This window comes from Chiroxiphia lanceolata, chromosome 4, assembly GCF_009829145.1.
Source record: "Chiroxiphia lanceolata isolate bChiLan1 chromosome 4, bChiLan1.pri, whole genome shotgun sequence".
Taxonomy (NCBI): domain Eukaryota; kingdom Metazoa; phylum Chordata; class Aves; order Passeriformes; family Pipridae; genus Chiroxiphia; species Chiroxiphia lanceolata.
The window spans coordinates 50,665,994-51,242,709 of NC_045640.1; the positions used below are offsets into that span (position 1 = coordinate 50,665,994).

Below are 576,716 nucleotides of genomic sequence, written 5' to 3' on the forward strand. Positions count from 1 at the left end.
TTTCATCAAGGGGTGAGGCACAAATAGAGCTGGCGGCAGGTAAAGGCACATGGTCTTGAATGAAAACCTACCACTTCCTTTGCAAAGCAGGAGATTTCCTAGTGAAAAAGTGAGTGGAGCAGTGGCAGCTGCTTTTCCAGTCGCCATCCATAGTTCTTCTGTGGCAGAGGCCCACACCCAAGGTTAGGCTGCTCAGGACACATGCCACATGGACCACCCAGAGGAAAGCCAGAGTCACAGCGCATGTGGTCTGGGACAATTTAGAGCTCTTGGCCCCAGCAGAAGGAAACCCAAACACAACAACAGAGTCAGAGTCCAGCCCTGACAGTGTATCTGTGGGCTTTGGGAGCCCTAGGAAAACAGCACACAAAAAGAAAGAGTAATAATATTAGGGAAAAAAAAAATACCTGGCTAGAAGTCTGTAAGGAACTACTGCATTCCCCAAGGGCTGGCTTTGACTCCTTTTTCTAATTCTACTGCTTATAATACTTAATGGAGCAGGGTAGGTTTAAAGTGGCCAGTAACAGAGTCAGTAACAGAATGAACAAGAGTTTCTTTTTTTTTGCAACTTTCTTTCAGAACAACCTAAAAGGCAGGGCAGTTCCCATGTTACCAATGTTACAACATACTCCTCTTCCTGCATTCCTGGTAAAAATGAAGTGGGAATGCTTTCTGAACGAAAAACAGAGTCTGTGATTTTTAACTTTCTGTCCCTCCCATCAAAGCAGTGATTATGGTGAAAAGGACAATCCGGAGTTGTTTTCGTCATGAGATAGTTGTAGCTGGAAGGTTGGCTACCTCACTAATAAACACCTGTACATTTTCCACTCTTACAGTCCTCCTTGGCTCCCAGGCTCAGGGCAGAATGTAGGATAAAACAGATTCGTATCTGAAAACAAAACAAAAAATAAACACATACACATACAAACAAAACAAAAAAACCCCAATGACACCCCCCAACCAACCAAACAAACAAAACCCCCCGAACTCTACTAAGCAAAAAGATTTCAGAGAAAATCCATCTGAATTGGATTCCACACTTCTTCCCCAACACCAAAAAAGTGTACAAGTTTCCAGGCTGGAGCAGAAAGGTTATATATAGCACTGCAATTTAATTCACATGACAATTAAAAAATACATGAAATGGTCTTCTTTATGCATGAGAAAAGATTATCAGAGTTTTCCTCTTTTCCTCTTTTAGCTTATTAAAAATGTAACTCCTTCAAGAGTAATAAATTAACTCGGAAAGGATTACTTAAGTGAGACACAGGTTGTGATTAAAGGAAGTTTGGAGTTCAGGAGAAGTCTGTGTTTGAAAAACGTCCTCGGTGTTTGGAGTATTGCGTATGGCTTTTGACAACTAATTTGGGAGAAAAGTGGTAGGGAATGAACCTCAACAGAAAAAGCTCTTGTTTTTTGTCACTTTGTGACATTACTGAAACACTGTTTCCCCTCATTTGTATTCTCCCTCCCAGCCCTCCCCCCCCCCCATAAGTTTGGTTTAAAATGTATCAAAACAGAAAAGACTTTGAAAAAGGCAGCAGACCTGTCATAAAGGATGACGCTAGCTAGTCGGGAGGTTACACTTTATTATGTAAATCCATGTTTGGGGGTATTTCAAAATGCATATCGTGTGGTTAGAAGCAGCTAATTAGTTCGATAAACTGTACTGGTTCCAAATAAAGCGCACCAATCCGTAACGTAAATGCCAGGAGCATGCCTTCTTGCAGATCTGCAACTTACCTGATTAACCATAACTGTCCCTCTCCTGTACCAGTCAGTCTCACTTGTTGGAGCACTAACCACAAGGCTGCTGGTTCTTGCCAAATCCCACTGCTCAAATCCATCTCGTCTTGCTGCTCCTGGGAAAATGTTCCTGCAGCGCTTTCCTGTGGGTAATTCCCTAAAACTGAGCACCCCAAGCTTGAATTCAGATTGGCGTGGAAGGAAATAAAACTTCAGTCTGCGCATAAATCCTTCACTTACATATAAAGCCAGTGAAACGGTACAATTTTCTCTTCTTCTTCTGTAATTTACACACGGCTAAAATGATTTTCCTGGCAGAAACATCCATTTCTTAACTGCTTAGTGCCCACACTGGCAGCACTGGGCTGCAGCAACGGCTCCGTAAGTGCCATCACTCGCTCCAAGAGGATCTGGATGAAGAACTTGTGAGGCATAATTTATTTGGTGAATATAGGCCCCTTTTTGTGCTTGCAAGAACTCTGGGGAAGGCGAGTGGCCTTGGTTGGGGTTTTTTTTAATAGTTTGCTGAAATTCTTTAAGGATCTGCTGTGTGTTTGCATGCAATCTCTGTACGTCAGTTGCTTGTTGAGAAAAGCGTTTTAACGTTGGCAGTTCAGGTGCGGGGGTATGCGTGGCCGCCCAGACAGGGGCCATGCACCTCCTGGGCTCTGGCACAAGCAAAGGGCAAATGTGGGGAAAGCGCTTCCAATGAGTGCCGAGACACTTGTGTAACATCTACGGTTCAGCTGGCTCCAATTCGCCTAAATATGCCTGAAATCTGCAGCACCTCACGCGTCTGAAATAAAAAGCTAATAGCACGCGTGGGGGTGGTAGTCGTTAGAGACGCGCAAACGCTCGTGAAAAATGCCACGCTGACCGGGACACCGGCCTCCCGCTCCAGCCTGCAGGGCCGGGCCAGGAGGGGGTGGGCCCCCCGCTCCCCTCCGCAAACTTCCCGGGGCACAAACTTTTGCCGGCAGTTCCCCGCCCGCCCGCGGGGAGGGTGACAGGGCGCAGCGCGGCGGGGCGCGCCCTGCCCGCCGCCGCCCCTTCCCCTTCGCTCCCCTCCCCTCCCCTCTGCGGCGCTCGGCGGCCCCGCCCCGCCGGCAGCCCCGCACCGGGCGGCCGCGGCCGCAGCGCCCCCGTCGCGGGAGGGGGGCGAAGGGGGCGGAGGGGGCGGCGGCGGGGGCGCCCCCGCGCTGCGCCGTGGCCCGTGCGCGCCGCTCGGCGGCGGCGGCGGCAACCGGGTGTCCGCATCCCTGCGTCCTCCCGCCGCGCTCCCTCACCTCGGCGGCGATCGCCTCCCGCCCCCGCCTCCCCTCCCCCTCCCCCGCACCGCCACACGCACACGCACTCCCGGCGCTGTGTGCGAGGGCGGGCGCTGGGAGACGGGCGGCGAGCAGCGCGCCGGCAGAGGAGACCACCGCGCACACGCACACACACACATAGACACACACACGCACACTCCCTCCCGCCCTCCCTCTGTGCCTGCTCCTTCCTCGCCCCCCGCCGCCTCCCCTGCTTCCCCCCCTCCTCCTCCTTTCTCTGCAACGGGCGAGAGAGGGAGAGGGGGAAAAAAAAGCCACTTACAGGTATTTGTTTAGTGGATCGGCGGCTTAATTTATCCCCCCTGGTACCCCCCCCACCTTCCCCACCGCCCCTCGCAGTTTGTTTACAAGTATCAAAGTTGTAATTGAGGAGCTGCCAAGGCACATCTGGATATTTTTCTTCTTCTTCTTCTTCTTCTTTGTGTTAGGGACTGATGTGCAACTAATTAAAGGCAGACAGGCTGGTAGCGTCTGCACGCTCAAGCCCCCCCAAATAAAGAGCCTGGTAAGTGACTGGTTTGCTTCCCCCCCCCCTTCCCCCCCTTATTCTTCGTGGGTTGTTATTTTTGTTTTGGTTTTTTGTGTTTTTGGTTTTTAGGTTTGTTTGTTTCTTTTTAGAGGGGTCGTTTTTTGTGTTTTTCAAATTTTGTGGGTTTGTCGGGGGCTCTTTTTTTTCCTGTTGTTCTCGTCCTCTGGGATCGTAAAAGTAGATTAATGCTAGACTTGGGCAATAAAAGGCATCGCTATATTAATTTATTAATTAATCTGCACCCGCCCCTCCTCCTGAATGTTAAATATGACCTTTGATCTCTCTGTCTTTGGCAGAGCAGATATGCAACATTGAACATGTACGGTCACATTTAGCTTAAGCAGGGACAGAATCGCAAAGCCCGGCTAACAATTTCTATTTATTTATTTCATTCGCAGAAAAGAGAGCGATAGTTAGTGGGGGAGGGAAATCAATAACTGCGTCTCGGGTACCCTTTTCATGCTCCGGAGATGCATCGATTAAACAATAATGACCCGGTTGGTGGGCACCATCATTTTCTCGCTGCTGGTGGCAATAAACCCTGAGAGGGGATCGCAGGGAGAGAAAAGGTAGCCAGCGAGGGAAGCTCTTGTGGAGAGAAACCACTTTAATGCTGGGGGGAATAGGGCAAGAAAATGCGTATGACTTCTGGCATAAAAGGCTGAACGCTAACGTTTTATTCCTTACCAGATGCGGGGCTTTCATACACATGGCTGGCAAAACTAGTTTTATTGAGTAGTTGTTATCGAGGATATGCAGCTACGTTTTCCTTTCTGGAAACGGGAGAGGTGTTTTTTTTTCTTTTGCTGTATGCAAATCCTTCGCATCCCTCCACGAGACGATGCTTAGCTAGAGCTTTCCGGGGGCAGCCTTTGTATTGCCACTAGACCTCTGAAGGCAGCGAGAGTCTGGGTTTTTCCCTGACGTGGAAACACAGAGGTGGCTCCTGCGGGCTCAGGGTCTTTTTTTCCCCCCCCGACGGAAAGACGCCCGCCGGTCCCCAGTGCAGCCGAGGGTGAGGTTCCTTCTGTAGATTTACGCTCCCTTCATCTGGATTTGTTTACATAAGCCCGCTTTTAGTGCACGACGTGGGGAGAAGACGAAGTTTTTGCACTCGGTAGGTTGGGCTGCAAACGGTTCATTAATCTAATTATGATCGTAATTACCGTAATTGATAACCATTTTGAACTAAACATACCGGAGTCTGGAAACTAGACGTAGCCCCACGACTGCCTCCCGAGTGAGCGTTTCTGATCGATAGCACTACATCAGAAAAGATGCTGGAAATATCCTGAACTATCAGGTAGAGCATCTGGAAAACAAAGAGGCAGTGTTCATAAACTGAGGGCTTTTTAAGTTATGCTATGTTTGCTTTAGTTCGCGCAGGCTGCCATAATATACCTTCCTCATTGCCCATAAACTAAAATACCCCCCTTCAGCTCCCGGGGGAAGAAGGGGGCGGTGGGAAATAAAACGGACGCCGTGTCCTAGCCCCTCCTAACTTTCCTAGCCCTGAAGCAGAGAGCCATCTTTCCCCGCCGAGGGCTAGTTCAAGCAGGTACAGCGACGTGCCCTCCCGAGCGTTCCCGGGCTGTCTCTCCATGAAGCCCCCTGCCCCGCAGAGGGGCTATCCCCGTCTCGCGGTGTGTGTGTGTCCCCAGTCCTCCCTGTGCAGTCCCCGGCGGCGGTGGCGGGGAATCCTCCCCGAGAGGCTGGGATAAATACTCTGTCGTTAGTACAGCTGCAGGCGCCGGGATCACAGGCTGTGAAATTGCTTAAGTATTTTTTTTTTTTTTAACCTAGTCCCGTCCCCCCCGCGGCCCGCAGGCAGCCCCCCCGTGCCCGGAGGCGGCGGGGAGCGCCGGGGGGGCCGGTGCCGCCGCAACCAGCGCCCGGCGGAGCCAGCTGTGCCGGCAGGCAGCTAATGACCGCCGGGCGCAGAAGGACACCGTGGCAGCTGGCGGCTCCCTCCCCCACCTCCCTCTTTTTTCATTTTTTTTTTCCATAATTCATTTTATTTATTTCCCCCCCGCCCTTTTTCCCTGCCTTTTCATTTTTCCCGGTGCTGGTAGGTGGGCAGCACGCGGTCCCCGTGTCGTGTCCCCCCGCCCCCACCTTGTCCCGGGACCGGGCTTACTCTGCCCGGGCCGCCCCTTCAAGCCCTCTGCCCGCGGGTACGGCGGCGTGTGCCCCCCACCCGTGTCGGGTCCCCCCCCCCCCCCCCCGGGGTGGCCGTGGGCGGCCGTGAGCGCCCCCCGCGCGCGCGCACCCCCTCGGAAATGACTTTTTGTATTTCAGCTGCGGCAGCTCCCGTGAGGATGCCGGAGGAACGGCTGCCCGGCCAGGCACCGACCGCGGGGATGCGCCCAGAGGAGGAGGAGGATTAAGCGGTCCCCGTCCCCGTCCCTGTCCCTCTCCCCCCGGCCCCCCATCCCCCGTCCGTCCCCCCCGACCCGGCCACCATGAACACCAACGTGTGCGTGGAGAGCGGCCCCAACCCCGAGGCGCCAGGGCTGCCCAAGGACAGCCACCTGCCCGAGGGGGCCCTCAACAGCCTTGTGGATTACAACTCGGAGATGGAGAGGTACCGCTCCTTCGCCACCTTCTACAAGACCAACGGCGGCGCCTTCCCCCAGGCGGCCAAGATCGCCCGCATCACCACCCCCATCTTCCCCAGCGCCGCCGCCGCCGCCGCCGCCCGCATCGGCATGTCCCCCTGGAACTGCGACACCGCCACGGCCGCCGCCGCCACCGCCATGCTCTGGGGCAGCGGCGGCGGCGGCGGCGCGGCGGGCGGCGCGAGGAAACCCTCCTCCTCCTCCTCCTCCGCCGCCGCCTCCGCGGCCGCCGCCGCCGCCTCCTCGCTGCACGCCGGCAGGGGCGGCATGCACCACCGGAGCGACTCGCAGCGGCTGGGCAAGCCCGGCTGCCCGCCGGCCGAGCAGCCCGCCCTGCCCATGGCCAACGGCAACTTCCTCTCCACGCTCGCCCCCGAGCACTGCCGGCCGCTGGCCGGCGAGTGCATGAACAAGCTCAAGTGCGGCGCCACCGAAGCCGAGATCATGAACCTCCCCGACCGCGTCGGCACCTTCTCGGCCATCCCGGCGCTGGGCGGCCTGTCCCTGCCACCCGGGGTCATCGTCAGTGACGGCCCCTGCACTCCCCGCCGCGGCCTCGGCCGCCGTCACCGACAGCGCCTTCCAGATCGCCAACCTGGCGGACTGCCCGCAGAGCCACGCCTCGGCCTCGCCCGCCTCCGCCCTGGGAGCCGCCGCCGGCGCGGGGGGCGGTGGAGGCGGTGGCGGCGGAGGCGGAGGGGGGGCCGGCGGCACCGGCGGCGGGGCCGGGGCCGGGGCGGGCAACCCGCCAAGAAGAAGCGGAAACGCTGCGGGGTGTGCGTGCCCTGCAAGCGGCTCATCAACTGTGGAGTCCTGCAGCAGTTGCAGGAACCGCAAAACGGGACACCAGATCTGCAAATTAGGAAATGTGAAGAGCTTAAGAAAAAACCGGCACTTTCGCTAGAGGTCAGAGGAGATGCTTTCTTTTTCCCCAGCCTTCCCGCCTCCCTCCTCAACCCCTGCCCCCGCCCCTCCAGTGCTTCTTGTCTAGCTTCAAGATGCAGCATCCCTTCTCCGAGGCCTCCTTCAGGCTCTGAGGGAGCTCCCGCCCGCGGGCGCGGCTCCCCGCGGCGGCGGCCCCGCCGCCCGCCCTTCTCCGCCCCGCAGGGAAGAGAAACGCCGCCCCCGCGGCGCCCCGCGGAGCCGGGCCCTGGCCGCTGGCCTCCGGCCCCGGGCCGAGGAGGGACGGTCGGGGGGGCGCTGGCCCCCGCCCCGCCAGCTCGTGGCCGTTACGGGACGATGCTAACCTGGTTTACCTGCCGTGCTGTTTCCATAAGACTGCTGGCTCTCTCTGGTTCTTTTATTATTTTTTTTTTCTCCTCTCTCTCTTTTTTTTTTTTTTTTTTTTTTTTTTTTTAATTTAACGGCAATAATGACGATTCGGGGAGGTTTGTAGGACGGGGAGGTGGGAAAGGGAAAGTTTTAGCAGAACGCCCAGCTCTCGCTGTCAGAAGTTCAGGGGAAAGCGATGGCGAGTTTCATCTCCAGATTGGCTGGTAGCAGTTTGTCCTAGACAGGCAAACTGGCCATAGAGCCTGGTAGTCGGTGAAACGTGCCCAAGTGATCTCTTGGCAATGTCTTTTACGAAATAACCTGTTCGTGGTGTATTAAACACAATGGAAGAATAGCACAGGTATGACTGAACTGATTTCGGATGTGAACTGTATGTACGGTTATTTTTACGATGTGTCCTCGGAACTGATAATGTTATTGTGGTCCCCAAAGCTGTAACAACAGGTTTTTCAGGTTTTACTAGGCATAGGAGAGAGGCAGGCAGATCCCATGTCGCCAGACATTTCGGTTAATGTATTGGTACGACAGGACAATGGGAACCAGAAATCACATTCCGTGAGGAAAACGGCAATTGGATGTATCGTAAGGGGGAGGAACAAGTGAGAGGAGAAAGACTAGTAATCACACTTAATCCCTTGTCATTATTAAAATTATAGTGTTGCTGGGTTAGATGCACATATCGGATGCATTTGAAGGTGTCGAGGATGATGGATTTAGTACAGAGGGAGTAGTGTATGCCGGGTGACATCAAGATTTGTAGTCACAGAAATCAGAAACTAAGTGAGAAATTGTAACTTCCTGTCTCTGTGTGTGTGTGTGTGTGTGTGTATGTGTGTGTGTATGCTCGTGCATGTCTGCAGAGCAGTTTATTCCCTTGCTCATTGCTTGCAGGAGTTCTCTCCAGGAAGAGGTGGGATGAGGGATTCCAGGGAAAAAGCACACTAAGAGCCAATTAATTTATTCTGTGTTAAATAATGGAGATAATGGTTGGTGATATGGACACTGCCATGGGACAAAAGGCAGCATTTGGGGGTTTAACTGACGTTTGGCTGATACCATTAACTCTTTCCACCAGCTTCATCAAAACAACTAATTAATCCGTTTTTGCAAGAGTGAACTGTTCCTGGCTAAAAGTTTGATTCATAGCTCTCCCTCCTTTAGCTCTTTTTGTGAATGTATGGTGACCCCAGCATCGCTAATGCAAAAACCAGGATGGACTTTCCAGGGGATAGAAACTAGGCTGGGTTTCCAACTCTTGTTTTCCTCATAGCATGCCTTTGTTGCTTTGTAGCAAGTTTGCAACAAAGATACCCAATGCCCCAGTCTGTTAATGATGGATTATAATGCTGAATACAGCCTAAAAGAGATTTCTCTGAGCAGAGGCATGGAGAATCCTCCCCACACCACCCAGCCACTGGGGTGCCTTTGTGTGCCAGGTTCCCTCATTAGGCTTGCAAACCAGGATGCTGCTGGGATTTAATGTTTGTGATAAATGATAGGTTCTGATGGCTTATCGATTTGTGCAGAAAGTGAGCTATCTCTGGAACAAATTTGAACGTTATCAGATCTTCCTATGGGTTTGTGTGCATCTCTGAGCACATTTCCAGAACTTCCTCACTCCTGACAAAGGTGTTCGACAGCATAAAAACTTTTCAGGCGTGTTATGAGAATGCCGCCTGTTAAAATTGTTTAACCACTTGACTAGTAAAACTGTGGTTTAATTAGCCACTTGTGTGCTCTCATAACCACCTGCCTTCACCTTCTTTCTTCATCTCTCTCTCCGTCTCTCCCACTCACTCTCTCCTGTTTGTGCTCTGTCAGATACGTAAACACAAAAGCTCTTCTGCTGCTGTACTGTGACTCGAAGGAAACAGGTTTCTCTTTCCAGCTGTGGAGATGTCAGTAAGGCATCGCTTCTCTGCAGGTCGTGGCCCATCACAAAGTTTTGTCACAGGATGTGACTGATTTCATTACAGAAATGTGGTTGTGAGTAGGAGAGGAAGACTAACTTTCTTCTGCGGTGTTTTCCTTATGTCTTCTTTCTTCTCTTTTTTTAAAAAAATAAATTACCTAATAAAGAGTGACAGCAGGGCTGCCCTCAGCACAAGCGCAGCAGAGCAGTGCTCTGGCCGTATGGCCACCAGCTGGAAGGGTGTCAGAGAGTGACAGGGCCTACATGAGGGCACTGCAGTAGCAGTGTTGGTGTCGAGGGGCAGGCAAGGGCAGGCTCTCTGTGGAGTGAGCCGCTGGAGTGACTCATTTGGCCCGTGCTCCTGGGGAAGCCCCCCACTCTGCATGGGGGATCCCTGGCACCTCGGTAGGCACAGTCCCGTGGAAATGCATCAAGGATTGAGGGGCTCAAATTCTACTACACACTTGTAAGATTTATGAATTGTGCTCGGACAGTGGCTGCAAGTTGCAGGGGTGATTTAAGGCAAGGGGTGGAACTATGTTTAAAACAGAATACAATGAAAAACAAGAATAATACCAATAAACAGGAAACTGGCTGATCCACGAAAACCATTTCTCTCTTTTTCCTTTAAGTCTGTTCTACTGGTGCAATGAAGGCATAGGATAAAACTCTAAAGTTAGTACATGGAGTTGAAGACAGATTCACGTGAATGCTTTCTAGTCCCTGACCCTCACCATTTTAATGGAATGCTTCTCACCCAGCATTTTTTTTAAAAACACTTGAATTATTTTTTCCTACTTTTCTTGTACTATTTTCACATTAAAGGTGTCCCAATGCTCTAGCATTTTTCATAGAATGTTATTATTACTAGGAAATTTTATGTACAGCAATAATAAATCTATAAAAATAAGATTGACGTCACGTTGCACGCTGCCTACTTGTGTATGTATATTCTGTGTTCATTCAGATTTACAGTCGGTTTAAAGAGACATAATCTTTATTACCCATAGAGACTACTTATTTTCCTCTGATTGGTGTACGGTCTATAACTTTGCTGCAGGTTATGAAGATTAGAAGCCTGATGATAGTTTACATCCCCCCTCTCTTTGAAGGAACCACTTCCATTCAGCATAGAATCTCATTTACCCACTCTCATTTTCATTAGCATGGCAACAAATTCAGGCAGAGGGGCTTACTTGCATTGGAGTGGGCTGATGGGTCGTGCCCAAACGTGAAACTATCATCTGTTTAGGCATACTGTCATAGCTTGTCACTTGCGTTCTTCGTAATAGCCCAGCTAATTGATATGTGCGCTATTCAAGTGAAATGTTGCATACCACCCTGATATAGTCGATACCAGCCTCCAAATCCAAGGCACCTCGCTGAGTTGCATTTCAAGCCAGTGGGAGTTGAGATGGCCTTCTTCCGGGGATAGGTTGTGATGATTGATTTCAGCAGGAACGGCGTCTGATCCTGAACATCTTAACACCATATGCATTGCCACGGGGAGAGAGGCTGCGCTGGCAACCTCCGAGCTTGCACTTCGTGTAGCGGTAGCGTGTGTGAGCGCGTTACGGGAAGACTGCTGAGCTCTGTGGATAGGGGTCAATTAGTAGGGGCCTCAGAGGAAGCAATTTCCCTGCCGTCTATCTAGCTTTAAATTACATGCACGAGTTAAGTGACGGCATGATGGAATTGAGTAGTGTGAGGGGGAACTGTAAAGTCTGATAAGGAGCAGGTGGCTAACACAATCCAACTGGCTAACTGGAAGGTGAAAAAGAAAGACCACCTTGTAGCCTGCGTTGCTGTTCATCACTTAACATCAGCAATGTTGCTGTATGACAGCCTGTCTCTCCTGCCTGCCACTGCCTTGTAGCCCTCCATCTGGCTGAGTCTCCCTATGTGCATGTGTTAAACACTGTGCAGAAGAGCAAAAAAGCAGTCCTTGTTCCTGGGCATTTACAGCTGGAGCAAGAACCACAGTCTGTCCTGAGTGCAATTCACACTGGAATTGGCTGCAAAGCCCTGACTGACCCTGAATGCTGTTTTTTCCCCTCTTTCCTTCTCATTCATACCCCGTGTGCTCCACCAAGGGTGCTCTTGTTTTTCTGTTCCCAGGCCTGAGCCTGCAGGGAGTGTGCCTGGCACTGGAACTGGTTGTTAGCACCATATGAGAGCCCTTGCTGGGTGACTGTGATACTCTTGCTTGGGGCTTCCAGCATGATGCATAATCCTGCCATGATGGTGTGGGCAGGGAGTGGGGGACATGAGAAGCAGAGCAAGATCTGACCTTCATTGAGTGCTTTGCAATGTTTTTTTATCACTTTCATTCGGATATTGTATGTCTGGGATAAACATACATTCAATGATGAATTTTCCTTTTGATCTCTAGAGGTTCTTGGGAACAACACAGGGCCTCCTACTGCCACCTCCAGCAGAGACCAGAGCAGGTGCAAGCATCTTTTCTCACTCGTGCCTGCTCTCTGCTGCTCGGAAATCTCATTGAAGCTAATTGACCTTATGTCTTAGGATCCTATCTTGCAAGGCAGGAGTGCACTGTGGTTGTTGGGAGACATGGGGTGGAGGAAGATGTGTAGAGTTCAGAGGAGTTGAGCTTTTCGTCTCTTTACAGTTCTGGCAAATCACTGAGTGCAAGTGATTTCCCTGAAATGGAGTTGGATTTTGTCTGGTTTACTGTTTCATATGTTGTTCCCTTTCCTTGTGTGATACTTGCAAAGCAGAGGAAGTGCCCAAAGCCCATGACATTAGCGTTCAATTTAGAATATAATTGCTGCTTGATATGGTATAGTTTGTTAAAGGGGGCAAAAATTAAGTCTCTCCTGCCTAAGGAAGGTGGGATTTGGTACTGAACTGAACAGAATGTCAAGGAATTCTGCAAAATTGTAGGCCAGTCAAGGACTTAGCAGTCTCTTTGATACAAACACTGGTTTCTACTTGCACTGGAAATTCCTTGTTTTAAATCATTGAACTATGATTGTTTGCCAGTGAAATTATCCGTATGGTAAGAGAGATTAACTGGTTATGGGGGTTCTGCATTTTGATTGCACTGAATAGTTCTTTGCACATTTCTCAAAGTACTAGTATAGGTTATGCAGTTGGGGTGTCGGGATTCTGTGCCAGACTCTGGGTTTCAGTGTCATGACTGATTGGTTAGTCTGGTTTTTTAAGCTGACATAATGAAATCTCTGTGTATTGTTTAGGCTGGGCAAGCTGTATGTGCTATGAAAAAGCTGATGAATGAGGGCAGTTTGGGGTTTTTTTTGAGCAGTAATTTGCATAATAAGTATCTTATTTCTTTCTTTCTTTCTTTCTTTCTTTTCTTTTTTCCCCAAATCATCTTGGTCACTTTGAACTAGGTATTTCAGTTAGCGGTGCATAGAACCATCATGACTTGGAGTCCTATGGCAACTACAGGATGTTTGGAAAATCTTTCCAATTTGATGTTTCTACAAAATGTGGACTATACACATCATGCCTCATTCATATAGGGAGATTCATTTAAGCTGGTAGATACATGAATGTCGTGTTATACACCGTTATTTAGGAGTGGTTAACAGTAAGGAACAGTCTCAATTTTTGTCTGCCTGTTCATGTATATTCATATTATTGGGGTTTGGGTCCATTTTCCATGCAATTATATTTAATAAGTGCACACTTAACACTTTTACTGAAGTTAGGGAAGACATTGCTTACTTGGAGAATGAATTAGGATGTCAGAAAGCAATCCCTTTGTACTGAGGAAGCAAAGGGTCAGAAACTTTTTTTGGTCAGAAACCAACATCCTGGTGCTGTGCTTTTGGTTTTAAAATAAATGTGTGCTACAGAGTTAAACAAAGGTTGATACTAATTTCTGTATGCTGTCATGCATTTGATACATGGCAATGACTGAGAACAGGTCCTTTACAGATATCCTAAAAATTTATATTGTTAAAAGGAAAATTAGTAGTCTTCCAGCTCTTAACATGCATATATTTTAAGGGTTAGGCTTGGTGAAGTAATTCTAAGCAGGCAAACCTAGAATATACACTTTAAAGACTCATCAAATATAGTATAATCCTTTTGATTGCTGGTTACAATGGGAAATGGCTGTCGATTGCAAAGGGAAAGGCTTTAAGATTAGTTTTTTGGATGTACTCAAGTGAATTAGGAGCAATAAGAAAGTAACTGGTGTCACTGTAAAAAAGTCCCTAGGACTTGGCCTCGGTTGCTAACAATTCCCAGTTGCTAACAAGTCACCGACTACATGCTTAAAAATTGGCAGCAGACACCATGTCTTCTGAGGAGTACCACCATCCAGAGAAAGTGCTTCTCTGCTTCTGTAGTGTCTGTATTTTTGATAGCTCATCTACTTGAATGATCGTACTGAACCACAATATCTTGAAGCATGCAGTTTCATTTGACACTTCTTTTGCTTTTTGGGAGCCCATACTGCTCTGTCTGTCTTCTCTCTTCTTTTGGGTACCTTTATTGTTTTCCACAGTCATATCTTGTTCAGTCACATGCAAACACCTGTCCTGAAATTGAATTACTCTGTGGTGTAATCTGAAGTCATCCCCCATTTCAGCATCCTGGGCTTTCTGTTGTGTGTTATGTTGCACCATACTTTAGATGCGACAGCCATTTAATAATGTTGAAGCCTTAGCTCTGCAGGGGCTAAAAAGATCCCAGCAGGCTTGTTAACTTCTACTCTCAGACATTATGGGAAATATTTTCTCCTCCCTGGAACTCCTAGGCATCCTCTTAATTAACACTATAAAAATACATAGCCAGGTATGCACGAAGCCTGTTTAATTTTTTTGCAGTTTTTCCAGAGTTTCTCCATTCCTTCTTATTTAACCAGACACTCTGGTGCCAAGTGAGTTATGATAACATAAAAGGAATAAAAGCAGCCTGGGTCATGCTGGATACTGTGTTCTTGTCAGGCAGCATACTCATCAAGCGCCTTCCCCTTACTCACCGTAGGGTCTTCTTCTTTCCCCTGCTTTACTCAGTATTTCCCTTTATCTCAGTCTCAGAAGTGTTGGCCATTTGAAAACTTTGCACCTCTCCTCTCTCAGGAGAAAATTCTTTTCTGTTCCACGCTGCTGTGGTCATGGTGCCTGTTGTACTTTTATATAGGATCCCCACTAGCTGGTATCAGGCTTCATTTGACTAGGAGTTATTTGTACAGAGATGAGAGAGGTTATTCAGTGGTTTAGGAAGTTGAGAAGCAGTAATAAAATTTGAGGTGGAAGGAGGAACTTAATAAATACTGGAAAACGGTGGGGAATCCAAGAGAATTCAGGATGCATATCACTTAAGATGAGGACAGAAGAGGTGCAGAGTGCTCAAACAGAGGAGGACACAAAAGTGACTGAGGGTTGTTTATATTGTGTGAAGCCTCAGTAAAGGGTGCCTGGTCCTCCATAGGGGTGACTCAGTGACCATGGGACAGACTGACTGAGCACTGAAGGGTACAATGGTAGGGCTGAAGATGGCAGTGAGATCTCCCGTGGTGAGAAGAACACGGAATATATCTGCTGCTGTGAGCTGGTTTACCATTAGTAATTCAGGTGAGGCAGTTGAAGAGCTCACCAGTAATCATCTTCCTAGCACTTGTACAGGGGAAGGCCAAGACTTCATACAGATGAAAGGGACCTTGGTGAGGGTGAGCAGAGTTTTTCACATGCCTTTGTTGTTAGGGTGAACCAGTTTCTTTAATTAATTTTTTTAATTGACTGGAATTTATGGAGAGAATTTGGATATTGGGGTAAGCATTTGTTCTGGGCATGATCCAAACAAGTTGTTCAAGGGCTAAGGAAATGATAAAGGAGTACATCCAGGAAAGCCAAAAAATGTGAAAGGGAGAGGGGAAGCTTGCAAATGAAAGGCTGAAAATGATGATTTGTTGCATGAGGACTTCTTGGTCTTAGAGGTTTCTTTGGTGGTGTGTACTGTGTGTCCTAGGAAAGCTGGAGCATGGTGACAGAACATCAGTCTACACCATGTTAACTCAAAAAATTTGATCCACTGTCGTGAAAGAAATATCCCAAAAGAACTGCAGTTCAATAACATCTGTCCTTCTGTACATTGTAACTGCGGGGTGGGGATGCAGAGTGGATGCAGCAACCTTGGCAGTTACAGGCTTGGAACAGAGCTGAAGAACCCTGGGCGTCTGTGTAGAAGGTACAAGGAGGGCAGAGCGTGATTATTGTGAGGCAATTAAAGAGGTCAGAAATGGAAAAGAGAGGCAAGGAGTATACACTGGTAAATATGTGATCTCCAAAGTGAGTAGTATCAGTCAAACAAGGATTTTGGTTTTAGAGTAAACAAAATAGGAGAAAAATATATTTGGAAGGGTTGTGGGGATGACTCATGTGGGAGGGGGTGGGAGAAGACTCAATGACACCATTTTAGTAACGATATAAAACCTGCTCTCTCTAAATCACCGGTTCATCTGAGCTCTGGGAAGTGGTAATGTGGTTGGCTGGTTGCTTGGAAGCTGATGTAAAATAAATTGGAGGTCAAAGTCCAGTGGAGGTGACAGTGTCATGAAAATAATTACTGAGATGTGTCTTAATTGTCATCCTTGAAAATTTCAGAAGACACACCTGAGAATGAATAGGATTCAGAACCATTTACAATCTTTTAACGTTTTCCTTGCCAGTCAGGAATTGTAGTGACTTGCTGTATAAGAGTTTGTGTTGCTACTCCTCTTCCTGCATCCAATCAGAAAATACATGGTGCTCACCTTGATGTTTGGCTGCAAGAGAGCCAAGCTGGCACCTGTGATGAGTCTTAGGCATTGGCTGATTATACTCCTTCAGCCCATATTCCAAGTGCTGCATTTGAGTGAATGTATTTCTGTATTTTTTTCCCCCCACCTTTTTTTTTTTTTTTTGCAAGCTTTGCAGAAAAAGAAACAAGCAAGCAGAGACCAAGCATTTAATGGATATATTTTTCACGGGCTCTTTTATCAACGGCATATGAAAAATCCCAAAGGACAGAAGCAGTTAGCTAACCAGTGAGGCATCATAGCCGATTTTAGGTTCCATGCAGGAGAAAAAGATACTGAAGCCCCAGCAGCTCTGGGGGAAAGAGATTTAAATTTAGGTTTAGTACTAAGAAACATGCCTCCCCTCTGCTTGGAGACCAGTCTGTAAGAGATTACTGTACCCCAGGGCAACAGTTTGGAGGATGATAGAGATGTCAGCCTGTGAGTGCAAAGACTTGTACCACTGGATGGTGAACCATCAGGGATTTCTCATTAATGGAATGAATGTTAACAAGAATAATTCTGTTTTGTGCGCTGGTGTGTGTGTGAAGGATAAATGATAGGGACTGATGGATGGTCTTCACAGAGATTTGATTAGGGAGAAGGTGAATGGCAGTGTGTGTGTGAGAGGGGGAGGTGTATGCACGTGGTACATCGATTGCAAGAGGCAGCCCCACTTCTAGTTGATAATGTCTGACAGAGAAGTCAGCAGAAGTAACCAGGCAGGTCCTAGGCAAAAGCAGAAGTTGAGCATTGGTGTGGTATTTCATTTTTACTGTCTTTTGCGTTGTAAGGTCTTGGTTTTTATGTTGCACAGTGGTAACAAACCTCTACCCAAGAATTTCTCTATAAAACTTTTCCCGGTAACAGAGGTTTCTGTTTTATGCTAATAAAACATTTGACTATTTGATACTAATTCCCACAGTCAGTATGGGAGCACTGAGTGACAGCTTTTTTGTCCTGGTTAGCATCAGTTTGGGCTCTGAAGTAACACTGTTAAAGCTTGTATGAGCCCTTTCCCATTCCTACAAAAGCAGGAGACAGGCCAGACCTACTAGTTGAGAGGGCACGGCAGGCAGAAACCGACAGAAACAATCCCTCATTCTACCTGAGGCCTTCCTATGCTGTTAGAATGCAAATAATAAATTAAGAAAGGCAAAATAGTCACATAAGCCAAGTAGGCACTCTAGCAGACTTAGCAGGTCCACCCTCAGGTACAGGGATAGCTGAAAAAACTGAAGGAACTGCATGAACTGCTCGAGAGGGATATAGAAATAGGGGAAAAAATGTGAATCCCTTTGCAAGTGAGATGTGGGAGACCCCTAAACTGAAAAGCCAAACCTCTGATATCTTTTCTGCTGCCTTTGCCAGAATGCCATTAGGATTCCCTGCCTGAGGCCGGAGCGTGGCCAACTGGAACTCAGCTGCAGGGTAGCAGACGGCAGGAGGAGTTCCCGACCCCGGCTTGCCCGCTGCTGCCAGCCTCGCGTTCAGGATGCCAGGCACGGGGAAGCCGGCGGCCAAGCCGACTGCCTCCCATGGGATGCGAGCGGGGACGGCAGAGGTGGAGACCTTGCTCTGTCCCTCGGCTTGCTGGCCAAAGAGCTGCACCTGGCACAAGGGAGGGAGTGTGCTGGAAGGCGACCACTGTTAGTTACTCCAAGCCTGGGAGGGAAGGGGGAGAGGAGGTGTGCTCCTTTCTAGGGCTCTGCCTGCATCCTGGGGCGATGCTTCTGCCTGCCCAGCCTCGATGCATTGTTGGACGCTTAGCGACTGGAGCTGTCTCCTGGGGATGTTAAGGATGGTGGAGCAGAGCATGAGAGCTGCTCTGCTGAAAGATTGCTCGTAGCTTTAGATTCTCGCTGGCATGGGAGAGGGCTCACTCCATCACTAACACTTCCTGGGACTGAACTGTTTTTCTTTGACAGCATTAGTCTGGATTCCTTATGATTTCTGATCTGTGTTTGCCATCTGTTTTCCCCAATGGCATTATGCATTTTTTCAGATCAAAAACCCATTCCCCAAAATTAATCTCATCTATAAAGTGAAAAAAATTAATATATAAAATAAACTATGGTGTGTAGTGAATGTAAATGAGGCACACCTTTGCTCCTTCTTTCTCCTGTGGAGAAACACATTACTTCTCTGACTAATCCTATTGATTTGGCTGGGGAGCTACAGCCTGCTGCTGAGTCCAAGTGGCAGCATCCGGCCATACAGTGGCAAGTCTCTGTGGCCATTGGCACAAATCCTTTACTCCCCAGCAAACTCCACTGAAATTTCGTGAGGTTACCTCTGAGCGAGCTATTCCAGAGGAGCCAGGTTTTCAAACTGTGACCCTGACTTAGGAGTACATTTTTTTAAATTTCTATTGCAATGTCCCATGGCAAAGGTTTACTTTTCACTCAGTGGAGCTGGCGGCAGAGAAAGTCAAATGAGTTTCCTAATCCGGTGTGTTCTAAATCTGGTTTGTCTCAAATACAGCCTGAGAGATATGCACCGCAAGTGGAAAAATAACTGCCAACACGCAGATGCATTTCCTCTTGGAGCAAATAAAGCTGAGTTTTAAAATAAATGTTAAATCTCATCCTTGGTATGAAGGGAGACAGGCCTGTAGCTCAGGTATGGGGAAGAGATATTTTAAGGTGGGCTGTGGAATACAACTCACCACCAAGCTTCTGACCCAGCGTATGTGTCCCTTTTTATCTGCTAAGTCCAATAATAAGCTTGTTATTAGAGGACATCTGTTACTGCCTGATAACACGTACAGTGAGCAGGAGCGCAGTGTTGGTGGGCAGCCAGGGATTTTGGCAGCTGTGGGGAGCGGCAGCTTCATGGACTGTTTCACACCTCGTCCAGAGCTGGGGCAGCACATCCCTCCCATGGGCCTGCGGCTTGGGGGGAGGATGCCAGGAGTTCGAGGTGAGGGCTGTTCCTGTGTGGAGCTCTCCTGTGCCAGCTGGTGTGCACATGTGCCAGAGCCAAGAGGAGTGCAGGAGCAGTGCCTCATCCACTCATCCTCCTGCAGCCGCAACTGGCCCCCTCAGTGTCAGGTCACTGCGGTGGGTCTCCTGGCACACCTCCAGGACAGGCAGCGGAGCAGCTGGCAGAAACGTGCCACGTGCTAGGTTCTGCCTTTTCCTTCTGCATTTCCACGAGATGCAGTTCACACACTGGTTTCTTGCCCCCTAGCCTCCTTGCCTGAAGAAAAACATTCAAGGAGACTGTGTGAGCTGAATCTGAGCAGCAGGAGGTTTTCCCCAAAGTCATTGCTGTAGGTAATGTATATTTATGAGTGGAACAAAGTGGGCTGCAGATACTTTGAAAGGCTGCTTTCCTCTTGGGGTGGCTTAGTATTTAGGCAAGTAGGGAGTGGAGATGCTGTCCAGACTGCATTCACCAGTGGCAGAGCAGTGTGGTGCAGGACAGATGGCAACTTCCACCCACCTTCCTGTGGGTCAGGAGATGCTGGTATTCTGAGGTTCAGGAGACTGGATCCTTCCAGTACCTAGAGGGGGCCTACAAGAAAGCTGGAAAACGACTTTTTACAGGGGCATGTAGTGAATAGGAAAAGGAGGAATTGCTTTAAACTGAAAGAAGGTAGGTTTAGATTAGATATTAGGAAGAAATGCCTTGTAGGTGGTGAGGCACTGAAACAGACTGCCCAGAGAAGTGGTGGATGTCTCACCTCTGGAAGTGTTCAAGGCCAGGTAGGATGGGGCTCTGACCAGCCTGATGTAGTGGAAGGTTCCCTTGCCCATGGAAGGGGGTTGAACTAGATGATCTTTCATGTCCCTTCCAGCCCAAGCCATTCTATGATTTTGTGGTGTTCTGCAGGTCAGGAGATCACATCACTCTGCTGGGCTTTAGCACACCACAATGTGACACACAACTCCATCGCAGCAACGAGGCTGGGTCTGTACTGCCATGTGTGCCTGACAGTCTGGCACTTGTCTGAGGAAGGGTCTTTCCAGAGAGGGAAACTGGGGATGGAAAGTGAAGTTTGAATTTGCACCAGATTCTTCACTGTTTATGTATGAGCAATGCTGATGTCATTTCGAGGGTGACTGACTGACACATAAATTAGCTTGTGGCACTGGAAATAGAAGGTGTGATGTGGAGAAAAGGCCAGTTTGCCTTCTTGTTGGTGGTCACATGAGTTCTGTGGGACTGACCAGGTGCATAGCCTGTATTTGCACAGTGTAAGGAAAATGTACAGGCACTGGTTTATGGCCAGTGGCGGTCAGTGTTTGCTTTGCTGGGCTGGGCTGCTCTTGATCCAAATGGCTTTTCATGCAGGGGCCAGGAATTTCCAGCTGAACATTTTTGGCCACCACAGAGCACCATATTTCTCTATGTCTGATCATCTATCCCTATATATACACAGATAGGTATATTGAGATATATATAGACACATATATATCTATATAACTTAGTGGGCCAAATTGTTCCTCTTGTGGAAGGCATTTCATGAAGGGATTGCCCTCCCGCTTGAGAAGCTTATGTGCGGTTCTCTGCAGATCTTGGGAAGGTCAGTTTTCCTTATGTCACCAGTCCCGCTGCTTTGGGAAAGCCACTGGTTACATTTCATTTGCCTTGTGAATTTGAGATTCATTAAGGTGCTGTCTATTTCTGTGGTTGTGTAGGTCTCTCTAAAGACTGCCAGGTAGCCCAAATCTTGTTGAATGTACCTCAGCTGTACTTCCTATTCTTTTGATTGTTTCAGCCAGGGCACCTCAAGAGGAATGAGGAGTGCCACATTTGGCTAATAATTTCACACGTAGCCAACGTGTGAGTTTACTTCAGTGAGAGCAGGATTTTTGCTCATGGATCAAACATCAAAGAATTCTTACATAATGCAACATCTTTTAACATTGGTAAAATATTAGGTCACAATCATGTAGTGCTCTGATGTATTTTATTATTCTATTTTATTTCTGAATGTGGTTCACCTCAAGTGATTCCCTAACCTCACAGAAAATAATAATACAGATGACTTAAAGTGAGTCTTGGTTAGGTAGCTGTGAATTTTGGCTGCACCCTAAGCAACAGCATCCCAAGCAGGAGCAGCCAATTTTCCTTACTTGTCTGTATCATATCTTTCAGCTGGCTGTGAGACTCAGAGAGCCAAGGAGAGAGAGGTCTCTGGCAGGTGTGGTAGGCTTTAGCTCCCCAAGGGATGGGGCTGGGCTGGGCTGGGCTGGGCAAGCAGGCAGGCAGGCAGGCAGGCAGGCAGGCCTTGGATGAGCAAAGCCCACTGCTTGGCATCCCAGGGGGCAGTGGGAGGCATCATTCTTTAATGAGTGCTTTTGCTGTGAAAATACAGGTGTTGGAACAGAGTCTTTGGTGAGAAATTTCCATCACCTGCTGGTGTGCTGTTTTCATGTGTTGCATGTAGCAAGGGTCTGCTTTTACATTTCCCTGTGGGGCACCCAGGACAGATATGGAGGTATCATTTTTCCATTGCTGCTTAATTGAAGAGATTTTCTGTTGGTTTCTCTTGCCTTTTTTTACTTCCTCCTCCAAAAATGTAGCATGCTTGGTCCCCTATGTGAAGCTGATTTTTCAAGGCAATAATTAAAATTTCAAATATTTGAGCTACTTCTTTTGCAGTGAAAGCTGGCAAGTAGGGAGGAGAATAGCGAGTTTGAAAGTGTGGAGGTCATTTCATCCCAGGTTTGTGTAGAGATAAGTTTTCTCGAGTACTATGCTTTATGGCATTACCTGCTTGGAGAAGCCACGGCTGGAGATTTCAGAGCATCCTCCTGAGAGCGAGCCTGCCGTTTGTCAGCATTTGCACCGGCACAGTGAAGGCTTTTGCAGCAAAACCACACTGATAACTCTGGTTCTGCTCCTCACCACCCCTCCCTAGGCTTCCAGGGGGATCTGTCTTTCCTGTCACTCAGGATAATGATTCCCTACCGGCAGCACAGAGATCCAGAAATGCGCTGTAATCTTGCCGAGAGTTTGATTCCCCAGCTGGGACTGCTGGATTTATACAGCCAGGCAGTAGATGGTCATTGCACTTAAACTTGTATGTTGGTGTGCTGAACCTCTAAATGGGCTGAAGGGTCTCTCTTTGTCTGGAAATAACCTTCATTCTTAGAGTGGTACAATCTATGGATTTCATCACATAAATTGGTTTAGATTTAACTTGAACCAGCTATTCAATTTTAAAAGATTTCATTTTTTGTTTAAGGGTGGATTAATATTTCATTCCCAAATTGGTAGTTAATGCAATGGATATTTAATTGTAAATGTATATCTTTAATTAGAACTTGGTGCACAGATGCAAAAATTTCTTATCTTGCAGTTTTTCAAAAGCACACAGCTTTGCCCTTCAAAAATACTATTCTGTGTATTTAAAGGTCTGAATGACCTTTTAATCAGACATTACACCTTTACTTCCAGCTGATATGACAACGTCTGACAGTAACTCAACCTGATGTGGCAAGAAAATAAATAAAGGCCATCTCAGTCACTGTGTCTTTAAATCTCTCTGTCTAGCTGTGGTTTTGTGTTCAGGCAGATGGACCCACAGCAGAATATTACGCTTAGTTTTCAGGTGAAGACAATCTATTGAGTTTAATACGTTTTATGTTTGACTGTTCTTTTGAGGTCAATTTAGTCATACAGTTGTTTCCTGCCATTCCAAACTCCAGCCTCTTCTGCAGCCAACCTCTTTATAAATTATAAATCTGTGTACCTCGCTCTCAGCAGCCATCTTACAGCCCACAAAGGCCGGTGCGGATGGTCTAGCAATTGCATTAGCTCTCCTCGGTGTACCTGGGGATGAGGGCTGCTGTGCTTTGTCACTGCTTGTGCTTGTGCTCAACTCACGTAACTGGGCAGAACTGGGTCTGGTAAAGACGGATATGAGAAATTCCTACTTTTGGATGACCAACACAAAGAAAACTCACACTGATGAGGCTGATTGTATTCAAAAAACAAGCTCATTGTCTTTAGGAGTTGATTTTCAGATGATTTATTAAAGCGTAATGCTCGTGGAGGGGGAGTGGGTATTGAATTGACAACAGGTCAGACTTCTAATGACAAAGCAGAGTTATTTGATCTCTGATATTTCCATGTGGACAAAAAAATAAACATAACAATAACAGCTTTCATATGGCTTTTACAAAAAGAGGAGCTGTGTACTGCTTGAGCCTGATTATCACAAACTCGGCTAATTATTCAACAAAAAATAGTTGCCATACTAATGAGCAGTTCCCTGGAATTCAGAAAGAAATATTCTGACAGCAAGTACAATGCACATTGTACCCTGCAGGGTCCATGGTTTGTTGTTTTTTTATGGAAACACTAGGAAAACATTTTAAAGTGCTCCCTGAAACAAAAATGAAAGAATTCTTTCAAGAAGAGACATGGTATCTATATGTGACACCAACAAAATCCATGAGAACTTTTTCATTACAAATATTTATTTGCAAATTTCCACAGTTTTATTTTTGGGGGAATTTCTTTGGATGTAACAATAATATTTGTGGGTAGTTCTTAATGAAACAAGTACTTGTGAGCTGGGACAGACTGATACAGAGTCATCTTAGGGCTCATTCTCACTTTCCTGGACAGGGCAGTCATTAGTTCTGGTGGAGAGACATGTGGATCTAGATGCAGGGGTTCAAGGGCTCTTTTACAATCTTTTAACTGAAGGAAACAGGATAAGAAGTACCCTACAGAAGTGACACAGTCCTTGTAGGCTCAGCCCCTCAGCCTCTCATGTATGTGGTACTTTAAAGCTGTGAAGGGAATTTGCTGGTACTCAAATGTGTATGGAGGCACCTGAATGCAAGTGGATATCATTTCCAGGGGGCAACAGGCGGAGGAAGGAGGAAGTATAGCAACTCTACGAGTAAGCCAAGGTCCCGCATGTGTGTGAAAGAAAGTACATGAGCAGTCTGGGCAGCACCCCAAGTTGTTTCCCTCAGTGAAATGAAGTCAAGGATGTGTTTAAATTCTTTCTGCATTGCAACCTAAACGTGGAACGAGGTGGCCAGCCTGAGGTTTCAAAATACTGACCTCTGTTCCCAAGGTGTCTGTAGACACAGCACACTTTCCGAGTGACAGATCAATGCCTTTGCTATTCCCCTGTCACAGACACGGTCTTGCCAAAGCATGTGTTTAAACCTGCAAACCCAACCAAGCCATAATGGTGCGTCCAGTATGCCAAGGCACAGGGAGAAACCATTGTACAACTGTGTGGTTATTCTAAAAGCACTGTCTGTTTTCCAGATATTTTTTTCTAGCAATGTTTACATTTTCATGACTAACTTGTTAACTAAGGAGAAGACAGCATGTTAGGTGTGTTAAATACTGAGTACAATGTATTGCTCGTGATCCTAAAATGGTGTGTGTTTGGAGAAGGATGTTTCTATTAATTGTCAAGCAATGTGAGGCATCGTGCTGTTCCTAGATAACTGAAAGTATGCCTAAAATGTAAAGGAAAAGAACAACTAGAACTGGAGTATTCCAATGCCACAAAAGAAAGCTTAACTTGTTTTCTTGCTTTTTTTTTAGAGAACACCTGTTCCCAGCGCTGAAGCATTCCGATGGTTCTTTTAAGCAGTAGTGTATCTTATTTTCGAGGCAGTCCGAAGTGAATGGCAAGCTAAAGTCTTGTTTTAAGAAACTGCTTAGTCCACCATTGAAGAATATACTCAGATACTATTTTCATTTATGTATAGGGGTTTCCTCAAAAGCAAAAGACAAAAATCTGGGAGCCTGGGGAATTGGCCAGCTTCTTCACATTCAGTACACCGATTCTTTCTTTGATGTAACTTAGCTATACTAGTGAAGTTGTTGTCTATTTTTAAAGTGGCTGTAAAAAAAAAAAAAGTTTGGGTAAACCCCTGCTATAAAGTCATGTATCTTTGAAAAGTAACATATCTATACTTCATTTTCAAATATATGTGTTTCAGTACTGTAAACTGTACAGATAGCCGCTTGTATTTTGTGTGTTTAGACACAAGGAGACAATCATGTCTGAGCATCAATGGAGATAAACGGTTTGTACACAACAGTGTGGTTCTGCGAGTTAAATCCGGAGCAATAAATTCTAGCTTTAACTATTATTTTGCTAGTTGTTTAGCATCAGCAGCAACAGCAGCACTGTTTTACCCTGCATCCTTCCATAGAGACTTGATGCCAAGTTTTCCAAGATAAAAAAGATTGTGATGCATCTAGCAATTGCCTTCTGTTGTGGTGTTGTGAGAGGGGAAGACGTAACATTTAGAATTAATCTTTCAAGCACTCTATTAGAGTAGTCGTTTATGCACTTGCATTGCTTCTAAATGAGCTTTACAGAGGGGTATCTCCCCAAAAATGCTGTCTGGTGTCTGACTTATTTTCCACTATACTCTGAGCTGGAGTGCCCAGCATAGGCGGATGTGCAAAACTAGTTGTCCAAATAAAGGTTGTTCTAGGATGCAAAACAGAGTACCAGACTTTAGAAAAAATGATGACTCAGCTTAATTACCCTTCACCTACGAGATTTTGTGTAGCATTTTCAGTCAATGGAGTAGGCATTTTATAAAGTGGAATGCCATATTTTTGGTTCAAGTGGAGCTCTTCATGGTTAAATGAGTTTTGACAGTTGGACTGGTTTGGGTCGCACTTGCACTTGTGCTCATTTGAGAGCCTGGATATTTTTGCAGTATAAAAATGAGCTTTTTTTTTAAAAAATGCTTTTAAAAAAGACCACTTCTCCCCACACATTTCTTGGTCCACAGATCTTGGATTTGCTGAATGACTGGTCCCTTAGGCCCCCAGAAAAATGCTGTGCCATTCTTCTTCCTGCTCTAGCTGCATGGAGGTAATGTCTACTCCATAGAAAGGCAGCACACAGAGGGATATAACTCACATGCTGTAAAAAATATGGAAGATTCTTCCATTCTTCCCCAAACTTAGGGATACTTACTATCAGTTGATCATCACTTTTTATTGTTTGGCTTTGTCATACCGCTCACAAGTGAGAAGGCCATGCCGTCAAAGTAAGTGAATGCTGTTGTGCCATGTGTTTGATAGATTTATAATTTTGTATGAGATAGGACTGCCAGTAGTTTCACAGACAAGGTGCTGGACATGTAAATAACCAGTTAATGTTGCACAGCACATGCAAATTTCCTACTGTTTCAGCACTTTCTCCATTTTTTTGCTAAGTACTTCAGCCCCTGGTCACACTTACATGGTGAAGCACAAGGGATGGGTTGGGAATGCTATAGTGTGAGACCTGTGCAGGTGGGGAAGATGCCAGCTTTGGCAAGTGAGGGAGCTCACAGGGCTGGCAGGTGTTGGGAACAGCTCAGAAAGCAGAGACCAAGGGATGGAGGAGGAGAAAACTCCAGAGGTCACATGTGTGTGTCAGCAGGACCGGGCAGATCGTGGGTGACCCAGGGTAACTGGAGGAGAGCGGGCGGGCTGGGCTGACACCTGCATCCTCAACTAAGGGTCGATGCACATGTCTATGTCTTTGCATCATATGACATCACCTATGCGGCTTCAGAGGTGGAGTGTCACACTTAAAATGCTTCTATCATGGTGCCCCTCTTACAGTTTGTAAGAGATCCTTAGTTAAATATCATCCAGTGCCCATTCAATGAGCTTTATGTCTTTTTGTATGGCAGCTGTGTACAGATTTTTTTTGTGTTGGAGACATTTTGGTTAGGTCCTCTGTTACTGATCGCTAGACCAATATGAGCTCTGCAAGGTCTTCTCTGCCAAAGCACTGATTGATTTACAAACTGAAGCCTTATTTGCACATCTGGCTGGTAAGCTTGCCTTGCTCTTTGGAAAACTCTGATTGCTCTTACAGAAGCAGAGGCAAAGTTAAGTTCAGGCTACATTAGGTGTACAAAGATACTCATAGCAATGTACTCGCTGTCTAATACCCTAATGTTGCATGTCTTGATGTGCTTTCTTTTTTTGTTTTGTTGTTTTGTTTTAAAGAACTGATGGGTCTGTATATTGTAATTGTGGTGTTTGACATGTCAATTCAAAACTGTTAAAACAAACAAACAAACAAGCAAGCCTGTTAATTATTGAAAATGAACAAGCGTTGATTTTTCTTTGATTTATCCATATGGTTTTTCTTTCGGATGTTGTTCCTTTGCACCATCAGGTTTTTAGATTTTGCTGAAACAGTATTTATATGATGTAGTGTGCATAGAGCATTTTAATTAGTGATGTTTGAAGAAGGAAATCCCTTTTCTGGCCTGTCTCTCTCTGCTGCCCTTCCCTCCTCCCCTCCCCTTCCCCTTTATATACATATTTGTCAATCTGATTATTGTCAAGTTCTAATTACCAAATTCGTGCTTTTCACAAGGTCCAGTATAATTTTTCAGTGTGAAAATTTATATTCTTCTCCAGTCTTCGTTCTCACAAAGACAAATGAAAAAAAGGGGGTGGGCAAAAGAAAGCAGAACTTTTGTCGTCTTCTAGGTGAGAGTGCTAAGCCTAATGGAAGCATTTTTGGCATACCCCAGATAAACTTATGAAAAATTCTTATGTTGAAAGGGAGGCACACGTACCCATTCTGTCAATTAATAACAGACCCTCCCTATGAGGGAAAATACTCCCTTTTGTACAGACCCCCTGGTATGTAAGTCCTACAATTAATGTTGAAGAATGTAAAGTCTTTAAATGGGCTATATCTGTAATCAAATAATGAAGAAAGAAAGTAGTTAAATGAACATACCATTCAGGGTCGAATGCATTCAGCAAAAAGCAGTAGTGGGTCTTTGATCATGGTTAGATCCATAGTGATATCAAACAGTGGGTTCTCATGTAACAGCTAAATGTTTCAGATTTTGTTTTTATTAAATTTGGCAGTTTCACGCTGAGCTCTACTGTATTCTTAGTGAACAAAAGACAGCTCCTATGTTAGAAAGTACTCCATTTTCACAATTGCAGGGAACTAGGAGGGTATTTTCAGAAACATGGGCCACAGAAATGTACTCCTTTCACAGTGTTCTCCTATTTCTGAACTGTGCAGTTATCTATTAAATTTTCTAATAGATATTTGTGTAAGGTGTATGTATGCTTGTGCAATTATGGAAAAAAAAACAGTTTTGGAAAACAGTGTATTTATGAAAAAAATAATCACTTATGGGGCATGTACAAAACTGTATAAAAACATTCAATTTGCCCAGTAAAGTTGTTTTTGTGATATTTCTGTGTTGTTGAATAAAGGACTTTAGTATTCAAAATATCTCTCTTTTTCCATAAACAGGTCCTGTTTGTGGGATCTTAAACAAAGAAAACCTCTTTTAGAAAAGAACCCTCAAAATGAGTGAGAAGGTCCAAATGCTCACCTCAGTCTTGCTTATGGGAATGAATGCTTATGAAGTGATGGTACAATACCTACAAAACTAATTCCTTCTCAATTGGCAATTGATGGAAACCCCATAAGTTATACAACTGAAGGTAACATCATACTCTGGAATTTTTTAAAATAGCAGAAAAAATACTGCCTTTTTTGACTAGGAATGTTACTTTGAGATTTTTGAAGATATGAAAAGGTTGGTGAAGTAGGAGCAAGACTGATTACAGAAAGGCCTTAAGCCCTTTAGTGCAGACCTGTGTTGTATAAAAAGAGTGGACTATTGAGGGTGATGTGATAAATTAGCAGTTAGCTTGGTAGGAAGAAGCATGCAAAGGTGAAATCTCATCTGTAGTTCTTGCAACAAACAATAGTCCTGAGAATAGATCATCCTGTTGCTGTTGGAGTATTTGGAATTATGAATATAGTTTGTGAGAGAATGCCAGTATAATCTTCCTTTTAATTTTACTGCTTCTCAGTTCAAATTTCAGCTCTCTACCTGTCTAGAAAAATGTACATAGCTAAGGAAATAGTTTTCACTTGACATTTTGTTTCCCCATACTACTTGCCAACACTGAAGCAACTTCAGATAGGTGGGAAAGTTCGTGACAGTGCTGGCAGCACGTCACCTGATTTTGGTGAAATTTGGAATGTCATATTTCTGGAAATATTCCTTTAATCAACAGAAAGTCTGCTCTCAGGTGCCAAACCAGAATTTTTAAAGAGTTTGAAAAATGAGGTAGGTCCTTTAGTCTGTGAGATTCCTTCAATGCCAGCTGATTTTCCAGGGGGAGCCTTGGTGTATCCTTTTGTTTTTTAAAGAAAGCAACAAAAGAAAAAGGAACAGAAGTGGATTTTCCACTGATCCTGTCTGCTCTTATTGAAATCCATAAGGATATATGTTCTTGGGAGACGGAGACCGCTCATTAGACAAGAGTGAATCTTGAGGTCTGTTTGAAGAGGAGGAAAAGGGCTGCCAGGTTGCTCAGGCATACTCAGTGATCTCTCTGGATTAAATATAGAATTCACAGGGAGGAAAAACACTCATTTCATGAGACGGTCGATTTGGAAGCGGGAAGAGGTCTCTGAGTTCCTATTCCTTTAATGCTTTCTCTTTCAACATTTTTTCCCCTCAAGTATTGTTTTATACTAGTCTGAATGAAAAATGTCCCTCAGCTCTGGAGAAATACTCGCCCCAGATATGAACCTTGTAGTTTCAAACTACCTCTAGTTTTTTATAGCTGTTATTTTTTAATTTAAAAAAAAACCCACAACCAACCTAAAAAAACCTCCAAACAACAAGCAGGTAATTCTTCAAAGTGGAAACTGGCAAACTTATTACCGAGCCTGTTAAAGGAAGGAAAATACCCTTTTGTGTGGAGGCTCAATTCTTCGAGGCTGTGTTGGACTCAATTTGGTTTTGCCACTAGCCATTTCAGTGCTCTCATATATTTCCAGGGAACAAGTCTGAAATTATGAACGGTCTAGTGATACAGGGCAGTGTGTCTTCTGGGAGGCTCTAGTCCTCCCCAGGTTCCCATGGGCTTTACCAGATAGCTCATGAAATTGGAGGATATTATATAGGTGACTTAGTTATAAGTTCAATCTTAAGTCAGTGTAAGGATCTACTCAGTCACCAGTGTGCATTGGGCATGGATAGATGGCCCCAAAATATACAGATTTTGGAAAGGAAAGAAATACTTCTCGGTAATAACCGCAGAACATGCAATAAAGTGAGACCACTGGAACTATCCGAGGAAAGAAAGGTGAAGTTCCACATCAGCAAAGATGTCAGGATCTGTTCCCACTGTAGCGTCATCTCTGTTTGCCGTTTGGTTTTTAGGATGGACACGCTCGGCTGGGTCACTGGGTCCTTCAGCAAAACAGTTCTGCCCAGGGAAGGCAGAATGAAGGAAACGTGGTTGGCAAAACGTAATCTTGCAAGACAAGGATCTAGACTGCCTAAAGTATTTCCACTGCTCTTTTAAGTTCTCAGACGAATTAGAGGATTGTCACATTATTATTAATTTAATAAGCAGGAATAGTTTGTCATGCTACTGCCCATTCCTGAAAAGGTGTTTTAGGAATTAGCCTTAATGAGTTAATTTCCCAGTAAACTTCAAAGGTACTTCTTAGTCTAATAAGTCTTCCCCATAACTGAAGATGCTGTGACTGTGGGTTCATTGGCCTGTATTAGGCCTTGACTTGTAGAGTCAAGGATCTTTGCTAGAAAATAATTCAGCTGAATTCTGGTAGAAAGATCTGCAGGTGATGTGATGTCAGCCAGAGCCTGGATTAATTATTCAGTGCAGTTGTCCCCAGTTTGGTTTATGATGTGTTTAAGCATCCTACATTTGAAAAGAAAACACCTTTCTTATTTTGCTCCTTTAAGTCTGCTCTCTTTACAGAGTTAGTAACACTAACCCTCTGTACTTCTTTAGGAAAGCCCAAAGCATTAGAAGAAATCTCTTTTTGGCTAGACATTTTCCCTTGGAAAGAGAAGGAAGAGTTAGTCCAGGTCAGAAACTCCTGATGCTTGCCCAAATCTCCTAACGGGTCTTCTCTGCATCGGACGTAGCTTGTGAGCAAAGTCCATACATCAGCTTGACTATTGGACACAACCCTACAGAATATCAACACTAAAGCAAACAGGACCCAGTGGGGATCGTTCCCATTGCCATCTCCCTGGTACACACAACAAACACAAGTTTATGCCAGATGTCCAACACCCCTTCCCCTCCCAGGGGTCAGGTTTGCTGTGCCCAGCAGAGAGGTGAACCTCCCTAGATCTGACGAACCCATAGCACGCTGGAGGTTTTTAAGAGAGAAGGTTTATATGTCCAGATAGGGACTAGAATATCTCGACCCACATGTCTCACATTAGCTTTTGATTTCTAGCTGTGAGTGTCAGAGGCCTCCAAGCTTTAGGAGAAGGAGCTGGACTGTTGAATATACCTAGTCTCTTATGTGCCTATATTTTAATAGTCATACCTAGAGATTGATAGTGAATTTGAGCAGCTGACATGTTGACCGAGAATGTACTGGTTAATGCAAAATTATGACAACTGGCTTTCAACCTGTTTTTGGAGAATTAGTGGGTAAATAACCTGATCTAAAGAAACCTGTCACCCACATTAGGAACTGTGAACTAATTATTGCTTTCTGATACTCTGCTCTTACTTGTTTTGCCTTTTTATCCTGATTGTTTGCATTCCTAGGACTGATTTGCCTTTCTGGTGCAATGCCATGTGATCTGCTGATTAATTTTTGTGAGCAATCGTAAACTCCAACCTATGGCTGACTCGGTATATTTTTATGCTACGCTCCATAAACATTCATTCATTTCTTATGATTACTGTGTGGAAACAGACTTTTACAGGCTAATAAACTTGGATTTCAACTGGATGAAGAGTTTCCTTGTGTCATTTTTTTCCTCTTTTTAAGGAAAAAAAAAAGTCAAAGAATGAGAGATAAAGATGCAAACCTTGACTTGATTTAACCAGGTCTCTGTAGCTATCTCCACAGGCGCTGTCAATACTAAACTTGGAAATACCAATAGCAAAACCTTATTCTCGAGCTGATTTCATTGACAGTGAGAAACACTCCACCTTTAAAATAAAACAAACTTCCAGGGCTTCAGGCTGGGAGAGAGGGGGAAGGGAAATCAAGGGGCTTTTCTTTAATTGGTTACTCTGGTGTCTTCTCTCCTGTAGACCTGCTTCCTTAAACACGCTGACATGCACAGAGCAGCTTCCAGCTGAGACCAATTAAGCAGAGCATTTGCCTCCAGTATGGCTCACTGGCTCTGGCCGGGTGATGCTCGTTGCAGGCTGTGTCGGCGCAGGGCACAGCTGGAGCACGCGCGGGCAGGCGACCTCTCGGCACACAGAGGTCCAGGGCCAGCATCTTCTCACGCTCCTGGGGTCTGACGCTCCCTGACCTGCGATGCACAGCAAATGTCCAGTCAGAAATAACTGCAGGTGGTGGAGCATTTCCTTCTTTTGGGTGGTTAGTTCAAACTCAAACAGCTTGGGAATACGAAGCATAGTAAATAGAAGGAACATGGATTCTCATGTCATAGCTGCTTAAGGCACCTCGGTAGTTGAGTAAGCTGGCAGTAATTGATAACCCTTTACATGGTCTCTTCAAGCAGGCCACTGGGATGAAATAGCACTTTCTGCAGGGAGAGGCCTCTGATGTAAATAAGTCATCATCCTTTCCATGTGTTAATCTGATGTGTCACAAACATTATGATAAAAATTGTATTTTTCAGTTCACTGGAGGCCAGGGGCACACAGAGGATCCTAATCTCACCAAAGAGCATACAGGAATTTGAGAGCAGAAGGAGGGCTAATTTTTGTCAACTTTCGGGCCTTGAATGCAAGCAGTGAGATCAAGTATCACTGAATGGGATAGCTGGACTAGACAGGACCCAGCCTCCATACACACTGACACTGACAGTGGTGCAGCCATCCTAAAAGGGATCTTTGGGGGCACGGATCTGGCCCCTGCCCTTCCTAGTTCTGCTGGAAAGAGTGACTTTTACAAGATGGGGATGATTCCAAGGCAGTCTCACCACAAAGATAAAGCATGAGCAGGATTATTAGCTGATCACTTTTTTTTTCCCTGTTGTGATCTAGCACATCTTACTCCAATAACATAAGCTAGAATTGCAGGAGCTGAAAGAAGAGAAGCCTGGAAAAACTGCAGCTTCTCCAAGCCAGGCAGAGGAAAAAGCTCATTTCCTCTCTCTTTTTGTCACCCTTTCCCTGTATTTCCTTCCTTTAAGTCCTCTCTTCCCTAGAGGAAGGCAGATATGGCAGATGCCGTGGCTTCTGCCAGCAAGTCCCCCAGCTCTGTGCTTTGCATCCCAGGAAGGTGATGGGGCTGTGGTTGCACAGAGGCCTGATCTCCTGGAGGCTGGAGTACCTGCAAGGTAGGTAGGGTGCTTGGTGTGTGGAGTGGTGCCCCAGCAAGTGTTGGGGCTGCTGCTCTTCTACTTGGGCCAGCAGATTCCATGGGGTAATGGTGGTGGATGAAACAATCAGTGCTGAACTTCTTACACCCTCAAGCGTGACAGCATCGGAAAGCTGATGCAGACTGCAATGGTAGCAGTGTATTTGTAGGTTACTTCTGCCCTAAAAGGCTGGTGCTGACCAAATCTAGGGGGACTTCAAAGGGCAGAGAATAAGATGTGTGTTTGATCTATCACTGGTGTGTCCTAAACTTTCTTCTCTTCTGGAAAAGAGGTTAAAGTAAGCCAGGTCTTAGCCAGTTCATTCCTAATTATTTTCTTGGAAACAGCTGAGTTGGTTTTGCTAGGAATTTGAAAGCACAGCTAGCTCAAGGCTGACACTGAGCTGGAGGCAGATGCCTCACCTGGAAGCTTTCAGTCTGCAGGATTAAAGGTCTGAATGAAGCTGTGAACTGCTGAAGATGGGACACTGTAATAGGCACTTAGGCAATGTAACTGCAGATGTGGCCACCAGCTTTGCCAGTAAAGGAAGGAGCGAGAAGGGCATTCATTCTGCAGCACTGCATGGGGAGATGCAGGCTGGTTCTTCGCCAGCAAGGCTGGAGGCAGCAGACCTGGGTCAGTGCTTTTTGGGTGGGTATCCTCTCAGCACAAAATACCACTTGTGTGATGGCAAGGAAAAGCTGGGCAAGGAAAGCAGATAGCCATGGCAGCCCCAGCCAAACAGCTCCCTACAGTTGCCAAATTGTGCCCTGTGGAGCAGGCAGGAGATGCTCTCCTGGCACATATGCCATGGGGGCTTTTGCTACAATTTCTGTCTCTGGCTCCTCTGAAAAGAACCAGCAAGGCACACGTGGCTATATCCAGGATGGTAGTTTAAAGAAAGATTATGGGAGTGATGGTGATGCCCCAGCAGTGCCATGCTGGAGGTGCTGTGCCCTCCTCCCTGCTTCCCTCCGATGGGGCACGAGCCACTGCCGTGTTTTGATCCAGTGCTCCATGCTGCTGTTCTGACACATTGCTGCTCCTACTGTGGCTGCTGCATTTCTCTTCTGCTTTATGTTAAAACAAGGGAGGTGTTTAAATATTTATTATCGCTAGAAACTCCAGAAGTCAACGTTATTTGTAAAAGTGACAGGGGGTTTTTTTTTCCAATTGTCAGTAATAATTCATTAATTATTATTTTAAAGTTGTTGTTGTTCTCCCTGCAATGTGTCACCTTCCCACTAATTTGGCAACAGTCTGCACGAGATGTGGGATGTACAGCACTGTGGTTCTTCCTCCTGTGGGTTGTTGTTGCTCCTTCAAATATCTTTCCCTTAAACAAAGTGGGCGTTGGAGTTCCTGGTGTCTGTTCAACTAAAGGGAGAATTTTTTGCTTGCTCTTCCTCTAAGTTATTTCTTTGTGTCTAAGTGCCTTCTGCTGCCGTTACCACATCTGTGGAATTGGGGCCTGCTCCTGCCCCTCTGCAGATGCAGGAGACAAAACTCGTGGCTTTCAGCACCCAGGAATGCTGCATTTGGCTGTTGCTGCTGGATGAGTATTCCTGCTCACTGCAGTGGGTGCACCGAGCTGTGCCAAGCCTCAGTGGTCCTTAAGGCTCTAGGCACTGAAGTGGCACGGCCTGGAATCCAGAGCCATGCAAAAGCAATCTTGGCGGCTATGGCAGGTTGGCACTTTTCTTAGATTACTCTAAATGCAGAGTGTTGCTTGCCTTCCCCTGCTTCTGCCTGCAAATGACTGGGGAGGTGGCTGGGGAGCGGCAGACTTCATCTGTGTGGAAATGGGAATGGGAAACTTGCACTGGCAAATGCTTTTTGTTTGGTTGTTTGGTTTTCAGCCCACAATATGATGTTTGTCTTTTGAATTCCCTTTTTCCAATGCCTTTCCCTTGAACGCTGTTGTTACCAATTGTGCTTTGCCACTTTTGCAGGAGAGGACTCTCTCAGGGAGCAAAGTCATTCCCCATCTGACTGCACCACATGACTGTGCCTAATGCCACCACTGCTGTATTCCCTAGATCATGGCTGAACTGGGTATGACCATGGCCATGGAAAACGGGTGGCAGGCTGCTCAAGGCTGTGTCCTAACTGGGCTGCCCAAAACCTCTGCCAGGAACTGGGGAGAAGGCAGGGAAAAAAGCCGCCAGGGTTGGTAATCCTACTTTTGCCTGTGGTAACCATAGGAGCTGAGCATCCCTGGTGCAGCCCATGGGGCTGAAAGGAGAAACTGCTTCTCTGGCCTGAAACAGGCCAATGAGGACTGCCTTACAGGGTCACCAAATGCAGCTGGCTGGCTCCAGGCTTGCTTGGGAAGAGCAGCAGCTGCTATGCCGGGTGGTACAGGGCTGTCCTGGTCTGTACAGATAGTGCTTCCCTGCTCCTGGAGCTTGGGGACACCTCCAGGCAGAGAAGCAGGGGCAGAAGGAGGTACTCGTGTGGGCGCATGCTGATGTACATGGTTGCAGGTGCCTGTGTCCCAGCTAGCCCGAGCACACCAGGCACAGCCCAAAGACCATCTCTGCTGTTGGATCCATCGGTGCCACCATGTCCCAGGGCATTTGCATTTGCTTGTCATCTGTGCGGACGTGTGAGTGTTAACAGGCAGTGCTGGGCTGAAGATCAGGTTTGCTATTCTGACTCTACTTTTTGCTTCTTAAAAGATATGCTATGCAATTTGGCTCTTTTCCCACTCCTCTTTCACTTCCCTCCTTCCCCTTCCCTTCCTGCCTTTGCCGTTGAATGGCTCCCTAACCCCTATTTCCTTATGGGGAGAAAAAGAGAGAAGACTGAGAAAAAGTTAGACCTTGATTAGAGCAGCTGAGCAATTCCATCAGGTCTGGCCTTGCTCTCCCTACAAACCCATGCACCAATATTGTAGCAACGCAGAAAGCCCCCTCCCGGGGTATTTTGGCTGGGACGCCCAGCTTTCTGCTGGAGCCGCTGGGACTGCATTGGAGTAAACTCAAGTGTGGCAGCACCTTTTTTTTTAATTCTGGGGCAGGCGGGAGGTGTAAAATTTTGTGTCCTTTCCATGGCACGGAGTTTTGCCTTTGTCACAGTAACAGCTCTTGGGAGATGCCTTCTGGGAGGCAGGGCGAGCTGCGGGAGCGGGGCTGAGCTGCCAGGCTCAGCGGGATTCGCCGTCTGGATAATACATGGCCAAGGTTCAGCCTGAATGGCCGGCTCGCGTTGTGTGGTCACAGGAGTGATTTGCTGAGAAGGGCTGAGATGAATTGCTTTGCCTCCCGAGAGGCCCTGGAGCAGGGGGAGCTCAGCTCCTGCCCAGCGGTGCCCGGGTTCCTGCCGCCCCTCACCCTGGGATGTTCTGCCCTGGGGCAGAGCTGCTCCCAGGAGGTTTTTAATGGGGAACCCAGGTTTGGTCAGGGTTGTAAGCGCTGCCAGGGCATTAAGCAAAGCTGTGGCAGGGACGAAGAGCTTTTGATAAGAGTGCTTTAGCCGGGGGAGTGCTGAAATACTGCTTAAAACACGCACACCCATAAATAAAGGCACCGCTGTTTTAGCGGGGGTAGCCAGATACTAAAACCCCCCCCTGAGTGCAGCCATAACCAAATGGATGCAACCACCACTTGGTGTGCTGGGAAATGTACTGTCGTGTTGGTCCCCCACCCCTTCATTGGAGGAAGCTGGCAGCAGTGCAAGGAGAAGAAATAGGAGAGGAAAAAAGCCCTAACAGTGCTGTCTGGATGCATATAGAGGAAGTGGGCATGGGGTGCTGAGTGCATGGCCATGACCCTGTGGGTGCACCTGGGCTCCTGGCTCTGCCCACAGCCCCAGTTGGGCTCTTCTCCATTGCTGCAGTGGAGCATCCACCTCTCCCTGGCCCTTCAAGAAATGAAGTTGCTCCTAAGAGCCCTTCCCAGTGTCTGAGGAGCCTGGCAGTGTAAGGTATCACATCTCCAGCAAATGCCCTGCAGGGACACCCTGCTCCAGCCATGGCACTGGCAGAGGAGACCTGTGGTGTGACTCCAAGTCTTTGCACTACCTGGTGCTGCTCTGGTCTCTCTGTTTCAGGTGAGAGAAACAGAGGTTTGGGTGACATTTTTGCTTCATTCCTACTCTCATGGATACCTGTCACAACCAGCTCTCAAGACCATTTTTACTTTGGCTCTCACTTGGCCCGCAGAGTTGTAGGCAGCACCTAGGTAGGACACCAGGGGAGGAATTCAGGGAGCTGCAATGGTGTACGAGTGGCGTGGTGGGGACTCCCTGGGACAGAGTGGAAAAAAGGACCTCCCACTAGGCAGTGGCAACTTCCTTCCCTGGAGCATGCAAGGAAAGCCCAAAGCTGTACCGCAATAAACAGGGGCTGCTCTTAGGTGATGGCTGCTTCCTATACTTCTGCCTCTTCTGCAACATGGGCTTGACTTCCACCTTCATTAAATGATACTGATTAAAAAAAGGATTGCTGTCTTTGCACAGGCCCCTGTCACAGACTAACATGCCTCTCCCACTCCCTTCCCAGGTTCTTGGGCACCGTCCACTGCACTTGGCAGCTGAGCAGCAGGCAGCAGTGTGCCTGTGCCCCCCTCTGTGCAGGGGAAGAGGCCATCAACCTGTGCAGAGAGAGAGTGGGCTGGTCTGCACCAGTGTGACTTCCCTTACAGCCACCAGCTGGTTTCTACTGAGTGGATTTAACCATGTTTCCCTTAACTACGTGGCTGTATAATGCCCACCTTCAAAAAGGTCATGCTTACCGGAAAAGGGATTTTTTTTTATTTGGCTGCTGATTATCTGCACTGCACGTGAGTATTGCCGGATGGACCTGTAGTCTGGACTTACTTCTGGTTCTGCCTTTATCCAGTCTCCAAGTCTGGCAGCAACTAGGGTAGGAGTAATTTGCTGGGCTGGGGTGTCACTCAGCCATGAGCGGCGGGTGACAGCCATGATCGAAAGGGACAGTTATTTGCCTTTAGGATGGAAGGGACATGACACTTCTTGTCAAATCCCATCTTTGCAAATGTGGGCTGTGAGGCAATAAGGCAGAGGTCATGGCAAAAGATCAGACAAAGTCGCGCTCTGCCTAGGCGGGTGTTTGTCCGGTGCTGCAATGGCACAAACACAGCATGGGATAGTGTCAAGTGTGAGGAGCAGCTGGTCCACTTTCTGCAGGCTGCTACCCCTAACAGCTCAAGTGATTTTGTCAGTAATGGCTTACATGCTGTTTTGATACGTCCATACTTGATTTTACATGTTGGTTGCTCAGAAGACCAAGGGATGCTTCATGTGATGCTCACTGGCTTGATGAGTTTTCGCTGCTTTGGAGGCCTCTTTGAGAGCTGGAGGTGTGCAGCCTCTCAGAAATATAGGTATGCATGTGGAGTTTTAAAATGGATTAACGAAATACCTTCGTTTAAATACGGACTATGGACTCAGGTCTGTAGCTGAGCTCTGGTGGTCGGCATGAACTAAAGCAATGCAAACTATAAGTGACCATCAGCTGTGGACCATAAGGGACTCCCATGTCCTAATCTGCTGCCATAAACATAAAGAGAGGAGACAAAATGGATCAGGAAAACAAAGGTGAGGAATTTCCACACCCAGAGTGGGGAATTTTTGTGGGCTACAGCCCAACAGCTGCCCCATCTGGGGCATCGAGGTTAAGTTCTGGGTCTCATTCCCACCTCTCCTACTGCTGGCAACACCATGGCCACCCTGAGAGGCTGTGGCACACATGCAAGCCCTTCCCATGCCTTTCCCTTCTCCAGCCCTGTCTGCACTGCTGAAAGCTGCTCTTTTTCAGCATTCAGGGAAAAACCAAGCTTACAGTTTACAAAGGCCCACTCTGCTCCTCTTTTCCCATCAGTAAACGCATATAACCAGCACTTCGCACCATTACACCTCCTTAGAGATGCAGAAAACACATAGGTTGTTTGTTTTCACATATACCTACCTAATTGATGGGTTGAGAAAGGGGAGGCGGGAAGGGAACTTCAGCCCTATTAAACTGTTGGGAATTGCGTTCCTTAGATTAGAAGTATTTGTATTATAAACACTGCAAGGAGCTGAGGCGGTGAGCGAGCTGGCTCTTGGCATGTGGGATAAAACCACTGGCGATAGTGGAGCCCTTTATAAACATTTGCATTTTTCCAGATACTGGGGATAGTTAATCCAAACTACACACCTGGAATTTAGTTCCCATGGCTGTCAGCAGTGTTGCCTCTGTGCTGTGCTGGGACCTGAGGCAGCAGGGCTGGGATGTGCATGCATCCCTGCCTTGCCTGCCTGGTCCTGTTTTCCAGAGGAGCTGCTGGCAAGCCACTCCCTGGGTGTAAATACCTGCAATCTTTGCAGGTGGATTTTTAGATCTAGAATTGAGCTTTGCAGCTCTGGTCTATTCATACACAGTGTGTGGGGCAGAATTATACTCAGGTGGAATTTTTCAGGGACCAGAGAGATTCATGGCTTATTTATGACTGAGCATAAGAAAAAAAAAGACAACTCCAAACCCCATCCAGAATATTTTTTCTTCTCTTTTTTTTTTTTTTTTTTTCCTTTATGAGTGTGTACTGCATTAAAGCTTAACCAGAAGCAGAGTGGCTGGAGCAAACCCAGACAAGTGTCTGAAAAGCCTTGTTCATATTTCTCAGGTAACACTGATGGGTTTTTGTTTCTGGGAATAGGGCTCATGGCACCTGCAGGAGAAAAGCACAGTTATTAAGTAAAACAGAACCAAACAGATCCCATTCCATTTTCTCCTCATTTCAAGGGGTTGTGGTGAAATTAGGCTATGTAAAACCTCCTTTCAGAGAGCCCTTTGCTTTCATCCTGACAGGCCTGACACTGTGCAAGCACTCCTAGATTGGAGATTTCTCCCTGTGCTTCTCTCCAGAACCACATCCTTAATGGCGGGTTGCTGCCCTGTCCCCCGCCTCCAGCTCAGCCCAGACAAGCAGTAGAGGGCTCAGAGAGTTGTCAGGTGGATTGGGCTGTGCTAAGTGAAGTGTGCAAGGAGCAGAGAGGAGGAAAGAAAAATACCAGGGCTGCATGCCAGTTCTTCAACCTCTGGTAGGGTGACAACCTCGCAAGGGCAGCGGAGCTAAACGTGGCTAAAACAGATCCTCTGGGGTGGTGACTCTCCACTTGTCATCTCCAGCACAGAGCTGAACTCAGTCTGGCCCCCTGTAAAGCCAGGGGAGCGTATGCATGGATTAGTCATTACCTTTCCCCTAATAAAAAGGAAAAAAAAGGGAGAGCGAGAGGTCCTTTAGCAAGTTATTGCTTTTATATGCTTGCACCTCTGTGCACTGAGCTGAGACAGTTTCCTCTGTGCATTCAACTGAAAACAAAGGGTGAGAAGGAGAATGAAAGAGCAGGATGCAGCCTTCCCCACAGCCCACTCCCAGACCTGAGCCTTGCTATGCTGCCTGCCTGCAGGGGGGGGAAAAACTGCTCTGGGTGCGAGGGTTTGTGGGGGGAACCCACCAACCTGCCCTCTCCTGCCCACCTTCAGCACCTTCAGAGGAGTAAGGGGAAACCACTACCAGTTGCAATTATGCAAAACCTAAAAAAGCCTCCTCCCACTCAAAAAACCCCAACAAACCCCCAAGAAAACCCACCCAGGATCACCCAGGCAATAATTCCCACGTGCACAAACCAGTCTAAAATGGAGAGCGTTGCAGAACCGCGGTCTGGTGTCGCTTAGGTAAAATGGGTGCATTATCTGCAGTAATACAGCGATCTCGCTCTTTCACCTCCATGGCTCCGCCGGCATGGAGGCGATTGCACAGACAATGTGCCATCCCTCATTCCCTCCACTTTTAATTCCTCCCCCCTCCACCCGTGAATCTGTGCAATTTTCTGTTAATAAAAAAAATAAGAAAGAAACTAAAGCTCTTCCTCAGAAATCTAGGCATTAGAATACTCGCCCTAATACTTTAATCCCCATCATTGTTTATAATCAGGCTACACACAAGGTTACGCACAGTGCTGACTGATTTATGAATATATATATATATATATTGTTTTAATTGAAACAGCAACATTTAGGTTCCACCTTAACAGTGCACCTTAAAAGATTATCTCGGTTATTTCACAGGCACCGAGCCGGCACTAATAGTCCAAGGCAGATATTGAAAAGCAGCACAGGGCCAGGCAGATCTATTAGAAATTCCCATCCACGCGCCTCATACATATTGATTTCTGACACCAAGCAGCAGTGAAAGCCCCCGTGGGAATAATATATTTAGCAGGGTTCGCTGCGAGGAGGTCACAGAGTGCATACAGATTAGCTACAGAGGACCAAGGCACTAGTGTTGGAGCCAAATGCTAGATTTTATATCATTTTAATCTGAACTTTTATAATCCTTTTAGTTCTTCTTTCCCTGGATGGCAGAGGAAAGGCTCCTCCGCATGTATCATGCATCTTTTTTTCCCCCTTCTTTATTCCTCCTATAAATGTGCAAATGCTGTTGTAATGGGGAGGAATGTACCCTTAGCATTAGCAGGAAGAGGCACAAACAGATTTTGGGTTTATATATAGGTATGGGTGCATGTGTATATATGTATATGTATATATATATATATATATATATGTGTGCCTGCTTGTGGATAATAATGGTCATTTCAGCTGGAGACATCTTTATTTGCAGGTTTCCTTCCATGGGGGTGGTGGGAGGGAGTGTCAGTAAATCTCAGGCTTCAGTTTTAATGTGCAGAAATAAAGAACAGCTCTAAGACCTTCTTTTACTTTATTTTTATCCCAGAGCTTAATTGAGCAGAAGTCACATTTATGCTGTTGAGCCTCAGAAAGCAACAACAACAACAAAAATACCTAAACAGTTTTAATTACCTTTCTGCCTGTGCTGAGTGGGAGGAGATGCCTGCTCGCTGTGTGTGGGGGTGTTGTGGCTGGCTGAGGCAGCAGGGCTGGGGGGCTGGAGGGGTGCCAGCATTGCGGAGGAAAAGGTTAGAGTTGACACACTTTGACACGAGAGTGAAATGCGCTCCGACAACAAAGAAACCAGGAGATTGCAGCTAAACAGACACAAAAGCTTATGGGCATCTTGCAGGCGAGAGAAACACACTGACTCTGATTTTTTGTCCTTTTTTCTTTTTTCTTTTCTCCTAAGGAAAAGTTCTCAATTCTTCCTGATAAACAGTCAATATTCCCATACTATTCAAACTCCCCTGTCTTTGGCAGGGAGGTCCCTCCTAAAAGCTGTTCAAGATGCGGGTTCACTACTTCCAGGGCCCCAGATCCCAGAGTGGGGCAATGAGAGTCACCCACTCACCCTGCCAGTTCTGGCTGCTGCAGGATGACTATGGGTCAGTTTCTGCCTGGGAGGCAAAAAATCATTTGAAGCTTGTTTTCTAATTTGCAAAATGAAAGGGAGGAGCAGCTTTTGACACTTCTATTGTCCCTCAAGCCAATGAAGTGCTGGACCTTGGGCAAAGAATGGCTGCGAGAGCTGTCTGACAGACATGAGTTGTCTTTTTTTTCACTTTTTAGCTCTTTGGATGATTGTGTCCCTGCCAGAGGTGCCCCTCATTACCTCAAACAGTGGGATGGCAGTCAGGATGCCATGTGAGAGGAAACCTGTAAGTCTTCAACAGGTGCTGGAGAAACAAGTGCGTCAGAAAAGCCCTGGTATGTGCTGTAATACCCGTCATGGGCTGCTGGTGATGGCCACTTGCAGCTACCACCACTGTGTTGGCCATCTTCTTGTGAGAGCTTTGGAGGCATTAACAACGGCTTTACTCTGACTCTGGTAAAAAATTGCAGTGCTGCATAGCAAAGAGGTGTCTTCAACACATTCAACCTCCCATTCCATAAACTCAGCATTTCTTATGCATTGTGCTTGGTTGAGCCAAGTGTTGGCATTTTGCAGAAGAACTTCCCATTTGGTGGGAACTGTCTGTGTTTTACCCAGTCCTTCGACATTTGGAAAATTCTAGGCCCATGTTACATCTGCACTGCTGGTGAGGTTATTCAGTTGAGCAACTGCCTGGAGCCAAGTCCCACCTGCAAAATTTGTTCTTTTTCTGAGTGGTAACTCAGTGCTTTGGCACAATGCATGTGTTGCCAAGAACCTAACTTGTCAAATAAAATATTTATAAACTCTTAATTATATTTGTCAAGATAAAAGATTGTAGTTTATCTTCTGTTTTTTACTACTGGATACTTTAAATTAAATTAAATTACAGCTGAAACCCTCCCATATTCATTGACCTTAAAAAAAAACAGTAGAAAGAGTGCCTGATGCGAAAGTGTTTAGGAACAGGGCCCTTTACTGCAACCAGAGCTTGATCCATATCAATAATGACACCGAATGGAAAAAGTTATTTCAGGTTTATATGCCACCTCATATACCTGGCTATACTTTTTGGTTTACCCAGGACTTCAGTCCAACATTCACCACTCAAACAAGATTGCTTGGTAGCTTGGGACCTGTTCCCCTTCAGATTTTGATTTTTTCTGTTTGTTCATATTTGAAGATCTCTATCTCAGCAGCAAACAGACCCAACATACTGAGGTGAGGTCATTGCTGGACCTTGGCCAGTCTCTTCTAAACAAGTGCCCTGTTTCCTTCTGTGTCTGGAGGAAATGAGTTTGCTTGCTTCTAAGTTGTGGTTGTCAGACTCCATGCTTTATTCTCCCATCTTGGTGCTCTCCTGGAGTGCTCTTTGTGGCTCCTTAGCAAGAACCATGCAAATCTGTGAGGGTGGCAGCTGTCTCATTTCCTGAAAGCTTTCTGCCTCTCTGATGGCACAAGTCCTGTGCAATACTTCTCTGAGGCTGCTCTTGAACTAGCAGCACACCTGGAGAGATGCCTCAGGAATGATGGGGAAAGGTAAAGACTGATGGTGATGAGTATGGTCAGGAAGCTTCTGGTAATGTAGCTGGGAGTGAGTCCTTGTCAGTAATGAGAAAATCTGTGTTCAGACCCATTATCAGATGCTGTGGGAGGATTGAAATATGTCAAGGAAAAAAGACAGCTGAGGTCAAAGCAGGATGAGAAGGCTGGGGGCATGCAGGGTGGTCTGGAGAGCAGATGGGCAGCCTGCTTGCTGTTTGTGCTTGTTATGTCACTTTTGCCTCACAGCTGGTAGGTCAGGAGCAGGCATTGTCTTTGGTATGTGCTAGTGCAGCCACTTCTGCAGAAGGAGCCGATCAGTCACCAAAAGAGCCAGAACTGATGGGCTAAGGTGAGGTTAGATGGAGCTTTGAGAAACCTAGTCTAGTGGAAAGTGTCCCTGCCCCTGGAAAGGGCGTTGGAGACACAGTCTTTGAGGTCCCTTTCAACCCAATAATTATGTGATTCGTTTGAGGTAATTTCTGTCAGCAGCCTTCACACAGCTGTGGCACATGCTTATGAGGTCACTTTTCCCTGAGAAGCTGACTGGCCAGCAGCAGAGTTGGGACCAGAATTTGTGGTTCTGAGGCACCTTCTGCCAGATCAGCTCACAGGACAGCTGATGGCAGGGGCGTGAGGTTGGGAGATCACTCTTCACCAAGTCTTCTTCATTGGCACATTGCTGGAGTGTGTGGTCATTATATTACTTGTGACAGCAGTACCAGAGGACTGACCAGCAGCAGGACTGGGGCCCTTCCCGGGATCTGCATCAGCTTCCTGCAGCTGAGGGCCATTTCTGGTTTTGGGCCATTTCTGTTTTTGGGGTGGCTCTTGACACTCAGCCAGCTTGGAATGGCCATCCGTACTTCCTCCCTGCCAGGCCCTCCTAGGGCTGTGCTGGTGGATGCCTCACTGCAAACCCAGACGTGCCAACAGCAAAGAAGTCACTCCAAAATTCATGCTTTCAATGCTATTGGGCTTGGTGTGTGTCCACAGGCTGGAATGCGTCTTTTTTTCCCCTCTCTTGTTTCCCTCTCATTCCCCCCAGTTGTTAGAGCACAGAGGTCTGTAGGCTGCGCTTGGATTGGTTATGGGTGACACACCGAGATGTACCTGGGCCCTGATGCCACAACACAGTGACCAGATGAGACATTGCCCTTTGGAGAGCAAGGCCAAGGAAAACCAGCAATAATAGGGGGGATGCAAACTAACCTTATGCTCTCAGAGGTCTTGACCCAGTGAGGCAAGAATTAATAAATCCTTCTTTGTCTTTTCTGACATGGTGGGAATTTGATAGCTGCTTCCTTAGACTAGTCCTTGAGTGACTGGTTTCTGCTAAAATGGAAAAAATTCCCTCAACACGTGCACCAAGGAAACTTTTATTTCCTATCCAGTACTGTAATTGATCTCAGACACAATAAGCCTGAGATTTTATGGCATATAGACAGGATCTCTTAAGCAGAACATTCCTGAAAGATGCTTTTAATTGTCAGGGATAGTCAACATTACCTAACAAAACCTGTCAGGTCACAGCTCAAGTCTTTGAGGGGCTGCATGTTTTTTATGGGAGTTTTGGGAGGTTTGAGGATTTTATTTCTATTTTTAATTTCTATAGTGCATAATACTGTTTGTGTAATTCCCAATTAAACAAAATATTTTATTTTTCTAAGAAGTAGTCTCTCCTTACAATTTCTCCCTCTTGAAGAGGGAGTCCCCACAGATACCATCAAAATCCCTCAAACCAGTTTTTAATTTCAAAGTCTTAGGATAATGTAGAGATGCTCCTTTTTATTGCAAACCAGACATGAATGCAGCAGCCTAAGTTCCTGTGTTGAGGAGGAGAGCAGGCAGTGGGGCAGACAGGGCTGTGTAAGTCCCTGCTCCTCAGACCCTGGCTTTGGAAGGGGTGCACCACAGCTAGACTCACGTCTGGCTTACACTTAAAAGACTGCATGCACGCCAGCTTCCTGCTGTTCATACAGCTGAGTTTTAACACACCAAGTTTGTTCTGGGCTTTTGTCTCATCATGTGGTAAAAAGCTGTGGCTTGGTGGTATTTCTTTTGGCAAGCTACCTCCCAGGCCAGGATATCTGCAAATGAGCATCACTGGTACTGAAGGAATACCATGTCCACATGAGCATCACATCCCTTCTGGTATCAAAGTACCAGCTCGTTTTATACCCATATTTTTGTATTTGTTATATATTTATATACAACCATACATCTACATCCATCTATATATATATTTGTGTGTTCTAAGAGAGGACAAGGAAACATTCTGATGCAGATATGTTCCATGTTATCGTTACTTCTCTTGATGACAAGGAAAGGGTGGCCCACTGTTAAATGAGGTGGGAAAGCCAGCAATAGGTGATGTCAAGAAGATAAAAGCACTCCATATCTTTCTTATTTTTCTTCCACCTTTGCCCATGTAATAACCAATGAACATTTTTTAAGTTGACAGTGTTCATCTCAGCAACAAGGAGGTTGAATTTAGGGTGGAAGAAGAAGACAGCAGGATATTTTCCACTAGACAGGATCTGAGGGAACTCACAGAAACAGTCATTTAGCTGTTGGCAATTTTTTTTTTTTTGAACTAGAGGCAACTAGGGGAGGTTTCTGAAGCCTAGGAGAGGATAACTAGAATGTCCATCTTTGAAAAAACGCAAACCAAGGGGACTAAGGAGCTGTAGACCAGTTGGCCTATTTAGTGCATGGAAAAATGCTGGAAGAAATAATCAAGCAAATTATTTATGAGCCTCTAGAATATAGCACAGTGATAAGTAACAGCCAACAGGGATTTGTCAAGAACAAATCATGTCAAACTCACCTTATTTCCTCCTATGACAGGGCAATAAGCCTTGTGGAGAGGCAATGAAAATCATATATCTTCTCTCAGTGAGGCTTCTGATGCTGTCTCAAGCCACACTCTCCTGAAGATGCCATGAGGATGGAGACCATGAGAGGGAGAAAGCCACTGATGATGAGCCATTACCTGTGCCCCATCCCCACGGTGGGATGCATGGCATCCCTTGTACATCCCTTGTACATCCCTGGTACATCCCTCAGAGATGGGCAAGGGAGGGCAGCGGCATTGAGGGAGGAGAGGTGAGGAGCCCACAGGAGGGCAGAGGCTCAACAGGCTTGTGGGAGACAGTGGGCAGAGCTGAAGAAAAGGCAATGTGGTGCATTAAGGACAAGCACACAGGACTGGTTTCAGATAGGAATAAATGACATGCATCTCTAGTGAGGAACCATTAGCAAAACAGCAGATCAATAGGCAAAAAGGATCCTCTGGTTTTGGAGAGCATCACAAGCTGAACACAACGCACAGCTGTGGAAAAGCAGATGCCTCACTGGGTGAAACCAAGGGGGGAATCACAGGTGAGTGAGACTTTGCACCACCCAGTGCTAGCAAGGGCTCAGCTGGCATTGTCTGCCCCAGTTTGAGCACTGCTGTTGGAGAAAAATATGGATTAATTGGCAAGAGTTTACCGGAGAGCACCAAGGGTGATGTGTGGTCTGGGGAGCATATCCTGCACCAGAGGGTAGAAAGAGTAGGATTTATTTAGGCTGAGGCTCCCCAAATAGTTGGTGCAGGAAGGCGGGGGACGGGGTGGACAGGACCAGGAGCCCTGGCTGCATAGCATGAAGGGATCAGGAGGCTGAAAATGAGGGAGGTTGGTGGTAAAGGTGCAAAGTGCTGGAAGAAAGTGTTATGGAAGAAAGCGAACAGGGTGGTCCCTCCATATCCTTCCAGCCCTCTTTTCCAAGTGAGGGAATTAGGGGAAGGTCTGTGTTTCTTTTCCTGGGCTTTGTGCCGCACGAGGATGTTCTCCTGAAATCAGAGCAGACTGCTGCTGCCTCGTCAGCATTTGGGATACTCTTCTGTTGACACGCCTAAACAAGACCTGCATTAATCAGCACAACAGGGACATAATTAATTATTCTCAGCACCTTCTCAATGGAAATGTTAGAAAAGAGGGCTAAACTGTCCCCACTGCCCCCCTGTAATCCTATGCCACGGCTGGCTTTATTGGCTCTTAGGGGAAAAGAGGCACATTTGCTTTCCCGCTGATATGGCATTAAGCATGCTCACTTCACAGGAGCGTGCAGATGAAAGTGTAATTGCATGGAAGGTGAATTGATTGCAATTAACCTCGGGACTTGGCCTCGGGCTGGGGTGTCCCACCTTCCTCCCTGGGAAAGTGCCATCAGGGGCATAACATGCGGCTGATGAATACGTATCTCATGGCATGAAACACATGCGTTACAGGTGAAAGTACATAAATCATCTAGGAAAACACGTATTATACTGAAATGATCAAATTATAAATGAAGCACATAAATCATGAGATTACACCATTGGATTGTATCAGGGACCATAAATTATATAGTGAAGCCCGAGGTTCACTGAGAGGTTCACGAAATAATGAAATGGGACTCGTATAACTTAAGGAAAATGTCGTTATCTCCATGAAATGCAAACGCAAATATCCAGCCCAACCTCCATGTATTTTTACAACATCTTCTATCAGAAAGGCTCACAACAATAGGGCCAGTTAAGCACAATAAGCCCCAAGGAAGCCTCCCCTGCTGAAGCAAACAACGATTACACATTAAAAAGCATGTTCGAAAGATAAGTTTGTAAGGAAGATAAAAAGTCTCCAGCAGGGCTGATAGTTGGACGGCAAAGCTGCTCCGAAGGTTGGTGACATGCGAGCAAGCTGAAAAAGCTTTGCTGCTAAGTGCAAAAAGTAGGAAGAGTTATTCAGTGAGCAGCAGCTTGATTTCCTATTGATGGAGAGCGCAGGGTGCTGGGGATGGTGGGGTGCTCAGGATGGCGGCTGGAAATGGGCTCAGCAAGGCACTGCCTGGCAGCTGTAACTAGGCAATTAAAAGTTAACATGAAAAAAAATTCAAATCAATATTCTCTACAATTGGAAAGCAGTGGTGTTCAAGGGGAAGAAAGGGGAAAGGGATATTGAGTGTAGTCATTTCATACCTGATCTTCTTCTGATTTTTACTTTTATTGGTCTGTTTTTCCTTCCTTGCTCACTCCCAAAAGCAATTTGCTTTTTTTGCCCCCTCCCCTAGGTTGATTGTTCAAACAGATACAATTCAGCAGAGGAAAGGCCAGTCCAATAGAACAAAAGCTCCTCATATATTTTTTCAAAATACAGCTTTGGTGTTAATCAAGCAAGCGGTCATGAAAGAGGCCAGCTGTCCTTTGGCTGCTGCTGGGATCCCGTGTAACAGAATGAGTCAGGGTGTTGGGTTTTTTCCCCAGTCGGTCAGTGTGTCAATGATGTTGGTGCTATAGCATGACTCCGGGATTTACATCCGTTCTCAGCATTGCTGAGCTGGGGTTATGGGTGGCACATGTATACTAGGGGGTTCCTTAGTTGTAAACAAAGTGTTTGACCTGTTTCATTCCTCGGGGCAAGCATGAGCAGAGCCAACTGAATTTATGTACTGGGAATGGCTGGTTTATGGCTAACCCTGGAGGGGCACTGACTCAACCTATTTCTGGCTGAAGATGCTAATAAGAATGTAGAAGGTGTCTCAGGTGGGCAGCAAAACTAACATTTAAGGGAGACTGCCTAAAATGTTTTGTGGTACATAGACATAACTTTTAATTAGCAGGCACACCAGAAACAGTATCCACTAATACACAGTAGTTAAATCCATCTTCAGCAGCAAAACTGTCTTCAGCTCACGTGCTCAGCTCCTGTAAGAAAGGGCTCCCAACTAATTTATTTTTGGTGAGTTTGCGATGGGAACCTGAGTTTGTATCATGGGAAAATAAATATACTTTTGAAGAAAAAATGAGGTTTGGACTGCTAATCCCTGGGAGGGGGAGGGCCATGCTCAGCCTCCTAACCAAAATAAGTTGGTTAAAAATAAATAAATGGTTGAGCCTGCTAGGTGTGAGCATAATCATTTTACCATATGATCTATGCGTTTCATTAGTTGAAGTACACATTTCGCCATAATAAATGTGCTTCAGCGAATGATCTATGCATTTCTTTCCAGAATGTATGTGTTTCAGTGGAAAAGGTATGCGTTCGTCGGCTATGAGTAATGCTCCTAACGGCACCACATTATATTGCTCAGCTGGTATCAGCGCAGCATTACACCTCCATTCCCCCATGGCCGTGGAGACACCAATTCAGCAAGACAGCACATGTCGGGCCCTGTCACTCCTATGCGGTGATGCCGTGTAGGCCGGAGGGCCCCGGTGCCAAGGGAGATGGTGCAAAGGAGGGGAAGCAGGAGGGCTTATGCGCGATGCCCGCCTGCTGGGCAGGCATTAGAGGTGTGAAAAGCAGAGGGGGTTGTTGCCGCAGGCGGGCCAGGCTTTGGCAGCACATACAAGGGATGAGCCCGTCGGGGATGTGGTAAGGGATGCAGCGGGCATGCAGCTGGAGGTTCGCCCACTTGCTCTGCGCTTGAGTGCTCAGAGGTCCTTTCTAATCACACAGCTAAGAGTAGGGTGATTTCTTTTGCTTCCCAACCTCACACAATGCAGTAACATCCCACTGCAGCTCCAGTGGGCCAGCCCCTAATGGAGTCCCTGCAGAAGCATCCCCATCACCACTCCAACCTTTGAATTTCCTCCTTGTCTTCCTTGGCATTGCCACTGCCTTCTGGAAATGGCCCCTGCCAGCACCTGAGGCAACTAAAACTACGTGAATAATTGAGAAAAGGTTTCCTAACTGCTTGATAATCAGTCCCCTCCCCCAGCAAGGCTCCTCGCCCATTACAGCATTGTTATTCACTTGTAATGACATCGCTTATTACAGCAGAATACATATTAGTCTTGACCATAGGACTAATGAATTGTATCTGAGTCTTCATTTTAAAATCACTTTTCATCAATACATCCATTTTTTCACATGGAGCTTTATATAATTCATTACACATATTTCTCTTTACTGACCTATTTTGCTGTACTCTGCATCTATCACTGTAGATGCTATTCTGCTCTTCCAAAAAAATCCTGCCTTTTCTACATTTCTGTTCATTAATATGCTCAGAAGCTATGGTTATATGTATTTTTATATTATCTTATATTTTCCTCCCCTCCATCTAAAAAGAAATGTTGATTCTGGAGAGGACTGTAAAATCTGAATGAATCTGAATTAATTAGGAGCTCTATTGATGTTACATAACGCCCATTTCGTTTTACCTGGTATATGTGTTCTGATTAGTTCCACTCCCTTTCTCTCTCTCTTTCTCAAAAAAATCTAAACATTTCATAGTGTGTCATTTGGTAGCAGCAGTTTTAAAGGAAACCATTTCTGATGGAACGAGTTCAGTGCTGAAATAGGGCTGAGTGTAGCTCACGCTCCAAACTGGGTCAGCTGGGAACATTGGAGACCATTAGGAGACCTGAAGTATCTGTTTTCCATGAGTGAATAAATATTTTGGGTCAGGTCCTCAGCAAGTATAAGTTAGAATAGGTCACGGATTTATAAGCAGCTCTGGATATGCACCTCTCAGTGATGCGCTAGTCACTGAGCAACAGGATCATCATTAAGTGTCTCGTTAAGAGTGGATAATGATAGTCCCTTTTGCATGTGAGTTGGAGAAGTGGCAATGTCATGTATGAGCCCGGTACTCTGGATCCTTTCATCACCCTTTGGTGACTGTGTTGATGTGGCACCTGCAGGCTCATGGGAGGGAAAGACTCCCCTATGCTGGGCTCTATATGTGATCCTGAAGGACCCAAACCAGGGAGAAAAGCAGGGTTGGGAACGTGCTTGTAGGGCTGGAACAATGAACTTGGAGCCACAGTGGGGGGCTCCGGAGGTTCTCCCATCACTTTTGCCCACCAATTGATGCTGATGCAACTGCTCCTGGCAGGAGTTTCTCCATGCTCTGCAAGTCCATGCCAGTCTCCCCAGTGGAGTGGACCTGGCTGGACCTGGCAGGCTTCCTGAAGCAGGGCTTGTGCTACTCTACCTCTGTCTCAATGTAATTTCTGGCCACCTTTTTCCAAAATGGTGTCTGAGGGTATGACACGATCATGCTTAAGGGTGTCCTCAGGCCCCGTGCAACAGCTTTGGGCCCATGGCTGTAGAGCTTACTTTGGGGTGTGAGGAGAGAGCAGGGCTGACGTTGCTATTGCCAGTGAATGTTGCAGACGCTGTCACTGATGGACATACAACAACAGGTCTGCTGCTGGTCTGCAGCACCTGCCTTCCCTCTCAAGAAAATGATGCAAGATGCTCTTGCTTCCTCTCCAAACAGCACAACTCAGGTCTTATCTCCTCCTTCAGCTTTTTTCTCTTTGTTTTCCTTTTTTTCTCCACCTTTTCTTTTTTCTCAGTCCTATTTTATTCTGGACTTGCGGGGCATGTCAGGATACCTGCCAAATATTTGCTGAATCAAGACTATGATTTGTGTACCGGATTCTCTGTACTCATTTGCTGACTATAAATTTTTGCATAGACTCTGGGACATGCTTTTTTAATTTGCTGTGAATTGCTGTATCCTTTTCAGATGTTTTTGCTACCCTAGCATTACGGCTATGAAATGAAGTTCAAAGAACACTGGTGGGAAGAAGATAGACTGGAGTATTATTTTGTCTTGTAAAACACCTATAGGTTTTGAAAATAAAAAAATAAGGCCCGGGGTGGGGGGGGGGCAAAGAGGAATTAGATTATACAGACAACCACAGATCTTAAATTATTCTAGTGTTTTGGTCATCATCTGCAACCCTGGTGGGGAGATAAATCAACTTTTGGCAGCTGCAGACAGCTATCTGAGTCAGGGCCAGAACAGCTTGACTGGAGAGGCATGGTAAAAGTTAAGTGGCTGCTATCACAGGAGGTTTCCTGAAGGTGTGGAGGGATGGGGAAGGACAGGGAGGAAATTAATCCATAAAACAATATTCGAAGTTAGCCTGCCATTTTTATGAATTCAGACGTATATGCAGTGCCTGACATTTGCAAACTTGATGTGCTCCTGCCTGTTTCCAATCTCTAAAATAAACACAGCATGAAGGAGGTTGTAGTTGTCCGAATCCACTTTGTTTGTTGCAGTCAGCTGCTTTTTATTAGATTTAATGTGCATGGCAGGAGTAAAACTACTAGTTTTATATTCTTTTAATCTGAAAATGGAAGCTAAACTTGGTTTTCTAAAATGCTAAAACCAGCTGTGGTCTACTACAAGATTCTTGAAGGCCATAATACTGGGCTTTTGTCAGGATAGAAAATCTTTGGTAAGAGTGTCATAGATTGTCAAGCTAAAGTATTTATAGTGAGAAAATGGTTGTTTGTTTGGTTTTTTTTTAAACCATGGCAAGAATGTTGTGTAAACTATAGCTCATCTGCCTCTTGCTGCAGTTTCTTTTTTACCTTATATGCAGTTAATTTTGGAATATATCTTCAGAGATTTTCAAAATAGCCTGAATTACTAGTGCCTTGCTCTTATCTTTGTTGCTTTGAATCTACAAGGAACTGCCTCAAATGGTCAGTGATTGTCTAATATTTGTCACAGGCCATCTTTCCTGCAAATCCATTTTCCATGTGTGATAATCACACCCAGTTGTAGACCTACAGCCGCAAAGGGTTGAACAACATACTCGACACATCCATGTAAAGGGTGATATTCTCATGCCAAATGATTTCAGAGTGCTGTCAGTGCCAAATATATTCCTGGCTTTGAATGCTGTTTTGCCCCTTGTTGCACATATAAGCTCTGCTTTCCTTGCCATAACCCAGTGTTTGGAGTGGCTAATGACAGCTGCTGATGATGCATTTTAATACGTCTAGGCGGCCAGTATAAGATGCTCCCTGCTTCCTGTTCTCTCCCCCACGCCAAAGAGCAGGTAGACAAAGGCAGAAATGCATTTTTAATTTTTTCTCTCAGGCTCAGTGACACAATATCAAATATCTGTGGGGTTAAGGCAGAAACACACTGGGAGAAATTGGTTCTTGTGGAAGTGTCCGCGAAGCTCCTTTCCTGACACCTACTCCAGGTATTTCCAGTGGGTTGAAGTCTCTCTGCAGAATTTTGGATTTTGAATCCTCCAAAGTCTAAACCAAGAGAAAAGCTCGGAAATTACATCAGCTGTACGGTAGTTTCCATATGGTATTTTTGAAATACAAGTACAGGCTGACCTTCCTACACTTCAGGCATATGGGGGTGAGTGGGTGGAGAAAGAGAGGGCAAGAGAACAGGGCACATTCACCAGTCAAATTGACTGTTTCCCTGCTGATATCACTGGTTTCTCTATTTTCTTTTGCACTTAACATTATGGATAGGATGAAGTACTTCAGACCTCCTTCGTGAACTACTCTAATATATCATTTATAAGGACTGCTTAGTAAAACCTTATTGATTGCACCTCAGATCTTGATAGACTAATGTCACAGCTGAAAACTGTGATTTATGGAAATTTTGGAGCAGTAAGTAATACTAATAGGAAAGAGGTTTGGGGGGACAAGCCCACAGAGGAGTGTAAAAAATAGGGTTTTCCTCTTCTGAACCAAGAGTATGTAGGAAAAGCATATCGTTGAGGTCTTTGCCACTAGAAGAGATTTGACAGAGATTTGACTAGTACACATCTAGGGCTTTTATAGGTGCTGGTATGGGGTTCTCCATCACTCTAGAAAAAAATGCCATGTTCAAAACTCTCCTCTTTCTCCCTGAGCAAGATGATGTCTGAACAAGGAAGCACCTGTAAGGGGGAACTGTCCTGCTTTGAACCTCAGAGTCAGAGGTCTGATTGCAAAACTAGTCTGTGCCCTCTCCTGGTAGTTTGCTCTCTGGCTTCCCAAAGGAAAAATTGCCAGTGGATCGCACATGTTTGGGGGCAAATGTCTGAAAACGTGTCATGCTTATAAAGATTTTTTCCAGAAATTCAGGCTTTCTTGAGGGCTGTGGTGATTCCAGAGGGCTGAAGTGGGGGAGGTAAAGGGCTTCAGGGAGCAGCAGTATCATCACAGCTGCAAGTGTCTCCACAATCCTAATTCCTAATTACTGAGGGATTACTCAAGTAAAACTTTATTATCGTCATCATCATCATCATCATTAATTTTGAGGCAGGAATTGTGGAGGTTACATATGTCTATCCCACATTTATGATTTTAACATTATTTAAGCCCCCAACAACAGGACAAAGCAGAAAAATTTACTGGGTTGCTAATCTATAAAGCCTTTGGGACCTCATATCAGAAGTTCTCTTGCGTGTGATAACCAAGAGATTTCAATGCCACAAACCTTTCTAAAGGTATTAAAAAAACCCCAACAGTGCTCAGAGTCTGGTCATAACCTTCAGGCTGGATATATATGTCAAGACAGGAGAACTCTTATAACACCCACTTGGAGTCTGAAATACCATTTGGAGCATGAAGCTGCTCCAAAAACCTATGGTTACATCACAGTAATGGAGTACAATCAAATCCAAACTTCCACCTGCAATTTGCAATTGCATTTGGATGGGGTTTTTGTATAAGCAATTGTGTCATACCAGTAACGCGGGTTGATTAATTCAGGGAACAACATGGTGCTACGTTAGCCTTACAGCGCAGTTGCTGTCTGGGTTTGCTCCAAGAGGAACCCCACATAATTAACATGACTCTCACCCTTTCACTTTTAACATGCTTCCTAATTAAGCTCTCCAGGATCTGAACTTGTCTTTCTGGCTGCAGTGGCTGCAAAATGATTTATCCCCCGATGATGGTCACCAGCGCCAACCTTGCTGTCAGGGAAGCACGCTGATACATTTAACTCTTTGAATTATTTTATTCCTTCTCTTCTCCTGTTTAAGTTTAGAGGTCTGGTGCAAAACCTTACATTTTAAAGCCAGCACATCTGTGTGCAAATGTATCTATAGGCCATCTCTAATTCATTTGTGTATAATGGACATATACGTAAGGAATGATAAGGGTGCATATAAAAAGCCTTTGACCTGTAATTAGCCTATCTTGCTTTTTTAAAAAAAATATGTCACTCTATTTGCAGATTAATTAAACCTAATAGATATAATGAAACGCAAAGGGAGCCGATAGCTTTGTAGAGATTTAATATTGATTTGTGCACTAAACCAGCTTTAGTGGATTTTAAACAATTATTGCCAATAGATAAATTTCTGCAATAACCTTTTTATGTTTAAACAGGTCCTGTTGAGGTACAGAGTCTACCTGTGCATATAGAGGATAACTAAATCCCCTCACCTCATTTGTATTTGCACAACACCTCCGGATCTCCAGATCCAGAGCAGCAGAAAGGTGCTGTTTACACAATATTATTTTAATTTCACATGACAAATGTGCTACCATGAAGTTAAACATTCATCATTACCCAGGCGCGCTTTCCCCTTCTGTGGGGAGAAGCACCATCAACTACTGGCATGGGCTCTCTGCAGATAACACCGGCTGGGGAATAGCAGTCGTATGCCGGAGAAATCCCATTTCTGGAAATAACTTGCTGTGGATGTGCCCAGGGGCCAGAGAGGCCTCAGGTATCGCAGCCCCTGAATTGAGCTGGGATTCTGCCTTCCAAAGCCATGATTCTCTGACTGGTTTGAATTTCAGCAGAGTGGGCTGGAAGGGCAGGCAGCCCCGCCTGCCTTCATCCATCGCAGTGCCAAAATGGGAAGGACGTGGAGCCGGCAATGATGATGAGAGCTCGCATGAATCCCCCGGGCCTGCAAGCAGGGTTTCCTAATTGTCAGCTGTGCTGTGCCAGGCTTGTTTAAAATAATTAGAGTGCGGCGGCTTAAACAGACCGGGGAGGGTCAGGGTGGTTGTTTTTTTTTTTTTAATCCCTCCATATGGGTTTTTATCAGTTGCTATCAGCTCCCTGCTCATTTCTGACACCATCACTCTGCCAGGCAGGGGGATGGGGAAGGGGGAGGGGGAAGCAAGGTATTATATTTTAAGTACATGAACGCAAGTCAGAAAGAAAGAGGATGAACCAGCCCCAATGTATGCGATGGATGGAAACAATACAGCCAGCACATCCAAAGTATATTATTAAAAAAAAATAAATTAGGGGGGGAGAAAAATCTGCTTACCCCTCTCGCTCCTCTCTTTCCTCCAAGAGAGGGCTAGCTGAAATCTTTCTTAATTACCGCTTATTTCAATGACAGAATTGTAATTTATCATTTAGTTGTAATTTGACATATGTTCACACCTTTGCCATTTCCAATTTCCTCCTTCACTCTAATTGTCTGCCTGGCTCGCCTGTCACGCGCGCCTCCTGGGATTAATTCGAGCTGTCTGTCTGCAGCGGGCTGGCGGCGCGCTCGGGGCTGCCGGCGCGGTGACAGTGTCAATGCGCGCACCGTTTAGCCGAGGCATTACCCGGCCGTCACGCTCCCGCCCCTCCTCAGCCCCCGGTGTTTATTGTTTAGCCCGCGTTTTTGCATTTCTGACTTTTCGGGGTTTTATTAGACTCTAATTACGCTCCCCGGCTGTCAGCTGAAAGGGAGAGGAAACCTTGCCGTAATTAGTGGGAGGGGGCCCCGGCGGCAGGGATGCGGGAACCGGTAGATGTCTCTCGCTCTGCCTCGAAAATACACACCGGCTTTAAATGCTCTGCCTTCATTTTGCTCCGCGGCTGTTTATGCTCCTCTGTCTCGGTGACGTGGCCTCAATAGCGCAATTGCGGCCTCCTTCCCTGGCTTTGCCCCCCCCTCGACCTTGCTCTTCCTCTTTAACACGCTGCATCCAGCTTCAGCATCCTCTTAAAACAAGCTTGCCGTGTCCAGGTCCTGCTGCACCCTGGTGCAACTCCACTGGCTGGGGATGAATTTGGCACAGGGTGTGTTTACTTGCTGACAATGGTAATACAGCAGGGAAGGGCACTGTGTGCCCAGCATGCGTGAGTACACAGCGTGGCTAACAATTAACCTGCCAGAAGCTGGTCTGATCACCAAGGAGGTGTGTGGGCTTCTTTCTCCGTGGCTGGTCCCGCTGTGCTCATGCTGACTTCTTCTCCTCATCCATGCAAATCTGCAACGCGTGAGACTGCCGCTGCCCATCCAGAGGCTGCTTGTCTTCATCAAGAAAAGCGGTATTTCACCAAAGTGTGGCAAAGTAACACCAAAAATTAGATTCTCAGCCACGCTTTTCATGGTCAACAACTGAATTCACACCATGACTCAATACCTGGCCCCCTTTTCTCCGTTCCACCAAGATTTCTTCCAGAGACTGTCCTGTGGGACTCCAAAACACATATGGATGTTATACGCCTTGCTCTGGCAAGGGTGTACAGCACAGCGGCAGCACCCATGGGAGGCCACCCTCAGAGCTCCTCTTATAGATAAAGATGACTGGAGAGAGCTGTTCAGTATAGCTGCTACTATGTTGTTGTTTTTTTTTTCTTTTCTTTATCTTTCAGCCTGTGACCGAAAAGACAGAAAACATCCATTCTTTTCCCAATTTTCCTGAGGGATTTTTTCCATAACCATAGGCGCGTGGGCTGTTTTTGCGTATGTTTCGTAAGCACAGCCCAGCACCAACCACAAAAAGGGAACTTTTTTCCCCCTAAGAGAAACCTGGCTTAACCAACCAGCTGAGCAGGTACTTAGAACAGTCTGAAGGCAGAAAGCAACATCATCCTCTAGCTTGATTATCAGCATCTTCTATTGTGTGGCCCCCCAATATGCCCACGTCTTTGTTGTGGTTTAACCCCAACAGGAACTACACCCCATGCAGCTGCTCACTCACTCCCAACCCATGTCGGGATGGAAGAGAGAATTGAAAGTGTAGAAGTGGGAGAACTCGTAGGTTGAGATAAAGACAGTGTAACAGATAAAGCAAAAAGCTGCACATGCAAGGAAGGCAAATCAAGGAATTCATTCACCACTTCCAATTGGAAGTTCAGCCATTCCCACGAAATCAGGGCTCTGTTACACATAATGGTTACTTGGGAAGGCAAATGTCATCACTCCAAATGTCCCCCCAGTCCTTCTCCTTCCCTCTCTTTTATGTGCTGGCAGTGACACCATATGGTGTGGGATATCCCTTGGGACATCTGGGGTCAGCTGTCCCAGCTGTGTCACCTCCCAACTTGTGCATCCCCAGCCTCCTTGCTGGTAGGGTGAAGCGAGGAGCAGAAAAGACTTTGACTCTGTGCAAGCACTGCTCAGCAATAAGGAAAACATCCCCGTGTTGCTAACACTGCTTCCAGCACTAACGCAAAGTACAGCCCCATACCAGCTACTATGAAAAAAAATAACTCTTTCCCAGCCCAACTCAGCACACTGTACACTGTTTCCTCCACATTTCCTTTGCTACCCAAGTAAAGATATGTAAGTCAAGGAAAAGAGCTATCCCAGCTGTTCAGTGAAGCCTGAAAATGCTGAAAAAAATGTTTCAAAAAGAAAAAAGGTCACATATTTAATTTATTCATTTTCCAGTGATTTTAATTGTCCCACCCATCAGTATCTGCATGAAAGAGAAACTCACAGAGGCCAGAGTAAATTGGCCAGCATTGTCCCCTGCACTGGGGCTGTGGATACTGGAGAAGGTGAATTTTGGAGTGGGCTCCTGTGCACTGCATCCTGCATGCCCAGTACCTGCACACAACCTCTATGAATGGTGAGCTCAACCATGACCTTTATTTGTATCTGCATTTGTCAATGGCTTAGCCTTAGGTAAGTTCTCCAAACCCAGTCTTGATGGCTCAGAGTGCCTTAATAGATCCCTCAAGTGTAGAAAATTAAGATCATGCCCTGAAAACACAAACCCATCCAATTGATATAATTCCTCCTTCCCTAAAATTAGCCCAAACCCCTCCCTCTGGGACATCCTGAGGCTTTCCAGCCATCACCTTGGCAACACGCCACAAAAAACACCAACCAGAGAGCACAAGCTAGAGGTCAGAGCATCTTGGCACTTTCAAATCCCAAAAGAATTAATTTCAGAGCCAAGAGACACTGGGGGAAAAAAAAAACCAACCTAAACCACTACCCCAGTTTAGCTGGAGACAAAAAAGCAGTGGTTGGCAGCACTGTGAGAGGTTGGCAAGATGCTGCCATTTGGAATTCCCTGTTTTGGGGTCTTTTGCCTTCCCACAACAAGTGGTGTATAAGCAGGCAGAAACGCTCCTCGGAGCCCAGGTACACAGAGCAGTTAGCACAGTGCTGCTGGAAAATATTTAATGTCTTGTAGGAGGCAAGACTGAATGGATTTACATTTATTTAGATTTTTTTTCTCCCTTTCAATGTCTGCTTCCTACATACTGACCTTTTAAAATTATTTCACTACTTACTGACTTCGTTTTCTGCATGTTGCCATTGAATGGGATTTTTACCTTCCAGCATCCTGCCTTTTGCCATCTAGGATGGCCAGCCCTCTCAGACTGCTTTGTTTGAATACCAGGATTTTTCTGACGTGTCTGCAAACTTTTAAGAGCCAGGATTTCTGGTTTCCTTAACTGCCAAATTATGAGAGAATACAAAGTGCCTCAAACTGAGTGCTAAAAATGAAGGTTTTCCAAATACTTAGTCACATGCTCCAGCCTTGGTCTAAAGGACTACCAGAGGAAGTAGGTATGAGGTGCTTATGATTTAGTATTAGAACTTTTCTATATTTATGGCCTATTTCATATATTGTAGCTATTTAACTGGAAATGGTGTTGGAAATCAATGTACTCATTAGAAGTTGATGCTAAGTGCTTTTGAAAATTCACTTTCTTTTTCATTTCTCCTAGCTATCAATTTTGTTTTTGTTTTAAACCTGACTTCCTGAGGCCTTATTCATTAATAGATAAGTAGTCATAAGTAGGTTATGAGGATACAGTAGGTTCATCTTCCATGCCGGCATACCAAGTGTATTTCCTACCTAGAAATAAATCTGATTTTTCAAGGATGGGAAACTCCTTCAGCTCACAGAGGGTCTCTGAAAACCACATACTTTTGCTGTATTGGGGGTGAGAATGTCAAACTCCAAATGGAAAGGAAGGAGTCAGTCCAGACCCCAGCTGGAAAACAACCTTACGAGTAGTTGAGCTGAGTAGTTGAGTACAAGCTTCAGTGCTTTCTACTGTCAGTGGGGAGGGTAGAGGGATAAAATAGACAGGCTGAAACATAAAACTCTGGGGGAGAAGAAGGAGGTGCTGACTTCCGTAGAGGGTTTTTTCTTTTTTTAATCATTATCCTACTTTTGGGGTATTTATTGTTTCAGCAATGCTATTTATTCATTCACTTGTGCCACAGAAACACATAGATGCTTAAGTACTGATTCATCCCAAATGGTCTATCTCACAAATTTAGGAGGAAAAACCCTCTCACCAGTAACTCAAGCCCCAAATCTTGTTGGTTATTTATAGCTCCCATATGGGTGAATGTTACACCTGCTACGCCCCATAAATGTGCCCAGAGCTGGCAGGAGTAGGCTCTGCCCAAGCAGTGCACCCCAAGTGCATAGGATGGCACTGGGTCCCCCCATTTCTCAGGAGAAGTTCAGGTGTTGGACTTGCCCAGAACCATGCAGGAAGTTCAGTAGCAGTGGAGTGCTATGGAAATGGTCGTGGGTGGCTTTTCTTTGGCACTCCCTCAATCCTCTCTTTAGATTTCAACAAAAACCTCTGTTAATCCTGTTGCTGCCAATGAAACAAAAGAAAGGGGAGGACACTCTAATAATGCTTGACTGAGAGGCCTTACAAGCTCTTTGCTGTACCCTTCCTGAGCTTGTCGTAGTTTAGTATTGCTCTAGCTCCTACTTGAACGTGGTATAGTGCTCTTATAGATGTTTGGTCAAGAATACATGAGGAAAACTCCTTGTGTATCTTCAGTATGCAAGTTTAGCTTACTGCATTCCTATAAATCAAATCTACTTTTGTTTCAAAATAAAAAGAAAAACCCAACCCAACCAAACATGGTAGCTGTCTGTAAGAGTATATTATAAATAATGAAGGAAAAAGCTCTCTCATTCCTGTATGGAAAAAGAGAGCTGAAATAATTTTCCTTTGAAGAGAGCACTTTCCTCTGTCCCTTAACCTCTGCATAGAGAACAAACACCAACATCTTGATCGCTAAATGTAATGTTCTGTGAAACTATAAGTAGGCAAAATCAAGGCAGTGTCCTCATGGAAATTTTTTTTTTGTGCACTAAAATATAGTGGTCGCCACTGGTGCCCGCTATAAAATTTTTATATGTAGAAAGTGTCGGGCTATCACACTTTTTATATATGCATATATAAAAGTGACAGGCAGAGGAATAGGATGCCTGAAGCTGTAAGATATGAGTGTTATAGGCCAAAATACTTTTATTTTTATTGTTTTTATCTCAATGGGTAAAGTTTTCTGTCATTAGCTCAAAAATGCAATACAAATGTTCTCTTCTTTTGAGGCCTGAATACACAGAGAGACATTTCTGCTTTCACATCCAGGTATTTAGTGCTGTACTCTCTGCTTGTTAGCATTTCAGGGTGAATTATGGCAAGTTTTGCGACTAGTTCTGGCTGTTGGGACCACATTTACCTGCTGTACAGCTCAAGCACCACAACCAGGAGGGTAGTTACCAGCACCTGCCAGGTAAAGCTTCACAATATTTGATAGCTGGCTGAAATGCTCTTTCTAGCCTTGTGGTTTCTGTTCCTCGGCCTCTTAAAAAACTTAGAGAATGAATGCAGAAACAGAGGAGGTGAAAGGAAGAGATATGCCAAGGGATGCGGAAGCACCACCAGCTGTCCATCTAGTCCAGAGCATTGTCTCTGGCAGCAGCCGCACTGGAGGCTTTGGGAGAACAAATAGGAATCTGTCACATAGGGAAACCTGCTGTACAAGCTCACCACCAGTCTTCAAAGACAGATATATTCCCAGCCACCTTAAATCCAGTATTTGCCCATGGCTAGTGGGATTGTTGAAATTCCTCTGGTAGTCCTAGTATCCAGAAGGTCCTTGTTCCTGTTCACCTCAGAGCTTGCAAGTGGCTGTGGCTGTTAGAGTCATAGAATCATTTAGGTTGGAAAAGACCTCTAAGATCATCAAGCCCAACCATAAACCTAACGCTGCCAAGCCCACACTAAACCATGTCCCTCAGTGCAACATCTGCACTCTCTTCTGAGTACCTCCAGGGCTGGTGACCCCACCACTTCACTGGGCAGCCTACTAATATGGTGCAACACATTATGCTGATGTGGCAGTGATAGTGTATAGTGGACTGCAACATATCATTAGGGTTTCATGCCATGGTGAGAAGGCGGCCTTTGCGGATGTAGAGCTACCCAGTTTTGTCAGACTTGTCTTTTGGACCTGAAAATTATATTTGTGTGGAAGTTGAGTATTTCAGGCACTAAGGTCAGGTGGAGAGGGGTTTGGGTTAGGGGAGACATGGAAATCCCAGAGGTCCCACAGCACAGCTGCAGACATTTTACTGATGTTTTTCTGGACTTGCCTTTATCTGTTATACTTACAGTTCCTTGTCTGGGACACCCCAGATAGAAGTATGGGAAGTCTACATGTGTGTTCATGTCTGTGAGCATGGAAATAAATAAATATACCTTTATATGCATACTAAAATTGAAATGGTTTCCAGCCACCCTCAAATACTGCAAACTGCAGCTCTGCATCTCATCTTAGACAGCAGCTCACAACTTGCATTAGTGCATCTCCTGTCTAACAGGACCCTGCCCTTGAGCCCAGTGGGGGACAGATTCTGCTGGGTGGGAAATGTCTGCTGGTTGTAGGGACAAGAAGGAAAGAAACTCTGGAGGACCTGAGAGTTCCTCCAACATCTGTCACTGTAAGTGCTGGATTTACACCTTGTAATTTGTTTGGGGAAAAAGAGCTGGGAAACAATAAAGTAATAAGCTGAGCAGAAAAAGAATTGTTATCAGAAAATTATTTGTAATGCAGCTTTTAAAATAAATATTCCAGCTATTCCTGTGCTTTACAGTGTCATTTCTAACTCTAAAAAGTCAGTGTATAAATCTAATGGAGTAGCTATTCATAAGAGATCAGCTTGAGTAATAAAAGTAACAATTTTCTGTAATGATATTTTATAGATTTGAATAAGACATATAAAGTATTTTTGCTTTTACAGCATATGTAAAGAGAGTAAGTATACCATGCCTATAAAACAGGGATTACTTTTAAATTCTTAAAATATTTCTAGAACAAAGTAAATAATACTCATAATTTTTTCCTGAAAGACCGATGAAATACCACATAGCAAACTTTCCAAATATTTTATATGAAAACAATTCTCCGGCAGCTTCAGAGAAGACATAACACACTTCTCTCTCATCTTTTAATAAAGGAAATTCACAGGCGCTTTCCCCTTCCTATTGCGTATCCTTCCCTCTGAGCCCTTCAGCCCAGTTCTTTGCCAATGCAAGTGTGTTACACGTGAACAGAAGTTGGGCTTTTATCCCCTGCAGTGTAATTTTCACAAATGCCAACTGAACATTGGAAAAAAGAGATATTTCATCAAGTGTGGAGGAGGAGGGAAAACACTAATCTGAAAGGTAGGAGGCTTGAACTTCTGATTTATTTTGTACCAAGTCTGGGGGGAAAAATACCAGGTTTTAATGTGATATTGTGGATTGTACATGAAGGTAGGTGAGATCAGAGCCTAGCTCTCAGACCTGACCCTCCACTAGAGCAGTGCCATGCTCTATGCCGCCTTCCAGATCAGAGGGACAGTGGTGGGTTGTGCCACTGCTGCACTCTCCAGGCTCCAGCCACCCTGGCAGAGGCACCTGGGGATTCCGCTGTGGCAGTGTCCCACAGCGGTTCTGTTGCCTTCAATGGTGGGGTCATGGAGCACCATCGTGTTCCATGTCTGGTCAAGCCACATGTTTAACAGTGGCATGGGGACACTGGGAAGATTGGGTTTGCAGAGCTAGGATGCCCATGCAAGGGGAATGGGTGGGCAGCTGGGCACACCAGTGCGTTACAGCCATGTGGGAGCCAGCCCCCTGCACAGAACTGAAAGTGTAGCCTGTAATCCTGTGGAAATGCAAAGCATGGTTAGTGTAAATAGCTCTAGTTTGAAAAGCCTTATGAAAGAAACCAGAAAATGCATGGCATGTATGTGATTACTTCTGAACCTATTTCTATCTGGTTTCTCCCAATAAAATATGTTTCCAAATTGCTTTGGCCAAATGTAATTCGGGATATCTTCAATGAAAAGCAGAGGAGTGCAAGTTGATGAAGTGGTTAAAATAAGCCACAAAAGGATGGCCAACTGTTTGGCTGCAGCCTCCTGGCCTGGGTTGACACTGATGCCTGGACGTTGCCCGGCACACCGGTGCACAGACAGCCACACACCCTGAGGCTCAAGCCTTTCTGCAGTGAACCATGTACTGTTTGCTTTCAATCATAGCCCAGCAGGGTAAATTAGGAGCTGAACAAGCCCTTGCAGCCAGCAGGCTTGGCCTGACCACCCCCCAGCACCTACCCCATTGGCCTCTCTGCCAACATTGATTTGCCCGTTCCCTGCCCACTTCTGCCTACGCAGCAGCCATTGGCACCGGGCGTGGCTCAGCGTTTACACCCAGGTGCACAGACACCTATGTTTGTGTTAACATACATAATGTGTAACTGTATTTTGTCTGCTACCCTGCTTTGACATCCCTGTATGCACACTGATATGTGTGCAAGCAAGAACAGCCCTGCAGGTTTATACACACACACTTTCATACTTAAGCAAAAATAGAATGTATATATTTTCATTCCTATACTTGCATATATATTTATATATATGCCCTCTAGACATAGTGTGCAGCTATCTCAATTTGCACTTCCATTTGATAGTAAATCTTTGGGTGTGCAGCATATGGTGCAGCCATAAATACATATATCTATAGGAAAATGAGAACCGATATGACTCAACACAGAGAGTTTGCACAGATTTCTATTGACTTATCAATGTATTTACATCTATAGCTTGGCTTCTGTACCTAGCTCAGAAGGAATTGGTGTCACTTTGCCTTCATGTAAGCACAGAGTCCTTCACGCTGGATATCTCTGTACATATGGCCAGGTCATTATACAACCAAAGCTATAGTTTTCTAAGGATTTTTGAATAGGGAAACCTATAAAAACCTTACACAGGGCACATTCAAGGGCTGCTGACAGTGGGTCAGCAGTAGGCTGGCAACAGACTAGTAATTATAAGCAAGCCATCTTTTGAGTCAAGTACCAGGTCACATTTTGGGGGTAAACCCTAAACAAAAAATATTGGGCAAGTTGCTGTGCTATAACAGAGGCTGCAGTTCAGAGTTGGTACTGTTGAAGACTTCAAGGTTTAAATATTGACTAGGTCTGATTTTTAATTTTTTTTTTTTTTACAGTTGGCATATTTCTAAAAAGTCAGTGCACATTTTTTAAATTTCATTGCACATCCATGCATCATTACCTGTTTTCTTAGAGCTTGAGGGAGATGATATTGTTGGGGGTTTTCTCTCATGTAAGGAGGTGAGGCAACGAGGCACAACAGAAGTGAAGGATGGCCTTTGGGAGAGCAGCATTGCTTTTCTTAAGCACAAGTCTTTGGTCCAACTGAAAGTTCAAAACAAAGGAGAATCTCTGCCTCTTTACCTCTTTCTAGCTGTATCTTAGTAATGAAAAGGAAACAGCAAGGGAAGGAAAAAAAACTAAAAAAACCCCAAAAAACGTGGAAGCATACTATTTTTAAACCTGGTCCAAAGTTGAAGATTCTGGTGAACAGAAGCAAATACTCTTCAGAAACACCTGACTACAGTGTCAGGGTGAAACATTCTGGGAAAACAAGATAGAGGAATATTTTTACCGATAAATATTGGAGTTAAACGAGACTGGCTCATCTCAAAGAAAATGATGGACAAATGCTGCAGGGCATGCTGAAGAAAAAAAATGTTTATCCTTTTTCCCAAACCCATTCAGCTGGGGACCATTTGGGGAGCTGAAGGAAGTTCTCTGAGGTTTTTCCTTTGCCCTTGTTCTTTTCCCTTTTCAATAGCAAACGAAAAACATGCTAGTGTCTCTGTTGATGGCTCTTTCTTGAACTGCAAACTCTTGGTCTGGAAGACAGCAGCTTTTCTCCTGAAGGCTGAGCTTTGTTATTTTGTTGAGAAGTGTAGTGGTACCAAGCTCGAGGGTTACACTGGAGCCTTCATCGGTGGTGGGACTCAAAGGTTGGGAAGACAGGGGAAACCCCACTAAGCTGGGACCTGCAGGCAACTCCCCCAAGTCCCTCTCCCAAGGCAGCTATTCACCAAAATGGGTTCTAATTTAATTGATATTTTGGTGATATTCTTTCTCTCTAGCCATGATTAAATTAGGTGTGGGAGTTCTGGGTGTAGCTTCATACGCTAAACTCGGATGGATTTTTGAGGAGGGTTGGGGGAGAGTCATGTTATCCAGCTTTAAGCTGCTTTCTTGTTTTGTGGTCTGGCCCCACATTCCCTACTCCTGACGGGGTCCTAAGGCACTGTGGTAGAAGACAAAAGCTGTCCTGCAGTATTTCACAACTAGGAAATACTTTTGCCACATTCTTCTGAGTTCTCCAGATTTCAGGAAAGCTTAGCGCAGCTTTTTTCCTTTTTTTTCCCTTTCGTACATCTGGACTGAGCAGACATCATTAACCCTTTCAGATCTCCTCTTGCTGCCAATCCAGGGCAAAACAAATGACTCCTTCCCACCTGCTAACCCACAACCCTGCTTCTGGGTCCAGGTGTTTCCACTTGTGCATTGCAGGCACAAAGCTGAGCGAGACACATCAGGTGGCCCATGGGGTGTTTCTCAGCTCTTCGCAGCTTTCCTGAGGACATGGCAGACAGGCAGCAGATGCCCAGCAACTTGGGAGGCTGCTGCTGTTGGCCTGAGGAGGGAGGATCAGTGAATGAAGGCTCCATGTGCCCCTGCCTACGTGAAGGTTAACGCAAACCCGGGAGGTGCCCAATCGCATCTGGCCCTTGTGTATGCACATCTGTCTTGCCACCCTGTGATTTCCCTGCCGGTGCCAGGAGCAGCCGCCCTGCCATCCCCGTGCTCCCCCGGGCCACAGAGGTGCTGCAGGAGTTACGTTACACACATGCCGAAAGCCATTAATTAAATTAGAGCTCTCCGACAGGGGCTGCAGAAGCAGCTGTGTCATCAATCATCGCGCCGCAGGCTGACACATGCACCGCATCACATGGAGGGAAATTTTTCCTTTCTAAAGGCAGATGAGGGCTGTAACTGAGGGTCCCGTGCAGGAGGGTGGCACTGTGGGGACCGGAGAGCCCCTTCACGCTTGTTGATAAGGAGTGGGTCTGTGGTCTGTTTGCTGCTGTGCAAATTAATTGGCATCATCAAATGTTGTCCTGTGGCTTTGCATTAACATGCTGAGGGGCAACAGAGCTACCATCCTCAGGGCTGAGCCTGTGTTCAGCAGTGGGTGAGCATGCTGACCTGCTGTCAGAGCCCCTGCCAAGCCCTGGCCTGCATGAAGAGGGAGCCTGGAGCCCCCAGGACAAGCCCCCGGGGCTTGGTATGGGGCCTTCTTGGACCCCTGCCAGTGAGTTTGGTATCTTAGCATGAAATGGAGATTGGTAGATCCCATTCATGCACAGAAAAAGCAAATTTCTGTTATTTACAGGCTCTGGGCCACTTGATGAGGAACTTCCTACCTGCTGCTGAAGAACTGGCTTTTAGATAGTTAATCAAATAAGAATGGCTAAGGGTAGTCACTGCACCCTTTGCAAATAGCAATCCAGACACAAAAGCAAATAATTTGTGTCAGCATGACAAGAGAAAATGGAATGTAAACTTGCTAAACAGCCAGCAGATATATACATGTTTTTCTGTCTCAAACCAAAGAAAGAACTCAGGCAGGCTTAAATTTGGGATCGATTTGTAATGTCAAGTGTTCTACCCTTCTTGCCCCATATTGGTGGGGAGAAAGAGCCTTGCAATATCAGTATTCCCCATGCCAGCTTTTCTACATCCACCTCTCAGAATGCTACCTACAGAGGAAAGACAAAGCCTCAGCAATTTTATTCAGGCCTGTTTCACAGTGTAGGTCATCTCAGCAGAGTGTGGAAACAATAGTACGTGCCAATCTCACGGCACAAATACTGACCCACGAATAATGACTGCTCCTAGCAACCATCTACAGAAACAGCAAAACTTCTAACACATTTTTGTAAAAAATAAAAAAATTAAAAATTAGTTTTTCCCTGGTGGCCTGCATGTAGATTATCTGCAAAAAGAAAATTGTTAGATAAATTATTTCTATCGAGTAATTTGATCGGCTCTCCTTGGAAGCCTAATGAATAGGTTATTTTCTGCAACAGCTGCTGTTCGAACTCTCAAGCTTGAGCCCACGTGGTCTGGCTGTTCAAAGGGAATTACTGTGCTGGCTTTTTCAAAGTAACTTTTAAAAAAGCAAAACTAGGCACACTCTATTTGTCAACAAGGAGGAAAGATGGACTGGAAATTTAAGCAGCTGGCAAAATTATTGTGAAGGCCTAAAAATTAGTGGTAAAAAGGATAATTGTGTGAAGCCGCAAATAACTCGCCTGTCACTGGGACTGTAAGAGACCAGACCTTCGTGTCTGTAATTCAAACACGTCATCTGCATTTCACGTATGCTGCTATGGAGAGGAAATGCCTCCCCGATGGGCTGTGAGGCTGTACGGCCCTGGGAACTCTGCTGCCGGGTAGGCTATAACCACGCAGGCACCTTGGTCTGGGGCTGCTTCTCTCTGCTTGTCTACTTTTTTTATATAAGGATGAATACCATCCACATGCATGTGTCAGTGGAGGAGTTTAGGAAAAGTAAAAGATCCTGTAATGGATTTTGGGGGCGGGTGGGTGGAAAGGGTTAAATGCATTCTGCACTCATGCAACAATTTGCCAGCTGTGACATTTGGTCAGTGGTCTGCATTTGTCCAGAGGGAGGCAGATTTCCTTCTGCATTTGTGAGCTCATACTTGTCTACAGTTGGCAAATGCTGACTTGAACCTTCTTTATGGGTAATATTTGCTTTACTTGCTTGCGTTTCCCTCTGATTAGGTCTAAATAGGGTAAAGTGTGATCTGCCAACCATAAAAACCTGAATTTTCCACCAGCAGTGTGATATAAAAGCAGAGCTCTTTGTGACTGCCTTACTTCCTTGCTCTGTTCTTGTGTTGCCTGTGTCTATCCTGTAGACAGTCCATTCCTTTAGGGCACTTTGCTCGGGTAATCTTGCAGATCAGCACTAAACTTCCACACACTGGACCTTTTTGCACATGAAAAGTTAGATTTTTGGGGGGGTTATTTTATAGTTCTCTGCATAGCCTATTCAGTAACTTGGTGTTTTTCTCTTTTTCTTCCTCTTTTTGTCAAGGTAATCAAGAAGAGAATTGTGTGAACAACATTGAGTATGGAGCACAAATTGAGGTGAAGTAAAAGGTGCCTTAGGTAGGAATTGGCTGTGAGACATCTTTGCCTTGTGCTTCTGCAGAAGTAGATTTAGGCAAGCTACTGTGGTAGGAGACACTGAGGGTGGATGCATGCAGGCATGCATGGGTAAGGAAAGAAATCCACACCGAAAAACCAGAGGAAGCAGCCAAATACACATGGAAGATTTGATGGTTAGATCTTTGAAAAGTGCTTAACACTGTGAAGGCCAGCTCAGTTAGGATGCTTAGGCACTGAGTGCAGGGTGGATACTGCCCCTTTGCCAGGTCATCTCAATTTCCACAGGTGGTTAAAGGAGCTGGAGGCATTAATGGTGCAGTGAGGGAGGCTGTTGGAATGATGCAGTCCTCCCTCTTGTCCCAGGGCCGTAATCCTAGATTGTAGTGTCACCTTTCTTTTGGGACAGAGGCCAGGTCCCTGGCACTGTGAACATGCTGGCTTTGTGTCTGCCACGAGTGTCGGCTCTGACCTCTCATGGTTCAGTCTGCTTAGATATTGCTCTTCTGTGGGACATGTTGCATCCATTTTTCTTCTCACCTTGCTTGTGGGGGCTGAGAAACCCCCAACCATGCTGGGGGCTGCCATACAGAGGGGACCACTTGCATCTATTTTTGTTTTGTGGCTTCTTGTGTTGTTTGGGCTGAGCAGGGGAGAAAGCCATCCCTACTAACTGACTGCAAAGGGAAACCCTGTAATTTTTGGGGCAGAATCTACTTTGTTTTTCGTAAGAGTAATTTGGTGTTTTGCAAGAGTGTACTGAGTAGTTCATGTTTCATCTGAATTAATGAAGTGTGCCCACTGATTTCATGTATATTGCTACTGAAAGCTTTCTTAATTATGAAAAAACCTAAATCTTTTAGTTTCTAAAAAGATATGAATTTTAAGTTTTTTCTTGTGATGAATCACAAGAATCTTAATCTCAAGAAAAATGCAGTTTTTGATGCCATTTGCAACAGTCTTCCTGCCAGTTTCAGTGACTGCATTTGGTTGAGTGCAGGCTGCCATCAGCAGGCTCTCTGAGGCCAGTGAGGAGCACAAGTCCTGCCCTACCTTCTCACTACTCTCTTTATTTCCAAAAATAATATTTTTGGAAAAAAAAATCCCATACCATCTTTTTTGGTGCTTCTTCTGTTAAATTACTGCATAAAGATATCAAGGAAGGGCTTTGTGACTAGCAAACCACTGAGTCACCTCACCACTGGTACTGTGTAGGCTAACCATGACCCACAACACAGAAAATACTGCAGCACTGTCTTGAATTTTTAACAAGAGGCTAGCACAAGCTCAAAAAGCATCCTTAAAGATGCTCCATGCTCAGATGGATCTGCTGAGACATACTGCCAGTCCAGAGACAGGTAAACCTTAAGGCTGAAGGCATGAGTGCTGAAAATTTGGAGCAGGGCAGCATTGTGGCATTTGAAGGCAGACATTGCCACAGTCGTCCTTGTAACCACCACCAACTGATGTGTTCAGCACCGAAAAGGTGAGTTTCTGGGCAGTAAGTTTAAAGACAGGCAGCTGTAAAAAATTCCAGGACTTTGAACCAGAACAGGATGCATGAGATGCTCACACAGACAATAGGTTACAAATATTTCGACTTGCATTCATAAATAGGTTTCAACATGCATTTTGAAGTTATTGTCCCCATTTGGTATCCACTAATACCTGCTCTCCTACTGATTGCAAGTGTAACATGCTGAGTTCAGCACTCACATGACTGAGTCACCAGTTTACAGACACAACCCACACTGGCTGTGGGTTGAATAAATATGCAGATCCAAGAGTCATTTCCCCGAAATCATTGTTGGCTCATATGTGTGACACATATAATAATACCAAAAGTAGGTTGTAACAGCAAGTGGCACCTGGCATTCTCTGTCACATCAGTCATGTTTTGCCTTTTCTGTACATTTGGATTGATATATTCTCTAGATATCTGGCATACTGTTTTTCAGAGAGGAAGCAATTTTTGCAATACCTTTCCTAGCCTGGTCTCTGTACGGTGCTGTTTTTTATCTGGGATGATTAAGATTCATGTTTCTTTCCTCCAGAAGTGCTCTCTAAGGTCCCTTTTAACACAGGATACGAGATCAATGGGCTAATAATTAAGGCAGTGGTGTGATGGTATTTCACGTGTGTTGCCTGTTTATTTGAAACAGCTCCTATGAATGTGGGATGCATGATACAGAGGTTGCCATGGCTAAAAAGCATGTTTACTGATTGCTTGGTAAATAGTTGCACAACTTACTGTGTAAATGCCAGATAACACATTAGAGTTTCCTTGGGCAGTTTCACTTAGGCATAAGCCTTCTCCCCAATTTCTGTGACTGTATTGATCTTGTTTGCTTGCACATACCTGTATGGAGCGAGGCAAGAAGGAAATGTGCCACCAAGAAAGGACTGAATTTGTGTTTAGCCCACAGAAGTGAGGACTGAGAGGAGGTGGGAAGCCGATCTTTGCAGAGATGAAAGGCCACCGCAAGGTAGCTGGGAATAATCTCCTCTGTCTCTGGTGGCTAAGAGAGGAGCAGTGGTCTTCAATCGCTGCCAGGAAGAATCCAGTTAGGCTTCAAGGAGAGACTTTGTAATGGTAATGATGGCAAGGCAGCAGCCATTGGAGGCTGTCAAATCTCCATTGCTGAAGATATTGAAGAGCAGATTAGATCTAGCTTTGGCAAGAATGATATACTGTAACTAATCCAGCCTTAAATCAAGGAAATGGTCTGGATGACTTCTTTAAGTATTTCGTAGTCTGTAAGTCTATTTATGCCCTTAATATTTGGAGGCAGAGTCTGCTTAAACTGTGGTGTACACCAAATGCTGGAACAGCTGCTGTTTCTTCTGTCCCTAACTTCATGAGAGTACCTAGCAGAGCTTTGCGGGAAGCAGATTGCTCTGAAGCAGGATGGTGCCAATGTGCCCATGCTATGCAGATCTCAGCTCAGTTCTTCAGAGACGGACAGAAAGTCAGTGGGGACTGCTGGACTTTCCAAAAGTCATACCCAGTGTCCATTGGAAAATCTCTCTCCCATCATCTGCAGCGAGTCCAAACCGCTTTGAAATGTGCTGGGTACCTGGACAGTGACAGCAGTGCACTCACACTCCCGCCCTCCCCAGAGGGGATGCAGGTGCCCTGTAACCTGCTTTGTGTTCCCCTGTCCTGCACACCTCATTAAGGGGCAGGATGATGCTGGCTTTTAGCATGGTCATGCTTTGTTTTCCATGATCTCACTGAATAATTTTTTAAAAAATGTAAACAATTAATGTGGAAAAAAAGTGTCTTTTTTTTTTGCTTTCTCCAAATGACATGTACTTCTGTTTCTAGGTGTGTCTTATTTGTGTTTGGTTCTCCGGATGTAGAACAGACCATGGGGTCAGGCAGTACAGCTTTTCTATTTTTCACCTCATTGCACCTGCAGAAGGACAGAATTTAGTATCATTCACATTATGTGGGGGAATAGCCTTCCTATTCACGCTGTTTTCAAGAATGTAGACTTTTCTTGCAGCAATACTAAGAAAGCCTTCTGCTTTTCTGCTGCAAAGGGCTGCTGCAGGTCCAGGTATAATTGTGAGCTGTGAATGAACACACTTCCCCGTAATTTCCCTCTTCTTCTCTGTAAAACAGGGAAAAGCTGTGAAAGGCAAAAGCAACCAGTAAAAGATTGCACACTGTAAAATGAATTAACAGATAGCTGACTCCTTGAAATGGAAAAGTCTTGCTTCTCACAGAGACCTGGATTTATTTATCTGCCATACAAGTACTTGCATAATCATAGCTAATCTGCATATGATAAATTAATAAAATATATCTAAGTGTTGAGGGTGCAAAAACCCCTAACCATTAGATATTTGGCTCTCTTTTATTTACCTCAGTTGAAAACACCAGTGAAGGATCTGTGAGGAAATTAGTAACACACACTGGAAGAGAAGTTTTTGCGTGTGTGATGGCTTCCCAGATTCTTTTTCTGGCAGCTATATTTTAGCCATATCTCTCCTGAAATGAGAGTCTACCCTGTTCCCAGTGCTTTGCAGAGCTGGCTTTATGTGCAGTCACCTTCCTTTCAATATAATAATCCAACGCTTACAGAGCTGCAAATAAAACCGCAACCTGTGTAAGCCAGCACAGAATTTTTTCCTGAGTCCACAGATGATCAAAATGATATTGTTGGAGAGCATTATTTAAGCTCTTTCCTGTCAGCAGTTACAGTAATGCTCAGTAGCTGCGGTGTAAGAGAGTCTGGGCAGATGTGTGGGCCATGGCATGGATGAGCTCACTTGGGTGGCATGGGGAGAAGGGCAGCAGGATAGCTGGGGGAAGCTGGGGAAGCACCCGTGCCTATTCCTATCTCCATGTTTCCCAGCTTCCTGTAGCAAGAGATTTTGATGTTACAGTCAGTGCTGTGCTACCAGATCTGACATCTTAACTGGCTGTTTTGTGCCAGTGCAGTTGCACTGATTACAGTGGTAACTAGAGGCTGGTATCCAGCTATATCCCCAGTTTTCCGTAATACTCCAGTGTGCTTTGGAATCTTTCTTGAGGTTCTTGCTGCAGAGCATGGCCAAGCTGCTGTCTGCATCGCAGCTACCTAGCTTGGACAGATCCATCTCCAACACTGCAGTCACTGAAGAGAGAGCTGAGCAGCAAAATACTGGGACTTTGTTTCTGTCGTGGTGAGAGGCACACTGCTGGCTGGCTGGCCATTTCTAATCAAGTAGTACACATGGCAGCATGACAATACTCATTTTTTGCCTTACTTAGCTCCAGCTCTCAGTCTATTCAGAAAACACCTTAAAATGTGGATCATTCATACACTGATCTCAAAAGATGTAACAATAATTATGTAAATTTCACATCAGCTGTATGTGGTGTTGGCTTTGTAGCAAAACAAAAGCACAAAGGAGGTAGTTGTTTTGTGGGATTTTTTTCCCCTCTATCACTAGACAATATCCCAGGCTGGCCCGATGGCCCTGACTGAGAATGGTATTTTGTTGTGAGAGGCTGTGAAATTCTGGCCCTGGAGATCATAGTCTAGAAAGCAGAGCAGATAGAGGCAAATGAAGGACAGAGGAATTCACTCTTCTACGTACCTGTACCTGAAAAAACTGTGCTTACAAAGACAGGGGATGAACAAATCAGGTGAGCTATGGGCCCAATGAGAAAACAGTTAAATTTTTAATATCAAATAGTCAAAGCAGCAATCATAGTGAATAGCTTACCAGCAATTCAGTCTGGAATATGTTTGCATTGCTTGTTAGATAATTTTGAACTGTGGACATATTAATGGAAATTGTGATCTGTTTCAGGACAATTCACAAGCAGGAAAAAGGACTAAGTTCAACAAATTGATTCTCTGCTGCAAATAACTAGTTCCTCAAGACAAGGTATTGAGCATTTCTCGTTTCTGACTCAAATAAATGTGCTAGTGTGCTATTCCATTGTTTATCACAAGAAATGTTGACTTCATAAATATCGAATCATGAAATTGAGATTGCGTAAGACTTTCTGCATGTGGAAAAAACAAGTCATGCATCACCTGGACCCACTCCTTTACTGCTCTTCCTGGGTGCCACTCTTTTCCTTGGAAAGGGACAAGACTAGGTGAGCTTGTCATATGTGGAACTATATCCTTTTCCACTTGGACTTCTTGCCATTGAAGTAGATGCTGACATTTTCCCCACAAGCCTGTAAGGAAAGATGTGTTTTGCAGAAGCAGTTGCATGCACGGTGGCTCTTTGCATTGTTGCTTCCTAGCCCATGGGGACTTGCATCACACTGAACATTTCCTGCTTAGCAGGCAGTTTTGCCTTCAAGCTGTAAGGAGCAAGAATATTTATTGGAGGGAAGTTGAGAAGTGTTTGCTGGAGGTGAAAGCCCATTTCGGGAAAATGCAATTGGTTCGGTCAAAGGTGTGCAGAACTATTGTTGCCAGTAATGTCCTTCCCCACAGTGAAGAGAAATGAGTATTTAAAGCCTAAAGGGGATAAAAGGTGCAGCCACTGAAGCCATATATTTATGAATCTGGTAGAGTCAGCTTCCAAGCTCAGGAGTCAAAAGAAATTTGTATGTCCATGACTCGTCCTTTCTTTTCCTGTAATGCCAATGGACAAAAACCCCCTTTGGACAATTTCAAATTAATGGCAACTTAGAGTCTGACTTCTGTAGAACTGGATTTTAGCTGAGGAACCTTTTGTTTAGATATAACGCTGAAAATGATTGCCTTGGCTGGGTTAGTAATTACACATAAACACGTTCTCTCATGCTCCTGTAATATTTGCATGTTTCTGTTTGCACTGCTGGCTGCATGTGAAAAGTCCTCAGGGCTGCAGTATTGTGGGGAGGATTACAGTAGCCAGTTCTTACTCAAAGGTCAAGCTTAAGTCATGAAGAACTATGATTTTCACTAGCTTTTACCCCACTTGCTGTTCCCTTTTGGCAGCCTGTGCCAAGGATCAGACCTGTTGATGTGCTGTGGGCCTGCTCTCAGCCCCAGCAACAGTTTTGGAAACAGTTCACATCCCTCCAGAATTGTCACTTAGTGTTGGGGTTTTTTTTTCCCTTGGCTCTCCAAACTTACTAAAGTGTCATTAAGACAAATGGCAAACATTTCTCCTTTTCTCACATCTGTCAAAACTTCCAAATCTACTTTCATGACATTTCACACAGCATTTTTTTACGTACCACTCAAAGGACATAGAATCCTAATGAGCCTTGCTTCCATCATTTTAATCTGCCATGTGCTGCTGTCCCTGCATAATAAATTAACAAAAGGGAGCTGGGGGGTTGTGGAGGGGGTATAGCAGATATAAACAGTTGTGGGGTGGAAGGAGAGGGAAAGAATTAGGCTGGTACCCATACAGGATTTGGAGACACTCTTTGAATGAAGTAGCTGTATATTACTACTAGGAGGGCGTGCTTCTGAGGACCTGAGCAGAGTATTTCCTTAACCCCACCAGTAAGGAGGCTGAGCTTCTTGATAGTAAAGAAAGTGGGGACACCATAAGAAAACTATGTAAGACAGGCATAGCTTTGCATTTTCAGTGTCGGGAATAGAAAGGGACTTTATTTTTGGCCATTAATTTAAAAAATAATTTGTTGTTTCTGCAATTGCATACTTGGCCTGCAAATGTTAACTAATGTGCTTGGTTTTACTGTCCATAAATGTACTGTCTGTTATATAATAGTTTCTAATGGGAGGTTGAGGACACTGCTTTTTCTCACCAAAAACAGAAGGAAAAAATTACCAAAAACTGCTTAAGTGCCTCCTTTATTGAGGAAAAAAAGTGGATAGTCATTTCTCTTAATTCAATGCTGGGAAGCCAGTAATGCTGTTAGCCCAGGTTCTTCCCTCTTAATCACTACAATACAACAAATAGCAGCTAACTCCTCCACATCCTCTGAATAGGGAAAGGACACCTTCAGGTGGACTGGCTGGCCTGTAATAGCTTGGATAACAGCAATGTAGTTAACAAGATACTGGGCAAATCTCTTTTAGTTTGTTAAAGGCCACCCATGACCAAAAGACTTACTTTCAATATGAGGCTCTCCTAGCAGCAGTCTGAAAGCACCCTGGAATTATGTAAGACCTCTACTGCCAGGAAGGAGTATTTTACCTTGACTGCAGGATACCAACCAATAGTGGTTGTAGGATATTTGGGGTTCCATCTTCAGGATACTAACTATTCCATGTGGATATACGCTGTATCATTAATTTTTGAGAAAATGTGGAACTTGGGGTTTGTACTCCTCAAATTAACAGAAATAAAATTATAGTGTTGGTTGCCAGCGTAGAGCACACAATCATTGAAATGCCCAGTGAATGGCCCTTAGGCACTGGTAAACTGTCTCTACTTTAGACCAGAAGTACTATCAGAAAAAATCAGAAGTACCAGTACTGTCCATGCTACCAAACCGGCCAGCAAAGACTACATCTTGTTAGGTCCCCCTTGTAAACCTGTTTCAGTTTTAACCTGGTGTGTCAGGACTCATATGTATATACACACACTTCTATATACCCATTTTTTTAATAGCTCTAACAGTGGAAAGTGCACCGTGTCCATCTGAGCAGTGCAATATGCTGGGTGGCAACATGGCAGTTGCCCTTTATGCTCACAGTAGGGAAGGAGACCATCACCTCCAGGTGACTTACAGCCTTGTGGGATGGGTTGGTGCCTAGCAGTCCCTGAACCACCACAGCCATTGTATGTGGCCTCAGAGGTCTGCTTTAGATGAGACCTGCAGCCTTCTTCCTGCCCAAGATATGAGATGCAGACCAAATTACCTTTCACTGCCTGCCCTGAAGTCAAAGTTCAGCTTTCTCCAGCAACATCAGCCAGCAGGAAGCCTAGATAATAGTTTGACATGGTAAGTGTCAGCATAGAGAAATGTGCTTCTGCCTCGATACAGAGCCTTATAGGTTTTCTAATATATTTTCAGAAAGTTTCCAGATGAAGCAGATATGGCTTCAGTTGCAGTGGGGGAAAGGGAAGAAGTAGATGGGTTAATGTGCTTCAGAGAAGAAGATCCTCCAGGAGGAATGTTGATGGGTAGTCACCTGCCCTACTTTTACGTTTCATGTTGGGTGCCATCTTTTACTAAATGCCAAAATTTTCATTCACAAAAATAGGAGCTTCGGAGCACTCAGACTTCAGAAAATCAGTGTGTATTTGGGGGCCCTAAATCTGAACTAAGAATAATTCTGTTCTTTTCATATCACTGGCAAAATGTAAATTTCATTGGTACAACGTTCACTCATTATCGCTGAATCAAAGAGCAGTCTCAGTTCCTGCTGGCATCCTATTTAACAGAAAAATAAAAATCTCTTCTGTTGCAGACATACATTGCTATGTGAATGGATGCTGCTGCCTCGATCTTCATGTCTCATGTTCGTGTTGATTAGGTGCCCTATTTTAGGACTGTTTGCATTATGCAATAGGCTAGTAAAATCATTAGTGTGCAAATAAAAGTAGGTCTTTACCTTAAGAATTAAACACATAAACCACATGATTAAAATGACAGAGGTTTATAGAAATGAGGACAACTGCATGAACTAGGTGAGACACCAGGGTTTGAGGAGGATGAGTTTCACTGGGGATAAATGACAGGCTGAAGCACACAAGTGAAAATAATCAGAATTCCTGTGTAAAGTGACGCTGATATATTCTGAATGTCACATTACGCTGCACAGTGCTACACTTGCTCCAAGAAGGCTCTTTAATTACAGTTGCTCAAGCCTTAAAATCACGAAACTCAAGTGTAGAGGTGGACGCCATTTAAGGAACACAAATCTTGTTACTGAAGATGCAAATGAGAAGTTCAACTCCTCGATAAATAGCAAGATTTACCTCTGATATTTAATTATCTATGCACCTATATAAGGCTAACCGTTTATTCAAACAATTATCCTTTTAAAATATTTCTTTCTGCTTTGTCTTTCCTTTTTAATGCTTGCATAATAAATTGGTTTTGGTTGGTTTTTTGCATACGAGCTCTTCCCATGCTGCTGTCAAGGGTGGCAATCTATTCTGGAAATCTCTTTCTAATTATCAACCCTTCCCAAGGATCTGCAAATGAGGGCAACACCTGCTAACTGATGTCGGAGTTCAGCAATCCCAGGGGAGTAGGAGCACCTCACATGGGGCCAAGGAGGAAGGAATGAGGGCACTTTGGAGGTTTTGTCATAGGGGTCAGGGTGACAGCGTGTCAGCTGTCCGTTGCAATTTGGCTGGCAAAAATGACTTTTGCAGTTCCATCTTCTCCTTCCCATTGCCTGTCAGAAAGGGGATCCATCCCCTCAGACACCAGTGGAGAAATCCCATACTTGGATACAGATAAACAGGGGAAGTGTGCAAGCCAAAACTTAGTTCCTGAATTAAATAAGGGAACTCTGCCCATGGTGGTTTGAGTGTCCTGGATAGTGCAACCTGGGCCTTTGTTGGCTTTGTAAACTGCTGACCTAGCTATTAAAGCTAAAAATAAATCTTTCCTTGAGAGCTTTTCTCCCACACATTTCTTTTCAGGAGTTGGCACTGAATAAAGTAGTTTAAGAAAAAAAACCAAACAAAACAAAACCAAAATGGGGCAGAGTTTCAAGCGGAAAAACTGAAAAGCCCTCTTGAGCTGTGGCCACACACAGTCGCACGCTCTCAGCTGTCCTGGGATCCCTCCCCTGCCAAGTGTGCTGTCTGCTTTGCCGTGGATGTTTTCTTTATTTTAGACAATACCAATGTATTCATTAGTAGACCTCTGAAGAACGATTTTTAGATCTGGTATCACTTCAGCTGCCAGTTTTTTTCATACCCTCCTATGCTTTTTCTATGCCAGGCATTCCCAAAGGAAAGGGGTTAGTTGGTGTAGGGCTAGAAAGGTTTTGCTGTGCTGCCAAAAGTGCTTTGGTACTTTGTAGACAGAATCTCCAGGATCATCTGTCCGGGCTGCCCTCCTGGGATGCCTCCTTGATTGTCCTACAATTCCCTTTTTTTCCACTGTTTTTCTTCACAAAGGCAGAGTCAACTTACCTCTGTGTAGCCAAGTTCTAAAAATTCATTACCATTTTGGGGAACAGCTAAATTACTGTCATCTTCAGCAAAGTTCATCCTCTGCTTAGGAAAGTTCAACGGATGGGCACGTTGATTTAGAGACATTTTTGCTTTACAAAACATATTTTGCAGAAATTCATAACCATCACAAGTAATGATTTGACCATCAAAAAGATCCAGTTTCCTTAAATAAACTATTAGCAACAAAGATCTGTGATTGGCTCAAATATTTATTGAGTGAAAAGCATATATTAAAAAATGAAAGAATACTAGTACTAAACTAAGCAAAACTAAACTGGGGTTTTTTTGGTAGATTGACATGAAAAGATTAAAAAATTGTATTGTTAGTGGCAAGTTAGTATTAGGAATTAGTAATTTTTCCTAAACAAAAATAAGATAAAGGACATGAAATGTGAGGCATGAAATGCTTTTTCAGTATTATGGTGCTCTACTACATTCCCATGAACAGAGGATATGTTTGTCAAAGGTCTTTAGACCTGCATTCTCAAGAGCAGCTGGATGTATTTGCCATAATTTGCTATTAATGAGCAAGAATATATTATTTCAAGTGCGCTATGTTATATGGAGGTAGATGTTTTGAAAACTGTATTGTAGCTGTTTGAAATTGAAAGACTGTCCCCCCTGCCTCTGCACAAGGTAGAGCTACTGAAGTACTTGCTCCTGTATGCATTTGCAGTGACACCCACTTCTTTATGCCTTCCAACTTTTAATGAGGCACTTCTTGCTTGGAGAGGGAAAAAACAAAACTCTTCCCTGAATGTCTGCTTTTGTAAGGCATTGGCTTTGCCTGTTACCAGTGACAGGTGTTAAAAACTCAGGAGAACCATTTTGGGTGATCAGCATCCCGGAATGCATTCACACAACTGGCTCTGTGACCGATGCATAATATTTTTTTAAATTTTTTTCTATTTAATTTTATTTAGCTGCAGACCTTCTCTGTACCCACATTCAGAGTATTGTGCAGCAAAGTAACACAAGAAATGGCTTCTCTCCTGGACAGTCAACAGTAGCTTTTAGCTGAGAAACCTGCAGCCATGCATAAGCACTTAGGCTTTCTCGGTCTCTCTCACTTCCTTTTTTCAAAATTTAAATACCTTTCTTCTCTTATATGCCAAAAGAAAAATTCGGTCAGAGCTGAGCCTTCACAAAATACAAGAGGTTTGCTGAAGTCTCCTGCCGTGCAGGGAAGAAGCATCAGCTGATTGATCCACCATATCATTTTCCCTTCTCCCAAAATTTCACAGCCTTAAACGTCTTTTGTCTGTAAAGATCCTAAAGCAGGTGTAAATACAATTGAGGTTTTACACTGGAAGAGAAAAAAACAAATTTAAACTTTAAGAGAAAGAGGTGTGCATGTGGAAGAAGCAGTAGCTGGATTCATAGGTGTCGTTTCTGAATTTGAGAACATACTTTCATTTTGCAATGAAATGCACTCCTGGAGACCCAGGAGTGAGAGGCTTTGCATGCCTTCCCCTTTCCTTCCTTCAATTTACCACGTTTATGTCTTTTTTATTTGGAAAATGCTTGCTGCTGTATGTGTCGCACATGCCACGCTGCATCCTTGCAGCCACAGCTCTTTGTGCTCGGCGTTTGCAGATGGATGGCTTTTTCCATCATACATCACGGCCCTGACAGCAGACTGATGATCTACAACTCCGAGCGCTGTAGCTCTGATGATGTGGCTGTGGCTGTAGTAATAATGTGGGCCCACTCCAGGGACAGCAATGCTGCATGGGGTTTTTTTTAAAGGTGAAGCAAAAAGCTTAAATCCCCTCTTGCTTCCTATCTGCCTCCCTCCCCAAAGCTGTTTCAACTACCAGATCAATGGAAAGAAAATAAAATTAATCTGTCTTCTGCGGAAATATCATCTCTTGTGTGAGAGAGGTCACTGATTTAGATGCTGGAGAGAATATCACAAAATCAAACTTTGTAAATACAGATTTGGGCAGAAATGCAAAGGAAAGCCTGACTTTTGGATCTCTTACCACGACAGGTAAATATTGTCATATTGGAAGCAGAACAAACCGTTCTTTTGTGTAGCTGCAGTTTGATCGACTCTTGCAGTTTTTCCATAGGCTCATGTCTCTAGTTTTCATAAAAACTCCTTCTCCTGGAGGCCAGTGAGTTTCACATCTTTCCTAAGTAAATAAACATTACTTTCTTTGAAAAGAAATGTAAATTCTTCAAATTGTGACATCAGTTACCCATGGAGGTTCAGAAATAAAAAGGTCAAGGAAACAAAGCACATTTTATTATTATGATATTTCCTGGGTTTTAAACCATTCCATGGATATGGGTTTGATTCATGATGCTTGATTGCTTGGGGGTAGCAATAAACCTGAACATAGTTCCTCACCTGGCACTTGCTCTCTGTCTCATGTAGGCTGGCAGGTGGTAGTGCTGAACCAGAAGCCAAACTCCTTTCTCTCCATCTCCCAAGCTCATTAACCTGTTTTTAGCAGGCTGGATGGCCTTATCTCTGGGACTGCCTGTATACATGCAGACCCCTATCCCTGCTGCTCTCCCTGCCAGCCAGGCTACATGGGCAGTCTTGGAAAACTGCACCTTCGTCCAAAGTCCAGAGAAATGAAAGAGGAAGACACATGTTGACTTCAGCAAGATTCAGTTCAAGCCCAAGCCTCATGCACCACACACCAACAAAAGTTGGGAGTACTGTTCACGCTGATAGAAATAGTGCAATGTGCTTTTTTTTAAATTATATTTATTTATTTAATTTTTATTATTGCTTTTTGAACTATAGATTTTAGCTAACGCCCAAGGGTTTTAAAAAGTGAATTCAAAATCTGTCTCTGAACCAGTGAAAGTAAAGTTGTTCCATCTTTTCTCTGGGATATGACAGGAAAACCTCACTGGTGGACATACCTGCTAATGTTAATCAAGCTACAGCTGTTCGCAGAGGACTTTATGCACATGTGGCACTGAAAAGGAAAAAGCACCACAAGTGACCTGACCCGCAGCTCTGGTTGAAGGAGAGAGGAGCTCCTTGCATGTCCTCTACACAAGCTCCTTCCTTTGTGAAGTTCCTGTCCTAATACTGCAGTAGTAGCCCATAAAAGGTAAAAGATGGAGGTTTCTTGCCAAATGCAAACTACATCTTGTGGTAACTTACTTCAATAAGCAGGGAGTATTCACTGAACACCACTGCATTGCTAGGTTGCATATGGTCAAGATGAAACGTGCCGTGTTATGTGTTGGCTCCAGAGGAGTCAGCGTTCTTCTGATCTAGCTGGCTTGCAGCGCCAAGGTTGTTTCCCTGTTGCCCACAGCTGGTGCAGGTCAAGCCTTGTCCAAAATGTCCATGAACACCCTCAGAGAGGAATTTGAGATTTATACCAGCCATACTGTTTCCCTGTGTTATCTGAGGAAAGGACAGAAAGACCACAAACTGCCCAAGTCTGGCAGCAGTCCCCAAGTTCATGTCACAGCCAGGCATGAGGAGGACCAGGTGCAAGGTTGTTGCTTTCCATCCCTCATGAGAAAATGCAGTTGGGAACCAAGGACATAGTGACTTGGCAATACCCACCAATACTGACCCTGATGCAGCAAAAACTCTGCCCCATCACTTAGATGCTCTTACCTGAATAGTTCCTAGCTCCCATATGTAGCCTGCTCTTTCTGAGGTGTCTTGTCCTACACATAAACCTTTAAGGAGAGGAGGAGATTCTAGGTGGGTTAGCCACTATCTCCAGCCTGACTACTAGAGGATTGCTTGGATTGTTTCCCCATTGCCTTTGGGGGTCTGGTGTCTGGTCCCTCCTGGCATCTCCATGGTAGTGGCCACTGTCCATGCTCCTTTGGCAGATTATTCCATTACCTGTTTGATATTAGGAAGTTTTCCCTCATATTTAACCTATTTTTTGCCTGCTGGAGTTAAAATCCATTACTTACCATTCTAATGAGAATTGGTCCCAGTCTTCTTTATATGGCCCTTAACATGCTTGTAGACAGTTCTGTATCCCTTCAGCCCTCTCTTCTCCATCCAGAACATGCCTTTCTCTCACAGGTCTTATTTTCCAAATCCTTTATCACCTTTGTTGCGTTCCTGTGAGCTCTTCCCGATTAATCTGTAAAAAAAAACGTGCCCCGCACCAAAGGCAGTGTGCCACTGTGGTGTGCTATTGCCTCTGTTGCTGAAGGAGAGCAGCATAATTAGCATTATTATCTTACCTGGTTTTCCCACAGCTCTGCAATTAACCATTTTATTGCTAGGGCAGCTTGTCTGGTTGTCAGCTTCTCCCATGTGCAGGTTCATGACTGGCTCAGTGTTCAGCAAGGAGTCATATTTATGAGATCTTCCAAAGGCAGATACTGCTTTGTAGGCAGAGCCTAGTCCCTGCCACCAGGCAGACTTTGGCTTTGGAGAGCAACAGGGAAAGTACTGCAACCCAGGAAAAACCCTTCCCCAAAGAGGTTCAAGGCAGAGGGTGGTTCCGGAAGGAGCTGGTGGCCCTGCTCCTGCAAGGGGGATGCTGGCCATTTTGGATGCCAGCCTGGGAAAACCCAGCAGCTGTGCCAATACCTCCCTGGCATACCTCCAGGGTGGCAGGGCTGCAAGGCATGACAAAACTTTCTGCCTGTGGCTGCTGGCGGGGAAGTTGACTCTGAAAAAGCAACGCCTGCAGGGAGAGTTCACACGCTTCACAAAGCACTGCCACCCAGTTGCAGTTGTGGTGCCCAGCAAAGCCCATCTCTGCCAGCTAGATGTTACATCTGTCAAAGAGCAGAGCTCCTGGCTTGTGCTGCTCTCAGGGCTTTAGTGGTGACCTCTGGATACCACAGCAAAACAACATTCTTCACAGCATTTTCTATTGCCATGCTACAGTGGTGCGTTTCATTATTGTGTGCGCAGAACATTTACGTTGTTGACTCTCAGCATATTTCTTCAATTTATCTCCCAAACACTGCTGTTATATTTTAATCCTGTCCTTCTCGATATTTGCATATCCTCCCTGTTTTGAATGATACCTAAACAGGGGCTTGCTCTTAAAGACACGGGCAGATTTGCATGTCTAACTATGCCAAGAGCTGCTAATGAAAATACCAATGAGCATGGGGGAGTAAACTTGCCACCTGTGGAGTCTTGTTTGGCATCCTCATTCAGCTTAATAAAGAATCATTCATGTTTAATTGCTACATTTGATTGTTTAATTACAGTTATTTTACATGTCATCTTGTAGTTTTGTCTTGGCTTTAGACACTATCTGCCACCTTACTCTTTTTGAATAGTGAATTATACTATAATAGAAATTTATTTTGGTCAAAGAATTAGAACTAGGTCTTTAAATTGTAATGAGTTTTTTTAAAAAAATATGCTCATAAAACTCTTTCTATTTGATGTTGCTGTATAGATTCAAATCCAGGCTTTTTTTTTGTGCAACCAGAATTATATGAATAACTCTCTCAAATGCTCTTGCATGGCCACAATATGAGTAGTATCATCTTCTCACTGAAGTTTTATCAAATTAAGTTTACTTGGTTTAAATGCCACTTCATTTTAACCACTGTAAGATGTTTTTGTACAGGCTTAACTTGGCATAAAATTAGTTTATTGCAGGTTCACTTAGTTGGACAATGTTCTGACTTCAAATCAATACAAATCTGTCTGAAACTTCAATAAGATGTTCTGCTTGCAAATCTGGCACCTGTATAACTAAACAAATGGGAAAGCTCCTCTTCTTCAGCTGTGCCTTTTTGTTGCTCTCATCGTGTAATTAAACAGAGAGGAAGCACCTACCACTGCAGAACCCCAGGGCAGCCCCTTGCCTTGGTAGCTGGTGGGTTTCTCTTTGCAAGAAGGTCTCCCTGAACTTAACTGCCAGAGTTGATGACTTCTCTGGGTTAATGATGGACTTGAACTGGGCAAATGGCTTCATCATGCACTCCCCAGTGGCAGTCTGGCTACAAACTGCCTGTCCCCGCTTTTTACTTTCCTTTGGATAGGGCAAACTTTTTAACTAATGTACATGAGGATTTGTTTCAGAAGCAATGAAACACCTCCAGTTCATCCGAAAGTTCTTACTTTTTGTTCTGTAAACCATACTGTGTTCCCCACAGGGAACACCATCCTGCTGGTACACACACTTTTGTCCTTTCTGGTCTTTGTGTGCAAAATTGTGTGGCATTTGGTCAGCCACCCCTCCTAGGTCTGTGACAAATTTCTGTAGAAGCTGCTGAAGAGATACTCAGACCATTTGAAGGTCTACCCTTTCTATCATCTTTGCCTTCAACCTTATGATCTTTCCAAGTCTTCATCCCAACAACTGACATCCTCAGATATGTTCCAGTCCCTCTTCCCTTGTGCAGCAGCATTCCCCAATGTGGCACAAACTTGTCTGCCACAGAAACATGTAACCCACATCCAAAAATGAAAGACCAAGTGACTGCAAGTACCACACATCATGTCTTGCTTTGCCTCTGGCTTGCTCACCAGAGTACAAATTTCTCAATGCTTAAGCTCCCCCCTTGGACAAGTAAAGGCAAGTAGCTCTTTGTATGCCCAGGCAGCATACCAAGCAAACCTTCCTGGATGGGGCTACAATGAAACATGGCAGCCTGGGGAAACCTACCCATCACAAACAGTATTCTGCTTTTCGATGCTCATGTCTTCTTTTTTTAGGCATTGGAGTGATTCTCTACTTGGGCCATTTCTACATGACCAATAAAGGAACATGAGGAGGAAGGTCTCCCTTTTACCCCACTTTTGTTCCTGCTTTACTATTGCCTGAATCTGTCTTTGTGCTGGTTGCCTAACAAGAAGAGAGGCAACTTCCTCAAACTAGTCTTTAATTGTATTGTTTATTAGGAGAAAACTAGATAGAATGCCAGCAATGGTGCCCAGAACTTAAAGAAAAAAATATGGAAAAGGCACCTGTCAAATCATATACAGAATGAATAAATTCAGGGCACAGCACTGTGTGAAGGTTCTTTACAAGAAAGAAAGAAAGTAAAAAAGGAAGGTAAGTGAGCCGAAGAGCTGCAGGACAGTTTAATGATAGTTGTTTACCTCCTTGGAGGCCCTAAGGGATTTCCCTTTGGATGCATCTTGAGCTTGTTCCCAGGAAATTCTTCCCTTGCTTTTACTGCTGTCTTGCCTTTCCCCTTCTCACCTCATACAGCTAAGAAATGATGAGCCACCTGAGTGCTTTTTTTCAGGATAATTTCAGCTACTTCTTGCTCAGTTAAGATTTTTGAAAAGATCAGGCTCATGTACTCAAATCAGTTTGAAGTGCTTTGCAAGAATGTGGCACAGGAATACTAAATCATTATTCAACATTTGACCAGACAAGAAAATAATCCACATTTATAACTAGTTTCTTAAAATGGCCAGTGTAATTGCTGATATACAGAATAAGAAGGTAGGAAACAACTACTATTTCTGCAGACAAGAAGCATCTTACTGAGACAAAGCTACAGTGAAACAGGCAATTTTCAGTTCTTTTTCAGCGAGCTTTCTACATCCTTTCTTGCCTTTGCACTCACAGAAAGCCAATTTTCCATGTCCCTACTACAGGCAAAATGGGGCAAGATTTTAAAGATACAGCTCCACTCCATTTGACTGCAGCACACTAAAAGAAAAATGAAGTTCAGCACTTAACTGATCCCTCCGCAATATTTCAGAGTAAATTAAAAATCAAAATGTCAAGAGGTTCAATATGTCAGTGGGCCTTTTGACAGAGCAGCCACTTTGAAGCCTAAATGGGAAATATGCTCTTTTTAAAAACCAAAACCAAATGTGTGCAGCTGCTGCTCTGTTTCAAAATTTGGGTCCTTCATCTTTGTATTTCTTTTGCAATAAAATTAGTAAAATATTCTGGCTGCTGTTTGATTTATTCTCAGAGCAGAAAGCCTCCATTTCATAGAACAGCTGTTTATTACAATGGCTATTCTTCATTATCTGCATTAAAGTAAAACCTGGGAATCTCACAGACTGCCTTCTTCCACTGAGCAATACTGTATTTACTGCCCATGATGTGTTTATCGTGCGTGGCCATCAGCAAATAATTTTTTGTTTTGCCATCGCAGTTTATGTTTGTAAAACAGGAAAGATAATGAATGATAATACTTACCTTCTTCACAAAGATGTGGTGAAGATTAATTAGTTCTTGTTTATACAAAGATTGGCAATAGTGATCTGCAGCTTTGCAAAACACCGGAGTGATTGCTATCGCTGCTGCGCTTGACAAAGAAGCACAGTCAAGGACAGGAGCTGATGCCACTGCAATCATTTACAAGACTGATGATATATGTGGCCTTGAAGAAAACTCCCCAAAACCATCTGCATCTAAAACTGGGAAGAAATGCACATCAGGACACTCAGAAGCTGGGTTTGCAGAGTGGCGCTTGCAGGGTAGCACCGTGACAGCCCCGTGCCTTTGCATCGCAACAAAAGCAGTGTTACCAACTAGTTGCAACACCTTTTTGGAGCCTGCAAGTGCACTCATATGCCACTAGCATATGATACAAGGAAGGCTGTCCACATATCATGAAGACACTTGCCACCCTGCAGGGCCCCCAGCCCCACCACTGGGGCCATAGAACATGAGGCTTAGATCAGCACTGAACTGATGCTCTGAACATGGCCCTGAGGCAGCATTTGGAGATGATCAGAATTTGCTCTGAACAATGCCAGGAGCAAACAACTGGCTTTGAATGTGCTGCCAGCTGCCCTACAGGCTGCTCCATCTAGCCCATGCCTCCTGCTCTCAACCAGGTAGGCATGGACCTCACAGGGGAACCCACTTCAAGCCAGGTGCTCCTTTGCCACTTTGGCCATGGCACTGCTGGGTTCTCTGTTACCCAGCAGCAGGCACCCTGTGCCCCTCACCACAAACTCTTTAGTGTGCTGGAAAAGGTACACAGTTAACCAATCAGAATTGCTTCTTCAGTAACCTTCTAGATAGCATTAAACTTCTCCCTCCTGAACTTTGCATTGGGTGCAGTGATGGACTCAGCTTCTCCCACTCACATACGTCTTCGCTGACAGTCTCTGTACTGTGCTACGATAAATTGACACCTTTGGTGCTCATCCTGTTGCTTTAGTTAGATATGTGCAGGCTGTCCAGTCAGCAGGTTAGGCTATTTTCATAGCGATGCATCTGCAGTGAAATGCATTTTTCCCCACAGCTGCCCAATTTGTTCTCTAGGTGCTTTTGAACACGGCTGGCTTTCAGCCCAAGCTTGCTGCAGGCGGGGCTGTCTCTGTATGACATGATGGAAGGCTGTACCAGCCTGCATGCTGTGTCCTCCACCTTCCCCCTGTTCCCTACAGCTTTCCATAGGCTCCAGCTGTCAATTTTTCTTTCCTTAGCCATTCCTTGCCACCCTGACAGCTGTCTCTGATCTACTGTGCCACTGCACTATCTGTGGCGAGGAGACATGTCCAAACCACAATGAGATGATGTAGCAAATCAAGAACTTCCCCTGGTCAAAGCATGGGCTGGTGATGGCAGTGACCAGTAGCTGGTGACAGCCATGTCTGGGTGCTATAGATTTCTGACACAGCAGACAGGATTTTTGTGGCTGAAGTTTCATTCCTCCTGCAGCCAAAGCAGCATAAGGCCAGCAGTGAGACATAGCTATGGAAGACGCTGGTCATTGTATAAATGGTGACTGCTTTTGTCAAATCATCTGGTGACACCTGGATAAGTTTTGGGGGATAATTTTTCTGGTTTGGCTGAGATCAAAACACTCTGTCAAGGAGAGGTGAATTTAGCAGAACATGTGTGAGATCTGGGATACCAATACTACAGTTACCACGTTGACCAGCAGGTCCTGAAACAAGATGTTTGGTCCATCCTTGAATGGCTGGATATTACAGGATTCCTTGAATCCCAAGATTTTACTCAGTGCTTCCTTACTTACAGCCCTTACTGCATAGCTGTGTCAGCAGTCCACTTGTTAGCCTTGTCTCTGCTGCACAACTCCTTAGGTACAGACTACAGCCATCTGAATAAAAAATGCAGCCATCACTGACTGTTCAGTAACTCCTTCCATGTTGTAACAAAAGCAGCACTGATAAAACCTCCTTGTTCTGTAAAGGTATAATTCCTAGCAAGGGTTTTTTAACAGCAGAGTTCAGTTACTATGGTGGACAGTTATGACATTGATGACAAAGTCTACAGGTTAGATTGTGCAAAGCCAAAAATGCATGCCATGAGATTTTAGGCCATAGACCTCCATTAAGTGGTGTGAACTGAGAGGAAGGATGTGTTTGGTGCAATTTGCATTGCAAAGTATATGCAGGTGACAGTGCAATATGATGGGAGATGTTATTACTGAGATTAGAATTTACACCTATAGCCTAAATTGGGATTGTGTTTGTCTGAGAAATTATGGTACCCTGGAAAAAAATACTAAACATCTGCTAATTTAATATTGACTGTGTCCAGTAAATACCCCTTTTGTTTCCTATTTCCAGCCAAGATCAAATTTTCTTTGATCAGAACTGCATAGACAGTGCAAAAGCAGTGATATTACATGGCTTGAGGATATGTGTTTTACCTTTGAATCTCTACAGGAAAGCCAGTCAGGAGGGGATGATGATGGCTTGTGGTAGAAGCTCTGCAAGAAATAATAACTCCGCTTTGGTTTTCGAAAGGAGTTATTTTTATGTATTTCTTTCCTGCTGTCAATCAGACGAGTCCTTTCCTCACTTTAAAAGTACAGACAGTCTTTGGTTTTGCCTGTAAAACTCTTAGGTTGCTTTTGGTTTTTAACCCTGTACTAATTACAATTATTACTATTTTGGTTTCTTTAAAAAAGTCCAGAAGTAGAGATGAACACTACCACACCATTTATTTTGGTGTTATAAACTATGATTTATATGGTTTTATATATAAATATAACTATGTTAACAAGATTCATCTCCAGTCTCACTTGTTTCTGCTGGGGGATAGCCCCCTTCTCCTTCCCCTCCCACTTCCACCTATTCCTGCTAGATCAGCTTTTGCAACCACAGGTGGAGCATCCCACCCACACAGGTTCTGAAGGGCTTCTGTTTAGCCCTTCACCAATCATTTTTACAATATTGCCTTCCTGGCTCTGCTACTGCCATCACATTAAAGATTTGCTGCTCCACGGTGCTTGTTAACTCTATGGTTTGCCACTAGTATCTGGGTCTGAATAGAGACATCTTAGAGTATTCCCAGCACCATCTGCTGCCTTTCTTTATTTCCATTTCTAGAAAGGGTTTTGCTGGTATCTGAGGAGCAGGGGAGGAATCTGGATGCGGTTGACACAAATCCCAGAAAACATTTGTCTGTTTGTCTTATGCGCTAATTAGTGCAGACTTGGTCAAAAGTGTTCTGAACTTTTATTTATTTATTTTACTGATTTCTACAGCATCTATCACCATGACAGCAATGTGCTTCAATGGCAGGAAATTAAAACACATAATACAGGCAGCTAATCAAATGCAGAAGCAAACAGAAGAATTTTGCAGAGTCCGCAGTGTCACTATGGTCCCGCTTTGACAGGCAGTTTCTTTCTCTGCAGGGAAAAAGAGATGTTTTGTTTGTTTCAAACTCCCTTTTCCCTTGGAATTGCAAACATGAAATTACTCTATCTTCCTCTGTTGGGATGTCTTATTTATTTTCCTGCTAGTGGCTGTTAAAGTAGATGATGTTTAATTATTTTGGGGGTTTCATTCATGGCTTGCGCAGTTCAGGAGGACTGGTGTGCACTAACCTGTGCTGTTGAGGTGCAGCCTGGTCTTAGTAGCTCCATTGCCTCCATGGCCAGATCTGTCCTCCCATAGCTGCCCAGGCTCCACTAGCTCTCCCCTCTATGCCATGTTAACAGAATCTTATTTCACATTTTGTCCTTCTGGGGCTGTGCAAGGGTTGGCAGGCCTCTGTGCACAGGCAAGGGGCTGAACGCTGTCTCAAGGCTCTTGAGGTGCAGCACACATTTCTGGCAGGAACAGGTGAAAGGTCAGCTGTCCAGCTTGTTTCCTTGCACCAAGCTGCCTGCTCAGCCAAGCAACAGGGATGGTAAGAGGTTTCAGCAGCCGGGAAGACCCGCTGAGCAGAGATGGGAGGTTAAACCTGCCTGAGTAAGGGGGGACACCAAGCTGGTGAGGCTGTGCTTTATTGCTTTGCCTTCGAGGCAGCAGGTACCAGCAGGGAAGGACTGGGAGCTTGCTTCGCTAGTTAGGAGCCACTGAGCTAGTGAGCTCTTAAGATTAAATCATTCACTCAACAAAGAAAGACTGAACCAGGATGAAGGCAGGAGAGCTGTGCAATGGGGTCCAATTGAATGCATGGATGGCCCACCAACTTGCCCTCTCCTTGTGGGATGAGGACAGGGGCAAGGGAAAGCTCAGAAGGAAAACAATTCCATGCAAATCTTTCAAACCTTTGAAAGATTATTCAGGATCCAAAATAGATCTCTTGCCTGGGCTTCATGAAGACTTTTACTTTAGCGGTGTTTGAACATGAATGTTACAGGAGTTCCCAGCACATCATGATTTTTCTCCACTTTTCCCCTTCTGGGCTGCAACCAATTCATGACTCTTCACGTTGCAATCCTCTGCAATGGGCATCATTCACATGCAAACCCAAATCCCTCCAACCCCAGCTAGTGGCAGTAATGAGTCTGGAATCATCAGGCCAGCTGGTTAATGGCACATGGGAGTAGCAGAGTTAGGGATAAAACTCTACTCGTCTATGCCCTTCACTTTGGACACCAGGCTGTATGGTGTGATGCTCACCTCTCTCTCCAGCACATGAGGTTTTTCTGCTGTGAAGTGGCTAGCCTATAGTTCAGGCATATGTTTATGACTGCACTTACATTTTGGGATGCGAAGTACAGTTGTGTGATAGGAGCAGTGTTTTGGGCTTCAGATGTTCAGATAATTGCTTTGTTTAAAATTATTTTTTAAAAAGGAAGGTCTTGTAGAAAAATGTGAAAAAGAATGAATTTCAAATAAGCACAACATGGCTTATTTTTAGTAACAAATAAAATTTATTTTGAGCTGTTTTAACTTTGGCAGGAACCCTTTGAGCTCTTTACATAAGGTATTGCATGTGTCAATCACAGTCTCAATGCTGTTGGAGACTTCAATTTGAATTCTGCTAACTTCTCTTGAACATTTTCATCAAATCATCATCTATACTGGAGTCTTCAGATGATTTCTTTTGGGGGCAACAGAATTTTACCAAAACCAGTATTTGTATTATTGCTCTTGCACCTATATTAGTTTTTATTGTATTCTTTTGAGTCAACAGTTCAAATAGCTAACACACCTACTAAGGAGCATCCTAATGGGCAGCTTTAGTAAGAAGCTTTCTTTAGTATTGAAAATTGAAATGCATTTTTCTTGATCAGCACCAATAAAACGTCTGTCACATGAGTAACGAATCATGCAAAACTCACTGCACTCAGTGAGTCTACACAGGTGAGTAGAGGATTTTTTGTTTTGCTCCTGCAAGCTAAGTCTGGATTTCTTAGAGCCTTTGAGTAAATCATCTCTTAAATCCACATACTAGCACTAGCAGTCTAACTCCTCTCAAAATAATTACATTGCTTCTGCCTCAGGCTGTAAACTTGGGTGTGTTGTTAAACAGCTGTTGTGTTTCACTGTCCAAATGACCAGAATGATTCAATGTGCAAAGCAACCAGGTCTTCTCCTGGATGTGAGATGCTTCACAAATCTAAAAGACTCATTATTTGCCCATCCATTCAGATACATACAGGAGAAAATAATTTACCATACTAATGAATGCATGTTGTGGGTTTAAGTCTCTTTAGTCTCTTTTTTAGTTCTCCATACATCCTCTTGAGTTATTTACTTGATATTAATTACTGAAAAACCCTCACGATTTTGCAGAGCCATTGTACCCAAGTAGCATTATTTCTTGCCATAAAGGGCACAGCAAGGTTAAATACCAAATGCCACTTGATGTGATTTTGCAGAGATTTTGGGCATATGGAGCCACGAAAGTGCCTGGGGCCACCATCAGACCGTCTTGGCATCCGTAATCAGGAGGAGTGAGCTGATTGTCTTTCCTTTTCATAACCCTACATTTGAGTAGGAACTCTCCAAACTATTTTATGTGATAACGTCTTGGTGAAACTTTCATTTTGTGTACCTAGCTAGACAGTCTCTCCTTGCTTTGAAAACTGATTTTATATCATGGCATTTTTCTCTTGTCTCTGTTTTATGTTTGTAGGTGTCAGTCTAGAGTCTCCTATTTTAGAGTTTTTTCTTTTCCTTCTAGGCTTGCTTTAAAACAATTTGTGGATATTGAATATGATGTATTTTAAATGGCTAAAATAGAGCACGTTGATGTAAATTCAATTGAAATGGATTTGAGATTGCAGCAACCCTGGCAGCTTCATATGCCATCATTGGAAGATATCATAGTTTCTGAAGTAGTCAGTGTTAGCACCTGAGTAGTATTCACTATCAGTCAGGTTCAGACTAATGCCTATTTCTTTTTTTTTTTATTTGATTCTCTTGGCTGCAGATACCTACAGCTTTCTGTTCTTGGAAACAAATCGAAGTTTGTTTTCCACTTATCCGAGGAGAATAACTTCATGAACCCTACAGTAAACCTGGATGAACATAATCACGCAGTACTTTTTAAAAATTAAAGCAACCCCAAAAGGCTTTTGCTTCATAGGGAGTGGGTGGAGCTCACAAGTGCCTGCTAAGGGCAATGGGCTCTAAATTTCATCTCTATTCTCTGATCCACTGGGGCAATTCCTCTCAACCTGATCCCAAAGTCTGCAGCAAACGGTTGTGTTTAAAAACCCTTGGGAGAGTATTTCATGGAATGGAGATTAGAAAGCAAGAACTGAAAACTGGAAAGTGCTTCATGGTGTCTCTTTAACAGCTTAGGATTGATTCATTTTAGCATTTGTGTCTGGGTCGTATTCACTGCTGCCTCATAGATCAGTGGCACAACGGAGTCCCAGCTCTTGTTGATGCAGCATATGGGAACAGGATCCATTATCTTTAGTTCCCAGGACTATAAAACGTCTAATAAACTCAGCAGCAAGAGTGCCAGATTTGTGCGGCACTGCCAGCTGCTCTAGCCTTGTTGTCTATTAAGCTATGTTTTTAGTTTCATTATTGATGGGGAATGCTGATAGTTGAGCAAATTATGTGCCTTGTAGATTTGAGGCACTTTACCAAAGCATCAATGATATTAGAGGGTTGAACAGAGCTAGCAGTAAAAAAACCCAAAACGTCAGAAAACAGTCCCTATCAACTACAGAGTGAATTCAGGGTTCACCTGGCTTACTTCTCCTTTGGAAACTAGGAGGCCTCTAAAGTTGTGCCTGTGGGAATTTTACATGAATGCTTGTTGCAGCAGACAGATGAAATCGAAAACTGTGCATACCAGAGCAAGAAGGACACCCAGCCATGGGAGATCAGGGTTCATAGCAGGACCAAAACCATTTGGTGGAAATCCCATTCACACCCGTGCTCTCCTACCTCATCCCAGTCCTACAACCATCTTTCTCTTCTGCCAGACAGGATCTGGATCAGAAAACAGGAGAAATACTCAGTTCACCACCTAATTAAAAAGTAATTGCTCATTATCTCATAAGCATCTTTCTCCCCTGTAGCCTCTTTCTCCCATGTCAGCGTGATTTGTAAAGGTGACTTCAGCTGCCATGCCTTCTCTTGCAGGGAGAGAGGGAGAGAGGGATTCGTGCAGCAATGAGAAATCAATCTAAATTCACATGGGCACAGTCAATCCTTAATCAAATCAGCAAACTCAGGCTGGCTGCAGGAATCTGGATAGGAAGTTCAAATGCCTCAGTTCTTAATGTTCCTTCCCTATCGCAGAACCCGAGTCAAGGTGTCCCTGAGTGTTAGTCTGCTGCTCCAGCACTTTTCTCAGCCTCTTCCCTAGCTGTTTACGCTACAATTTATCTCTCACCCTTCACTCTGTAGCTCCTGCTATACCTTTGGAATAAATTCCATAATCACTCTGAAAATGGTGCAAAACATGATCTTGCACATGAGCATTGTTATGGTGAGTTGGGGGAACAGCTTCCTACTCCACTTTGCTTGCTCCCTGTGCATTGTCACTAGGGGCATGTTGCAGTTCCTGACAGTATTAGTTTTTATTGCTTTCTTTATTCCGCTGGGACATGGAGATCAAGCACAGCTAGGCAACATTTACAGTCTCTAGTGTCATTAGTTTAGACACTTCAAAATCAGTAGCAGGCACTCAATTGGAAGCTAATATAAGCCAACATCCACAGCTCCCATTTAATCCACTGACTATTGATGCCTTTGATCATTCTCTAGATATTATTTCTTGAAAAGAGAATCCTGTATCCCATGGGCAGCATCAGTTTCTGTATCTTGGATATCTTGGACAAGGGAAACCAAAATTTGGAGCATTAATGCTGGCATAAACGCAGAAGGAAATGTTCCCTTGAGTCTTAGCTGGGCTAAGGTCTGCATGGGTGGTGATTAGAGTAGCTATCACACATGCTACTCTAGTAGTGAGGCTGCTCTTGGCTTGCAAGTCTGCTGTCACTGCCCAGTGCCCACTGGCTCTGACAGCCTTCCTAGGGCATTTCCGAACTTTCAGTCTTTGCCTTCAAGAGCTGCAGCACTGGGAAAAACCTGTTAAATGCTGGTGTGTTCCTGCTAGGAATGGTTCTGCAAGGAGCAAAAAGAAGGAAGCTTGTGAGCCAGGAATTTCTTTTAAAGAATGCAGATCAGAGGTTTTGTGCAAATTACTTTCTTCAATTATTTAAAACATACTGTAATTACTGAGTATTTAAAAATATTCTGGGGAAAAATTTCTGGGCCTTTCTGTTGTTCCCTTGCTCTTTACTGCCACAAAGGGTCTCTCAGCAATTAAAAATGCTAGAGAATGATTTTCATAAAATAAGAGAGATGGCAATAGCATGTTTGACAAAACCACGACTTCTGCTTGGTGAAGCTGATTAGAAGTCACAAAGAGGTAGAAGATTTGTTGCTTCCATTGATACCTTGATCAGAGCTTTTGGCCATTCTTAAAAATGCATTCCTACCATGTCAGATTTGTCTGTCTCAAGATTCCAGTTACCGGGTCTTTTTTTCTCCTATGCTAAAAAGGTTTGTGGTTCCCACTGTTTCATGAAGGTAACAGCACATTGTAATCAAGTCATCTATCAGTCCTTTTTTTTTTTGATAAGCTAAACAGGTTGCTTTCTTTCTCACTTTAAAGTACTTTCTACAGCTTTTGAACAATTTTTGTGGCACTTGCTGTGGCTTTTTTTTCTGTGCAGTCACCGATTTTGCTACACCCTTATTAAAAAACTGAGCTCTGGAGCTGAGAGTTGCAAAGAACTGGCCTCATCTAGACTATGTACAACCTAAAAAGCCCATGTCTGAATCTGTTCACATTCCTTTCTTTCTATATAGGGACCATTTTACCTCTTTTTAGTATGGCTTTGCCCTCACAACCTGTGTTCAGTTGCTTCTCCATTATGACCTTTCAAGCCTTTGCTGTTATTGCAGGATTATCCTGCTTGCCCATTTCCAGAAGTGTTTTCCACTCCACATCCCTACCCTTTACATAGGCCTGTACTTAGATACAATTTGTTTGAATGAGCCTACCTTACCAAATGTTGCATTATCTTCTACATGATTTGTAGTTTCTCTGAGGGCCTTTTTTTGGCTATCACTGAATATAGGATGCCTCTTGTTCCAGCTCCACAGCAAATTTGCCCTGGGAAGGGACTATGGTACATGGACGATCACAGACTGAATCCCCATGGCCTGTCTCTTTCAGGCAATAAAATGGGAAAAAATTAACTCGGCTTCATCAGTGTATTTGGGGCTCTTGGCCCCATCCTTGAGACAGACCTGTTGCTACCTGTCACATCTTTAAGATTTCATGATGCATCTTGGGTAGAAAATGCTTTCAAATGCCTTCTGACCTGCAGTGGAAACATCTCTGAATCCCATTCAAAAATACCTCACTTCCTCATCCACTTAATGCAATTTTTACTGATATTGTGGAGTGCTTATTTTTTAATCACCATGCTGTACGGTACTAAGTGAAGCACCTGACAACGGAAGGAGGATCGCTGTATCACCAAATCCATCATCAAAAAGAGAAATATTTTTTGAGACAGAATTTCTATTTATAATAATGCTGACTGACACTAATTATCACTTGAAATCTGTATCAGCACTTCCATTTGGCATAAGAATGATGCCAGACAGCTCCTTCAGCAGTAAGAAAAATGTACTGCCTCACGTTAGCTCCTCAGCGGTTGCTCTGGTGTTATCTGCGACTACACGTGGGTGTTGCCCTGTGACAGAAATGGAAGGTATTGCTCTCCCATTTCGAAATACCTTGATTTTCCAGTTGGGTTTGCATGCTCAGCCCTTTGCTTTGCTGCTCAACCCCACTTTATGAGCATGGCAGGGTGATTTATTAAGGACTTCAAGAGGGAGACACGGGGGTAGCAACTGCACCGCTCTTGCAAGGCTGGCCGAGCCCCCTCCCCGTCTGCCTCTGAAGCCATGAAGCAGCTATTTGTGTGGCAGCACAGTAAGGCACTCACCCATTAAAATGCTTTCAGTGCTTGTCCTTATGACTTAAATATAGGCTTTTGGTTTTCTAGGCAAGAGTTTTAGAGATGTTCATCTCTTCATCCATTTTTTTTTGTTTGGCATTTTTTTTTTCCTTTGCAAGTTTTTAATCCTTATATTATTTAAAGCTCCACAGATTGTAAGCTTGCAGTGAAGGCATGCTGGTAAATGATTTATAGAGGGTCCTACAAATCATGTCGCATAGAGTGCAGCCCCTTCCCCCACAGCAACAGTCATCATTTCAGAGCAGCACAGTCTTCAAGGGAGCTAAGCTGTCCTTTCCCTGCTGAGATTTAGGAAGCCAAACAGTAAAATGCAGCCTAGAAGTGAGAGTAAACATGCCACAATAACAACCTGGCATTTAAGTTTCAGCAGGGTTTAAGGTGGCCTCAGAGAAGCTCTTGCTTTTCATTGGGATTATAACATTAACACTCATCTGTATATTGTTTTACTACTGTTACAGATACATAAATATATAAATCCCCAATAGGGAAATATGTCAGCAAGAAGTTAAAATGACTTCAAGGATTAAAAGGCATGCAGAAATTAAATGAACTACAGAAATCATCATTATTAATTGTGGTCTTGGCTATGCCAACCCAGTCAAACCTCAGAGTGGTTGTAGCAGACCTGAGAGCACAGTTTGGCTCTGTGGCACAAACCTCAGGACTCTTCAGCCAGAGAGCTCTCAGCACCACTCCAGAAAGACATCACATATGATGTTCGAAAGGGCACGTGGAAATGCCCGTGTGAACAACAAATGCTTAAAAACCCTTCAGCTCTCCCAGGCTCCCAAACATGGAGAAAGAATGCTGTCACCCAGCTGCCCCCTTCAGCAGCTGGTGCATCCCTATGCATTTTAGTAGAGGCTATTAATGTAGGAAGTTTGGGGATCCAACTTTGTTTTGTCTGGCTCTAGAGTACAGTGAATATGAAGAGGCTGCAAAATTGCCTATGCTGCTTTCCCCTTTTTCTTGTTCTCTGTGTTGATCAGAAAATCACAAAATAATTCAGGCTCGGAGGGACTCAGGGATCACGTAGGGCAACCCTTACAAAAAGCAGGTTGTGCAGAGCCTCATCCAGATGGGGTTCTAATATTGCTGAGGATGGAGATCACAGCTTCTGTGGGCTGTTGATCCAGTGTTTTGACTGCCTTTCCTGTGAAAAAAAAATTTCTAATATCTAGTCCGAATTTCCTGCATGCCAACTTGCATCCATTGCCACTTCTATCACACTGCACCTCTGAGAAGAGTACAGTTCAGACTTTTCTTTGTCCAACCTTCAGGTAATTGCTCCAGATCAAAAAAAGAAAAACCCTATACCTTGCCAGTGCTGTTGATTTTAGTGCTCCCGAAGAGTTAATGCAATAAAACATCACCAGGAAAACAGTTCTGGTACCTAGAAAGGAACAATCTGCATGCAGTGAAACAGCTGGATTAACATTGCAATTTACACAAAATATTTTACCACGGAAGTTGCTAAATAGTAGAAAGGAAAAGATTTTTTTGGGTTTTACTAAATTAGAAGTTCCTCTGGGGCTGGAAGAGGGATGTTTATCAGCAAGCTATGCCTTCTTAAAAATAATCAAAATATTGCTGGAGCTATAGACTAATGTCTTAGCAAGATGCATGATCTCCTTAATGGAAAAGTGAATTCTAGCCACTGTCATACACCATCTGATAAGGATACTTAGCTATGATGGGGTGGAATAAAGTGCTTTATTATACTAAAGTGAAGCATGCTGCGAGTGCTGGGGATATGGTTAATGCAAGTATAGAAAAATTACGCAGTGTCTGTTTTGACGTTCTGATTTCCTCTAATGGACACACAGCCTCCAGGCCAAGTGTGTGGAGAGTTTTGTGCCATGCCATTTTCTCCAATTATTAGGTAGGCTTTTCTTCCAAGTACTTGGTGGCAGAGACTCATTCACAAACTCGTCAGCATTTGCAGAGGGGAATTTAAAGGGCTTGCTCCCAAATCCAGAATCCTTCATTTTGATCCCATTTTCCTTTAATGACACATTAGCCATTTTAATGCATTAACTGATGTCACTTGCACATGCAGGAAACACAGCAAAATCAACACGTCCCAGCAGGGTTTTGCCTGTGGATTTTGTTAGCTCAGCGTTCATCCTCCAGCTGTGGCTATTTTACTCATATTAAGATCCACCTTAGCTCCCTGTTTAGATGCTTTATTGGTGAAGGCAGGGCATTGCACTGCTGACAGGGAGACTGCAGGTCAGAGCAAGCAGGGCCAGGCTGCTCCTGCTGGAAAACTGCTTTCCCAGTGTCAAAGTCTGCTGTGGGTGGGATGGGTGAGACAAATCCCCCAGGGAAGCACACACCACAGCCCTGTGTGTTCAATTACAGGGCCCTTGAATGGCAGTTTGTAAGAAAGCTTTTCTGTTTCTGTACCATTGTTGCTGGCTTGGGCTTGGTTTTCTTTTTTGTTTGTTTGTTTTTCCAGTGGGACTGCCTGGGACAAAGGTATCTGGGGGAGCAAAGGGACTGTCAGAGATAAAGTCTTGGTTTCAAATTATACACCTGTGCATAAGAGGGGGGTTTAATCTAAATATTCAACATACATTCATATATACGTATACATATACCTATAAAAAGGGACTGCTTTGTCCCACGGCCTCTCTTCCTGCTGAAAAACCACCGAGCCCCCAGACAGCGTATGATACTCCACTGTTTAAATCTCTCTTCCCGTCAAGCTCCAGACTGTTTGTTTTCCCTACCCCTACTGAACCTGGCTTGTTATGTGGACTTGAGTTATTGCAATGGTCTGGCTTCAAATCTATCTTGGTCTTGTCCAGGCAACGAGGAAATGCATGCAAAAATAGTCTCCTAGGAAAACTGACCGTGGAAAATTCAGCTTAAGAAGCAATAAAAGAATTTACTGCCGTCACGCGGAAACCAACAGGAGAATTTACATCTCCCACAGCAAGCTCCTTCTGGAAGCATTTCCATCCTTGGGAAGGGAGGGAGCATCAGCGAGGCCACATCGAAAGCCAAGAGCTCCCTGCAGTGTATGGCCATCCTTGCCCATCAAACAAGGACTTCCCTTGCTATGCCTACTTGAGTGCTATGGAAATCCAGCTGAGGCTTTGCCCTCCAGTTTTGGGAGAAAAGTCAGCAGCAACTCTTTGCCAGGAGCTGTCACCCCTCAACCAATGTGAGTGACAAGGGGGATTTGATTTCCCTGGCAGGCATGGTGCTTCTCCCTGACCTCACCTTGGTGCCTTTTGCAGCCACACCACTCTGCATCCAGGGCTTTCTCAGTGTCCCCTCTGTCTTCTTGTGGTTTTCTGGTTGTTGCCTTTTGTCAGGCAGAGTGCAGAATTTGCACTCCTCATTGACCCAGAGAAGGTCTTGGAGGGCTTTTTTGTTTTCTTTAATCCAGGTGTTTCTGCTGTTTTGTAGCTCCCAGCCCAAAATTCAAGGGTAAACCAACAGCCAGACCCATTGCCCTTGAGAACTGCCTGAAAGACCCAAGCTGGCCTGCCCTGTGTGGGCATGGGATTGGGATGGTGGACAGTGGACAAGCAGCCTCTGCCAGCTGCAGCCCCTCATGGCTGTGTCCATGCTCTTTGGGCTCCGGGGGAGAGACAGGAAGGTGTCCCTGCAAGGGTTTTTTTTTTTGAAAGGGCTTTCTTAAGAAGGTTATTCCTGTGTGCATGGCTCTGAGACTGTGCACAGCTCCTTGCAGATACGGGCGAGGGCAGAGAGCGGCGCACAGCCCTAAATGCTTATTGTTCCCTCTGACTGGCATATAGGCACCCTGAAGATTTGACAAGTTCGTGTCAAGTCCTGCGAGCTGTTATTCCAAAGTCTTTGTAATTTTTGTTTTGACTTTTTTCAGTCTTGAGCTCTTTTTCCAGCTTTACGTCATGCTTTCCATTTTGGAGATGTCAGATGATCTGTGATAAACTGACAGTATGTGCAGGAGCAGTGAGGAGACGAGGTCCATTTTAATGAGACTAACTCTACTGGGTAGTGAAAACTGTGCCTCAACAAGCCTCCAGATCTTGCTTCTCTTTGCAAAGCATATAAATGGCATAAAAGGATTTTTACACAAGTAAGGAAAGGCAATTCCCAAAACAGATTTCTTTCAGTAGCCATTGAAATGGAAAGTTACCTCAGAGATTTGTGTACTCCTCTTTAAGAGGTAAGCACAATCAGAAATCAGTATTCTCTTGGATCCTGAAAACAGCCTAAAATATTTCTGAATAAACAGTGTGTTTGCATGGGGCTCACGCTCACCCAGCAGATCCTGCAAGCACTCTCCATTTCCTCTGTGGTCACCTGTAGGAATCTGAATACCAAATGCAGAGGGGTGAGGAGTGAGCAAGAGAGAAAGAGCATGTGAAGGAGGACTAAACAGTAGCTGGACTTCAGTAAACAGAACCTTGCAAATAGATATGGAAATAAATTCTTAATATTATCATGCATGTGCCCTGACTTACTTTCTATGGCTTTTACTGTCTCTTGAGAAGGTTATTGGTACCAACCCTGCCCACTGGCAAAGAGATTTAATCCCACATACGGAGCATTGGCCAGGGCTGTCTCAGTATGACCACTGCTTCAGTGGCAGAGTTTGGATGCTCATGAGGTAGGATGTGTGGAGACATAGCAAAGCTTGAGGTAAATATGAGTAGGCACCACAGTGCTCTTCAGTCCTTTGCCATTTCAGGAAAGGATTCAGTTGCCTTTCATTGCCCATACAACATCATTATTTCTCATAGATGAAGAAGTCAAGTCAACACAAAAACTTTTGGTGCTGTTACCATCTTATAACTAGCATGTAGGTAGGCAACTAAATGCAAAGGCAGTTTGGTGTGCATTTCAGGGCTGTATTCATCTTCTGACTCCCCATGGAAATTACTGCTCATTCTTAACTGCAAGAGAAAGTTGAGTAACGTGGCATGTGAAGCCAATCTTCATGGCTAAGTTATTAGTCTTTTGGACAGACTGGGCTCATACTTCATGCTGCTTGCCAATACAATCTGGGTGAATTTTGGAGAAGTAATCACAGTTCAAATAGGGTCAGCTGTACAAGGCCAAGGCTATTGATGGCTATTTTCTAAGGCTTGCTGTGGTCAGGAATGCCACTGAGATCTGTTTCAGTTCAGATTCCTGCAGAAATCAGAGAGACATCTTCACCTCGGCCTTTACTTAAGGAATTTCTTACCACAGTATAGAGTCTCAAACTGCAAAGTGATTATGTACCAACCTTCAGCAATTAGGCAATACACAAAATAATTTATGCATACTAGCTAAATGCAAAAAGACAGCTAGTCCTGCTCCAAGCTGCAGATAAAACCTCTCTTTCAATGGTTTATTTTTAACCTAGACACCACTACCTTAATATGTTCTGTAGCATCTACAGAAAATAATTTTTATGGAATATATTTTTTAAATCTTGCTTTCCAGGGAAGTACTTTTTTTTATCCAGTCCTCTTTCCTAAGCTATTTTTGGACCCCAATGCATGAATTCTAACATTTCTGGGCAACGTTTTGAAAAAGTGAATAGATGAATAGGAGATGTAAAATACTCCAGACTGCATAAGACTTATCCAGTCCAGTTTTCCTGTTCTCTATTGAAATGTGGATTTAGTGATGATTTGTTCAAGTCTGCGCGAAATCTTATTTAGTTATGTATTAAAAAAGAATCAAATGTTCTGATCTTGTATTTCTGAGTACAATTGACTCCTGTATTTTTTCAGCTAGGTCTGGAATATCTCTCCAAGGTAACTATAGTCTATTCTTGAGTTTGCTCTTTCTTTGTAAAAGTCTGATTTGTTTAAGTAGGTGCAGGAAATCCCATATAATCAGTGATGAGAAGATATTAATTGATTTTTAAAGACCTGATCAGAACAATGGTGGGAAAGAGGTCAACATTAACCTGGTGGTCATTCTGGGCTAATTTTGACTTCAGCAGTACTAGATACTAAAACGGGTTCCCAGTTTAAAATTGTGAATCTTGCATTTAAGAAAACTGAGAGTTTGATCCTAGAAAGCAGATGCAGATTTCTCCACATCTGTGTGAGCGCCGAACCTCTTTACACATCTGATTGATAGCTCTAGCAATGGGACACGTGTGATTTATTCACTTCTAGATCTTTAGGTAAGACAACAAAACAATACTAAAGTCTCCGGTTGCTAGTCAGTGAGTAGATGGTATTTGTCATGGTAAGGCTGGCTTGCAAAGGCACAGGTGGCTGTACCCACAGGAACCTTTTTAGATTGAGGTGAATGGAGTAAGGCAACAAGGAAAACTATGGTTTTGGTCCATCGGGACAGCAAACAAACAAAATAAACAGAGCAGGTGGGCACACACAATGATACTGAGACGGGCCAGGGCAGTATCACATCAGTGCACCACCAAAGCAATACCAGGGTAGCAGCGGTGGGATGGATATTACTTCAGCGCTCTGACCTGGCTTAGAGACCTTGCACTCCTCTCCAGGTGGCTAACATAGATAGCTGTGACAAGGGCTTTTTCTGCACTATGGCCCCCCTTATTGCTCCTTTAAGGACTCTAACTGTTGCTAGCAGCAGCTTGATGGCAAAAAAGCCCAGGGCCTTTGGGTGCCATAGATCTCCTCTATAGCCACGAAACAGCTGGGAAATGCTAGGGGCCATATGGAGTACAGCCGGTGGCAGCTACTGCCCAGGCCCCTAAAAACAGCTGTGTAAATGAGTTAACAGAATCACAGCAAACACCTGCTTGTGCTTTCTGTGCCTCATTAGGGGGGCACTGCATCTCAGTTTGTGCCACCTTGTACAATTAGGCACCAGAGACTGCAGTAAAATCAGCTATTTGTCACCCCTTCCAAGCAAACCAGTGGGTGCTTGCCTCACCAAAGCAGCATCCTGGACTGGCTCCCCAGCCCCCACCTCCAGAGGGGGAGCCTCTGCCATATGCCCCCACACTAACAATCAACAAGATATGCAAAAAGCACCAGCAGCATAGAGATTAGAAAGATGTGTCAAAAAAAAAGCTTCCCTGTCTGTCTCCTTGCACAGTGGACCCAGCAGATCTTTGATGGGTTGGAAGCACTAAAAGGAAATCTCTGTGTTGTGGTACTGCTTGAGCCTTCACAAAGGAGATGAAAAGGAGGAATAAAACATTTGAACAGCCCAATCTGGTCTGAACTGCATGCATTCATTATGGCAAAGATGGATTTCTTCTGGTTCCTCCTCCGTATCCTCCTCCTCAGTGGTGGCAGCGAGAAGCTTGACACTCCAATTACAGGATATTCACATTAAACAGAGAAGAGGGACAGCTAGTTGGTGGCAGACATCTAGGATATGGCATCCAAGGCTCCGTGCAGCCAGCAGAAACCTGGAGGAACAGATTGATACACTAATGGCCCAGCTCCTCACAGTGCTTTGGTACAGACTTAAATTAGCTCGTAGCAGTCAGTGTTACCCATGACTTAAATCAGGGTCCAAATGTACTCACTTCACCAAAGCTACTGTGAAATGAGACTCGTGTTCTGGAGGTTGGAAGGGACCCTGTTATGTGGGACTGCTGTTGCAGCATGTCATTGTGAAGTGCCTTTTCCATGCCTTTTTTTCCCCACAGGTTTGCCATTTGGCTTTACCTCATCTCTAAGTCCCTCAGCACAGGGTCTCAGGCCAGCAATGGATATTTCCTTTATTCATTTACAAAACCATGTGGATGAAATCCATTCAACAGCTTGTGCAAAAGCATTTGATGTTTGTGGCTCTGAGAACAATTTTTCCTTTCAAACTTGAGAAAAGTTTTTGTCTTTTTTTCTCCTCCGATGGAAATGGTAATGTAGGCTAAAAAAAATGCCATTAATAATACAAACTGGGGGCCTCTGGGAGAAAATTTTAGTTTTGAAAAGTAACTACTCTGCATGAATATATCATGGCGTCACAAGGTTATCTGCATTGTCTTGACTCTTCACATATGCATATATTTCTCTTCTGCCAGACATGGTCCTTATCCTTATTTAAATAGGGTATAATTATAGGTGCATACATAAATTAGAAGAGATAAATAGAAATTCATCCATTCAATTTTTTCCAGGACAAAAATTGTTTTTCCTTCAGATATTGGTTTTCTTCAGGGTTTTCCTTTTCTCTCTATTTTTAATTTAAAGCTACTTCTCTTATGTTTTATTCACTTGTTTTCATTAGGTAAAGGAATGCCTTGGCATGAAAACCTGTCCTGAATCCACTGCCTGCTTGACAGATAGATATAAAGACCTGAAACATGAGAGGAAAAGCAGATGGTTGCAAGGGAAAAAAAAAAAAACTAAACAAAAGAAAGGAATTAAACCCAGCACAGAGACATGTATCAATACTTTGTGAGGGCCACTGCATGCACTGGTAAGACTGACAGACCTCAACGATGAATCTCTACTGCCTTCTAAAAAGGCAGAGCCCTCCTTTTTATCTCTAGATTGATCCTGACCAGTTTGTTGCAAGTAGCTACTGCTTGAATTTCAAATATTTAGTGCTGGTATCTGCGATTGGTCCCACACTGTAAATCACATGCTAATGTTTCTCTGTCTTGACTGGATGAGAATAAACATAATAATCAAGAAGAGGCCTTGAAGAAGCCACTGTGGCTTTAAATCTCTCAGGGAGCAGCAGTAGTTTAGGGAGAAGAGGCTGATAAAGCGGATTAAGGAGTTCTAGAAAATTTAAAGCCCTCTCCTTTCTGGCCCACACAGGCTCTGCCCAAGGCGTCATTCCTAGGAAAATTAGGCTGCTGTGAAATTTATTGCCAGGGTGCAGAATTTACATTTCAATTTCTGCTGTCACAGCCTGGGCTTCAGTCAGATCCCCTTTGACTGCCTCCCCTGCTGCTGCACCCTGCGCCTCTCCCCCTGCCACAGCCCTGCACAGCCCCCCCGCCCCATCCCAGACTGCTCCCTGCTTCCCCTACACTTTTTGTGGCATCTGAATACAACTACGAAGCCCTCTTCCAAAAGTTTGAGGAGAGCAAGGCTGGCCAGGTGCTGTTGCTCTTCACTGTATTACTGCCCTCATGGCCAAGCAAGGGCTTATATTCTCAACCCTAAAGAAATTCAATGGAGTTGAATTTTTGCATTGTTAATAAACTACTCTCAAGGATTACCTGAGAAGAGGTAGGTGCAAGTCAAGGCAGGTGAGGACCATCTCTAGATTTGCAGATAAGTCCAGTCATCCTCTTCCATGTGTCCATGGGCTGCACAGTCAGGTATACTCTGATGGCCCAGATGATGCCAAAATGCTTGCACCCTGCGGGGAAGGATGGAGGGCATAGCAAGTCCTGAAGACATTGTCTGAGGATCTGAGGAACAGAAAAAAGAAAAGGAAACAGAACATTTCAATAAGACAACTTTGGAGGGAGAAGGAAAGAAATAGTCAGAAATGGCAAAGTGCAAAATAATGAGATTGCTGCTGATAAAACAGTTCTGGAGAGTATTTGGTTGAACTTTTTAACAGAGCACTCACCGCCCCTTTGTGCTCTGTGTTACTCTGCTTGCCAAAGAGATTGCTAGCAGGAAGGTTTGCAGAAATGATGATCATTATCTGGATATTCATAAACATCCAGTGCGCTGCCAATCACAGAACAGAAACAGGCTGTATTACCTCTGGGTCTGAATTGAATTCACCAAGAAACCTTGAAATTAGCAATGCGTTCCTTTGTGGGGAAGTCTAAATCCTAACACTGATGCCATGACTAGCTGAAATTATATCTAAATTAGAGAAGAAAAAACATCCTCAAAGGTGTTTTGCAACTGTAAGTGAGGAATAATTGTATCATCTACAAATTATGATAAACTGTTATTAGCATTTGGGTTGCATTTCCCTTAGAAATCCAGGAGGGGTTCTGACCCTGGATTAAGGGTCCCTCCTGGCACTTGAATAGGAAGTGTATATGAAAATGGAGTTGTCCAGAGTGTCACCACCTTGAGGTGAACGATAGCCTGAGGTGCAAGGGTGGAGAATAAATGTTACTGCAAGAAAAGCTGCTGAATTTCCTTTTGAGAGACTGATAATCCCACAGGCTTCTGCAGAAGCAGCTTTTGATTATCATTGCTGATGATATTAGGAGACATCTCTGGAGTCTGTCCTTTAAAAAATGTTTCCCCAGTGCTACTTGAAAACATATGGGTTGGGAACTGAAGTGAAAAACTGATGTTTTACTAACTCTCTTGGCATGATGGAGGCTTAGAAAATGATGTGCCTGATACCAGAGATGCATTTTCAACAGTAAATTAAAACACACTGCATAAAAACTCAAAATACCAGACTGGTAAATGTAGATGAGAAAAGAAGTTGGAACAAAAAAAGGGGTTGGTTAAAGAACCAGATGAGAAAAGACAGATCAGACCTACTATTGTGGTGAATTGGAGCAGCTTCACTAGTTTTAGCAGATTTATTCTGAGCTGTATGAACACAGTAAAGATCTAGACATATACTAGCAATTTATATACAGAGTTTGAGTAAACTAGATCTAACAGAGCATTTTCAATTGCAGCCAGATCCTAAGGGCTTCATCAAGTAATAGGATACACAAGCAATTTGGAACGTAACAATTTTGAAGGGAAAGGAACAGAGAGATGGGGTCAGTGCCAGTGTATTTTGCCATCTCCAGTTACCGAATCAGCAATACCTAGTGAAGAAGTGGCATCCTGGCTTCAAAAGGGGTACATCTGCATGAGTTACTGAAAGGAACAGGAAAGGAAAAAAGGGGGAAGGCTCCACACACTGGTTGTACCAGGCTTCTATAGTCCAGTATCTTGGGAAACTGGGCCATAGTTATATTATTTAACACAGACCTAACACCTGGAGAGAAGTTCATGCTCTGGTGTACTGGCTCTGGTCCCAGTGGCTCTTCTCTGTCCAACTTAAACTTCTTTCCAAACAACATACACTAACCCCCAAAAGATGTTTTATACCAGTACAAGCGTGCACTAAGCTTGAGCTTAGATCAGGTTGCTTTTGCTGGTTTATTTGTATATTAAAAAAAAAAAAAAATTAAAAACATTAGGCAAAATGCTAGCCTTAAACAAGGTAGAAAACTGGATAGACTTCATCACATCAGCTCCACAACCTGTGTAAAAATTAATACATCTTGACTGCTGTAGAAGAACTTTAGAGAAAAAATACCATGGCAAAGTGCAGAATCTCTTGACTGGGCATGCGGCTTTGAGCTCCTGCCAGCAATTACTGATTTTGTAAACTTACTGAAGTAAGTTCACCTACCCACAGGAAGAGTCAGATGACCAGCACATGTTTTTGTCAGACAGGTGCTACAAAATTCCTGATGAATTTCAGGAAGTTCTGGTGCGCTCTTAAGAAAAAAAGCAAGCTGCTGCTGAGGTTTGCATCCTTCTGCACCAGCATGGGACAGCTCTCAGTCTGCTCCTTTTCTGTAAACATATCAGATATTTTGCCCCCTGGAAAAGATTTTTAAAATTGCAGAATTTACATTTTTTGCTAGGTGGTGGCTACAGTGTCTGTTGAAGTTGTAGGGTTTTGCAGCACCCTAAAGAAATGGTAGATCCTAAAAACAGCTTTCATCCTTAATCACAATCAGTTAATATAATCTATTTTTCAATTTTTCCAGGCCCTCTTTACACTCACTCTCTGCTAGGAGCTTAACCTCTTTTCCAAAAACCAACATAGCTAAAAACACTTAATATCACTCTCAGTTCTTATAGAAATCAGAATGGATTTTGCATTCGTCTACACAAAGAAATTTTATTTCAGTGACTTGAGGTGCTAGGGTTTTTCTGGATGCGACTCAAGCCAAAATTTCCCATTGAAATAAGCTTTTATCCTTTATCCAAGAGATAGATTGTGTTATGAGAAAATTCAAATGATTTTATTCCAGAAGCTGTCTAATTAAATTGAACAATAAAAATTGTTATCCTTTATGACCACCAAGCAATTAAGTGACCCCGTGTTAGGGAATTAAGTCAGTCTTCTTCCTTTGAAATGACAGCTGAAATAGGAGAGGCACTGTTCTTTGTCTAGTGTATGCATGCTGGAGAGAAGGGAGAGGAGGAAGGATGGAAACAGGATAATACACAGTCAGAAAAATCCTATCCCTGTTGCAACTGCTGAATTGTTTTCCATTAACTTTCTAAGGGCAGAATTTCCCTCTTTACATCACATCTTCTAGGATAGCCTCATAAACAAATACAAAATCAAAAAAAAAAACCCACCTTGTGATATATATTTTCCCCAAATTGTTAATCTAAAAAGCTCTTTGAGTACATTTTGCTGCCTTTCTCTTTCTTTTTCTTTGACATCACTCAGTGTAAATGACAGCATAGCAGGAAGAGTGCAGGCTAGCTCACTGAAGGTGCCAATGATCTTCTAATTTAAACAAGACACAGTGTGAAGTGGATTTGGGACATTTGGGGTTAAAAACAGGAGCATCTAAAGTGCCAGGGCTGCGGCAAATTCACCAGCGTTATAGACCACAGCCTCTCCATCAAGGATGGGAGATACAGCCTCAGGGCCTGGTGACAGTGTGGCTGCATAGAAAGTTTTCCCTTTTGCATCATTACAGTTATCTTAATTACAGGAACTTAATTTAATCAGCATACAGTTACTTTCATTCAGTGATAAAAGTGTCCAAGGTGACACAATCCAGGACAAAAAAGGCTGCTCAAGTATATGGAAGTCAGTGAGTCTGTTTGGGACATTATATTGTCATAACTATTTTTTATAAAAATCATGCCCCATCTAATGCTTTTTCCAGGGCATACAATCCTAGGGTGGGTGTTGATTATACAGCACAGCACTGTGTGATAGGACCATCGTGTATTAAGCATCATTGAGTGTTTGCCTATCCAATGAAAGTATATACAAATATCAAGTCTATGCAAAAGATCTCAATAAATTGGCTGAAAGCTTGTAAGAAAGTAGCAAATGGACAAAAAACCCCTATTTTGGTGTCACTTAACAGCTAGAGTTAGTTATTTGTCACCAGATATCTCACTTACGTGGATGAACAGTTGTTTTCTTTCCTTCTCCACAAACTGCCATAACTGTCATCTACCATTGAACTCCCTTGGGAAAGGAAAAAAGTCACTATCAACTGCCCCTCATTACGTGGCAGAGTCCATCTGGAACAAAGTTTCTGTTAGCCTTCATAGATTTTGTCTAATTGTTAATTACTGTAATTAATTAACTTCTATGAGTGGAAAAAGATTAAAACAAGCTAAAGAACAAGACAGTTGCATGCCAAAAATGTTTCTACAGCAGCTGCATACTGTGCTTTCACACCACAATTGTAAAAGTTCCTGTGTTTGTAGTTTTCCTTGTTGATGGTGGCATTAATAATTTCCAACAGCGACAGATTTCAGAGTGTCAAAAGAATTAGGGCTGTAGTGTCAGAAAATAGGAACATAAGCCACACAGAGCAAATGCAGAGCTTTTTTAATGTGTTTAGATTTTAAATCCTTTTAAGGGATAGCATTGCAGGCATCAAGTGACCTAGCAAATCATTAATGATAATATGAAATCCCAGCAGAATTATAGCAGCTATTTCACCACGAACTTGGCCATCCGACCATGTAAAAAAAGTCCTTTCCACCTCTGAGTCATTACTCATTACAAAAAAAAAACCATTATCTTTTCACCAATCTAGCAGGGTAGCCTGCTCAGAGACTAAAACTAGAAGAGTGACCCATATTGGCTGTATGTCTTAACAACAAAAAGTGACTGAACAAATTCACACAAGAAAAATTCTTCAAGTACTGTTAAATGTCTCAAGAAGTTGGTGATATGCAAGTAGTTGCAAGCTGGAAAAGTCCTTAGAGGGAGCACCCCTTCATGTTTGTTCTGTTCTCACGCATCTTTCTTAGGCACCCACTCTCGGCTGCTGCTTCTGGACTTGTGTTCAACACAGCAACTTTGTAGGCAAATTGTAATTCCTGGTTTATTATAAGATACCGTAATTTTACCAGAAGGCCAAAAGTTGCAATAAATCAGCTTTAGTATTATCTGTTGTCTCCAAACATGAAAAAGGGCCATAATTCAGTATAAGGATAGATAATACAGTTATATTATTGTCCGAAGTCTTGCCTATTGACAGTTTCATTTTTATTGCATGGCAAAGGTCAACATCTTTAGGTAGTTCAGAGAATCCAAAGGGCGAAAAATTACCAAGAATTCATCTATTCAGCATACATATGAAGTGATCAAAAAAGACTGTCAGCATGGTGCTGGCGCTTTCTGATCTAGATGACAGGTTTGTTTTGGCAAAGGTTTGGCTGCCATTAATGGTGGACAGAAACTGAGGGCTGAAATAAGGTGCCACCCTATCGTTCTACAGCTGAAATGTTGCACATGGTATCAAGATTCATGAGTCTCAGACTCCTAGTGGAAACTGAGCTGTGATTCATTTTGGGAAACTGCGAGAATATTTTTATCTCAGATTATCTTACTGTTTTACCTAGAAATAATCCACCCAGGCTTCTTCTTTTCAATTAAAAAGAGGGAGAAAATGGAATGCAAATAGCAACCAATATGGAGAAAAAAAGGGACATTCTTCCACGGCTTGTTCTTACAGACACAGATCGTTCTTATGGACATCAGTCTTGACAGTCTATGCTGGATCCTTCAGGAAAATTTCATATCAGAGGAGACTGCACCTAGACACACAGTGATGCTTAAGTGAGCAAACTATTATGCTAGTGCTGCAGTGCATTGGTTTTTGATTGGTCTCCAGGTTTACTTAAAGTATTTTGGGTAAGTTCTGGATCCTAGATAATTTTGGTGTCTGTCACATGATGGGAAAAGAGGAAAAGATACACCACACCAGGCAAAGAGTTCAAATACTGTGATTTTTCAGATAAAGATGCTCTGTCATTTTGCCCCTAAAGTTTTATTCTGACTAGGCTGATGTTCTATCATCTCATTATATTATCTCACATTATATCACCTCATCATTGTTGAATCTTTTACTCTTCATAAGGTTCTGGCCTCAGTGGTATCTTGTCATCAGCCCGTTCCCCAGGTTTGTTCTGCATTCTGTACAAAAGTGTTTGAAGATCACCACCATTTAAATTATACTGACGTTCCCTTCTTCTTGTGGCATGAGAAGTGGTGGCTAGAAATGTCCAGCTAATCTTCTCTTTTTCCTTTCTTGCTTCCCATCTCATTCATTTTCCACACTGGTCTGACAGAGCCCAAGATAGTGGCACTTCAGGCCACACTGCAAGACCCATTATTATGTCTTTTGCTAAAGAGGCAGATTTGAAGGAATGTGAATTTTTGTGAGGCTTCAAAAGTGTTGAATTGACTTTTCTGTCACTTTTGCTACATTTTACTTTCCGTGGGTTACAGCACTGATGGAAAAATCCTTATAGTCTATGATAGGCAGATTCTATAAAAAGCATGTTAAAGAAATTGAAATGTTTTAAAAATTAAGAATAATCCAAAAGTTATAAAAATACAGGAAATATATGTAATAAACCCAAAATAACCATTGCAGTTTTATTTTTGGCAAAAGATATGTAATAAGAAGGAAAACTATGCAATTTAATTTGCTCCTTGGTATTAGTTCTCATAGTATTTGCCAGTAATGGCAACATTATAATTTGTAGAATTAATTAATGATCTGGCATCTGATTTTGATTCATTAATGCTTAAGCCAGCTAAGTCTCAATTATCCTCTGGACTATTTATTCCTTAACAAGCTTTTAGCTAATGTGATTTTAAAAATATGAAAATAGGTCTTAACTTGACTTTAAGAAGTGGCAATATTTTAACATTCCTCTATAAAATAAAGGAACCTTCATATTTCTTCTTCTGTTATAGTTACATTCAAAATTAGACTAGGGGATTTGCAATGTACTCACTAAATATATATTATATTTATATGTACCTGGAACTTGACTTCAATTTAGTCTTGATTAAAAAATGTACTGAATTGGAAACTGTGTAATAAAGAATGCCTAAATCATACTGACCCAGAATAGCTCCCTCAGTCAGACAGTTAGCAAATAAGTGCACAAGCAAGCAGATGATACAAGAATTCAAAATTAATTCTATTCTCAGAGGATGCATAGACTAGGAGATAGCATCTGATTCTATCTGCAGAGGTGTAAATCCAGAGTAACACCTTGGCTAAACTCTCAGTTACCCTGAACTTGATTGCTTATCCTGAAAATGATCAGAATTGGACTCTTCTGTGCCCAAGGCTAGGTTAAAGTAGTTGAAATATCCAGTTCTACTTCATTATGTTTTTGTGATGCAACTGAAAGCATCTACCAATTTCCAGGTATTTATTATTTATAACTAATCCATTCGCTAAATTTAAGGACTCCTGAAATTTTCTCCAAATGACTGGTATTTTTAAAAGTTCAATCACCACATCCTTTAGGAAAGTCTGCCCAGTTATGTCTTGTGTTAGGATAGAGGGCATTCAGAAACTGCATACATTTGACTTGGGATTGTCAGGCACCAGTTTCAGAGCTGAGCTTAACTGATCTTGGGAACATGCTTCTATTGCTGGGCTCTGTTGTGATGTTCCTGCCAGCCAGCATTGTACCTTGTCCTCACTCACATCAACACTGAAATGTATAATTACAAAGATGGATAAATAAATGAATCAGGGGTGTTTTAAACAACTAATCTTATTTAATTACTTTAGTTACCGAGATTTGTTTTGAAAGTACCTTCTGAAAGCTTTCAGGTGTTATGCGAATTGTAGAAAATACATAACTAAGCTATCAATGTTGCAGTGCATGAAATAACTCTTTTTCTCCTGAAATGATGCTTCATTCTCCTAGAACGTCATTCAGTGGCCTCCCAATACCTGTATGTCAATATAGTATCATCCGAGCCAATGTAGTTTTTCTTAGCTCATATTGCTGTGACAGCTAAAGCTTTCCGTACCCTTCTCATCAACAAAAGCCTGAGATAAACATTTGAGAATATCTTCCTCCCCATTTTTAGATCAGTAAGTCTGGCTCCTTTCAGTCCAAGCTGGGAAGGCAGTTCACAATGGCAGGACTTTTAATGGAGTGAGCTGTAATGCCAGCTTCCCTTGAAACCCAAGGAGCCATTAGCTCAGCCAGTTCCCACATGGCTATCCCAAAACTACCGAGTGGAGGACTGCTGTCTGTGGTTTTAAAAATCAAAACCCATTTACTGAGTCAGATAGTCTGGCCCACTGAATCCACTCTGCCATGCTACAGGGCTACAAGGCAGCTCTAAATCCAGCTTATATGGCCAGCACAGAACTCCTGGGTGGTCACAAAACACACTACCAGAGACATACCAGAGGCAACAAACAAAGGAATCAATCTCCAGTTACTGACACATGAGTAAAAGTCCAAGGTACCTGCATTGTTATGGCAAGAGTTCATTTGGACTAAGAGGTAAACAGAGACAACTGAGCTTGATCTCTAAAGCTAGGGCTGAACTGCTGGAAGCACCAGCTTTCTCAATTGCTTAGAGTAAAGGATTGAGTTGATAAATCAGAGCAGCCCTGATCGCTTTTAATCAACTGAATGAGGAGGAAGGAGGGGAGGTGGAGGCTTGGGAAGAAAAATATGTAAAGCTTAAAAAGTTCCAGCTGCTGTTCTCTAATGGAGTCTCAGTTCCTCACGAAGGGTGGAATGGTTAGGCCACCTGGTGGCAAACAGCAAACCAACAACCTTTGCAACTTCCAAGCCACAGTAAATATCCCGAGGATCAGAGAGCTCTGGGAACTGCCAAAGACTGGGAGCTTTTCATGCCCAGGTGGCTGGTGTGCAGCCACCGCTGCCAGACGGCAGCCAGTAAAGGCTTCCATCAGGGGCTCCGCAGGTGCAAGGTGGAACAAACATGCTGATCTGGTGTCCAGCCAATATCCACCAGACAGCTGACTCCATCACCAAGTCTCAGCAGGGAGGCAAAGGAGAAGGCAGTCCAGGGACAGCTGACTTAGTTTCTAAGCTTGGCCCAATGTTCCAGTGGACATTCGTGACAAGTGGTGTCCTTCAAAGGGTCTGTACTGGGACCAGTACTGCTCAATATCTTCATCAATAACAAAGACAGTGGGATCAAGTGCACCTTCAGAAAATTTGCAGATGAGATCAAGCTGAGTGGTGTGGTTGACACACCTGAGGGATGGGATGCCATTCAGAGGGACCTGGACCAGTGCAAGAAGTGAACTCATGGAAATCTCATGTGGTTCAACAAGTCCAAGTGCTGCACCTGGGTCAGGGCAACCCCCGGTATTGATACAGGCTGGGTGGAGAGTGGATTGAGAGCACCCCTGTCAAGAAGGACTTGTGGGTACTGGTGGATGAAAAGCTGGACATTACCCAGCAATGTGCGCTTGCAGGCCAGAAAACCAATTGTATCCTGGGCTGCATCAAAAGCAGCATGGATAGCAGGGCGTAGGAGGTGCCCTCCCCCTCTGCTCTGTTCTCGTGACACCCCACATGGAGTACTGGGTCCAACTCTGGAGCACAGAAAAGATGTAGACCTGCTGGAGTGAATCCAGAGCAGGCCGCAAAAATGATCAGAGGCCTGCAGTACCTCTCATGTGAGGAAAGGCTGAGAGAGTTGGGGTTGTTCATCCTGGAGAAGAGAAGGCTCCAGGGAGACCTTCTTGTGGCCTTTCACTACTTGAAGGGGGCATATAAAAAAGATAGGGATAAACTTTTTAGCACAGCTTGTTGTGGTAGGATAAGGGATAATAGTTTTAAACTAATAGAGCTTGGATTTAGACTAGATATAAGGAAGAAGTTTATTACAACAAGAGTGATGAAACACTGGGACAGGTTGCCCAGACAGGTGGTGGAAGCCCCATCCGTGGAAACATTTCAGGTTAGGTTGGACCAGGCTTTGAGCAACCTGATCTAGTAAAAGCTGTCCCTGCTCATTGCAGGGGGGTTGGACTAGATGACCTTTAAAGGTCCTTTCCAACCCAAATCATTCAATGATTTTAATACGAGCTCGACATTCTGTTTGTTAAGTGCCTGAATGAGGACCTCTGTCCCTACATAGCATCAGGATTGTGCAAGTAAATCAAGTGAGGCTCATGTGAATGATTGTGAGTACATTTTAGAATACTGTGCAGCCCTCCAGAAGGACCTCAACAGGCTGGAAAGACGGGCAGAGAAGAACTATCTGAAATTCAACAAAGGCAAGTGCAGTGTCACGCACCTGGGAAAGGAAAACCCCTTGTACCAGCATGGGCTGGAGGCTGACCTACTGGAAAGCAGCTCTGTGGAGAAGGACCTGGGAGTCCTGGTGGACAGCAAGCTGTCCATGAGCCAGCAGTTTGCTCTTGTGGCCAAGAAGGTTACTGGTATCCTGGAGTGAATTAGAGAGAGTAGAGTGATCCCACCCCTTTACTCAGCCCTCACTCCTTGTGGAGTCTCCCTCATTGGAGATATTCAAGAACCATCTGGATGCAATCTTGTGCCACATGCTCTAGGATGACCCTGCTTAAGCAGGGAGGTTGGACCAGATGACCCACTGTAGTCCCTTCCAGTCTGATCCATTCTGTGATTCTGTGATTTGGAATTCATATTTTAACAAATATGCTACGATACAGTTTTCACTTCTGTGCCTGCAATTTGCTTCTTCCAGCAAATTTACTCATCAAATGTATTGCAAAGTATCAAACATAAAAGGATAGTGCATGGAAGATGCCAAAACTGTTGTTGAAGCTCTTCTCCAGAAGCACTTCTATATATTTGGCTGCACTGGACAGTGGTATATTGCTGGAGGGCATTCACAGATGGGTTCAGTACAGGCAAACAAATATAAATGAAAATCTGTTTGAAAATGTAATAATTCTTAAATAAAGAACTGGCAGCTGTTTTCCCCAGTTTTGTCCACTGGAACTTTAGTCTAAGCCTGGTGAAAACAAGTAAGTGTGTCCAGAAGTTGCTGTTCTGCTGAGCATTGCTCCTAGCTGATCTCCCCATGCTGTTCTTGCCTGATTCCTTCACTGCATTCCCTAACACTTGAAAACTCACCAGACTTGTGACTCACATTTTAATCTTATCCAAGTCACAATGTTTAGTTCACAGGATGTCCAATTAAACATCAATTCAATCTGCTCTGGAGCTGTTTCCTTCCCCTCTGGTGATTAGTATAACCTGAATAATGTAGGAAACACAGAAGAAAAAAGGGCAGTAAACAACTTCAGTGACATTGGGAGACCAAGCTGCAAGCTGCAACTTTTCCCACAGAAGACAAGGGGGGAAGGGCATGCGCAAAAATGTTAACATGTTCTCTGACTATGAAGAATGGAAGGGAAAATTATGCTACCCTAGGGTGATGTATGGACCCCCTTTTAGCCTGCGGAAATATGAGTTGGTGTGGGGCTTTGGAAACTACACAAAGTGAAAGAAAATCTCTGGCCCCATTTCCCCTGTCCTTTCAAGTGCCCGTTGTTGCCCTTCATTGAAGCTGGTTGCTTGCATCCTGCCTCCAATGCAAGTGCTGGAACTCTGTGCCCTCAAAGTGAAGAAGCAGACTCCTGCCTATCACTTGCTGCATGCTAGTGTCCAGAAGCCCTAAAAACTTATCATCTATGAGTTCACTGATTGACTGAAGGGAATTGTTATCACAGCAGAGACTTGTATACTTTTCTTGGGGCTTTCTTTTCATCTTCATTTGGGCATGTCAAGTGCCATATGATGCACATAGATGTAATCCTACTTGTTATCTGCTCCACAAGTAGCCTTCTGCAGCATACATTGGAGGCATGAAAATAGAGAAGGGGCTGCTTTCCGAAATAAGAAAGAAAATTTAACTGAACTGTCAAATGTTACCTGGTCTTTAAAAATCAAGCACTAAAAAACCTCTCAGGAAACACCAAATACGAGAAGCTGTGCGGGAATGGAGCTCAGAGTTACTTTCCTTCTCAACTTGTAGAACTGCTAAGTCAAAGCCAGCTGGGAGTTGAATAACAGCAATTACTCAGGGGAAATATCCTGAGGGGAAATATTCAGAATGACCCTCTGCTCACTGGAGGACACTCAACATTGATGCAAGCATGGGCACCTCTATCAGAGAGATCTCCTCTTAACACAAGTGTTTGAAACAAAATGTGCACCCAGTTCTCCACTTTATCAAAGCCTCATGTGTTAGATACTGAGGAGGGGCCATGTTGTGCCTCTGACGTTTCCTATGTGTGCACTGAGGCAAACTGTGAGCAGGGGCTCACAGCAGGTAGCTGAGGGGTGCTGGAGGTCCTGCAGAGCCAAGCAGAACTGTGGCAAGGCCCCCAAGTCCATGGGCACATTGTGGGGCAGCTCTCTCAACAAATCAGGTGTTCTCTTCAGTTTGCAAAGGAAGCAATTTTGTGACTTAGAAAGAAATACTTCCATCTGAGCTCCTGCTGTGACAGTGCTCATTACTCTGGGCTGTGTCTAAGTGGCGTTACAAGTTGCTCCTTGCAAACCATGCCCTACGCCTGCCTGCCTTTTTTTTACCTATGAGGGGGAGAAGTTTGGCACTTGACTTTTTCTGGCAATAACACTGTAAAATTCTTCCCAAAGAAATGTTCAATGTGCTTTACTGGGACTTTCTAAAAAAATATAGATTAATTGTGATAATTAAATTTCCCTCTGAGTGATTTCTTTGATAAATGGGTCTAGTTAGGACTTTCAATTAAGCGCCAGGCCCTGCTGTGAAGTCAGACTGAGCTTCGTGTTGCAGGCATTTATTGCCTCATTTACACAGAGACAATCTGAATTATTTTACATTACACTGTTTTCTTTATCAGTCCTTTTTTACACAGGTATTAGAATTCCTATTAACCCTTCTATCAGGGAGCCAATTAAAAAGGTATGGTCAAGCAATTTTTAATTATTTTGTTATGGTTTAAATAAGCCTCCTGGAAGCAGGGTACTTGAAATCTTCCTCTTGTCCATACTGTAGTCCTTTGCTGCATAAAGTCATTGGTTTGTTATTGTGCAGATTCTCGGGGTGTCCAAGTTGGTGATAAAAGAATATGAAAATATAACATGGAAAAGGAAAGGCATTGACCACTAAGACAATGTTTTGATGAATGGTGGTAATATGCAACAATTCTGGGAACAGAAGCTTTTATGTTTTTGCTTTGTCCAAAACTGTGAGTAAATAGTAAGCGTAGCTTGGAGAATTTCAGTTATCAGGGGTGCACTCCACCTTTAAGGTCACTATGTTTTAAAGTTATATCCATGCACTCGAGCAGGGTCATTTTGAAAGTGGGCTGAAGTATCGAAGATACACAATTTCTACTTTTTATTAGGAACTTGGGACTATTTCCTTGTTTTTCAAGTCACTGTAGCAGGTGGCTACAGAAAAACATCCATGTGACTGTCAATCATTGCTGTTATCTATGAAGAATGAAAGGTCCACTGATTTATCAAAAAAACACCCAAAACTCATCCAAAAGAAGGTTTGGCTTTTTAAAATGCAAAATCCACATCTAGACAGCAGAATTCACTGTCATTGATAATAGAAAAGAAAAAGTCTACCAGACTTAGAAAATGGTTTTAAATTTTTATGAGTTTTCTGTAAAGCCATCCACAGCTATGCTAGCTAAGATGAAATTGTAAGGTTTACCAACTGATGTGCTTTAAGACATAAATCAGAAACTAATTGTCTGACATTAGGGAAAAGCATGTTTTTCCCTCCTCCCACACCACCCAACAAAGTAATATTTCTGTTTCTTTTATGCAATGTAGCATGTTGGAATCTATGCAATGAGAGTATATACATTTCTGATTATACTTTTGAGTTTAATTTTGATGAAACCAGTGAAATGGGTATGCTTCCCAAAGGAGAGTTAGTGACAGGTATACTTTAATTCATATTAAACTGAACTGTTTTTGGGAGGTGGGAGGATTTCAAGGGAATCTCCACCATGTAAAGAAGACATTCTGTCTGTCCATATATGAATTTAATCACCGTCATATCTCATATTATCTGCATGGAGCAATAGATATTAAATGAGTTGTGACTACTCAGGGTTTGAATAATTGACATAAATTCCAACGCAATTAATGCAAACAAAGGACACAAACTCATCAATGAAAAATTAGGGTTTGTATATTATTGAGGTATTACAGTAAATCCAAATGTTGGCCCCTCCCTTCTTTTCTCCAACATAAACCAGCAAACCCCATGCTTCTTGTGCAGATTTGTTATGCTCTGGCATGTCTAATTTCTTAAACTGGGAAGACAAAGATACCAAATGATTTAAGTGTACATTTTAGAAATCCAAATGCTATTTTTAAATGCAGGTATAAATGAGAACACTCTGTGGTTAATATTTATCTAGCATTCTCTGTCTTAGAGGCAAAATTTGTCATATAAGACTATGCTGTTAAAGTGGTTCATGGGAATGATGTGCACGACTCCCTTCTTTTGCTAATGGGAGCTGGGTGCATAGAACAATCTAGCTGTTAGTGCTCTGAGGAGAAGGGAACTTGAATAGCAGGGGCTTGGAGAGCAAAATAAAAAGAAAGCTGCTAAGGGCATTTGAAAATACACTCGCTATTCTTTTCCTTCCTAAGCATTGCTGCAGTAAACAAGGGCTTCAAGACTCCCCTTTAAATAAGTGACATGAAAATGAAAAGAGCACGACTTTGTATCAACAGCCATTCAAAACGTACCCAGGGTCCCAAACTAACCTTGGGGATAGGAAAGGATTGTGGGGGGAGGGTGCTGCCAGGATGGTTGCTTGGGTTTGTTTCTTTCTTTGCTGGCCATTGGTTTAAAGAAATTATCCCCAGTGAAAGCATTCTGCCCCAAATATCAGGGACACTGTGTCTCCTATGAGGAGAGTATATAGGCCTGGATTTTAAAAATACAAATGCCTAAAATTAGATTCCCAAATCCATGTAAAGCACTAAAGAAATGGCCTGGTTTTCAAAAGAATCAAACATTCAGGGACTCCAGGTCAAGGTCCTGACCCAGCAAAGAAGATGAATATTCTCCCCAACCCCCCACCCTGAGGCAAACGTGATTGCTTGTGCATTTAAGGCTGAAGTGCTTAAGTGCTCCCATAGGTAGGGGTTAGAGAACTTAAACCTGGGTGTAGAATCGACTGAGCACCATCTACTCTTTCAGATCTTGGCCAGAGGGAAGTTTTTTCATTTGATTGTTTTTTTATCACTTTGCCTGCGTAGAATTTTCCCAACCAAGCCATATGTAGCAAAGTGCTTTTTAAACACATTGCAAACCTCAGTCCTGAATCCTGCCCAGACAATTTCCTTTGAGAGGGGTTGGGAGGGTTGCAAATATATAAATTATTGTAGGGCTGTGTGCAACTCCTAAGGTCAGGGCAAATGTATACCACACTGGAGAGGCTTCCTTTAAAGGCTAAGCTAATAGCAAACTCTTCCTGATGATTAGTCAAGACTAGAAGAACCTGAGATATTAAAAAAGGCCAAGGAGCAATATGCATCACACAGCCTTTCCTAAATGTTATGATGTAGATCTGCTAACGGGTGAAAAGACGGCTCAAAATACTGGGCCATGACACAGAAAACCTGACTCAAGGCCCACTTCCACAAAAAGAATTATATGACCTTAGGCAAGTCTGTGACGATTCCACTTCTAAAACCATAAAAGGGCAATATACTTTTCTGCCTTTGGAGTGAAGGGAGGCTAAAATCCATTAGTGATTGTGAGGTGCCCAGATATTAAATTCTTAAGTGCTTAGATACATCAGGAGAGAAATTTTCCAAAGAGACATTATTGAACAGATCTGTGCATGCCTTTTGGTAATATTTGCCATAATGTGTTGTTGTATATCTTTATTCCTGATGTTTTATTTATTACAAAGTATTAAAGGTTGGGTTTCCTTATCACAGTGGATTGACTTGGAGGACTTCCACAGGGAAAGAAAATGTTTCCCATGGTATAAGACTAATAATGTAACAGGAAAAAGAAGAACCTTATGTTGCCATTTGATTGAGACAATAAATAAATGCTTCCCTTTGGCCCATAGTGTACCATCTAACTATGTTCTTATGCCTGTTCAGTCTCATTAACTGCCTTGCTTTTCACCTATTGTGTTTCCTTCTACTTCTAGAACAGTTTGACTAGATGTTGAAAAAAATCCCCAAACCAAAACAAAAAAATACCTTCTAAAAAATCATTCAGGCCGTAACAAAAATAATTTCATGCTTCCCAAACCGAATGCCACTGTGGGATAGTCCCCATGACATCAAAAAAAAATACCATATTACTGTTTAATTGTCAAGTCCTGCCTAAGTCTGCCCATTAGTGACAGTAATCAGAACAAAAAAAAGGAGCCAGCTTGTAGACACCAGGCGCAGCTTAAAGCTGAGGAAAGTTGGGCAGGGGACTAGAAAAAGAATTTAAAAGAGTGACTTCCAGGAAGCTGAATGTTTCTCAAACCAAGTCGACATCAAAATGTTACACTTAAGAACTCTCTTAAGATTTTTTTTCTGTAGTTTCTGTTTTCTTATGCATTTGTATTCTTTCAGGTGTGTAACTTTTGGTCATATTCTGGCAATCAACATAAACCTAATGATCCTCCTAAGCCTTAGTTCAGAGTAGGTGACAGAGGCTGCATTGCTTTAAAGTCTTTAATAATTTGAGTTCTGTTTCTCAGTATGACATCTTACTTGGACTGCTGTATCTGCAGGGATCAGTACCAATGGGCACAGCACTCCCACTGAGCATGAGCATGACTTTACAATCCAGCATCTTGTGTTACACCTGTCTACTGCATCATGCTATATATCCCACTACACATCCTGGCTTCTCTTATACTCACTGATGGTTGTTTCCTGTGATCTTCTTTTGGGGCCCCTTTTGTCTACAATAGAATATCTTCGTTTTCTTAATCACTACTCTGAAAATGTTTTGGAAGCTTTCAGATTAGAAGGCACTAAACAACAGGCTATACTACCACCCTAAGCATAGCTCAGACTAAAACTTCAGCTTTCTGAGGGTTTCATACAATTCCTTTATACTTGATACTCATCCTATTTATCCAATACTTTGATACAGAATTTGTAATACTGAACTCCACTTCATTACACCCAGTAATTTTTTTTTGTCTACTCTTGGCTGGTACTGTAAACTACACAGACCGAGTTTCTGTGTTGTGTTGCTATTGCAAAGGTACTTTAACTCACTTTTGCACAATCTGGATTCAGACCTGATCCAAAAGACTGCTCACTTTATGAGTTATATCAGTCTAAAGAGAGCTTCCTACGGATAACTTTGCAGTTCAGAGCCACAGAGAATCCTTTTCAAGTGTTTTGCCATACAGCCCTGTCTTCTGTAGGAAGGTCTTGGCATTTCTGGAAGTAGGTAGGAGCAGGCAATAGAATCAAATAGTATTTAAACCAAATTTTCCAAGAAATCTGAACTCAAGTTACCATAGAATAATAACAACTCATGACATCTCCCTGTCAATCTGCAAAGGACTTATAAAAAAAGGGTTACAGCTCCTGTGTTAGTTTATGCAAGAGATGCTCAATTTAAAGATTAAGAAACTCAGGCAAAGACTCAGTTTACTATTGTCTAGGAAAATAGCTGAATATTAAGGTTTTAAAGTAGTTTTATACCAGCTACCAAGGGCAAAACGTGAGGTCTAAGGATCTTCAAGTGTCTGGGGTTTTTCATCCTCCTGCTGTTTATAGTCCTTCTGTTGTATTTTTTAGAAAGAAACAAAAGCCGATAAACTTTTGCCTTCTTCCTCTGAAGAAAATGACATGAAGCTAATAGGTTGCCCCTGGATCTGCTCTACACTGCTTGACACAAAAAAAAAAAAAAAAGGATAAAAAAAAGGAAGAAAATAAAGGAGGGAGGAATTTGATTAAAGGCATTTTGGCCAATGTTTAGAATGGAACACACAGCACTGCTTTTCTGTTTCTGCCCTTTGCTCAGTTATCCACAAGACCCAAGCCACATTCATGCAATTTGCTCAGCCCACAGCCTGAAATCAATGAGTTCTATGCAAGAAGAGAGCACCTGCTGCAGGCTGTTACTGTTTTTATTTATTGTCTGTACTATTAGACCACACAGGAACCCCAACAACAAATATTGTCTGAAGCACCGTGTAAACACCAAACAAAATTATGGCCTTATCCCAAAGTGGTTACAAACCAAACAGAGGACAGGAGACCACAGATGGATACAAACAGACAGAGGGAGAATAAAGGAAATGAGAATGCTCAGTGCAGCTGACAGTGGTATTACCTCATGAGCAGTCTATGGGTTGTCAAAGCTTCTGTAGACGTCATTGCAAAGGAGATCTTTAAGGAGATTCCAGAGAGCTATTAACATAAATCTGAGGGTGTTTATACAGGGTACCCTGCAAGTATGACAGATACCACAGAGGAGAAAACAAGAACAGGCTTGTCTGGAGATGAACACGGGGGGGTGATAACTCTAAACAAAAGGTGGTGATCCATTTTAAGGTTTTAACAGCATTTAAACATTGGAGCTGCCTTCATTTCCAACTGTCTTTAACAGCAACACCCCTTTTTTGCTCCTGACCAATCATAGTCACCCACATCCTGCTCTAAAAAGGAATATAAGGACCAAGCATGGCAGAGCTGGAAGTCTGCTCAGGCGGGGCAGTTATTGGAGCTGCTCTGTTTCCTGTTCCTGCCTCCTGACAATGAGAGATGATAGGTAGGGTCCCAGGGGGCCTTGGAAATGAAGATAGGCAGCTTATGTTGATGTGAGGGGGGGAGGTAGCATAGGGATGCCAAGACAGGAGTGACATGTTCAAAGAGACAGGCTAGGAAAATGATCTTTGAAGCAACAGCAGCTGCATGCAGCATGATTAGGGCAAAGGCAAGCCTGCATGTGTCAAGGCCAGAGAAAAGGATGTTGCAGCAACTCAGCTGTTAAATAAGGTGCACTTAGGCAAGAATTTTAGCTGCATGAAGACTGGGAAAAGACACATCTTAAAAGCTAGAAGATTTAAGAATTGGAGGTGGGGTGGTATAAGCAGCTGAAAGGCTTTACTTGTTTGTAACAGAGGTCAGGGCTGATGCTCCAATACAGCCGTGAGTGACAGACAGCATGGTATGCTGTGCACAGGACAATGAGGTGATAGAGGGCTTGGGAGCACAGAGAATAGTAGCAAGCAAGAAGTCAAGGCATTTTCTCCCTCTCATCTCCTGTTCCACTCTTGTCTCTCCAGCTATTAAGTACTGGCAACTACAGAGTAGATGCCTAGGATAAACCAACAATTCAGCAAATAATTTCAGTCCCATCAATAATTCCTTTCTCTGTACTCTAGATCCTTTTCAATATATCTACGAGGTTGTGTATCTCATCTAACTCAGAAAGAACATGAATCCTTTCCTCCATGCTTAGTAATAAACTGCACAGACTCTGTGCAGTTTTCTGGTGTATTCCTGGAATAAGATTACCAGCAAGATTAAGGCCTCTGGTTGTGAGAAGGGAGATTTCACAGGATTAAATGTTATCCAGTCTACTTCTGAAACAGAAGATAAAATACAAGAAAGGACTATGAAGTATATTACTGAAAACATCACAGACCACGGTGGTGGTAAAAGGGACAACGAAAGATTAAAAATTTAAATTATATACAGAAATAAAATGTAACAGGGAGAAGTAATGCAGGGCCTACAGTTACATCCGTTGCCAGAAGAGGGCACTCCCAGCTCTATTTTTTTTTTATGACTAGAGAGATTTAAATCAAGATTTCCCTTGGTAGCATTTCCCAGGCATAAATCAAGCACAAATGAATAACCTTTGATTTATCATTCCTAATGGAGATGTACATCATATTGGCGTGTCATCACATTTCAACATCGGCCATTATGATGCCAATCATATAGTAATTTTCTTCCGTGTCATAATCAGTGATGAAGATGTACATTTCCATTCAGTACAATTAGATTTTCATGTTTCTTAATGGTAGCTGAGGGTATTAGGCAGAATACCTGCTTTTGCTGTCTCTAACTCTTTTGTGCTCATATTTTTCTGAAATTGTATCCAAACCATCACCCAATCACCACTTTCCTATAGTTAAACACCACCTTTGCTCCTATGGGAAAGAGTGAGAAAGATTTAAACTAGTATTCCAAGCTGCAGAGGAACAGGCATCAAAATCCCGGGCAAATATACACTGTTAAAAAATATTTTACCTTAATTATTTGAGAGGTTCCTGCTATATACTCTGTGACATCCATCTGGGCTTGTCACTACCCACAGCACAAACCACAGCAAAGGTGTCCGTTTGGGCCTGATGTCCAGCTGCCTGAGTCAAGTGGCATTGTTAGGAATAACTACCCTGGGAAAAAACCCAAGCTACAGCTGGTGGTACTGAAGCTCTTCTGTGAGCAGAGGTCTTCTGATGGATGGAGGGATGCATGGATGAGATGTGTTACTGGCATTTGGAACTACTCCTGGCTCCTGTTCAGGGCCAGTGTGTGATGGGTTTGTACAAGCCAAACAAGTGAAACACAAGTTACAGCATTTTCAAAAGCATCTGAGCCTGTACACATGATCCCATCATGCATCCACAGTGGATATTTTGCTGGTCAAACTCTTACTTTCCTGAAAGGATAACCTAGTTTTTTGCCACCTCTGTTCTCCACTCAGCCGGAGGGGTTACGCTTGTTCACAGGGCTGGACGCGCTAGGGCTGAGGACAGGGAAACAGCAGCGCCGCTCCAGCCTTGCCACTACACCCCGACGTTCCCAAGCTCGCGAAGCCCGCGAGCAAAGCACACCCGCCCACGGGAAGGACGCCGCGGCTCAGAGACAAGCGCTCACGGCACCGCCGCGCCCCAGCGCGGAACCTGGCCGGGAGGTGACACCGGGGCCAGCCGGTGGCCTGTCCAGGGGAGCTCACGGCTCCAGTGTCACCTGCCGCCGCCGCCTCCTGTTCCAGGCTGGGAGCGAAGTGATCCCCCACCCCCGGGCACACCCCAGGAGCGCCGAATGGAGCGCCTTGGAGAAGATGGCTCCGGCGAGCTGCAGGGGCACTGCGGCAGGGGACGAGCGCTCCCCGCGGCGCAGCGGGCAGGGGCAGGGATGAGGAGCCCCGGGAGCCGCCCCCGCCCGCCGGATCGCCGTGCGGATGCCGGGAGACGCGCCGCCTTCCCCCTCCCATTGGAAGCGCCCGCGTACCCCCCGACTCTCCTACGGGGGCGTTCGCCGCCTCCAGAGCTGCTTGGGGCGGAGGGATGAGCCTCTGGAGCACCGCGGGGACGCCCGAGGCCGGGAGCGGGCTCGGGCGGCGGGGCCGGCGCGCCCTCCAGCGGCCATCCAGGGGCCGGCGGGGGAAACCTCGGCCGGGAGGGCTGTGAGCGGGGCTGGGGCGGTGAAACAAACGCACCCGCAGCGGCGAGTTGCACTTTCGCGCTTCTCCTCTGCCCTGCCCCTGGCTCTGAGGCCTCAAAAAGGCCTTCTCAAAACAGGAATTCTGTGACAAACCCGGCTGAACGTGAGCCAGCAGCGTGGCCAGGTGGCCAAGGAGGTCATTGGCGTCCTGGCTTGTATCAGCAGAATGTGGCCGGCAGGAGCAGTGAATTGATCGTCCCTCTATACTCGGCAGTGGTGAGGCCACGTCTCGAATCCTGTGTTCAGTTTTGGCCTCTCACTGCAAGAAAGACATTGAAATGCCAGAGCATGTCCAGAGAAGAGTGATGGAGCTGGTGAAGGGACTCTTAGCACAAGCCTTATGAGGAGCAGGTGACAGAGCTGGGGGTGTTTAGCCTGGAGAAAAGAAGACTTGGGAGACCTTATCACTCTCTACAAATACCTGAAAGGAGGTTGTACCCAGGTGGGGTCAGCCTCTTCTCCCCAGCTGACAAGTGACAGGATGAGAGGACATAGCCTCAGGTTGAACCAGGGGAAGTTTAGGTTGGATATTAGGAGAAGTTTCTTCCCCAAAAAGGTGGACAAGCATTGGAACAGGCTGCCCAGGGAAGTGGTGGAATCACAATCCCTGGAAGTGTTCAAAAAATGTATAGATGTAGTGCTTAGGGACATAGTTTTGTGGCGGACTTGGCAGTGCTGGGTTAATGGTTGTAATCAATGGTCTTAGAGGTCTTTTCCAACCTTAATGATTCTTTGATTTCATGATTCTATGAGTGGGTTGTCTCATCTCTCTTGTATGTAAGACAAGTTTCTCCTAAGGTTTAAGGGCAAATAATTTTCTGGGATTAGCCTTTGTCCACGAAGGATCTCACTTTTAAACAGGGGCTGTGGAAAGACCAAACAGCCCCTTTTGGTGCCGAAGCCAGTCCTTTCCTGTGAGGGCAACTCACTGTTGCCAGGAGATGCCTAGAGCACAGCAATCAGCACTGCAAGGGCACCAGGCCTTTGGGCTGGTAACAACAGTGTTCTAAACACATAAAGCCTCAATTCCTGTGAAGGAAATCAGTTGACATCTTAATAAGACAAAATGTGAGTTTTCTGCTTGATACGGGAAAACTTCCCAATGACGTTGCTATCAGGCAAGCCTGGAGATTTTATCTAGGAACAAAGCCAGAGAAGTCAGAGAACTGCTTTCTTCCCATTTATAGCAGAACAAAATTGTATAAAGTCATGTTGAACTGAAAAGTTACTGGTTTGTGCCTGGATTTAAATTACTGTCTTTAAACGTATCTCTTGCTGTGTTCTGATGCTGTTGTTAAATGTATGTGTTGATGTTGATATGGCAAACGACTTGACCTTTTCTACCTGTCTGTCCATAAGCTGTGGAGGTTTGTAGCCTGCTCTCTCACAGCAGGCAGACCCAGGCATTGCAGCTGTAAATCCACTTACCTGAGTCAGATGTCCTCAAGAGTTGGTGTGGCCCTTTTAATTGCTCCTGCCATGACAGGCTGCAGAGTCACATCTGACCTGTTTGTTGATGAAAGAAGCTTTATTTAGTGAACTTGAAAATGTGCTCAATTTCAAACTGAATCGAGGCAATGTCTAAAAATTCTGATGGTAATTCAATTTTTTTTCCTGATAGAACATATTCTATGAAAACAGGATGCCTCATGATGGTAAATAGAAACCAGAAAATGTACACAATAACTAAAAACCCAGTCCTCATTGAGGATGACTTAGGCAAATAATTACTTAAAGATACAACTTGGGAAGAAATAAAAAATACCTTTCTTTCAAAGAACAGAGAGCAAATGAAAATTAATACTGCCTGCATAAGGCCATGTTGGTTCGTGTTTTGAAGATGGAACATTTTTCCACTTGTACGGGCGTGAGTTAAAGATAACTCTGCTGAAATTAGTAGTCACAACAGTGCAGAAGCAGACTGAGGGAAAAATGAGGTTCTTTTAATGCCTACTTGATATGAAATGTGTTACTAATGAATGGCAGTAGCTGCAAATGTCACTCTCAGGTTCCTATTTTCACTTTCAAATTTGTCAGTAGTGTCCTGATTAAAATTGTACAGTTCTGCAGCTGAGGTTTGGATTAAGTTAAAATTGTTAGGATTAGAAATGGTGCCAAACCAGAACCTCAGATCTGATCCTCTTTGAATTTCCATGGAAAGGAGTTTGGATTTAAATCCCTAGATGTGAACCCGCTTGCATGTTTAATTCTGGGTCAGTCAGAGCCTAAATTCCTCATCTGGTTTTGTGTGGGTGTAATCCTGCAAGAGCATTTGATTGTGGGATTTTATGGGTTTTATGAATGAAAGTGAGAAAAAGGAGGCATTTCATGACTGGTGACGAGACTAGTTTCCTATTCACAGAGTAGGAGGAAATAAAAGACAGTTACTACACTAGTTTTTATAAATTGTAGGGAATACAAGATATGGGAGGAAAAGTGGAACAAAGACCATTTTTGTGGTCAGCACAATGGAACTTCACTTTGATTAGTTTTAGGCATTATTACAACAAACATGATTAACATTAAAAAAGGAAGTCAGAGTTTTGAGGGTTGACTGCTTTAGTTGTCCCGCTTTTCAGTCTAAACAAAATATCAATATAAATTAATTTAACCTCTTCTTACTTTACCTGAGCCCAGGATTCAGCCTACTGTGGAAGCTGGATTGATTTCAGCTGGAGAAAATAAAGAGACCAGGCTATTTCATCTGTTTACCCTAGGTAAAGCATCTGATCTGCAGTTACTTACCTAGGTTAAGTATTTTGGGCACAAAAGTATTACCTTGTGTAATCTACAGCTATTATGCTCAGCATGTCCTGAATTACTAACCCCTTATTCAGCTTTTTCTCTGCGCACGTAGAATTGCTTTTTCAAGAAATGCAGTCAGAGATCGCTTATTCAATACTGTAATTAATTTGTGTGATTCTGCAAGAACATCTCTGCTGGGTGGTGGGCTATTACGCATTCTCATTTTCTTTTTTCACCATTTTAGAAATGTGTGTTTTCTCCTTGTTGGGCTAGAGCATGTCTAGAAGCGTTCCTTTCCCTCACTACATCTCCCATCATTGACTAAGAGCATCGCCATTATCCTGGAGCAGGAGGAGTATTGGGTTGGATCAGCCATTTCACTGCCTGTGTGTGTCTGTGAGATAAGGACACAGTATTCCGTCTTTGAAAAGATGCTCTTCTGAGTAGCTTCTCTATATTTCTCTGCGCCTTTCATTTATTAACTTTCACACGTGACACGTATGTCCAAAAGCCAATATGCTGTATTAGGGCTCAATCCCACACTGCTGACGTCAGTGAGAGTTTTATCAATTACTTTAATGAGCATAGGATTAGGCCTTTGTGATTATACGAAGAACCAATTATTGGATTTTTCTATGAACCTACATTAAAACCTCCTTACAAATGTGACTTACAGGGTGTGACTCAGAGAAAACATTGCTTTTCCGTTTCAGTTTAAACTTGATTTCAGTATTAAGTGTATTCTATTTAGGTTTGAAATACAGTGCATTTACAATACAGAAACAGACATGTTTAATAAGGTCTAATAAGGCATTGTGTGTTTTATTCTCTTCCTATGCATGTCTTGCTTGAGGACCCAGTATTTTCACGGTCTCTATATTAAAAAAGAGACATTTCCCCCAATATATTTTGTTTGACAGATGATCTTTACATGATTCCACTGTCAAACAAACAAACAAAAATATAAAATATTAAAAATAAAAACAAACAACCCCCCCCCCAACCAAACAAAAAAAACCAAAAACAAACCCCAAAAACCTAAGCTAGAAAGAAGCCTGAGCCTGTGATTTATTGTGATTTATTCATTTTGATTCTATTCACAGTCTTGCAAGTATGACAGCTGTGATGTAACGCCCTGGTCTACATATTGCACAATACAATTCTGTAGATTTTTTTATTTTCCTTTTGGTCCTAATCATTATTTTCAATAATTTCTTATACAACTCCAAAGAGATCAAGGACATCCTCTAAGCTTGTGATTTTTTATATTTGAAGCTCAAAGAGTGTCTGAGTTCAGTTTAACTTTCTGAAAGTCATTAGTTCACAGTGCAGGTGAATGTAATTTTCATTACATTCATAGTATCTGCATCAGTAATTTATACTTAAAATCAGAAACACTGAAAGTGAACATCTGCCTTTCAGACACAACCTGTGATAGAGCTGATGCAGAGCTAAGGTTCTATCCTTTACTCCACCATAAGTTCACACTGGTATTTCTGTATGTTCCTGCACATCCACATAAAAAGATGTTTTTTATAATCATTACTTTTGTCTTGTCTTTGGAAATATTCTCCAGAAGTTAGATAGAAGCTACATCATGTTTTATCTTGTATTAAAGTTTATAGGATTATTATGCTGGAGTGATTGAAGCTGAACCTTACTGGGGCAGGTTATTTTTTTATTTATTGGCATGATAGGAAAATACTATATCCAAGTTATAAAAATTACTAAAAGATGCAGTAATAGAATCTTACTGTGTGACACGTACAAACTAGAAATAGTGTTGTGTTCACCCTGGCTAAAATACTGTTTCCTAGAGCAGTTATTTTGTGCTTGTGCAGAAACTTATAGATCTTATTTTAAGCTGAGGAAACATTAAATAAAAAGGGCTTTGTATTTTGGGTCATTAGGATTCAGTGTAAAGCTCCAAAGTAATCTCATGAAAGTAGTGGTGTGATCTAGGGGAGAGACACCGGCTTAGGAATCAGAGAGCTTGTGTTTCATCTCTAGCTATCTGTCTCGCTTGATACTTCTGGCCTCTTCGTCTCAGCTCTTAGTGATGCCATTTTTCACTTGTTGTCTGTCTTCGCTATTTAAACTGTAAAATTGTTGTGACTAGCATTATTCTTCAGTGTACATATTTACAGTGCTTACTGTAGTGGAGCTTTTTGAGGTGGGTCAGACATTTTGGGATCTGTTCTACTACAAAAACAGAAGAGTCTCCCTTTTACTGGATAAAAGGAACAACATGATGATGTCAGAAAAATAAAGGAAGGAAACTCCTATCTGAATTTCTGATAAAAATCTTAAATAGAATTAAGCTTTCTTTATTAAGCTACATGGTTCAGAGGGGGAAATTACCCAGAAATTATTCATTAAGTGAATGAAGCCAATTTATCATGGCTCAAAATATCTGTAAGTTTATTTATGCTTTTCCCTAACTGCTGAAATATGTTAGTCAGATTTACACCAGACATTAACATATGGGTTAATGACAAATAAGCCCAAATTGACAAGATGGTTTGGCTGCAAGAGATCAGATAGGATTCCTGATTCATTTCTTTCCTCTAGCAAGCCCAACAACACCTCTGGTGTCAGTAAGTAACAAACAAAAATCTCAAAAACAAAATCTGCTGCCCTGAAATACCTCAAGTTGCAACTGAAGAATTGCTTTTCTATTTCTTTTCCAAAAGTAGTTTCACGTAGCAAATAGTTTTGATAATATACATAAATGAGGCAGAAATGTAGCTGGAAGTGATTAATTTGGGACTGTAACTACTCAAATGAAAGCATTCTTCATCGTTTTAATACCTGCAGATTTAAATCGGCAATTTCACAAAATGTTGGCTGAATAACTTGTCCTGTTGACAGACAGGTATAGTTATTTGGGTACTAACTGTGCACTAGCCTTAATGATTTCTTCTTCCTTCTGTTTAAATTTCAACTGTTTGTTTGGTTGTTTGTTTGTTTTCTTTTTGCCTTTGATTATGTCAGATTATTTTTATTTTGGCATTTTTGCAATTTCCCTCATAACATCTAAGTTTGCATTTATAAATTTTGGAGTTAATCTCCAGTTTTCAGACATCATTCTTTTCCAGAAGGAGGGCTAGATCTACATGTGCTTTTAGCTACTTTGTGCTGTTCAGCTAATGCAAAGTATCTATAAAGCCATCTTAATCAGTTAAGCCTGATTTATGATAATGAGATCTTGGTCTCTCTGCTTATTTTCTTGTTTCCCTTTTTTTTTAGCATTCTTTTCTCTGTTTTTCTTGAGCGGATTCCTTTATTCTTCCATAAAATATAGCCAAGTATCAAAGAGTATTTATGAGTTGGAAATAATTTCTACAGTTAATCAATACTATATTCAATTAATAATTCTATCATTATTCAAACAGCCCAATTACTACTGTATTCTTTTCTCTAAGGTTCCCTTGTCCTATTTCATGAATTATTTTCTTACTTTCTCTCACAACAATTTTCTTACTCTTTAAAATCACTAATGTAGGAGCAAAAATAATCACAATCCCGTGACAGAACCCAAGGGAATGGCCTGAAGTTGTGTCAAGGGAGGTTTAGGGTGGTTGGGCACTGGAACAGGCTCCCCAGGGAAGTGGTCACAGCACTAAGCCTGACAGAGTTCAAGAAGTGTTCGGGTGATACTCTCAGGCACATGATGTGACTCTTGGGGATGGTCCTGTGCAGGGCTAAGGGTCGGACTCGATAATCCTTGTGGGTCCCTTCCAACTCAGCATATTCCGTGATTCTGTGATAATGAGAGTAGGGCAGTATAAATACTCTATTTGGCAAATTAACAACCGGTTTTTTACTCCTTGCAGTATAAAAATAGTTACACCAGAAACCTTTGCTTCCTGTTGAAAAGCCAATGCTGGCTAAATCCAGAGCCACAAGAGCTCACAAAAAATCTTGGAAGTGCCTGAACTTGATCTCAGATTTTTGTCAGTAAGATCCTGCTGGGCTGAGTGTGTGTGTGTGTATTTTGTGGGGACTCAAGCTAGCAGACATTTTCAAAGACCCACTGGGTGCCCCACAGCACACATTTAGTGGTGATGCTATTACCATCAGTTGATGGCATCTCAATGATGCCTTCACTACCTGTTTCCCAGCCCACAGAGCATGTAACCAACATCTGGGATACCTTCATGCAGTGCTCTTGAGGGGATCTCAGTCGTCACAAGGACTGTGTAACAATGCTAATGTGAAATGTGTGTTGGGATGAAAGAAGACAAGGGCTGCTCCTCTTCAAAAGGCTGTCAGGCTTCAGTATGAGTCACTGATGCCAGTAAAAGCCTAATGGATTGAATGCGTAACTGAGGAGGCAACATGGACTTCCAACTCTGCTGGGTATTTTTTTTGTATTAGATTTTCTGCAATGCAAGGAAAACCAAACCTTTCCTCTTCAGTCAAGCACTCCAACCTTTCCCTATATCATATCTCTTGTTCTACATTTATACTCAGCTTGTGCAAGGTGCTAAACCTGGAGTAATGCACAGTCTTAAAGGAGGGATATTCCTGTACAAACCATAGGATTCAGTGAATCTAGCCTTAATTCTCTTAATTCTCACTGGCTCTTGATTTTTAAGCCACCGAGTTTAAAGAAGAAATGAATATAGCTCTAGACTATTCCATGGGTGTAGGAACCTTAGGAAGGCATCACATTACTGTTCATTATAACTACAAGTCACCTTCACAGATCATGAAGACTACTGTGTCTCTATCTTGGGACCAATACAATGAACATTAGTGGTTCCTCAATTACTACTTCAAGAATGTTTTCTTTAGTGGACAAGGTTGGATCCAGCAAGAGTTTACTTCTCAGTGACCTTTTGAAAATGGGAATCTTTTCCATAGTGCACTGATATTCTTCTTTGTATGGATAACAGATGCCATTATAGGAACAATGACTCCATCATACTTATCCTTCTGCAACACCATCAGCTCTGATATCTTTTTCAGACACAGTTTGTCAGACTCTTAATTCCAAGTCAGTGATCTATATCTGGAGCTACCTGTATGTTTCTTTTGATATTGTCTCTTTTTTCATAAAAAAGTCACCATTACAACTTCTTTCATTGTCCACTTATGCTGTGCAGCTTGAACACAAGATTTTGATGTACAGTACAAACTTTTCTCATTTTTCTGTCTTTGTCCTTTCTGCACAGATTGCATCCATAAATATTAGCATTTCAGGTCTCTGATTTATCTCACTACAGTTCTGCATTACCAGCTAAGTCATAATTTCCTTCCTGTAATGTCACTTTGAGCTCATTTCACATACACTCTGCATGTGTATATAGACAATTATGGGATTTATTGCTTCCTTCCTACTGGCCTTGGTTTTTCTCCTTTGTCTTCATCTTCCAGAATTCAATATTTATGGATAGAGCTCTGTACTGAATTGTAGCATCCCAGTCTAAGTTCACAGCTGCCTGAAATAGCATGACAGTATTTTCTTGTACTCAGATGGATGGTTTTTAAATATGATCTGAACTGCTCACCCTTCCCACAAAGCTCAGGATTTGGTCATTCTTCCAGTCCCATCTGCTGTGCAGACCACTAACAAACCACTGGAGTCATAGACGTGAGTGAAATCATCACCCACCAATTAAGGCTTGCTCATTCTGCAAAGCAAGAACAAGGTGGTTTGCACTGGCTGCACTGATAGTTTGTGAAAGACATTCTTCATAAACAGTGACTTCCTGGTGGTTTGGCAGGAAATAGGTTGCAAGAAGGACTCATTTTTCCAAGGACAACAAACCTTTCTCTCTCACAAGGCCACACATGCCACAGAGGCTTCCTGCAAGGAAACAGCCCTCAGCACCTTGTGAAGGGCAAATGCGGCCCTGCAGCAGTTGGAAACAGTGCATAAGGGAACACACAACTCTCTCATGCCTGGAGGCTAGGCATAGGTGGAGCATGTTATACCGTTTCTCTCCTACCTGGAGGCAATTCCAACCATGCAGCTGGAGTAGCGTCCCTGTTATGTCCCCACTGCTCTGACAAGGATCGTCTTTTAAACCTTGGCTCCATACTTTATCTTGGTGCTCGTATAAAACTTTGGGCCTCCACATACTCCCTTTCCTCAGCTGGACTCCTCCCCAAAACTTCAATGCCATAGCTCCACTCAATAAAAATAAAGGCGCAAAACTTTCGCAGCCCATCTCTTTTCCAAAAAAAGTGGAGGTGTTTGCATGTATGCATTTGTTCACTAGAGGGCAACGTTGGTTTAAAAATCAGTCTTTCGGTTACGCAGAAAGGTGTGTGAGGTGACGCAGACACGGACAGAGAAAACACTCAAGAAATGCCCAATATGCTGCTCCAACGGCAGAAAAAAATAAAGTGTCTAATGTAATGCTAAGCAAGTATCTCACACTGCAACAGAAATCAGTGACTGTAGAATGGAGTTGAAAGGGGGGGAAAAAAGGTTGTAGAAAATGAGGTCCTCATTCAGCAAATTATTTAAATGTAGTTTACTAATCTGAAGCAGGGAATTAGCACTGACATTATATAGACAACATTGTAGATATATAGTGTAAAAACTTTGCTGAAGGCTAAGGGCTCAGAAATTATTCCTGACCTGGGAAAAGCCATTCAAATCAGAGGGAAATTGTAGATGGGCTTATTCATTCTATTCTTGGGAATACCAAGAGGGAAAGGAGGGATGTGTTCTGGGCCCTGAAGAAGTAGACTCTTGGGATAGGAGCCTTAGAAATGGAAAAGAGAGACTGTAGCAAATCTGGTGGCAAGAAGAACTAAGCAAGAGTTTCTTGGTAAGAAGTTGCAGGTGTGATTAGAGCCAGCAGTGGTCAAGAGTCCTCCTTGGACTGGTGCAACAACTAGAACAGAAGGGAATTTCTTCTGCTTTTGTCCGGCAGTTTTTACTTATCTTTCATCCCCGCTGAGGAAGAAGACTGCTCGTGTTTATTACCTCTGCTGCCACAGTAGAATTGTTATCCCGTCTCCCTCATAAGGCTGATGTAATTATGTCCCCAGAGAGCTGTGCCTGCAGGCAGCAGTGCGAGCCTGCTGAGCCTCTCCCGGTCAGGCTGTGCACCCCAGTGGCTGCAAACTGTGCTGCTACCCACTCATTACCTATTTTAAGTATTGCTGCTGAGGTCCACAGGGGAAATAATAGGTTGTATGCCCACTTAGCAGCTGCATGCTGGTAAATGAATTGGTGTTGAAAGCACCTGAAAACTTTTGCTGACAATAACATGGCTTGTCAGAGATTTATAATACAGTTTAATAATTGGATTTGAAAAAATAGGCTAGTTTCACAAGCTAGTGCTCTGTAGGAGCATCCCTTTGTGCTAATCTGGTTTGCTGAAGAGATACAGGAGGAGTGGGATGTGTGTGCATCCCAGTTCAGGTGGCATTGGTTAGATAAGCAGCAGTTGTGCCTCATCTGCAGCCTTATTGATCCTGCCACAGGGCTGCAGCGGCTGACAAGCAGTGCTCAGGTGCCCAGAAACAAAGCGAGTGTGCCAAGTCTCACATATCCTGTATGAAAATCCATACTTGGCCTCTGCCTCACTGCGCTTCATCTCGCACTATTTTCTTCCCTGCTAAACCCTGCAAGACAGGTTGCAGCTGCTCACAGCCTTCCCAGGGGTGGGGCTGCTCCTGCTATGCAAGGGCTGTACCCACAGCAGCCTCCTGGTCCTCTCAGACCGCTGCCTCCCTGCGATATGGCCTCGTGCATGCCCTGTCTGCCACGCTGCATCACCAAATGCCCCAAACACCTCCCATCCCCCTGCACTCCACCTGGGGCTCAGAAATTGAAATGTTTGGAATAGGGTGAAACTATAAAAAATTCCAAGCGTGGGGCTGGCTTAGCTGCTACTGTAACATTCTCATTCGCTTTGACTAAAGAGCCCCTAATAGCAGAAGTGCCAAAGTCTTATAAATCTGGAAAAGCCACTCTCTCTCCTTAAGAATATCTAGCCATATATCCTTCCACGAACAGCTCAGAAATTCAATGTTGGCAAGTGTTTTCCACAGCCAAAGCATGTCTAGTTCCATGTAGAAACCAGAAAACCCCCCCAAAATAATACAAACAGGTTTATCAAAATCTGACCGTATCCTGTATTGAGTCTTTACTCCATCCATACTCCCTTGCATTTTTTATCTTCCTTTTTGTGGACCAGAGAATGTGGAAATATGTCTTAAAGCTAAAAGCTCATGCTTTCCCGCTGATGAGGGAAAGATCAATCCACAAATATAATTACTGTGCTGCATCTGTTGTTCTGGAAGTGCAAAGTGAGTATAACACTCCATTCTGCCAAGAGAAGTGCCAGGACTCAAGCCTGTGGGTACTGTAAGATCAAGGAGTAGCAAATTTGATAGGAAAATGTAGCAAAGAAACTGGTTTTGGGGTGCACAGACTTGGTTCTTGAAAGGCTGAGTCCCCATTTGCTTGCCTGATTGCAATTCAAAAGCTGTATAGGATTTTGAATATTGAATACCTGATTATCATCTCAGGACTGCCAGCAAGATACTCAGTCAATAAACACCTCTGAGTGCAAACTGTCAGGCACTTCTCAGGGAGGCTGCTGCTTGCTACATCTGCCCACCACCTTGTGCTCTGCAGAAATGTCATCCAAAAAGGTATCCTGAAAGGCAAGTTTGGCTTCTCATGCTGCCACCAGGGACTGAAGGTGCAAATGGTGCTGCCACAGAAGAAGTGTGACTGCTGTTGCACCTCATTAAAAGCCCAGAGTTTGAGTGGCCAGTAGCACTGTTTTGAAAGGAAACCTGAGAAAAGTAATACTTGCTCTGAGGCTTTTAGAAAGGGTGCACCAGTGAAACAACCCAAGGAATTCCCTGCGTTCTGCTTGTAAGCAGTGTGGGAATGGTTTAACATACACAGCTGATTTATGGTGTTTGCTGCCAAAGTGCTGTGGCTAATATCAAGCACTTCCAGAGTATAATTTGTTGGTCAGATACCCAGTTTAATAGCCTATCCATAATGTTTGATCATGTCATCACTGCTTAAAGAGACTAATGCACAGGGATTATCCTTCTGGAGTCAATACATTGGGCTCTTCAGATTTGCGTGCATAATAATTCTCTGGGCTAATAGCTGTCAACATACATTTATTCCAATAATACTGACTGCTTATTGTTCTGCAATTCCATAGCAGTACAAAGATCAATCTGTTCAGCTACTGTGGTGATTTCTTCAAAAATCAGGAGTTTAAAAGCATAAATGTTATCACAAACAGGGCCAGGATCTTTGCTTGATAGCAGGCTACTGTGAAATACCATCTTAATGTATTATGCTTCCCCTCCATTTCTTCTTACTCATGCTTTTTTCCTTATGGCTGAAGTAAAACTGTAGCTCTTTTGCTTCCCTCAAAGGCCAGTGAACATCAGCCAGTGCAGTTGCCCAGACGCTAACTGGAAACACTCATTCAGCTGGTGAGATCCAGGGGTGCCAGGGCCAGCATCTGGGGAGGAGGGAGCAGATGGTGAGAAAACTCCCTCTACATCCCTCTTCCTCCCCACCTCCATCATCACTCTTCTCTACAGCACAACCTTCTTGTTGGCTGCCTGGGATGTGGCAAAGCTTTGTAGTTTCAGTCAATGCTTTCAAGGGAGCTCAGGGGGACTGAAACCAGTGAAGCCAGAAGGGGGGCATAACCTGTGGCAACCAAAGCAACAGCTGGAGCAGCCTTTCATGTCATGGTTTTACAGACTCCTGAGGGGAAACATCTCATTAAAGATAACCATGGATGTATATGTCCAGAAGGTTTGGGGGTGTTTGTGTTACAGGCAAGATATTCTCATCTTCTTTATTAACTGAAAACAGGATGAATTTACAGAAGCTGTAACAAACAGGAAGTCATCTCATGCTTTGCTCTGGTGCCAAAAAGTGCGACAAGGCCAGTAAGGGATGGTGACACACACCCCAGATACTGAAAAAAGTCAGTTTCAATTAATACTTGTTCTTATTTCAGATTTGCAGAGATGCCTCATGAAATTATATTCATTCCTTTGAAATGTAGAGCTTTATGCTGCATGTGATCAAAAAAGTAATTTAAAATTGCTACATGTACTCTGGGAGGAATCTTGTTCCTTACTTTCTGTTGAGAACTTACTTCTGCCCAGTTCAGATATATTGGATGCAAGTCGCAGAAGGAAAACTTTTTCATTTTTATTTTCACAGGAAAAATGACAAGGGTTTTTTAAGCAGACATAGAGTTATTTTTGAGGTTCATTTTACACAGAAAAAAATCTGTTTGGCATAATGCCTAGGGTTTTTTTCATATCATTTATAACACAGTGGGACAACAATGATTGAAGTATCCCCTGCCTGAGGAAGAGATTGACAAGGCATATATCTGCTAAAGCCAGAGACTATTTGACTGATCCTCTTAAGCCCTCACTTATATAAACATTGGCATTATTCTCAATATAATCAATCACTGTACTTGAAATAGTAGTTCTGCCAACTGAACTCATGCATTTTGTCAAATACCACACTGGAAGTCTCTTTAGCAAAGTTTTGTCTGTAAGCCTCAGTTTCTAATTGTAATTTAGTTCGGGTGATGTGTTCAAGCTTTTTTTTTTTTTTAACCAGTTGTTAAGTGTTCAAGGCAAGAGTTATTAAGAGGATATAACTGGTTGTATCTTTCCTAAGATCCTGTGGCTGTTGCCAGTGACCACAACGCTGAACCAGGAGGGTTTGAGTCAATTCTGCACAACAGACCACTGCATGCGCAACACCCATAGTAGGGCTACCTAAGCAGGGATATTATAGAGATTGAAATACTTTTACCTTTCCAAGTGCATTGTCTTTTACAGAAAGTTCAACAGGCATTTCATTCCTAAGGCTACGTGCAGGCAGAAGGAAAGCTTTGTGGGCAGCACAGTCCTGGCAGGGACAGTGTGTGTGCTCTCAAAGACTTTCCCATTTGCTCACCCTCTAGTTCTTTTTGTATGTCTCTTTCCTTTACAACTGAAATGAAACATTCATTTGTGAAAGTCAAGAACATGGGAGGGGAGCCAGGTTTGTGAAGAAACACATTTCAAACATATTTCTCCAAAAGCATCAAAGGAGAAGTGAAACATAAAAGATGATTTATTTTTCTGAAACTGTTCATTTTGCTGTGAAAGCCTCTATTTAAAAGTCAGTGCTAGACTACAGTCGCACAGCAAGGAGGAGAGTTTGAGTATACTGTTTTCTGCTCCCTCTAACAGCTTATTTTTCTGTGATATAATGAGTAGGGTGATGGGTTTACAAAAGGTTCCTAGCTTCTCCTGCACTCACCCCTGTCTGAGCCTAGTGCCTTTCACGAAGGCACTCCAACTGTGTCCCACGGAGTCTTTCAGGCCCCACACTCTCAATGCCACCCTGGCTTTGCCACACTTTGAAAAACACAACCCTCTGAAACACCATGGGGATGTCCCTGAGCCTTCACCCCACTCAGGGTGCCATCACTCCCATGGCTTGTGGGGCAGGATAGCAGGGGGACCCAGAGGCAAAGCAGTGGCACCCCTAGCCCCAGGGCCCCAGAGGGCATTACTGGGGAAGGGGGGGGATACTTAGGAGCCAGGTGGATTGATTCAACCCGAGATGGACATCCCCACCATCACTGCTACAGGCACAGGCTGTATTTCACCCCTATGGCAGCAAGAACTGCTCCCTTAAAGGGGGTTCTGTGACTGTAGTGGGGGGTGCTGACAGCAAGTAGAGTTTACTGTGGATTTTTTTTGTACCACACTTCATTTCTTAGAGCTGTACCCAAGAGACACAGTTGTAACACAAGAGTAACACAGTTTTCCATTCCTTTTGTCTCTCTGCAAGTGATACAAGTATCTCTAGGTGATGAAGATGCTAAAAAATCATTTACTCTGCCTATCAATAACTTGCCTAGAAAGCATTCACACCAATTTCTTCTCATTCTCTTATAACAAAGATCCACAGTGACATCTGTGATTCGTTCAGTAAAGCAACTATCTGTTGGAGATAAAGTCAATATAGCTGACATTATCAGCATGGGCCACAGGTAACTATTACTATTATCAGGATTTCATCCTGCAAGGACCTCAGCACAAATTAAACTCACATTTCTCCCACCTTGCAGGAGCAGCTCAGTGTAAATAGTCAAAGTTTACCCATCGCTCTCAGTAGGTAAAGGCTTCCCAGCCTTTGAGCTTATGCTGCATAATAGAACATATGACACAGAAGAGCTGTTGTCTGACAGTTTTGACAAGGGAAACAGAGAGGTAAATTGTGTTGGCTTTCACAGATAATTAACAAAGACCATTTCTGATATGTTTTGAAGCATGGTTACTGGGACCTCTGAACTTTACAACATACCCTTGTAAAATGCCACAGGGGATCTAAAATCTATAGGACAAGCTCAGGAATTTCCTTGGTGTTTGCTTTCCCAGGCAATCACAGGCTGTTGAATCTCCTTTCAACAGTGGCTTTACTGGAACAACGACAACACCATGATGGATTTTGTTACAGAGTAACGGGACTGTTCTGCTCCTGCTGAACAGGAGGCTCCATCTCACCTTTGCTGCTGCTTTGGAACAAGTGGAAACAAGACTTTCCTGGGCTCTAGCTAACTGAGCATGAAATCACTCAGCAAGTTCAACAAGCAATAGCCAGCAAGACTTTCTACACCCTCAGAAAAGCTCTTCCTGATTCTTCATTGTCCAAGAGCTTCTTCGTGGAGAATATAGTTAGTGTTTTTTTGGACGAAGTGCACAAATCTAAGCTCACTTACAAAATACATGCATATTACCAAACAAAACCCACCACACTGACCTATGCCAAATTATGATGTCTATTTTGTACAAAGGAAAAACCAACAGGTAGAGGTTTTCCTTTTCCTCTCATTGTTTATTTATGCAAATATTTGGTTAAAATAAACATAACAAAAATGAATGAAATATAGGTTGCAGAAATACAGGTTGCAGAAATACAGTGACGTTTATCAGTACTAACAGCTTTCTGGATGCTGTGTGGAGAGTCTGTATAAAATTAACATTATTTTCCAGTCTTGAGACTAAAACCTTAAGTGACTTATGGTGCCCAGAGGAATGAAGGACACTCAGGCAGAAATAGTCATGAAGCAGACTAGTTATATTCCCTCTGTGAGTGGTACACTCAACTTTGAAATGGATGTTGATATTTTGTATTTCAGAGATTTGTGCTTCCCTCCCAAATGATATTTAACTACAAAGAAGTATATTTTCTTAAATGTCCAGTTATCAGTGAAGTGTTCAGGATCTTTTAAAAAAAGTGTCTCTTAGTCATCATCAGCTAAATTCAGTTAGCAATATTAAATGGAAACTGGCACTGATTTTTCTCACTTTCACAGTCAAATGACTGGAGTGAAAAAGCACCTAGGAGGCATCACAAGACTGAAGGTTAAAACAGATCAGAAATGACAGAAATGCGACACTGGGATTTGTGCTTCACTTTCAAAATGTTTGATGTACACTAAAATCTTGCTCAAAGCTAAACATCTAAGAGAAATAATGATAAAACTAAAGCAAGATATCTTCTGCAAATGCTTGGGCCAAACTTTTCCACTAAGAGCTGGTCTACCAAGGGTACAGCTGGGTGAGCGAGTCTTGGGCTGACATTTCCAGTTCACTGTGGGAGCAATTGCAGGATGCAGAGCAAAAACCGAAGCGAGTTCCCTGAACTGGGGAGGGCTCCATGATGCCAAATGTGCCTTCTTGTTCTTTCAGTATGAAAGATCCCCATGCCCATGGCAGGCTGACTCCCTCTTGCTCCCTGCTTACCCTGCTCAGGAACCAAGGCAGTGCACCCCCACCTAGTGACAGAGCCACAAGTCTTCACCAAGTGCAGAGAAGCTGGAAAAGGCAAGAATGAATAAATGCCTGAAATCCAAGGGAACACAGAACACTGCACTTTCATTTCTGGCTGTAATAAGTGTCATCACTGTTACTGAGAGGTGTCAGGTTGCCACTTCTGCACAACCCCTGTGCAGCCTGGCCAGAGCCACTGTGCACGCTGCCAACAGCTGCCGGGCAGTGGCTGCCTCAGAGCCATGGCCATGCAAAACACAGGCTGCATGGCCATTTCCTGAATCCTCTGTGTTTTCTCCTGCGGCTGCAGTGCCATGTGAGTGGGCTCAGTGTAGCACACCCAGCAATGCCTCTTCCTTCTCCTGCCACAGTGGTGGGGAGGAGGCCCTGCCAGATTGAGACAACCAGCACCAGTCTTCCCCTGCCTACAGGGTTGGGGTTTTTTTAATCAGAGACAGTGAAGGCAAAGCAGAGGTCTAAATCAAAGTTTTCCATCTGTCAGCAGATCCCAGAAATAATTTAGGGCAGTAAACATGGCCACAGGAGTTGTAACTTCTGAGTATCATTTTTTAAAAATATTCACAGCTCTGTTCATGATGTATTCTTGCACCCACAGATCTTGACCTCTACCAGGACAGGATTTTACTTTGTCACCTTGATGCAGACATGCAAGGAAATAAAAAGCACAAGGAGACTGCAGCTGTCAGTAAATCACCAGCTCCATTTATCTTTGTCTGGTTTTCAGGATTATAAGGAAAGAAATCTCCAGTTTAGAATGTTTTCACTACTTTTAGTTAGCAGAAAACATGGTTTGGAGGCTTTAACTGCTTTGAAAGGCAAACAGCAAGCCATAAAGCCATAAAGTGTTATATTTGCAAGGAAACTGTGTTGCCTGATATGAAATTATATACTCCTCCACTGTTTTTCTTTTAGTTTTAGTCATAACATTAAGCAACATTTTTCCCAGATCATATTAAATACATCTCAGTAGGTCCCTGCAGCATGTTTGACAAGCATATTGGAAGATTAAATTTACAGGGCTTCACTCATATCACTGGGGGCACTCAGTGTATTCCTTGGGCACTTATTTTCTTAGGTCTCAAGTAGTACACAGCAGGTGCTGGTGTAAGGTTAGATGTCCTGTTCAGATGTCCAGTTTGCAGTGGGCTGCAAAGTCCTTGTAGCAGAGGAATTGCAGTCACTTAATTAGGCTTGAACCATTTGAGCAAGTGTGTGCTGAATGCCTGCAGTAGGGTGGCCCTTGCTCTGAGCCAGTAGCTTTGTCTCTGCTGAGCTACAGGAGCAGATCCGTTCCCATTCCATAGAATCAATGGTTAAAGTCCCACTAGAGCATTTTCAGTAAGGGCCATGCCTGCACCTGTCCCCATCCCTAGACCATGCCAGCTCCATTTATTTAGACCACAACTGCTTCCACTGACTTATCTCCCTGTAGCCAAGTGAGTGAGAACAGAACCAGACCCTTTAACAGCTTTTGTTACCATCAGAAAAGGAAGTAAACAATACACGCCTGTCTTAATGTCACCTGAGATTAATTCAATTAGAACTACCCCTCTTCTACTGAAGTTCCTAAAGATGAAAAATACTTAATTTTTTCCCACTCTGTTGACTATGAAAGAAGGAAAAACTACAAGAGAGTTAAACACAAGGTATGGCGCAGTGACCCATTGTAAATGGAATGTATGAAATAAACTGAATTGTATGTTTGACTGTTTTTGAAAACCACTCTTTGAAAAGAGTGCTGCTTTTTATTTTTTAGAGTGTTTTTTCTCTATTTTCCTAGATTTTATTTTATTTTACAAATGTTGTTCTTAAGAGTTTTAAAACTGTGAGAAACCTGTTAAATGCTGAAATATCAAATGCCACTGAACCACCCAGGAGGCTAGAGAAGGAAGAGGAAAGGAAAGGGTTCCAACACATATTACCAAATATATAGTTTTAAGCATGTAGTTAATTAAAAAAAATAACAGACAGAAGAAAAATAATAAGACTTCATGAAGTATTTCAGTTAAGAGATCATAATGCACATGCTTAGAGGTATCCAAATGGTCTTCCAGGGAGAAACTGGAAATGACCAGCAGTGATAATTTAGTGTCCAATGGGACAATCCAGGGACAACAAAAGCCTGCTCCGTAAAGCAACTAATAAGGTAACTTACATTATGTTTTTGCATCCGTGCTATTTGTTCAGTCCCATCACAAAACAATTAGGACAAGTAGAATGGAAGAGGTCCAGGCTTAGCCGCCTCACCTCATGCTTTTTCAGTTGTCCCTAGGGGAAAAAAATCAAACTGAACTGGTGAGCTTAAAAATATCATAAAGAAGCATATGGATGTAAAGTGACCAGGAATACATTTAAACTGAGAATTAGGTGATTTCTAGCCACAGTAGCTGTGAGTTATGGAACAGTGTCCCAAGGCAAGTAGAGCTGGTGAAAAGCCAGACTGTCTTAAGGTGGTGTTTAGCTGGTGTGTGAAAAGGATGATGTATCATGCTTGCCTATTAAGAACATGGACAGGGCTTGATAATTCAGGAGATTCCTACAGCATGTGGTTATTGTCTTTCTGTCTCCCAGCCAGCTGTTTAGTCTGTTATCATATGACAACTACTGCCAGAAATAGCCTGCTTCCTTTGGTGAGCAGAGGGGTGGGAGACATGGCAAGAGAGAGGGCTTTGGATGCAGGTCCAGAAAAGCCCTGTTGAACTCTGCCATGAATGTAAGGTTTGTCACGGACTGAAGTGCCCAACACTAGTTTAATGCTGTCTGGCTGAAGATGTTTGACATGTAATACCATGCTGCTAAGACAGCTGCTGCTGCGAGCATGCAAGGTTGTCCACTGTTCTACTGTTGTTACAGCATGTAGACGCCCCTGCTGGGACTCCTGACTATGTGTAATGTCAGGGTGATATTGGGGCTCATAATTGCATGGAGTGATGCTAATGCCTGTGCTCTCATATGGTGCCCACACCCCCTCAACTGCTCTCCCAGCCTTCTGCTGTGTGTTACCATCTGGCCTCAAACAGGGGCAGCAGAAGCAGAGCTGTGCCCACCTACACCTCCACTGCTGTGGTTGCAACCTGGTGTTTGATGCTGAAGCATACTTTCAGCTGAATAGCTACAGCAATGTGTGTTGGCACAGTGAAGGTGATGTCTGCAGACACTTCCCTTACGGGGTCACCCACTTTTTGGGGACAGATGGCCAGGAACACGCCTTCAACCACTTCACAGAGATTTGCGATCACTTGTCCCTCACACTCAGCTCTGCACCAACTTCAGCTGCAGGACAGTGATAGGGAGGAAATGTGAAAACACTAACTCCCTGCTTAATTTGGCCACATAACACTCAAAGACATACAAAAAGGTTTGGAAAGCTCAGTGTCATAGCTCTTGTTCCAATAAAAAGACTTTTCTTATTGTAGACCTAATAATTTCAGCCTTTTTCATGCCGAATAACTCCTTAGGGGTAGCTTTTGACCCTTTTACTGTCTCTAATATTACTGTACTGCAGAAGCAGTTTTACTGTGTCACTGAGCCTGTTTCTGCCCCACACAGAGAGACCTAGGGAACACATACATTCTAATATCCTACTCAAAGGCAAGTGTCAGCATGACCCTTCTAAAATGTAGTCAGCTTGACTAAGGACCAAAATCAGCCAAAGTAAATGGAGCTGCACCAGTTTGCCTCAGAGTGAACTGAATCAAGCCTCTGAATCACAACAAAATTAATCTCAGTTAGAGTACTATGCTAAGAGCAGCAGCAAGAAATAACACTGTCTGAAATATGTTTCATATACTGTGAAATACTTCAGAATCAAATGTTAAACAGTCTGCTAAACTGGAATACACTATGATATTGCTTGAGACTGATTCATCTGCCAGTTGCATTAGATTGCAAAAGTCTGGCTTACCTCACAAGCAGTCCTGGGGAGGTACTCAGCCATGAAAGCAGTGATTAAACGAGAGTTAAATATTATAAATATGAATTTTTCAGGCCAGAAACACTAACATATGCAACTTCCCTAATATTGCTTAAGGGTCTTAGTTTCCCTGATTGCCAGGTAAGTTTGTGTAATGACTACAGTCCAAGATTATGTCCTGGGATCCTCGGTTACCACAGATGATGCGAAGGGGCCGTCAGTCCTGATGGTTTGGGCCCAGCTAATTTACAAGCTTGGTTTCTGTTCATGAGGCTCTGTTTATAAGACTTGGATGCCAAAATATCATCTTTCCTCTTCTACCTCCTTAATTCATTGTGAAGTTTAAACACTTGAGGACTCAAGTTAGGAAAAGTTAATGATGAAGCTGAGCATGCAACCTTATTTATAGTTCGGTATAGATCATAGTCTACAAGTAAACTTCTCCAAAGGCACATTTTATTCTCTAGTTCTGTAACTCATAGTGTTTAGAGCTAGAAAATTTCTTTAGTATTACCCAGTTAGGTTTTAAATCTAATGATGCCTCAGTTATGGATATTTGGCATAAGATCCCACACTTCTATTCCAGCACTTTTTAATTAGAAACGGATTATTTCTTCTAGTGGAGCTACTGAGAGAAATCTGTTTTCACTTAGCACTTAGGCCAGAAATGTTATTGCCACTCCTGCTGTAATTGTCTGCTAGACTTTATTAGTTTGTATTGATCTGACAATCCACATTTTTGGATGCTTTCTAAATCTTTCTGTTTGCATTGAGCCTAAAATGAAGTTTATGAACCGATTTTACTCCATCTTTTTTTTGTCCAACACACCTCTGAACCATATAAAAATAGCTTCAGCTCTCTTACAGTTCAGATTTCTCGCTTTGACAGACTTAATATTAGTTCATTGCCGTACACCTCCAGAGCCAAGCCCTTGCAGCACAGCTCAACAGAATAATAAATACTGTGGGACAAAAAATACTCATAGTACAGCCACAACTGCTCATTACAAATTTATCTCTGGTGCTGTTTATCTACCAGTTCCAGCCTTCTGTCCCATCCCAGCCAAACCTTCTGCATGCATACCAACAGAAATCACCCCAAATACTTGGCTGCCATGACTGCTGTGATGAGCTCTGAACCGCATACTCCTATATCGCACCTCAGAAGTCAGTGGCTACCTTGCTTTATAGGCTGCTTACTTTCCTCCCCATTTGTCTTCAAAGGGATAAACATGCAACTGGCTAACTGCAGGGCAGATAGATATTATGGTTGGTTATCAAACCCCCTTAGGCTTTTGACTAGTGCTGCTTTGCTATCCCTTTCAGAAGTGTCAGTGACACACATTGAATCTGCAGGCACAGCACAAGGCTGGTGATCAGGAGACATCAGCTTTGCCAGCAGTCTGCTGCATGACCTTGGGGAGCCACTTCGACTTATTCAAATTTCTTTTCCACTTCTGCCCTTTGTTTATTCTGTTTTTGATGAGAATATCACATGGGACAGAGATAGTCTCTTACTATACTGATAAACGCATCAAGTACAACATGACCAGCATTTTTTTGTGTTTCTAGATGCTAATGTAATATAAAAAAGGAGCAAATAAATTAATCTTCTATCCTACCGGTAGCATTAGTTCACTTAAATCAAGAAATGGTTGGTAGCTGAATGATGTTGTTGTGTATGGTATCCAGCCTTCATCCTTCAGGATAACCTAAACTGCAAAGAATCATCTGAATCCAAAAGTACTTTTAACTTCTGAGGGTTTGAGCCTACAGTATTGGAAATTTGTTAGGGCTTCCCAAGAGACCTTCAATGCTGTGCAATGACTAGTTCTTTCAAAAAGCATTACTGGACAAGAGGAAAACAATTTCTGACCTACTAGAAGAGAGGTATGTATTAGCTTTCTGGAGCCATTTTATAGCACAGTATCTTACAGCCATCTGGGCTTTGACAGTGACAGATCTAACATGACTATGCTGCCTTGCACAGCATTTCCTTTTTCAGTTCCTTGCAGGGATGATGGATTGCCAAGCCAATCTCTGAGGCATGCTGGCTTCTTTGGCTGACCCAGAAAACAAGGGCACTGCATAAAAGCTTGACTACATCAGTTTTTATGGAAAGCATCTCATAATTTGTCTTTCTTAACCCTCTAAGCCCCAAATGCTGAGGCCATCCACTCTGTAGGGCTCAGTGGGTAACCTGAGGCAAACTGAGGGCTATTGTTAAATCATTTCCAGCTGAAAGACTTTTCCTAGAAGCAGGACATGATAATTTCTACCAGCAGGCTCCTGGTATGGTTTCAGACCACCCGTGCCTTTGCCCAGAGCCCACACGTGCTGGGCCATCTGTATGGATTTGTTTTTTTGCACGTATGAGGTTGACAATTACGTTATGGTTTGCTTGGGTTTTTTCCTCTGAAAACCTACTTATTTTCTTTCTTACCTATTTCTGTTCAATCTAAACCGCCTTTGCTAGTTGCAAGTGCACAATTTGCATTATATTTGAGGTCATTTAGTTATAGGCTTCAATATGAATCTTCCATTTAGCAGTTTTTCCCAGCCAAAGACCAAACAGCACACAACTGTCAATGCCCAAATTACCCCCCCAAAAAAAAGTGTTTTCCTTTTTACGAAGAGAATCTTTCTAACTGCTAACATTTAAGGATATGTATTATCAGTTATTAAGTGTAACAGCCTATTCCTTCTACAGAAAGGCCACTCAGTTTAAAAGCACATCACTGACAAAAATCTTTTATGGAGCTCTTTCCCAGTAAAACTGGCTCATAAAGCCTCTATGCCCTTCTCCTGCCATCAGCAGGTTCCCCAGCCTCCATAAGGCTGATTTGCTCATTTTATGTGAGTTGTCCCCCTGGCCTCTCACATCCTGTTTCAGTGCTGGTGCATGAAGGCAAAGCAGAAGGCAATGCTCCCTGGGTATTTCTCCCAGCCTAATAGTAGTGAGCTGCTGGACACAGCTGTGAGAGTGGACCTGGGAGTTCACTCTCTGCCCGGGATGCAGATGCTGGCAGATGCTTCAGCCAAGCTTTAACCCAAAAGCAGTTGGGTACATTTTTCACTGAAAGAAAGTTATTCTAAGAAAAAGCATCAGAGGTGATACTGAAGTGAGGTTCCTTACTCGTTTTAAGTTTTGCATTTGCCTGGGCGTGTTTTGTGTCAGAGAAGCACAATTCTTTTCAAAAGATATAATGTATAGAGAAGGCATTTTCAACTATTAAAACTTTGCCATGGCAAAGGTGTCTTAGCAACATGCATGGGAAGTTCCATGCAAAAATGTTGTGATGACCTCTGTCTGCTCTCTTTTGCTGCTGTATTTGCAGTTTAGTGGCTGACTTGCAATGTCCAGGCTCAGAAACCAAGGTACTTTGGTTTTTCTACCTCTGAAATGAGGGTAAAGACTCTAGCCTCGCTGTGCATGTTTTCTCCACACACTGTTATGGAAAATGTTGGCATAATTTGTGTCATATATGTAATAAACTAGAAAGGTCGATAGGACACAGTGCAAGAGTAAATAGTTGCTTGGTGTATTTTAACTTGACAGTATCAGGCACTGACTCCAGGGATCATTAGCCCTCATCAAAAAATGCTCCTAATGCATCCTTTCGCCCCTGAACTATGCTGGGCTCAGTAGCAAAACATAAACAGTTCATGTTCAAAGCAACCAAAACTGAAGCAGAGGTTTTGCCAAATGAATTTACAGGGTGCAGCAGGAAATGCAAACTGGCTGTAAGCTAGGAGCAGAGATTGACACCAAAAATGAGGGGATAAAATTAAGAGTGGATTCCTGACAACAGAGCTGTATGTAGTGCTCTTAGAGCTCTGCAAGTGTAATTGCTTGTGTGCCATTTGGACCACCCCACCTCTGTTTGAAGAGGTCTTGTGTACACTGTAAACACATTATCCTAGAGCGTGGGCTGAGTCATCTCTTAGGCCAATGGCAAAAAGAGTCATCTGCCAAATGTCTTTCTGCTTGGCAAAGGAGAGGTTTGTTTCTGCTACAGGTGGTAATATATTGGCCACAGTATTATTCTGCAGTAATTAGGAATTCAGACACAGCAGCTGTTTTCTGAAACACAGATCGAGAGAAAGTCACCCTTTTGATGACTTCATATTAGTAAGTGCATCCTTGTGTTTTCAAACAATAAACTCAAAGTAAGAGCGATTCGGGCTGGATATGAAAACAAACACCTCCCCCCAGGTAGAAAACAAATACCTACCCCCAGAGGTACCCAGGTAAGGGAAAGCAGTTAAAAACTGAAGACAGTCCCAACACAGTTCTTAACTCAAGATTTTATTTCTTCATTTGTTTTGACAAACATTTTACTGAATTTGTCCAAAGGAAATCTTTTACTGCCTCATCTCTGTGCACAAGGCTGCATACAATCATGTGCTCTCTGCTTTGCCTTCTGCTTGCTGTCAGGAGCAGAGCTGGCACTTTGCTCCAGATTTTTACCCTCTGTGGGCATCACAGCAATTGAAGTGCTGCCTGGGGAACAAGCATACAAAGTGCAAACTGTTTCCAGCTACTGTCCTTTAATTTAGCTTGAATCATGCATCTGGAACTTCAGATAAAGTTTCCAATTTTATTGGAGAAAACCAGGCAGCCAGCAAAATCCACTTTGCAAATCCTGTCCAAAGTTATCGTGCACTGTGGTGGCACCTGCGCCATTGTTTTACCCTTGGCTTCTTGTTTTGACTTTGCATCTTGTTCTTAATTTTCCCTACTCACTATCTGAAATATACTTCCGAATCACTCCTTACTCCACCTCACCCACAATTATAAAAATGTATATCACAACAAAACAAAGGTACAAAAGTCTAGTGTGCAATCTCCAGTGATGATCAATATCAGACATCTCTGACTGCATGCCAGAAGAGGGACAACAGAGAGTGATATTTATATACTTTACCAGTCTTCAATGATTTTCATATCAAAATCTCTCTGCCAGATATAGTAGCCCATACTATAGCCCACACTCATACACGGTGCTAAGAACTGCAAATAGAGGCAGAGCTTAATTTCACAGCTTCTATTTGTGAGGAGGGGGTATTGACATTTTTCATGACAAACCTTACAAGAAATAATATGGTTGTAAATTTTTCAGTGGGTTGATACTAAATGTGTTATTTACTGATTGGACCATCACCATTGGTTGCAGTTGGCAGGATTTTGATCCATAATTTACAGTAATTCCAACAAATATCTACCACACTCCAGGAATTGGCTGGTTCTTTTGTATTTTTTAGCTTACACAAATGCTGGACTCCGTACGGTTTACTTCTAAATCCATGTTTTCATTAGTCATCTGTTAGGAACAGCAGTCTCTCATAACTGTTTCTACTCCCATTCTCAGTGTAGATATCAGAATTATTGATCATTTTACAATTATTTGATTTTAAGTTTTTGCCTTTCAAAACTTCTGAATTTTTAAATAGTAAGGATGATCTGCTTTTGAAAGTTGAGATAGAACAACATAGGGTGCAAGTATAAAATACAACAGCTATTCCTAAAGTAATCCATTGTAGAAAATTGTATTGCAGAATATCTTACCTGGTACATTTACAAACCAGGCTGAACTAAATCAAACTGGTGTGAAGAGCAAAAATTATGAAATAGAAGTGTGTATACACAATGTGAGTTATTCAGGAATTTCTGAACAGTAATTTCAAACAAATGAGCTCACTCACCAGGGGCCAAGTCACACAGCTAATTCACCCAGCTGAGCAGTGCGGCACTGTATTAACATAGAGGTGCTGCTTTTAGCATCAAAGCAAGATCAGGTATTTCTGTTTCTCTACATTAGTCCATGAAGGTAAACAGTTCATAGACTATGAACAAACACAAATATAAGCATCAAATACAAAACGGTTTAAAGCCTTATAGATACCTCAGCTGGAAAGTTACTGTATCCACTGGTGAGGAATGGTAACTGGCTTGACTTGCACCTCTAATGTTACAAGGCTAAATTAGACAGGTGAGTATAACCACCATCACTCCAAAGAAAAGATGGTTTCCTGCTGTTTGTAGTCCACCCTACATAAAATTCCAGATGTTCAAGCATCCTGGAACCTAACACCAGGTTTTCCTCACATGGCTTTTGCAAATCATTTTCTATTGCAGTCGGTGATCAGTGATGTGAATCCATTCTATTTTGCATTGCAACAGATTAAGATTGCACACACACAGAGTCAGCTGCCTGAGAGGGGTCTACAGCAGGATAATGAATTGCTAAATTACTGCAAAGGACTCCCTAGTGCTTAATAACCCCAGCGTACGTATGCTATGGATCCAAATACTTGGCACAGGTTGTATCAGAAGTGGGCAACTGAAATGGCTTCTGAAGAAAAGCTTTTCTAGATGATTTTTCAAGGGGAATTTTAAATACCTGCCAGATTCTGGGGGTAATTTTTCTGCTCAAATCTTCCTAACTCACAGTTAGTTGCAAAATATCAGACTTGGTGATAGAATTATTTAGTGCTTAGATTCTGAACACTGACTAAGCAGTACTGGCATACAATCTACTGATTTCTTTTGAATTATGAACCCATAAGCCTTTCATGCATCCATAATTTTCTGTTTAATATTCATTGTCCTGATTGTTCCACCAACACAGATACTCTACCAATTTATTTATTTTTAGAAATAATGAACTGACAAGTGCCATTTTGGATTCCTTTCACCACTATATAAGACTCGCTTGTGATACAAAGGAACAAGAGCAGGAGTATGGGGGTGGGCAGGGTTTGTGGGTGTATTAACCAGGACCTAGAAGGACCAAACATTTTAGTGACCAGTTCTCAGTGGTCACTGAGAGATTTCCATCTCAGATTTGAATCTATGAACTTTGCCCTGTGAAGCCCAGAAGTTGTAACCCACAAAAAATAGTGGAAGAAAGATAGGAATCACAAACTATATCCCATCTAAATTTTGGTATCTGTAACAGCCCTGTGGATAAACAGGATGAACTGTGAGTCACAACACATCATCTCCAATCAATGCTAACTCCATTGATTCTGCAATATCAACTATTAACACAACAATCTAATCTTGCCCCTGAGCTGACTGAAGTTTGGAACATCAACTAGCATTTTGAAGTGTGAAAAAATGCTTTGATAATCAGTAGTTATATTAAAGCTAGCAATATTTTGTTCCACTACCAAACCTTAAAATTATTTGAGCCCAGCTTCTCTCCAGTTACTGGAAGGTTCAAACACAGCTTAAATTCCTGTTAAAAAGTTTATTAACAGCTGCTCTCTAATTATATTTACTTTATTTTGGAACTAACAGACTGTGGGCTTTGATGAATTGTTATTAATTAATCACGCCTCATGAAAATCACATGCAGCATAGAACTTCCTCCTGATATTTGGTTCATAATAAATTAGACCAAAGTTGCAATCAATAAATTAATATTTGTGTCGTCATCCAAACTTCACAAAAAAAAGTACTCTATAAGTTACAATTCCATAACTTTGGAGAAAAACTCATAAATAGAAGTATTAATTTAGAAATTAGCCTTTTATAAATTAGCCTTCATTATTAGCACAGAAAAGGTTTTTCTGGTGGAAAAAGTGCCTAGACTGTAACATTATAAATGAAAATATGCAGTAAATAGGGATTTAGAATAGTCTTTATTAGGGCAGTTTCTGTTCAGCAATGACAATAGCTCGATTTTGCTGCTGGTACCACTGGCAAGGTAGTATTTGACCATAGTGGAGCTCGTGAAGCATGCTGTATGACCTGTTGTCATATACAACATACCCAGAACTGCCTCCTTTGCTGTCACAGCACTTTGCAAAGGCTCAGGAAAACACTCCAGGCAAGGTGGCAAATCACTGCTCAAATGGAAGTTACAGACAATCCACTCACACGAAAGATGAACGACAGGTAGATATATTTTCAAACTTCCATGTGCTGCCGAAAGAAATAAAGGTTTGTATTCTTGCTAAACAAAACTGTTCAGTTGATTAGACAGTAATGCTACAAATGGTATTTGTCTCCTTACTGACTTCCTTAGGCCCCTGCAACACGGTGTTTTCCTCTTCAAGTCTCAAGTTCTCTTATAGAAGGAAAGGTCATTTCTCTAAACATTTTTGAGATAATGAAAAAGCACTAGGATATTTTCTCCCTAATTGTAGATGACTGGTGCACATTACCAAGGGCTGTTTGTCCTCTTTCTTACAAAGCTATAAATCAGTTGCAGAGATAACCCAGAAAATTTACCTGGATGGTTTAAGTAGGACAATAAATTTGGTCAGTTGTACCATTACAGAACATTTACTGAACTTAAGTGTCCAATTTTGAGCAGTGCTCTGCTTTTAAGAGCAGAGTTACGCTAAACACACACATAATTGCACTGACAATTGATAATTACAGTGTGATTACTCTTTTGGCTTTTAAAATTACATTCAGTTTTCATAAGATGAAAAAATACTAGCAACCTACTCCAATCTAGTCTGATGTACTGACCTAAAAGTCACCCAGCATTGTGTCTGTCATGGTTTAACCCAAGCCCTCAACTAAGCACCACACTGCCACTCACTCCTCACCACTGGAGGGTGAGAAGAAGCAGAAAAAAAGAGGAAACATGTTGGTTAAGATAAGAACAATTTAATAATTGAAATAAAGTAATAAATAAGTAAATAATATGAATAATGGGGGAAAAAAGAGAGGAATAAAATCCAAGAAACACTAGTGATGGCCCATACAATTGCTCACCACATACTAATTGATGTGTAGCCTCTGTCTCTTACAGTGGCAATCAGGACCTCCCAGCCAACTCCCACAATTTATATACCAAGCGTAATGCTCCATGGTATGGAATATTCCTCTGGCCAGTTCCGAACAGCTTCTCTGGACGTACTTTCTCCCAACTTCTTGTGCAGTTGTTCACTGTCAGAACATGGGAAACTGGAAAGTCCTTGACTTTGAGTAAGCACTGCTCAGCAACAACCAAAACATCAGTATGTTATCATCATTATTCTCATACTAAATTCAAAGCACAGCACTTTGCCAGCTATTACAAAGAAAATTAACTCTACCCCAGCTGAAACCAGCTATGAAAAGAAAGGCCCAATTTACTCAGCACAAAATGCATAGCACCATTCAGACCTAATCTTCCCACTTAGTAAAGTCTCTTCCACCTGCTGTCATGGAATAATATACAGTAAAATAAAAAACTAAAAAAATAGTGTTTTGACTGTATTCAAAAGCACTGGGTACAGAAAATAATACCAAAAAATTCATATTGTTAAGTGCCTCACAAACAACATATCTGGCTTTGTGCAGTGTTTCTTTGGTAGAGTTTATACACCTGTAACTTCCTAAGCATTTCTACCTCCATGATTTCATATGCTTCAGCATTTGGAAACCTCTAGGACCTGTAGACCTTATGAGCTCTCAACTTTGTTAGCAAGGAAAGCAGTTTTCCATATGATGAATTTTGGACTTGTGTGATTTTGTTTATACCTGGAAAAACTCCTCACTGTTGCCTCTCCTGCTCTTCTGTCTCAGAAAACTCATGTTCCTTTCCAGCTTTCTCCAGTTAAAGTTTTGCCTTGTGCATTTAAAGTTGGTTCTTTTGGATCTCTGACATGTTTGTTGATCTTCAAGGCAGATAAGCCTCTTCTTCACTGCTCCTTGAGCTCCTAGTTTCAGGTGTAAAGTCAGCTATTGGTTGCTACATGGATTGTAAGAACTGTCAGTCAGGTAGCTACTGATAGCAAGCGGATACACTGGATGTTGTGGCTTACAACAGCATAGAGAGAACCAAAAGGCAAGGCCAAGCAAGAATACCTTTGAAGATAATCATGCATGTAAATAGTCAAAGGAAAGCTGCTAGAAGGCAACCAACTCTTTGCTACTGCAGTCAAGCACACCAGGAAATCCGATCTGCTTCTGTTCTAAACCTAGTGCAAATTGTTGCTGTACAAATGTTAGAAGCTGTAATGTATTAATGTTAGAGCAGCTTTAATGTTAGAAGAAGGCTTCTGACTTTAAATGTAGTCAATTTATGCACTTTAGTTGTTATGACAGGATTATCTTTCATATAGTGTTGTTTTTACACTCCAGGAGTCATACAGATCTCCTTTCAGCCACGGGGACAGATCCATACATCATTTCCAACAGAGGCTTAGGCCTTCTCTGGCACTTTTTAGCCTCTTCACATGTGCAGGTGAGCATGTGTGTACAAACATATGTTTCCATAGTAACTGGAAACTGCTTCTACAGAGCACTGCATATCATAAAGCAGAAAAATTGTACTTGAGTTTAAATTACATCATCTTATATTTTAAAGACACATCCTTTTTTTTTTTTAAAGCCACAATGAAAATAACGTGAGGATTTCCTTTTCTTTTTACATTGTCAATACAGAGGTATCCTCATGCAGAAAGAAAAACATTTAAGAGTAAATATAAAATCCATCAGGTATAGAGGAGGTTTTGGTAGAGAAAAAAAAGCGATATGACCTCTGATAGAATTCTGTAGAAAGTCTTTGTCATAGATGAATATGGCCATCATACAAGTACAAATTGAAGTTATCAAAAGTTAATTCCTGGTTTCTTGGAAGGTACTGTAAAGGGCACATAGCCACAATTCTCAGGAGACAGGCAGGGGAGCACAGCAACGCTGTGCAGTCTTTCCTCACAGCCTCCAAGATGAAAAGACTGAGACCTTTGCTTCTCTAATAAAGCTCCTGGAATGGAAAGACTGTATTCAAGCCACTGAGCAATCAAGATCTAAAATAACCCTCCTCCATCTGGGTTCCAGAACATTTACTTCAGTTTCTTTTTCTGTCATGACATTGCTGTCTCATCTTTGTGGATAATTGGGGGGGGGGGGGGTGTTCCAGTCCTTTTGTATTTCTATTAAGCTTGTTTTGCTTCCAAGAAAACAATCTGCTATGTAATTAGAGGATTTTGGTGGTTGTTCATGTTTTCTGCTGATGATATTCCCCAGCTGCTCCTACCTCAGCTTTGTCATTGTCCTTGATTTCTTTCTCTCACTTATATCCAAGCCAACATACCTTGTCTTCTAGTCTTTCCCACTCTTGCTTTATTCCCTCCCTCACCCTGTCATTGTCAAGATTTCCTTGTCTAAATACAGCCACCTCCATTCTGCAGCAACTGGCAGGAATTCTTGGATTAAACCACATTATCCTACTGAGGATTTATGATCAGGATGCTGAAGATAAGTATCCTAAGTGGAAAGCAACATTCTCAGGAAACTCTACTGAGGTAATTTTTGATGACTGGTCCATATGGGAAATTAGAGAGTGCTAAGAACATAAAGCAAATATGCATTGGTATTAGTTTCTAATGTCATAGCAGCAACAACTGCTATTCCTCAGGTGGTCTTTTCTCCCTGATTTCAAGAAGGATATTCTGAAAGCGGAGAGGTTGCCCTTTAATTTTGTGAGCAATATGCAGTGTGTGCTGTGCTTGGGGCATTAATATCCAGTCATCAGAATCCCACTGTTTTAGGTTTCCAAAGTCAGCAATTTTTGAGCTGCTTCACCTGAACCAATGCACCGTGCTTGGAGTCAATAGAATGAACTGCACCTACTGCCTACTATTAAACACCTCTGCTCTTAAAGGAAAACAAAACACTGGAGAAAAGCAGTCTTGATGTTCACTCAGCAGAGCACAGTCTGACCCAGTGCAGGGAGATCAACCCTGTGCAAGATGGGGAAGCTGCTCAGGTGCAGAGAAAGTGAGGAGCACACAGTGCTCTGCTATGGGCTGCCCACAGCACAAATCTGAAGAGCTGGAACAAACTGACACAAAAATATGATCTATGAAAATCAACACATTGTCACCGCTTCTTTATTCCCTTCTCTGTTGGAAATCTTGATTGATGGGTTTTGTCAGAGAATAACCTCCAAGTCTCTTATCTGTGTTTATTCAGCACACAGATCAATATAACCCAGTTCTTGGTGTCTTTTGGCAAAAATGCATCGCAACATAATGTTTACTAATGTGTTTTAAACCGTTTGCTGTACAATGAGCAAAGAAAGGAACAGCCAGATTTGACCTACTGTTAAACAACTACTCATTAAGGGTTTTCATGCTTCAACTCTTCACCATATGGGCAACTTCCAGATTATTTTATAACCAGACACAATGTTTTCTTAAATGTGAGATTAAATAAGCAAAAAGAAAATGGTCAGGTAATGAAACTGAGGAAAAGGGCGTGAGCTTCAAGTTCTGAATCAGAAATGAAATAGTCTTGAAGATGAGAAATATCATGGACTTATAGATTGGTCTGGGTTGGAAGGGACATTAAAGACCATCTAGTTCCAATCCCCCTGCCGTGAGCAGGGGCTTCTTCCACTAGACCAGGTGGCTCAAAGCCCTGCCCAGCCTGGCCTTGAACAGTTCCAGGGATGGGGCACCCACAGCTTCTCTGAGCAATCTGTTCCAGTGTCTCACTAACCATATAGTGAAGAATTTCTTCCTTATATCTAATTTAAACCTACCCTCTTTCAGTTTAAAGCCATTCTCCCTTGCCCTGTCACTCCACACCCTTGTCGAAAGTCCCTTTCCAGCTTTCTTTTAGACCCCCTTTAGGTACTGAAAGGCTGCCAGCATGACCCTAATATGATTCTGTTTAAATGGGAAGGACAACTATTAACAGAAGGAGGTCAAAAGAGGAGATGCCAGACTAAGTGTTGTACTTTTTATAGTCAAAAGAGTTACCTCAGTCTTTTCAGTGGATCTTGTAGTTGTTAAGGAGGTGTGTAAGCGTTTTTCCTTCTTAAATGGCATGAATTTCACAGCCTTGGGACTCTCTTCTAATCAATTGCATACATTTATAACTGCTCTTTAAGTAGGCTAACATGTAAAAATAGGCAAATATTAGGCAATATTTTCCTATTTGAGCAAAGTGTAAGACAGCACAGTATTTTGGTCTCTCACAACCTGATACTCTGCAACTAAGGACGCTTTTCAGAGAACCTCCATTGCACCCAATTTGTTAAAATGACTTTAACCCTTTTTAAAAGAGCCCAGAGGAAAGCCTGAGCACTACACAGTCACCTTCCTTCTCTCTTGCTTATTAAAAATCCCCCTATTGTCAGAAATGACATGGGTTCTAGAGAAAACTGCCAGGAGGCTCTTGACCTCTGAACAGCAGCTTAGGTGTTTGCAATAGCGTCCCAAAATCTCTCAACATGACTGCATTTTAAATGAACAACAAACACTGAGAAATAAAGTACCTTTCAAGAATGCCTGGTGAATGAAACCAGGCACTATCCAAACGGATGCTGTTCCTGAAGTCCTGATAGCTTTCTGGTATAAGTGTCCAAGCTCTGGCTGGCTCCCAAAAGGCAAATGCCCTTGTATCTGGGCAGTACTCATAGTTAAGTTATAGCTGTTGCCTTCAGAGAAGCTGTTTTGTGTGTCAGTAAAGAAGAATCAAATGTTTAAATGCATCACGCAGTCATAAAATTTGCCATCTTCACAGGAGACATATACACAATACTGTATTCCCAAAGGATATGGTTCACGTCTAAATTCACTGAGTCTGGCTTCGCCACTTCTACAGCCTTGCAAACTCTGAAAACATAATTATGTCTTTTTTCCTCCATCATTGAAAATCTCGTGTGTTCTAAACGTGACCTGTCTGTATTATTGCTATTTGGAAGGAAATATACTAAGTCTATTTGTCTACATGCCTGTTTGAATGCAGAAATCCTATAATCTTGTTCCTGAAACAGTACCTCTTCAATAAAAGCATCATGTCTTAGATACTAAAGGAAGTACTTTTTTATTTTACTGTCACAATGTGCCATATATCCTTTCAGTATTCTCGATGAATATGAGGGAGGAAAAGAGGATGCAAGGCAAAACCATGAAGAGAATACTGTCAGTTCAACATCCAAAGAAAGGCTGCAAAGTGCATTAGTAACCATGTCTACTAAGCACTGTCCAAAATGGGAGCTATTGAAGTGGTGACATTAAAGGCCCTGAACAAAATCCACTGACCAACCCAGATGCCAGGAGTTCTGCGTTACAGAAATCTAAATTAAGTGCTGGCATGATATGAGGTTAATCATTAGCATACATGTTAAATCTGTGTTTTGACAAAACTTGGGGTTTTTTTAATGTACCATGTAACAGATTTCTGTGCAGATTTCCACAAAATATTATAGGATCAAGCTCTTAAAACTTATCATATGTATCACTACAGCAGTAAGATATTACATATGAGCTCTGTGGTTCTAGTCTGTAAGGAAATTCATAAACAGTTTTTTTAAAAAGTTTGTTTCTCATTAATTTTCATGACAGCATCACTCCGTTCCTTGCTGTAGGGAGGTGGCTGCTAGATTGAGTGTCAAGAGGACAATAACGTTCTGATTTCCAGAATATCTCTAACATCTGTTATGTCACAAGCTGCCTTACAATATTTCATAGGAGTATCTATTGGCTTTATACATCAAAAAACCCCCTCAGTTTTCCTATGCGTGTTTCATTCACTTATTGAGTGAACCTTATCATTGAACTTTGTTAAGTCACACATTTTCAAATGCAACTTAGACCTAATTTAACAGTGATTCTTAAACAACCAAAGAGGCCACAGCACCAAGCCTACCAGAATTCAAGAAGTGTTTGGACAATACTCTCAGATCCACGGTGTGACTCTTGAGGATAGTCCTGTACAGGGCCAGGAGTTGGACTCAATGATCCTTGTGGGTCCCTTCCAACTCAGCATATTCTATGATTCTGTAAACCACTCATTTATGTCAAATTGGCATAGTTGGCAGGATGACAAGTGATAGTCACTGACTACTTACAAAAGCATGGGATAAGTCTAAGCCCCAAATTCTCAGGAGAATGGACTTGTGATAACTGGTACTTTTGGAAAGCTGTAGAAGAACAGTTAAAGGTAGCCAGGGGCCATATAAAGGATAGAAAAGGAAAAGGAATTACTCATAAAATGTTAGGCATCTGCCTAGAAACTGCTTCTCAGTTTAGTAAGAATAACAAAATGTAAAAGTAAACAAGACCTGAAGAAAGAAATAGAAGACAAGAAAGCAGCTGAATTATTACTGTCTTTGAAAATTGGGCAGTTGCAGAAACAGTTATAGGGGAAAAAGAAGGGGAAAAAAAGAAAAGTTGCAAGAAAAGGTTGAGCTGATGCTTATGCATCCAATCCATTGCCCCCAACATTGTACCAATTAGAAAATTAATTGTATTTCCTGATGAATGGGATGGAAACATATTGGGTGACCCTGAAGGGTTGCCTGGTGACCCAGAGGAAGACAATTCTTTACCTCCTTCAAATCTCCCTACATATGAAGCCAGACTCATTATTAAAACAGAAAGAACCACCAGACCTCAGGGTGGAGTGTAAGATCACACCAAAAAATTATCCCATTCAGATGGCTGATTTGCAAGGCTGTAATGGCTGTGAGCCAGACAAGGTCAAAAATAAACATTTTTGGTATGTCTAATCAGAAGAAGTAGCATCTTACTAAATGGTGATGAGGCCAATGGATTTTGGGGTCCTGGTGTCTTTTTTAATTCTGGCCCTGAACTCCCAAATGATCCTCACTCTATAAGTAGGGTGGCATACTGGGCCAACAGAATGGATACATTGGAGAGAGGAGAACCTCTGCTGATACCCATTAGATCCTTGAGCAAGGTCTCCACAACTATTACAAAAGCTGCCTGGATCTAGGCCATGCCCTCTTGATGTTCCCGTTTTGGCAATTGTGGATCATGGCATGCTAAAGCCATTAATTAAGGGAGTTCCTGCTGTATATAAACCTAGTCTCATTCCAAAACAAAACGAAATTATCAGAGACAGATTTCGGTGCCCTATTGACCATAAGGAACATTGTCATAGACACAAGGAAGAAGCTCCAGTGCACAGAAATATCCCCACCTGGGCAACATTAATGCATTATATCATCAAAATTATGGTGAAAAATGGGATGGGGTGATCTATCTAGTGAAATCAAAAATACAGGTCATAATGTCAGACAAATTAAACAATCCCCCAAAATGGTTCCCAGGAACTGTGACCCACTGATCATCAACCTAGGACTCAGAGGTGAAGAGAGCTATATAATCAAGAATTGAGCTACAACAGAGAGGCAACCTGCCAGCACTACCCAGAATCTAATTCATGTGTTTCATAGATGCAATGATGGCAATTAGAGAGAAAACACTCCAAACACTCAGACACCACCAACAACTCTGAGAGAGGGTGATAACCCTTTCCTTCCCCAAAATTTGAGATTAAAAAAATTAATAGTGCCTGGATGACAATTGGGCTTGTCTGTCCGGAAAGTGGAATCATATCAATGGATAGGTAGTAATGGCCCATATAATTTGGTTCCAGTCAGTTCTCAACAACAATTAAGGAAATCTCTAATAGGTACAGGAGCACAAATTTCAATATTAACACAGCAGGATACTGAGAAACTGGGTGTGCAACCTGGACAGCGAAGAGTTAAAAATCATTGCAATGAACAGAGCAAGTGTTATGTGCCAGAGTGCAAAAGTTTATCTATGGCTCCTGGGTAAGAAATACAAGCCTACTTGCTCTGCTGTTAAAGTTCACAATGAAAATATTTTGGGTTTCAATGTTCTGAATAGTGAAAGCTGGCACTTGCCAGACAGCAGCATGTGGTCCTTCAGTTCAAATGCTGGCCCTAACCCTGAAAGGCTACAGTGTGTGTACTCCAAGCATCTCCTGCTCTCCCTGATTCAGAGATTATTTATGTACCAGAATATCCAATTTCTGCTGCAGCACAAAATGGAATTTCTAAAGTCATAACTGATTTGGAAAAACAACAAATCATGTCCAGTACTCTTCCCCATATAATTCACCATTTTGTCCAGTCTAAGAACAGGATGGGACATGGCAAATAATAATTGATTATAGAATCATAGAATCATTAAGGTTGGAGGAGACCTCCAAGATCATCGAGTCCAACCTTCACCGAACAGCATCTTGTCAACTAAACCATAGCACTAAGTGCCACATCCAGTTGCTTCTTGAACATCTCCAAGGATGATGACACCACCACCTCCCTGGGCAGCTCATTCCAATGCTTAAACACCCTTCCTGTGAAAAAATTCTTCCTGATATCCAACCTGAACCTCCTCTGGCGAAGTTTGAGGCCATTCCTCTTGTCCTGTCACTGGTTGCCTGAGAGAAGGTGCCAATCCCCCACCTGGGTACAACCTCCTTTCAGGTGGTTGTAGAGAGCGATAAGGTCTCCCCTGAACCTCTTTTTCTCCGGGCTAAACAACTCCAGCTCCCTCAGCTGCTCTTCGTGTGGCTTATCCTGTAGACCCTTCACCAGCTTTGTTGTCCTTCTTTGGACACACTCCAGCACCTCAACGTCTTTCTTGACCTTTGTCTGATGAGTTGGGCAGTCAAGTGTCCCTTGACTGCACTAGGAACCCTTGCATGGCTAAGGTGAGAATGGCATTGACTCTACCAAGAACTCCTCTTGCCTGGCCAAGGTGGGGAACAAGAGTGGGAATAATCAGTCATGACCTGTCAGCCTTGAAACATTACTTACCTGAATCGTAGCCCAAGTAGAATGGTACCATTTTTACTGGACTTTTGAAAATTTCAGTAATGGACCTGGATGAGGTCACGATGGAAATTTATGGATGACTAAAGCCAATTGTCTTGTGACCCTATAAAAAGCAGTCCTAAGTAAGGCCCTTTGAGGTCTCCTGGACCACAGAGGACTGTGCCAGCATGTCCCTCAGCTGGATGTCTCTCACCTCTCATGCTCCTTTTCCAAAATCTCACACACTCTCAAGTTTATGAAGTTGGGATGACCATTGCCAAAATCTGACAATGGGACCTGAGCTGTGGCTTTTAGTCATTAGATTTTAGAAAAGTGAGTTTTGGGATGATTTCCCTTCAGTCACTCATCTCAGGTGTAGTGCTTTACCCTTTGATGCAGGGTCTCACAAAGCATCTTCTGAGAGCCTTGGTAATGCAATGTGACAAGGAGCATTGACTGTTTGGTGAATGTCTTCTGATGAGACTAAGGAAATATTAATACTTCCCCAGTTCTTTCTACAGTGAAGCTTCATATTTTGCCCTTCCTTTGGTCAAAAGCCATCCCCAATGAGCATATTCCCTGTGAAATTGCTGCAATTTTTTGCTTGAATACAGACTGCTCATCACTACTTCTATTTTGATGCTTTATATCTGGATTGGACAAGATAAGTAATTTTATATCAGAAAAGATATGCAGGAAAAGCAGATAGTGGAAGGAAAATACCACTTAGCCCTCATAAGATGGAATCCAAGTACACACAGTACAATGGAGAGTTACTATTTTTTAGATCAGTTTGCTTGAGAAGCAACTGGAGAGATCATTAAAATCAACTCTGTAGTCCTTTGATCGCTAGTCTTATTTGCATTTCAAAGGAGCAAGTGTGACAGAGTTTATTGCAATTCTCTTACTCCTAACCTGTAGCAGTCTGGTCCCCCACTATCACACTGTCTCCTTCCTGACCTTTCCCAAAACCACAAGCATCTCCTTTTGAACAATAAAAATTATTCTGCAAAGGCGAAGCACATTTATAATTCAGTATTACTTAAGAGCAAGCTAGCATGAGATGGCTTAGTAAAAATACACCTCAGTATCAGGCCTTTGCTGTACCCTATACTTTATTTCAGTGCTGTCATTGCATTATCGTAAGTCGAGTTGACCAACACTAAACACAGAGTTCAAAGCGAGATCACAATGCACAATTCAATACTCAATGTGCAACTTCTCCTCTCCTATACACACTAAAATTTCTTTCTAGGGCAATAAGCAAGAGTTTAAACTGATCTGCTCACACTTGTACCTCTCTGGGCCTCCTGTCGTATCATAAAAAAAAAATAAATAAAAACTTAAATCCAACAACCCAGTACTCTGCCTGCAAGTTCGAACAGTTTGTGCATTTATTCCACTGAATTTCATCAACAGGTGGGGGTCAGCTTGTCAACAGCATTATGTTTCCTTCCCATTCCCCTCTTTTCTCCTCTAGAGTCTTAATGAAGCGATGCTGATTGTGCACACTGTGAAAGAGGTCTCGGCACAGGAATGTGACAGAAGAAAGATGCTCACACAAAGGTTTATGGCTGCTGTGGTCCTCCCAGTCTGTTTGCCTCAGGATGCAAAAATTCTTGGTAAAGGAAGGGTAACCTAGGCTAGAGAGGAGGGCTGAAAGCCACCGGGTCTGCTGTTAGCTGGACTCTGACAAGGAGATAAGCTAACAGGACCAAGAAGAGCAGCAGTTTTAGCCCTAGAATAACAGCTCCACCACGAGCAATACTTGAAGGATGTGGTGACATATGGGGAACACGAATGGGAGGAGGAGTTGTGAATTATGAGTTAAACTGGGACCTGGAGCAGTGAGATTTGAAACATCTGAGACCTGCTACCAACATGGTCCTTTTCCAAAATCAATCAGAACTTGGCTCTGCTTGTAGAGGCCTAGAAGGCCTGACCTTCAGCCAGTCTGCTACAGGAGTAGCTGACATGCCCTGCTTTGTTTTCTTTCCTTACTACAGACACCCTGATTCCTGCTAAGGACACCCACCCCACTCCATCCAGAGGTACATGGCATGCCCTAAGAGCACCACGGCACTTAACTCCAGAAAAACACAGGCTTTGCTTTAGGGTAGCTGAACTCCAGACAGCAAGACCCACTGGGCTGTAATAATGGCTAAGGTTTATCTCCCAAAAATGTTTAATCTGATGAATTGCTTTCTGCAGTGAGTAACAAGGAGTGGGAGTGACAGCATTGGGGAGGACTTTCACACCAATACAAGACATAGCACTCAATGTTCTTAAGAGCAATTTTTTTGAAGGTATCTTTTTCAAACTATGGCTTTATTAATCAGATAATACATTGACAGATATATGAGAGTGCTCAGAGAGGTACAGGTGTTACATGAAAGGTTCATTTCCAGTAACTTTCCTAGTTACAAGAGCAGTTGAATCATTCATTTTATTACATGTAACTAGCTTGGTTTTTCAGTGCTGCTGTAGGAGGGAGAGGGGAAAAAAAAAAAGCTGTAGCAAGCTGGTTAAGTTTAAATCCAAGTAAAATGGTGGATTTAAAATTTATGTACACTGTGTACCTCAATTCTTTTATTAATAAAACCACATATTTTCTTCCAATCTGCTACTCAGTGTCCTTAACCACTGTATTTCCTTGGGGGTTCCTGCCAGTATGGCTTGACATTTAAAAAGACCTCAGTAGTAAGCTATCTCTTGTTGCTAATTTCTGAAGGAGGGGCTTTATATCAAGCTGTCAGTGCCCTTCTGAGCAATTAAGTCTCACTCCTGGGGTTTCTGTGGATTGGTTCATGGTGATTCTGCAAAGCACGGAGGTGCCCAGCTCAAGTTCTCCGGTCTGACCAGTGTTAACTTCCACAGCACAATTTTCAAGACACACAGGTATTTCAGGCTACTTCACAGCAGCATTTTAAGACACGTAACGCATTTTACTAGACAGATGTGAATGGAGAAGTGTCAGAAGGTTTAGAGATTTGCCCATGGTCAGAGGATAACCCAGGCACGGAGTTGACCTTCTGGAGACTCTGACCACCCACAGAAGTTAATTCCCAGCAATGCTGTATTCATATGTAAAGGAGTGCTTCCCAAAGTGGCACTTTCTCATATGAGGCCTCCCATGCGCTTAGATCAGAGAAACAGGAATGCTGGTGGCAAGATATTAAACTGTTTGGGTACAGGCCTGCCAGAGTGCTAAGCTAACTGATTATCCCCAGGAGTGTAAACAGAGCCTGGCCTCTTTCCTGAAGCAAAACCCACAGAGAAAAGGAGCACCCTCTTAGTGTCAGCCTGGCTGAGAACACAGCTGCCCCTTTGCCTAGGAAAGGTGCTTTATGGCCAGCAGCATGCAGACCTTGCCAGGCTGTTGCAAGGAACTCCTCTTCAGGGAAAATCCCTGGCAGCCCCAGAAGGTGTTTCCTCTGCACCTCATGGAATAGACCAAACAAGCCTTTTTTAAAAGTCTCATTTCCCCTCTATAATAAATTCCCATCCAGAAGCCAAGTTCTTTTTCCCTAGTCCCTCACTCATAGTATGCCACAGCACAGCAGCAGACAGAGGCCATTAGAGAGCTATTATATCACTGATTGCACATAGGAAAAACTAGTATCAGAAGAGTTCCTGCTGACAGCTGGTGGAAGGAAATGTCACAGTTGTGGTGTCTAGACACTGTCAGGCTGCCCTAAGTCAGATGTCAAATGCAGGTCAGCGCTATCTTATCAGAGTCTTATCAAAGTGGCTAAAATGTTGGTATGCCATTAAAGGAGCTTCAGCAAAAGTCAGTCTGCTATCGCTCTAAGCACAGCAGCACTCGAGTTGCATGGTTTTGGGGGACTGCCAGCAGAAAGGCGGTTTGAAACACTCAAGAGCAGAACAGGAGCTCCATGGCTCAGTGGCAGACTTCTTACTCTGGCCTTGTCATGGGCACAAAGAAGATAAAGTGAAAAGCCAAGGATTTGCCTCATTCTGGACCTTGTGAAACAAAGACCTCCTCTGCAAGGGATCCTTGCAAAAGGGAACTACTACCATTGCTGCACCTCCAAGCAGGTTTCCACCCTTCCTCCCCGTTGGCCCCCAAAGCGAACCAAGGAACACGCTGTACAAAGGAGGAGACATCCCTGGGATGGGTGCTGCTGAGGATGGGGAAGATCCACTAAGATGCTTCCATGCTCAGTTACTGCAGGAGTTATCCTGGCTTTCAGTTCCTTACCATTAAATCTTAGAAGGGGTACTTGAAAGAGGCAAAGTGGCCACGAAATGAGACAATACAAGTGAGAACAGCTGCTGTAACAAGGATCGATAAAGACACTGGTTTGAAAGGTTTCCTGAGCTGATAGAAGTACAGACAACTCCCTTTCTGTGGTGCTGTGCCACCAGTAGGGATACCAGCAGAAGCAATGCCTGTTGTGGTTTCCCAGGGGCTGCTGCAAAGCAGTGTCACATGAGGACAGCTGCTGGCACCATCCCGCATGGCTCAGCGGCAGCCGGTGGCTGGCGAGACCAGCCATCTGCACACAGTGAGGCAGCAACTGGAAATTTGTAATAGCTACCTGCAGGGAGAGATTTTCCTCCAGGGAATTTGTCTTGTAGTCTGCTTTACAAGACTTACCTGCAGTAGCAAGCAAACATATTAAAAGATTGCAGACAGCTGTGAGGAATTAATAGGTGTTGGAATTTGCCAAGTCTTTGCTTATTACAGGATCAACAATGAGCTGCTCCCCCTCCCAAATTAAAGCATAAAGATGCTGAGCACTAGCTGATGCTTAGAAAGCCCAAAGCCCTTTCATAAGCTTTGGAGGTTCAAAAGGCCTATGGACCCACTTGCTGCTTAATTCATTTTTCAACCACCATAACCATGCAAAATTGCACCTCAGTACAGACCAAAAGTCACACTGGATTGTTTCTGTGCACAGTATGTCTTTTCATATATATAACATTTGAACACCATCCTGTTGTGCTTGGTGGACTACATAAACACAGACTAGAAGAAGCCAAGGATAACATTTTTAATATCAGTAATCTTTAATCTAAGCCAAGAACCAACTTGCAGACTTCTAATACCTGGTCTCATAGTACAGGGACTGCAGATAAATTAAATCATTGTATGACACTTCATATTAACAAATCTAAAAGAATTTCTGGTGTGCACGTATACAATTGTTTCCATTCCACTCCAGTCTTAACACTTCTTCAGTTTTCCTTCTATCGTTTAAGTAAATAAATAAACACCCTAAATTACCTTGGGTCGATTAAAAATAGGCTGTATTTAAACTCAACTAACAGTTGTTTTGGCAGTGTGAAATTCAACTGCAACAACAATACATAAAAGACTGTTCCTACCAGCTAAAACTTAAAAAGTAACTATGGAAAGCAATCAGCTGCTGGAGCTGCATTTCCAGAAGACTGAAGTCCACAACTTCATCAGAAATTAAACACCACCAAATAGTGAAAGTCATCATAGTCAACTCTACTGGGCCTGTTGTTTATTTATTGTGATTGATCTGCACACAACACATAATAGGCTGGTTTTCTCTGCTATGGACATACATGATTTCTGCCAATAAGTCAAAGTTCTTGCATTAGCATGGACTCCTGTTTTCTACGTGTATGGAATTAACCATTAAGAACTTCATTTATTTAGTCTCGTGGCACGTCAACATTACTTCCTTCTGAGAAGCCATGAGGATTGCTGACACGAGCCAAACCCATTATTTATTAAAGAAAAGGCATTCTAATGACAGCTGAATGTCACAAATATTATAGCTCAACCACGACTTCTCTATGAAAGTGCCACCCACAGCAATGATTAAAGCCTACTGAACACAGAAGTTTTGGGAAACCTGGGTTGCAGGGGAAAGATACCAAGGAACATCGTGGTTTATTACAATCCAGAGAGAGGAAGGAAGGATTTTCTTTGACAGGAATAAATAGAATTGCAAGAGGACTTTATAGGCTGTGACAATGAAAAGAGTTTCCCTCCCATCCCCATCAAGTCACCTGAATATCTGGCTTCTTTTTGCAGTAAGAGCTTCTACTGTTAGTGGAATATTGCTGTTCTGAGAAATCAACCTCACGCATGGCTATGCCAGAAAGGTTGACTATAGTTATTTGTGAGAGACAGAGTTGATGATCGCTTGAAAAGAAAGTAGTGTAATTTTCCTTTTTGTATTTCTGAAAAGCTGCTCAATGGAACAGTTCAAGGACCTTGTAGAGGTTTTTTTATCTTCTTCTGTTGAGGAAGTTAGGTAATTTCCTGCAATGACATTTTAGTAAGAAGAAATGCAGTCCAGTGTCAGAGTGAGTAGTGAACTGTGCTCTCTCTCAAGACATGCTGACATCTAAAACTATTTGTAAATACCTTGAAAATACAGCTACTTTATTTTTACCATTTTGCCAGGTCAGGTGAGGAAATTTAGGCCTTTACTAATAAATTACAATAAAAAAGTGTTTAATGCTGTTTGATTAAATTAAATTCACTTATCCTGATGCTACCTGGTTACTTTTGAATAATCAGTCATATATAATCATAATTAAAGACTATACACAAGTGGAGTTGATTAAGGTCAAGGATTATTAGCATTTCTTAACTTCTGAGAATTTTATTTTGTACAGTTAGTAATCTTTTATTCTGGGAGTTTATATATATGTGTATATATATATATATATATATATATATATATATATACACACACACACAGGGACATATCAGTATTTCCTCATAGCTTCCTGGTAATTTAGCTATATCAACAACAACAACAACAACAAAATTTTAGGAAGCCAGAGTCAGTAGATAAGTAAATAATAGTGTCTACCTCCTTTTCTAAGGCATCTTGTTCCATCCTCCATGCTCCCACATACTCATTCCATATATCCATAATTCTTTTCTGTTCACATTTTTATCCTCCTCTTCTTTCCTCTTGCTTTCTAATAAAGGTTTCTCGTTTCTCTTTCTATGTATCCTCTTCTCCTTTCCTCATTCAGTCTAGATTTCACACCCTCCTTCTCAAACCTGCAGACTTTTCACCTTTTCCACAAGGTCAGGTACCCAGGTTTAAGCAACAATTTAGGATTGTTCAAACCATGGTTTCTTGTTTTGACTGGATGGTATCACTGGACATCAGATTGTTCCTGTTATTTGCACAGTGAACTCAATTCAGACTCCATTTAATCTGTGGTATACATTGCTGAGGTCACCTGTACAGCCATGACATTGACGTTATCAAGTTATTAGGAATGAGATATTTATGCAAACAAAATCCCAGTAAAGAAAAAAAAAATCCCAAATTTAGTGTTTCTACAGTAACACAAGATTAGAACTGATGCAAAACATTCATTAATTAGAGCATTAGTTAGGCTACACAATGAAGGACAACTTATTTCTTTTCTAGCTATACCTCCTCCTGAAGTGATTGCAAGGTCCTCTGTGATGATCATTTCAGCAGAAGTGGGAATTACACTTGAACATGAAGGTTGAAAAGCAGTAAAATTTTATTGTTCACATACGCAGACTGTTAAACTGGCCATGGAATTTTGAAAAATTTCTACTCCATATTATTCATTAAGTTAATGGCAAAGGAGCTGGGCTGTGCAAGAGGTGACTACACATTAGAAGGTACAATGTAGCACTCATTACAACAATGAGAGGTTGAAACAACAGTACTGAAAGAAATACATGGCATCTTGACACAGTTTAGCCATATAGTCATTACTTACACCAGAAGATAATGACAAGCAATGATGATTACAAAAGAAGTTAGAAATCGGCGTTATGCCATTTGAAAATTAAAATAAACAAACAAACAAAAAAATGTTACCTCCAAAAAACAGTCCATTGTAAGATTCGAAAAGTGCTTGTAAAATAGAAGGACAGCTTCAAACTTGCATTTAGTAAAGTCACGAATCATTTGACACATGCATTTGAACCTAGACTTAAAATGTAGTTATCAAATAAAAAGACTTGGGGGAGGGATCAACAGCAAAGAAAAACTTGTCTTGATTTGCTTTTTTTTTTTTTCCCTACTAGTGACAGAGGCTTGAAATGAGAATCAAGTTGGGGAACTAAGCCAGCATTCTCACTCAGAAAAGCTGCTTCTGTCAATAGATGGCGCATCATGATTTATTTCTTTTTAAAAGGGTTGCTCTAGTGTCTTGGTATTCATAGCTGCCTTTTCACTGGATCCTCCCTGTATAACAAGACATCTGAGCATAGTCCTGGGAACAAGGATCTGATCAATAATCTCAGTTCTACGTTGATTACCTCAGCAGGAAGATGTTTCTTCTGCACCGATTTTCTTATCCACAGAAAGCAGACACAATAACACCAATCCATTGGTAGGCAAAGCCTATTCCAGTGGTTCTTTAATTAGTGTTTGTGAATTGCTCCAAAGGCAAGCTCTCAGAGGAAAAAAAATTATCAGCAACACCAGCATCTTTAATTTGACATGCTTATTTAGCTCACTAGACATTACAGAACAGCACTGTTGCAGCTGACCCCAAAGGCAGGGCTTAAAGTGGATGCTCCTCAGCCCATCCATCTTTCTTTCAGTATAATTAATTGCCATCTGGTCTGATCTTAGTCAAGAGCCAGCAATGAGCTACTAGCACTAATGACAGTTAATATAATCATACCTGTATGATTAGAAAGCTAAAACAAGTACAAAGAAAAACAAGATTTAACTTGTAGAGAGGCTTTATCATGCATTTTAAGTGTCAAGCAGCCTGATCAGAAACAATCGAATGGCACAGTGAGACACTAATGTACGTATCAGCCAAGTACAGGACCTGCCAGAGTTTGTTTACAGTGCAGAGGCAGGCAGCAGCAGCTAAGAGCTTGACAGGCGTAGTGCTTCCCACTTCCCACATTTGCATTTGTAGCTTAGTCTGAGAATACACAGAGAGCTGAAAGCCACCAGGAACTGGGATACCCCAACACCACATGTTACACCATTAATAAAACCTGAGAGCACAGCATGCTGTAATAATTGGTATCCTCTGTCAAGAAGCCTAGGAACTTGCTTAGCAGGTGGTACTAATAAGCCAAATGTGTGAGCAACACAAATTCAGGGTGGGCATGACTCTTCTTCTCCCATCCTTCCTTGCTTTTGCATTGAAACAGAGAGACCTTACGTAGGCTGTACCTTCCCAACTTTTCTTTGTCCCTGCTCAGACAAGAAGTACCTTGTTAAAACACTTCCTGAAGTTTGTTCTCAGTAAGTTACCAGCAGAAACAATGACCAAAATAGAGCACTACAGGCTAACATCTTTAGGAACACTCCACAGGTAACTAAAGAAGTGAAACAAATTTGTAGAGAAGCTTAAAATACATTTTTCCCCCCACTTTGGCAGCACCCCTCGCCTGATCAAATACACTTTGTGTCTGAAGAACTCTATGGTACAGCTCTGAGACCTCCCATACATGATTTCCTATGATTATGGTTTCATCTAGGTATACAAAGGCAACTCTGCATTGACAAAATACACTTAAGAACTTCTGCTATTTATTATACAATCCTTGGCTAAATAAAAAGAGCAAAAGCAAAAATAAAACAAAGCTTGTGAACTTGATCATCATATAAGCTCATAACTATAGCAATAATTAATATACAGTGAACCGAAGAGTAAACCAACTAATAGTTGTCAGTACTACCTTTGTATTTAAAGTTAGCCAGAAAAAAAAAATATTAACCCCTTCTATTTTCTAGTCATAGAGTGACTGCTTCAGAGCCAAATCACACTCTCTGCTAAAAAGCAATTTCTGTTGCTGGTAAGAAGATAAGGCTGCTATATGGTGTTCGCACGGGACATGAGTAGGAAAACTTAGAAGTCTTAACATGTAGAAGGCTTGGCATAGTTAGGCTCCACACCTCTGCAATCAGGATTCTATAGCTAACATAAAGAGGAATCACTTGGAAGTCGTCAGTCCACAGTGGCACCACTGCAGCACCGGCATTATTAAAGGGAGCAGCGGAAGTCAGCTGCAGCTGGTTTAACTTGAGCATTTGGAGACCTGATGGCAACCCACATTTTGAGTTACAAAGACCTTTCACCAAACAGTTCTCTTAAAACTCTCTAATTAACACCAATAGTTGACTAATATCAAACTTAAGTGGTTTAGCCAAAAAAAGTAAACATTTTTTAAAAAGAAGCTTTAGTAGAATGCAATACTGTAACAGTCAAATTTCCTGTGCTTATACAGTTTTCCCTTTTTCTCTTCAAATTAAAATTTACAATTAAAATACAAAAGCCTAGGACAAAGTTTACTACAAGTTTTCATCTTTCCCTTCCTAATCAATAAAAGTATTTTAAATGTAGTTAGTTATGCAGAGGGTAAAGCTGGCTTCACTTGTACATGCAAAACATTACTAGTATTTTCCAGCAATATTGTACAATTTAAAGAGATATGAATTATGCAGGATGTGCAAAGAACCTGTTTTAAGTGTCAGAAGTGTGTTAACTTAGAAGAAAATGTTTCTGATCACTTCATTCTAAAGCTATGCTTTCACTACTTATTAATATGCTTTAAGAACCCTATTTTTTCTAAAGCTACTTAAAAGCTTTTATTACCCAGAATTTCAAGAAGAGCAGGCACTCCATCTTTAGATATTTGTACCCTCTAAAGACTTGATATGGTATGCCCCTTCAAAGGCCACACTTACCACTGATAGAAAGAAAACTTCTAGGAGCTGTCATGGTCCTCCACAGTGGTCAGAAGACATCGTGAAAATAAAAAGGTCATCATTGATTTAGAACCTTTAGTGAGTGCCATATAGGAACATGACTCTTTTCTCCATATGCTTCTTGAACAGAGCATTAAAAGACTTGTCTTTGTACAGTATTCCTGCTTCTTCAGGCTTTTTAGTAACCGACATTCTACCCTGACACATCAAGGCAGGTTACTTAAACCTTACACCCTTCTTAGAAGGCACCTCTGAAGCACAAAGCAATGTCTCCTCCCTTGCCTCTCTTGAGGCCATCCCACCTGATCCCAGCAGCAATCTCTCCAGGTGCACCCAGTAACCTCCACCCACACAGCCCAGATTGCCATTAACTCTGCTCTCCATCCAATACCTGGAATCACCATCAGCTAGTTCAGTGTATTATAGTAAAATCCACACTATGCTAAATACAAAGAGGGAGAGAATTTTTTTTTATTGTTTTTAAAATAAAGCTTTTGCTTTTACCAGCTCAGAGCTAATAATGCTGAGGTCAGGTTCCCTGCCCCTTGCAAAATTTTTATTACTCTGAGTGCTGTTTCTTTTCTTTAAGATTGCACTGACCAATTGCATTTTGTCATAAAGAGAGATAAGGGAACCTCAACTGAAATGACTTCATTTATTAATCTCATTATTAAGCTACTAGCAAATGAATTTGCTGTGTTTTTAATTACCACAGTATAAAGACTTGCTTCTAGCCCAGCTGTAAAACTTATCAAATAATCACAGAATGGGTCAGGTTGGAAGGGAGTACTCTGGTCCAACCTCCCTGCTCAAGCAGGGTCGTTCTAGAGCATGTTGCACAGGACTGCACAGGAATATCTTCAGTGAGAGGCGATCCCTAGGGATTACAGAGTTGCCCTCTCCTGTTTGGTTACACATAACTCAGGTGGAACTTCCTGTGCATCAGTTTCTGCCTGTAGCCCCTTGTCCTACTGCTTGGCACCACTGAGAAGAGCCAGTGAGAGAGACTCCACAACCTCTCTGGAAAATCTGTTCCAGTGCTCAGTCGCCCACATAGTAAGTGAGAAACTTGCATAAAAAATTAAACCCAGGAGACTCAGTCTGAAATTGATGGTCTTAAAGGTGTTCTCCTTTTAATGTTTTCTCTCTCTTAGTCTCCTCTCTTCCCCAGCACATTCCTACCTAGATGTGTCTAGATTTTCTGCCCTCCTGTTCCACACTTGATATAAGAGGGCCCAGGTTAAAGAGAAACTTCCAGCAAAACAGTAAGGTCTTATTTTGTACTATGCCTCTCTTCCCTTCTCCACACTGCCAAAAGCAAATCTTCTAGCTTTGGGCCACTTTGAAAAGCAAGACAGGTCTTTCTCCTACCTTACTGGTATCCCTCTCAAATATTGTTTATTTGACCCCCAGATTATACTGCCACTTCCACATCATCCCCTCCATCTGGTCACATCCCCATGAGTTATTTTTATAGAGGTACCATGGAAGTTCACCATGGCAGCATCTTGCAGGGAGAACTCTGTGCTAACTTTTGAAGTTACTCTGACTTGTATTAATCTCACACAATCACTTCCCACTTCTTCAAAATTTATCTTATACACCCTACTCTATAGCAAGAAGTTCAGTGCTCTGTCCCACTCCACTTTGTACTCCCACAGCTTCAACATCCTGGGAAATATGTTGGTTTGGTTTTGAAGGACTTGGGGACATTTTGAAGTCACCACAACGCTGAGATAAATGAGCTGAGAGGAGCTCTGTATGGCTGCTTGTCTCCCAGACAGCAAATTGGGTTGGGACAAACCAGGCCTCACCACTGAGGAAGTGATGGTTTCTGTTCATATAGTACACTGAACCAGTTCTTCAGCAGAGAGGCCCAGCCACTTTGGTATAGCAGAATAGGTGCTTTAAGGCTTCAATGAATCTTTCGCAGTTACATTTTTGCTTATAAAACAACAAACAAATGGTGCATCTCCATCAGAAAAATCCTTTTCAGACTTGAATCTTTCCCCTAAATTCAAATTACCCTACACAATAAGCAATTCCTCATTCTGTTACCAGATCATTTTGTGGATGAAAATAAGAGATCATATGCACATGCTGCTCATCTCAACAGTGGATAGAAACCATAAATATTCATTTTTAGTGTGGCTTTTCCCCTATTCTGCATGCAGCCAGTTAGATTTCAGAGACATACTTATACTAGAATATCACGTTTCAGAATGATCAGGTAAATCATATGATTCCCACGTTTTGGTTTCACAGAGGCAAAATCTGCACAATAGCACTCTTCCTTAAACCCATACACAGAAAAAACAACAGTACTGTGAGCTGTCAATCATGACAGCTTCTTACTTTCATCAAATTATAGATTCCATGAGTTGTCTTTTTTGTTATACCTTAGTCTTGATGTAGCCATTTTGTATATGCTAAATTTTTAGTCATACATTTCCCCTTAACAAACAGAAAATTAGAGAAAAAAATAGACATTTGCATGGTGCTAGATCTAGAGAACAAAATGTGCCCCTTCAATAATTTAATACCTATAATCTCAGTTTACCCAGTAATATTTTGTAGCCCATCTCTTTCTACATTCACTCATTTCATACCAGTAGCTGACAAATATACAATGATGACATCGTGACTGCTTTATATTTACTGTAGACTTTCACAGTGATAGACAGCACTCCATGTTCATGGGGGAGAAAACCAACAGCCTAGAGATGCCTCATTACTGCACTGAAAATAGTGTGCAAAAGTTATCCTATGCCAACTACTTTTTCTATATTTCCTACCATATACAATCAGTGGTTCCCAAGAATTTTTAATTTCACAAAAAACAGCTTATCAGTTAACAAGATCATCGTTAAATGACAGCACTGGCTCTGTGCTGCCAGATGCTCTGGCCACACGACGAGAAAAGTTCTGGGTGCCAGAAGACCAGGTTCTGATTTATGGACCAACACACTAGATGTGAGTATATTCCAATCATTCAAATCTTTGCCAATTCATTTCCTCACACATCAGTGGAAATCCTACCTGATCACTTATTATTGCAAAATTATTCTATAGATTAGGTGCAGTTTAGGTTTTAAATAAATGTGATTTAAGTGTTATAGGATCAACTATTACTCCTCATATATGAACCAGTAAAAATGTGTTTTGTCCTTTTCTGAAATTAAAAATAACTTCCCTCCAACTATTCATCATTCTTCAGTTTCTGAAGTCTGTTACTCCTCTCATTGTTTTTCATTTATTATTATGGATGATGGTGGCACCAAGAGATGTTGCAGGGAGAAAGTCCATTGGCATTTATCTTGTACACTGCTTGGAGACAGCTACTTTTCTCACTGAAACTAGTGAATATAAATGGCACTATAAATAGACAGCAAATCTTTTAAATATTTCACTGCTTTGGGGCAGTCTGATAAGCAGAAAGACAAATGCTTTCTTTCTTTCTGTCACTTCATTGTTGATTTAGGAAGCTTTTCCATCAGATCATTCAGTAACTGTCACAGAGGGGAAATATTGCCTTCAAAGTTTTTTAATCTCAGCTGTATTAAAAGAATGGTGATAGTGACGTACAATCCCTATATAAATCTTTATGCAAAGAAACGGGAATATTACATATTTATTTTCTGTAAAGAGGAAGTCAAAGCTACGCATACTTTGTCCCATTCTTCTCACAAATGTGAGCACAGTAATCTGACTGCTCTGTGAAACAGTTTTCCTGTGATTTATGGTCACAGGAAGATAAAGAGGGGTTTATTCAGCTTCTGTAAGTGATTGATGTCAGAGCTAGCTTTCCATGCTGCGATGACAGACCCGCTCAGCAATCTACAGCCTTCTCCTAGGTCCACTTCCAGTGGCAGGAGATGGGGCAGTTAGTTTTAACATGTTTTGACTGTGAAGGAGATGCATGTCTAGGGTGATGCATGCGTCTGTCCTTCCCACATCCACCCTAGGAAGAGGGAACCAGCTGTTCTCACCTCTGTGCACAGCCCTTAGGAAACATGGCTCTCAGGGGAGCTGTAGGCTGCAGGTTCAATCTCATTTGCCTCACTCAGTGCTCCTGCAACATCTCACTCCAATCTGTTTCTGTCCCTCTCACCACCACCTCCTCCTCCTTCCACCGCCCAGAAACTTGGAAACATCTTGTAACTCTCATTTGACTGGAGGGAGAGCCTTTTCTTCATAAAGACAGGTAGACGAGACAGGATGGGTTTTTTTCCAAGCAATATAAAGGTACAATGCCAATTTGGTGATTGGAATTGCAGGGAGAAGGGATGTCAAAGGAGACCACTGTTAATATTGTAATTACTCTAACAATATAACTTACAAATTCTATTGGTTCTAACAATGCTGATTATTATCCTTATTTGATAAAATATATGAACTGAAATAATTAAAATGAAGCGTGGGATTTAGCTTCTGTTCAAGTCCAGGTAAAGGCTCCAGGTGACTTCAAATGAAGCAAGAAACAGGACTATTCTATGACAGATTACAACAAAACAAGAAAGAAACTCCAGACCCTTGAGATAAGATCTGCTTCCCTCTTGCCCTGTTTATTTAGACAGGTAAATTCTCACTAAGCTCTCTGTTCTCTCTAAGCTGGCCACAAACATTCCCCAAGTTTAGTGGGAGTAGAATCCATTTCAGCTTCCAGTCAAACACATGACCCTTTTTACTGTATCCTGTGCTTGTGAGTTGCAAGTACTACTGGAAAACATTTTCAAAAAATGGGTGAATATTTTATCAACTATAATGGGGGGCCAAGACATAAAAGAAGCATAAGGAGCTACCAAAGAACACAATGCATCTGTAATTGGGACTCTAGTCAGCAACGAGGACAGCTTTCTAAAACTATTATGAGTCAGTGGTCCATTTTCCTTCATAGTTACATAAACCATAGTGATTTAATCCCATACAATCTAGTAAAAACCTTTTTATATTTTAATTTTTCTCCCTGTGGAAGTGGTTAAAATTAAGCTGTTCTGGTGGATGTCAAAGAATAACTAAAAAGTACACAATCTTATCTTTTTGTCATCAAAACATGATGATCGTTTTGATCACTAATTGTAAATATTTCATGTTTGTTATGAAATGAAAAACTGTTTTATCACCATTGGTATTCCCATTTATATTCTGCAACTTTATAGAAAAATGTTAATGTCCCCTAGCAATTTAAGCTCTCATTCTTGTACTTATGGGAGCAATTGTTATAGATTTCTCTAGTATTTCTGAGGTTAAAGATGTTAAGCAAAATTCTAATGTATTTTTACAGTTATATATTTTTAGCCTCATGCAGTTTTACTTTATGTAAAAAAACAAGTTGCCTCAGAAGGAGGAGTTGTAAAGCTTCCTGATATAGTAAAGGCCTTTTCTTCTTTAGGAATGGTACATCTTGCTCTCACTAACATACTTGTTGAATAAGTAATTTTCAGCTCAAGGAGAACAAGTGAAAGCAATTTAAAGTAAGCCATCCACCCTACGATAAAATCCACTCATGTGGCTCAACTGTGATGAGGACTGAAATGATATGGCAGTTTCTGAATAGTTAAGAGACTCGGATCTCAGTTTGGACTTGTCTGTCTGAGACATCGACAGTATGATTTTTTTTTATTATTTTTTTTAACTGAATGGATAATGCTGTGACAAGCTGCAGAGGAGTCTCATCTCTTGCTATGTGCAAATTAAACTTCTCTGTAGAAAAAAAATGCAGGGCAGGGTTGGACCTCAAAGAATTTGTAGCAAAAAATAAACAGGAAAATCCTGAGCTGAATGTAACCTTACTTCTTTTCAGAACAGTACAGAACAGTTGTGTAGTTAGGGTCTGCTTTCACATACAAAGAAAAAACCCACAAGAATTTCTGTGTTTGCCCTACTCTTGTGTTTCCAATGGACAATTTAGTATAACCCATAAACACAAGCATGCAAGGGTGGGAAAAACTAGTTTACAAGACCCTAGTCATTATATATCAGAAATCTAACAGAGTACATATTTTAAAAAGACACTTTAGACACTAAGGGGAGAAAATATAGTGGGGGATGTATAACATATTGATTAGAAAAGTTGACTGGTAAAGTTAACTCAGTGTGAATTGATTTCAATTACACAGGCAATGAAAATACACTACTCCACATGTAAATAAAAAATAGTGGAGTCATTAGGTATTATGTCATCCACTCTTTTGTAAGTGGTGTTTCTCAAAGCTGTTTTACCATGTGGTGAGAAATTAAATACAGGATTTGGCAAGTACATTTATATTCTGAGACAACAGTACTGATAACAGATAAGACTGGCACATTACATAGCTTCCCAAGAAAAGAAAAGGGAAAATAGTCAAAAGTTTAAGTAAGAGAAATTGTATCTGCATGAATGGAAAAACAAAATTTCCCCTGACGATAGTCAGGCACTGGATTAGGGCCCACAGAAACTATGGAATCTCCACCTCTGGTTATATTCAAATCTCAACTAGACAAGGCCCTGAGTACTTTCCTTGTAATTCAAAGTTTGCCCTGGATTGCAAAGGCTTTAAAAAAATCCTGATACAGCAAAGTATGCCCTAATTTTTACATTTTGAAGAATAACTGAATGTTTCTTACATGTACACCCACACACACAATTTCTCATCCCTATCCAAGAGATTGACAAGTTATATTGGATTATAAATTCAAATAATAACTTTTATAGTTGGAAACATATCCATACCAATTTAAAAGCAGAGCAAAGATAAGAGTGGCAAAAAACCACTCTGGATAAATCAGTTTTGTCTTTACATAACTATTTGGATTAAATTCGGTATTTTTGTTACCAAATTCATAAAAACACAGACCTGAGGAAACATGAAACAGCACATTATATTTCAGTATTTTTCTCTCTGCCCTTTTTAATTCACAACTATGATTACAAAAGAACACATAACAACTACGGGCAAGAAAAATTACTTCCACCAGCTCTGAATATTTCAAAGTAAAGCAAAGCAAACCAGAGAGAGCACAAATAAGCCACTTGCAAATAAATCAGTTAGAGTGTCTTTAGATCTTTCCACAGAAAGCTCTTAGCATGGGCTCTCTCTGTGAGATAATGTCAGCTATGCAGAAGCCCTCCTTTCTAGACAGCCTTACACTAAAGTCAGGTATTTCCAAAACCATTTAAAACAGTAAAACTATACCTCTCGCTTCTTTGGACATTCATAAATCCTGCTGCCTAGCTATAAGTAAGTTTTCATGGGAATAACAATAGATGCTCTTGACTAAGGATGTGGCCATGCTTTAGTCCCTTATGTAAACCACAGTAAAGATTTGCTGGTTTTGTAGCTACAGGTGCTTAAAAATCAGCACAAGCAGCAAAATCTAGTTTAGAAACTGCATGGTATGTAAAAAAAAAATTCCTAGCAGGGTAAAGAACAGTAACGGAACAACAGGGGTTATTATTAGGATTACATTATACCAAGCAAAATGAACCAACATGGGGGAAAGAGGAAAGAAAGAAGTAGCTGGAAATTAGAGCAACATCTCGCAAGCAGCTTTCATGTTTACAGCTACAGATGAAAAATTAAAAAAGAGAATAGTAAAGCAAATAATTTCTAGCAAACTTAGTAGCCAACATGAAAACAGTCCACAAGTATTTATGAATGTTTACATAAATAAGAGATGAAAATGGCAAAGCAAGAAACAAGAATAATTGATAGCACAATCAACTCATTCTACCCCCCCATCACCTGGAGTTTTGGTCCTCTCAGTTATTTTCATCACTAAAACAAATGAAATTATATTGATTTGATAAAAAAATGAAAGGATATGGTCTGGTTCTCTCTGAACGAAGTGTGGGTTTTATTATTTTCAAAATTAAATCAAGTACATGGTAAATAAATCACTCTGCAAAAATGTTAAGAACTAGCTAAGTTCAGCTTAAGGCTCTGATCATAATAGTTCTTTTACTCCCACCCCACAATATTATCAGTCATTCAGTATTGTGCCCCATTTCCAGCCAGACATTAAAAAAACCATGAAGCAAAACATTAGAGGAAACAAAACCAGCCAATATCAAATGTCTCCAGTTTTTGCTCTCCTGCTAAACTCCTTTATTCCCCTCCCCAAGTTGTTGCATGGGTGAATCACACCGATAAGGGTTTAAACACAAAAAAACCTTAATATGACATTCTGTATAGTTTGTCTCATACACTTCGCAAGTAGCTGGAAAGGACTGACCAGAGTGTTTATGCATGACTAGTAAAGTACTTTCATGCCAATGTGTGTTACAATGTTTGCACAAACAAGAACCTGAGCCCCTCTCCAGCATGAGCACATTTGTATTTGCACATGTAATTTTGATTGTGTATTTCTGAAGATCATTAGCAGGCACTGCACAGAAACAATTTATGAACTTACTATGACATTCAACTTCAATAATTAAATTCATGACTAAAAGTTTATTTCAGTTTAGGAACTAAACATATATTATTTCTGTTGGAATTGGATAAAGGCAAGGTTGGTGCACCTGCACATGGGTCAGGGCAATCCCAAACACAAATACAGACTGGGTGGAGAATGGATGAGCAGAAGAACTTGGGGATCTTGGTTGACCCAGCTCAACGTGACCCAGCAACGTGAGCTTACAGCCCAGAAGGCCAACTGTATCCTGGGCTGCATCTAAAGCAGGGCCAGCAGGTCAAGGAAGGTGATTCTCCCTCTCTGCCTGCTTTTGTGACACACCAGCTGGAGTACATACTTGGGGTCCCCAACATAAGAAGAACACGGTCCTGTTGGAGTAGGTCCAGAAGAGGGTCATGAAGATGATCTGAGGGCTGAAGCATTTCTCCTATGAGGAAAGGCTGAGAGAGTTAGACTTGTTCAGCCTGGAGAAGAGAAAGCTCAGGGGAGACCTTAGAGCCCCTTCCAGGGGGCCTAACAGTAAAGATAGAAAGGGAATATTTACAAGGAGTTATAAAACAAGGAAGAATGGGTTTAAACTGAAAGAGGATAAGTTTAGGTTAGATATTAGGAAGAAATTCTTCACTGTGAGGGTGGTGAGACACAGGAACAGGTGCCCAGAGAAGCTGTGCATGCCTGTAAGTGTTGAAGGCCAGGTTGAATGGGGCATTGAGCAACATGATCAGGTGGAAGGTGTCCCTGCCCATGGTGGGGGAGTTGGAACTAGATGATCTTGGAAGTCCCTTCCAACCCAAATCATTCTGTGATTCTATGAAATGTTTCAACAGCAGAAATATGTCATGGTATTTTCATTTTTCCCTTTGGGATACAAAAATGCTGTTAACGTTTTAAATTAATTCCCCTCATTGGAGGTACAATACATAGGACTTCATCTCGTAGGTTGTTACAGTAAAAGTTACTTTTCAGTGTATCACAGAATCACAGAATCAGCTGGGTTGGAAAGGACCTCTGAGATCATCAAGTCCAACCCTTGATCCAACACCGCCACGGTTACTAGACCATGGCACTAAGTGCCACATCCAGTCTCATCTTAAAAACCTCCAGGGATGGTGAATCCACCACCTCTCTGGGCAGCCCATTCCAATGTCTGATTACTCCCTCTGTAGAAAATTTCTTCCTAATATCCAACCTAAATGTTCCCTGACACAGCTTAAGTCTGTGCCCTCTTGTCTCACTGGGAGAAGATACTGACGCCCACCTGGCTACAACCTCCTTTCAGGTAGTTGTAGAGAGTGATGAGGTCTCCCATGAGCCTCCTCTTCTTCAGCCTGAACAACCACAGCTCTCTCAGCCTCTCCTCATAGGACTTGTGCTTGAGTCCCTTCACCAGCCTTATTGCTCTTCTCTGGACCTGCTCCAGCACCTTGATATCCTTCCTGAACTGAGGGGCCCAGAACTGGACACAGCACTCCAGGTGTGTCCTCACCAGGGCTGAGTCCAGGGGAAGAATCACTTCCCTGGTCCTGATGGCCACACTGTTCCTGATACAGGCCAGGATGCCATTGGCCTTCTTGGCCACCTGGGTACACTGCTGGCTCATTTTAAGCTTCCTGTCAATCCAAACTCCCAGGTCCCTTTCTGCTTGGCTGCTCTCCAGCCACTCTGTCCCCAGCCTGTAGCGCTGCAGGGGGTTGTTGTGGCCAAAGTGCAGGACCCGGCACTTGGCCTTGTTGAACCTCATCCCCTTGGAATCAGCCCAACTCTCCAGCCTGTCCAAGTGTAGGACTCAGCACTTGGCCTTGTTGAACCTCATCCCCTTGGAATCAGCCCAGCTCTCCAGCCTGTCCATGTCCCTCTGCAGAGCAGAGATTATAGCACAGCTGTGCTCATTTCATGCTTTATAGAACAATGGTTCATATAACAGTATATGCAACTACGAAGATATTACTTTTTTTTGGTATCCAGTTGATATAGAGATACTGCAGATGGATTAAGTTGTTTTAGATTTATTCCATAATAATAAAGTAGCTTACATGAATTCAGTATTATAAAAGCCCCAGTCATATCTTCTGACGTTAATTAGACACAATCAGTTAAATACATCTTTGTAATTACACCTAAAATTAGCTCAGACCCTGCAGGGAGCCTTGTAAACTTGTCACTGTGTCAAACTGAAAACATTTACAGCATTCAAATTTCACTCAAATCTCCTGTGACTATTTCAGGAGTGTGCAGAATGGAATCAACCAGAACATTCACCAAACTTCAGTTCTCAAGTTCTTCATCTATATAAAAAATTGCTTTTTAAAAAATACTTCAGAAAATCAAGACAGGATATTGGCTACTGCCAATAACTCTGGACCCATTTTTAAGCTAGGGGATACCTCCTGGAGACCAGTATACTGAAATAATATTACAATTTCATGTATCTGAAATATTTGGAAGGTACACAGGCATTGTTAGAAATCAATGCAGACTAATCCTGTCACTTGGCAGGAGAAAAGAGCACAATATTGAGTAGACCATGTTAAACTTTGCTAATTCACCCGTAAACTTTGCTTTCCAGACTTCAGCTGCAGACACCAGAGACAGCCAGTACAGTAAGAAAAAACATTCATAAAATGTTCTCTTAGCAATAATTCCTCTGTCATTGATACATGAATATACATGAGCAGGTAATTAGACCGTTTTTGTGACAGCAGCTTCAACCTTAAGAAACAAATAAAATGTGTATGCAGACAGAACTGCTAAGTGATTTTATTATTATTCATTCATGTTAGAGTATGTTTTGCTTCATGCCTAATACCAAGGTTAACTATATTATTGAAATGTGTGCAGCATTTTAATAACTACTTATATCTGTAGATCCAAGATAGCTAGATGCATTCTCCTGGGACAAAATATAAACTTGACTTCAGTGAGACCAACTTTCTCTCCCTGAGCACTCTTTCATTTTCCAGTCAAGATGAATAGTGATAACTGAAATCTTCATCAGAAATTATGTTAACAACACTGTGGTATATTAAAGGAGGATAAAAATTGAAATAACTTAATTTCTATTTTAACACTAATTTCCTGAAGAAATTACAAAATTTGTATCTACATTATAAACAAAAAAAAAAAAAGAGGGAACAGTTAAATATGTCTGATAAATGGTATCATGAAGTGCTCTGTACATGCAAAGCACAACTGGCCTCTGGCATTAGTGGAAATCAAATGCAGAGATCTTGGATTCTCTCCCCTTTTTCACTTTACTATGTATTTTTGTAGCAACCCAACCCTGCAGATGGGTTTCATATTCCAGGCATGATTGCATGTAACTGTCAGAAATGAACTGTAGCATACATTTTACAGGAGATAATAGAAAAGGAAAAGGGTAAGATAAGGTATTTAGAGATCATGCATAACCAAAATTTGTGGGACAAATGTTCATCTGAGTTATCTAATTCCCTCCACCCTGTTCCTTCAAGAAGTATATCTTTATCTGATATAAACATACGCAAGGCAGTTTGAAATGAAACAATTTCTTGTTCCTATGCAAAGAATTGAAAACAGGAGGAAAACCTTCCTAATTCAACACTAGCAAATGCTCTCAACATTGCAAAGAAATCAAATTTAGAAGAAACGTAACACCTGGAGTATCAACAGTATTGCTAACGTGTAGGTGGGTAAGCAATTTTTCTAATAGGAAGAAAAGTAGCAATCAATACAGCAGAAATCAAAATGAGATTTCTTCAATAATTAGCTGGAAAGCTGCTAGGTGTCTGTATGTGGTTTATTGTTTTGCTACTTAGGACATTGGATGTCTAATAAATGTACTGAATTAAAAGTTCATCAAAATATTTATCTGTCTAAATATAGAAGATTCCACCCTTGGAGGCTTTAGACAGAAATTTTACTGGAAGCTTTCTAGAATCTTGACACGTTAATAAAGCTAAACCGGATGAAAAAAGCAACAGCTGAGCTGTTTAAGCAGCAGCAAGCTTACTGACCTTCAAAATGTCAATAAGTGCAGAGATGACTTCATGCACTAGCAGTCCCATAATTTGTTTTTTTAATTCCCCCCTTGCTAAAGCTCACAACTCCTCTGTTAATGCTCTTCCAAGTCCCCACATGCATGATCCAAGGGGCTGCAGCCATAGACATGCCAGAACAGAAGTACACCAACAACTGTGTCAAAGATCACTGAAACTATAGTGAATAGTCTCATTACATTTGCTATAGTTTAGAGACCTGAATCCACTGCATAAGAAATCCATATTATGGATTTAGGAAGGACTTAGCTTGTGTAGTGGCAGCCTCACCCAACATCCAACTGTTCTGACAATAGGCAACAGCAAATGCCTAAGAAACACTATAAGAAAGCAAAGGTATTTATTCTTCCCCGTATAGTCACCTGGTTACAAGTGATCTGTGGTGCAAGAAATTCATAGAATCATAGGATGATTTAGGTTGGAAGGGACCTTACTTAAAGATCATCTTGTGAACTTCATTTATAAATTCTGGGGGTTGAGGTAATATCTTTGTGATTTACCAGCTCTTGATAACAGATCAACAGCTCTTTTTCATCTATGAAGCTTTATAGTTGCTTTTCTACATCCATGTAAACACTGGGTTTTGCAATACACTGTTAGCAGAGCTCCCCAGTTTCCCCATGTAAGGCACAAAGAAAATTCTCTGGTTTTTTTAATCCATCTCTTTGTGATTTCATTTTATAGCCCTGATTTCTTGAAAGCAAAACCAATACTTAAATGACAAACCCTCTTAATTCTCTCCTCATCTTTTCCATGCATTCCTATCACCTTTCCCTTCTGTTTTCCCTTTTTCAGCCAGTAAATTCCTAGCCTTTTACTCTTCCTTAACTCCCATGGTACTTAAATGGTCTTCATGTCCCAGACACACTTAGTTTAGAGGGTGAGCTCAGAGGAAATCAGGCACAATTTCACTAGCATCCTATGTCCTTCTGTTGTAAGTATACCTAGATGTGCAACTATTGATGGCTTGCTCAAATAAGTTTTCTGATTAAGCAAAACTAGGCCTGCAGCAGCTTCAGGGCTGAACAGTCCCTTTACCTGCCACACAGTGTAAATCATAACTTTTCAGCACAGACAGAGTAAACATTTATGAGCAGCAGGTGACCCTCTAGTGACAATGATGCTTGTTAAGTTTTTATGATTGTTCATTGCATGGAGTTGTCATCCTGAGTGGTGAAGGAAAATGTTCGGCATGATGTTTGTTCCTAAGTACAAGGGAACTAGGCAGTCTTTATTTGCCCTCTTGTGTATTCATTCAGCTCTTCCCTGTACTCCATCCTTTTGCAAATCAGCACACAAGCTTCCCTGCAGGAGCAGAGCATGAACAGTGCAGTCCACACCGAGGAATCCACTCCTCCACACCTACCTCCTAGGTCACTCAAAGGGGGCATTCAAAAGAGGTTATTCTGGTAAGTGAGAGAGGAAAGAGTCCGACAACTAATGGAAATAATCATTTCCTCTAACAGTTCAGGTTTTGACAGCCTAAGTGGATTTTCTTGTCACTAGCTATTTTCTATCTTCTAAATACAACTCATGGTGCATATTCTTTACCACTGTCTAGATTGAAAAGCTACGGACAGAATGTAACCACTTCATTCAGATGGATCTCTCAGTTGTCTAACCAGAGTGGATTGCCCTTGAAAAATCAATTGGATCTGCAGGGTTTTATTCCAATCTCCCTATGGATCTTTAATGGACGCTTAAGATTGCTTTGGGTATTTAGACACCACTGAAGAAACATTTCTTCCCCTTTCCACTACACCCCAATCTTTGTTTGAATTACCTGACTGGAGAGATTTATTTTTGTGGTATTTTGAAGGGTTGGAATATCACAATCTTTATTTCAGGACACAGCAGTAAAGAGAGGGGGGGAGTGTGAAATGCCAGATCAGAGTACTGATTACTCTAAACCACTGTTCTTTCTCTTTGTAGCATCAGATTTTTGCCTTTCTGTGTGAAAACCTCCCTGCCTGCATAGAAAGGGTTTTTTTATCCACTAACTGGAAAGTCACATATACCCTAATCAAATGCTACCTTACAGTAAATAAAGACTATTTTCAACCTCAACTCTTTCAATCTGTCCACTGTTGGACTGATTTTTAAATATATATTCTGATATGTTTGACAGTACTATTTGTTAGTTTTCTGTACACACACTTCACTCTAGATTTCAATAAAATTTAATTGCAGAGTATTGTATAAAAGGAGAACACCTTTTTCCTGGTGATTCTTTAAGTAATCCTACCACTCAGCTATTAAAAATGAGTGAATCTCCTACTCAGATAAATGTTAACCTCATAATAGGAAACAGTAAAATTTATCTCTTAAACCAAAGGTATACTGAGGCAATCACTGTTTCAGCAACATATTTCTTTTCAGGAAATTCAGTCTGATTATCAGGGAAAATATAGCAGATCACAGCTATCTCTGTTTAATCACCCCAATAAAACCTTTTAATTTTTCCATTTCAGAAAGAAACAGAAGCTTTGCAAACACGCAGTTCAGGCTAAGATATTTGAGAAAACACACACACACATAAAAGAACATGACATTTTAGCATAAACTTACAATCTGTCCATTTGCCCCACTGAGTGCTCCATTTCTATCAGTCGAGTCACCACTAACTTCAGTTCAGTTCACTGCAGCTCAGTTCATTTTTGTAAATGAAGATCACATTCTATTAAGAAATGAGGAGGACAGGTTGCTGGTAAGATCACATACAATAATATTTCATGTCATTTCAGGAAGGACCACAAGAGTTAGCCTAAAAGTTTACCAGCTCTACATTTTTGTCCTGAAAGTCCCAGGGAGATAATGTCACAAGTTTGTTCTACTGTAGCAATACAGATGGAATTGATGAAAAATAAACTTATGAAGTGCAACAAAGTAAGGACTATCTGTGAAATAATTCTGCCAAAGATTAAAGGACACTTGTGCTCCCCCATAGGACTAAAAACAAATCAGTTTTTCAAGAAAATTGTCTACATCGGATGCTTTTAAATTTATCTGAAAAGCAGAATGTTCTTTGCATGACAAGAATTCATAGCCATTCATCACAACTATGGTATTTTATTCAAAATAAACCATGCTATTCCTCAAGCAATATAAAGGCCCTATAGATGAGCAGCTTCTTTCTAAGTTCAATAGTTTCTAGAGCTGGTTCCAGTACATCATTTTTATGTCAATTTTTAATAGATCAGGAGCATAGAAAAATGGAAACTTGCAAGGAAGGGATGCATGACATATTAGAATAATGTATTTTTTCTCAATTATTGCTGAAAAGTGCATATTAAAGCAAGGCTGTTTTTGATTATTTACAGTCTCATTCTTCACAGAAAATGCCTTCCTTTTAAATGAGACCATTTACTGAAAATCAGGTGTCTCACTGTTTTATGGACCACATGAACCCAGTGACCACATCTGTGAGCCCTGTTGATATTTCTTTAGAGGTAAACAGGAAGATTGCAATGGTGAGGATCACATAACAGGTTTAAATAAAGTACAGCTTGAAGTTTAAAAAGATTCAGTGAGAAAATGGAACCAGCCCCGTTGGTTCAGATGAAAGATCTAAGTCAGTATGCTGTACTCAGTAATGCCAATAGAAGATTCCTAGGGAAAAGTAGAAAGAAAATGAGAAACATATTTCCCAAGAAGTGACATCTAGCTTTTAGCTCTTTGTTCTGAAATTTCCTGACCACAGTTGGCATCTTTCTTTTAATAGCCTAGATAATTTTTTATTCTATTAGTGTATCCAAACAGTGTTGAACACCAGCAAACTTTTAGCATCTGAAACAGCCTGTGGCAAGGAATTACATAGCTTAACTCTGTATATGGGGGTTTTTAGTTTGTTTATTTTCAACCTGCCATAAGCAATTTCAATACGGGCACATCAGTATTAGAGAAGTCATGGACAACAGTCCTGACGGCCTAATTTTTTTTTGACCAATATTCTTAAAATTCACCCCTATTTTATGCACTCTTGAATTCACCCCTCAGATTATTTTAGAGTCTTGAACCTAAATTATATTAGGTAACAGCTATTGAGATAATCTGTCACCTTAGACAAGGAAAAGCCTCTCAATAGATTAAACACTTTTGAAATTTTTGACATTTGTGCAAAGCTTTAATTATCTGAAACTCAGTGGGCTCAGCCTGGCTCAACCCCCCGGGAGAGGTGCCATCCCACAAGGCACGGTGGCAGCCACAGGAGGATGCACCCACCCCGGTGTCACCCCGACTGGCCTGGCCCCCTCGGGGCAGTAATACCCTGGGGCTGTGGCTGAGCCCTGCCAATCCATAAAGGCGCTTGTTCCCGTAATTCTGGCATCTGGCTGCTCCTAGGAAAGGGCCAGGAACAGGAACAGGGTGAGAATTTCCTCCACATTCCAGGCAGTGTGTGGTTTACTCGTGCCACAGAGCTGGTACATGAAAGGAGACCTAGAAGGGAGATAAAGTAGCATTTATCTCTGTAATAATGATACATTTAAGTTTTAAAATCTCTATCCATCTCTGATCCCAGAGTCTTTGAAATGCCTACATTTATTATCTCTGATAATAAATTGCTGAGTTGTTACCTCAGTACCCTACAAAGAGGAGTTCCTTACCTTAGATGCTGTTGTATGGCAAGTCAGCTTTGGATGGGTTATCTTTGAGGCAACATCACAAGTACATTGTTTTCCACCACATTTCTGTCACCCTAGATCTCCTCTTATAACCACTTTTCATGCAAGTCTCTTCCCACTAGCCTACATGAGTTTTTGTAAGGCATTCCTGAGAGCCTCCTCAGCTGTATAAATTACCTCTTCATTTGTTTGTTTGTTTGGGGGGGGGGGGGTGTTTGTCAACGTTCACCTTCTTATTTTCTTATAGCTTTATATTTTCCCGAAATTAACATCTTATTATCTGCTTCAACTAGTGGGAGCATCTCTTTCATCATTTCAGTACTACCTTCAGATTTCATTAAAATACTATCAATACCCTCTCTGAGTGCTTAAACAAGGAGATATTTAATAAAACTTCCTAATACAAATTGCCAGATAGATTGCTGGTACTTATTGCCTAATATGTTAACTGTTGTGGTTAGCTTAAGATATATTAGTGTACCCCTTTTCAAGCTAGATCATATTCAGTTTCAGCTAAGATTTTATAGGAAATTCAACAAAATTCTAAGCAGTGAATTTTTTTGTCCTTACCTTCTCTCCACCTTTTATGTTTTTATCAAGAAGTAATGGAATTTTTATTGGCAAGGTACAATCCCATTTATAGAAAGATGATGACGTTTATTTCTAGCTTACAGAGGAACTATCAGACATGTCCAATAATATTTTTCACATGCTGAAACAGACTGAAAAACATTACCTCAGAAAAGTCTTTTGCAGGGTAATGAATCATTCCCGTCTAGATTTTAACTGTCTTGCCTGACCCTAAATGTTAGACAAACTTAACCTCAATCAGTCTTAAAGCTGATTTAGTTGAATCAATGAATATTGACTAACAGTCTTAAGCATTAAATGCAAATGAATTGCAATTCATTTCTATCTCCTAACAAGTAAACTGATACAGAAGAGAACTGAACCTTAATTAGGTGCCTCATATGGCTTTGAACCCATTTCATTACAATACTTTAAAATTCTGTTGCAATCGTCAAAATGTTATCAGCTACTCTTTCCCCTTTCTTATCCCTATGGTACATAGATATCTAGGCCTTCCCTTCCTCTCTTAGGATCAACCAAATTATTCTTGCACTTCTGGATCAGACACATGCAAGTTGTCTGATGTCCATCCAAGTTCTCGTCTTTCCTGGCAGATTGATTCAGTCAGACGGTTTAGGGGAAGGGAGCCCACTGCCAATTCATAAAACAATTTTTTTCCATTTCAGTTTTGATCCCATATACCAGTTTCCTTTGTCTTGTAATACCTGATTTCTTCATTTGTTTATGGTCATATGAAACCTCTTGCTACCCTAAGCGTGAATATTCCCACGGAGGAGAATTATCTACAGGGGACTTTGTGAAAACATCGCTGTTCACGGTTGATAGCTCAGAAGTCCTTACATCTCTTCAGAGCATCAAGTTGGTGATTCAGTGCCTAAGAAAAAAATCATGGAGATTTGAGTCCTCAAGGTGATGGAGTGAGATAGTGATTGCAGACACTTCAGTGAGGCTTCAGCCCTTATCTCTAACTCTATGCGTTACACTAGTCCCTTAATCCAATTCTTTTCACTAGTCCCTGAAGCAAGTTCCCTACACCTTGAAACTCCTAAACCCTACTCCCGTGGACTAACCCCCTAGCTCTGACCCAGTTTTGTAGCTCTAGCCCTAACCTGTTTGGCCATGGGGAGGCAGAAGTGCAAGGATTTTGAGGTCATGGAGCAAAGAGGAAATCCCTGCTGCCCCAATTAATTGTTATCAATGAGGCATACCATTTTTATGCAAAATGGCTTTATTCTCTTTGGGTGTGTGAGGTACATCTTCCCAATGTCAGGCAAAGACTTTTCTTACATTGCAGTGAAATTGGGATCCCAGCACTTAATTTCTCAAAATGAACTGAATGTTTCCAGATCCCTTAGCTTTCCACTTGTCACATGGGACTATATTGCCTCTATTTATTCAGTGTTGATGGAAAGGGCATGACTGAGTTCAGTGTTACAGAAAAAGCAATATCTATGGGAAATAGCTGCTGATCCCACCATAAAATATATAGCTTGCAGTCAGCGATTAAAACATATGGATATGGATGAAGTGATCTATACAGCAATTTTATACATTAAATTTATACAGCTTTTCCTTTTTTAATCTGTATTTAGGCTATATATGGTCTGACTTGTGATGTGAAATGATTATAAAGCACTAGTGGTTCTTTCCAAACCCATGCATCTACTTCAATGCCAAAAATATTTTTTTCCTCTTGAAAAGGACTTAAAGTTCAAAGCAAAATTTCAAAATATAAACCAAGATGATGGACAATGGTCTTAATATGGTGAGCTACCTAAGTGGAGAAGTAGCCCAGTCATGGGAGATCTGCTAAGACAGCAGGTCAAGAGTCCTGATATTCTTGTTATTTAAAGTAATATGCAAACTCTTCTTCACTCTATCTTTAAAAAATCCGCTGGACCATTAATATGAGTAGAATTTGTAATACTGCTCTTGTAACTCTAAGTATATATTCTTTCAGTGGCTACAAGTTTAAAAGACAAGAAAAGTCTGAAGGGACATATAGATGATATCCAAATGTGGTGCTTAAGGATGTAGTTTAGTGGTGGATTTGGAAATTCTTGGTAAAACACTAGACTCAATCATCTTAGAGGTTTTTTCCAACCTAAACAATTCTGTGTCCTCACTAGCAAAATTAGGTTATTTTTGTAGTAACTTTCATATTGTTTACTCTCAACTTTGGATCTTTTGAGAATTGAGGGTGTTAGAGGGGAAATTTTCAAATATTTAACAGAAGAGGGCTTTGGAAAATATGTCATTTTGCCTAAGCTTTTTACTAAAAATCTCTGGTATATCATAATGGCCTTGAAATTTGGCAGCATTTGTGGCTTGCTATGGCTCCTTAGATTCACAGGTCCCCCATGCTCCTTAGACACTTGACAGAATTTGATAACAAATGTATCCAAAGATTTTTCCTGGACTGTTCAGATGTTATTCCCGGCTGTATAAAGTTGCCAAGACTGATGGCACAAGATCTGACATGAAAGCTCTCATTTCTCATAGAGGAAACAACCTAATGTAAATGAGCCATACAAGCAAGTAGAAGAGGCAATTGGAGAGATGGAAATCAGGCTACAAGTCAGAGAAGAATCAAGGATTTCAGCTTAAACTAGTTTGAAAGGACTAGAGGTTACTAAAATATCTGTCAAACTGTGCATAGGCTTTGAGAATAGCAATGAAAAAGGGAACAGTTTGATCAGGCAGGGAACAAAAGCAAGGACAGAAGAAGGGATATTAGGAGGGATCTTGTGAATTTAACAGTCTCACAGATGACTGTTGGTAGAGGATACTACAATTTCATATAATTCCAATCCTGACTGGGAGACAGGAACAGCCATTTTTCAAAGGGTATGCCCAGATAATAGGACAACCAATAGAAGGGGTCAAGGGAACAAATATTTGTAGTAGGTTACCAGGGGATGTTGTTGGACTTGGCATTATTGGACTGAAAATGAACATTTTTCAAAAAAAGGTGGTCCTGTCTGCTTGGAAGGATCTCATCTCCTTTCCTGAATGAATTCCTGGGTAGAACTCAGTGGCTTGAGATACTTAGAAGGACAGACAATTCAATCATAACTCTTCCATTTGGCCTCCTATTTATTAAAATATAAAAATAAAAAGTGAACAGTGCCAGTAAGAATTTAGGGTTTTTTTTCAGGGTATTACAAGGAGCAGCAAAAGGCTGAAGCACACGTAGAATACAAAAAAATGCTGTAAATGGCTCATTAGGAAACATTAGTTAATATCACCCTTTGAACACGCTTTTGGCTGTATTTATGAAAGTACCACCAATTAGATTTTAACAGCAATACGCAGTATTACCAAAATATTAACATCTAATAAATACTGATCACAGCAGGAATTTTCTATTGCCATAATTACTCAAGTAAAGACTATTAGCACTACTTCCTCCCAGCTAAAACATCAAAGTATCTTTCACTTAATTTCTTTTGCTTCAGATGCTAATAATTGTCAGCATCTTAACTCAATTTATCCTTCTCTTTGTCCAATTTTAAATTGTTGTTTCTTTCCACAAATTAATGCCATATCATCATTACTGCATTTGTTGTTGTTAAATCTCAGAACAGCAACATGTAAAGCTATAGAGTGCTAAAGATAGAAAGTGTGAGGAAATATTCAAAGAAACTATTAACATTGAAATTTCGTTCTTTCACAGTCTTTATAGGCCACCTGTCAGCTGCTCTGTCATTTTTCCCCCTTACATCAGGTCAGTTTTAGATCCTAAGATAGCTTTGTTTCTTGAGGTCTTAAAGGCATAAAGATGTAGTTAGTGTTAGTTTTGTGGACCGATAAATCTGATTGAATTGAAATGGATTTATCTGAAGTCCAGGTGAGGCCAAATTTCTTTTGCAAAAAACCTTTTTCTCACTCTGCTGGTGCTGGTGGTTTTAGTTTACTCCAGGAACAAACATGTAAATATGTTTTGAACTCTTCAGCGAGTGACACCATTAGAGGAATTATTCTGTATATGAAATGCTCCAGTCTTGACGCTTGCAAGGGTTCACTTGTATGCTTACTTAGAAGAAAAAAAACAATCCCTAGTGCTGCTGGAGACCAGTTCAGAAGCAGGGAAAAAAACCAAAACCAAGCAACCAAACAAAAACCCCCACAAGCAAACAAACAAACAAAACCCCAAAGGGTTACTGAGTAATAGCACTCATTTTTTCCTTCCCCTTCTAACATAAAGTCATCCCTACAAAAAACATTTTTTTATTTTTTTGGTTTAAAGTCTGTAGACAAACATCAACAGCAGGAAACATGTGGAATGTCAGAAATTGCTGCTGGTCTTTAGGGGGTTGTCAGAGCAACTGACTCTTTCACCAAGTACAATTTACCATGATACAACAAACCAACGTTTTGTTTTCTCAAAACGAGAGATCTGCCTTGTGGATATATTTGACATCAGATGTGAAAGCTGCAGTTTTACTTGCCAAATAATCCCTGAAAGCACCCAGATAAAATCATAGAACCATTTAGGTTGGAAAAGACCTTTAAGATCCTCAAGTCAACATGTCATTGGCTCTTGGGAAGAGAGTGCAGCAAAACATAACGTCTGAGGGCTGAAGGGATGAATTTAAAACTGAGTAACAAACTAAGGAACTAAAATCTAACTCAAAACAATTTAGAGTTCCCTGAGTTTGAGTTACATTTTTTTTTAAGTTTAGGGTTCTTTTTGATTTTAAGAACAGAAGTAAAACTACACTAAGAATTTTTAGGACTGCAAAACATATATAATCTAGTTATTTACTAAAAAATTAATTTTAACAGACTTACCCCTCTCAATGGTCACATAACCAAGAATTATTGTCTGAGGTTGGGATTTCACAGAACAAAACAAGACATAAGTAACTTTCTTGATTTACAAGAAAGTCAGTTCTAACAAACTAGTTGTCACACACACGCAGCATGGCAGACACAAGGTGAGCAGCATTGTTTTATTAACAGGATCCCCAAATCCATTCTTTAAAATCCTTTTTGTCTTCAAGCTAGTGATCACGCACAGTAATGGGTTGAGAACACACTTAAGGTGAAATACCTGAAGAAAAAAAGGTACATCTTTTACAAACTTCACATAGCTTTCTCTGCCCTCACATCACTTCCTAGGACACCACTGTCTTCAATATTGCATAGAAATATGCATGTAATAAGGTGTTTCATTAAATCTTAGCACATATTTTTCTTCCTGCTCAGTCAATCATGCTCCAGTCCTAGGGAATAAACACTTCTAAAGGTGTATTCTCCAATTACCAAAATATATACTCTTTATGTCTAAGGCTAATCGTTCTCTTTCATGACCCCCAACACATGTTAAATCACTAGCCTGTTTTTGCAACCTCTTCCATCCCAGGCAACACTTGCTTCTGTGATATATATTTAATTGAACATCAAATCAAATACAAAGATGAGCACTGAGGTAAGTATCTAGCACAGATCATTCAAACAAGTGCTCTCACCTCTGGGCCACAAGCCCACCCTGTTCCTGTTTTGCTTTTTCTTCAGTCATTTAGTGGATACTGACCCACTTTCAACAGAAGAGTGCAAGTCCAAAGCAGCCTTATGGTCCAGACTTTTAGGAAGCTGGAGACAGGCTCAATTCACTACAGCACCCAGCAAGATACAGGATTTCACAGCAATTGCACACTTTTTAGGTGAGGACTCTTAGCCAGCTGGCTGGTACATGGTCAGCAATAATAGGAATGTGACTGGCTGAAAAGCATAAAATCTGTTACAAAAGAATTAGAAACATTATTTATTATCCACCAATCCTGAGGATAACATTTTGGATTCTAGATCCAAGTAAAAAAGGTTATTTCTCTGATATCCCAAGGCAGTTGTATAGTTCCTACAAAGACATGTTTCCAAGCACTCCCTACTTACAGCTCTTAGAATTACCTTTAACCAATCCCTGCTCTTATTAGCAATTTTCTAGACCTATTTCTATTTTTAACAACAAACCACATTTGCATCTGATGCAAATCACATTTTTATCAGGTAGCTGCCTTTGTTGACCCTCACAATAGTGTCACAGAAATGCATAAGAAAGCTTCAAAATCCCACTGGCAGTAATTTTAGATGAGTTACAAAAAGAGCCTCATAGTCTTCCCAACTGTAGAAGTAGATTAAATGAGCACCTTATCTTAACTAGCATAAAGAGCATTACAATTGTACTACCTTTTGTTACTGAAACTACTTCTAAATCTAGCCAATTCAATATCAAAGTTATTATAATTCAAGGTATTTTAGGACTTGACAGACGGGAAGCACACACTCATTTTAAAAAGCTCACAGTCTATTGCATTCGACCCTTCAAAAATGAGTAAATAAAATTTAGCCACAGATGCAGGCATAAATTCAAGAGACCAGTGATACTAAACTTTTACAGCATCGAAAAGGTGAAAAGAGATAAACTGAATTCAGATACACTCTGAATGGAAAGAAAAAATGTTCTCATTCAGTGGATATCTACATTCAGTATTTCTTAAGACTAAAAACTGTAACTAAGCATCATCATCAATAGAATAACAAGATATTATAAAATAAATTGAACAGAAAGGTCTCAGCATCAGAGAGGAGACACTTCTGATGCAATATTTACAGAAAAATCCCTAGCGTAGGAAAGGATTCAGTTAATAAATTATGTTTATATTTTGTTTAGTTTTTCCCTTCAGGAAGAGACAAAAATGCAAGAACTGTGTAGCCATAGGACAAAAACAGCTAGTGCACGTGAGCACCTAGTTCATGTAGAGAATGAGACTTTGGTTTGCAGCAGATATGGTGGTAGAGTGCACCTCACACTCCAGTTCTAGGAACTATTACAATATAGCCTCCATGATCTCCTTTGAAATGAAAGTGACACATAAAGAGATGGTGCCCATGTAACGCTTAACAGAATACACCAGGAATAGTGCTAATATTTGGGGGTTTTTTGGTAGTCCAGCTTTGATACTGAGCATGGACAAAGAAAAGTGTCAAAGTAACTGCCCAAGGTTAGTGGGCAATCAAATGGCAAAGTTTCCAGTACAACATTGGGCTCCACCTAGTAGTACTCTTCTTACATGCTTGTTTCATGTGCATTGATCATCCTCTTGTCCCTCTTCCCGAACACCAAGCTGCTCAGCAGATGCCCATTTACTTTCCAGGCAGCTCCTATGTTGCTCACACTTTTCCATTGAAGTCATTCAGCACTCCCTGCCTCCAGAGTAGAGCTAAGGGCTAACACAGCTTCAACTGAAAAAATCCTAATCTTTGCCAAAATAAGAGCTGGATGCAAATTAGCAGACAGTTATTCTGCTGTAGTTCATCCCAAAGGAACTACTTGAAAAATGGTACTGAATAGAAAAGAAACTAGGTCTTACAATGACACTGTACTCTCAAGAGCATAGTAAGGCACTTGGGAATCAGAAGACAACTGATTGCAGATATTTTTCTTTTCACTTTTCCCTCACAATGATCTTCTATCTATCCTTATAGCTGTTCGCAAGCCTGCGGTGTTGAGTGCAGATTGGTGCCTAGGGTTAAGCAGGACCCATAAGGGAGCACCTCTGAATCCTCTCCAGGCTGTGATTCTTTAACTCCTTAGCAGCACTGATAGCTGCCTTTGTGCTCTGCTTCAAGTTCTCCTCTTTCGTTTTCAAGTCCTTATTTACAGAGACCTTTTCAGTCAATCAGGAATGAAAGCTGTGAGAAACATGCAACATGCTGTGTTATTTGTTTCCATTGGCCAAAAATGACAGGGATGGAAATTAATTTAAATTTGGTTTATTTCTTAAACTATAAAAAGGTATTTTATTGTTGCTTTCACTTTCATTTGAAGTTTCCACATCCTGCTTCAGCATTTGTTAGTTGCGTTTCTTTAAACAAGCCTTATACAACAAATTTCTGCAAGTAGTTGTGTTTGCGCAGCTCCCTACGCCACAAACTAAACACAAGTGATCATCTTTGCTGCTGAAATAAGGGCCAATTCTAACAACGAATTTGATAACTTGTAACCAAGTGTAATAATAACATGGCAAAACCAGGATGAACAGCTATCATGACCTTGAAGGGAAAGAGCTTTTTAAAAGCATTCTTCTATCTTGTACCTTCAAATCAGGAAATTTCATTATTAATTTATACAACTGTGTATGGTTGCCATAGTCAGCAGTTCACTATGACTTCATTTGCATTAGTTACCAAATATTATTTTTCCTGTTCAGTAGTTTGACTCATTGCTCTTTTTCACTGTCCTCTATTCCTCCCTAATTATGTATCTGTGGCAACAGACACCAGAAAGGCAGCTCCCACTGGATCTGGTGTTATGCTGTGTTTAGTCTGTAATGTGTGGCCTTAAATGCAAGACACAAAACCTTTTCTTTAAATACAAACGTATCTTCTGTAATTTTGTATCTTAAACATGAAATGGAGCAAACTCACTGCCCAAGTAACCCAGGACTGCTAAAAGTCTAAAACCCTATTATCTTGACCAGGCATATATATGGGTAGGTGCTAAACCAGAAAAGACACTTTTTTTCAGAAATATTGAAAGATTCTGTGTTCTAAAAAATTGTAAGAATTCTTGCATTGCCACCAGCTTATATCAAGCTGGAAAATACAGATCTTGCATTGCCACCAGCTTATATCAAGCTGGAAAACACAGATCTTTCTGTCCAGTTGTACTCTAATATGAGGCTGTTCTAGGCAACAAGGGCACAGGAAAGGTGAGCAAGCTCTTTCAAACTGTTAAAAAAAAAAAAGTCTGTGCTGCTGGTTGAGCTGAGAACAAATAAGACAGAAAATGGCTTCAAAAGTGCTGTCAAGACATATTTAGAAAATGGAGTGACAATGATATTTAGGCTCAGGCTTGGACTTACCACAGAAAGTCAAGTATGAAATCAACCTCTGACTCACAGATTTCAACTCTCTACGTGACAAAACATGTCAGATGAGTAACTTCAGACAAGCAAGGCAGATGTTTGCACATGCACACAAAGACTTCCCTCTGCCTACAGCTCCCTGTACCACACACCTGTATCTCCTCTTCAGTCCTGCAAACTTCACAGAAAGGCTCTGGGTGCGCAATGATGTTGCTGTACTTGAGAGAAACAGGCAGCTGAGTATTCTTAATATTCTTGTATGGTAACATCATCAAGGGAAAAGACAGATAGTGCTCTTGAAACACAAGTCTAAATCATAACCATTTTGCATAGTTTTGACACAGGGCTTAATTAATGCTACTAAACTTTCCTGTTTATGAATGTTAAAAATGCTGGAACTAAGGTATCTGATGGCTGGCATGTGTGTAAAGGAAAATCTGCTAAGAAAAGAGAAATCAGCACAGTGATAAATAGCAAACTTTGATACAAAATTCCTGTACATAGCAGACGGGTAAAATTAGAGAAGCACTCCGCTAACTAGGTTTAGTAGAACAAGTAGAACATGGGTTTTGCACTTGCTGGTGATATCCACCAGAAAACAACACCTTAAAAAGTCTCATTTGAAACAGATTTCTGTTATCAAACACTGTGGATATTGGGGGATACAGAAAAATACTTACACAAGTAATGTCCAGTCATGCTTACACTTTCAGTAGCTGCTCAAGGCCATGCGAATAAAATGGATGATGTAAGAACTTGGTATTTTCCTCTTTGTTAATGTCTGTTTCCTCAAATATTTCTCCAGTGGTCCATTTTCAGACACTCACTTCCCACACTGAGAAAAATTTTGGAGTGCATGTAATCCAGCATGTATTGAAAGTTTCTTAAGCCACGATGCTTGAGATGTTCTGTGTTATGGTCTGTTCTGTACAACAATTGGCAGAAGAGACAAGAAACAAAGCTCTGTTACAGTAAGTTTCCATAGCAGTGAGTATTTCTCACAATAGGAAGAGCTGAGAAAGGTGGGTAATACAGCCTCCATGTGCTACCCTTGAAGCAGAACTGAAAATATAGAAAGGTAAGAAATTGTAACCAGAATTCCAAAATTGCAGGGATTTCTATTCACAGTTTCTGCCAAGAAGTTATGGCAGTCAAAGATATTATTGCAGTACTCTGAAACAACAGTGTGAACTAGCTGAAGAATTTGCCTTTGAGCTCAGGGAGGAGATGCTGCAACATTCGAACAAGTAATACTGACAGAACACCTACTACATACAAAGAAAAAAGTCATGGGACTTCTATTACAGTCTTTGTACATAATGAAAATGTTGGGAAAAAAAATTTTTCTCCTCTCTAAATGACATGAAAAAGTCAACTTCTTGGGCATCCTCATTAGCCTAGAGGAAATGCATCCTATCAAAACCAGTGGGAAATGGATTGGGTCCATACCTGGATTGCTGTTATTAATACAATGATTCATGTGTAATAGTAACAGTGTGCATGTGCACACTGTTTATACTTACATTTTCCAAAAAGATTTATAAACATTAGTTATTTAATTTACAAAACAACCATTCAAAGGAAGTGATTACTAGAAAAATGCCCGAAGAATGCAACCCAGAGGTATTTTCTTTAACCTTTTCTCATGCTTTGACTTTCACATACTTCTAGCATAAGTCTTTGCTGGAAAATCATTCAGGCAATTACTGTGAATTATGTTTGCAGGTTTATTTTTCCACTGCAGCTGTAGAAGTAAACCATTTAAAAGACAATCTGTCTTATCCTTTTTTAAAAAAAATCTCCCTATAAACTAGGGTTTTTGCATTCAAACAGCATCAAAGGACAAGCATTAATGAAAGGTGGCTATTCTTCATTCCGAATGCTGTTGCTGTCCTAGGTAGCCTGGACATCTCCAATCACAGCCAATTAGACACCATGCTAGACTATATTAACAAAGCAAGATGTTTCTCCTCTATGTTTCTCACTGCTCTCAGCCAGCTAATTATTTTCAAAATATTTATATTTAGAGAAAAAAAAATTGCCAGCTTTTACAAAAGGAAATAAGTAGCTTGACTAACATTTAATGAAAGTTTAATTTGGCTGTTATTAATGAGAATTTGGTGGGGGGAGTCTTTCTTTGAAATTGATTCTGCTTCTTTTACAGAGGCTTGTTTTAATGCACAGTAGCTACACAGTGAGCTCTGTCCTTTGTGCTTCTACATACCCACGAGCTGCTTCTTCCTCAAGCCAAGTTCCTTTACATTTTCTCAGCTCTCCTCTGTCTTTCTAATTAGCACCAATCTTCCAGGTTTCTGGAATGAGCTGAAAGTGCCACCTTCAGCAAAGAAGCACCAAACACAAGTCACTATAGAAGTAATGGTATACCCTCTCAGATTGGTCAACTTTCCCCAAGACGTAAAAACAGACCAACAAAACCAAAACATTTAATCACTGAAAATACAGCACTGTCTTCCAAGCAGTACAGTTCTGTACCTCAATTTAGATGTTTTTGAGATTATCTGAATAACTGTCATCAAGTAACTGCTAATGATTTTTTTAACTCCAGGCTCATATAAAAATAACAGCTCCTAAGCAGTTCCTTTCACAGTTTTGTTAGATTCCACTGGAGTAGCTGGGCTGATAAAGTGCTCATAGTTCCACATCAGCTGCTCTAAATCAAAATTCTGACCCAAATGCCTGAAATGAATGCCATTATTGAGCTGCAAATATTATCATTCTCCTGAAAATATCACTAACTCTTATTAATGTTTGCAAACACATAATTTCCACTCTTCAGTGTTTTCCATTGACTCCCACAACATCTCTTGCAAAATGTCAGCATTCTTCTTCAATGACAGTGTATTTTTTTTTCCAGTGTTTGGTGTCTTATTGTTATACTACTTAATTTATTGTTTTCTAAAAGAGAAACTGTATTGACCTTTAAGAATTAGGTATGACAGACATAAATTGTAAACAGCCTCCTGCCTTTCTGAAGCAAATTCTAGTTTTCACCCTACTCATTTAGGCTGTCATCAGTTTTCTCTTATTCAGTGTAATTCTTAGACGATTTATCCCAAAAGAATAACACTCAGGTATGTAGTCAAGGTGCTTCTGGCACGGACTTCATTTTCAGATACAAGGAAGATTTGAAGATCAAATTAATCAACAGGCCTGATTATCGCAGAATCATAGAATCATTTAGGTTGGAAAATACTTCTAATATCATCAAGTCCTACCATTAACCCAGCACCACAAAGTCCACCACAAAACTACGCCTCCAAGTGCCACATCTACAGTACCTAAAGGGGCCTAAAAGAAAGTTGGAGAGTGAATTTTAACAAGGGTATGCAGTGATGAAACAAGGGGAAATGGCTTCAAACTGGCAGAGGGTAGGTTTAGGTTGGGTATTAGGAAGAAATTCTTTACTGTGAGGGTGTAAGGCACTGGAGCAAGTTGTCCAGAGAAGCTGCAGATGCCCCATCCCTGGAAGTGTTCAAGGTCAGGTTGGATGGGACTTTGAGTGACCTTGTCTAGTGGAAGGTGTCCCTGCCCATGGTGGGGGATTGGAGTTAGATGGTCTTTAAGGTGCCTTCCAACCCAAACCATCATTTAACAGTTTTCTTCTATTTTTTTGTTTGTTTGTTTTCTATAATTCTGAAAGGCATTGCTAAAAACTCTAGCTAAAACCTATTGAGGATTGAATTTATAAATTCAGAATACCATCCCAACCAGAAAAATCTTATAGGATTTAGAAAAAAATCAAGTAATTTTTATATGCTATAAAAAACAGGTAAAACGTAATAGGGAATGGTATTTTTCTTCAGGTTTTTACATTCTGTTGGTGTTTCAATTTTTTTTACAAAAACTCCTACAGAATTGCCTATATTTTCTCTTAATAATCCAGGAAAATACAAACAGGTAAAATCATATTACTGCGTCAGATACAAATGACCAACTCATCGTACAACAAAAATCTGCCCCTTCATATCACATTATCTGAGACAAAGATAATTCTAAAAGAAATTAATTGACAGAAGCCCCAGATTTCTTCCACCAGAGCAATTCTTGTGTCTCATTTATCCTAATCTATGCCTTCTCCCAAGGGGTGGCTGCTTCAGAGATTTCTACAGCCAGACTCCTGTCCTCTCTCTCTCTGGCCACCCATCCTTTCCAGTTCCCTAACACAAGAACAATCATATCAAGGATCCAGAAGTTATAATTCCGAGCTTGGAAGGCAAAAGTGGTCCACTGAAAAACTTCAGCTGGAGGGAAGAATGCTAAAAATTGCAGAGCCTTCTCATTTGCCTTCTGGTTCTTAGGGTATGTTTGCAATTTTTCAAATTGCCTTCTGAAAGACTTTTTTATATATATTTTTTTCAATGAAAGAAATTTAAAATCCTGTAATAACAAGACAACATGCATAGAAAGATCCTTTACTGCCCAAAAGAGTCAGTAACAACTTCCATGGAATAAAGAAATTTTCCTACATACCCCTGTGACTATGGGTCCTCCATGTTAGGCTGTTTGACTCTTAGAAAGCATTGGCTCATGGCAGCAAAAAATCACATAGGATGTTATTAACTACTAGAAAGGGTATAAAGAACAAAGCACAATCATATCACAGTATTAATATGTAATGCAACTATAACCATTCAGAAAAAAAATATACAGGTAACTAGAAGATCTGCAGAGAAAGGTGACAATATTTAACAGAAATGAGAGCTATGGTGTAGTTTACACTTGGGAGGGTTTAAAAATCCTCTGCTTGCAAGACAAACACATCTAATACATCTTAGTGGATCTGGAGAAAATAAAGAATGGCTATTTCTTGAACTTTACAAATAAAAATATTCGAGAGAGTCCAAAGAAATTATCAGGTCACAAATCTAGAAGACAACATGAAATACTTTTTTGGGACAGGATATTATTTGCTCTAGGATCTTGCAGTCGTATGACGTACATATCAAAAATATAAATAAAACCACTTTTTCTAGGTCTCACCATGACTATTAAACATGGTTCTGTAAATCTGATCTCCTCAGGAAGTTCTCAGGACACCAAAGAACAAGAAGTTGAATGGCTCACCGGAGGAAAGACTGTATTACACTCCTCCAATTCTCTCTGACATAGAAAGCTGCAGCTGACCATAGTCACTTAGGGGGTTCAGCTTTATCCATCTCCGTACTGGAAAAGACCTGGTGTCCAGGTCTTCACTTAGAAGCCCATCTTTACAGAGTCATCCCGTACTTACCTGGAACTACTGGGGACTCTTTTATTGCATGAAAAAAATAGCAGCAGCATCACTCTATTCGAAACTTTCAGTGATTGTTAAATAACATTTTCACTGCAGCAGGAATTCAGGAGAGTAATTCCGTTTACTGACCTTCCTTTATTTTAATAATTGAAGGTTTTTGTCTCTAAATATAGTTTCACAGATTCTGTGCTAACCAAGAAATACTGTATATAAACCTTAGAATTAGCTTTTGGATACACGTGCTTTTCAAGGCTTTACATTATAGGACTGAAGAAGAGATTTCCACTAGACCAACTGCTCAGTGAAGTCAATGGTGAAAGATAGAAAAGCTGAAAAGCTTTAAGGTGTACATATACATATGTATTTAGTGACACCTTTCCAATGGATTTGGAGCTAGTGCTGGTAACCATTTATAATGATAAAATACATTCTAGATCTAAGAGCCTATAGTTCCACCATAGACAAAAAATGCAGAGTAAATACAGCAGAGAAGATGATGTCAGTTTTATATACTGGGAGATGATTCCTGGATTAGATGATTAATTGCATTAGCAAAGCATCTTGTGAAAAAACAAAGTCTGTGGGATGCAGAACGTTCTGCCAGGAAAGAGCTCAGCACGAAGGCGACAACATACATTGATTAGCATATCAATATGAATTTGTCAGTCATATAAACCTGGAATGCCAGGTTGCACTCTGCTTTACAAAAAGAACAGTTTGCTCTTCTCAAATAAGAAGTGACAGTAGTGAAAAACCCAGATGATTGCTGCAGATTGATAGCAGATTGATAGTTGTGGTAAGGGAGTTGCAACTGGATAAAGAAAACCCTTAAGTGAAACATACTATTTTCTGTCCATTGCAAAACGCAATTTCCTGACATAAAGGCTTTGGGCTGTCTGTTAAGAGATGGCAGGAGCTGGATAGTATACAAAAAAATCCAGCCCGTAGCGTACAGCCACAAGAAATTTCAATATATACTTTGGTCCTGAATCACAACATTAACAAAAAGCTTGGGATTAACTTTTTTTTTCCCAACTGAAAATTCTTAAAAGGCTAGATAAAAAACCAAACCAAAACAACACAACACAAAACATAAAAATGCACCCCCACACAAAACACTTTGCTTTATTTCACAAAAGAAATAATTTCTGCAGTCTGTAAGTCAAATGCTTTCATTTGAGGTCTGAAGACATAAGAAGCATCTGGACCGTGTGGTAATAGAGGCTGAATAAAATCCTGCTGCTGAAAGACAGGGGTCTAAAGAAAGCTTCTCTGTGTTGACAGATAAAACTGCATCCATCACTAGGAATTCCTGTCAAAATGTATCATTATGCAAACATTAATATAACCACAGACAAAACCAGTGTGTTTTTCTGTCCTTCCTCCTTCTCCCACACCATCCCCCCAAACAATTCTGTTCAGCTTCCAATTACCTTCAGTGCTCTCTTTCCAATCACCCATTTCCCTTCTATTTAGTGATTTTGTCTTTTACCCTGTTGTCCTTTCTTTGGATTCCTTTCCTCCAGTTTTCTCTCTTTTTGTACGGGATGTAAACTGGCTTTAATAGCTGTCATTGTCTACTGCCCCAGCTCCAGACACCAATTACCCCTTGCTTTGCCTTCTTGGGCATCCCACACATTACCTCGGTAACAAACAGGAGCATGAAGAAAAAGCACTGCTTAGCAGCAGGGAACACTTGTTTATCTTTGTAAGATAACAGTGCTTCATTAGGGCAATGCTGGAATTTGTACACCAGCCCAGGATTTCCCTATCTTTATCATCCATAAAAGAAAATGTGTGTTCCACAGCAAGAGGGATGGAGGGCCCTTTTTCCAACAGATAAATCTGGAAATAAATCCATTAGATAACACCGAACACATGAAGTCTGACACAAGAAATTAGTTTCTTCAGCCTGCAACTGCTACATCTACACATAATTCCTACCACTACAAATTCTACTCAATAAAATTAAATTATCTGAACAACTTAGTGAGACAACAAACATTTTATCAACGCCCACCATCTGTACTGGTTTTAAAAGAGCAAAAGATTTATAAAACAGCTTCAATCCCCAGTGCTTGCTACATGAGAACAAATTATTTTCATACAATAGCCTGAAGGGAACGTGAGAGATTGATTTTGCCTGCCCCAGGTAAGGTAAGGAAAACTTACCTTTTAATTTGTACAATCCCAGATCTCTGAGCTCTCTTTATAGTCTTTTTAGCACGTACTCTCTTACATGAGTCGTCGTATTGGGCAAGAGTAGTTGCATCTGGTTTTCTATAGTAAGGCTTAGTTTGTAAGTTCATAATTCCATAGAACTCACTTTCATTTGCGACTTTTTTGAGTAATAAATCAACTCTGAGACACAAATATTGGCATTAGAACATCCACTTCTGTACTTGTTTGTGTCTTTGAATAGGGGTGTGCACCTGCGTGTGAAAAGAATCAAGCTGTGAGCCACTTTCTTTGTTGTTTACATAGACAGGAAAGGCTTTTCAGCTTTATTTTAAAAAGTGTCCAGTAAAACTAGAAGGCATTTTTAGGAAGATATTGCTATCTGGTACCAACCCTAAATTAATGGTATCCTTTAAAGAGAATGATGTTGTTGGCAGAATAATATGGTTAGAGAAATTGAGAGAGGATTTACCACCATCATTGTTCACACAATAACACGTTACAGGTGTAGACACAGTGTCCATCCACCTACCTTGACTTTGTGCTCAAGAAAGCAGTAGTAAGTCTATCTACTAACCTTTTTATCATTTCTACAAAAAGTTACTTTCTTGTTCCAAATCCAGCAACAAGGATAAGAAGTGACTTGTTACTTCAGAATTAATAAAAATAATTAAAAAAGAACATGATGACCTAAGTACCTTATACAACATTCAAAAATTATTAGTCATCAAATGTGAATGCTAATGCTTGGAGCCAAATTAATAAGATGCAAGATGCATTCTTTACAAATTATATTTAGTTACACAATTGGCTTTCTTGGCTCTTCCACTCTCTTTGCTACTGATTGTTCAAAACTTATCTGGTGATATATGTCGTATCCACAAAAAAAATAAACTAGTCTAAATCATTACACCTCAGAAAATTAATTGCCTTCCTTTCTGTTGTCTTTACAATACCTCTGGAACTTGCTGAATAATAGAGAAAGGTCAGTTCATTTGAACTCCTGTTCTTATATAAATAATCTCTTTCAGCATGAATATAGAAAATCAAATTAATAGGAATTCCTTTGTAAATTTTTGTCATAGCAGAAATAAGGTAGTCCAATGGTTCGCAGAAAAGGTGCAAGAGATTGACTTCTTGAAGCCACATTTCATTGATGTGGCAATAGTTGCTTTTGCTTTCATTCCAGTTCCAAAGAAAGAAGAAAGATCACACAACAGAGAAACAGAACCTGAAGATTAGGGAAAAAGAGACAGGAAAATAAAAAAAAAAAATTGGCAACAGTGATTAACTTTCAGCGAAAAATAACAGTTCTTAAGGCACGGTCATTTGAATAATGGGCTCCATAAAAGTCTACATAGGTGAATCAAATGGTATTTTGGACAAAGAAAATAATTATTTCTGCTGAAAACCAACTAATTAGCAGACTTTTTGGCTTAAGAACCTCTATAGTGCAGAAATAGAATGTTTTGATAAGATGTCATAAGAAAACCATAATCTTTATGCATCAGGTCTGACAGCTGTTTCTTTTCCACTGCTAGTCACACAAGCAAATGCACACACACATGCACAACACATGAGGAGATGTTGTCAGCATGTTGGCCACAACAGTGCATTAGAATGTGAAAAAGCCAAATTCAGATCCCCTCTCCACCTACATCTCGGATAAAAAACTGGATTCTGAAGAACACAGGATACAAATCTTGGTTTCCAAAATGCAGAACAAAACACAAATGTTTTTGCAAATTTGAGAGAGAAGCTGAGAAGATTTTCATTTTATCCTGTATTTCCCATGTAAAAAAGATACATTACAAGACCTAAAATTTGCTATGTTCCTCCTGTATTTACATTTGGAGATGTGCTTTTCTAAATTTCCACATAAGCAATTACAAAATTCACTTGATTCTGATCCTGCTCTAGCACTTAGAATTTAAAATAATTTTTGGTCAAATGTTATAAGAACATAGCAATATCATGTGTAAATTTTTAACTGTTTTTCTGTTTTTTACCCTTTTTTTGCTTTTTACTTTTCTTCGTACAACAAAGACAAGAGCAACAAACTATTTCTTTTCTGACAGAATACAGTCTCATATAATCATTCCAATTAGTCTTCTAAAATGGATGAGATTATATTCTTTTTTCAGAACTAGTCTGTAGATAGTATTCTAAATCTGTGAATTGCCTGTAATGCTTTACATGAAAAACAATCATAACATTTCTTTTTTAGTTAAGGAAGCAAATAATATAGAATATTCTCTTGTACCACAGTGATAGTAAGATAATATCTCCTGTTGTTAAAAAAACAAGCCAAGAAACCTACTTGTTTTACTTTTCAGGTAATGGTGAAACACAGATGGTCACTGGTGCTCTATAAATAACACGGGTAAAGCTACCAGAAAATTTTATTTCCTGATTTTATTCATCACTGGATTACTGTGAATCCATTCATGCCTCTTCAATTTGCTCAGTACTTTAAAATATGCATTTTATTATGTATGAATACGTATGTACATTTTATTATAAGCAATATATGTATATAACTAAATGAGTAGCTCCAAGAGTCAGAGAAGTCACCGATAAAATCCCCCTTAATTTGGATCCTTGTAAGGAAACAAATTGCTGGAAAGAGCAGCAGGAGCAGCTGTAGGAGACAGAGGAAATTGTTTTGCCAATAGGTGTCTTTTTGACTGACTTTAGCGGACTTGCAAACAGGCTCACAGGAATTTCAGGTGGCAACAGCAGCTGCCTATTAGTTTCAAAACTGTAGGTTCAGAACCTGCAAGATCCAACAGAACACATTCTTATCAGAACCTGTAAGATCCGATAGAATACATTCTTTTCATCTCTGACTTATGCAACATTATAATTCTCTTTTTAAATGTAACTCCTAAAAAAGATTCTAAAGCAATTTAAAAGAACAGAAGAATATGGGGAAACACGTATGAATGTACACATAGAAGTCAGTTGCTAGCTCATCTCACCTATGACATTAGACAGGCATTTGAGCAGTTGCAGAAAGATGAAAAGGCAGAGGTGCCTGGATTTACAGTTGCAAATAAATTGTCTCCCACTGGAGAAAATAAATAATGTACAGCAGTTAGGAAAAAAAAAAAAAATCAATGAAGGTTTCACACTAATTTGTGTCAAGGACTGCCACAAAGAATGTAAAAAGGAAAACAACAATAGCAAGAAAGAAGACTAATCACGATAGCCCAAGAGAATGTTTGTTATATCGTGGCCCATTTCACTCTGCCTTTACCTTCTCTCCAGATACACTGCTGGCAGGTAGAAGAACCACTTGAATCAATCCACTTAATTTTTTCCAAAAAATTGCTAGTATGTCATTCGGTATAATATCTTTTCCTCTCAAAGCCCTATCTGATCAGGAATATAAATTAATAAGAATTACTTTTCACAGAACAACTGTGCCCTGCAAATTATGTTTTGGCACAGGCACCTCACTGTATCTGCTATTCAGCAGCTTCAGTCAAGTCCTGTGAGCAACAGCTAAAAAACAGAGGGCTAAACTATGCTGATGACAAAGGAAAACACATATATTTAGCCTTTTAGGAATATCAGAAGATCAAACTCACAATGGCTGAAGAAATCTTGCTGGTTCTTTCTTCATCAAAGAAGAATAAATGTTTTCTCATACAAAGTAATTTGTGAATATTATCTATAATTCAGAAGAGTCTTCATTTTTATTTAGTGTTAATTTCTCATCACTCATCTCTAGACATGTTGAGTTTTACTTTATTCTAAAAATAGTTTCAGTGAATTTGCACCTCAGCATCACAATCCAGAAGAAAACTTGCGTCTACTCAGTTCTTTGGCTCTATTGCCCCCACATTTCTGGCTCCCCTCTAGCCATGATGAAGAGTAAGATACCATATTTCCAGTTTTGGTCTAATCCTTTGCTGCAACATCCTTACTCGCACGCTTGTGAAGTTGCTAAATATCCTACTGAGTCATTTTCAATTGGCGCCAGAAAGAAGACTTTTGCATTTATTAAAAATAATCAGAAACCAAGTTCAAACTGAGTTTTCCAGGTGTGTTTTAAACTACACCAATTAAAGCAAACTGTTCCAAATCCAGGTAGGCTGACATGGTCATGACAGCAGTGCAATGTGAACACACAGCCATGATAAATAGGACAGTGTTGAGCATTCTTAAATTGCAAAAATTCTCCTGCCACAGCTAAACCTTTTCATGACTGACTGATGAAAGGGAGCTATCAAAGCTGAAGAATAAAAAGAGCTGCTGCTGAAGGATCATTTCATCCCGCTGGGCACTGGAGGAAGGAGGCAGGGAATAAGGTTATTAGGCTAAGCCTAATCAAGCAAGCAAACCCAAAACCAAAAATTAAACTTCACAAAGCCCTCACTGCTATATATAAAAGAAAGAGGACAGGTCTTGTGAAACATGTTAATGATGTAGTTAGCACTTATGCTAAATAGATATGCTATGCAGGCTGCTATTTTACTACAAATCCCTACTTGTGCAATACTGCTAATATTCTCTGTCTCTCTCATAGCACACAGAAAAATTTAGTAGAAGAGTGATTTCAGACAAAAACTTCAAGTACACCAGAAGACCTCTAGAATCTCATAAAGGGCAAAGAACAGAGTAATTTCTAAATCTACCTTCTGGACAAGATGCTAAGTCAAGAGCTTAGCTTTCACTTTGGGCTCAGTAGGAGAAGTTTTGCTGGAACTGTGAAAAAATAGCTTCAAACTATATAACACAAAGGAAGAAGTACAGACAATCACAGCTACTTTTCTGATAACACTTCAGGTTATTTCTTTCACATTTCTAAGTGTTTCTGTGAAGCTGAGAATGGGGAGTTGGTAATAATGGCAAGTTTAACCACAGTTGAATACAAGCATAAAGTAGTGACCAGTGGAAAAGCAAAAGAGAACAGCAAATAGCAGATGGTCAGAAAGAAGTCCCTCTAAAACTGAGCAGTCTTACAGAGAGGAAAATTAAGTATTTCCACTGCAAATATGCATAAACTGCAAATATGCATAAGCTGGAACGGCCAAAAGTTAAGATAGGAAATCACGTACCTGTAACAGTTCTAGAAATAACGTCAGCATGGATACCCTCTACAACTACCTTTTTTTCCAAGACAGACTGAGAAAAAATACATATTCTTGTCTTTTGTATTGCTCTTTTGCATAAGTATCACCCCAGTTAGGTAGATTTTGCTACTCAGAAGTTATTAATACAAATGCTTTCACCAAAGTTGCTGTGGAACTTATCTGAGAAACCAAATGCTGATGGCCACCAGCTGACCACACTTCAATCAGCACATGTGTAATCGTTACAAATTTTAGTGGAGAAGCACAGCTGACTTCACTGTCCATGTGAGTTTCCTCTATAGACATGAGCCAATTACTGGCTGCCTAACCTCTTTTCTTAAATAAAATGCGAGCAAGGTGCTAAAGGGCAGGTCAACCTTGCTGTAGCATTTTGGATGTAGGAAGATCTGGTTTGACTCTAATTGATTGTATCAGACAACTTCTCTATGGCTTCAGTTAGAATGAAAACCAGAGTACAGGGAATTTATTCTAGCAAATTTTTACAGGCATTTCCAAAAGGAGTAATAAATGTTACCCATGGGAGGCTGATCCAGCCACCCAACATTTGTCCTGTGCTGTTCAGTGTTCCACTTCTCAAAATAAAACAACTCCAGGTACTCAGCCACCTCTTCTGCTGGATTCAGATACCTGCTGCAACATAGCTGATAACATCCAGCTTACTGAGCAAGAGACTAATGAAAAACCTAGGTTTTCCTTTATGCTAATGGTACTCCACAATTTTTTTGTCATGTGTGGGGGAAAGGGGACAGGGAAGAGCACAGTATATAAAAATGTCCCTACAGGGGTGGAATATTTCCTCAGGGTACTCCTGAAGAAGAAGACAGAGTCAATGATACTTTGATTTCTACACTGCAAAACTGACACTTCCGTTAGCATACTGTGTTGGTGGTCTGGCTCACGTTTTACAAACACATAGTACAAAAAGCTTCTTGATTTTTGTTTCAAGTAAGCCTCAAGGACTCAGTTTACCGATAGCTCTGCTCGTACAAGGAGATGTTGCCTTGTACTGATTTCTCTCACTAGGAATGCATTGAGAACAAATTCCCTTGGGGGCACTGTAAAGGATTAGGGAAAGATATACGGTAATGGTCTCTCCAGAACACCTGGTAGGCAATGGCAAGCAACTTTCCAAGACAGAGTAGAAGAATCTTTGGTCCTGTGAGGAAAGCAGAACAAGGACTCCATGAACTATACAGAGCAAGTAGTTCAAACATAGATCCTTTATGTTCCTATACAGAGAAAGTTACTGCAGTGCTGTACAGTACACTGCTCCTATAAGTTTGCAGTCTGCTGCACGCTTGGCAGTACTGCATTCAAGAAACAGGGTCCCTGTGTCCGCTGAAATTCAGGAAAAGAAGTAACAGAGCTGAGGCTGGGAGAGCTGGATGGAAGCAACAGAAGCATGTGGGATGCAAGGACTTGGGTAGCTGGTGTGGTAATGTGAAAAAACACATCAGCTTAGTAAAAGGATACAGTCTGGAATTCCTAGTTTGAGCATAAAGGTGGAAAGGTATAGGGCACAGGGCTGGGTTTGTGCTTTCTGGCTTGTAGCCATACGAAAATTTTGAGTGAAACTGCTGGAGTTGAGAGCGAAGCTACTAGGGTGTCCAAGCCTCTGCTATAACTAGTCAGTCTGGTGTTCCTCACTCATTGGAACCACCATTAGAATTTTTTCAACACTCAAACTCACAGAGATTTTCTACTGTTCCTTCTTCAGGCTCACCTCCAGGGAGCGGAAGAAAGATGAGGCAGGTGGAAGATTTGGGACTCAAAATGGAACTGTGGGATAAACTCCAGTGGCTTTTCTGTGACAATGACCTGCAGTGCATGGTGGGTTCTAGACATGCTGTAGCAACGAGTGGTTTACAGCAGAGCTTCTAAGCCTGAGGTTGGCTACTGCTTGGGATCAGGTCAGCTGGTAAGAGTTGAGAAGCACATAGGAACAGCCACAGTTACACTCATTCAAATTAAAACTGCAGTGAAGACCTGACTATTAAAGTGCAGACATTACTTCCACTGGGTAAATACAGCAGGGAGGAAATGGTACACAAGAGTATTTGATTTTTGTTTGAAGCTTTTGTTTAAAAAAAGTGTTGAATGTGTCACTGCTGACAGGGGTATTGAATAGTTCCCACTGCTGTGATACAATTGAAATCTCTGCTGATGACAAGTAGTAGCTCTAAATTGTTGAAACCTGGAACAGATCAGCACTAAACCACATTTTCTCCCTAAAGACTGCAGCCTATTGAATAACAAAGGTTTGTTATCTGAAGTCCCCTGCAATCAACCCTTGCACAAAGCATGCATTCCCAATGCCAGCTGTTGTTAACATATTAACAAGAAACTGATTTTGGATGTGAAAACATCAGGTGTTAAATTTCCTCATTTACCCTTTTCTACCAGTATAGAAATAACTGCATGTAAAAATACTGTTTACTCAAAATAACTACAGTACTAAGTGTGAAATAAATGCAAATCAGTAAAAAGAACTAAATTCTTTTTTTTAAAGACACAAAGAAAACAAACCCCTAATATTTTGTGCACAATTAAGGACATTATGTTTAGGGCTACATAGTGTTTCAGTAAAAATCAGTGTCTGCTGAACATACAAATGGCTTTATAAATGTTTCTTGATATCGACTACATATTACAAACTAAACAGTGAAATTAGAGAGCAGCAGGATGTATTTATTTATCTAAAAGAGGTCACTATTCCAAATCTGCGGGTACCAGAATACTTTAAAGGAAAGCCTATACTAAATGAAAAGACAGCAGAGAAAAGGCAGGTCTGAATTCATCTGGAATAAAATCGTCTGGAAAGAGCTGTAATAAAAAAGCAGTTTCAGTCCTGGGATTTTTTAACTAAGCCAGCTGATTAGTTCTACAAAGATAGGGCAAAAAAAAAACCTATTTAAAAAAGGAAGCACAATAATGAAACCTAAAGAAAAGCAATATAAAATAAATCTCTCAACATAAATGAGATGAGAATTCATTTTCCCTGTGATGCTCTCCACAGCTCCTGAAAGTGCCTGCTGCTGACAATGAATGAAATAAAAGGAGGAGGGAGAGCAGAGGGAAAGAGGTGTTAGCTTACCAGCCGGTGGAGCTTATCGCTCCACTCCCTTTGTGACGCTGGAAACTCACAAGCCTATAAAATGTGCCTCGCCTCCTTCGGCAAAATCAAAAGCAAGAGGTGGCTGTACACAGGAGAAGTAGGATGCTGTTCTACCCCGAGGTAGCTCTCCTGACTTGGCTGGTACAGCACTTGTAACAGTTTGAATAGCACAGCCAAAGCTTTTTTCTGGCAGATCTCCCCTGTACCTGCTGTGCTGCCTTACTTCCCCTTTTCTTCCTTCCCTCTTCTTATCTGTTGGTGGGGATTTTGGAGGGTTGGGAAAGGGAGATAGGAGAGTCACATCATTCTTGGAAGAGAGGAGAGGAACATCCAAGATGACTTCTGTCCCCACAGCCAACTGGAACATGAGCATGAGCAGCAGGGGGAATGTGAGCCTTGCTGCAGCAAGTGATGCCTGGGGACAGGCACTGGGATTGCCAGCTGGAAATGCTTCTCCCCCCATAGCATCCTCACCGAGCAACTTCTCCAATCAGTTTGTACAACCCTCTTGGCGCATTGCCCTGTGGTCTCTGGCTTATGGTGGTGTGGTGGCAGTGGCCGTTTTTGGAAATCTCATTGTCATCTGGATTATCCTGGCTCACAAGCGCATGAGGACAGTGACAAACTACTTCCTGGTGAATCTGGCCTTCTCTGATGCCTCCATGGCTGCTTTCAATACCCTCATCAACTTCATCTATGCACTGCACAGTGAGTGGTACTTCGGAGAGGCTTACTGCCGCTTCCACAACTTCTTCCCAATCACAGCTGTCTTCGCCAGCATCTACTCCATGACAGCAATAGCTGTGGACAGGTGAGAAAAGAGAAGAAAAGTTTAGGGGTGAGAGATTAAGATCAGGTTATCTGCCAAAATAAAAATACGGAGATAACAATCATTATGATGAGAGGCAGAGACCTGAATAGGTCATCGATTGTGCTTCTCTGTAGTTCTTTAAGATCTCTCCCTAAACACTGTTTTAATTCCTGTCTTTGGTCTCTGTCCTTCAGCCTTTTATTGTTTTTACTTTCCTGCTGTCTTTTATAACAAACATTTCAGCTCTCTGTTTGACTTCAGCTGCTCTCTGTGCTCTGTCTTTCAGTACTAATTCTGTAACAGCACTCATTGCTCAGGGTTTTGCTTGCCCACCTGTGAAAACAGTATCTGTCCCTCAGTCAATGTCATCTAATTCATACTGATTAGGAGTTGTAGAGATTGTGTGTTAAGGGAGAGGATTTCAAATTTCCCTCCTCTCTGTATTTCTACAGCTGGCAGAGGCATTTGCCTCCTCTTCAAAAATCACTTCAGACTCTGTTTTAATAGCTTTTCTCACAGACAGCTCTGAGCTGCTTCCTTTCTCCCAGTTTTAACTAATGAGACTATTTACATTGCCATCTGTGCATATGCAGAGGACTGATAAGAACATGATTTCAAAGTGCTCAATTTTTTCCTGATTTCTTGGAGACAAACAAGGCTTTGTGACTGTCAAAGAAAACAGGACAGGGAAAAACTTTATACTCTTGACAATAATGGAGTAAGACAACTGTAGTGTCCATAGAGTAAAGGGGAAATGTAGTTGCCTGATTTTCAACATAGATGCATTGATGGACTCTTTCACAAAAGGTGCTGTGAGTCTCCCCTGGGAAATGTTTCTTTCTTTATTATTGTTTTCACATTTGCTGTGCTGGAGAGGTAACTTACTGAATTTTCTTTTAGAAAAACAGATCAATTTGTACTTCAGATCTCTTATTCCTTTTAGCAATGCACTGAAATGACTTATAAAACTAATTTCTACATATTCAAATCACATTATACATCTTTTCTGAATTGACTTGGCAGAACTGCAGCACTTCCAAGTGATGGTAGTCAAGATTTCACAAGGTTCAATCCACCTTCTGAAATACTATTTCTCATTTCCAGGTGTAAAGATTGGGAAACATGCTGTTGTATCTTTTGTCTATGTTTGTGAACAAGTTTATAAATTAATAAAGCTTTTTCATTTGCCCTAGTAATTGCAAATTTTTGGTGGCATTCTCAGCCAGATGTGTTACTGTTCCATAAAGCTAGAAATTAAAGAGAAAATGAGATTCTTGGCAACTCTTCTACCTCTTTGCTCTGAAGATGGGTGAAGACACATGGAAATCAGTACACTTTCCTCCTGACAGTGGTGTATCTTCTTCCCATGTTAATTCTCATTAATAATGGATCAGGTAGTGTAACACCAGTGATACTACCTTCGACCAGGCAAAGATTTCTTCCATTATCTGTCATTGGGGTTAGCTTAAGATTCTCATCTAGCTTTTGGTTTTCAGAAAGATAAAAGGGCTTTAGTTGGTGCTGGGTATTTAGCAGCTATTGTTGTAGCTGATCAAGTCATTAGTTGAGCAGTTACTCAGATGCTCTGAGTAAGGTTTTTTTCATATTTTCTGACAAAATTATCCACAGATATATAGTACTTACTACTTTGAAAGTTTCTAAATTTATGCTAAGATCTGGGAAAAGAAGGTGAATATAGTTCCTCAGGAATCCAAATAGCGCATTTCCAGAGTGAGTGCAATTAGCTCTGCTGTACACTGACTGAAATGCAATGGTCAGATATAAAGATATTAGAAATGTTTTCCTTGGTTTAGCAATGTGGGATGCTGATGCTCAGAAGTGTGTCAAGTGTGTCACGTAAAACAAACACAAGAGCAGTCTATCTTTCCTTCCCTGTTCACACTGTGATTCCTTTTATACCAAATAACACCTGATGCATTCAGTACCTTTAATAATTTCCTGGCTACCTCTGCAGAACAATTCTGCAGAGTCAAGAGGAAAACTAAGGGTCAAAGAGAATCCCAAGGAATGTCCTTGGATGTACAGACTGTCGTATTCTAGGGCACAGATATGCTGGATGAATATTTTTTAAAACTTTGGTTCCCACTTGCATTCTGTAAAAGTTCAGCCAGTGCTTCACTGGACACTCTGCATTAGTTTTAACCCAGTAAACTCATCCTCACATGTTCTTTTAATTCAAAAATTTAAAACAAAAACAACAAAGCTACAAAGTAGGATAAAGCTACCAAGGGAACTGAATTGATGCAATCATATCAGATGATTTTCCATTAGAAATTGTAAGCATCCCAAAACACTGAAAGGTCATGGGTTGCAGCTCACTAAAAAGTATGTTGTGGTATGCTCGACTGATCATTTTCAAACTTCTAAATGTTCACAGAGTATGAATGAGTTGCTGTGAATCTAGACACCACTGAGCAGAGGTCACAGGTAGTATGTGTTTCCTTTCACGTCTGATTCTGTAGGCCATTCTAAGTTGTGTGCACTGCGAGATTACTGGAATGACAGGGAGTTCTGTGGAGCAGGCAGTTCCTGCAGTGGGGTGTGCTGCATCTGGAGCTGAGGATGAAAGTATGCAAGACTTACAGCAAGTATACAAGACTGTATGACCACCCTGTCTGAACACAGTCTCAAATTTATGTGAGTTTATTCACACTTCTGACCACTCCTTCCCAGTATTTCCCCCCCTGCTTTCTGCTTCGTTTCCAACAGGCTGTTTGCAGTCTACTGGAGAGATGCCACAGGTAGCTTTAACAGAGTCAGCTTAGGCATCAGAAGCAGCACAGATTTTACACTGGACTCCTTCATAGGCAGTCATTCTTTCATTTTTCTTTAGTTTGTGCTGCATAGTTCCACAGTTACGGGTAAACTGAATAGGAGATAGTTCTGGAGCCAATACGCCCCTGCCACTGACCAGTGCATGATCCTGAAAGGTCCATCCATCATCCTAAACTCCACCTGTGATCACTGACTGCTGTACGGTTCTTGGACATATTAAAGACAGTAGCTTAGGCAGAATTTAAGCCTTCTGACTCTGGCCATTGAAGACCCACTGTCCCTTTCTATGAGTTCTTAGCATGCAAAGGAGGTGGTTCAGGTACACCAGCAATTAATTTTGAATCCCAAGATTGCCTCATTATACTGTGCGTAGGCCTAAAAATTCTCTGCAGATGGTTAAAGTGGAAGTTTGGGGATATAGCAATATAGTACAAAATAACATGCCTTCAGTAGATCTCTTAGTATCATGAATTTTTTCCTGGCTTTACCACATCTACAGTATTACTTTCTCAGTTACTGTTCTGTCAGCAATTCCATAATGCTATTCTTATTTAATGAGTTTAACTCTTTATAAAAGCAACCTCTCTGGAATTAAAGAAAGTATTCTAATAATGATGGTGAGTAGTTGCTGATCCTATTCATATCCTACCATTCCTTTTCTTCCTAGTATGGAAGCAAGCTTTTGGCATTTGAAGCCAAAAAACATTTATTCTACTTTACATTACTTTAAATTATATTTATATTCAGTTTTATTTCTCTTGCACAATCTTCTCTCTTATTCAACACTTGTCATTCTAGTTTCCCACCTTATTTTCTAGACTTCTAATATGTCTGCAGAAGCACACGTATACTGGGTCAGTTTTCTTTTTTTCGGTGACATTGTTCAGTTACTGATGGCTGTTCATAACCTCTCTATACACTCATTAGACTCCAGAGTAAGTAATATGATACAAGCTTGTAGCAGAAGACAGATACAAGGCATAAACACTTGATTCAACTTATCATATAAAACCTAAATTCATAATATGTACACACTCAGATCCTCAAAATATCATTTAGGCTCTTCAATCTCTTCAAGGGTATTCTGTAAGAGCAGTTATTATTGTCACAAAGTAGTATCACAAGCCCTACAAATTAATGTTACTGAAATTCTAAGTAGGCAGTTGGCACATTGAAAAATGTCTTATCTTTCCAGTAGAATACACTTTGATATCAGTCTCTACCCAAGGCCTTCATGCGTCATAAACATTTTAAACAGATATTCCTGCCAAATCATCTAGTATCTGAATGTTAAGTATCTGTTACCTGCCCTGTGTGCTCAGAAACACTTAAGTACAGAGTGAAGTTTATATGTAAAAAGATCTCAAATATTTCTAACAGGTTAGAATATGGAATGCACACAGCATAACCCTGTATTGAGGACATATGGTAGTGGTATGAACAGAAGATGCAAACCAAGAAGGTGTACACATGCCTGACATCAAGTGGTTTGTGCTTGGCTCACCAATGAATAGAGGAAGCAATGGAAGGCAGGAAACCTGCATCACTCCGCCAGCTGTCATCCCCAGCGCAGAGCTCAGTCCAAACAGAACTGCAGCCTTTGGCCCCTCTATCATTCCCTTTCTCTCAGATTTGGATGTCTCAAAGTAAATGGTTTCTATGTAAAAGAAGTAAGAATTTGCACTGAGGACTGGGGAGAGAGAGAGATGAACATCAGAACAAGAAAAAAAAGGCAGATGGAGTTCTTTTCGGATTTCTCATGCTTCACAGGCTGTTTTCCCCATAGAGATCTTCCCCTCATATCTGAGAATATTTTTGTAAGAAGAAATAGATGGAGTTTCTGTAAACTCACTGGTCTAGTTTTCCATAAGATGGCATTTTATTGTTAGCTATTTTTCCTGCCTGTGGTGCCACTTAACTACAGAAAACACTACCTGCCCTACCCCTACGACCAAACTAAAGTTCAATTTAACTTTTTTTTCAAACTAATGGATGACTTCATAATCATGACTTCAGGAATTATCCTGGTTTACTGCATATCACAAAGGAAAAATGCAAGATATGCTTTAGAAATTATCACTATTATTTCTATTCTTACTTTGCTAGTCAAACTACACAACTCGAAGAGTAAATCCCTTCCCCATTTCTCTGTCTTTCCCAAACAGTATTTAAAGATGAAGCACATCTTATTTCTAGATTCCAGTATCTGGGCTGCCCTCTGAAAAATACTAGTCTTCAAAACTGGAAAGAAAAAGTTGAATAGGAGGGCATTAAGTGTTCAAATATCAAGAGCTGAAATACAAAGGAGAGCTGAAATACAAATTTGGAGGCCTAAAACTATTTTTTGGACTTGATAAATCTCTTTCTTTCTTTCTTAGAAAAGGTGAAATAGTTTCTGCAGAACATTCTGATGCAGTGGCTACAGGATTCAGCCTGTCAGAGACCTAGGAAAAATAATCCTTTTCATTCTATTCATAATGATCAGGAAAAAATACAGGATCTTTTTTGGGGTTTTGGTCCAAATTCATGTCAGAATTACATTATTGATAACATACTGAGATAGTCTGGGAAAAAACTGCTTTCAAATGGTGCTGTGAAAAAATGAGATTGATACACCAACATCTTGAGAAGTATAAGCAACATTTACAACACTGCTTAGCCCTCAGTCTTCTTGTTCCAAGCAGGAAACATCTGATCCTATGTTCAAATGAGAGGTTCATTTTAGACAGAATCTTAGCCTTAAATATATTTTCTTAGTGCTCTTATTTATCATTTAATGAAAACTATTAAAATATGTATCTGTGGTGTACTATGTAAAGTAGCCTGTGGTACTTTTAAAAGTTAGTCAGGGGTTGGGGTTTGGGGGTGGGGGGGAGGGGTTGGTTAGTTTGTTTGTTCATTTCTTTGTTTTTTTGAATATTATTGCCTAAATGCATGTTTTTCTGTCTGATTTACCAAGCAGGAGAGAAATTTGTATCGTTCACACATTTTTGTTTACCTAAAATAAAGTGATTTCAAAATAAATGCAGAAACAAGAAGGAAACCATTCAGTTGACAGTGGCAGAAATGTAGGCAGTAACAGGGTGGGTTGTAGTCTGTGCAGATGGAGCTGTTTCTTCAGACTTTGCATTGCTATTGGTCCTTGATAGGCCAGGTAGATCATATTTAAAGAAAAGGAGAAACAGAAGCCCTTCTGTCAGGGGAAGTCCATTAGTCCATCATTTTGTGAAACAGACCAAAGGAAATTCTTATCCTTTTTCTAGCAATATGCATAGGTATAGAACACAATGTGTAAAATCAATTACATACTCATAAAAATGTAGCCCATTGTCAGTTACCAGATGCTCCTCAAATAGAAAGCACTGTTTACAAGAACTCAGACATCCTGAAGAATTTCAATGTTCCTGTTTAAAGGTTTCTGTTAATACCTGTAAGCAAGGCATTGGATGCTCGTCCCAATTTCAGAAAAACCGTACTGTTACCCCCCTTCTTAAAGCACAATAGCCATTCATCAAGAGCAGCACATGTTCCTCTGGATAAATCAAGGCCAAGTTAGTCATCTGCCTGGGATTATGCCCACTGATCTCTCAAATGTACCATGTTTATCTGTCATGCTGTCATACACTCCTTTCTTTATGCTGTTAGCTTTAACGTGATCATTGTGGCAGTAACATTGTCCACTGTAGATCCTTCAGGCCACCAAAACCAGTCTTATTCAACAGTCAGTGATAGTCCTACAAAAGTACCCACAGCCACTTGTCCTGCAGAGAAAGTCAGCCTAAGTGAATGAATACAAACCACTCACACAAGAAAAGGAGCCTTGCACTGGAAGATACCAGACAGAGATAAAAGAGTACAAAAGTTCAAGATTTGGTTTACATTATACAAAAAAATGCCTTTAAAATCTCACCATTCATTCCATCCTTTTTCAACTATTATGTCTACCTTTCCAAGATCTTCCATAGGATTTTCCACAGCAGTGTTTTAAATAAGGGCAGGGAATCATAACAATTTCCCTACCTAAGTTTCTTAATTACCAATTGATTCTAAATATAAAGTCTCAAAATCAGCTTCTGTCTGGAGGAAATAACAGCATCTGTGCATTCACAAAGGAAGCATACTCTGATGTCTGCTGTTGACAAGCCACTTGCATGCAAGTATTGTGATTTTTCTCTCAGTCTCTTCCTTCATCAAGTCCCAATTTCCTGTTACAATCTGGGACTGAATTGATCACATTTTCCCCCATTTGAGTTTATAAACATGCTGTAAACAGGTGAAACAAATCACTTAGGATGATTAAAGGCTTCCAACTCTATCTCCAAATGGGCATTTGTAGGATCCAATTTTGAACATCATTTTGTTCTAATAACATCTTGTGTATTTTTGCCACAATTTACTAAATTATGTGTTAAAGAAGAAAGATTTTTCTAACTGTATTAGTCAGTGTCTGCTGTTCTACAAAAAAATAAATTGAGGGGGGGGTTATCTTTTCTACTGTTAGGATCATAATTCACAAACTTCAGAAACTTTTATAGTATGTACCAGCTATTTGTCTCTTGTTACTTGCAAACTGTAACAGAGCTACATGATTATGCTGTCATTATAACCACTGGCTTAAAGACTTTATCAATGTTATTCCAAAGTCTCTATTATCGTTTTAGAGAAAACAGATTTTCTTGATTTGATGAACCCAAGAAACAAGTACCAAACAGTAAACTGTAGACTCTAAGGAAACAGAGCAGTTCAGAAGGGAATTAGTTCTCACCCCAGCAGATAAGAAGAGCGGCCCAGCAAGCACACCATGATGCACTGGTCATTATATCATGCAGCCTGACTGATTTCTCATTAAGTTCAGTGGAAAGACTCCTGCTGACTTCAGTAGTAATTTGTTAGGGACAAAGACTAACATAAGCCAAAGCTGGAAGAAAAGTAATGACAGTGGGATATTTTGTGGTCACAACAAACAAAATCACATGCTAAAAATTCTAATGATGAAACTAAAGTGCTACCTAAAAATGTTTTAGAGTCGTACAAAGAAGAATATGGTATTGAACAACACACATTCTTCAAGGTGTTGGCTTGTCTCTACCTGCACATATTCCCACCCCTACCTTTTTAATGTGCATATTCCATCTTATAATTATCTTCCAAGTATGAATGTTTATGTTGGGTAGGGTAATAATGATTTCTGCTTGTGATAAATCAGCATAATGAGTTAATTCCTTTCAGCAATGTGTATTTTACATTCAGTATCCCTGCTTTATGGAGTGGAACAAGCTATCTATGTCATTATCAGCAGCTCCCATCGGAGTGAGAAAGCATTAGAAGTCTGATCTTTAATTCAAGTGCAAGTTCAGAGCCCTTTATTCAGCAGGGTGTCCCACTGCTCCAGCCTGGTGGAGGGCTGAACAGTAGATGTCCAAAGGCTGCAAAGCATATTGGCACAGCACCCCACTGAAGAAATGTTTGTGCGGCTACAATCATTTTTCAGTGGTATTACAACCCTTCAGTTTGTTTTAGCCACTAGAAATCCTTCTTCAGCTCAAATGCCTACCATCTTTTGCTGTCTTTAGAGATGAGGTGTGGAGAGGTCCAAGGTATGTGTATAAATATCACAGAACATGGCAGACCTCAATGGGTCTCTGCACTTGTCACTGTCTTCAGAAGGACTGCCTAATTTTGGGCACCACAATATAAAAAAGACATCAAGCTATTAGAGGGCATCCATAGGATGGCCACAAGGATGATTAAAGGTCTGGAGGGGAAGCTGTAGTCACTTGGTCTGTTTAGCCTGGACAAGAGGAGATGAGGGGAGACCTCATCACCATCTTCCACATCCTCACAAGGGGAAGCAGAGGGGCAGGCACTTTTCTCTCTCACGATCAGTGGCAGGACTCAAGGAAATGGCATGAAGTGGAGTCAGGGGAGATTCAGTTTGGATATCAGGAAAAGATTTTTCACCCAGAGGGCAGCTGGGCACTGGAACAGGCTCCCCAGGGAAGTGGTCACAGCACCAAGGCTGTCTGAGTTCAAGAATTATTTGGAGAATGCTCTCAGGTACACAGTGTGATTCTTGGGGATGTCCTGGACAGGGCTAAGAGTTGTACTCGATGATCTGATTGGTCCCTTCCAGCTTGGGATATTCTATGACTCTGTGATGAAGTTCAGACCATTTCAAAGAACAGCGGAGAAGCAGAACAGTCGTTAAGACAGATGACATCGGAGCATAGAGAAGTCCTGCTGTTCCCCCTACATACAGTTTATGGTTGGCTGATCACAGAGAGAATAACTCTTTGGGAGTTCTCTCCCATAAAGCTGCAGAGGCAGAAGGGCTCACCGCCACGGAGCCCCACTGTCATACCGTTTTGGTTTTATACCAGTTCTACCTACCTTGGAATCTCTGGTACACTAGGGTTGATTTTTGTCATAGGTCTTTTGCCATTTCATCACCCCAGTTCCCTTTCTTATTCTCTCCTCTCTCAACATAATTTCTATATGCTGTTATTCTACAATTCTCTTTTCTCATTTTTCTCATTTCACTTCTACTTTTGCATTCAGCAAACTGTTCCCCAGTCTCAGTTCTTTTGCTTTTGCTCTAGATCCCGTATCTCATTGTTCTCCCTTTCATTCCTGGCCTCCTTAGACGCTCGTCTTTTTTCTACACCATGTTCAGCACCATTCAGTGCACAATGCAGACAGCATATCTACTCCTTGTAACTGTCACTTTGCCATCCATAATTCATGTAAGGATACCAAACAGAGTAAAAAAGCGAGCCCTAATGACAGAGCTACACCATGGGTAATTGTAATACATAAAGGCAATATTCTGCATCATACCTATACGTTATCCCACATCTAGACTCCTCACCTTATTGATTTTTTGAGCAACACCTAAGAATGCAACCTCTATCCTGTGTTAGCAGAAATTCTCATTGCTGACAGAAACACTCTAGCTGAATGGACAGAGATCAAAGGCAAGGGTCAACTGAAAAACTAGCTACTGCTCCTTCAGGTTGAGGCTAAAGAGATAGACAACTTATCACCCTTAGGTACCTGTAATGGCATTTCCAGCAAACAAAATTATAGGTGGAAGTAGCTGTGTCTCCTTTCAAATGACAGCTAACAGCGCAGGAAAGACTTAGCTCTTTTTGGGGCTTCTCTTGGCTACAGAAATCTACATCCAGAGACAGTCCAAGTACAGAGGTGGTTTTTAACCTGTATCTCAGAGTCATTGCACGTTTTCTACTACCCTTAGTTGTGGCAATGATGGCTTCTCTAAGAAAATGCTACCAAATTGATATGACAAATCTGAGTGAGTGTAACAATTGCAGTTATAAAGCAATATCTCACTATGTTAATTAAGTAATTTTGCTTCTAAGAAAAGCCACTTAGAGAACAAGTTAGATACTTCATTGTAATTGCTAGTGTACTGGCAAGGTAGAATAACTTAGATTTGTTATCAAAGGCTCTGTAATAGAGGGCTGTCAATATTCTGTTCAGCTAAACCTAGCCTGCACAAAGGCATTATTGAGGGAATGGTCAAGGTTCCTCCACTTCCTTCCCATCTGCTACCTTTTTGTAATCAATCTTGTGCAAAAGCCTGGTTGTTCGCTTATCACTCAAATTTGAACTAGAAAGATAAATAGCCTGCTTTTCATCTGATCCTTGTCCTCTGACTTACGGTATTCAGCCAATTGTCAATTCCATCACTACAGAGATATGAGTCATTTCACACAAACAATCCATGTCTTTAAAGGGCAGACAGCAGACAGGAAGATAAAACATTTTATCTCCCTGATTTTTATCTTAGGCAACACAAATTACTGCTGGTATCTATTGGGATTAAGAATAATATAAACGGGAATAAGAATGTGAATGTAATAGAAATCTGACAATAATGCATGAAATAATGGCAATGTACAATCTGAAGAAAACTAGTAATTGAAGGAATAATTCCAGGCTAGAAGGAGATGCCTCAAGAGTCCCACAAGCATGTGAAAATGATGATTTGTTTATGTTTATCACCTACTACAGGTAAAGATCATCAAGCATTTGGACAGTACCTGGCAGTCCACACAAAAGCCAGCTCAATTTCAAAGACAGGGCTCATGACTACAAACTTCAGTTCATTACCACATTGTACTTACTCTTTGGAGGGGAAGGGAGCTAGGTGGCAGAGGGCTACAATCCAATTGATGTAAATTTTCATGAGAACTTCTGGTCTCTCAGGACAAGACACCCAGCACTCAAATAAAACTATTTAATAACTAGTATGTAATACCAAAAGCACCAGTTTAGATGGAAAAAAAAAAAAGAAGGCATGTAAAGGAGAGGGTAACTAATTACCCTGTGGGGAAAAAATATCTAAGTGCAGTAAAAAACATAAGAAATATATAAGCTTGAAATTCTAGGTATGGATGCTGGATTTATCACATATTTTATAGTTAACTATAAACAGTCACCTTCACTAAAACAAACATCTGTTCCATGATTACCCATCTCTCAAGTATAAAATTCCAAAAAGTAGAAATATCTTGAATGAAATCTGTGTGCCATAGCAGGTAAACATGGATGCAGAAGATTCTTGCACCAATTCTTATCAGGATCATTATCCTACGAATATTATTGTTATTGTCTTGTGGCTAATATCTGTACCTAAAAATCTTGGGAAGTGTGCCAAGAACCTACATGTGTACTGTAACAATTAGGATATGTGTATTTGCAAAATAGTTGCTCTACTGATATACATACGATTAAAAGGGTGTCCCATAGCTGCAAAATAATATTCAATTAACCTTCTTCTCCTTCCAGCACTGCCTTCATTAGAGCTGAACCACCCAAAGACCAGAGTGCAATCAGAACTCCAGGAAGACAAATATCTCTGCTTTTATCCTTCACTTTAATCCTAAGCTTTGGCTCATTCTAGATATATATGAATCTCCGAAGATTTCTTACACAGAGGTTTTTGCTTTTTTTACAGATACATGGCCATTATTGATCCCTTGAAACCCAGGCTCTCTGCAACTGCTACCAAGGTGGTCATTGGGAGCATATGGATTTTGGCTTTCCTGTTGGCCTTTCCCCAGTGCCTATACTCCATAACCAAGGTGATGCCTGGGAGAACTCTTTGCTATGTAGCATGGCCAGGTGGTCCAAAACAGCATTTTACGTAAGCTTTTGTTCTTTTAAAATTGTGATGGTGGTGTCTAGACTTGCAATTGGCTTGGCATAATCTGTATAGTATCATGACACTGTACATGCAGAATAACTAAGAGTGTTGGTCACTGAGAAGTGTAAAGCCAGTTTTCTAAGCAAGGAAAATAGAGCATTTTAAGTGATAAGTAGAACACATTTTTTCTCATCCACTTTTATGAGTGCGCTCCACCTCATGCTGCATATTTAGCATCATTGTTCCACTTAAGATGGCTACTTCTATACAGATAGAGATGGTCAGAAATGGGAACATAATTCCAAGCAATCTTCCTTTTTATCCTAACAGGAAAAAAAATATTTCTATTATCTCCTTAGAATCATTTAGGTTGGAAAAAACCTCTAAGACCATCGAGTCCAACCATTAACCTTAAACTACCAAGTCTACCACTAGACCATGTCCCTAAGTGCCACATCTACACATTTTTTAAATACATCTAAGGATAGTGAATCAATCGCTTCTCTGGGCAGCCCATTCTAATGCTTGACAACCCTTTTCATGAAGAAATTTTTCCTAATATCCAACCTAAACCTCCCCTGGCACAACTTGAGGCCATTTCCTCTTTTGTTACTAGGGAGAAGAGACCAACACCCATCTCACTACAATTTCCTTTCAGGTGATAGTAAAGAATGAGAGGTCCCCAGTCAGGTTTTTTTTCTAGATCTCTTCATGAGAGGGCTGGATTTTCCCACTTCCTTCTGTTACATTATTACTTATGTCAGATATCAGTCCAAAAGAGAAAACTGGATAACTTATAATTGGTTCCAGCTTCTGAAAGTGAGAATACCAGTCAATTAAATTCAAAATATCCTGTTTGTCCCTCTGGCAGAATTAGGAATAAGTGGCTACCTAGCCATCTCTCCTTTAATGTTTTCATTGACATTTAAGACGAACATTGTGTTCAAGGCTGAAAGCCTGTGTAAGTATCTAGAATCAAATTTGACCTTTTGCTCTCTTTGAGGCAGGTGAAAGAGGCCCCGGTCATATGTAATTTTTATCACTTTAGGAGCCATACACAGACATTTCTCTTTAGGGCAGTAAGGTCACTCTCAGTGACAGCTGGGGATTCTTCATTGATCATTCACTGGGATTATATCTGAAGTTGGCATTTAACCGGGAACTAACAGGAGGCAAAAGAAATTATATTTGTTTTCCCAGTGCTTACATCAGCAGTGATGACTACATTGCACATAGGCTACAGACCTGCGCTGCTGATGTGCAACAGACGTGCCATATGAAGAATGGCAGGTAACAGGACACATATCAGGGCCTTTATATCGATATACCATTAAAATCCTTATTTCCTCTTTCATTTATGGTCCAGATTAGAGTTCCAAATGCCTAGCTTGCCCTCATGATGCTTGGCTGTGCAGCAATTAAATCAACTCAGCTAGTTATGGACAACTGTACCTTACTCAGCAGTCACTAGTCCTGATAACTATAGTCATTCTTAATGTATGCTAGTGCAGGTTCAGCATTAGACACCCCATAAAGCACTTGCATTAAATGTAAATAAATTTGCAGTGCAGTTCAAGACTTTCAAAATGACAGTGAAAACACCAAGGACTAGCCAGCCAATACAAAAGATGCTTTGTGCTAAAAGTAGCACTCTTGACTTCTAGCAGCCCATTCCATTGGTACAGCTCCTTCGAAAGCACTTATCACCTTAATACTTTTTCATTGCAGGTATCATATCATTGTGATTGTGCTGGTCTACTGCTTTCCACTGCTTGTCATGGGCGTCACTTATTCCATGGTGGGAATTACTCTCTGGGGAGGAGAAATACCAGGTGACACATCCAACAAATATCACGAGCAGCTCAAAGCTAAAAGAAAGGTACTGTTCTGATAAATCCCACTAAGTGAATCCTGATAAAATCATCTGCAATTGTGTTGCTGAGAATCACAGTATATTCCTTCAGAAATACCAAATACTTGAAACAGCAGTAATGAGGGATCAGCTTCAATACAAAATCTGATTAAATTTGACAAGTTGTCTTCTATCTTCACTAGCTATTCTTTTCGTAACTTTGCTGTTTGTCACTAAATAAAGGTAGCATCTGGGTTTTAACTTCTTAATCTCCATGTAGCAGCATATGCTGTGTCTGCTATGTGGAAACTAGGACAAAATGTTTAGCCTTTCACAGAGTTAAAATACTGAGTTTTGAACAATGGGCTAGCAAACCATTAGGTCCTCTTAGGTCAGATTCTTATCCTGCTGAAACAAAAGTGAATCTTGACGTTAATCAATAGATTAAGGCCCATGCATATTTGAGACAAGCACTGATCAGCCTGTTTATAACGAACAATTTAAATTTTTAATCAGTAACTTTTTGTGGGAAATACAAGCTACTTTTCCCAGTTATTTTCTTTAACCCCTTTCACTGTAAGTATTGCCTAATCTAACTAGACTGTGGATTGCTTATGAACTGAGTATTTGACTATCTCCAGTTTTCTTCATGTTGCAGTGCCATTAAGGTTTCTTTCTCTACAATATTCTTTTTCTCAAACCTAACTTTTCTTATTTAATAAGGCAGCCTTCTGCTTTTTATTTCTGACCTTTTTTTTTTATATACTAAAGTGTATTTAACCTTTTGGATTTGAAAAAAGGACACCCAAACATGGGTTTCTAACTCACAGTGATGAGCACATTTTCAGTTGCTCAGTTGTTTCAGTTTGCTTCCTGATGCTGTGAGTATGTCTGAACTGTGGTATATGCTCCTGTGCTGTAGCAATAGCAGAGTGGGGCATATTGAGTCCTGAGACAACAGGAGATCTTCTGCAAATTGTGGAGAACACTGATGTTTCCATTTCTTTTAGGACGCTGCCAGGAATATGAAAGTAGTTTTTTCCCCCAACATACAACACAGTAAAAGTTGTTGTGGCAGACAATACATGAAAAGAAAGGTTAGGATAATTTTCTCCGTCATGCATCTTCAGACTCATGAAAGTGTAAAGTTGTCAGAAGTTTCAGTTGTCAGAATAGTGCCTAGACAGCTTTATGGCATGACGTACAATGCCTCCTGTGGAACCAAAAGTGTTATTTATTTTTGTTTTAACATAGCTTTTTTAAGAGGGAAAAATGCTAACATCTCTTGAGGAACTAGAATGCAGTTTGACCAGTGTTATCACTACTATTGACTTGTAACAGCTCAAAGATTATTGGAATGCAAACAGAGAGAAAATCATGAAAAATAATCATGAAAAACTAAGCAGTATGCTTTGCATATTTGGCCCAAGGCAAAATTATTTCTACAAATGCTGAAAGAATATCAAAATATCAGCATTTCACTCTTTGACATTACCCAAAAAGTTCAATACTATCATTACAATCTTTGCCATGTATGTTGTCACTTACCCAAAAGTGTATATTTTCAAAGTTATGAAATTACCTTCATAACAGAACATAAGCAGAAAAATATTTCACTGGTCAATTAACCGTGCTATCACCAATGTTGCCCTTTCAGACATTGAAAAAAAAAGGAAGCAAATACTCAGTGGGTGGTGACCAGGTTCTAATTGTAAAGACAAACCAAGGAGTCACTTTCTGTAATAAGACACAATTTGCAAAAGCAAGTGTGAAAAGAAAATTATTAAAAGCTAACTTGGAGAAACAGGACATCCCAGAATTCAGCACCTGTTACCATAATGACAAAGGAAAATAATCATGACATAAAAACTAGAGGTCTCTGAAGAGAAATCTAGCGCTTAATATATGATATAAAGGGTCCAATTAAATCCCTGGAATACTTTAAAAACAGCATCTCTTTAGAATTCTAAATAGATGCAGGAGACAAGGTGTAGCATCCTTAATTAAAGGATTTTAAATGTGAGAGTACAGGAATGCATACCTTCAACACATGCAACAAGGGATTTAAAATATGTGCAGGTATATAATAACTGCATCAGTGACTTTATTGGTAGAGATCCATGATGGCACTTTAGCTACACTGCTGTGCTCTCCAGCAGGATTTATGAAGTAAGCGGCATTTGGAAAGATGAATCATAATTGGTCATTCATGGAGAGGAACTAACAGACTGGAATCAAAATAAAGACATAACTTATTCTTCTCCAATAACAGAACTAGTGCTTTGCCTTTTTCAGAAATCATCTGTTTTTCCTGCTGTTTCCTTTTTTATTTTTTTACCACATATGAATAAATGACATGAAAACACATTAATATGTATTTTAGTACTACATTGAACCAACTAAGAAAAGCACTTGTTAGAAATAATGATACTTTTGCTGGCACTAAAAGTTAGTTGACAAGGTCAGGATGAAAAAAAGAAAAACAAAAAAAGGAAAAAATTAAAAAAGGGAAAAGAAAAAAAATGAAGAGAGACAAAGCCCAAAACATTACAGTACAGCATCAAAACTCCTCGAATACTGAATTATTTATGGGTTGACACAGATTTGTAAAAACGAGACCATATTCAAATTATAAAGCTTACTCATCATAAGTAGGTGGTGAGAATACAATACTATGAACTCACATCACATGATAAGCAATAAGTACTTCTGAAATCAAAGATCCCTATTGTTAACAAGGAACCACTAAGTCTAGAGAAACAGGCTATTTTGATATTGCCCCATTCATAAACCTTTATGTAAAAGTTTGCATCCAGCCTTATGAAACAAAATGTTTTGACACTCTGAGTCCAAGTGTTTGTTTTGCATGTGACTTCCCACACATCTTGAAGCTGTAATTTTATCCTAGACATTTGTTCAGACTTCTTCAAGGTTGGAAAATAATTGCTACCTCAGGGGACTGCATAAAGACATGGAAAGTTTAATATCCTTCTGGTTATTTAAGCAATTCATCTTATCCTAGTTTTTCCCAGCATGAGGATCAGCATTCCAATCTCCCATAACTGATATGTTATATTCCATTTTCAAAATGGCATAAGGGAGTCAAAGTTTAGTATAGCAGAAAGTCAATACAACTTAATTATCCTCAATTCCATTAAAAACACCAGCTGCAATCAACTACTCTACACAGATTTCTACTACAGACTTCAAGGGATAGGCAAATCTTCAGAGCTCATGCCCTCGTCTATATTGAATCATCACCTGTGAATGGGTTTTAAAAGTCAGACAGTAACAAAAACACAAATTTTTTGCCTTTATTCAGGCAATGATCTACCAAGCCTGCCCATATGTCAAAAAATTCACTTCTCCATGTTAGGTATGCAAAGAGAACCAAATCCTAGAACACAAAATATGTAGGGGGAAGGCATCTGGTTACATCTCATCCAAACTGGCCAAACAACAGCAGATTGTGGAAGAGAATTATATTGCCATTATGCCTTTCCCACCATTTATTTACTCACGGGCCATGAGTGTTTCCACCTGGTAGATTCATTTGTGCTCATGCATCATGGACAGAAATGACTGCCATGGTGGTATAGAAGCACTTTGCTTACTTACTGAGAAGGTTCCCACTCCAGAGCAGTGCAAACATACACAAAGAGGCACCTGCACTTCCTCAGGGAAGGTACCTCTACCCTTTGGCTGATTTTACATTTCTGGGACTGATAAGTGAAACAACCTACTCATTCTATCGTGGGGTAAGGAGGGGAAGAAACTGAATTTGCTATGAATATTATAAACTCCCGCCAAAAATAGATGCCTCGATAATTTTTTGGTCCATCAGTAATCATCTGTAAATGGGTCTACTCTTTGACTTTGCAGTGATTGACAATGAAAATAACATGCAGATTAGAATAAATACTAGAAGAGAAACAACAGAGAAGATTAGGCTGGAGAAGTAAACACTCTGTTAAGAACAGGCTATGTCCTAACAGACATAGCCCTATTGCTTATATTGTATTGTGTGGGTGGCTGTATTGCTTGACTATCTGAAATTTCACACAGATACAGTTTAATTATCATTTATCCAAAATGATGATGCATTGTGAACACCTTGTAGGCCAAAGCTTTATTGTGATTGAAAACCACAGGTGTACTTCAGTGCAGCCAGTCATAAATGTAGCAAGCATTGTTCAGCACATTCAGAAAGTGAAAAGTCTAAGCAATATCAGATTGAAGGACAGCTTACCTCAGCTAGCACCAGTTCTGTACACTTCCCTGCTTTGTTGTAAATCAACAACCAAAAGAAACAGAGACACTTTTAATAATTCCAGTCTTTACATGGAAATGTCTATTGATAATTCCTCAGGCAGCTGAAGGTGTGACAAAAATACCTGCAAAGTGGCAACTTTTTATGCTCATAAAATGTCTTTCCTCTACATGAAGTACAAAGAATTGAACTAAACGTTTCTGAAGTGATTAGTCTGACTTTATGATTTTATACTTATTAGTCAGTCTCCTCTGAGGTTATACTTGCATAGTATCTTAGACTTCAGGAAACTATTCTAGAAATTGAATCCTTTTGAAGATTTTCATGTCAATGAGACGTGGCAAGTTTTAAATATCAGTTTTATCTGTGGTTGCATCTGACATTCGTCACATATCTTGCTTAAAGTAAATTAAAAACAACCCAGGAAGAAGGAATTCTCAGACGCTTTTAAAGGCTCTTCTGAAAGCAAACTCATCCCTTGTTTGCCAGATGCTGTAAGATGTTGAACTGTGTCCAGTACTTTCTCTGCTTAGTCCTTGAGTGTCAGTTCATCTCTTTCAATATTAGAATGTTAAATGAAAACAGGACAGGAACCAGCCTCGGGTTCTGTCACTACAGGCAGCCCTAGCAGAATTCCTCTGATATCATCTTAAACCTCCATATTTAAACCATTTTGCCTTCTGGATTGCTATATTTAATGCGAAGTGTTCTAAAAAATCTCACCAATCTTAGAGTTCCAGTTTCCAGGCTAAATTTCTTTACACATAGCTCTATTTATGCCATTATTTTCAGTAAGCCTAATTAATTATTAGTATCCCTCAATGGTGCCACCTCTACAGATGTTATTATATCTGTTTCCTCTCTCAGCCTTTATTTACATTTGTTATATAAATGAAACAAGTGTCTGTGGTCTTCTTTTATATACCAACATCTGTATTCAACAAGTGACCAAAATCAGACAAGGAATGCCAGCAATGTACTGTCACTATTGTCCTGGACAGGGTAATAACATTTCCCTGTTCTCCACAGAGAATACCTCATCTGGAACATCCTAAAATCTCATTTTTCGCTTCATTAAACTGATGACATGGTTGTGCTATAATGAATCAATAACATATATCTCCCTGTCATTTGTTCACAACAGTTAATTCCACTACTCACAGAAGAAAATTTTATTAGTCCTTAATTCAGCAAATCTTGGAAATTTTCCAAGTAAGATCCTACCTATGGAAGAACAGTGTAAAATGATCCTTAAAACTAGCACAGTACCAATCCAGCAGTTTCTATCTGCTCTGTGATATCTGTCAGTGCCACGACCCCCCTAGAGACATAATCACTACTGGTGCCATATGAAGTATATGACCAGCACTGTGAAGTGACATTTCTGCTTCTGCAGTTCATCAACATCCAAGTTCTTCCTCTGCCTCACTTCTGTAGCAGCCAAGCTGCTCAGAAGTGTCTCTTCAGCAAACTTATTTGGCATGTTCTTATTTTGCTGTACTCAACTCCTCAGTAAACGCATTAATTGAGGCTGATCTCAAGGCTGACATTTAGAGAATATATCCTGGTTTGGAGGGATTTGATATTTATATTATTAGTATACTAATAATATACTAATTAAATATTAATATTATTAGTATTTAATACTTTCTAACAAAAAAAAATTTTCTCTCCACTACCTTTCCAGTGCAAACCAGTTCCCAAATCGTGCTCAGCAGTGAAATGCAACAGGTAAAATTACTTACAAAAATAAATAACTAAAGATAGGTTTCCTCTGATTCTGCTTCAGGGCACATCTCACTATGATATCCTTAACTCTGACAATTTATGGGAAGTATGAAATAGCTTTGCTAATATGGCAAATGCAAACCAACCCTAGTAAAGCTAGAGCCTGACTTCACAAACTGTTACACAAGCCTAAAGCTGGTTTTGTAACACTGTAGATGCAGTTACACAAGGGGACATGGCATACTTTTTAGCATGCTTTCTATGAGGCACTGATGGTTATCCTGTCTGCTGTTCTTCTCTGTGGCTCTGCATGTGTGAGCACTGGTCATGAAATAGGTTATTGGACCAGACTACAAATGTTAGTGTTCCACTAACATTTTGAGCAGTTGTCCCATACCCTGCCAGACTCACCAGATTGGTATTAACACAACAGTCATAGTCACTACTTGCAAGTAATTGCTATTACAGCTAAAAGTCTGCAGAATAGGTTGGGGGTTTTTTACCTTATTTTCTCATAAGCTTAACTAAAGCTTCAAAAGGGTAATGAGGATCAGAATATCACATGAATATCTGTCTGCTGAAAATACTAGCAGAAGAAGATATCTTTTCCCTTTTGATCAGTAATACATTCCCACGGTTATTAAAAATCTCAGGAAGAATATAAAGTATTGACAGGAAAGTCTGATTTGGACATTTTTATTTACCAATAATTAAATTCTTGCACAAACAACACATTAATTACAATGTATGACTCCCTTCCTAAATACATACACACACAGAGGCTTTTTTCCAGATGGACAAGGAAGCATAAGAAAAAAAACAAGAAAAGTTTGTTTTAAGTTTTAAAAAGTTCTGTTAAACCCCTTCCATTACTGAGTATATGGACCAAAAACCTACTGAAAAGGCAGAGAATAATCAAAGTAATTTTTATTGTTGTGTATCATAATTTTCATTTCATAGTCTTACTTTTCCCATGCATAGAAGTTGCCTCAGGAAAGTCTGGGACATGAGATACTGGGGTATTATTATCATTGCATGTTAAATCCAAAATATTTTTTAAAGATCTATTTTGTCGGCTTAGAATTTCAGGGGAAAAAAAACACAAAACCCGGGGTTCATCTGTTCTCCTCTTTAGGATTTCTTCCCCCATGAACTTATTCTCTTTGTAATAATGTCCCACATTTTGAACAAATTGTCCTATTGAAGTAAAAATAAAGTCAGACCTCCTGATCATTTTTCAACAGGATTAACACAGTGACATCCCTTTCAGAAAATTACTGGAAGCTGCCCTGCTCTGTCTCTATCTACCGAATAGCTACAGCATACTCAGCAACAGTGGCGTCTTCCATTCACTGTCCCAAGTTTTCCTAAAACTCAGCTATGAACTGTGAACACATCACTCCACATTTATCATCTGTGCCAGCAACCACAGGGGAGTAAAACACAGTAAATTCTAAACATGGCTTTATACTGTGCATAAACCTTGGCAGTTTAAGTATTTACTGACAGACTGATGCAAGTCTTCTGGTTAAAATTTTTTTATTGAACAGCTGGCAGCAACTCCAGGTCAGGGGCAGATTTAAGAAATTGGTTCTGCATGGTCAGTGATTAGGCTCAGAATTGTGCACTTAGAATTTCTGTGATGTTTCTCCTTGGTAATTCTATATTTCTGACCACTTGCGGCAGAAAATTGATGTGAAATATTAAGTCTAGGCACAGTCATAGGGCAAAAATTTCTGCTTAGTAATGCCTCATATTTTTAAGAATGGAAGTAACAATGTTTCACTCCAATATTAGTAAACTCAGTGTGTTTTCAAATGCATTGCTGAGTTGAATCATACATGTTAAAATAATAAAACCAAGACACCTACCAGAAAGACAAATTAAACCAAACGTTTCTTTTTCAAAATTTGCATGTTCAGCATGGAGATTATGATCTCTATGTTTAAAACTATGGAGTTGGGTTTTTTTAAGACAGACTTCACTTTCTCTGTGTAGAACAAGTTTGGGACCTGATCCTCCATACAGATAACCTTAAAATCCCACATTCAGGACAAAGTGTGTTCTTTAAGTTGTATGCAAATTTTTTCACCAGCATACAAATAAACTTTGGAAACTTCAAAAGGTCTTTTGTTGTCTCATCCATCTGTTGGCAAAGTTATCCCATTATGTATCCTAAATTATGACCAAATTAATAGTCCTGTGTGTGTATGGGTGCATAAATAAATAAATATATTCACATACACAGATAAGAGACAGCACATAAGGAGCCCCTTCCTCATTGAGTCCCTGTAGGGAAGTTAAGAAAAAATTAATTTCAGCATGAGTTTTGAGTCTGTTGAGCTTTCTGGAATAGTGTCCAGCATCTGTGTGGTGAAAACCCCAGGAAAACTGATGCAGATCTGTCATTTTGGAGGACTGCAGAGCCAAGACCTGTATATTCAGCAGAACAGAACTGCAGTTCCAGTATTGCACTTCCAGATTTTTACATTCATTACAGGTAAAAACAAAACACAACTTCAGTGCAGTTTTTTTTCCTGAGTTAAAGCAGAAGTCCATGTGACTACTGCCTTAAGATTTAGTGTGAGAGACCTCATTTACCTCCTGCTACTGCATAAACTTACAAAGAGGAAACCAGGGGAAACAACCCAGAGACATCATGAATGGCGACAGGAGCTGAACCACAGAGAACCTGCAATATTCCAAATGTGCTTTTCTTAGAAGCAGATGAAAATTATCACCAACACACAGAGGATTGTCTGTATTATGTCTATTAATACCTTCACCTAAAAAATTCATTCTTTAACTCAAGTGCTTAATACTTTAGAAGTTTCTGTACTGCAACACTGTAAATAACCTATTCAAAGCACCTTTATTTCATTACTCATTTTCTGGGGTGAATAGAAATAGTTCCTGATTTCTCCAGGTTTTAGAGCGGGTTTGCTAGGAAACAGTTTCAGGCACCCTGGCATGGGGCAGCTTCTGTCTTATTCCACAGGAGTATCAAACCACTGCAGTAACAATCAGTGTGTTGACCATTATGCCCAAGTCATGTGGATACTTTAATACTTGAACCAATGCTAAAGTGTCTGCACAAAAGCAGAAACAGCAGATGCTGCCAGGACAATGACACTCCTGATACTTTTTAGCTAAAATTGACCAGCACATATACCTTTTATTGACTAAATATTTCCAAAATGTTCTGTGAGTTACAAGTCTACTTCTCCTAATCAATTCATAACCTTTTACAGTCAGTTGTGGAATAGCAAAAATAAACTAGGCATATCAAATGCAAAATATAAACCTCAACATCACTGACGTCAACGGTTTTCTTTGAACTCAATTAAAATGAAAATAGACTGGGCGACAATATTGATTTTTTTTGCTTTTTTATTTTCTCAGGTGGTAAAAAATACTTTTTCTTCAACCTTTGAAAAGGAAGATGCTACTACCATTGCAAATGCATAATTACAAAGGCAATAAAAAATAGCTTAACTCTGCTTTTTTTCAACAGAATTTTGCCATGCATTTCAAACAAGTACATTCTAGGAATAATTCATAGTTTTATTCCTATCAACAGAAAAGAGAAGAAAGAGGTTTTTCAATCATTGTATTAAATAATCTTCATGCTTTCCCATTATGTCCTTGTGCCAAAATTATAGAGAGATATAGTAAACATTCAAATGATTTCTAATTATATAAATCCTTGATTTAATTCCCCTAGGTGAATAAGCTGAAAATAACACAATCCAAAAATACTGTAGTCTTTCCATATAGACTATACAGAAATAAGAGCCTGTGATCCTATTTGGAAGATAACCAAAGGCACTCATTTTAGGTTCAGGAGGACAGTTCCCATTATTAGGAGCCCATATAAAGTAAACCACATGTAGGATGGTATGGAACTTTTGCATAATTCACTGGCATAATTCATCATAGCCTTAATTGTTTATTGCACTGTCAAATACATAAGATCTAGTTTCCGAAAGAAAGCATTCACTAGTGCCATTCCCTCAGATGGAGTCTTAAAACATTGGCCAGATTCTGGGAGAGCCTTCAGTGAGGATTAAAGGTCCCACGGCATTTTCAGAACTGTGTCAGTAAGTGGACTTCAGAATCAACTATCCCTATTGGTAAACAAAAGAAGATATGATTGTTTTGTTTCCTCCACACCAAATCTCATATTTGGTTGGAGCATGGAAGTGAAGTGTGCTCCATCACTCATTCCAGGTCAGGAATAAGTGATGGTGTGAATTTTAAATATAAAAGCACTAGATCAGCTTTTTCATTTTTTTTTCAGAACTAGATCTCAGGTGGAAAACTATGTCCAGTAATGCCAATCCCACAACAGCCACTCAGAGTTGCTTTCTAAAGAACATTAGAAGTTTATGCTACTTAATTCTGAAGACCAAGCCAATGATACAAGGCCATCTACCTTTACTTGTTCTCTGACTTACAGAAAAAAGCTCTTAGTCTGAGCAGCAGGCATCAACATATTGCCTAATATCCAACAATCTCTTGTGAGGAATTGAGACATCTCTTTTCAGATAAAGTAACATAGGACTCGTTGAAAGTTTTCCTCCTCACCCCCTATCAGATGCTTGTAAAAATCATGTATTCTCAACAAAAATAAAACTCTGAGAAAAAAAAATTACCCATTTTCTGCAATGGGACAGATATTTCTTGACATGTTGAGAGAATCTCAAAGTCACTGCCAAACCTGTGTTCTATCCAACTTTGGGAAAACATAATTTAAAAACTGTAGTGGCTAAGGTTATTCATAAAAAATGTCAGAATTGCTTTGATTTGGGGGGGACCCCACATTTTAGCATTTGTAAGACAGTAATCTGATTCAAAGCTACTTCATACTAGAACATAGTATCTTTTTTGAACTTTACAGCTTAAATAACAATTGAGTTCTGTCTGCAACAAGGGATTCTGCAAACTGAAATGAAAAGCAGTTTCTTTATTTCAACAACTGAGAAAAACAGATGGAAAGCATAAGTCAGAAGAACAAAACTATTTTGAGAATTGGAATTGACAAGGAACTTACCTGACTGAAAGACTTTCAAGTTCTCCCATTCTTTCTTCTCCCTAATGTGCATCTCCTTCAGCTATTAAGAATATGTCCTTTCTATGGGCTAAAAGAGAAGAGAAAATCCCTGAGCTTGTCAAAGTATCACAGAAATCAGTCCTATCTCTGTAAAAATGCCAGTAGAGTCATATTTGCATCCCAATCTGCTTGCAAAAGATAAACAATTTACTCCAAATAAGCACTGTGGAGAAGCAAAGACATATCGGTCTTCCCTTCTTTCTTAGTGCACAAGTGCCATGGATGTGCCCAGAACTGGGAAGTGAATTTACACGTGAGGAGAAACACCTTTTGTAATTTTAGTTTGGTATTTTACTTCTCCCAAAAGAGCACAGAGCAGAAAGAGGAACATGTTATGAGTCCCAGAGATTATCTGTGAACTGTGTTTAAGTCGTATTCATGAACAAATAATATCCATGAGTGGGTTAACGAAGACATTATTACACTATGTGAGTTCTTAAATGATTTAGTTCTCATTTACATATGCATAACACCTAGGAGTAAAAGTTCTGAAACTAATGAAGTTGTACTGTTGATATCGCTGCAAGTGAAATCAGAAGATAAATTACTGACCTTGTAGAAGCAGCACTACCAAAGATGACTCAGAAAGGCAATAAGGAGCTGCAGAGAAGACTGAAAAGGAAATGATTGTGTAGCCCAAGTCTTAGCTATTGATGATAAATCAGTGCCTTGGAATGTGAATTGTTATGTTCCTCAAGAAGCAACTGAGTCTCTCAGAAAAATATATTTTATTCCTGATCTTTCAAGAGCTACTCTCAATGCTACATCTAAATCACTCTTTTTCTAGCTATTCTTCATTCAAAATAAAAACAGGATGGAAAAAAAATGTATTTGCTGCTTTTTCAGAGTGTAGCAGAATCTGTTAGTTCCTTTTCACTTTTACTGCTTCTAATGTTTCACAGCAAAGGCAAACCTTCAAACTCCAATTCCAATGTACTTATATCTGTTTTGCTCTTTTAAATATGTTTTTTTTCATTACATACCATTCATTAATGAAAGAATGCTTATTTACTTGGACAGGAAAGATTTAAAGGAATGGACAAGACTACAAAGTACATAAATTAACGCTTTTTTCCTAGACATAGTTTTTCTTAGACATAGGCAGCAGAACACGCTGATGAAAATCAATATATCAAATAAATACTCTGATTTTCCATCTTATTACAAATCTAGCCTCAAGACTTGCATAAAGGTTGCACAACTGAGAGACTCAGTACAGTTCATTTTAACAGAAGTACTGCCCTCTTTCCTCCAGCTATGCTGCCCACAAAGGGAGATTGAACAGAACACCAGGAGAAAATGGTGCCACTGGGACACAGGTTGATGATTTTCACTGCAATTCATATCTTGGAAAGCTGTGTAGTGAAATGGTGGCAGGAACAGCTATACTTGAAGCTAATCAAGTGAATTCAGTAGTTTTCTTCTCTGCTTACTTTACAAATGTTTCTTAATGCACAAGAAGCAATCCCTTATTAACGAATTCTATGGGACACAGAACAGAGGGGAAAGTAATCGAAAACTGGTAATATCTCAAAAAAGTAAAGCAGAACAGGCCTATTAAAAAGAACTTCTTCTTTTTTTTTTTTTTTCAGAGCCACAGGTTTAAATAGTCAAAAAGCAACCCCAACACTGAAGCTGTCTTTTATACTCTGCAGTCGAACCTGAGAAGTGTCACTGGAGGCTTTTTAGTGAAACATCACAATGTGCTGGGAAAAGACAAGCAGGTTTTTGTGGCAAATTCATACTTAGCCTGTTTCACTTCTTTTCCCCATGCCCTAACTGAGTTTAATGGTTTACTGGCACTTGTTATTCAGGTTTTATACCAAAGAAATTCAAGGTGCCCTGGGTTTATAGACCTTGACATCACTTTCTGTTCATAGTTATTGATATAATCAAGAAATGAAACAATACTGGAAAGACCAAGGTTACGGACAAGAACTGCAGCCATAAACTGCAAGGTATGGCCTTGAACACTGTGTATGCCTATCTCTGAAAGAGAAAAGGACATTGGGAATAAACTCCCTCCTTTTCAGCTTTCTCTTATTATTTTTTTCCTTCATTTCTGCCAATACATAGTCATTCTTAGACGACAAAATGAGAACAGATTGGGGCTTTTTGATTCCTCTCATAACTTGTGCATTTAACTTCAAATTTAACTCTAATTGCCCTGTGTTTCAAACAATGTTAAGCTACACAGACTTGCAACATCTCACTTATCTTCTCCTAAGGAAATACGTCAGAGTGCATTGTACTACATGAATATTCAAAAGAATGACAACTTAACTTTGACTTTTTTTAAATGTCCCTTTTTACTGGAAAAATTCACACTTTTTTGTTCCAAGAAAAAGCATTTTACACATTAAACCCCATCTTACGTCTCCCTTAAACATACATTTATCAGTGTATTACCATTCACAACAGTGGAATGCAGACTTATACATCCTTACGTGACAGAAAAATGATACAGTAAATTTTAGATATTTTTTGATATTTATGAAAAACAGCTGCAAATCTGAATGATTAAGAAGTAATGTGCTTCACCATCTGTCATTCAAGTGACTTGTTACTTCACAAATTAAATCAAACACTAATGGCCATCTAAAATCATCTTTTGCTTGTCGTCTAGTGTAACTATTTGCTTCAGAAATTTCTGCTTTCAGGATGATGATGACTTAATATTTAATCATGGATTTCCAGACAGAAAGAGCAACAAGAAAATCTTACACTAATCTCACTGTTTTTAAAGATGAGTGTTTTGTTTTAAACAAAACAGTAATCTTGCAGGAAAAGATGTGATCTTCTGCAGATGATTTGGTATTTTGCATTTCAGAACCTAAAAAAAGTTAAAATATTTAAAACTAAAATCAAATTACCTAAAATTGTGACCAAAAAAATATGGATTTTCCTTGTAGTGTAAAAAGCTATTTTTGGATTTCTGGTTCCTTGAAGAAAACGTGAAATACTACATTTAGCGGTAATTTAACACAAAACTTCATTCATTTGGGGTTAATTTTTGCAGCAGTTGAAATCAAAGTGCAATTTTTTGTGCACATTGTGAAGGTTATTAGCTTTAAGAGTCCTTTAAGTTACTCTTGAAGTACTGCTTGCCTTGCCCTTCAATATAACATGGAAAACTAGCCAATAAGAATTTGGATGTTAGAAAAAAGACAACCAACCTTCTTTTGGAAAATGTTGTTAACACAACTGAGTATGCCAAACTGGCAACCTACACGCTTACTGTGATTTCTAACCTCTCTGGGACACGAGTGACACAGTGTTCAACAGGATTAAGCTACATTATTTGCTGGGAAGCTCTACTGTTTTGTTTCTCAGCACTGCACAGACAAAATGTTCAGCGTAAATACAGATTTCCCTGTCTACACTTTGAAAATTTGGAGACAAAAATCCTTTCATTTAGTACCTATGATATTCCAATTACGAATAATTCTAGGAATAATTTTACATGGACAGCTGGTACTGTTAGATTTGCTAATTAAATAACAAGGTAAGTCCTTAGGCTCTGAAGTGTTCTGGAATTACTGAAGTCCTGAACAATGTTGAGGCAATACTTATCATTCCTGGCATATCTGTAAAAACAGCAACCAGCAAAGCGCACCTATAAATCGATGGATGCAGAAGTATTGTAGTAAAACTATGGAGTTAAGTCTTCTACCTGTAAAACGTGTGCAAGGCACAAGTGTAAATCCACAGCAGAAGAATAGTGGAAGTTATGTCCAAACCAGTGAAAAAGAGATGTCATTTAATGATAGACTGTGATTTGACAACATATTTTTATGGTTTCATTTTAATACACGGTTTAGTCCAGAAATGTCTGTTCATATACAGTCACAACCTCTTCCCTGACCCCAAAAAATTGCTTATACAGTCCCATAAACTTCTATTTATGCCTACATATAGACACACAGATGTACACTTAGCAAAGGTGAAAGTGACACTATGTTTTAGTGTGTTGTCTTCTTTTATAATAATACCAATCTTCCTTCTGCAATGATTTCCAATTAACTGATGAAAAGTGCTTTAGAAGAACCGAATATTAATAATGTTGTATGTGGGGTCAGATGTCCCTTTTGTACATGGTAGCGATGATCAATAGATATATTAGCAATAATAAGTATTCCTGTAAGCAAAATCTTGTACAGTACAGTCCCAGCCAGCAGGAAAGATGTTAACTGGGACCAGATATGAAATGAAAAATTGCTTTATTTTTCTTACAGGAAGGTGTAATATGAGTTAAGGAGGGCACCATAACATTTATATGTAAAATGATGTAAATACGTCGGTTGAAATGTTATAAAAATATTAACCAAAGATATGTAAGTATGGGAAATTTTAGCTCTTTGGTTTTTTCCCTCTGGTAAAACTAGAAACAGTAGGAAACAGCATTTTTTACAGAGAAAATAAAGAAACTGTTCATAGAGATCCCTGTTATTCCTCAGTATTCACAATAAAAAATGAACAAGAGACCTCCCAGCACAGATCCAGCGTGTCTGGTTTCATTTTAGCCACAAAAAGAAAACCTGTGGTGTAAATGGGTGACATATTGTGCTGAAAATGGTAGCTGGGCTAGTACTTGACACAGCTGAAGAGGGAAAGACAGGAGTGAAAATTTTACATGACTTGCAAGTTTTCTTCAAGTGTTTCCTGCACAAAGCAGAGCTTGTCTTCATTTGTGCTTAATGGAAACTATGGTAGCTAACAGATGTTATGATGACTGCAGAAAACAACAAATTAGGATCACCAGCCAAGGGAATTGTTAGCTTCTGAAATTAGACAGGATACTGCAGTTGCTCATTTCCTACAACCTAGTGTTACTCAAATGATATCTAATAATTGGGGACAAGAAATATACTTGCTGACCACAGCAGCAAAAGACATCAGGGTCAATAAAGGCCAAAACAAGGTGTCCAAATAAAACACCCAGTAAACTTATTCCATGATGAGATGTACAGAAAGAAAGTGATATTTTAGATAGACAAATATAGGTAGCAAATATATTACTTGTAAGAATCAATACAAATAAAATTAGAGAAGATGTTCATGTTCTTTTTCTCAGGAAAAAGAGGATCTCCAGCCAAGAAAAAAATAAGTAAGAGAGTCAGATTAAAAGGGAAATCATATAAAAACATATTCATCTTTTCTTTGACTAACTCTAATAATCAATTGCAAGAACATTTTTAATGGATGTTGAAATGCTAATCCAAATAAAAAAGGCTAAATATCATTATTGCTTCTTTCTTTCAGGTGGTAAAAATGATGATTGTGGTTGTGCTGACATTTGCCATCTGCTGGCTGCCCTACCACATTTACTTCATAGTCACTGGTATCTATCAACAATTAAATCGGTGGAAATACATTCAGCAAATCTATTTAGCCAGCTTTTGGCTTGCCATGAGCTCTACAATGTACAATCCCATTATCTACTGCTGTCTTAATAAGAGGTAAGAGCTAATTATGAAATGATGTGCATAACTTCAATGAGAATAAAAATGGTTTAAATGGGATAAAAGATGAATATTCACTTGAACAGTTTTCGGTAAGTTGGAAAGAAAACAAAATGCAAAAAAACTTTCTCTAGATTTCTACTTGAAATGAATACCAAAAAAACCCAAAGGTGTGCTTCCAGTAAATACTTTGGCCTATTTAAATTTCAGAGCAAAATTCAGTTTTCTGAACCCACCTCTTCCTATTTCCATATGCAAAATTCAAAAATCTATAGCATTTTAATATATTTTGGCTTCATCATGGCTGGGCTTCGCGAACGAAGATTTGGGAAGGCTTTATCCACACTTGTTACAGTATATTTTTTGGCTTACACAACATTAAAATAACAAAGCAAAGACAGTCAATAGTGATACAAAGTGCAATCTGTATGTTCACTAACTAATTGTAGCTCCAATTTTGTTTTGCAATGCTGGAAGGATATAATATAGAATGTGATTTACTGTGTTTTGTACACCTCACCATTAGATTTCGACTGTGCTCTGAGATGAGCAACAGGCTAATAAAACAAATATTTACATTCTCATTACTCAACACCTAAATTACAGTACTGTTTGACAGCAATGCATTATGCTCTGAATTTCAAAGGTACTGCACCTGTTGAGTTTGATGAGATTTCACAGATATTTGCTAGTACAAAACTACTGCATTGCAGAATGAACTCATGTTTTTCATTTCAGCTAGTTGGACCAGGATCTAAACAAATATCATCCTGGCTGTCCTGTTCTTCAGTATTTCTTCCAGTATTACTTGACAAACATCACCAAGAACAAGAAGTCATTTCACAAATTCAGTTAATATGAATCACTATTCATATTAATAAGTAATCTTAAATATTATTTTAAATCTCTTTTGAATTAGCAGCCAGTGCCAAGTTTAATTACTGACAAGCTTCATACCAATTTTGCAAACTATTTCTAAAAACCCCTAAAGATCATGCAATACTTGACAAAAGGAGTGTAGCTTAAAATGAAGCGAACAAATCCTGACAAGATGTTATTGGTGTAAAAACACTGCAGTCTTCCTCCCAGATAACCTATGATAATTAACGTTCATGATCTTTTAAAAAGGCAAGGTAATGCCTGATTTCATACAGCCTTCTGCCCCTTTTGATAATTTATAACTGTTTAAAGAAGAGGTAAAGTTTTAGCATGCCAGAAAAAACCCTTACTCAAATGGCATATTTCCCAGTAATTTCAACAGAAAGCAAATTTCAGTCTCCAGTGTGTGCAAAATCAAAGTAGGATGAGACCTCATATTTTCCCAATTACTACGATAAAACTTCTAAAACAATTCTATTTTCTTCAAAAACTTTTTATGACACTGTTACAAAATAAGCTATTAATAAAAAATTAGTATCTCTGATGTGGCTTACACTGACAGTCATACACTGCAAAATTAAATATCTGGATTAAAGAATACAACCAAAGAAAAACTAATAATTTTGAGAAACACTAAAGGTCACCCTGTTCAGAATTTAATGCAAGAATGAAATACTGTTGACAGTTTTCTTATAATTAAGTTCCATATTGAAATCAAGAAGCCGGAACATCTGCTTCCTTTTCATTTAGTAGGAAAATAGAGCTTGTTGCTGGGAGTCAGATCAATTCATGTAGCATTGTTACCTCTGCTGGACCTAGTATCAGACAGAGTTATAACACCTATCACCAGTCTCATCTTCTGGGCTAATTAGGATATTACTTACATATCTAGATAAAGAGACATTTTTTTCAAGATGAGGAAAAAACATGCCCTGAATCCGAAAGAGGATGGAAGGAGCCAAGAAAAGTAATACAGTTTAAACATGTTTAGGTTTTACAGTTCCCTTCACTAAATCTATTGCCATCAGAGGTTCTTTCAATATCTTTCCATAATGTGAACTGCATGTAAACAGAGCAATGGTGAAGAGCAAGCTACATGCTTGTCTGTCATCATGCAAGAACCCCATGGCAAACTGAAAAAATCAAGGAGGAAAGAAAGTTACTCCTGTAAGATCAGTCAGTATTCACTGAAAATTTAATTTTTATTTGCAGTCATCACTGTGGTATTTGAACCATTGCTCCAAAAAGCTTACAGACAGGATAAACAACACAGCTGATTATTGAGAAGAGAAGCAAGACAAGGGAGAAAGTCTGATAAGCTTTAGGTCTAGGTGAAAAGATGTTCTTTTTCCACTTACACATAAATATACAGGGAATTGGTTTTCTAATATATTAAACTTCTACAAACAAAAAGTAATGATAGTCTTTAAGTAAACCTCTGCCTCTGCACTGAAATAAAATAACACTGTACGAATATTGCAAGCACTAATGCACTAAAGCCTCAAAATTCCCATTTGTACATTGTTCACAATCAAATTTCAACTTTCTAGGATCCTCTTTAATTATTAAAAAGTATTTTCTAAATATTTTAAATGAACAATTATTAGTCATTACATCATTTCCATATAAGCATCTCTGCTAAGAGGGAAACAGAGAAGGGATGTTGGAATCTGGAAACTGGGATGGTATTTTAGAGAAAACAATATTATGAAGTTTCTTGATGAAAGAAGATGAAAATGTAGGTGCAGATTTCATCAGAGGTCAAAACAAAACAATTTCTATGAAGACAGTTCTATGAAAGTTGGTGTTTGTTTAATTAGGCACGGGTAAAGGACAGGAAATTCATTATCAAGGAAATACCAATGTTGAAATGCAGGTAAAGCATATAGAAAATCAGAAACTGAAAGCTGTTACCAGTATCTTTTTTTACCTTACTCAGACTTTAGTCTAGGAAACTCCCATTGACTTCACCACATCCAGGACTAGGGACAGGGTAACTAGCAGAATCAGTGTCCTACCAGCACAGTTATGTTTTCAGATGGAGGCATGTGGCTGGGTCTCATAAGCACAGGCTTTCATCAAGCATCTTTCCTCCTAGGTTCCGAGCTGGCTTCAAGCGAGCTTTCCGCTGGTGCCCCTTCATTGAAGTGTCCAGCTATGAGGAGCTAGAGCTCAAGGCAGCCCGGTTTCATCCCACCCGGCAAAGTAGCCTATATGCTGTGTCCAGAATGGAGTCCAGCATGACAGTGGTGTTCGACACTAATGATGGAGACAGCATGCACGCCAGCCACAAGAAAAGAGCTCCTCAGAGGGACTTGAATTTTAATGGTTATTCACAGAGGAATTCCAAGACTGTCTCCACAGCCTCAAGTCTCATCAGTTCACTGCACACTTCAGCAGATGTGTATTCCTAAACATTTCATGGTGACAGCTGCTAGAAGGGCAGCACTGGACAATCGTCTCCTACTTTGGGACTAGATATTCACACCACGGGAAAGCAAAACAGATTCCACTGACAAATCCCAGCTATAAATGTTGTGAGACTTTTATGTATCACTTACTTTTTTGCTTTGGAGACAAAGAAAAATTTGAAGACATGCATATGCCTCAGTCCAAAAGCACAATTGCACCTTATACATAACAATGTCTGTAGGGCTTATCCAAAATAAGCCAACAGCATAAAAAACATTGTTTCAGTTGCATCTGACCTGTGGCATTTATGTCTTACTTACTGAAGTGTAACTGGCCTCTTTACTTATTGAAGCTGAAATGTACGATGTTTTCTATTATGTGTGTATTAACTCTACAGTAACAAAATTACATGAGATTTGATAAAAAATGTCTTTATAACGAAGATCTAATGAGCCCCAAGTCTATTAAATTTACAGTTTAGCCCTATTCCCAGGCAAATAGACAAAATGCAAGTGAATGAAGTTCAGCTCTGTCTGCAACAGTACAATTTTTCAAATATATAAGAAAATCGTTTTCATTAAACATGAGAGCATGACCAAAAGACTAAGTTAAATTCTACCAAAGTTTCCATATTTTTGAGCATTATACTCCAATGGAATGTGTACTTCCAGTAGGATGTACTGCTTTGATAAATGTCCTCTAGCTTTGTATCTCAGTGTTGTGTAAGGTCTGCCTTCAGCCACCTTAACAGAACCTTCCTGATTGACTTGAGAAAGGTCAAAAGGTTTTAAACTGGAGATTCATATATAAGAAAAATACCACTGTGGCAATGGACTCTTCTCTGCAGAAGATAAAGTAACATATTTCAGTATGAGAAACTTTCACCAGGAAAAAAAATATTTGGGCTATTTTCACAAATTTTCCATAGGTTGATGTATATAAAAATACTCCTCTGCCTGCATCTGAAAACATGCTAGGCATTATTACCTAGACACTTTCCTATCAAATTCAGCCAAAATCCACTGACCATCAGTGGATTTTGCAAAGTGCAAAGAAAGCTGAACGTAATAAAAAAGGGACCAGAGAGCAGACTTTGTTTTAGTTAAATCACTGTGTCAGTTGCCTGGATCAGCTGGTTGCGTGATTGTTTGTTCTCAAATAGTTAATCAAAACATAAGCAGATGAGTGTGAACGTCTTCCTGCGTTAGCCAAACCAGCACAGGGCAGTAAGATCTGGCTGAACCCAACATAGTACCAAAGCTGAGCAAATAACAAAGAGAAGTTTGAAGAGAGAAAGGCTGGAGCTGGCTTTAGTCCACATTCCTTCTCAGTGACTGGGGATGATCAGCATTGTGACAGTGAGCATATCATAAGAGACCAGTAACAAGAATCATGTTTGTATTGTGATTCATCTGTATAGTCAATTGCTATATTCTATATTCTATTGCTATATGTAATTTGTATTTGTATTGTGATTTCAGTGCACTGTGGTATCACTTACTAAATCAAAATCCTGCAAAAGGTAAAATATCTTCAAATATGTAAACGTGGTACATTAAACCCTCCCTGCATGGAATAACTGAAGAACCTGGTCACAGAGTATTGTACTCTGATAAAAATGTATCACAATTCCAGACTCACACTTTTCCTATCCAAGGCCTGATCTTAGATCCACTGAAGCAAAGAGGTTTGTTTATTTATGACTTTCCTTTTAAATGTCCGTCCATGCTTTTCAACAGTCTGTGTTCCCGAAAGAAACAGCTGGTTTTCATCATGCCATTGTTGTACTCTCACTTTTCCTTTCTTTTTTTTTTTAAAGTGTGTAGTAATCCAGCAAGTGTCATGCAATGCCTATAAAATATTTTTTAATTTTTTCCCCTTAATTAATCTGTTTAAAGTACTTAAAAACCTTCACAAGATGTTTAACAACTCTGTTGAGAAGATCCAGGATAGGCACACACACAGAAAAAAATGACCCTAAGCATATTAACCTGGTGGTGATGTATTATAAATGCATGCTGTGAAATCCTCTGTCTGCTCATGCACAACTTTTGAGGAACATGCATAGAGAAAATGTATACTTGTTAAATAATCTGTGTTTTCTAAAAATGGCTATTACAAATTCAGTGTTGACAAACATCAATACACAATATAAGTTTGAACAATATAAGTTTGTAGTGAGATGAATTTATTGGTTTTAAATGTAGAGTATAAGTTTGGAAAATCTGTATATAACACTACAGCATCATAAATCATCTTCATATAACTTTTGCGATCCTTGGTTGACAAATATCAAGAAAGCAATGGTGACTTCCTCACACTTGTATCTTCAATGACACAATTTCACTTTCCTAAGTGTTTTATGATATGACTCTTGGACAAATAATCCACTTATAATCATCTCACTATATTTTGGTGGGTTAGGGGTGTCAAAAACACCCTCATCATTCCTGTAATTCTACTCTGAAGTTATAGGATATTCCTGTACAACCAATGAAGAAATCTGTGCTTGCAATCACAGCATTGCTTTAACGGAACATTACAGTGATACATGGTGTAAATCCATCTCTCTCAGCCCAGAAAAATGTGCAGGGTTACACAAGGGTTCAACAAGTAGCACAGCAAAAGCTGTCACTGACAGCAAATTCCATTTGAATTACTATTTCTGAACAAATGTGTTCAACAAGAGTCCTGGTCACTATAAAATTCCTTATAGGACTCCTGACACCCCTCACTGAGTGTAGAGCACATCAGGACATCCTCATTTTGTGCCAGTAAGACTGCTCAAAGTAGCAGCCTGCACGCAGAGTACGTTCTTCTGGGGGATTGCTGTGCAGCACTGTAGCAGCCTCATGTCTGTACTGCAACTTTATTTCACATTCTTAACTTTTGCTGAGAGGTGAGTTAAAGAGAACAGACAGATACAGAGATAGCTTCTTGCTAGGGGGGCATAATAATACTCCAAAACAGCTACAATTCAACAGCATCAGGAAAGGTCTTCTGATCTTGAAAATCTTCTGAAACATTAGTCCTTCTCAGGTACAAGAGTTTCTAGTACTTTGGCCCAGGTTCCAGTTGGCGTCTGTCTCTAAAATATTTATATAATGAAAAGATTTCATGGCTCCCTAAACTGCCACTTTGTAGGGAGGTTCCCTCAGTAGAGGACAGGTTTAACTTTCACATTGCCAGAGACAGAATATTCAGCATCAGTTTTCCCTGTCATTCCCTTGACATTGACTAAACTTGTAAAAAACAAAAAACAAAATTAAACAGAACAACAACAACAACAACAGCCAGGAAAAAAACACAAACCAAGCAATCAAATCTAAAAAAAACCAAAATCAAAACAAAACACAAAAAACTTTCACCAAACAACAAAAGAACCAAAGGAGTTAAACATGTCTATATTTAAACACAGACCTTCAACTAATTTTTTGAAGTTTTACAATATCTTGTCTCAAGTCTTTGTGGTGGTCCATTCTCCTCCCCACCCCCTCCTCAGGACACTCTACAACCTCAGGAATCCCTGGTGGGCATTGGCCTTTGTGTGACAAGTTGGGTGGTCAAGCATCCCTTGACACACCAAGAACATTTGCATGGTTAAGCTGGGAACATCACTGAGGTGAAAGACAAGAGCACAATCAGTCACTCCTTAACAACCTTGGGACTTTCCTCCCTGAACTGTAGCCCCAGGGGAACCATAGACTCCTAGAATCAACTGGGTCCGAAAAGACTTCTGAGATCATCAAGTCCAACCCTTGATCCAACACCGCTGTGGTTACTAGACCATGGCACTAAGTGCCACATCCAGTCTCATCTTAAAAAACCTCCAGGGACAGTGAATCCACCACCTCCCTGGGCAGCCCATTCCAATGTCTGATTAGTCTCTCTGTAAAAAATTTCCTCCTAATATACAACCTAAACGTCCCCTGGCACAGCTCAAGTCTGTGCCCTCTTGTCCCACTGCTGGTTGCCCGGGAGAAGAGACCAACCCCCACCTGGGTACAACCTCCTGTAGAGAGTGATGAGGTCTCCCTTGAGCCTCCTCTTCTCCAGGCTAAACGATCCCAGTTCCCTCAGTCTCTCCTCATAGGACTTGTGCTCCAGTCCCTTCACCAGCTTTGTTGCTCTTCTCTGGACCTGCTCCAGCACCTCAATATCCTTCCTGAACTGAGGGACCCAGAACTGGACACAGCACTCCAGGTGTGGCCTCACCAGTGCTGAGTACAGGGGAAGAATCACTTCCCTGGATCTGCTGGCCACACTGTTCCTGATCCAGGCCAGGATACCATTGGCCTTCTTGGCCACCTGTGCACACTGCTGGCTCATGTTCAGCTTCCTGTCGATCCAAACTCCCAGATCCCTTTCTGCCTGGCTGCTCTCCAGACACTCTGTCCCCAGCCTTTGTGGCTGGAGTTTTGGAAACAATTTGAAATTGTATTGGAAACAATTTGCAATTGTTTTGAAAACTCGAGTAATGACTGACCTGAGGATGAAAACTTTTACAGATGACTAAAGTAAACCATCTTGCAACCCTATAAATAGGCAACTCAAGTGAGGCCCTTTGAACTGGACTGCAGTGGGATGTGCCAGCATCTCTGTCAGAGTGGGACACCTCTTGGAGCTTGCACACTCTCACATTTGTGATAGCTAGAGGACAATTGCCTAAAGCTGATGACAGGGCCTAGGTTGATAAAGTCCTCCCGCTCCTTGGGGCTCAACCCTCATCTATTGAGAAAAGCCAAAGCACTCAATATGGGTATTTCACTGAACTCAAAGGGAATTTTTCAGATATCTTTGTATATACTTCTGTGTGTGTGTGTGTGTGTGTGTGTGTGTGTGTGTGTGTGTGTGTGTGTGTATGTGTGTGTGTGTTTGTGTGTGAATTGATTTAAACACTCTATAGCAAGTATAGCATAAATACTGTTGTCTTGGAGCTATAATTAAGGTACTATTGCAGCTGTAGTCAATTCTATTGAATCACTTTATAAATGTTGAATTAGTCAATTGAAGAAGTGCTACTTAAACCCTTTAAATATAAATGTTGATCGGGTCTGAGGCTAAGTTTAGCAAGGGCGTCCTTTCTGAGCCTTGTAACTCACAGGAGAGTCTTCCTTACCCTTTTGCACCCTTATCACTTCCATCCTTGGTCTCCATGCAAATCATTTTAAAGTGATTTTAAGCCAATTTTCCTTTTTATGTTTCATCTACATAGTAAGTATTAAACTGAACCTTGCCATTGAAGTTTGTCACACTTGCACAAATTTATATTAAAACTTGCTTTTGTCAGTATCTTTGACAGTGATTCTTTAAGCTGCCCAAACCACTCATTCATGACAAATTGGTGTAGTCAGCAGAATACTAAATCAGGATTCACAACAGTCTTCCATATAAAAGCATGATCTTAAGAGGAAAAAATAAGTCTGAGCAAGCTCAGGGTACTCAGGCACGATGCATTCAGTAGATTGCAGCCTGTATCTCTTCAGCAGAAAACCCTTGACAGCCTTCCCTCCAGTCCACTTAAGGCTTATTGTCAAGGTCGGGAGGCACTGGCAGACCTGCACAGCATGAGCAATTAGCTGCATGTTTATGTCTGGTAACTAAATGTGCTCATTGAGGAAGGTCACTGATCAATATTAATATATATTGTCAAAAATAACTTACTAAAGGAACTAATACAGAAAAGGAGAGCAAAATGGTTTGTAGAAGGTGGTGGTTTATTATCTAAATAAAAAAATTCAGGTGTTTTGGATGTGAGTGTTTCTTCTTTAACATAGTGGAATTTCTTTTGCATCAGTGAAGAAGAGCCTATTTCACTGATACAAATTTCAAAACCTTTCAGGCTGTCCTCTCCAGTACCTACAGAGCTTAGAGAAACTTGTTCCTGTTGCATTTATGCCAAGGCTTTTGAAGTGTCCCATTTCAGGAAGAAATCTAAATCTGCTGTACTGCTTCCTCTAATTCAAGAAGAGTTTAAATTTAGAGTCCCAGTTACTATGGGCTGTTTGTTAATGAATACCTCCACATATTGCTACAACAGATGCAGGAGATACTGCTTAGGATACGCCACTGTTTACAAATGTTGTGCAAGTTCCTTGTATTCAATAATGCACTCGGTTCAATTTGTGTCTTCCTGTTAATGAGAAAATTTGAGTGGTTCTATGTTCATAATTCAAAATGATCTGTTGAGAGCAGTCAAAGATAATTCTTTATCAGTCCATGAGCAGTTGCTGTGGGTATTTAAATACAAATTGGTTTAGGTGGGTTCACATATCACATGGAATACTGTTACTGGCTAATTGAATTGCCTCTCTCCTATCTATAAAACTGAAACATGCAATATTGGATTACAACTGGAATCAGATTTCCCAAAACAAAGGGTTACACTTACAAATATCAATTTTGCCTGTTATGAATACTCTGTAACCTAGCCTCTGGAATCACTATTCCCAAGTTTCATAGTAGTGAATTTTTCACTGCAATATTTGTGATGCAAACAGAAAAAGGGACACCAGAAATTGTATTCCTGGAGCACTCTTACTTTGAAAATTGCTGTTGCCCAGCTTGCTTGGATTCACTTGCTTTAGATTTAAAAAAAAAAAACAAACAACAAAACCCCAATCATTTGATCAGTAGGCATTCACCTATTAAATCCTACGAATCTGTTAACACTTTAAATACTCATCAGCTTTTCTACAACATTGTCCACAAATTCAAATGAGAGTGACAATAAATCAAGTCTGTAGATACCATACTATACTAAACACCACGACTTCAGGTAAGCTCCTTCCTGAATGCAAGGGAGAACTTCCTGGAGAGCATCTCCAGTTGCCAGAGGTTTTGCCAGATGAAGTCTGACCAAGGACAGGGAAAGCCTCCAGCATCAAAGGACTTTACAGAGCAGTCCAGCCAGCAGCTCTTTCCTGTCTACAATACTGATACTTACCTCTTGTATGCAAACTGAAAAACTTAAGGCAGCCAGCAACACCTCCAAGATCAAAGGTACAGCTTTGTCTTGACCTGAAGCTCCACTCAGTAGGGCCTTACACTAGACAAAGGAAGCTTTTTATTCAGAAGTATGTTTTAGGATATCACAGCCTTCATTCATTTTGTTTGAGTTTGCAACCTTAGAAACACTTAGACAAGTGTATTGCCAAGAAGTGATAGGCCAGGTGAGGTGACCCACCTGGAGTAGCTCTTCTGCAGATTGGTAACTTCTACAGCACAGAAAGGAAGTGATCACAGAATCACAGAACCATTGAGGTCTCCACTTCTCACCCCAAGCCTTGAATCCCAGCACCCTCAAGGCTACTAAGTACAATTCCTGCCACCTAACCAGGCCAATATGTAGGGGGCAGCAGAACCAGTACCAACAAAGAAAAGAGACGGCAAGCTAAGAAGCTTGTCCCCAGGCCCAAAACTACTTTTCATAGCATATTAGGCATGTAATCACCCTAAAACTAATAGGATGTATAGACACTTCAGAGCTAGCAGCGGATAAGCTTAGGTGCAAAAAATAGCACAGACATGTCAACATAGAGCTCTTGTGAAAGCTAAAATTTACCTTGAAATTACCAGACTACCAAACTACCTCGCTGCCAAGGCTGGACTGTTTCTAGTATCCCTAATCACACACACCCCACTCATAGCACATACACTTACTTCCACATTACAAAGCAATTATCTTCCTAGTGTATACAAAAGAAAAAACAGTCTAACCATTTGCCAAGTTCTCAAAAAAGGAAATGGTAAAAATCTTCACACACCCTACCCACCTCCTATCTTGCTGCCATAACAAGATCTTTGAGCAACCTCTCCTTGCTTCAACCCAAAAGAAGCCTGACCCCGAGGCCACGAGGGAGCTGTGATGCAATCTGACAGGTTTCCAAGCATTGCTGCACCTCTGCAAGCTCTGACACAGAGCTCTACAATTCTTCTCAATGTAGACCTAAAGACCTGAAAGAGGTAGGAGTAACATGTCCTAATTCAAATTGGTTTTTGCCAAGCAATTCCACCGTGCCTGCCACAGCGACATACCAAGGTGGGTGTTACACAGAAATTCTTTGAACTAGAACAAATAATGCATAGCTACACAAGTTCCAGAGAAGGAAAAAGAGCCTGAACAAAATCTATGAGTTTCATCCACGGAAAAGAACTATGCCATTTCCCAGTGCTCCCTGGACTCCCAGCAGTGGGTCTGGGGCCCATTCACAGAGCTCAGGTCCTTGCAAGAATTTTCAAGTGATATACAAACAGCCAACAGAAGTTCAGAAAGGAGACACTGGGACAACTAAACAGTTGGATGCTAATAATCTCCTCACCTTCTTCTACTGGCAGGTGAGTATTTCCACAGAAACCCATGGGGATGTGTCAGAGGTTGACATGATAGAGGAAAGTGTGCTAATCATAAAATTTTGATATATGGTTTTGAAGGGATCTGAGTCAGTATTTGCCTAATCAATGTAATATGATCTTCAGCCCAAAATGCATGTTTCTGTTCTACTGAATAAATTTATCTTGAGGACTAATAATTACAGAAGGGCCTTAATTTTTTGAGGCCTCTGAGGAGGGTGATACAAGAGTTTGGAGTTCAGGTACCAAAATACCCAGGAGCCCTTGGCTTTAGGGGTAATTGAAAATAGAAAAAAAAATTACATTCTTCTTACACAGGGCACCACAATGTTTCTGGATGTATTAGAACAGGTCTTCATGTTTTAATTGACAAAGCACTGTTAATATTATTCTACCTTTCCAATCATTGCGAGAGCTATTAGTAATCAGGGTCAAACACTAAATTAACTTTTCTAAGGAGATAGAATACATATCAGGGCTGTTAACTCTGCAAGACCCACAGCTTCTGCCTGAAGCTAAGGATAGAGAAAAATAGAACAAATATATTGGAATAAGAAATTGTCTTTTGCATCCCAGAATTTGAAATTTTGGAAAGCGTTGCCTCTCTACAGATGTTCAGCGGTGTTGGGGAACACCCAAGGCACTAATTCTAACATACAGCTCAGGCGACAGAACAAGGAGCCTGCACACTGATGTGCTGCGAGCAATAAATCATGGGGCAAGGAGGCATGAATCTCACCTGGAGCTACTTGTGTCTACCTGGCAGAGAGGCAGCAAGCACACTAGTCTAGATGCAGTAGTGCTACCAGTTCTCAAGCCCTTCTCCCAGTTTGTACAATGCCTTTCCTCTCTCTCTCTTTCCTTTTTTCTTTTTTTTTTTTATGTTATATAGTTTCTCCCCAAACTAAGAAGAAACTTCATCTGTTGTCTCTTCCTGGGGATTATTTAATTAGATTGAAGAAAAAGGCACAGAATTCTGTTGTCCATGCGGGGATCAGCTTTTATACTTCAGCCAATCCCCAAAAAAGCAGCATAACTTTCCTAAGAGCAGCTGACACTTCTAACAGCTGAACATCAGCTGGATGCTTTTAAAATCCTAGGACTGTGAACACAAATTAGATTAGCATATGCAATTAACTTGTTATCACAAGTTACTGATGCACAGGGTCAGACTTCACCATGAGATGATTAATCAAAACTGTATTTTGCTCTCTTCTTTCACAGCTTGGCTGATGCTCCACAAAATCACACTAATGCAGTATAAGAAATTCAGTCTCTTGAAATATCTGGAGTTTCCTGTCTTTCTCCAGTAGATTAAATAATGTTAGAACCATCAGTTTTGTCATCAGCTTCTGCCCATATATGTAAATTCTGCTTCTTTTCTCTTGCTCCTCTAGTTGACTATTACGTGTAGACTGTACTTTTAAGGAAGCCTGAAAATGGTCTACCAAAGTATTCTGACCTCCATAAGAAGAGTGTGGTACAGTTAGGCCATTAAAGTTAAGAAAACATTAGTCTCCAGCTCTTCCTTCTCTTTTGTTAAAAGGTTTGTCTCAAATTTTGTAGATTAAAAGGGGATAATTCAGTTTGTTCATAATCTTAAGGATGAGAATTGCAGAATATGCTTTGGTACTCAACAAGAAAAAAAACAGATTCAAAAGCAGCAAACGGTAGCTAATGATTATAGTTATGTGTTTGTATTATGTTTCTCCCAAAGTGCATTGTGCCCCTCAATGATAATATAATGCTTTTAAATAACACCCTTACAAACAGCTGATTATTCATTTTATTTCAAATACCTTAGGGGGGGAAAAAAAGGAAGAAATAGTGGGAAAATGGATAGGAAATAATAGAAAAAACCTCTGCATTAATCTAACCTTTTCTACTCTGAAGAAAGAAGTCAGTCTCTAAGCTACAGAAATCACTAAATGTACATTTTTAAAGCTCAGCATTTTCCTCAATAAACACACCAGAAAAGCTCTTCTTGGAATAGATGGGCGTGGGGGATAAATGGGCATATATTAGGACTAAAGATAATTCCTTTCAACTTGCTTTCCCACAAATGTTAAGAAAGCTTTCCCCCCCTGCCAAGTAATTTGTGGCATTTTACTATCAAAGTATAAACATGTCTGTACCATTCTAATATGAAAAACAATAGTTCTTTTTATATATCAAACTGTGTACCTGCAGCAGGTAGGTAAACATGGCACTGAAAACTGTGATAGGGCATTGATATGCCTCATCTCACATATATTAATATGATAAAATAAATAATTAATATTTTATAATTCTAATAGATAAGCACTGTACTTATTTCTCTTACATTAGTAATGTAATACTGAAAAAGTTCCCACCATGGAGCAAGACCCACTGTGTTGTGTATCTCACAAAACAGAAAACAAAACAGTTGCTTCAATGAGCTTAGAATTTAAATGTAAGGAATGACTGGCAGATGAAAATAGGTTTTCTAATAATATTAGTCAACTTGATTAGAAAAGGTTTTCAAATATCTCCTGATTCTCCCAGTAGAAAGTACAATGCTTCTCTTCCCTTGCAAGGTTAACACTGAGTTCACAAAATCATCTGTGAGAGAGCATTTGGTACCAAATACCATATTCAGTTGTATGCAACAAAGTTAATTAAATCACACAGGGTTCACTCTAACATAACTGAAAAAATCCACTTAGATATTTTCATGTTAAGGTTTCATTTGTATTCATTGAGGTAGAACGAAGAAAACATAAACCATTATTTTTCTTAGATTTGTTAAAATTATAGAGCTAAAAATACAAGATTTTTTGAAATCATAGAATATCCTGAGTTGGAAGGGATCCATTAGAATCATAAAAATCCAGCTCCCAGCCCTGTACAGAACAGCCCCAAGAATCACACCACGTGCCTGAGAGCATTGTCCAAACATTTTTTGAACTCTGTCAAGCTTGGTGCTGTGACCACTTCCCTGGAGACCCTGTTCCAGTGCTCAACCACTCTCTGGATGATAAACCTTTTCCTGATATCCAACCAAAACCTCCCCTGACATGACTTCAGGTCATTCCCTCGGGTTCTGTCACTGGTCACCAGAAAGATCAGTGAAGGGAAGGTGAAGAGAATCACAGAATGGTGTGTGTTGGAAGGGACCTTAAAGATCATCTAGTTCCAATCTCCTTGCTCTGTTCAGGGAGACCTTACACTAGAGCAGACTGTTCAGAGCTCCATCTAACCTGGCCTTGAACACTTTCAGGGATGGGGCATCCACAACTTTTCTGGGCAATCTGTTCCAGCGTCTCACCACCTTGATAGTAGAGTTTCTTTCTAATGTCTAATCTAAATCTACCATCTTCCAGTTTGAAGCCATTTCCCCTTGTCCTGTTCTTGTAAATAATCCCTCTCCATCTTTCTTGTAGGCTCCCTTGAGGTACTGGAAGGCCACAATTAGGTCACCCCTAAGCCATCTCTTTTCCAGCTTGAACAAACCCAGTTCTCTCAGCCTTTCCTCTTAGGAGAGGTGCTCCATTCCTCTAATCATCTTAGTGGCCCTCCTCTGGACTTGCTCCAACAAGTCCACGTCCTTCCTGTTGTGAGGACCCCAGACCTGGACATAGCACTCCAGGAGGGGTCTCACCAGAGCAGAGTAGAGGAGTAGAATCATCTCCCTCAACCTGCTGGCCACCCTCCTTCTGATGCAGCCCAGGACACAACTGGCTTTCTGAGCTGCAAGTGCACATTGCTGGCTCATGTCCAGCCTCTAATCCACCAGCATCCCAAAGTCCTTCCTTGCAGGGTTGCTCTCTATCTATTCATCCCCCAGCCTGTATTGATACTGGGGGTTTCCCTGACCCAGGTTCAGCATCTTGCACTTAGTCTTATTAAACCTCATGAGGTTCCCCTGGGTTCGCTTCTCAAGCTTGTCCAGGTCCTTCTGGATGGCATCCTGTCCTCCAGGACTGTCAATAGAACCACTCAGTTTGGTGTCATCTGCAACTTTGCTGAGGGTGTACTCAATCCCACCATGTCATTGATGAAGATAACAAATAACACTGGTCCCAAAACAGACACCTGAGGGCACCAATTGTCACTGATGTCCATTGGGACTCTGAACCAATGACCACAACCCTTTGGATGTGACCGCCCAACCACTTTCTTATCCATCTAACAGTCCTCATGGGAGACCATGTCAAAGGCTTTTACAGAAGTCCGTATAAATGACATCTGTAGCCTTCCCTCAGCCACTGATAGAGTCACTCTGTGGGGTTCACGTTAAGGATGCCGAATAGCACTCCGGGAGTTGTGGTCTCCCAAGTACTCTATCACACATGTTCAGTGGAGTGCCTTGGTGTGACTGGCTGAAAGGCCACGTTTTACAGTTTGAACATTGTATTTAAACTGGTGTTCTTTGTAATAAACTTAATTCAGCACCGCACAAACTGTGCAAGCTGGGTTCATGCCCATACAATGCTACATCACTCCATCATAGAATGCCAGTAAGTTGGTCAGGCAGGACTTACCCTTGGTGAAGTGAAAGAAGAAAGCACTTATAGCATCCAAACCTGAAAGAGAGTTTAGGTATTTCCACTAAGCTCTTTAAATGATTTAATTTACCAAATGTAAGAGGAAAGGTTTTTCCTGCTGTGCAACAGTGCGTGTTTGTAGGGAAATCTTGGAATGATCAGTAATGTTAACAGCCAGAGTCTGCGCGCAGAACCTTGTGACATTTTGAAACCAAGACGCACCATAAGGGTGGAATGAAATACTTATCTGTGGACACAGAGCACACCCAACAGAGGCAGTAGGTTGCACAGCAGTCTCTGGCTTCTGCTAGAAGAATTTTGCCTTTCATCCTAAATCCCTTGGAACTACTATCTTTTAATGCACTTGTTCACCTTATTGACAGAGGGTTTATGAGCTTTCTCAAGTGATTTTTGCTCTACAACTATCTTTTTCTTTCAGTACTTAACTAATGCTAGCACCATGCCTGCAAATCTTGATCGTGTGGCAACACAGCCACAGTCCTAGTATTTCAAAAACACAAATCCTGCTTCCTAGTTGCATAAAAGCAAGAACCTGTAGTAGGCAAAATCATTTAAAAAGACAAAATAACTCAAAAAGTTGAATGTATTAACAAGCAAGTGTTGCTTTTCTACATACTGTAAAAGCTATTAATATGGATTATTCTGCAACTGGTCTAGAGTATTTTGAGTTCAGGAAGTCATTGATATTATTAAGAAAATACAGTGTTTCTCAAAGTACCCGTGGTACAATAGCTGTGGCAGGGCATGGAAGGGCACTTTAGTGAATTGAGTGATGTGGACTTACTACAGCTGAACTTAAACAAAATTTCTCACCTTTATTACAGTTGGAACTCACTAGCCCCTCCACAACTGAGAAGCCAAGGGCTGAAACAAAGGGTCTAAACCATCATACACTGTTTCTCTTCTGCATTTGAGTCATTTAGTTCATACCAAGGAAGGTCTTTCCACACACTACAGAAGAGCCTTTTCCTCTGGAGTACTGAGAAGATCTGATTCCTGACAGAGTCAAGGGAGATGCTTTTACAGTAGTTCATCATCTTACCAAAGATGCTTGACACCACACATCCTAGATCTTAAAGAAGTATAAGTTGTGACACTCTGAAATAGAGATGAAAAAGAACACATTTCAGATCAACCTCTTTTTTGCAAATATGAGGCAAACGCACAGAAAGCAAGCTATTACCTCAACAACTTATCTAGAGACTGGAAAAACATAACTTAGTTGCTTTAAACTCTGTGAAACAGGTTTCAGATGCATGTGTCAGAAAACTCATTCAATGAACCGGTTGTTCTTTATTCTCATCCACACAATGGTTCCTCTGCAAAAATACCTAAATAGAAATGGGACTGAGTTCTTTAAATATATATTAAAGTTTACAAAATGGCTTGCCTGAATAACTGTCATATAACTGGAACATTCAGTTCCAGGGGAAGAAAAAAACCCCACTACATGTGATAAAAGCCACAGGACTACAATAAGAAGCAAAAAGAAACAACTAATCAATGCTACAAACTAATATACATATATATGTGTGTGTGCGTGTATTAAATTATGTGGGACTTAAACATGATGCAAACAATACAGAATAAAGGGTAGAGATTGTATTGGGCCTGACTGAGATGGAGTTAATTTTCCCAACAGCTGCCCTCATAGTTCTATGCTTTGAATTTGTGGCTAGGAAGGTGTTGATAACTTAGCAGTGTATAAGTACATGTAATGGAAAGCATTATCACACAAGACAAGGCAGAAAGCTATCTTAACGTAAATGTGAAACTTATAAGCTGAACAGTGTAATGCACATTCTCGGAGCAACTCAACTCAAATGGGTGAATCACCGGCACAAAGGAAAAAAGCTAACAAAAGTATCACTGAAGATTATTCTCGGTATCTTACAAAATGCACACACACACCATCATTACAAGAACAAGGAATACATTAATCACTCGCTTCCCTTGTGTACCAAGAGTTATTAGTTGACACCTACATGTCTGGCACATACTCCTCTTTCTAATGAACATCCGCGAAAGCACATATCCAGCCTCAGCTATTCCCTCATTAGTGGTTCACCATTTAGGCTAGGGCACCATTTCACAACTAATCAAAAGCCAAAGAAGTCATCATCAGAGATTACGTAGCAGAACACCTTACAATTACAATGCAACTGAAAGAACATGAAAACACATAAGCATCAAACAAGAAACCATCTTAGAGAAGAAGAAAATAACCCCAAGGAATCAGAAACTTAGACTTTTCCATGTTTTTAAGAGAGTTTCAACTCATCTACTAGCTAAATGCATGTGCCTGGGTAGCTATTTAGCGTGTAGCTAGGTGCTCTGAGACACAACCAATAGCTGGATACCCAGCTAGAGCATCATCATCCTTCTTCCCATTACAACCAAAATCTTTTAGCCTCGGTAAACTGGGCACAAAAGTTAAGAATAATTTATAAAAGTTGATCCCTTTCCCCTTAGGAACTGGTTCGACTTACTGAATCTTTAATCAAAATTATCCACCTCAGGCAAATGCAAAGTTACATAGGCCTTCAACCAGAAACTTCAGTGGCACCCAGTTTTGTTAAAAGTTTCGTTTTAGTAAGTAAAGTACTTTCTAATAACAGTAGAGAGAACATCAGCATTCAGAATTCTTCTCAAGTGTATATTACTTTCACAGATACCTGTAAGTGTAAGCATGCAAGATGAAAGACCAAAAAAATCCAACACTGATTCACAGAGCAAAGGGAAACACAAAGCTTGTAGGTGGAGTGCCATAAACCACTCTTCTCAGCAATTTGTTTGCCCTCTGCTCTTCATCAGTCCCCCTGCTAAATTAATACTCTACAGGAAAAAATACATTGGCAGGCTCCCTAGGAACAACAAGTACTCTAGTTTCATCTGTGATATGTTAAAGATGACCACTGCTGTTTTTTTACCACAGAAATGTGTCTGAATCAGGTAATAAACAGTCATAAAAAGTAAATAAAACCTTAATACCTTTTTACATTCAGTTCTATTCAACCTGGTTGGATTACTTCACTATTTTTTTCTTTCTTATGTATAAGCTACCAAAAAAAATCAAAAGGTAATAAGGACTTTTCATATACACTATATCAAAAGAAGAAAAGGATGCAGTGTTAATATTATTATGAAGATTCGGTTGCAGAGCCACTAAATCTCCCATCTGATAGCTTTTCTAGAAAAAAAAGTTATTTCTTACAACTCGTTCTACAATATTTTCATACCAACATTTAAAGAATTAGAATCAAGAGAAATGAAACAGAAAAGACAATATTTGTTACAGAAATTACATATTTGTTCTGTCATATGACACTTCCGAGGAAAGCATAGACCTTCCTTGGGTTTTGCAACTGGTCTGTTCTATTACACCTCATGTTTATACAGACATTCCACATGTTTACAACAATAGCCCTTCCTTAAAAAATTAAATTCTGTTTTGAAAGAATGTATTATTTTTTTCTTCATTAATTAAACTTTTCGTTTTCTTCTTGTTTTTTTAATCCCTCTTTTTTCCTCACATATTTGTAAAGATCCTCACTCTCTCTAGTTTCTTTCTCCAACAGTAAATTACTGTCTTTATGTCTGCTTCTCTATACCAAGTAAAAGAAAGCAAAAGAAAAACAGAGCAAGAAGTATTCTATGCACTGTTCTTCTGGGGTATGACCTTCTGTGAGAGCACTACTCATAGCGCAGTCTTTAAAAATGTACAAGAATGGGTGACAAAAAACATTGCAATAACATAGTGTTCCTAAGACAGTGACCCAAAAACAGATGCCCTCCTCATCCTTTAGCACTCACAGTTTGTAGTGCATTAGGTTTTGCAGCATTGTCAGTGCAAAGTTTCATTATCAAGAAGTCTGTTGGTTTACAGATTCTTTGGGGGGAAATGTAGCTCACTGCTGTCCTTAAACATATAAGAACGTTTGTGGAATATAACATAAGTCAGAATGTCTTGCAAATTTATTATACCAATTATTTAATTTTGTTTCTAACAAATCTCTAGGTTTAATTTTAATTCCTGATGTGACATCAATGTTTTCTACTTGTATCAACTGTCTGCCTCTCTGTCGTAGAAATTTAATTGTTTATAACAAAAAGGAAAAAAAAGCCATTCATGTCTTTCAAGTTATGGAGGGGAAGTGGGGAAATTAACAACCTTTCTAGCTATAGTAACAAATTCAAAGTAGTTTATACAAGATATTGGTTTTATTAGATTTTTATGAAGATTCATATGAAGAGTTTTCGACCTTCTCCTTGCCTGGATGAATATGCAGTCCAGTTTTCAAAAGATTATTTTTTTCTGAACAGGTTGCTAACAAGACTCTATTTACTCCTCCATAGGCTTTCCTTATTGTCATGGGTTTACTCTGGCCGGATTCAAACCTCCAACAGGTGAGAGAGGTTCACAACAGACAAGACAGACTCAACATGAGGAATAATATTAAAATTTATTGCTAACAGAATAGAAACTAAAAAGTAATAAAATACACAGTATTAAACACACTTTCAGCCACCCCTCAACCCCCTGCATCAATGCAAGAGGAGAAACTCTGAGGGTGATAGTTAAAGTCTCTCTCCATCAGGTGTGGGGGGTCTCTGTACCCCCCAAGGTCCTTTCGTGGGCTAGGGGGGAACAAACCCGCCCCCATGATCTTCACCACGTGTTACAGGGAATTAAAGCTCTGAGTCTTTTCCCTGCTCCTTGAGGTCCCTCCCAGGGGAATAAGCTCTCGGGGGACCCCTCCAAGTAGGGTCCACCCCCAGGGGTCGCAGGTTCTGGGGTTCAGCTCAGTCATCTTACCCCGATAGTCTTCACCAGTCCCACCCAGAATAAACCTGTTCAGCGTGGCTTCTCTTCTCTCCCTCTCTCTCTTGCAAATTCGAGTGGTGGTGGTAGCTCTGCTGGCTGTGCTTCTCAGTCTGGCCGCCCTGGCCCAGCTCCCAGGGCGTCCCTTGCGTTTCTCAGTCCGGCTCCGGCTGGCCGCCAGCACAGACTACGCCTCTCTGGGCCTGCTCCGGGCTCCACGGGGCTCGCTCCGTGGCTGCTGCTGCTCCTTTGCAGGGGCCTCTCTGCTTGCTACTGCTCTGGGCAGCTTTTCTCTCACTCTCTGGAATTTCTTCTGAGCACGTCTAGGCCAGGGGCCCAGTCCTGGCCCTGGCCAGAGCTGGTCGTGAAATCAGAGCTCATCTTTGCCGTGAAAATGCTTTTCCTTTTTTCAAGAGGGACCTTATGGTTTCTTCCCTATTTCCCTTATGCATCACAATGCTTTATGCACATATAATGCTCCAAACTATTCTTAATATCTTCTTCGAATATCTCTCAATTCTGCTCTGTCACAATGCCTACAAAGGGTAGGCATTTAAATATGTGATCCCTTGCTTACACTCAATAAATATATTCGTGCTCCTTTCATACCTCACCTGATTTTCTTTTGCTTTCTGCAAACAAAAGTTCTGCAAATTCCTTCAAGTAGAATCTGCAGGACCAAGTGAATACTCCCAAACCAGTTTGAATACACTGGGTTTTTTGCTTAGTTGATATAACTGCAGAGGGATATTCCACCCTGGCTGCAGGGCAGGGACTTGACTATAAGTAGAAAAACACTCAAATTTGATGCAGCCAGGAGCTAGATAACAGATTCAGAGCTAAATCACCATATCTCTGCAAAGCAGTGAACTGCATTTTGTTGACATATCTTCAGTTATCTTTTGTGCACTGCTTCAGAGAGTGAAGTATTTATCTCTAGAACAAAAATTAACAGAGAAATTCTTTTTATTACTCTGCAATGTATCAACAGTTATGGTGCAGAAAATTAACTTTACCCAGTCCAAATCAGCAGAGTGTATTAGACTTTCTGGTAACTTAATAGTACAGGAATTAACAGTTCAGATGATAGTATCAATTCAGCTGCTCCCCACCTTTGAATGGGCTGAAGGTTGCTTTGTTTCCTGTTTAAAAGCAATCACAAGCATGACCATTCAGCAAATGCTTCTTCTTCAGGTGCCCAGGAAATATAATCATGCAAGGCTTTGTGGCTGCCCATAAATGACATATCTAATTTTCTGTTGACACCAGGAGCAGATCCAGTTATGTATGAAGCAGCAGGGGCCACCTGATGCTGACCAAATCTTTGTGACCAACAATCATATAAAGCCCTTGAAGCCTCCTCCTCCAAAAGTGTTATAGAAAGTTTAACCTCTCTGTTGTAAAACACAAAGTAAGTAACAGCATTTTCTTGAATGTGAATTCAGGATTACATATAAAGCCAGGATTTCATTTCCAAGGATAAAAAAGAAAAAGTTATAACATGACCTTGCCCCACTTAGGAGAAATTGCATAAACAGTAAATTAAAAGAATACGAAGAAATCAAATCAAACAAACAAATGTTGGAGACAGTATCAGAATTCAAAGTAAGGAAGCCCTTGCAATAAAGTGAGCAAGGGAAAAAGTTTAATCAAGTTTCAACATCTTTACACAGCGGACAGTAGTGATTCCTGGTTCCCATTTCCAGACTTGTGACACAGAATATTCTTGTATGCTGATTAAAAGGGATCCCAATGAGTAGTAGCATGCAGTGCAAGGCATTCTAGAATATCTAGATAACATGTTTTCCAAACAAATTAAAAGAAAAGTATTCAAATACTGCCAAGTAAGTGCCTGACAAACTTCTGTGGAAAGTAATTTTGCTACTGAAAAAAACATCTGAGAAGAGTTACAAGAAAAAAAAGTTCCACCTCACCACTTTGTTGTAGTCCATTCTCCTCAAGTATGAACCCATATTCTGCTGACTCCCTTACTACTCCTGCTTAGTTACCATCTTCTGTATCAGGGATCTGATCTGTTCTGTACCATCTACAGAACAGATAGTACCCTGGTTTATGAAGTGACATAACAATGAGGCATGCAAGATGTAACATCCCAGATAATTTGCATCCAAGAAGTATGGAGCAAAAGATGATGATGATGAAATAGAAATCACTTTTAAGAGGACAAGCCCTTTCTCTTACACAACAATAGTAGTTACAGGGTGGGAAATAAAACTAGATAACTGCCAACCAAGAAATAACTTGTGTCACTCACACTATATGCTTGACTTGCATTTGAGCTACCACATTGCAAAAAAAAAAAAAGGGGGGGGTTCTACCTCTAGACACCCTTTCTGCTGACAGCAATATTTCTGAAGGCAGTTTCTAAAACAGCAGGACTAGAGAACTGATTGCAATGGAAAAGAAGAAAAAAAACCCAAAAAACATTTGAGTGGGGATTTATTTCCCAAAGAGAAAATTGAATCACTGTGGAAAGATTAGTTCCATTAATGAGCAGGTGATGGAAAAGAGATAAGAACAAAAGCCATGGAGCAGCAGACACAGGGTTAAGACAGTTAAAGTACCCTTGTTATCCAAGCTCAAATTACAGTCCCCAAGTCAATGCTCCTGCCAGTCAGCCTGGGATAGCTGCTGTCTGAATCTTCTCATAGTTATGTACTGTGCTTCCATTAAAAAAAAAAAATCACAAGGATTTCCTTTCTCCAGATTTTTCTCCAAGTAAAAACCACATCTTTCAGATATGAGAGACAGAAAAAGTAACCTTTTAAACCAAAATGCGGTATTTGCTGTAGTCAGTCAGTTGAGTGTACATTTTTTTCTTGCATGGTTAAATTATCAAAAATGTCTGAGTATTTTTTCTATCTTCTTTATATATGGTTTCACGCTTCAAAGATTATTTTCCTCATGTTCAGTTTGACAGGCTTTTACAGACTAATCAGTGAAAAAGATTACAAAGTAGAAAAGAATTCCGGGAAGTCACTTAGTTCATTGAACGAGTAGCAGCCAGTGCTGTGTCATTCTCTGACTCACTGGCTACGTGTTTATTCTTGATAGCCTGCTTGCTTTTGAAAACCAAAAGCTGGACTATTTTTAAAAGTCAATTAATTGTCTGTTAGAAAACCCTGTTGACTTGCCAGCCCTGTAGGTAACCTTGCATATGTAAAGCCCTGTCTGGTTTGTTACCAGCACAGAGCCTCCATAGGGTTTATACAGCTCGAAAACACAGTATGAAGAAAAGATACCAGGTTTAGAGCACAGGTAGGACTACACTGAGATCAACAGCTACAGACCCGGAGCTGGCAGTGCAGAAATGGGTAAAACAGACAGGGAAATGGGACTGGAATGGAGAACTCTAGTGAATAGTACCACATGAGTGCAGTGACATATCAGAAAAAACACATCCTTGAAACCGCAGGAGAAGTGAGCAGGGACAGTTGGAGTAGTTGAGCACTGTTAAGACATATAGGGCAAAAGTTCTTGGAGGTCTTGGTCATCAATGCAAGATAAAATTCATGTTGACAAGTACTGAGGCTTTTGCACTGCCTTGAGTTAATGTGCTAATCCGTTTTGTCACCACGAAACTACACAAAAAATACACACGTACAGTTGCTCCCTCCTGGCAATAAATGAGGCTGGCATTGCAGTCCCTTATCAGCACTGCACTAACACTGTAGTGGCGGACAATTAAAAACTGTAGTATCATTAAAATACACACAGCATCTTCACATGCCACTTGGCTTCTCAAATTCCACCCTATTTACATTTCCTTGAGAAACAATCTGTAAGCTGGTGACACTCTGATTTCCTCTGAACAAGCATATTTTAGTATTTTTGACCACTGAATGGGCCTTTGGCCTTGTCTCAGGCTTTTTTTTTTTCCTTACAAAATTCAGTAACTACTTTACTTGGCCTGCTCCATGTCATAACACATTCTGCTTATATTTTCTTGTCTGCTTCATAGCTTAGTTTCGGATTAGAGTCCCTAGAGAACTACAAAGTTTTCTTACCTCCCATAACCTGATAAAAGTAATTACACTGCAGACTAACACATGCTCAAGGAGTTGATATTGGTATATTACCGTTCTGAATGAATGCAGACTTATAGCAAAGACAGATGTTCAGCAAATTGTCTGGAGAAATATTCTCAGAAAGAAAAACAGTAAAGAAATTCCTTTAGATGTCTCCTGCATAATGCACAGGAAAAAATGTTATAAAGCATCTCCATGAGAATAAATAATTTCCATAACTTTAAAGCCACTTTTCCAGGAAATACATTTTCATTGACAAAAGGGTATCAAGTTCTGTCTTGCTCTTGTTCTATAATCCCCAGGCACTAAAAAATGGAATGAATACATTAACTTGACAAAAATTTCTCCAGGATATGCTGTGTTCCAACTACAGCAGTAAAAAGACAGAATTTAGTTCCAATGCTTTATCATTTAAATTATGAAGAAATCTGAACCGCCACCAGACTTTTAAAAGAGGTGGAGCTTGAAATATTTAAGCTGATGCGAAGCCAAAAATGAAGACTGCCTTTCAGCTCATCATAGCACAGCACAAGGGATGGGGGATTGTCAAAAATCTGCTATACAGAAACTTCACTAACAAATTATTTTGTGTTTTCACCAGTTGTTGTATCTAGTGTTCAGACACGGAAGCAAAGGGTAATTACAAAAGTAAAAAAAGCAGAAACCTCTTCCTCTCCATGGACTCCAGAAAAGATATTGACAGTGAATCTGACAACGTTTCACATGGAATAATTGAACAAGCAAAAATAATTAGTTGAAAATAAATGTGCACCTTATGTGAGATATCCATCATGATTGAGATTAGTTTCTGTCTGCATGCTGCAACATTAAAAAGGCCTCTGGTGAGTCGTGCTCATTAAAATAGAGGCCATCTTCAATTAACAAAGACATCTTGTTACTATAAAAACATTGTTGCATCACCCTCAGAAATAACAAAGAAGTACCTCTGTAAACACACCTGTTTTCGGATTCTGTGAGTGTGCAATCTGGCCACAAAGAAAATACATATGTCTGAAGTTTGGAAGATGTATGGTACAATAACATAAACATAATACAACTTCTTATTTGTAGTGCACTATTCTCTAGCAATTTTCCACTTACATGTAACCAAACCAATATAATGAAAATCCTCTTCCACACACAACAGTGGTTGGACTCCATGATATCAGAGAACTTTTCCAACCTAAATTATTCTATGATTCTATATCAATTCTCAATCAAAGAACCCTGTTATTTCTATTCCATTGATCCTAACTAAAGAGATTAAAAGGATTTTATTTTACTGTTCCCAACAAAATTATGTAATATAGTCTAAAATCAACAGATGCTTTCAAAAGAAACACTCTCATCTCACTTTGTTCTCCCTGGAAGCAGTTCTGCATAGACACAATTTTATGTTATCATTAAAAAGGGCAAGAAAAACTTGACTTAAATATGTCATTGCTAAATAAAGAAGAAAATACTGTCTTTTGGAATATGAGCTCCTGTCCTTCTCAGGGGAGTTTTAAGATTCACACTAAATTAGATCAGTTTGTAACTGAGATACTTTAATTAAGATACTATCATTCTGCCTTCTTTCTGATTAATTCTGGTAAGATATGAATACTTTGTTTTAATAGGCATAATTTTTCTGTGCAAATTGCCTTTAAAAATCATTCAGCCCAGTTGCCTTTGAACAAATTAATTCTAACCTCCCATCTGTCATTTAAATTTTACCATTTAAAAATCGTAGCTTTAATCCTTATGATTAATTTACTGTCAAGTTGAGTTTTACCATTCAAAAGTATAATTTTTAGCTTTGGTGATTTAGTGTCTAAAGGCTAAATTGATACATTTATGTTCTAAAGCAGTTCAGAAAAAATTCCTTATCCAACAACAGTAAAACTGTTGCTATTACACTATCCAAAATCTGTAGCCTGCCTCTTAGCTTTACGAAGTTCTTCTCTATTCCCACTTTCCTACTTGCTCAATCTTTCTTATCATTTATAGATGCAAAACCAATAGGAAAAAAAGCTGAAAATAAAAAGTGAACTCACAACAATTTCTTATGAAGAACTCCTAAGAGTCTGCTGAGAGTTAATGTGTTACCATTGTAGATTTCAACCACTATATGTTCTCTTCTATCCTGGTAAAGTAACCTGAAAACAAAAATTAAAACGGAAGCGAGGATTAAAGCCAGTACCAAATACAAACTAGCAGAAGAAAAAAAGAAAGAAAGAAGGAGAAAAAAAAAAAAAAAGAAAAAAGGACATATAACTGCCTAAATAGTGGCTTTCTAGAATCCATTCAAAGTCCTATTAATGGCAACAGGATCACAGTTAGATTAATGTGTTACTTTGCAGTGCTACAGCTTGGGTTTTTTCCCTCCCTCTATTTCCCAGACATCTGAGACTGCAGAATGAACTACTCTACATTTAGCCTGGTGTTACTGTCAGAGATAGGAATTTAACTACTCTCTCCTTGGTCATCCAGGAGTCTGGATAACAGACAGTCTTGTGTTCCATTTCACCACCCCTGTTCTCTTACCCATATATACACCTGAAAAGGGACTTAATTCCAGAGTCCCTGTAGAAGCAGCAAGAAACAGCTGAAAAGCAGCTCGGTTTGGTGTGGAAACTATGGTTAATAGAACAGATTTCTTGATGATTGTAAGACTGATGTAGAGGCACGGATTGGTTTAAGCATGAAAGGTTATATTTGGAAGGCACTGAGATGAGTCACTTTGAAGCTACCTGTTTTCCTCTCTCTGCCTTCTCTTTTAAAGATGATTTTCCCTCAGTCATAATGATAACCTTTGAAAAAATCATTTTTTTTTTTAATTTAGCAATTTTAGACATCTTTTTAGAAACAACTCTTTCAGAAGCTTTTAGGTTTTGTGTTGCCTTTCACAATAGTGGCTGAACTTCATTTTGAAAGAGTTTTTCTATTAAGTTATTATTAATAAAATCTCATTCAACGCATTTGAGATGTGAGCAGGCTCTGTATTCATTTAAAAAGTGTGATGACCACATGCCTTCTGTTTAGGTCCACATAAAGGCACTAATTCAAAACTCTAGGTGTAAAAACAGTTTATCTCCCAACCTTCCCTTGTATTTACAGAGTCAGTTAAATTAATTAGTTCACAGATTCAATTTATTATCAGTGGGAAGCAATTCTACCAGTACTGCTAGTAACATCCTGTTGCTCATGTAGGCAGCAAAAATTAAATCACATAATAACTCCATTCATAACTACTAAGCTTTATCAGGGAAAGCTAACAGACAAAGTAAGATTTGGTGCTGCTGTGGATTTCATCTAAGCCACTGTAGTTTCCATCAGCCCAAGATCTGTCCTTACTTGATGAAAAAGCTAGAAGAACAAACAGTAGCTTAGAGTGAAATGTGAGGGGGTGAGATTTGACATAAACCAGCTAATCCTAAAATACAAAGTTTTAAGCAGGCATTCAAATTTCAGTACTAATGACCAGACTCTTGGCTTCTAAGGGTTTGACTAACAGGGCTGCAAACAATGGAAGAATCATCAGCTTTTGTGTTCCAGCACCTGCTCCTTGTAGACCAGGTAACAAACAAAAGGTCTATTCCTTTACAAGTATGTTGGACAAGGATCAGTGAGAAGGATCACCACGGATATCATCACCTGAGCTGACAAACTAAGAACTATTTACAACTGTACACCTGTTATGAGATCTCAAGAATAGTGGAGTTCATAAGTATTTCACTTAAAAACTTTAGCTTGAGTTCTTTTTTCACTGTGAAAGATGTAAATAAGAAATAGGATTCCCTTGGCTTCATCTGGAGTGCTGCAAGAAAATGTTCCTTAGGTATTAGTATATCTGCAATATGACCAGTCCTGTACTTTCCTATAAGTAATTAAACAGTCATACTGATACTAAAAGCTGACATGTCATTGAGGCTGTAACTCAGCATCTGCTATCAAGCAGCAATTATTCAATAGTTTACAGATTCAGGCAGAGATATTACATCAGTGACTTGCATCTTGAAGATTTATGCCTAATCACAAGGATCATACAGTTGTTTAAATAAAGACTATACTCATCACAAAATTCCACTTATGTATCAGAAGATGTAATACTTCACTTAGCAATAATGATTTCGTCCTTCTTCTCTCCAGAAAAACTTGTATTCAAGCATTCCATTACATCTTGAGTTGGGGTAGACAGGTGTTCCTAATGCACAATAGAACTATGCTATTTTAATGTATAGCCAAGCTTTCAGCCCTCTCTTCAGCCTTTGAGAAAGAAAAGCACCTTGATAGACATGGGTGAAATTTCTGCTGGACACAATGTCACTCAAGCTACTTGAAAGGAAAAAAATTATGTGCACAATATCAATAAACACGAGAAGGAAATGAAATTTAGCCTTTCTTGAGACAGTAGAAAGAAAGCGTCATCCCCCACTCCCAATCCCCCAGTCCCAGTTCAGGGTCTTCTGACCCCAATGACACAAATGCACATTTCCCTTGCTTTCTCAGTATAGTTCAAGTGCATTCTTTCAAGTTTCAATGCTGGAGAATATATGTGCTAAAGCTTTCTTCATGCATAAGAAGATAGATTGGAGAAACTAGGTTGTTAAAATCAATGGACTTGCACTTGGTGCCATGCTGGTGCATTTTTTAAGGATTTAGATGAAGGCTGTCCTATCCAGAACTAAGGCAAAATTCTACCAGAGAATGCTCAGGTATGAGGAATTGCAGCATTTCCTTCATTTTAATTTTATGTTTTTCTAAATCACCTTTTATAAATGTTCTGCCTCAAACTGTCAGCATTACATTGCAGCAATAATAAAGTGACTTACTGCTGACCTGTTATCTTTGAAGTTCCAGAATGACAAGAAGGGCTGAAAAATGGATTTTATTACATCCACTTCTCTTCTGTGAGAAGAGATCAGACATCTGTGAATTATTAATTCTTTTTTCCTACAAACCAATCGTCATCTAACTTATCTGTTCATAAATCAGTTCATGACTATTTCACATTACTATGCACATATGAGGAAGAAGTCTATTAAGGAATAAGAAAAATCATTTAAAATGTGTATCACACAAGGCACAAAACTGTTTAGTTAAAGAAGATAAACACAAAGTAGGAAAGAATAGAATAAATTAAAACAAAAAAAAAAACAACAAACAAGCAGGAACTAATTTATATATGTGAAAGTCAGAAAACCAGATTTCAACTTAAATCAAAATGACAAATCTATGTTATTTCTGTGTTAATATAAACTAACTACTGAACCTTAGGTATTTAAATGGCAGCTCAATACAACATAACTTTAACTATATCTTATTGTTGTTAAGATTGAGCAGTTCCCTCTACTCAGCAGCATAAGGTACACCACACAACTTCAGTTTACAAGGGTTTCTTTAGGTGGTTAGTGACAGTTTGTCTATCTTTTTGATATGTAATTCTTTATAGGTTACATGTAGTACATTAGAGAAAAAGTTAGATGACATAGGTTCACATTGTTTAAAAACCTGAAGTTATAGGAGGAACAGGTATAGACTAAAATAATATTTTTTATTTTGGTTTTCATACTTACAGCCATCTGATAATTTTTCCAAATGCTTATTACATAGCTCAGAGAAATTCCTCCTGTGCTCACTCTCATGAAGTGTTTCAGGGCTTCACTTGTTGACAACCATTACTTTGCCAACTTTGCATATAACAGCAAGGTTCCCTGTATGATCATATTTTCCAGGATTTTAGTTGCCTCATTACCCAAATGGACTTTTTGGATGGTAGAATTTCACAGTTTGCCCAAAGATTTAATTACTCTGTTACTGTTATTTGAATTACTGAGTCCCCAGGCATTCCACAAAACCAGGCTCCATTTTCACCACCATATTCCATCAATCTTTTTAATAATCTCTTCTATCTGGATTACTATTTCTGTTTCCCATTCCCTTTGTTGTCTTATGTTACCCTCCCATTCCTGTAATTTTTCACCCTACGATCAGTACTGTTACTACTACTGTCATTTATAAACGCTACAGAAATAAAAATTACTCCTCAATCTCCCACTGAGACTGCTGCCTGCTTATTTCTCAGTGTTAATTACCATATTGTATTTCAAAAATATCTTATGAGGATGACAATCATGATTAGGTCTTACCATATAAACAAGTTGTCTAGAAATTTATCGCAACTTAATTTTACACTTTATAACCAGTTGAAATGGATGATTACCTCATCATGCACAGAAACATGGTCAGCAGAGTTCAAGAGAAGGAAACACCAAGGAAGCAAACCTCAGCTGTCATCACAAACTATGAAACCTAACATTATACATTATGCTTTTGACTTTTCTAGGGAGATAAGCGAATATTCCTTCTGTATACTATTAACCTATTCCCATATTAATGAATTGTTGCATTACCCATCAAATTGCAATATTGTGCTGTTTGAGTCTTCAAACTAAAGTTCACACAGAACATAAGTTGCACTGGAGTCTTGTGTCTACTTTCTTCTCCAGAGCAATATTCATGCTAATTTTATATGTAAAAACTGTATTCTGGTTTTCTTGTAAGAACAAAATTCACTAAAGATAATGGCCTCTTCAGTAAGAAATTCGCAATTAGACCAAACACAATCAATATCTCTGCTAAAAGATTGTAACAATATATGCCAGATATTGCTTCATTGCATTTTATTAAAATTTGCATTTCATTAGAACATTACTTCCATTGAAGTATTTACTTACACTTAACATATGAAAATAAACACAGGCCAAGCTGCTAGAACATATTATTGATAGAATGATTGTTTCAATCATCAGTTTAGTTCACAGACCTCATAGCTGCTGGCTAAAAGTTCGTTTTCATTACATATCTGTGTTCATAACTTAATTCAGACAATATTTACTGCTAAATTTTCACAGAAAATATTAGTTCACACTGTGTCAACAAAATTAGCAGCAAGTAAGTTTATTACTACAGATAGGGACTGGAGTTAGCAAATTGGCTTGCAACATTTCCCACAAAATAATATTCTGCAATGCACAAGATAAGTGCTCTTTACCTTTAATTACTAGTTCATGGGGTTAAACTGGTACCTGCTTTTCCTGTTGCCCTGTCCATGAAGCATAAAATATAGACAGAAAAAAACCATACCTCTTCACTCAACCAAAGTCACACAACATACTCATCAGCATTTACAACACTGCTTTATAGTTAGTGTGCAGCAGCAACCCACCATGCTTCAGAATAATTTCTTGTAACCATTTGGACGTGCTGGCACTCCAAAATTTGATGCATTTGAGTTTTCTCTCTATATCCAGTTTTACACATATTGACACCAATTATCCGTTCCAGGAAATGCAGGCTAAGACCACTGCAATGAACCTATCATCTGTCAGGTAATTTTTCACTCTGGCAAACAACTGACAACACTTTGTATAAATTCAGGTTTATTATATTCAGTGTGTTGGCCATTGAAAGAAAAAGCTAATTACCTGAACTGGGATTTAAGTCTCTCCTATACTTTTCAGTTGGACTCTTTACTATTCTGCTTCAATTGCTGCTTCATGTCATGGTTGTTTCCAAGAGCTTTTTATTCTAGTATTTTCTGAGGCACGTGTAGAGAGTGGACAACACTGTAAGTGTTAAAGAAGCAGCAAGCCTTCCACTCTAAAGCCAGGCACCATGCTTTGCCTGTAAGATGATACACACAGTCTTTAGCAACAGAATTTGAAAAGCAACCATCAGCCCATTACACAAAGGCAGAGGATAGATATGGTTTCGTTCCAAGGAAACAAGGCTTGTGGGAACAAATCTACCCTATTATCTTCCCAACAAATAGTCAAGGGGTAAAAGGGAAGTGGGGTGAAAGACTTAATTCTTCTTTTGCTCACTTGATCTCCTTCAGTCTACCGGCCAGTTTCTGTATACTCTTAGTGGAGACCTTACACCTACTAAAGGTTGAAAGAGACTAAAGACATATGAAGTGAATACAAATCAGATATTTTCATTCAGAACTAGCCAAAGCAAAAGAAAACCTAAAGCCTTAAAAGATTCTGACCAATGTCTAATAAGCACTTCACTTCAGTTTTCAATAATACAGCGGACTCTGTATCAAGACAGGCTGAGATGTACCCAGAAGTTAACAGGACCTTGAGAAAGAAAAGTGAATCCATTGGCTAGGTGGGACCCAAGTCTGAGATTCAGATTTCCTCTACTGCTTCAGACTTTGTTTCTGTCTTTGAGCAAGTCATTTCAGATTTTACCCAGGATTCACTCCAATATTTAAAGCAAAAATTCAAACATGAACATGAAACGTTTCAAAGGACTAAAGAAAGTGGAGACAAATAGAAATTATTCTATACAGAACCTGATCTTTGCCACATTGAAATTCCTTCATCCTGTGCACACAGGGATTCATGTAAGGTAAGCAGAAGAGCTTACCCTACGAAAGACAGCTTTCTGTGATCTGCCTGAAATTACGTTAAGTCCCACCTTCTCCCCTCAGCCTTGTCACAAACACTGGGTCCTGAATGACCCTTATCCAACAGAGGAAGAGCGTAACTCTTGTCTGTCAGAATCTAGTTCTGACAGAATATAGTTGTCCATGGACAACACACAGTATTTTAAAAGTTACTCTTTTATATGTGCAAGTCAGTATCATACAGCAATTCTTCCTTCTTTTGCAGCTTATTATAGTAGCAAATTCTCTTGGGCAACCAGGAGATTTCCAAACCTATTACAAAGATTTTAACTAAAATGAGACTTCTAGGGGCTGCAAAAGTTGTTCTTCTTTGAAGAATATCAAGTATCTAGATGGAGTGGTGTCCCTGACTACGTTCAGAGAAATGATCAGGCTTTAGAGTTCAGAGAAAATGCAGCACCACAAACAGAGCAGGGCTCTAAAAGGACTGCAAAGGGGCTGCCAAGTGCAAGTAAGGGCTGCTTGAAAAATGCTCCTGTGAGAAACAGAAAATGCCTGGGGTCTCCTGGCCTACTGATCAGCCCCTCAAGGTTAGAGGTACAAATAAAGAAAAAGAGAAAGCACTGAGCTAGATGTAGAAGATTGCTAGAAAAGTGATGTCAAAGGAAACCGAAGCTGCAAAGTCTTCTTCTGTGGATTATTGGCTGTGTGAATTGAGTGGGGCCTAAGGTTCCAGCTGGGGCTCCATTTGGGGTTGAAAGAAAACACAGAATTTCCAGCCAAAGGAAACTCTGAAAGAAGATTAAAAGTCCTTAGTGGACTATTTCATTATATATTTTTACTGTTTTTATTGTCTTCTACCATCTCCTGGAGAACCAGGGTGGTAGTGGGAGCACAATTTCAGTTTGCTAAAACTTGGACTAATATGGTCAATATAATATGTTATGGTAGAGTCAGAAGAAGCAAGGAAGGAGTACTGGAAGAAGACTATTGTCTTTCACTTCTAAATAAAAATTGCTTTCACAAGAGAATTTATAATTAAAAATATTAAAAGGGGCTTAACATATTACTCTTTTCTACCTATCAAATAACACCTGCCCAGACTCACTAGCTAGCATGTTTGCTAACCACTCTTCACAGCCAGTGTCCAAATGACAATGTTGTATCTGCCATTTGTGAGCAGAGGAGCACTGAATCTGCCTGCTGTGTGACTCAAATGTCAAGTTTTTCCAGCACTAAATGCCTGAGTGCAATCTGTTTAGAGTACTGTCACTCTCAGTACAACTTTACTACTCTAAGTTTTGGGTTAGGAATGAGAAATTAATGATTGAGAAATAAAAGACTCTGAATCTTATTCTGTGTTCCCTGACTGTACTAAGACCTTCATCCATCATTATTATAGGGAATATATATCTATGTTCCCTGGACAGTATTATAAAGGGAATAATTTCTTTCAGAAAAAGCAACAAAATAAGCCTTTTAGGGAAGAAGAGAAACAACAGATGCTATATATAAAACCATGAAGTAGTTTTCCTTTAAAATGTCTCAAATTCTACATTCATTTAAATATATATATATATATATAATTTTGGAAATTATAGCATTCAACGGAACACATTAATTTAGGAAATGACCTTTTTAAATAAATGTTACAGAACTAAGATTGTTGCAGCTATTTGGAGGAATAAACATCCAAAGACTAAAATGTGCCCTTTGGACTCAGGAGATCTTGTTACAACTCCCTCTTCAGGCAGAGGCTTTCTGTAAACAGATACATAAAATTATTTAGGTAATTAAAAGTAATGGAATAAAGATATTTAAAAGAATCTCAGCTTCAGTGTCTCATTTTCCCAGCTCTTTGTCTGTCACCTAAGTATTCTAATTCACTAATGCTGGGAGGGAATAAATACATCAAGGGGTGAAAAATGTTCATATAATTTTCAATGTATAAGTGGAGAATGCATAATTTTATTATTTTTGTATATAAAAATAAGCATTATATATGTAATTCTGATATTCATTCCAATGCAAACAGAGGGAATAGCAGTTAGAGTCTTACTATTAAAAACTGTAGACAGACAAACAACAATATGGTTCTGTATTAAAGAATTCACAGTACTAGACGCTGATCCTGCAATTGTTCATGCACAGCCATAATTCTAAGAACATAAGTAGTCCATTGACTGAATTATGATTCCAGCAAGTGTTTCTGCAATCAAACCCAAACTATTTGATGACAGACAACAAGTGGATTACCACCCAGACAGGGACAAGTAATTTCTGAATAATTTCTGAGCTGAAGCATATTAATAAAATCCTCTTTAAAATATTTTCATTATGATTTCCTAAAATATTTCATCATAATGAAAATATTTTCATTATGATTTCCCATAATCCCATTACGATTTGCCATAAATACACAGTATTTATGCACCCAGAGTTTGATTTAAAAGGTATTCTACTAACTAGCACTCTTCCAAATGGAATCACGAATTCTCTAGCACAGAAGTTGATTATCCAAAATATTGTGATTTTGATTCTTAGTTATGCTACTGCTAGTCAAAAGGAGTTCTAATAATTCATATTTCACTGGAAGCTGTCTGCACACAAGCACTGAAAGCAGAAAGATGACTTGTCACACCAATGAGTACAGCACCCCCAGTTATTCATCCAAAGACAAGATCTGCTTTTCAGGACATGATGCTTCATAGGCATTTGTCTGCTGACACTTTATTAACACCAGTATAACTATAATGCCACACCAGTTGTCAGTTATGTTGAGGAAAACATTGCCATATGAAGAGCACAGAATTTTAGGGCACTCAGCTTAGCAGAGGAAGTGTAGCTAGAAACTGGGCTCTACATCTCTGAAAGAAATTTAGAGTGCGGAAAACTCTCCAGCCGACTTAGGATCTGTTGATAAAAGACTAGAAACTCATGGAGAGAACATACCCTTTTCAACCTCAAGTTAAAAATAATCTTTGTGCATTTAAGTACCATCAACTTCAATGTTGCTATGTTATGTTATAATAATTACACCCAAAAGCATCAAAAGTACAGTCTCTTGACAATACAGTATGTTTACCACATAAAAAATATTCACAGTAATTTTCCCAAAGAATATTCTTGAAAGCTTTGCAAATTAAATATGTTTAGAGATAAAAAGTGTCAGAAAGCAAAAGAGAGCAGAAAAGTTATAAAACATTAGCAAAATAAAGCTATATATGCTATGGAGCAAAGTTTTACCAAGTACATCTAATGGAACTTCATGAATTTATTTCACAATGTTTATCAGAAAAGTGCAGAAACAGAAACCACTACCAGATTTGGATGTTTCAGAGCTCCTTGTTCAGTTCAGAACAGATTTCTACTACTAGTAATTACTCCATTCAAAAACCTCAGTAGCATGTACATTTTCTGGAAATATGGAATTCTCAATATACCTCCCCCTCTTCCGGGCAGACAGTAATTAGTCATATGTTATGATCTTGCTTTATTTAAAATTTCCTCCTTGCAACTAGCCTTAAAATACCTTACCTTCCAGTAAGGACAAACCATGGTCAGCTCCAATTTTTGCCTGCTATCCAACCTCTCCAAGTGTGAACATACACAAACATTTAGAGTTCCATCCTTTCTCACAAAACAAGTGAGAAAGAGGTTATACAATGACACAAAAAACTGTAAGTGAAAAGTAATTCAGTACTAACATTGCAAAATAATCACAAAAACCAACACAAAATTTTCTCCTTATTTTGTCCATAGACAAATACAAATAAATACACCAAATATATAGCATTATAGCTGCCTGCTGGTACACCACAGTCACTGATGTACCATTATACACAACATTCAATACATACTCTGGAACAATCAGTGCCAAGCTCCAACCAGGTATCTGGCATAATCTGCTTGCTGTGCTGATTAGCTGAATTGAGGCTTAAAAATGTGAGAGAAAAGTCTGTTAGTTTTCTAACGCTTCCGTTTCTTTGCATATTTATTAAAGTCAAGATGTGTTAGGTAGTCACTCAAATGTGGAAATGAAATATGCAAAAAAACCTGAGCAGCAGAGTAGGTGCTGCTCTGCTTTGACATGCCAAGAGTCAAGCAGCTGGCTTAGGAGTCACCTTGCTGAGGAATATAGTCTGCTTTTATTTAGTTCAAAACTTGATAAATCTGATAAATAGCTGATGCAATCTCCATTTCTAACACAAAGTAAAACTAAATTGGAAAAATCAGAAGCCAAATTTGTGTATTAACTTTATGTTCATGCTTCAAAGCATAATATCACCTGAAGCTGACGGTGCTTATCTGACATCGTTTTAATGTGTCTAGGGGAGCACAGAAAGATTTAACAGTATATGGATTTTTCAAAATGTGTTAGATACCTGTCCGCTCTGAATAACTTAGCTTCATGGGGCATTTTAGCTGCTGAAAAAGAGTATCCTGCTCTCTTATCCCTCTGTGCTCCAGGGAACTTCACAAAGACAATATGCAATAAAAGATTACTACCTTTTCAGGGTCTGGATCGAAGTTTAGTAAACTTTCACAATCTCTTGCTAGAGACTCCACAGCGATAACTCTAGAAAGCCAAGAAACAGCAATAAAAATATTTTCCCAAGTCCCTGATAGTCAAGCACAGCAGTACTGGAGAAACAGTAAATTAGGTTCCGTGGTTAAGGAGAAACACCTGAACCAGTTTAACACAGCTACTGACATCTCCTATTCTTTGCTTTCAGTGGCATTCAACAACATTTTAAGAACCAGAGCAATGGATGAGACAAAATGCTGTCACACCAATCAGATTTTGGCAAGAGATCTTCATACCTTTTCTTATAGACTTAGCCCAAGTTCTTGAGACCCTTTCTTACAGGCTCTTTTGTATTATACTTTTTAGCTTACCTACTTTTATTATGAAGTCTCATCTCAGCTACAAGCTCTAGTTGAAGGTCTTATTGAGATCCATATGCAATGACATCATTGGGCATGAATTCATTAATAGGAGGGATGAGAAAGCAACTAGTATGTCATCACCAGCACTAACTGTATCTTGCAACACTTCTATGTTCCAAGGCAAGATGACACCACTAATACAACTTAGTAACACATTTTACCTTCTGTGGAATCCAAAACCACATAGCTATGTGAAAGCAGCAAGCAACAGAATATGTTTTTTTGCTAAGGTATATGTATAGAGAAGGAATACAAAGTACTAACAAACTAAAAAGGCTCTAGTTTACAGACAAAAAAAAAATAAAAAAACTCAAACCCTATTGGGTTTTTATGTGCTCTCTTGATAAAAAGCACATCTAAATTTGCAGATTTGATCAAATATTCTGCCAGCTTTACATAAGGAGATTTGACAAGTACAGAACCTGAAAGCTGACAGCAGACAAAAAGCACATCCGCATTATTTCATATTTTACTGCTCTTCTAAGAAAACTCACTTTGTATCTTCTTTGCCTGCAAACTCCCAAAAAGCATGACATCTCTTCAGGAGATCCTTCCTAGAAAACAAAACATTCCTTTTCAGAGTACTTCAGTGGCAGGGCGGGGAGAAGACCGGATGATAGGCATACCAAGTTTTTTTATATTCTTACCTAAGTTCCAGTCAAAAATAGGCTCCAATTTACTAGTGATTAAGAAATTGAGGATATCTTTTCCTGTCCTTCCTCCTCCTCAGGACACTATGTGGCTAGTTTTCTTCAAGCTTCCAGTTCTCCAGCTGAGTGGCTATGCTGTGCTAAAGAGACCGCACACACCCATTGTATGCAACTCAAAAGCAGTAGGGTGACCTGTCTTCCCTACTTTGTAGGAAAAATTAAGTACAGTGTATAGTGTACAATGGATAACAAGTACAATTTCCCTACAGCATTTCTGTCTCAACATAAGAAACACCAAAAAATTATCAAGGATTGAGGAAGACTCCTGGTAACATAGGAAATACGGGGCTTTATTTGGATAGCTGGACTAGCAATCGAGCACTGATAATATTTTTATCTTGCCTGCCCTTTCGAAGAATAACCACTTTCTGCAAAAGGGCTAGCTGATTTATTTACAGAAGGGGAGGAAGGAGAGAGTAAAGCCTACACAAACAAAACGAGGCAGTCACTGGAGAATGACCTTATTGGGTCTAGTGTTCTTTATGCCCACGCTAGTGAAACACTCAAATCCTATATTCATGGTGGTACATCATGTGTTCATTGCAGTATTGGTGCTTCAGTGGAAATATTTTCATGCTGAAATTTAAGTGAGAGGGTGCCTGACTGATCTCTCGCAAGCTGACATTCCACCTGCTCTCTGGACAGTTTTGCTTACATGAAACCAATTGTAATACATGTAGCTATATACGTGTGCGTGCAGCTTTTAACCACAGGCAGTATACTCCTGAATGAGGGTTGTTAGCTCAGGCTCAGAGCCACAGTCATTGAAGTATATTATTTTGGACAGCTTGAAGTGTACATGGGGTGAAACTGTATCTCAAGGCAAATGACACCATGAACAGAGTATTATGTTAGATTAAGACCAGAGATCTGGCACATCTGAACTCTAGTTTTCATACATCTTGGTCCACAGCCAAAACTGCACATACATCTAGACTTTATAGATGCAAAACCTTCCTTAAATTCTTGAAAAGTTATCCATCACTCCTAGGACAGAATTCATGATGCTCTTAACTTTCTTGCTAGAAGTACTAATCATTTGGCCATAAATATAATTTTTAAAATTGCTACCTATCAGAAAACGTTCAGTGCTGCTCTATGCTGTTAAAAACTGCTGCACTGCCCTATGAGGAGCATTATAACAGAGATATACAACAACGTATCTCTCACATTCAAGGAAAGCAGCCAGAATGTTGACAACCTTATGAGCTATTTGACAAAAGAATCACTACCACTAAAAAGCTGCTTGTGGAGTTTAGGGCAAATTTGAACTGTGGAAAGATCTATTACCACAACAATTTCCCAAACCTAAGAAGCAGACAACATATTGGACACAAGGAAAGATTTAAAAAAAAACATCAAGAGGTTTTAAGCTGGCAAAAATTTTGAAATCATAAAACAATCATAATAATCAGGGACCTGAAAGATTACATTAGTGCATATCAGGGCAATTTAAGAATTGGTTTCTTTCGGTTGGCATTCTAAGAAATCCAGTGTGTACATGAAGGAAGTCAGGATCCATAATATCAAAAGAACAGATCTAAAAAAAGGGCTCAGAACAACAGTGTGCATAGAAAGAATTTAAACTATAGGTGAAAAAAATCACAGCAGTCCCCTGATGCTGTTAGTGCCATTCCTCAGCGTGACTTTCAGGTTAATGTCCTGCACATGCAGACAACTGAGCAAAGCAGTTCAAAATGTACCTTATACCAAGCCCAACCAACAACCACATTTTTTTCCCTCCACTTCAGTCCTCTATGAGGTCTCACAGGGAAAAGTATGAAAGAAAAAAGAAGAAATACTAAATAGATTTATTTTTTTTTTACCATAGGAAAAGGGTGCTTTTTTCTACATTGATCTTCTGTCACTGTTCTTTTATTCTACATCAATTTTGAATCTCAGCTACGCCAGAGTTCACTATAAGGGAGATATTAAACCCATTGCTGAGATTCATAGGCACAGATGGGGCCTGACATTTTAAAAGCAAAACAAAAGGGTCTTCAAGTGCAAAGGCCCCAGGACAAGCTTTAGCCTACACTGTGCAAAGGCTCCAGGACAAGCTTTAGCCTACACCCCACACACCCATAAAAGATAAAGCATAACTCTGGGGAAGTACTTTTATGCTAAAAAAAACCAGAAGAACAAGGACAAATCTCTCAAGTATTTAACAGAATTAGAAAAAAGAGCACATTTTAAATACCTGGGAAAATAATTACTGGTTATGTCCTCTTCAGTCATATACAAAAGTTAACTTTGCAATGGAAACACATCTTGTATTCCTAGACCCATCCCAGGGTACTGTCTATCATCCACTGTAAGTACATTGAAGAAGGAAAAACTGGAAGATCTCTACCAAATAGCCATTCTTGTCTTTCTTGCACCACTTGCATACTTGCACCACACCTGTAACTAAAACTTTTATTCAGCAGAATTGCTCCAGATTAATGTCTGGGCAGATGAGTGTAGAATTGGACTTTAAATTTTAGAATCATTGTATGGCTGACAAAGCACTCCAACTCATTCTCAGGTATATTTATTGTTCAGCTATGAAAGAATTAGGTGGGGGGGTCTCAGTAATTTCAGAATTACTTCGCTGGCTTACTGAATTCAGTCAGGGGCTTTGTTCTCATTTAATAATTTTACCTAATAATCCTTTTACCTAGTAATCAAGTTTTCTCTTGATTTCTTCTAATATAAGCAGAACACAGAACATCAGAATCAGTTTGTATCAGGAAAAGATGTGAAATATCCGCCTACAATTTGATCTCTCAACTCAGTAAAATTTCTCTCCTTATCCTTCTTCTCTCCTCTCTCAGCTGCAGCTATGGGGCAGATTTAGGGCTCTAAACTATGCTGAGAGACTATAACGAACACAGACAAGAACAGAAGATAATCAGATCATTCAAACTCAAACCAACTGAAAATGCTAAAAGGCAGACGATATCTAACTAGAGGGCAGCTGTGGACCAAAGAAAAGAAGACTAGGATGGAATAATCAATAATTTTTCACATCATAATGGTAAAAATAAATAATATCTGGCCACCTACACCTGTACTTTTTCTGGAAAGAAAATGTATTCCTTCCCAATACTCTCCACAGAAAGAATAGTGCTTATATCTCTTTTAATGCTGAACTGCCTGCTTTGCTGTTCTGGGGCAGTATTCAATATTTGTACAGACAAACCCAGGACCCTAAATATTGGATTAAGGGATTACGTGCAGTGGGTTTCTCAGCCTCTTCCATTTTCTCACTCCTATCACACAGTATTTACTGAGTTGAAGTGTGCTGGAGGCAAGTTCAATTTCCATCTCTGCTCAGGGAGTGATTAATTTAGCTGATGCTGAGAAAAAGAAATTCAGCGTGATGAACATAGCAAGACTTGACTGGCAAGCCTGTAAGAAAGGATTAGTACCACAAGCAAAGCAGAGCTACCAAAACACCTGCAGAAAGCTTACATATAGAAAAAAATAGGAAAAAAAAGTAGGAAGGAAGTGGAATTTTTTTTTTTTTTAAAAAGGCAAAACCTAAACACTATAAACCCAGGACTTAAGCACATTAAACTCAATTCCTATATTCAATACCATACCATAGATAATTCTAGCACACTTTCAGCTACATGAGAAAACTTTAATTTTGAGAGAATTTAGAACATAATTTGGGATTTGGGTTTTGTGGCTAATATGCATCTTTTAACAGAACTGAAATGAAATCCTAAATGTGAGTTCCACTGGTGTTTGGAATTGATTTAAATTTACAGGATTTACTTATTCCTGACAATAAGACATCAAATGCTGCCTCTGTTGGGGGAGAACTATTTGAACATTTGTTTGCAGAAAACCTTTTCTATAAACTGAAACTTTCCCACCAACTGAAATAGCAGTCATCTTTTCACTCAAGAAGATCAATGAACATTTCAAAATTAACCATTGCATGAAAAGGACAATTTCTATTCATACAGCAGATTGAACACCTTATTTTGGAGTTATATATTAGTCCAATTCTTTTTTCTGTAACATAAATAGATTTAACTGAGAGTACTGACTTGTCAAGACTGGTAAAGAAATGTACTGACCCAGCAGACAACACATTCCAAATTTTCTCTATTTTTACTATTTAGAAAGAACATGGTGTCATCTCAAGGACATAGTGTCATCCCTCTACTCAGAATGAAGAATTACAATGGGTTTTTCAAGACTGAAACAAACATATGAAAGAAGAGATTTTTTTTTAAACCCCACTTTCCTCAAGAAGGAAAACACAAAGGTATTTTGGAGTTTGGGAGGGAGGGGTGGGGTGGTTTGTTTGAGGGGTTTTTTGGCTTCTTTGGCTTTTTTTTAAGAAGCAAGTATATCCTGTAGAAGTGAGGCCTGCTCAACTTGAGTGAAAGCTACGGAATAAAACAGGCCTAAATTATCTAATTCCGTTTTCATTGGCTGGTGATTTTGAAAGTACTTCCAATTTTGAATTAGACAAAAATATATAAATTCATGGTATTTTAATTAAGCTGACCTACTCATAACAACTATGTTAGATCCAAGCATATCAACGTCAACCAAATAACTCTGTTCATCACAAATTGCAGAGAACCATTTTTATTTAAAAGCAACTCAGTTTGATAAATTACCATCCACAATATGTGCGCAGCTTAATGTCTGCTTTAAAGAATGACTACATACACAAGTAATTTACTAGTTTAAGTAATTTTTCTAGTAAAACTGTGCTATTGCCTGGCCCTGCCTAAAGCAGTATCATGTTTTGCCTTTTTATTTATTCATTTTACGAATTCATATGGCATGGGAAAAAAACAGTTAGCAGAGAGTAGAGTTCAGTTCTGCTGCCCCTTCCAGATGATCAGTGCTGATATCAGCATATTGATACTATCTGTTCTTCATATTAGGATCAACAATTAGACTTGAAGATGCTTGAAACATTGACCATCAATTGACTATAAGTCAATTCTTGCTACCATTTTGACAATGTTCCACTCCCAAGATTAAAGGCATTTCACTTGAAACTATCAGATAAGTGACAGAAATTATATATATCAAATACGAAATATCTCCTATAACAAAAGTTGAGTATATCAGTGTATCTATATTCTAAGTCAGACTAAAACTGTTCCTGCCATAATTACACAACCACGATGTATAAAAAAGCCTCACACTAACACAGATGTCTGTCACCACAGCAGCTGTTACAAGAATTAATTCCTACCTTCTACAAGTAAGATGTGGGCTGATGTTCACATCTGCTTGCACATTAGCATCAAAAAACAAAGCAAAAATACCTGTAATAGCAAGACACATTTACCTAATGACAAAAGGATAAGAGCTCTTTGATTTTGCACACAGAGCCATCTGAGAAATAATGTTTGTTCTTGTAGCTCCCCAAAAGCAACAGAGTTTTCCTAACTGCTCTCTGTATGAAGTTCAGAAGTGTATCTTTAAAGAAATGTTACTAACTTCTGCAATTCAGCTTGCTGGAAAACAATAAAATACTTAAATACTGAATACTCACCTGTATCTCATCAGATGGCATATAGATTATATGCCATAATATATAAGTCTCAAGTAATTTAAGGAAATCTTTTCTACTTTTTCCAGGAGGTTGAGTGAACTGTCCACTTGTAAGGCTTTTACATTATCAACATTTGTGACTTCCAATAGCTAGTGAGAAAATGCTGCCACTGGTGTGCACTGTTTACAAGTTGGTGAAGGACAACATTCATTTAGTTTTAGATTTGTTTTCAGGCTTCAAATTTGTTTATGGCTTCAAATCTTCCATGTAAATAAAGCACAAGATTTGCTACCCTAGGTACTCTTTCATATTAAGCAAATGAGCAATATCCAGTTTTAGAGAAACACAAAATAGTGATTAAAATGAAGTCATGAGTGGACAGTATGTGCAAACATTCTAATTGGCTACAAATCTAGACTTAATTAAAACAGTATAAAAACCTAAAAGGCTGCTATACTATCCATAACAAGTAAATATTATCTCATATAGCTAATCCCTGTTATCTTTTATTCCTGAGTACATGAAATGAAGATTGAATACTTCTCAGCACCTGATTTGTGTGTTTAAGTTTTGGGAGTTGTATGATTTATTTACTATGCATTTGTTAAATGTTATTTTCCATTCTGTCCCCCAAAGGTATTAGTAGAAAAATCTTTCAAGACAGAATTGTAAAGGCTCTTCTTTATAGATGAAATGTAAAAGCTCCATCAGTGCAAGTATCTGATAAATAGAAACTAATGAACTGTTATTTAATTTCATCATTGGTGTCAGAGGCCTAAAGCAACACTGCATAATTAAGATGATGTGTGCCCTGAGTCTTCTCCCAGGAAACTGGTGAATCACAGCAGATTTCCTTCATTGCCAAATATATTCACAGAATTATCTGAACACACCACTTATAAATATATGAATGGCATGAAGTCTCCTGCTGTTAATTCAGACTGATTACTTGTTAAACATATTTAATTGAGACGAGGGAGGTTAACTGATGTTTACATAAGGATATATAAAATAATGGAGGAAAATGCAGTTGTGGCATTTAAAGAGAGGTCAATGTATTGTTTGAACACTAAGTCTTATATGTTTCCAGATGCAACACATGAAATAATGATAAGAAAACTAATGTTTCCTTTTCATTTTTTACTCTTGTGTATCTACTGACTCAACAAATCTCAATGCCTGAATACTATAAACCAGGCATGGTAGTCCCTTTATGGTTTCTGACAACAAATAAATTATATTCTTTCTTCATCAAACAATAACTGCTTCTAAACCCTATTACTTCGCTCTACTGCCTGTCTACAGGAGCAAATGCATTACTAGACAAAACTAATGCTCTTGGAAGTACATTACATGTAACTAGAGAAATGTTTTCTATAAATTTTGCCTCCTGTGTACAATATTGCCCTTCCTCTGAATCTGGGAGCCAGAAGGAATCCAGCCAGCTGATTCTGAGAGTACAAACATGCAATGAGAGTCAGACCAGGCCTTTTTCAAGTTTTTTTTAAGTCGCCATGATTTTTTCTTGATCTTTCTGGGCTAGAACTCGGAAGTCTACCAGACAAGTCTTTCCAGAAACTTAATCAACTTGTTGATTAGTAAAAGGTCCATCAGCTTGACAATTTAATCTTACCTGCTCATCTCAAAACACTCTTGATCCTTCGCTTTGGAATTAAAATAGGTAGAAAAAGATGAAGGCAAAAAAGATAGCAAGTTAGTACCAAGAAATATCAAGAGACAGATACCACAAGAGAGATTTTCATCAAGCAAAGGCATGGAGTTTCATGGATTGCAACAGAACTGTTCTGATTCAAACCAGTTGAAAATATCCTTATAATTACAGTCATACCCATTTAGAAAGTATTATGACTATTTCTCTTCCTCTCACTATCTTTGTCCAAAATAAAATATAAAAATTCATTACAGTTACAAATGGGGTTCATTTCAACACAGTATCTTCAACCACTGACACATTTAGTGGTTCTTTGCTAAAAAGTGCTCTTCTCTTTTTCCCATAACTCAGGCAGTTACTTCTGTATAATTAAACTAGAATGAAAATGAGCAAGCTCGCAGAATGACTTCTCTGTTAACAGTGGACCAAAACATAAAAAATCTCAAACCAGGGCAAAAGCTAATTTGTAACCTTACCACACTGGTTGCAGGAAGAACTGAGAGAGCAGAACTTCCCTAACTTAGTAACCACGTTCTCTTTAGCAGGAAATTAATTAACAGACTTTCATTCCTCTCCTCACGCACCCCAGGTGATTGTGTTAATTTATATAGAGCTCATGGACCCTAAATTATGAGTTCTCAAAGTCACTGAAGGGCAAATTCCACATTCAGGAGGAAGAAGTGGAATGAAAGATAGCTGTAGGTAAATGAATTTATAACACATGCTTAGAGGAAATGAACAGTGTATCAGCTGCAGACGGAAGATACATCTATGTCTACTGTGGCAGCTTTCAAAAAAACCTAGCACCAAAACTAAAACAGGGAGCAAATAAGGCTTGGGGAATAAATACAATTTCCAGAAGAGATCCAGAATTTCAGAAACTGTTTCCCAGAAGTACGATACATGGCAAGTTTTACCATTACATGTTAAACATTTCTTGATTCCTATTATATTTGGATTTCTATGTTTTCATAATACAGACAGAAAGACTGTAAAAATTTTAAGAGACATAAACACCCAAATATTAATACTTCTATTTAGAAGCCTTTTCCCCCCAATTTTGTTGTGCTTCAGTATTGAAGAGCAAACAGTACTTCAGTAAATGAAGATAAAGCTAACATGAACCATAGGATTTAAAATTGGACCTGATTTTTTGTTGTTTGAGGGGTTGTTTGGTTTGGTTGTTTTTTGTTTTTGAGAGCAATCTCACAATAATCCAGTCATTTTATTGCTGGCTTTAATTATTCAAACTTAACTTTCTGATCACAAAATTATTGAATATACAGAGTGAGAAGTGCATTGAGAATACCTGGCAAGAATTGCTCAATCATCATACAGAGATTAATACAAAATATATATGTCATTCAAATAAAGTTCTAACTCTCAATTAGGTATTGAAAGAAGTTTTGAATCAGAGCTATTCTAAGATCCTAGGCTGAGGAAGTGCCTCTCTCAAAACAGGTACAGCATTCACAAACCTGGTAATGAAACCAACTGGATGCTATTTTAATTTCAACAGAAAGAAGAACGTTAACAAGATGTGTCCTCAGGCACAGGAGAAGAAAATTCAAAGTCAAATGGTGCATAATTAAGCCTGTTAACTCAGAATTCCACAGCCACAATATTCTTTTGAATACAAATAAACTAACTGAACCTATTCACCCAAGTTTTTGACATTTGTTTCAAAGCAGTAGGTAAAGCAGTACCTCACAACACTGAGTCGCATTTATTAAATCTCAACCTTAAACACCAATTAGCATGAGTAGTCAAGGGGAGTGGAACTGCAACACAGGTAGTAGGCATAGCTGCTGAAAGTTTTCTTTTAATTATTTATTTTCAATCTGTAAATACACCACGTTAAAAGTAAGAAGCTTGGCTGCTCTTTTAAACTCAAAGAATTATTCCTATTGCTTAACACTTATATCTGTGATAAAAAGTATTTTTTTTAGATGCGTAAACTTAATATGTCCTTCTGTGAAATATCATAAGTGAAAAAGCCATAATGCAGATTCCTGGCAGACAGGAGTCTGAATCATAATTGTCTCACTGAGGTATAGGGAATTTCACTAATTAACTCCTCAATGGAATTTGGCTCTCTGAATGAAATCATAGTCTTCTCAGGAAGCAAACCACTATTGGTGCTTGGATCTAGATTCTTTATGGAGAAGTCTCAAGCTCTTTTGTGAATTACTTTAATACCTTAACTTTTTGCTCCTCATGTTTTCTGCTTAGAGTTATTACCATAGCCTGGAAAACTACTGTTGGCTGTGAAGTATTAGCTCTTATTGTTTTCATCTTTTCACTCACTGTACTGGGATCTCATAAGAAATCACTCATGATTGTGCTCCAAGGTCATGGTTTTGCTTTATAAAAGATGAAAAGGAAAAACTTTGACTATTAAGCTAGGAAAAGAACAGCAGAATTTTACAGTGTACCCAGGTCCCCTCAGACAGATTCAGTTCCATTATTCAGATGTAGGGAATATGGTTTGAGTCTTAGCCAGAAGGGATCTGAATTCAGGTCTTTCAGCTCCTCAGCTCTACCCAGGCTGATATAAAGGGTGTATGCTCCCAGCAGCTGTTCTTTTGAAAACAAGCCCTACTTATTTCCTTGGACAGCAAAGGAAAAGGGAGAAAGTTGCTTTCTCCTTCAGTAGATCTACAAATTTGGAGTCTGAAACAGATAATCATGATCCTCTCCATTATGAGAAGGGTGACTAAAGAGAGAGATGAATAATTTATAGCATATCATGACAATTTCCACATCATTCAGTTAAGCAATCCTTGCTCAGTGCATGGATTGTCACGTTTTTTTTAAATTCCAAACATTTTACCTGATGCATATTAACTCTAAGCATCAATCTCACTCCAGACAGAAAAAAATAAAATGTTATAACCACTAGGTTTTACATACTTAAGGTACCTTTTAAGATGCTCTTACATGGACACAGGTTTTTTCCTATTTTGACAAAGGAATACAAACAAATTTATGATTTAACATGAATGCTTTGAACACTTATTAACACTGACAGCTAAAGAAGCAGTTTTCATAAACAAAACGTAGAAGAAGGAAGTAAGTTTCAAATGCAAGTGAGTAAGACTGTTTAGAACAGTTACATAAATATTTTGCAAGAAAAACAGACTAATAGAATCTATTCTACTACCTAAATTAATAGTGTATTTTCTATGAAAAACTTATTTATATGTAAAATAGAGTGGAAATTGATACTGCCAAAAAAAAAAAATCAAATGATATTGCAAAGTTCTTAATATAAAATATGGGGAAACATCTCTGAGACACTTCATAGGTACTCCTGTTTACTTCCCCTAAATATAGTACTTTGATTGCTGATGCAAATTTTTGCCTTGTTTTTGTCATGCTTTTCATAGATAGAAAAAAAAGACATGGTGACTAAATGACTAACTGAAAATAGAAGCCCTATCCAACATAATAAAGAGGAAAACAAAGAAAAAAACAAAATTAGTTTTCAAGTGAGCATGTTTGTTACTAGAATAAGGTTGTTTACAGGAAGTTCTACATCTCTGGAAAAAAAGAAAATGGGACAAAATCATCTGCAACAATGGAGACTGAACATAGACATCCAATTTACAATGAAAGAGTGTTTGAACGTATAGAAAATATTTCCAGATAAAATGATTGATCTATTGGCATTTCATGAGATCACAATGATAGAGGTGGATTTCTAGATTTCTCTTTTTGGAAATCAAAGTGAACTTTATAGGCTTGCTTCCCCATTACGCTTTGAGTATTATTTTAAATTAAGAATGCAATTCCATCATTAATTCAGTAGATACAATTTAAACATACTATTTCTGAATATACTGCTATCCTCAAATGTCAATTATTACATATCACACAGTAAAACACCATAATATAGGACAACTTGCTTGGGCATTGTTGAAAAAAAACATGGTCTGAAAAGTTGTATTTCCTAAAAGTCATATTCAGTAGCATGAATTTTCTGACAGGACTGCAATGTAAAGATGGATTTTTGAGTAGAACTTCATATTTACTGAGTCTAATGTGGCAAGTTCCTCCTGTAAAGAATTCAAGTGTGAACTTATATGTATGACTAATGTCAGTGAAATACTTAAACCTCTTCTGAATATCATTATGTTCCACAAAACCTCCTAGCCATTTCCAGAGCCTAATGAAAACAATTTCATCTATACTTCTGAAGGATTTTCATTTTAGAATACTTATTTTATAAGTATGTGATAAATAGCAAAGAATATGCTCAGATAGTCCTACTCCTAATAATTTGAAAGGGTAAACTGTCAGGACTGGTTCTCTATTTCCCCATGTTTTATATAGTTTTGTAAAATATTGCTGAATCATTATAACCTGTTTTACACCAGTGCTGCAGACTAGAGGGCTTACCACAGTAGGGGAAGAAAAATCATCGAATCCGTTCTCTCTACAACGAGAAGTGCTATAACACACACAGCTAGGGAAAAACAAAATAGGAACTGACTGAAGTTTAAAATTATATTGAAGTGATTGCACTTGCTCAGTTTTGCGTAAGAATAAAATCTTTATAGATAATCTTTGTAAATTGAATGCAGACTCTAATAAATATAAAAGCTTGGCTTTCCACTCTTGAAAATACAGTAAAAGTTCCAGATCTGCAAAGTGAAAAGTGAACCTCCCTTTTATTAATGACAATAAATCATTGCTCCATTTTAACTGACACAAAATCCCCAAGAATTTCTACAGTGAACAAAACCACTCTCCCCTTCACCCCTGTGTCCCCCCAAAAAGGAGAAATTTAGATGCACAGCAAGGAGAAAACAAGCCTGTCAAGATTTCACAAGCCTGCAACAAGCCAGAGCAGAGGAGGGTATTTGAAGCTAATTCCACCACATTACTGATGCCTGGTAACACTGTTGCAGCAATCAAAGATCTTAAACTCCAATAGTCCTTTTTTCCACTGTTGAAACACCACAATCATCAGGATCTTTACAGCTCAGAGGAACAGATTTGGGTGTCTTCAACATGAACGACTGAAACAGGTTCAGTCAATGAGAATTGTACAGAAACACAAGTATGCACAGTCAGACCTTCTCAAGAAGACGACTCCATCCCACACAGACATTCAGATTTCTGTGTAACAGCCAACAAAAACACGTAACAGAAGCCATATAGATCCAAAACAGTGCTGCTTGAACTCTGTATCTCTAGCACAAATCACCACTGCCTTTCATCCCACCCTAGAAAGTGTCACACCACACAGCCTCCAAAACCTGCAGTTGTGATCTAAGAGACTTGGAGGAAACAGATGGTTCTGAGCATCAGCACCAAGCACCTCAGCTGACACTGGTTAAACCCAGCATGTATTTAAAAGATGCACAACTGCCACACCCTCTTTGCCAGAAAGCTAAGCCTTCTCCTCATAAACAGCAACCAAAACCCACCACACCCTCATGACACTGACAGGTACAAAATACTATACCAGCATAAATGAACATTATAATAAATTAGAGATACAGCACCCAGGAAGCACTAATCGTGTTTTCAACAGCAATTTTTAGTCAGTGACACAGTGACCAAAGCCAGAGAAATACCATCACCTTCAGTAAAATAAATCATATACTCAAAGACATTACATTCCAATGTCTAAAGAACTATCAAATTCAATTTCCTGCACTTCTCCTAGCAAAAATCCTCACCATGTCACAGTAACAACATAGTTTGAACAAAAGCTTTGTTTACAATGAAGGTTTAGCACTCAGATTATAACGTGATAAAAAATTTTTTACCCCCTTGAAATTTTGCTGGTCTCTGCCAGCGTTGCTGCCACTGCACAATTAGAGCTATCCTGTAACTCATGGTGATTTTCTGAACTCGAGGGATGAAAAATACAGAATTCACACTTCAGGATGCAAACTCACACTCGGGCTTAACCACAGCAACTCTCCACCATAAGTCAGAAGTAAAATCAGTTTGTCTCCCAGAATATATCCTGGTTTATGTTGAAAAATGAAAATGAAATGACAAAGAACCTAATCTTACTTTCACAGAAGTCAGTATCAAACCTCCTGCTGACTTCAATAAGAGCAAAAGCCAGCACCAGATCTTCAAAAATCATTATTATTTTCTTCAGAGCAGTATATGTATTTCCTATCAGCCCCCTGCAGAAGGATGATGGTCTCTCAGCTTTCCAATAGTATCGCCTCATATAGAAAAGCATCTCAGACTGTCAGTGCTAATCTAATGTCTATGACCACCTGAGGAATATGGTTTGACTTCAGAACATAGCCTGAAGAAGAGGAAAGAATCAAGCCCCATGGAAGAAGAAAGGGGCATGCCAGCACTACTGATTCAATGATAATCTTGTAACTAACAAAAAAAAAATCTGCCATATTTTAAGGAGAACTTGCAGGAGTATCCGTTCCTCTCTGCACATGCTATCAGAAGTGATATACAAAGAAGAATTTCAATCAGATGGATTGAGCTGAAACTGATGCAGAAATACATTTTGATCCTCTTTGGTTTAAAAAAAGTAATAAAAGGGGAAACTCCATTACACAATTAAAAGTACTTGCTCTGTGCTTAACCAAGCACAGAAATTGCATGTGGCTTTTTTGGAACTGCAGGAGAAATTAATATCACTGGCTTCTGAACTGAATACATTTATAAAAAAAAAAAAGAAAAGTAGCTATGTAGTTAACAGTCTTTCCACGAGAATTAACAATGGCAACAAGCCGGAATCTGCACTTTTCAAGTAACTTTCCTCTTGAAGTCATTTAGAAGCAGTAAGAGGAAGCATAAGTATTTAATTCATAAACACAGCACAAAGAAAAAGCTAAAGATCATCTTCATATGCTCAGGCATAGTCTTGACCATAGCATGCAGTTTGAAACTTATGTCGTACCAAATCCTACAAGAATCTATTAATTATGCCCTCCTAAGTGGGCTGGCAGCCACTTGATGTAACAAGCTCTGCATAGAAAGCAACACTAGATGATTTCTACTGTAGGGGCTGGAATTAAGTTAATTATTTGCCTTGCCCACTACACAGTAAAGATCAGCTTCACCTCAGTAGTTACAGGTGCTACTTATTGGTCACGTGATGAAGTGATTCTTCTAGGAAGACACACTTGGGACCCGAGTCTGGGCTTTTCAATTCAATAGTTGCTTGAGCAGAAATCAACAGAGCACAGAAGCATTGCCAGTTGAAAAGGGAAGCTCTATTCAGATTGCCTGTCATTCCCTTCCCAGTTCAAAAGCAAGCATGTTCAAAATTCACTAATGAAACTGTACAAATACAACAGATGTCCAGTCCTATATGCAACCATACCACCTTTGGATCTCCATTTCGAAACCAGTAACAGGCAAGACTTCAGTTTAAAAAAAAAATTTAAGAAAAAAAAGGCTACTGAAAGTGGAATTGAATCCAGAGGACAAGAAATCATGCCCACCTGGCCACATTAACATCTCTCTTTGGAAAGGAAAAACATTAATATCTTAGCTATTGTTCAGCTAATTAACCCATGCTACTGACAAAGATCATCAGAGTAAGATTCTGCAACAATATTGCACATATCCATTTCCTACTTTTCTCTATTGACAAAAGATCATCACAGCACCTTGCTGAAACGTCTTTCTGCACTGATGTACTCTTTGTCCTGAACCCCTGCACATTTTACATGTGTCCTAACTCATACAATTGCAATATAGGTGTCCCTAGTTTTCTTTATTTGCTGAACAAGATTGAAAGATAAAGCAGTTTCCTCTCTTGAGCATCTGTTTCACACAGTATCACAGGTAGAAAAGTAACTTAATTCCACACAGTTTTTAATAGAAGTAAATTACTCGACAAGTTTTTTCTCCAAGTATGAGATGTGGATATCAAATCAAAAGGAATTCACAAGTAATTTGCAAGTACTGTACCGCCCTCTGCAGTCAATGTGCAAGTTCTGCAAAATGAATCTGAGCATATTCCTTGCAAAGATCAGTAGGTCAATAATAAAAATTCTACCAGCTGAAACTCAGCAGAAGCAACATTTTTATGGTAATGTCTTACTGGTTGGAATCACAGGAACTTTGTAATTCTTCGCATAAATGCTCTACCCATTAAAGGATGTGGAAAAGTATGTTTTGCTGCTGTTTCAGGAGTCAGATTCCTCAATGATACTTTCTGGCATTTACTCTCCTGGAACTTGACAGAAGTTTGCCGTGCCCCATCTGATAATTTTTTCTGGTTACTTCTAATAGATATCCAAAATAAACCACAATTTTTAAAACTTACATTAACTGATCCATCAGTGAGAGACAAGTATATTCTACAGTTTAGGTATTGCACTATTTATTACAACTTAAAACTTTAATAGGGCATTTTGCTGAGATTTGTACAGCACTGTAGTGGGGGTGCCAGGTGCCCACCAAAGCTGCTCTATCACTCCTTCTTTTAAACCAGAGAGGGGAGAGAAACTGCAATGGGTCAAGATAAGAACAGGAAGATCATTCACCAGTTACTGTCAGAGGCAATACAGACTCAGCTTGGGGAAATCAACTGAATTTATTACCAATCAAACCAGAGTAGGATACTTAGAAATAAAACCAAATCTTTAAAACAATTTAGTGTTTGAATACTCTTGCAAAATGGAAGCTACTTATATTACGGCCCTCTGCCTCCTTAACTCTTCACTCTTGTGACCACTGACAGGACCTGAGGAAATGGCACGAGTCAGAAAGGTTAGTTTGGATATCAGGGGAAAAGTTCACCCAGAGGGTGGTTGAGCACTGGAACAGGCTCCCCAGGGAAGTAGTCACAACACCAAGCCTGATAGAGTTCAAATAGTGTTTGGACAATGCTCTCAGGCACATGGTGTGATTCTTGGTGTGTCCTGCATAGGGCCAGGAGATGGATTTGATGATCCTGACGGGTCCCTTCCAACTCAGCATATTCTACAATTCTATGATTAACACTGACAGCACTACATGACAAAACTGCTTCCTATCAGAGGACCTTCATTCTAACTTAATTTACATCTGCTTTTTCCCCCTTGAATCTTGAATCTTAAATTTTTTTTAAGCAATTATCAGATTTTACAGTATTTTTTTTCCTCCTAAAAAGCTTTGTACCTCATGAACTGCATGATATATCAGTACTAAAAGGCATATGAAAGCAAAGAAGGCAAACTAACATCCTTTTAAAACAAAACTCAGATTTGAAGATCCACTCTTCTGCTCTCAGAGGGCACCTGAAAGATCCTCATACCACAGATGTTCAAGGTAAAGTGCTAACAGCACTTCACGGTTTCATAGAATCAGACTGTTTTGGGTTGGAAGGGACCTTAACGATCACCTAATTCCCACCCCCCTGCCATGGGCGGGGGAGAAGGAGGGGGAGTGTCACTAGACCAGGTTGCTCAGGGCCCCGTCCAGCCCGGTCTTCAACACTTTCCTTTCACCGGGACCCCCGTGCGTCTCGCTGGGAGGGAAGCGCTTGAACACCCCTGTGGAAGGAGTGCCGGCTGGGGCAGGTGGCCGGAGTTCCGCTCCCTCCCGGCCCCTCGGCCGCGCCCGCCACCCCGTTCCCCCGGCGACACCCCGCCCGCTGCGCCGCCGGCGCGGCCGTTGCTGTGGCACCCGCGGGGCGGCGGCGGCTGAGGGGCTGCGTGTGCCCCGGGCCGGCCGGACAGCACCGCACCCGCCGGGCTCGCAGGGGGCCCCGCCCCGGGCTGTGCCGTGGGAAGGGCAGGAGCGAGGCCACCTGTGGCACGGACACAAGGCCCCGGCCGGCCCGAGCCGCACGCTGCCACAGCGGGGCTCCGGGCAGCCGCCTGCTGAGACGCTCATCAGCCTCAGCGGGAACCGGGACCAGCTCCCTAGGAATACCGAGAGATAAGGCAAGGGGTTGAGCAGCCACGAGGACCGAGGGAGAGCATCTCTCAGCCACAAGCACCCCTCCAAGCACAGGACCAAAGGGGAGGTGTCGGCTAGAGCCGTGCACCGGGACAAGGACCGTATTAATCGCAGAGCCCAGTTCAACACCTCCGTCATCCGCGGCCAGCAGAGCAAGCCGCTGACAAGCTGCAGGGGCCAGAAAGAAACATCAGTCAGAGATAAGCGCTGGGACAAGCCTCCCATCAGGCCCGGGGGGGGGGCAGGCAAAAACATGGATCAGTCGCCAGGATTAAACCCTTCCCAGGGTGCTGATCAGACATATGCCTATGAACGTGGGCATGGCCCTTATCAGCCACACGAACCAGGTTATGGTCTTGATCAGCCAGATTACAGCCCATATGATGATCAGATACCGGATCCAAAAGCCCGAATGCTGGCAATCCAGAATGCAAAAGCCTATTTACTGAAGACCAGCACAACATCTGGCCTGAACTTGTAAGTATGAAAAAGAGTCAATCAAAAATGGTAGGAAGTATGAGTGGAGAGAAGATTAGTGTTGGTAAAAGGGCAAAGGGTTATGTTAAGAAAGGGAAGGATACCAGGGAGGTATATACAGAATGGGATAATATGTTATAAATGCAACATTTCATCACTACGTGATACTTGCATGTGTCCAACATCTTTCAGAATCAAAATTCCTAAAGGAATTTTATAGGAAGTCCAAAAAGAAATTGATTTGATTAAGAGCAAGTTTAAATTCAGCTTCAGCTCCTAAAATGGGGGGGTATATACAAAAAATGGAAGATGGGACTGCTCCCAAGTATAATCAGGCTAGTTTTAAGTCTAATTTTTCATAATGCTCCATGAGCACCTTTCTTCTAATTATTCCAATGACTTCTCCAAAGTTCCAGATGATTAGCTTCTACTTCAGATATTAAAAGCATAATATTCTGAGATAATTTTTTATGGTTGGCCAACAATATTTACATTTATATGACAGATACGATCATCTTGCTAATGTGCTAACGAAGATCCTGGATGAACAGCCCACAAATACAGTAGACATAATTGAGAATATCAGCAAGGATGTGAAGTGGGCTCGGTTTCAGAAAAAAATGGACACTCTTCGACACGAATATGAGATTCCTCCAACATATGAAGCTGCAGAAAAGTGTAAAGCTTTGTTCATCAAGGAAAACGGAGAAGAAAATGAAGAAATAATAGAGGAAGAGATAGTGAGTTATTATCAGAGTGAAACAGATTACCCTCTGTATCAGGGAATGGGTGGGTGGATGGTGTGAAGAGAAAGGGAGGAAGTTGTGGTCTCTTCTGTAGCGCTGCCTCTCACGAACATATAAATAATTGCAATCACAGTGTCATGTGCCCTCTCCATAGCTGAGCTGGTCCCATGTCTAGTTGTGAAGAAGAAAACCCATCCAGTTACTTAGTTGGGATTTTTCCATGTAGTAAATCTACTATCCCCAGCCTTTAAAATTGTGGATGTTCTAGAGATGATGAACAGAAAGTAAAGTTTATAACATCTCCCATATGCCAGTTCAGCATGGAATATTGCTTCCAAGTTTCTTTTCTTTATCTAAAAGGGACATTTCTTTATCTAAAGAGACCATAATATTAGACGCCAGTTACAGAATATTGTGCACGGCTGCTAGTGTAAAACAGAGAATGCACAATTTTGTGATCTTTCCAGCTCCAACTGTGGTTCCAGTCTGTCCTTCTCCAACTGAAAAAAAATATGGTTTTAATGAAGAATTACTAGACTTGAAAAGCCCCTTCTTAAAACAGGATTTTTCATTATTCAGTTGCATATATTCAGAAGCATTTGTACCCAATGAAAAATTAGAATTCTTATAACGAGAATTATAAGAATATAAATGAGAATTCATATAATAACCAAGGGAAAGCAACCAACAAGATGTTGATTTTCATATTAGGTTACCAGTATATATTCAAATGAATTGCCATTGCAGAGTACAAATACCAACAACAGAAGAGATAGTCCTTCATCTTTTCCATAGCCTATTATGTATCTCACAGTAACAATATAGGATAGAAAAAATGGCAAAAAAGCAGGTTATTTCAGAAAAGAATTCTGAATTTTTCATACTCCTGTCAATCTTGCTTTGATATAAGAAACCTGGAAGGTCTAAAGAAATTCCATATGAAGCTAGCACTAATCCTTCCAAATTCCCTATGCTGTCATGTCCAATTTCTAATAACTCTGTCTGTGTTATATGATCACCTACCCCCATGAAATGAGAGAAGGGTGATAAAGCGAATGGAAATACTTAATTAAATCATTACTGGACTAGTTCTGCTTCCACTGAAGCCAGATGGGGTCTTCCTATGGACTTCAGTAAGAGCAGGGGGCAGTATTTTAAAAAATGCATGGAGCTGTATGCCAAGGTCTTCAAATAAACAGCATTCACTTCAGAGAAATATTGCTGGTCTGGTGGCTCAATATATAAAGTCTGTATTATATTTTCCCCCAAGTCCATCTGTCACAAACAGAAGGAAACACAGTGTCCCTGTTTACAGGCCTCTTAGCTGACATGCCCTAGCACTGAAGTCCTTTGTAGATTCTGTGTAAGAATTCTGACTTTCCTTATGTTGCCGTAATTAGGAGTTTGAACTTTTAAATCCTTCTAAAAGCTGCAGTTCATCTGAGTTTTCTTCTTTATCCTTAAAAGGCGTTTTTAATTTTTCTAAATGATAGTGAAAGATGTAGTGAATGAATGTCTGCAAAGCACTTTGAGAGAATGAGTAGCACTAGAGGAAAGAGAAGTATAATGTTCAGTACATAACGTGTTTAATTTTTCAAATAGATAATTATATTATTCTTTAGCTCTAACTCCAAATCTTCTTTCCCAGGGACATTCCCCTATACCGAATGTGATGGAAACAGCCTTTTATTTTGAACAGGCTGGAGCTGGCTTGAGCAAAGATGAATCCTATTACATATTCCTTGCCCTTAAAAACCTAACTAGTGTTCAGCCAATCCAGACCTGTCGCTTCTGGGGCAAGATTTTGGGCCTGGAAATGAACTATATTATAGCGGAAGCACAATTACGTGAAGGGGAAGAGGAGGAGGAAGCAGGAGAGGAAGTTACTGAGGAAGAAGTGCAAGGGATGGATGAGGTCGAAGAGCAAGATGAGGAAAAAGAAAAAGAAGATGAACCACCAAAGTCCACCTATAAACCCCCACCTGATATCCCAAAAGAAGAAAACGGGACTGGGGCTAATAAATATGTCTACTTTGTCTGTAATGAGCCAGGCAAACCCTGGGTGAAGTTGCCTCCAGTGACACCAGCCCAGATTGTCTGTGCCAGGAAAATCAAGAAGTTCTTCACTGGTCGGCTGCATGCTCCTGTTGTGAGCTTTCCTCCTTTCCCTGGAAATGAGGCCAATTACCTGCGTGCACAGATAGCTCGAATCTCAGCAGGAACCCATGTTTCTCCCACTGGATTTTACCAGTTTCCAGAAGAGGAAGAAGAAGAAGAAGGTGGGGACACATATGAAGAAAATCCTGAGTTTGAGCCTCCTGCTGTGGCTGAAATGGTGGATTCTCTCTCCACATGGGCACACCACGTAAAGAATATTCTGAAGCAGGTATGTGCTCAGCAGGTATGTGCTCACACTGAGCACCATTCGGATACCACTCACACTGCAGTACTTGTACAGTACAGAATGTCAATGACACTCCTCACCTGCACGTTCAGACTGTGGTATTGGACTGCAACGTTTTTATACAGAAGATATATTTCATATATAATATGTAAATATCTTGCACATGTACATACATATATATATGTATTTAGGAACCTTCTAGATTTAGTACTTTTTTCAATTATGTTTTCTTGAGGTTGAAACCTATCTTTAGATAACAGTATGGAGTTAGGCCCTGATAACTATGATTTCTGGTAATCTTTTGTATTAGGTTCTCTGCTTTAACATCCTTACTTGACAGAAATGTTTAAAATTTTCCTTTCTTGGGTAGGATGCTAAAATGCAGATAGCTTTTGATTGTATGCTAAATTGAACTTATTTGTTGTTTTCTTCTTTTGGTTTTATACTTTCTGCTGTAAAACATGCAAGTGAAAAAGCTTAAAAGCATGTGCTATCAGGCCTGTGCTAGAAAGAGATATTACTAATTTGATGATCAGTGCTGGATGGTTGGCTGGCCAGTCTACCAGTTCAAGAATGCTAGTGTAATATAACAGCAAATGGTAGGAAATGAGGTTTAAACTTACTACCAGCAAAACAATAATTGTAAAAAATAAAGTTTATATGCACTAGAGTCTTAAGAACATGTTCCTCTGACTGGTAGCTAAATAACAAGGTAGATTTTAAAGGAAGAGGTAAAGTCCATAAGTTAAGCCTCTTAGTTTGCAGTAACTGGTAGTCTAGCAAGGATATAAACGAAACTGGTCAGGAACTGAAGACTACAAAATCACAAAAAACTAATGGCAGAGGTATAAATTTATTCTGAAATAGTAAGCAGGGATGAGCGAGGAAGGAGGGAGGAAAGAGGGATATAGGAAATGCTCTGCCAAGAGGATACAATATTCTACCAAGAGGATACAATATTCTGCCAACAATATACCGGTTATGGAATACATATTTTTCTTCTCCCTATCCCGTAACTCTGTGTGTGTGTCTGAGCCAATTGTTTTAACTGGCTTGCATTCTTTCAGTGATTGTTACATGTATTTATTATTTTTCCGTATCAATTGTAGGGTCGCTGTGTTTGGATTAATCCTCAAAAATTAGAGGAAAAAAATGAAGAAGAAGAAGAGGAGGAAGAGGAGGAAGAGGAGATGGATGAGCAACAGGCAGAAACAGGACCACCCCTTCTTACTCTGCTCTCTGAAGATGAAGGTATTCTTCATGGAACATGAAGTTTTTGATAGAGAGCCACTAGGAATGTTGGCATTTAGGTAGTAAATATTTGAAGTTATAGGACTCTGGCACTTTTTGGAGGAATATAATTTGCCCCTGTGGGGTAAACACATTTTTTTAGAGAATCAATCAAAAGCAAAATGGTTAACAGTATTGACATTAAAACTGAAATAATCAGGTTTACTAGGTAACAATCTTGTTGAGATTAAAGGGAAAAAAATAACTTAGACTTGTCAGGTTATTGCACATTCAGGACAGCTGAAATACATTCAGCTATTTTTACCTCATCTTTTTAGGCCAAAACAAAAAGTGTGTGTGCACACATAAATAAATAGATTAATTAATATGTACACACATACACTGATATTCGGTATTTGTATAAACATTTAGATGTTTTAGCATATTACTCCAGCAAATCATGGGAATAAGGGAGCCTGAATATTAGATTACATCAATATTAAATTATTTTCCTACTCTCCATTCTTTAATGGAGGTGAAATATAACTATATAATGTATCCATAAGTGCTAAAAAGTCCTTGACAAAAGAAACCAGGGTTAATGCTACTGAATTTGAGTAGCACTCCTGTGAGTCTCTTAGAATTCCTGTGCTACTTTCTCATACATTCGAGCCACTTGTTCAGATACAGTTTATTGTTTCTGACTTTTGGCTCTTCTAACATGCAACTTAATATAACTGTTGCTTGAATTCTGTAAGTCTTTCTGTAATTCTGAAAATCTTGTAGCTCAGTCTTAAATGTTTTGTAGAGGCTTCTAAGTGCGTTTATTCATAGACAGTGTATGTTTGGCTGCCTCCAGGAATTAAAGACATCCCTGCTTGGACAGCTCAGCATTCTACAAACCTGATCCCACAACACTCTGTTGCAATTATCCAGTCTAACCGGTGGCCTGGAGCATATGCCTTTGCATCTGGCAGGTGAGAATGTAGTTGACATGGTTACAACACAGACTTTATATGCTACACACAGGCACCTGGCAAAGTTGCTTTATTATTAATTCATTGACTGAATTCTAACTATTCTGGAGACTGATGGAGAAGGCCACTTGAATGTGCACAGCAACAGTAAATATGTATTTAAGAGTGAAAACAAATAATCATTTTAAAGACTGGTATAAAGTTAGTGGATGTAAATGTCCAGTTAGTATTAGGGCACAGTCCTTGATTTAAAACCTGTGTTCTTGGGTCTGTGGTACTTTCTACAAAAACATCTACATTCTGTGGTTCTAATGTTCATTTGTTTCCACTACAAGTAGTACAGTCATGACCTCCACCTGCTTTTAAAAGGGCACTGGAGCTGGTGTCAGAAATGGCGCTATGTTGTTACCCAAGTGAAGTTGGAGTCATATTGCAATATAGTGCAGTGACACTTCATCATTTTAAACAGAAGATGTGTTAATCAACCATTAGAGCAGTTAAAAAAAGGTGCCATCTTTTAAATTCTTCTGTTATAGGATATCTGTAACTTTTTGCGCAGCAGAGTAAGGAAGCCTGACAGTATCTCTGCTGATATTTTGTCAGGGGCTGAATGTTTTCTTTCACTGCTCTTTCTCAGGAAATTTGACAACATCTACTTTGGCTGGGGTCACAAATACAGTCCAGAAAACTACACTCCTGTCCTGCCCCCACCAGTGCAAGAAGAATATCCCAGTGGTCCAGGGATCACTGAGGCAAGAGACCCCACTCTGGAAGAGGAACTGGCTTTCAAGGCTGCGCAGGAAGCTTTAGCCGCAGGTGAAGAAGAGGAAGAGGAAGAGGAAGAAGAGGGGGATGATTAAAATGTGGGGGGAAACATATTGTTTTAAAACTTTAAACGTGAATAGTATTTTCATGATGTAGTCATTAATTTGTTGACCTTAAAAGAAATGCAATTGGAGCATGCCTTCTTTTTTGATTTCTGTAGGCTTCTCTTTGCAGCTACCTTCCACTCCTTCTCCACCCCTAAAGCCCTTCATGAAGACTGTGCAATGAATGACTTAGCCTTTTTCTTAGATGACTGTGCAGTCTGTTTGCTAAAATGATATTGATTTGAACTAAGAACTATAATCCACCAAATGTTCACACTGTTTTTCTAACCCTCACTTCAGTACATTTTAAATAAAAAAAATTATAATCACATAACAATGTGTGACGTGTGCTTTTGTGTGCGAAAGCATACTGTTTAGATGCAGTAGACAGCTTATCGAGGTACTGGCCAAGTGCATGGGGATGACACTGATCAGCAGCACTGCTGAGACCACACTTCGAATCCTGGGTTCAGTTTTAGGCCCCTCACTGCAAGAGAGACATTGAGGTGCTGGAGTGTATCCAGAGAAAGGCAACAGAGCTGGTGAAGGGTCTGGAGCACAAGTCTGATGAGGAGCGGCTGAGGGAGCTGGGGCTGTTTATCCTGGAAAGGAGGAGGCTGAGGGGTGACCTTATCGCTCTCTACAAGTACCCGAAAGGAGGTTGTAGCCAGGTGGGGATCAGTCTCCTCCTCAGTTACAAGCGATATAAGAAGAGCAAACAGCCTCAAGTTGCGCCAGGAAAGGTTTAAATTTGGATATTAGGAAAAACTTCTCTATGGAAAAGGCTGCCATGGATTGGAACCGGCTGCCCAGGGCAGTGGTGGAGTCACCATCCCCGAAGGTATTTAAATGCCCTGTAGCTGTGGCATTTCAGGACACGGTTTAGCGGTGAATACGGCGGTGCTGGGTTTACGGTCAAACTCGATGCTCCTGGAGTCTTCTCCCCGGAGCAACTACCCCTCCATCCCCGCACCACGGCCGCGCCGACGCTCGCATCCCTGGGCGGCACCACCACAGCGCTGCCGGCAGACGGGAGGGGGGAGGTTCACGGTAGAGCTCAGGGGCTGATCAGCCTGTCCCTCACTGCGCTTTCCTTGCCCGTCTCCCTCGCTCCTTCCCCCCCCCCCCCCAGGTGCTGGCGAGTGGTACGCTCCGCGTGCGGCTTCCGTCTCACGTGGGCCAATAGGGAGCGGTCTCTGGAGCAGTTCAAACTGCGGTGGCGGTTGGGGCGGGCGGTGTCTGTCCGGAGCCGTCTCGGGTCCCTGTCCCGGTTCCCGGTCTCCCTTGTCCCGGGCGGGCATGGCGGACGAGGGCGCGGTCACGGTCTGCGTGCGTGTGCGGCCGCTCATCGCCAGGTGAGGCTCCGGGCAGGCGGGAGGGGGAGGCTGCAGCGGCGTTTACCCCGGAATGCTGCTGTGCTCCTCGCGCCGTGACGGTCCCGGGGCAGGAAGACGGTGTCTGTCCCCGTGGCGGAAGGAGGGATCCGGATCCCTCCGGGGTAGAGAGTGTCGCGGTCAGGGGTCCGTGTTACGGGAGCAGAGCCCTAGCCCGATGAAGGTAACAGAGTATCTTCTTCTCTTAGAGAAAATGCTTCAGGAGATAAAGTGTCCCTGCATTGGAAGAGCGAAAATAATACCGTTTCCGACGTGAATGGTACCAAAATATTTAGTTACGGTAAGAATGTAAAAGCAATTGCTTTGCTTTGATGGTTATGCGGACCTCCGCTACTGTACTGCTTGAACGTGTCGACGTGAGTGCCCTGAGCTTCCTGCAGTGTCCCTGAACTTTTCCAATTTCATAATTCTGAAGCACACAGGATTTCTGGTTTAGGCAACACTGGGAATGTGCTTTTGAAGTCAGCTTCCTGGTGGACGTTGCTTTCTCTGTTCTGATTTATGTTCTAATATCTTTGGAACACATGAACTCGATTCTTTTCGTATGAAATCCAGTTACAGGCTAGACCAGGGCTAGTCCAGAGCATTTAGGGAGAAGGGGGTGTGGGGTAGTGAGTTGACCGTGGCTGGTTGCCAAGTACCCACTAAAGTCACTCTCTCACTCTCCCTCTGCAACTAGACTGAGGAGAGAAAAAAAACAGTTAAGGATTCTTGAGTTAAGAGCTGGGAGAGGTCACTTACTGATTACCTTCACGGGCAAAACAGATTCAAAGTGGAGATATTAATTGAATTTATTACTAACAAGATCAGAGCAAAAGAGTGAGAAGTAAAATAATCTAAAAAGACCTTCACCCCACCCCTGCTTCCTTCCATGTTCTCCCTCCTCCCCACCAGTGGTGCTGGGAGACAAGGAATGGGGGTTATGGTGAGTTGTTGTTTCTGTGGCTGCTCAGGAAGAGGAAGGGCAACAGTTCTTCATGAACCTGCTGTCCCGTGGGTCACTCCTCCATGGGGTGCAGTCCTTCATGAATGAGCTGTACCAATGTGGGTCCCCCACAGGGGCCACAAGTCCTACTGGGGAAAAACCTGATCCAGCATGGGCTTCCTTCTCCATGGGCTGCAGGTCCTCAGCAGGACCCTGCTCCATCTTGGGCCTCCCAGAGGGTCACAGCCTCCTTCAGATATCCACCTGCTCCAGAGTGGGCTCCTCCATGGGCTGCAGGTTGATCTCTGCACCCTAATGGTCCTCCATGGGCTGCACGAGGACAATTAGCCTGTCTTGTCTGATTTACAATCCTCAGAGATAAACTAGCCATAACTATACTAAATAGGATGACTGTTTAACTGTGTCTTCCATTCTTACAGTTTTATTACTTATCTGTCATCTGTGCATCGCATCTTTCTTGGTTTTGTGTTTAATATTTATTTTAAAATAAAATTCTAAAAGCCTGATTAGTAGTGCCACAATGATATTTTATGTTTGAATTACTCTGCCTATTTATTGGATTTGAAGTCGGTGATACTGAGTAAGATGATAGGTTGGTTTTGACTTGCAATACAAGGGATTCACATGCTTTATTTTAATTTGTTTTTAAGATCGTGTCTTTCACTCCAGTGACAACACTCAGCAGTTATATGATGGTGTAGCTGTTCCAATTATACAGTCAGCTGTGCGAGGTTATAATGGTAAGTTTTAAAACTGTGTTTAAATCCTGTTTGTAAAGTGTTTTAGAAATAGTTGGTAAAACTCTACTATCTTTCTAGGCACAATTTTTGCTTACGGACAGACTGCTTCAGGGAAGACTTACACAATGATGGGAAATGAAGATTCTGTGGGCATTATCCCTAAGGCAATTCAACATGTTTTCAAAATTATTTGTGAGGTGAGCAATTCCATTAAATTGAAGTGACTGAAAGGACTAGTAATATTTGTGATCATTACATAAAAGTTAATTTTAGTATCAAGGAGCTTATGAAGGAAGTGAATTTATATTAGACTATATGTTGCAGTTGCTTTGCTAGCCTGGAAAAGATGAGTGGTTTAAAACAAAAAGCTAATGGGACTTTAGTTGAAATTACATCAGAGCAACACTGACAAGGGTTCTTAAACTTGCAAATATGTTCAACATTGATTACAAATATAAATAGATACTCACTTTTTCGTGTGGTAGATAAGGTAACATGAAGCTTTGTGTTTATTCTGCTATTTTAAAAGTCTAAAAAATTAACAACAATAAAGACTTCTTTTTCTGGTGGGAAGAATATGACACTATATTTACTTATTTCAGACTTACAAAAGAACTGCTAATTGCTCAAGGTTAATAAAAGTAAGGAGAAGGTGTAAGTTAAAAGAGTGATTTCTAAAACATGATTTGCAGAGCGCTTGCTTCTGCCTTGAGGGTATCAGGTAATCGTTATCAGTTTAGTGAAATGTTCTCTGCTCCTTTAAGGAGGTGCAGGGTACCTTGGGAGGTTTATGAAAGTAACTGAAGCCAAGAAAACTTTCCCTGAGTCCATTGTGCAGCCTTTCCTCACTCCAATATTCTCTACCAGGGAGGTAGGGGAAGAAGCAGCAGCAAAGTAAGTCCAAACAAGCAGAGAGAGAAGACAGGGTACACAGAGAGGAAAGAGCCTAAGCAGGAGGAAATTGGTTATGAAAAGATTATTTAAGTGGGAAAACCGTTCTCATGCTTCTGTGTGTAAAATTATCTTAATTTTACAACCTATTAGAAGTGGTATATCATTAATGCAGCTGGAAAGAGGTGGTACAGAAGAAAAGTTATTCTGTATTGGTAGATGCTAATGCTACATAGAGGATGAGGGGAAAGAAATCTGTAGAACAATATCCAAACAAACATACATCTCTGCGTTAGGAATACTTCCATTAGAAGATATTCATCAGTTAGTCTGTTAATAATTTTTTTTTTTCTCTTTCAACGTTAGATCCCAGATAGAGAATTCTTGCTAAGAGTTTCTTACATGGAAATCTATAATGAAACCATTACAGATTTGCTTTGTGATAGTAGGAAAAAGAAGCCTCTGGGAATTCGTGAGGACATTAATGTAAGTGAATCTTAAGTAATGTAAGTGTTGTATCTGCTTGTAGTAAAAGAATTTGAAAACAAAATGCCTTCAGAGGCATCTAGTTGAAAGCTTTTCTGGGTCAAATTGTGTAATTGTATCCTCAGCATTAGCAGAAGGACACTTGATATAGTAGAATAACAACAGTGACTTCAGGCTTTCTGTAGCTAGTTTACCTTTTTCAAAGTAGATACACTTTTCTTCTACTATAATCATGGAATAACCATGAGACTGGAACTATTCTGTAAGATGATCACCATAGCAAAAGAAATCTACTTTAACGCCGTGTTCAGTTTCTTTATATAAAGTTCTGTAGCAAATAATAAAAATTGGTTGATTGTTGTTTTGGTTGTTTTGTTTTTTTTTTTTTAATTTTGATGCCCTAAACAATGGATGTTTTTGGAATATGAGAAGAAGAGAAATTTACCAGTTGTATGATTATACCCTTATAACATTTACTGAAAAATATATTCCTGGATTCCCTCAGAAAATGTCCAGAAGGATATTTCCCCCAGCAGTTCTGTCTTTTGGAAACTTTCTAAATCTCTGGCTTTTGATTCTTGTGCCTTTAAGCCACAGTTTTGATGAAGGTCTAAACTTTACCCTTTTTACTTTGGAGTAAAAGACTTTCAGCTGTTGAATAAATAGCATAATAATTGCTGGTTATGTTAACTTTATGTATTGAAGTGAGTTTTGGAGTTCAGGAGAATTTATGACTGTGTTTATTCTATAGAGGAATACATATGTAGAAGATCTGATTGAAGAAGTAGTGGTTGCCCCAGAACAAGTTATGGAATGGATAAGAAAAGGAGAAAGTAAGTTATTTAGCCACTGTCAGCTGATATTTTAAAAAAACATTGATGGATAAGGTATATCTAGAACCGTGGGGTATCTTTTTGAGTTTATATTCAGAAATCAGTGTTTTTGAGAAAGTTTTAAAATTATGCTTTTTTTTCCATTTATCTCCATTTTATCAAAATAGAAGCAGAAGTATTTTAATATTGTTTTTGGCAGGAAATCGTCATTATGGAGAAACAAAAATGAATGAACACAGCAGCCGTTCTCACACGATCTTCAGAATGGTAAAAACTGCTTCACTATTAGGAGTGGTTGTATTGTTTTCCAAGTGACAAAAACTTGATTGCACTTTATTGCATTTCTAGATCATCGAAAGCAGAGAACGAAGTGACCCTGCAAATGCAAACTGTGATGGAGCAGTCATGGTTTCCCACTTGGTAAGTGTCTATTGAATGGTTTCTTGAAGTGCAGCTTAGCTAGAGAATTTACTGTTACCACTTGTTTGAGAGAATAATGATACTTCATAATGACTGACAAATATGCTTTGTTGTTAACTTCTAGCAGACATTTCTTAAGTATAGAGGGAGACTCCTGGGGTGTTACCTAGAGGATAACTTCCCACCAAAGGAAATGCTGACATGGGAATTACTTATGCTGGACTGGGGAGTGTTACGTAGCCCTTCCCAGGAGCGGAGGGGGCTATGTCAGAGTGCTCTTGCATTTTGTGAAGTACATCTTCCCCTACAATTGTTTCTGGCCACCCACAAGCTCAGTGAAATAACTTGTAAAATGGGTAACCTTAAGACTTCTCTTATCCTCTTTGTTAAAAGAATATTTGCCCTGCAGCTCCAATGACCAGAAGATTCATTTTTTTCACAAGTAACCCCTCTTAGCATCTCTTTGGTGGATTATTGGCATATGAAGTATCATAAACTGGGGGGAATACAACTGCTGATCTCTAGGGGAGTGTTATGGTTTCAGAAGCCTTCTCTACAGCCTTTTCTTGATTCTCAGAAAATAATCTGAAAAACTGGAGGAATGGAATCAGTATGAAACCATTTGAGCTTGCTAAAATCTGCAAAAGCACTCTTATTTGGAACTGGCAATAGCATTAATCACATGTATCGTGGAAAGAGCTTTCTGTTTTGGCTTCATGTGAAAAAGCTCAGAGTCTGAAAGTAAACACTGCTCAGGCACTATTTCAGCAAGCTACTACCTCCTTTTTTTCTTGCCATAAGTTATGGTATCTACTCTTCTTACACCACCCCTACCCTTTGGCCTGTTCCACCTGACCTTATACTAACCTGTACTACCTGGGGTAAGGGGAGAGGTTTTTGGCCTTTTTGGTCTGTTGCTGCTCGATGGAGTTAGTACAGGATTTTACCTTTCTGAAACAAAAACCAGCTAAAGTGAGGGCCACTTGCTCAGGCAAATCATTATGGGTTGTTGTGAAGTTCTAGTTGACTTTGAACCGGATTCAGAGGGAGGCTTTTCCTCTGGTATTTAATTTCTTCTTTTCTGTATCCCCACAGTGACAGGCAAGGAGAGACATACAGCTGATTCAGGACAGCATGCTAGATAATCTCATCTAGGCTCTTTTTTCCATGAAAGATTCCTATGGCTTGAGTTAGTAGCTAAGCACAGTTTCTCAGTACAGAAGTATCATCTTTTTGTTACTGAGGGTAGGGGTTCTTGCACTGCAAGTTTGAAATACTGTTTGGGGTGGTGTAATAGAGTTCATACAAACTTATTCTGTGTACTTTTGTACCTTGAAAGTATGGGTTGATGTGTGTATAGCAGCTATGGTTACTTCCAATAATGACAGACCTCTTGGGGTTTTTTAAGTGTAACTGTGGTTTATGAAATTCTTAGCAGAGATTTAGAATTAAGAGGATTTAAACTAAATTTTCTCAGAACTAATCTGTGAAATATTTAATAAATTTGCAGAACTTGGTAGATCTGGCAGGCAGCGAAAGAGCTAGTCAAACAGGATCTGAAGGTGAGTGTTAAATGGGGCTCTCCTGATGACCATTTCTGTTAATTAACCCTAACAAGAGACTATGATAGGAAATTCTTTGATCAATGTGCTATTGTGTTACTTATTGTTTATAAATGAGCTCTTTTCCCCTTGGTAGAGCAGGTTCTACTCAGGAAAATACTGTAAATGCTGTAAAGTGCAAACAATTAAGTAGTAATATTCCTTTTCTAGAGTAGCAGGCCTGGCAACAGTCATGCACTGAACTAATAGAATGGAGATGACTCAGTAAAGATTCACCTGTAATAACAAAATCACTAGAAGCTTTTTAGGGACTTGTATATAAAGGTGAAGAGGGAGTAGATGGCTTGTTCTTTAGCTGTTGAGAAGCTTGGCTGTTAAAAGTGACAGCATGAAGCTGCACAAAAATGTCTTTATCAGAAAAAAGCGATCTGAGAGGGACACAGGTAAAATATTCTCTCTTATGAAGAATGACTAACCCAAAATTTGTATCTAAGGCTGGTTTGTTATGCATGTAAATGTTGCAATTGCAAAATTTAAACAGGAAACAAAATTAAAGTTCTTATAGCACCACCTACTTACTCTATAAAGGTTCTAAATGTTCATTTGTGATTACTCTCTTACTTTGATGCTTTTTGGCTATTACGAAGGATTTGATACTGCCTGCTGATGGCTCATAGTGCATTGTGGCACTTGAGATTCAACTCTTGGATAATCCTTCTGAGCATAACATAGCACACAAGCTTGACAGTTCAAAATGTATCTTAATGTTTTAAATTTAAAATAATAATAATAATTAAAAACATTACTGTGTGGTACCTAGGTGTCCGATTGAAAGAAGGCTGCAATATAAATCGGAGCTTGTTCATTCTGGGTCAAGTTATCAAAAAACTTTGTGATGACCCTTCTGGGTAAGCAACCATTCATACACCTGTTATAAGATAAGTCACTACTAAACTAAGAAATTAAAATCCTTTATTTATAATATTTTGTAGGTAACTGTTTCAAATAACCTGTTATCTCTAGAAAATATATTTACTGCGAGTTTCTTCTATGCAAAAATCTGAATGATTTTTTTTTCTTTCCTCTTTTTCATTAGCTTCATAAATTACAGAGACAGCAAGCTGACTCGAATTCTGCAGAACTCCCTTGGAGGAAATGCTAAAACTGTTATTATTTGTACAATTACTCCAGTTTCTTTTGATGAAACACTCAGTACTCTTCAGGTAAAGCTTCTCACCTGTTCTCCAGCACTATTCTGGCTGAAGGCTTTGTTGTAGATAGGGGAGGATGGAAAATGTAATCTGATGGATCTTTAATGACTTGGATCTTCTAAAGGGCTTCTGTGGACTCAGAATTTGAAATATTTGTTTTGTATACAGAACCTTTTCACAGTCGTCATTTTGTATTAGGTTGTCTACCTAGAGCTTTCTGGGAGTTGGAACAAAGCTCCTTCTCTTGCAGGCAGGAGATAACCTCTCTTCTCATTTGCCTTTTCCAAACACAGTTAGAACAAGTCTTTGCTAACACAAGATTTAAAACAGGTACTACAGGAAAGGAGAGTAATTGAACTGTTAAAGAACACTGTTCTGTAGGTAGGACTGTCTTCCTTTTTGGTGGTCTTTTGAGCTTTCTATTAAATAAAAATAATGTGGGATATATTTGCTTAAATGTTATGCTTCATGTTTTAGATATTAATATCAAGCAAAGAAAACTTACTTTTCAAATCTCAGAATACATTAAAAATAAACCAATTTCGATATTTGTGTCCCTATTATATGCTGCTCTTTATCTAATAAAATCTCCCTTTAATTCTGTTGGGAAATATGGGACAGAGTAAGTCTTTTTAGAATATTTGTTCTTGAACTATTGCCCATGAAAGCATATTCTTTCAGTTTGCCAATACAGCCAAAGGAATGAAGAATACACCAAAAGTCAATGAAGTACTTGATGATAATGCCCTCCTGAAGAGATACCGAAAAGAAATTGTGGACTTGAAAAAGCAGCTGGAGGAAGTGTGTAATAAACTTCTTAAAATTAATCTATCCGTAGCACTGATAGCTGTTTGGAAACTACCTGTTTTAAACCAAAAGCAGTTAAATTTGCAGGAGTAGGTAAAGTGTTTAAAGTGATATCTCATTTTTATTGAGAGAATAGAAGTTGAAAAGGTGATTTACAGTCTAGAACAACTGATGATAGTCCATATATCTGTGAAAGCTAACACTGAGATCAACTAAGAAAATTGATTTCTTTCACTAGGTTAACATAATTAAGAAATAGAAATTTGTCACGCATTATAGCACACTTTAACAGATCAAAATTAATTGCAATATTAATATTATATTAATTATTAATATTAATAATTAATTAATTGCAAGAAGTTACTGAATGTCCATTAAGGACCACAACTTAATCTGTATTTTTTCCCCCTTACTGATGTTTAACCTTAGTTGGAGTTGCAAGAAGTTGCAACTGCATTAAAATCACTGGCAAAACTTAGGTCATGTAAAGTCAGAAAATACATTTAGAAAATGAACAATAGTCACTTCCCACAAAACAGTGTAATCTCCCATATGTTCATCTTTCTCTAAAAACCTATGTAGTTGTGGAGCAATCTTGCAAGTCTTGTTAGAGCATAGATGATAAAACATAAAGCATAGGAAAAAAACAATGCTGAACATACTGTTGTGGTGAATAAAATCAAAGTATGCACATATGTTGCAAATTATAAATATCCTTAGAAAAAAATTTATGAAAAATAACTGACCTCTTATTTTTAACAGTAATTAATTTGCACCTAGGAGTATGTTTGCTATCTTCTGAGATAGTAAGTAGTGAGGAAAGTAGTACAGAAAAGTTTGTTGGAAAATTCCATGTGACTTTGAATTACTCTACAGCATTGTAAGCTTATGATAAAGTTGTCAAGAAACAGCTGTTACTTTCAAAACAATATATTTTCAGTACTTGGATTTAAAGAGACCACATGCATTAGAGTAGCTTGCTGTTACTTGACAATCAAATCAGTTCTGAAAGAGTTTCAGGCTTCTGGCACCACGGGAAGGTCATCTAATCTATGTTATATTTGAAAGAATGCTTTTTGGTTTTAGGCCTAGAAAAATCTGAGGCTGTATTGTTTCTGGGAGTTTTGACTCCTTTTAAATACTTAGTCTGCAGGTAAATTGTAGACTAAGTTGTTGGTTTCATTTTGAAAGACTAAAGACTCCTCTTCCAGGTTTTAAAGAATATATGTGTGTAGTTGTTTTTAAATATCAGTAATTGTGTCTCTTCTGTAGGAGTAGTTTGTGCTCTTAAAATGTCAGATTGATTAATATTCTTTTTATGGAAGGTGTCTGTAAAGACTCAAATTCATGCAATGGAAAAGGACCAATTGGCCCAGCTGCTGGAAGAAAAAAATTCTCTCCAGAAAGTACAGGAAGACAAGATACGAAATTTAACTGAGATGCTGGTGACCGCTGCTTCCTTTGCCTCAAAAGACAATGTTAAAGTAAGCACCTGTTCTAGATCTTGCTTGGCGACTCTGAAATACTTTGTGAAAGGTAATATTAAATACATAGGGTTATATTGACAATGAAGAATAAGTATGATAAGCAATTTTCACTTTTTTTCCCATATTTTTAAGAGGCTAACTTATAAAATAACTTCCAAGTATAATTCAGTATTGCTTTGCAGTGAAAAGACTGCAGACACTTTTCCTTTCAAACTACCATGCTGTAAACTTTGAGGAAACTGCAAAACCCTGTCTAGTTAGCTGCTGGTACTGTTGCAGAACTAGCCTAATGCAACATTTACTCTCTACCTACTGGTCTGATTTTTATCACTTTTCTGTAAATGCTTTTTTAAAGGCCAAGAGAAGAAGAAGAGTCACTTGGGCTCCTGGTAAAATAAAACAGGCAAATGTGAGCTATTTTGAAGACTTCGAAAAAGACATGCCAACTGAAACAAAAAAAATGAAAATGTCTCTGTCAGCATTACCAGATGCAGACGATTGTAAGTAACCTCAGGAAAAAATAAGGAAAGTCTGCAAAGCAGCTTTGAAATCAGAAATAATTCCTTTTTAATAGATCTAAGGTAAAAAGCAAATCAACTTGTTAACAATACAAAAGCTAAATTTAGTTACCACTGTACTCAAATAATATTCCATGTTTATCTGCCAGAAAAGAATGCTGCCGGGAAGGGGAGTTAGCACACTAATTATGGTCATTCTTGTGTTGGAAATAAGGTTCATTTTATTTAAAAAGTGGGAGCACAGTTGCTGTCCCGGGTGAAATAATGTGTAGCATGGCCAGCAGGTCAAGGGAAGTCATTCTGCCCCTCCCTTTACTCTGGTCTTGTGAGACCTCAGCTGGAGTGCTGTGTCCAGCTCTGGGGTCCCCAGCACAGGAAGGATATGGACCTGCTGGAGCAAGTCCAGAGAAGGCCACAAAGATGATCAGAGAGATGGAGCACCACACCTCTCCTATGAGAAAAGGCTGAGAAAATTGGGATTGTTCAGCCTGGAGAAGAGAAGGCTCTGGGGTGACCTTATTGTGCCTTTTCCAGGATCTGAAAGGGGCCCACAGGAAAGCTGGAGAGGGCATGTAGCGATAGGAGAACGGGGAATGGCTTTAAACTGAGAGTGGGTTTAGATTGAATACTGGGGAAAAAATTCCTAATTGTGAGGATAGTGAGGCACTGGAACAGGTTACCCAGAGAGGTTGTGGTTGCCCCATCCTTTGGAAGCGTTCAAGACCAGGTTGAATGGGGCTTTGAGCAACCTGGTCTAGTGAAAGGTGTCCCTGCCCATGGGGGGAGGGGAGATGGAACTAGATGGTCTTTGAGGTCCCTTCCAACCCAAACCATTCTATGGTTCTATGAAATTCCTGATAGGTAAGTTTGCAAGCATTGCATTACTTAATTTCCCAAAGAGAATAAGTTGATTCTGGATTTGGTTTAGTATTCATTAGCTTGTGATATGGTGGTCAGCATAAGTGTAGAGACTGGACTTCAGTGGTGTTCCCTTTCATAACAGAAAATCATGACTCAGAACTTCTACTCGGTGTGCTATGTTTTGCCACTGAATGACTGTTTCCAATGTCTTAAAATTGTTTTATAAGAAAATTCCTGATGTCTAGTTTAAAATCTACTCGTACTTTTTTTAATACATCTTTCTTTTCAGCTATGTTAGATAATTCTGAATGTGACAACCAATCTCTGATGGTTCCTGATCAAATTTCAGAAGTAGAATGGATCGCTGGACCTAAAATGACTTGGGTAACATCATAATCTATTTCAGTTGTAATACTGTGCATATGCATATATGCATAATATACTTCTCAGTAAGGTCAACCTTACTGTTCTGTAGGACACCAGTATTATTCTGTGTGTCTGCAGAATTATATAACTGGTTAGAAAGTAAGTCTCTTGGATATCTCTGCAAAGCTGTGGGATGGTTCTATGCTTCTATGCATCTGTGGCAAATGATCCAGTAAACTTTAGTATAGAGACAGGACTAGCTGTGAAAAGACAAACAACAAAGAATATAATACTCAACTTGATCTTGTAGATCTGTTAATTGAGAGTGATTCTTTTTCTAGACTCAAAAAGACTTTGAAGAATCTGTGCAACTCTGTGAAGCAATAGCACTTGAAAAGGTAGGTCTGTTCTGAATTTTCTAGAAATAAGACTGACATTCCAGCAACAGCTTCTAAAGTTGCCTGTGCTGCTTCTTCAGGATATTGCTGTAAATAAGGCCAGCATCCTGCAAGCTAACCTGGATAACCTAGTGTTGGAAAATGAGCAGTTGAAATTAGAAATAAATGAAATAAAGGAGAAACTGAAGGAAAAAAAAGAAATAGATGAATTTGAAGCACTGGAAAAACAAACACAAAAAGATCATGAGGTAAGGTGCATTGAAATAGATATGAATTCTCTATGCTCAAACGTTTTCTAGAGTTTATTCAGTGTACATAGACTTGGATGTTGATTCACAAACAGCTACATTCGCCAACAGAATGAATGAACCCAGGATTTAAACTGGATTTACTTGGAGTGTAAAATTCAGACAAATTTTTGGTGACTTGTATATGATTAAATGTATATTAGTGTGTATTTCGATATGTATCTATATATTATTTTTATATACGCATGATCTGAATTTCACTCTAGACTTCAGTAAGACAGTTGTTTTGCTGCTTAAATACATTTTAGACCTGTTTTGAAGTTAAAGTGTGATTGCTAAACTATATTTCACATCTTTCTTGTGCACATGTCTTGGTTTACTAGATAGCTCTGGCTTTTGGTAATCCATGGACTATGTGAGCATTAACTTTTAACATACTATTTAACTTCATCGTGAAATATTTTAAAATAATAGTGTGAATACTAATGTCTGGAAAATTGAAACGTATTTTTGTGCCAAGAAGTCAGAAAAATCATAAACTTATCTATTGGATAACTTATGATATAAGAAATGCTGATTTTCAGTTCTCTTCACCTCCTTGTGCAGTTAGTGGAGTATCTTGTTTGTCCAAATGTTTTATGCTCTGATTCTGTAACTTTAAATACATATTAATTGTATTAGGTTCTAGCTGCCTAAAGGCTAGACTGTGAAATAAATTAATGCCCAAAGAAAACCCAAAACCAGCAACCTGAGGTATTGAGACATGGATGTATTATTCTATTTCTTTCCTGGTGCCTTTGCTGGAGTTTACTTGTCCACATCAGGCTGTTCAATGTCCTCTGATCATGACACTAAGATTGACGTTTGTTACTTCCTCTTGCAGTGTTGTTTCAGGTTACAATTTAACAATATCACTGCTTATTTTCATTGTGTTCCCTACAAAGATTTATGGACCTTAAAGAAAATGGATCCATAAGATATTATAATTTATTTTGTATCTAAGATTCTTTTTAGAAGACCCTTTTTATGCTGGATTAATTGTGCTATATGCCTTAGCCAGTGTTTAACAAATCCTCAGTTACACAAAAACTTTGCATGGAAAACTGTGTCTAATACAGATGCAGTGTCCTAAAGTAGTCTCTATTACAAGAATTGCTTGTTGAATGATTCAAGTTTTATGGACCTGAATACAGTCCATAAAATGTAAGCATTTACTGATGCCCACGTAGTAGATTAATTACAGCAATACTGAAAGGTCACATACTTCACTACATACATTAGCTGAAATCCATCAGTTTATAAAAGTAAATTGCATAGGAATACTCACAGGAGAGCGCTTGTTTTAAAGCTTTTCACTGATCTTAAAATTACAGATTGGATTTTACCTATGCTTGTGACTATACAGAAGTACTTGTAGATGGCTGCTTATTGTAAAGCTTTTCTAACAAAGACCAAAAGAAAGGAGGTCTTAAATTTCAGAAGTGCCTTTCTATGTAGTCTTCTACTTGTACCTTCTTTCAGAGAATGCCACTGAATGTGTTCATGGCTTGCTTTACTTCAATTTTGGCACCTTCTCATTCCCGTTAGTGAATAGATTAAATCATAAATAACTGCACTGTGTCACAAAAAGCTGCTTAACATGACTAGAATTTGTGTCTTATCTGTACAATTTCTCCATGAATTGCTTTGATCACATCGCTCTTGCTTCTCAAGCTATTGTAGATAGCTTGAATCCTTTCTAATTACTGGGAAACTAAAAACAGAGCTTTGCATCTTATCTATCCATTTGAAAGAATATGTAGCATCTTGCTTTGTAGCTGTTTCAATAGATGTGTGTATGTATATATGGTTTGCCCACTACTACAGAAGAAAACACAAGATAGACCTTGCTTGTTTTCATGGTGTTGGCGGCTAAAAACTATTGGTGTGGGTGCTTTCTAACATCCTCTGCAATTTTGCTTCAATTTGCTCCACAGATACAACTAATGCATGAAATTACCAACTTAAAGAATCTAGTTTCAAATTCTGAAGCATACAATGAGGAACTTCAGGTGAGCCTCTCCATGCATTTTACGTGCAGTAAGAATTGTATGAAATGTTCTTGATTTTTTTTATCTTGAACTACTGTATCTGCTGTGGACATGATAGACATCATTGGGCTTTGGTTAGTCTTACCAGCTAAAAGGAGGATATGTCTAAAACCCATGAACTCTTTCTGTGTAGGTTTTTGATAAATTCTGACCTGAAAAACCAAACTGGGCACTAAAATCTTCCTTCTCTCTTTTTCCTTCAACTTTTAGGCAGAAAACAATTCCAAATCGGAACAGCTGAAAGAGAAAGACAACGAAATAAAGATATTACAGAATCTTGTGGAAGAATTACAAAAAGCAAGAGTGGAAAAAGAGATATCTTTTTCAGTGGTAAACCTCAGTTTTCTGCTGGGTTGTATTCACATTTTAACCACATTATAATGAACACATTTTCTTTATTATGTCTGAATAATTTTTTAATTCTTTGAATATTTTTCAGGGAGATTCTGATAAGCTAGTTGAGGAAATCCAGCAGCTGAATAAATCCCTCTTAGATAGTGAAGCCATAGCCTTGGATGCCAAAAAAGAATCTGCTTTTCTCAGAACTGAAAATTTGGAGCTGAAGGAGAAGATGGCAAGTACTTGTTGAACTGCATTTACAGCTGTACCAAATGCTTTTAAAGGGCCTGTTTGCTTCCAGACTAGTGAAGAAGGCAATCAGAGTAGTGGAGCACAAGCTTCACAAGAAAGCACAAGTCATTAGCTTTCTCAAAATACTCTAAGTAATGTTTTTATTATGAAATTCATGGAAAACAGCTCTTCAGGAAAGAGATAAAAAGAAAATAAAGGCTTCTGCCACAGGAGTGGGTGGTTAGTTTTAGGTTTACCAGTAGAAAGCCACAATAAAGGAGCAGTTTTTAGGGCATTACTAGAACCTAAGACTTCAAACCTCATTTTACCAGAGAACAAAAGAGAATAAGAGATGTGAACTCAAAAGTGATATGGAGCTTAGTTTGAGCTTTGAAGGAGTAAAGACAAAATAGTAGCAGCAGTTACAGCCCTGACCTCTAAGGTATGTTTTCTGAGAGGGCTGTGACAAGAATGCAGTTGTTAAATATTGGCTTATTTGGCCATATTTATCAAAGCCAAAGCTGTTCAGAGTGACAACAGAAAAATGTACCAGATGCAGTATTTAAATGGTAAGCAAGTAGACTTTTATTCTTTGTGTGACTTGTATGTTTTATTGTTTTCCTGAAGAATGAACTCTTAAATAATCACAACCAAATGCAAAAGGATGTTCAATTGTATCAAAGCCAAATAGAAGCGGGAAAAGCCAGTTACCGAAAAATGCAAGCTGACTTGCAGAGAGAGTTGCAATCTGTATTTCAAGAAAACTTAAGACTAACTTCACTCCTGGAGGGTAAAGTTCCAAAAGGTACTGTTCCAGGTGGTGCTTGTTCCCCTCACCCCATTTCCTCCCTTTTTCTTGTCTTGGGGAGGGGGGAAATAGGGAAGACTTCTGCTCTTGTTTTCCTGAATACTTGGAGATTCTGACAATATAAAAATACTGGAGTATCTGGTATGTAGTAACTGCTTTAGCATGTTCTTGAACTTTTTGGAAAACTGCAACTTACAGAATGTTTTATGTTTTGCACAAAGACAGTTAAGTTAGTGAAGGCTGTTGGGGAGAATTTAAGATAAACTGGATGCCAACCTAACAAGTGATGACCAAATTCAGACCAGGAGCTTAATTGTTGGCCACTGTATAATTGTCTAGAATTATACTTATCTGACATCCAGAATGCATTATAAATCTTCTGCTTATTTTAAAACATGATTTTCTTCTCTTGCACTCGCTTATCAATCTAAACTTGTTAATTCTCTAGATTTGCTCACTCCTATGGAGCTGGAAAAAAAGGCAGCTGACTTAAAAGGAGAACTAGAAAAAGCTTTGAAAGAGAATGCACTTCTACAAAAACAAGTAAACGAACTATCAGAATTTCAGTCTCTACCAAATACTGTGGAGATGCAGAAGAAAGAGGTAAAAAAACCCCTAACCTTTTTTTTCTTTATTTTGTATTGTACTTGACTGGTAATGTATTAACGGAGGCCTATTGGATATGAAGTTTTAAAGCCAAAAGTTGTCTTGAATCAAATAACCTGAGACTTTACAATTAAGTTTGTTAAGTTATTGTTTCTCAGGTATTTAATATTTACCTAGGAATAAGTTTAAGATCACATATTTAGTCAGAGTCTACTATGGTTTATCTGGATTTTCTAGTCCAACATTTGTGTGCCTATTTGCTGTGGTCACTATTGATAACCGAGTGTATAGATATAATAGCATTTGATCCTGGATACTATTCTAAAACTGATTTTTTTATCAGTTTGGACTAAGAGAAAATGTCAAGATCTCTTAGCAGAAATGCTGCTTGAGAAGTGAGAGATTTACCTTGCAAATTGTGGAAAATGTGTGAGCAAACTATTTGTTTCCTGGCAGGTCAAAGCTCTAGACTAAGTGTGCTGGAAATATGTTTTCAGGGGTTTGTTTGCAAACACTTTCTGGGTTTCTTTGTCCTTAAATACCTGCTACTAAGTATGTGCAATGAAAACTATTCAAGGCAAGTAATCTCACCAGCTCATTAACACTTTGCAAAAAGTTCCAAACCATCCAGTAGGTCTACTTCCACTAATCAACAAAACTTCATTAGATGGTAACAACTTCATAAACTCTGTATCATGAAGAAAGTATTGATACACCTAAATATTCAGTTTAGGAGTCCAATCTTAGCTCAGACATAGGAAAAAAGAAGTAGTAAAGAACATCTAGAGTTAGAGGAGTGATTTCCAGAATTTGGAAAGGGCTTGACTGTCTTCCCTCTCTTTTAAGGATTCCTTGCTAGACAGTTCCCTACCAACAAAGCAAAACTGTATTTTGAAATATGCTTGCCTGTACTTTATTTCCTATATCTGCATATGTACATGGGTTTTAGTAGTTATGATAAATACTGATTGAGAAAATACTATTAATATTGCTTTTCTATTGGCAGATTCTCGAAAAATGTGAGGAGTTATGTTTATTAAAATTGGAAAATGAAAAGCTGCTTTCTGAAGTAGCTGATAATGCAATTAAACTTAAACACATGACTGAAGAAATTGAAAAATCAAAAGATGATCTAGCAGATGCACAACTGAAATATATGAAGTCTGATCAAGAATATGTGGCACTTAAACAGCTCCATGAAGAAATGGAACAAAAATACATAGCTACATCAGAAAATAATGAAAAAATGAAACTCCAAATAGAATGTTTTTCTAAAGAAGCACAAGAGTCTAAAGCAACTTTGGATGAAATTAAATTAGAGGTCAGTGTCACCTTGTTCTTTTTTACAGACAGGACTTGAGAAATTAACTTATAGTATTGAAAAAAGGAAAAAAGTTTTTGGAGGAGGACTCTTAAAGCTATAAATGACAATATCACTGATTTCCTCTAGCATGAGTGGATATTACTTATTCTATGCCAAGGGTATAATGTTGAAGGATTATGCTTTTCAAGGGTCTCTATTTTGTGGGCAAATACATTTTGTATATATTGCTCCAGGTTCTCCTTCCATACTTGATCTTTTAACTCTTCTTTTCCCATTCTTAAGTTATATCTTTATTATGTAATTTTTTTTTAATGCCACTCTGACCTTCTCTATATAAAGTCATAGAAACAAAGTTTCCTCACTGGGAACTGGAGACCTTTTAGAACACAAGATATTCAAACCAAAGAGAATTGCTACAGAAATTAGGCATTAGAAAGGAAAAAAAATATTAAAGAAAACATTTAAGAAGAAAAGGGAGCCAAAGATACAAAGATACATATTTTTGACAAAGCTTTGGGCACTGGTGTGTCTGTCATATTCCAGCTATGGATTTTATAATTCCTAAAATATGCTACAATTTCATGTGTGTTGCTATGTTTTAGTAAGACTTTTGCTTCTAAGAAGAAACCACAGGAAAGTTGCATAAAAAAATGCTTATTTGATGTGGGCAAGAGTATAAGCAGTAACTTAAAGAGAAATTATGAACTTCCTATCTCTCAGCCCTTCTAAGCTCATATAAGATTCTGTGAGAACATGTACACATAATGGAGTTCTACATTACAATGAAAATGTCTGGCCTTTTCCTTTGCAAACTAAAGCTCTCGAGCAAAATGAAAGAACTGGAAGAAAAAACAGCAGAACAAAAACAACTTCTTGAGCTAAGAGAAGATTTTATTCAGACTCAGCAGAAGTTAAATGAAATGGAGCAATTAAAAGTAGAAGAAAGGATGAGTGAATTGAGACTGGAAGCTAAGGATTCAGAGATCCAGGCAGTTCTTCAGCAGCTAACTGAATGTCAGGAAGAAATAAAAACGCTAACCCAGGAAAAAGATTACCTGAAGCAAAAAGCAGAGTCTCTCCAAGCTGAGACAGACCAACTCAAAGAGGATATAAAGGACACTGTTTCAATGGTAGGAGTTTTGGCCTTATAGAAATAGACCATACATATTAAAAGGAAGAGTGTAAGAGCACTATAAACTGTGTTGAAATATTTAGGGGAGCATGGGAGCAGCAGGTTGTGTGGGATTTTTAAATCAAGGAATGCCTACTGATATTGCAAGATATTTGTATTTTCTTTGTGGATTTTCTCTCTTGTATTCTAAAGAACATCTTGGCACATGAAGAACTGAGAAATACGCAAAGTTCTCTCAAGCAATCCCAGGCCACTGTCAAGAAGTTGGAAAAATATATTTCTGAAAACGAATCTCATGTTTTGAGTGTTGAAGAGGCACTAGGAAAGACCATTAAAGAACTCGAAACACAGGTAAAACTTTATGTTTAAAAATTTAAAATAAAAATGCTTTCAATGTGTTTTCCAACAGCATGAGAACAAGCCAGTCAACCTGCTTATAGTCTCTTCTGCATGTTCTTAGAAAATTTCTAGCTCCTTGGTAGCAGGTGGGCAAGAAAACAGCATTGCTTGACCCAAGCCTTTACCAGCTGCTGATCTGTTTCTGTTGAGCTTCAAGCTCTGAAATACACTCTAATAAACTTTTGCTTAACTAGTGTGCCCCTTGGTTGTGGATTTGAGTGTTGGCATTTGATGGCAAATGGAAGATAAGTGTTACTTAAAGGGAAGGAATGAGGCTAATGATTTATAACAGTCAGTCCCACTGAGAAGTGTAATGTGATTGGCAATGGCAACTCAGTTCCCAACATATAGCAGAAAGCAATCCACTGGTTTTTGTGCCAGTACATACAGTGAGATTTTTCTTGAAGTATATTAGCTATCAGCAAGTCAATGGTTTTGTATTCAGCATTTGTGTGCTTTAGAACAGATGCAACAGTATAACAAAACAGGTTTCTTTGGCAGCTTCTTTCTCTCAGACTTTTTTTACTTAAAAATCTGGCCAATATTGCAGTAGATATTGCTAAAATGTTAGAAATTAAAATATAACAGGTGACAAAGGCCACAGACTTGGATTTGTGGCTCTTCTGGTTTGATCAGAGTGGTTTGATGTTAAAAATACTGTAGGAAAGTGAATCAAACAAAACTGTTGCGTTTAATTTTGAACTGATGGAAACAATGTCCTTGCATATTTTTTTAATAGATTTCACAAATGACAGAAGAAATGAAAATCATCAAATCAGAGAGAGATCAGCTTGCTGAGGAAAAATCAGAAAGTCACAGCTGTAGAGAAAGTGATCAGCTTCAGGAGCTAAAGGAACAAATCATTTTCCTTACACAAGAGAACCGCTCATTGCAAGAGAAGCTGGACAGTTTACATCTGAAAAAAGAAGAGGTTGGGGAAGGAACTTGGGTAATTATGCTGAGGCTGTAATGGAGAGCAAGTTGTTTAAACTTTCACCTCGGTGAAATAATTTACAAAACACATTGGAGAAAAGGGTCCTGGTCCATGACTGTACAACATTACACAAGAGGATTATTATTGTTTACTTGCAGTTTACCCCACCCATATTGGTGTATATGGACACATAGTAGTAGAATATAACTGTGAATAGAGTATTAACTCGATAGAGGCTGGTGATGTTCTGCATTGGTCTGCACAGGGTTCATATATAATTAAGTGGTTCTACAATTAAGTAGCTGAAGCTAAAAACTGCTTGTCTGGAATGGGTGGTTCTGCTTTCTAAAGCATAGCTAGAACTGACTCTTTTCCTGGCAGTGAAAGGGACATTGCAACCACCCCTTCCTGTAATTGGATGTGCTGATTGCACCTGTGTCTGTGTAGATAAGACAGAATGATAGACAGATAGACTTCAAAACAAAAAAAGTAAAGTAATGTGTATCCATTTTAATATGGAAGGGAGAGTGGACAAATTGCAAGTAAATAATTGTCCTGATGCCATTGTCAACTACTGCTGAGACTAGAAAGACAGATAAGATCTCTAGTTTTGGGAGGGGGAGGGATTTGTTGGGCATTTTTGTTTTCATCATGGTTGTTGTTCACCCCATGCTTAAATTATGACAATGAAATTCTGCTTCTGGTAACTTGTTTCAGAAGTCCTTGCTTCAAATCTTATTTTTACATGTCTCTTATTTCAAAAAACTTGAATTGCATGTTGTGTTCAGACAAATTTTATTATTCTAAGAAAACCACAAATCTCTCTAAGACAGCACCTTTATTTTACATACTGCACATGTCAAAGCTCAGGTATACTTGTCTAAAGCTATTTTCCTAAATGTGTTGACATCTATCTTTGCATAAAATAGGTACCAGAGGTCCAAGGAAAATCTCTTGAGCAAGAGTTATTTGTTCTGAGAGAAGAGCTCAGCCAGGCACAAAGGAAATTGCATGAAATGGAGGAAGCGAAGGCCAGTGAATACGAAGGAGAATCTGATAAAATGGGGAGAAGAGATTTTATTCCAAAACTGCATGACTGTCAGGAAGTGAGCACCCAGACAGAAAGAGAAGAGGATGATCTTAAAATGCAACTGGAAAATCTCCAGAACGAGAGAGACCAGCTAAGAGAAACTGTACAGGAGACAATAAGAAAGGTAATAAAAATAGTCCTGTTCCTGTAGGATAATAGCTTTAGTAAACTTCTGCCTTAGATTTTGGAAGCGTTGTTCGGGTGTTAATGTACTTCAATTGTGTCCAAAGAATTCAGAGATGGAGAAAGAGTTGCAGTGTACTCACAGATCTCTTGGACAACATCAGGAGACTATTGTGGAGCTGAAAGAAAACATTTCAGAGAAAGAAAATCAACTCTCGAAAGCGCAAGAGGCATTGAAGGAAAAAACTGATGAACTGCAGCAGAAGGTCAGAAAGAGTTTTGTCAAGTAAACTAAAAATTCCATCATGTATGGCAACCCACGTCTTCTGCAGGCTTCAGTTTGCAGAGGGTCCAGTAAATGTAAATAATGAAACTTAACTGATAGCTTTTACTTTCTTTTTTTTGCCCTGTACTGCTTCTCAATAGAATTCCATGAAAACAGAGGCAGGGAAAGGATGAGCAAATGCAGTTTGACCTGCAACCTACCACCCTTATTTATAACTAAATATGTCTTAGTGCTGAATGACAGAATATTTTTTGCCATCAGTACTGCACTTTGAACCTCAATGCGTTTTCCCAGTCTTAAATTTTTTAAAATTTTAATAATGTATTTTAGCTATGTAACCCCGAAGAGCCTTGAGCAACTTTAAGGCAGTTTAGCTTATGCTTTACTTGTTGCACTATTAGAAATTTCCTATCTCCTTGTTATTTCACGTCTTAAGCTTTTAGGCTTTTAGGGTTCATTCTTACACGTGGTAATGTCTTCCATCTGGTGTGGATACAGCAATGGAGACATTTTTATGGAACTAGAAGGGCCTGTAGGTTTTTCCACGTTCACTTTTGACTCTCAATGAGACAGAAGCACTGAAATTTTGTTGACTTTTAAGAAAACTGTTATATTGGTTTTGCTTGTTATAGCAAGAAGCTAATGGACATGTCTTCTGTATGATAATCCTGTTATAACAACCCATATGTGCAAATAACGCTTATGAAATATGATTGAATAACATTCTCCTCAGATCAGAACCTGATTAGTGGGACAAGAAGATTTAGGAACTTGGAATGTTACTGGTTGGTTTTTCTCCAAACTATCAAATTAATTCTACCCACACTACAGATGATTAGAAATATTAATACTGGGTTTGACTTGTTCTTTCAGCTCACTGAAGTAACTGAAAGGCTGACTCATGTCTCATCTGAATATGGCAAGCTACTGGCAGAAAAAGAACAAATTGAAAGGGCAATGAATGAGCAAGTTTGTCAACAGCTTGAGAAAATCACTGTACTTAGTAAGGAGAAAGATGAGCTGCAACAAATGGTGGAGACTTGTAAAGAAAGGGAAGAACATTTGTTAAAGGTCCAGAGACAGTCAGAGATTTTGGAGGACAGCCTTACAAGCAAGGTGAAGGGGTTTGGGGTTTAGTAGCTACTTTGTCTTCTGATGTTTTATTACTGACATGCTGAACTTTTGATCAACACAAAGCCAGTTTAAATTTTAGTTCCCAGCATGTTATTTTTATGCTTGCTAAACAATCAGGAACATGGGCAAAGAATTTTGTACAAGTTTCTCTACTGATATTTAGAAATAGCATCCTTAACTTTTCTCAGCTCTGTAACCGGTTGGGTTTGTCAGTGCTTTGGAACAAATGCCAATTTATCAAATGTGTCAGTTTTATTATAACGATCAGTAACTGGACATGTATTTTGATTTTAAAAGGTACTGTGTAGACAGCATGTACCTAAGTGGGTTTGGAATCTTTAGTCCTTTGCAACCTTTCTGAATAACAGACTTGGTTTTGGAGCTTTTCTTATTTGGTTGTAGTGGTTTGTCATGGTTTGAGATCCCCAAAATCTAATTCCCTAGCTCCATTCCCCCTCCCACATCTCAACCCAGTGTGAGATGGGTTTTTTCCAGACAAACTCACCAGACTCAAAATGGGGAAAAGGGAATATATTACAATGACTGTACAAATAAATACTGCAATACTTTATATACAACCTTAGCTATCTCTACCATGACATAAGTATTTACAATGGATCAAATCTCTTCTCCCTTCCAAATAAAAGTCCAGGGGGGAGAAGAAAAAAAGATCCCTTCTAGTCTCTGAGCAGCAGTATCTTCTAAGGCAGCAGGTTCTCTGTGTCTTCCATGCAGCAGTTGGAGCTGGATCTCTGCCAGCACATATGAGGGAGGCGTCCAAGCCCCTCTCGGCCCCTCGACGCAGGCGAAGGGTCTTCTGTGGGCTACGTTCACCCCAGACAAAGGTCGTTCCACCACGGTCATACCACAAAGCACAGGGGGTCTTCGTGATGGTCTGGTGTCTTCAGGGGACTCGAGCCCCTTGCAGAGCTTCTGTGCTCTGCCTCAAGATGGCTGCGAGCTTCTTTGTAGCTTGCAGCAAGGGAGGGCCCTAAGGTCAACCTCCTACACACCATCCTGGCTGAACTCTCAGGACAACCGAGCTTCTTAGCCTCCTTTACTCCATTTAGGACTTCTAATCAGTAAGAGTCCACCCCCTCCATTTTGGAGGGATCTCAAAGAAAGTTTAGGGGAGTTTTGCAGTTCTTATCCCCAAACCTTCTCTCTGTAGAACTTAGTTCTGTTTTCTGCTGCTGTTCTTTCTCTCTCAGCTTGCAGAAGTTCTGTCTGCTTTGCTACATGTTTGTTTGCTGCTCTCTTATCTTTTTGGCTCCGTGCCGACGCTTTTTCTCCAGTCAGCGCTGGTCTGCCGCTGCTTTCAGTACCTCTTCTGCCGCTCAGAGTGGGGAAGGATCTCCTAGCTTATAGCTACAGACACATAGTCCAGCTTAACACTGTTCCAAGTCTCTGTAGCCCCCCACTGGGGGCTGGGGGAGCCAGCCCGCAGTGGGGGGCTACAGAGACTTGGAACTTTCTCCTCGTGGCTCCTACAACGTGGCTACCTCTTCTACCACCAAACTACAACAACTTTCTCTTCTGTTCTGCTTGTGGTATGTTTATATTTCGCAGGAGCGCAGATTGGTTCAAATCTCAAGTGTCACCACCCCCTGGGGGTTACCACTTTCTTAGCTTCAGGGAGAAAGCCTGGTTCAAACCACTACAACGTTCAACGTTAAAAATACTGTAGGAAAGCGAATCAAACAAAACTGTTGCGTTTAATTTTGAACTGATGGAAACACTGTCCTTGCATATTTTTTTTTATAGATCTCACAAATGACAGAAGAAATGAAAATCATCAAATCAGAGAGAGATCAGCTTGCTGAGGAAAAATCAGAAAGTCACAGCTGTAGAGAAAGTGATCAGCTTCAGGAGCTAAAGGAACAAATCATTTTCCTTACACAAGAGAACCGCTCATTGCAAGAGAAGCTGGACAGTTTACATCTGAAAAAAGAAGAGGTTGGGGAAGGAACTTGGGTAATTATGCTGAGGCTGTAATGGAGAGCAAGTTGTTTAAACTTTCACCTCGGTGAAATAATTTACAAAACACATTGGAGAAAAGGGTCCTGGTCCATGACTGTACAACATTACACAAGAGGTTTATTATTGTTTACTTGCAGTTTACCCCACCCATATTGGTGTATATGGACACATAGTAGTAGAATATGACTGAGAACAGAGTATTAACTCGATAGAGGCTGGTGATGTTCTGCATTGGTCTGCACAGGGTTCATATATAATTAAGTGATGCTACAATTAAGTATCTGAAGCTAAAACTGCTTGTCTGGAATGGGTGGTTCTGCTTTCTAAAGCATAGCTAGAACTGACTCTTTTCCTGGCAGTGAAAGGGACATTGCAACCACCCCTTCCTGTAATTGGATGTGCTGATTGCACCTGTGTCTGTGTAGATAAGACAGAATGATAGACAGATAGACTTCAAAACAAAAAAAAGTAAAGTAATGTGTATCCATTTTAATATGTAAGGGAGAGTGGACAAATTGCAAGTAAATAATTGTCCTGATGCCATTGTCAACTACTGCTGAGACTAGAAAGACAGATAAGATCTCTAGTTTTGGGAGGGGGAGGGATTTGTTGGGCATTTTTGTTTTCATCATTGTTGTTCACCCATGCTTAAATTATGACAATGAAATTCTGCTTCTGGTAACTTGTTTCAGAAGTCCTTGCTTCAAATCTTATTTTTACATGTCTCTTATTTCAAAAAACTTGAATTGCATGTTGTGTTCAGACAAATTTTATTATTCTAAGAAAGCCACAAATCTCTCTAAGACAGCACCTTTATTTTACATACTGCACATGTCAAAGCTCAGGTATACTTCTGTTAAAGCTATTTTCCTAAATGTGTTGACATCTATCTTTGCATAAAATAGGTACCAGAGGTCCAAGGAAAATCTCTTGAGCAAGAGTTATTTGTTCTGAGAGAAGAGCTCAGCCAGGCACAAAGGAAATTGCATGAAATGGAGGAAGCGAAGGCCAGTGAATACGAAGGAGAATCTGATAAAATGGGGAGAAGAGATTTTATTCCAAAACTGCATGACTGTCAGGAAGTGAGCACCCAGACAGAAAGAGAAGAGGATGATCTTAAAATGCAACTGGAAAATCTCCAGAACGAGAGAGACCAGCTAAGAGAAACTGTACAGGAGACAATAAGAAAGGTAATAAAAATAGTCCTGTTCCTGTAGGATAATAGCTTTAGTAAACTTCTGCCTTAGATTTTGGAAGCGTTGTTCGGGTGTTAATGTACTTCAATTGTGTCCAAAGAATTCAGAGATGGAGAAAGAGTTGCAGTGTACTCACAGATCTCTTGGACAACATCAGGAGACTATTGTGGAGCTGAAAGAAAACATTTCAGAGAAAGAAAATCAACTCTCGAAAGCGCAAGAGGCATTGAAGGAAAAAACTGATGAACTGCAGCAGAAGGTCAGAAAGAGTTTTGTCAAGTAAATTAAAAATTCCATCATGTATGGCAACCCACGTCTTCTGCAGGCTTCAGTTTGCAGAGGGTCCAGTAAATGTAAATAATGAAACTTAACTGATAGCTTTTACTTTCTTTTTTTTGCCCTGTACTGCTTCTCAATAGAATTCCATGAAAACAGAGGCAGGGAAAGGATGAGCAAATGCAGTTTGACCTGCAACCTACCACCCTTATTTATAACTAAATATGTCTTAGTGCTGAATGACAGAATATTTTTTGCCATCAGTACTGCACTTTGAACCTCAATGCGTTTTCCCAGTCTTAAATTTTTTAAAATTTTAATAATGTATTTTAACTATGTAGCCCCAAAGAGCCTTGAGCAACTTTAAGGCAGTTTAGCTTATGCTTTACTTGTTGCACTATTAGAAATTTCCTATCTCCTTGTTATTTCACGTCTTAAGCTTTTAGGCTTTTAGGGTTCATTCTTACACGTGGTAATGTCTTCCATCTGGTGTGGAGACAGCAATGGAGACATTTTTATGGAACTAGAAGGGCCTGTAGGTTTTTCCACGTTCACTTTTGACTCTCAATGAGACAGAAGCACTGAAATTTTGTTGACTTTTAAGAAAACTGTTATATTGGTTTTGCTTATTATAGCAGGAAACTAATGGACATGTCTTCTGTATGATAATCCTGTTATAACAACCCATATGTGCAAATAACGCTTATGAAATATGATTGAATAACATTCTCCTCAGATCAGAACCTGATTAGTGGGACAAGAAGATTTAGGAACTTGGAATGTTACTGGTTGCTTTTTTTCCAAACTACCAAGTTAATTCTACCCACACTACAGATGATTAGAAATATTAATACTGGGTTTGACTTTTTCTTTCAGCTCACTGAAGTAACTGAAAGGCTGACTCATGTCTCATCTGAATATGGCAAGCTACTGGCAGAAAAAGAACAAATTGAAAGGACAATGAATGAGCAAGTTTGTCAACAGCTTGAGAAAATCACTGTACTTAGTAAGGAGAAAGATGAGCTGCAACAAATGGTGGAGACTTGTAAAGAAAGAGAAGAACATTTGTTAAAGGTCCAGAGACGGTCAGAGATTTTGGAGGACAGCCTTACAAGCAAGGTGAAGGGGTTTGGGGTTTAGTAGCTACTTTGTCTTCTGATGTTTTATTACTGACGTGCTAAACTTTTGATCAGCACAAAGACAGTTTAAATTTTAGTTCCCAGCATGTTATTTTTATGCTTGCTAAACAATCATGAACATGGGCAAAGAATTTTGTACAAGTTTCTCTACTGATATTTAGAAATAGCATCCTTAACTTTTCTCAGCTTTGTAACCAGTTGGGTTTGTCAGTGCTTTGGAACAAATGCCAATTTATCAAATGTGTCAGTTTTATTATAACGATCAGTAACTGGACATGTATTTTGATTTTAAAAGGTACTGTGTAGACAGCATGTACCTAAGCGGGTTTGGAATCCTTAATGCTTTGCACACTTTCTATATAACAGATAAAGTTTGAGAGTCTTGCACTCAGCTCTTGCCAATTCAGTCTTTTTTCAGTCTTCACTCCTTAGACTTTAACCTGTCAAACTGTTCCTTTGTTGATCAAAAAGTATGATTGAGGATTGCTTCAGATTAGGAAATGTCACTGTTCATTAGAGCAAATATAAAGACAAATCCAATGTCCATCTTTTATGCTTATCTTCTATTTATTTTAATTTTCTTGTGATATGGACATATATTGACTGCCTTTTCATTTACTTTCTTGCTTTACAGAACACTAAAGCTGACCAAGAGTTCTCTGGGTGTCAGGCTACTCCTTTTCTTTAGAATTTCTTTTTCTGAGTTATTAGAACAGCAAAATTATTTTTAAACTTCTCTCACTGTTAATGTGAATTTTAGTTGTTGGAAATTGTGTTCTTTGTATTTGACAAAACTGATCTGAGTACTTCATAGCGGAGTATTCAGACCATGGCTATCAAATTGCAATTTCTTTCTTTTTCTCCACTATTTATTGTAGATTCAACAGTTAACTGACACACTAAATAGTGTATCATGTGAAAAAGACCAGTTATTAGCTGAAAGAACTAGTCACTCTTTCCAACTTAGAGAACAAATTGCATCAGTTAATCAAGAAAAAGATGAGCTACAAAAACTTCTTCAGGACGTCAGGACTGAGCGGGACCAGCTCAAGACAGAATTGCAAAGAGATTGTGAGATGGTGGGTGTTGCAATTTGCATATCTAAGTTACTCATAAATTCTCTTCTTGAATGGTACTTAAATATGTCTGTCTTTATTTTAGTGTGTTGAAACAAATGCAAAACTGGAACGTGCTTTAGACCAACTGAAGCAGAGAAACCTGAATGATATGTCCATTCAGGTAAACCCAGTGGTTATTGCAGAGCAGGTGGCTGATGACAGCCTGAAGGAAAAAAGCTTGAACATTAAGGTAAACTTATTTCTCTGATTCTTCTAAGGCTACATGTAAAATCTTAGTGCCACTTGTCCTGGAGCATAAACCTCTTGTATTAGGTATAAAATGGTTTGCATATCTTGCTAAGCTGCAAACCATGGGATCAGTTGATTTGCTGTTGCTGTTCAGTGATTGCACATCTTGTCTCAACTGAAAAGTTCAATTTAATGTTCACAGAACATCTTACTTGCTTTCATTACTGTCCAGTAACCCCAATTTTTTGCAAAATCCCCCCAAATGCTCCCTTCCATTACTCCCCATCAAATAATAAATTGGCTTCAAATAAATTAATTCCTGTAAATCCTCAGACCTTTTGTTGGTTTACTATCCTGAGTGCACACTTTCACACAGATATGAGAAGTACTATTAACCTACTGAAAGCCAAAATAAACCAGAATTTATGAATTTTAAAGTACGGTAGTATTGTACTGCAGACTGTATGTCTGTGCAGCAGAATCTGGCATCATTCTGTATGTGCTAGAGGAGCCCTGAGTGCTGCTTCAGTTAACGACAAAAGTGGTAAAGAACCAAATTGCAAAAATCAATCACATGTAGCTTTCTCCATCTCTATCCTACATCAGCAGTAGGGAGCTAATAATGAGGGAAGTAATACCAATTGATCCCTTTTAACGGCACTCTTCCCTTTGACTTCTGTAATAGGTAGAATCTTGTGTACCTCCTTCTTGTACAGTTTTGTTAAGAATCTAGTACTTACTCTTGTTGGATGCAGAGCATATGTCAGTTCCAGTGTTTTTGCTGTGGGGTAAAAGAGTTAAAACTGGTGAATCCTGGTTCTTTCAATTAACAACGAACGATGGAGAGAGTATTCCAAAGGAGTTTTATGCTTTAAAATATATAATGTAGCTTGAGAGGCGATACTTTAGTTGCCCTTTACTGGGGAGTACCTTCAAGCCTGTTGCATTCCTCATCCTGCTCACTGCTTGATCACACCTTTCTTTTTATGGCAAAGTGCTAGGAACAATTTTATGATCTCTTTCCTTTGAGAAAGGACCAAGTAAATAATGTGGGAGCCCACCCTGAGGCCAGCTGACAAACTTGTGAACAGGCAACAATTTTTTTGAGGCCTGATCTACAAGTCTGGATGTGGCTGGGCAATCTAAACCATGAAAATAATTTGAGTTTGTGAAATGACTTGCTGGGAGACTAAGAAATTTTCTGCTTTTGTCCCTAGCCTAGTGTTTTTATCTTATCCCTGTGGCAAGTCAAAACTGAAGTCTTAGTCCTATTAACTTTTCTGTTGTAAAACCAATGCATACTGTAGAGGTTAGTTCTGGAGTCTCGTCGTTTATTTTAAGCTTCTGTTTATGGCTAATCACACTTTCCCTTGTTGTTAATGAATTAATTTGTTTCACTTGCATTTAGGAGCTTCTTGAGAAATTTTCAAATATGGGGAAGAGGTGTGAATGCCTCTCTACAGTGTCTCTTAAGCTGAAGAGTGAACTGAATAGTCAGAAAGCGCTGATAGCTGTGATACTGCCTCAGCTTTCCTTGGTACAGAGTAAACAAGTCAAAAGACTTCAAACTGAAAATGAGAAACTAAACGGTCATCTCCAGAGTTTATTGAACAAACTGAAGGTACCAAGATGTGGATGCTTCATATTGCTTGAGTTTGGTTCTTTTTTTTTAATAAGTTCTCAGTATTGACAGCTAGGATTTTATGTACTATAGCTTTGATTTTTGGGAATCCATATATTATAGAAAATAAGCTGATAGGAGTAAATGCTTTACAATCTTAGACAACTGGAACTGCGTAGTTATGTTAATCAGTCTTAATTTTTGACTGTAGTTCAGCTGCTTTGCACAGTATTATTTCATTAATATTATTCCATTTTAATTAGGAATTGAAATTTTTTTCTGTACTCCATAAATCAAATTGTAGATGACTTATAGTGTGTTTCTTTGTGGGAGAAAGAGATGTGCAAGTTGCATTGGAGATGCACGTTTACTCTGCAAAACTAGCCAAGTAGTTTGATTTTATAGTCTTGCAGACCTTCCCCAAATTGGAATCAGTTTCTTCATTGAACTATAATTATCAGAAAAAAGTTAAGGTAAATTGGGAGAGTATTCCTGTTATCATATGCAGAAGTACCATAAATGATAATGTTTTTTCTATTTCTTTATTTACCATGAAATATTAAGGGTTGGGGTTTTGTTGGTTGGGGGGAGGGAAACATGGATGGGCCTGGGGAGAGAGGGCAAGGTTCATGTCTAGTTTACAAAAAACACTGCACATAATCTTGAGAGTCAGTCATGTCTATAGATATCCATTAACTAAGCAGCTGAACTAATAATCCAAATAGCCTTATTTTATAACTTCAAGTAGGGGTTTTAGGTTTGATTTTTTTTTCTTTTTTTTCCCCATAGATGGCTTTTATGGTTAAAGATGTTTAAGACATTAAACTAGTAATCTCAACTAGAACAAAAGTTTTAAATCATCACACTGATATTATTCTCATAGATCATCTGCACCTTTCATAACTCTAAGAGGAAATAAATATTCCAAAAATTAGTTTGCTTTTCAAAGTTGAGATTCATGGAAGGCTGTCTGGAGCTTTTTAGACTTTTTGGCCTTTTTAGGAGTCTACGAGATGTGGTATACTTGCAAAATGCTGTCTTGACTAAAAGTCTTATATGCCATTGCTATAAAACACATGAACCTAATTTTCTTAGTCATTTGTTAATTTTTCTGGACACCTGCAGGCTTGGAGAGTAAATAGAATAAATTGTAAAATATGGAATTTTAGCTGGATGCAGGGTACTGTTTTAAAGCATGCTCACTGATACATCCTGTGCTTCTACAACAGTTTATGTTCAGTCGTGTTTGCACAAAGAAAAGAGACTATCATACTGCTGTTAACAAGTATAAAATGGAATTGCTTGAGGAAAAGAGAAGACAAGATCATCTGCAAGCCGAGATTCAGTATCTCAGGAAGATTCATTTGAACCAGAATGAAATACCGTCTCAAGAATTAAACATCAGTGAAGGGCTGCAGAGTTTCCACTTGGATGCAGAGGTAATATTTGAAAAAAATTCAGATATTAAAGACTTCATCTTTCAAGGCGTGGGGTGATGTGGTGGTGCTCATCTAATGGCATTAGGTTTATCTGGTTGATGATTTAGATGAGGGGATTGAGTCCATCATCAGCAAATTTGCAGATGACACTAAGCTGGGGGGGAGTGTTGATCAGCTGGAAGGCAGGAGGGCTCTGCAGAGGGACCTGGATACGTTGGAGAATTGGGCTGATTCCAACAGGATGAGGTTCAACAAGACCAAGTGCCGGGTCCTGCACTTTGGCCACAACAACCCCCTGCAGCGCTACAGGCTGGGGACAGAGTGGCTGGAGAGCGACCAGGCAGAAAGGGACCTGGGAGTTTGGATTGACAAGAAGCTGAACATGAGCCAACAGTGTGCCCAGGTGGCCAAGAAGGCCAATGGCATCCTGGCCTGTATCAGGAACAGTGTGGCCAGCAGGTCCAAGGAAGTGATTCTTCCCCTGGACTCAGTGCTGGTGAGGCCACACCTGGAGTGCTGTGTCCAGTTCTGGGCCCCTCAGTTCAGGAAGGATATTAAGGTGCTGGAGCAGGTCCAGAGGAGGGCAACTAGGCTGGTGAAGGGACTCGAGCACAAGTCCTATGAGGAGAGGCTGAGGGAGCTGGAGTTGTTCAACCTGGAGAAGAGGAGGCTCATGGGAGACCTCATCACTCTCTACAACTCCCTGACAGGAGGTTGTAGCCAGGTGGGGGTTGGTCTCTTTTCCCAGGCAACTATCAGCAAGACAAGAGGGCATGGTCTCAAGTTGTGCCAGGGGAGGTTTAGGTTAGATATTAGAAAGAATTTCTTTACAGAGAGGGTGGTCATACATTGGAATGGGCTGCCCAGGGAAGTAGTGGATTCTCCGTCCCTGGAGATTTTTAAAAAGGGACTGGATGTGGCACTTAGTGCCATGGTCTAGTAACCACGGTGGTGTTGGATCAAGGGTTGGACTTGATGATCTCGGAGGTCCCTTCCAACCCAGCTGATTCTATGATTCTATGATCTGTTAAGACTTCACTTAAGGAGGATGAAGGAATTGTGTTAGTATTTTTTTTATGCTACTAGTTCTATAATGTGAAGATTCCATTTTGTAAAGTGGCTGAAAATAAAATTAATAGGTTAGAAAATAGTGGGAATGTTATTTACTTATTTGCCCTGTAAAATACATACTGCCTAGTACCAAGATGACTTTTAAAACAATGAAATCAACTTTTACTTTTTCCCCTTCCCACCTGCCCCAACAATGCAGATTGTCTTCTCATTTTCCCAGTAGGGTGTAATGTATAGCAAAACTCATTTTATATGATAAATAGGTGCTAAAACAGATTTCCTGCTGTATTGATAGCTAAGAGGACAGAATGTATATTTAGACATATGGTTATCAAAGTGATATTTAAATTTTAATTCCCTTTTTTAAGAGCATTCTCAAAGATGTATCAGAAATGGAAAGTGAACTTCTCTGTATAGAGGCAGAGTTACAGCAGCAAGAAAGTGCTAGAAAAGAAACAGTACAGTTCTGGGAAGCTTGTTCAGGAACTCACTGTAATGCAGAGGAACTGGAAGAAGAGTTAAAGAAAGATACTGAAAGGCTTTTGCAAGTCATTAACTTCTGGACTCCTAAAGTAAAGGTAAAATTAAATGTTATAGAATCAGAAATGTATTTGGTATAAGTAGTCTGTAAATGCCTAATCTGATTGAAAACAAAACACACAAAGGCTCTTGAATGATTATTCATTTATTATCAGCACTTACTATACTCTTACTTTACTATAAAAATCTTCTAACTACTCTTACATCTTAGAGATTTCCTCATGCATCCAAACTTGGAAACTTGCTTTCTGGTCGTCTTAATCTGAATTCTGGAAACTGTAGGTTCAAAATCGTTATATAGCTTTGCTTGCCAAACTTCATCAAAACTACTTTAGCCATTTTTAAAACTCAGTTGTAATTCATATTACACTTTTCTAATTTCAAAAAGTCAAGTTGTTCTAGAGACAGTGCAGCCTTCCTTTCTCTTTTCTTTCTTTTTACTTCTTGCCCTCTTTGGAAAATAAGACAGCATTTCTCAGGGTTAAGTGCATCATGAGCGGATTTCATGAGATTTCATCTTCCTGATTAAATGTTAAGTTTAGCCTATTTTAAAAAGTTTCTTCTGTAGAATCAATAGACAGTCTTGACTTCATCAGGATTTCCCAGTGTTGGCAAACTTTTTGGAAAAAAGCTTGTGGATCAAAGCTTTTAACAAACAAACAAAAATCTTGTATATTTGTAATTTCCTGACAAGTGTGTCTTTGTCTGATGTATTAAATATATGGGTTTCTAGAATAGCCCAATGTGTATTTTTTCTCTAAAACAGTTTAACTTTCTTCAGTCAGTGACTATGTTCTAGCAAAAAATTCTGAATAGTTGTGTTTCTTTCTGTTACTGGTATTCAAGAAGTTCTAATATATTCCTTTGTTTCTGTAATAGTGCTTGAGTTAACACAGCAACACTGGTAATCCTGCAATGTACTATCATCTTCTCTTTTGGAAACGAAGCCGCTCTTTATAAATGTTACTGATTACATTTCTGATAGCAAGCATTTTCAAATGGGACACTGAAACAAGAATGTGAAATTAATACAGGCCAAGATATTTCCTGTTATTTTACTTGTCTTATTTCTAGCTGATTCAGAAATTATTTAAAATTTTATCTCTATGACGCTACTGCAGATGCTCCTTCAGCTTTCTTCAGAACTGGATGCCAGAACTTCCAATGACAGTAAAAATGCTGATGTTGAGTTGAAGCAGAGAAAAGAGAAAAATGAAGAGTTGCTTCAGGATCTAAACACTCTAAAAGAAAAACTGGCCCCTGGTAGCTCTGCCAGTCTCATGTTAAAAGAAGAAAACTATAGGCTTCATAATAAATTAAAGGCTGCAGAACAAGATGTAAAGGTACCAATGCTTGTTTCTAAGGAAAACTTCTTTGATGCTTGCTTTCTAAGTGAGAGTACTCCAAACTGAAAATAAAGATTGACTGGCAACTATAAATCTGTGCCACCACAATACGTTAGCCCAGAGTGTACATTTTAGTAGCTTTTTTATTTTCAAGTTTGAGCTCTTGCCTATAATGTATTTTAATTACCTGATTTCTGTACACAAATAGATGTCAGTTTAGAAATTCATATGAAATGTTTTCATTTGGTTTTGAAGTATTGATTTTAGTAGTGTGATACTCTGGATGCTTCCTGTAAGTATATGGTATTCACTATGTCAAATACAAAGCTGGAGAAAAGTACTCTCTAATCATAGGAATTGAGGACTCTTTCTCTTTCCTAGCTTTTTTGTCACAGTTACCCTTCTTCAAAACCTTTTTTTCTTTTCTTAGACTTGAGTGTTCCAGACTGTTAAAAGGGGACACAAAATAATGATCTAGGCACAAAGAGTTGCCATTGAGCCTGTAGTGTTGGATTTTTTTTTGTATTTTGGGTTTTTTGGTTTTGCTAAGAATATGACTGTGTGCTGTTACAGCTACTGTCTCTTGACATAACTACTCATAACTGATTGATATTTATCAATAGGCTATGGAAGTAAAAATTCAGAAGTTGGAAAATGTAATAAATGAAGCAGGAGAAAATGTCAAAGAGAAAGATGACAGAATAAACAAGTTACAAGCACAGATAAGTATAAAAACAGAGACAAGTGAACTCACCCAACTGCAAGCCAAACTGAATGAGATGGATAAGTGCCTCAGGACTGCCTTAACAGAGAATCAGAGTCTTCAGGTATGAGCAAAATACTTTACTATTCTCATTTTCCTCTGATGAAAGACAAAAAGCATGCTTGAGAACAGCTGTAGATGAAACATAGTGCTCTAAAGTCAACGTATTGTTCTCTATGGCATTCCTAGAGTAAAAAACACTCTACTTGCATATTTAGCACACAGTTTCATATTCTACCAGCACAACCTTCAGAGGCAAAATTTACCACCCATATTATAATATTAGAAGGTAAATTTATCTGTAATGCATTTGTGAAATGTTCTAAAAAAATTTAAAACTTTTAAACTGAAGCCTGATCTGCTTTTTCAATGTAATACATTTGCATGCTAGTCCAAAATTCTCAGGCTTACACCTGTGCAGAAGTCAGCAAAACTTGCTAAAATATGACTGCATGTAATACATGAGAGTAGGATACCAACTGCTACTATAGTGCTAGTTGGTAATGTGGGCCACCTTAGTGAAAATAACTTCCTGCTCCCATTCTTGTCCTGCAAAATCTAGCAGATCATAGTAAAGATACAAGGTAAACAACCCTTAATTCCATTGTTAAGTAACAAGCCTTTCTTTGTACTAAATATTTTCATTTCAGGCCAAATTAGATAAAGGTTCTGAGTTGTACAAAGAAGAAATTGATCATCTCAAAACACAATTGGTAAAATGTGATATGGAAAGAATGAAACAATCCAACCTTTTTGAAATGAAGTAAGTTCAAATTTTATGTTGCTACTCCGTTCTTAGCTTCTGCTTTTCTATTTTCCTACATAATAAGAAGTAAGCATTAAGCTTTAGCTGTCACAGGTTTTTATTGTGTCTAGATTCCAGAGAAGGTAAAATCTATATGAACCTTAGGTTGCTTACACAACTCCTTCCCTATACACCCACCAAAATTTCTCAACCAACCATGTTCAGCCATAAATGAAATAACTGTTCTGACAAAAGAAGGCAAGGGGAAAGCAGTAATTGAAAGCTTTCTCTAATTCACTAGAGAGAGGGGATACGCAGAGAATAATTAGTCCAACTTTTGGATTTGTGCACTTTACCTACAGTCTAACTGACAACCAGGTTTATGTAGTTCTTCTTGTGTAACTTGGGTATTTCTTGTATTTGATATCTCATTGGAATTCAAACTAGCCCTTCTGCAACTGTAATAATTATTAAACTGAGGTTTTCTGTTTTGGGTTTCTTTCCTCCCTTCCTGCCTCACAGACTTGCTAATTATAAAGCTCTGTCAGAACACCGAGAACAAGAGTTAACAAAGCTAAAAGAAGAACTTAGAAGAGCACACCAAGACCAAGATGTTACTGGTAAATTCAAGATAAATAGAAGGGACTCTTGACATTACGTTTTAAGGTTATATGGTTAAAGATGAGATTGAGGTGCAGGCCTTGTATCTCAAAGGCTATGAGGAGAATTGGGTGCATTGAAAGATGAGATGGAAAGCAGACTACATTAGCTCCAGATACACTACATTAGAATGACAGCAGTTGCTGTGTTTACTTCTCTGGCCACATTTGCACTTGTGGAGAGACAAGCTGCTGTGGTCGTAGCTCACATTGTGTTTGTGTAGAAAAAAGAATAGCTGTTGTAATAGCACTTGTAACCTAGGGAGGTTTTACATATAAGACCACAAAAATGAATAGGCTAAAAAGTATATTGAGTTGGTTTTAATCCCTGTCCAAACAATGCACACATCTCTATAAAATTGTTTTTCTAGTGCTGAAAGAAGCAGCTCCTCAGCAATCCCAAATACCCCTTACTTGTGGTGGTGGCAGTGGTATTGTGCAGAGCACACAAATACTCGTGCTAAAATCTGAGCAAGCTAAGATACAGAAAGAAAACTTGCACCTGAAGAAACAAAATGACCTTCTACTAAGGTAAGTGTAAAGCTGACCGGCAAAATGTCAAAACATTTGTTGTATTTAACCATGCATGTCATTAGTGTTTCTTTCTGGGACACCTATAGAAGTAACTAATCATTAATTTGAAATTTGCTAGATTTTTTCACTTGATAAATTTTTACTTAAAGCCAGTGATTTATGGCTTATAACGCCATAAATGGCTTTGGAACTTTAAATTGCTTATTTTCATTAGAATCTCTTAAATGCTGGAAGATACACTTGAATTGTATGCTGGGAGGAATTTTAGCTTAAAAAAATAAAACAAAATTTCCTCTGAAAGATACACAACTATTGCATTGCCATGTCTGTAGTATGTCATCTGAAAATATAGGAACTGTCTGGTGTTCTGGAATTTTTCCTTAAAGGAACTGTGTTTTGTTTTTTTTATTCTTAATTAAATGCTGGGGTTTTTTTCTTTACAGTAATGAGCGTCAGCTGAAAGAGGAACTCAGGAAATGGAAAGAAAGAGCACTAAAATGGAGAGAACGATCCTCAAGAGAAAATACTCGAGAGACAATACCACAGTCTCCAAAAAAGACAGTGTCATATTTCTTCAAAGGACAAATGCTTTCGCCCTCCAAGGAACCTATTTCTCAGGAAATTGTGACTCAGGACCTATCAAAACCTCTGCCACTGAGTTGTCCAACAAATTTCTTTGATAATTCCAGCTTCGGTATGCTAACAGGTATGTAACATAGTGGTGTTGTCCTGTAAAGATTTGGAGAGGAAAAATGTAAGGGATAGTCTGAGTTGAGGGTAAATGCTCTGTACTTACATATTCAGACCTTGCACGATAACACAGTTTTCCTGAATGGTTAGTCAGCTGACTGTTGAAAAGCTGACCATATGAGCTGTGAGGCTATATATGCTCTACATAACAGAAATATTTAAATGAATCATTCACCTCCTGAAGATTATACAAACTTCTTTCTTTTCTGCAGTGAAAGTGCTGATGACTGATTTTTAAAAGTGAATCAGCAAAATATCATTTTTAGATAATGATGCTCTAAAATGTTTTGCTTTTTAACTTTATATTGGTTAATCACAGACTTCTGGTAAAATTACTGAAAGTTAATGGCTGGTTGACTTTTTTCAAGATGGTAGGCTTTAGTCTTTGGTGTTGCATCTGCCACACTGCCTGGCTCCAGCTGCAGTAATAGCAGTTTTGATGGTGACTTCAGTTCCTTAGCCCCACTCCTGATTTCTTATATCTGGCCTGGTGACTTCTGGGGAAGTCACCTCCTAGTCTCCTAGTGGTCTCTGCTGGTGTATTAATGCTACTGCCCTCATCATTACACTTGCTTCCCCCAACTTTCAGAAGGCCCCAGCAGACATGTTGAAGAGTTAACCTGCTTTTGAGGTACCACTAGGAGACTCTCAGAGAGAACATGACTCATTGCTGTTTTTGTGATGGCCAACTTGGTAATAGTACAGAGTTCCTCACAACACAAAGCTACTCAGGGGCAAGCTTTGATAGTTGACATACAAAATGCTAGTCAAGATTAAATCACTGTATTCCTACAGCTTGTCTAATTGAGAAAGGCTTTAATGTTCTTGTCTTCTGTACAGATACATGTCCTGCGGCCACACAGTCCACAGAAGAACATCTTAAGCACTTGTTTGGGACTTCAGACAAAGATAAGGCCCCTGATTGTAGCACCCAGTAAAGGTGCTGTATTGGAAGCTGCCTTTGCAGTGGCTACAGCCAGAATCTGCATATACAAAAGATAATTGCTTCAGGTTAAAAACCATCAGCCTCTTCCATCCTTGCTGTCTTGGAGTTGCTACTTCCCACGATTGGGAAGCTGGAATTTGAGGTCAAAAATGGAAAAGTAGTCATGATGTCCACAACCTGCTTATCTGATGATGTTCTACTTTGGTGTTTTGATGTTGTGGGGGGTTTTGATGGCAAAGAAAGAAAAGATACTATATTGAAGAAAAAAATGGAAAATGGATCATAAACTACCCTACTGTGAAAGTTCTCAGTCTTAAACTTTTCATTCTGTCATTCCTAAAACAGCCCTCTTCTGGACGGTTGATATTTGTATCTTCTGACTGCTGTTGACTTGGAAAGAAATATTCTTTTTGTTTCTCAGCATGTGGTTTTTATACCATGCTTTCTCTAAGTCCCCAGAAACTGCATTTTCACTACAATCTGCAACTGAAGTTACTAATTTTCTGTTTATAGAGCACACAATCAGGGTTCCTCTTAAACTCCTTAGAATGTTTCTGCAGCTCAGCCAATTATGATACCAAGAGTAACTTTGAATTTTGGACCATCTTTCAATATATCTGTTTGAAGTTATGTATTGGAGGGTTTTTTTCAATAGTAAGCAATGGACTTAATGCTCATCTGCTACTCTTGTGAATTAAATGTAGACCAGATCATTCGGGCAAGATGGACTCTCTTACTAGCCTACTTATCTGTGTTGTGAGAATGTTTTTATGTATGTTTTATATAAGAAAGTTTGACAATAAACTTTCATGTGTTAAGTATTTAAAATTTTTTCTGTTGTTCACTTCACTTGTGGTATGATCCAAGGATGTTGATTACAATATTCAGTGTCTAAAGGCTATTTTTTATACTAATCTCATCACTTCCATCATTATTATACTTCTTGTCTCTGTTCTCTATAATTTTTTGCAGCAATTACTTGTGCAGAAGCTTACTATTGCACAAGTCTGTCACTGGAGTTTTGTTTAATTCTTTCTGAGTCTTTCTCTGTCAGGAAATGGTTGAAGTCTAAAACATAGATCCTCCTCCCTTTCCTGCCCCTACACCCTCTACTGCCAACTAAATAGGAATTGGCATTCAAAGCCTTGGATCAACTCCATTAAAAATGAAACCATTATTATGAGATAAGAAAGTCGTATCTAAGAAAGATAACTGCATCAAAAGCATCATCCTTATTTTAAAGGAATAAAGCTCTCAGTGATGCTCAGTCTCATAAGTATTCCATTTTGGGTCACCCAAAGTGATAAGCAAATGGCTACATTGACATGTTCCTGGGCATTCAGCAGTTACTGGAATTGCAAGAGTCACACAGGGATTATTTACCTAATGGAGGTACTTCAGAGATCTGCAATAAAGAACCAACTATCCATTTGCCTTGAATAGCTGAAAACTGCCAACTGTGGTAACTACTGAGAAATTGCAAGCATTTATCTCTCAAGCTCTGACCTGTAACATGCTTTGGGAAGCATTTGAAGATATTACTAGCCAAAAATACACAGATTCTAAATACCATTATGGAGTTCAGAACTGAAATGTCTTCTTTCTGACCACAGCCATAGGCAGGCAAGAGCAATTTATTTTCTTACAGGGACAAATGCAAAGTGCTGATGTATTTGTCACAGGTTTTTTGTTTAGGGGTTGGTTGGAGGATTTTTTTGGGTTGGGTTGGGGTTTTGTGTTTTGGTTGGTTTGGTTTTTTTTCTTTATTTTCCACTATGATTGAAAGATATTTCCTTCGGGTACCAGCATTTTGGTGTTCTAATAAATGAATTAAACTGTCTTTTTTTTCTTCCAGAAGGGAAAAAGGTGTGTATATATATGAGAGCTACCTCTTTCATATACAATTTCCAGGGGTTTTTTTGTTAATTACTGCTTGTTTGGAACATTTCCAGATTTGGAGATTTTTCTGGTGATGGAGCAAAAAAAGCAGAAGCTCATTGCAGCAGGTCTGTGTCTGCATTCAGAGGCAAAACCTTAGGGACAGAAGGATAAATGCTTTTAGAAAACAGTCATTAAAGATTTTATTTACTGGGGAGCTGATTTAGAAAGCCCTAGAAAGCTATCATAGTTTAGCAGAAAGACAGGATAAACTGAACTTTTGTGTATATGTGTCCCAGTTTATCCACAGAAGGGGCTTTTCTGAGGACAAACTAACTAAAGGTTAGGCAGGACACCAAATTTCTTAATATTATCAGGGTAGCTTTATGTCTGGTGTGAGCTTCTCACCAAATTACTTTGTCCTAGAATTTTTCAGTCTGATGATATTAACTCTGCTTTAACAAATGTAAGTTAAACCAATAGAAACCAAAGAAAAGTTGGTAAATCACCAGTTTAACTATAGTTGGCACGATTAATATTTTCATTGTTGTCCTAGTTTGGAATTTGATAGCTTATATTGCTAAAGAGATTGCTTGGAAAAACAGGTTTGTGGCCTTTTTTTGTGGGAATCCTGTTGACCTCTTGAATTCTTTAGGGGAAAGAGAAAGCTAATGCTGGCAATCCTTTTCTGTCCTTTCCTTTGCAGGAGAAAAACTGCACTTTTAAAATCTTAGGTTTCACTAGATGGCAGCATCTCAGTGTTTCAACAGGAAATTACGTTCGTGTAGGAAACACAAATACCAACGAGCACATTAAAAAACCTGTAGAACTTCCTTTTGTACAAAGGTCAGTAACGGAGCTGGTTTAGATCTCTTGGCGAGTGACTGTATTACTGCTTATTTGTAAGTGCTTCATAGAGTCTGTGACAAATGTTGGTAAAACCTGATTGCTGTATTGAAAAATGTATTTATAGTGCATTTTGCTTCCAGTGTGTTACGGTGATTTGGGGAATTAATTGAACTGATGAGGTGGCTTTTGGAAAGAAAAGAATTTTTCAGTTACGTTGTTTCAGAAGTCTGATTCGTTGAACCTCTAACCTTCAGGAAAACAGTTTTGCTCCAACTTTTGTCAGGAAAAACATCTGACAAAACAATGTCTCTCTGATGCAAATAAGAGAAATTAATAATCTGATTTAAGACGTAGAACACTAAATTTGATTTGGTAATCTGAGTCACAGCATGGATTTGAGCTTCTGTAGAATATAGCATTGGCTGCTAACATAAGGAAGATTAAGGTACCTTTATCTTAACTTCCCAGTGAAGAACTTGGTGTGTTGGTTTCACGTGTATATTTTCATGTGTATATTCTTACGACACCTTTCTACATTCATAGCTACATAGACAAAGTTTGCTCAGAGGATTATAAAACTGCAGAAAATTTTACTTATGGGGAACCCGGTTAACAAACTCCAAATACTGCACTCTGACTGGAACACAGTGACCTTACTTTTTAGGCAGTTCTTTGAAACATCCTACTAAGTCATTTTCTCCTTAAATAACAAAAAATCCACAGAAGTGAGGTGATGACACTTGCTTTCACTTGTTTGTCTGCAACTTTGCATGCTTTATTTCTTTAAATCTAACGTAGCATATGAATGTGTGCACTGCGGCAGAATAGAGCTGTATTTTGCCTTTTGGCTGCTACACAATGACTAAGGCAGAAGCTCCTAAAAGTTCCCTGCCACTTGCCCCAGTGGTTCCCTGAGAATAAGCAACGCCAGAGAGGGGAAACAAGACAGCTTCATTCCCCTCCCACCTTCCTGCTTCGTTGGAGCTGGGAATCTGCTGTGCTGAAAGACTCTGAAGACAATTCAGAGCAGATACCAAGACTAGGGTATTGTGTGGAATTTATTGCAGTATAGGAAGTTAAAGTGTTTGTAGTTTGAGAGAAACAGGAGGAAGACCTACTTTCTAAGTACACAATGGGTAGTGGAAACACTAGATTACAAGCTATTGTTATAATGAAGCCTAACTCCTGAGATCAAATGCCTTTTGGGTTTGTTTTTCTTTGAGGTCCTTATATATAATTAATTTTAAAAAAAATGAGGAAAAAAAAAGAAGGTTGAGGCAGTCGTGCCCCTCAGAACCCTGAAGGTCATGCTGCAGCCAAAAAAGACAATTGTGATGGCAGAGGTACACTCTGGATCGTTTTTGGAATGTACTTGCATCTGATTCCCAGGGGTTGGTGTTGGTTCATGTTTTTGTTAAAGTTTCTGTGACATCTCCTGTCTGCACAGGTGGGCACCATGGGTCGGCTGGATGGGAAGATCATCCTGCTGTCTGCGGCAGCACAGGGCATCGGGCGAGCAGCTGCTATAGTGAGTTGGAAAATGTTTGTTCTCCTGCACCTAAGCAAGGTCTCTAATGCTAGCTTGTATAAAAACACCTGCACCAAACCTGTTCTTGAATTAATAAACCGTAGATGAAGCTAGAACTATGCACTGAAAAAATTGGGGAATAATGTATCCACTATACTGTATCATGCAGGCTTGGTGCTGTTTGAATTTCTGAAAATCTCAGCTCTGAGTGGAGATGTTAAATAAGGATAAGAGCAAGATGTGAGAACAGCTGCAACTGCTTTTTTAACAATATATGGTTGGTACTTTGGTTTTGACCTGTCTGGTATGGGAGACCCTGCCAAAGGCATGTACCATCGCCAGCATAGCTTGCTATCGCATAGGGGCACACAGGCTTCTTCCCCACTAAAATTGTTAGGGCAAGCCTTTCACTGCCTACTTTTCTGCCACCCCACTGTGTTACCAGAGATCTTCCCTTGCACTGCTCACCCGCGACACTCCATACAGGACTGCCCCGCCGGCCCTCCCGCTGGTCCAGGGACCCCCACGGCCCGTCTGACACCCTTCCTCTCCCCCAAATTGGACTGGCAAACCTCTTGTGCTCCGAAGTTCTTCCTCTCCTCTCCCACAAGGGCACAATCCCCGCCGGCAGTGAGCTGCTTTACGCTGACAACAATGCCCTTGTCGCCCATGCAGAAGTAGCTCTGCAGCGTTTAACATCCTGCTTTGCTGAGGTTGCTGAGCTTTTTGGGCTGGAAGTCAGCTTGAAGAAGACTTCAAGGAAGACTTCCATCATCCCCATATCACCATTGGCGAATCAGAGCTCAAATCAGTCCAGCAGTTTAATTACCTAGGTAGCCTCATCTCCTCGGACGGTAAGATTGACGGAGAGATAGACAACAGGTTAGCAAAGTCATATAGAGCTTTCGGAAGACTCCATAAAAGAGTTTGGTGAAATAAACACCTGAAGAAAAGTACAAAGATCAGCGTTTACAGAGCCATAGTGCTGTCTACTCTTTTATATGGATCTGAATCATGGGTCATCTACCGCCACCACCTGTGACGCCTAGAACGCTTCCATCAACGCTGCCTCCGTACAATCCTAAACATCCACTGGTCAGATTATGTGACTGATACATCTGTTCTAGAACAAGCAGCAATCACAAGTATTGAGGCCATGTTGCTGAGAACACAGCTGCGCTGGGCAGGGCACGTCTCAAGGATGAAGGACCACCGCCTCCCTAAGATCCTGCTTTATGGTGAACTTGCCACCTGCTGCCGCAAGAGAGGAGCCCCGAAGAGAAGATACAAGGACTCCCTGAAACAACATCTCAGCCTTGGCCATATTGATCAACATAACTGGTCTACTCTGGCCTCCAATCGGGAGGTCTGAAGACACGCTATCTATAATGCTGCTGCTTCCTTTGAGAATGCATGCAGGATGACCCTCGAAGAGAAAAGACAACACAGAAAGAATCGTGTCTTGCCGACAAGGAGTCTTTCTGCTGTGCCTTTTGCAACCGGACTTGTCTATCTCACATTGGCCTCTTTAACCACCAGCGCGCTTGTAGCAAATCTGGGTAGAGTCTTTCCCAAATCTTTGTTCGCGAAGACTGGCCATACATTCCAATGATTTGGATGCAAAAGATTTTGTTAAAGTTTAAATACTACCATTCCCTTTTTATGGCTTCTGCCTTTAACTGTCAAATCCCATAACCTCATTTAAATCCAACAATACAGACAATTCTAGCCCTACGTTCATAATGTGCTTACTAGTGCAGCTAATAAGGGCAAAAATAATATCAGTTGTCTTAGTCTGGTTACTGTTCTTACACTTTATTTATGGATTCCTTACTGTAAGGAAAAGATCTTAAGTCTGTCTTATATCATGCATGGTTACTCAATTGTCGGCAGGATGTGTAGTAATTCATGTCCAGTACTCCCTGACTTCTTGTGCCCATCATGAAAAGTTTAAGATCAGCTGCCTTTGGCCAACTTTTAAGCCAAAAAGGACCTGAGAAGAAAACAGATTTTATTTCTGATAAGATCTTGAATATCTAAATATAAACTGCTTTTCTTGTATTCTTCAGGCCTTTGCTAAAGAAGGAGCCAAAGTCATTGCTACAGACATCAATGAGTCCAAGCTGAAAGAACTGGAGAAATATCCAGGTAAATGTAGGCATTAATTCAGCTCTTCCAAGTTTTGTTGTAGGCTGTCTGAAATGTAATTTGAGGACAGGAAAACTTCAAAAGGCCAGAAAAAAAATGGAAAATATCCAAACTAATTCTTTACATGTTGGCATTGCTTTATTCTGTGGTGTGAAATGGCAGAGATTTAGCATGTAAAATTTTGCAACATCAGCATATCAGACAGACTATTATTCCAGGCATATGGAATAACTTTGAGTTTCTTGTGTCACAGAAGTTGATATTTGTTTCCCAGAATGGCACCCATTTCAGTTACCTTTTGGCATCACTAGGCTGATTGTCAAGTGCATCGCTCTGGAAGGCATGGAATGCTTTTTCTCTGATCACTAGAACATCCAGCTATACAAGAAGATAGATTTGGTGCCTTGCATTTCCATTTTCCATACTTAGCTATCCTTTTAATGCATTCCTTGCCGTCTTGTAGAATTAGTAAGTCTTCAGAAGCTCACTCTACCAATAGTAGATACACCTATTCTGTTTGTACAAATGTTCAGGTCTGAAGGTTGCTTTCTTACTGATACCACGGGAACGTGCTTCAAGAGCAGGTTTTGCATAGCTGTATTTCTAATCATAAGTGACAAAAGTGGGACATTACATTAAAAAATATTTTTTCCATAATGAAATAAAAAATAAGACTTGAATATATTTTACAACTGAAAATGCTTCCAACTTAATTTGACAGAAGAAAATAGAATTAATGAATTCTTATTACAGGGTGACAGTAAAATACACAAAACCTCTTTTCTCCAGTACAGCTTTTAGTGTGGACATTCATCTCTACTGACTAGAATTAACCATAAGCAATCCCATTGTAATTCTTTGAGAACTTTAGGGCTTTCCAGGTTCTTTCTCAGGGTGTTTGGGAAAGTGTTACATTTTCTCCCTCTGCTTGTATGTTCACAAAGAGCCATTTCCATCCTTTAGACACATGATTAGTCAATCCATAATTCATCAAGACTTGGCATGTTGTGGTCTTCGAATTTTATCCGGGAGAGGTAATTCCAGTGTGATGTTAATAACCAGCCTGTAGTCTGATTGCATCATTATACACAAATCTCTTCAAAAATGTCTACATCATTTAATGCATATAAAGCTTGTTCATGGACTTGTCAGTTTGGCTTCAAAAGAAACAGGTTTTTATCCATTTCAAATCAAATTCACCCTTAATTTAGACGACACTCAGATGCTTTACAGACAACTTTACAGTATTTTATAGAATCATGTATGTTGAATGAGACTTCTGGAGGCCATGTAGTCCCATTTGCTGCTCAGAGGGGCTCTGGTTAGAGCTCAGGGCTGTGTTGAATCAAGTTCTGAACGTCTCCAAGGGTGGAATTTCCTCATAAACCTCTGTAGGCCCTTGTTCCAGTGTGACTGCCCTCATGATTTTAAAATAATGATTTATGTGAAATCATTTTTCCTCATTAATTGAATTATATAAAGTTCATTCATAATATCATCAACTACACATGGGAAGATGGCATGTAATGTGATTGTGAGTGTATGTGTCACGTGTAACTAGTTTCAATTAATTATTATCCTATGCCACTGACCATGGAAGCTCATTATGATTATATAGGTTCTGTAATTCTACCATTTGGAAGTATAGTGGAATTCAAATTTATTGGGAATGCTTTTATGGTAAATTATGCTAGCTCATCTGCTTGTGAGATGCTGTATGGCAATCAAAACAGTTGATCTTCTTAATTCCCTCCTGAAATTTTAAATAGCATGACATGCTGTCCATTGCTGTCTCAGTTTAATCATTGCACTAATTTGATGATCAAGTGTAATTCTCACTGAATTGAATTGTAAGTGCAATTCTCCGCACTTCAGAAAAATCATCTGCTCATCCTTAGTCAAGTGCATTGAAGCAAATACACTCTTTTTTTCTAGGCATTCAAATACGGGTTTTGGATGTTACCAAAAAGGAGCAGATAGAAAATCTGGCCAAGGAGCTTGAAAAGATTGACGTCCTCTGTAACATTGCAGGGTAATCAGCCTCTCTTTGATAATACTCTTTTTCCAGTTTTCCCTGTCCTCCAGAAGTACTTTCTGTTATTTCAATGCATTTTATTTCTTTCAATTTAATGGATTTTGTAACTTTAATACAAACTTTAATGTGTTTTCATCAAAACTGAACTTTTTGTGTGCAGCCACGTTACCCAAGACAAGACAGAATGGCTCTTGAACTTACATTTTCCCCACTCTGTGGGTGCCCTATACTGATGGCTTTGGCCCTCAGCACAACAGTGAGCAAAGTTGATGGTCTGCTAGTGCTCTACTTATTTTTTTCTATTGCCAAGTATTTCATTGCACATATTGAGTCTGCCTTGTGTCCTTGATACTCATCACAAGAAATACACTGTTACTTGCATTCTTTTAAAGACCTCTTGTCTCTCCTTTTCAAGGTTGAAAGAGTTAACTACTGCAAAATAGTGATGGAGAAACATGCATAAAAAGCCATAGAAATGTAAACTAGAGACAGTAATCTACTTCATGGACTTTTTGTAGGTTTGTTCATCATGGAACCATTCTGGAGTGTGAGGAGCGAGACTGGAACTTCACAATGAACCTCAATGTTCGCAGCATGTATTTAATGATCAAGACATTCCTTCCAAAGGTAAGGCTTGATTGCCTTGTCTCTGCTGCACTAGGTTTAAAGTGTGAGAAGTCTAAGTTAGCCACTCTGGCGACACGGGATTTGAGATAAAAATGCAAGGATGCAGCTTTGGACAGGGAAGCCCTTAGATTACAGTGATCCTACTGTAAAGCGTTCTCTGCATTGTATAATCTTTTAAGTAGACAATTTATCTAAAGGATCTAGTAGAGAAGATTAATTCAGGGGTTTGCCCTATGTAATCTGCAACTAAAATCCTTCAAATGCTGAGCAGTGGGGAGCCACTGCAATACAGTGCTACCACATTATACTACAGCACACAACTGCACAATACCACTGCTACAAAATATTTATAAATAATGTATATTAACATTAATTTTATGGAACTCTGGAAACTATCTTGTGAAGCAATTCAGTGACACTGATGATAACATGCTGCTTATAGCAGAACAACAATTTGATGAATCTAACAGTTTGAGGACATTTTTTTTTTTTGACATAATAACTAGGTTTGGGTCTACAAAATCCTGTAGACTGAATAAGGTGTTTGTATTCCTGTAAATGCAAAGGTCAGATATGGAAGGTGTGACCATGACAGGATAACTACTTTTTTCAGTATTTTTCCAGTCCTTTTTGTTTGGTTGGTTTGGTTGGTGGTGTTTGTGGTTTTTTTTCTTAGCTGAACTTAATTTTCAAAGTAGGTTTCATTTTTTTCTAACAATTTCATGCATATCAGGTTTTAGGATACCTAGAAAAGGTTACAACTTAAAGAAATTTAGCTACAATTCAAAGGTGAGAGAATACTGTGTTTTGATCTTCTCCAAAACAAAAAGGGTTTGAATGAAATCAGTGAATTGCTGCATTGGTAGATGGCATGAGCAGATGTCTGTGTAGGGTAACTTACTGTGGTGACAAGAGGGCCATGATTCAGAGGTGGCTATCTAGGAAAAAGTCCTTTCCTGGCATAGTCTCCAATGCTGACATTACTTAAGAGAATTCCAGTGAGAACTTCAGGCTCTGCTTTACTGCTTCAGTCAATGCCAGTTAAACTTTGTTACCCTGAGTAACACATAAGGCTGTTCTGTGAGTTGATGTGGGCTATTTTACTGAACCTGCAGATAACAAAACAGTTTGCATTTGAATGACATAAGTACTCTTTTGCAGATGCTTAAACAGAAATCTGGGAATATTATAAATATGTCTTCTGTGGCATCCAGCATCAAAGGTCAGTAGCTTACCAGAGTTTCTTACATAAAACTTTAAAATTATGGGCTTGCAAAGTATACATTGCGCAACTTTGAATTCAGAGGACATTCTAAATTCAAAGTTCTTTCTAAATCCTGTGGAGGGATGCATTTAGAAAAAAAGAATAGAAAAATCAACTCGTATACATGCAGGGAAACAGATGGAAAATTGCAGAAATGCCAAGATCCTTATCTCTGAGCTTTTCCAATGTTTTGTAGCATCCTTTTTACAAGTTTTTATTAATTAAAAAGGAATTACTTCCAGTGATATCTTGCTGCATATGTTCTTCAGAGAAACAATGAAGAAATAACAATTACATAAGTGCTGTAGCTATGCTTCCCAAGGAAGCCTGGTGGTGACTAACAGATGGGTTTCTGCTGCTGCTAAATCTTTGTTGCTTTTTTACCTTTTCTAGACTACTCCCCAAACTTATACTATTGAAAGATTGTGTGCTTTCCTAAGTAGAATTATGGCAGTCAGCGTTCTAGCTAGCCTGCCCTTACAGAGAGGATACAAGTGCTCCAGGAAATTCTGGAGTCCAAAAGCAGGTGCCTCTTGAACAAACTTGTCTTTTTTTTTTTTTTTTTTTTAACCATCTTTCTGTGCTGCCTTAACACGGACCTTCTGTTAGGAGTTGTGAACAGGTGTGTATACAGTACTTCAAAGGCAGCAGTTATTGGGCTAACAAAGTCTGTGGCTGCTGATTTTATTGAACAAGGCATCAGATGCAACTGCATATGTCCTGGTAAGTGTTCTTACATTATTCTGTAAACTAGAAGAAGATACTAGAAGACCAGATTTAGTTTGGCATTATTAACAAAGAATAGATTTGCCAGTGGCAACTAAATTTACCAGCAGTCTAAAAGAACGGGACGTGCCGGAAAGATTTATGAGATTTAATACAGAAAAGTTGTTACTTCTGTGGTTAAGCTGTATATTTAGTCTGTATGTATAAATATATAACTTATATATTTAACCAAGTATATGCATTTTATATATGTGTTACACAGTATTTGAATGTTTGTTTTCAAAGATACAGTCTAGGAAGTCAGGAGCAGGCAAGGGCTAGCAAATGGTCTGGCCCATATTTAACCATCAGAAAACTATTGAATCTGATTCTCAAAACTCTTGCCTTCTATTGAAATTTAGAATCCTATGCTGTATTGGTAGCTCTGCAGTCTTTCTCCTGAATTATATTATGAAGTTACACATAAGCATTAAGACATAAAAATAGAACAAATAAACTGCATTTTTGTGTCATGATTGCTGATGTAGTTGATTTTTAAAACCGAATTTAAAATTTTGCTTAGGAACTGTTGACACTCCATCTTTACAGGAGAGAATCAAAGCCCGGCCTAACCCAGAACAGGTGAGAAAGCAATTTATTAGCTTGATCCTGTGCACACATATGTTTAACTCTCTTTAAAAAAAAAAAAAAAATTAATATTTAGTGGCACTTCTGTTCATATTCAAGAATGTCCCTGATTTCAGAGTACCATGGATAACTTAACAATAGTGTCTCCTCTGATAATGTGGTCAGCTTCTACTCCACAGTCTTAAAATGACTCCAAAGGATAGTATTGCTTAGTGAATACAGTCTGTCATCCTTGGAAGCAATTGTAACTATTGATTACAGTACCCAATGCAAAAGTAGAGGACATTTTCTACTGTGGCGTGTGGCAGCCACAAAAAACTAGTGCAAAACCATGCTAGAAAGGGCATTCTGGCCTATGCATTTCAACATTATTTGGGATGCTTAACTGTACTGATTAGATAACTGTAAGCTCTCATTTGAAGCACCTGGAATATCTACCACCAAAGGAAGAAGAATATATGTTACCTTTATTCTGGAAGCAGAGATTTAGGTGCTGTCTAAAAGTCTGATACTTTTTTTTCAACCTAAAATTCACATTACTGTTCATCTTATATTTTTCTAGCATGAGTTCCCTACTCGGTGCACAAAAAGAAAGTTACGACTAGAGGACTATTTTCAATATTGCCTTGTACATGTCAACAGATTAAAATAATTGCTTTTTTATTTTTGATATACCAAATGCTCTTGTATATCCAGGCACTGAAAGACTTTCTAGCCAGACAGAGGACTGGTAGGATGGCTACTGCTGAAGAAGTGGCCCATCTCTTTGTGTACCTGGCTTCTGATGAAGTAAGTATAGAACAACAGAATGTCCCAGCAGAGCATCTCCACACTACTTTGCTGCCTCACAGTACAGAGTATTTCTTTCAGAATGATTTATATTGTCTTTGAGCTGGATTATTAGAAAAGTAAAAAAATGTGACCATCTTTTACTGAGTTCGACCTGCAATACAAAAAGTACTCTGAATGTTGACAGGGATTGCAAAGCATTAGGTACCATAGCCTGGTGGTTTCATGTCATCTGAGCAAATTGACTGACCCCAGATCATCTTGAATGGTAGGACAAATGGGCTTGTTTTCTTTTTCCAAGCTTTCACCACGGCTAGATCATGTTCTAAGGAGGTAGAATTAGTAGTCATCACCTACCTTTGCTATTCAAGGGCAAAATATTTGTGTAGAACTGCTGGAGATTGTAGCTAATGCTCAGAGTGAATCTGCCCTTTCAGCATAAGGAAAACAATAGACCCATTGAGGTTGTTATACACCAAACTCTTGATGACCACTGCAAATACCACCAACATTAATGAGCACACATCAACGTTATTCCATCTGCTATAGATTTACTACGTCTCAAAAACTGGACTGGATTCCTCTGGACTTGTCCAGCAGTCCTAATGTGCATGTCAAAATACTTTAATGGATTTAATTCAGTCCTAATGTTGCTATCTACCAGTAATGTCTCTCAATTTCATCTTGGTTTTAGTATTTTTTTTAACACTACTAATTTTTTCCAACTGCTTACAGGGTTTTCAACCATGTATAGACAGAATTCTAGCTTTTCAGTAAATTCAGTATGCTTCACTACTGGCATAGAGAAGAATGTCAACAGCTCAGTTGCTTACCACACTCTCTGCATGATCTAAATTTTCAGTTAGGTCTCCTCATAATTATTGCCTGACCTGGTCAGATTCTCCTCAGCTGAACAGAGCTAATAACAACATAGTGTGAGGCATTTATTCCTATAGGTAAGATATCTCAAGTCTAGCTTATGTGAATTTGTACACTCAGGATGCCTTCTCATCTCAATGCCTCTAATAATACTTTTGTAATACTCCCTTGAGTTAACTGAAAGGCTTCAATTTCAAAGTTTATATTGAGATATTTTATTATTTATTCAGGCATTTTTGTAAAACAAAAAAAATAGTGTTTGTACAAAAAGAAAGCAGATTTTTGAATTTAAAGCAGTAGAGTTTCCCTGTAATTAACAGTCATGAAAAATTAGTTCCAATCATTGTTCTTTTTTTATGTAATTTCAGTCTGCCTATGTGACTGGCAATGAACTAATCATCGATGGAGGATGGAGCTTGTGATTGACTCTCCCTGCAAATGGAAACTTATACCATGAAAGGCACAAAGTGAGGATAATGTTTCTTGCAAAGATTTAGATCACGCACATGATATCTTTCCAAACAAATTTGCTGTGTTTTTACTGCTACTTGATGCATTTTTACTCTTTCTAGATTGATCTTACTGATTCACTTTTCCTTAAACAGTGAAACACTGGAGTAAATTGTACTTCATGTGGCTTCAGTTTATGGCAGTTCCAAAACCATGAAAGAACGGCAGTTTAATGTTTAAGATTTCAAAGGGCCAAAAATATTATTCAAGGTACAAAGTCAGAGTTGTGTTTTAAGCAAGTCTGAGTGTGAGGAATCAAATACTATCTTTATTCTCATCTTACAAAGTATCTGGAAATTAAACATTCACATTTAGATTTTCTACTGGCATTGACAGACTATCCAGATAAAATGGAGCAACAACTATTAAATCAGCCAAATGGATCCTGAACTAAACAGAATAAAATAAAAATAAATTTGAAGATCTGAATGTTTGAATCACTTTTTTACTGGTACCAGATGTTTCTATAATAAGAAAACATACTAGTTGCAACTGTAGCTGAAAGCACATACTGCTTTGCAAGTTATGAAGTAAGTAGTTTTCTGCTCTGTACTATCGTTAACAAAATATTTTAGAACTCTAATAGCTGTAGAAAAACAGTCTGAATTGTTGAAAAGAATGTTCCAAGCCTGACAACACTTACAGATCCAAAGTCAGAGCTGCAAGATAGTCAAACATGTAGATATGTGGTGTATGAACACATGAAACTTCCTGCATACACATCAAAGATCCAGTGTACTTGCACAGCTGTTTTGTGAAACTGCAATGTCCATTTTCCAGATCTTGGGCAAATTAGGCTGCTGAAATCTGTAAAAGCAGTAATGCAAAAGACAGGGCAACAGATTACCATTAGAAGCAAGAGGATTGGCCTCTTTGTGGAGATGGGGAGAGTTCTTTTGTTTAAGCACGTAACCACTATAGGCACTGTCTTCATGAAGCAGAAATGGTGGAGAGGAGCCTGCTCTAATGGTTGAGACTAAACCTTAGAGTGTGTTGAGCGCAGAGACATGTCATGATACAATCAGTTATAAAATAAGTACATTAACTAGTACAAAAGAGGAGAAATAGACACCAGAACTGTTTCATTAATTGTATAGGTCACTTCTAAAAAGGTCTTGGAAGTATCATTACTGTATCTCCTCTCTCCTGCTTTCATGTACAGAGAGTTCTGTGTGATGATGTCACTTTAGCAGGCATGGATGGGGGGATATGTGAGAGAAGTATTCTTAAATACATGGGCAGATCTTTATGAATATGCTTGACTTCTGGCACAAAAGCAAAAGGAGTGGATTTTACCACTCTAGATAGAGCCAATATATTCTTCCCCAAAGTGGTGCACTAATATTGGACAAATACTGTAAAATCTGTGTGCTAGGTGCTACGCTTTGGTGCTCTATGCTTTATTCACAAGTACCAATTCAGTCTGTACGAAAACACAAGGCAAAGTTTCTCTGAAAAGGACTGTTTCTACAAGAGTGTGTGTTGATGTTTTTGTTGTGGTAGCATATGATAGCTTTGATCATGAAACAGAAACCTATTATTGTAAAGTCTTATACTCTGGTGAAAAAACATAGATCCTGACCCAGAGATCTAAGGCAATGAGTAACCTGAATTCCAAAAGTATTTGTGTTGCTAACATACTTAAACCCAACATGAATGACATGGGCTTAGTGCCTATAAAGATGGTTACCTTTAACAATTGCACACAGCTCCATTTATCTAGTTCATGAATATATGTAATTTCATATATATAATCATATACATCAAATACATATATATGTAAGGGAGGAATTAAAGAATAAATGCTTCTGAGTATGATTCATCAGTAATCAAAGCACAGGAGAAAAGGTAAAATATTTTGTGTGTGTTTCTATAACAACAACTGCCGTGTTTATAAAATTATTGCTTAAGCTTTTCAATATTAGCTGAAGCATTAATATAAATTACCTGATTTCAAAGATAATGGAACATGTCTAGTTAAAATCAGGCCTCTTATTTTAAAATTGTAAGTAAATGTAAATTTCACAAATGAGAAAAATATTGTGTCTGTTGGCATCCTCAGGCTCATTATGTGTTTAACCTTTACCTTTAATCATAGTTGGCACACTCTGGCCTTGTGTAGTTTGTTTATGGGGTTTTAGAGAATCTAATATTTCAATCAAGTGACGCTGGCAGCCAAGCAGGATCAAGCTGAGGCAGAAATCCAAAATTATCCAAAATGACTCCATCAGTGTTCACTGACATAAATTCAAATGTTAAAAGCTCAGGCTGGCAGGACACTGTTTCAACGGTTATAGGATTTAATACGAAGGCCAAAGTCCTGCTTCTGTAGTAGGCATAGAAGGCTTACCTTGAAAAGAGAGAATTTCCCCACTACAGTAACACAGGAAAATTGCACTTTGTATTCTGAAAATATAATTAAGAATGAGAGAAATTTCATTATACTTATTGCATATTGAACTCTATTACTTAACATTTGTAAGCTTACTGATGGTTGTAGTATACAGATGCTACTCAAAAACGGCTTCTTCTTCTTTTTTTCTTTTTGGTCAAAGCACTCCTACAAGGGCTTTTTTAGTGGTACGCCAAGAATCTGGTGCAGCAGAAAAATAAAAGTCAGCAGAGCTTGCTGTCTTTTGCCTTATTAGCAGTGCTTTTCATGGATGTGTTAACAGCTGCAATTCTGAAATGTGTTCTTCTGTCATGGGGTTTTTCAGCAGACTTGTGGGAATTATTAAAGGAAAATGCTTCTTAATGCTCTTGTGACCTCTTAGTTCTCTGGTCTGTTTTTAATGAAACTGGGTAATTCTCTTTGTTTTCCTTCCACTCCAATGATAATATAAAGAGGCTTTATGACTTTTCAGATTCTAGGTCAAACTTTTCTCTTGTAGGGGAGGGGAGGAGTAGATGTCCCCGACTCAGAGTCCTTCTGGAAAATTTATTTTCTGATCAAAAACCTGCTTTTTTTTTTCTCTTGGATTTGTAGTCAGCTTAGTTCTGCATGATGATACTAAGTCTGTTTCATTCCCTCATGAGCATTTTCAGATGAGGTGGACACACTTCTTTCATCTTTAAGAAGTAGGAATATCTTGCTAGGAACACCATAATATGCAAGGGGTGGTTTTTAGGTTTTTTTAATTCTCCTGCCTGCCAGAGCACATTTCTTCTGCATGAACCCAGAGCAGAATCAGCAAGAGCTCCTTATCCTTTCCTTTCCACAAACCTCCAACTGCAGTGTCTGAGTTAGAGGACTGTGTGTTGCTTCCCCATCCATCTTCCCACAACCACAGAAAAGGCAGCACAGAAAGCCTTTTCCATGCGTGCAGGATGCAATGAATGTCATGGGAAGCAAAGGGCTGAAAAGACACAAAAACGTTCTTCCTCCTCGGCGCCCTAATAAGGTATTCTGAGCTTTGGATGGGCTCAGGTCTGATCCATCGCTCAAACCAACCTGACAGCTCAGCCCCCCATCTCCTGCGACCCGTTCACTCAGGCATCCGGGACACCCTTTTGGGCATCCCAGGGTCCAGCAGGAGGCTTTCACTGCTGGCCAAGTGAAGCTGTGGTTTTGGAGGAGGGACTATGTCGCTAGCAGCAACAGCGGGGGAGGAGGAGGAGCCGCAGCCGTCACAGAGGAGCTGCTGCCGCGGGCCGGGAGCGGGTTGTCGGTTCACCGTCCCCGCAGGGAGCGGTTCCCTCGCTCTGGTCCCTTCTGTTCCCCAGGTGAGTTTTCTGGCCTTCTGTACCATTGCACCCCATTCCCTGCAGCTGGAGGCAGCAGGAGGGGTGACCGCCGGGCACTGCAGGCAGGAGGCTGCACCGGGCTTTCCTTAGTGTCTTTTTGTGGATGTGATGCATGGTTTAGGTTGTTTGGGTTTTTAATCGTTTATTCTGAATGCCAGTTGCTCTGGCGATGCTTGTGGTATTTTATTTGTATTCCTTTCTGTACCGTCTGTGTGCAAAGCAGAACGTAGAGAGTCACCAGGCCAACACAGCTAATGCAATAGGCATGCACGTGCTGTCCCTGTCCGTCAGCTGTCCCTCTCTTTCCTCCTCCTTACCCATTAAAAACAAGTAAAATGATAGGATCTAATGAAAACCTCTCTGGTTTCAAAATAAGGAAAGTGTGTTTTCCAGAGAGGTACTAAAATAAATCTGTTATTGGCTGATTTCCATGGGACAGGCCTTAGCCCTGTGGTATGAATTCCACTCTGTGATTTCTCAATCACTTGATTTTGTTTGAATACGGGGTGAAGTTTAAAAAACAAACCAACACCTGCTCCCTGGGAAAAAAAAATTACAGTGAACCCCCAGAAGACTGACCCTCCCTGACGTAAATACACTAACCACTCACTGTGGTCCCATTGATCCAACTGGACATTGCTTAGAAGTGGGTTCTTGATCCTGCTAACAGGGTGAAGACCTGTCACAAAACAGATAAGGACAGCACATACACTATTAGATTTCTCGTTCACACCTGGAAACATTCATCTCCCTGCTTAGTCAGTCCTTTCTTTCACATGCTGCTGTGAACCGCGCATCCAGGAGCTGAAGCTGTGGCAAGGTGGACCTGCCTTTCTCAGAAGTGTGAATGTATTTTGTGTTAACTGCATGACCCCATGAACTGGGATGTTGCCCATGCAAAGCTGGAAGGAGAACAATGTCTTTCTGTCTTTTACCCACACACGCCCCTTTCAGAAGTACAAAATTAAGTACAGAAATATTGGGAAAGAGGTCAGTGAAGGGAAGGAGGGAGGCACTGGTAAGTTGCTGATAACTTTCTATTCCAGTTAGTACAATTGGCATTTGTGGATTCCCAGCCCCCGTTGGGGGATGAAAAAAAAAAACCAAACCAAAAGTATCACTGATGTCATTAAAGAACTCTAAGAACGCAACTATTTGGTTCCACAAGTAGTAATTAAAAATATAGAAAAGTACTGGAATTTAAGTAGACTTAACAGTTTACATTTAAACAGGAATGGAAAGAAAGCAAAACTCTTACTTTAGAACACACTGAAAGTGTTTGCCTTGCCAAGCCTCAAGCCCATTTCTTACCAGAACTGCTCGAACAAAACTACACTGATGTTACGACGGCCCCTGTCTTTGTTTATGGCATCTATCATTCCTAAATATCAGATATTTCATTATAAACTGAAGGCTTGATAATTGTGAGAATCAGCTCTGACTTACTTCCAACAATTTAGCAAGGAAGGAATTTCTTGGCTCAAAAGTTATGGCTTAACTTCACTGGTGTTTTATATGGTCAGAGCAATGTAAAAGATTTCAAGAAATTTAGCTGATGGAGAATATACGGACAGCTTTTCTGTAACAAAGAACACTAGCAAGCCTTGTCTTCAGGCTCATGCAACTCTTGCTGGCTCAGACTTGTGAAACTACAGTGTGTTTGCACAAAAAAAAAAACATCTGACATACAAAACAGTGCACTGCCATATGTCCTGTTAGAATCTATGGGACAAGAAGTGGACCAGTTAGACTGAGCAAATACAATGGCAACCCACAAACAACTGGACCTTATTTTGGGAAATAAGATGTATATCCATGAAGTATAAGCAGTTAAAAAGAGCCATGTTTTATCAGCCTAACCTGCAAGCTGTGAATAGTCCTGATCTTCACTCATAGATTTAAAGGCATCTTCTCTTACTTATATATTCAGTCTATGTGTTTGTGACTAGTGGCATCTAACAGAGCTATGCTCTTGAAAATTCCCCTGAAAATCAACCTGGATCTGGTTAGGCTTGAGTTAGAAGAAAAGTGTCCCCTCATGAAACTTTAGAAATCCCCTGGACCTTTAGAAACTATAGTTGTTGTTCTAACTTTATGTAATGGGTATTTGCGCTGCCATGCACATAGGGCCTGTGACACTTTCAGAACTAGTGGTCCTCCTAAGTGGTATTGACAGCAAATAACCTTTATCTTTGTGCTGATAAGAGGCACAAATAGATATAGATAGATAGATAGATTTTATATATATATATATTACAGCCATACATTTAAAGAGAAATAAACAGAGTAGCACAGATCATTGTGATCCTAAAACTCAGGTTGTTTTTTTTATTTTTTTATTTCTTGTCTTTGTAAGCTTAATACTGTTCTTCCGTTAGTTTCTGTCTCTTGTTCTTACATACAGCATACAGGCACATGCAGAAACCATTAAATCTGGAATTGGGCTGTGAGGGTTTTTTCACCTGAGCTATGGGAAAAAGACAACACTGAGAAGTGTTCCATTTGGAAAACAGCATTATTTGTGTCTCTCTAACTTTTCCATCTTTGTTGCTTTCCTTAGGTTTGCAACAATGGTAAAGGAAGATGTAAATAACAGTGAAGATTCTGAGCCATCAGTATGTGAGCGAAATGGCATGATTCTTATGCATGAGCAAAGTGAGGTAATTAACTAAGATCTCTAACTGCAATTCTAGTCCGAAGGAACCCTCCTTTTCCTTTCCTTTTTCTTCCCATATTGTTAAAATCCCTGAATCTGAAGAGAATACACATAGAAATCTCCTCAGTGGGAATCTTTTATAATTAATGCGTGTTCAGTTTGTATAGTCTGCAGTATGTTGGATTGCTGGAAATCAGTGGTTGCAGTTTCAGCTTGAGGTGGAAAATGCATCAGCATATATTTTTTGGAAGAAAATTATGTTGCCTTAAGATTACTTCTTTGCTTTCAAATTGCACTTATCAGTCCATTTGCTAAAAGTTGTTAATGCGTATCTATCTTCCTTTTCTTATCTAATAAAAATTATAAAAGCCCACACTTTCAAGCTTCTGTGCCTATTTCCAGTATTATTGGAAATGTCTATGGCTTTAAAAAAGACTTGGAAGTAAATGCAAGTACGAATAAAATTCTTAACATAAAAGGCACTTAAAAGTAAGCATATGGTATTGAGTATAAAGGTAACTGCTGTATCTTTATGCACACAGTGATCATATGCATATGGTGATCACAGAATCACAGGGTAGATAAGCAAGTAATTCCATGCTGAAAGCTCACAAGATTTGTCTTCCAGTTGTGACTCTGAGTAAGGAATTTAGAGAGAGAGAGTGAGAGAGGGATGAGATATAAATAATCAGGAATGTGGAAGTATTAGTGGGGGAGGGCTACACGAGAGGCAGAACTTCATGTCTACACTATGACAATGAGCTGACATGAAGGTGAATAATCATAAGGGAAGGTAGATGATTAACTTGTCAAAAATAAAGACGCTAAAATGAAGTGAGACACATATCCAAAAATGGTCAAAAAGTGCTTTGGCTATGAATATGGATAAGTAGATGTATCAGTATAAGAGAACAGTTTCAAGGAATCACTCTTCAAGGGAATAACTCCCAGGGTAGTATTTCTCCATCTCTACTTTGACTTAGCAGCTTGAGCCTTCCAGCAATGGATCATGTGAGTAATGCTTGCACTGGCCAGCTGTTCTGTTTCTTTCATATTTGTTCTGTTATTTTTGTTCAAGGCTTTGCAACAGGAGTTATTTAGCAGTTACATTAAAGACACTGTCTCACTGGAATTATGCTAATTGTTAACTTTATTGTGAAATCCAGTCTGGAAGCAGAACCCTATCAAATTGTAGAAAATATTAATAAATATTTAGTTTGTATACAAGACAAGCTGAGCCTGGCCTGTTATTATTGTTTCTTCATCAAATATGCAGATATTATTGCTGCACAGGTGCTATTTGTATTGGGACAGGAGTCCTCTCAGTTGCAGATAAAAAGGCAAATGGCCTGCAGTCTCTCCCATGCAGTTCTTTGTGCCATGGAAAAAACAAACACATAACCAAAAATGCCAAACTACAAAGCTGGATGTGGTTGTTTAGTTAATATAGTAATTTGTAGCCAGTGTGGCTCTAGTGCATCCCACCTGACTTCAGGTCTCGTACGCTACTTCAAATATATGCAGTGCCACCTCTGAGAGAGTCTCCTTGTTTTCATTCAGCAGGGACCAACAGCAGATGCCAAAGGTACCGATGGGAATACACAAACAGAAGAAACTTCTCTCTTGAACCACTGTGCTCAGCAACCTCCAGAACCAATAGCAGGGTCTTCAAGAACATGGAGGCAAATATTTGCTTGTCCTCCTCAGGGTTTACTGGCCCAAACAGTGACAAATGGTATGTAAGAAAGACAGAGTTTAATTAAAATGAGAAATGGCAAATGAAGTATTTGTTTCCCTGAATGGGATGATATCTGTCCCTTTATCCTTTAAAAAAGTGAAGGGAAACAGCTGTGTTTTACTTATCACACTTTTGTGTTAATGTTTTAGCAGAAAAAAAGAAGTAAAGCAAAGATTTGAATGTACAGTTTTTGTTTCTCCATTCTCTCTTACCTGTTTATCATGGTAGGTATGTTTTTGCACTGCAAACTGTTTTCATCAGAAGAAAGACCTCCTAGGTTTTGTCTTGATATTTTGTTTTGGTATTGAGAGCATTAAGGTGATTCTGAACACAATGGTATATTTGGCATACTGGATGGCTTTCTTTTTAATTAAGGCAATAAATATAAGACTTTGCAGTGATACCTTCTTTTGTTCCTTAATACCCCAGGCTTGCAAAGCCAAGAATCCTAACTACAAGGCAAACTGACCCATTTTGTTTAAGATTTGTCCTAAACTGAAAGTTCACAGAAGAGAAGCCTGGCTCATAAGTTACTTAAGCTTTTTCCTGACAAAAGACACATCCTGTGGCTTTGACTGTTTCCACAGCCTCCATTCACCCTCACTTGGGATTCTTGGGCTTTTATGTTTGGAAATCTACTGATTTTCCCTTTTGACACCTGTCACCCTCAAGTAAGATTAAGAAAAATCCAATCTGAAAATGCAATATACTTTCCTATGATCATGAGAAGAGTGATTTATTCAACACATTTTTTCCTCTCCTTCAGTATTCTGCTTTTATATCTATGCATAGCTGTTCTTGTTGGACAACTGTAGGAACAGATTTGTGAACTGGCAAAGAGCATAATATTTTCACTTACTGTTCTCATAATATTTTTCAGGATTTCTTTTTCCTTGTATATTATTCCCCTTTGATTGTTGTATCAAGGGAAGTATCTGTACTCCTTCAGGCTGTCCAGAGATATGACCTTCTTCAGAATGTTTTTCCCAAGGATAACAATGTATTGTACAAGCAGATCCAGCCTAAAAATTATACTTCAATTCTTTTAAAAATTAGGCTGGAGCTGCAATCATGAGCTTGAATATATGCCAGGCTGTTCAGTGGCAGATTTTACTGTGGTTCTGAAGTAGCTGAAGGAAGATAAGCAAATGCAAAATAAGTTAGTGAAAGTCTTTGCTTTAAATTTGGAAACTGTGAAATGCCTTCCACGGTGGCCAAAGGCTCACTCAGAACATTTTGATCTCTAATGATGTTCCTGTTACCATTTTTTAAAGTATCTTAGCATCTATAAAATCAGAACATCAGTTTAGAGACCATCAAAGATTAAATGCATTGTTATGATTAAACTAATTTTTAAGGTAAGTAATTTTATTTCTGAAAGTCATGGTAACATTTTTCTTCAGGAGAAAAACAAATGTGATCCAACAGCAAAGTTGTTCCTGAGAGATTATTAAATATGAATATTTTTTGTTTCGTTCCAGTTGCAGTCGTGGTCCTGGTTTGGGCTGTGGTTTGGTCCATAACCGGGGCTGAGTGTCTCCCAGGTGGAAATCTGTTTGGAATTCTATTTCTTTATTTTTTTGCTGTCATTGGAGGTAAAATTTTTGGATTCATCAAAATACGAACCCTACCCCCTCTCCCTGCTCTTCTGGGTAAGATATCCTTCCTTCTTTTCTTCCTGCATATTTTGTGTTGTTTAAACCACCAAGCAGTATCTGCAGGCTGGGCGTGTTTGAATTGGGAACAAGCAAACTGTGTCACACTCCAAATCTCTACCTTTTCCAAGTGACATTTTTGGTCCTCTTCAAGAGGGTGCAAAATGCCCCAAACTGGCTCAGGTGAAATTGTTACTGAGGTTCTCCTCGTAATTCTTTGGGGGTCAGAGAACTGTATACCTACAAATTCAGAGTTTATTGTCCTCCAGTCCCCTCTGTCACAGTTACTTAAAATTTGGGTTTAATAACACCAAACAGGAATCTTAATCCAGACCTCCTGTTATAGTAGAATAATAAATTCATAGCAAAACTATTGCTGAGCTGTTTCATTAGTTTCTTCCACAATGAAAATGTTTTCCAAAGAAATCATTATAGGAATTCCCCACTACTAATAGTCCGAAGGATTTCTTTTTTCCTCTTCCTTTATTTCAAGATAACTGAAACATGAGGAAATAAATTCACCACAAAGAATAGTTCTTCTGGAGAGATTTATTCTGAATCAATCATAATACTGTTTTTCACATCAACATTCTATTTTATTTTACATAGAAAGGCAAAATAGAAATGGGAGGTGAAAATAACATCTCAGAATGTTTTCAGACTTCTTTCCTAGAGGAGGTTTCAGTTTTGCTTATATCAGTACAATATTGTTAAGTGCTGTGATGTCAGTGAAGCTGGAAAATGAAGCTCCAGGTTCTTCTCACCAGCTGTAGGCTGTCTCCCTGCTATGCTTACTGCGTAAATGAGTAAAGCTGTTGACAGACAGTAATACTTCATGGCAGAGTGGGCTTACGGATACCTGCCTGTAGTGCACAGGTGTGACTTTGTAACCTGCACAGCTGGTGTTGTGCCTCAGACAGTTGTTCCGTACACATCTCCGTCAGGCAGTGTGTGCGTTCTTGCACTGCTTAGTTTCACCAGCAAGAAAAAATTCAAATGAGAGGGAGGGAAGTTTTGCATAGAACATGCATGCCTGCAATAATATGAACACAGAATGTCACACGCAGGGAGTCTCCCTTTCTAAAGTAAACACCCCCCTTAAACAAATAAAAATGTTTCTGACCATTTGGATTCTGTTTGTTTGGGTTTTTTTTAATTACGTCTGTATCTAAAAGTTATGAGTTGAGCATGAAAGTGCTTGTCAGACAGGTAATACTGGACAACAGAAACTTAAGCGTGACTGCACATGTTTGTTGAATTGTTTAGCATGGAGTTCATTGTTCCAATCCCCAGTCTTGAGGAAAATTGGAGAAATCTATGAGTCAGAAGAAGAGATAGACAATGTCTTTGAATATTCTGGTTTTACATTAAAAATGCAAATCTGGTGCTCTTACATATGTTTAACCCACTTGTGCTAGATGCAATAGAGGGTAATGTAGCTGGCTAAGCACTTAAGCACCTTATAGTGAGCCTCTGTTTCAGGAAAAAAGGAGTGAAATTGGTACTGAGACAACCACATAGTATATTTTAGGTACACATTGCAGAGAGGTTTCTGCAGCAGGCAACATGGAGCAGAACAGTGAAGATACCCTTTGAGGTGGAGACTTTTGCTTTGTTAAGTAGATTTCTAGGTCAGGGTAGTTCTGGTGACTTGGACCTCAGGCAAACATTGCAAAGAGCATATGATCATTATAATACCCTTATATAATTGTCATGAGGTACTGCAAATTAATTATGCCATGCTTTTTTTCCAGGAGGTGTTAGGAAGAGCAGTGTTTAGAGTGTTGCAGGACAAATCAAGTCCACAGCTGAGGCTCACACCAAGCAGGGAGCAACCTGAGCACAATGATTATTTACTTTTTGTCTTTTTTTGGTTTCCTGTTTCTAAACTTGACTAATACAACATTATGCCACAAAAATGAATCATCAAGATTTACAATGAATCTCTGCAGATCTATATCTATAGTCAACTTCTCCTGTACTTTTCCATATCCTTCCAGAGCTACAGTTGCAAGAATTCTCTAATTTGACAGTTTCACTAATATTTGCAAAAGTTGAATCTTGCAAGTAGCTCAAATAGAGGATAACACCAAGTTTCCGATTTTCTTGCCCCCTTTTTTCCCCTTTGTGTAGGAGTCATATTGTCAGAGCACTTAAAAATGTCTACATTAGTCCACGATTAGCTGTTTTAGATTATATTTCCCCAACCTCAGCATTATGGTTCTTGTGACCGGCATTTCTTACACCTAAGAGAATTTTTAACAATTTTAACAATTTTCAAGTTCTGAGATAAATACACAATATTAGAAGATCTTCCTCTTTTCATGGTAAAACAAACTAACAAGAAAAAAAATCTTTAAGGATGCAAGGGTGTCTTTGCTTATGGTAAGTAATCAGCCTGCACCTGGTGAACAAAGCCAAATTCTCTTGACTCAAACTGTGTCAGCATCCTGCAGATTTATTGGTGTGACCTGTATTTTCTTATGCCACTTTCACTGCTTTAAAGATGTTTCTCTCTTTTCATGCCTCAGTCCCATTGTTAAAACATGTCTAATAATTCAGAACATGAATTGTTACTTTTTCCTCTCGTAAATAAATAATACGGTGTCTATTTTTAAGAATGCTATGCAAGCTTTTCTCGTGCATTAAAAACAAATCATTTATAGGAGCTTTCATTTGCTTTCATTTAAGGGATGCTACTTGCTGGTTTCCTAATCCGAAATACTCCGTTCATTAGTGACTTTGTCCAGATAAACCTACGCTGGTCTGCAGCCCTGAGGAATATTGCTCTTTCAATTATCTTGACCCGAGCAGGACTCGGCCTGGATCCAAAGGTATGGCAGCAGCCATTTGTGTGAGGCAAAGTATACAGCAGCTCTCAAAAAAATTGAATAACTGGGTCTGTTAAAAATATTGAACTGTTCAGTCTTGGAGAATCTGCAAATTTGATTGTTACAGAAAGCGTAGCTTATATTGTGTGTGTATATATATAAGCATAGCTTATATGTATGTTAATATTGACAGTTGAATTTGTAGAGTAGGCAAGCAATCCAAAAAATACCTGAAGAAAACTGATTTTATAACTATTCTTCCCCTTGCCCTAAAGAAATTTCCTAAATTTTGTAAACATCTTGAGGATGTGTGCTCCGTCATGGTCTGTCAGGAAGAGTTTACACTCCCAGACAAACTCCCTGTTAGTTTACACTGACAAGCTAAAGTAAGGAATGGAAAGGGATCCCCAGTCCTTGAAAGAGAATGTTCCTGTGTGGACAGAAACCTAAAAAACTCACACAACCAAAAAAAATGTAAACATGTATGACTTTTCTGGCTTTTTTTTTTTAATGACTACCATTTTAATTAATTGCATTAATTGCAAAGATGAGTGCTACTGCACTACAGAAACAATGACTCACATCACCGTGAAGCCCATAACAGTCTGGTGAACAAAAAATAGTCTTCCTCTGCACACTCTGAAGCGTGATGGTCCATAAATAATGAAGGCAAGGTTTTGCTCATTCAAAACCAGCTGGCTGAAGTAAAGCTGTAGCATATTAGTCCCTGCCTATTTAAGGAACCACTTAAAAGTTTATATAAAATTTAAGGTAAAATATAGGTAATTAAGAACATCTAAACTGATTTTTCTTAACCAAGAAAATCTAGAGAGTTGCCAGTGCTTCAGATATTTAGGGAAATAAGGTTTTTTCAATATTGAAAACCGTCTGGTTGGTTTCCTAGATTGTCATCATATTTTTTCCCAAGACACTGAAGCTCGTATGAGTGTGAACTGTGTGTTGTTAGACACAGGTGGATGCCCACTTCTGTGAGAGTGCACTTCTTTCTACTTCATGTCAGCTTTTTGTACTGAGGAAACTTCATCTTTGACTCGTTTTTTTCTGTGTGGCAATCAAAACTGTCATTTTGGCTCTGTATGTGGCAGTGCTTTGATGCAGTTACAGTTGTTCCTCGTGTAATTGAAGCTGTAAAGACAAAGATGTCAGTAGATCTGCTCAGCCCTGATTATGCTGGGATAAACTGGGGTGGTAAAAAGGGGAACTCACTGATTTATTTTTTTTTATTCCATATCAAAATTAGGAACCTGTCCTAGCAGAGTCATGTTTGTGACTGAATATTAAAGACAGCTGTGAGAAAATTTTTTTAAAAAAGTAACTGAGACAAAAGGAACTTAATCTGCTCAGGATATCCAGTGAGAGACAGCTGAAAGAGATGCGTGGCTCCTTGTGCCAAAGTTATGTAGTTCTACAACTTTTCATGATTTTTTTCTCAGATTTTTGTGGGTGCTTATGCAACTTCTGGGATTATAGCAAAATCTTCTGTGGGTGGAGCAAATGACCTCTAGTCAGTGTGGGTAAGTCAGCAGTGTTGAGGGTACACTTTTCAAATGGTTCTCAGCTAGTCCAGCCTCTCACATTTAGTTTGCTTTGCACAAGAAGCCAAAGAGAATTTTTTGCCACTCCTTCCTGTGACATGCAAGAACCTTGTCAAACCTAGATTCACTGCCACACGTGAAATTTTACACCTAAATCCCGTTGTGCTTGAGTCTATCTCCAGCTTAGGCCATGTGACATCCTATAGTGCAACTCAGACAGGACTCTTAATAACCCAGACCAGATTGTAACTGTATTTGCTCTCTATAAAGCCAAGGGTACAGACACTGATGTGCTTGTATTGTTGCAGGCTCTCAAGAAGCTCAAAGCCGTCTGTTTACGGCTTGCTTTTGGACCGTGCCTCTCAGAAACATGCACAGCTGCTGTTCTTGCCTACTTTCTCCTGCATTTGCCATGGCAGTGGGGATTTATATTAGGGTAACGTATCTTCTCCTCTCCTGTATGACAAAGGTGTCTGTTTTCATGCTGCAGTTAGATGATCCAAGTGTGGTCAGTTCTCTAGGCCAAGCAGAGACCTCAGTTCAGTGCCAGTTAGGAAGCTGTGCTTAGCCCCTGTGGTCGTTCGCTTCCATTCATGTCTGGCTCTGTGGCTGATTTAAAGGTCATATTTCCAGGCTGTGGAGGAGTGTTTGCATCATTACTCTTCTTTGTTTGTGATCTGAGCACTTGAAGAAGGATGGTGCAATCCCTGAGTCTTTAACCACAACACAGGGGGCTTTTAGGGACAGAAAATTATACCACAACTTAGAGAATCTTCATACTGGAATTCAGTATTTCCCCCAAGAGAGATGCACATAGGACAGTCTTCCTATCACAAGTCGCAGGATAAGGATATGGCCTGGTATATTCTGGAGTAATATCCTTGAAGAGAAAATATTTTCCATCTAGTTCTATCTAAATTGGTGGACATAGTCCAGACCCATATACTGGAGCACGATGGGTGAACTCCTCCTGTGCCACACACTGAATATTATGAGAAGGAACTGGGCTACTGACTCATGTCTAGACCAGGTTCCTAAATGGAACAATGAAAGTATCTATTGGGAGCATAACTGGCCTGCAGTGTAGACTCAAGTTTCAGTCTGGAGCCCTTTTAATACTACTGAGTTGGGCAGAAAGTAAGAGCTGATTGCAATCTGCATAGAAATATCCCTGCTTGTAATTAGAGGGAAAAGGTAAGGAAAATACCTTATGTAAAGGTCTGGTTTTTTACACTTCAAAAGAATTTGACCATAGGGTCAGAACATTTTGAAGTTTTTTATTTCAGTGCTTTCTTTTTAACAGAGCCTGAACCTATGTGTTTTCAGTTTTGTTGTAGGTGCAGTCTCCCCTGCTGTGGTGGTTCCCTCAATGCTGATTTTACAAGCTGGGGGATATGGAGTGGAGAAAGGTGTCCCAACTTTGCTAATGGCAGCTGGCAGCATTGATGACATTCTGGCTATCACAGGCTTCAACACTTGCCTTGGAATGGCTTTCTCCTCCGGTATGCTGGTTAATCTGTACGTGGCGAAATCCAGAACAAACAGTGATATTTTGAAGAACATGTGCTCTGTTATGACCGACTGGTTTGTAACTTAATGACATCTCCTTATAAAGTTCATGTATGGACTTGAATACTGAGATGGAAATTGCTCCTGTTCAAAAGTCTTGGTGTAACATTGTCTGCTGAGTTGTGGGTCACAATAACTTTCAGAGAACATTTCTCCCTGTCTGCTCTCTTAGCTGCCAAGTCTGGTCCCTGCATGCCCAACATAACACTTTCAAATTTCCCTGGGTTTGGCAGTGTTCTTGCAGTGGCTTTTTCTCTGGCTTGTCTTGCACATTTTCTTGCCATGAGCTTTCAGAGAGAGAAAGTTGCACTATCCAGTTCTTTCAGGCCCGTAGGTTCCCTCCTCACCTCCTTTGCCCCAAGTAATTTAAAACAGACACTGTCCTGGAATCACCCTCATAGGCCTACAGTGTGGTTTGTGTGTGAAGGGTCTGTGTATGGCTTACTGAACACATTTTTTGTTTGCCAAATAGGTTCTACTCTGTACAATGTGCTCCGTGGAGTGCTGGAAGTTGCTGTTGGCATAGCAGCTGGGGGGATTCTGGGAATGTTTATTCGATATTTCCCAAGCCATGATCAGGTAAAAACCCAGTAAAAAAAGCTTTTTATAAGATAGAGGTTCTTTACGATGGGATGATTTGCGTCAGTTATTCATTTCCAAGCTTCACCTGAAGCTGGTTTTGGGAAAGCTGTGTACAGTGCTAACAGCTTCCAGGTTGCAAAGCCTTTCAAGTGACAATGTGTTTTATAGGTGATTACTTGTTCACTGCACCAATAATGATATATGATCTCACAGTCCTTCCTGATGCAGAGTTTGGAATCCAGCTCACCATCCTGCTCTCATTAAAGGTAGTGGAAATGTCCACATGTAAAGGAGGAAGGGTCTGATACCCATTGCAGACAGTAAAATAATAATGTATTAGATTAATGTGACATATTTACTCCTATAAGGTGTATCCTTATAGGAGTAGGCCTAGGTGTAGGCCTAAGATTAAAAATTAATAAAGGGGACATATTGGAGGCTTTAACTGGTTGAGCATATCATTAGCGCTAATTAGAATGTGTTGCTTTCAATAAAAATTAATCTTATAGAAAGTGGTAGATGAACTTACTATTGAGGGGCAATTAAATGAACAGAAAATTATGGAAGAAAGTACATATGTTCTGGACTACTGAAATCACTTTGCAAAGCATCCACTGCCCTCAGTGGGACCAAATTTTCTTATTATTAAATAACATAAGTGTGATACAGGAGCTAAGCAGATAGATAGGAATGGGGAACAATGGTAGAGATATAACTGTCTGCTGTGACACTGAATCACATAAAAATGTCCCTGGCAAATGTTTGTTTGACTTGTCCTTAAAAACTTGCAGTGGCAAGGATTTCACCTCTCATTGGATAAACTGTTTTAGTACTGGACTGCACAGGTAAAAAATCCTGTTATCACAGAACAGATAGAAGGGCTGTTAGAACACAGCACTGTGATACAAAAAGCCTATTGGCAGTAAGATTTTGGATGGGCAGAGGAAAGAAAATACTAAATTTTCAAAATTTATATTTCTTAGGAATTAATGTCAAAAAAAAACCCGCAAACAAAATGAGTAGTTCAAGTCTCACTTGAAAGCTTTGATTCCTCCAAAATTGTTAATTTTTATTTTTCTTTTCAAATTGTTATTTTCAAAATTAGAAGAAGTACCTTTTTTCCTCCATTTCTTAAAGAAAGTTGCTTTTTTGTTTGTCTCTTTCCTTGGCTGCAGGCATCTCTGGCATGGAAGAGATCATATTTTGCCCTTGGATTGTCCATTTTTGCTGTTTTTGGCAGCATCTACTTCGGCTTCCCTGGATCAGGAGGACTCTGCACATTAGTCTTAGCCTTTGTTGCAGGTGTGGGATGGTCTGATGAAAAGGTGAATGTTTACATAAGAAGTGTACCATACCCAAACTCTGTTGAACATACAGTCTGACGGGAGTTTGAATTTCTGTCAGGACTGGTACTGGTGTATTTGTGAAGCTTTAGAGGGTGTACAGGTTTGAAAAAAACAAACAAACAAACAAACCAACCAGCACATTTTACATTTATTTTGGAAGTCTTTGTCTGTCTTTACCATGACAGAGAGTTACCTGTTATGTGAGTAGATATTGATACAGAGCCTGGCCTACTGACAGAGAAATGCTCTTAAGCCATGTAAAGGAGACCTAGTAGTGAAGGCACTTGACTAGAAATCAATAGCTTTATGCCCCAGCTCTGTGAGTGTCTGTAACCTTACACAGTCACTTTATGGTAAAATTTACAAACAGGTGTCCAAAATATAGTTGTGCATATGGCCTGAATACCCTGAATACCCTTTTGTTCTCTGTGGGTTTGGGGGGTGAAATGAAAAACAGGAATTAACCATTCTCTCTCATCTTTCCCAAATCCCAGCCAGTGTAATTTGGATAACTTAGAGAGCAGGGTGTACACAATAACTGGTCATACAAAAATCATACAAAAGATTGCTTTCTAGTCACCTTCTCTTAGCTACTAAGCCTCCTTCCTCTTACTGTTGCTGCCCCACTGCATTTCTGTACCTTGGTATGTCTCACTGCCTCTTTTGCTTGATACCATCTTACATGTAATGTTTTGAGGGCATCTTTCCACAGCTGTAGCTTTGCAACATGCAGTAGGAAAAGAGAAAGGAAAGGGGATCAGATAGAGCAGAGTCCATGTTATTATCCTGATCTAGCCCCTGACTTTACTAAGATCTCAAGGTTTGTTAAAACAGTGAAAGAGAAGCTATGATTGTCCAATTTTAAAGGATGAAAAACTCTTCTTGGGACTGAACTAGTTAAAGACACTGCAACTAATAAAGTTCTCTATTTTAAAAGCTCATTTCAGAAGAAGGACCTTAAAAGAGTATATGCCATCTATAAAGGTTTAGTTAAACTTCTTTTGATCTGTGAATGAAGCTTCTTGGCCTTAAGTATATTGATGTCAAATGCCTTAGGTCTTTTTCAGCAGATACAGCCAGAGATGTCTGCATACCGTATACTCAATATATTATCCAGAAGCTCCCTGCTGAGCTTCTCAAAGGCCACTGCCTCCCACTGTCCATAGTGGAAGTCACTTGGCAGACACTGTCCACAGAGAACAATGAACATTGTACCTATTGCTGGAACAGTAAAATGGGTAGTAAACAGGCTGAAATCTATAGAGGAATTGGGGTTTTTTTTGCTAAAAATTAGAAGGGTGAGAAAACAAGGAGAAATGAGGCAAATAACCTTTAGAAGTCTGTATATTTCCACCTGAATCTCTCTAAGGTTAGAGAAGTTTTTGTATTACAATAACCTACCATTCCATTGACTGAAGAGCAAGAGGTGTTGCAGGATCAGTCCCAGAGAGAATACTAAGGATGGGACATCTCTAGGCCTTGGACTGATTATTAAGTGACAAAGCACAGCACTTATATTTTCCACACACTCCAGCCTGAAGGTTCATTTGCTATGGTAGAACACAATTAAAAGAGAAGTGCTGTTCAATATGCTATGTGTACCTCTTCCTATAAGTGGAAGATTTCTGTTTATCCTGGCAGCAGTTGTTTTAGGAAAATTGTTAGGTGTAAAGTTCAAACACAAGGAGAAAAGATGGTTTTGCCTTTATACAGTATATTGCACTGGAAAGTTCAGCACTTGTTACTGGTATGTGATTTCAGACTTGCTCAGCCTAATACTCTGAGGCACATGGTGTGACTCTTGGGGATGGTCCTGTGCAGGGCCAGGAGTTGGACTCGGTGATCCCTGAGGGTCCCTTCCAACTCAGCATATTCTGTGATTCTGTAACTTTGCCCCTGCTGACACGGAGAGAGGCCTCTGACTGAGTGCAGCACGAGCAGAGCTAGATCATGGCTGAAACTTTTGAGAGTCTGACTGCACTCAGATACAAACAGAAGAACATGTTTAAGCATGCCAGTTTCCAAGGGCTCAGAAACTTCATGCCAAAGCTGCTGAAATTACGTCTTCCTAAATACTGAAAAACAACAGTGCTTTATTTTCCTCCTCTCTGAAAACTGCTCTGTTACTGTTCAAACACCAGTGATTATTTCTCTTCTTGAGATATCAAACATTTATTGACTAGCAGAGCTAGACACAGTCTGACCTTCAGAAGGTGTGCAACTGATTTTGAATTGTTTATTATTATCTCAAAAAAGGAGGAGCAATTCTGGACATCTTAACGTACATTTTCTCTTTGTTCTATGATTAATTAAATGTTGTGTCTACTTGGCTGTCTTTTATGAATTTACAGATCGGTTTTGTTTTCATTGCAGAGAGACGTAGAAAAAATTGTGGCAGTTGCATGGAATATCTTCCAACCTTTTCTTTTTGGTTTAATTGGAGCAGAAGTATCTGTTACATCCCTTAGGCCTGAAACTGTTGGTAAGATCATTCACAAATTATCCAGCTTTCATTACTGCCTTCAAAAGATTCTCTATACAGAAATCTAAAGCAAAGCAGACTATGACTGACCCAAATAAAACCCAAAACCCACCCCCACTGTAAAGCTACAGTTTTAGGAGCCTTACTCCCCTCAGGCACCTATGCACAAAAGTACTCAGAAGTGTTTGTCTTTGTTGCAGGGCTCTGTGTTGCTATATTAGGCATTGCCCTAGTTGTGCGAATCATAGCAACGTTCCTCATGGTGTCTTTCGCTGGGTTTAATTTCAAGGAGAAAGTATTTGTCTCACTGGCATGGATGCCCAAAGCCACTGTCCAGGTAAGCAGTCCAACATCACTTTCATTCCAGCCTAAATCTATTGTCCTTAGCAAAGTTCCCTGTAACTAACACAGAGGTAAACAGGGAAAGGTTCAGGCTCAGTGACACCAGAGTGTAGTATATTGACAGTTCATATTCTAAACCACTCTAAGTCTGCTTGAAAGTGCATGGAGAACCTTCTATGTGATGGTGTTTTGCTTGCATCCTGGATTGTACTCTTAATAATGACAGTGAAGTGTAGATAAGTCATAGAAGTTAAACTATTTCCCAGCCATTGCAGCTTATTGTGCCTCTACATAAAGATTATGAGAACTGTCAAAAATAGGCAGAGGTGTTTCCCTCTCACATATGAAATGTCTGCAGGGACAGTTGCATCAGAGACTCAGAATAGGTATCAGTTTGTGGTCATTTTGATAAGGTGCAGTCTGCGAGAGCCGTATTACTAGAGATGCCTCAGGCTGGCTGCATTCCTGCTCCTTCATTTCAGTGATCATTAAGTCATTTGCCTCAATAGCATGATTACTTGCAAACAAAAGTTAATAATCAAAACAAGCAAGGATTATTGCAAGATTAGTGAACAAATTTTAAGAAGCCACTACTAGTTGACTACTGTCAGGATGCATTCTCAAAGGGTGGCATTTCCACAGCTGCAATATGCAATATACTGACCCATTTCATTAATCACACATTCTCCAGAGGTGGATGAGATAGCAGCTAAGCAATGTTCTTCACAGGGGTAAACCATCCAGATAAACTCATCAGCTTAGGGAATTCAAAATGTAGCCAAGTGGAAATTGTACTCATAGGTGTAATATAATATTTACTTTTCTATGTACTGCCTAGAAACTAATGGGTTGAATGTACTAAATATGTCAAAGTTACATGAAATGTTGACTGATGATTGGTCTCTTTTTTCCCTCTTTCAGTGCTAAAGGTTATTTTTTCCATCTCAGCAATGTTTTCTTCCCTGCAGGCTGCAATAGGTTCTCTTGCCCTGGATACAGCGAGAAGACATCAAGATGAGCAACTGGAAAAGTATGGAATGGATGTACTGACAGTAGCTTTCTTGGCTATCTTGATTACTGCTCCAATTGGAGCCCTGGTTATTGGCTTGGCAGGGCCCAGACTTTTGCAGAAGGCTCAGACAAATAGCAAGAAGGATGAGGAAGGTGCTGAGGCTGGAGAAGAAGCAGAGGCCTGTGAACCTTCGTGAGACAGACATCTACTGGAATATGGTCCTTCAATCCTTACACATTTGTTGAGTAAACATGGCATGTCTCTAATCTCGCTGGAGGAAACTAAAACAAGTATCAGTTACATCTGCTATTTTTAAAGCAGCCCTGGTGGAGTTCTATAAAATATTTTATTATGCCTTGAGATGAAATAGCTGAACACAGAGTGAACAGGCTGACCAGGCAGTGAGTCAGAAGTTAGCAGTCAACAGTTACTCAAAATGTGTGGGTGGTGAGGCCAGGGAGAGGGTCAGAACTGTTCAGGCATGGAGTGGAGTCATGAGGTGGAATATAAACAGAACAAAATGGAGACTAATGTGAGTAACTTCTTGATGGTTGAAACTGGGCTGTGAGATTACAGGTTCAATAACTCAAAGAAAGCGACTTCCAAATGCTGACACATACTGAACAAGTCCTGCCAAGAGCTGGTGATTTCCTCTCCTTCCTCATTTGTGTTTCTAAAACTTGCCTTTTCCTATGCTATTCTTTCTCACAGCTGATGCACTCCTTTGTGCCTTAGGGGGACTGTCAGCTCTGGTCATTGCAAGAAACAGCAAGTGATAATTCTGTGCTAAAAGAGACAGTTGGGGCCCTCACAGACTGTGATAATAGACGTGTTGGTGCTGGTAGAAAAAAGGACAGAGTTTGAAAATGGGATGAGGGTTGTGAGGAGGTTATAAGAAATGTGAAAGGGTTGTGTAGGACTGGGAAGGCTGCTCCTTCACCTATGTACCTCAGCCTTCACACACAATGTGAAGGGAGGGAAAGCCAGCTCTTTGGCCACTGAGTGGCTGTGTTGTGGTGCTGGCCACTGTAGGACAGATGGGAGAGCTCTTCACAGGTAGGGTTTGCTGACAGGGCAAGGCCTCAGCTCCTTCTGGGGAACTCAGCAGTAGCAGTAGACTTCTCCTCAAGATTCATGGGCCAGCCAGGATCTCCTGTTGCTTTGTCCTAATACCCATCTGGCTGAGAAAATGCCATGACTGGGTCCTTCTCACATCTGCATTTGGATAACTGCAGCAAAGGAAACCAGATATTTGTTAAAAATGTAGCCGGTTAGTGCTCATTTTTCCAAGAGGTGGCTGGCTGGATTGACTATGGAGACTGGAGGGCTCTCAGATTTGCCAGGGCATTTTTTACTCCTGACTGATGCAGAAAACTAATATAATTTAAATGAACAGTTTTGAAAATGGCAGCGCAGAGCAGGATGATACAAAGCAAAAGGAGCCTCATTCTCACCTACTTTCGGGAAGGCTGCTGGGGGAAGGCAGGTGTCATGAGTAAGCAGTGTTTAGGACACAGCACTAGCACCCTCTGCATGTACACACATCCTGTGGGTCTTTCCAGAAACACAAGATGTGTGTGGCTGTGGATCATGGTAATGATTGGCAACACTCGTGTCGAATACCTTGCTAAAATATTTCAGCAGGGGAAGCAAAAAGGTCAGATGCAGTTTTCTTCATTTTATTTAAATTAAATGCCTCCTGCAAGTCAGTTGCATTATAGTTCACATTTGATTTTCCTATTCCCAGTAGAGTTCCCTCTCTCTTCTCCTTTACTATCCTAAAGCCAGGAGTAACTTCCTCTGTTGATCAAAATCCTGGTCTTGCCTTTAGCTTTGCTATCACTTGACAGATAGTAGCAAATCTACCTTCCTCCGCTACATTTTTTACAAGTAGTGAGCTCCAAGTAAGTTGTTCCCAGCTCCATTCTGGGGCATGGAGTCAGTACAGCATCCCTCAGAAACTAAAAGTTATTTTGTTATTTTTTAGAAAGGATGCTGTATTGTGCCTGTAACTGAGGGGGATGACACTACTCAGCAGATTTCTACACTACAGTTCTCTGAATTCATGTTACAGAATACTCTACAGAATATATTTGATGTGTCTAGATTTTGGCACTAGTAAGAACTAACCAATTCCATTTTAACTTTTACATTTTTAATACGCAAAACAAAAACTGTACAAAAATGCATTTAACTACTTCAGTACTTTTAATATTGAAACTGTACTATTTGCAGAGTGTCACATATGCCTCTATATACAGATTAATTACAGATCAATATGTGTTCCTTTGTATATGCCTTCTTCTCCAAGGGAGAAAGAAAGCTTCCTGAGAAATGTTTAAGGTTCATAGCCTGCAATTCCAGCACAGTGATAAAAATACGAGGAAATTCTTTGGCAAGTTTTCCTCTAACAGTTGTCAAGTACACTGGTATTTTTTTACTATACACACTGCTGTTCTCTCTGCTTCCTTGGGAATGTACCATCTTTAGTTCAGTTCATGTTTGTCTCCTGACCTGAAAAGATGCTTTCAAACTGTGCACCAATGAATGGTTAAGGGTGCTGTGCTTGGTGGTTATTGTGTCATCCCTTGACTTCTGTGCCTGTTCTGCCTACTTTGCATGGCTAAGGGAAGGCACTCTGTTCCTTAAATAGGGGTGGTTTTAATAGGAGGTTATTGTATTTTGAAATTGTATTGTCTATAAACCTAACTGACAAGGTGAGGGAATACAGTGTTCAGTTCAGACTGTCTGTAAAATAATTCCACTTGAGTAAAACTTTGAGGAGTTCACTTTTTCATAAAGTTTTATAAAAAGCTGAATCCTCCCACTGAGATCACTATGCCAAATTTGGAATCTGGTCGATAACAGAAGTGTGATGTTGTAAGGATTACAGCCCTTTAAATTTGGACACAACCTTAAGTATGCAAGCAAACCTCTGACAAAGAGCCTTTGTTCATGATAACCTTACAACCGTAACAGCATCTCATAAATCAGATTTACCATGTCCCCTTTAACCTCAATGCACTCTCAATTTATGCATTAGATCACTTCCACCATTCTGAGTTCCTGAATAGCTATACCACTGAAAAGTGTCATCTTTTTGCTAATCTAAATGAAATTGAATGCATTTTTCTTTCTTTGCTACCTTATGTGGATATTTCTCATAAGGCTCCTTTCCCCCAGCTTTTATTAAATCTTCAGAAAGATTCAGGTTGAAGCTATTACATAGACCTGCAGATCTAAAACTAAAAGCGTTAAAGCTTTGTAATGCTCCTCTCCTTACCTTCCAGAAAAGAAGAAAACACTTGCATCTTGTCATGAAAAGAAATCTTATATGAGGACTAAGAACCTATAACACTGTGTTTTTTAATAAGTATCACGACAATTTCAGCCGATTTTAAATAGCTGTTAACTTTGAGAGATACGATTTCACTTTTTATCTTTTTATGTGGGTGAATCGTAACATTCAAGACCACCTCCCTTTTAACAAAACACCAGGGAAATCATTAATGAATAATGCATAAATTCAAGCCAAGAGAATCTGTATGCCATGCCAGTCTCTTATTTGTGGGAAGTAAAATTAGAGCACAATGTGCAGTAACTGATAACCAGAGGAATCCCGCTCTCATGCAGACACAATCATAGGCATAGCACGGGAGAGTACCGAATGTGCCGTTCCAGAAGGTTCAGAAGAACCTCTGCAGCAGAAGGTCTGACAGCATTCCTGGCAGCCAGCATTGGGCAGAGTTACAGGAGGCAGCATATGGGAAAAGACAGAAACTGGCCATCTGGAAGCAGGGAATTGCACAGGCCAGGGGATGCAGTGACAATGTAATTATAATCACTGCTTACTCTCTCTTTTTCAGCCAGTTTTTTAAGGAATTTAGACTGAAGCCTGAAGTTAACTGTGAAACAGTCATGGTGTAATACAGCCAAAAAACAATGAATGATAAGTTTCTACATTTTGCTTTTGTAATAAACAGAGTGAAAGAGATCAAATTTTGGGTCAGCTGCATTTCAATTACATTTACTTTGTCTAGTAGTTGCCACAAATCTAACACCTTTCTCTAAACTTGCAAGTTTATTTGTAGCCTAATCTAACTATTGTTCAAATTATAATCAAAAGAAAGGTAAACATTACTGTTCTAGTAGAGTAAAAAGATATGTCACAATATGCCAATTTCAGTTTCTCCTGATTTTTTATTGAGACTGTGAAGACCTCAGTTCTCAAGTCCACTACCTCAGTTCTGGTCTTTATTAGCCTTCAAGGCAAATTTATCCCTCTGTGTGGAGCTTCCAAATTAGGTTAGAAGAGTCAGGTAATTGGTTCAACTCGCTCTATTGCTGGTGAAATACAGGGCACTGCAGGCCCTTCAGCTCTTAGCTATCTATCTCTGTAGACTTCAGGTAGATGATTTGAACTGATTAGTAAATTCTTTGAGATTTTCTACAGAAATTTCTGTGTCCATGAGACAGTATTACCTTGACAGATTTTGAAATGCAAGGAGATGGTGATTTATCTTGCTTGTGATCGTCGTTATATTATTATTATAAAGTACTAAAACATCCTTTCTACAAAGGCACTGTAACTGAGTGCTGCTTTTGCAACACTACAAATGCGTTCCATTCCATTACAGACATAAGCACAAAAAACCAAACTCCTGTTTATTCCACAGCCACATTTGTAGATAGTTTAACAGCAATCTCTTCTAAGAGCAGGCAGGGGAAAAAACTATTTCACAATTGAGCTGTATTAAAGATGGAGTGAAGAGGTTAAACCTTACACTGTCATTCTGCTTTTAGAGGAGCTTTTTTTTGCTGTATTACTTAATTCAGCAAGGTTTGTCGTAGTTTTAACTGGTTTGGTTTTGATTTCAGAGGAAACCAAACTATTTGAATACAAAATAGTATCCTGATAAAAGATGGAAGTACATACAGGGCTTTATATAATAACAGCCTGCTACAATGGGCTGTGGATTTTAGAGCCTGAAAAAAGAAATCTAAAGACAGGCTTTTGCATTTCACAATAACTTCTTCACCAAACCCAAGAATTGGGGCTTGGTGTTCAATATACCTCTTTAAGTGAAGACTGAGTATAAGACACTTAATATTACACATTTTTATCTATTTTAAATGTTATATACTAATATGTTTATGCTTTGCTTATCCGTTGAAGTAAGACCACCATGAAGCATTAATACATTAGAGGTTATACCATGGTTCTGTTACAGACTCTGTAAAAGCAGGCATTGAACACATAATCACATTCTAATCTGCCATCTTTTGTTGGAAGGCAAGAGGTTTTGGTACCTGGAACTACAACAGTTACAAAAAGAGGAGGAATGATCTACCTTAGTTCTGCTGCTGTTGCAAGAGCCCTTATGTAAGAACAGCTTTCTGACTTGCTTTCTGCTTCAGCACTGTGGTGATCAGCTTTGGCAACAGCTCTGGGGCTTCCCACCTGCCTAACAATGGGTCAAATGAAATGCTGTTAAGGAATGGCTGAAATCTGCCTCAGTACAACTGTCTAAAACTGTAGCATGGATCAGATTTTTGTTTTTAAACTGATGGATACAGTCTTTCATGGGAGAATAAAGCACTTTAGAATAATTAGAAGTCTAGCAGTTAGGTAAGTAGCAATTATTTACCTGCATCTGAAATTAAGCCGCATCACAGCAAAGTTCTGACTTGCCTAAATAATAATTCTGAATGGGGAACAGCTCAGCTCTGCATCCACAGTTCTGTCATTTAACCCATTCATCCCGTGAGAGTTCCCATTACAAAAAGTAACAACTACAGTGCAAGTGAACTTGCATGAAGCAAATTGGTGTTTCCTCCCAAGAGCTCATGAACAATCAACACAGGGGCCTGAAACAAAGGGATGTTTGTGGCTGACCTGCTCAGTAGTTTAGTTTTTATACAGTCTGGAACTGCAGCACTCCACCTAGGATGCTGTACAAAACTCTCCAGCTGTGTGGGGTTTGTCTGAGCTGGGCTACTTTGCATAAGACTAACAAACTGCCCACGCAGGCAGTCTGCGCAGGCCAGACCTTCAGTTACCATAACTTAACACTGCTGTGCTGCCTGACTGAATATACATTCACAAAGAATGAATTTGGTATCTTTTTTCTCCCCCACTGCAGTGCACTCAAATTTGTTGCTGAAAAGCAAAATAAAACATGGCTTCTCAGCAGAGCAAAATCAAACAGAAAAGTGCACTTCTGTCACTTGAAATAGTGAGTTTTATAACTGCATGTTCATACAAAAAAGGCTTAGTTGTAGAAAGTCAATTTATTGTTGAAATAAACGACTTATTTACAGAGATAGGTACTTTACAGTTTTACAAAGCAGACAAAATTCTTTTCAGAATAAGGTACTGAAACAGTGACAAATTCAGCACTGTCTAAATGTAGTTTATTCCATAAAGAAATCTACAGCAATCATTAAACTAAATCATACCAATCACATAATAAATGCTGCCCCTTGCAACTACAATGGTATAAAAAGACATTATCAGTCAGGATCTAAGGGATTAAACATCTGCTATACTTCTTTCTTCTTGAGTATTAGTGGACCTACATTATCTCCTGTTAATTCATTGTGCTTGTTGTGGGAGCCATCACAGACAGGGAACTGAAAGAAAACAGACATGAGGAATTAGAGTAACTCTGTACAGCAATTGCAAGGTGATTTTTGTACTTCTTCCTATACCAAGACCACTTTGATAATGTTGCTAGTTCCTCCTATTATGTCCTGTTTCAATATCAAACTCCTGTCAGACAGAGGACTACGGAAAACAAACACTGTTAATGGGTCACTAGATTTGTGAGGTCCTAAAATAGCTGTTCTTAGACGCAAAGTTAGGGATGAACCCTTTTCCATGACAGAACAGCAAGCAGAGCAGCCATCACAGCTACAAATGCTTTAAAATTTATTGTGGAAGTGGTCTGAATAGATCTAATCATTTGCAACCAGAAAGTACTTTTTTAAGAAAAGCTGAAATACTTGGCTGAAGTGATTAGTCCAAAGTGAGAATAGTTGAGCAAGTTTCTTCAGTTCAGGGCAGATTTTTTTTGTTGTTGTTAAAACAGGAAAGCATTCAGTCCAGAGAGGACAAAACCAGAGTGCAGTCAGGACATTCAAAATTGAATCAGGAAATTGAGGCTAGATTAAAAATGCTTATTTAACTTCTCGTTGATTTCAGGGATAGACTATCCAAACCAGTCATTGACTGCTCTGGACCTGATGGGGATATGCTCTCTCTCACCAACACTGGCCCAGTCTTACTTTCACTCTAATATGAACAACTTCCTAAGCATTGTTTTTTTGCAAAATAATAGTAGTTATCTTCTAATTATTTGCAATGTATTTCAAAATAGTAAACAAAGACTGGTTGGTTTTATTCTGCTCACACATGGTCACTCTAAATGCTTCTAGAAAAGCCCTACTGTATTTCTTTCAAGTTTCTACAGTTTCTTTCTGCATGTAGATAGGTGTATGTGGAGAAAAAATAAGAATTGTGCCGCTCTGCAAAACTCAGGAACATGTCCCACCTCCAGAGAAAAGCAAAAGGTCAACATTCACCACTGAAGCACTGATAAAAACATGCAAGTTTCAATCTCTAATCCTACAGTAGCACAGTGTCTTACCGTCTTAGAACGCCAACACCTGCAGTAAGCTTTAGTGAGGCACAGATCTTCAATGTTTATTTCATTCACTACTTTGGGATTTTCCTTCTGGATCTTAAGGTTAATCAAGCTATCCTTCTGCTGCTTCTTCTTGGGGAGGAAGGGACGAACAGCGAGGTAACCGAGCAGGGCCAGCACGCCCAGGAAAGGCAACAATCGCAGCCATTCTGAAACTAAAGACAGGTGGGATTTAGATTGGCACTTTAGTGCAGTGTCAGCTACTTATAAAATGGCTTAGGCTGAGGGTAGGGAATGGAGCTGCTCAGTCAGCAAGGCTCTGAGGGCAAGCAAGACTCCATGGGTACATCTTAGGAAGAAAGAAGAGACAGATTAAATCCTGGGGTTTACAAGAGGCAAAGTAAAAATCTGACTCCTAGAACTTCATCTAAATTTTAAGACTCTAGAAGATGATTCAGTGGAAGAGAATAAATCAAAAATAAATAAAAGATTTACTGGAATGGGGAACCCTAAAATTACAGGGGTTCTGCTCGCTTGCAGTAAACCAGCACTTGTACTAGCAAATTGGGTATGACTGCATGTGGTAAGTATATTCAGTGCAGGTATCTTAACATTCTGTAAAGGAAAAATTATTCAATACATTTTGTAATTGAATTTTTATTTGCTTATTTCAGGTTTTGCTGTTCTTGGAAGGTTTTATCATTTTTTTTGTTCCAAGTTTATTTACAAATTCTTGGTTTGTAAATTACACAGATTACTAGGCAAACACTAGCAAAACCTTTACCAATCTTCTTGGACTTATTTTTCAGACCTCTCCTCAGGGATCTGCAAAAGTTTCTACAACTCAGAGAAAGAGACTTGAAATCAGTAACTCAAGTCGCAGGAAATTACTTTTCCAGCAAAACATGCTGTGACAATACTCCAGTGTAATTTAAATACCATGGTGAAATAAAGGTTGATAGCATTTTTCTGAATTTCTGGAGAATGTATTAAATCTAAACACTCATACAGAAGAGAGTTTAAAAATACTTTTAAAAAAGCAAAAGAAAGAAGTATAATAAGCTGGAGCACAAACAGCTGCATAAGCACTTTGTAATACAACACTGTAATCAAGTTACTCTTCTAAATTATTTAGGATCAGAACATAGCAAAATTTTGTTTTGCAGTTTGTTTTTTGAAATTAAGATGCATGAGAAAATGCAATAGAGCAGGCTAAGGATGCTAGATGGGTTGTAGCTCTCAGAAAATACATTATTGTGTATAGCTTGATTTTATTTAAACTAAGAGAGCACACACTTATGCTAATACTTTTCCAGTTGGAATACAGTGGATTTTTCTTAAGAAATTGATTTTTCTGGAAGTACACCATGTGATGAAAATACTTCGTGGGACTAATTTTATGTTCTTTGCGTTTTCTATAGCCTTTGACATTACAGCCACACTTAGTGCATTTATCTAGAAATGCATTATAGCTGCAAAAATCCTAAAGGCACTGCAAGAACTTTCAGTAATCACTTCACCGAAGTTTTGGGTCCCTCACTACAACAAAGACATTGAGGTGCTGGAGTGAGTCCAGAGAAGGGCAATGGAGCACAAGTGTGATGAGGAGTATCTGAGGGAGTCAGGGGTCTGCAGCCTGGGGAAGATGAGGCTCAGGGGTGACCTTATCGCTCTCTACAGCTGCCTGAAAGGAGGTTGTACCCATGTGGAGATGGGCCTCTTCTCCCAGGTAACAAGTGACAGGACGGGTGGAAATGGCCTCATGTTGTGCTGGGGGAGGTTTAGATGGAATATTAGGAAAAATTTCTTCACTGAAAGTGTGGTCAGACATTGAAAGAGGCTGCTGAGGGAAGTGGTGGACTCCTCATCCCTAGAAATGTTCTCAAAGCACTTTGGTTTAGGGGTATGGTTTAGCAGTGAATATGGAAGTGCTGAGTTAAAGGTTGGACTCAGTGATCTCAGACTCAATGATCTTAGAGGTCTTTTCCAGTTTTAATGGTTCTATGATCTCAATATAGCTCAAAACTCCCTGATACAACATCAAAATCAGGAATCGTGGGAGACTCATAACCAGATGGGTTCATCCAAATGAAACAGGAACATGATAGCTGTAACCTCTGAGAAGGGAAATTAGAAACAAACATGGATAGGAAGTACAAGGATATTATTTATAATAGTTATTATTTAACATTTTTACCATGCTAACTACTGATAAATAGTTGTCCCCACTAGCCAATGATTTCTTTGCTTATTTCTAATCTGGGAGTCTCTGGAAAGCCCCCAATTACACCAATGTGTACACTAATCATAAAGAGACTTGTTATTGCTAAAAGACTGCTAGAAGTTCATGTGTTTAAACTGAAAAATCAACATCATCATGCTTCTAGGGCAAGAGATACAAGACACTGTGACAAAGTAAAAAAAGTAAGAGACCTTTGGGCTGGGTGGGCAGCAGTGAGAAAAAAGCTTCACCCAAACTAATGCAATTATGCCTTCCTACAACTGTAAGCTGCTCTGTGTTTTTAAAGCCATTCATACCTTTCTGAAGCAGATGTAAGGCAATTCACAAGACTGTTTATTTTCACAGCTGACAACTCAAAATTCAGCAATTACATTGATTCTGGAGATCCTTTATCAGTTCTGCTGCATGGGAAGAGACAGCCTTTGGAGACAGAAATGAAGAGTAGTATATTGAAGAGGTTAGTCTTCTAACTTGTGTTAGACAGAGACTGATCCCAAAGAAAAGTTCTGGAAAGTATCAGAGACCAGAGAATTCCAAGAAGCTGAGGCCACGGACCATAGGCCACAGTTACATTTTCAAGGAGAGGTTGTTGTAATTTTTAGTCCAACAGTAACAAGTCTAGCAACATAAGAAACACATTGTGAACTGAAAGGGACAGGCCAGACACTAAGAGTCAAATCAAAGCAGGTGTTCCCTGCTTGTCTTCCATCAACTACTCCTTTGATATTTTCACTCTGATTTATGTTTCAGCTGATTTCGGTGGAAATGATCCTATGCAGACCCAAAACCAGCCTCTTACAGTAACAGCTCAACTGCAAACCAAAATCTTAACAAGTATCAGCTACTAGACAAAATGAAGATTTGAACTGTTATTGTATATTCTCTAAAGTGATTAAATTCTTCAGGCAAATTAAAATTACTTATTAATTACATTTTCCTCAGAACTAATAAGCAGATGTATGCTAACTCTGTTCAGTTGTTTGCTCTTCTGAGGTGAATGTTTGTACCATTTTAATGACATCTTCAAAGATGAAAAGCAATGCTAGCATGAGACAACACTGTTCATTTCACTGAACTTGGGAAGGCTAAAGCAGCTATGACAGAACACTGAAAGAGGCCTCTGAACAGCAGCAGCATGATAACTTAGATATCCGCTTTCAAACCCAAGGTCAAACATTCTTTCCTTCCTCCCTGACTGCATTTACCTTCAGGAGTTATGCATTAGATGTTAACAGTCCTCTCTTCAAGCAAGCAGTTTTTCATTCTGTTTTGGTAAGGTCACGATAAACAATAAGTGACAAGATTTTTAATTGGCACACTATAACACACACCTATATAAAAAAAGGTGCTCCTTATAGTTTTGGTTTGTTGTTTCTACAACTGATGTGCTACAGGAACTGAGGTTGCATCTGCCTGGAAGATAATGAAAGTTTATAGAAGTAATAAAAGAGCTAACAAGCAAAGGACTGCACTGTTCCAAATCTAGGATCTGACTTGCCTTTGCAAACAAGGTCTATGCTAGCAAGTGTTTTATACTGCTGGTCCCTAGAGATGCCACGAAAGGACAAATACTACTGCACTTTAAATGTTTTTACATCTATATTATTTCTCACTTTCCAAAAAGAAGCAAAGAAAAATGCTTGAAATGTTTGATATGCCATTTGCCAAAGAATAAACTCTGTAATTTGTAGTAGTAGTAAACACAAAAGAGAACATTAATCTAATCTTCTCTATTGTCTAACAATCTTTCACTATTGGTAATTCACTGCAAGATAACCCCGGGATTGGGAATCCCCTGCTCTTAGATACTTATGACTTTAGGACAGGACAGACTATGACCACAGCAGCAAAGAGAAGAGGCAGCATCTGCTGAAGCAATCATTGTCTCACGTGAAACTTAAGACTGACAGCAGCTCTGAGTGCATGTAAGCACAAGACTCTTCAATGAGCAATGACGTCTGAATGACTTTCAATAACCTTTAAGCACTAAGAGATGATATTTTTTTAATTTAGGTGCCTAGGATGAGGTGTCCTACGATTTCCTTTTCGAAAGCCTCACCACGTTGTGTTTACCCTAAGTCATTACTTTAAGTGCCTTGTACAGTTTTGCTTTTTTTTCTTCCACTTTCATTCACATCCACCCTAAGAGATGTATAAGCATGTATAAGATGTATAAGCATGACAGCAGATACTATTCTAGTTCACTGTTAAAAAAAAAAGAAAAATTGTAAAAATGTTATTTCTATAGCTATGTAGTTTTAATTATACCTTCATTTCCCATTTTTAGAGTCCAGTCAAAAAAAAATCACTGAGGCAAGGAATTTTTTCAGGTATGCTCATTAAATACTACCAGTTCTCAAAGCAATTTCTGACTTGGTCCTTCTTTTACCCTTGTTTAGTATTTTTGGGACTGACATTTCCCATGTTTCATCTCCACTTAAGGTATCAGTTGTTTGCTTCTTGTCCTCCCTCCAAATTCAAGAAAGTACCTGTCAGTGGGGTAAATAATATGACAGCAGAACAGTTCTCCCCCACTGATCACTCTATGAAAAACAAACAAACAAACAAGTCCTGACGGTTTTTCAGAATGTTTTCTCAGAGGTTTTCAGAATAAATTGTACTACTACTATGTATTGTGAATAAATACAGACTGCACAAATAATGCTGTTACAGAAATACATGTCTGGAAAAGTGAAGCAATAAGAAACAAAAGTATTACCAAGCTTAACAACCTGCCGTTAAAAGGGCAATGACTTAAGTAGAAAACTGACAAATGCTAGGAATTGGTGAACCTGCATTGTTCTGTAGCTTATTTTATCCCCTTCCTCCCATCTTTGTAGGAGCTGAATTTCTCTATTTGGTAAATATAATTAACAGTTTTTCAAATATAAGAGTAGTGGTTGAAAAAGAAGAACTGTTCATTCAAAAGAGGTTTGCTTGTCCTGAGAAAGATAATGGGATTTACAGTTTACAAGCAGCATAAACATGCTGGGGAAAAAAAAGTACTCAAACCTGGCTTTAAATAAATTGTGCCCGTTCTAAATTTAACAATTTTCCATTACTATTATAGTCACAGATACAAGATACAAGATTGACCCTGCCCTTTGAAAACTTCTTCTACTTCCAGTGAGTTTTTGTTGAGAGCATTCCTCTTATTTATTACCACCGAACTAATCTTGTCACTTGACACTGCCTGAGGTCCTGCCTGTATTACTGCAGCCGAGCCTGGGCTCTGGGAGCCACAGTTTGCAGAGCACTGGCGAGCACTGAACACCCAGAACACTCGCCAGTATTCAGTTTTCTTTCTTGTTCGCTGTAGCAGGGCTACGATCAACGAACTGGTATTTTCACTCCCTTACCCAGAAAATACTGACGAAAAATATTAAATCGAAAGAAAAAAACCCAAACCCACTAACTTTGTGTATGTAGCAGGCTCCCAGAATGAGATTTTTGTTGTTGTTGTTTGAACGGGGTACAAAGGCCGCCTTCAACCTGCGAAGCAGAGGACGAGGCCACGTTTCAGGCCTCCGGCTAAAATCCCATTCCCTGTAGCCGCACGGCCTCTGGCTCGCCGGTGCCGGCACCGAGAGGAATTTTTAAGCACAGCGCCAACATTTCACTCCATCGCTGCCCTTTTTCCTGACAGCTCCCACCTCCCTCCCAGGGCACCCAAACCTCCTGTCTGTCGGGTCGTTCCGCTGCTGAGACAGTTTAAGGTTTGGGGTTCCCCGTTCCGTGACGGAGACAGCGCGCGATGCCAGGCGCGAGGGGCGGGAGCCGGAGCCCGGGCAGGACCGACGGCGCCGCCGGGGCGGGAAGGGGGTCCCGCTCCCCCCGTTCACCTGTGAGGCGGATGAAGCCGCCGACGCTCTCGGGCAGCGGCAGGCGCTTGAGGTAGGCGGGCAGCTGGACCTTGACGATGCGGGCCAGGGTCTCCAGCACCATGTCTGGAACGTGCCTCCGCGCGCCGCCACGGGATGCTCCCGCCGCGCACGCGCCCAGGGGCGGTACCGCGCACGCGCCCGGGCGGCCGACCCCGTTCTTCACGCCGGCGCCGCCAGGGGGCGCTGCCGCCGCAGAGGGGGGCGGGAGCGCTCCCGCCGCCAGGGGGCGCGCGGGCGGGAAGGGAAGGGAGCATGGCTTGAATAATACGTGGCTTCTGATTTACAGGCTGTATTTAATTTCCCGTCGTCACCCTTGCTGCGTTCAGGTTGCGTTCCACGTTGAAGGTCTTACAAAAATTTTGAAGTAAAAAGACTGAAGATTTTTCTTCTTGTGGATGAGGTAGGACAGCGTGAGGGCTGAGAGGTTTAATGCTACGGGGAGAGATGCACCCATCTTCTCTTTGGCAATGGTTTGCACAGAACAAGTCCTCTCTCCACCTTTGATTTGATTTTATTTCATTTCATTTCATTTCACTTTTATGCCAAGGAGACTGGTCATTTTTTGGCATAGAAAATCCCCCCTGTATAGCCAGGTGAAATAACGTGAAGTATGCAGCCATTCTGAGTCAATTTAGCCAATCCATCCAGACCTGGATACTCTAGCATTAATCCCTTGGTCATGACACCACCATTTGGTTCAAGATGCTTTGCTGGCACCATGAGTGAATCTATCAAGTGCTAATAGCATGTAGCACAGAGCACAAGCAGGAAAGCTGAAGCAGCACAATCCTAGAAGACCTGTCTCCTTCCTAACTGAAGCACAGTTCTTTCTCCTTCCTCAGTGTACTGAAACCACACCATATCTGCCCATATCAACAATGCACTTTTCCTGCTTGCCCAGAATTGGTATTCAAGAAGTTTTAGGGTAGGGTAATAGGGTTCCACAAGACAATGGAAGAATAATTATTTCTTGAGTCACATGAACCCACTGCTCTGTCTTTGGCTGAAACTACTCAGCGGTCATGTTTGTCTTTAATTGACTGGGATGTACAAACCTAGTGCTACATCTCTTTCACTAGTTTGCTTTAATGATCAATTCCAAACAATCTTAACCAAAAGTTAAAATCACCGTAGAGAACTAAAGCAAAGCAAGCAAACAAACAAACAAACAATCCTACCAAAACCAAATACTGGAAGCTAGGTTTAAGACAAGCAAATTCAACTTATTTGTGCTTCTGGCCTGAATATTACTTTTCTACCTGTGACCCTACATTAACATTTCCTGATGAATCATCATCTTTAGCTTGTGGGAATATTCCTGTGATCTCACAGTATCTAAGTTCCCTACCTCACCTAAATTTATCCATGTAATGAATATGTCTGTTGTCCTAAGATGATTCCTTCTTGTTTAGGCAAATGCCTGCTGTTAGACAAGGTAATGAAAGAGTAAAACATTTGGTTATTCCTGTAAAGATTACACATCAGATGTTGTGATGTAACCTTGTTTGTGAGACTTTCTGGGGAAAGAATACATAAAGCTGAAGGTACATAAGGTAAATCCTCTAGTTCTGAATCAAACAACTTCACACTGAAGTTGAGAGCCTCTGTTCTTCCCTCCTCCTCCCCCCTTTCTTCTGCTCTTCCAGCCTTCTCTGGATGCTAGCTGTGATACTGGGAGCACAGCTGACATTTCAGGGAAGATCCTGAAATCCCACTGTGCTGCCTTTGATCAGTGCTGCACTCAGCACACTGCAAGTCAATCTGCACATGTGGCAGAGTGGAACTGCTCTTGCTGCTCCTTGTCTGTCCGTGGAGGTATCAGCTGACATGAGTCATGGACACGTTTGGCATATGAAAGTCTGAGAGTCATAGATTATGAGAAGTCTATCAAAAAAAAATGAGAATGAGATTCTTAACTGAAGGGGAGGCAAAAAATCTTCTTTAGAAGTCCAGTTTAAACTGGAGCTCAGGAGATGCATGTTCACCCTGCAATTTGGCTGCAGACTTCCTGTTTGATTTAAGGTGGAAAATGTAAGCTACAGGCTTGCTCAGTCCTGCAGGAAAGAGAAGGGTTTTACACAGTAGTCCATATTCAGGGACCACGTTATGGGGTCAGAACTTATTATCAGTCAACATCAGGAGGTTTAGTAGGCCAATGTGATATCTTCCTTCTGTTACACATGTTTAACACCCTATGTGGACATTCTTATTCCAGAGGCAGATTGCTACTTCAGGATTTTATCAGCATGCTTTTCAACTCAAATATCAGTACTGTTTGGTTTCTGAAAAATTTTCTAGGTTTTTTGGGGAAGAGTAACATGCAACAATTCATTCCTGCATATTTAGCTTCTGTTTGTGAACTGTTAAAAAGTAGAGATTGCCTCTGCTTATGTGTTTCGTGCTAAATTTGGCCACTGAAATTCTGGTATTGGGAGGATATATAGGAGTTGCAGTAATAAAAATAACAGCACAAAAAGCCAGTTATAGTTACTTGAACAGAACCTAGGTCAGCCATACTGATTTCACCATTAAGTATCCTCTATCACTGGGATTTTCATCTAGCAAGAACATTACAGATAAAATGGAGCTTACATGAAGAGAGCTGCATAGTTAGGGCTAGCTCATGTCTTTGACATTTGGAATTCCCAAAACATAGCCCAGATGAGAACCAGCCCAATTAACTTACTCCTGTGCATGCTTTGATAACAATTGTAGAGAAGTTCATGGTGCAGAATTTATTCTTGTCACTACAACATGGCTGCTGCATTGGTCCAGTACACAGTAGAAATAAGAGTTGCCTTCAGCATCCTCAAGCTGGTGGTCCAACAGACTGAACATAATTGAAAAGAATCTGGTTGTGTTCCTTCTTTTGCTACCCTTCAAAAATTGCTTAATTTCCCTCTGCCTTTAATTCTGCTGTAAAATGAGATGATACTTACTGGTCTGTCTAGAACACTAAGAATTGCAAAGGAAAAGAACATTTGTAAATTATATATATTTCTTTTATTTTACCAAGTACACGTCAGTAAGGATAAAAGATGAAAGGTTCTGAGGCAGCAGACACACAATTCTTCCATCTGTAAAAGAAGCCTAAGTAGCACAGTAATTTGCTCAGCACTCTTTCATGGTAATGAGATTTTCTATCAACAGGATATCTTGTGTTGTTAAAACCATTTTCTTGGAATTGGTATTGCCATTTTCCAAACTGAGCACCTGGAATAATATCTGCAACAGGCAAAACTACTATTGTTAACTAAAAACTATCCTGCCACCACATTGCTGGCTCCTGTGATCAGCAAACACAAGCCTGCATCTAGGAGGAAGCCAGATTTCCCCTTTTGTATTTGAATCATTTCACAATGGGGTATGATTAGCTGCTGTTCCTGCTGTATGCAAGGATCTCTCTTCTCCACTTCCCCAAAAGCAAGCAAAATCATTGCACCCCAGAAGAGCTGTAGGAACTGTGATTCATTTCATGCACTGTCTCTGTCAGCTAGTTATGCAGCACTGTCAACACCCAACTGTTAAATAATTGAATCTCAAAAATGAAGGAGACCGGCTTAAAATTGGACATAAGACCATGTATTTATATACAGTTACTTTCCTCTTTTTTATGCTTAAGAACATTGCAAGCAAGTTGCAATTGCATTGCCTGCAGCTTAGGTTTTCACTTTGTATTTTTACATCCAGAGGCTTAGATGCCTACAGAAGAAAGCTGAGATTGACATGCTTTCACTTGGCTCTGAGACTTGGCACCTTAAGAGGCTTCTGCTGGTGTTTATTGAAAATAGCTACTTGTTTATAGTGGGCAAAGTGTTCCAGAGAAAAATAAGGAAACAAATCATACTCATAACAGAACCAATGCGGTAATTTTGTGATAGCATAATGTTCATATTATATAATTACTCCTAAATGAGAATGGTATTACTTTCTAATCTAACTAATGCCCAAGAATTGTACCATGTAACAATTATGTTTTGAAAGCATGTGCTATCATGATTGCCTAAGTAAGTGCAGTGTCCTACTAACAGCATGATATTGTTGAATTTTAAAATTCTCTGTGGCTTAGAACAGCATTTATTGTTGCAGATTGTAGAGAATTAGTTTCTGAAAAGAATGGAAAGAAGAATATAAAGAAAAATTGCAAGATTTCTAAGAATTGGATCAAGTTCCAACATGGCAACTTTGTGCATGAGAGAACAGAGCAGTAGACTCTGTTTTTATTTATTCAAGGAAAATGCCATGCTTTGATCTCTCAGCCACAGGTTTAACATTTTAATTCCTTTTTCTGACTGCTACTGCTGGGGAGTGGGAAATGTTACCCATGAGCTGGGTAGAAAACAAAATTGAAGAAAACCCCAACTCAAGAAAGAATAGGTATATTGAGTGCTAACTTTCCAGAGATCCCCACGTAATGTTCAGTTACTTTCTACACATTTTATGGATTTTTCCAAGCTGGAGCCATCTTTGTATGCAGTGGTTAGCATTGGTCCACAGTAGTGGTTTCTACAGCTACTGTAACAGTTACAGAAATAGCACAAGATGAAACTACAAATATCCACTTGGTTATGCAAAGTTGAACCTGCATTTATTTAAAGCACAGAAAGCAACAAGTTGTATGACATGAAACTGTTGCAAGCATCATCAGTCAAGAAACCCTAATGATGCACAAGAAGGTACACAGTAAATATAATATTGGGATGAGTTTTAAATTCTGAGCCATTACATGAATCATTCAGTTTTTCCATCCACGTTAGGTAGCTGATCTGCTATGTACTGCTCATGAGGATCCAGACTGATCTGATTGCTGGTCGCATACAGACTTGTATAGATTTGGAACTTTATTGGCTTCCAGGGAGTTGCTATTTCAAAGTTTTACTCAAATCAGAACAAGTATCCTTAGGATTCACTAATATGCTCATAAGAGACCAGATATGTTATTGATTTGTGACAGGTTCTGCCTGGTTTGTTGCAATAAACCAGACTTCAAAATCCCCAGATTGTCCCCTGGGAGGAAGCTGCAGTGATGGAAAACAGATACATCCTCCCCTTCACTAGAGGACTTACAGAGGACAAAGCTGACATAATCTAGGAAGTACCCGCTGTTAAATGAACAGATGTGAAATAAACCCACTATCAAAACACTACAAGCTGCTCTCATGATGGGAATTCTGGGGAAAAGAAGCTATATATGTGTCATTGTATTCTCATCAGCAGACCACTCACCATTCCTTTTTAAACTGCATTGATCAGTGAGGACTGTGTATCCTTGACCAGGTAACTAAGAGTATATGTATTCCCTTAATACTTTACTCCCTTGGTGTAACAGCTGTCATTGAAAGATATTTCCTTCATTTTGGAAGGCAAAGGTGAGAATGCTACAAGACTAATTCCTGTGACGCAATGTGCATTCGTTGGCAGTGGCTAATTATAGCACAGAAAAACTACCAGCTTCCCCTGCCGAGGACAGAGTACACAGTCTCTGCTGTAGGACCGTCTCTGCACTCTGCTCTTAAGTTCTTCCCGTGTCATGATCCCCACTGACACCGCAGTAAAACTGCGATTTTGTCATTCCGTCTGAGGCTGCTGTGCAACAACAGCACTGAGGAGATTTCTGAGCCTGGCTCCCCTTTCCAAGGTTAGCGAAGTCTGGCAGTGACAGTAAGCCATACCCATTCTCTGTCATCTCACAAGAATAAAGAGGAGCTAAAAAACCCCAAACCCAAAACAGTGTGCCTCCTCAATTTCAGATAAGTATATGTCCAACAGATGGAGATGTAAGCAAGAAAAAAGTGGCTGTCTTGGTTCCGAAACAATGACATGGAATAGTACTACATTTGCTAAATAAGATTCATATAGCCTCATTTATGCCTATCTTAGTAATGCTTTTCCTTTTCTATATTTTTCCAGACACTCCCCATCCTCTGGACTGAAAGTCAGCTAAAGCACAGGGCACTTCTAGACCGATGTAGCTGGCTATTCCCTAGATTTGTAAGTTACTTCCTCACTTACTTTTCAAGATATTTCTAAAATTGTATATAAACTCTGTACTCCACCCCAGTGCACGGAGCTGTAAAGTCTGTAACTAATTTTTTTTTTTTTAAAAGTTGCTTTTTCTGCTGATTAAAGGGGGAAAAAGTAACTAAAACAAAAAGTAGGATATAAACATATCACCTCAAAGTTTATAAAACTTACTTTACAGGAAATGTAAGCTTACTGACTGTGAAAGGTACATGATAATTAAGAGGCATTTATCTTGAACAACATGCTAGGAGAATGCTTTTGAAAACTAGGAAAAGATCCTAGTGCCTCTTTTTTAAAACCAGAATGTCTTTTATTGAAACTTAATCTTGTCATTGTGTCTGTGGTTAATTTATTAAGACACTTGATAACATTTTAAAACTGCTTCCCAATGAGGAATTAGATTATTTTTGTTCAGGTTTTTTTTACACTTTTATGCAAGTTATTTTGACAGTTTCAGAGACAAAAATGTTATGATTATTCAGAAAACAAGTACAGTAGAAACAGATGCTGCACATAGTCCCTCAAATTGCCCATCCAATATGATTTCATACTGTCAAATATCCTGAATGATGTATGGGTAAGTGCATCATTTAGTCTCCAAGTACCTGAGTTCTCCATCTCTGTTTGCAGCAGTGTTTTTCTAATATGGGAGCTAAATAGAGATCATAAAATCATTTAACATAAGCCACCAAATAGTCAGGAAGGACTAAGAAATTATCTTTTTTGCTGTTACCTTGAATTTAAATCATTATGACTGAGAAAATTAGTATCTTGGATCCCACTACCAACTCCTTAAGTGAGTATTTTTCACCAAAAAAAAAAAAGTTCTCACTGTCTTTATAAAAAAACCCAAACATCTATCACTTTTAAAAGTGACAAATCTCTGTAATATTTCTTGGAAGACTGAAAAGCATGCTTGACCTTGAAGAATAAAAATCACCAGGAGTACAGAAGTCAGGTTGCCTTTGCTTTATAATTTGCAAACCTGTCAACAACTTGCCAACACCTGACCGTGTTTCATGACTACTGTGTGTGTCACAACCCACTGTCTCTGAAATATTGCCCTGATCCATCCCCCTAACCATAATGATGAAATAACTGGCTAATTTCAGTATCGGTGACTTAGGGTCACCAACAATATTTCCCAAGTTACAATATGACTGCAAACAAGAACAGTATTCTTTCCTTCTAAGAGATATATTTGGCTGTGATTACCTGGATATTTGAGGTATAAGCAAGCTCTTGGACACCTCTTGGTTAACTGGGACATACCAAAAACTGAAAAGACTGGCCAAATCTTTAAAGATGAGGTTGCTCAGAAGCCTAGAAATAAAAGTGAAAAGACTCCTAGTACCACATGATAGTTGGCCAGTTAAATCCACTGTCTAAATAAACAGCATGTATTCCTGACAGTTCAAAGACAAACAGAACAAACAAACAAAAACTCCTGAAGTATTTCTGTGGACTTTCTTATTTTCTTAAATCATTATTTTAAATTAAGTCAATACAGCATCAAACAATTACAACACTGCAATCTACAAGACTGTACTAATTTCCCCAAGGAAATATAGCATTACTTTGTATAAAACACAAGGGGGGGAGGGGAGAAAGAAAAACAGAAAGAATGAGAAGGCAAAAAAGTGCCTCTTTTTTGAGAGAAAGTCAACCTGCTACCTCTGCTGAAGTGTAGTGTTTATTTAACTACAAATATGCAAACATTTTTACCATCCGGAGTGCCTCAGAAGGAGGAGGAATGGCCAGGAAAGGTAGTTTTCTGCAGGCCATTTGTAACACCAATGGTACTATGGCTCCTAACTCAGCAAGTGTCCCTGTCCCATGTCCTCTGGAAACACTGGCTGATCTCTGTAGGGAAATCTACTGAGGTAAAAGGCGGTTTATACTTCAGTGTATGAAGTACACCATCAGTGTCCTGATTAGCTCAGGCTAATTCCCTGTAACTGTAGTAAAACAATGAAAATTGTACTTTGCATGTAGCAAGGCAGGTGAATGGAAGCCTGCACTTCAAATCAATGATTGCAGCATGTTGTAAAGTCTGATCAGCCTTGCCCCTGGCTAGGGAGCCTGTGAAAAAGGTTAGCTGGCCTGTATGAATAACTACCTTTAAGCCTTTTTATCTGAACTAGCAACTTTTATAGGGTATAGTGTACACTGGTCAAATCATTTGCTAAACACAAACACTCCTCAAAGGTTGTGGTTTGCATCCTGGAATGAGCATTGGAGGAGCAACTGTATTGGGATAGTTCAAATCTGACTAGTAATCAATTACATCAAAGTAATAAAAATAGACATATCTTGAAAGCGCTCCAGAGAGTCCTTTGATGTCTCCTTTAGTAAACACAATAGGCCAAATTAGGTACTGCTGAAAACTGCTGTAAGAGCTTGGTCATCTTCGGTAACACTGGAACTCCTACAGACTTAGCATGCAGTCTGAAGCAGCCCGAGGGGACAAAAAGCAGGTATAACAAGGAAGAGCAACCACCTCCAAAGAGATGGGCTAAAGTAGGTCACCAATAAACACCTTTTTGGCAAGGTCTCCAACTGATGTACCCTGGCCTTCTGAAACTGGTAAAACTCTGAGTTGTTCCAGAGAGGGGTTTTGCCTGCTGAATTCAGCCTGGTTTACGTTATTTTAGCAACTGTGACTAATTGCTCAGCCCTTCACACCCCTATTTTAAGCTATTTTGCCATGTAGGTTTATATTATCTATGTTTATTCAGGCATGTAAAGAATTCATACAAAAGAAGAAAACAGAGATAGGTAGTAACTGCATGACAACAAAACTTTTCAGTTTTCAAATTTGGCATTGTAATTACACCATACACACGCTCATCTGACTTTCATGCTTCAGTATCCATAGAGCTGAATCAGCACAGAAAATAAATGTTCTTGTTGACAAAAAGTGCTGATGAGTTGACAGGAATATATTTTTCACCTAGATCAAATGGCAGTTTTTCTGGGAAAAATCCAAATACTTTGTATGAATACTAATAAATAACCTGTAGCAATTTTCAAAGATTTTGTCGTTTATCTGTGTGAAAAAAGCATAATGAATTTTATGTTGTCATAAGTTTATTCTTGTAAAATATCTCTTTCCATAAGGATTTCAAGAGAAGAGAAACATCTTCTTTAACTGGAAGAAAACTATGTTGTCACTATGAAGCAAAAAAGCTGCTAAGCAATGAAATGCTAAACAAAATCCTGAAGACCAGAAGATTTTGTTGGGGGCTTCGGTCTCTTTATCTTAGTATAAGTTACTGAAGTGTTCTATACTCCTGTGAATCCCATATGACCTTGTGCAGTCCATGAAACCTTAGCATATCATTATTCAATAAAGCACTCCAGCTTTTCACTGGGAGTCATATGTGGACTTAAACATTAGATCTTCCAACTCCCTATACAGAGCAGCAACAACTTAAAATGGATTAATGTAGGGACTCAGCATTTTGCCCCATGACCTAGCAGTGAGACAAAAAGCACTACTATACAAAGGAAATGTGGATTAGCTTGGGAATTGTTTCAGTGAGAATGTCAGAGAAGCTGTCAAAGAAACAATGGGAGATGAAGAATTGCCAAGTTAGAATATTAAGACAAAAAGTTACCTTTTATCTAGTATTTCTTAGAAAGCTAACTGCTGCCTAATGCATTGACCTTGGGTTTCACTTCAGATGTGAAAGGGTTTTGCTGCCTCCTCTTCCTAACATAATGGTCCCAGATGCAACTGAGCATGCACTACAAAGGCTGTAACTGTGCCTTCTTGTGCTTCTTGAAGGGGAGAAGCCCTCAGCTACAAGGAAGGGCTGCTGGCCTTTGGAATTTAAAACACAGATCAGGTGGAATCCAATGTCATCCCCAAACTTGTTTTTCTTCCACTGTCTTGTAATGGTTGGCAAATTCAGCCTTTCTATTTATTGTGTTTAAAAAAAGCCAATGGAAGAGTCTTATTTTATCAGCTTTCTCCTGTGATCTTATTCTTGTGGTATCCACTGAATCAAAAGTGTCCCCAATAAGGTGAGTTTTGCTCAGATTAAAGAGGGATTTGACTGCAAGCTTGATTTACGATAATTAAAGGAAAAACAAGTTGGACAGGATGCTGGAGAGAAAATTGAGGCTCGGTAATACATGCAAACAGGGAGAAGCTGCTGCTATTGTTGTTGTTGTTCATTTTACTGCTTTGTTTTCCAGCAGCAGAAGTGTTGTGTTTTGTCTTAACCAAACAGGAACTAATGATAATCTGCTGGATGGGCTAGAAGGATACCTGGTGTCTGCTGAAGTAATTTTTTTTTCTCTCCTAAAATGGAAAATCTTTTTGGAAAAAATCTGCATCTTGTTTCCCCCTTTCCTCTCATATATATGAAGCATCCTGTATGGAATGCTGCTTCGCGTGCAGGATGCTTGGTTGCTCCACCTGCTTTAAAGACAGGTAGAATAGCATGCTCAAAATGTAAAACTGGCTGGTTTCAGGCAAGCAGAAGTGAAAACCCCACACTGATGTGCAAGTAAACTATGTTAACCTTTTAACTTAAAAGGCTGGGCTGCTTTTCCCTCAAGTCCCCTTGGTGCTGAGAGGCAGTGCTGTAACTGTGTATCAAGGCATTCCTGCTTGTTCTGCTGGACCATCAGGAAGCAGCTGAAATGGACTTGGCAAATTCAGCCTTTGGAGGCTGTTGACCACTTGGCTGCACAGGGCTCTCTAACACCATACTTGAAAAAGCAAACAAAATTCAAAGACTAAGTTCAGGTGAGCTGATCTGCTCTCAGTATTTTTGTGCAACCTGTTTATTGCCGTGCCACACCTACTGAGCTATTTTGCATAATAAACCTCTGAAAATCTAACCCAACTCCACTACCATATGAGGATTAGACATGGTAATACGTCTCTTCAGCCACTTCTGAGGATTGGCTTCAAAAATCAAATTCAAATGAAGCAAACCCAAATAGTTCCACAAGTTGCAACACTCATATTCAGTATCCATCATCATCTGTGCCTCTTGCATTTTATATTACTATATGAGGTATCTGTGCAAGTAGCATTAGAGTACACCTGCTGCATATGGTAAAGGTGAGAAACTCTTCGTGTATGGCACATTGACGCATTCAGGCCTTACCTGCCCAAGTATTCCTAATGAAGTAAAAAATCTATTTGGGTTTATTTATTTCCAGATCCTGAGGAGAAAATACATGGTTTTTACCTCACAATTTGAGGAAAAAGAGATGAGGGTGAGAAATACAATGTTCTCCAAGCAGGACTGTGTGCTGAGATGTGCAGAAATGGCCACAGAACTGTAAGTGCTTGTCTTGTTTTTCATTCCTACCCAAGTTATAATTTTTTTATTCTTTTTCTCAAGTGTATTTAAAGGTAAGTATTTAAACTGACAGATTTAAACTGTTTTTTTTTTTTAAATGACCAGCAAGTGTAATAAAGTGTTTGTCTAAACAAGTACATTAAACCAAAATATGCAAACCTGTTTCTGAGCAATGGCTATAAACAAGAGCTATCCAATAAATTTTAAAGTCTCCTTGGGGTCAAATGCTAATAGAGATACTGAATTTAACACACAACAAAACTTGATTTACCAGATTAACAATTCCTGTTGTCTTAAATTAGCAGAGAAAATTATACTGTCAACAGTATGTTTGTGCTGTTCTTCCTTCCTTTCATTATACAACAAAATGCAAATCGCAAGTCAGATCAAAAATCTTAATATAAAGTCCTATTAAAGGTCATTAACCTCAAATAATCATTAAAATGAAATAATAATTAAGTACTAATAGAAAATGTATAACTGGAATAGTGTCGAGTACCTAAAATCTCCAGAGATGACAAACAATAATGAAGTTCAAAAAGTTTGTAAGCAATTTACAAGGCAGAGGAAGATGTCTGTGACAGAAAGATTTGGAGCAGTTTAAATAGGACCCGTAATCCAAATCGGGCAAGGAACAGCAAGGTGTTCTTCAGCAATATTCTTGATTAAGATGATAAGAATGAAAATGAAATAGTTTGGAACTACACTTCCTGAACATGCTGTTCAGTACAATCAAAATAATAAGCAGAAAATGAAGACTACACAAGGAAGTTGCTAGGAATGGTTTAGGTGATCACAGAAAGATAACTGGACTTTACAGTATAAGGCATTGTTTTCTCTCTAGCCTGTATGTGATACGAGTGTTAAAAAAACTATGTCCTACTACAGTACTATTTTAAAAATAATATAAAACCCCATTGCTCCCCTAATTCACTGCTGGCTATTGTCAAGCTTCATACTGAAAATATTGTTACAGAGTCAGATTTCCTGAATATGCTGCCTTCTCCAGACCAATAATAACTAGCATCTTAGATAGCGAGAAATATAACACTAGTGCACTATAACAAATGCAAACTAAGTTCAGTGCAAAGAATTCAGCTAATTATGTGTACATCCTCCCTGGACAGCAAATGCCATGTTTGGCACTGCGATATATCCTGTCATTACAGCAGAAGGGCAGTCTGGCAATCTTTCTCTGCTTGTTGCTTCACAGAAGTGGAGTAGGAGTCGTTCCCTATGCGTAAATCTACACAATTTATTACTGTGAGAAAAAAGCACCTGGCTGAGAGTTATTTGTTGACCCACGCTGCACGAAATAAAAAGTCTCCAAGGAGCTGCAACCATCCCAGACGGTATCACTGCAAATTAAATAATTATTCCTCACCACACTTTACAGCTGTCTGAAAGGATGTTGTAGTGAGGTAGGGCCTGATCATTTTTACCATGCTAGCAGTGACAGAACCAAAGGAAATGGCTTTAAGATGAGACGAGGGACATCCAGATTAGATATTAGAAAATGATTTCTCACTGTTAGGGTGGTCAGGCATTGGGATAGGTTGCCCAGGGAAGTGGTGGAATCACCATCCCTGGAGGTGTTCAGGAGGCATCTGGGTCTGACGCTGGGTGATAATCCAGTGGTTATGGGGTTACGGTGGCAGTGGACAGTTGGGCTGGATGATCTTAAAGGTCTCCTCCAACCTTGATGATTCCAAGAATCATGAATCTGACTCTTGTGCTGACAGTCAACGTCACTGTCCTCCGGTGATTTATTTTTTCCCGTATACTGAGAAACTCGGTCTCGTTTCCTTGCGTGTGCCAATATGCTCCTAGAAGGATGCTTCCAGGCCCGTTATCCTCACACCAGGCCCGCGTTCCTCCTGGGCAGGAGCAGAGCTTTAGCTCCGTCACTCGCACCGCGATGCACGGTGCAAACCCCACGGCTTTGGCGCTCCCGCCTCGCTCCGCGTCCAGGCGCTCCCGCGGGCCGTGGGAGCGCTGGTGCTTTCCAGGCGGGAGGACGCCCGAACCTCGCTCCTGGGGGGACGATCCCTCCCGGTGACATGCCGGCGGCGCTGACAGACAGCTGACGCGCGGAGGAACACCGCACCGCCGCGTCAGCGGGCCCATTTAGATCCGGCCGCCGCCGCCATTTCACGGAGAGCGGGCGGGGCGCGCCCGCCGCGAAGCCCCCGGGAGCAGCCGCGACCCCGCTCCGGCCGCGCCCCCGCGGAGCCCCAACCTGAAGGAGCCGCTCGCGGCCCTGAGACGGTGGCGCCCGCGGGCGGCCCCAGAACCTTCCTTCGCCCGCCCCGCCCCTCCGCCTCTGGCCCCGCCTCTTCGCCGCCGAAGCCCCGCCCCCAGAGCCGTTGGCGACGGCGTGCCCGGCCCGGCCCCGCCCATCGGCCCCGCCTCCCGTCCCCCCCGCGGCGTCCGGGCCTGGCCAGCGGCGGTGGCGGCAGCGCGGGGCTCTCTCGCCCTCTGTCTCTCTCTCTCCCGAGCGGGCGGCGCCTTTCGGCTCTCCCGCACCTCACACGCCCTCACGGCAGTGACGGGCGGCGGCGGCGGCGGGCGGAGCGCTCTCGCGGCAGCCTGACGGCCCCGCTGCCCGCAGGCAGGCAGGACTCCGGGCGGCCGGTCGGGCGGGCGCCCCCCGGCTGTTTCCGGAGGAAGGAGAAGCGCGGCTGCCCCCTCCCCCCTCTCCGCCTTCCTCCCCCTCCTCCTCCTCCTCCTCTTCCTCCTCCTCCTCCTCCTCCTCCTCCCTCCCGGCCCCCCGAGCGGAGCGCGGAGTCACCGCGGCGCGCAGACGGGCCCGGCACTCGCACACACACAATGGCGCTGAAACGCATCAACAAGGTGAGTGGACGCCGCGGCTCCTCCTCCTTCGCCGGCCCCGCGTTCCCCCCTCCCCCCCCCCGCCCTGCTTCGCCCTTTTTTTTAATTGTTATTTTTTGGGTAGCTTTTATTTTCCCTTCCCCCATCGCGCCCCCCCCTCCCCCCGCCCCGGGAGGAGACGGGTACGACCGCGGGGCTGGGGGGGAAGGCGGAGGCGGGAGGCCGGGAAACGGCGGCTCCTTCCGGCGGGGCCGCGGCCCGACCGGGACGACGAGGCCCCTCTCCGTGGAGCTGGGCCCGGGAGCTCGGAGCTCGGCCTCGGCCCCCTCCTGAGGGCGTGGGTCGGGGACCCGGGGCCGCTCGGATGTCAGCGCAGCCCGGAGCCGGCCCGGTGTCGCCACCGTCGCCCCTCGGCCGCCGGGCAGCCCGGATGGCTCTGACCCGTGTGTGCCGGGGGGTCTCGGCGCGGTGGCGGCGCTGCCCGGGGCGGGCAGCGGCCCCTCGGCCGGGCTCTCCCTTCCTCCGTGCAACTTCTCTCCCGCATTGTAAGATGGCGGCGGGTCCGCCTGGCCCGGGCCCTTTCCGGGTTCCCTCGCGTTCCGCAGTAACGCGGCGCGGACAGTCGGAGTGGCCGCCGCGGTGCCGCCCTCGCTCCGCCGTCGCCCGTTTCCGCCGCCCCGGGACTCCCGGCCGCCCGGGGAATCCATCGGCCGCCCGGGGATCGGTTCCCCCCGCGCCCGGCGGGAGCGCGCTGCGCGCCGCCGCCTCCCCCCGTTGCACAATCGAAGCCGGGTGGAGCAACTTCGCGGCGGCTAACTCGGAAAAAATGCCGAGGTGATGAAAGTTTGTTGGGGTTTTTGTTGTTGTTGTTTGGGTTTTTTTATTAAACCTCTCCCAGGGTGAGAAGACTCCCGGCGTGAGGTTGCGCTTGGGCAGCCTTAGGTTTTCTCGGCAGGTTTGAGAATTGCTGGGACGTAATGGCAAAACGCGATTGGGAGTGCAGCGGCGTTACCGGGAAGTCGCTGTGGGTCTGTGCTCCTTCCTACGCGAGCTACGTGGAGCGTTTACGTGTTTCAAGAGCTCAGAGGAGTTTCTTGGTCATCTCGTAGCCTGCCAAGATGGCAGAAAGTCAGTGTGTCCTGAAACCGGTTAACTCGGTGCACAAAACACCTTTTGTAGACAGTGTATAAACTTCATGCCGCCTTTTAGTCTCGCTGTAATTAAACGCAGTGCTTGTAGGCATATTTCAGTCAATATGAGAGGTTTTATAATTTTTTAGTGAATCGATAGTTCTGTTGTCTTTGAAAATTTTAAATCCATTCCGGATAGCAAACTGAATGGATTGTATTTGAAATACGGCTGTGCTCTGACAAGAATTTCAAAACAATTCCTTTTGAATCTGCCATCAGAACTTGTTCCCCTGTATTAGCGGATGATATCACTTAAGTTGAAACACAGCTAGAATACTCCCTGGTATGCTTTGTCATCAGCTCATGCTTATGAAACACGTTCAGGCACTGCAGGTAAGAATTTATTGTCAAATGTAAACCAAGGCAAACCCCCACTTATGTAGTAATCTGGTGGTCAGAACCTGAAAACGATTCAGCATGACTCTTGAACCAGTAAGTCATCTCTTTGCAAGGTTTTGGCCTGTTGTGTGCAGTCTCTTGTCCTGTATTGGTCCTTACGTTCTGTGGCACTGTGTAGTAACAAGGTTCTTCCTTTACCCAGTGCAAGAGTTTAGGAGTGGGGAGATGATTGGGTTAGGGTTTTTCTTTATGGCTTTTTCTTTTTGTTTGTTTTGGTTTTTTGAAGATGCTATTTTTAATTAATTGCATCGTGCCATGCTATAAGATGTGTTTTCAAGTTCACATAGAGTTTGCTGGTTTGATTTTGTATTTGCCAACCTGGAAATTGATGTTTTGCTAGACTGAAACCATTGTTTTGAAGTTGCTTTCTTTCCAGTACTGATTTCCAGTACGACCATTTACTGAAATTGAGGCTGAAATCAAAAAATAGCAGGGCCGGTTTTGCAGCAGAATGGTTGTGGATGTCCTTTTAATCTTGTCAACCGGCAAAGCCAGAGAGAATGGCATGCTGTCCCTGGTAAGCTGGGATCTGCTGTCATCCTGTTGTAAGGTCACAGATCAGACCTTGGAACTCTCTGCTTCCATGTAGTATGTTATTGGCAGTAGATGAGAACAGGCTAAAGAGAGACCAGGATCTCAAAACCTTGTAATCGCACAGAACTGATTTAGTTTGTCTTGTGGTATTACTTGTCAGGACTAGAATTCATTGTCTTCTGTAGCAGATGACATCCCAAATGCACCAGTGAAGATGTTTTCAGTCTGTTTGACTGGTTCCCTCTTTGTGGACTTGACATGTAAAGGAAAATAACATTTTTTATTACATTGGGTAAACCAGACTTTCAAATTCTGTTAATGTGTGTACATTTAATCTGAAGTATGTTACACATTCAGGGTACAACAATTGCTGCTTAAGACATAACTGGCAAATTCTGCTTTTGACTTGAAAATGAAAGCACGTGAGTATTTGTGTGCTCTGTATTGGGTTATCCACTTCTGGGACACCCTTTGTAAAGCGCTCTCCAAACTGAAGGAGTTGACAGGTACATAGCCATTCCCAGAAAGGTTATTGTTATGCTGGAGCTCATCATGGCATCTGTGCCATCTGCTCTGAGGGTAGCCTGCGTTCAGTTGGCAGAACTCTGCTTTCATTGATATGGCTTGCTTTGCACAAGAGTGGCAGTTGTTTTGTTATGGCAAGCAAGTTCTTCCACCCTGGAATAATATGAACCTATATCTTTAGGTGTTTGCTTTCCTGAGGACGAAATTCTTCCCCAGATTTTTTTTTCCGCAAATTGTCAAGAAATTCATGTTGATTTATGAGTCTGTATGTAAATGCTTGGTACATGCTGTGGCACATTGTCTTGGTCTGAAGTGTCGATGGTACCTGCTGAACACACATCCTGTAATTGCTGCAGCATTTTGGCACTTCCGCTTCCAATGATGATGATCCGGTAATAGGGAAGCATATATGTAGGAGTAGGGAATCAGGAATGTGTAACGCTGAGGAAACTTGGGTATGTTACAACATTGATACACATCCATTTTATCACTGCTATACACATCCATTAACGTGAGGTAAATCTAAGTGGCCTAAGTGGTGATCTTGATAGGCTAAAAATAGAATTAATACAGGAGATGTATGCATGAAATGTCTTGTCTGTGAAATCTTTAAGAAAGCTTGTGCCTGCTGTGTTTTATGGCTATTTGATTAAGCATAGCACAAGCCAGCATCATTATGTTGGAATAATTTATTAGAAAACCTTAAGTGGAGTTGGCATCCTGGAAGCTAAAGGCTGAAAGGACGAAACCATTTATTGCTACTTAAGTACAGATAGAAGGCTTCCATTGACAGTGGCAGAGGCCGAATAACTATTTTCCTCAAGGCTATAGCCTCCAGCACTATTCCTAGATGTATAATTAATTGCAACTTTAACTGCTCTTCTCCAGATGCTTATAGTAAGAAATGCTGCTAACCCTGGAGATATCCACAATATTTTTCAGAGATTGGATGTAGTATGTATCAATGAGGACTGCATGGAAATCTGCATTAGTTTAACCAAAGGTGATTCAGTTGAAGCATTATGAAGTCTGCTTATTACTTTTTTTTTATACTGCTACTTTTTTTCTTTTGAACTTAGTATGAAATTAAAAAAAAATAGCTAGGTGAAGCTGTTTGAATAAATTGTTCTTCTCTAGAGGAAACCCACAACACTTTACTTTTGCAGGCAGTCTTGGATTTAGTTTGCTGTGCTTTTTCAAAATATTTAAATAACTTGAAATGCATGTAATTTTAGAAATAAGTCTGGGTTTGTGTGATTACGGCCTCAGAAAGTTAAGATTAGCTAGCTAATGAAATTCAGTTAATGTAAGCTTAGTTGAAATGCTTTAAACCTTTGTGAATGCTCTCTCTATGTATTGAGTTACCTTTTTAGTGTAGTTATGTCACCTTAACTATTGTGAATACCCGGGGCTAGACTAAGCCCTGCCTCAGGTAGTCACTTCAGTTGCAACTGTCGCACTCCGTGGTTGGAAGGGTTGGGTTGAGACAGAAGGCAGGAGGTTGATTTTTAAATCATATTGCAGTAATGGAGTTTGGGAAGCTCTAGGATTGAAGTGTTTTTTAAAAATCAGAATAAAATTATTTACTATCAGATGAAAGCTGTCATCACTTAAATTTTAAGATTTAGCTTATCCAAATAGTAAGAAGTAACATTTATACTATGAAATCAAAAACTGAAAATGGAAATAACGTTTCTTAACTGGGTAGGATTGCTACTCTATATTGAAGTCCAGCACTTATTATTAAGGAACTGGGTGTGTTTTGAGAACTGGTCTCTTTTTTTGTGAGAGAGGAAAAGTGACGCTTCCTTAGTTAGAAAGTTTAGACTGTGATAACTTAAAAGATTTCTCCTGTTAAATGAACATGGTGCTGGTGAAACAAGTTCCCAGTCAACACAGATCTTTAAATGTGTGCTTTGGAGTGGGAGGAGAATGGGGATTGTTATCTCACTTAAGTAATTTACAGAACTTCAGAGATCAGTATTCCATTAGATGGGTACTTCCTGCATACCTTAAAAAGCATTCTCCAGTATATTAAGGATTTAGGTGGGATAATGTATGGAGTAAAAAAGTGGTCCAGCCTTTATGATCTTCATGATCATTCCAGGTTTTAGAGATGTGGGTTTGAAAGTAAGCTAGTCCTTTTGCTATTATTCCTTGTGTGAGTTTCCTCTACGGAAGAGCTGATGTAGAACTCCACAGAATGAGCTCCCTTCAGCCGCCTGCCCAGTCTGTAACCGCCTCTGAGGCCTTTACTGTGCTCACACATTAATGGGTGAAGGAGCAGGGAAGGATGTAAACAGCTGTAAGCAGCAGCTGTTGGATCCTGAGCAGTAAACTGCCTCTTGCCAAAGGCATCTCTGTTCCTTGTGGAGGCCACCTCCAGCCTGGTGTTATCCCCTACCCATGGATGTGTTCTCTGCATCCACTGGGTTGAACTGTCCTGAGAGAGGATGGAGGTTCTTAACCTTCTCTGAGATGTCAAGTGACAGCTGGTAAGGAGGAGTGGGAAAGGGTTGAGCTTTTGTGTAATTCAGATTAGGGCATTGATACGTCATCTCTGTTAAATCTTTCTGTTGCAAATATGAAGGTTTTGCCACTTAAATTGTCTGCTCTGTGTTCTCATATAGGTCCCTCCCCTATGCATCAAAGCTGGCAGATGGGAACTTGCACTTCAGCATTAGATCTGATCTCTCAGTATAAGCTGACTTTTGTTGATGGTTTTAGGCTAAGATGCTGTAGCTTACATTGGAAAGGCTGAGTTAGAGAAATGCATTTTCTCCTGTGATTGATTTGATGTAGTAACCTGGTGGTATAATATGCAGGAAAGAAAAAAAGGGTAAGAAATGAAAGCAGCAGTGTGAATGTATATATTACTGCAGTCAGTAGTGCGTTCTTAAATGTTTTAAAAGTTGGTTTTATCAGAACAGAGTCTTAAACTGTGTTGAGTTGCACACACTGAAAAGTTTTATAAACTTCTAGAGTCTATATTTAATGCCTCAAACTCTAAATGGCAAATGCAGGTGCCTTTTTTAAAAAAAAAACAGGTTCTCTCCATTGGGTTTTTTATGGGGCACTGATATGATACATTAAATGCAGTAGTTGTGTTGGGAAAGCCTTGCAAAAAAAATTAGTTGAAATTATATTCACAAGTTTAAGTTGGTGTTTATGCCTTTGGCAGCTCTTTATAAAACACTTGGATGTACACAAGGTTTAATACTGAAAAATGAGCCAAACAGAGCATTGCAGGATTCAGGGCTGAAAGTTAAATAGGTAGGGGGGATTTTTTTATTTTGTTTAAACATCATTCAGAGCCTTCTTACCAACAGTAAATTTCAGTATTAAATTTTTGTTTAAAGGAAGCCTTTGTTCTGAACCTCGTCCATTTGAGAAGTGTGCTATGCTAGACATCTTCAAGATCTCCTGCAGTTTTTTTCACTGTAATTGTGATTGGTTTTTATTCTGGTCTTGAGAAGGCGAGTTGGGAGGATTGCAGACTGCTTTGCAAATGTTACGGCCCAGTAAAAAAAAGGAGGCGTCCAATGTTTAATCCTTTCCACAAGCATCTGGAGGCCAGAGTTGCAAGCTGAACTCGGTGCAGATGCTAAAGTGCTTTAGGTCTTCCTGTTGGGAAGGCACGAGGATTGTATTAAGTGCTCAGTTAACTTTATAGTGAGCTTCTCTGTAACCTGGAGTTAGGTTGGCCAGGTGCTCATCATTTCTGTGAGCTCTTCTAAGTTTTTAATACGTACAAGTGCCTTGCTTTAAGACAGTGTTTCCCAACCTGTGTTGGCCTATTTGAGTAATAATGCCAAAAAATTCTCTTAAATGAGATAAATGCAAACTTTGTTTTTCCGTTTAGACTTAGTTTTAGTTTCTTCTTGCCTTGAATAATATAGAGGGATCTTCTGAATGACAATTTGCCAGCTGAGCAATGACCCCCTACTTCAGGATGCAGTCTGTTGATAAAGATGTTTTTAAACTTTTTTAAAAAACTTTTTTCCCTTTTTTTTTTTTTTAAACTTTAAGACCCTTCTGGACATCATTATTCTCTGGATAACTGAGATGGAACTCAACTGTAAGAGCAGCTGTGTTTTGGTGTTTTTTTTTTTGCTTTTTTCTACCCTGTTGTCTTGGTGTGAGCTGATTTTGTGTGTAACTGTACCTAATCCTATAGACAAGCCCTTAGTTTTGCATCTCTATGACTTAGCTGTTAAAAACACAGAACAGTTTTGAAGGGTAGTTACACAAATAGCTTAATCTGATAGGGTAGTTGTACACTGTAGGTAAGCTAGTGTAATCATTCCCACACACTTGTGTTCATAGAATATACCCCCTATGGTATATTGCAGTAGCTTTCACCTACATCTTTGGATTCATACAAAACGTGGACTGGCAAGACAGCTTTTTAAAAGGAGAGCTGCTTTTCAGAGTTCATTAGGTTAAATAATTAAATTTCAGAATAATAAGCTGCTTTTGAACAGTGAACTCACTGTGCTGGTTAAAGACATGGTGTTACTTGTTAGAATATTAATTTGATTACTTTGTGTTACATAGTTTTCCTTTCTATAGTTTCCTTGAGAACATGGAGTATTCTTGTACCTTTATTCAGAAGATGCAGGCCTACTGAGGTTATGTGCTCCATTAAGACTGCTTGTCATTTCTACAAAAACCTGTCCTGTACTCTACCACTCTCCAAAGCCATTGTGTAGTCTTGGGAAGCTTTGGGAGACTCCTGTCACACTGAGTCCAGAGCAGGGCACGTACCAGGTGCAGCTTCTGGTTGGTGTGTCAAATGCTGGTGGCTGAAGTTCTGCTGTATGTCACTGTGCCCTCAACAAGCTGCAGGGCAGCATGTTGGGAGGCTCTCGGGAAATACTGCCAAACACCTGCATCTAACAAGTACTTAAGCTAGCATTTATGGGAAATTGTCGAGCACAATGCCAAAATCACGTTCCTGAGTGCGTTACGTTGAATATAAACTTCTTTCCAACTGCATCAGTTTACATTTGTCTAGATTGTCCCTTTGATTCCCAGCCATTCTGTTTCATTTATCTTGGTGCCTCTTGCTGCTTCTCTTGTAGCCTTTTTACACTGGTTACCCTCCTCTCTGAGGGCTGTGTTGTAGTCCTGGGTTACAGAACCAAAGATCAGCGTGGTTCTTGCAGGAAAAAACTCCCAAGTAAAAAGAATGCTAAGTTTCAGGGTCCAGTATTCAAAAACTTGGAAATGCCAAAATGAAAATAGCCAGCTGTCATTGAGTGGCTAGGTAGTTAACCAGTGCTTCACTTCACACTTCTCCCTTCAATGTACTTTAGTCGGTGTACACAGCCCTCATTCTACAGTGAGCATAGGAGTGTTTTAATAAGCTCTGTTTTCAGGTAATTGTTATAATACCTCAGAATTTATGTGTGTAAAGCAGATTTTCTTCATCTTGAGTAAGACAATTGCTGTGCTTTTGATTATTTTGGGGGAAAGAAACGATACTTTTGAATTCAAAGCACAACTACAGATGCGTAGTTGCCACCTTTTTTCTAACTTTATTCTGAATGCCTTTAACGAGGGACCAGGAAAGCAAGGTCTGTAACTCAGCTCCTTTTCCAATTGGATCTGTCCACTACTCTGCAAAACACTGGAATAAATAAGAGAGCCGTTTTAGTTGCAGTAACTCTTGAAATCTGCTGAAAGCCATTACCTGTATTGTACCCCTTCCAAATCTCAGAACAGAGGAGAAGAGCTGTAGACAATACTGTCATTCACAAAGAGCTTGTGTACTGAAAGGTACGTTCTTTGAAAAGATAGTAGGTGGTCACCTGAGTAGTTTGTATCACAGTCCAAGTACACAAAGTGACTTTAATTACAGTTATGCAGCAGTCTGGCATTTCCTTCCTTGAGTGCAAGGCTTAAAAAATGAGTTATTTCTATGTTTGTCTTCCATTATACCATTATGATATTGCTGCTAGACATTGTACAAACAATATGCAGAGTGTAGCCTGAAAAATTCAGTACTAAGGGCTGAAAGGAGAACCATGAAAAATAGAAGCAGAATGACCAAAATAGGGAGAATCACAGCTGTTACATTACTGGTTGTGTTTTGGGTTTCTTAAAAAACCTTTCTGTGCTCTTTGATCCTCACTATTTTCTGTGACTACCCTTCATGTGCTTCCTCTGCATAGTTGCTCTAATGTCTTTTTTTAAATGACAGAAACCTACATCTTTGTGTATCTATGCACTGTCATTACACACTGGATTTATCTATTTATTGTTAGCTAAAAGGCCAGCTTGTTTGAAACTGATAATTTTCTGCTGGTATCATTTGTTTTGTGATGTGTATTATACCGTTGCTTTCTTATTCTGCTTAGAAATCCACATTCAGTGTCCTTTCAAAATGTTATTTTCTGCTTCCAGGGGTAATTAATTTCCATGCTGAAACAAATGTTTCAAATGCAGGTGTGTGGGATGAGGCAGTAGTTCTTTGCTGCTTGACACTCCTTAATCTTCAAACAGGCTTAAGTGTTCTTCCCCTCCCTTTATAGCTGCTTCCAATCCTTCCTTCTTTTTTAAAGCTGTTTTCAGCTGTGAGCTACTGAGTAAAACTAATGCAGTGATGAATTTTGGGATGCTTAGAGTTTGAAATATCCTGTTTGATACAACATTAGACAAGCAGTCAAGTTAATGAAGGTTGATTTTTTTTTTTTTTTTATTGGCCTAAGTGTTCTTTTTTTCTCTTTAGTTTGTTTGTTTGTTGTTTTCTTTTGTTCCTTGTGGTTTGTTTTTTCGTTGTTTTCTTTTGTTGTTGTTTTTTTTAATTTCTAATTTAACTGCATATCACCTTTCATGGCCCTCCAGGGTAGAACAAGTTATTGTCTGGAAAATTAAAGCAAGTTAACTCCATTTTTTCCAATATGCTTTCTCAACTACAAACCAGAAAGCTGCAATATATGATTTTTACAAGTAGTTGTGTTACAAACCAATATTAAATCTCTACAAACCAATGTTAAATGTAACTGAGTTTAAGCTCGTGGAGGACAATCTTCAGTCACTGGTGGGAGTGATCTTCTGCCACCCTGTATTTAGTTAGTTGCTAGAACCTTTAAAATTAAGGCCTGGCTATTCTAGCTTAAACTAGAAACATGTAGTAGAAGTGCCACAGACAGTGCCACATGAATTCTGACAAACGGGAAGAAAAGAAGCCATCACAGATGTTGGTCTATTTGATACATGGCAGGAAGGCAGCTTGGTAGGCACCTGGCTGTCATTTCTTACAGAATTTGCTGAGACCTGAAAACTTTTGTTGTCTTGCGGCTGGATATTTGGATGAGATATCCCTTATTGTTCTTTAAATTATTGTTTGAGGGTCTTTTTAGCAGCTTTTCTGTCAAAAAAGACACTTGTGGTTTAAAATAGAACCATAGTCCTGCATTCGTACTCACATGTCAATGTTTTGAATCATCACTTGAAGCATAAGCCATGTTTTTCTATGTTATATACAATTATATTTCTGCAAAACAAGCAGATTAGTTAGCCTTTATAAGGATATTTTTGAAAGTACCGATTTGGGTTTTTACTAGCTTTCTAATGTACAGTGAAAGAGAAGAGAGGAGATTAAGAATGGGGCTGTTTCACCAATGAAACTGCATCTTGCTAGAAACTTTATGTGAAACTGGCAGAAGGCAATGGTGCTGAATTTATTTTAAAGCAGATCTAACTGTTGTAGTGGCAGGTACTGTTGCCATATTTCTAGTTATCTCTGTTTTCCAAAACCCTGTTAGAAAATTGTACATATATTGCTTCTTGTCTGTGTTACGTTGCTGTTGTCCTCTAACTGTAGCATTGACACTTACTCCTTAAACAGTGTTTAAACCTGTAAAATGCTGAGTGACTAATCATCCTGGTGGAGAAGTAGGAGCTATTGCAACTTTATATTTGGAAACTGGGACACAGAAATGGTGATATGCTGGAGCTATACCGGAAACCTCTGGCAGTGACAGAGACTACTAGTCATGGTTGTAATTAAAGACTAATCCTTTCCGATAGGCAGTGGCATGTCACTCCGTACCAAATTTGGTTTATTGTCCCCATGTTTCACATTTACTTCTTGGGAGTTTGTTTTATTTTTTTTTAAATCACCTAAAACGTGAAAAACTGTAACAACTGACTCCAGGAAAATGTGGGTTCTGCTTTGGGGATTTTTAGGAAGGTTTGGGATGTGGCTTAATACCTCTTTGTAAAGGGAAAGCACTACTGATACCATGTGAACGAAAAGAAGCAAAGTTGGAGAAGTAGGTATGGCAGTAGAAGAAATATGAAAAGCAGAAAGCTCTTATATCTAGAAATGCTACAGAACAATGCTTGGGAACATTTTTAAATTCTAAAATACTAGTTAAACTCTGCTTTGTAAAATTAAGCTTAATGTGGTCTTTACCTTCTTGGTGAGAAATGGGTAAAAGAGGGCAACAGTTATGAGGTAATTTCTTTAAAATTATGTTTTTAAATCAACTCATGGAAATGATGAAGCTTAGTTTTGGTGTCAGATCTGTTTTTCAGATTAAATATTTTTTTGTTATAGAATCGTTGCCGCTGATTGATGAGAAGAAAAGTAGGTTTGTATTTATACTAAGTGGGAAGCTTTAAAAAAAGAAAGCTCCTCCTTTTCCTTCAACAAAATGCTTCAACTGCACTCCAAATATCACAGCCCACATGCCTCTGCTTGTTTAGTTTCCAGTTATTCCAGTTTGCCTGTTGGATTTAGCAGAGTTGTAGCTTTCAGAAGGAGGTGCTTTTTAAAGTTACTAAGAGAGAACTTTCCGCTCCCTTGTGACAAAAAGCCTCCCCTCTGTGTGTAGATGTGAAGTGTCTCTCACTTAACAGGGAGGCAAAGTAGGTCTGGTGTTACTGAGAGCCAGGGTTTGCTTCATGTTTGCCCAAGTTCTTCCACAGCCTTTCACAGTCGAAGCAAACAGCTCTACTACAAACTTTACTCCTCTGACCATAGTACCCAAGAGAAGCAAATACAAGAGTGTGCTACCTCAGCCTTTTTTCCTTTCCAAATTTAGTGGGCGAATTTCTTGCCCTGTGGGTGAAATGCTAGGTGGTGTATCATGTGCTCCTAAAATTATCTGTATATTGAACTGCTTTGATTAGCACAATTAGGTGGTTTGTTGTTTTGTTTTGTTTTGTTTTTTTGCTGAAGTGTTTTGGGCCAGACAAACTTTAGTCCTTTCGTTAATGAAGGTCACTACTTGTTTGTTATCTAGAACAGTTCAAGTAGTTAAAAGCAGTAACTCTGTATAGACATATATTTTGAAATTACTAGAGTCTGGAATATTCAAACTAATTTGTTTCAGCTTTTAAATTATTTTTAGTACGACCAAAGGGTTTTTTGCAGACTTTTCACTGGAACTTAATAAATTTACGTCTTATATTTGTAATGCTACTTATCTTTTCCTAGTTGAATTACTGACATACTCTAATTCTCCTGCTGTGTTAAAATATCTATTCTTATCTTGAGTACTGAGTTCTTGTTTCTCTGAAGACGATAGTACCTTTTGAAGAGCTCTCTTGTCTAATGAACATACCTCTGACAGTCCACTTTATACTGATCTTTTCTCATCCTTGTCTTCATGCTACTAATTTTCATAAACTGTATGAAGAGCCTTTTCATAGTTCTTAGTCTGTGTGATAGTAAAAAAAACCAACAGGATCTAAATGTTCTTGCAGGATTAAATCAAAGAATGCAGTAGTAACTATACAACTACATTAAAATAACATTTGTGTCTATCTCCTTATTTCATTGCTATAGTTTACTTTAAGGAACATGATATCTTTTTTCCCTCTCAGATTTTTGAAATGATTGATCATTCTTAGAAGCTTTCCATCTGAAACTTCTTTTACATAGGGACCTAATGAGTGATATTTCATAGAAATAAGTCTATTGCAGGGACCCTCAGTAGTAACTGGAGAGTGTAGAGAAATGTATTCTAAGTGTGTTTACTGTGATGATCTGGAAAGAGCTGTTGCCCATGCTTTAAGTAACAGCAGCAGTGAAATGAGCTGTAATGTTAATTTCATTGTGCCGTTGCTTATCAAAACTGATACAATCTCATTTTGTAAAACAAGTCTGATTCCAGTGCAAAACTGAAGTCTTGTTACTTGGAAAGTTCATCAGAATTCACACATGTAGGAAGGGGAAATCTGCGACTAAATTTTCTTGGTGTTTTGGGGGAAGGGGATTGGTGTGGGGTTTGGGTGGGGTGGTTTTGTTGTTTGGGGCTTTTTAGTTGGTTTTGGGTTTGGGTTTTTTTTAAAGTACAGAATTTGTGAAACATAAAGGATACACGTTAGGATCTTCCCAGACAAAAGTTAGCTGTCCAGTCCAAATCTGCATGTATTTCCAGCATAATAGGTGTGCCTGGGCTTCTTTAGTGTCTGACAAAGTTTTTGTTTTAATGACTTTTAGAGACTTGCAGGAAAAAAACTGGTGTGGTACTGTTAAGATATGGAAGAAGGGATGAAGGTTTAACCTTTTCCTATGACTTCTAGATACCTTGACAAATGCAGATTTATAGAGGCTCTTGAAGCCATTTTTAGATTCAAAGGAGAGCAAGGAAGAAAGAAGGTAGCTGTTACTTGCTTTAACTGAAAGTGTAAATTTAGTTTTAAAACACACTGTCCTAACAAATGACTTGTGGAGCATTAAAATTAAGGCAGAGCTTCTTTGATTCGTCACAGCAGTATTGGTACTACACAAGGAATCCTCCATCTGAAGTTTCTGTTTTCATTCTCTCTGGAATGGGGGAGGGAACTGTTTCTACACAGTTATTTTGAATTTTAAAGGCATAATTGCCTTAAATGTGAAGTTTAAAATAAAAAATACAGTTATTTTTCCTGATTCCAGCACTTGTCAGCCTCTTGAATTTTCCTGTCCTAATCTGTGTAAGATAGATCCCTGCTGGAGGTAGTGGTTAAAGTGAAACTTTGTCAGTGGGGGTTTTTCTTTCTGTTCTGAGTTTTAATGTCAGATGTTACATACATAGTGCTTTCTGTTTCATGAAAACTCATCAAAACTCATCAATAGCTTTCTCTCCTTCCACTTCAGGCTTCTCTAGCTAAGACTGAGTCCTTGGAAATTTTGGTCAGAAAGTGGTTAAACTTTGCCTACTTCAGGATTTGTGTCCTGTTCTCCTTTCTTCAACAGGAATGTCTTTGTGGTAGTACTTGGAAAAGTACAGTCATTGTAGCTGTTCACCTTCATAGCTGGTTTTTGTGCTTGTTGTCTTTTATAAAGACATTTTTTATACTGATCTAGTGGTTCTAATAGTTGTTAATTGCACATTCTCCTGTGTGTGTATATGGAAAAACCGTTAAAGGTTTTTGCTAGACATGAAGTAAAAATTACTCTGTTCATGTTTCTGCTCTGAACAGTATGTTTTTTTGTTTTCTTCCTAAAGGAACTTAGTGACTTAGCCCGTGATCCTCCAGCACAGTGTTCAGCAGGTCCCGTTGGAGATGACAGTAAGTAACTTTAAGATTTCTGTTTTGCTCTGCTAACTCAAAGCATATCATGCATAGATAATAATGCGGAGTTTTTCTTTTGTAGTGTTTCATTGGCAAGCCACAATTATGGGACCTGTAAGTATTCTGATTCTTGTGAAGTAATATTAAGTGAGTAGTTCTTATTGAGAAAAAAACTGGGGGTGGGCGTTGATTTACTTTTTTTTTTTTTAACTCTCCTTATCTGACTTTAGTTCTAGAGGTGTTTCTAGAACTAGTAGCAGAAATTGAGGGAGGGGAAAAAATTAATTAATTTGTTGCTGCAGTGTTTTATGAGGACATATTTCAGCTGAGATGATTTCTAGAGCAATGTTAGATATACTATCACTTAATATCTAGAAACTGTTTGCATTTAACTTCTTCCGAAATTTGAATCTAGTATGGACTTTACTGGGAGCTGTTCCTAATGTCAGGAATTAGTTGGGATGTTTTTGTGTGGATCTTAGAGCAAGGAATCCTTATTTGGTCTGGTGTCATACACTGAAATCTGGAATACTTGAAGGATAGAAGGGGAAAAAATCACTGAAATGTGAGGTTTCAGTTATGACTGGAGGAAAAAATTCTTTTTTACATGTTCAATAAGCATCTGAAACCTGAATGTGGTTTTTTCCTCATTAAGGAAGCAAAACGTTTACCTTTAATGAAAACATAACATGGAAACACTTGACATCTGGAGTTCTCAGGGCTGGTTATCTGTATTGAAAAAACAAAACCTTGTGTAACTTGCGAAGACAAATAGCGGATTCCAGTAGACCTGCAGCCACAATATGATGCTTCTGGTGAGGCTACAAAGTAGGAATTAAATATCAGTGATACTGAATGGCCCTGACTTTATGGCTACAAGTGTGTTATTAGGAGACCACAATGGAAAATGTGCTTATTAGAGGTTCACCTGGTTGGAAAAATATCTCTTCATCCCGAAGTACCTGGTCCTCATTGATTGTAACTAGGTACCTCAAAGAGACAGAATTGTTCAATAGCTATATTTGTACTTAAATGCCAGGGAGTGTTTTGCGCTATACTGGGTATGATGAATCTGTGTGACTGGTGTCTGCATGGTCATGAGGTATTAAACATTGGTTGAATTTAAATTGAGATTATTATTTTTAGTTTCCCATTCTGGTTTAATAATGTACAGCTCCTTTTTTCCCCATGTGGTTTTTGTGGTGTCAGGTGGTCTGTGTTCCCATTTCCAGATCAAGCAATATCCTGACAGAAATGTGGTGTTAGTAGTTTTTGTGCTCCTGTGGTGTTGTCTTTAATAACCAACAAGGATTGTAGAACCAATCATCTGGTCTTCCACCTCTAGGGGCTCTGATTTTCTTGGATAGGTATAAGAGAGCTTGCCTTGGTTTAACACATTCTAAGAGGAGCTTCTGTATTTGTTAAAATGTATCCCCAGAATATGTGCAGTAAAAGGGTTGTTTTTTTGGTTCCTCAGGGCCTCACATGGTATCTATTAACCAAGTAGAAGAGGTTATATCTTGATCACTAGATTTTCATCAGAGATTGGATATGGGTTATAACCTACTTGTTGGCAGGTTTGAATCCCTTGTTTTGCGTTGCAGATTGTCATTTTCTGGTATTTAAGTAAGATGTAGTTATTTCCTTACATTGGTGAAATGTTTTGCAATTAATATGAGAATTCAATTTACAAATAATGCAGAAGTGTACTGTGTATGTTTCAAATTCATTTTCCCTAGCCCTGAATTCAGAATTAAAAGCATAGTAGTCTTCAGGTTAAAGAATAAAATTGTTAGCTCTATTTCAGAAACTTAGTTGTAGTTTTACTGTCATCTTTTTTACTTCCACATGTTGCTTTACTGCTAATAGTTGACATCTGAATGAATTATCCTCATAATTGTTTCCTTGGACAAAGGAAATGTAAAATACTATTCCATGCCACATTAAAGTGAATTTCTAAAACAGAAAGGGAGGAAGAATTCACTTGAATCTTCTTTTTTTTTTTTTTTTGGTCTGTTTGGTTGTGCTGGTAGGGTGATGGGGGGTTTTTGTTGTTTTTTCTGTTGGGGTCTTTGTTTTCTTTTTTCCCAAGGAACAAGGAGTTAGCTGTGTATTCAGAGGTTTTCTGAAGGGCTGAGCAATGCCTAAGCTAAGGACAGAACTTAAAGAGGGAATGGGAGTCCATGGCCACTCTAAACCTGCATTGTCATAACAAATAAGCTCCAAACACAGAACTGGAGGATTTTGAATCTGATGAACTCTGTTAACATTACTTTTTGGAGTTATCTCAGAAGCATTTGAATGCTTTTGCCAAGTAATCTTGAGTGGATTGTCAGAGAAGCTGTTTTTTATGAAGCACTAGCTTGGAGAGGTCCATACAGAAAGTGATCTGTATATATTCTGTATCACTTATCTTAGGAAGTAGTAACTGAATTTTAATTGTATCTGTCTTGTACTGGTGGATTAAACATTTCAGTTGTTTAAACAAATTTCCTCTCCTTTTATTTATTTAAAAACAAGACCTTCAGTGGTATTTAGTCCTAAAGATGATAATAGGAGAATTATTTGTTTGCTTTGACAGAACGACAGTCCATATCAGGGTGGTGTATTCTTCTTGACAATTCACTTTCCTACAGACTACCCATTCAAACCACCTAAGGTAGGTATTGCTTTCTAATTTGTGAAATTAGTGCTTTTTAAAGAACTGAGTAAAGGACAGAAATTGTCAGTCTTGGTGTTGTAATATTGTCCAGTTCTCACTTCTTTTCACACATTCTTACAGTATATTAGATGGCTGGGTCCCATTCTAACTACCACAAGAATGGGTGTGTTAACATATACTTTATGAGCAAATCCATGTGTATGAATTTGGAATGTCATGGAATGATATCTGGGGTTATGGTTTTCTTAACTGATAGGAAAACTCATTAGCAGTGTTACTTAGTGTTACTATAATAGAGTTCTTGCTGAGGTGACTGTCAAGTATTAGTGTAGTTGTTTGGATTGGTCTGTAGGAATGTGACACTATGGGTAGGGATTAACTTGCTGAGTGCCTCAAATCAGCGAAGAGGTTATCTGTTAGAATTTGGCAGTAATTGCAAAATATGCTCTTTTTTTGGTAGCTTTATCAGCCACTACCTTTGTCTTCCAATTTTCAGTCAATATGAAAATGTGACTGAAGTACTTGAAGTTCCTTAGCGGTGTGACAGCACTGTTACTGCAGTTCAGGCACTTCTGTTGAGTGTCTTCATCATGCAGGCAGCTGTGATTAAAACACAGCCTTGTACTTACCCTCTCTCTGTTTGAAATGGTGCCTGGTAATGGGAGACTAAAAGATTGTGGCTTGGGTGCATTTCCCTGAATTTTGTGCAGTTTAACTGCTTGATCCTGTTCTTTTAGAGTAAATTGAATTGACTAAAAGCTTTACTGAGAAGAAAGGATGCCATCATTGTCATCGTAGGCCAAAACACTTTTTTTTTTGTTTATGTTGCAGGTTGCATTTACAACAAGAATCTATCATCCAAATATTAACAGTAATGGCAGCATTTGTCTTGATATTCTCAGATCACAGTGGTCTCCTGCTTTAACTATTTCTAAAGGTAACTTTCGTGAACGAGAAATGTTTCCAACTTGTGCTGAATACTGTGCTTTTAGTTTGATAATGGTGCCTTACTGCATTTTTAGTGGATATCTGGTTTTTCTAACACCTTCTGCTACATGGCTGTTTAAGGCCTTGTCTGACCACTTGCTTCAGTATTAGCAGAGTTTGCTTCATTGGTCCCAGAGGAATCTGCCAGCATTTGGATTGAAATAGGCCTATGGTGGTGTATTCGAGCTAAGGCTGAGAAACTGCTTGTTTGCAGCTGTCCATGTAGATACACACGTGCATATTAAATTAAAGATTAAATTAAAGTCAGTTTTTAATAATGAAATTTGCATATTTTTTGAATGTCTAGAATAACATGCAGAGTTATCTTGGCATATCTGTGGTAGATGAATAAAACTGTTTTTGATATATGTTGCTTTCTGCCACTGTGCACTGGCATTGTATTACATCATGAACAAAGCGTTCTGATCCTACTTCAGGATAAATTGATGTTGTGTTGCAATAGAAGATTTTTAGCTTTCCTCATTTTACTATAGTAAATAACAGATAATTCTCAAATACTTTCATGATGATCAAATTGTTTTGCCTCAAAGCCACTAGTCTCTATGGCTTCAAAAGATCCATCAGTGCCCTTTTGTCTATAGAACTTGTAAATCCTGTCTGTCCAAGGAGTCAGTTTGTGATTTGAATGTGGATTCCCTATATTTTAATGCTTCACTGTTTTCCTTTAAAACTGCTGTGAGAGTAGGAAATGAAGTCCTCATAGTTGCCTTAGTTGCCTACAACAGTGTTACTTTCTTTTATTTTTTTTTTCCTTACAACATACATGTAGTTTCATCAGTGTAGACCAGGGTGTTGTTACCTTACATGCAACAGATAAAGAAGTCAGTCTGATTTAGAAAAAAAATAAATTTAAATTTGAAGATTTTCTAGTGTTAGTGATGAAAACCACGGATATGCTGGTCATCAGAGTACATAATGTGCTTTTGTTGGCTGCTATATTACATCATAGTGCAGGGGACAACAGTGCTGTTCTCATGTGCTCACTGACAGCTGTAACTACTGGGAAATAGGAAACAAATAGTTCTTACAAACTTTTAATTTATTCTGGGCTTTTTACTTAGAGCGAGTTACAGATATATTTAGCTGTTTATCAGGAAAATACCTCCTAGGTTCTCTCCTGTGCTGACATTGTGCTCATGTAAAGATCTGTGTTCCATTGTTTCAGATTGTTGCTCCTGTTTTGCTATTGAGAATGCCTTTTTTTTTTTCTTTTTTTACAGTTCTCTTATCCATTTGTTCACTGTTATGTGATCCAAATCCAGATGACCCACTAGTGCCAGAGATTGCACGTATCTATAAAACAGACAGAGACAAGTAAGTACAGAGTTGCACAAGACTAGTACTTTAACAGACTTTGTAAGAGTGCATTGTTAGACAGCAGTTGTGTTTAGTGAGCCTTTTGTGAAAATCCGAGATGGAGGGGACTTGTGTGTCAGAGAAGTGACTGTTCTTGGTAGTGCATAATTTAAAAACAGAGGAGCTGAGCAGCTTTGAAGTTGTGGGTGAAGGAGGCTATCTTTTTCTCATGTGGGGAAGTATTTTTCAATATATATTGCCCATTTTTTTGCTTACTGCGCATAAATAGAGTATAGTTAGATCTTTATAATGAAGAAAAGATAGCTGTGTTGTTTTGGTGCTTTCATTTGGCAGCAGCTTGGCCTATAATTTTGGTGCTCCCCTTGAAAACAGGCTGCAGAACTTTTTTTCCTATCTGTGTTGCAACAGTTTTATTTTCCTGAGGTACTTTTAACATTTTGCACAGGTAGAATTATTAGTTTGTTTTTTTCATATATATATTAATGCTAAATACATTTGTCCAATTAGGTACAATAGGTTAGCAAGAGAGTGGACAGAGAAATACGCTATGCTGTAGGGTAAGAATATCTGCACATTATGGTGCATTTGACAAAATGGAAATTTGTCAGCACTTGGGTGCTGCATGCTCTAAGCACTGGATTAACTAACAGATAATGGATGCACCCGTTACTGAACCTGGAAATTTAACAGCTTGATCTGTGATTAGTGTGTAATATAGTGGCTAGTCACTATTTCTCACAACTACTGCTCTTGCATGGCCCCAAAAGAAAAGTTGGTATGAAATAATTACTGAGTTCTGAGCCAACTTGTCAACTTGTTCTGGTAAGTATTTACCCAGATTTTGTCAGAATTTGGTTCAAAGTGATGCATGTAGCGAGACCTCATGAAGAGACATTGGTGAATTTAGACAATGCAAATTTCAACTTTTTTTATACAGAAGTGTCTGTCTTCCACATATGAAGTAGGAAAACATATGGGGATTATGTTCTGCCTGTATAGTTGAAAATTAACTTCTTACTGACAAGCATGGAGTTAAGTGAAAACTAATTGTCAGTTCAGTTCCTGTGGAAGTAGTGTACTTCAAATAGTCTTTTAATGTCCTTTAAAAATTGTTTGAGCAGTGTATTTGTGTGGAAAGAGAGTATTAAGTGTGAAGAAATGTTTAGTGTTGTTTTTCTTTAAAATGGGAAATTTGATGTTCTGTATCCAATGATATTATTAACCAAATAATCTTTACTTATGGCATGTGATACAGTGTAATCTTACCTAAGAGCAATATTTAAACAAAATCCTCCCTTTGCATCTCCCATCCCAGATAGTCTTTATTCCTTCCTCAGTCATTTTCTCACAACAGACTTCTGGCAAATTTGCTTGTCGTGAATTTCAAGTTTTTCCTATAAATTAGAGAATATCCGAATTTGTCTACAGAAGGAATTGTTCGGTTTTTTTCAGTTCAGGTATATCTTAGTACAGAAAGAGAGTTCTTGTAGTGTAAAGAGAATAAGGAGATAAGGATAAAGTTATACTTAATCATAAACTGTTTAGGAAATTTTTATTTTCATGCTGACATTAATTCACTTCCTGTTTTTGTTTTCAGGTACAACAGAATATCTCGGGAATGGACTCAGAAGTATGCCATGTGATGCTACCTTAAAGTCAGAATAACCTGCATTATAGCTGGAATAAACTTTAAATTACTGTTCCTTTTTTGATTTTCTTATCCGGCTGCTCCCCTATCAGACCTCATCTTTTTTATTTTTTTGTTTACCTCCTTCCATTCATGCACATGCTCATCTGAGAAGACTTTAGTTCTTCCAGCTTTGGACAATAACTGCTTTTAGAATCTGTAAAGTAGTTACACAAGAACAATTGCCCAAGATTCAGAATTTTTTTTTAATGGAGCATGTGTATTATGTGGCCAATGTCTTCATTCTAACTTGGTTATGAGATTAAAAACAAACATTCCTCACTGCTCTAACAGATACTGAAGATATCACCTGAAGGGGGGAGGGGAGATGGATGTTCAGTTTTCTCCCATCAAAGAAGTAACATTGCTGTAGCAACATCCATCTTGTTCCAAACCTTCCAGTGTTAGAGAACTGAGGTTTTATTATTTACTTTTGCTCATAACTGATGTGTCTGGAGAATTGGTACTGAATCTATAGCATCAGCAGAACAGAAAATGTGATGTATCTTATGCATGTCAATAAAGGAATGACCAGTTCTTGTTTTACAGAGAATGGAAATTGGAAGTCAAACATCCCTTGTATTCCAAAATAGGGTTTAAGAACATTTTTGTAATTCATTTAAATTTTGTTAGGAGGCTTGGAGCTATTAGTTAATCTGTCTTCCAAAACACTGTTTAATATAGCACTGAATAAATGATGCAAGTTGTCAATGGATGAGTGATCAACTAATAGCTCTACTAGTAATTGATTTATTTTCTTCAATAAAGTTGCATAAACCAATGAGTTAGCTGCCTGGATTAATCAATATGGGAAACAAAATCTTTTGTAAAAGCAAAGCTGGTTTTTGTATATACTGTTGGCATTTGCCTCATTGTTTAACATCAAATAATGATGTAAAGTTCAATAGAGTGAATCTTTTGCCATTTTCAGTTATAATGCTCAGTCTGTTGCAGGTTGACACATTGCTCGGCCTGACGTATGCAGAATTAATAAGCTAACATAGCAGTGTAGCCGTAGTAGTGTGCTACACTTGGTGCTGGGAGCCCAGCGTTCACGGATGGACTTGGGACCCAGCAGATCTGAAGTGGTGTATCGTGGAGATACTTCCTGATGCACCCGCGTTTGCTGACTGAGAACCTTTTCCTTCACCTTGTACACTTGACAACTGAAAGATCTTAATGTGGGAGTAATGATGAGGCAAAAAAAAATTATAAAATAAAGTACTGTTTTGATGTGGGAATTGTCATGAGGCTGTGTTGAAGTGACTTTACTATGTGGGATGTTCGTTACCATTGAAAAAGACTTGTTCAGCCATGCTGCCATTTACATTGATGACTATTTTAATGCAACAGACACTTTCTTCATGTCAGGTGACTAAACGTGAATAAAGACTCATTGCTATTGGATTTTTGTTCTACAAGAAACATTGTCTTGTGCCATTAGTTTATCTTCGCAGCAACAAGGGCATTATTAAACATCCGACTCTCCTCTTTCCTGCCCTCTTCCTTCATATTTTTTCTTGTTTAATTTTTTTGGTCTCCATTCTTAACATCCATAGCTTAATTTTCTCTAGTCTTGTACTATCACTTTATTGTGCATCTGTGACTTCTCACTGGCACCACTTTTGCACTGCTTATAGTTATGTACATTCTGATTCCTTGTCCCCACATGGATGTGGAAAGCTAGATGTAAAATAAATGTTAAACCTTAATTTTTATAAAAATTTGAACATGTAGTTTGGACATGGTTTGTTCTGGTTCTAAACTATGAAAGTGAACTTATTTTCAAGTCTAGTTGGCTTGAAATTTGGAAACCTGGTCTCTCTTTAGCAGTACGTGCCTCGCAGAAGACATTCTAGAATTTGCTTATGAAGCTGCCGTTCATGCAGTATTTCTGCTAACCAGAGATTTTTGCTTACTCCATGTTGCTGGAAAGTTGGAATGCAGCTGCCAGTAGAATTATAACTGAGGTAAAAGTTTTTATTTTTAAGCTTACAAATGTGCTGCCCTCTTTTTTGTAATTGTAATTATTTGATGCTTATTTGTGTTGTTACAGTCACTGATATCACCTGATCGACTAGAAAGGTGTTTTTTGAGATATAAGGCACCAGGCTTTATGAAATGCAAAGAGGAGTGGATGATGGTGGGTCAGGGAAGGAGAAGGTGGTAAAATTTTACATGGAAGACGGAAATCTTGTTTGGACCACTACATGTTTCTTTTTTGCATCTGTCATTGACCCTCTCTGGTAACTTTCTGTAATTAGAGTGTATGTTGATGAAAGGGGGGTGAATTATAGATGTTATATATACATGCTGAAGGTCATGGAGAGATTTAAAATCTCTCTGTGAAATGACAGGTGTTTTGTCCTTGGAGCAGTCTCAGTAGTGTCTCATGCAGGCTTCCTGTAGAAGTTCTATTTGGGCTTGCTGTTCAAGCAGGGGGCAAGGGGAGGAGCTGATAATCAGGAGCCAGTAAGGTGATGATGAAGAATTCTACGACTTATGCAAAACTAAAACCTTAATTAGTGATGACCTCAATGAGTAATCTACCTACTCAAAACCACATTCAGTCTCAAAAGTACATCATGGATCTTGATTCCTACAGAACTGAAAGGTTTATTCCAGGATGATAAATGCCATAATAGCTTCAGAACACAGGGGTCAGCTCCATCCTAAAAGAATTGGATTAAACAAAGTAGCTCTTTTTTTTTTTTTTTAATGGCTTTCATTTGAGAGTATTTAGAGAGAACAAAGTGTCAAGCCAAGGCACTTATATATATAGCAGGGAAAGGAAAGGGAATGTTCATTCTGGAATAATTTTTTTAAAGATTTATTGCTATGTTTAATTAAGGTTTCAGTTTAACAACATGATTCCAGTCAGCTTATTCAAATTTCACTTGAAAAACTGAGTGGTTTCAAGTACAAGTGTCTTTTCATGATCCAGGAAGAACTGATCTGCAGTATTGGTTAGGGATCTTTTCTTCCTTTTGCCTGTCTCCTGATGCACACATTATCTTCTGTGTTGGTTGAAAAAAATGAGTATATGCACATTTTTGCATATGTGAGTGAAAACATGCCACTCAGGTGCGCTGTGCCATAATTTTTATATAAAGATTATAAATGCTAACTTTTTCTGAGAAGTCTGGCTTTAAGCAGACCACAACAGCAAGCTTTGATTGCTACGGGAGGCATGGAACTACAGTCTGGCAGATGATAAAGAGACAACTAGTTAGTAAATAGTTGTGCAGACGTACGACACTGGTCCTGTCAGATCGGATAGTTGCTTAAGCAAAAAGGAGTCTGCACTAATTAACAGATAACTTGAGGGTTTAAACATTTACAGCCAGAAATGTTCTAAATAACACTTTTTAAATTGTATTCTTCTCTGCAGCCTCCCCTCAGTTGTTCTCCCTAGCTATTTTATTTCAGATCCTTCACTGCTATAAAAAATAGTATTTTAGCAGGCATTATCATCAGAAGCAGATGCCATAGGTCGTCCATCGTGGCTACTGATGCACAAGAAATCTGCTGTCCACGAGTCCCTAGTAAAACTTAAAGCATAATTGGAAATCAGCTGGAGATTTCTTGCTGTGTTTATAGCTGTCCAAACCATTTCAAAATCACTTGGTTTTCTCTGATTTGTGTGTAGTTTTATATATGAAAATGAGGCTAAGACAACCATTTCCATTATTTAAATTAAAAAATTAGCAATAGAACAATGGAATGAGATAAATAATCCATGATCAATAAAGGATCTTAATGTAGAAAGGTTATTTTAATAGAACATAGACTATATTAATTCCTTCAAACCTGAAAACAAAAACAAAATGCTACTCATGGGATTAATTCGCTTTATGCTCTTTGGTTCTTGGTATCATTGAATGGATAGAATTTTACCCCAGTGCCTTCAATGTAAATATAAAATGGCCAGAAATTGGAGAACTGTTGATTAAGATCCTGATAGGCAATTGTTGCATATTGTAATTATGGCTGAAATATTTTCAGTATAAGGCTGAGGGCTTAATATATTGGCAACAGTACAGAGAAGGCATAGTAACACCAGAAACGAAACTGGATAAACACATGATGTAAAGAGAAAGTGCAGAAGGTAAAGATAGGCTGCCTGTATTATTGTGAAGTGGAACTGTGCTGCTGTCAATTCATGCAATCTAATGTAAAACTAGCTGGTTTCAAAATAATCTGGAATACGATAATTGATAAATTGTAATTTTAAGCGTCTAGGTTAGCCTGAACAGCAGTTCAGATGTGACCTTAGAAAAAGCAGTTCTAAGAGTAGACAGATGAGCTCTTGCAGGTGGGTACCAGAACAGTTCCTAAATTGGTGTTTGTGATTGGCTGGAGCCCCAAAACTGACTGACTGTTCTCAGTGCAGCAGTAAATTCTGCAGAAACTGTGGTCTTCAATGCATTTCGAAGGAAACACTCTTGAGAAGTAGTTCAAAGTAGTCTGCTTTTTTGTGTGTTTTGTTGTCGTTGTTTGTTTGGTTTTTTGTACGGCAGGGGTTTGTTTAATGTCAGTCAGTTGTGGGGGAGAGAGTTCAGTAGCTTCCAGGTAAGCAGCAGTAACAGCTGTAACTATTTCTAGAGCAGCTGTCTTGCCTTGGTTGGTTAGAAGAGGTGATAAGCGTAATCCTTGCAGTGATAGGTGCCAGAAGTGAAACAGTGAATTTGATAGGACAGCTCTATGTAAAGTAATGCTTGAACATTTCTCTGGTAAACAGCCTTGTTTGCCCAAAACAGTGCTTTTTTTGCCTTTTTTTTTTTTTTTTTTTTGTCTGTGCGTTGGAAATGGTGAGATTTCGGTATCTCCTTCAAACAGTGAAAGTTTTTAGTTTGTGACAGGAGAAAGCTTCATCAGGAGACATACAGTGTTGATCAGAAAATGTTGGGTTTCACCAGCTTTTAACAGCTTTTAATGCTGATTTTTGATCTAGGGTAGTACTCTGGGAGAGTAGGGTACTCTCTTTAAATGGCTGCTGTTGAGATTGGTTCCCCTTCAGGAGCTACAAGCAGAAATACTCAAGCTCTGCTTAGGTTTTGCAAATCTAGATCATTCTGGCTTTTGCCTTAACTTCATTAATATTCATATTAACTGTACATTGTCCCATCAGAGACTTAATGTGTGCAGAGTATGATCAGTTGCTTAGAAGGTGGTGACACAACTTTGTCCCCATGGCAAGAATGCTAGCTGGGCAGCTGGCTTTGCTCCAGCTGCTTTGGCATATTGTGGTTGTGGAGACAGAATTTGGCCATACCTTTACCTTTATCTGGGATGGAAATTTTGACTCAAGTTTAGCCTCTCAGATGTGGTGTCTTGTTTCATTAGAGGGAATGCACAAATTGTTTCCTGTGTTTTGAAGAGCTGCCTAACTGGTGATGTTCTTGTCTTAGAAAACATTGGTAGATACTGAATACGGTAGTTTCATCTCTGCTGAGGATCAGAAAAGCCTGTGCTTGTTTATAAATCAGTCCTCTAGTTTTTTTTCCCCATTGGCCAGGTAACCCTCAGTACTTCTTATCTCACAGTATTTGATGCCAGTCAAAAAATAAACTAGGTTCAGTCATGACTCCTTGGTTTTTTTGTTTGGTTGGGTTTGTTTCAGTTTTGTTTTGTGGGGTGTTGGGTGTTTTGGGGGATGTTCTGGAACTTTCTACTGAACATGCAACTCTGATCTTCTTGGCATCTGAACTGCCGTTTACAACCTTATGTACGGAACTTAATGTGAGTCTATAACCCCTTCTTCCTAGCAAATTTGAAGGTAAATAGTGAAGATCTGTCATCTCTGACAAAGACCACTGCTCATTGTGGAGCTGTTAATTATTTAGGGAGGGATACTCTTGCTCAAACAAGGTTTACAGATTACTTGTCGTGGTATTAATCCTGCTGTGACAGTGAATGCCAAAAACTTAATTAATTCACAGGTATCTTAGTAATTGAAGGTACTATTCAATATAACCATTATTCTTTTTCCTGTTGCAAGGTTTGGAATGTTCTTATTGGTGTATGAGGACCTCTTTGCAAGATGCTAGATTTTGTGTCTGTACTCAAAAGAGCATTGAGGAAGGTATCACTGATAGTGATTTTAGGAGTTCTCAAGTAACAAACTTAGTGGAGAACAAAACTTCTGGAACATGGCAATGATATTTTTATAGAATGGATTAGTGCTGACTGGAGAATTGAGTTGAGTATTGGGACTGGGTGGTGTTCAATCTCTGTGTCTGTGAAAAGTCCCTTAAAGTATTACACCTCTTAAGCATATCTGTCTGGTCTAAACTCAGTAATGAGGTGCCAGAGGACAGGTTAGTAAGTCTAGGCAGTGTAAGAAGTAGAACTTTCCTGTGTGAATGAATTGTGACCCCCTGATTTTACTGATTGTACTAACTGCTCTAAATGTTTTTACAGTTTGAGTTGTATTTCATGAGATATCTCTTAAGTCTTGTTTACAGAGTGATTTATGTTTCCTGAGAATCCATTCCAAATTCATTTACAGCAGCACTTCAGCGTCTCATCTCACCATCGCAAGCAGTTGAATTAGAGGGCAGGTAGGTAGATGGCTGCTACTTAGCTGGCTTTTTTCCTCTGCTACTTCATATGTGCTGTGCTTCACACTTGGAATTACTGTTCTGGTGCAAAGGATGTGAATTTTCATAGCCTTAACTATTTACTTATAAACTGGGAAAGAAGTAAAAAAGCATTCTGTTTGGATTAACTGTAAATGATATGAGAAGACTCAAGCTCAAAGAAAATGCAGGGAATCCTGAAACATATTTTTGCACATAATATTTTTTCCAATACTGATAAGACTGATGTAGAAAAACATTCCAACTTTTCAGAATGGAAACTTGAAAAGGCAGGTTTGTGGAAAAATACTGACCAGTTACCTTAAAACTTTGGGATGTAAAACTTCACTTGAAAACAGCCTTCTTTTTTTTTTTTTTTTTTAGCGTGACTGATGTGGCATCTTTCTGTCTACACATGCATTATGCTGTGCTTTACGGGAGGTGGGAGGGGAGAAAAAAAGGAAGGTGAAAAGAGAAGTTGCCATTTGCTGTTTATTTGAAGCTAGATCATCTCTGGTTCCCAGAGCTGGAGACATGATACAGAAATAGGTTGTAGTTGAACAATCAGCCGTCCTAACCTTGTTTTCCTTCCCATAGCCACCCTACAATGTTTGTCTCCACCCTTTTGAGACCTGAACTCTTTTGCCACATACACCTGTCCTGCTAGATAGGGCTTCTCTTTGTTGCCTTCCCTGATCTGATGGGGAATGTCTTTCACGTAACTTAGCTAGGCAGCGCCTGGGGGCTCTTTGAGTGCTTCCAATTTATGAGCCAGTATTTAATACAATTGCAAGGGCAAGTAATGCCTCTTGAGGTGCAAAGTAGGAAGGAAGGGGGAAGGGGTAACAGAAAATAATTTTTTTACTCAGTTGCTGCAGTCATTCTAGTTGGGAGGAAAGCTTGTAAAAATACTGAAAAACATGGGTTAAGAGACTTAAGTTTTTAGGTTAGGTTAAGTAGAGGCAAAACAACTGCCATATATTAGGATTAGAAATTTAGAGTCCAGATATGCAGAGACAAAGGGTGAAAGGGAAGAACACAATGTTTTCAGTCTCACTGAGTTTTTAAAGAGTAGTTACCATGAAGCATATGCTGACATATACATCATGAATAATTTAGGGTGTGGACAGAGGAGAGGGCAGCCAGCTGTACCTTCTGAGCCAGCTGCAGCAGACCGATAAGCTCTTCTAGAAGAGTTATGCTAGGAGGAAGTAGCAGTAATCATAGTTGGTGGTTACAACATTATGGGTCATTTACGGGAAGCTGGAAGGATAAACAGCAGATCAGCATCCTTGGTAATAAGAACACAACAAAAGAGGTCTTGAAAAACCTCCAAGTTCAAATTACCACCAAGATGTTCACTAAACAATGAGTGACTCTTCCCAGTCATGCAGCAGCTTTAAGCTGTCCACTGCTAGCTGTCAAAGCAGGAGGTGGCAGAAGAAGCTTTGTTGTACCCTTCTGTTCTCCAAGTAAACCTTCATATCTGGGACCAAGTATGGAGGGCTCCAAAGTGAATATTGTGGAATAGCAAGTTACTTGTCAACTTGCTAGGCACGTTGAAGTACTTCATTAGACTGAATTGCCTAAAATATTTTTTTAGTTTTAAGTATCTTTTTGTTGTGATTGAAATTCCTCAGGGCATAGTTCCAGGCCTTTAAAACTGTATTTGTCAGTAAGACCACTGTTGATAAACTGTATTCAAAAAATGCTGAGAGAATCAACATAACAGAACCTTTATTGACAGATAAGTACTCAAGATGATTCTGCATCTTGAACTCTGTAAGTGCTTAATAACATTCTGGAGTCATGACAGCTTCCTGTGATGAAGAAACCCTTTTAGGAGAGAGCCATATCTTTGGAATGGCTGTTTGCTGAATGCTGTTTGTTCTCCTAGTAAGTAAAAATTGCCACAAAATTAGGTGGCTGTTCACTCGTCGACTCACTAATTAAAACTTTAAATATTGTGGCACGTTTTTGAAATGTTCTATAGACATCAAAATGTATGCTGAGTGTTTTATACGAAGGTTTAATTAAAGTTTTTTTCCTTTCATTAGATCTATAGCAGTTTAGACTAGCTGAAGATTTTTCTGAAACAATTTTGGAGGATTCCAGGCAGTGATCTCTTGTGCTTTTTAGAACCTTTCTTACAGGCTGCTGTTGCCTTTGTGCTTATCTACAGAAAAAAGAGACTTCTTCCATGGAATTGTGTCACTTGTAGCAGTAATCAAAGATGTAGGCACTAATTTGAGCACCAGATCACTGGGATCCAGTGGGCTGAGAATTTAGCTATAAACAAAATGAGTGTAAGTAGTATCTTAACATAGCCACTCCCCTTCCTTCACCAACAACTGAGCTGAAGAGACAAAGGTTCAAATCCCTGAGGTTCGTCATGTTTCTAGCCATAAAACTACTGCCTGCATTTCCTTCTTCCGATGCACATATCATAAGATTAAAATTTTTACTAGTACCAAAACAAGGTATTTGTAGTCAGTATGAGAGGACATGAGGAATGGAATGAAGGTGCATCAGGGAAGTTAATGTTGGACATTAGGAAAAGCTGCTTCACTGAGAGCGTGGTCAGCCACTGGAATAGGCTCCCCAGGGAAGTGGTTCACGACAACAAGCCTGTCAGAGTTCAAAGAGCAACTGAATGATACTCTTAGTCATATGGTTTAGTTTAATCCTGCAAGGAGCAGGGAGTTGGACTTTTGATGATCCTTGTGGGTCCTGTCCAATTTGAGATATTCTATGATCCTAGAATATATAGGATCTTTGTATATTGCAGTTGTCTTTTCCTTTTTGTTGCAGTGAGAATCAAGTATGTAATGCTTTTTTTTTAATTTTTACAGATGGGTGTATGTATAAAGTAGTATTTTTAGTGCTGTTTATGTACTAAGTCATTTGGGGAAAAAAAATAGAGCCTGCATTAAAAAATGTCTCTTTCATGAGTGTGAATGAGTCAATTCCTATAACTCTTACTCCTGAGACATTTGTACCAGTGCAGTGAGCAATGTGGCATGTAGCCTCCTGGACTGCATGAGGATGTGGTTCCGTTACATAAGGGATTTGCACTGGAATCATTCACACTGGACAAGTGAATGTTTTTTCATACGTAGACAGGCTCTTGGCTTATGCTGTTGCATGAGTAGGCCTTGAGTCAACTCAGCGGGGACTTCATTGATTAAGAATTCTGGAAGTTCTTACAGGTGTTGAAATAATCATTACTCTTTCAACGGGGAAAAAAGTCTCTCTCAAGTGAGAGAATATTTTGAATATTTCCTGGTGCTTACATTTGAGTAATTTTTGCAGAAATGAATAGACAGTTTATCTTAGTGCTGAAGCCAGGTGCATTACCCCCACTGAAGGTCTGAGAAACATTGGTCCTAACCTGCCCCAGTAGTTTGTCTGGAGTCACTTGAGTTAGAAAAAGAAATCTAGCTCCCAGCTGTTTCAACTCCAAATCCATTTAATCATCCAACTCATCAGCTATAAACCTATGTTGAGATTCTCGTAATAGTCACCTGCACAGAAAACATTCATTAAAACAGTATGTTTCATATTTAGTTTGCTCTATTTGGTGTGTACTGCACTCAGCTGGTAAAGTGCCAAGTACACAGCCTCAGTGAGCCTCTCAAACGTCCATCATGGGAGAAAAACCGTTTGTTACCTGCAATACGCACGTTTTGAGGGATTTAATGTTAGGCTTTTTGGGACGAGGCTTTTTTCGTACATTGTATTGTGGTTGTACATTTGCAGACAGATGACTGTCTAGCTTTAGACCTTTAAAGGCTAATTTCCTGTAAGTGCCAGAGAATTGGCTTTGATTCTCAATATGTTTTAAGTGAGTTTTAATGAGAGTTGATGGCAAGGTTGGACAGCACCATACCTGGTCTTCAGACAGTGACTTTGCTGCTCATGAAACAAAGGCTAAATGACAATGGTCAGTGTTATGTAATCTTAAAAATAGATTAGGATTGTTTCAAAATTGTTTAAAAAAATGAAGAGAATAAAAGCTGTGGGAATTCCACCTTCTAAAGAACCTGTCTTTAGAAATCTGGCCATGTTGGCTTTAAAGATCCTTCCACTTTTTGTGTCTGTGCTATAGAAGATGGTGACCTGAAACCTAAATCCTGTGTTTTGAGCTCATCTCAAAGCAAGATGTTAGGTAGAGATATGGAATACAAGCTTTTGGCCCAGCATACCTGATGAAATTTAAGGTTATATTCAAGGTATCACCTGTCTTCCTGCTTATGCAATTTTAAAATTATTATTACGTATATTTTGCTTTTCCCCTTCCATTACAGCATTTGCCTGCAGCAGTACTTCCCTTCCACATACTTATTTTTAATTACTTGTGATTGCTAGCATTGAGTAATTTTGTTTGCTAAGGAAATCCCCTTGCAATGACCTACTGACTTTACCAGAATTATGAAAGAAACTTTAGGCCTATTACTTAGATTGTCACTTTGTATTTTGCTCACGATAACCTAGTAAAACATTTTCTTCTAGTGCTGTATGAATAGTGTCCTCCTCTAAAAGTGATCTTAACTTATTTCCTTATTTTATTTCTAACATAATTTTGGATGGGATTCAAGATAAATACAGAATAATGTTCTTTACAAATCCACAGCTGGAGAGCTCCCTGCATCATATGGCCTTTACCCCAGCCCAGGGAGTAACTATTTTGTACAGCAGGTCTGTTCTGCAGAGGTAGTCAGTAAACAGAGGTCAGGTGTTATTTTGAGGAGCTTGTGGGGCTTTCATATGGATATGCTGTGCTGCCTGAAGGTATTTACAGTCATGCAAACACCAGTCCAGTTTCATACCAGTACTTATCCAATGTGTCTGCATTGATACTTCTGCATCTAGACAAAATTCAATAAGACAGATGATCCTTTAGTTGCTTTGCACCTTTGACAAATGGTCAGTGGTGGTGGTATCCTCAGCAGTGCACAGAGACAGCAAAAAGAGACAGCACGTGGACTGGTGTGAACACAAGTCCTGTTTTGCTTCAGAGATGTTTACCTTCAGGAGAAGAATAGTACAGGGTGGACAGGTGGGGGCAGTAATATCTTGAAGTACTGCACCCAAATCTGTAAGAACCTGTTTAAAACCTTTGCATGAATTCATTTAACATGAATTTGAAAGAGAAAACAGCAGCAGTTGTGATGACACAAATTGCATATGCAATTGGAAACAAAGGACTTTTGGATTAACATGGCGGAATTTGGGCAGCTTCAATGGAACTACTCTGAATTTATTCTGATAGAGTCAAAGGCATAGGTTTGCCTTCAGCTTTTTGTCTTAGTTGGTAAGAATATCTGCTTGCAGTATTGCAAAGTAATAATAGTAGCAACCTAAATTTGTGGCATTTCAGAAAATAATGTTAATATGGTACACAGTAAAAAAGCACGCAAAAGATCTTGCTTTGTGTCTTAAGATTTTAAAAAATAAAACCACTGCCTTTAAAACTTTCATATCTTTAAACATCAAAAATGTCATTTGTTTAAAAATACTCTCAAACAAAAAACAAACCCTAAAACTGGGACATGAAAATGAAACATGATTTAACTTAATTATAAGCCTTGAACAAGGAAACAGCATGTTCTCAGAATACTTAATTACAGCATTGTTTTTAGGTTGAGGTTTTTATGTGTGTGTGTTGCTCCAGTCAGTCTTCAGCAGAAAGAATAAATGGCAAAGAAAACACGGAAGTACAGTAATCATCTTGAAATGCAGTTTCCTTCTTACTGGGAAGCTATCACATGACTTACTGAAAAAAATGTATTAAAAAAAAGAAAAAAGCCAACTTGCAGTTGTTCTTTGGTAGCATTAAAACTTAATTCTCTCTAAATCTCACTAAAGGGAGTTGAACTGAAATGGAACCTGCCTTTCAGTTAGTCAATATATTGAATGTGGGTTACTCAGTCTTAAAAATACACACATGGGAACTAACAGCTAAATTTCTGCACAGACTTCTGCTGCTGAACAGTATGGGTCCCATCTATCCCTTTTTGAAATCAGTAGTAGAAATTTTAAGAGGAAAAAAAAGATCAGCTACTTTTTTCTTTTTGGACCAATATTTTTCAGAACTGTGCCCCTCCCTGTGCTCTCACAGGTGAAAAAACACCTGTGGTTATATTGTGTACTTTTTCTTTATATGGTAGATGAATTGAAGGACTAGCATTTTTTATGTTGTATTGAAATTAAGGGTTGTCAGTTCAAAAGGATTTGTATCAAAAATATAAAGGCATGTTGACCATGTTCAGTCATGCCCTAAAGACAAATCTAGGGTAGATTGTTATGGTATGCTGAATTAGGTGTGTGAAAGCCAGGAGCAAAAACAAAACTCTGGTAATTCCTGAGTTCTGCAGTTCACTCTTGCACTCTGTGCTGCATACCAGGAGCAGCAGCATGGTTTTGTGTCAGTCACACTTTATTCTTGTGTAATTTGGTGTAAAAGCTGTATATATGTTGTTACAGTAACTAACTCTTTAACATCCCAAGGTGCTTTATGTATTCTTTCCTTCTCTAAGTTTACAGTCTATAATTATAAACAATAAGAAACATGAGGAGAGAAATGGCAAAACTGAATAAAGTCCTGCAGTTAATTGGGATTTCTTTTAATGCTATTGCATTTCTATGCAGAATCACGTGTAGGCACCTATATGTAGTCAGTAGTTTGCTTTCCTTGTACGCACAGTGACCTGATTCATTCATTAAAAAACATCATGTAATAACAGGATGATAAGTGACACTAATGGTACCATTACTTCTTTAAAGGAACTTGCATGGTTTTCTGTTTTTTAAGCATGTTTCACCTTCTCATTTAAGTGTATTCTGAGACAGTATATTATTTTCTTGACCAGGATTCTGACCTGGTTCATAAATGAAGTAGAAATTTCATGAATCCAGATGGAACATCAACTGTGCTTTAACAATAAACAAGAAACCCCGCCACCAAAAAAAAAAACCAACTAAACCCCTCCTGCAAAAGAAATAGCCTAAACTAAAAAAAAACCACCATTTCAATCCCATCTCAAAATTGTACAAACCAGACCATGGCTGCTGAAATGAGCATTTTAAATTTCATAGTGAGCTGTGTGAGGGGAATAAAACTATTCGTACCTAAAGAAAAGCAAACCGACTGCTTTGTAATGTGCTCACAGCTGAGCAGGCAGACATGAAATCAAGTCTTGAAATCAAGTTCTTGGATGCTCCTCTGTTTTGTGCTGCCACAACCTCCTGAAGGCATGTGGGCTCGTCACTCTCTCCTGTACTGTAAAATGAAACTCGGTTCTGTACGTGCTGTACAGCTTCGGCTGGGGGGGCTGTGCCATGGTGTGAAACATCCCCAGTTCAGGGAGCTGAGCTGGGCCCCTCTGCACCGGGGGCTCAGAGGGGGCAGAGCATCAAGTAGGGTGGGTGTTACACCTCAAGAGGAGCTCAGGCCACAGATTGTCTTCCACTCTTTCCATCGAGCCATTTAAACACTTGTTTCTTTAATTCCTGGTTTGAGCTGTCAATGAAGGTATTAAACTAGTGAGGGCATACAGGAAAGCTGCAGTGTGATTTGGAAACCGTACTTTGGGTTGAGGGTCACTGTTCTGTCCCTTTGCAGATGAACACACAATTTTTCTGAACAAAATACACTGCTACAGTGCCAGCACCGCTTTACGAGAAATCACAGTACTTTGAGATGTTCATGACGTTTTTTACGGTTTTATACGCTGCTGTAATTTTATGGGAAACAGGAGGTGGAAGTCTGAGGCCATATACAGACCTCATGGCTCGAGGGAGCCAATATCGAGAGAGCCCGCTGCGGTGTTGTCACAGCCCTTCCTGCTTCCTTCCCACCTCGCTGCCGTTTTCTCTTTCCTTCTGAGAGATTCGTAACGCTATCGCAGCTCCTATCACCAGTGTTCCGCTGTGCTTCCTCACGGGAGAAAAAAACCACAATAACAAAACAACACCAAAACAAACAAAAAACCCCCCACCCCCACTCCCCACCCCCCCCAAAAAAACCACCACCGCAGTTTTTGTGACCTGCGTGGGCAGGGTTTTGTGCGAGCGCCCACCGCCGCTCCAGCCGGGAAAGCGGCGGCAGCGCGGCCGCTGCCCCCGAGTCCCCTCAGCCGCCGGGGGTAGGGCCGCTCTCGCGGCCCGGAGACCCGCGCGCAGCCGCGCCCGCTCGCCCTCAGCAGCGCCGACCTTCACTCCTTCCTTCCTCCCTTGCAAGCGCCGCCCCAGCTCTCCGCTCCTGGCGGCCGTGCTGGCTGTGCGAGGGGCGGGCGGGCGCGGCCATGGCCTCCGCGGCGCTGCTGGTGCTGGCGGTGCTGGCGGTGCCGCGGGCGGCGGCCGCGGACGGCCCGGAGTGGCGCAGCCTGCGGGGGAGCTGGCGGCTGCGCAGCGGGAACGGCTCGGTGTCGCTCCGAGCGGAGGTGCCGGGCTGCGTCCACACTGCGCTGCTCCGCCGCGGCCTCATCCAGGTACGGTTCTCCCGGCGCCCGAGGAGCGCTGCCGAGTCCGCCGTGGGCAGCCGCTCTCGGAGGGCAAAGCCCGTGTGTGAGGAGGTGTCCAGAAGCACGAGTAGAGGCGACCCCCTCGCTCCCCCCCGCCTTCCCCTAACCACAGCTCTGTCCCGGGAGCTGCCGCAGCCACTGCAGGGTTTGTTGGCGTTGCTGGTGCAGCGGCCAGGCTTCGTCTCTTGGCCCCGCCACTGGCAAAGGAGTTCTGTGGCTGCAGTGTCCTCAGTCCCAGACGGGACCAGGGATAGAAATGGAAGCCTGTGTTTGGCAGTGTGTGAGGTTCTGTGGTTTTGGCACGGAACCAAGGTGCTGACAGCAGATACCCGCAATATCCTCACAGCATGTAAGGCGCGTTTACCTACAATGTTACCTCAAAAGAATGAAACGCTAAACCCACTCTGCTGAAGTTTGACTTGTAGATGCGAGAAGTTTAAGGATTTCCAGGCGTTTTAGCCCATTAAAAACCCCTTTTAATACTTGCAGAGCATATCAGAACAGCTGAGATTATTTATTCCCACACGCCCTAAGAGAAGTATATTCTGAAGTACAAGAACAAAGCTGTTGAATTTAAAAGACTAATCCCTGCCTTAACACTTTGAAGAAACTTCTCTGTTTCAGTTTATGCCTATCTCGTTAGTTGTTTAGATTTATGAAAACATAGCAACCACTTTCCTGGACAAATTATCAAAACTGCAGTTGTAGATAGGTAGCAAAGTACTCTGATACCAGCATAAGGTGGTTGTGACTCAGACCTGACAAAAAACATGGCACTAAGTGGGTCATTCTTGAAATGAAGTGCCTTTTTAAAAGGAAACATGGAAAGTGAAACATATACCTGGAACAAGGAAAAGAAATAAAATATAGTGAAATTAACAAATTCATCTATAAAACTGATAAATACGGTTCTATACTAGAAAACATAGAGTACTGTCATACGTTGTCTGAGTATATAATATTATCGCTCCATTTGCTGTGAGCCCAGTGTTACAGTTCTTGTACAGCATATGTTTAAAAAATACATTCTGGATGCGTGCTTTTTGTATTTTCCTTAATTTTTATCCTGCAGGTTACTATACTGCTCTGACTAAAGTTAGAGAGGTAAAAGTAGAAAGTGACGCCACTTTGGGCAGGATAATTTTAGCATTATTCTGTGTTGGCATAGGTTGGGAATCCCAGTACTAATAATAGATTTCAAAGAGTGTCATTGCCAGATAAAAGAAACAGTCAACATTGAAAAAGTAAATACTCTAAGAAGCCACGATGGTCTGTTGCTTCAACATCTGTGTGCTAAGTCACATGATACCTTGGACATTTACAATTTAGGGCTTTTCTAAAGTTTTCAAATGTGCAGTGGTCAGGTAGACTGTACATGGAGAAACAGTGAAGGGAACTGTGCCAGTTTCTCCAATACAAAAGTTGGCAAGGTAAAGTGAACTTTACCTGGGATATTTGGGTGTGCTGGGAGGTGTTGCTGTAAGAAGTGTGAATAATCATCCAGGAGAAACTGTGACCAATGCACTGACTCAGGCTGGCAAGATAATGATGTAATTAAAGACTCACATTTAGCTACTCACATTAAGCACACTTACAAAGCGAGAAGATGTGATTGCTAATTTAGCTGCATTGCTGTAAACTGACTTGTAGTTTTAGTCATTTTGAGCGTCAGCATATTTGGAAATGAGGCTGTGATCATGAACTCTCATGTGCCTGTGCAGAATCCCAAGCCTGCACAGAGGCATGAAAGCTTAGTCAGTACCAGCTGACCAGCAGCACGGGTCTTGCTAATAGGCAGATGGGTGCTTGGCCAATTAAATTGATGATGGTTGTGGTCACTTAGGACATGTTTACATGAATACAAGTAAGAACTTGCTCCAGCCATGTGCTGCTATGGCCGGGTATGAACCTGCTGTGGACTGGAATCTGTTGCTAAATTGGTGGTGTTAGTAGGCTCAGTCGAGTCGCTGTGTTAACCAAAATACTTCACTGGTGTGGTTGATTGACCTCTGGGCTGGATGCAACTGGTGTCTGGCTAGTTCCGAGCTCAGAATGAGCTAACTTGTTTCTATGTATAGGTGTGTAACTCAAGGTCAGCTTAAACCCATTCATGCGCAGTTTACAGAAAAAAGCGTTCACACAATATTTGCACCGGGATAACTAAATTGTTTTAAAATCATGTTTTTGTTTAAAAGACAGAATGTAGACCATACCAAAACACAGGAGCAACCTTAGCAGATTCGAAATCTATTGCAGATCTTAAATGTACTCAATCCCTGCCACCATAGTTGTAGCATTCGGTAAAGCAACAAACCTGGGTTGTTTGGAGGGAGTCAGTGACATCATTCATTACTGCAGTTTGTGGCTTCATGCTGCAAAGGAAGGCCCAGCTGTTTGTCCTGAGGTTTCTTTATTGCAGTGATGAATATGACCAAAGGTTTTCAAATGCAGCTGACTAAAATTGTATTCCTAGTTATACAAAAGCATACACACTGCCTTAATTTTAGAGGCACAGAGCATTGATCCATTTCTTCAGAGTTCATTATCTCTGGAAATCAGCCCTTTTTGGGGTTTTGTCAAGTGTAGAATTAGGAGTTTAATTACAGGTGCCTAAATACAAAAGTTTTAGTCTTGAGTATTTTTTTCATTTACTCCTTTTGCTCTTCACCATGGAATGTAGGATTTTTATTCATTGTATGGAAGATGTCACTCGACCACCAACCCAAAAGCTTTCTGCTTGTAATCAAAAGTGAAGATTGGTCTGAAAAGCTGTACCAGGAAATAGGAGAACAAAGCTAGTGGGAACACAATGATTCTGGGTAGCAGGACCCATATGTTCAGTGACCTAGTGAAATCTGTGTGCTGTTTTTCTGTGTAATTTCCAAGCAGCATATAGCACTGCATCCTTTACTTCTGTATTCATGGGATTTTTAATGAGTTAGCACCCAAAAGAGAAATTTAAAGCAAAATTTGGGAGGGCCTACTCCAGCAATGCAGCTTAGTGGGCATCTCAAAAATGAGGGGAAGGAGGGTAGCAAGAGTAAGCTGCTGTATATTAAGCCTGTAAAACGTGTCTTAGGTTGCAAGAGTAGGCTGCAAGCAATTTATTTATCAGTATGTGGTTCATTTCAAATTTAGGTCGATGCACAAACTGTTTTTGCAAAGGGCTGCTGTAGCTGATTGCGTGTCTGTAGCCTTACTTTAATCTGCTGTGCAGGCCATACACTTGAATTGAAAAACATCTCTCTGACACGGAAGGTTCATTACTCATCTCTCTAGATCCTCTTAGCATTTGTTCTAGAGATATCTTTACTCTGGCTCATAAAATATACATTGGATGAAGACATCTTTCTGAGTGCACCAAATGCACATATCTTAGAAAATGTGTTTGGGGAAGATACTTTTGAGTTTTCTACCGAAGTATTATTTTCTTCCATGTTCAACCAATGTACTTCAAATGCTGGATTAACTGTGACTGAAGCAGGAGATAGCATCAGAGTATGTGTTTGCCTTGGTACTTTTAATAAAATTTTATTAGAATTCTGTAGCTATTAGTACTATTTACATGTATAATTTAAAAAAAAGACATGAGAAATGCACATAAAGCAGGGTAATAGTCACTTGAATAAAGTTAGTGCAAAGCTTGACTATGAATGCACACATTTTACGAACTTGCAGCAAACCGATTGCTAACCTGGAAAAAGATTTGGCGAAAAAATGTTTTGTCTGAAGATTTTGCTTTTAACAACTGTCAGTGTAGTATTTTCTTTCAGGCACTGTTCTGGTAAGCAGTATGTATCCACAGGTATCTTGCACATTAGATCTGTGTGCTAAAAGCAGGCATCCTCTGCCATGTTCTGTCTCAAGTCCTGCATGATACCATTTCTTGCTGGCCAGTAACTCCTGTAAAGTTTCAGTTCTGATGAATGTGAGTATGATTTTCTTATCTGCCAGCCATTGCATTCCTATATAAGGTTCTTTTTTCCTATTAGCAGTCACTTTGATTTGTAAAGAACTATTATGAGGGGTCTGCAACTGTGATGCTTATACTGGGGCTGGATAACACTGTATTTTCTGGCCCTTTAGGCATCAAGGGCATGCACTTGACACAGAAGGTTACAGTGGTCTTGGTCATACTTGGATATTAAAATATTTGAAGAGACAGAAATTTATGTATATCAGCTGATAGTTCTGCATTTCTGGAAAGTAGTGTATAATTTCTGTAGCTTGTTCTACATTTTTATAAAATATGCTGTTGTGTATTTTCTGACACTTCGTTATAACTTAGATTTTTCAGAGCAAGTCAGGTAACAATTCCATTGGGTATTATATGGTTCTGTCAGGTTAAATGACATTCATTGATGAAATACTTGATTAATATATTATTTTCCATTGAAATATAGATGCTCTGCTAAACTGTGGGAACTTATGAGGAGTGTTCAAAAGCCTTAGTGAAACTTAAGATAAATATTAAAGAGTACTTAAGTTTTTCTTTCAAGTCAGTTTAAGCTTGTGATGTTAAAACCAATAAAAGTTATAGTGGTCTATTAAATACAGTAAGGTATTCAAATAATACTAGTAGTATTTGGCCTAGTGTTCAGCTATAACACGTTTTGAACATTGACAGTGACATTCAGTTTACTGCTTTCTGAGAGTAACTACTCAAAATCAATTACTTTAGGATGAACTTCAAAACTCATGTTCTGAGAATACGATCCATTCATCACTCCTGTTAGTCAGCTTGACTTCAAGCTGTAAATATGTGAAACTGGGCTTGCTGAAAATTGTATAAATGTCCTGACTTCTATCGCTTGCAACGAGTGCATGGATATAGATATCTTAGCTATTTAGCTTCCAGTCTGAAGTCAGCAACAGCAGAATCATTAAACTATAAATCATGAAACATCACTTGCAAGTTTTATTTTGGTAAATTGTTACACTGTCAGGATTTTCTTATGGTGTACATCATAAAAATCAGCAGAGTTAATTTATGAGAGAAAAGCATGAAAGGTGACTTCAAATTAGAGCATGACAAAAGCAGGATAAGGCAAAGGAATCTGGTTTTTGCTCTCTTTATTATATCTCATTTTATTACACACAGTTTTATCGCCTGGATACAGCTGACTCTGTCTGGTGTCATTCAGGTGTTTGTATCATGCTCCCCGAAACTCCTGGTTCGCGGGGGCCTGGAAAAGGCCCTTCTCCAGGCCAGGGTGTGCCGGCACCACTCGCTCGCTGGGGCTTGGAACTTTAATTCTGCTGTGCTCGCGTCTCATCCATTTCCTGCTTAGCAGGAGAAACTCTCAGCTCATGCCACTGTAGCTTTCAGATATCCCCTTAAAATCATTGTAAGGAGAAGCTTCCATCTAGGCACTTGGCAGTGCCTTCATTGTAGTGCTGCCAGTGCTTTTGAAGTCCTGCTGATATCCTGTTATCCGACCTGGAAATTGCTTCCTTTTGATGATCTGTAGCAGGGCTTTTTACCTCATCTTAGCAGGTGATTTGCTGCTTGTTTACAGCGTGGAAGCTGGGGGCAGAGAACAAACAGGCCAGCAGCTTGAATGGTTCAGATTTCTTTCCCAAATTGCAGGGAGCAGGAAAATGCAAGGCTGACGTGTTTGATGGGATCTAAAAATAGCTGTAGTTGACTCCACCCCTCTATGACTTGCTTCCAGGAACACACTGAGCTGTTGAGCTATTGAATGTGAAGTGTATTTAATAGATGCACAGTCTATATCCTATCATCTTTCAAATTCTGGTAGTGCCTTTAAGTATTTTAAATTTGTCTGTTTTCTTAAATCCACTTTTCTGAAATAAACCTTTAATTTTGATGTGAGCTGATTTAATGTGAAATGCAATTCTGTTTCAGAAAAATCCAAACGATTTGACTTCCACAGGTACATCTCCCAGCACTTGGAACAGTTGTATTTAGTAATGAAAAAGTCAATAATCTCACAAGTCTATTGGAAAAGTAGTTTTGCTTTCTTAGAAGACTTTGTTCTGGTCATGCATTTCTCCTGAACCTGGAGAATTGTCTTAAAAGCATTGCTTGAACATTGCCACATGACTGATTTTACAACAAGCAACATTTGTCATGCCAAAAATGACTAACCAGTACTAACATTTAACAGCTTTGCTGTGTGATATATAAGCTGTTTTGCAGGTTATGCAGCAATGGTATCAGTAAGCTGTTAAGTTTTGTGTAAAAGTACACAGAACTATGAGTTTTCCATCCAAAAGGGTGGATGTCTGTGAGTAAGAAACAGTACTCAGAAAGGCTGATTAGCACCTTCTATGACACATATTTTAGCAGTCAGTGCATTTCTTGCTGGTTGAAAGCTTTAGATAGTAAAGAAGAAAGCTCCTTCAGGAAAAAGGATTTGCAGTACACTCTGAGATTTAAACAAGCTGCTCTGTTTGTAAACTCCTGTAAGAGCCCATTCGAGATTGATTTCTGCCTCTGATGAAATATTCCTACATTTCTCTTTGCTGCTTGACAACCAGGTTTTGTGTTTTGCAGAAGGCAGGACTTTCTTCATTAACATCTCGGTATCCATGTGTTTGTGGGAGAGAGATAGTGCAGGTTTCTCTAATGCATCTTTGCCGAGGTACTGATGTAGGTTGTTTGACCATTAACCAAATGGCTTTACAGTCTGCTGTTGATAGTGCATTTACAACTTACATCTCTGGCCTTTTATTAAATATTTCACACATAACAAAAGCAATGATTGAAATTTAACATGCACAGTTTTCAAAGCATTTTTCCAAACCTGAAATAAAATAGTATATAACGTCAAATATAATGTATATGTATGTAAATGTATGTAAGATAGTATATAATGTTAAAGCAAGCCAGTTGTTAAAAATGTGCTTTTTAAGTACATATGGTGGCTTTTCATGGTCTGTGACATTTGTTGCTTACCTTTCATTGAATATGATGATCTCAGTGGAGTTTCTTTTATGAACCTAAATTTTGCATTTTACTATACATTTATTAGCCTTAAATTTTGCATCTTAATAAAAGTCTGAGATTATTCCCTAATACATTTTGCATGTAAAAGTAATGGTATGAATATTTTTAAATTCAGTAGTTGTTCTGGTAAGCTCATGATGACTTAACTTCTAGACAATACCTTGTATGTGCAGAGTTCACAGTTTTTACTGAAGCGACAAGACCTTTCCATTTTGAATCTTCCCTTGTAGTAAGAAATTTTATTGATAGCACATAGCATGTAGAGGCAAGATGATAACTTTCCCTCTGGATGGGCTCAAGGAATGATGTATTGCTGTAGGACTCCAGAGGGGACTGTGCTGCTGAGGACAGTGACTTAGATGTTACAATTTTGCTCTGCTATGCTTTGTGCTATGCTTTGTGCTTATATTACAGAATTCAGCTATTAGTTATAAAACAAATATGAGGTATGAAACAATTGTTTTCAGAAAATTGCAAATCGAAAGCATCATGGCTATCTATACTGATTCCTGAAATGGGGAGAAAAATTTAGCTTCAGCAAGTAGGAAAAAAAAGAGCTGGGCAGGTTTTCTTCAGTGTGAATTTGAATATTCAGGGCAGGTAGTTAAACTGTGTTGGTACTGTAGAACACTCATATCAAAGCAAACCTTAATGCAGCTGCCCTCTCTCTTAGCTGGGTTTGAGTCATGTAGTCCAGAAGAGACTGGTCTTTGTTTTGGGAAGGCAGATCAGCCGTGCAGCTGCTGCAGAGGATTGAACTGAGCTGTCAGTCACTGACCCGGATACCTGCACTCTGACATGGGATATGAGTCTGTACCTTTCTGCTGCCTTTGTTTGAGGTGCAAGGCCGTGGGTTGTCAGGTCCTTGTAACTGATTCCTTCAACCAAGGTGAGGGATGTCGTGACCCACCATAAGGTAATAAATACAGCGTGAAGCCTAAAAGGTCAAGGATGTGGCTTAGACCAACTGTGCCTTTTATTCCTCCTGGGAAGTGTGATTCAAGGGAAGAGGGCACATTTGGCTTAAATGTAGTGCTGTTCTCAAAAGTAGTCATTTAAATTTTATACCAAAACCAAAATTGTGTTGCTTCTCCTTCTTCCCTTTCTCCGTCCCTCCATATATAACAATTTCATTTAACCTCACCACAGCAAGACTAGCTGATGAGAAACAACTGGAGTATTTGTAGTTATTTTAAACTAGAGATTTGTTCACTGCTGTCCCTAGAGGCCTAAAATGCTGTTTCTTTGCCTATTAAAATCCTATTAGTCTTACTTTCTCCACCATTATGAGGGTGATCATGTTTCTGTTCCTCTCATTAAGTCACAAGCTATCTTGATTTACTGGTTAAATTCCAAACCAGTAATTTCTTGTGTAAGAACAAATCCTGCTACCTCTAATTCGAGTATAAATGATTATAGCAAACAGGGTTTTGACCTATATAAGTAAAGCCAAATATTACTAAAACATTACTTTCATATATTATTTCAGAGGTGAAAAGGAATATCTGGACTAACTAACTAAGGTGGATTTTGCATTTGCAGACTGTCTGAAATAAGTGTTCATCTAATGGATATTATGATGCTTTTCATGTAGTAACTATTTACTATTACTAAATAAGTCTTGTAATTTTCTTTTTTTGGTCTGTTACTAGGATCCATACTATAGATTTAATGACGTGATGTACAGATGGATCTCACTAGATAACTGGACTTACAGCAGGACATTTAAAACTCCTTTTGACATCAGGTATGCAGTAAAGATATGTTTAAAATAGTTCTGTGCCATCATTCATGCAGAATTGCAAATTAATCCATCAGCTCAAAATCTGCTTAATATTTTTGTATCTAATAAAACAAGTTATGCAATCGTGCAGTTGCAAAACTGTTGCTACAGAACACTTCAATTGTTGCTTTTTCCTTTTTTTAAATTAATTGTTAAAAATTACTTATGAATTGTCAACTGAGAAAGTATAATACTTTGGCTAATTGGAAGCCATCCCGTCTGATATCTGCTGTGTATGTGAACATGCTGTGTTGTAGACTTGAGCTGCTTCAGCTGTCATCTTAATTTGACTATTTAAAGATATAATGTAGCCACACTGAGTCAAATGTTTTCCGAGGTAGCTGAGGCAAATGCTGCTAAAGACAATGGCGATACACATTTTTATATTGTCTGTCTACTGTATTTGTTAATGCTAGGTATTCTAACAGTTTTTCACATATGTGTTATCTTCTGTAGAAAGTGGCAGAAAGTGAATTTGGTTTTCGAGGGAGTAGATACAGTAGCACAGATCCTGCTCAACAATGTCACTGTGGGGAGAACAGACAACATGTTTAACAGATATGTAAGTAATGTGTTTATTTCTGAAGGTGCTTCTGTTTTTTCTTCAAGGGTCTTTTGTTCTGAGCACTTTCAGTGCATTCAGATACGCATAAAAATAGGTGCTTGGACGCAGGCAGTGTTGACCTGAAGACTGCCTGTATAATCAGATAAATGTTAGAAAGAGAAGTGCACTTACCTTTTTAGTAGCAACAGCGTCATATCTAGAGGTAAATGTGTCTTGTCCTAAATGAGAGGACCAATGCAAGAGGATCAATTCAGCTAATAATATGTCTTGCTTCTTGGGATCTGTCCCAGCTCCAAGAAAACCTAAGCTTAAATCTGTTATATTAGCTGTAAATCTGCTTACTGATTGGTATTAGAATGGTTTACATGTGAATACTGCAATGAAAATGCACGTGTTTTAAAGCCTTTGTAAGTGTTTCCGTTCTTTTGTTTTTTAAACAAGGTGGTTTGTTTTTAATGTTGCACTTTTGATGACATTGCCTTGCATTTTTGAGCTTAACCTATGTCAGCATAAGACTATTCATTATGGAATGATCTTGAGAGTGGCAAAAACATTCAGACTGATTGTATGGCTTTAAAATATAAAATTATTGTGGTACTAACATAAGAAACAATCCTTACTTTACTCTTAAAAGAATCAAAAAATTAAGAGTTAAAGGAAGAACAGTAGTGGAATAACTGAATGACAAATGAAATCTGGTGTCTACCTGTCTCAGCATTTACCATTCTGGCAGGTTTTATTGCACAAGCACTGGGCTGAGACATGAGAGAGAGATTCTGCCATCTGGGTCTGTGTGACCTGGGACAAACCACTTAGTTTAGTTTTGACTTAGTTTTACCATCAGTGCAATAAGACATTTCATAGAGCTTTTAGAAAATTGTAATTATTTACTATTTGGAGAGTATCTAAACGTTTGCCATTAACATGCTCTGTACAGTTGGGAAGTGGCATTATTTTGTCCATATTTCTGTGACATCATTTTGTCTCAGATTGTAACAGTTCATAAAATGGCCTTCACTGTAAAATCAGAGTGTACCACATTAAATTGAGTCTGATTACTGTGACCCAGACTGCTGCTTTGTTCACCTGTTCCACATGGCAACAATGTCTGCAGGAAGAACTCTCTGAAGGCTCTAAATGGAGGAATACTATTTGCTTTGTAGTTTTCTGCTCTATGCTACAGATATAAGTCATGCTGGCTGGGCTGCCCCCAGGTTGAAGAGATTGCCAAGACTTGGCTCATCACAAATGAACACTGTGAGGAATAAATGCATATTAGCCACTGGAACCATATTAGCACAGGATAATTCTGAAATGGGACATTTCTCCTTTTGTCCAGCCACACTGAAGGGGATTTTGTGACCCACTGAGGAAGCCACAGATGCTTCATTTGGTGCTGGCATAGAATGTGTGTCTGTAAATTTTGGGGATGGGAATGCAGGTGGCATGAAATACAGCTTTGCAGCATTCACAGACAAGGCAGCTCAACCTTGCAGTAGATGAGTTGGCAGCACAGTGTGAGTTGGAAGGACTCTTGTATAGACCAGATTTCTGAGTTGTTTTTCTGAAGATGCAGATGAGTTCTGGATGAGGAAGGAAAGTAAAGATTCTCTTGCTGTCCTTGTCCTTCAAACACTTCTGTGTGCAAGCAGAGTGCTACAGCCAGCAGTGAGGGCTTGGTATGAGGAAAGTGGTTTGCCCAGAAACAACTCTTTGAGTCTAAAACGCTACTGTGTATTTTGGGTTTTTTTAGCTTAAGAAGTAGCTTTTCCTTCAAAACCAAAGCATGTTTAGACTGTATTTCAAATGCCTTTGAATAATAGATGTATGGTATTAAAATCCCAATGTAACAGTGATTTTCAATCACATAAATAAATGTCAGCACTGTAATGATTTTGTTCTGTTATTTGTCCTAGAGCTTTGATATCACCAGCGTGATCAAAGAGGTCAATTTTGTTGAAGTCCGTTTCTTGTCGGCCGTTTCCTATGCAGCAGAGCAGAGCAGGTGTCACAAAGCTTACAGCATCCCCCCCGCCTGCCCTCCACCTGAGCAGAAAGGAGAGTGCCATGTGAATTTTATCAGAAAGGTGGGGGCACAATTGTCTGTCTCTGACTTCAGGCTTGGAAAGAGGAATGCACCGTGTGCTGTCCTTACAGTTGTGCTCTGAAACCTGCAATGTCATTTTATAAGTAGAGCATATTTTGTATTGCAGCTTCCTTCTCATGTCCCCCCCCTAGAAACCTTTAATCTACCATGTCGATAATGCAATAGGCATAAGAAGGCCAGGCTTCAAATCTAAGATTGTTTAAAAGGCTATTTTCATCAAGGAGTCAGCAGGGAGACTTGCTGCTAAGAGAGCAGGATAGTATTGGGAAATGTGCAATCATTACATTTTGATCCACTGGGTGGGTTTAGCAGTGTATGCTGACAATAGAGTTCACTGTTGCAAATACCAATGTGTATTGCCAAGGCTGTAAAAATCTCAGCCAAGCAGCTTTGTGAGTGTTTGCTGTTGCTCATGTGCTGTGCTATTTATACTGGGCAGCTCTGGCATGTCCCAAGAAGTGTTATCTAACAGGGAACCTGTTCTCATTAGTGTTGAGAAGTGTGACTTATAAGTACATATTCAGTGAAAATGAATGAAGCTCAGAAACTTTGATTTAAGACATGACTTCGTTGCTATTAAAATTTATCAAACAAGATGCTCCTCTTGTTTGAGGAGCGTCTCATGTATTTCTGTTAACTTGGCAGCAGATAGAAGCAATGGCTAGATGACCTTATTTTGGAATTTTTCTTTTTTGGTGTCTTTTCAGGTTTGTCTCCACTTAAATGCCTTTCTTGTTAGTTATTTTCAATCTTTTTAATAAAGTCTTTTTAGAACCTCCTCAAAAAGTGACTAGAATCCTGTTAATCTAAACCTGGATATAATTTCCTTTACAATTCGTAAACATGGACTCTGTGTTGTGCTGGAAAGATCCTTTAGGATTAAGATGTTGTCTTTGTTTCTACTTGCTGTTACTTTTATTTTCACTACATTTTGGAAAGTTTGTTAATTCTTCGAGTCCAGTGTGTTTCTTAGAAATCAGTGCAAGGAGAAGCTTGGGAGGAAGAAGGCATTAAACAGCTGTAGTCTTATTTATAGAGCAAAAGGCCCAGGAATGATTTTATGCTTCACTGAACTATACCTTTAAATTTGTAAGAAGATACCCTGGTGGTTTTTCTCAAATGAGTTGTTTGACTGTACTTGGAAGCTGCTCCAGAAATTTCCAGAAATGTTCTGAGTTCCATGTATATGGTAACAACAGCAGCTATGTGGCACTAAAAAGTAAACAAACATACTAGGACATTTCTAAAGTAAGCTGGATTGCTGTCTGAAAGTAATGGAAAGCTGTTTACACATTTCGGGTGCAGTATTAAGTGCAGTAAACTTACCTAAAACTGAACAGAGTTTGTGGCAGAACACAAGCCTGTCATTGGTAATGTACTTCAGTGATACAAGCATGTTGTTTTTATGACACACTGTTTCTGATAGCGGTCTCTGCAGTGTTATTAGTGACACCTGACAATCTGCCAGTGATTTGTTTGTTAATTTTTTTCTAAAGGGAAAATTGCTTTCAGCTGGCCTTGTTTTCTAAGAATATGCTCTCCCTGGTTTTGGGTTTGAAATAGGTACAGTGTTTCCTTCCTGGAAGGCTCTTTTGCAATTTGATAGGCAGGCAGGCGGACTGTAGAGATGCAAGGGATAGGCCAGACTTGTGCAATGTGGTTTGCCCAAATTAGTATGCCTTGGCTGTAAGTTATTAGTCTCTAAATTTAGAACTGCATGTCACTGTACAAGACGTTAGGAGATCTATTGTATTTGCTTTGGGGCTGGGGCTGTGTGAAACTTGGAGGGCAGCTGAATAGATGTCGTCAAGGGATTTGTTAACTAGAGGTCTGACCAGGTTTGAAAACAGCTAAATGGAAATTAGCGTAGGTACCTCTCTGCCTGACCAGCATTTTATAATTCTGACAGTTATTCTGATGTTAGAACCAGAACTAAGCTACTTCTCAACCATGGTTTTGTTCCCTTTGTTTTTGTATGAGAGAACCATAAAAAGGGGAGAAACAGCGAACATGACTGAACTACACAAACACACCAGACATATGCATCTCTTTCCTTGTACTGAACTGTGGTGCTACTACTAAAAATAGGAGATAAAGTATTTGCCATACAGTTTTTAATTTGATACTGTTCTTTTAGAATACTGTAACGTTTCTAACCATCAGTTTTCTGCCTCATTTGTCTTTTAGGTGTACAATTAAATACTGACATTACAAACTAAGATAATTCATAGTTAAATTGAGAGTAATCTGCTGGATTTTTTATTTTATCTTTACTTTTTATTTTGTTGGTTTTTCCAAATGGTGTGCTAAGTAATAGAAAATTTCGGTAATACAAAATTTCTCTGTACATGGATGTTTAATACAAAATTTAATTTTTTATATACTGAAAAATAGGTAATAGCAGCAGAGTTCTGGTCAAGAAATGACAAAAAAAATACTGTAGGCTCTTCTAGATTTATGGAAATTGGAAAACTTCTTTTAGTGCATGCCAATATTTTATTCCTAGATAGCAAATATCTTTTATTTCTGGCACAGTATCAATGTCCATGTGAAAAATAGGCAATTGTAACATAATCACGCTGTATTCCAGGAGCAGTGTTCATTTAGTTGGGACTGGGGCCCTTCTTTTCCCACTCAAGGAATCTGGAAAGATGTTAGGATTGAGGCCTATAACCATTACCACCTGATTTACTTTTCTTTAACTCCTTTCTTTGGTAAGTCTTGTTTTTATTATTGTTTCACTTTTGGAATAAAAACCATTTTATTGTTAAGCTTAATGAACTGTCATTTTAGGAAAAGTTCTGTTGGGGTTTTTATGACTTTGTATGTTGTTCCTACCACAGCACACCTTTCTAGGTTTTGAAACAACACTTCAGTACAAACAATAGCAATTAAAAATGATAGAATTTAGAATATTTTTTTTTTGCTTGAGGGTCTCCAAATAACTGCAGAAGTAAATGTGTAGTATAGCTGAGGTTAGAACCTGTTCTCCATAGTTTTGAAAAATTTCTTTTTTATTGGCATGTGTTTTCACCAAGACTCCCAGTAAATATGTCTCACTTTTGTCACACTTTCGTTTAAAACAAAGGCAAAGCTGCTATGGGAATTTAGTTTTGTGTTGGAAAGACAAATGCACAGTGAGCTCAGTTTCAAGAGCGCCGAGTTTTCAGGACACAACATGAAGTCTGAGAGAGAAAAGCAGTCGTGCTATGCAAGGATAATTTGTTAAGGCTGCAATTTGAGAGGATGGCCTCCTGCATTCCTGCTACCTAACTTACCAAACCGGTTTCCTCTCTTGCCATGGTCTCTGATTTTCCTCTCCTTTGTCCTGAAGATCATTTCAGCTGAGAAAAAGTGGTTAATTTTCTGTTGAAACTTTCTGCAAACGGTAATATGCCCCACTGTAGACCACCCGCGTGCTTTCTTTCACTGTGGAGCCCAGTCTTCAGTGGAGTAAAGGCTAGCATGAGTTCTCTGTACTGGGTTGAATTTCAGCCCTTGGGAATAGATTTGTTGTGTATGAATAAAAGAGGAAGACATCACTCCATGGCTGCTTTTAAAGCTTCCTGAAATAGCTGCAGGTCTTAGCTAGATTTAACGTGATTGGAATTTCCATGGAAAGCCCCAGCACAGACTGTGCTGCTCTCTAAAATTTAGTTAAAGTAAAACTCTGTTCTGGTCCCTCCCACATTCCCACAACTCCACCTTCTGGTAGGTAAAATCTTGCTCTCTGGGTAAGTGGAGAGAGCAAACCTCTTTCATTCAGCAGAGAGTGGTTTGGAACAGGAGGGAGAGCTTATTAGTATTCAAAATAATAACGTTTGAAAAAGAAAGAGTAAATGAATGACCTGAATTTAAGCTGCATATGTACTTTTATTACTTGTCAGATTTGGTGTCATTTGACTCAGTCTTTTGACCACTGAGTCTGCAAAAGATTCACTGTACTTGATTTCTCTGCCTAGGCTCCACAGTTCATGCAGTTAAGGATGGACTTTAATTTCTATATGCCTTTGGAGGGCAGGCAAGATGCACTGTAATGGAAGACCCTTGTGGGGTGGGGTTTTTTTTAACCCTTTCAACATTTCTGAAAATTGGTCTTCCCTGGCTAATGCTGGATGTAATATAAACTTGGGAACTCAATCATTGCTCTTCATTCCACAAAAGACAGTGAAAATTGCACCAGGGCTAAATGTAATTCTTTGCTTTTGGAGGGAGCTCTCTTTCTCTCCTGGAGGAAGGAGAGCTAGAGTATATAAATGAAAAGAGAAAGTACGTGATTAGAAGTTTGGGTATACAAAATACATCTTAGTTCTAGTTTTCATTGTTTTCTGTTTTATTTGCTTTTGCTTATATGTTAATCAGTAATATTTGAAGTATAGGATTAGCCAGGCTCTGTTTGTAGCTACACAATTAAATTGTGGAAGTTAATGGGAAATTTACACATAAAGCTTGAGTACCCTTGATCCTGTCTTGCCTTATTTGGTAAGTTCTGTAAAGGAGAGAACCCTCTGAGGTAACTGTAGAGAGATCTCAGGGAAGTCATTAACTGGTTTCTTCCACCACACATTGGTGGCAGAAGGGACATAAAGATATAGCCCATCAAGTCTAGACACAGTGGGCCCAATTCATCCCCAGCATAACTCCATTCGTTTTGTTTAGTGACTCTGGGATGAATTCAGCTCGTTTTCTGTTAATACTGTTTTTGTTTCATTGACAAAAGTGATTGTACTGGCTTGTGATTACGATCTTTCCCAAAGAGTACCATGTTCATATGAGTGCTGACTAAAAGCAAATATGATGTCTATTGGAGTTGGTGGGAAAAAAATCCTTCCTAATGAAGTGATTGATGTCAAGGTTTCTGAGTTTTGTACAGAACTCTGGAAAAAGCCCTGGATGGCTTTCAAATAAAAAAAAAAATAGTTAAGAAGCGTAAATCATATGGCATCATTCTCTTCCAAGTTGGCAAATGTAAACACAGATGTCAAATGCACTAAACAAGCATTAACCTTGTAGGTCTGGTTCAAAGATGGCCTGAAAATTGTTAGATTTAATCTTAGGTATTTTAATTTTTTTCTTTGATGAGCGATCACGTTAAGTATATAAACATAACTATTAAATTCAAATTTTTCTCCCCTTCACTTAGTAAAGAGTACACAGCAGTGGTGTCTTGAAATTGAGTCTGTTTTTGCGGTAGTCAGCTCCAAGCCAATTGCAGGTCGTGTGATGGTGAACATTCCCAAATTGCAAACGCAACAAACATTCACTGTGAAGCTTCAACCTGGAGAAGGCAGCATTGTGCTGCTTGTAAACATCAACAAGGTAAGGAGGTGTGTGTGAAAATCTATCCAGCTGCAAAATGTTTCCCCTGGTTTCCAGTGTGTCTTTCTGCCTCCATGCCAGTTTTAGGCCTCCCTCCCATTCCTTGCTGTGTTCCTGACTTTCAGCAACAGTTCTATACCCCTTACAGGATAGGAGAACAGTTCTTTTCCTTTCTAAAAACTGTTTTCTGTGGAGCTGTGTAGCTCAATGCCAAAAAGATGATGAAGCCTTAAAAATAAAATCACATCATTGCTGGCCACTGTTAAAGGGGCTATTTTGAGGTATTTAGGTAGATAACCTTTGGATAGCTTGTGTCACTTCACTGGCAGCAGGTGTCTCACATGCAGTTGTTTACTGGACCGACTGGGATTAGAATATACTACAATATGCACGGCTCTCCCAGGAGAGAGAGGAAACATTCTTCAGACTTCTCAGTAGACACTCTTTCAGGTAAATAAAAGAGCCCTATAAAAAACTTGTCTGGCAGTGATGTTGGCTGAAAATTGTGTGGAGTAGTACTTCCTTACACTGGTTTGTAGTCCTTTGGATAGGCTAAACTCATGAGGAGTTTTGGACCATTGAAGGATTCTCTAAGGAAACGACAAGTCAATTGAAAAATTGATGAATTTGGTACACACCTCAGTGCTGAAAGAGGAAAGAATTGGTTTACTTGCCTTCAGAGGGTGCTGGGAAGCTGTCTTGTGGTGGATTTAATTCACCAGCATTATTTAACTTTTATAAAATTTGTTGCTTTTGTTTTTTTAGAAACTGTTGAGTTTTATCATACAGGTGTAATTAAGGAAAGATGTAAAGGCTTGGGAGATTAAGAAAATCACTGTGTCTGTTCTAGCTGATGAGTAGGTAGGTGTCTTGAATTAGGCAGTGAGCCCAGTGTGGCACAAAGAGGTATGAACTTGCACAGAGAGCAGTTCCCTACTGCAGAACTGAACCTAACAGCACACGCTCAGCCCAGTGGGCAGAGTGGGAGCCCTGGCTGTTCTCCATGGGAGCTGCTGTCTGCTTCACTGCTACAGGACAGTTAGATCTGTGGGAGAGTGATGTGCTGTGAGAAGGAATTTGGGGCTTTTGACCATTCTGGCAGTTAATAACAGTTGAGAGTCAGCCTTCAAATCTTTCTGTATTTTACTGGCTCTTCTGGTTTTATATATTGCTGTGTAACTCTGCATTTGTTTTCCCAGTTTGACTGCCTTATGTGTGTATTCTTGAGTCCACTTGTCAGTTTTTTGAGTGGAGAGAAAACATGTGTTAAGAGGCAAGCAGGGTGTTTATGTTCTAGTGTGCACACTCAGTGACTTGCATACTTATGTGCTTTGTTTTATTTTGACACAAAAGCATACAAACATACAATTTTTGTTACTGTTGTCATCCGATATGCAAGTTACGTGAGCAATTGCAAATACCCAGTTTCATTTAAAACAACCATTAGTCTCTGCTTAGCCTTTTAATGGATTACATTAAGTAGGAACTGCAAAATGAAACTTCAGACTTTATTTTTGTGTATTTAATTGCCCCACCACCAACCTCAGAAGAGATCTGTTAATGTAGTGCAACTGCAAGCTCGTGAGGAAGCACTTCCTTCAGAGCAGAGACAGCAGCGTTTCATTATTCTTTGTGCACAAAAGGCTTTGCTGCATGAATTCACATCAGCTGATTTTCGAGAAGCCTTGAAATGTGTTCTCATGTATCGATGAGGCTAACAGAGCCCTTAGTCCGTACACAGGTATGTGTGGTGCATCTTGAATACTGAGAGCTCAGAAGAAATTTATTTCTAGTTGAGAGTATATTGCAGATTACGTTGCGGAGCCGGTAGGTGTTTGAGCGGTGCGTATCACCCGAGATGTGTATCAGTCTTCCTGCAGTTGCCACACAAAGTGCTATGTTGCCAACATGACAGTGTTTTGCTTATCAGCTAATGGTGAGCATAGGGATGACATCATTAGTGGCCAATGAGACACTCCAGTCCTTCCAGGCAGCTGCGAACACTCCCTTGTTGTTGAGGCACACGCTGATTCTGTGCTTCCATTTGTATCCATGCAACACAGAGATTAGTACTTCTGCACAAGCAGTTATGATAATTCTGTATCAGGGAAGCTGAAATGTTGGTAGATACATTATGATTGCATCCAAGTATGGCTACAGCAAAACATATTGTTGGGCTGCTCTCTGGCCTCAATTTATTTGAAAAGATGAGGCACTCCTTGCATGACTCTATTTAGTGCTGATCCCTGCACTGTTTGGTTGCATGGGTTATTGCTTTCTTTCCACAATTTTTGTGCTGTGCACTCAACTGGCAAATGCTGGCAACAGGATGAGCAGCAGAAGCAGGCTGCTGGAATGAAGATATAAATATTACTCCATGATTAGAAAAATGAGAAAGTTGAGTCATTCTGTCGTTCTAGAGGTAGTGATTTATGTTTGTAAAAATTATGGAGTACTAATGGTGTGATTAGGAAGCTTAGAGAAAAAGCAGAAAATACCGAAAAGAAAGAATGAAACTTAGAATTTGTCTGAAAAGCTTGACGTAAGTGAAGCAGTCAGTGTAGTCACATATTACCGTAGTAGCAGATCAGAAGTGTCCCCACTGTTTATAGAATGTTGCATGTGATAGTTAAAAGCTGTCGGTGAGAGGAGGTGCATGATTCAGAGGCTAGTGAACTATGTCTGCTCCTGACACAGATATTTGGGGTTTGGAGGAGTAGTCTGTCCAGTGTGCCTCAACTGACAGGTAGCAGCTAGGTGTGTGCATGCATGTGTATGTGTGCTCATGGCCTGTTGTGGACGCAAGATGAAGTGGCAGCCTGGACTTTAGTGGAAGAAATCATACTTCTCTCTAAATGGTTTTCACCTCAGAGCTGCAGCTGATGAAATCCCAGTTAGCCTACCACAGCTGAAGCACAAAAGCTCATTACACTTGTGGTAATTCACTCAAAGACATCTGAGCCCACAGGTGCCTCTTTTTATACATGTTGCTCTGACTTTCTCTCTTGTCTGTTCAAGACTTCTGTAGTAGAGGCTTGGTGGCCAAATGGACATGGAAAGCAAACTGGATACAACATGAAAACAACTTTTATCATGGAGCCAGGATACCAGATTGAGAAATTTTCAAAGGTGAGCCCTTCCGCTTAATTACATCTGGCATTGCACTGTTGCTGCTAGGACATCCACTCTGCACAGCAGGTATCTAGAGCTCTTTAATTGGATTGTAATATGCATGTGAAAATGCTAATGAGAAATAAGGGGGTTTTTTCATGTAACAATGTATGGTTACCCGTTACCTGTTTTCTGGTAGTCTTAGCTTGTATGGATGCTTACTTGTATTGAGACTGGAAGATGGCTTACAGTTAGATGGAAATCTCAGAAAAGAGATATACCTAATATACTGTGCTGCTGGCTTTGAAAAATCGTTTCAGATCTATAGATTATGTGAAGGTTTATTACTGAGATTTTTCTTGTTAATTCAGTTTTTAAAAAAGTTATGCGATAGGCACACTCCTAAAAGCTTAACATGCATTCATTTATTAGAATGTTGATAGATGTGCTTCAGGTTTAAGAAGAGGTAACATCTTAAATATGACCATGAAGGTAATTTTGGGGGATATTTACATAGGGGTTCCTGTAACACACTGGCTGTTTAATTATCTGTTTGGTTTTGCTAAGAACCCTAGAGAGTTAATTTCCGTTTGTCCATTAAAAAGAAGAATCATAGAGATTAGGCTGGGCTCCTTATGCCATCAATATGTGGAAATAACCAAGTAAATTTATTAGGTGGTTCTGATGTATATTGTTTCACTAAAAATTAATCTGGTCACCAGGCATCTAAAACTGTTATTTACCATAACATTTGTTCATGTGAAAAAACCCTATGAAAAAGCAATAGCTTCTGGAGTCCTAGTCATTATAGGACTAGCCCTTAGTTTGATTAGAAAGTCATAATAATTGCTATTATTAGTGATTTAATTTTGAAACAATTAAAAAACCCACACCAAGTAAACTCATTATATTATGCTTGGAAAAACTAGTTATAGGAAATATAGCTATAAAGCTTATAAAAAGGAAAATTCTGTTGTTACTGTGTGAAAAATGCACAATGATAGAAAAGCTAATCAGTTCCATTTGTGTGGTTGTGTCAGAATATTTCATAGAGCTCTGTGGCATGTGACCTTAGGGACTTCAGGGTCTTCAAAAGATATTCAGAAGCCTGTTCTTGTTTTCTCCTTAAGGGGAAAGAGGGGGAAAGAAAGCAAATACACCACGTAGTGGGCATTATAAATCAACCAGTCTTTAAAGCTTTATATTGTTATGTCTAGTCTTCCTTCATGTATTTTGTGAATCTCTGTCTTGGATTCTGACAGGCGCACCAGCACACCATCACCCCCACCCAGAGCTGTATGACTGGGAAAAGGCTCCGTATGCAGTTTTTTCATGTTCTAGCACAATTTTCTCTTATGTCAGCAGGACTAAATAGCAACACTCACATGGCTTAATAAGAACTTTGAGTAGTTCAGGAGATACAAACAGGGATTAATGTTCCTGAAAGTTGTTCTGTTATCGGTTCTGTTGTCTATCTAGTACTGACTGTATTCAGGTGAAATACCTTACCCACTCCCACCCTTTTTTTTAAGAAAAAAAATTATTGGTGAGACGTTTCACAAGTGGTTTGTCTCCCTATGAGCATCTACTTCACTTTGGACAGGCAAAAACCTAAGGATGAGAATTGTACGTGTGAGAAAACACAGCTTGATCTTATGCCAGATTTGGCTACTCTTAACTTGAACTACTCTCTGGATTCTGACATGTTAGAGTAGTCTTCAAAACATTAACTAATCCTTTGGGAATATTTCTGGGTGGTCTTCCAGTATGTACTTTCAGGAGTTCTATAGAACTCTAGCCAGCTGTGCTGGGAACTTCTTTGGCTGAGGGAAGTACTTACGCATTCCTGTTCAGAGTAGCAGAAAACCAAAACAGAAGAAAGCCAACATCCAGGATGGGATTGGTTTTGGTTTTCCATTTCAATATTTTGGTTTAGAGTTTGTTTCTCAGGATAATGTGAAACAAAGTCATAGCCAGAAGTTATCTCAGAGTGAAATTGATTGTCTTGAGTGAGGGTCTATCCAGTCCTATTTGCTATTGATAAGTTGCTTGCCATGCCTACATCAAGGAATTTATTACCTCTTTCATTGCCTCATGAGGCATTTGTTTGCTTTTCAGTTCTGTTTCCCCATCTTTCTGTATGCTTATTTCTTTAGCACTGTACTATGAGTTTTTTGTTTCATTAGGCTATTTTAGTACTTGAAAGATCTCACTCTCTAGCTGTCTTTCCCTCCATCCCTTTACACCCTCTTTTCCCCCCAGGCCTTTTAGTATCACTCGCAGAAGTCTTTCCTTTTGGCTTTGTAGTTTTCACACCACTTTCATGCTGCATGCTAATTTGTTAGGTCACTGGGGCATTCTGTGATCTTATTTCAGCTCTAGGCATCTTCATCCTTATTACTTTTCCTACTGCTAAATCTGGGAATGCCAAATGTGATCCACAGGTCACTTAGCTGTGTACAATACCTTTGTATGTGACTTAAAAAGACAGGTATCTCTTTCTTAATTATGCACAGAACCAGCTGACTGATCTGTGGTGGCTAGAGAGCTTCTTCAGTGTGCTCCAAGACTGGGAGAAATGTTCAGCCCTCAGGCAGCAAGCTCTATCAGACAGATTTCAAGGTGGCCAAGGTTTTGGTAGCCAGAAAGGCATGTAACTAAACATACCAGATGCTAGTTGTCTCCCCTTGCCCTTCTTTTACCCCACGAGGCAGAAGGAAGCTGCTGTAGGAACAGGAAGATGGGCTGTGTTACCAGATGGACCCCTGGGGAGCAATGGAGTTGGAAACACAAAGGCACTGAACCTTGGAAGTCTGGGAATGTGAGCTGAGGCTAAGGAGCTTTTCCTCTTGCTCTTGCTGTATGGGTGGTCCTGGCTGAGTGTTTCAGCCTCTTAGGTTGCCTCGGATTCAGCCAGTTCCACTTGAACATGAATAAAGCGATATCACATTACTTCTGTTAGTAATATAAATACTCCATTACAAATGCACTCTGAGACAGTCACAACCTGCCTGATGACATCGATGAAGAGAACGTCCCAAATACTTTGGGAGCCCCAACTGTAAATCCCGTTCCACTTTGTGCCCTAAAAAAGAGCCACAATAGAGACTGAGTTTTTCTCCAAGTAACTGAATTCACTGAGGAAGGTAATTTTTGTAATGGTTATTTTTTTTAATTCAACTTCTCATGTTAAAATAAGTCTGCAAAATTCTAGGATTGTCCTAAAGCTAAGTTCATCATTTTGACCTATATTCAACCAACCCAGTGAGCAATGGGATTGCAGCAGAAAAAAGGGAGGGCACACTGTCCTCAGTGCACATATGTGCACAGAGATATTTGACTGGGAATCTGAAATGTTGTCTCAGTGGCCTGACTTTGTAGTTTTTCTCTAGCTGGGAGTTTCTTTAGTGATATGGATACCGAGTCCCACTTGCCAATAATGCAATGTTGTCCCTGGGCAACACTGTAAAACACTGCAGGACTTGGGCAAATCCCTTTTTTTTTTTTTTTATTCATTCAGTTTCTATCTTTTGGTCTCTGCCATAATGCAGAGGGGTTCAGTTTGAGGTCAGTGTTCTGCAGCCTCCACTCATGCATCTGGTTTGTCATACGCGTTGTCTCTGTCCAGATGTTTGGTTAATAATTGTTCAGTTGACTTAGAAGCACCAAAGAGGAAGCAAATAAGTGGTAATTTTCTTTTACTTCCCTACCTCTGGAAATAGTTTTCTGTCTATATGTGTGATTTTTTGATAAAGTGAAAGTTTAGAAAATGCAGTCCCGTAGTGGGATTAGTCATTTCCCCAGCCTTGTTTCGTGTGTGAAATAAAGAAATAAGTTTCGTCTTAAAGACGGGTATATCCCTTGCACTTAACTAGGTTAATTTTAGCCTGATTTACTGACAGATACTTGCCTCAACTTCAGCTTGTGGCAGAGAGGGAACAGGCTGTACTTTACAAGCTGACCTTTTGAAAAGGTAAAGCAAATAGTCATCTGAGGGAGGAGTGGTTGCTGTCTTAGGGGTAGTCTAGAAAAAATGAAGTTCTTGCCTTCCTGACCCAAACCTGTTGCTTGGTGTGAGTTGGCTGAAATTCGCTATTGGCTTTCCTCCACTTTATTTACTTTATTTAATTTCCCAGTTGTCTCCCTAATAGGAGGCTTTTCTCAGTTGTGGAAATGGATTTTATTTCTTTTAAAACTAATTTTTCCTTTATAGCAATTGCTGAAAAGGTTTGGGTTGTTTTGGTTCAAACTTTTCATTTGTCCCAAATGAGCAACAGGTACAATGAAGAAAAAGAGTTTTCTTTCTGGCTTGGGTAAGTTGAACTGGAACAAGGATGCAGGAAAAGAAATTTCAAGCCTCCCTGAACAAGGTATTTTCTGTAACACTTTGCAGGTGCACAGAAGCAAACATGACAGCTGCTCTTCATCTGCCCTGTGGCAGATGGGGAAGACACCTGTGCAAATAAGGGGACAGAGCAAAGTGTTATTGCAGTGAACCAAGTGCTCTCTCATGACTGTAGAATTGACTGTTTATGTCAGTGCAATCAGGATACCCCTTAGAGCAGCACTGTAGCTTTGACTGAAGTAAAGTCCCAGAAAAAATCTGGAATGATTTCCTAAGAACTTTTATTCCACCTGCAACGGGAAGAAGGAATGTTTTCTTGTTTCAGCATCTACAGTACACAGTGTCATATATTAGGCTGAAAGAGCAGCTGTAAACGTTTGGCTTCTGCTTGAGATGTGCTTTTATCTGGAATGGTCTTTAATACCTTACAAGAAGTTAGTGGTTATTTAGCTGAACTGGTGGTCTCTTTGAAACTGTATTGCTGATCTTGCTGTTCAAAAGCAACTGTGAAGGCCAGAGAGCCCTTCACTTGGGAACTGCCATTTGTGTTTGCCTGCATATCTTTTTGATTGCTACACCTATTAAAAAGGTATCATTTCAGGGGAGTAAAAGAGTAAGATTTTGCTTTTACTAGGTGAACCTGAAGATAGGCATTTAGAGGCAGGACTTACAGCTGAGCTGCTGGATCATCCTTCTGTGAGGAACATATTGCAGATTAAATGGTGTCTCTGATCTAGTGCAACCACTGTTGCTCTAGAGAAAGCTCATGCTTTCTCTCTCTCTTAATATGATAGTAACTTTAAAAAGTGAACATGTTTATTGGAAGAATTATTTTCAGTCCTGCTACAGTGTGTTCTAAGCAAGCAGGAGTTTAGAGATAAGACTATGTCTTTTGACTCCTTGACAAATTCTATGCTGTCAGTGTTCAGTTCAATTCTTTTTGTAATGGTTTTCTTTATTAATTTTGTTTTAATTCATTTTTGTCAGCTTTAAATCTAAGTTTCATGTCTTCACAGGCTTATTTTCGGACAGTAGAACTTGTTCAGGAGCCTATTCCTGGCTCACCAGGTCTGAGTTTCTACTTCAGAATCAATGGCCGACCCATTTTTCTGAAGGGCTCGAACTGGATTCCTGCAGATTCTTTCCAGGACAGGGTGACCTATGACACGTAAGCCACATTTGATGTTCTCTAAGGATAAAGGATCATGTTTGCCTCCTCCTGATTCTCTATACACCCTCTATGAAAGGTTAGCTTTAGTGGGTGGAACTGCTTTCAAGGTAGTACACTAATTATTGGGGGTTGGAGAATTAGGGCTTTATTAACATGAATAGATTGGAGTGTCAAGGCATGTAAGTGAGATTACTGATGGGAAGGTGATTTTTTTTGTAGTTCATAGGTTACTGGCCTTTTGGGTATTTTTACGGAGACTATACTCTACTTTGACTAAGCTTTGCTCTGGGTAGCTGGGGAACCAGAACAACAGAGCATGCTACAGTGTGCATTCATATGCAATTTAGAGGCTGCCAGTATGATTTAAAGAAAAATGTCTGGAGACTGAAACCGTCAGTCTTTCTCCTCACCCTCTCATTCCACTGTTCGCACTATGCATCGTGGAACTCACAAAGAGAATATACCTTTCTGGTTGTGTTTAAAAGAGAATATGAATTCAAGTGATTGACATACAAAAGCAAGTAATATCTAAGAAGAAAATGAACAATATGATTAAGAAAATAGAGTATTTCTAAATCTAGTAATACCAAAACTTCTGTAAAAGCGCTTACTCATGTGTCACTCCATCTATTCTGTAAGTATTAATAGGAACAAGCAACTTTTTCTGCACAAAAAATTACTTTTTGAGAGCTCTGTCAAGGCATGCAGGCTTAGAAACCAGAGTATTTTGATAATTTCTGTCAAAGTTATAAGTCTTAGTTTGCCTGCTAATGATTTAGGTTTTGTGATTTTGTTTGGCCTTTTTGTTTGTTTTTTTGGTAGGGGTATTTGTTTCTTTGTTTGTTTAATAACCCTAGAAACTCCTAAGTGATACAGTTTCACAAAACTTGTATTTTACAGATTAAGGCTACTCTTGAAGTCTGCAGCAGATGCTAACATGAATGCACTTCGGGTTTGGGGAGGAGGAGTATATGAACAAGATGAATTTTACGATATTTGTGATGAAATAGGAATAATGGTAAAAGCAATAAATGCAGAACACTTATTTAAAAACTGACAAGAACTTGTAAATGAAAATTTGTTTTAAATGAACAAAAATAAGAGAATTAATACATGCATTCTAACCATCTTTCCAAAGGATATTGTAAAGTATCAACCCGAGAAGTTAGATCAACCTGTTTTTTGTTTGGTTGGCTGGTTGGGTTTTTTAATTTCTTTTTAATTTGAATGGTTTCTGATTAAAAAGGCTGTCTGTTGAATCTGAAAGTGATATTTTGGAGACTTTACAGAAGTCTGTAGAAGTTAGCCATGCTTTTCTCAGTTGTGGAAATGGATTTTATTTCTTTTAAAACTATTTTTTCCTTTATAGCAATTGTTGAAAAGGTTTGGGTTTTTTTGGTTCAAACTTTTCATTTGTCCCGAAGTCAAACATGGAAGGCTTCATCCAGACGGCCATTTTGAACAAGCTACATTTGACTATAAATGTAGCAGTAAGGGGAACACCTATTGCAATCCCTAGAGAATACCTTCAATTATATGAGCTTGGAGACACATATTAATAAGTTTTGATGAAATAGCAACTAGATGAATGAAGACCAAATTGCATCTGTTATTAAAAATCTTGGCAAGTCTGTTTGGTGTTGCTCTGCAGCATAAAAAGCAGGGAAACAGAACTCGTACTTTGCTGCCTTCCATACCTGCTTGGGGAAAAAAAAAGTTACATCTATTTTAGTCATCTGAATGAGTGTCCTGATTTTCAAGGCTTCTGAGGACTTACAGTTCTTTCATTTTTTACACTAGACACCTTAAGTAGGCCACTTAGATCTGTGCTTGTACAGTGCTCAATACAAGATTTAGATCCTATTTAACAGCCAAAATAGCAAGTAGATGCAGAAAATCAGATCCTTATTCTGGAGGGGGTGGTGATGAAGGTTTTTGGTTTTGTTTCTTCTGATGGTCTTGCAAAGGCTTTAAAGTGCCTTGGTGTCAAACTGTGCTTAAGGAAAACTAGTGATAGCTCACTGAGGGAAATAGTGAGAGAAAGTTTCTTTCAATAGAGAGTTTTGACTCCACACAGTCAGTCACTAAAGGATTATAAGTGACTCTTCGGCAATAGCTTTGCTTTTGTGTACAGTGTTAGGATTTTAACAGTTACTAATGGATCCATTACCCCCCACTGTCTTGTGCCCTATCTTCAGGTTTTTTAGGGAATGTATGCTGAAAAGAGCCATGGAAAAGCATGTTCTCACTGCAATCAAAATGCAATTACATGAGGAACTGGTCTGTCTCTCTCTGTATAGTATGGTGTTCAGAAAAGTGTAGTCTCCTACAGACTCCTTTAGGTTAATGTGCTCCTTGTAGAGGCCTTTCCATTAACATTTGAGATAGACTAGTAGGAGTCTCAAAGTTACAGCAGTTTAATAAACAGAACAGGTAAACAAAAAATCTTAACCATTTCATTGGGCTTCTTTCCTTTCCCTTTTTTTGTAATTCTTCTCCTTCAAGGTACAAATGGAGTTTATTGTTGTTGAATTGAAAGGCTTGTTGTTCTCAATATCTACTTGATTGTTCTTTAAAGAGAAAGATCACTGTGTTTTTAGAGGATCTAGTTTGTTTCTGCCCCTCTTACTGTGTAAGATTTGCTATTTTTGGGATCATTTTGTGTGGAAGTGTTTTCTTAATGAGTACACTTTGTCATTGATTAAGTGTGCTCGATACCACACTGGAAGAATTACTGTCTCTTCTCATTAAGTAATGGGGATTTGGTGTTACACCTGCAAAGTAGTAATACAGAATTGTTCTGTTCAGCTGCAAGTTTCCCCATGTTCATGTTTCTAATTATTCTTTTGAAATTTACTGAACTCCACCTGCTGAGCAGTATTGCACTCCTCAGTGTAGGCTGTCAGGATCTGATTCCTCTGATATTGAGGACAACCACAGTGGAGTGTGCACATACTGAACCCCAAGGAGGGCCTGACTGTTTTGGTGGTGCTTTCCAAGAATAGCAAATAAAACATTTAAGTTGAATTTTTTAAAATAAATAACTTCTGTCTGAACAGGATTGTGCCTCCCAATAAGCGTATATTTTTCGATTATATAAAATAATTTGCTAATGGATTTTTTTTAATCTTTCCTTTTCCCTGTAGATTTGGCAGGATTTTATGTTTGCCTGTGCGCTTTATCCAACTGACCAGAATTATTTAGCATCTGTAAGAGCAGAAGTTCTTCATCAGGTATTTTGTCCATGTGTTGAAGTTCTGTTTCCCATTATCTATTTTTGATTGACCAACTGTATAAATTAGCTTTCCAGGAGTGGTTTTTTGGAAGTGTTTGTTAGTGTACCTTTATGTAGCAGTATATACATAAAACATAACCTTGGTAAATCTTCTACTACTTGCAGGAGCAGTCAGTAAAGCAGACTGCACAGAATTTACCCTTCACATGTGCCTAAGTAGATGAGGATGGAGGTACACATGTGCATATGGTAGATATATGTCAGCATGTTAGAAGTTTGCCCTTCTGAAAGTGTATGTTACAAAAGTTTGAGCCTAGTGGCAAGCTGAGGGAATAGTGAACAGTGCAGCTAAAAACGGGAATTGTAGGCTAAATATATGTAATATGTGTCTGAACTTGTAACTCAAGTAGTAAAAAAGTGATTTTAAAAAAAAAAAATATGTAAGTAATTTTGCTTGACTCCTGAAACTGTAAATTGTATTTCAGGTGCGACGTTTAAAATCTCATCCATCAATTATTCTATGGAGTGGTAACAATGAAAATGAAGCAGCAATTTCAAGCAACTGGTTCTCCATACCTCGTGCCCAAAGAGAGAGATATATCAGAGACTACCTGATGCTTTATGTGAAGAACATACGAGAGATAGTTCTTAATGTAAGTGATCTCAAGAAACTGTAGGGGAATATGCTTTGGCAAATGGTTTTAAGTTGGGATTTTCTTTTTTACTCCTTTTGAGAAATGAAACCCAGCACATTATTGAGAAATTTTTTTTCTGAGCTCTTCTAAACAGCTCTCTAAAGGGTTATTCTCAGAGTAAAACAGTCCAAAAAATTACGTATGCTTTTAGCATTTTGTGATATGTAAAGGAAGACCTGAAAATGTAGTGGGTCTTGCTTCTTTTTTCCTTCTGATTTTTAATATGTCCACAAATGCCTTCACTGCCAGTGGACACAAATCAACTTGCCCATTAATTAATTAATCTAGATGATCAGGTTTCCTTTTTGCTGATTTTGTTGAAGGGTACTGTAAGAAGCATTTAACAACCCTCTGGTGTTTTAATAGCAGTTGAAGAAATCCATAAAGATGTCATTTTTTCAGTGTGCTCTTCCAGTATTTGACTGAAGTTTTTTTGCTTAAGCAGGTTAAGCAAAAGTGATACTAAACATTGTCCTCATGCTGATGTCCTCGTTATATTGTGTGTTTTTGAAAGAACAGAATAGTGGTATTCTACAGTACATGAAGGCAAAAGAAAATACTTTGAGGTAGAACTAAAACTGTGAGCATGCATTCCACAAACACGTGGAATCTGTAAAGTCTACTGCAGTTTGGTACTACCCATTTTGCACAGCTTTTCTAGTTTTATTTCTCCTCCTAGAAGTATTGCAGTTCTTTATTAGTTAATGGAATCTACTTTTACCTAACTCTTTTGTGTGTATGTAGAGTGAAATTGATTGAAAAGTCCCAAATTGATGTCACATAATTGTATAGGGATTGACAAACAATTCTTGAACCCTAGGGAATTGTAAATTTTCCTGTTAGCTAAGAGACAAAATGCTCTAAGAATTTTGTCCAGGTAGAACTTTCTGCTTCAACAAGAGTATGAGTTTTTATTTACTTAAAAATGCTAGTGGCCTTTTCCTACCTACTTATCTCATGTATAGTATGATCTTACTGACTGCAGGGTACGATAATTTTAGTCTAATTTCTGTCATATTCACGATGAGTTGCATTTAATATTATAAGGCTTGTGACCTGACATTTCCCTTTGCTAAGACAGACACTCACTGACAGCAGTATTATTGCTTGTCATTGGAGGCTACTGGCATTGTCAGTTGTACTCTGAGAATTTAGAGCGTCTTTCAACAGGAAAAGATTCGAGGAAGCAACAAAAATGAAACCAGGTTTGAAAGAACCTGCTGAAAAGGATCCTGCTTTGAGGGCAGTTTTTCATTCTAAATGGTAATAGTGTCTTATATTCCTGCTTAATGTATTGATTCTAGATTTCTATACGGAGCTATTTGTAGAGGTGTGCTGTGGTGTTTCTGTGATTAGCTGCATGAGTTAGATGGCCAATGCATGTGCAGCAAAGTGAGGTGTTCTGACTTGATACTGGGTTTTAGTTACAGTTTACTTGTGTGGCATTGCCATCCCATATGGACCCTCTTTTATTTTAAATCCATAGAATAACTATTTTCAGTGCCAGAAGGAACCATACAGTGAAATAACTTCAGGTCCTCTATAATAAAAGCCAGCTGAGGAAACCTGTAACTACTAGCAATACTGGACTGTGTAGTTTAAGAATACTTCTAACCTTCAGCTAAAGAATTCAGGGATTCCAGGATATCCTGTAGTAGCTTGTTTCAGTTAATTATTAATTACTTATTTAAAAAAAAAAAAGTGGGGGGGAACAACTATTTCTTAAAATATGAAGCACATGTCTAAGTGTGTTGCTGTGTTGGAGCCAATTGCTGTAACTTGTGACTGGTAACCAACTCAGGCCTCTATCTTACTGCAGGTAGGGTGTTAAATGAATTAGACCTGCAAAAGGATTCCTTCAGTACTTTGTAGGGTACTGTTAAAAGATTTAGTATTGTAAGTCTACTGAGGCTATAAATAAAGGCAGATCTGAACAATTTGAAATGTAGCCCTTCTTGTAGTCTCATCTATCTTAACATGCAGAGCCAGGTAAAATGACAATAACCTGTAATGATACCATCTAAGCATTAGAAGCAGAACACCTTGGATTTGTTAGGACTAAATTTAGGTAACTGTTTAATGAGAAAGGAGAAAATCATGGCCTTGTTCCTGCAAAAACACTACAAAAGTAATAATTTTCCTTGAAGAAGTCACAAAGCACACTTTAAATAGCCTTCATTAAGAATTTAGAAACATATAAAGATAGAAAATCTCTTGATGTGAGGAGAGACTCCCTCAGAATAGTGAAGCAAGCAATATCATGCCCAGCTGTCCTCCAATAACATACGTAAGAAGCTAATTAAGCAAGTAAAGATGATGAATGTTAGGACATAAAAGGGAATTTTTTCTAGGTGGTGGCTTGAAAATTTGGAAAAGGCATGTTTTCCCTGCCCCGCCTTTTCAAAATATGGTCCATGTATATAGATGATAAAAGCCAATCACTTTGTGAGGGTGTTGTGGTTTTGTTTTGTTTTTTTTTTAAATCCCAGGAAGATAGAAGTCGTCCTTTTATTGCATCCAGTCCCACCAATGGCTTGGAGTCAGTTAAAGAAGGTTGGGTCTCCCAGAATCCTTATGATACCCATTATGGTGACACTCACTTTTATGACTACGACAATGACTGCTGGAACTGGACAATGTATCCTAAAACTCGTTTTGCTTCAGAATATGGATTTCAATCCTTGCCTTCCTTCAGTACAATCAAAAAGGTAAGACTGGACTTCCACACCTTACTGTCTCCTCCACTCTCATTCAGTGAGGGCAACGAGTCTCTTTCCAACAAATTACAGCATCCAAACTGTAGTTTGGATAATGTATTATTAGGTGTAGTATGACACAGGTGGGATAGAGGTGTGTGATGGTGTGGAGGGAGGGGATGAAACTGTACTGTTTCCTCCTCAGTATTCTTGATGTTGCAAGGGGAACCTAGTTTAGGTGAGAGACTATTATGAGACTGTTAGTTTTAATAGTAATTCTACTTAATGTATAGCTTAGTAATGATTGCCTAACATCTGTTTCCTCTTATAGTGTCTAAGGACATGTGTTCATTAAGAAAGAGAAGAAATATGACAAGAACTGAATTGTGATGGATTTTAAAATGTTTTGATTTTTGTAAATTTTAGCAATTTCTTTCATGTAAATAATTCACTTCTTGGTGTATTGCACATAAGAGAATTTGTTTATGTCTCATGTTGAATTTAGGTATTTTATGTTCTATCTTATTTATCTAATTGGAGCAGAGACATATTGTGCTGTTTGTCCGTTTATCTAGGGAGAGATGAGTTTCATGTTGATGCTCATGCATGCAACCAAAAGGTGTTCAGAATGTTCTTTTAAATTTACTGGGCAAAATATATTGTCTGAAGCATAATCAGAACATTTATCCATATTAATAACAGTGACAATTATTCAATCCAGTCTAAAAAGGAACAAATTTAAATAAAAAGATTCTATAGAAATTGTAATTACAATGGAAGTTTGGCAGTAATAACTGTATGAATTATGCTGCATTGTTGTCCTTAGTTGAAAAAAGCTGGTTTATGATCATACGTTTTCAGAGGCAGGTTTTGAAAATATATATACACATTATTAGAATTTATAGCCCTACTGACTTCTGTAACTTTTTGCGTAAATGTGCTTGACTAGGATACATTCTTCCATGTTAGTGTAGGATGTTTCTGATTTACTGTAAGTGCAAGCAAAACTCTGAGATCCCTTGGCCAAACTGAACCTTAGGACAAATAAGTTAAATGCCATTGAGCCAGAAGCCATTGGCTTCAACAGTATTGTCTGTTATCATCTGTTTGTACAAGGAGTGTTACGCAAAGGGTGTTACTGATTCAAAATCCTTGCATGACTGCATGAGGCACTGTAGAAATCTACTACCAGTTTTAAGTTTTTGCATGATGTCAGCAGACTGTAACAGGTATCCTTTCCTTGATATCCTGACGGTCATTAAATGTACATTTTACCTTTTCATTCTGATACCTTACTTTTGTGTTTTTTAAAAGGTTTCTTCTGCTGAAGACTGGTCTTACGTAAGCAATTTTTCTCTCCATCGGCAACATCACGACAGTGGCAACGTTCAGATGCTTCAAGAAGTTGGGTATCATTTCAAGCTTCCACAGGGCACAGATCCTGTAAAGAGGTTCAAAGATACAATTTACCTCACTCAGGTAACAGTCACATCTTCTGTGTAGGTAGCTGTCAGTGCTTGTTCCATTAGATTCTGTCAGCAGTTAGAGCTAGGCCTGTTCTGTTAGGTAATGCTCAGTCATACAGAAAGTTTCTATACTGAAGCATTTGAGAGTCCGTTTTAATTTGGAAATAGCTTCTCTCTTGTGTATTGGAGAGAGACTCCTATTTTTATCATAGAAGGGTTGGAATACTTCTCAGGGAATTACCCAGGGACTGGCTCAACTGGGATAAAGTCTGGCAGTGTGCACTACCTTGGTCCCTGTCCCCAGCTGGGCTCACTCATGAAGCTGGTGGAGGATGCAGGGATGTGCTGGCTTTCCATGGTATGAGATTATTCCCAGTGCTACATGTTACTCCCTGTTCCAGGGTGGGAGTGTTTTGCTCTTCCTGTGGCCCCTGTAGGCTTATTGCTTTGATTTTTGCCACATGGAACACACATGCTTTCGAAACAAGATTTTTTTTTCTAGGGAATGTAGTTCTTTACGAATTAGATTATTAGTAGCTTTTATTTTGTTACATGCTCAGATAATGATATTTTAGAGAATATAATTTGGGCTTTTTTTCAAATCAAGAGCTTATATTTTATTCTTCATCCATAGTAGTTTTACCTCATGCTTGTTTTTTTATTTGTGATTTCTGTGCAAGTTTTAAAAAATGTTAAGTAACTTTTTGATGCTATTAGGCAAGTTTAAAGTGCTGTTAATTTTTGTTGTGTTTCAGGAAATTCAGAAACACTCTTAATGGAAATAACTGCACACTAAGTTTTTAATGTTTGAGAGTGCTGTCAGCAAGTTTTATATAAAAACAAAACAGCTTGAGGATTTTAGGCACTCTTGACAAGAGAACAAGGATAGATGATGCTGTGAAACTGAAAACAGGGGTAAAACTTGCACAATGGGGTCCAGACTCAAAAAGCTATGAGAGTTTCTCCAGGGTTAAGTCTGTCAGGGCCTTCCTAACAGATTAAACCATTGAAGAATACCAAAATAAAGCTAGGAAAAAGGATAAAGACAGTAACTTGGCTCAAGTGGATATCTTTAGCTTTTGAGATGTCCTAAAGATTTTTAACTTTATTTTAAGAATTTCTTTTAATACTTCCCCAGCCTAGTAATGTGCTTTGTGAAGAACATAACAGGCTGTTTAGCATCTCTTGACAGCTTGGCCAATGAACAATTCTGAAAAGTGTTTTTTAGATGAGGTGAGGAAGGAGAAAAGAAATGAGAGTTCAGATGGAGAAAGGCTGCCCTTTTGGTGCAGAGTTTTGGCTTTATAGTGTGAATGTGTGTTGTGAGTTCAGATCATAGGGGTTTAGACATCAAGGGAATGTGTACTGGAGATAGTGCAGCATAACGACATTTGGCAGCTCTTGGGAGTTTAAAGTTATGTGCTGCTGCTGTGAAGTCTGTGTTGTATGTTAATATATTCACACATTTTGAAAGAAAGTAGAATGTAATATATCAAAAATATTTTTTATGTGTTTGTTGATCAAGGTGATGCAGGCTCAGTGTACAAAAACAGAAACTGAATTCTATCGTGCTAGTCAAAGTGAAATAATCAGGGGAGAAGGACACACAATGGGAGCTCTGTACTGGCAACTCAATGACATTTGGCAGGCACCTTCATGGGCTTCCTTGGGTAAGTTTTTGTGACAGTCTGCTGAAAAGCACCAACTACCAGTCTTGTTTTGTTTTCCTCATCTGAACATGTCAGAATAAGAAGTATGACTCTGCTCTGTCTCTTGGGCGACTTTACAAACCCTGAACACATTTCTGTCCATCCTTTAGAAATGCTTTCCAGAAAAGTGTTTTTTCAGGATCATCCTAAGAGTCTGTGAAAGTGGAAGAGGGTATAGAACAAAGAAATTATTTTCCTATGGAAGTTTTGCTGCTTAAGTTCAAACTTAGCAGTCACCGGTTCTTACCCTTGTTTGAGCAGGGTTTAGTTTGGAGAAGTTAAAATTGTATGTAACTCTTAATTTCTTAAAAAAAACATATTTTTTTGTTTAAACAGTATTCTCATTTCTCCCAAGGAAATAATATCGCTGAAGCCAGACAAAGCTGTCTATTAGGAAGGAGTGATGGTTAAGATTGAGGACACAATCCCCTTGTGAAATTCCAACTACCCTTCCTTTTGTTATGGAGAGGTGGATCCTTCCAACTGCATGTAATATATCTTCCAGGTTTTTCCAGAAAAAAAATCTTTACATTTTTTGCAAGCTTAATTATTTTAAAATTAGAAAAATCAGTTATTTAAAATTTGGGGACTTCTAATAAATTCCATTTTCAAAGGGGAAATCCCTGATCATATTTATTGTCTCAGCTGTACAGATACATTTATGCACCCAGCCACCCTGGGTGAGAATGGATAGAGAGGGAGGTAGTTTGGTAGGAGAGTAAGAAGAAACACCCATCTATAATTTTACTTTCTATAATCTCAACAAATTTGGTTGATTTTGTTCTCTCTACCCCCAATGGTAAAATGATCAAAACCTCTCCCTTGAGTTGGCCATAGTGCACTGTCAAAAAACCAACAGAACTGTGATCCTGTTCTGAGCAGGATGGGATTTGCAGTGTAAGGCTGGGCCTCTAGATTTCTTCTGTAAGTCAGTTGAGGGAGAAGTGGTTATCTCCATACGTGATTCATTGTGTCCTTAGCTGTCTGATAACTGGGAGGAATTATCTTCTTTGTGCTGAATGTGATTTTCATAGAACTTCATATGGAACCTCTCACCCAGCATAGCTTCTGAGAAGCTCTTTATAGATGACTAGCTGGGATTTGGTGTCTGATGTCAGGTGAGGTGAATCATTCTTCGTGATGAAATTATTCTGCTAATATGCTATTTACAGACATGATATCTCCTTATATATTATATATATATATTTTTTCTTTTTCGAACACAAAAACAGGGTAATCAGACGTATAAAGAGAGAAATCACTCAGGCAGTAAGAAATAGGGGAGGAATGAGGAATGTGTGGTATGAGGGAAGTGGCTATGTTTCATGTTCCATTTTGGCTACAAGTCATTTTGTACGGGAGAACTGTTCTGTGGCAGCTATTCTATTGGGTATATTCTCTTTCAATTTTAGTCATTTCTTACATATTCTGGTTTTGAAAATCTTGATTTAAGCATTTCATGAATGTGAAGAAATAAGAGGGAACTAGAAAAAGCTAAGAGTGTGAAGCTCTTGATCTGTCCTTCGAACAAAATACCACTTTCTCTTCCTTTGAAAAAAAAATTAGCCCACCCTATCCTTCCCCTCTTTCTCTGGGAGATGTTTGTCCCCCTCTCTTTTTGTTCTTCTTCTTTTTTTTTTTTTTTTTTTCATTTATTCATCCAAAGTAAGTAAGTGCAACAACAAAGGAAAACAAATTAGTGGAAGAAACGGGCTAATTTATTTAAATGTTAAGGCAATGGTCTAGCTATAATGCTCATCTTTTGGGACTTTCTAGACTTGTGTTAAGAAATACAATATCCCAATGTTCATTTTTATGATTCTAGCAATGGGTGATGCTCTTAGGCTTTAAGTACCTCAAGAGAAAAAGATACTTGGAAAAACGTCTCTTTGTAAAGACAGGTGTATTGATACAGGAAGAGATCGTGGAGACTATAAATGTCTTTTTAAGTACAGAACTGACATCACTGTAGAAAATATATCAAATACTTGAATTATTCATGTGTTGCTGAAGTTGGTTTAGAGAAAAGAAGCTCAGCAGAGATACAGCTGTCCCTTTGTTTTGTTCTATTCCCTCAGTGGAATGAGGAAAGGTTTAATATTCATTTAATTAGGCAGTGTGGTAGAGGGATTTTGAAATGCTAATGGCTGGAATTATGCAAAACTTCAGAGAAATTAGTTTTATTTGCACTTCAAAAACACGTTTCTGCATCTTGTTAGATGGCACAGTAGTATCACCAATGAGCGCTTTTATTTAAATCTGGTATTTCGCAGAGAACCATGGAGGGGCTTACATAATTTCCCCTACAAAGCAAAAATGTTTCCTCATGAAGTGGGGAGGGAAGAAGGTAGCAAATGTTTATCCTTTTAATTTTTATCTTTAAGATGTTTGCTTGGGATTGAATGAAAACACAGCACTGCATTCCTGTCATAGTACTTCTGCCTTCAGCTCAGAACTAAACAGCTTTTATCACAACTGGGTTTTGACTGTTAGCTCTTAGTTGTGGAGCTGGTTGTGCATGTTGAATGCTTTAGCATCTATGCTGTATGTTTTGGTGAAGAGTGCTGTAATACACATGGCAATTTATCTCTCTCCCACACAGGTGTAACCTTGAGGTACCCAACTCAGCTGTCACAAGGTTCCCTTGAACAGATAACTGGCTTTTATTGCACGTTCAATATTTAGAGCCCCTGGTGAGCCCTGGTACAGGCTATTATGGAGAATAATTGATCTGAATTCATGAGACTGGAGTGAGGAAAGAACTAGCAGCATGTTTCTTGGGTTGCATTTAATGGTGCAAAGTGATTAATTTAAAATCATTTCAGAGAGAACTGTTTGTTTTCACTCCTGCTATCAGTGTAGAAGCTTCAGGGAAGAGCAAGAAAAAAGGATACTGGGGTCTCATTACAGACCTAATTTTAGTTTCCTGTTCTGAAGTTTGATACCATAGAGAGTGCTCACCCCATGGTATCAGAAAAAAATTGGGGAACTTGGATTTCTTTAAGAATTTATTTAAATGTGATAGGAGGAGGAGAAAACCACCCCAGGGCTGTTTTAAATAACTTTTGACTCTTGCCTTTGGGCACGCTTATCTGTAATAGGAAAGTTTTTAAGCCCAAAGATTTCTCACGATAGCTACTGATCTTCAGATTTCTTATATCCATTTTTTTGGGGGGGGGAGGGGGATGTGAAGGTATTTATATGCAACTTGCCTGTTTTTAAATAAAGAAGTGTGGCTCTGGTCTTACGGAAATCAAGACAACAGATGAGCTGAAGAATGTGGGGGTTTTTAATCAGCGAGCTTCAGTTTTCTATGCTGTCTGAAGTTACTTTGACAATTGTGTTACCAAGATCCTGTTGCTGGAAAAGTTTTCTTTGAAAGGCACTTCCTGTGTGAAACTGCTACAGCTGTTGAGCTTTGATTCTTTAGAATTGCTCTAGGTTTTTTGGAAAGGGAAATACCAACCTTAAAAAGCTGACCTGAGGTAAGCAGACTATTGATGTTTTCAAACATTTCAAAACAATAGGTGTAGTGGTAGTAGAATGGTTTTTTTAAATGGTACAAACTTTTAAGTGTGTGGTTTTGTATGTTGGTTGGGGTTTCTATTGTTTTTGTTTCCCTGTGGAAGTGTAATGTCAAATTTACTCTTGAGTTTTTTCCTCTTCTGTACAGGTTTCTTGAGGGTCTCTGTATCTGCTACCCAGATAGCAAACTTTCTCTCTTTCCTTCCAGTAACCACTGCAGTGTGGTTCTAACTGTGTAATCCATTTGGAAATCAAGGCACAGCAGAGATTGAGAGAAGGGCCCAAATCAAAGAGAAACACGATTTTGTATTACACTAAGTAACTAAAACTGCCCTACATCAATTGCATTATTGATTTACGTATTTAAGACACTTGAAGCCTAGATTTTCGTCATGTAAATTAAACTTAGGAAAAAAATTCAAGTCAATGGGCACTGAAACCACAACCCATGCTGGGTGATTTGTCTGAACTCTGGTGGGCTGTCAGGGGTCTGTTGCACTGACAATTGAAATTCCTGAGAGTCCTGTAGCAGTCCTGAGAGTTTTAGAGATTTCAACCCCTCACAAACCATCCCAGCCCATTTCTTATACAAGGCCCATTGCTTTTATTTGTTGGATCAGGTACTGCCCTGCAGTTTACTCTCTTTTAGATAATCCATCCCCAGTCCAAATCTCTCATCTTCTCAAGTGTCATGACCCTAAAGAGTAATTTGTTAGCACTCCCTGTTTTTGGTGGATTTGTCCTTTAAACCACCAATGTTTTCAGTCAGGAATTGTCCTTGAAATGGTAGAACATGCTTCCTTCTTATCACTAGAGGATCAGGCCCAACCAGCACAGGTTTATGAAAGGCAGGTCCTGCTTGACCAACTTGATCTTCTTCTATGACAAGGGGACCCAATTTGGTGGATGAAGGAAAGGCTGTGGATGTTGTCATCTAGACTTTAACACCCATTTCCCACAGCATTTTCCTGGAGAAAAAGGCTGCTTGTGGTATGGATGGGTGCACTGTTCACTGTGAAAGCAAACTGGCTGGATGGCTGGGCCCAGAGAGTGGTGGTGAATGGAGTTATATCCGACTGGCAGCCGGTCGCTAGCAGGCTTCCCCGGGGATCAGTATTGGAGCCAACCCTGTTTAATACCTTTGTCATTGATCTGAACAAGGGAATTTAGTGCACCCTTAGTCAGTTTGCAAACACCAAGTTGGGTGGGAGTGGTAGGAAGGCTCTACAGAGGGATCTGGACAGACTAGATTGATGTACCGAGGCCAGTTGTATGAGATTCAACAAGGTGAAGTGCCAAGTCCTGCACTTGGGTCACAACCACCCCATGCAGAACTACAGGCTGGGGGTAGAATGGCTGGAAAGCTACCTGGAGGAAAAGACCTGGGTGTACTGGTCAACTTCAGACTAAACATGAGCCAGCAGTGTGCCCAGGTGGCCAAGAAGACCAGTGGCATCCTGGCCTGTATCAGAAGTAGCGTGGCCAGCAGGATCAGGGCAGTGATTGCCTCTCTCTACTCAGCACTGGTGAGGCTGCCCTTTGAATTCTGTGTTCAGTTCTGGACGTCTCGCTACAAGAAAGACATTGAGAAGCTGGAGCGAGTCCAGAGAAGGACAACAGAGCTGGTGAAGGCTCTGGAGCACAAGTCTGAGGAGCAGATGAGGGAGCTGGGATTTTTTAGTCTGGAGAAAAGGAGGCTCAGGGGTGACCTTATCACTCTCTGCAATTACTTGAAAAGAGGTTGTAGCCAGGTGGGGGTAGGCCTTTTCTCGAAAGTAACAAGTGACAGGACAAGAGGAAATAGCCTCAAATTGTGCCAGGGCAAGTTTAAATTGGATCTTAGGAAAAATTTCTTCGCTGAAGGGTTGCCAAGGTTACCCAGCGAAGTGGTGGAGTCACCATCCCTGGACGTATTTACAAGTTGTATAGATGTGGCACTTAGGGACGTGCTTTAGAGGTGCACTTGGCAGGTGAACAGTTAACTTGATGATCTTAGAGGTCTTTCGCAACATAAATGGTTCTACAGTTCTATATCCTGAGCAGCACCAATATACTGAGTATGTTCATCAGTTTGTCAACTGTCTGTTTTGAAGAAGCTCAGCAGCCTCTCCTGAAGTTTTCATTTAGACTTACCTCTTCGGTTTGTTTCAGTACTATTAATTTGAGTGGTGTTTTTTCTGGTAACAGACTGATCTCACAGCACAGTTGAATCTTGTATGGGTTTTCCAGGCAGATTCGAACTTTGCTTGTCTGTTCTCCAAGCTAGCTGGTTGTGAACTTGCTGAGAACAAGGTGATGTGTAAGGTGATAAGCTGGAGCTAATGCACTTTACTCTTCTCAAAGTTCATTTGTGTCTATGTGGAGTGCAGTCAGAGTGTATTCAGCCTGGGAAAGTCACAAACATGGCCTTTAAAGGATCCATCACTCTGAATGAAGTCTTTACTTAAAAGATGTTTGAAAATGCTAAGAGCTTTGTACAGGCACCAAAACACAGAGAGGCAATTAGTTACGAGAAAAACATATTACTGAAAATATTTTTCAGCATCCATGGACTTTAAACCTGTTGCATAAAACAAAGAGCCAACAACAAGAATGAAATCAGTATCTAACTTTTCTTTCCTTATGAGATGCTGCAGCTGACTTGCTACTTCCTTTTAGTGCTGTTTCAATGACTGGATAATGATTGAGCAACGACAGACTTAAAATGCTGACGGTGGGTGCTAGATGGAAGGTTAATAGAGGAAGAACTGGAAGCAGCTTTTCTTCCAAAATGATTATGTGGCACTGTTGCATCTGGCAAAATTGCTTTTTTTGGAGAGGACGCAATGTTTGACGGCTTTTCCAGTTTAATGGCAGACTTTCAAAGTATTAAAAGTAATGAGGTACATCTCATTAAAGAGGCAATGCGAACTGATTGGCATATGTCTGTCGTGGACGTACATATGGCTCTCATGAAGTAAATGTTGTCTCTAGATCTTGCCAAATTCATTTTGCCAAGCTCAGAGTTGTCTTTGATTTGAGAACTTGTTTTTTTATCTTTGTTGCTACTGATGTTCCTCTAAGAAAGAGGGGGACTGAAAAAGGGGAAGAAAGCGCTTTGTATAAGCACCAAAAGTCAGATTCTGGTGTCTCTTTTTATAGTAGCGGTAACTTGTGGCAATGCCAGTGTGTTCATCTGGATCCTCAACAACATAGATGCTCTTGCTGCTTGCTTAGTGTGTGGTATGCCGTGTCAGTTTTGTCACTTGTGTTTAAGGCTTTATTTAGCTGAATGGCAGTGTAGCAATGATAGGTCCAAGAGGTAGAAAATGCAACCTTTTGGTGAAGTTCAAAGTAAAGCTTCAAGGAGCATCGAATCTTTGCAGTAGAGCCTTACCTGAAAGGAAGCTAGAGTACCTTCAGTCATTCTTTGCACTTGGAAAAGGTACAAAAGGGTAGAGGAGGATGTTGTATTGCCATAGCAGAACCAGAAAGCACAGGAAGAGATTGAGTGCCAAGACAATCTTGGATTCTGTTTGAATCTTTCTTCCTTTTAACCCGTTACAGAGTATGGTGGTAAGTGGAAACTGCTCCATTATTTTGCCCAGAACTTCTTTGCACCACTGCTGCCTGTGGCGTATGAAGACCAAGGTGTGTTGTACATTTACGGTGTCTCAGATCTTCATGGAGACCAGAAGCTGACTTTGAGGGTAAGTGACACCTCTCTCACCACCCTTGTGTGCCTCCTGCAAAAATGTGAGAAGCTGAAAGAGCACATTTTTGCTTAACAAGCTTCAAGCTATGTTCAGACACAATGAGGTGCAACTCTAGTCTTTAATCTTCTTAGGGGCAACACTATCTTTTATTATAGTAGTGTGTACTGCTTCACAGAAGAAGGAATTAAGTGCTTTGCTTTCAGCCTGTAGGTACAAGCCTGGAATTAACTATTCTGTTGAAATCTTAAAGGGATTGATGATTAAATAGAACAAAGTGTGAAAAATGGTACCTCACTACTTAACAAAACTGTTCCTGGAGGTTAGAACTAGATTAACTGACTAAGCAGGGGCAGGAAAAAGGGATTGTACCACTGCTTATCGATACTCAAACTATACCACTTTGGGAAAAAGGACTGGATTATTTTCTGAAATATTGATAGAACATCAAGGTGTACATTAATTGCAAGGTCACTTATGCAGTGTTATCATTTTTCAATTGATGCCTTAAACTGTTTTCTGATAATACTGTAGAAACTGATAGGATTTTTTAGGAAGTATTTGGGCTGCTGAGTTGCCTTGTAGACCACAGTCTTCCTTTTCAACTTGTTACATTTTGTTGCTGTTAATCATGTGGCAACCAGATCCCAAATGAATTTAGGGACCATGTTGCACAATGAGATATAACTCCTGGCATAAAGTGTGTCCCATGTGAAAACTCTAGTAAGGATGGAAAAACAGATCTGGAATGACTTACTAGTCATTTTGGAACTAATAGGGTGAGTGTGTCAAGTCCTAGTTCACTGCTCTGTCTGGTGGATTTCCATGAATTTTAAGATTTCTAAGGTTGCTTATATATAGTAATATACGGTACAGAAAATGGTTGCAATTTCTGGGTAGTTCGGACTAGAACTGCACTTAATGAATTGTTTATTTCTGGTCTGAGTTATTCTAACAGACTTAAATTCAGATTTTCTGATAGCATCAGAAAATCATTGGCAGTAGGGTAGTTCTGATGAATACTGTATTTTGCACTTCAAGAAAATTTGGAACTTAACTTTTGAAAGGATTTAAGATCTATTTCTGACTGCAGACTCCTGTTGAGGTAAAAAATAACCTAAAATTTATGAAATAAATAGCGTTTTGTAATTCTCATTATGTGCTTATCTTCCAAATTATGCCTTTTTTAAAAAGTATGTTCATAATGCGTGCATGATGTTTGAAAGTGTGTTTTGCTGTATTAATATAACTTTCATAGTCTCTTTTAAGGTGATGCAGCTTACTTCTGTTTAATGGTGATTATGCAGAAACTCTAGCTTACCCAGTTGAGTTACATCAGATAACACTGAGCAGTCTTAAGAAAATCCTTTGCTTGACTTTTTTTAATCACGGAGAGGAGGAAAGAGAGTCAACAAATTAGTCACTCACTAATTCCATTTCCCAGCACTCCCTTGGCAGAAGTTGGCAATCCCCTCCTCTGGAGGAGCCTGGAGAAAACAAGAAGTCTGGCAGATCAAAAACAGCAACAGCTCCAGACTGTTTGAAATGGACTAACTGTTTTTAGAATGATCTAATTATTATGCCATATCTATTGTTTAAATCTTTATAGAGTTTCTTGCTAGGTGGAAATCAGCTGGTGCTGTCAGGAAAACATCTGTTACAATGAGCAATCTGAAACCTAGGATGCTGCACTGTTTTCATAGATGTAGCTTTTCTTCTAAGCTTTGTGCTCTCTCAATATGCTTCAATAGGTCGTTGTGCACACCTGGAGTTCTTTGGAGCCAGTGTGTACCCTTGCCAAGGAAGGTGTGATTGTTAAAGCACAAAGTGCTGTGCCCATCTACAAGGAGTCCATAAGTGATATTCTGGAAAGATGCAGAAATTGTACCAGGAAAAGCTGTGTTATCACTTTCTGTCTTGTGGGAGAAGATGGCCTCCAGAGTCCTACAAACCATTTCTTCCTTTCATCACTAAAGGATGCTGTAGGATTAGAAAAGACCCAGCTTAGTGTAAGCATCAATCATGCTAAATTACTGCTTTTGATTTTGCTAATCTTACTGGTTTGAGTGGTTTGCCTGCTATGCAGTGTCTGGTTCCACTGAATGTTCTTTATCCTTAGTTGTTCCTGTTATACCTTCCATGTTGAGTTCAAAATCAGATTTTTTTTTTTCTGTGTCACTATATGAATATCTAAATAAGACTGGTGGTTTGTTTGTTTGTTTTCATGTGTGGTTTTTGCCTGGGCTTTGTTTTTTTTCAAATAAATGAAGTCTCCCTTTTATTTTTTAGACTGTCTTTCACCTGACTGCTGCAGCATTACTCCTTTCTTACTTTTTTGTCCCTAGGTAGCAAAAAGCATCATGGCAAGTGTTTTGGCTTGCAGGCAGTAATGTCACTATTAGGTGTTCCTAGTTCAGTTGAGTGTGGAGTGCATTGTTGTCATGATATTTCCTCTCTTTCCTTTTGAAGTGCTAGTATTTCCTCTTGAAGTGCTCACAGTCTAAGATCAGTGTACCGTTGCTAACATGTAATATTCCGTGCTCCTTTCCTCCTTCTTCAACTCTCTACCCTCCAGAAAGGGTTCTGATTTGCGTAATAGTGATTATTTCTTAATAGCTGACAAGTGTGTCAGTCTTCTGAACAGGCACAAAAAGCATCAGTGTTGTGTAACATTTAGTCAGTTTGGTGCTTTTCCTTAGATTTCTTCTCCCAGCAAGCTTGCTGTGTATAGAGGGAGCATGCATGCTCTGTGTGTGTACACACACACATTTTGTTAAGCCTCACTTCTTAGCACGTATGTCTTATTGCAAAATTCTTAATCGTCGGATTGGCAGGATGGGGACCTGTGCCTTCTCACATTTGGCTTTCAAACTGCAGCTTTGCTCTTTGGGACTAAACTAAACAAGGGTGGAATAGAGGTCTTTAATCTCTTTGAATCTGGACCAGCATAATTGCTTTACAAAAAGAAAATGGGCCAGATTTTCCCCTTATCTCTTTCATGGCAGTGCAGTCTGCCTCCTGCGTATACAAAGGAAAGAAATCAGCCTGTTTTTATTTTTTTTTCAGCTGGTGGCACAATCTGGAGTCTGAGTCATGCTGGGTTTTTTTTTGTGGGTGACAACATCAATAATAAAAGCTCTGCAACTGGAGCATCTTTGGGAAATTTCACTCCTTTATCCCCTAGCTGTGTTGTCTTTGCAGCACAGATAGCTAACAAGGATAAATTCAAAGTGGTCATCTTAGGAAAGTATGCAGCTATGATTAAAAACATTATTCTGTTTAGCAAGAAACTGGTGCTTCTATACATAGTTACTAATAAGCTAACTAAATTTTCAAATACATTGCTAATCCAAGAGCTACTGTTCATAGCATTGCTTTTAAAAAGCATGAAGACATTAGTGTTTCTTCAGGAAACATGAAATGCAAAGGATGTGTGCTTTTTGTTAAAAATGAAAAGCATTGCTTTTCATGTAACTGGAATGTGACATCTGCACTGAATATAATTTGTTTTCTGTTTATATATAGTTATTAGGCATTTGGAAACTATGTTGCATAATATTTCATTATGGTGAATGGGGAGTGCTGCATGAAAATGAATCCTGGTTGGGATTTTAAGTCTCTCTGAGAGTAACTACTGGTAGAACTTGATATAAAACATTAAACTTTGTCCTGGTATTTTACAACTATTTTTTTTTATATTTTACTAAACACAGTATAAGGGCTTCACTGCCATATTCCATTAAGATGAGATGACCTCCTGTGTTACTGTGATTTTTTTTTTTTTTACCATCTTTTGCTTCTGTGTATTTCTACCATGGATTTAATTAGAATGGCAATTTAGTAGTTGTGAATTGATTGGTTGAGTGAAGTGTTATGAAAGGACAAATCTCTTTCACTGCAGTAAGTACAGGATACAAGTACTATGTGCAAGTCAGATTACCATTTATTCAGTTATTTTCATAAGAAGATGGTAGAGTGATAACACTTTGGCATTCTTCCACCATCTGTAGTATTCTGTAGCAAGGCTGTAATAACATTTGCAGGTTTTGCATGATTCTTGCATATGAATCCTGTTGGTTTCCAGAAGAGATTATTAATTTGGATCAAATGTGGTTGTTCAGTCTGTGTTATGGGCATGCGGCTCTTTTACCAGTTTGGGTGTGACTGAGGTCTTCTTTAACATGCATAGTTTCTTTTATTTATTTATTTATTTTATTTCTCTTTCAGGTTTCTGTATCCAAACAAGATGATACTTATATATTTGTTCTTCAGACCACCGCAATTGCTCCTTTTGTTTCTCTGGATGTAGGGAGTATAAAAGGCAGATTTAGTGATAATGGTTTCCTTATGACTGAAAAGAAGAAAGTGGTTGTGTTTTATCCTTGGGAACCTACCAGTGTTGAAGAACTAGAAAATTCACTAACCTTGACCTCTCTGTTGGATGTTGTCTGAAAATACCTCGTTTCCTTCTAGTTACATAAACAGTGAAACAGGAGGAGAAGAAAAATTAAAACAGTTTTACTGAAGTTGAACTGACATACAATTTGAGCCAACTGGAGAATATACTGTCTGTTCCTGTCATGTGTGAATATTAACTGTTGGTTCAATGTAAAGATATCAGCAGCAAAGCTTACATATAATATATGCGGTGTCCTGAAAGTACATCCATCTTTTTTCTAGTTTCACTATGCTTTAAGTGGAAATTCATCTTAAGATAACAGCAAGGTATGCTGGGGAGTGGGGAGAAGGGCAGGGAATGCAGCTGGGACAACCTCCACAAGTACGCCTCCAAGTTATTTGAACTATCTACACCCAGATCAGGAGGGCACTAGTCCTACCCTTTCAGATCTGTGACTGTCATCCATTAAGGTGGCCTGCCTGCCTCCTGCAAGGCATGAAACCTGGGCTGTCGAGTCAGACATCAGGCAGATCTGTTCCCCTTTCTGAAAGAGGAATTCAGTACAAGACTTGTTTTCTGCTCTCTTTTCGTGCAAAATAAGCAACAGCCTTTGAGAGCTCTGCATTTAGCTTTGTCTATGCCCAGAGAGCTACAGGTGCAGTCACGAACCTTTTGCTGCTGTGTGGGATCCCACATAATGTGCCATGTGAGAAAAGGAGCGGGGAGAAGAGTTAACCAAAGGTGCCAAGAGAAAGGAGGCAGTACAGAGAAGAAATGGTCACGTAAGAGAACCACAGAGGTACAAGTGACTGTTTTTTCTCTACTAAATGCAGGGTGCAGTGGCTGCTGTTCTCACTCAGACACTGTTACACAGACACTGTGTTACCTCTTGGCATTCCTCATGAGTGGTCCTGTGCTCCACACTGATCCTCCTCTCTTTCCAACAAATTAAAACCTCAACATTCTTCTTTCTATGGTTCCCCATAGAAGACACTCTTGACTCATTATTACATCTGGTGGCACATTGAACTCCTTAGTCTATACAAAGTAATGGTGGTTCACCTTCCATTCTGTTTCCAACTGCGTTTTAAAATTTTAAGTTTTCTCATAGAAATGTCATCTCACTTTGGCATTTAATACAAAGAAAATAAGCTTGCTTCAGCATGGTGGACTGCTGTAGCCTGTGGAGCTGAGAGCCTGAGGGTTTGGCTGTCATGAAATCAAGACCACCGAGCTGCGCTGTGAGCAGGTTGCTAAACAGCGGGCTTGTCTGTCAGCTGTGGTTTGAAATGCAGCTGGGATCTTGCTGGGGTTCCGTGAGAATCCCCTCACAGTCCGAGCAAGTATTAATTTTCCTGCAAAGCAGAATGGGCACCATAGTAGGTGGTGTTTGAACAAGCTCTACCGGTGATGTCCATCTCTGTTGTAAAAGCACCAGGTAGGTGATATTTACTGGGGGGGGGATTCCTCGAGCTCGTGTGGGGCGAGTGGCTGTTCCACTGGACACTTAGAGACCTTGCACTGGGGGTTGTTTTCTTGCAGCAACCACAGTTTTAATGGGCAGAGAGATGAGCATGTTGATAAATCCTTGGTGATCTCTGGTGCTTTTGAACTGGGCGTTAACAAAAAAAATGACACACTCCTGAGCAAAAGAAAGAACTTAAGGATGAAAGAGAAATGATAAATGGAAGTTACTTACAAATTCTTTATTAGGTCAGCAAAACAACTAACTGCATTTGCATTGGAGGCTTTTTCTGATTCAACACTTGTTCTAGCTAAAAGAAGACATGAAAACAATCAAAATATGGAGGTGTATGTGCCAATGTTTATAGATTATGCAAAATAAATAGAGAAAATTACAGTAATGAGTAAAACTTAACAGTTAGAAAATGCAGATATTGATAAAGGCGATTAAAAGTTATCTGAAAGGCATCCTGTGCCAACAATACAAAAAGAATTCTTCAGATTTTTTGGTGTCCTGGCATCAAAGTGAAATCAAAGCAGCAATGGCATCAATATAAGGTAAGGATGAAAAAATGTGGAAAAAATATGATTCATAAATACTGCTGCAGTGTATTAGAAAAAGGACAGTTTTTGTTGATGTCTTTCTCTTATGGAGAAATATTTCTTCCAGCCACATCTAGATGGAACTTCAAAATGGCACTTAATAGTGTTAAAGAAATAGAGCTTTGATAGAGCCAGTTGTTTAAAGACAGTCAAGAGGATTGTCTGGAGATCAATGGTATTTGTTCTTGGTGCATCTCAGCATAGGAGTGAAGTTTGAGTTATGTAGAAAAGAGCTTTGGGATTGCTAGAATTTGGATAACTGTGACCTTGTTTAGCCTGTCACAAATTTTAGGCAAAATCGTGAAAGAAATGATGTGGTATGTGATAAATAAATGTTGAAGTGGCTATGCAGCTAATGTCTACCAGCACAGTTATGTAGAACAGCATTCTTTTATGGTTTTTTCCCCTGTTGCTTTCTGCAATTACCAGATTGATGTGAAAACGTTCAGGCAATTTTTTTTGATTGCTGCTTTTGAAGGTCAGAAGCTCCCTAAGGAGCAGGTCCATTCTTTCTCACTGGAGAGCTTTAATTCAACACTAGGTGCTGTTATTAAAGATTAGCAGTTACTTAAGCCAAACGCTTGAGCTCAAAACAGAATTTAATGGGGAAGGTTCACTTCCATTGTTGTCTTAATATCCTTAATACATCCTTTTGATTTCCTGGTGTTGTAGTAGGTGTGTATTTATAGAAGCTGTTCTCTGCCCCATGCAGCAGTGGCTGGACATGTGCCTTGGTTAACCATTTTCCCTTGGTACTTTTGCAGTTGCATGCTGTGCTATACTTGGTTACATTGTTCTGCTGTTGTCTCAGATCAGGGCAAAGATAGGAATGCAAGTGAAGAGAGATTCAGGGTACCCAGCACTCATCAACACATCCATCTGTAGCCACCTGAGTGTTGTTGCAGCTCCTGGGCAGCACTTGTATTGCCAGTTCTGTCTGATGGGCAGGGGTTCAGGAGCAGGAGCATTGGGAGGAGCATGTGGTGAGTGTCATGGTGCTTGTCCTCAGTGCCATTAAATTATTGGTGGCAGCAGTAGAGGGAACTGGGCTCATCAGCTTTCTTTCAGGGTGGATCCTTGCTATGTTTTGTTCAAGGACCCGTGAGTTTACTTGTGCTGATGGCCTTTCTTTGCTCTCGGGCCCCCTCCTGGCTGTTCTCCACTGACAGCAAAAGTTAGCAGCCGGAGTGCATTTCAGCCATGACCAATGCCCTTCCAGAACAGAACTTGAGAGCAGGTTTGGGAAGAACACTGTATGGCATTGGCTGATTTGTTGTCCCAAAACTGGTCTCTGGCAGAGATTTGGCTCTGAACCTATTCAGGACTTGCAGAGACCATTTTGAGCTTTAGGGGGCACCTCTTTGTTGGTACTTTCTGCCACATGTGGAAGCCTTATTTTGCTCCAGTTTACTGGAGCATGTCCTTGGAAGCTTTTTCAAGTTCTTCTGCATCTTCTCCAGGAAAGAAGCATACAAATGTATCTGAACGTTCCTCTCTAAGAAAGTGTTCATAATTTGTCAGTCTTTGTTGTTACCTGTTGTTTGCATACCTTTTGGCCTGGACAGTTTTTCTGGCTTAGAGGCACGTCTTTTTGCAGTACTTTTATTTCTATTAGTCCCCTTTTGGTTTTGGAGATGTGTAGCAGACACATTTTTCAGGCACTTGTAGCAGTGTCAGGAGCAGAGAAACAGGCCAATGAGTTTCTTATTCTTGGGCCAGGACAGTTGGGGTTTGTAGCTTACAAGCCAGTCTTTATATTGTCAGAATCACAGTTTTCTTTCTTACCCTCTGAGTAGTAAGTTAAGTCATCCAGGGACTTGTGGTTAGAATGTTTAAGGACATGTTCCAGTCAAAGAATTTGGTCTACATAACTCTGCTTTCCAGTCAGATGTTACACAATAGTGAAATTGAAGTCCCAGTTTAGTTTAATTAGAGTGGAAAAAACAAAACTTAAATAAAAAAAGGGCATTTTTTCTGTAGAAGTAGAGTCAGTTAGTAGAGACCCATAAATACCTGGTTTGATTATTAGTGTGTATCATAGCCAAAATAAAAGGTGTCTCTGGTCTAGGTGACTACAGCAAAGGAAACGTGCTGCAGCATGAAGGGAAACAACACCCCGAGGTGTCAGGAGGAAGGCAGTGAACATGGCTGCTTGCCAGGACCTGTTCATGCAGCTCTGCTTTGGGAGTTGATCTTGAAATTTTTTGGTGGGTTCTGTGAGTTCACAGTGGTTCAGGATTGCTCTTTCTTTGCATAGCTTTTTTACTTTGAGGCTGGCTGGGTACCTGGTTGACTCTGTGGAGGGGAATGGCTGTGGTAGAACTGCTGGCGTGTGGATTGAGCCAGGCTTTATGGCCTGGTGGGGAGCTGGGTAATCCAGAACAGAGCTCTAAGTAAGAAAGAGTCTGAGCTGGTGGCCTACTGGGGAAGCAGCTCTTGTCAGATGGAGGAGCTGAAAGTTTCAATCCTGTTTCATGGTGGTGAGAAACCAAAACCTTAAATGCCAGCCTCTGATACCTCTTTGCAAACATTGCCATTGCCAGGCATTGCAGCTTCTCTGTCTTCTCCTGTTGTAGCAGTCCTCCTTTACCTGTTGTAAGTAAGCTAAATAGTAATACTTGGGCATGCTGGCCCTGCGATTCTGTCTTTCTAACCAACATGGACTATACCAGGGTTTAAGCTTCAGCCCATTTCCCCAACAGCTGTAAAGGAGTGATGGTGTGAGCCAGGCCTCAGGTGATTTCCTATGAAAGAAATAGGGGAAATCTTCATCTCTTGTTATTCCGTGGTAGTGTTAGGGCAGTAGGAAGCTGTGGTTGGGTTGCCTAGTGTGAACACTGGTGAGGATCCAAGGGCAGCACATAAAGAAGCGGGCTCAGTGTTTAGAACAGTGACGTGTTTTGTGTATCTAACCATCTGTTACCCATCTGGAAGTGCTCTGGCTACAGATTTTGGGTTGTACTGTAGCCAAATATAGACTTTCTTCCCTGGGATGCTGAAGACAAGAAGATACTGAGGTGACTGCACATCTGAAAGAGAAGTAAGGCAGTTGTCATGCCCCTGTCTTTCTGGCAGACATTGTATTAGCTATCCCAGAGGCATGATGCTGCTCTGTGCCTGTGTGGGCTGACTCAGCTGGAATGTTGGCAAGTGCCATAGTGGGGCACAGGTTAACAGGTGTTAAGTCTGTCACAAGTGTTTTCCCTTGCAGTATGTAATGAAGGCCACTGATCTGCTAGAACTCCTCTGTATTGTAAATGAAGCAAGGGTGAACGGAAGGCTGAAAAATTGCTGCAGTGGTTGAGTTTGAATGAGGCCATGGGGAAATCTCTGCAGGCTTTGAATAGTAACAGACATACTACAGCCTGACTCTGAGCAGGACATCAGGCTGCTTCATAATGTTGAATGCAGGAAATCAACTCCTTGGTAATTAACTTGTGTTGTCTTTTTCCTGTAGCTGTAGGAATCTTTGGAAGCCAGCAGAAGTGGGGACTGAGCCTTTGGTGGTTACTTTAGAACTGCTCTGTTGCAAGGGGTGATCATCCAGAAGAGCCAAAAGCTGTGGACTGTGGGTGAGTATTGACCACTGCACCCTGAGCTAATAAATCGGCAGTACCATTCCTGTCACTTGGAGGGAGCAAGGACAGTGGTTCTTTTTTTTAAATGTTGGAAAAAAGCATTTTACTTGCCTAGACAAGGGAAAAAAAGAGGCTTTATACACCAGCACATGTAGGTAACATTCTTATCCTTCCTGCAGTCCACAAAATTTCAGAATGCTTCCTAGAACTTCCCACTACCACACTGATTTCTAAGTTTGTAAATACCCCCAAATATGATGCCAAGGAACTTACAGCTGTGGCAGCCAATCTAAAATCAAGGGCAGTTTAACTTGCTGAATAATCCATTTTACATCAAATGTAAAGAAGATCCGTAGTGATCTGTTGTCACAACTTTTGCTGCATTCCACAAGTTTCTGATGTTTATTACTGCAGTACAGTAGCAAAATAGTGGAGCAGGCTCCATTCCACTGCAAATGTAGATTAAGTTTAGAATTATTTCAGATTTTGATCCTCACTGTAAGTTAAAGTTTAATACTAAACTGGACTGAGAATGCCCAAAGTTTACATTTCGGGGGGGGAAAAAGCTTAATTACGTAATCTTTCTTATTTTCATACTGAACCATTTGAATATTTCAAGTGTTGCAGGTAAATCGGTGCAGTTACTGTCAAAGTGAGAAGAAGCTTGATTAGCACTCAAAAGAACAAACCCATGAAATCAGCTTTTAAGGATCAATTCGAGGTTGCTGATTAATGATCTTTGCTCATACCTCCAACCTCAGTGCTTTAATTGCTAATGGAAATAGGCACCAGGCTGCTTGCAGTGCGATGCAGCGCACAAGAAGAGCCCACTGTGGAATAGGCCTAGTCAGAACTGTTCATTCAGCCACAGTGCAGAGACACCCTGCTCTTGAGTTTGACATGTTGTTGGGTGTTTCTTATTGTTTCTGCACATATCTTAAAAAAACCCAAACTTATTCCTGACTTTTGAGAACTTGGTGAACACCCTTCTCAGTTTTGTTTCCTCAGGGTAACACGGAATAGAATGGGGACAACATCCTGTGCTACAATGTGTAGTGAGGTCCTCATGTTAACTTGCTGTGTTGAATGAAACCCTTAAGCCTAAGTTACACCATTAGTACTCTGTGAGAAAGGTTTCCCTCTATAAGCCAGGTGTAGAGAGGAGCTCTCAGGCAGCTGATTTCTGGATTCTTGCAGGACTGTAGCTGTAGTTTATTCTATCACACTTGTGAAATAGGAATGGCACTACCTTTTTTGGCAAGGAGGTGTAAGGATGAATATCTCTTTGACGTGAGCAGATATGATGATGTGGTCAATAAATACATCTTGACAGTTACCTGATGTGAACACATTTGCTTTAAATGTTCAAGACTTGTCTGTGTCACTCACATCCAGAGGAATGAGGCTTAGCAAGGGACAGTGTATGTTGCCTTCATCCTCACACCTGCCAAGAAGCCTGACCTTCTTCCAGGTGCCATCAGTGCAAGAATCAGTGTGCCCTGTACAGGATGACCACTACTAGTAAGAAAAAAGGTCAAGCAGAAGAGCACAGTTGTGTGTTTTAGTGTTTTAACTGAGCTGCTTCTAATAAGCACTAGGCTCTCCAGCAGGTTTGCTCTGCCAAATGGAACTACACCAGACACAAATGTCTCCTAGTAGATGTCCTGCCACTTTCTGTAGTGTGTCCTACACTAGGTGGTGTGTTCTACCTCCTCCTCTTGCCTAGTTTTATCAGACTGTGGAAGATGGAGAGGGTTGATACAGATGGGAAAAGTTATCCTATTATGTGACTCAGCTGTAGAAATTTAGTGTTCCAGTTTGAAGTACTGAGAACACTTTTTAAATTAAGCTTTTTTCTATTTCTAAACAAAGAGGGGAAAAAAAAATAAAAGGACTAAAGTGTCTTTTGTTAAATATACTGAAACTGAGATGCTGCAAGGAAAAAAAGCTGCCAGACTGCCATTTAAAGCACTTCAATACACAGGGCCTAGGGGACCTGCTGTTCATTGCATGATCACTAAGTGGATGAATAGCTATTATACAGCATTTGGTCATTAAGTGCTTAAGGAAATATAGGCCCAGGTGTCTTCTCGTGGTTTAAAAGTAGAGCTGGTCAGAACTGAGGCTAAAAAGCGTGAATCAACAGTCAGGGTGCACTGGTGACCTGTAGGATTGTAGAAACCTCAGTAAAAATCTCTGCCAGCTCCCTGAGTTGGACAGCAGCTCATCTGGGGTTCAGAAAGCCCCTCCACCCTCAGAATATGAGAACCTTTGCCTGTTTCTATTAGACAAGTTCATTAATTGAACAAAAATCCTTATGCCTTAGACGCTGCATATGCAGGTTATACATACAATAACTGAAAGAAAGAATGGCATTTTTACTATTATTCATCATGTTTCCCTGAAAGTAATTAAAATAGTAATTCAGCTGGATATAAAATTAGTTCACAAGGTTTTTTCATTACTCATGGTTTAATTCATTTCAGCAACTACTGCTCTAAATGTAGCCATTCTCAAGGTTTATCTTGATTCATTTTCTCAGGAGTGACACCCAGGTTACTGAAGACTGAATTGAGCCAAGAGCAACCCTGTCAAATCTCCATCTTTGTGCCATGAAAACTGGCTACAAGTGAGTGACAATGGTACAATGCTGCTGGTTGCTTTTTCATCATGAAATCTGATACCTGCTCTGTACTTTTAGTTGGGCCAACATCAGTAACAGTTACACTCACTATCTCAGAATTAATGTGAAACAAGAAACACTGCTCATGAGCACAGTTATTACAGGAGTTTCTAGATAGCCTAAAGGAGAACTGTCTCATCAGAGTTTTGCTGAGACACTAAATAGTTGGTTTCAGTGTAAATGAACACTCTGCTGCCATAATTATGAGAACTGAAACAAGGCAGAGGCTTTAATTCCAAAGCACAAAGCACAGCTGCTTAGCAGTTGCTGATGCTCCTGCTCTCCCACCAAAAAAGATGCTTCAAGCTTTAAGACAGGTGGCTTGCAACCCTTTATTTATTTTAGTATTTGGAAATCAGCATGCTCTTGTATCAATGACTAAAACTGAAATGCTAAATCTTCAATAACTCTACTTGAAAGATATGGAAAAATCACAGCAAGCATAGACAAGAGAATTAATTTTAGGGTTTTATTATAAAAGTAAAATAAAAATAAGCATTTAAAAAGCCCACTTTGTCAAACAGGAACAGATATAAAAAAACTATTACAAGTAGGAAAATGCCAAACTGGAAAAAGATTTGAATAAGAGGCACCAAAGTGAAATTTAAATACATTATTTGAAATATACAAGATTCTTTTTTTTAGGATTTTCTTTTTTTCTCTGAATTGTCACTGTTACGATTAATGATTTTTCTTTGCCAGCTATATTAGGAGCTTTTTTCGTGCAACTGTGCTGCAAAAATTATGAAGAGACCGGCTAGAAACTGTATCCTTTGATTGTTCTGTGTGCCTTACCTCTTTTTTGAGTTCATATTATGCTTTAAGGAGTGACTTTCATCTGTAAAAGAAAATCCTCACAACCCAGAAAAGCTCAGTCAGTCTTTCATAGCGTCCAATCCTGTGTATTAATATGGCTGTAGAGCCCTGGTTATTGTATATGGCTTGTAAATTAATAAAATTAAATGTACTTGAGGAAGGAAGCAGTGCCTAGGAGTTGCATGCTGAAGTTGCCATTGCTTCTGGTTCGGGTGGGATTCTTCCAGTGCACTTTTGGTTGTGAATTCACTTCCCTCTGACCAGGACGACACTGATGTAATTTTTAATGTTGCATTTGTTCCTGTAACTGCATATTGCTAATTGAACATTACTATTCGGCTATATAATTGCTTTGGACTGAACTTTCATGTCCGTAGCCCAGGGCCATTTTGCTCAGTGTTAGTGATGACTTGCTGTTCAGAGAGTCTGAATAAGTAAAACTCAGTTTGCGGAACGAGGTCTCCACACCGCTGTCACACGTGCTTTCGTTGTCTTGAAATTTGCTGTTATAAAGCTCACCTGAGGGAGAGAGAAAAAGGAAATATGTTATTCTTGTGTGGCTTGAGTATGCTGCTTTCAGAAAAGTCTAAGGAATGCAAACCAACAGGGTCAAAGCTCTTCTATAGGAAAATGATTCTAATATGAGGCATTATTTTAGGAAAAGCTGTGCTGAGTGTTTTCAGGCCACCAAAGCATGTGATCTGACATATTGCTGGCAGAGATCAGCTTGCAGTTGGAGCTTGGATGGGATGAGAAGCCTGGTGCTCTGCTGACACTAATGTTGTCACTGCACGTTGGTCAGGACTCTGCCCAGGTGTCAAAAGGTTCTCTGGTTCTCAGATTCAGGCTCTGAGCAAATGTACAGCTCCAGGATGAGGCTCATGTAACTTAACTTACAGATTTCTTTTTGAGACAAATATTTGAACAATTTTCATCTGGTAAGTGAACCTGAAATACGAACAAGTCAGCAGCAACCATCACCTGTGCACTATTCACAAAAGGAGTGCCTGACTGCGAGGGATCAGTGTCCAAGCTGAAGGTATGATATGGGATCAGGGTGACTATAACAGTGGTTGGCATATTAGAGTTCAATCTTATTTTTCTAAACAAACACCTGAAAATAAACAATGTGATGCAGTCCATTCCTGTTGTAAAGGAGCAGAACCCCTCCTACCCTTCAAGATTAATCTAAAGGCGTAATATGTGTACAAGCACATTTTGGGTAGGTGTGAAGGTTCTTTCCGTGACTGAACAAACTGTTCCCTAGAGAGTAAACTGGCAACATTAGATAGAATGGAGTGACCGTGGTTTTCCTTTTTTTCCTTTCCAGAAATATCTACAGTATTTTCACGTACAGGCTGCATTACTGGTGTTTTAACAGTAAAAAAAAAAAAAGGGTTTTTTTACTTAAAATGGCCAGGCAATGACTGAACATCCCTGATGACTTATTGACTTCTCACAACCTCTGTTTTTGTGTTAGTAGAGTCCCTTGCCCAGAAACACTGTAGGATGCTCAGAACTCAACTGGACATGACATGGACAAACCCATGTAATACTTATAGTGGCCCTGCTCTGAGCAGGTAGTTGACAGCAGGACTGCTTGTGGTCCTGTGTAATCTCTGCCTACAGAATACTGGGACATTTTGGAGTGCTACACACTGTAGAAAGAAATATTTAATACCAAAGTCTTATTGAGAAGTTTATGTGCCCAAAACATTTCTGTGTATCCGTATATGAGGGGGGAGAAAAAAGTCAAAAGCTAATGGCACTTGTACATGCCTGGGAAATCATTGCCTAGTTTATCTTTTGAAACTTATTCTCAGTACATTCATGGCATTACCATCAGCAAATAGTAAGTGTCTGGTTTTAGAAAAGGGAGGCAGTATATTCAATACTGTGATGCAGGCATGCTGATTCAAATGGTCCATTTTTCCTCTCTCTTCTAGGCCTAGCAAATATCTATGACAAGAAAGTCACGCTGCGGTAAAATATTTCTGAAGCAGGTAGGCAGCTGAGGCATTGTGTGTAAGGAAATATAAAATCTATCATCATTCCAAGGTGGGGTGGGGAGGGAGAATTGAGAAAAACATCTTAAATAAAGCTCTTCATATTTTGTTGTCAATTTACCTGTCTCTCCACTTGCAAAGGTGAGTGGTGATGACGACGGAAGAGCTTTTGCTGTACTCTTCTCCAGGTGAGATGGACTGTGTGAGATGGATAGTGCTTCCTGAATGACTTCAATGGCTTCTGTGTGATTCATCTGTCTCAAAGCAGCGATCAACTCCTGAACTGTACCACCAGAGACCTAAGAGAGAAGACACCAGATGCTCACCATCATCCAGGCTGGTTAGAACTGAGGGCTCCTCACTGTCCAGGAGGACAGTGTTTCTACACGTCTGAATGTTCTTGATAACTTGTTACAGCCACGTTACCTCATAGTTATCTAGCAGAGTTTTTGATGGAGAAGGGCTCAACCTGAAGGCATTATTAAGTATGCCAAGACCCAGTTTTTGTGCTAGAGTGGACCAGTTTTTGGTAGGATCAGGCACTTCCAATAGTTGTAAAGCTGCATCTTGGAACTTTCATTCAGCTCTCTCAAGTTTCCTGGGGAACAGAGAAATATGTTAGTTTATTATTTACAGAAATCATGCACCAGTTCATTTCTAAGCAGAAACAAAACTAAACTGAAGAGTATATTAGCGTCCAGTCCCAGTGTTTATAAATGTATTGCTGTAATATTGAAAATGTACTCCTTTGTGTCCTTATGACTTCTTAAGGGAATTGTGCTCATTCTGTGAGCAAGTGGTTGGGAGGGTACCTCTTCTCCTCACCAGTTCAGTTACAAGCTATAGCAGGGCATGTCTTCTGCCACTATGGTTTGAGAATTCAATTAGTAGAGGGATATTGTCAAGTCTTTATAGATGTTACCTCGTGTCAGCAACTCCTCTGAAACCTCTGTTGACTGGTAGGGTTTCCCATTTAATATGTCGTACACCTAAGAGAATATATTAAATTCAGTATTTAGCAGAAACCTCGTTAGTATCCATTATCTTGACAAGTCTCAGCAGTATTGTACCTAATTCCATCAGTAAATCAGCATTTTTTCCTCTCTGAGGTTCAGTAGTCTGTTAAGTGGAGCTTTCTTCCAATGTTATTTCATTATGGGAGTTTTATGGCTGAATTAGTTTAATTTTTGATGGCAAATTAGTTGCTTGTCACCACTGAAATAACTGTGGATGCAGTGAAAGGAGCTAGCTAAGAGATCTGAACTGTCCTTGATGATTAGAAATAAAAACAGAAAAAAACCCCACCAAACAGAAAAACTGGACTACATACCTCACAGTTGGCTGCCATATCCAGCGGTGTTGTTCCAGGCACAATCCCTTCATCATCATCTTCAGCATCTTTCACATCATCTAGATCAAACAATGGCTCAAAGTTCTCAATGTGAGGATTTGCACCTGGAAAACAAGTGTGCAAAAAAAAAGTAAGAAAAAAGGCTTCGAGTTGCTTTTCAACAATATTTAAAATATGCATTCTAATTTCTGAATGGCAAAACAGCTAATTTATTTACTCCAGCTAAATGATATTTTATATTAAACCAGTAAATAATTCTTTTCTTAAAATTACATTTAAATGCTGTCACATCTCTGTGTAGTGCTACTCTCCATATAAAGAGGGGGAAAAAATGTTCCAATAAATATTCAAATCTAATTCTTCTAAAGTGACCTAAAAATAGGAAACAGTAACAAGCTCATGTTTCAGTGATGGGGTTATTTTTGTTTCTAAGCAGTCCAACACTTATCCCAGCTATAACAAGGTCTCTTCTCCACTTCTTCAGCTATAAAGCTACACAAGAAACATTCAAAAAACTTCCAAGAGTGCTCAAGAGATTTTTTCTGACCAACATAATTTGCCTTTTAGCCATTAGATGGTGCTGAAGAGTGGTTAGTATAGCACCTCAAAGTCGGACTTTCTGAGGAAATTCGGACCTTCAGGCTTTAACATCTGACTCCTCCACTCATTAAAGTTCACGGGCACATTTCTTTTCTGCTTGCAGCCTTCTAACTTGAATTTTCATCACTGTAAAAGAGAACTCTCCAGCAATGATCTATTTTCATACCTGCTGCTTTGAGAACTGCTGTCAGTTTTGTAGAGCCCCTTCCAGCTGCTATGTGAAGTGGAGTCGTCCCATCATATGTAGTGCTGTCCACATCTGCATCACCCTAGGTTTTTATTGAATGACAAAGAGAAAAGAAATCTATAACAATAGAGCTACAGAGGCTCATGTCTGCATAAGCATGCAAGCACTTTCCACGCCTGTTTGCATAAAAACTAATGTCTGAAAAGAAATAATTAGAGAGTAACTACAACTGTCTGCATGGAGGAGCAGATGGGTCGTTGTGTGCTCCAGTGTTACAGCAGGAGGCGCAGTGTATATCCAAATAGGCCAGGTACATTAAAAGCCACTTTGCATCCCATGTAATGGTTCTGCCATGTGATTACCCTCGGCCTTTGGAGTGTGAATGGTGTGCACAGCAATCTGCCTTCCTGCTGCTCTTCAGAAGAGCAGCCAGGCTGGTGGCACATCCATACACCAACACCGAGGAGAGCTACAGTAGCAGGAGGTTGGTAGAATTAAGGACACCAGGATCAAGGTATATAGAGGTGAGACAAATACTATAGATATGCACAACTATATCTCTATGCACATCTCTCTATACACATTCAACTACACACAGAAGTAGTGATGAGCTTGTTCATGAATAAGTTCATTGGCTGCCAGGATTACTCAGTGCAAATTAAACATGCCATATGCAGTCAGGTCAGGGGCACTGTAAATTCCTCAGCTTGGCCAAAAGATTCACCAGCAGTGCTGAACAAAACCATGAGTAACATTACCAATAATTTTGCCATTATGCTAGTTTAAGTAATCTAGTCAATAAACAGGAACCTCCCTTTCTGTTCCTCTGAAGCACTGAAGGAGTGTCCAGAGTATTTAAATATATAGTTGGAAAGACCTGGAAGAAAGAAATTCTGCCCTTACCTCAAGCAAAAGGCAGCCTGCCAAAGGGATGTTCTCTTGTTCAACAGCCAAATGCAATGCAGTTCGTCCAGATTTTTGTTCCTGAGAATTGACATTAACTCCAGCAGCAATCAGCTGTTTGAGGCAGGACATACTGTTTGCCATCACTACCATGTGAATTGCACTGAGACCTACACAAAATAAATCCCAACCATTGATATTGTGCATGTGTCCATTTGCATTAATATTTGAAAATTCAGAAATGTCAGAGTAATGAGTTTTGAAGTGTACACATCTATGAAAATTGTAAAATAAGTTAGAGTTTCTGTAGTTATCTGAGCAGAAGTAACATATTTTGCCTGCTTATACACTAAAAGATGATAGAATCATAGAATTGTACCACATACAAAACTCAACACTGGTCCAGAACCTATTTTTGAGGGGATTCATTCACTAGAAAAGAGGAAACATTTTCTTCTAGGAGGATTTTTTTTTTTTTAAAAACCAGTGGTGGCATAAGGTACCTTGGAAGGAACACAGTGCTTGAAGTTTTGTGAGATTGAAGAGAATACAGAGTAACAAGAATTCAAATCCATACTATGTCATGTGGCCATTACATCTTTCTGTTCTGTATAACCAGAAAACCAACACATCTGTGTTCTCTTATCTGTGCCTGCAGGCATATGCAAAATGGGGAAAGATGCTAATTTCAAGGTCTGTATCTACCTGTGTAGAGTCATGGTGTTGGCAGGGGCAGGAATTGGGTCGTGTTTGTCTAGTAGCTAAGTGTAAAATAGAGCCCTTATCTTTCCATACCTTCACCATTGGAAAGGTTGACCATCGGAGAGATCTTCTCATGCTTGAGGAGCAGACTCAAGATCTTGTCGTCTCCTTCGGTAGCAGCTAAATGTAAGACAGAATTACCATGGCGATCCAGGAGGCTGACATCTGCTCCAGCCCTCAGCAAGTCTTCTACCACCTCTGCCTGCTTTGTGATTACTGCCAGGTGCAAGGGGGTCTAGAAGAGACAGAAGCAAGCCACGAGAAGATAAGCAACAGCTACATCACTTCTACAGCAATCTCTGAAACCCATAAAGGCTCCTAGTGTGAGAAGATGTTATACCACTCCAAAGCTAACAGAAACTAAAAGCTTGCATATGTGTACATTCTCTTCTACTGAATACTACAAATAGAGTTTCTACTTACTGGAAATAAAAGCTGCCTTGCCAGTGTCAGCAGTTGGACTTTGGGAGGAACAAAGATGTTGCCTACTCTATAAGCCAGGGCACTGACCTGGCTATTTGAGCATTGCAGTGTAAGGGACTTGGGAAATGAGATAATCCCTGCACCCCCCAGACACTGTAACCCTGCTTCCAGCTGCCCCATCACCAAGTTCATGCCATGGTTGGAGCACACGCACTTTCCAGGCCCTGCTCAGATCTGCCTTTACCACTGAACCATGCTCTCAATTTTGCTCCTGAATCAGAGGTTTGCAGCCATGGGCTTAGAAGCTCCTTATCCCTCAAAATGGCTGCACAGGAGTTAGTGAACATACTCAGAGTTGCATGTATTTAAAGAGTAAGCATTCTAGTAAGGCTTGGGAAATCATATTTCCAATATTAAAATAATCTAAAAATTACACAAGAGTCCATCTCCAGATAATTATATTTATATTAACAGAGGACTATTAAAACAAAGAAGACTAATTCCACCTTTGCACAATAAGCTTGTGTTTGTCAATAGATTTGTCAACACATTTGCAATTAATTACTGCATCTATACGGTACATGTACAATTCAGCTTTCAGAATATCTGTACAGAAGGAAAATTCTAGCCCAAGCCTACATTCTCTCCCATCACTGGTTTAAGGTATAAGTTGAAGGAAGGAAGAGCTGTAGAGGTCCTGGTAGTCAGGGATTTATTTCTTGTGTGGAGCACAGCTTTGCTTCTGGTTTCTGTTAAACAGAGGGCACAGAATTCAATTCAGAATCTTCTGCTTGCTTTGATCAGCCTCCACATTTCAAACTTGCCTTATATGAACACAAAATGAAATGTGAAAGAAAACAAAGGAGTCAAACCTTCTGGGACTATCTGTATAGAAAAAAACCCCGGCCTCTACTGTTGACAGCAAAACAAACAACACAAGTGTCAGAGTGCTGCTGTGTAATGTCCCAGCTGGTTACCTGTGCGACAGCCAAATGGTGCACACAATCTCTTTAGAAGAGATTCCTTTTCAGGCAGGTTCCCACAGCTCTTTTTAAAACATGAGTTACAATACAAACAGCTCAGACTCTGTCACAGATGAAGCTGAGGAGACAGAATTGTGCCTGGCAGTTAAGAGTTCTTTTCCTCCAAGGTAAAAGACATGGAAACAGGCTTATTTTTTTTGGTTTTACTATAATACGAATCTAGAAATAAAAAGGGAAATCTTTGGTGCTCATGTGACGACACAAATACAATCTGGGCTGTAGGAAGGGAATAGGTTACTATGGCTTCACGTGCCTTTAGATAACTGAGATGCAGCAACTGGCTCATGATCCCGAATTACCTACATTAAAAGGTCAAAAGAGCCCAGAGCTGGCACAGTGTAATCCATACCGCTGGTTTAGGAACAGAGAAGCCAAACACTGAAGACATGAACTGAAGAATTTACCATTTTTGGCCTATTCTGCAATTAACCCATGGAGACACTTCTGTTAACATCCAGGGGAGTTATGGACTAAACTTATGAAAACGGCTCTGGTTCCTCCACCACCTTACAATATGTCATTGTGTTTCTAAACTTGTTTGAATTGTCAGATCTCCTCTCTTTCCCACAGAAGCAATTTCTCTTTTACTGGCTAGACAATCAGCAACACTTGTACCACCACAATTGCCCACCTGATAGAGGTCATTTCGCATGTTAATGATGTCATTGTAATTCAATCTGGCATCACTTCCAAGAGGTTTTCACCAGCTCACTATGAAGGTGGATAATTGCTAAATGAAGGACACTGAAACAAACAAAAGCAGATTAACAAATTCAGACTGTTTTCAAATTTATTATAAAAATTTCAAGGCTTTGCTGTAGATCTGACTGAATTCTGACATAAACACTTGACTATTAGAGGTAATGATTCCAGCACTAAATATTAGCACTTAAAATGAGCCCCAACATTAAAAAAAGCAAGTGAGAAGGTAACTGTTTACCTTTCAATCACAAAAGCAAACTCAGAATAGCCTTTGCCGACCCTGAGCATAACTTTACTTCTAGTCTAATATACAAAATATGTAGCACAAAACAATTGCTTCAGAAAATCCCCAGATTCTTTGCTCATTTGTTTTTTTTATATTTTGAATTAGCAGCAGATGAACACCTCTCACTGTCAAAGCTTCCTGCAGAATTTCCACAGGCCCCTCTGCCTCCAAGCAGATTTTCCCTTGGGGGTTCCCCAGGACCAGATCTGTTGGGTTTCCTTCACTCTTCAAACAGAAAACTGACTGAGGACTCAGGCCTGGTGACTAAACAACACAAGGTTGCAGCAGTGCCACAGACGTCATGCCAACAAAAAACCCTGCTCGGGACATCAGTGACTGTGTAGGGAGACACTTCTACTGGGTTAATTGCAATGGCCTTTCCAGTGCTCTTCCCTCAGAGCGGGTCCCTCACCATCAGCCAGAGTAGCAAAATGACACCAAGACAAAATCAAGGTTTGAATTCCCATCACCCCTGTCCAACAGAGTCGCTATTTCTTGTTCCCTTGAGACCTTCATTTGGAAGTCATGCTCTTTGTTTTTAAACATATCATGCCAAGCTCTCTTTAGCAGGTGCTGGCCAGCTTCTAGTCTCATCTGTTTAGCATATTGCTGCTGACACACGATATCACATGGGACATGTGCTGTGTCTGTATGCTGCTCCAGAAATACTGAATAGTCTCAGATTGCACTTTTGTCAGAAAAATAAAAGAAGTTCCATGCCATTCAGGGCATAGAGTGATCTTGAAATTGAGACTGAGAGCACTCAAAACAAGCAAGATAATTTAACAAAGGAAAAAATATAATTTACAAACCAAATTCAACCTGCAGGGCCCTTTTTATTGGTTCTAGACACTGCCATAGGCAGTACCATGGCACTTTACCTCCAAGTCTCCTGTGCTTTTCAAACAGACCCGCCATTACTGGAAAAGAGCTGTTCTCTGCGCTCTGGGAGATGCTTCTTACTATGCTGACATTTTATTTCCAAATCTCACTTCAGAACACATATGCTCTTCTACTGCTTTTAATTCTCTTTTCTGCAGCAAGTATTTTAATTTTATCCTGCCTCTACATGTGATACTGTAAAGACACACTGAACAGACCACAAAAGGGCAGTCAGTTCCACTTCTTAAACAGTCCTACATGCATATACAGAAAACATGCCTATCTGCATCCCTGTGGAGCCATCAGAGGAATGGTATTGGTACAAATGGTACAAATGCAGTCACAGCCGGTGTTACTTGTAAAGATACTCTACTCATAGACTACTGTGTTCTGTCTCACGGCCATAAAACACAACACAAGCCCACTAAAGGTATTTTCATTCCCTGCGTACTGCTTTGATGACAGGTGAGCAAAACTGTTGACAGCAACATTTTTTTAAGGCTTAAGCAAAAATTTTCTATTTGTTGCCATATAATTTTAATGATTAAAGTGAAAGTCAGGGAAATTTATTTATGATTTTTAACCTTCCCCCTCCCTCCAAGAGAGAGATGGAAGACAGTCACCAAAGCTTCTCTTTTTAAAAGTGTTATGAAGTAAAACAGGTGTACGATGTGCTCACAGACTAAAATCCATCCCAGGAGAAAGGCAACATGAACTTGAGCTTGCCGATACTTCTTGATTCAGGAACAAAACAACTATTTATCATCATTCTGAAAAGTATTTTGATTTAGTTGAAATGCTCTGCAAGTCCAAATCTGAGGGGCAGGTCCTACTTGCTCAATACTCCTCTATCCCCCTTGTTTCATTTTAAACACAGAAGCTGTGTTGTCCAAAGTGCTGGCAGATTTTGTTGCTAGCTCCTGCCTCTTTCATATTCCTGCTTTCCTGAAAGCAGACATTAGGTTGCCAGTTGGAAAGCAAAGCGAGTAAAGTAGCTCTCTGTGATTGTGCAGTCCTCTATGTGTAATCTGAGACCTATTTTCACCAAAAGTGGAGTGAAAGTAGTAACCTTTCATAGAGTAATTGAACAGGGATACAGGTCTCAATCACTTGTAATTTTTCATTCTAGCTGCACACCTCAAGGCTTGTGTGGCTTCTACTGTATAAAATACTACAATTTAAGGAAATATTGGTGATTGCACAGGGCCTGCTCAAGGCCTGCCAGCTGAGAAGTGAGGATGTGATAGTCACTTGCTTATACCAGAGATTATCTTTGCAAACGTTCAGAGCTGCTTCTTCTGAATTTCATTTTAAGTAACTACTAATCATTAGTTCCTCACAGTATTTCACTCTGAGTTCCACAGAATCTGCATAGCTGTAGAGGAACAAAATGGATTTCTGCTCCAGCTCACATTACTGAAGGACTGATAAGCAAATATTAGCAGCCAAGTCTGCCACAAACATCTGTGCAATCCTTTGGAAGACAACAGTACAGTATAGATGTAAGCAAGAGCAAAATAATGTCCTCTGGGAAGACGTTGGTTTCAGTGGGAGAAAAGCAGTATGGACCCTCCAGCTATTGTTTCTACATCTCCCAGTGAATCTCTTACTTTAAGCTTCCTATAAAGACTTAAGGACTTGCATGGAATAAAAAACAGGGCACTCTCCCCTTCAGCACCAACCTGTGGATCTTCATCCATTGTGTATGCTCAGTCAAGATTGTAAGTAAAAAATGGCAAAGAAACGCACAACATGCTCAACATACCCTCAGTGACCAGAGTACTTTCTGACAGGTACTGGATCAATGAACTTTGTAGTGTGCACAACTTGTTTGCAAATGCAACAAGAACTTCTAAATCACAGCCATACCTCTTCCAAACAGCACAAAGGAGAAAGATATTCATTTGATGAGAGCAGTGCTGCCATCTGTGATTGGCACACACAAGGGACAGAACAAATTGACTACACCATTCTGCCACTAAAATCATCAGTTTTAACCCAGTAAGCATAGTGGGGTCAACTCACTTGTCTCCATTATCATCCTGGACAGCAGTGAGATGGCGCTGAGCAGACAACAGCATCTTCACATCTCCAGTCACAGCATAATCAAAGAGAGCATTGCAGTGACGCTTGGCAAGCTGCATGGCCTTCTCCAGGAACAGAGAATCTGCAACACAAAGTTTTGTCTTCATCAGTTTGGTTCTCTTCCTTGGAACACCACCTTCTTTCAATAGGCATTTGTGCTGTCCTTGAAATACAAAGTGCAGACCACCAAGCATTATTCACTGATTCACTAATTACTTCTGAGAGATAAGAACAGAGGAAACCGAATCCCTTGGAATCAAAACTAGGTGCATGCTGAGCATTCAGGCAGCAGGAACCCTGAGAACACTCAAACCCTGGAAGCTACCTCTGACTCTTGTCTATAGAGCAATTAAAAAAAAAACTCTCATGCAGTTCTGAATAGTTTTGCCTTGAGGAGACTGAGGTACAAGAAGCCTAAGTGACCCATCAAATATTGCACAGATGCTCACAGAAAAGCCATGAAATAAACACGAGGCTTTGTGCTCCTCAGACTCACATCATGCAGTCTCTCCTGCTGTACAGCAGCAGCACAGCTCCTGTTTTAAACATTTCAGTTTTTATACTGCTTACTATTTGTAGTATCCTGATTTTAGACTTATAAAATGTACAACCACTGAGATTTCAAAAAGTAGAATTTGTCGTGATGGAGAGACAAAAGGGAGAAAGGAGAGAAAAGAAACTCATTTGCGGAAAAAAAAGTAACTCAGGCTGCTCTGTCAATACTTTCGTGGTTCTGTATCAGCAAGAAACTAGTGAAAATGAAACAGATGAACTCTTAAACTACAGTCATCATTTTGAGAAGTATCATCTGAAACCAGCCTGCACTTTGAACAGTTTCATGTTTCCATAAAACCTCATAAGGCTGGAAATTACTAAGAGCAAACAAGTACAACAGACTTCATCATTTAAAGCGCACACGGGGAAACAATACCCAGGATTTCCAGTTACACAAAACCAGGCATTTAGACTGGGTCAGAAGTGTATCCCTGATGAACAGGAATTCACCATTTCTGTAAGGCAAAGACTTACTCAGCTATCCACGAAGCTTATTGTTCCAACCAATACATCACTGTGGCTGCTCCACTGCATGCCTGGGCTGCTACATTCATATTTGCTATTTACCTCTTTACACTAAATAATAGCATTAAACGGATGTTATGTTCAGGATAAATAGTCAGGGTAAAGGGCGTTAAGCAATTTGGTCTTTCTCATTTAGACATTTCCAAAGACCAATGAACTAGATGCTGAAACTCCCTGGTTTTCCATATCAAACACAGAAAAAATATCCTTCAAAATACTACAAGCATCTTTTAGTCTAATACCCAAATGATCTAGCCTACAGTAGCTGTTTTATGAAGCCTGTTCTTCTGCACCCATTCTTCATATAACCTGGAGCTAGAAGTTGCCTCCTTTCATGCCATTACAGTAGATACAGAAAGAAATGGTCAAGGTCAACTTCTTGCCTACAACATTCATTACTCAGAAGACAGTTAACAGTTCAGGCCCCTCTCCTTCATGACTGCTAAACAGACATTATCAGTTCTTCGTATCAGCAAAAGATTTTGCTCTCTGAACCAGCCACGTGATTTATCACAACCAGAACTGCAAACAGCAAGTTCCTTCAGCTTTTTCAAGAGCACCATCTGTTCTCAGACCACAAGAAGCTTTACAACTAAAACCCAGCTATTATGCCACTTGGGTTTCCCAAGCCATGGTTTCTAGTGTTGTTAATAGCAAGTGCCTTACATGGCTGATACACACAAGATAACGTGCCCTCTCCCTGATCCAAGGAACAACTAAAGTGGTCTAGATCATGTTGCACTTGGTAAGAGCCAAGAACAAAACATTCCTTCCTGCTCAATTCCTACTGCTAGCATGTCTCTGTAATCCAACTGTTGGTTTTTTGATTTTATGATAAGCACAATTACTCAATTCCTTTAAAAAAGTGTCCATCAATTATTTTAAAAAACAATCCAGGAAAAGAATGTCTTCCTCTGGGAGAGGGTGATTTGTAGTCTTTGTATATTTTACAACTCTGCTGCTAAATCATTTCTATTGACTACTCTTGCCTTCCTCCCGTTTTGTTTGATACATAACACTTTGCTACCCAACAGTTATTTTACTGGGTATTTGCCATATGGGAAAAGATACCTTTTCATTTTAAATTCAAACCTGTAACACTACTTTGCATGCAATTTAACAGTGTTGTTGCAGTAGTTCTTTTCTGCAATCACTGCCAACATCCATTACACATCCATTACAGTCTATCAAATATCAAAAGCCAAGTCAACTGCTGAATTGTATCCCTTGTGCCTTCACTGCTTGCGGCTGTTCCTTATACAGGTTTATTAAAAAGGCAGTGTTAAACATGCCCAGCAGGATAAGCTGTCTCATCTCCTTTGCATGACAAGCAGAAGCTCAAGTGCCCAGTGGCAGTACAACAGTTTACCTACAGAACTGTGTATGGGGAGGGACCTTAGATTTAGCGGAAGGGAATCCCTCCTGTTTCCTCCAGGAGGCATTATCATGTTCTGAAAACAGCAAGCAGACATTTATGGAGTTTCCAGGCCTTTTACACTAGCTTTACCCTTACAGCAGTTTGATCTACCCTAAATAAATACATTTACTTGTTCACTTACCCTGCCACCTGAAATCTGCTTCGGTTACTTCAGTTTTACAGGAAGAAGCAGCATCCTCCTTCTCCTCATTATCAGCAGACATTCTGCACACAGTCCTCTCCACAGTTTCCACCTTCACATCATGTTTTGTGTCCCATTTGTCACTTTGTTTATCAGAGCTCTTCCTGGTTTGTTCAGCTGTGCTATTTGATAGTCCTTCTAACAAAAATTAGAATTGTTAGTGTCCAATACTGTTGCTTTTTTAATGCAAGTGCTAAAGCTCAACTAGACAAAACCAAACCCTGAAGAATCAATATAAAAATTTACTTTAACATAGGTGTTATCATTAAACTCATGAATCATACAATTTCAGATGCCAATGCACACGGACAGACATAGTGATGTAACTTGCTCTGAAGTTATGTTTTTGACAGCCTCTGCTTTAAAAATAAACTTTCATATATTACAACAGATGTACCTCTCTTTTTATGGTACAAGAATGTAAGTCTGAAGTAATCTCAGGAAATCTAGCAGAATTATTCATATTCATTTTTGTTTTCCTAACGGAAAATCCATCCCTGAGATTGTGGAAATAAGTACAGAGTATTCAACGTGTAGATCTGAAATTACCTTCCTATTATAGGAAGCCAATAGTGTCCTTATTAACAATTTAATCTTTTCCACTGATTTCTCTGGGCTACTGTGTAGTACCAGACTGTGGCAACAAAGGAAGATACATTTTCTCTGGTCTAGTCCTTGGGTCACCTGTAATCAGCACATTCAAGCAAGTAAAAGGGCTGTTGCTTGAAACATACGCTGAATACAGAAGCACATGGAGGAGTTTTGGCGACTGCTTCTCAGGAGTCAGAAGTAAAAAGGAACATGCACACAGCTGTTAAGGCAGATTAGGAGAGGAAAAAAGAGAAGCAGGGCAGTATAATTATAATCGCTTAGCTAGACCTGCATGACACTTGGGCTCATACTGCAGAAGAAAATACAGAAGGTCAAACTCAATTCAACTCTTGGAAGAATGACATTTTTACTGTTACCATGTTTCATTCCAGCATTGGACTTTGTTGTGCCAGGGTGGAAGTGCATCCCTCCAAAAGCAGAGTATCCATATGAAGGATAACTGAACCCTAAAGAAAGGAAGAAGATTAAGAATTAACAGAATTGCATCCTAAAGCAATGAAAACACCACCTAGGAGAACGTGAAGCTAAAGAAGTGGATTTTGTTTTCTGCACACCTTCTGCTCTATTCCATCCAATTATAATAAATTTCCATGCTAAAGGTGAGCTTTCCCCCACCTCTCCAAAAATCCAAAGAAATTCTAAGTGATTGGCTAGTGACACTCTCTACCCCGATATTTGTAAGACCACACAAATGTAATATCACTATATGCTTCATCTAAAACTCAGAGACATCACAAGCTGCCTCTATGCTTCTGAATCTTTGTGACCACAACAGATTGTATTCTGGTGTTATGCTATAGATGTGCTGCAGGCAACACATGTTACAGTTTGAAAACTGCTGCTCTGTTCCCTGCTCTAAAAAAAGCGTTGCTGTTCAGATGACATTTGCTGATCTATAGATTTTTAATGCTCTGCTGCAAGAACCAAAGCAATGCTCTTATGATCCTGCGTATCAGATACACTCCAACTTCAACAGATAGAGCACTGTAGAAAATTTACTAAATAGAATCTCCAATTTTTTAATAGTTCTTTGCACTAACAGGGTTAATTTGCCAAATACCACTAGTGGTCCAAGAAATAATTCAGAACCTGTTTAATTTTCAGCATCCAATACAGTACTTAACTGAGCTGTCTCATGAATTTCAGTGCCTTCAAGGCCCCAGGAGGCAACAAAGCTTCCAAAGTAGGAAGGCAAAGGAGATGAGGAAGTGTTTAGAAAACAAGGAGATGCTTGATTCAGTTGAGTGACACTATTATAAAGGCAACGGAGTCAAGTCTTATCTACCTAGGAGGAGACAAAATCCTCACCACATTTTAAAAATCAGAATAAACATCTATCCTGCTCTCAAAGTAGAACCCCCTTTCCCTCTTCACTCAAAACCACTGCCTTACCAGAGCCAGCACCGCCACCTCCCCCTCCATACATGCCACCACCTCCGGTGCCACTGCCTCCACCATAGCCATCAGAGAAGTTAGGCATGAGCTTCTGTCGTTTCCTTTGCACTTCTTCTTTATCTGGGATAGAAGGAACAGACAGGAGAGGGAGTCAGTCCTACTGCTGGCCATGCACAGCACAGACGTGCATACAGAAAGCATTACTACAGTTTACTACTTTAGAAAGGAAAATGCGGAGTGTGGTAAGAAGAGGCAACTTTCTTCAAACTCCAAATAACAGAACCTAACTTCGTACGTACTGGAGCAGTGAGAATTCCTCCAAGAAACAAGCTAGTGCCAAGTCCCCAGTCAGACCAGCAGCATAGCTGGGGCCTGTGTTGTCTCTTCAGTTGTGTCAGTGCCTTGTGCTCAGACTGCAGGGGACACATGCAGAGATGCCTTAGGGGGCTCAGAGATTCCTTCAAAAGTATCTTGTGTACTTAGAGCCCTAGAAATCAGTGGTCCTAAAATGTCTAAGCCAAGTCCTAAATCAGCACAAGTGCCCCAAACCACAAACTTGTTCAAAAACATTTGTCTTTGGGGAATATAAGCACAGGCTCTTCTACTAAGCAAATCTACTTGAGAAATGGACCCTTATCAGAGGTATCTGCAGTGTCCTCTGAACTTTTGTTTAAGGGATGGTACGTGATGGTGAAAACCATGCTTGTTTGAAATTATTTACTTAAAATAGCTTAAAAGCTCCTAGAACAACGACAGCTTATTTTCAACCAGGACATAATACTGCCAAACCATGCTAAGCAGCAGTAGAAAAAAAACCTGAATGTATTTATAGTGTAAGTTCAAAATAAGACTTAACCCCCCTGGAAAGCAAAACACAAAGATTTAAAAGGATTACTGCAGTGACTGGGAAAAGTGAAAAATGTCATTGCAAGAGCTACAAAAATAGGGATACAAACATTATATGGGTTAAAATCCAGTAGAACTGTGAGAAAGAAGAAAATATCATCTGTTTATTAAACCATCTAGTAGTTTTCAATAGCCTATGACAAAAAGAACTTTCGTGCACAGGCACAATGAGACAGCTGAACACATGAAACAGTACACTGAAAAATACACGTGCATTATCTCCAGGCATACATGATCTGTAAGTACATATGCATGCACACATCAGGCATACTCACACTGACGAGGACAGAAAACTCTAGAGAGCAATCTAGTCAGAGAAACAAACAAAAAAAGCCCATACATATGTCTGAGTTTGTGTGAACACTTGTAACAAATGTTCCTAAATGGTAATTTTATGATTAGGTTGTATGATCTGAAAATGCACATCATGTTCAATTAATTTTACTCCATTGAGAGACATATAAAAGCGGTTTGCTTTAAATCTGGCAACTTCGCTCTGCAGTTGTATACCTCACTTCCCATAACGCTTATGCAAGAGGTTCCTGAAATCATCACCAAGAAGAAATCCTCTGGCAACTCTGAAAGCTTTAGTGAATGCATGTTTTCTTCTATTTTATTATAACAGGTGTAAAGTAGACTCACTTGGACATGAACCACCATCTCTCCCTCTCCAGCTATCCTGAGTCCCTTACCACTCATGCTTTCAGACACACACATTTTAGAGATTTTGACAGGGAACTGATTTCAACACAGCTCTAAGTTAGGCACAGAAAACATAGAAAACATTCTAGATTAGAACTTAATAGTGTAACCTGCAGGCAGGTAAACTGTTAAGCAGAAAGATTGTCTTAATACAATAAAACAGCAATTATGACTTGGGCCTCAAGGCATTTCCATATCATTAACACTATTGGTATTTAAAACCATTGCTCCTGCCGTTCATGTCAAACATTTCAAATGCAGACTTCAAAAGGGCACAGATCTGCTAGTTAAACTTCTTTTCGCTAATAATTTAGGGAAGCAGGTCCAATACCAACTATTCTACTCCTGCAAAGTAACTGAAATTTTAAACACAAGAGATTGCAACAGCACTTTCCCTGCTCTCACAAGAATGTCTCGGTCTTGGAAAATTCAAAAAAATCAGTGACTTGGCATGATGGTAAATGTGAGAACTGCAAAATACGTACCTTTTCCACCAGATACCAACCAATCTTTGGTTTAAGGTTTCAGCTGAAATTACTGACAGTAAAAACGCCCTCAGATATTATTTGCAGAAACTCAGAGGAAGAGAGTGCCATCTACCGTAGAGACAGGCATGTGTGCATGAGCGAGCCTCACTCAGAAAATATTCGTCGATTTACTGCCTACCAGTCCAATAAAAACACCTACAAAGCCATTATAAAGCTACCACACTTCATATTGGCTCTGCCCAAAATTAGGAGGCAAATATAATATTTTCTAAAAACAACAACTAAAAAAAAAAAGTCCTTATCCAGCAAGTCTTAACTTATTAAAAGCACTTCTAGGGACCCTACAGTTTCTGTTCCAATATATAAACAGAAAGGTTTAATGAATTACCTTTAATTTCCGGGTAGTAGAGGAAAGGCTTTGGTTCGCTTGTTTCCAGATCCGATTTCCTCCGCAGTTGTACAAACACAGACGCCGGCTTTGTGATATTGACATCGCGATACTTGGGGGTTTTGAACACAATAGCAAACTGTGAAGGAAACAATAGGAAGATAACTATCACGGAGCATGGGTTTTGACAGCTTGTTTTTACGTTTGCACTGTTTTGTAGGAGTTGGTTTACAGCTTGGGAGGCCAAAAAGTTGCAGCAAAGGGCTGTTACAACAATAACTTCCATTGTAGTTTTCAGTTTCACTCCTGAGGTTGAGTCCTAAGGCCTTTAGGGAAAGACAGAACTGTCATGCAAAGTACCACCCATCACATATGTTAGTACTGCACTGTTTGTCCCCCCATCATTTAGCATCTATTCTGTGGCTTTATCACTGTGTTCACAGGAGCTCTCAGAGCTGTTTATATATCGTATCCCAATTTACACTGGTGCATCTCCCAATTTCCTTGCATTGTATTCCCAACCTGCATAGTTACCTAATGTAGGTCTTTAAAGAACTGTTAAGTTTGTATTGTTACTAGGAAGTAACCAGCCAAAGAAGAGGTCAGTACAGGATACAGATGCTTTCACCTCATTTACTAACTATAATATAATCCTAGTTTACAGAGATGAGAAAATCATTAACAAATGACAAATGCTGTGTTACTTACCTGTCTGTGTACATCTGTAGGAGAAAAATCTCCAAAGCCTTCCCACATACCACCATTCTCATCCTCTCATAGAAACGTATTTGAATATCATCTGCAAAGAATGAAAGAAACACACTTGGGATGTTTGGGCATTTGTTTAACCTTGGCTAAGTTTATTTTCAGATAAAAATCAACACATTTACTTTTTGGCTGAATGACAATATTACACAATACATCAATTAGCTTTATCCATTTTATGAAAACATCAGAAATAACCCATTTTTGACACCAATGTTAGGTCAGCCTGATTGTAATGACTTCACTGAAGTTGCTACTTACTGAGCTGTGAAAAGAGAACTAGGTTCACTACCTCTTCCTATTCTAGGGCTATAAAACATTCCAGAGGAGCTTTATTTGAAACCAACATGTAAGGAGGGGAGAACTTGAAGCGTGAAATGTAGAAACCACCCTCTCTCCTCCAACAGTTTCAGTTCAAAAAACTGTAGCAAAACCTGAAGTGCCACAGTTCAAGTTCCGCTTGCTGCTGGCAGAGTGCCACTTTGGAGCTGCAGCCCAGAGAGGCGGGGAGGGTGTGAGTGAGCAGCATGTCAGCAGCGATCCTTCACCCTCCAAACACAGCACAGGCCAGAAACACGTCATTTGGCTTTTGCTCCTCTAAGCGAATCTTCTTTCATTCTCTTTGTATTTATTTATTTATATTTTTTTGAGAAACGTCACACTAGCAAATTCCTTTCCCGGCACTCCTGGCAAGAAAAAAAACCCAGAAAAAGCCCATTCTCTCTTAGGGTGACTGATGCAGGACAGGCTTCTGGAGCAGACAGACTGTTTCCTCTGATCCAACACCTGCTAGACTCAAGACTGTGAACCACCAGTTCCAGTCCTGCTGTCCTGCATGCTCAAGTTCCTTCAGGCATGAGGTTTCTGAAAGCAATGAGGTCAGGGAAACCCCGATCTGGCTGAGGGGAAACCCCACCGCAGGGCTTCCACTGAGTCAGACATTTATTTATTTATTTGTGCACAAGAGTTATGTTTTATCTCAGCCCTGATGGCAAAGGGTAGATACACTACTGAAGGGAAATAGTTTTTTCAAAGTCCCTTCTTTTAAGAAGCCCTCAAAGCTCTATCTCTTTTCTAAGTCCCTGGAAGTCCCCAAAGCCCTCTCTCTTCCCTAATTCATAGAAGGGCATTTGCAAGAAAGAGAGATGGAAAAGGACAGCCTGCCTTAACAGAAAATGTCAGTGTGATTTTAACAACATGTGCAGGAACTGATTCCAAATAGATGAGAACAGGGTACCCACTCTACCACGCAATCTACACCAGAGAGTCTCAAGCACTACCTATACCTGAGAAACGCAAAGGACTTCCCCCATTCCCATGGTTTTTCTTTTTAGTTTAGCCCAAATACAATCAACCATATTAACCATTATCTTCCTATACAAAAAACAAAGCATCCAAATGCACACTGCCAAATTCGATACATTCAAAGCCATGAGCAGAGACTGAAAATGAACCTATGAGAGTATGTTTACATAGAGTAATCTCTACTGTTAGCATATACATAAAAATGAAGTTACTAGCAGTAGAGCTGAACACATTAAGTTCCCATCCATGGTCAACAGAGAATGTTCATACTTACTCCTTATAATCAGGAACTTAATGATAAATCATAAACTTAGAATAATTCAGAGCAGGTGTTAAGTTAATGGAGTCAAATGTCACCCAGGACCCACTACCCACAAAAAAATCCAGAATATGGGTAAGAGTAAACTCTTGAGAAGAACAAAGGTGATCACATGGTCTCCATGGAAGCAACACAAGCTGAATTTGTTTGCAAGAGACTATTTTGATTTATTAATTTTTTGGACTGCTGGCATGACTTCCAGAAAGGCTGTGTGCTTACAAATCCTGCTGCAGTATCAGAGTGGGAGAATACTAAGGCAGCATAGCAGGCTTCACTCCAGATGAACACCCTGGTGCATCTTAAAATACTCAGGACTCTTACTTTCTGAACCTTGTCACAGAGAAGGTAAATCTCTTCCCCTCCTGTCACACACCCTGCTGTTCTGTCCATTCTTACAATTTTAAGTTGGAGGCATTGGGAGCTTCTGTTGAAAGGGAAGGTTAAAAAAATGCTTAACTTCATACAGTTAAAGATTTAAAAAAAACCAACCAAGCAAAACACACCGAAATGCAATAGAAAGACAAGCCTCCAACACAACCTACTTAAATTTGTCTGTTTTTTTAAACATGAATAATGAACAGCTTTTCATATGAAAGGCATAACCTGTATCCTCTAAGCTTTGACTGAACTATGAACTATAAGATAAGGTCCATAATTACTCCACTAGCAAAGTAGCCCAGCAGTGAACTGCATCCAGCACCCTGCACTAGTACTAATTTATGACAAAAGGGCAGTACAAGAGAACATAGCTTTTTTTTTCCCCTGCTTTCTGACAGCCTGACACTCTTGAGAGCTGTTTTCGATATCTCACTATATACAATGCTTTGCTTATACTCTGGTTTACTTGAAAGCATGTCAGTTTTTGGCCAGTTTACTGGACTGTGATAAAAAAGCCCACCTCCGTGGATCCTAGCAGAGGCATCGATAAACAGCTATTGGTCCTCCAGATAGAACTATCATCTGATAAGTAAAAGCAGCTGTGACAGGCAGTTATGCTACCACAAGCTATGTCTGTTGTGTGAAAGAGGCTTGAATGGTACCAGAGAAGAGTATTAGAAAAAACATATACAACAAACAAACCAAGAAAACTCTTCTGAAATTAACACTCAAGAATTCCCCTGGGAGATCAGAAACTAGTAACTGACATCTGTGTAGCAACTTACAACAGCAGAAACACGCTTACAAATTGCCCCTTTATTTTTCTCCTTAGTTAAAGTTAAAATTTTTGACATCACTACATTTCCCAATTAATAGCAAGGAACAGGACATAGTAGAATAGTTGCATTTAATACCTTTTCATCTAGACTTTGCCCTTAAAAAGCAATGATATAGACATGACTGTTGCAAAAGAAAAAAAATGGTACTTTTTCTGAGTCATTACAGAATGACTATCAGGAACATGGTAATCCACAGCCTCAGGGAGGATAACTCAGGCAGCAGAAAGGATTCAGGTAAAATGAGTCAGTATAATCAAAAGCACAAGGGAAAACATGAAGTGAAAAGATTCACTTAGAAAAAAACCAGAGGGATGTAACAGAAGTACAAAAAACACTGACAGATCTAAAGGAAATGAATTGAGAACTCTGGTTATGTTAGTCTCTCAAAACAAGGACAAGCAGATGGTCAGCAAAACTGAAAGGTGTCAAATTCTCAACAAAGATTGAAGTAATTTTTTCCTCACATCCTGCGTGACAAGACTTTGTCACAAAAAGCAACCGAAAACCGCAAAATTCAAGCCCTTCTTACGAATGTAACAAGAATTTACAAAATCCTCATAATAAAAGCGGCAGGATTAAACACGCTAACGGCAAAATAACATCTTGCTCGGTGGCTTACATCACCATCCATTAAAAACCAGAACGATACTATATGTACTTGGACAGACATGGGGCTAATTATCCATGGGCTACTTACCTGTTATTCATCAAATAACAGGCAAGCAGCGGGGCTAGATGAGTCTATGTATAGCAATATCTACCCATCATTTTTGTACGGACAAAAGCTTGCCCCTTATTTAAAAAGTAACTAAAGCCAAACATACTTACTGCTGTCATATATTGCATCTGATATAACGGGATCGAGTTTCCGTGTGAAACTGCCATTACTGTCGGGAAGAAAGGCTGTAAACATGAGACGCACGACGCTGAGATCCATTTCTTTCGTCTGCTGTATCGCTGCCTGGCGGATAATTTCTCTCTCTCGTTCTGGAACCGACAAGGAGACAGATGAAGTAACACAAGGGGGGTAGGGGACCCACAACAAAACAGATGGAACAAACATTACTATCAAAAGGCACCAAAAGCGAGGAAATGTGTTCTTTCACACAGTATCCATCGGGTTCTCTGTTTTTAAGCAGAGAGGAGCAGCTATTCAAATTATACTGCACTCATAATGCAGTTTGTGCATCAGATCTTACTTAAGGCATATAATTAAAAGACAGAAAATTACTATCTGCTGCTCTCAATTTATAATGGTTGCAAAAAAGGACAAGGGCCACCACTAAGGACACTGGAATTCCTGGTGTTAAGAGTGATAAAAAGAAGGATGGCTCCTTTACACAGTACCTGAAAGCAACACAGACCACAGGTTTTACAAGGACACGGGTGAAACACAGCTGAAGGAAAGAGTGTTCTTGAAAGGAGGTCCCTAAGTTAATTAAGGATATCATGTCTTGCTGCAATAATGCAAAATTACTCTATGGTTTATTAAACAGCTTAAGAGCAATGGAATATAGGTGCAGAGGTGGGTACAAGCAGCTATGGAAGGAAGTTGCTTCCTTCTCATGTGTCTGTTGACAGCAAAGACTCTTTGTTTCAGACTCCCTAAAACACATCAACAGCACAACAGATCTTAATGCACATAGCCACAGGCTGTTTTCCTACCCAAGAACCTGTGTTTTTAGAAGCTCAATCTGTTTTTAGTAAAAGATCAATTAAAACCAGGCCATCATTTCTACATACCAGTTAGCTGTCTGTCTCCACATCCTTCTGCCTGCAGATAGCCAAGTTCAGGATGCACCAGGAGTCCCGGGTTGTATCCCTTCTTGCAAGCATCTATCATGCGTGTTTCCAGAGTTTCAAACACTTTCTTCTTTGTGACATGAAGTATTCCAAGATTTGCAAACCTGCCAAATTTTGGTTGAGGAAGGTATTTTCTTAATACTTTATGCCAAACCTGCAGCAGGCAGTCTTTCTGTTACCAGAGACGGTTACACAACTGAAGTCAAAAGGAGGACTCTACAGGCTTAATTAGGCACTATTAGTTCTTGAGGGTAAATTGTCCACCAAGCAAAACTGAGTCAAACTTATAACACATGTAAAATGAGCACCATCATATGGCAGTGATGTTATGGGTGCACAGGATTTTTCTATGGCATAAGTAGTAATTTGTCAGGTTTCAGACTTACACTGTGAAGGCAACTTACAAAACATTGGAAAATCTGGTTGTTACACTTTGTTTGCTCTGTCTTGGCAATGACATTAATATGTCATTCTGTACGTCTGTTAAGCAGAGAAACTGCTCAGAATAAGCTCCATCTGTTTAAAATGGTTTGGAGAGCAAGCTAAGAAGCTTACAACAGTGCAATATTTTCCAAAGAAAATATTTTAAACAAGGCTCTGGTCATTCATCTAGACACTTCAGGTATCTCTTTGAATGAAAACTTCCATAATGCAAGATCTGCTTTTGTAAAAATCTCTTGGCACATTTAAAAATCAATTAGATCTGGAAGTATGAAAACAAGACAATAACTCAATTTTCATGAAGGTCAAGTGAGGACAGGAAAGCTGTTTCTAAACATCTGACATCTGATGAAAAACAAGACAGGTTAGTAAATGAGCCAAACTTTTCAAGATGAAAAGGAGCATTTAAAATAAAGCTATTTAAATTGTTGTTCTCGGTAAAGTCAGTGCACTGGGCTTGGACATCAAAAGTTACAGTTTAAAAGAATATCTCTCTCCCAACCTTCTCAGCTTTTTAAACTTCATCTTCTTCACCAACAAAGACATTCTTGAGATCACAGAACTAAAACTCACAGCCAGCATGAAACCTGATCTAAGCCTGAAAACATAGTTGGGAGCCTCAGCTTCATTTACCGATATAAACAATTATTCTTTTAAATTAAACAAGAACAGACCAACTACAATTTCACAACAATCTTACTGCTTTAAACTTTGAAAGTTTGACTCATTTAGTATTTTCATGTTTATACATGTCTTGCATTAATTTCAAATTTAGTAATCCTATTTTCTAATGATTTTGCCTTAATTATATTCCTAGTGGCAAATTTCAACAAAAATAAATATTGATCAAAGCAGTAATAAAAGCTTTTCTTCAGTAACTTTAGTCCCTTCTCTGATCAAATCTACTTACATTTTAAAGAATGGACTTACAATACAAATTTGGACTGGACACCAAGAGATTAAAATTCTACAAATTCTAAGTGAATATTATTTACTAAAACCTATTTAGCTTGCTTAGGACAAATTCTACAAAGGTAAACAGCAACATCACTGATTTTTCTGTTTAAGATACAAACGAAACACAGATCAGAGCATGAAGACTAGTGTTCCATGTAGCTGCCTTAGCAGTATTTCTGCATTGCTTCTTACAGTGTTGGTGCTCGGGTTTACAAAGGAGTTGACAGACTTACCCTACAACCATATCTTTAGGTCCTGCATTAACTGTGCACACTCCATCTTCACAAAATTTACCCACCAAGCTGTGAGCATGTAAGTGGACGTATTTCCCATTAGTTACTAACTGGACAATTACTTTTGCAGGTCCAACATAATTGCAGATCTGTAAAGAAATAAAAAAAAGTGGGATAGTTTCCTTACTTTTTTTTCTTAAATGGAACAAGTAATTCCAGTTGAGTATTTTCTGTCAGCTAAGTACAATCAAACTTATATAGGAGAAATGTGATGCAGTTCCTCATGAAATACAAACGGCAGACTAACTGTACCAGATCATCACAAAGAAGAGCCAACACATTTTTTTTGCAATTAAACTTGATATACAAATGGCAGAAGTAGTGACCAAAAAAGCTAAAGGAAAACATCTTTTGTTTCCTAAATCATGAATCTCAGTTTTACATTCTGACCATTTACTCCACATTGCTCTCCTTAAATTTCAATCAGAACATCGAATTCACAGTAAACACTGCCACCTGTTAAAAAGCATACATAAAATGTATGTATTTAACTAAAAACCCTGCATTGTTTTGCCCAATTTGAAAATACTTTAAAAATTTATTTTTAAACATTATGATTGGTTTAAAACATTTTGGTCTTGTTACAATGACCCTTCAGGTAGAGATTTTAAAGTGAACGAATTCTACATTAATAGGTGTTTTGTCAGTTCAGTATGCTACATCAACACATACTACCCAGTCCAGTAAATATCTCCCTTAAATGTACATGAGGATATATGCTAAATTCCCATCTAGAATTTCGCTGGACTAAGGCTATGACAAACTGTGTGCTTTCATAGAGCCAACTCTAGAAGATCACAAAATTTTTCTTCCCCTCTGCCATAATTTCTAATCACCACACATTTTTTAATAGCTTTTGAAACTGCGATGCCAAACAATGCCTCAAAAACACCTAAAGTTACTAATAACATACCATATTGGTAAGTTATTTGCTTTACATATATTATTTAGAACTTTATTTTCTTTCCTCACAAGTAATACTCCAAGTCGGTTATGGGTTATGCACCACTTTCAAATTATGCTGAACACAAAATTACCCCACTTTTTAAAAAGCAAACATTACCTTCCCTTCTAATTCACTTAATTAACTCTTTTATCAATGTTGAGCTTTTTCCCCTCCTTCTCTGATTTTTCTTCTAATTTGCCTTGGGCAAAGTTCTTTGTATTACAGCGGCTTATAGATCTAATCAACCAAGGTATTAAAGGATCACGATAAACATTAAAGTGATGAATCAGTGATGAACTGAATATTTAAGGTTATATTGTTGATAAAATGCTGATAAGGAGGGATTGCCTCGATTTCACCACATTACTGAGTCCTGCTAGCTTCCTTCACTCCAGTTAACCCCACTCTTGAACCCATTCCATCACAGCTGAAACACTTTGCATATGCACAATGCATGCCCTCCCTGCCTTTCTATTCACTGCTGAGAGCAAAAAAAATCCCAACCATGAAAAAGTTGTTCCAGGAGGAGCAGGTGTGCAAAAGCTCTCTCATTACTCACTGCCTGCTAGTTAACTGTATAATACTGTACTAATGTGCATTTTACAAGTGTTAGTTTATAAAACACAAGACCTGGGGTACTCATGCTTCCCTCCTGTTTCCAAACTGTAATCTCTGTTGGACTGAAACAATACAGAGATGCAGAATAGTCACCATTACACTATTTCTGTAATTCTAGGAGTGAGAAAATTCCTACGTGCCATTCACAAAGTCATTTGAAAATAAAAAGGATTACATTTGGTGATAAATGTCACCAACACTACTACAATTAACTTTTCAAAAAGGTGGCTTTAAAAAAAATATTTTTGTTTTATCCCTCGCTATAAACAAGCCTTTCCCTGCTATAAAGCTCCTTTATAAAGCACATCTTCAGCACTACATTCATTATGAGTAACACGGATGATCTAGAATCACATCAGAAAAGTTCAAGACAATCCTTCATCAGCTGTAGAAACCACAGTGAAACCGGAGGTAGGACTGCTGCACGTCAAGGACTTTCCAGCCTCTGAAAGCATAACACAGAACTGCAGTGGTAACCAGATTGCAATCTCCCCCCTTGCCCCCCCCCCCCCCCCCCGTTACTCAGCTCAGCATGATCTTTGTAGTCTCTCTCTCAGGGGGAAAACAAAAGGGTTCTTAAAACAAATACCTTATGTAGGTCATTAGGCAAGAAAGGACTATTTTGTCATCCAGTCTGATGTCCTATGTTGCAAAGGCTACAGAATGTCCCTGAACTGTCTCCTGCCTACATTTCTTATAGACAGACTTTTCTACTTGATTTTGAGACATCCAGGGTATCTTGGTGCCCAGTAAAACAGTCTGAGTGGTTAAATATCCTTATGTACCATAAACTAAGTCTGAAATAATTTTCCCATGTCCTTGAATAATGCCACAATTTCAGAACAATTTGAAATTTATTCTGGCATTAAGGTATACAAGTAACTATCACCTTTTATCTACAAACTTAAAAAACACTGTCAAAGGCATTAAAAGGTAGAAGGTATGTTACAATGCTGAATATCTATAGAAACACAGGGATTATGGTGTTGACAAAAAAACATATACTCAGCATGTGAGGGAGATATGGCTCAAAATGAGAGTTGTGATCCAAAAAAAAAATCACCTTCTAATCTTCAAATTAAAGAGGAAGCAAAAAAAGAAAATAAGGACTTCCTGGGAAGAGTATAGCTGTAATATCCTGTACTGAAGCAGCATTCAATTGATCTGATAAAGTTAAAATGCTGCAGGCTCACACTTATCTGCTGATTCTGTGTGAGAGATTTGTCTGAAAGATGAAAAGGACCCTCTGAACTCGAAGTTGAGTCAATTTCAAACCAAGAGTTGAAAGTTTTTTCAGTTATTTCCCATCGTCCTGCAACCCAGACCCCAGCCAATTTTTATAGTTTCTGAAATTTTGCAAAAACTTTATAAGAACGTTTTCCTACTTCAAAGATGTTTCTTCCAGTTACTCTTACAAGCAAGTGAAACCAATCGGTCAACAACAGAAAGCAAATGATGGAAAAGACCATGTGAAACCTACAAAGCCAGCAACTACAAAAACACCTATTTCTCTTTCGAATCACTGTTACAGCAACTCCACTATTTTCAGCCCACTTTCACACCTAAAACTGGATCAAGCACTCCAGTGTAAACCATGAGTATGTCCACACTAAGAACAGTATGCAAGATCAAAACACACATGGTAAACATGTGAGGTCACTGGAAATCTTCTGTACAAGTTTTCTCACGTTTTTTTCAAGTACATAAACCCCAAGCAAATTATAAATAAAAAATGTAGTTAGTTAAGTAAGCTAGTGATAATATTTGACTTTCCAGTTTTATTCTGTCTTATACTACTGATTGTTTTTTCCCCTGGACAAAAAGCTAATGACAAACAAGCAATTCAGAAGCTTTGATTTCAACTGTTCTAGACAGTAAAATTTTCCAGCATTGTGTTACTTGCCCTAAGTGAAAACTGAATTTAAATGAAACATTTTAGGTAGCCTTCCACTGCGATCATGAAATGTAACTTCATTATAACACATTAATTATCTACAACTTCTCTGCTCTCTATAATAACATCCATAGTTGTATAGAATCCTCTGAATACGCAAGATGTTTTCTACATATTAGGATTACTAGCAAAGAAAGGGGTAAACAAAGGAATATAATTCCATAAACCATAAATGAATCCCCTTTTTAATTATAGAAAAATATTGCTGTTATCTAGACTCCATTTGTCAGGACTGATCCATTAAAACAAGAGATTTTACATCAATTCCACCTTGCTGTCCAGTGTGTACATTTGATTTAAGTGTAAAGACTGGCATTGCAGAACTGCTACACTAACTCCTGACCTACACCATTTATGAATATACTATACAGGAAGTGGTAACATACATAATTAACTACCAAAACATCTTGCACAGAGACATAGCAAAGTCTTCAAAACTCTAGTCTTTATATGGAAGATGCATCTTGATGTGTTCCAGCTTAACTACAAGTTAGTGATGGTGCAGGGAGAAAAAACAACGGTGAAGTTGGACAGCCCACATTATGCAAGAGGTCATATGACATAAATGTATTTTCTTTCAGCCTTCAATCCATAATCCTACGAAAACAGAGCAGGGAGGCTGCAGTGCTTCTTAGTGCAATGAAGATGTCTATTTTCAGGACATTCTATGGTAGCTACTGGTAAATTATATCAGTTTTCTGTGCAGAGTTGGCCAAACAGAAAGCAGATCCGAATGTGAGTTGCACTGACCACATCATGGCCAAGGTTTAAAGATCTTTCACAAAGCCTCATTTTTTACAGCACAGCCAAAGCTCATGCTACTGTCCTTTCACTGCACCGTGATCAACTAATAATGGAGGTTTTATTGTGAAAACATTGGCATAGGAGTAAAAAAACCAACCAAAACCATCAAAAATCAAATCAAAACAAAAAAAAACCCCAACACAACAAAAAATAGCAATCTTCAGCTGTGCTCCCCTCAGTTATGACAAGGTGAGCACACTGACAAAACACAGAAGAGACTTACAGGAAAAGGTGTGAAACACTTCTGTCTTTACTGGCACCACTTGAATCAAGAACAGGCACTAACAAGCAATGGCCTTGAGGAATTTACTTGTTGTGTTCCCTTGCCAGCCTCTCCCAGCAGGTGTTGCCATGTGGGGATTTGTACTAGCAAAAAACCCAGATGCACACAGTAGGACGGGAGGGAGGGGAAGGGACATGTGTGTGTGGGGGAAGCTTTAGATGAAATTAAAATCTGATGATCAATGAAATTAGAAGGTTGATGGAAAGCCAAAGAACATTGTGCTTTCTAGTTTCCTGTATAACTCCTATTGCATATCTCCTTGTCATGCTATTGTGTGACTTATCACATCTTTATAAAGTATCCCTTGCATTATCAATATACAATTAGATTGGAATCCAAGGATTGGGCTCAATTGAAGTAAATTATTTTATATCTGAACATACCAGTGAAATTTCATTCATTGGTTCATCATTACTGTCAAAATAGGAAAGAGAAAAGCAAGCAGATCATTTGCCTGGGCTAGTAATTTTTCATAGGAGTTTTGCAAGGCTATATGAAATCAGCTTTCCCACCTTCTCAATTTGCAAGACTAACTACCTAGGCTACCTCAGCCAATGCTGATTATTTTCCATTGAGTCATGCTTATACTGATTCTTATGGAGATGCAACTGTTCCAAACTCCAGCCTTTCCCAAGACCTGCAAATGAACTACACACATACTGAGGAGAGGCACGCACCAAGGCAGAGGTTGACTGTGTGCCACAATTCTCTCCTCTTCTTTCCCCACAAAGGAGTAAGAGAGAACACCAGAATTAAAATACATTAAGAAGTAACACCAGAATTAGAATACATTAACTGTGCGCCTCATGAGATAATCTGTAGTACAACAGTTCAAAGACATAAGGTAATAAGACAAAGACTTCCATTTAAGTTAAAAAATACTGAAAGATGCAGTGTACATTTTCCCAACTTCCACAGAAAAGGAACTTGCTGCAAGAACCATAGGCAAAGACAGTTGTCCAATCCCAGAATGACTAATCACTAATATTCATATTATGCCTCCACAGAACATTCCTTTGATTAACATATTTGAATTTTTTCCAGGGGGAAAAAAAAAATCCACCAAAAGAGTTCAGCCAACACCTGAACATAACATTGTAACTATTAAAATGAGAAGTTTTAAGTTGACTGTAAAGGAATTAAGTTCTTAAGAACAGAGTATTCTAGATGTATTGAATAAGCAGTAACATAAACAGAAAAAATAGGAAAACTTAGTAAATAGCATCCCAGAGTGAAGTGGAATAACTAAGCAGTCTCGTGCTTTGCAATAGAAGTGGAGCAACTGAACAGCTCAGGCCTTGCTTGATGCTAAAACTGCACCGTAGGGAAGAGCTCCACCAGTCCACATGAGGGCAGCGAGGTGGTTGGTGCAGGAAAGCTTACTGCCCAACTGCTGGCAGATAAAAATGGTGCCAAAATAACCCCACAAATCTGAAGAAATCTTTATTTTCAAAATTAATCACATTTTGAAAGTTAGGACTGAAACGTACTCACTCTTGAGTAATTTCATACAAATTTATGTTGCTATGCAGTAACTCTACGCATACATATGACACTTGTATTCAGTTCAGAAAATTAATGATTTATGTACTTACTTTGACCTGAGGGTAAGATTTTTTGTTCTTTTCACTAGAAGCACCAGGAAGTCCACCATGTGAAGGTCCTTCACACACATATCGAAAACGAAACCCCCTCTGAGGAAAGAAAGGAAAAGAAACTTGAAAGGCGTTCTGAAACAAAACCAAAAGAAAACCAGCACATGCACACATACAAACAAGACTTGCCCAAATGGAAAAGTTACAACTGTTCATCCCTGAAATGCTGAGTGATGTTTTAAAAAGCACAACTGAACTGTAGCTCTGAAGAAACTGTTCTATTCTCACTCTTACACAGCAGCAACCTGAATTTTTTTCCTTTCAGTTAAGATATTTTAAAGCAGAGATCTATTAATACTGTCAAAACAGGATAAAAACTAACATGCACAGAATGCAAGAGCAGATACTCTCTCCCATGATTGCTGCTAGGCAGACGAAATTGAAGCCAATAATAATGAAGTCCAAAGCATCATAAAGGAAAGAATAGGAATAAAACAGAAGAAATGCTTCTTCCTTCTGGGAAAAGTGTATGAAAGCTGTTATCTACCAGTGAAGTCCAGAAAGAGAACAAAAGCTTCAGTGGACTTTGGCTGGGTTTTCATCTCAGTTACATAAATAGACATCTGAATATACTTTAGAGAACTGTAGGATGTTGGCAACCAGTCCAGAGCACAGCTCTCCGCTGATTCTGGTTTTATTTATAGCAAATAACATCCCCTTTACTAACACAGTAATCTATAAAGCACAAGAGATGTAAATCTTAAGCAAGTGTATTTGGTAACTCTAACTCAACCATATATTTCATGTGGTCCCCAATTTTCCATTCAGATCTACTCTTCAGTCTTGCAATTTCTGGCAAAATTCCCATCATCCCCAGATCCCAGTGTCTGTTCAAGTAGCACCAGTTAGTGTAGTACCCTTTGTCAAGAGTCATTCAGCTTCTCTCTAATAGAAGACAACTCTGAACTTGAAGTCTATATTAGCTGAAAGCAAACACACGATTTAAAACTACTCTGTAAAGATTAGCTTCCAATACCTATCTTGCTAAAGTCTTTTCAGGTTAAGAACTTGTTTCCCAGGCAAATCTAAAGATCTGACTTTTTTTCAGATATTGCCTTCCCAAGGTGAACTGAGTGACCAAGAGTATGCAAGTGAAGTGCCCAGCTATGATGAGCTTAAGCTCAAGTTGTCCAAAAGGCAAAGCATCCTCTGCAGTCAGGACACAGGAGATGACCCAGTCTCTCTTCACCTTGAGCCTTCAAACCAGCAGACCCAGTCACCTGTGTGGCTTTCCTCAGTCTATTTTCTTTGCTATCCTAGCTATGTTTTCACACACACAGTCTTAGTCCCCTCATCTGTCTGTTCCAACAGTGATTGTAATCTCATCACTCTGCTGATGAATCACCCCATCACTCTGCTGATGAATCACCCTCATCACCATGTTAAAAACCATTGCCCAGCTTGCCACATGGGTATTCCACAAGAGGAGCCAGTTGCTGAGAAGTCACACATGGAAACAATGGTTTCTCCTTACCTACTGTATCCTGTCAGGCCCACTATACAAAGACATGGCCTGATTTGGAATGAACTAAAACAACAAGGAAGAGGCAGCATATTCCAAGAGTTCACAGTACACTGCTGTTTCACTGACTATGATGAAGAGTTCCTAACTCTGGATGTGTGCTCAAGCACAAAAATGTCTTTGCTGTGTGATTGAAACCATATTCGCCACTGCATCCTGCCAGGAACACTGGATTGTGCTATGCTTCTGTAGAAGACCAAGAGGAGAGTGGGACAGCTTTTAGCCACCTTCTTCTCCTGTCTACTGAACAGCTCTGTAAGATACGGTTTTCTGTAACTCATTGGGGCAGACAGGAAAGGCGCCTCCATACTGTAACAGCTTCAGGAAGAATCCTTGTAATTGCCAGTGCCACCAGCTAAAGGGGAACAATACCGAGGCAATACTTCAGGGCAATCTTTACCAAGCAATCATTCTGTACATCACCTGCACCAAAACTAACCAGTGAATTGGAATAACTTTTCTGCTGTCAGAGGAACATAAGTCAGTGTTTGCTACACAGTCAGACAAAAAGTTACATTCAAGCACTTATCTTCATTTTTCTTGGATTATTCAAAACAGACAACCACAACAAAAGGAATCTCAAAGAACTGAATTTCTTTAACATGACAAAGCATAAGTCAAGAGTTCCTGTAATTTGGGAACAGAGTGAAGTGTTTTTGGTTTTTCCTTCTTGTGTTTCAAGAAACATGAAACAAATCCTAAAAATTTTCTGTCTTTGGTCTGCTAGTTTATATTTCCAAATACTGGGGTCCTGCAAGAGTCACTTCTAAGATGAAAAGTCTATACTTAGCAAGACACAGTTTTAAAATCCTCAGGGTTTTTTGTATTACGACACTTCCACAGAGACACAAAGATGAAAACAAAACAAAACAGGCAATGATTTAACTACAAGAGTTAAAAATGCTCATGTTCAAGTGTCACATTTGTTCTGAGAGTTCAGCCTTTTCTGTACTCTTTCTTTCTAGTCTTAAATTTATTCAAAGCTGAATGTAGTAATTCGTTTTCAAAATGTAGTCTTGTTCTTACCTGTTTTGGCTGTTCTATGATTTGAAGATATGGTCCATCTGCTAACATAAAAGAAAGAAAAGTATTAATAGAAATTATATTTTTATTACTATGACATATAAGTTGCAGGGGTACAATTATGTCCTTGAATGTCTTGAGATAAAATTTTTGAAAGCACCTAAGTCTCCTCAGAACTTAAATTTCAATAAATAATTTAATCACTTGGCCGTCTGTCATTTGCAGCGTTCCTAGAGACCAGTGGAGTAAGAAGAGAGGGATTAATTTTAGCTCAGAGGGTCTAAATGGGCAACTGATCACTCAGTTAAAATTTGCAAGGGTGAATAAGAACAGGATCCTCCCCTCGTCACTGACAAGCAGCCTGGCCTTCTTGAGTTAAGGTTAACTTTTGTATTTAAACCCCTTGGGCTCTAAAGACTATACTCACAAGCTTTTGGCCTTAGGGCTTCCTACTGAATAGGTGCTTTCGAAAGTCTGGAGACAGCCAATGGGAAGCTCTGAGGTATGGGAATACAAGAGGAATTCAAGCTGCCTCAACATGCCCTAACAGTCAGAGCTGCTTTAAATAAAATCCTGGAACTGAGAAGACTAAACAATTTACATTCTTTTAATAATTTCAGATACACTTCTAAATATACTGTTCCGCTGTGCCTCTAAAAACACTGAATACACTCAATTTGCTTAGAGATGGAGACTCTTGAGATCCATCTTGATCATGGTGCCAACACACAGGATTATGTTCTACTAAAATTCTACTTACATCTTTTAAAGACGGTTTCCTTAAACAACTTACAGTCTCATATGGTGGTTAACTTTATACTATAAACCTCATTTAAAATTCACCAGTTTAAATAGTCTTGGAGCAGACCCTAAATCCAATGAGAATTCAGTGTCACCTGAGTTAAGAATTCATCACCTGATCAAAGCTTAACTCCAGCTCTGATCATTTAGATTATTTACATCAAGAAAGAAAGCTCTCTAGGTGGATGGCTGTGAAATACCTCTTCAAATGCAAGCCACTGGAGTCTGAAAACAACAGTTCCAAGAGGTATGATTTCTTCCCTGCCTCTTGCTAAGCAGACAAGAAGATTTGCATTTTAATGCTAAAAAATCAGTTGTTTTCAATGTAGATCCCAAACAACAGCTTCACTGTGAATACCTACATAATATTTTGCCAGCCATATTCCTGTCGGAATTACGTATCACCACTTCTACTCTATTAAAGGTATTGATGCCGAGGAATCAAGCAAGCTCACTGGGACACGCGGATCCTCCAAAGCAGACAAGGCACAGCGATGTGGCAGAGCCAGCAAGCACACAAAGCATTCCATGCCCTGCCACATCCAGGTGTGATCTGCCTCTGAACAACTGCACCATCGGCAAGTACCACACCAACTACATAGAAGTTGGCTTCGGCACAGAACTACATACTCGCATCAACTTTTATTTGCCAATAAGTCCAGTGTTCAGCAATAATTAAAAACAGCAAGGGATTCATTAATGTATGGTTTGTAGTATGACTTCATGCATCCTTCTCAGTTCCTCAGTACAACTTCATTATAATAAAATAGACCTTTGTGTCTTTGGTCAGCACAGGTCTTAACTGAACAAGCTTCTCTCAACATGGAAGTTGTGATAGATATACCAGTGGATGAAACCAGTGTTCTACTGCTGCAGTTAGCTGACTCAGCCACTGAATTGCCTTCATGCCAAAGTTTTATTGCAAATGTCAGTCACAACAATTTCACATATAAAGATAATTTATTTCCTAAGGCCAACATTTGTCCTTTCATGTGTAAAAGTAAACTTGAAGTCATGCAAAAAATTGCTTCAAGACCATATACACATGACCTTACATTAGAAAGTATGAAAAACAGTTTGGACTTCAACTTTAAAAGATGTAGAGTAATATTTAGCTTTGGCCTTATGTTTCAATTTTTGTCTGTAACAGAGTCAAGATTAACTGAGTTGGGTTTAAGCAATATATCAGCACTTAAATTTAGGACCTCTGTTCATAGACCTCTAACCCTCCTCATACTTTAGGCATCTGAAATTTTATACTTTAACAATCCAGAAGCCTTGTATTTTCTGGGCACTGGCAGAAACAATGCACCTAAAATACAACTGTGTAGTTCAACATTCAACCAAGCCTTGAGGGTACGACCTGCAAAGTAATTGTTCTTTGGCTGTCCTCTTAGGAATTCATTTTCTAGTCATACACATTGGATTAGTACCCACACAAAGTACTATCCCTTTCTCTCAAACATTAGCCAGAAAAGGAAGCATTCTTATCCTATGGCTAAGTGGCTGCAGAAGTCCCCCAGGATGCAGCAGATCCAAGTTTCAATTTTTCCTCAGCATAAGGAAATGCAAATTCCTAATAGAGGGATATACACCATCTTGGCATATTGGAAAGCTCAAAGGAAATTCTTTACACCACTGAAATGGTTTGACCTTGCACAACACTTGTGAAAACTCAGGGAAATTAAAACCTTGGGACTGTGGTTCTTCTTCCCCCTTGGAAAAAGGTTTATAAAAGCAGACAAAGATACCGACTAAAAAAAAATAAATAAAAATCTTACATACTTACATACTTACAATCTTAACACTAGGAAATTGCAAAAAGATGCAGTGCAAATGTGCAAAGGCAAACTAGATGGCTGTTATCATTAATAATATTATATAAATCATATACCAATGTATTTAAAACACAGTTTTGTGAGGTCTTATTTTAACCCTTGGGTTTTGGGACTAAACATTTTCTTTTACAGTGACTAAGTAATTTTCTGGCATAGCATCTGAACCAGACTCAAATAACAGTAGAGTACAATGCCCTTAATTACACCTGACATGCTATTTAAAAATTAAGCAGCAATGTTCAAGAAAACATACAGGCATAAATGGCATATAATTTTGATTATAGAAAGGATTTTACCCCATGAAAGGTCTCATACAACTGTCTTCACTAAATTCTGAATACTTCCCAGAAGTACATTCGACAGCCTAACATCGGCTATGTGTGGTTCCTTCTTTCACTCATAATTTCCCACGGAAAAAAAAAAAAGACATTTAGTGTTTTGCACACGGAAGCTTTTAATATTTCGTTTCTATTACTAGGCATGTCTGGTCTAAGCAGACAGAGAGCAGGAACCTGAAGATAAACACCTTGTAAGAGAAACTAATAATGACGAGATCTGTGATGATTTTTTGCACCTCTGTTGTAGCCTGGAAGGTTGATTGCTTCACATTCTTGTTTAACAAGCAACCCCCTTTTAAATGTTAAACAACCACAAGAAGGAACACTACCTAATGCATAGCTTAAGTTCTACTTTTGCCCTACAGAGAGGCTGAAGGCACACAGTCATGGACTGGCCTTCACACAGGGATCACTCTCATGGTTGCCAAGAGCCAAGTTCTGACACGAGCGCTCCTCACGATTTGCCTGGCATTGCTGCAGCCAGGAGGGCCAAGAACTGTAACTAAAACGTGCAGTCCTCCAGCGTGGAGGGCTTTGGTGCAGACTGCCACATCTTGGGTATGCTTCAGGGCTTCTTTTGCCATCTCCTCACCTCGGTTGCCACAGACCAACTTGCATCCCGCTGCCTCACCTCCAGCCTGAGTCACAGTCCCACTTCCCCACATCTTCTTCAACTGCTAAGTTTCTTCATTTTCCTTCCTGCCTGAGTCAGAGGTCCTCCTGCCTCCTGACCCCACCACACATTCTTTCTTCCTCTTGACAGGCCTCACCCTACACACACACTTCCAAAGGAGCACCCATCTTAGGCTCCCTCTTGATTCCTTCTTCCCACCATAACAAAAATCAAGGAAAAAGGGATCTATCTGTAAGGTTGGTGGGATATGTCTGCAAGTCTGGCAGCGCTGTTGGACTAGTGAGGTCCTTTATCTAACAGCTTAGCTAGTACCTGAAACCATTCAATTCAACCTGCAACCAGTTGTGGACAAGTCTCCCGCTTACCTTCTCTCTGCTTATGGATCTCCCAGAATGGGCATCTCACCCTCGTAATTGCTGTAGAATGGACATGCATGAAAACACTCACAGCCTCTAGGTTTTGATTGTTAAATCCTACACCAACCCTCTTGTTTCCATCCTGGCACTGGTACCTTGCTGCTAAAAGCTCAGACTCAAGACCTAGTGCCTTATCCTTCCTGAAGGCCTGTTGTAGCATTTGCACGTCCTCCCTGTCAGGGATTCACCTGCACAAGAACACACTCTCCAATCTCAACTCTTCAGTGTTCAAAGCATCATGTTTAAAGCAAGCAGCACATGGGCTTTGCTTAACCTCTTCCCTCACTTCACTCTTCAAAACACAAGCACAGAAGATCTAGAAAGAACATCAGAAACAGTATGCAAGTCTGTTCTAGCTTCTGAGAGCTAGGGCCACTGCCTGGGACAGAGAAAATGAACACCCGTTTCGGTTTTGGTAATGGTTGGGCTTCCTTGAATCTCTAACCATATCTTTCTCTGAAAAAATATGTAATAAAGCTTTTTTAAGTGCCTTCTTTTTCCCTCTATGCCCTTCTCATTTCTGAACAGCAAGCATCACACAGAGTTGGACAGAGGAGGTTAAAGAAATACTAGAAAACTAATTTTAGCAGACTCCAGGCAATAATGTTCAGCTCCTGATGGCCCTGCTTCAACTTCAAAGGTTTAAAAACACACCACTTAATGCCAAGAGCTAGTTAGACCATAGCCCCTAGAACACAAAACAATTAACCAGTTCCTGGAACCACCTCTGACTGGCACACAGATTGCTGTGTTCCATGGTTGTAGATGACTTTGTATAATCGAGTAAGAAACATCCCAAATTATAAACCACTTTGCCCACAACTCTGCCCATTTCCTCTCCAATGTAAGGCATCACTTTGTCTCTCCACTACACAGTGGACATCCCATTGATGTGTATCTGCTTTCACACTGTCTAAACATGCCATGGATAATGCTCCCTCCATCCCTGATGCCAGTGAGATTCAGTACCTAACTCTGAAAGGCAGGATACTTCCCAATGAGCCAGAGGCTGACTTTGTGACATACTGGTTGTGCTGGTGGTGCTGTTTTAAACACACAGCTCCATCCTGTAACTTGCACTGTTACGGCACTTGTTATAGATCCATCTCTTTTCCACCAAACGCACACAGAGACTACTTCTCTTTCTAAACGTAGATGCAAATGTAGAACTTGAACCACGTATCTTCTACAGCTTTAGAGATAAAATAACAAATCTTAATTTTTATTTAAAACTGGCATACATGAGAGAGAAAAAGAAGTGAGCAAAGACACCTGAGAACTAACAATGTCATTGAGAAAATCATTGTCCCAATATCTCAAAGGTTTTCTACTATTACTGTAAATATTAACAGCAGAATGTTTATCATCAGAAAGTCCCCAATTTCCCCAGCTTTTTGTTGATTCAGGTACACTGGCATGATATGGCAATCCATGGTTATATATTAAACCTGTCTGCCAATGTAATAGGTCTGACATTGTACATTTATGAATGCACAGACTGAAAGATCATCCAACTGCCCTAGAGAAAAATCCTTTTTAGAACGTTTATTTCACTCTTTCCATATCTCAGTTGGAAGTATTCCTGGAAAATCCCACATGAATTTTTAACTAACCTCGCTGTGTAGAAAGATATCATTAATTAGTCCCTGCTTGGAAACCACTGAAGCAGATTAAAAAAATTATTATATTATCTTACAACTGAAGAGCTAGTCCATAATAACAACAGGGCATAGTTTCAAGCAGGGGAGGAAGTAAGCAATACAGTGATACTACTCAAGAAACAAACTGACTATGGCATCATTAGATGCTGTCAAGCTTTTTTAAATCTTAACTTTTTGTTTGCAATAATCTGAAATGCAGGATTCTTTACTGAATCCTATTTTGTATACAGGGAACTAGGCAGCCATAGTGCAGCAGTAGACAAGAGCAGTGGCACATAAAAAAAAGGCCTTTTTCTAAGCAACTTTGTAAATTAAGGACAAAACTAGACTTAGCTCAGTAAGAGTTTTCTGTGACTGCAGAACTCAATGAATCCTTGACTCCCTGGCACGGTTTTGAAAACACCTGTTTTCTACTTTAGAAAGGACATAGATATCTGAAAGTAAGTTTTATATAAATGAATAATTGGTATGGAAGGAATGATCTGGCATGAGGAGTATAGAGTACGCTTAAAAGGTACATGTAAGAGAGCTCCTTATGGGGAAATTTCCATAACCTTTGTTCCACAGAAACTCTGGGAGGACAGTGAAAAAAACCTCTTGGTGTACAATGCACAAGCTATTTAATCCTACACAGATGAGTCTTAGAGAATAATTTTATCTGTCTTAAAAAACCACACTGCAAACAAATGATTGCAACAATTATTTGTTGGATGTTTGTCCTATTCGTCAAGATTTTGCTCATCAGAACATTCTATCTTGAAAAAATATCTGTACCACATGTGCTTCTTGATGCTTTCTTCCTACTACTCAGTCAAGAAAACTGAAGCATGGTTTAAACAAGGAAACACTAAAACAGTAAGCTGCCTTCATTTTTATTTTAAATCAGCATTTATTGTTACTTCAGGGTGAATTTTCCCTACGAAAGAAAATGCTAACGTTTATTTTATTTACCCTTATATACCTTCCCTGCTGTCAAGTGTATCCAATATTGCAAGCAGAAGGGTTTGCACTTTCAACAAACAAAAGTATTGTAATACAGAAGATACTAGCTACATCCTGATACAACAGTCAGATAGAACAACAGAAGTTCTCCTGCTAAAAGACATTATAGCTATATTGGAGATATATATTGAAAAAATCACATAAGCTTAAATAAAATTTTATTTCCTTCTTCCTTTCATATCACTATTCCAATAAACTAAGCAGGAAAAAAGATTTCCCCAATTCATGCAAAAGTAATAGTAATATAGAAAGTTAATAAGCAAACCAGACAAGGTTATCAAGCAGCTAATCCGATTGAGCTATACTGGGCTTGTATTGTGTTATTACTGTTCTTGAACCTACTGTAAAGCTGCATATCAGACCTCTGCAGAATACTATTTGCTTATTTTCGCAGTTTGTTGCAAATTTGACTCTGACTTTTAATGAGTGTTTTATTCATGAAATTGTCAGGTACTTCTAATACCACACACGCCTTTACAGGAAACAGAGAAGTCCGAAGAGAAGGAAAACACAGGAATTATATTCTCTACATTTTACTAGTGAAAAACAACACCTTAAGAACTACCATAACACCTGAAAGCGTTCAAAAGGAAAAGAATGCAAACTGCAATACAACAGGTAGACGACGGCACAAATTTAGAAAAAACCCAACACCACAATAATTCATAAAATCAGGTCACTCAAAGCTCCTTTGGTCACTGTTCTGGTTTGAGCTGGGAAACTTTTGTTGAAACTTTCAGTTTCTATACAGCCAAAAGGAATCAGATTTGCCTCACTGCTGAAAGTTTCATGGGTAAGAAAAGAGATGCAAAAGATGTAAAAAAAAAATCTAGTTGACAACTTTGCAATCTAGCATTACGAAAGACTGAAACAAAAAGCCTATGAAAAGAATTTTACAAAAGGACAATAGCACCATTACAGAGTAATGGTTCTTTCACCTGTTCGCATTGGTAAGTCCTGAAGTGGATGTAATTTGTACTATTAAATAATGCTTCATTCCCAGAACTTGATCCATTTCACCTCTACTTGGAAAGAACATATACTCTTCATTACTATATGTATACATACTTTGCTAAAGCCTTATCAGCAAAGAATTCAAAGTTCTCTGCAAATATTTAGACTGCAACCTTTTTGAATTACATGAACATCTTATAGCTTAATTTTTTACTGGCAACAGCAGTGCAATGAGCTGATAGCACTGCCCCAAGTTCCACACACCTATCTGACCGCACTGACGCTCAGCACAGTTTGTAAACGTGCATTTTGCTTACATGCACTAACAACTATATATTCAAAAGAGCTTATACAGTAATTTGAAAATCTGACACTAGATGTCTTGCCCAAGGCCTTGCTGAGACCTGTGAGTTTTCATTTTCACTTCGCTGATTAAACCTCACCAGACTACATTCCTTATGTAATATATTGACAAGGTCTAATGCAAGAAACAGTATACCCAGGTTAAAGTTTAATTTATTTTTTTTTTTAACACTGACATGTCTTAACTCACTGTAATTGCTGTCAGGTATAAATCTATCTTCTTCCAAAGTGGAGAAAGATAAAGGAGAAAATACTTGCTCTTTGAAAACGAGAGTGAGTAGAAGTGATCTGTTCTTTATTTAAACTTTTCACCCAAGCACCATTTTCACAGTTCAGATCTAATGAGATCAGGAAGAGCTGATAAGAGTTAGGCCTACCAATCTGTATGAGTGAAGGAACATTTTACTCATCTATGTCAATGCAAATATCATAAAAAATTACACAAAAAGGCCTTGTATGGCATAAGGGGTTTTATTTTAGAAAAAGTCCACTGTCCACCACAGCAGAAACTTCACAGTAAGTGTCACAGGCAGGCAGGGCATAAAAAAGTAATTTTTCCAAATGCTTATTTCAGCAGGTCTAGCTTTCCTTTACATTTCAACCATTTAACTAGTGGCAAGGCACTTTACAGATCACATAAAAATCACCTTAGGAAAAAAAACAACACCTAGATTTCCCCAAATCTGACTTCTTCAGTGCAAAATGCTTTGATATGTCCATGTTGTTAAGCCTAGAAAATGACAGGACAGTATGAGATAAAACCTAAACAGAGAGCTAGAAGAGGATACAGGTATACTGAAAACATACAAATCCACTTACTTGGGGATCAGATACTCCCATAATTAGGAATCTTCTGCTGCCATTTTAAGTCCTGAAACTAAAACCGTGATTAGAACTCTATTTTTTTTTTTTCAATGTACAGCAGTAGAGAAACCTGGAAAATGCTAGAGTTAGAAGTCCCATCTCTAAAACTTCTTATTTTACTCATCACATTAATGATTTTTAAAATACTTTCAAAATTCCTCAGGATTTGGAAGAGACAATGTAAGGACAGGATAGGTTACAGCTGGGATTTTCCACTGCCTACTCTCAAGTAACTAAAAATTAATATTAAAGTCCTGAAGTCAAAATTTCTTCAGGAATTAATTTGTTTCTGTCTTTCCTCTGACTATTCTGTGATTAAGACTTTAGACAAAATCATTACCATACTCTAGCAAAAGCAGGACTCTGCATTCTTACACAATAAAAAGAGCATTCTGAGCATTCATGAATGAATCAGAACGGTTTTCTTGTGAAGTATTGCTAAATGCAAGACAAAGATACCCAAGAAAGAACATCCAATATTTTTTACATTTTATAAATACAAACAGGAGTCAAATATTGACTAATTTTGGACACCTTTATTTCCAGCAGTCCACAAGTACTTAGCACCCACAACGACACAGTGCTGACAATGACAATTATGGACGTACAGCATTCCCAACCCTCTCTCACAGGTCTACATGTAAATGCTGGACACTGGGAATGTTTAGGTTGGCTTAGTTTTCTAGGGGCCAGTAGTGAGGGGCCAGGAACAGAGCCTGTGAATTTGCTTAGGAATTTATAAGGTCTATTAGAAAATATTAGTGTTATTTCCTCTAATGTAGATGTTACTGAAATAATTTTAATTTCACCTATGTTGATCTCTAAAAAAGGCTCTTCAAGGGAACATCTGAAAATAACTGTATGACTACGTCAGGAGGCTCATGTCTGCATGCAAGCAGACACTAAATAAGGTTAATAACTAAGAAGTCAGAAACATGTCACTGGCCCTCATATTCCACCACAATGAACATGAGCCACGTTTTCCAGCAAAGCAAAATGAACTATGAAAACTATTGCACTATGAAGGAGAGTTGCAAACGATCAGTAAATCGGTAAAGAAAAACTGAGTCACCATGTACCTTCTACAGCAACTAGAAAGGTAAGTATCAATATGAAAATTGGAATACTTAGGTACTTCACTTTGATGGAGACTCAGCTCATTAACAACCTCCAAAGCCAACATATAGGCACCCATCCCACACAAACTAGAAAATGGGAAAAAAAAATAAAATAGAGAAATAGGAGACACTTACACAGTTGACTTTCAGGAAAAGGAGGTTCATGTGGATAAAATTATTTTTGACTCTACAAAGTAAAAAGTACACACCTGACTGTAATTCAGTTTTAGAGAGAAATATTTACTGGGTAATATTTATTTGTAGTGTTTGAGCAAACATCAAATAACTGGTCATAAGATTTCAGACAAAAATTAGTAACAGATATAACAAGCAGCCAATGTCACCCATGCTGTACTTTATCACCCAACACATCAGGATTTGAGCAATATAAAAAATACCAGTCAATTACATTACTTCATAGGCACATTCACAAAACATTATTTTCATCAACAACCTGTTATTGTTATTATTAATTTTTATGGAAAAAGTCGACACAGGATGCATAAATACCCCTTCAGCATACAACAAACTTTGCTAAGATGTTTTTGTTTGACTTCTGTTCCATAGAAATAAAATAATCATCATTGCCAACTGACATACTGAAATCACTGAAACAACTGTAGTTTAGTTTTTGTCAAACAGTTCCCAGTGAAAAGTGTCAGTATTACAGAAAACAATCTGAATAGCTCAATAGCCAACATTATTTACAAAGCATCAGAAAATACCAACCCTCTTGATGCACCCTGCTTAGGTAACTGAGTGCAAATGCCATGTTTCTTCTGCATAAACAGAATAAAAACTGGTCCTAAAAGTCTTGTTTTGTGATCTCATATTTAAACACTTACTATATCGAGTCACATATGCAAAACTGTGTTCAAAAATACCTACCCAGACAACACAGTAAATGTCCTTGTTCAAAAAAAATATTTTGAGGAGCTAATGTGAATAGCATCTGCCTACTTGCCTGTTTGCTAAATCTGCAAAACCCAAAGCAAGCATCTCACAGCTTTTTCTGCAAGCCCAATAGGACAAATTTAACAGTATGTTCTATTGCCTTTGCCCTATTCTAGTTTCTCAGACTGCACCACTCTCCCTCCAGCAGAACTCTGGGAGAACAGCAGTTCTCACACCTGCTATGCTTCCTGGTCACATCTACAGTTCTACATTACATGACTTTCCAACAAAGCGGAAAAATATCGCAGAGGCAGTATTTCTGAAAACTTTCCATTTTAAGTACTTTGATGTAAAAATTAAAATCCATACAGAAATAAAATCTATGTCTATCTGAATTTCACCTTATGAATGCAGTCATTTCTGCCTTTTTAGCTGATGCAGTGAACAATGTCATGACAGCAAAACAGCAGCTATTACATATGTCCCCACTGCAGTACTACATTCAGCTCTGGGGTCCTCAGCACAAGAAGGACATGGACATGTTGGAGCAAGTCCAGGGGAGGGTCACAAAGATGCTCACAGGGCTGGGACACCTCTGCTCTGCAGACCGGCTGAGAGGGTTGCAGCTGTTCACCCTGGAGAAGACTCCAGGGAGACCTTGCAGCACCTTCCAAGTACCTAGAGAGGGTCTACAGGAAAGCTGGAGAGGACTTTTTACGAGGGTATGTAGTGACGAGGCAAGGGGACATGGCTTTAAACCAACAGAGGGTAGGTTTACATCAGATAGAAGGAATAAATTCTTCATTTAGGAGGGTGGTGAGACACTGGCACAGTTTGCCCAGAGAAGGTGTGGATGCCCCAGCCCTGGAAGTGTTCAAGGCCAGGTTGGATAGGCTTTGAGCAACCTGGTCTAGTGGGAGGTGTCCCTGCCCATGATGCAGGGGGGCTAGAACTAGATCATCTTTGAGGTCCCTTCCAACCCAAACTATTCTATGATTCTATGAACATTACAATTGGAAGCAGTAAAGCAACTACCTACATATTGCAGGTATGTACTAATGAATGTCTAACCAGGTATCAAACACAGTCTCTCTTGCATCAACAGCACAGGCTGCTGTTACTTGAGATCTTTTGTGTTCAACAGTCAGCTGCAGTGTTTGGGGGGGGGGAAGGTTAAAGACTTTCTCAGGTCTGAATGCTAAGCCAGTTTATTATAAAGAGATTATGATTTTGATGTGCAAATATCATCTTTGTGTATGTGAACTGACACTTGATTGCCTTTTCAGGGCCTAGACAAAGATTTAACCCAGTAGCTTCAAATGACCCTTCTAAATGACTGAAAACACTCTCAGTTTCACTGTTTTGTCCTCTTCAAGCCAGACAAATGACAAAAATGTTCTGGGACCCCTAACCTCCAAACTAGAATTTGTTTCCTTAGGATTATTAGTTAACAAATCTCTACACTTCCTCTTCTTACATGAAAATTGTGCAAATCCAGAGTGTTGATAACGATCAAAAGCGAAAAAGACACTTGCAGAAAAAGAGTCCCTAGCATTAGCTGTATGACTTTTAATGGTCTCTTCCCTTACTGCTCCATTTTCTACACTCCTTTCCTACATGCATCAAGTGGTAAGATTAGCCTCTACCTCGTGTAGCTTTGTTCATTCTCTCCCTACATGAGCTGCCACCTCTATGAGCAGAGACTGCCACCTCTCTCTCATTGGAAGATGACTCAATTAAAATTGTTTTGTGGAAGTTCATGTTATTATATATGCCCACTTCCTGCATAATCTCCAATTCTCACAGTTGTATTGCACACTTGCATCTACAATAAAAAATGCCCCAACATCTGCGACTACAGGCAACCCAAGCAGTCTCCACCCTGGAGATTGTCTGAAGTCTTTCAGATAACAAGGCTCAGGAAACAAAACATTTCAATTCACAGTATTTTTAAGTGTGAAAATTTAAAGGCGGGTGAAGCAACTTCATTTAGCTCCTAGTGCAATGGGAAAATGTAAAATCCAGCTAAACTTGCCCAAAACCACACAGCTGTACCTACTGAGGTGTGTACGTGTGCGCATATGCATACATGTGCAGTATTCCTTTCTCCTCACAACAGGTCAATTGCTACTTTGAAAAGGTTTAAAAGGGAGAAAAAAACCCAACGACTAGGAAGTTGTGCATACATACACATATATGGAAGACGATGGGGTTGCACCAAACAACCAAGCAAACAGAATGGCAGTTTACTCGCCATCACTCCTCCTCCTCAGTAACCAAATGGCACAAGGTACAAGTAGGCATAGCTGGAAGAACCACGACTTCATTTATTGCATTCCGAATAATTGTTTTAAAGCTTCAAAAGGATCAGGCATTTAAAATGGAAACAACATAATTAATGTAGGAATGCTCTCATCCAGGAACAAGAATTCTCATTGCTGTTTATCCCAATCATTTGATTTCAGAGCTCTTCCCTGTTCTCCAACATGCATTGCGTTCACCTTTTAAAAACAAAGACAAACTTTCCCTACCCAATTTTTTCAGCCCTCCTGACTTAATCAGAGTCCAGATCCTTCCCTCTACTTCTCTTCAACTTTCCAGCCTGAATTCAAAGCATGAGGTAAACCCCTGTCTTCTTTGATCCCTACAAACTTGGAATGGGAACTTCCTATTACCTTTCTGCAGACAATCATGATCTTTATTACCCACTCCATTGTGAACTGGAATTAGTCTGATGGTTTAAATAAATTTCTTCATTGAAGAACATTCATTGCTTACTTTATGAGATGTTTTACATCAACCTGTTCTCACCTTTCAAGGCTGGGATTCAGAAGCAAGCCTCAAGGTGAAAAACTCACCCTGCTACACTTCAACTGATCTGATATACAGAAAGAACAATACTTCCTGAAAATATTCTAGCAGAGTGCTTTTTCTCTTTAACTTGGCTTTCATTGTAATTTACCTGTTAAAAATAAACTTAACTGAACACTGAATGAAAGTAATGAAATCCGCTGTGGCTATGTTCTTAGCCTGTTTATTTTGCTTACTAAAATAGAGAGGAATGAGGATGAAAAAAAAGCAAAGACATTTGTGCTTTATATATTATATTGAAAGTATATTTTTGCTACATCAGGGCTATAAATATGGCAGACTATGTGACTGCAGAGCACTATGTTTTTAGGAACAGCAGCTATGAAATTCTGAGGTAGAAACAGTAACTGCTGTATCATAACAGTCTCTACCATGTCTTTTACCTGGCATTGTTTATTTAACTTTAAGTGGCAACTATTTATCCTTGAGTCTCACTCTCCTACCCTTTGCAAAACATAATCTGTACCTGTATAGAGACAATTGTTCTAGAGACCAAATTTCCCAAACAGAGATGCTGGGAAAAAGTATTGTGCAACAGAGACTTGGAATTGCTGGGTCAGTGAGGGAAGGAGGACAAGAGCTGCTGAGATGATTTTGGCTAGAGGCCAGAGCATGCTGCCCTGACAGATCTGAGATACTGATCCAAGCTGTTTAGTCTCAAGCCTTCACACTACAGTCCCTTCAAAGTCAGGACGCTGCTCACCCCTTTTCAATGCATGGCCTTTCACCCCTGCTTCTGGCCACCTCTTGAATTCATCCAGCACTTCATTTCCCTTGCATTCAGTATTTTTCCCAGAAGTACAAGCTCCAGAGTAAAAACCATTTTATTCAAAATAAGAGGTGATAAACAACTAAAGTATTATGTATTATATGAAGTAAATAGAACCAAAATATAAGGCAACATCATGCATACCGTCACCACAATATTGGCGTAGTATCTTTAGCACAAATAGGAAAGAAAAAACATGCTAAACACAAGAAGAGATTGCTAACTTGCTCAGTCAACAAGAAGCCCCATCAACTATGTTATTTTGAAGAAGTTTTAACTCAGTAATGAAACAAATTTGAAATTTGCCTTTAAATGTACATGTTTACTACTTTTCTTCTCCCCATCTATGACTTCAAACACTGGGGCTGAAGGGAGTGTTTTAAGGAAACTGTATTCTCAGTATACAACTCAACAATGCTCAATTCGCTAAAGCAGCAAAAGGAAGTTGCATTTTTACATTCCTTCAGGTACTACAAAGATGTGTAATCGCTCAATGAAGATTGAGTGTAATTTCTCAGTATACAGTAAGGAAACTTTGTGCAGAGGAGACATTTTTATCAAAGATTCTACTTTCCTCCTGCAGACTTTTTCTTATCCATAGACTGTTGCATTTGCAATAACACTACATAAACCTAAATGACACTGTTTGTTTTTCTAATTTAACAACACGAATTGCCTCCTCTTCTTACTAATTAAGCCTGTTTATTATTTCCTGTTGGGTGGGACCTGGCAGTTGTCTCTGTGTACTTTTAAAATTTAAAACTGTTGAATTTAAATTTTTCAAATATTTCAGTCGTGAGCAGATGCATTATTAGACAGCAGCATAAACCTACAAATATTAGGAAATTAAATCAATCGCAAATATTTAAGAGATTTCAGAGTGTGATGCTCTATATCAGAATTGCTGGGTGCAAAATTATTTTACGATTCAAAATCTAGAATCAAATTTTTTACAGCAAATTTATTATTATTTGAAGAAAAAAAAAATCATAGCATAAGAAAATTCAATTGGCAAAGAGTAACTGGACTACCTGAATGGTTGCTCTATTAACTATCTATGCAAACAGAACTTTTGGTTTATTCCTTTCCGAAGTATCAAAGTAGTGAACTAGTATGTCAAGAGGAAACACTAAATGCCATGAACATATAAACTGTTTTTCCACGATATTGTTGGAATAAAGTTAGAATGTTTTTGTTTAAAACATATTCAAAGCAACTTAAACCAAAGGAATAACAGTATTCAAATATATGGCAAATATATTCTGGTACACGTTTATGCTAAGTATATGTAAAAATACTGAGGTTCAACACAGCAAAACAGCTCTAGTAAACTACACTGTATTTTAGTCACGTGGGGTGTTATTGCTACTTGAACTAACTGAATATCATGTTAAAATGTTGTTACTTTTCCTACAGATCAAAAAAAAGACTAACATGTTCTCTACAAATAGTTCTATTTCATATAGAAGTTGTTCATCAGTCGAATTTTGAATTAACAAGCCACATATACCCATTTCATAAGCCTTAAGTGTCATGAATCATCAATATTAAACTGCAAACTTTTCCCTTTTTTTTTTTTAGGGGGGGGCGGGGGAGAGTGGTGGGAGGGGAACACGGGAAGAACAGTGTTTCTGAGAAGCCAAGTAACGAGTAAACCCGATTTCAGAAGTCTAGTTGACATAAGGTTTCCTGTTATCATCAAGTTCACTTATACAAGTTCTGGGGTCTTACTGAAGACAGTCCCCTATTTTATAAACAACAGTGGCAGAAGAGGGCTCAGAAAATAGCAAGGGCTGTTAGCACTGCAATCACAAAAGTCAGCTAAGGGATTCTCAGCGTCCCTTTAGTTCCAAACAGCCACTGAAAACATAACATGACAGAAACAGTTTACTAACACCAGTAAGTGGAACCAAACAGGTCAAGCTGAGTCCAGCACAGTCACAGCTATACCCTCGTTTTCAAATCTATAGACGTAAAGTGGTTACTAAGGCTTATTTTTTGCTTTTTACAAAGAAATGGTAAAACTCTTGTAGTCTCAGTTTTCTATAGCAACCTATGACACAACAAAACTCACTTGGACTAAACTAATGAGACAAAAAATCACATGCTTACTTTGTTTTTACTTCATTTTTATGTTAAAATCTGTCCATCTTTAAACAGATAGAAATATGATCTTCAGCAGAAACAAAAAACTAAAACCAAACCCAAGTAAAACAAACAAAAAAACACAAACAAACCCAAACACCACACAACTCAGACCTACTTTGCACTTGACCTGTTGATGCCAGAACAATTTGCTTGGAGGACACAATGAAACAGAGGTATTTCAGTTTAGCATTTTAAAAGAAGAAAAAACCCATATCTGTGTCACTGATTTCAAAAGAACATACAAGTTGAAAGGGGGAAATAATGCTAGTAGTAGCAATAGTAGCTTCCTCCCCACACATAGTCTGTCAGCTTCACCTAAATGCTAAACAAAGGATTTTACCTTGAGACTATAATAATTGAAACATCTTTCAAGGCCTTACTTTTGAAACTGTCAACAGTGCTTCAGCAAATACATATGTTTAAATGAAAGCACTGAAGAAGATTCAGCGAATTATTTCTGTGCTTGAAGTTAGATGCAAACTTACTGCCTGACTGACCTAAGGGCACAGTTAACACAACTACAATTATGATCTTATCAATGTAGAACTTCTTAAAAGGTTCACAGCTTATTTAGAGGACATCAAATTACAACTTCCACTTCTAAAATACCTGTGTCAAAGCTAAAAGTGACCAAAACCAGGAACTGGTTTTTCACTCCGCCTGAAACATTCTTTCCTCTTTGTTTCATAATAGCTGTGTTATTTTGTCTGAGAACCAAAGGAAAGCTATCAACTTGTTAGAAAAAAGACTTTTCAGCTAACTTTAGACTTTTCATTAGTTGCTTACCTAAATGAGTAACAATTTTCTTTAAGTCTGATACTTTTGAATTCAGAGTTGGCAAACAGCACTGACAGGCGAAAATATCTTAGCAAGTTATTTTGAAGCGATCTATGAAAACACAGAATTAACCAGAATCTCTGAAGACCACAGAATTTCATCATCACTACATCAGAAAACCAACTGTAAGTTAGTAAAAAATATATTGTCTTTCACTGTATCTTTGCAACTTCAAACCCAAAATCTACTTTGTATACAAGCACCCTTGACAGTAAAGACTCACAGGCCTTCAAACTTAGTTCCTGTACTTCCACGCTCAGCAACAAGCACAATGACATTAATTCCTAACTGAACATATTTCTGGAGTTTGCATGTATTCATATTACAGTGGCATGGGAAGTTTTTGGGAAACTCAAAAATCCATTATTCAGCAAATTTGCGTCAGTGATATTTATTTGTAGGTATCCTACTGAATTCATGTAAATGCCACTTAAATGAAAAAATGCAAATTTAAATTTATTATTAAAATTGATTTTTAAAGTCAAATACATAGTAACTGAGAAACAATTAGAACTGCTGGTTTTCAACAAATGAAGCAGAAAATTTTCAAATGTGCACATCAGTGAAATATCTCTGTCTGATTTCCACCCTCTCACCCTCTTCCAAGATTCTTTTTTTCTCTCTCCCAGCAAACTTTTTTCCAGCAAACTTTTCTGATTTCAAAATAAACACTACAAAAACATTACCAAGGTGCTGCTAGAATGAAGTAAATGCAGGTATGAAGTTTATCTGCTACAACACTGTTTTTTAAAAACATACAACATGATGCAAAGTGATACAAAGCTGTTCTCTTATCTCTAGTCATCGTATTCATTTCTCGCATGAGAAAATGACTCCATTTTTTGATGACTATCACTGATTGATATTTCTTTCCTTACAAAGGGTGGAAAGAAATATTTCAGATTAAGTTATTTAACTAATCTTGCACAGATTTCAGCACTGAGATTCCTTGAAATCTCCACACACTGTGGCAGATTCTGACAATAATATTTCAGCATAACTGTTAGCTAAATTCTTGAACCAGAGAAGTTTGCAGAACTGAGCATCTGCTTCTGGATTGTTACAGGCTGCTTTATCATCTTTCATTTTCTCAGTTGAACTGTAGTCATTTCTGTAGATTACAAAACATTGCAGACAGGATATCTTAGAATGACGTCTTGGTTAATGCTTTCCTAGAAGGGGCAGCTACATTCTTTTCTGAAAGAGCAAAAATGCTTTGACTGAAACGCTATTTCAAAAGTTGATACTACACAGTATATAGCACAGAGACTCCGGATGTCAATAAAATCAAAGTGCTAAATTTTCAACTCTGTTCTGTGAGCTTGACAGTAGTAGTGTAGCACCTCACAGAATCTAAGAAATGAAGTGTTAAGGCAAAGAATTCATCCACTTTTCTCTCTGAACAGAGTAAGTGAAAAGAGAACTGAAGCACAAAACATGTCAAATATGATCAGCACTTTAAAACTGCTTTTAAAAATAATAATAATCTGTATTTCCTTTAAAATGTTACTCTTAAGCAAAGATTTTGAGCATTTTAAAACAGGAAGTTGAAACAGCAGATGATCCCTTGTCTCTTAAGTCTTATTCCCCAAATGCTTACAGGCACTCACATTCACTTATTTGAATGAAATTACATAGTAGTACGCTGCATTATGATAATAGCCCAACAACACATAGCATGTGTCACAGAAATAATACTCTGCTTTTTGTTCACATAAAATGTCAACAGTACTTTTTTACCAAAGTTACCATCAAAGCAAAAAGCATCGATAGGCAAAAAAATTTGTGATGATGAGAAGTTGGATATTCTTGAGTTTTAGGTCAAGTGTAACAGACCAATCAGTCTAATAATATTCCTCCTCATGATGAGAACTTTTCGGTTTCATCACTTATTACTATATTACCTTTAAAAACCTCACTATTTCCTACCTTTTAACGCAGTCTTTTTTAAATACTATCTGCGACACTCTTGGGCTCCACCCAAGACGAAGACACCCGAAGCCGCCAGTACCAAACCCACGTTTTGATGCTGTGCCCCGACGGGCGCTCCCGGCTGTGTCTCAGGTGGAGCACGTACGTGTGTCACCTTCGAAACCAAAACTGACAAGAGCAGCACCTTCTTCGCCCTACGAGCACCCTCCACGCCGTCAGCACAAATCGGGCTTTCAGAATTTTTCACTTTACCGGAGAGCCCGTCACAGACACCCCTTTCCTCGCCAGGAAGACCCCTGTAGCACCCCAGCAGAAAAGCCCTGCCCGGCATCCCGCCCGCTCCCCCGGCTCGCCGCAGCCGCCGCGCCGAGCGCCGGCGAATCCCGCGGCAGCTCCTCCCGGCGCTCCAGCGGGAGCTCCGCGCCCGGGCCGAGGTGGCAGGCGCGGGGCTGTTCCCTGGGACACGCTTCCCGCCGGCAAACCTCCGCTCCGTGGGCTGCCGCGCTCCCCGCGGCGCTGCCGCCGCCCAGCCCAGCCCGAGCTGGCGCGGGGCAGAGGGAGCGCAGCCAGGGGCAGGCGGGCGCCGAGGCACGGACAGCGGAGAAAGAAAGCGGCGAGCGGCGGGTCAGGGGCCGCCTGGGGCTCACCGGGGCAGGGCAGGGCTGGCGGCGCCTCGTCCTCCAGGTCGTGGTGGCGGTGTGCCGCCGGCGGGTCCCTCAGCGCCGCGCCATGTAAGCGGCCTGCCGCCTCCCGCGCCCCGGCTCCGCTCCGCGCGGAGTTTCCCCCTCCTCCCCGCCCGCCCCGCCGGCCAGGGCAGCCGAGCGGCACCGGCCTGCGCAGCCTCCGCCCCTGCCCCCGGCCCGCCGCACTTCCTGGCTGGAAATTCCCGCTGACGCTCCGGCAGCGCGAAGGGCCGCGCGGGCGGGGCGGGGCAGGAGCGGGAGCGGGAGCAGGAGCAGGAGCAGGAGCGAGCGGCCGTCGGGGCAGGAGGAGGGGCGCTCGAGCCGCCCCGGGCGGCATCGCGGGGAGGCAGCGGGGAAGGAGCCGGGGCAGCGCCTGCCGCTCACCCGCTCGCCGGACACGAGATCCCTCTCCCGAGGACAGGCCCTCCCGCCCGGATGATGCCGCGTAAACACGCGAGCCTTTTCATCCCAGTGGCGCTATCGTCGCCGGAAGAGCAATCCTGTCGTTGTCCACGTTCCTTGCCCCACGGCGACAATTCGCGACTCTTCTGTAGAGACAGGCCCGACCCGGTGGCTGCCAATGGTTTCTTAGTGGTTGACCCTTAAAAGGTTTTGGAAGGGAAGAGAGACTATGCACAGACTGAATGTAACCCCACTCACCCACCGTCTGGCTGGCTTTCCCAGGCACTTCACAAAGAAGGTTTACAAGTTGATTTCCTGAAAATATCAGCAGGGAGTACAGGCCACACAGCACCATTTTTCTGTGGATTTATACAGCTGCTGGCAAAGCAGGCTTCTAGTCACTTTACTTCTGTTAAACAGTGCCAGCCATCAATAATACACTGCTTAATACCAAAATCCAAGTTTGTAGTACAGTAACCAAGTCTCCCAGAGACATCTAACTAAGGCTTAAAAAAGCCAGCTAGTGCCACGTTTAATTGACACAAAAATTTTGGAAAACATTTGAGTGCAAACATATTTATGCTGAATCTTAGTTGTCTGGTTTGCTAAGAGTAAATAAAGAGTCTCGCACTTACCATGGTTCACCTAATGTATGTTAGCCCAGAAAGTCAGCAGCACATCTGTGGGGGTTTTGTTATGTTAAGGCCACATGACATGGAACTTCATTAATTACTTGAATGAGACTAACAAAAATCATAATTTATAAGAAGGATTAAAAAAAATATAAAGGAATCAAGGTGCATGATTATTGCTGAAGCAAGGAACTGTAATCTATGGCAAAAAAGATATTCAAAAGAAATGGAGTCAAATCATAAGCCACCTGTTGACTGGAACAAGATGAAAGGGGTATTTTTACCAGGGAGCTCTTACAGCCCTATGTTTAACACTATACAGATGATCCAGTCATGTCATGGAGGGAGACTATGCTACTGAACACTTTAGTCTATCCAGATGGTAGCCCATTTCAATCCTGGAAAGGGAGTAGATTCAGATTTACAGATAGATACATTTAGTGCCACATGTCTGGATTGGAGCAGAGATGCACTCTAAAATTATGCTGAGACTGCAAAAGAGAGCTTGGAAATGTAAAGGATTTTCTCTGCTCTCTTGACAAGAGAACTTAAATCTCGTACAGGTTACATATACATATGTATGAATAAAGAGTCATCCTTTATTTGGATTGCCACTCATGCTCAGTGATGCAGTTCTAAAAATGCATTCCCCCCTTCACTTCCCAGTCCAAACTGGGAATTGAGAATGACTCAGCGTTTCTGAGTAAAATGTGTTTTTCCTTATTAAATGGGGGTACTTCTGGACGCTCAAGACCCAATAGTAATCTTTTCTGTGGAAGCAAATGCACTGAGTTAAGCGGAACAAGTGAGAAAAGAATTGGGTCTCAAAGCCTTTCAAGAAGGAAGTCTAGATGGATTTTAAGTACAAGAAGTTTCAAAATAGATTCATTTGAAAGGAAAGGTGCCATGTCACAGCTAATCAAAGGTGTGCTTACAGGGCAAAACCTGTATGAACAAGTACCAGGAAATCAGACAAGGCGGAAAAGTTCCAAAACTTAAGGAGACTTACCTGGTGGATTTATTTGAAAAGCACGAGTTATCAAGTACTCAGGCTTAGCTTTCCCTATGAAGTCCTAATCAGCTTCCACAAATATCTAGGTTTTAAAATAAATTCCTCTTCTCAATTACATTTAAAACATAAATTTGTCTTTTTTAGAGCTTAATGCTGTAACAGAAGTGTTATTTCTACTGAAACTTGCTATAGTGCCAGGCTGTAAGCCCACAGTTTTGTAAAATTATCTTTTCAGGACACTCTAGATAAACGAACTGCTCTAAAGCACAGGATTCCCACCTGAAGAGCCAAATAAGCAATTATTTCTCTAATCCAATTTCCAGCTATTAGGAAAATCAGGCAGATAATATAGACTCAGGTGTGAGGCTTTTGTAGAGATAAAGTGGTGCCTCTTTCCTAGTTAACACTGATTTCCACTATTACCATCAAGATACTTCAGTACCTGGACAATATCAGCTCACAAATGAAGAGCAGGTGATTAGACCTGAAACCAAAGGAGCAAATGCTTCTGTCGTTGAGCTGAAGGGAGTGTTGTGAAATGTTTCTAGCCATGTTTCTGGTACCTGGACAAATGCACTGGAGGAAAGGCTTTCTAGCTGTATGTTTAACCAAGCTGTTTCACCTTAGTCAGCTTGTGCACATTTGTGTCTCCTCATATGTAAATGCAATCTAGAAGCTGCTTCTGTCCTCTGCTAGGTTTGGTCTGGGAATACAGATCCCTCTCCAAGGTCAGAAATCTTTGGCCTCAGCACTTTTTAATCCTGTAACTAATAACAGATAAAAATACAAGACTAGCAGAGGTTTTTAAAGTAGTCACTCTTTCCTTTAATTGATATGCCTGAATTGGAAAAATTCATTGATGTTTCCTACATTATTTTTTTCTGTTTCTGAGATATATATTGGAATCAAGATAGGCTCTTTTCCTTCCCTTTACATAGTAGGTTTGGTACTAAAACAGGAAAAGATAAGGAAAAGTCTAAAATAGTTACTGAGAGATACTTCCTTGTAATGCTTTCAGCTGCCTATCTTCATTGACCTGTTCTGCCATAGTATTCAAATCTCTTTCTGGTCAATCCATTATTTATTTTTCATCCAGATAATCCAGAAGTTCTAACCTAAAAACTGATTTGCCTTACACAATGGCCAGTGATCACCTTACCACACTCCAGTCCTCATAGAGGTTTGTCAGTGTTTAGCCAACATCTGCTGTTGGCATTGCCATTATCTTCTGTAACTTGAATCCACCAGAAACGTAATAAGACAATATGTTTAAAAAAAAGATTGTATTTAATAGTTAAAATATACATGCAAAGTGTACCAGTTTGAACTGCAGCTAGAGTAGGGTCTAGAGTTCAATGATGCTGCTAAATCCCCTTGTTGCAGCATCCATGAGAAGTATTTTCTGTCATCTCTGTCGATTTTGGTGGATGGTGACCTGGCCTCAATTCATCATATATTTCATCAGACTTAGATGAACACGGTGACACCCTGCAAAGCTCAGAACAATGTGATGTCTTCTGTAGTTACACAGGTCACATCCCTAATGTACCTTTTGCTTGCTTCATCCAGAGCCAAAAATCTGACGTGGGATCTCATATTACCTCCAAAGTGGTTCAGACCTGTAACTATGCTGAAAGACTAAATTTCTAGCAGTTTGGGTAAAAGTGCCAGAGCTGAAGCAGGAGATATCAGTAGTGAATAACTGTTGGGGGCATGAAGGGGAGTTAATTTAGTAGACTCAAATAAGAGAACCATGAGGCTGTAGACATGGCTGATGTGTATAATTAATAGAGAAAGGGGAGCTAAAAGTAAACAAGAAAAGCAAGATTAAAGAATTCTAAAAAAAAATACAGAAGTGATCATGAAACCTTAACTAGGGTACTACCAAGGATAAGAACTAATCTGAACAGTCTGAACAGGAGTATGAGTGAACCTGTGTTTCTATGTGGTAGCTGACTTTTGTACGTGAAATACAGATAGAGGTAAATAACAGGTTATCTTGATCCCCTGTTCCAAGTGGGGAGAAGATCAGAAGGGATGGAAAAGAGTTTATCATATTTTCTCTTCCAGAGTCCTATAGTTTTCTTGCATTAATAGCTGATAAAGTTATGAGTTTACTTTTATCTCTGCTTCCCTGAAGTAGGCATTCCAGTTAATATAAGAAATAAATCTAGGCATAAACACCCACATTATGTGTTACATAACAGCTTTAGATCTGACGTCATCTGCTTTGTTTTTGTGTGACTGCTCAACATTTACTCATAGCTATGACACAGTACAGGGTATCACTTCCTTAAAGACATGGAAAGAACTAAGCAGAGAAGGCAATTTTGTGTATATAATTTTTGGAGTGGTTAGCCTGGCCTCCCCTCAGTTTGGCTATGTAATGCCAGGCTTCCTTCCTTCCTTTCTTTTACACTGGCAGATAGTAAGGAGTGTTTCACAGCAAACCTCTCAGTTACATGGAAAATGGTGGTTTGTGGATTCTGTGTGAACTTGCTGCAAGGAAGCTGCTCTTGATGGAGCAACCCAGAGCACTATGAGAAGCTGTGAGCTGACCAGCTCTCCTGAGCCTTAAGCTGCATCATGCAGAAGACACAGACTGCTCCAAAAGTGTTGCCTAGGCTGGTCCTACTTACTAGTTCAGGTTTAGAGGCTGAGCTGTGTAATACTGTGCAACAGAATGAACATGTATTGTCAGAATATAAATGGTTATGTTTATAGAAACTATTTATAGGACCATTAGTGGTATGTAGCAGTGTAGCAATGTGAAGGACATGCAGCTTATAGTCAAAAGCAAATTGCTACAACAAGTAGAGTTACAGTTAAGAGTTGTGCTTTCTGGTAATAAATCTAATAAACTACCAGTCAGTTCTTCAGAATCTGGGCCTAATACAGATGATGAGAAGTTTACTCAGCTGTCACTTAGCTATATATAACACCTTGGCCAGCCACTGAAGGCAGATGGATGGGGTTTTGCCATTTGAGTTCAGTGGCAGCAGGTTATTACCAGTCCACTGCATTCGCGCCCTTCTCTTCCTACTTCTGTGTGTTATGATTAATACTGCACTATGTCAGTATTATATGAGGGGGTTGGGTTTTCTTCATAGTAATTTGCATATCTGAATGACACATACTTCTTTTATCTGATTACCTCCATCAGAACCCAATTCAGGGGCCCAGTTGTTTTCCCGAGGGAGACGTAAGTTCTTCCCATTACATGACTGTGGTTTAAAGCCTCAGCAATGTTTCACCCAGTTAGCTAATGCAATCAAAAGCAACTGTTTTATTCTTGTTGTCTTTGTCACTTTGTTTTGTTAATAGTGACTTTCATTAAATAAATACTCAGTTCCATTTATGGGGTCATTTTGGATCAGGTGTACTGAGTAGGACCAATGTTAACACAGTACAGAAAGTAGAATTTAGCTAAGTTGATTTATATTGCTGCTATTTTATAGCTACAGCTCAAGGAAAGTTCCAGATAGCTAAGCAGTGTGCAAACATATAGGGAAGAGATTTCTTCTGCCACAGATTCTTCAACATCTAAATATATAATGAAAAACAGATTATGAAAGCACAAAATGACACTCACTGCTGTTTGAACTCGTGCAGTGATTAATTTAAGTCTTCTACTCAGTAGTTGTTAGGAGTAAGTTCTGATTTCCTGAACTGTTTCTGTTTCAAGTTTTAAGCCTTTACCACAACTAGTGATATTTTTCTTAAAAATCCAGTCCTAGAATATCTGGATATATGGCTAGTTTTTTTCTCAGGTTTTGATGAAAATTTAAACCTTATGTTTGAAAAACCCCAAAGTATCCATGTTTAAAGGGTATTTTTTAAATTGATATGATTCTCTTTAGGCAAATCTGTGGGTTTAGAGGACTTTATAATTTTGTAATGATGGTGGATTAACAACAGTGAGTGGTGAACTGAGATAAATCACTAGTGTAATGGATCAAGCCTTCCAAAAAATACAAACTTATAAAAGGATATTTGGAGGGCACTACAAAAGGCAAGCTGTTTTATGGATTTGGTTTCTCAAAAGCTCGTGTTTTCAACCTTTGTTCCAGAACTGTGAGGGCTAGAAATGTTTCTTAGGAAAGAATTCTGTACTTAGGGCTGCAAAATCAGAAACGATGCAGGTGCTACCTAAGATTGTGATAAGATGCAACAGGCTGATGAAAAGCAAGACAGTATGCTGTGTAACAACAAAAAGAGCTCTGTGATAGAGCAGAGTCTCAGGAGTTGAGAGGGACCTCGATCTGTTTTCTACTCTACACAAGAAGTAGGTGGAGGAAGCAGAGGGTTCTCCTTATTCTAGTTTCTTTCTCAGTTCCCCTCTTGACTTGCTGATTGGAAGTTAAAGCCTGGCTTATAACGGGACAGTCTTTTATTCTTTCTCCACTTGGTGTAAGAGCATGGTACAGTGGTTTTTAAGCTATAAATAAACATCCCAGCACCAAAGCCTTAACTGGTATGACTATGCAATTCTGTTGCTGTTCCCAAGCACATTGTCTTGGATGTTGTCATGCTTACATGGCCTGCCTTGCTTTCAGAGCTAAGGAACCTCACACAGCGCTTTAAACGTTAGGCGTGTGTACTTCTACAGGCTCAGGGTCTCTGTGCTGCTGAGACCTGACCTGAAAGTGCATGTGACTTTTCTCACCTGAGGGCAGGGAAATGGAATTGCAAAGTCTTCAAATGTTGCTGTTTACCTAGACATCCAAATAAGAATATGAGACTACGGTTTAAGCCCTTGGGTGTATTTACAACAGCTCTTCCCAGCTTTAAGCATTGTGCTGCCAACAATTGGCTGCACCCAAAGACACTCCCTTAGATAGCATAGTGAGAACTGTGCTGCTTGTGTTCAGATCAACAGCAAACTCTTGTTGACCTACCAGGGTGTAGGGCTGGCGGCTGAGGGAGGATCCCTGCCTTCTCTGCAGACTTGGAAAGTATTCTGACAGTGGGCTCATCTGGTTGCAAATAGTAAGACTGAGCAGCATCTGCAAAACTGTTCAAGTATTTTCTTGAAGCAAGATTTAGCTTTACAAGCTGTATGTTGATCTGCAAGAAGGTAATGTGGGCATCATGGTGACTTTATGAATGCTTCTGGGGAGATCCCTCTGAGTTTGCTGGAGTTCTGACAGTGGTTTAGACAGGTTAGAATGATGTTCTTGTGATGAAAGTACTATTCTTATTCTAATGATAAGGAACAAAAGTCCAAAGAAATGAAGATTGAAAATAAGAATGTTAGGATGATTAGGAAACATCAAGAGACTCATTTTCCCCACAGCTTTTGTCACTACAAAGATGAATATGCCCACCCTGTCATGATCTGTATGTGCCACACTCAAACAATTCAGATGGCTCTGGAGCCCACTATATCTTGTTCCATCTCATGAGCATACTTGGAGGATGTCATTATGCCATTAGAAAAAAGTCATTTGTCATTGGACCGTACTACAGGACCTGCCTGGCTAGAAATTTGGACACACTGGTATAGTATTTGCTATGTTCACAGCAATTGCCCCAGTTGACTTTAGTTGCAGATGTGAGTGTTTTTAGTACTTCTGTAATCAAACTTGGTGTCTAAGTCAAGCACCTAGAGATGAAGAACACTGACTACCTGTGAAAAGTTTGGGTTTAAGTGATGTGACTAGCATCACATAGAGACTCTGGCACAGAAGAGGAGACAATATAGCCCACTTGGTCAGGATTAAGGATCTAATGCTGTCTCTTCCAGCAGTTACCTGCTTGTTTGTCATAATCCTCCCAGCTTTTGCCAGGAAATTAATGGAGGTCCTATAGAAAGCAGTCTCTTTAATATGCAGTTCTTTTCTAGAGCAGCCCTATCCGGGTACCCCGGAGTGACAACTTTCATACAAAGCAAAGAAATTTTTCTGAAGTTATAAACTGAAAATAATCACTTAATAAGAAGTTCTCATTGGTGGTTTAGTGGCGCTGTAGTAGAATAATCAGCCCCATTCATAATAGTCTCAATAGAAAGGGAGGGAAGATCTAAAATAAAAGTAACAGCCAGTGACCAATTCTTGGTTAGTATTGCAGGTAACCCTTTAATTATTTTCCACTTTGCAAACAAATCTCCAAATCCTGATTCTGCTGACCTGAATAGCAAAAACTTACTTTGATCCTCTATTGATATGCAGTACTGTGATTTTTCTGGTTGCATGAAATACCTGTAGTGTGAAGCATTAAAACTGTCTAGCTGCCATGGAGCAGTCTATTGATTTTACAATAATTTCACTAAGTTGTAACCTTTTAGAAGAGCAGCTTTAAAACCCTGAAAAAAAGTCTTAAATAAACTTGAAAGTGGAAGAGACAAGGCCAGATTTAATCAAAGTATCTATGACTCATCTTTCACTATTTATCAATATTTTGTGTGACAAAGTCATGCAAGCAGCATCTCTAGCTGAAAAATACTGTCTCACTGAAAATGGAACTAGTGATTCCCTCTCTAGAAGATGCTCTGCTTATGAACAGCACAAATCGAAACAGAAATGCTGAGCAGGAAGGTAAATCTGAAAACTGAACTACTGAGCTGTAAACTCATGATGCCTTTCATCACGATAACCTACATAAGAAGTCTACTCCCACTAACTTTCATCCAATATGACCTGAAATTGTCAGGCACCATTGCATCTCAGGCATTCATTAGGTCTTTGATATTGAAGAATTCTCCTTGTCCTCACCATTTTCAGAGAAAAAATGTTTCTGGAGTCACTGATGATCTCTCATATGAGGTATACACATGATTCCTTACTTGTCATAAAATACTGTAAAGTCATGACATAATCAAGTAGCACCACAAATGAAGACTTTGTCATCTCAAACTGTCAGTAACCCCCTGGTTTTCTGAGGATTCCAGCAGTGTTTCTCAGGCTGTGACTCATGTCTTTAACAGAACAGGTCAGAGATTTCAGTAGAAAAGCCTCATCACATGCAATACATGCCCAAACCTGTTACAGTTCTTTAACCAGGGGCCAAAACCAACCACAAGTGTTTCTGTTTCATCACCTGACCCCTTAACAGAAAAAAAAGCTATTGAATTTTATTGTGTTTGTTGTTAAGTTCTCCTAATAGCTATGCAAAGTGCCTCTTTTTCCATGCGTATATCAAAGCCATATCATCATGAAAAAAAAATTTAAAAATTCATTTCTGACTCCTTTTAACTCCTGGATGTGCTTTTGTGCCAAGACTGCTATAGAGCTAGACTCTTGTTAGAAAATGTGCAATCAACAGAATGCTTTACCAAATTCTCACTGACCATTTCTAGAAAGGAAAGCTGTCACTGATTTTGAGTTTTAAGCTTTTTCACTTTTGTTTGCATGGAAACACTTGAAAGATGCATTAGAGAACTGACACAATGAGTGGCACATACATAAAAGTCAGATCTAATTAATGGAGACCACCCAAGACTTAGTCCTGCCCTGAAATCTCTTGAAGAAATGGACATGTTGGTTTTTTAAAAGGCATTTGACAATTTGAACGATCTCCAAAATTTCCAAATTTGGTAATATTCACATCAGGCATTTGTTAGGTAAATACTTCTGAGCTGTGAACAGCAGCTCTGAAATCTCCAGGCTTGCTGAAGTAGGTCTAAAAAAACCTAGGCAGCATGTCAGACTTCCTACAGCAATCTAAACTTGTTTAACGAAGACCAGAGGGAAAAAATAGAGAGGGAAATTCTGAGTAAATGGAATCCATATTTATCAGTGTCCGTCTTGGCCACGTGAGAAAGGAGATGAACTTCACACTGAACAAACAAAAAAATCCCCTTTGATTTCCACCCAATCCATTGCGTTAAACTCTAACCTGCACAGACACCTGGGTACAGCCTTCTGCTTGTCATTGCATGAAGGTTTTCCACGGAAAAACTACATGTCAAAGAATTGTAGTACAAACAGAAGGTCACAGAGGTAAGGAAATTACTGTTAAAATAATAGCTTTTTAAACACTAAATAGATTACCACAGAGAAGAAACAGTATGTTTGAAGATATCAGTAACGGCATGTTGGCACTCAAGTCACCTGGTCAAGAGCTCATCACCTGGTAGGAAGCTATTATGGTCATATGACAGAAAGCCTGAAGAGCCCTAACAAGAGCTGAAAATCTAGTGTTCTCTAGCAGCTACAGTGTATGGTTTGTCAGGAAGACAGTAATAACAGAAAATATCTGTGATTGTTCTTCATTACATACAGAGTGTCTGAGACAGTTAGCAACAGGGTGAGTCTGAGTAAAGGTGCCTGGTTTTATGGACTGTGCTCCTTTTTTTTTCTTTCTTTTTTTTTTTTTCATGGAGAACTGTAAATGCCTTTTTCTTTTCAGAGAAAAACTGTGCTGTGATGAGAAATCTTTTGCAAAGCCATTCTGTTTCTGAGGAACTTATGTACTTTGTGATTCTGTGGGAAGGAATGTATTTAAACTCCTGAGGGATTTAGGGCTTTGCTCTGTGGAGAGAATGTTAAACTGTGAGCCTGGCTCCTGGAAGACATCCTCTGTACCCTGTGAGTGGCTTTAGGCTGTATCTCAACAGGATTCATCAAAAGTGAAGAACTGAGGACATGCATAGCAAGCTTGTGTCCAGGGAAAGCCTCAGCATAGAAAATGAGCAGAGCACTTGAACTAAGTGAGCCTAGAGGATATTTAGTGATAGCAGAAGCAATGTGATGACTGATGTCATAGTCTGCTTGTCAGGCAAACAGGGAACTGACTTTGGGAGTTTGGAAAAGACTATATTATGAGTTGTGACTACGTTATGAGTATGCAAAGGCAGGGGTCTTGTTTCCAGCTAGGTGGACAGGCTTTTGAGAAATGCTAGAGAGGAACTGACTCTTGTGAAAGGGTCAGAGTGACACAGGGAGGTTCTGCAGTCAAATTCAGACTGTGATGTAGAAAACCAGAAAGCAGAACCTCCATACATCATTTTCTGAAATATGCGTAGTACTATATGTAGTGCCGGTCAGATTTGCAGAGCAAGCCTCAGTATCCAGCTGAGAAAATGACATCAGAAGGAAAGTTTTAAAGTCTTTGGGAAGTGGCCATGTAAAAATGAGAGGTTATAGCAAGTGCATGCCCCACCATGCATAAGGATCCTTGTCCTCCAGGTGCTTCAGCTGAGGACCTGCCCAAGGTCTTCCTCACCACAGAAACCAGTATGCCAGAAGCTGACAGATTTTGACCTTTCAATTGCCGTGGGGTCAGGACACTATACAATGTAATCTGCCATCCACAAGTTGGGCAGTGAATTACAGTTGTGCCATTGTGTTTCTGTCTAAAGCTTATACAGAGAGACTCCAAAACCCTTACTTTGAGAAGATGAAGACAGCAGTATTGTTCCTTTCTAGCTCTTACAGCTACGTTCACTTCTTTTCATTGAACTGAAATATATATTTTTTTAAAATGGACATGATACTGTTAAGAGACCTAAAATTACTCCATAACTTTAGTTACTACTTACAGAACATGAAATGCAATAGGTTTATGAGATCTGCAATTCACTGGTTTGACTCATTGTGTATTTTGTTATATAGTTTGTATAGTAGGCAATAACTCCTATAGATAAAATTGGTTCTAAGGGTAAAGAGAACCATAGATTACTTTCTTTACTGTATATGCTGCAGTCTTGTTTAGTGGTATGAATGTTAGCTTCAGTGCTGAATGCAGCAGAGGGTTTCTTACAATTTAATGCAAACCATCTTTTTTCTGCAAATACAGACACCCTGTACAGGTCCATTGGCAACCGTTGTACAGCATTGGCTGTACAACATTTACTGTACAACCCTGTACAGCATTGGCAACTGTTGTTTTATTTATGACAAGAGCAGATTATTTTTCTTTGCTGCATTGTTTTTCCTTGTGTTTTATTATAAAACTAGTTTTAACAGCAAAATGGTCCCCAAAACCCTACCCTCAAGGTTAGATTCAATTCTTAATT

The 576,716-nt window shown here is 40.0% G+C and overlaps 10 protein-coding genes and 1 long non-coding RNA gene across 28 annotated transcripts; 8 read left to right on the forward strand and 3 right to left on the reverse strand.

Moving 5' to 3' along the window:
• Positions 1-4,575: 4,575 nt before the first annotated feature.
• Positions 4,576-6,964, reverse strand: LOC116785761. Its single transcript, XR_004356703.1, has 3 exons — positions 6,692-6,964; positions 4,802-4,915; positions 4,576-4,730 (listed from the first exon to the last, which is right to left on the reverse strand). It is a non-coding gene; the product is annotated as an uncharacterized LOC116785761 (long non-coding RNA).
• Positions 6,008-219,712, forward strand: CXXC4 (CXXC finger protein 4). The gene is given in 7 exon segments (XM_032685713.1): positions 6,008-6,746; positions 6,748-6,967; positions 6,970-7,034; positions 7,036-7,078; positions 7,081-7,127; positions 215,117-215,163; positions 219,600-219,712. Coding segments are annotated over 6 exon segments (1,098 nt in total). The 5' UTR covers positions 6,008-6,065; the 3' UTR covers positions 215,159-215,163; positions 219,600-219,712.
• Positions 219,713-221,120: 1,408 nt separating this feature from the next.
• TACR3 (tachykinin receptor 3) lies at positions 221,121-256,080 on the forward strand. The gene is made up of 5 exons (XM_032686050.1): positions 221,121-221,808; positions 233,585-233,773; positions 235,502-235,652; positions 251,999-252,195; positions 255,176-256,080. Exons 1-5 carry the CDS (start codon positions 221,333-221,335, stop codon positions 255,489-255,491), a joined length of 1,329 nt encoding a protein of 442 aa, XP_032541941.1. The 5' UTR covers positions 221,121-221,332; the 3' UTR covers positions 255,492-256,080.
• Positions 256,081-308,109: 52,029 nt separating this feature from the next.
• On the forward strand, positions 308,110-315,417 carry LOC116786370 (radial spoke head protein 6 homolog A-like). The gene is made up of 6 exons (XM_032686899.1): positions 308,110-308,857; positions 309,363-309,597; positions 311,252-311,989; positions 313,117-313,258; positions 314,097-314,214; positions 314,852-315,417. Exons 1-6 carry the CDS (start codon positions 308,634-308,636, stop codon positions 315,072-315,074), a joined length of 1,680 nt encoding a protein of 559 aa, XP_032542790.1. The 5' UTR covers positions 308,110-308,633; the 3' UTR covers positions 315,075-315,417.
• An 879-nt stretch (positions 315,418-316,296) lies between these two features.
• On the forward strand, positions 316,297-355,889 carry CENPE (centromere protein E). 6 transcript variants are annotated; one of them, XM_032686900.1, is made up of 45 exons: positions 316,297-316,438; positions 316,666-316,757; positions 318,074-318,163; positions 318,242-318,360; positions 319,421-319,540; positions 320,292-320,373; positions 320,573-320,640; positions 320,722-320,793; positions 322,304-322,355; positions 323,176-323,263; positions 323,452-323,578; positions 324,248-324,367; positions 325,699-325,857; positions 326,216-326,360; positions 327,529-327,623; positions 327,947-328,003; positions 328,084-328,251; positions 330,228-330,302; positions 330,552-330,671; positions 330,781-330,915; positions 331,539-331,716; positions 332,168-332,322; positions 333,332-333,646; positions 334,468-334,779; positions 334,974-335,132; positions 335,920-336,129; positions 337,044-337,328; positions 337,435-337,593; positions 338,487-338,729; positions 340,512-340,721; positions 341,633-341,917; positions 342,024-342,182; positions 343,076-343,318; positions 344,217-344,417; positions 344,500-344,646; positions 346,054-346,266; positions 347,496-347,705; positions 349,145-349,354; positions 350,438-350,659; positions 351,286-351,489; positions 352,076-352,188; positions 352,693-352,790; positions 353,201-353,360; positions 353,807-354,069; positions 354,954-355,889. In XM_032686900.1, exons 1-45 carry the CDS (start codon positions 316,383-316,385, stop codon positions 355,049-355,051), a joined length of 7,092 nt encoding a protein of 2,363 aa, XP_032542791.1. In that variant the 5' UTR covers positions 316,297-316,382; the 3' UTR covers positions 355,052-355,889. The 6 variants fall into 6 exon arrangements, with proteins under 6 accessions (XP_032542791.1, XP_032542792.1, XP_032542793.1 ...); XM_032686901.1 differs by having other exon boundaries at positions 340,512-340,703; XM_032686902.1 differs by having other exon boundaries at positions 335,920-336,111.
• Positions 355,890-357,717: 1,828 nt separating this feature from the next.
• On the forward strand, positions 357,718-371,674 carry BDH2 (3-hydroxybutyrate dehydrogenase 2). 3 transcript variants are annotated; one of them, XM_032686912.1, is made up of 10 exons: positions 357,718-357,813; positions 359,234-359,314; positions 361,384-361,462; positions 363,398-363,494; positions 364,016-364,124; positions 365,286-365,346; positions 365,998-366,111; positions 366,677-366,735; positions 367,438-367,530; positions 368,778-371,674. In XM_032686912.1, exons 2-10 carry the CDS (start codon positions 359,243-359,245, stop codon positions 368,829-368,831), a joined length of 738 nt encoding a protein of 245 aa, XP_032542803.1. In that variant the 5' UTR covers positions 357,718-357,813; positions 359,234-359,242; the 3' UTR covers positions 368,832-371,674. The 3 variants fall into 3 exon arrangements, with proteins under 3 accessions (XP_032542803.1, XP_032542805.1, XP_032542804.1); XM_032686914.1 differs by having other exon boundaries at positions 357,762-357,783; XM_032686913.1 differs by lacking the exon at positions 357,718-357,813 and adding an exon at positions 358,687-358,830.
• A 700-nt stretch (positions 371,675-372,374) lies between these two features.
• LOC116786373 (sodium/hydrogen exchanger 9B2-like) lies at positions 372,375-396,714 on the forward strand. 5 transcript variants are annotated; one of them, XM_032686910.1, is made up of 12 exons: positions 372,376-372,642; positions 375,224-375,323; positions 376,880-377,054; positions 378,539-378,652; positions 381,404-381,546; positions 383,408-383,535; positions 384,426-384,601; positions 385,141-385,247; positions 386,426-386,575; positions 388,970-389,078; positions 389,279-389,415; positions 390,389-396,714. In XM_032686910.1, exons 2-12 carry the CDS (start codon positions 375,234-375,236, stop codon positions 390,626-390,628), a joined length of 1,569 nt encoding a protein of 522 aa, XP_032542801.1. In that variant the 5' UTR covers positions 372,376-372,642; positions 375,224-375,233; the 3' UTR covers positions 390,629-396,714. The 5 variants fall into 5 exon arrangements, with proteins under 5 accessions (XP_032542802.1, XP_032542801.1, XP_032542800.1 ...); XM_032686909.1 differs by having other exon boundaries at positions 372,377-372,642; positions 376,883-377,054; positions 378,539-378,709; XM_032686907.1 differs by having other exon boundaries at positions 372,378-372,642; positions 378,539-378,709.
• On the reverse strand, positions 396,705-404,338 carry CISD2 (CDGSH iron sulfur domain 2). Its single transcript, XM_032686915.1, has 3 exons — positions 404,163-404,338; positions 398,082-398,293; positions 396,705-397,065 (listed from the first exon to the last, which is right to left on the reverse strand). Exons 1-3 carry the CDS (start codon positions 404,263-404,265, stop codon positions 396,976-396,978), a joined length of 405 nt encoding a protein of 134 aa, XP_032542806.1. The 5' UTR covers positions 404,266-404,338; the 3' UTR covers positions 396,705-396,975.
• Positions 404,339-417,954: 13,616 nt separating this feature from the next.
• UBE2D3 (ubiquitin conjugating enzyme E2 D3) lies at positions 417,955-440,940 on the forward strand. 2 transcript variants are annotated; one of them, XM_032685007.1, is made up of 8 exons: positions 419,133-419,218; positions 432,483-432,546; positions 432,632-432,663; positions 435,131-435,208; positions 436,043-436,148; positions 437,440-437,533; positions 438,044-438,093; positions 439,134-440,940. In XM_032685007.1, coding segments are annotated over exons 2-7 (360 nt in total). In that variant the 5' UTR covers positions 419,133-419,218; positions 432,483-432,545; the 3' UTR covers position 438,093; positions 439,134-440,940. The 2 variants fall into 2 exon arrangements, with proteins under 2 accessions (XP_032540896.1, XP_032540898.1); XM_032685005.1 differs by lacking the exons at positions 419,133-419,218; positions 438,044-438,093 and adding an exon at positions 417,955-418,405.
• Positions 440,941-454,039: 13,099 nt separating this feature from the next.
• Positions 454,040-513,013, forward strand: MANBA (mannosidase beta). Of its 6 annotated transcripts, none has more exons than XM_032684877.1 (23): positions 454,040-454,296; positions 462,955-463,049; positions 463,542-463,647; positions 465,567-465,737; positions 468,348-468,471; positions 470,901-471,076; positions 474,095-474,205; positions 479,549-479,700; positions 480,604-480,721; positions 482,850-482,936; positions 483,424-483,591; positions 486,123-486,341; positions 487,644-487,808; positions 489,321-489,465; positions 496,576-496,718; positions 498,473-498,730; positions 500,949-501,446; positions 506,645-506,759; positions 509,308-509,394; positions 510,151-511,303; positions 511,403-511,486; positions 512,211-512,289; positions 512,412-513,013. In XM_032684877.1, the coding sequence occupies exons 1-17, from the start codon at positions 454,111-454,113 to the stop codon at positions 501,171-501,173; spliced, it is 2,649 nt and encodes an 882-aa protein (XP_032540768.1). In that variant the 5' UTR covers positions 454,040-454,110; the 3' UTR covers positions 501,174-501,446; positions 506,645-506,759; positions 509,308-509,394; positions 510,151-511,303; positions 511,403-511,486; positions 512,211-512,289; positions 512,412-513,013. The 6 variants fall into 6 exon arrangements, with proteins under 6 accessions (XP_032540768.1, XP_032540771.1, XP_032540772.1 ...); XM_032684880.1 differs by lacking the exon at positions 511,403-511,486 and having other exon boundaries at positions 510,151-510,214; positions 511,164-511,303; positions 512,211-512,267; XM_032684881.1 differs by lacking the exon at positions 511,403-511,486 and having other exon boundaries at positions 510,151-510,214; positions 511,229-511,303; positions 512,211-512,267.
• On the reverse strand, positions 510,093-564,789 carry NFKB1 (nuclear factor kappa B subunit 1). The gene is given in 30 exon segments (XM_032684882.1): positions 510,093-510,837; positions 512,470-512,569; positions 512,697-512,824; positions 512,827-512,868; positions 513,193-513,259; positions 513,601-513,725; positions 514,388-514,490; positions 515,312-515,481; positions 516,107-516,308; positions 518,171-518,234; positions 518,236-518,283; positions 521,435-521,576; positions 524,134-524,331; positions 525,162-525,251; positions 526,198-526,320; positions 528,685-528,823; positions 529,393-529,460; positions 529,463-529,483; position 531,362; positions 531,395-531,477; positions 531,480-531,497; positions 533,119-533,277; positions 534,034-534,197; positions 535,725-535,873; positions 541,985-542,083; positions 544,593-544,633; positions 552,218-552,298; positions 552,423-552,427; positions 553,416-553,467; positions 564,677-564,789. Coding segments are annotated over 27 exon segments (2,796 nt in total). The 5' UTR covers positions 552,228-552,298; positions 552,423-552,427; positions 553,416-553,467; positions 564,677-564,789; the 3' UTR covers positions 510,093-510,595.
• Between the last annotated feature and the right edge of the window lie 11,927 nt (positions 564,790-576,716).

Bases quoted from the DNA above. Each gene is read 5' to 3' on its own strand.
- LOC116786370 (XM_032686899.1), top strand. From the start codon at position 308,634: ATGGATCAGTCGCCAGGATTAAACCCTTCCCAGGGTGCTGATCAGACA. The intron at 308,858-309,362 runs GTAAGTATGAAA...TTTATATGACAG, and splicing joins ACAACATCTGGCCTGAACTT to ATACGATCATCTTGCTAATG. The intron at 314,215-314,851 runs GTGAGAATGTAG...GCTCTTTCTCAG, and splicing joins TATGCCTTTGCATCTGGCAG to GAAATTTGACAACATCTACT.
- CISD2 (XM_032686915.1), bottom strand. From the start codon at position 404,265: ATGGTGCTGGAGACCCTGGCCCGCATCGTCAAGGTCCAGCTGCCCGCC. The intron at 398,294-404,162 runs GTGAACGGGGGG...ACCTGTCTTTAG, and splicing joins CGGCTTCATCCGCCTCACAG to TTTCAGAATGGCTGCGATTG. The intron at 397,066-398,081 runs GTAAGACACTGT...GTTTTCTTTCAG, and splicing joins GGTGTTGGCGTTCTAAGACG to TTCCCTGTCTGTGATGGCTC.
- UBE2D3 (XM_032685005.1), top strand. From the start codon at position 418,382: ATGGCGCTGAAACGCATCAACAAG. The intron at 435,209-436,042 runs GTAGGTATTGCT...TTTATGTTGCAG, and splicing joins ACCCATTCAAACCACCTAAG to GTTGCATTTACAACAAGAAT. The intron at 437,534-439,133 runs GTAAGTACAGAG...TTTTGTTTTCAG, and splicing joins TATAAAACAGACAGAGACAA to GTACAACAGAATATCTCGGG.
- BDH2 (XM_032686912.1), top strand. From the start codon at position 359,243: ATGGGTCGGCTGGATGGGAAGATCATCCTGCTGTCTGCGGCAGCACAG. The intron at 359,315-361,383 runs GTGAGTTGGAAA...TGTATTCTTCAG, and splicing joins TCGGGCGAGCAGCTGCTATA to GCCTTTGCTAAAGAAGGAGC. The intron at 366,112-366,676 runs GTAAGTGTTCTT...AATTTTGCTTAG, and splicing joins ATGCAACTGCATATGTCCTG to GAACTGTTGACACTCCATCT.
- MANBA (XM_032684879.1), top strand. From the start codon at position 454,111: ATGGCCTCCGCGGCGCTGCTGGTGCTGGCGGTGCTGGCGGTGCCGCGG. The intron at 465,738-468,347 runs GTGGGGGCACAA...GCTGTATTCCAG, and splicing joins ATGTGAATTTTATCAGAAAG to GAGCAGTGTTCATTTAGTTG. The intron at 480,722-482,849 runs GTAAAAGCAATA...TTTTCCCTGTAG, and splicing joins GTGATGAAATAGGAATAATG to ATTTGGCAGGATTTTATGTT.
- CENPE (XM_032686900.1), top strand. From the start codon at position 316,383: ATGGCGGACGAGGGCGCGGTCACGGTCTGCGTGCGTGTGCGGCCGCTC. The intron at 328,004-328,083 runs GTAGGTCTGTTC...CTGCTTCTTCAG, and splicing joins AAGCAATAGCACTTGAAAAG to GATATTGCTGTAAATAAGGC. The intron at 335,133-335,919 runs GTAAAACTTTAT...TTTTTTTAATAG, and splicing joins TTAAAGAACTCGAAACACAG to ATTTCACAAATGACAGAAGA.
- TACR3 (XM_032686050.1), top strand. From the start codon at position 221,333: ATGACTTCTGTCCCCACAGCCAACTGGAACATGAGCATGAGCAGCAGG. The intron at 221,809-233,584 runs GTGAGAAAAGAG...CTTTTTTTACAG, and splicing joins ACAGCAATAGCTGTGGACAG to ATACATGGCCATTATTGATC. The intron at 233,774-235,501 runs GTAAGCTTTTGT...TTTTCATTGCAG, and splicing joins GGTCCAAAACAGCATTTTAC to GTATCATATCATTGTGATTG.
- LOC116786373 (XM_032686907.1), top strand. From the start codon at position 375,234: ATGGTAAAGGAAGATGTAAATAACAGTGAAGATTCTGAGCCATCAGTA. The intron at 389,079-389,278 runs GTAAGATCATTC...TCTTTGTTGCAG, and splicing joins CCTTAGGCCTGAAACTGTTG to GGCTCTGTGTTGCTATATTA. The intron at 389,416-390,388 runs GTAAGCAGTCCA...TCTTCCCTGCAG, and splicing joins TGCCCAAAGCCACTGTCCAG to GCTGCAATAGGTTCTCTTGC.